Source organism: Hypanus sabinus, chromosome 9 (assembly GCF_030144855.1).
Source record: "Hypanus sabinus isolate sHypSab1 chromosome 9, sHypSab1.hap1, whole genome shotgun sequence".
Lineage (NCBI taxonomy): Eukaryota > Metazoa > Chordata > Chondrichthyes > Myliobatiformes > Dasyatidae > Hypanus > Hypanus sabinus.
Genome location: NC_082714.1, coordinates 132010460 through 132519901, shown reverse-complemented (window position 1 = coordinate 132519901; position 509442 = coordinate 132010460). Strand labels below are relative to the sequence as shown.

Sequence of the window (509442 nt, the reverse complement as noted above, 5' to 3'; positions counted from 1 at the left end):
CTTCACCTTCCGTCTGGAGCCTGGCCTGCAACCCTTGCCTTCTCTACTGTCAAGTTCAACCACCAGAGCAAGATAGGAACTGTCTTTCATTGTTTTGAACTGTTTTTGTGTCCTCGCCTTCGCTAAGTAGGTCCGGCCATCTGCTGCTACCTATTGTTGGGAACTGTCTGTGACCACACCTTTGCTAGGTAGGTCCAGCTGTCTGCCGCTACCCTGTGTTGGGAACCGTCTCGTCGTATTCTACATGCTGTGTAATGAGTCCTGACCCTACGTCCTGCTTCCAAGGAGGGGTCCCGGCTCTGTGCTCCATGTTCCTGTCTCTCCCTCAACCAAGACATTGTCTATTATCTTTCTTAATTCGCTTCCAGTTGACTCTATTGCTGGGGATGTGACATGTATATGGTGCATGGATCTCCATTCAAGTTGTAGTTGTCTCAGCCAGTCACACTCCCATATGTTGGCCCTTCTGTTTATATATAAGCCCAATATGACTTGTTGGCTATTTTATTTCGTTGTTATGATTATCATTCCTGCTGGTGTTATCTTTTCTTCAGTTATTAGCTGGAGATCTGCACGCTTTATTTGAGTACCTTTGAAATTCCATTCAAACTCATTTTGTGGAATGAATGAAACAACCAAGCCAGTATCCAGTTCCATTTTAATTAATTTGCTGTTCGCTTCTGCTGTAAGCCATATTGCTTGTCTATTGTTAGTTTTCATGTTGTAAATCTTAAGGCTACTCAGTCCTGTATCATTAAGTATTATCAGATTTTTCGTTAATGGTATGCAAAGTCATTCTCTTTTTGAAACTGCAACTTGACTTGTTTTCTTCCTCTCTTTTCTGTGCAGACCATTTATTTTTGTCTGCCTGACATGTTCTTTGTACGAGTCCTACTTTGTCGCATTTTCTGTATTCCAAGGACTTATGAATTGGTTGGGGCCATGGATACCAAGCAGAATCAAGGAGATAAGAGGAGGTATGATCAAAAGGTGAGGTTCTCCCAACTCCTGCCGGAAGACTGAATTCTCATAAGGAATTTGGGACTACCTGGAAAGCATAAGCTGCCTGATCGCTGGGTGGCTATGCCCTATGTGGTGGAGAGTCAGATGGAAAACATACCAGTTTTCCGGGTGCAATCAGAGAATGGGAATGGGCCTGTCAAGATTCTCCATCGGAACCACCTTCTGCCTCAGGGACAAGAGGTGCAGGTAGACCCGGAGACCAACCTTGAGCCTACACCCAGTAAGAGGACTCTGCAGAAACCTGGGGTGACTGCAGGACCAACAGCAGGATAGGTTAGTCCAGACCCCACCCCTGAGAGGAATACTGAGGATGAGGACCTGGATGTGTGGTATATGCTGCCTTTTGCTAACTCCCCCTTGATTGAGGAGGAGACTCCCAGCCCTTCTTCCGCTGAGTCAGGTGAAGTGGGAGGGGGCTACCTGTGGACAGCCTGGGTTGCAGTGGGACCCTGCAAGGGATGAAGCAGGGTTTGGCCACAGGACAGAGGAGTCCAGGTTGCAGGTGGGCATGAGTGATAGGCCGGGGGAGAAGTATCCCCAGTATTGTCAGAACCTGAAGATTTAGGTAAGGAGGAATGGAGGTCTCAGAGAATTAGGAGACCACTGGATAAACTGGCCTATGTAGCACCAGGGGAACAGAGTGTGGCCCCTACTGTTTTGGGGAGCTCTGTCACTGCCTTTTACACCTGAGTTGGAATTTGTGCTTTGCAGGAAGGGTTGGTGAATTATCTCAATGCCATGAGGACATGACTAAATTTGGTGTGGGGAGAGTGTGACACTCTGGTAAAGTTTCACTGCCAATGTGATGGCCTCTCTGTAATGTTTCACTGCTGATGTAATGGTTTCTCTGTAGCAGCAGTGTTTGGGTTATAACTAGAGATAACGGGGGCTTTAGAATGTGTGCCATCCAATGAGAGGGGAGGGGTGTTGTTTCTTGCTTGTGTGTCTGAGAGAAGGTATTCACGGGCTTTTGTCAGTGAGAGGTGAAGCAAGAAGATGGGTGTGGAGAGAGTCGGTAGACCACAAGACGGAGTGGACTTGGAGCGAGGGTCCATGAGTCGAAAATGCTCAGAGGAGGTCGATGGGGAACAAATGGATGGACAACTGTGAGCTCCAATGTGCACTATAGACAGTTTCATTAAAATGGGCCCTTTTTCTTTTTATTGTCTTTTCTAACCTTATAGTCAGATTTAAAATGATAAAGTTTATTGTTTAATTGCATATGGTGTATTGTCTGATATTTTGTGGTGCGGATTTGTAACTGGGCAACACATCATGCAGCATCCACACAAACAAGATTTCTCAGTGTGGCTGGGCTGGAGAATGCCTTCCCCTAGACCGGGGGTCGGCAACCCGCGGCTCCGAAGCCACATGTGGCTCTTTTACGTCTATGCTGCGGCTCCCTGTTGCTTTGGGAAATAATTGGTTGTGGCGACCCTTTTCCTGGCACATCCAAACTGGCTCACAGTTAGATAGCCTACGGGGGTTTGCGAGCACAGAGCTTTGGAGCCTCTGCGCCATGGGGGGGGGGGGGGCAGGTTGAGGGAGGCTTAAAAGTGAGGCTGAAGATTTCGAATAAAGTTTTTTCCTTCGACTGCAGTTACCGACTCCGTGTTGTAATTTTAGCGCTGCGTGTAGCACACCGCTACATGGTCAGTATTTAATTAAAATGTATTTTATGTTAGTTTGTTAGTTTTTGAAATGTAAATCTAAATTTGAAGATTATGGTGATCTTGTACAATCTAAATAAGACGTTGTGGCGACCCATTTCCTGACACATCCGAACCGGCTCACAATTAGCCAGCATTCAGGCTAAGGGAGATAGCCTACGGGGGTTTGTGAGTACGTGTCTTTTGCAGCATCCGCGCCCATGGGGGGCGGGTTGAGGGAGGCTTAAAAGCAAGGCTGTTTAGTTCGAATAAAGCTATCTTTGACTGCAGTTTACTGACTGCGTGTAGCACACCGCTACAACGTGTTTTTATCGCTGGCTGTCCAGAGGGGAGGTGCTGAAACGCTTTGTCGCGTGTCTGGAAGAAGTGAAAACTTTCCTGGGCAGCAAAGGGCTCAACTTTCCTGAGCTGGAACAGCCAGTGGCTGGAAAAGCTACACTTCATGGTAGACATGACAGCGAACCTGAACACGCTGAACATAGCTCTTCAACGGGGTAAGGACGTACAGCTCTGCACATGTTGGAGGATGTTTTGGCATTCGAGCGCAAGTTGACAGTGCTTGCCAGAGATTTACAGAAAGGCACATTGTCTCACTTCCCCAATTTGAGAGAGTTCAAACAAGGTCACGACATGATAAATTCTGAGTATTTACATTCTGCAATCATCGCAATGCAAACATCGTTTGGGAAACGCTTCTGTGAGTTCAGAGAGGAAAAAAACACATTATCCTTCCCGGTCACTCCCCTAAGCATCGATCCATCCCTACTGAATACGACTGCATTGTCAGGTGTGAGTCAACCTGAACAAGTATGATAAATATTTTAATTGCCTTTTATTTTACGTATATTCATATGTTTTCATTGTTCAGTGAAATAGTCCTTTTATTTTTCAGGTTGACAGCTGGCTGACGTTATTTTTGGTTTGCTGCTGGCAGCAAATTTAAGTTTGGCGTTTTTCATAAATACAAGAAGAACTCAAATAGACATTGAGTATTTTACTTAAAAGTAACCTTCAACCCAACCTCTTTTTTTCGGAGTTCAAAATGTTTTTGTTGCATGCAGAAATGTAATTTCGTTTTCTCTGCAGGAGTTCATCAATTTCATAAATGCAACACATTGTAGTTTGTTTATACATAGCATAAAGGCAAAACAAAACGTTGTATGCAGTGTTATTTCATTTTAAATGTCAAACGGGTTTTGCGGCTCCCAGTGTTTTCTTTTCTGTGGGAAACGGGTCCAAGTGGCTCTTTCAGTGGTAAAGGTTGCTGACCCCTGCCCTAGACAAATGCATGCTGGCCAAACCTGAGGGTTACAATGATAGGATAGAATTCACCCTGCAGTTTGAGAGGGAGAAGGTGAAGTCAGATGTATCAGTATTACAGTAGAGTAAAGGCATGTGAAAGGAGCTGGCAAGAGTTGATTGGAAGGGGACACCAGAAGGGATGACAGCAAGGCAGCAATGGCTGGAGTTTTTGAGGACAATTTGGAAGGTGCAGGATAGATAGATCCCAAAGATGAAGAAGTATTCTAAAGGGAGGATGAAGCAACTGTGGCTGACAAGGGAAGTCAAAGACAGCATAAAAGCAAACGAGAGAGTACACAATAAAGCAAACTTTAGTAGGAAGTTAGATTGGAAGCTTTACAAAACCAACAGAAAGCAACTAAAAAGTCATAAGGAGAGAAAAGATTGATTAAATATAAAAGAGGATGCCAATTTTTTTCCAAGTATAAAGAGTAAAACAGAGGTAAAAGTGAAGGGTGCTTTAAAAGGAGCATGGAGCTGGGACGGGACAGTGTGATCGCGGGACTATCGCAGCAGGAGGAGGAGTGAGGGGCTCAGGAGAGCGCTGAGGAGCTGAGGTGAATGTGCTTTAAAAGGAGCATGGAGGGCAACTGAAGGGTTAAACAGAGTGTTGATTAGTTGATTGGAGGGAGTGAGTACTGGAGATAATTGGCAGGGACAAATTAAAGGAGGGGTAACTGAAGAGGAGTGGTCAGTGTGTGAGTGGCTCAGGGTAGGAATGGAGCTTTGAGGCTTTGGCTCGAGAGGCCTCAACAAGTAGAGGCTGAGGATGAGATTGCTCCCAATGAGGTAAGGCTGGGTAAGTTCCTTTAATTAATTTAATTAACAGGGTAGGTAATGGAGGCAACAGTTATGCCAATTAGCCTGACTTCAGTGGTTGGGAGGATGTTGGAATCCATTATTAAAATGAGATTTCAGGGTACTTTGTGGCATATGATAAAATAGGCCAAAGTCAGCATGGTTTTCTAAAGAGGAAATCTTTCCTGGTCTTATGGTCTAAAGCCGTTGGAATTCTTTGAAGGAATAACAGGCAAGATAGACAAAGGAGAGTCAGTGGATGTTGTTTGCTTAGATTTTCAGAAGGCCTTGGTCAAGGTGCTGCACATGAGGCTGCTTAACAAGATAAGAGCCCATATTATTACAGGAAAGATACTAGCATGTTTAGAAGACTGGCTGACTGGCAAGAGGCAAAGAATGGGACTAAAGAGAGCCTTTTCTGGTTGGCTGCTGGTGACTGGAGATGTTCTGCAGGGAACAGTGTTGAAACTGCAACTTTTCATGTTATATGTGTAACCCCCTCAGCGAGCTTGTATGCAAACATGATTCATCAGTGAACTCTGCTAACAGCCACATGACTCAGCGGTGAGAAGGTCATCTTTCACAAACAATATACATTTAGGGTCGGTATGTTTTGAGGTTCAACCAAACGTCATGATGTTCTGATTAAAGAAACCTCGACTTGAGCGAATGCTGAGTAAATTCACGAACACAATTACTGATTAGCAAGGTCTAACAGATCGTACACCATATAAAATTATAAAGGAGTATATTTACTAATTTCAGCTTTATCAAACAGTAAGAGAAAGAAAGAAAAGAAAACAGTAAAATGGCACTTTACAGAAATACCAGTCTAAATGTGCACATGCCGTTGGACCTCATATCTTCCAAAAGGTGGATATGAACATTACTAACAGCCTGAAATTTTCATCACAAATCATCAGTAGAGCTTCCCATCTTGGACTTCTTTTCATGAAGCAGTCCTTGCAATCACATCTTCCCATTGGATCGAATCCTACGTCCGTCTCTCCCGATCTTCTCTTCTCCTTAACTCCCACCAAAAGACCATGAACCCTACCAGTGTCCATCACAAATCTCTCTCTGCCCAGTTTGCACTAGAACCTTCTCCCAATTCCACCATCCTGATTGGTTGACCCAAAATTCCGAAGTTGAAAAACATGCTTCCTTATGACTAATCTGTTAGAATTCTTAGGGGAAGTAACAGGCAGTGTGGGCAAAAGGAGAGGCGATGGATGTCATTTACTTGGATTTTTAGAAGGCATTTGATAAGGTGCCATACATGAGGCTGCTTAACAAGATAAAGTACTATGGCATTTCAGGAAAGGTACTGGCATGAATAGAGGAATGGCTGACAGGCAGGAAGCAGTGAGTGAGAATAAAGGGAGCTTTTCTGGTTGGCTGCCAGTGACTAATGGTGTTCACAGGGGTTGGTATTGGGACCACTACATTTCACATTGTTTGTCAAATGATTTGGATAATGGAATTGATGGTTTTGTGGCAACGTTTGTGGATGATATGAAGATAGGTGGAGGGGTAGATAGTGCTGAGGAAACAATGTGATTGCAGCAGGACTTAGACAAATTGGAAGAATGGGCAAAAACATAGCAGATGGAATAAGTGTTGAGAAATGTATGATAATGGTTTTTGATAAAAGGAACAATAGTGCAGACTATTAGCTAAATGGGGCAAAGGTTCAAATATCAGGGGTGCAGAGGGACTTAGGAGTCCTTGTGCAAGACTCCCATAAGTTTAATTTACAAGTTAGTTCTGGGGTAAAGAGGTAAATGCATTGTTGGCATTTATTTTCAAGGGGAATAGAACATCAAAGCAAGGAGGTCATGCTGAGCCACTAGTCAGTCCACACTTGGAGTATTGTCAACAGTTTTGGGCCCCATATCCCAGAAAGAATGTGTTGTCATTTGAGAGAATCCAAAAGACGTTCACTGGGATGATTCCAGAAATGGAGGGGTTAACATTTGGCAGCGTTAGGCCAGTACTCGCTGGAATTTAGAAGAATGCAGGGGATATCTCATTAAAATCTACCAAATGTTGAAAGGACTAGACAGGGTGAATGTGGAGAGGATGTTTACTATGTTGTGGATATCCAGAACTAGCAAGCACAGCCTCAAAATTGAGGGGTGACCTTTAGAACAGAGGTGACCTCTTAGCCAGAGAGTAGTGACTCTATGGAATGCTCTGCTACAGACTGTGGTGGGGGCCAAGTCCATGGGTATTTAAGAAGAAAATGGATAGTTTTTTTTTCGGTCAGGGCATCAAAGGATATGGCAAGAATATGGGTATATGAAGTTGAATGGGATCCAGGATCAGCCCTGATGGAATGACGGAGCAGACTCAATGGGCTGAATGGCCTAATTCTACTCCTATGTCTTGTGGTCTTATAGTCTTATCTTTAGCCAAAACCAAAACATTCTACTAGAAGGACACACTGCTTTTAAGGAAAACTACTTAAATAAAATTCCCTACAGGATAGCAATAGAAATATTAACTAGGTATTACATAGGTGAATGATTTGGATGACAGAATTGACGGCTTTGTGGCCAAGTTTGTGTGTGACATGAAGATAGGTGGAAGAGCAAGTAGTGTTAAGGAAGCAGAGGTTCTACAGAAGGATGTAGACAGATTGGGAGAATGGGAAAAGAAGTGGTAAAAGGAATATAGTGTAGGAAAGTGTATCGTCATGCACCTTGGTATGCTGAAAAAAGGTGCAGACTATTTTCTAAACGAGAAAAAAAATCAAAATCCGAGGTGCAAAGTGACATGATAGTTATTGTGTAGGATTCCCTAAAAGGTTACCTTGCAGATTGAGTGGGTGGTAAGGAAGGCATATGCAATATTAGCATTCATTTTGAAAGGATTCAAATATATGAGCAAGAATGCAATGCTGAGGCTTTATAAGGCATTGCTCAAACAACACTTGGTGTATGGTGAGCAGACTTAGGCCCCACATTTAAGGACAGATGTGCTGGAGAAAGACAGAGGAGATTCACAAGAATTATTCTGGGAATGAAAGGGTTACTGTATGAGGCGCGTATGATGGCGCCTGTACTCATTGGAATTTAGAAGAGCTCTAAGAATAAGGGGGGAATCTCTCACTGAAACCTATCAAAATTGAAATGCCTGGGTAGAGTGGATTTCAGGAGGATTTTTCCTGTAGTGGGTGTGTGTAAGACCAGACGGCACAGCCTCCGAATAGAAGACAATCTATTTAGAACAGAGATGAGGAGAAATTTCTTTAGCCAGAGGGTGGTGAATCTGTGGAATTTATTGCCATAGATGTCTGTGGAGGCCAGATCACTGGGTATATTTAAAGTGGAGGTTGCTAGGTTCTTGCTTATTTTGGGTGTCAAAGGTTACAGGGAGAAGGCAGGAGAATGGACTTCAGAGGGGTAATAAATCAGCCATGATACAATGCAGAGAGACTTAGTGGGCCAAATGGCCTAATTTTGCTCCTATGCCTTGTGGTCTTATGGTCTAAGCAATGCAATAACAGTAAATATTGTGTTCAGTGTCATGCCCTCATGCAGCATTGACTGCAGTGCTCCAGATGAAATTAAGATTTCTTATCGTGACTTGAGCGTGGCCCACAGGGGCCATCATGTACTCTGGTTATGACTCAGTGTTATTCCTCACAGCTTAATTAGTGCTGTTACATGATGAAGGTGTTGCCACAGTGCTGAGGGTAGTTCAAGGACAATGCAAGAATTGGAGATTGTTTGGACGTGAATGCGTTCATGTTCAAATGGAAGAACATAAATATTTGAGTGGGATTAGTCATATGACCATGAGCAAGCTGTGTCATTCTGTACAATTATGGCTAATCCCTTATCTCATTCTCTGCTTCCCTGTCTCATCCCTCACATCTCGTGATTCCATTACAGACCAAAAACCATATAATCTCAGCCTTGAGTTAGTCAGCAACAGAGTTGCCCCCATGCTCTAGGAAGGAGTTCCAAATATTTACAACCTCCAGTGTGATGAATTTGCTCCTCTTCTCTGTGCAAGATGCTCCACCCTTATTTCGAAAGTTTGTCTCAAAGACATAAGCACTCAGAATCTTTTCTGCTTAAAAATGATCAGCTTTCATGCTTCTGAAGGCTGGATTGTCTGGGCCCATCCTACTAAACTTCACTTCAGGGAAAACCTTCCTCCTGTAAAGAGTTCATTTCACGAACCTTGATGCACTCAAGTAACAATATTCTTTTTTAAATGTGGGGAAATGTAAACTAAGAACTCTACTCCAGGTGCATTCCCATCAAAGCCCTACAGAATGCCGTATCTCTTGATTGTTCTAATAGCCCAACGTCAGTCCATAACATATTTCATCAAGTGTGTATCATTGCATCATACTCATGATCTGAGAAAATACTTAACCTCCCATGTTCCCTGCATTTGTCTCTGGACATTTTGCAGGTTACCTTACTAGGAATCCATAGCAGGCTTGCACAGCCAGGCGCTTCCCAGTCTCCACCCAGCTAACAGGAGACGCTGCCACTTGTTTCCAACTCATCACCTGCAGCCTATTTAAACCCAACTGTCATCAAACCAGCCAGCCTCAACTAGTTGCTCCTAGCCTTCAGTTACCTTGTCATGGTAAGTATCTGTTCTCTCTTGTTTTGTGGTCCCTTGTGGTTTGTTATTTTGCAATTTGTGAGTAAACATTGTTTACTGCCAGATGGTCTCTGCTGCTCTGCTTTTGAGTCAAGCCCCGCCTACATTTCCTGGCAACCCATGAGGATGCAAACAGTCCTCTGGTGGAGAGAATGAAATGCATAAAAACAGAAGCTGACCAAAGATACAGTCATTGATGACCTATGTGTTCATAATGTTATGGTGAATTGTCATAATAGTATAAATATATATATTTTTGCAAATGCATGATTGGTCAAAGTAAATCCAAAATCTGAATCTATGAGACTTGAGTTCACACAAGCACAAAAGAAATAGAGGTTAGTGCTTGTGCAAGCTTCAGTATAAGCCAGGAATGGTGTAAAACGGCAAATCAGACCAATCTAGTTATATCAGGATACTTGGCACTTTAACTCATGTGTGGAACGGATGGACATGATCTTGATGGCCAGCAATATTGTTGAAACTGCTGGTGAGGATGAGAATTTGACTGCCGAAATCGAAGTCTTTGAGTATATAGTAGTGCTAGTAATTGACTGGGGGTACTACGCTACTGTGGTACTCCTAGTACCTCCATGCAAGACAAAAATGTTTCATTCAATGACGTGACAAATTACAGAATATCATTCATCTGACACCTTTACAGAACATAGGATCAGCTCTACAACCATAAGTCATAGGTCAGGTGAGGTCATAATGAGCAGTTGGTTATGCTTGAGGAACCTGAGGTGATTCTCTAACTTTGGTGCCTTGGGTCAAGCGTTGTGGGAGAAGTTTCTGCATAGTTTATGGAGAAGAAAGTGTAGTGTAGGTTATTAAATATGGACAGCTTGACATTGGTGTGAGCACCAAAAAGTCAAATTGATAGAAGTAGTGTCCCTCCCTGATGATCTAAATAACTTCTATGCACACTTTGAGGCATGCAAAACAATGCCCGCCACAAAAACTATCCCCTCCCGGATGAGTAATATACATGAGAAGGACTTTGCAGGAGTCAAGCCCTGTAAGGCAATCAAGCCAGGCAATGTCCCAGGCTGAGTACTCAGGAATATGCACATCAGCTAACTGACATTTTCACAGACATATTCAGAATTTCACTCATCCAGGCTGCTGTCCATAAATCAGCCACCAGCATCCCTGTACCAGAGAATGCTACAGCTTCGGAACTAAATGACGACTGCCCAGTGACACTGATGACGATCATTATGAAGTGCTTTGAACAGTTGATACTGGAACATTTCAAAAGCTCCATTCCTGCCATGTTGGACACTCACCAATGTTTACCTACAGAACTGCTCTACAACAGATGCCATAGCATCTGTCATGCACCTGGCCCTGACATACCTAGAAAACAAGGACGTATGGCAGCATGTTGTTTCTGAATTTCAGTTCAGCATTCAACACCATTGTCCTAGAGATCTTGCTGAACAAACTCCTATTCCTTTGTCTAAATATACCACTGTGCATTTGGGTGTTGGACTTACTTACAAACAGCCCTCTGATAGCCAGGGTGCTCAACTGCTCCTCCCTCCCCATTATCCTCAACACGGTTGCCCCCCCCCCAGGGTTGTGTACAGAGTCCATTACTGTATACTGTCCACTCTGTTCACACATGTCTACATAGCTAAACACCCGAGCAATCACATTGTCAAGTTCACGAATGACACAAGTTGTTCTACTCATCACCAACTATGATAAGGCAGAGAGGAAGTGGAGGCCTGGTTTCAGGCAAGTAGTCTTTCCTTTAATATCAACAAGCCAGCCAGAGGTGTAGTGACATTGGCACTGGACTTCAGGGTGCATGGTCCCGAGTTTGAATCCAATCATCCCCTTGCACAATTTCCATCCATGCTGGGTTGGAAATCGAGCTAGCAGCTTGGCCTTGTAAAAAAAACAGGCAAATGCTACAGAAACGGCAAAAATGTCACAAGATATGAAAAGGTTCAACAATAATAATGTCAACAAGACAAAGGAAATGGTTATCAGGAAAGCTCAGACCACTCATACCGCACCCCCACCCCCTTTACACCAGCAGAAAGTGCAAGGTGTTTCAAAATCTTGGGAGTGCACATCATACTTAACATCTCATGGTCCCTAAATGCATGCTACACAGTCAAGAATGCTTACCTACACCTCTGCTTTCTGAGGAGGCTGAAGAGAGCTCAACTTTGCACATTCATCTTCATGTATTCTACAGGTGTGCAGTAGAGAGCAACCTGACAAGTGGCATACCTGTTTGGCACCAAAACGGCAATCTAGTGGACAGGAAGGCTCTACAATGGGTAGTCAAAACTAACCGACACATCACCAACAGAAAGGTGGTAGAAAAGGACCAGTAATGTCATGCAGGGTCCCTCACATCCTACTCATGAGCTGCTTGACCACATCCCATCAGAGAGGAGGCTCGAACCACCAGACTCAAAGAGATTTTCCCCAAGCAGGAAGGCTGATTAACACCTCCATCTGTTAACTCCACCACTACTTTGTTATTCCCCATCAGTCACCTTATCTACAGCCTAGCATCACTCAATGCAATCAATCTATGTATATAAGCTATCTTATGTATTTATATTTACTGTGTTCTTCTTTTAATATTAATATGTTCTTTGTCTTTTGTGGCAGTATTTTGTGCTGCATTGGATCCAGAGTAATAATTATTTAATTCTCCTTTACACTGGAAATGGCATAAATGATCTTGAATCTTCTGTCTTAAATATACTAAATAAATAATGGCATCTAAATGTGCTGTTGCATAATATTAGTGTTGATGCTATTAATGGGCAAAAAGTGGTAGCAAAAACAGGAACTCTGATACAAACTCTAAATCATGTGAATCATTTTGGTGCAAAAGGTGAGACTGACAGGAAAAGATGCTATTAATGTAATGGAGATCATGCTTCACAAGCACTCACGACTGAAATAATCAATGTTCCCACTGCAAAAAGAAAGGGCGTATAGACTTAGAGTGCAAGCATAGACACCGAGTGACAATCCAATATAAGTCAAATAGATTTTTGATGTAAAGGCAACGAGAAGCTTGTATAATATTGAAGCTGATGAGCACTGTGAAAAACGAAACAAAAACAGTAGAACACTGACGATAGAAAATATTGCATTTATAAAACTTAATTGAATGATAAAGATTCAATCCATGTGAACATTGAAATAGCTACAGGCAGTACAATTACAGGTAGAGATATCCATATTGTTAAGTTCCATTAGCAAAAAGCAAGCTGAAGGTAAAGACATATTCAAAGTTCAAACTTATTATCAGAGTACATACGTGTCACCACATACAACCATGAAATTCTTTTTTTCTGTAGGCATACTTAGCAAATCTCTAGAACAGTAACTTGAACTGTAAACATCAGGAACTGTTAACTGTAAACAAACTGTACAAATGCAGATATAAATATCAATAAATAACAAGCATGAAATGACAATATAAAGGAGTCCTTAAATGAGTGCAGCTGACCCCTTTTTCAGAAGACACTGAAAAGCCTATGTAAATTACAATGTGTAGTTTCTCCTGGTGATCAAAAGCTGAAGCTACTTGCTACAGCAAGTAAATATATAACTGAACAATTTTGAAGAATCGAGTTGAATTGGGAGAATAGATTTTGCTGAAGCTCTTCTGAAGCATGTCTAGATAACTTTCCAAGACAACATATGTATCTGTTTAAAAAATGTGTATATTTGAACTTAGGGCCAAGAAGACCACATGCACAAAAGTCAGACATGAAAGCAATGTACTGTAGGCTTAGAAAGATATAATATATGCTGAAGACTTAAGAAAAGGAAAAGTTGACTTAACTCTAATGTCAAGTGGCATTGGTCAAAATTACAGAGTGATAAAGCTACTCAAAATTGATATTGTCTAGCTTTGAGGACTAAAAGGTAACGTCCCTGCAAGGCATATATCACAATCTCTACGCTGATCAGGCAAGGGAAAAGGTCTTTATTGTGGTGGGCAGTTAAAAGTGAAGAAACCAAACACTAATGAGAGTTGACATTCATAAGAGGCTTTATTTGTCGTGCAATATTTCAGATCACCATGTAGAAAACATGAAAAGGAATTTAATTCTCTCTGTATAACCTTTTTGATTCTGATTAGATATTGCCATAGAAGAATAAAAGTGCCAAATGTTTGAAAAGATGTTCAGGGACTTTATGAATGAATATTAATGCCTAGAAGAGGAAATCTGTCTATGCAGAAAGGAGTGGTTTATTTGTGCTTGAAGTTGTGTCGGCTTTCTTCCAGAAGCCACAGAGGCACTGAGACTGTTTCATCAACTGCCGAAGAAGAATAAATAGAAGGCATACAATAGGGGCTTAGCATTGAATTCTTCCTTGTGGACGTGAGAGTTCATATGTGAAGTGTATCATTATGAAATGGAACAGTAATGGGCCACATTATATCAAGCAGCCACAAAACACTTAATGTCTTTACAACTCAAACCCATGATGGATCATCCTCCTGTCCCAATATGGCAGCGACATTAAATAATAATTATCCAAACACAATTCCACAGCCTTATGTGTCTTACTTCTGGGTGTCAATCTTCCTGTACATACTTGTCTTTTCTGAGTTGATGAAGGGGGCCACTAAAAAGACCAGTGCATAAAAGCTCATGGCATTAGGGGAGTTGTACATATGTGCATGGATTGAGGATTAATGATCACATAGAAGACAGTGTTAGAATAAATGGGTTTTATTCATGCAGGAAAAATAAACTAGTGGAATATTTCTTATTGTTCAATTATTTACAGTTTATATTAATGACCCAGAGGACGTGGCAGAATGGAAAATATCTGAGTCTGCTGTTGAAATGAAAGTCAGTGGAAAGCAATATTCTGATGTGGATATTATCGACAAGTTGAAAACTTGACCGAGTTTAATGTAGGAAAGTGTGAATGCCTGTCAAGTGACAGACCTCTCAGTGAGTGAACATTTCAGAAATAGTTATGCTATAAGTCCATGACTTTTAGCATAACTGTGGACAAGGACCGGAGCAGATAGTGGGAAAATATTTAATTGGGGGAGGGTTGGTTATCATTCTATTAGGCAGGAAGTTGGGAGCGAAAATAAGGAACAGATGTACTCAGGAAAATCCACAGCAAATATGAGGACATTGTTTGGGGAGTACTTGCATGGGGTTCTGGATAGGTTTGTCGCATTGAGGCAGAGGAAGGATGGTAGGGTACAGGAATCGTGGTTGACTGGCGGTGGGGGGTGGGGTGGTAGGGAGTGGAACATTAGGTCAAAAGAAAGAAGCATATTTAAGGATTAGAAAGCAAAAATCAGGCACTGCCCTTAAAAATTACTGCATATGGTAACTAAGAAAGAGCTAAAGAAGGGACAGAGGGAATGAGAAGGCTTTGGCAAATAGGATTAAGGAAAAAACGAAGGTGTTCTCATTGTATGTGAAATATCGAAGGATGTCTAAGGTGACAGTCGGACCCCATTCAGACATAAAGGAGGAAACATTTGCCTGGGGGAGCAGATAGGGGAGGTTCTTAATGAATACTTTGCTTTGATATTCATGGAAGAGAGGGACTTTTGACATGTGAAGTCAGGATAGCTTATGCTAATTTGCTGGAGCATACTGAAGTTAAGAAAGAGGTGATGCTGGAACTTCTGAAAGACATTAGGATAGATAAGATCATAACACCAGAAGACCATAAAACATCAAATTAAGCTATTTGGCCTATCGAGTCTTGTTGGCTATTCCATCATTGCTGATATACTATCTCTCTCAAGCCCATTCTCCTGCCTTTTCTCTCTCTAGACTTTGACACTTACCAATCATGGAATTTCTCAATCTCTACTTTATATATACCCAATTACTTAGCCCGCACAGCCATTTGTTGCAATCAATTGCAGAGTCGCTACCTCTGGCTAAAGGAATTCTCCCTTGTCTCTGTTCTAAAGGAACATCCCTGTGTTCTGAGTCTGGTCCTATAATCCCCCACTATAGGAAACATCCTCCCCACATCCACAATATCTAGGCCGTTCAATATTTGATAGGTTTCAATGAGATCCTCCCTCATTCTTCTAAACTCCAATGTGTACAGACCTAGAGCCATCAAATGCATCTTGTGTTAACTCTTTCATTCCTGAAATCACTCTCATGAACCCATTCTAGACCTTCTCAAATGCCTGCACATGCCTTCTTAGATAAGGGGTCCAAAACTGCTCACTGTACTCCAAGTGTGGTCTGAGCAATGTCATATAAAGCTTCAGCAGTCCATGTCCTCTTGAAATGAATGCTAACATTACATTTGCCTTCCTTACTGCTGACTCAACCTACAAATTAACCTTTAGGGAATACTACATGAGGACTCGCAAGTTCCTTTACATAACTGATTTTTGAATTTGCTCCCCATTTAGAAAAATTGTGTAGGCCTTTACTTCTTCTACGAAAGTGCATGACCATACATTGCATTCCATCTGTCACTTCTTTGCCCACTCTCTTAACCTAGCTAAGTCCTTCTGCAGCCTCCCTGCTTCCTCAACACTTCTGGAACTTCTGCCTATTTTTTTTTATCATCGGCAACCTTGGCCACGGATCTATCAATTCCATCATCCAAGGCATTGATATATAACATGAAAAGTAATGGTCCCAACACTGTCCCCTAAGGAACACCACTAGTCACTAGCAGCCAACCAAAAAATGCCCCTCCCCTTATTCCCACACCTAGACTCCTGCCAGTCAGCTAATCCAATATCCATTCTAGAAACTTTCCTGTAATACCATTGGATCTTATCTTGTATAGCAGCCTCATCTGCTGCATCTTGTCAAAGGCCTTCTGAAAATCCAAGTAAATTCCTGAAGCTGAATGGGATATATCCCAGGAGAACACAGAAAGCGATTGCTGGGATGCTGACAATGATTTTTGTTTCCTCCCTAGCCTCCGGAGTAGAACCGAAGAATTGGTGGATGGAAACATCTTATTGCATTGTTCAAGAAAGGTAATGAGAATAATCCTGGGTAGTGTAGGCCAGTGAGTCTCACATCAGTGATAGGCAACCTATCTGTGAAAGTTCTTAGGGATAGGATTTATAAGCATTTGGAAAAACATAGTTTTCTTATGGATAGTCTGTATGGCTTTGTGAAACACAGGTCTAGTTGAGTTTTTCGAGAAGGTGAACAAACAAATTGATGAAGGTAGAGTGGTGGATGTGGTGTATATAGACTTTATTAAGACGGCTGACAAAGTTCGCCATGGTAGCACATCTAGGCAGTCATAAGGCATGGGATCCAGGGAAACTTGACTGTGAATTCAAAATTGGCTTGCCCTCAGAAGGCAGAACTAGAATGATGTTATCATGATGAAACAGTTGCAAATTTTGTTAGTCTTTCTGCACCTGGGGTCTGTGAGATCTGAGGTCTCACTCAGAACCAGCCAGACTTTATTGGTAATTGTAGTAAGATAATGTGTTGCCTGGTACACTTTGTTAAAGACAGTGTTACAAGAGGTGAAATAAGTGAAGCAGCCTTACCAACGTGTGTTATCTGTAACATCTGGCACCCAGCATTTCAGAGATCAGGAAGCAACGCCATCATTGTGGAAGAATCAGGTTTTGGAGTAAGAAAGATCAAAGCCTTATGGGGGGGTAACACATGGAGAAAGGGGTATTGAAAGTTGAAATGGGAGGAAGAAGACCAATGGAATTGAAGAGTCGGGGGGTTAATAATTTACTATAAACTTAAGTACCTTGCAGTTTTTCAGATCAACAGCAGGGAGACCATTCACTTCTAGGAATTCCTTATAGTAGGTATCCCCAGGGCATGGTGGCCCATTTCCCAAAAGCACAATAGGGAGTTTGTATACTGAATTAAATCACAATTGTAACATACGAGTCTCATGTAATATTGAGACTTTTAAAAATGTCACAATTTCTCTCTGTATCTATTGCAGCAACAGATATGCATCCATGAAGTCTCTCCGTTTGTCTTTGTGGGGCAGCAGGTGGCAGAGAAAAAATGTGTATCCCCTTATTAGCTATTCTCTTTATTAAAGCATCTTGTAGGTGTAATTTACCAACAATCATCTAGTTTCTTAAAGAGTGAGACTGATACATGATGTAGGAAGTGCTGGTTAATGAAGATGTGAAATTTTGATTCCATGTCTAAAAATTAAAATAACGTGTAGATGTGCACTAAGAGTCAATGAGCTGTATGACTGAAGTGAATATTACACAGTGGAACAAATGGGGTAGCTGGGCAGTTGAATTTCTATATAATTTACCTGTCTTAAAGAAGAGACCCAGTGGAGGAATTAGTTTCCACTTTATCGAGCTAGCAATACAAGATAAATCAGAAGAAGCAAAAAGTTTGGACGTTGACTTGCATGAAGTAGGAACACAGCATATGTAGGTCATGTAATGTTGGGTTAGTATAACTTTAAGGATTACAACATGACTAATTGTTCTCCATATTTTTGCAAGTGTTTGGGGAGTTTTTTCCAGAAGCATTCTTTTCACAGTGCGGCTTCCTGCTTGAATTTATAAACTAGCTGTCGAGCTAGTCGACAGGTCTAAATTTGTTTATGTACACTTTTGTTCGATAAGGAATCTTGTTAGCTTAATCTAGCAACCATCATTCGGTATCTTAGAGTGGTACCAAAAACTTTCTGGACAGTAAAATCATATTGGGATTGCATGTGTGTCTCAGGGATAGGAAGAGAATGACTGACTTTCACAGTTGCTGTCATTTATCACAGCAATGGTCACAATTTTGTAGCCACTTGTTGCATGCACAATGTTATCTGCACATGCAAATCTTCCTGGGCACAAAAGTTTGTTAGCCATTTAAAGGAATATTCTTTTTACTATTCTGACCTACTTAATGTTTTGCATATTATTCTGCTATTTAAAGAAAAGAAAATACTGGAAATATTGAGCACATCAGATACCATGTGTGGAATGAAAAACAGAGTCAACATTTCAAGACAAACATCCTTTGTCAGAACTAGAAAAGACAGAAAAGTAAGTTGGCCTCTGTCTTCTACATGTTCACTTGTTCAACCTGTGTGGTTCCACTGCAGATATCTTGCATCACTCTCTCTGCTCTGTCAGCAGCAAACAAATAGAACACAGTTTACACCACACTTCAGGCCCTGTAGCTCACAATGTTGTACCAACCTTTTAATGTATTCTAAGATCAATCTAACCCTTCCCTCACACATAGCCCTCTAGCCCTCCATTTTCTTTCACCATTTGCCTATCTAAGAATTTCTTAAATATCCTTAACATCAACATGTTCCAGCTGATTATCAAGTTTCTTCTCATGGTGAAAACTATTCATTAACAACATCTTCTGCCTCCTCTCACTCAGTCACATGTTTCTTCTTTTATCTCCGATCGGTTCTATCTTTACTCAAGTTATCCTCCTGCTCTTCATATATGTGTAGGACACCTTGGGGATTTCCTTAATCCTATTCACCAATCCTTCTTGTGTTCCCTTCTACCTCTCCCAAGTTCCTTCTTAAGATCCTTCCTGACTGTTTTATAACTCTTAAGGGCTCTGTATGATCCTTGCTTCCTAAACCTTAAGTATACTTCCTTCCTCTTGACTAGATGTTCCACATCTCTTATCAACTATGGTTTCTTCACCTTACCATCCTTTTCCTTCATCAGTGGGACAAACCTACCCAGAAATCCATGCAAGTGCTCCCTAAGCAGCCTTCACATTATACTGAGCATTTTCCTAAGTACATCAGTTTCTAACTTACACTCCCAAGTTCCTGCCTAATAGCATCATAATCAGTCCTCCCCCAATTAAGTACTTTCCTATACTGTCACTCCCTGCCCCTTACAAAGCCTAGCTGACTATCCCTAATCAGACTAGTTTCTCCAAATGCACGTAAATCCTGTCTCTGAGATTCCTTTCCAGTATGTTTCCCACCTCTGACATAAATGCAAGCACATTTCTCTCTGTCTTTCCATTCATACAAATTGGAAATAATTGTACTCCAATTTCTTGGGAAAATTTGCGTAAGATGCCTTATGTTGTCCTCATTGGATTAGATCTGTATGAATTTGCACTAAATCTCTAAATCCTCTAATCTTCTCTTGCATAACAATGGGAAAGATAAGGAAGATTAAGTAGAATTAAATAGCATATTCAATTGTGGTAACCAATAATTAGACAATAATGCTGGTCATGTGCAAGCAGACTGTTTATCTTTTTCTTAATTTTTACATTACTAGCTAACAATGGAAACAAAACTAAGTAGAATTGGTTGCTAAATAACTGCTACTTACCTGCTTTATTACACATATTTGACATCTATCCCATCACTCCAATAGTTCACTGCCGCCTCCCAACTTCTATATTATGCTATGTATGTTATTTTATTTATTCATTGATTGTTTGATTGAGGTACAGCATATTATAGGCCTTTCCGGCCTTTAAGCTGCACTGCCCAACAATTCCCCAATTTAACACCAGCCTAATCAGGAGATGTTTTACCATGACCAATCAACCTACCAACCAGTACATCTTTGGACTGTGGGAGGAAACTGGAGCACCTGGAGGAAACCCACATAGTCACGGGAAGAACATACAGACTCCTTACAGACAGTGGTGGGAATTGAACCCAAAACACTAGTACTATAAAGTGTTGTGCTAAACACTATGATACCAACCTTTTTTCATATCAATATTGATGCTAAAGACAATTCTGTCTCACTAATGTCAATTTATGCATTTCCATCAAGAGTGACAGGATAGTGATATTGACTGGGATCCTTTCCCTGCCGGAGGATACTAGGACAAGGATCAAGGATCAGTTTATTACAATATACGTTGACATGTATTGGGAATTTATTGTGGTGTGTTGGTGCAACATGCAACAAAAAATCAACAACATTCAACAATTATAAAGAATAAAACATTATATAAAAGTAAAGTTGGAAGTACAGATATGAAGTAAAATGGACATATCTACATAAATACCTTTACAACACTATAAAATTATTTTAAAGTATTTACGGTACAGTGCAATGACTGAGGTCAGATAGGGGAAGATGATAACAAGAATAGTTGATCAGATCAACTACTGGGGGGAAGAAACTTTTAGGATGGCATGGTTTTTTCCATTATAAGTTCTTTTCACATGTAAGAGCAAACCATAAATGTTTCTGAATTCAGCTAATTCTGAAAATCTGGTACTTTCTCCATCTACTAGATATTTTGCAACTCATGAAAGACTTCATAAAATGTTTTACTTCTGCTTTGTTTGGGGGGGGGGGGGGATTAAGAAAGGCCTAATACCATATGTGCCAGAAAATACAAGTTCTTAACTCTGTGCCAAGAAACAGAAAAGTAACATAGGGGTGATGATTCTTGTTGCTGACTTTTGCCAATTTGCAAGTGACCCATGTTTTAGAAGCGTAAATCTTTCTAGAAATAGAGTGAATAGTTACACTATAACAGTACCAGCAGGGGGACTGGCTAACTGTAGCTATAGTAACACACACAAAATCCTGGAGGAAGTCAGCAGGTTAGCATCTGCAGAGTTTCTCGTGTTTGTGTACCTATAGTAATAGGCTTGGGCAGTGAAGTAAAAGAAATATTGTCCTCCACAATTCCAGAAATTAATCAAAGGTTTTCCTGCTTAGTATGCCTTGTGAGACACTAAGCTCTGAATGTATACAGTGTGTGGCTGTAGGAGAAAGAGAGTGATGTGCGTCTGACCTCCTGTGTTTTTTGATTGTTCACAGAGCCATAACATTTACAATACTGTCATAAAATAGGCTCCTCATGTCATAAGAAGCTTTTAGAAATATGAACATGCAAAGGTTGTTTGTTTGCACGTGGCATTTCATGTCAATATGGGTTTAGCTTGGTTCAACAATGTGGAATCATGTGCCGGGAAAATATTAAAGTTTTATCTCCCCATCTGTTGCAAGCATTTAATTCCAATCGACTGCCTTGCCACCTGAAGTAAAATGTAACAGATTGTTAGCACGGGAGCAACACAATCAAAATGCTGGGGGAGATCAGCAGGTCAGGCAGCATCTATAGAAAGGAATAAGCAGTCAATGTTTTGGGCCGAGAGCCTTCATCAGGACTGATGAGGGCTCTTGACCTGAAACACTGACTATTTATTCCACAGCATAGATGCTGCTTGGCCTGTTGAATTCCTCTGGAATTTTGTTTGTGTAGCTTTGGATTTCCAACAGCTGCAGCATCGGTTGTCAAGTTCAAGTTCAAGTTTAATTATCATTCAAACATACATGAATAGACATGAATACAACCAACTGAGAATGTTACTCCAGGGCCAAGATGTAAATCATGGTACTAACAGTCATAAACAGTACAAGGCACATATAGCACATATAAGATAGCAGTAAATTACAGTCACACAATAAAAATATATAGTCCAAGTCCCTGAGTCCATGAATATTGCAGCAGTCTGCAGTCGAACACAATCCAGCTTGTCTTCTACCGACCGAAGACAGCATGGACACTGCACCACACTGCCACTGGCACCAACTCCGGTGTTTCTCTCCTGGGCAGCTGCAAACAGGCAGCACCATAGCCGGAGGTCTAGTCCTCTCTATGACCAAGGCCACACAGCTCTCCCCCTGCTAATGAAACAGAATTGCAGCATTCCACATTACCAACGTCCCCAGGGACTTGTGATCACAAGAAAAGCATCTCAGACAATCACTCACTGTTAGACTGCACACAATCTTCGCATGCTGATTCCGATGCCTTTCTGTAGCAGGCCTGCACTGAGTCCAGCTCTTACAATTTCTCCACCAATGAGCAACTCGCCGATGGGTTAGACCTGCGTACTTCAAGTTCTTAATGCTCAGCAGGACCTTGCGATCATAAAAAATAAATTCTAAAAAGACAATTGCACCTTTGGTTGTCGCTATAGAAGCTGCTGTGTCCAAGTGTGCTGCCATCTTGTGTTTATTGCAAGCACCAAAATTGTATTTAATAACTGTCTTTAGAGATATGTCCTTGTAAAACTAAAAGGTATGACAAACACTGGACATGGGGGATGGGGAGAGCAAAACGTTGAAGCAGGGAAAGGATATTTCAAAACATTTTCTTATATCAGAGAGAGGGTTACCATTTCTATCGCTGCTGCATATGACATCTTACCTTGCAATTAAGACCTGTTAGCTACAAAGATACTGGTGTGTCACAGGAAGCTGTGTTTTATTGGATCATTGTTGTATTGACCCCTGGGACTGGAATGGATATACACAAGGTTTAGCTAATAAGATGATATGGTAATGAGAAAGGGAAGGTATCCCGGATGTAAATATTTTTTAAAAACCCATACAAAAATCTGATATAAAAACAGAAAAACTCTGGATAAACGTAGCAGGTCAGGAAGAATTTGTGGAAGAAGCAACAGTTAGGTGAAGCAACACTTCAGCTGCGAACCTACTGGATCATCTGTATACCCAGTGCTCCAGTCTCCTTTACATTGGTGAGACCTGTTATGAATTAGGGGACCACTTTGTCAAGCACCTCAGCACCATCTGCCACATACAGGACTTCTCAGTGGCCAAACATTTTAATACCCATTTCCATTCCCATTCCAACATATTGATCCATGGCCGCCCTCCCCTTGTGCCAAGATAAGGCTACGCTCAGGGTGGAGGAGCAGTACCTTATATTCGGTCTGAGTATCCTCTAACCTGATGGCATAAATATCAATTTCTTCTTCCTGAGAACAAATTTCCCTCCCTCCCTCACCCCTTCCTCTATTCTCCACTCTGACCTTTCATTTCTTCACACCTGCCCATAAATTCCCCCTGGGTCCCCTCCTCCTTCCCTTTCTCCTATGGTCCACTCTCCTCTCCTATCAGATTCCATCTGCTCCAACCCTTGAACTTACCCACCCACCTGGCTTCACCTATCACCTTCTAGCTAGCCTCATTTCCCTCCCAGCACAATTTTATTCGGGCATCTTCCCCCTTCCTTCTCAGTCCTGACGAAGGGTCTCAGCCTGAAATGTTGACTGTTTACTCTTTTCCATAGATAGTGCCTGACCTGCTGAGTTCCTCCAGCATTGTGTGTGTTGCTTAGGAGCAGTTAGCATTTTCCAGTTGAGGACCCTTCAAGAGCTTTGTAAAGTATGTTGGTCATATTAAGATTATCGTTTAGTAAAATGGATACTTTGAACTGATCAAACTTCAAGTTATTAAAACCAGCTGTATCCCTGTTTCAGAAAGGGAAGGAAGGAGAGAGCTTACAAACTTAGCTTCTGTCCCATGACAAGTTATAATAAATAATATAGTTACATTATCCATGTTAGACACTTGTGCAGAGAATTGTTGTTATATGCTCCTGTCTGCTGGGCAATAGTAGCTGATAATAAAGGGAAATGGAGAACTGAGCTATGTCTAGTTCTTTGCCAACAATAACCTGTCAGCATAAAATCCTCCCACACAATTGGGCTGTGCCAATGCTTTCAAAAGAAATGTAATAAAATTTCTTCATTAGCCTTCAGCTGCTGTGTCTCCATTAAGATTAAAGACCTTAAACCAAATTTCCATGCTGAGATGCAGGTTTTAGCAACTTCACAGAGCTTGCAGTCTAGAAGTGGAATCTCTGTGTGACCCGGCTTGAATGCTAAAGGAGAAAAGTGCATATATGCACGTATGTGCTGTGGATCTCATTTCAGGAAATGTTTCTGTTAACAGACAGCCTTTCCCTCCCTTGGCACATAGCAGGGCATATTGTCACATTCCCTTAATATTTGTTAGAAGCTTCCTTTGTTATTAATGAAATTATACAATTGACAAGGCATGCTACTGATACACAAGAAAATAGGAACAGGAGTGGGCCACCAGACCTCAAGCCTACCTCACCACGTAATATGATCATGCTGGCCTCAAATCTTCACCTGTATAAGTTCCTTATAGTTGTAAATTCTCCATATATTTACCTACTTCCAACTTACATAGGTATTAGCAATGATCTCGCCTCCACCACCATTTGAGGCAGAGAATTCAAAAGCTTCATTGAGGGAAGAAATTTCCATGCACCTCAGTTTTAAATAACTACCTTGTTTGTGAATCTGTAGGTGTTATCTTCCTTTTTTTCTTACATTTCCAATAGATTTAAATGAAATCCTCATACCAGCAGATCTTGTATATTCATCAAAAGATTGTGCTTGTGCATTTCCTATGAAAATTACTAATTAACCAATTTTCAATAGTGATTACCTATGTGAGCTTGTCAGTGGAAGTTCTGTGGCATCATCTATTGAAGTGTATATATAGATCTCATAAGTGTGGACGTGATAATATATCAAAGGAACATTAAGAATTACTTGCCTATGAGTTTAATATGGAGGCTATATTACATCAGTGTGGGTCATAACCATAACCTTAAAGGCCTTGGAGACTTGGCTTCATCTTTGTTTAACTTTTGCTGCCTGGGAATAATAATACACTGATAGTTCTCCTACAACAGAATTCTAATGACGTGTAATGACTGGATTCCCATTACTCTGAGTTACATTTCCCCTTCCACTCTTTTCTAAAGTGGTTAGCACTCTCCTGGTTCTTGTCCTGGCTTGAAGCAACCTTGAACTTCCATATTGCAAACAACTACAGTCCAATCCAAATACAAATACAAAGTTTTGAGTGGTTTGAGCTTTTTCTTTGCTTTAACTATGAAAGTTTAAAAAAAATTGAAACATATTCCTTGGTATGGCCAGGAACTACAGATGAAATTTACAAAATATTGCAAGCTCTGATATCGGAAGCAACAAGCAATTTTCTCAAGGAACTCGGTGATTTCAAATGGAGAAGTTGATAGTTCCTTTTCTCCAGATGCTGCTCCTCCAGTAAATAGTTCGTTACCATAGATGGAAGGCATTGGGTGTCTCTAAAAAGAATGTCCAACACCTTTGATTATTCCTCATATTTTCATGAGGTGGAATGTACTTGGCACACGAGAGTGGGAAGGATGGTCACTTCTACCATTCTGTCATGTGGACTGCTATAATCAAGATGAAGTCTCTTTGATAAAAATGCAAGATTGATAACATAAGATGTGAAGAACATTGCAGACAGATATAGTTGTGAACCTGCAACTGATCGATCAAATTTGGCACTGATGAAAATAGTCCTCTGAATTGTGTAGGCTTTACATAGACTATGAATGTTATAATGATAATGATGATGACTATCACCATGAAAAATATAAAGCAAGGAACTTGAAAGCTTCAGTATGGTGAACAGAAGGTAATATAGTTAATGCTTCCCTAATTCTTCACACCAAGGAATACCAGAGACAAATCAGAAACAAATAAATGCAATCTGAAAAACTAAAAGCAAAATAGAAATTACCTCACTGTACTTTTAAACACTTTAAATGGCCTCTCTTAGAATATTAAGATTTAATTTCAACTATAACACTTGGCTGATGTCAGAGCAGCCTTCAGGAGGGTGAACCCATGGAAGGCATTTGGCCAAGACAGGAAACCTGGCTGAGTACTGAAGATCTGTGAAATTCAACTGGCTGGAGTGTTCACTGATATCCTTAACCTTTCCTTTGGCTGTCTGAGGTAGCCTCCTGCTTCAAGCAGGTTTCAATTATACAGGTGCCCAAGAAGAACATGGTAACCTACCTCAACGACTATCATCCAACGGCACTTATATCCATGGTGATAAAGTGCTTTGTGAGGTTGGTGACAAAGGTCATCAACTCCTGCTTGAGGAGCAACTTGGATCCGCTCCAATTTGCCTACTGTCACTGCAGGTCAACAGTAGATGTTATTTCATTGGCTCTTCTGGATATCTTGACAGTAAAGGTGTCTCATCAGAATACTCTGCTGTCAACACTATTATTCCCTCAAAACTAATCGATGAGCTGCAAGGCCTAATTCGCAGTACTTCCTTGTGCCTAAATCCTCAATTTCCTCACTTGCAGACCCCAGACGTTTGGATTGGCAGCAGCATCTCTTCCACAATTACTATCAGCACAGGCTGGTGCTTAGCCCCCTGTTCTACTCACTTTATAAGTTATGATTGTGAGGTGAAGTACAGCTCCAATGGCATATTTAAGTTTGCGGATGATGTTGCTGTTGTGGGCCAAATCATTGGTGGTGACCAATCAGCAAATAGGAGGGAGATTGAATGGAGCCACAGCAACAACTTGTCACTCAATGTCAGCAAAACCAGGCCTGATTATTGAAGTAACACACACAAAGTGCTCGAGGAACTCAGCAGGCCAAGCAGCATCTAAGGAAAAGGATACAACCAATGTTTCGGGCCGAGACTGGAGATAAAAAGAAGAGGAGTCAGAGTGAAGGGAGGTAGAAACACAAGGTGATAGGTGAAACCAGGAAGGGGGAAAGGGTAAAGTAAAGAGTTGGGAAGTTGATTGATAAAAGAAATACAGGGCTGGAAAAGAGAATCTAATAAAAGAGGACAGAGGGCCAATAAAGAAAGGAAAAGGAAGAGGAGCACCAGAAGGAGGTGATGGGCAGGCAAGAGGGTAAACTGAGAAAGACATATGGAGAATGGGGAGGGGGGCATTACTGGAATTTTGAGAAATCAATGTTCATGCCATCAGATTAAAGGCTACCCAGATCAAATATAAGGTCACAAATGAGAAAATCTGCAGATGTCTGAAATCCAAGCAACACACACAAAATGCTAGTGGAACTCAGCATCTATCAATAAAAGTACAGTCAATGTTTCAGGCTGAGAGGGCTGTGTTGTTGGAATATAAGGTGTTGTTCCTCCAACCTGAGTGTGACCTCACTGCGACAGTAGAGGAGGCCATGGATAGACATATCGGAATGGGAAGTGGAATTAAAATGGGTGGCCACTGCGAGATCCCTCTTTTTCCAGAGAATGAAGCATAGATGCTCGGCGAAGCGGTCTTCCAATCTATGTTGGGTCTCACCAATATACAAGAGGCCAGACAGGAAGCACCGAATACAATAGATGAGCCTAACTGGCTCACAGATGAAGTGTCGCCTCACCTGGAAGGACTGCTTGGGACCCTGAATGGTAGTGAGCGATGTGATACAGGGGCAGATGTGGCACTTGTTCCACTTGCAAGGATAAATTTCAAGAGGGAGACCAGTGAGAACAGAGGGAAGAGTTTAAAAGAGGACAGATTTACAGAGCAGGCATCAGAGGAGTGGGCGACAGCGTAGTGGGAGACAGAGTAGGGAGGCATTCCAATAAAGAGTTGAGGCCAGGTAGGTCATCTGTTTAAAATAAAGACAGAAAGTATGTGTGTGAGGCCGGTTTTCTGTGCTCGGTGTCAGATGTGGGAGGTCCTGGAGACTCCTATCCTCCCAGATGACCATATCTGCACCAGGTGCGTTGACCTGCAGCTCCTTAGGGACCGTGTTAGGGAACTGGAGCTACAGCTTGATGTCCTTCGTCTGGTCAGGGAGAGTGTAGAGATGATAGAGAGAAGCTATAGGCATGTAGTCACCCCAGGATCACAAGACAGAAAAGTGGGTAACAGTCAGGAGAGGGAAGGGCAAGAAGCAGGTGCTAGAGAGCACCCCAGTGGCTGTCCCCCTTAACAATAAATACTCCTGTTTGAGTACTTTTGGGGGGATAGTCTACCTGGGGATAGTCACACCTCTGGCACAGAGTCTGGCCCTGTGGCTAAGAAGGGCAAGGAAAGGAAGAGGATGGCAGCAGTAGTAGGGGACTCTATAGTTAGGGGATCAGATAGGTAATTCTGTGGATGCAGGAAAGAAACACGGATGGTAGTTTGCCTCCCAGGTGCTAGGGTCCGGGATGTTTCTGATCACGTCCATAATGTCTTGAAGTGGGAAGAACAGCCAGAGGCCGTGGTACATATTAGTACCAATGACATAGGTAGGAAAAGGGAGGAGGTCCTGAAAACAGACTACAGGGAGTTAGGAAGGAAGTTGAGAAGCAGGACCTCAAAGGTAGTCATCTCAGGATTACTACGTGTGCCATGTGACAGTGAGTATAGGAATAGAATGAGGTGGAGGATAAATGCATGGCTGAAGGATGGGAGCAGGGGACAAGGATTCAGGCTTCTGGATCATTGTGAACACTTCAGGGCCATGCATGACCTGTACAAAAAGGATGGGTTGCACTTGAATTCCCGAGGACCAATATCCTGGCGGGAAGGTTTGCTAAGGTTATTGGGGAGAGTTTAAACTAGAAATGCAGGGGGATGGGAACCAAACTGAAGTGTTGGAGGAATGGGAGGTTGGCTCACAAATAGAGAAAGTTTGGAGACAGTGCGAAAGGGAGGAAAGACAAGTGATAAAGGACGTGCTCAGACCTGTGGTTTGAGATGTGTCTATTTTAATGCGAGGAGTATCATGAATAAAGCTAATGATCTTATAGTGTGGATCAGCACTTGGAGCTATAATATGGTGGCCATTACAGAGACTTGAATGGTACAGGGGCAGGAATGGCTACTTCAAGTGCCAGGCTTTAGATGTTTCAGAAAGGATAGGGAGGGAGGCAAAAGAGGTGGGGCATGGCACTGTTGATCAGAGATAGTGTCATGGCTGCAGAAAAGGAGGAAGTCATGGAAGGGTTGTCTACAGAGTCTCTGTGGTTGGAAGTTAGGAATAGGAAGAGGTCAATAACTCTACTGGGTGTATTTTTATGGACCACCCAATAGTAACAGGGACATTGAGGAGCTGAGAGGGAGACAGATTCTGGAAAGGAGTAATAATGACAAGGTTGTTGTGGTGGGAGATTTTAACTTCCCAAATATTGATTGAGATCTGCTTAGAGTGAGGAATTTAGGTGCAGTAGAGTTTATTAGGTGTGTTCAGGAAGGTTTCTTGACACAATATGTAGATAAGCCTACAAGAGGAGAGGCTCTACTTGATCTGGTATTGGGAAATGAACCTGGTCAGGTGTCAGGTCTCTTAGTAGGAGAGCATTTTGAATACAGTGATCACAATTCTATCTCCTTTACCATAGCATTAGAGAGGGATAGGAACAGACAAGTTAGGGAAACGTTTAATTGGAGTAAGGGGCACTATGAGGTTATCAGGCAGGAACTTGGAAGCTTAAATTGGAAACGGGTTTTCTCAGGGAAATGTACAGAAGAAGTGTGGCTAATGTTCAGGGGCTATTTGCGTGGAGTTCTACATAGGTACATTCCAATGAGACAGAGATAAGATGGTAGGGTACAGGAACCATGATGTACAAAGGCTGTTGAAAATCTAGTCAAGGAGAAAAGAAGAGCTTATGAAAGGTTCAAAAAACTAGGTAATGATAGGAATATAGAAGGTCATAAGGCAGCAGAAAGGAGCTTAAGAATGAAATTAGGAGAGCCAGAAGGGGCCATGAGAATGCCTTGGTGAACATGATAAAGGAAAACCCCAAGGTATTCTACATGTATGTGAAGAGCAAGAGGATAAGATGTGAGAGAATAGGACCAATTAAGTGTGACAGTGGAAAAATGTGTATGGAACCAGAGGAAATAGCAGAGGTACTGAATGAATACTTTGCTTCAGTATTCATTGCGGAAAATGATCTTGGTGATTGTAGGGATAATTTGCAGTGGACTGAAATGCTTGAGAATGTAGATAGTAAGAAAGAGGATGTGCTGGAGTTTAGGAAAGCATCAGGTTGGGTAAGTCACCAGGACTGTACGGGATGTATCCCAGGCTACTGTGGGAAGCAAGGGAGGAGATTGCTGAGCCTCTGGCAATGATCTTTGTATCATCAATGAGGACAAGAGAGGTTCCAGAGGATTAGAGGGCTGCGGATGTTGTTCCCTTATTCAAGAAAGGGAGTAGGGATAGCCCAGTGAGTCTTATTTCAGTGGTTGGAAAGTTGATGGAGAAGATCCTGAGAGGCAGGATTTATGAACATTTGGAGAGGCATAATATGATTAGGAATAGTCAGCATGGCTTTGTCAAAGACAGGTCGTGCCTTACGAGCATGATTGAGTTTTTTGAGGATGTGACTAAACACATTGATGAAGGTAGAGTCATAGATGTAGTGTATATGGATTTTAGCAAGGCATTTGATAAGGTACCCCATGCAAGACTTATTGAGAAAGTGAGGAGGCATGGGATCCAAAGGGACTTTGCTTTTTGGATCCAGAACTGGCTTCCGCTCAGAAGGCAAAGAGTGGTTGTAGACTGGTTATATTCTGCATGGAGGCTGGTGACCAATGGTGTGCTTCAGGGATCTGTTCTGGGACCCCTACTGTTTGTGATTTTTATAAATGACCTGGATGAGGAAGTGGAGGGATGGGTTAGTAAATTTGCTGATGACACAAAGGTTGGGGGTGTTGTGGATAGTGTGGAGGGCTGTCAGAGGTTACAACGGGACATTGATAGGATGAAAAGCTGTGCTGAGAAGTGGCAGATAGAGTTCAACCCCAAATAAATGTGAGGTTGTTCATTTTGGTAGGTCAAATATGATGGCAGAATATAGTATTAATGGAAAGACTCTTGGCACTATGGAGGATTAGAGGGATCTTGGGGTCCAAGTCCATAGGACACTCAAAGCTGCTATGCAGATTGACTCTGTGGTTAAGAAGGCATACAGTGCATTGGCCTTCATCTATCATGGGATTGAGTTTAAGAGACAAGAGGTAATGTTGCAGCTATATAGGACCCTGGTCAGACCCCACTTGAAGTACGGTGCTCAGTTCTGGTCACCTCACTACAGGAAGGATGTGGAAACCATAGAAAGGGTGCAGATGAGATTTACAAGGATGTTGCCTGAATTAGGGAGCATGCCTTATGAAAATAGTTTGAGTGAACTCGGCCTTTTCTCTTGGAGCGACGGAGAATGAGAGGTGACCCGATAGAGGTGTACATGATAATGAGGGTCATTGATCATGTGGATAGTCAGAGGCATTTCCCAGGGCTGAAATGGCTTGCATGAGAGGACATAGTTTTAAGGTGCTGGGGAGTAGGTACAGAGGAGATGTCAGGGTTAAGTTTTTTAACCAGACAGTGGTGAGTGCATGGAATGAGCTGCCAACGGCGGTGCTGGAGGTGGAAACGATAGGGTCTTTTAAAATACTCCTGGATGGCTACATAAAACTTGGAAATATAATGAGGGCTATGAGTAAAGCCTAGATAGTTCTAAGGTAGGGATGTGTTCGACACAGCTTTGTGCTGTAGGTTTTCTATGTTTCTGAAAGAAACTACAAGCCAGTTAGTCTGACCTTAGTGGTTGGGAAAATATTGGATTCTTTGCCATAGTCAGCAGTATTTGTGTATATTTAATGGCAGAGTTTGATAGATTCTTGATTGGTCAGGGCATGGAACAATATGGGGAGAAGGCAGGAGATTGGGGTTGAGGAAAATTGGATCAGCCATGATGAAATGGCAGAGCAGACTCACTGAGCCAAATGGCCTAATTCTGCTCCAAAACCTTATGGTCTTAAAATTCTGGAAATCCCAGAACTTTGGAGGAGGTCATTCCCACAAAGGCATACAGTCGTTCAAAAGATGGTTCTCCACTGTCATCTCAAGGGCATTTAGGAATACCTAATGATTACTGACCCTACCGGTGATATTCACACCTTTTAAAGGATTTGTTAAATCACACAGTGGCCACCTTGATCCTGCAGTTTCAGTTTTCATCATCCAGTCCATGATAAGTGTCATTTGTAAATTTCTAATCTGACTTTGTTTACATTTTACTTTAGTATTATGACAGAGTTCCCTCAGGAAGCAGATTCCATTGTGATGTTGCATTAACCATAATAGGACAAGAGAGAAATATCTAAAGGGTATTCAAGAGTTTCTTAAGACTGTGAAACAGCCACTGTCTGCAGTCTGTTAAGCAAAATGATTCCCCAGTAAATAAATTCACCTAGTATTCATCACCTTTGAAGGTAATACATCAATTTCTTCTTATGATGTCAGAATGAGGTTAAAATTTACGCTCCTTTCTTGGGACTGCCAGGAGCACTGCTTGAGAACTTAACTTTTAATGACAAATGGTGTTTAAAGAGACAAGTGTGATGTGTTGCGCTTTGCAAGGTCCACTGAAAGAGGAAAGATTAAATGACAGGAACCTTTGGAGCATTGACGTTCAAAACGTGCTTGAGGTGCAAGTCCACAGTTTCCTGAAATGGCAACACAAATAGACAGGCTGGTGAAGAGGGCATACAGCATGCTTGTCTTCATCAGATGCTTTGGAGAGGTTGCAGAACACGCTCACCAGTATGTTACCTGGATTAGAGAGCTCTAGCTATATGGAGAGGTTAAACAAATGGATTGTTTTCTCTGGAGCATCAAAGGCTGAGGGGCAAGCTGAGAAAAGTATAGCAAATTACAAGAAGAATGGATAGGATAGGCATTTAGAATCTTTTTCCAAGGTGAATATCATAAATACCGGAAAGCGTAGATTTAAGGGAAAGGGGAAAAGTTTAAAGGAGATGTTCTGTATGTGGCCTGGCTACACAACAATGCTATTAGTAAAAACGCTGGAGAGAGGAGCTAAATTTCATAGTTCTTTACTGGCAGAAACCAAACTCTGAACACACACGTACAGATCAAAACACGCCTAATAGCACATGCTCAATATGCGCCTAATAACAACGTGTTACTACAACATAAAGTAGTCCCTTATTATAATGTAGGCTATACAGTACACTCCTCCCCTTTTATTTTAATAGTGTATCAACTTTTTTTTAACTGGGGCACTATGCTAAACAAATATGTTTACCCCTAACATACAAATGCCTACCATTTGTTTACTGAGTAACATAATATCAAATTATAACAAAGTAATGTAATAATGTCAAATTATAACAAGCTTTTTTTTTACTTTTGGTCTAAGACCCATTTATAACTCAAGTCTCTAGGGATGTCTCCTCTGCCTCTCCGGGTAATGTCTGACTGGAAACGTTTGCTTTGGGGAATGAGTCTCCACAGGTACCTCAGGTGGGTCCTCAGCACTGATGACGAACTCATCTGTGGAGGAGACTGATGTGGTCACAGCAGGAGTGTTTGCTTCTACACCCGGGGAGTCCGGGCAAGTTGTTGTGTTTTTCACCTGAGCATTCAGTATTTGATCCATATGACATGCCTCTATGTCATGAGAGTCCGGGCAAGTTGTTGTGTTTTTCACTCGAGCATTCAGGGTTTGATCCACATGCCGTCTCCATACGTTCTCTCCCACCTGTACTCTGTACTCCCACCTGGCGGAAATTAAACCTGGCTGCCAGTCTGGTAATCATTCAGATTCAGATTCAGTTTATTGTCATTTATAACTACAAATACAATGCAGTTAAAAAATGAGACAACGTTCTTCGGAATGATATCACGAAAAAAGCACAAAACAGACCACACAAGAAAAACCATGTAACGTTTGGTAATCCCCAATCCAGAGTCCGGAGAGGCTGCTGTGTATCGATATCGCGCTACCGTCTTAGCACGTTCCCCGGAAAGGAACTACAAACCCATCAGACAAAACTAAAGCTTCAAGACCTACACAAAACCACATAGTTACATATAGTTATATTTAACATATAGTTTCAACAGTGCAGACAATAACATAATTGATAAAAGACTAACTGACAAAGACCACATAATTATAACACATAGTTTCAACAGTGCAAAGCAATATCATAATCTGATTAAGAGCAGTCCATGGCATGGTTTTAAAAGATAGTCGCAAAGTCCCGACAGCCCATCATCTCACGCAGACGGTAGAAGGAAGAAAAACTCTTCCTGCCATGAACCTCCAGCGCTGCAGCTTGCCGATACAGCAGCCTGGGAGCCCCGACCACAGCCAACTCCGAGTCAGTCCGAAAACTTCAAGCCTCCGACCAGCCCTCTGACACCGAGCACCGAGCACCGAGGACCATCTCTGCCGAGCGCTTCGACCCTGGCACCGGCCGCCAAGCGACAGACAAATCCGAGGATTCGGGGCCTTCCTCCCGGAGATTTTTCAATCACACAGTAGCAGTGGCAGCGAAACAGGCATTTCAAATGTTCCACCAGATCTTCCTCCATGCTTCTCACGACCGTCTCCATCAAATCAGGATTGTACACGGCCCCTACTTACAGGTAACAGATATTCATTTATTAGTGGCCGCAGCGCGCTGCGTCGCGCCGCCATCTTGCTTCAATGGCCATCTTCACGCCATCTTCATGTGCAAGAACTGACTGTCCCACATTGAAGCTCTGTGTTGACTTAGCATTCAAGTGTTTGAACTGTCCGTTCTCCACATCACACCGTACATCTGGTTTGAGAAGATCCATACGGGACCTCAGGTTCCTGTTTAGAAACATCATCACTGGTGTCTGATTATTGGTTGCATGTACTGCATTATGATAGGCAAGGAGGAAGTTGTCTATCTTGTGTCGTAGTGCTCGATTTTCACAGTCCCTTGCCTTGAGGGCTTTCTTGAATGACTGTACAGATTTTTCTGCCAAGCCATTTGTGGATGGATGGTAAGGTGCCGATGTAAAGTGCTTAATTCCATTGTTCTTCACAAAACTTTGGAATTCTTCAGAGACAAATCGTCGTCCATTGTCTGTGCAGACTTACTCTGGTACGCCATTCCTGGCAAACATGGCCCTCAGAACTGTAACGGTCTTATCAATGTGGTTGTCTTCATTTTGATGACCTCCGGCCACTTAGAATGTGCATCAACTGCGATTAAAAAGATAAAGTCCATGAATGGTCCAGCAAAGTCGATGTGCACTCATTGTCATGGTGATGAGGGCCACTCCCACAGATGGAGAGGGGCTTGAGGTGGCATGTTCTGGATCTCTTGACATCCAGAGCAGTTCTGGGTCATGTCCTCAATCTATTTATCGATTTCTGGCCACCACACATAGGCATGGGCAAGACCTTTCATCTTCACGGTGCCCAGGTGCCCTTCGTGCAGTTCCTCCAGCACTCTGGTGGTAGCTTGGGAGGAATCACAACTCGTGAGACACACATTAGTGTTCCCCGACATACTGACAACTGCTCCTTCCTCGCTGAGAAGGCTGGAGACAGTGTGTTACCCCGCACTGGCCATCCCTTTACCGTGATGTCATACATCCTATGACAACATAGGGTCGTTGCGTGTTTCCCTTTCAATGAGGCTGTTTGTTACTGGTAATCGTTCAATTATTGCTGTGTGAAAGACCTCTGCTGAATCCATTTGTGTTGTTATCTCGGAAGTCAGCAGTGGCGAACGTGACAACTCATCTGCGTTGCCATGTTGCTTGGTCCCCTTGTGTTCAATGTCATACCTGTGACTTCCTAAGAACAGAGACCATCGCTACAGCCATTGTGTTGTCATCACTGGAACGCCTTTTCTTGGATTGAAGATTGACATAAGAGGTTGCTCATCAGTCAACAAGGTAAACTTGTGGCCATACAGGTAGTGACAGAATTTTTTGACTCCCCATATGAGGCTTAGGGCCTCTCTGTCAATCTGTGCATTGTTACGTTCAGCTAAAGTTTGCGTTCTTGAGGCAAAGGCTATTGGTCTTTCTGAGCCATCTGGAAACTGGTGCAATAACACGGCTCCTATCCCATGGGTTGAGGCATCACAAGCTAGTTGGCTTGCTAAGGAGGGGTCAAAGTGCACGAGTATCCATTCTGAAGTTATGAGTCTTTTAGTTTCTTGAAATACTTTCTCACAGCTCTCAGTCCATTTCCATTGTCCCCTGTCTGTAATAATGCATTTAGTGGGTGTAGGACTGTGGCTAGGTTAGACAAGAACTTGTGGTAGTAGTTCACTAGTCCAAGGTAGGCTCTCAGCTGAGACACATTTTCAGGCGATGGTGCCTTAAGCACCACTTCTATCTTGTCTTGAGACATGTGTAAGCCATCCTTGTTGATCACATGCCCACAGTATGAGATTTCCTTTTTGAAAAACTCACATTTCTGTCGATTAGCTCTGAGCCCATATTCTCGTAACCTGGTGTGCACTTGTTCAAGGTTAGAAAGATGACATCTTTGCCGGTGACAGTGATGTCATCCAGGTAACACTGAGTCCCTGGAATCCCCTGCAGGACCTGGTCCTTTGCCCTTTGCCAGACTACAGGAGCTGATGCTATCCCAAGCACCAAACTATTGTACTGGTAAAGTCCTTTGTGTGTATTTATTGTCAGGTATTTCTTGGATGCATCATCAATTTCCATTTGGAGATAAGCCTAGGTCAAATCAAGTTTTGGGAAATGTTTTCCTCTTGACAGAGAAGCAAAGATGTCCTCAATACAAGGGAACGGATACTGTACTGTGCGGAGAACCAGGTTAACAGTCACTTTAAAATCACCATATATGCACACCTTGCTTGGTTTTCCTGGTTTTGTGCTGGAGGTTTTCTTCATCACAGGAACAATAGCCATTCACTCTAATCCACCTTTGACAGGACCCCAGTCTGCTCCAGACTTTTCAGCTCAGCCTCTACTGTAGGACAGATTGCATATGGCATTGGTCTGGCTTTGTAAAATTTTGGACATGCATTTTCCTCAATCTCAATCTTTGCCTTCATGCCCTGAAGTGCTCCTGTTCCTTTCATGAACACTTCCTCAGAGTCAGCAATTACTTGTGACAGTCTCTCAGCTGTAGCCTTGCTGCCTGCCTTTGCTGACACAACTAGTGCCTTGATGGTGGGCCAATCCAACTGGATTTTCCTGAGCCATTCACATCCCAGCAATGGTGGTCCTCCACTTTTCAGTACATAGAGGTTCAGTAGCTGTGTTTTATCTCCGTAGGTCACTGTTGCTTTAATTTTGCCTTCTGGACACACTTTCTGTCCTGTGTAAGTCTTTAGTAAAAGTTTTGTTCATTTCAAAGGTATGTGCAAAAATAGTCATTTGTAGTCATGTACAGAGATCACTGTTAAAGTTGAGCCTGTGTCCAACTCCATTTTCAGTCTCACACCCACCACTTGTGGAGTGATCCATATTACTCTTCGATCATCTGTCTCTTTCACGCTGTGAAGCTGCCAACAAGACAATTCACTTTCGTCTGAGTCATTTTCATCAGAACCGCCTTCTTTCATTTTGTGTACCTTGCTGTATTTTCCCTTCTGGGGCTTCTGTATTTTGCCCTTTTTCTGCTGTTGACTAGCTTTACATACTCTGCAATGTGGCCCTGTTTGCCACAGTTTCTACATTGTTTTTCTTTAAACCAACAGTCATCAAGGTCATGTGACCTGTTCCCAGAATGGTAACATTTCTTTCCTTCATTTCTGTTCAGTGATATTTTATTTGTGACATATTGCAGAGATTTTTGTTGTATCTTGGATGCACCTCGTGCAGCTGTTTCCGTTGATATTGCAATGTTTAGCGCCTTCTCGAATGTAAGGTCTCTTTCACACAGAAGCAGCTTCTGTGTGGTTTCACAGTACATGCCACACACTAACCTGTCCCTCAATGCGTCCCATAGTGCAGCTCCAAATTGACAATGTTCTGATAATTTGCACAGTTCAACACAATATTCAGAAATGCTTTCATTTTTGCTTTGATTCCTGTTGTGAAATTTAAATCTTTCAGCAATGACCAGTGAGTGGTTTGGGGTTTAAGTGCTCTTGGAGTTGGAGAGTGTCTACTATTTGCTTGAATGTTTTGTCAGCTGGCTTTGCAGGGGTTAACAAGCTCCGCAGTAGGCCGTTTGTTTGTGCTCCTATAATTCTGAGTAAGACACTGGCTTTCTTTCCATCCTTAACACGGTTAGCCTCATAATATAACTCCACTCTTTCAATGTAAGTTGCCCAGTCTTCAATGCCACTATCAAATGCTGTAATGGTTCCAATCATCGCCATGTTTGTTATATTAATTTAGCCTCATTTTCCCCTTGTTTTCTTTTTGACTTGTGACCTTTTTGCTAGTGCCACGAGCACACGCTGTCTAGATGTGTGTATCGCTCCTTTTTATCTCCCTTCTGGGGCAGGCAGACCCTCAGCCCCTGGGGGTCAGCACTGGCTGGGGTCTCACCTGGACGTGCTGTGGCTCCGACAGTATCTCTTGGTCTCCTGACGTTCCCAATCCCAGCTGTGCTCCTGCTTCCTTTCAGACTCGCGGCCTCACTCTGCCTCCTTCTCCCGCTCCTTGGCTTGTTTCTTGTGCTCTTCTTCCAAGTGTCATTATCAATTAAAACACAAAGTTCTGATACAACGTAGGTTCATTAACCTCGTCACCAATTTGTTGTGTATGTGGCCTGGCTACACAACAATGCTATTAATAAAAATGCTGGAGATGGGAGCTAAGGTTCATGGCTCTTTACTGGTAGAAACCAAACACTGAACACACATGTACAGATCAATATGTGCCTAATAGCTCATTCAACAACGTGTAACTGCAACATAAAGTAGTCCCTTATTATAATGTAGGCTATATGGTACAGGAGATCTACCAGGCAAGTTTTTTTTTACAGAGTTGTAATTGTCTGAATCACGTTGCCAGAGAAGTGATGAGAGCAGATACAATAGCAACATTTAAGAGATATGTAGACAGACACTTCTCCAAACAAAGCTGGAATGGAGGGATATAGGCTGTTTGCAGGTAGATGTGTAGTTTATATTAACATCAGAGTCACCACAGACATCATGGTCTGAACGGCTGGTTCATGTGCTGTATCATTCTATGTTTAATGATCATGGGAGACGTTCTCACAAGCAGAGAAAAGTGCATTTTCAGATCTAGTTCAGGAGTTATTTGAAATGAACACTTGAATCATCTTAAAAGCATTTTACATATTACATTTTATGAAGAAACTGTAATTTTTAAACTAACTTAACAGAAAATAAACTTTGGGAAGTACTCAGCAAGTCAAGCAGCATCCATGAAGGTAAAGATTGATTGATATTTTGGGTCGATATCCTGCATAAATATCAATGAAGAAATAATAATTGTCCTTCATATTCATTACTGCCATTAAACTGATGCATATTACTAGTTTTGTTTAAAAGGAATTAAATAATCTCTTAATGCGTGGTATGTAAGAATTCTTCAAAAATATTTAACAGCTGTAAATCTAAGACTAATATGATTTATTCATGTCCTAAAATACAAAGTACACCACTTCACACCAAATGCAACTCAATGATGCCATAGGCCTTTGTAACATAATAAAGGAATTATTCATTTTTCACAAACAATAAATCAAGCTCATTTCTCTTCTTTGTGTACTGTAAGTCCCATAGAGCTAATTGATGTGATTGTCAATCTTTGGCCCAGCAAACTTTGGAATCAGTTAACTCTTCCAACATTATCAAGATAGTAGAATGTTCTTTATCTAACATGCAGTATATGTCCAAGAAGAAACTTTGGTCAAATAAAGTTACCAAAGTGAAATGCACACACAATAAGAGGAAATTGGCCAGCTTATGGTACCAAAAGAAATTCTAAAGGCACAAGGATTAATATTGCATGCTTTCAATTAGAATGAATATTACACTAGCAAGGAAAATATTTTTAATTTATATATGAATGAACAAAAGTATGATATTTTTTCTATCTCAAAAAGCTGAAATGTGTGAAAATTATGATGTTGTTTCTTATCAGCATCTAGCTTAATATTTATAACAAATGCTCATGGCATAAAGCTACTTTTCTTACAATATGCCATAAATAACTACAGTATATTTTATGTGATCTGCTGCAATGTAGAAAACCCCAATTAAATTTTCATTTATTAATTTCCTGCCTTGCCAAGTTTTCTTTTTGTACTCTGGCAAGGTCAAGGCATTACCTTGCCGAATTACTTTTGAGAAGGTGGTGGTGACAAACAGGGGTGAAAATTGGGTAGAAAGTTTATGAGCTGGAACAAGGTGATCAGCTCAGCACAGAAGTTGCCAAGGAAGACTCAGATATCACTTACTGAAGAAGCACATCACTAGCTGAAAGTGACGACTGAGAATGATAAATGATGGGAAGTGTAGACTTCAAGCTTCATTAATGAGAAATATATTATCACCCCTATCTGTCAAGGCCAATATGCCAACATAAATATCCATAATGTTCATGCAAGATAAGGTCATTGTCTGTGAGTAATTCTGAAGTGAGTCTTGAAGTAGTGTAGAGGTTATGGTGCAATTATAGATTTCAAAGTGTAAGAAATGGAGCAGTGAACGAAGATATTGGAGGAAGTGGCACAATTAGCCCCAAGTAGGCCGGTCCATTTTTGGCAGCTGTGACAATGATTTCATTTTTAAGAATGGTGTTCATTTGATTTGACCTTGTCAGTGAGGAAATTGCCTAATAATGTGATTTTTTTTTCATTCTGATTAAACCACTTTTACTATATTTATCCAATATAGACCATTCTGAATGTCCTTATTACAAGTTAGTCAACTCTAGGCAGCAAATCAATATCATAGCCCTGATTCTAGATATAGAGAGTAATACACTCACAAACTCACAGAATGATTTTAAACTGCAGCTTTTATCACCTACTTGCATGTGCATTTACAATTGATGACACATAAGCAGAGTGAAGGCAGACATTAAGAAAATATTTATTTTGGAATTATTCATTGACAGAACTGTGCTGTGTATCCATGGATATAACTTCCATCTGCTGACAAGGATTCTATATGCTCAGAGGGCAGAAGTAATAACAGATGTTACCAGATGACGCTCCGAGTGATGAGGTTCAGCTGCAAGGAAAATGGAAAAGGTAGGAAAGATCAGACAAGATAAGTCAAGATAAAGGCTTTTTTCTTACTTCATCTAAAATAATCTTTTCTTTTCATTATCTTCAATTGATTAATAATTTGAAGTATTAAAATGTTTAAAATACTTTTAAATGTTTAGATACTGCTAATAGTCAAATAAAATGCACTCAGTGCCCATTTTATAAGGTACACCTGTACCCCCGCTCGTTAATGCAGATATGCAATCAGCCAATCATGTGGCAGCAACTCAATGCACAAAAGAATGCAGACATGGTCAAGTGATACAGTTGTTCAAACTAAACACCAGAATGGGGAAGAAATGTGATCTAAGTGGCTTTGACTGTGGAATGATGCCAGAATGTTGGTGCCAGAAAGGGTGCTTTGAGTATCTCAGAAACTGCTGATCTCATGGGATTTTCAAGCACTACTGCTATTAGAAATTATAGAGAATTGTGCAAAAATACAAAAGAAATTCCATTGAGTGACAGTTCTGTGAACAAAAAAAAAGCCTTGTAAATGAGAGAGGTCAGAAGAGAATGACCAATTTCTGGACTGACAGGAAGGTGACAGTAACTCAGATAAACATGCATTGCAACACTTGTATGCAAGAGAGAGCATCTCTGAATACCCATGTTGAACCCTTGAAGTGAATGGGCTACAGCAACAGAAGACCATGAACAGGCACTCAGTAGCCATTTTATTAAGTACAAGAGGTACCTAATAAGGTGGCCACTGAGTGTAAGTTAACAATTCTACTTTCTGCATTCAATGGGGAAAGAAGTGGGAGTGAACATTGATTACTTTTGTATTGATTCTGTTCCTCCCTCAACTGCTTTGTTAAGTAGGTACATTTCTGACTGTAATAACCCATGGTTTCACACAGTTCCATGGTACTACCTCTCACCCACCAATCTTCAGGCTCGGAAACATACTTAAGGATGTTATTCTCTTTCTCCCTTTACAGATATTGCTTGATTGTTGTACGAGGGGTGATTGATAAGTTCGTGGCCTAAGGTAGAAGGAGATTATTAACTTCAAACTTTCTGCACAATCACAATCACCCCTGCTGTGGACAATTTCTGGAGATCCAAGATCTGTATGCTCCACGGCGGCTGGACTAAGTGTGTAAATGTAGCAGGGGACTATGTTGAAAAATAAATGTGCTGGGTTTTCTAAAATTGACTCCTTCTACCTTAGGCCACAAACATATCAATCACCGCTTGTATATTCAGCATCATGAGTGGCAACGATGCTTTATGCCAGACGAGCTCAATGCTTTTTATGCTCGCTTTGAAAGGAAGAATAAAACCACAGCTAAGAGAATCCCTGCAGCATCCGATGACCCTGTGATCTCTGGCTCGGAGGCTGATGTCAGCCTGTCTTTCAAGGGGGTGAACCCTCACAAGGCAGCCAGGCCCAATGGAGTGCCGGGTATGGCTCTGACAGCCTGTGCTAACCAACTGGCAGGAGTATTTCAATCTCTGACTGCAACAGTCGGAAGTTCCCGCCTGCTTCAAAAGGGCAATAATTATACCAGTCCCCAAGGAGAGCAGTGCAAGCTGCCTCAACGACTATTGTCCTGTAGCACTCACATCTAAGGTGATTAAATACTTCAAGAGGTTGGCCATGGCTAGCATCAACACCTGTCTTGGGAAGGACCTGGACCCATTCCTATTTGCCAGTCACCAAAATAGGTCTACAGCAAACGCGATCTCAGTGGTTCTCCTCACCTGGGCAATGCAAATATCTATGTTAGGATGTTGTTTATTGACTATAACTCATCATTCCTAATGTCCTGATTGAAAAGTTACAAAACCTAGGTCTCTCTGCAACAGGATCCTTGATATCCTAACCAGAAGATCATAATCTGTGACGATTGGAAATAACATTCCCACCTCAATGATAATTAACACTGGCGCTCCACAGGGATATGTGTTTGGCCCACTGATCTAATCTCTCCACATCCATGTCTGTGTGGTGAGACGTAGCTCAAACAGCATCTATAAATTTGTTGATGATACAACCATTGTTGGCAGAATTCCAGATGATGGCGAAGGGGCATACAGAACTAAGAAATACCAGCTAGTTGAGTGGTGTCGAAGCAACAGCCTTGCCCTCACGTCAGCAAGACTAAAGAACTGAGTGTTGACATCAGGAAGCATAAGGTGAGGGAAGACAAGCCAATCTTCATAGAAGGATCAGAAACGGAGAGGGTGAGCAAATTCAAGTGACCGGATGTCAATATCTCTGAGGACCTAACCCAGATGCACCATACTGATGCAGCTATAGAGATGGCAAGACAGCAGCTCTATCTCATTAGAGTTTGAGGAGATCTGGTTTGTCAACTAAAACCTTCAAAAACTTCTACAAATATACCTTGAAGAGCATTCTGAATAGCTGCATCTCTCTGGTATGGGGGTGGGGGAGGGTGGCTACTGCCCAGGATCAAAATAACTTGCAGGAACTTGTAAAATTAGTGAACTCAATCATGGGTACCAGCCTTGATGGTATCAAAGGCACCTTCACGGAGAGTGCCTTCGGAAAGTGGCATCCATCATTAAGGAGCCCCACCACAGGAGATGCCCTCTTCACGCTGTTACCATCAGGAAGGATGTACAGAAGCCCAAAGGCACACACTCAGTGATTCAGGAACAGTTTCTTCCCCTCTGCCATCCGTTTTCTAAATCTATGTTGAACCCATGAACACTACCTCACTACTTTTTTATTTGTTTTTGAACTACTTAACCATTTAATAGACCATATATATACTTAAAGTAACTCTTTCTTTATATTTATTTATCATGTATTTCATTGTACTGCTGTTGTAAAGTTAACAAATTTCACAACATATGCTGATGATATTAAATCTGATTCGGATTTCCACCATGTTCCTTATACAATATTTAATTATGATGAAGAGGAAGGCCACTCGGCCCCTTGAGCCAATGCCAGCTCGTCAGAGCAATCAAGTCAAGTCAAGTCGCTTTTTATTGTCATTTCGACCATAACTGCTGGTACAGTACATAGTAAAAATTAAACAACGTTTTTCAGGACCAGGGTGCTACATGAAACAATACAAAAACTACTCTGAACTACGTAACACGACACAAAAAACTACACTAGACTACAGACCTACCCAGGACTGCATAAAGTACACAAAACAGTGCAGGCATTACAATAAATAATAAACAAGACAATAGGCACAGTAGAGGGCAGTAAGTTGGTGTCAGTCCAGGCTCTGGGTATTGAGGAGTCTGATGGCTTGGGGGAAGAAACTGGTTACATAGTCTGGTCGTGAGAGCCTGAATGTTTCGGTGCCTTTTCCCAGATGGCAGGAGGGAGAAGAGTTTGTATGAGGGGTGCGTGGGGTCCTTCAAAATGCAGTTTGCTTTGCGGATGCAGCATGTGGTGTAAACGTCTGTAATGGCGGGAAGAGAGATCCTGATGATCTTCTCAGCTGACCTCACTATCCGCTGCAGGGTCTTGCCATCTGAGATGGTGCAATTTCTGAACCAGGCAGTGATGCAGCTGCTCAGGATGCTCTCAATACAACCCCTGTAGAATGTGATGAGGATGGGGGGGGGGGGGGGGCGGTGGAAGATGGACTTTCCTCAGCCTTCGCAGAAAGTAGAGACACTGCTGGAGAGTGGTCGCTCCGTGCCCTCCTGAAGTCAACAACCATCTCTTTTGTTTTGTTCACATTCAGAGACAGGTTGTTGGCTCTGTACCAGTCCGTTAGCCGCTGCACCTCCTCTCTGTAAACTGACTCGTCGTTCTTGCTGATGAGACCCACCACAGTCGTGTCATCGGCGAACTTGCTGATGTGATTCGAGCTGTGTGTTGCAGCACAGTCGTGGGTCAGCAGAGTGAACAGCAGTGGACTGAGCACACAGCCCTGGGGAGCCCCCTTGCTCAGTGTGATGGTGTTGGAGATGCTGCTTCTGATCTGGACTGACTGAGGTCTCCCAGTCAGAAAATTCAAATCATATATTAATTTCTCCCATTAATCTAATCTCCCTACATTCCTATCAATTGCCCACTGATTCTACCATTTGTCAATATATTGAAGACAACTTACAGTGATCAGCCTGTGTATCATTAGGATGTGGATAGAGACCAGTGAACTGGTAGCCCACCAGTCACAGAGAGAAAACGTAAACTCACATGCACAGAATTGAACCCAAATGGTTGGTGATGTGAGACCTTAAGCCCATAAGACAAAAGAGCTCCACCATTCCATCATGGCTAACCCATTATCCTTCTCAACCTCATTCTCTTGACTTCTGCCTATAAACTTTAATAACCCAGACTAACCAGAACCTATTAATCTCCGCTTTAAATATACTTAATGACTAGGTCTGCACAGCCATCTGTGGCAATGAGTTCAACAGATTCCCTACACTCTAGCTAAGGAAATTCCTCCTCATCTCTGTTCTAAACAAATGTCCTTCTATTCTCAGGCTGTGCCCTCTGGTCCTCCCCACATCCACTCTATATAGGCCTTTCAATATTTGATAGATTTCAACAAGATCCTTCCCTTATTCCTCTAAACTCCAGCCAGTCCATGTCCAGAGCCATCAAGTGCTCCTCATATGTTAAACCTTTCATTCCTGGTATAATTTTTGTGAACCTCCTTTGGGCCCTCTCTAATGCCATCTCTATAGAAAATCTTTCCTTAGATAAAGGACCCAGAACTGCTCACAATACTTCAAGTGATCTATGCATTACAAAGCCTCGGCATTACACCCTTGCTCTTATATTCTAATCCTCTCGCAGCGAATGCTAGAATTGTATATCCCTTTCTTACCACCCACAGAACCTGTCAGTTAACCTTTAGGGAATCCTGCCTGAGGACCCCTGAGTCCCTTTGCACCACTGATTTTTGAATTTTCTTCGCATTTTGAAAATAGTTTATGCCTTTATTCCTTCTACTAAAGTGCATGACTATACACTTCCCTACACTGTATTCCATCCGCCGTTTCTTTGCCCATTCACCCAATCTGTCATTCTGCAGACTCCCTGCTTCCTCAGTACTACCTGCCCCTCCACCTATCTTCAGATTGTCCACCAACCCATCCAAGAAGTTATCAATTCCGCCATCCAAATCATAGACAAACAACATAAAAAGAAGTGGTTGCAATACCAGCACCTATGGAACACCACTAGTCACCAGCAGCCAACTAGACGAGGTTCCCACTCTTTCCCCCTGCAAGCCAGCCAATCTTCTACCCATGTTAGTATCATTTTTGTGATACCATTGGCTCTTATCTTGTTAAGCAGCTTTATGAGTGGCACTTGTCAATGTGTTTTTGAAAATCAAGTAAACACTGTCCATTGACAATTTTTTTGTCTGTTCTGTTATTACATAAGGCTGTTAATTAAATATGACACTGAAATACTGTTGTATCATTGTCAGATACAACATTTTTCAGATGAAATGTTAAACCCCAAGCCCCTCTTTGGCTATATGACTTGATAACTGTAAGGAAGGAAAGCTCATTTTAACCTTCATCATGGTAGCACAGCAGTTAGTGTAATGTAACAGCCACAGTGACCCAAATTCAATTCCACTGCTGTCTGTAAGGAGTTTGTAAGCATAGGATTCCTCCTGGTATTCTGGTTTCCTCCACTTCCCAAAGATGTACGGGTCAGTAGGTTAATTGGTCACATGGGTGTAATTGGGCCCTGTGGACTCATCGGGTGTAATTGGGCCCTGTGGACTCATCGGGTGTAATTGGGCCCTGTGGACTCATCGGGTGTAATGGGGCACTGGGGGCTCATCGGGTGCAATTGGGCCCTGTGGACTCATCGGGTGTAATTGGGCACTGGGGGCTCATCGGGTGTAATTGGGCACTGGGGGCTCATCGGGTGTAATTGGGCACTGGGGGCTCATCGGGTGTAATTGGGGCCTGTGGACTCATCGGGTGTAATTGGGCACTGGAGACTCATCGGGTGTAATTGGGCCCTGTGGACTCATCGGGTGTAATTGGGCACTGGGAGCTCATCGGGTGCAATTGGGCACTGTGGACTCATCGGGTGTAATTGGGCCCTGTGGACTCATCGGGTGTAATTGGGCCCTGTGGACTCATCGGGTGTAATGGGGCACTGGGGGCTCATCGGGTGCAATTGGGCACTGTGGACTCATCGGGTGTAATTGGGCCCTGTGGACTCATTGGGTGTAATTGGGTACTGTGGACTCATCGGGTGTAATTGGGCCCTGTGGGCTCATCGGGTGTAATTGGGCACTGTGGACTCATCGGGTGTAATTGGGCACTGGGGACTCATCGGGTGTAATTAGTCCCTGTGGACTCATCGGGTGTAATTGGGCACTGGGAGCTCATCGGGTGTAATAGGGCACTGGGGGCTCATCGGGTGTAATTGGGCACTGGGGGCTCACCAGGTGTAATTGGGCCCTGTGGACTCATCGGGTGTAATTGGGCACTGGAGACTCATCAGGTGTAATTGGGCCCTGTGGACTCATCGGGTGTAATTGGGCCCTGTGGACTCATCGGGTGTAATTGGGCACTGGGAGCTCATCGGGTGCAATTGGGCACTGTGGACTCATCGGGTGTAATGGGGCACTGGGGGCTCATCGGGTGCAATTGGGCACTGTGGACTCATCGGGTGTAATTGGGCACTGTGGACTCATCGGGTGTAATTGGGCACTGGAGACACATCGGGTGTATTTGGGCACTGTGGACTCATCGGGTGTAATGGGGCACTTTGGGCTCATCGGGTGCAATTGGGCACTGTGGACTCATTGGCTGTAATTGGGTACTGTGGACTCATTGGGTGTAATTGGGCACCGGAGACTCATCGGGTGTAATTGGGCACTGGGGGCTCATCAGGTGTAATTGGGCACTGGGGGCTCATCGGGTGTAATTGGGCACTGGAGACTCATCGGGTGTAATTGGGCCCTGTGGACTCATCGGGTGTAATGGGGCACTGGGGGCTCATCGGGTGCAATTGGGCACTGTGGACTCATCAGGTGTAATTGGGCCCGGTGGACTCATCGGGTGTAATTGGGTACTGTGGACTCATCGGGTGTAATTGGGCCCTGTGGGCTCATCGGGTGTAATTGGGCACTGTGGACTCATCGGGTGTAATTGGGCACTGGGGACTCATTGGGTGTAATTGGGCACTGGGGGCTCATTGGGTGTAATTGGGCCCTGTGGACTCATCGGGTGTAATTGGGCCCTGTGGACTCATCGGGTGTAATTGGGCCCTGTGGACTCATTGGGTGTAATTGGGCCCTGTGGACTCATCGGGTGTAATTGGGCACTGGGGGCTCATCAGGTGTAATTGGGCACTGTGGACTCATCGGGTGTAATTGGGCGCTGTGGACTCATTGGGTGTAATTGGGCCCTGTGGACTCATCGGGTGTAATTGGGCACTGGGGGCTCATCGGGTGTAATTGGGCACTGTGGACTCATCGGGTGTAATTGGGCCCTATGGACTCATTGGGTGTAATTGGGCCCTGTGGACTCATCGGGTGTAATTGGGCCCTGGGGACTCATCGGGTGTAATTGGGCACTGGGGGCTCACCGGGTGTAATTGGGCACTGGGGACTATTCGGGTGTAATTGGGCCCTGTGGACTCATCGGGTGTAATTGGGCACTGGAGACTCATCGGGTGTAATTCGGCCCTGTGGACTCATTTGGGGGTAATTGGGCACTGTGAACTCATCGGGTGTAATTGGGCACTGGGGGCTCATCGGGTGTAATTGGGCACTGTGGACTCATTGGGTGTAATTGGGCCCTGGGGACTCATTGGGTGTAATTGGGCACTGGGAGCTCATCGGGTGTAATTGGGCCCTGTGGACTCATCGGGTGTAATTGGGCCCTGGGGACTCATCGGGTGTAATTGGGCCCTGTGGACTCATCGGGTGTAATTGGGCCCTGGGGACTCATCAGGTGTAATTGGGCCCTGTGGACTCATCGGGTGTAATTGGGCACTGGGGGCTCATCGGGTGTAATTGGGCCCTGTGGACTCATCGGGTGTAATTGGGCCCTGTGGACTCATCGGGTGTAATTGGGCCCTGGGGACTCATCAGGTGTAATTGGGCCCTGTGGACTCATCGGGTGTAATTGGGCACTGGGGGCTCATTGGGTGTAATTGGGCACTGGGGACTCATCGGGTGAAATTGGGCACTGGGGGCTCATCGGGTGTAATTGGGCACTGTGGACTCATCGGGTGTAATTGGGCCCTGTGGACTCATTGGGTGTAATTGGGCCCTGTGGACTCATCGGGTGTAATTGGGCACTGGGGGCTCTTCGGGTGTAATTGGGCCCTGTGGACTCATCGGGTGTAATTGGGCCCTGTGGACTCATCGGGTGTAATTGGGCACTGGGGGCTCATCGGGTGTAATTAGGCCCTGTGGACTCATCGGGTGTAATTGGGCACTGGGGGCTCATCGGGTGTAATTGGGCACTGGGGGCTCATCGGGTGTAATTGGGCACTGGAGACTCATCGGGTGTAATTGGGCACTGTGGACTCATTGAGTGTAATTGGGCACTGTGGACTCATCGGGTGTAATTGGGCACTGGGGGCTCATCAGGTGTAATTGGGCACTGTGGACTCATTGGGTGTAATTGGGCCCTGGGGACTCATTGGGTGTAATTGGGCACTGGGGGCTCATCGGGTGTAATTGGGCCCTGTGGACTCATCGGGTGTAATTGGGCCCTGGGGACTCATCGGGTGTAATTGGGCCCTGTGGACTCATCGGGTGTAATTGGGCACTGGGGGCTCATCGGGTGTAATTGGGCCCTGTGGAATCATCGGGTGTAATTGGGCCCTGGGGACTCATCGGGTGTAATTGGGCACTGGGGGCTCATCGGGTGTAATTGGGCCCTGTGGACTCATCGGGTGTAATTGGGCACTGGGGGCTCATTGGGTGTAATTGGGCACTGGGGACTGATCGGGTGAAATTGGGCACTGGGGGCTCATCGGGTGTAATTGGGCACTGTGGACTCATCGGGTGTAATTGGGCCCTGTGGACTCATTGGGTGTAATTGGGCCCTGTGGACTCATCGGGTGTAATTGGGCACTGGGGGCTCATCGGGTGTAATTGGGCCCTGTGGACTCATCGGGTGTAATTGGGCACTGGGGGCTCATCGGGTGTAATTGTGCCCTGTGGACTCATCGGGTGTAATTGGGCACTGGGGGCTCATCGGGTGTAATTGGGCACTGGGGGCTCAGCGGGTGAAATTGGGCCCTGGGGACTCATCGGGTGTAATTGGGCCCTGTGGACTCATCGGGTGTAATTGGGCACTGGGGGCTCATCGGGTGTAATTGGGCACTGGAGACGCATCGGGTGTAATTGTGCCCTGTGGACTCATTGAGTGTAATTGGGCCCTGTGGACTCATCGGGTGTAATTGGGCCCTGTGGACTCATCGGGTGTAATTGGGCACTGGGGGCTCATCGGGTGTAATTGGGCCCTGTGGACTCATCGGGTGTAATTGGTCACATGGGTGTAATTGGGCACTGGAGACTCATCGGGTGTAATTGGGTACTGTGGACTCATTGGGTGTAATTGGGCACTGTGGACTCATCGGGTGTAATTGGGCCCTGTGGACTCATCGGGTGTAATTGGGCACTGGGGGCTCATCGGGTGTAATTGGGCACTGTGGACTCATCGGGTGTAATTGGGCCCTGTGGACTCATCGGGTGTAATTGGGCACTGGGGGCTCATCGGGTGTAATTGGGCACTGGAGACTCATCGGGTGTAATTGGGCCCTGTGGACTCATTGGGTGTAATTACCCCTGTGGACTCATTGGGCGTAATTGGGCACTGTGGGCTCATCGGGTGTAATTGGGCACTGGGGGCTCATCGGGTGTAATTGTGCCCTGTGGACTCATCGGGTGTAATTGGGCCCTGTGGACTCATCGGGTGTAATTGGGCACTGGGGGCTCATCGGGTGTAATTGGGCCCTGGGGACTCATCGGATGTAATTGGGCACTGGGGACTCATTGGATGTAATTGGGCACTGCGGGCTCATCCGGTGTAATTGGGCCCTGTGGGCTCATCGGGAGTAATTGGGTACTGTGGACTCATCGGGTGTAATTGGGCACTGGGGACTCATCGGGTGTAATTGGGCCCTGGGGACTCATCGGGTGTAATTGGGCACTGGGGGCTCATCGGGTGTAATTGGGCCCTGTGGACTCATCGGGTGTAATTGGGTCCTGTGGACTCATCGGGTGTAATTGGGCCCTGTGGACTCATCGGGTGTAATTGGGCCCTGGGGGCTCATCGGGTGTAATTGGGCCCTGTGGACTCATCGGGTGTAATTGGGCCCTGGGGGCTCATCGGGTGTAATTGGGCCCTGTGGACTCATCGGGTGTAATTGGGCACTGGGGGCACATCAGGTGTAATTGGGCACTGCAGGCTCATCGGGTGTAATTGGGCACTGGGGACTCATTGGATGTAATTGGGCACTGAGGGCTCATCCGGTGTAATTGGGCCCTGTTGGCTCATCGGGAGTAATTGGGTACTGTGGACTCATCGGGTGTAATTGGGCACTGGGGACTCATCGGGTGTAATTGGGCCCTGGGGACTCATCAGGTGTAATTGGGCCCTGGGGACTCATCGGGTGTAATTGGGCACTGGGGGCTCATCGGGTGTAATTGGGCCCTGTGGACTCATCGGGTGTAATTGGGCACTTGGGGCTCATCGGGTGTAATTGGGCACTGCAGGCTCATCGGGTGTAATTGGGCACTGGGGGCTCATCGGGTGTAATTGGGCCCTGTGGACTCATCGGGTGTAATTGGGCCCTGGGGTCTCATCGGGTGTAATTGGGCACTGGGGGCTCATCGGGTGTAATTGGGCCCTGTGGACTCATCGGGTGTAATTGGGCCCTGGGGTCTCATCGGGTGTAATTGGGCACTGGGGGCTCATCGGGTGTAATTGGGCCCTGGGGGCTCATCGGGTGTAATTGGGCCCTGTGGACTCATCGGGTGTAATTGGGCCCTGGGGACTCATTGGGTGTAATTGGGCACTGTGGGGTCATCGGGTGTAATTGGGCCCTGTGGACTCATCGAGTGTAATTGGGCCCTGTGGGCTCATTGGGTGTAATTGGGCACTGGGGGCTCATCGGGTGTAATTGGGCACTGTGGACTCATTGGGTGTAATTGGGCACTGTGGACTCATCGGGTGTAATTGTGCCCTTTGGACTCATCGAGTGTAATTGGGCCCTGTGGGCTCATCGGGTGTAATTGGGCACTGGGGGCTCATCGGGTGTAATTGGGCCCTGTGGACTCATCGGGTGTAATTGGGCACTGGGGGCTCATCGGGTGTAATTGGGCCCTGTGGACTCATCTGGTGTAATTGGGCCCTGGGGACTCATTGGGTGTAATTGGGCCCTGTGGACTCATCGGGTGTAATTGGGCCCTGTGGACTCATCGAGTGTAATTGGGCCCTGTGGGCTCATTGGGTGTAATTGGGCACTGGGGGCTCATCGGGTGTAATTGGGCACTGTGGACTCATTGGGTGTAATTGGGCACTGTGGACTCATCGGGTGTAATTGGGCCCTTTGGACTCATCGAGTGTAATTGGGCCCTGTGGGCTCATCGGGTGTAATTGGGCACTGGGGGCTCATCGGGTGTAATTGGGCCCTGTGGACTCATCGGGTGTAATTGGGCACTGGGGGCTCATCGGGTGTAATTGGGCCCTGTGGTCTCATCGGGTGTAATTGGGCCCTGTGGACTCATCGGGTGTAATTGGGTACTGTGGACTCATTGGGTGTAATTGGGCCCTGTGGACTCATCGGGTGTAATTGGGCCCTGTGGACTCATCGGGTGTAATTGGGCCCTGTGGACTCATCGCGTGTAATTGGGCCCTGTGGACTCATCGGGTGTAATTGGGTACTGTGGACTCATCGGGTGTAATTGGGCCCTGTGGACTCATCGGGTGTAATTGGGTACTGCAGACTCATCGGGTGTAATTGGGCACTGGGGTCTCATCGGGTGTAATTGGGCCCTGTGGACTCATCGGGTGTAATTGGGCACTAGGGACTCATCGGGTGTAATTGGGCACTGGGGGCTCATCGAGTGTAATTGGGTACTGCAGACTCATCGGGTGTAATTTGGTACTGCAGGCTCATCGGGTGTAATTGGGCAATGCTGGCTTATTGTATTGTATCTTTAACTACCGTAAATAAATTCACTGTCATTTGTGTTTGACACCGACATTTCTCCTAGAATGTTATCTTAAGTTCTTCATGAACTGTTCGTTATGCTTCAGAAGACATTTGAAAACTGCTTCCTATATTAACATCATCACATTTAGAATAGTTCAAATCTATTGCCAAGCATAAGTGCTGAATACTGACCAAACAAAATTTAACAAATGTCCAGCACTGAATGGAACTTCTGAACGTGCAATGTGCCATCTGGCAGCGTGCTTTAACCCTACAAGCATTTTGTTCAAGTGTCTACCACTTCAAAGCTCAGTGATGCTCATGATTCATGGAAAAAGAAAAGGCCTTACACTTTGCCATTGTAGTGCCACACATAGGAAATCTGGTCAATCTGAGGGCACACTACAAAATGGTAGAGGGTTAGAGTGGATTCAAGAATTACAGTCTTCCAGGATTTGGGGAAAGAGGGGATCTGAAAAGAAGATGGCAAGAACAAATTGTCAATAGGCTGTGAATGAGAGGGATGGTTGACCAGGGAGATGTGTAGAAGTATTGGCCAGCAGGTTAACAAAACAAGGTCAGTAGTTTATCAATGGACTGGCTGCCATGAGTCAGACTCGAGGCAGATTGATAGAGGTATGAGGCTCATTGATCAATAGAGTTGGTGGCATTAGACAGATGGCCGGGGTTGAGTCTGCCCACTTGTTGGGGGTTGGAGCTAGAAAGATCTAGATCAGTAAATTATTTAAAGAATACTTTCATCAGCTATATCACTGTGTCAAATATCATTGGCTTGGACCTGTTCTTGGCTATGTCCTTTACTTGAGTTGAAGTAGGTATCTCAAGCCTCGTGGCTGGTTCCATCAGCAGGCCACAAATGCATGAATAAGAATTCCAAAGGTGATGTCCAGGTTTACACTCTATTCCACTGCAGTCATCGCATTGCTAAGATCCAGCATCAAAGCTGACAGATTCATGGAGGATAAGGAAGAAAAATCATGGAAAATCCTGAGGCCATAGAAAATTACCCAGATAGTTCTTGAAGTAAAATAACCCCAGTCAGCAATAATCAGCCTGTCTGCCTGTTGCAGTCATCAGCAAAGTAATGAGAAGTGTCATTCAGATCACAGCCGTGAATCACTTATTCATGTGGACTTTGGCAACGATCTGATTTTAGGTCATGCCAACCCATTTTAGTTTACACCTCATTGCTACTTAATCCAAACATAGAAAAAATGAACTGGATTTCATTGTTGAAGTGAGAATTATTGACTAGTATTAACACCAGAGGAGCATTTGAATGAATATTACTTCCAAAAAAATCCCTCACAAATTCAGGAAGAGAGCTCTCCATTGATTGGATTTGTACCAGGTAAAGGTCAATGATTGTAATAATTGCATATTAATTAACTCAGTGCAGGATACAGCTGCATAAGTTCCTTAGTGCAATGCATTTCACCCAAGCATTTCAAATGCTTCATAAATTACCTTTTCTCCACCATAAAGTAAAAAGCTCATATGCTTACAAATGAGTGCACTGTCAAGATGTTTGTAAATTGCATTAACTTACTGGAATCCTACATCATGCTAATTGACATGTCCAAGATAATCAAGAAAAGAAGTGGGGGAAAAAATGAAAAACTGGCCACTTTATAATCGGAAAAAGTTCCATTTATATTTACTATTCTTTGTAAGCAGCTACTTCAGCATAAGAACAACTTCCACACAAGTTCAGTGGATTTGGAGGTGTCTGATGAGGTCAATGTCGGAACTGTACACTCTACCACAAGTTGGGCAGGAAGTGATTGATGGAGTTGGCAGGTTGCCTGGGGGTTTCTACACTACTTCCATCATTTGCACTTGGCCTATGGAAGAGAAAAGATCTGCACTGCACAAAACCCTCTTAGATGCTCTTTATTGATTTTGACTGCCAGTCAGTGAATAAGGATTTGAATTGAATTAACTTCTCTTACATCCTTCATATACATGAGGAGTAAAAATCTTTATGTTACGTCTGTCTAAATGTGCAATGGTAATTTATAATAAATAGGACAGTCAATATAACATAGAAATACAGTTGTACCAGCATGAATTAAGCAGTCTGGTGGAAGAAGCTGTCCCAGAACCTGTTGGTACTGGCTTTTATGCTGCGGTACCTTTTCCTGGATGGTAGCAGCTGGAGCAGTTTGTGATAGGGGTCACTTAGATCCCCAGGGTCCTTTGGGCCCTTTTTACACACCTGTCTTTGTAAATGTCCTCAATAGTGGGAAGTTCACATCTACAGATGTGTTGGGCTGTCCACACCACTCTCTGCAGAATCCTGCGATTAAGGGAAATACAGCTCCCATACCAGGCAGTGATACAGCCAGTCAGGATGCTCTCAGTTGTGCCCCTGTAGAAAGTTCTTAGGATTTGGGGGCCCATACCAAAGTTCTTCAACCATCTGAGGTGAAAGAGGCACTGTTGTGTCACAGCCAGTATGTTCAAACCACGTGAGATCCTCAATGATGTTTATGCTGAGGAACTCAAAGCTGTTCAACCCCAACCGCAGATCCGCTGATGTCAATGGGGGTGAGCCTGTCTCCATTCCTCCTGTAGTCCACAAACAGCTCCTTTGTTTTTTTGTAACATTGAGGGAGAGGTTGTTTTCTTGACACCAGTGTGTCAGGGTGATGACTTCTTCTCTGTAGGTACATTCACTCTAAGAAAGCATTTGAGGAAATCATTAAGTAATTTTCTCTGTCCTGCTGTCTTGCAATGCTCTCTTCCCATGATGTGTCTCTGCATTGGGAATGTTCTGTTAGCCACAGCAATGGCATGGTACACCATTCACAGATGGCCAAATGTAAAGGTGATACTCCATTCATTGCCCTGGGAAAGATTTTCTCTGTCCTGACAATGGACTTGGAGAAATGTATCTTTCCCTTCCCCACTTTAAGATGACTACTGTATATGAGTACAGTACTATATAGTCTCTGAAACATAGAAGATGGATTCCTATCAAACCATGTGTTACAAGTCTGCACCCCTTCCCTCTGGTGACAGATGCTGTGCTGCGACACTAAACTTTTTTTTATCACTGTTTGCTTTCTCTGAGTGGTGGCTTTCAAAATGTGGAAGATGTTCCATGTTTTCCTACACTTTATTGTGGATCTTTATTACCAGCGTGCAGAGTTGTGCATCATCAACCGGTTGGTGAAGGTTTTTATCTTCCAACTTTTCTATTTGCTTCGCTGAACAAGTCAATGATTTTTATTTGTATTTCATTCTTAACTTACCAAGTTATCTCAAGGTACTCTCTGGAATATCTTCAAATAAAATATGATATCAAGCCACTTATATAAGAAGGTGAAGCAAGCTCACCAAATCATGATGAGTTCTTTAAAGGCAGAATTTGAAGTTGAGAAGCTAAGAGGATTCCCCATTGATTAGGGTTTTGGCAATTGAAGGTACAGTAACCAATGATGAAGTGACTAGATTCCATGCTAACCAGCATCTGGAGAACTATGTCCAATTCATGGTATCAAGCCTTAGAAAGAATAAACTGTTTCTGCAAGAACTACACTGCAGGATTAACAGAATATTGTGGGAATGAAAGATTTACATGATGGGAAAATACTATATTCCCCAAAACATAGTTTGTATTCCCAAATATATTAAGTATAGACCAAGGATGGGAGCTCAATATACAGGGATATTCAATATTCAGGAGGGATAGACAGGAAAGAAAAGGAGGTGGGGAGCATTGCTGGTTAGAGAGGAGATTAACGCAATAGAAAGGAAGGACATTAGCTTGGAGGATGTGGAATCAATATGGGTAGAGCTGCGTAACACTAAGGGGCAGAAAACTCTGGTGGCAGTTGTGTACAGGCCATTTAACAGTAGTAGTGAGGTTGGGGATGGCATTAAACAGGAAATTAGAAATGCATGCAAAAAAGGAACAGTAGTTATAATGGGTGACTTCAATCTACATATAGATTGGGTGAACCAAATTGGTAAGGGTGCTGAGGAAGAGGATTTCTTAGAATGTATGCGGGATGGTTTTCTGAACCAACATGTCGAGGAACCAACTAGAGAGCAGGCCATTCTAGATTAGATATTGAGCAATGAGGAAGGGTTAGTTAGCAATCTTATCGTGCGAGGCCCCTTGGGTAAGAGTGACCATAGTATGGTGGAATTCTTCATTAAGATGGACCGTGACATAGTTAATTTAGAAACAAATGTTCTGAACTTAAAGAAGGGTAACTTTGAAGGTATAAGACGTGAATTAGCTAAGATAGACTGGCAAGTGATACTTAAAGGGTTGACGGTGGATATGCAATGGCAAGCATTTAAAGATCGCATGGATGAACTACAACAATTGTTCATCCCAGTTTGGCAAAAGAATAAACCAGGGAATGTAGTGCACATGTGGCTGACAAGGGAAATTAGGGATAGTATCAAGTCCAAAGAAGAAACATATAAATTAGCAAAAAAAAAGCAGCACACCTGAGGACTGGGAGAAATGCAGAGACCAGCAGAGGAGGACAAAGGGCTTAATTAGGAAAGGGAAAAAAGATTATGAGAGAAAGCTGGCAGGGAACATAAAAACTGACTGTAAAAGCTTTTATGGTAACGTGAAAAGAAAAAGATTGGTCAAGACAAACGTAGGTCCTTTACAGTCAGAAACAGGTGAATTGATCATAGGGAACAAAGACATGGCAGACCAATTGAATAACTACTTTGGTTCTGTCTTCACTAAGGAGGGCATAAATAATCTGGAGATAGTAAGGGACCGAGGGTCTAGTGAGATGGAGGAACTGAGGGAAATACATGTTAGTAGGGAAGTGGTGCTAGGTAAGTTGAAGGGATTAAAGGCAGATAAATCCCCAGGGCCAGATGGTCTGCATCCCAGAGTACTTAAGGAAGTAGCCCAAGAAATAGTGGATGCATTAGTGATAATTTTTCAAAACTCCTTAGATTCTGGATTAGTTCCTGAGGATTGGAGGGTGGCTAATGTAACCCCACTTTTTAAAAAAGGAGGGAGAGAGAAACCGGGGAATTATAGACCGGTTAGTCTGACATCGGTGGTGGGGAAAATGCTAGAGTTGGTTATCAAAGATGCGATAACAGCACATTTGGAAAGAGGTGAAATCATTGGACAAAGTCAGCATGGATTTGTGAAAGGAAAATCATGTCTAACGAATCTTATAGAATTTTTTGAAGATGTAACTAGTAGAGTGGATAGGGGAGAGCCAGTGGATGTGGTATACTTAGATTTTCAAAAGGCTTTTGACAAGGTCCCACACAGGAGATTAGTGTGCAAACTTAAAGCACACGGTATTGATGTGGATAGAGAATTGGTTGGCAAAGAGTGGGAGTCAACGGGACCTTTTCAGAATGGCAGGCAGTGACAAGTGGGGTACCACAAGGCTCAGTGCTGGGACCCCAGTTGTTGACAATATATATTAATGATTTAGACGAGGGAATTAAATGCAGCATCTCCAAGTTTGCGGATAGCACGAAGCTGGGTGGCAGTTTTAGCTGTGAGGAGGATGCTAAGAGGATGCAGGGTGACTTGGATAAGTTAGGTGAGTGGGCAAATTCATGGCAGATGCAATTTAATGTGGATAAATGTGAGGTTATCCACCTTGGCTGCAAGAACAGGAAAATAGATTATTATCTGAACGGTGGCCAATTAGGAAAAGGAGAGATGCAACGAGACCTGGGTGTCATTGTACACTAGTCATTGAAGTTGGGCATGCAGGTACAGCAGGCGGTGAAAAAGACAAATGGTATGTTGGCATTCATAGCAAAAGGATTTGAGTACAGGAGCAGGGAGATCCTACTGCAGTTGTACAAGACCTAGAATATTGTGTGCAGTTTTGGTCCCCTAATCTGAGGAAAGACATTCTTGCCATTGAGGGAGTACAGAGAAGGTTCACCAGATTGATTCCTGGGATGGCAGGACTTTCATATGAAGAAAGACTGGATCGACTAGGCTTATACTCACTGGAATTTAGAAGATTGAGGGGGGATCTTATTGAAATGTATAAAATTCTAAAGGGATTGGACAGGCTAGATGCAGCAAGATTGTTTCCGATGTTGGGGAAGTTCAGAACGTGGGGTCACAGTTTAAGGATAAAGGGGAAGCCTTTTAAGACTGAGATGAGGAAAAATTTCTTCACACAGAGAGTGGTGAATCTGTGGAATTCTCTGCCACAGTTAACAGTTGAGGCCGGTTCATTGGCTATATTTAAGAGGAAGTTAGATATGGTCCTTGTGGCTAAAGGGATCAGGGGGTATGGAGAGAAAGCAGGTACAGGGTTCTGAGTTGGATGATTAGCCATGATCATACTGAATGGTGGTGCAGGCTCAAAGGGCCGAATGGCCTACTCCTGCACCTATTTCCTATGTTTCTATGTTTCTATTTAAGATCATGACATGGCTTAGCTAGGAATTTTAAGGCTATGAAAGGAATTCGATGGAAAAGAATAATTTTTAACCAATGGAAATAACCTGAAAAGAAAATGCAAGCCATTGAGAAAAACAGTGAGAAAACACTTCCTGCTACAAGAGGTCATAGAAATGTAAATTCCAACACATTCAAACACATCAGGTGCCAGCTCAATTAAGAACTTTATATATAAAATTAATAGTTTTTCCCGTAGGAAGTTTACAAATGCCCCTAATTTACCTAGACTCCATTCGCCAAAATCAGGACTTCACTGAGTGAAAGGGTAAGCTGTTTATTCCTCTCCATAGATGCTTCCTGACCTACAGAGTTCCTCCAGCACTTTTGCATAGGTTACTGGAGAATTAAAAGTCCTGTTCCTATTCCTAAGTTTTTTAACACTCTTCCCGGCCTGTGAAGCTCCTTTATTGCATATTCGAACAGAGGGGAAAAATGAACATGGTGGCCCAAAGGGCTTGTTTCCAACCTGTATTGCTCTATATGACTCTAACCCACTAGATAAATCCAATCACCTGTCAATCTTCTCTGTGTTTCCTTTCTGGTAATATAACATTTCTATTAAACATGCATCAAAATGCCTGATTGATGTCATGGATGAATACATAGATGATCAGTAGGATGGTTTAAATTAAACCTATTGAAGCAGTATAATGAAGATATTGTGGTACATAAACATGAAATAACATTGACTGTCAGCTAGGAGGTTGGATTCTGGCCAATTTGGATTCTTGAGATTAAGAGGACTAAGTAAATTGTTAGAGTGAGATAATGTTCAGATGTATGGAGATGAGTTCTAGAGGCAGGGATAATGCAGCATCAGAAGTTGATGATAACGTGAAGTTAGAAGTTTGTCAGCCTGTTAATGAACACTGAGATCATGCCTGGACTACACAGCATTAGCACTGGCATTGGGTTACTTCAATGGCAGGAGACCTGGAAAAGCAGTTCTAGTTAATTATCCTAATAATAGTCCATGCCTTAAATTCTTATAACTAATCATAGTTGCCTTCTGTGCCTTTCGTTATCTTGTCCGTGAGAGCCTTTTGGGACATCTGTCGTTGCTAATTGATTAGCTTAAATAAAACCTTTACATGCACCTAGTAAATGACAGTTTAGATGATCATCACAACAAGATAATTTTATTTCTGTATAGTCTTGTCTGCTGCAGATTAACTTAATTGTCTTGCTGTGGTGCATTTAGTTTCACTTCAGATTGTCTGACTTCATAGATAAAAAATAATGGACTTGGATTAAAAATTCAATTCCGAAAAAAAAAGTTACCATGAGCATGTTCAGTATTAACAAAACAAGATCTCTAATAGTAATTTCAATTCCATAGTACATAAAATCATTTTAATGTTTAACTGTCTTTACTCATAAAAGCTTTACCAGAAAAGCAGCAATGCTAAGTTCAGGGGGTGCTGATGTGATCTGGTGTGATGGGGTATGAGCAGCAGAACTTTTAATGAGGTGATGGTACGATGGTAGAAAGTCAGAGACCAAATTGCAAAGCATTGTAATAATGCCAGTGGTGATAAAAATGCAGATGGTAGTCCTAGTGGAGCATAGTTGGTCAACATACCAAAAGAAGGCATTTGAATTCAAATAGAATATCGAGTATGCTATTTGTGTCTTGGTGACTAAAATGTGAGAGTAGGATAAAATCTTTGGATTGGAGAGTATATTTACTGTGGGACCAAAAAGTATAGTTTCAGACTACGTTTGTTGTCGTTGTCGGCAGAATCTCAGATAGTGACAAGGATGCATACAGGAGTGAGATAGATTGAATGGTGTCACAATGACCTTGCACCCAGCCTCACTAAGAACAAGGAACCTATTGTGGACTTTAGGAGGGGGAAGTTGCAAGAACACATATTAGTGAAGGGTCACCAGTGGGAAGGGTAAGCAGCTTTAAGTTCCTGGGGGCTAGCATTACTGTGTATCTGTTCCAGGCCCAACATATCAATGCAATTATGGGGAAGGCACACCAGCATTAGGAATTTGAGGAGATTTTGTGGGTCACCGAAGGCTCTACAGATGTGCTGTGGAGAACGTTCTGACTGGTTACAACACCCTCTGGTCTGAAGGCACCAGTGCACAGGTTTGGGAAAAAGCTGCAGAGGGCCTCAAGCTCAGCGTGCTCCATCATGGGCACTAGCTTCTCCCCCCCACCATCCCCCACTGAGGAAATCTTCAAAAGCTGATGCCTTAAGAAGGCAGCATCCATCATTTAGGATTCTCACCAACCAGGGTGTCCCCTCTTCTTATTACTACTGTCAGGAAGGAGGTAAAATACTCTGAGAACACACAATCCTTGCTGTCTATCATCAGAATTCTCTGGGTCCAGTGAGCCCCACGAATACTATTTCACTAATTCACCCTCTTTTTGTACCACCTACTTAGATTTTTATATTTCTTATTATAACTTGTAGATTTTTTTATGTCTCGCACTGTACCACTGCTGCAAAGCAACAAATTTCATGACATATCACTGACAAGAAACCTGATTCTGATTCAGACTTAACATTTCACTGCCGCAAACTGAGCTCATCTAAAACCGAAGGATGTATCAAGCATCTGACAACTAAGAGGCAGTAGTTGTGAGACAGAGACAGAGTGGAGATGGAGGTATTCTATGTAAGTAAATGTAACTCATATCTGTAGATGGCATTGTCAAGGGGGGATCATGGAGATGACTGTTTCTCAGCAGACCACACACCAACTTTGCCAATGACTACTAGAAGCTACTTATGAAAGTGTTCTATGATTGGATAGGCAAGAGTGGGTAAAACCAAAGAAGGGAGTAATGTCGTTGAGAAAGCATCAAATAGCCAATTTTAACAAAAATCAAGGGGGACATTAAGGGATAATGAATTACAAAGTCACATTCGCAAAGTCTGTCACTTGTGTTTTTAATTATTGAGGGTATTATCTACTTCACCTGTGTGTGAACAATGCCTAGTATAAATCATGCCTTCCAGGGATACCCGATCAATAATGTAAATTGCCAGTGATTTTCAGCGTCGTTAGCGCCTGAACGCTGTCTTGACATGTGCTTACCCACTAGCAGAGTTTCCTACTCTGAGAACGTAGTCCTTTTTTTAAAAAAAGTGATTTAGTTTGCAACATGCTCTCCAAAGGTTTGAAACAAGACTGGGATTGTCTTAGACTCAGGTGATGTAGCTGTGACGTAGCTCTTGCGAGACCTTAACTTGCTACATTCTCGAAAATCGGGGCTTTGTGTTATATATTCACGTCGTATTTGTAAAAATAAGCTGGGAGTTTAAGATAAAAATGTCATTCTCATGTAAAAGGTTAGGAGGAATCTGTTCAAAACCTCCTGTACAATGAATTTTAGAATGATTTCTGTACAAACAATTTAATATTAATGATAGCAATTCTAACGGGAACAAAATTAAAGTGCATCAAACGTTTTGAAGTAAAGCTACATAAGAATCATTTTTGTTACCAAAAACGCAAGTTGAAGCAATAAACCTGAAGGAATCATTTTTGTTAATATTGTTGCAGGATAACAGCAACCACTAGGTGGCAACATCTCTCCCCATTTTTATATAGATTTCAAGCTTTTTAACTCGGGAAGAATATAAGGATGAAGGAGCTTTTTGCAGATCCAGACTTGTTGATCTCCATTAACAGACAGCGGAAATAAATTAGGAGAGCTTTTCGCGGACAACGAAATTGTTTGGATCCTGGCAAAAAAAAATCTAGCTGGATGATAAAACGTGTAGCGCAGAGCTGATAGATGCCCATTTTCGCTCGGTGTTGCGGAGCCGTTTTCATCTCTAAGCAGCCCTTGTTAATCCAATAGGATTTTACTTCAATACAGCAATAGGTTTTATACAAGGTTCGTAAAACAAATGATTCTTACCTCATCTCCGGCTGATTTTAGGTTATGGACATAAACTCAGCGTGTCATGAGTTTAGAAAATATTACTCTAATCACTAGGGTAAGTGGCAGATGCGCATGCTGAAGATGTTGTCTATATCCACTGCGGTTAAAACGCTATTTTTGTTAACTGATTGCACTTGTATTAATAGAGGGCTTACAGAGCTGGCATTTGTTTTCTTTATATGATCCCCGTGCCCCATACCGTCGTAAGTCCAGTTGCAACCCAATAGTAGACAATCAGTGTATTGGTGAATATAGTGGAACGTTAATCGCATAAACATTACTTGTATTTAATTTTCAATCGGGAAAATTCTGAAAATAATCTTGCGTGGAGGTTTGGGAGTGGGGGTGGGTATACCTTTTTAGTAAATTGCGCCAAATTGTCTGTTGCACTCAGCTATCAAGCAGTAACTATGCGAGGCTCCATCAAAGGGGATGGCGGAGATTTGTTGTCATCAGGGAAACATTTACAGGGCGCCGGGAAGCACCGGAAAGCTTTGAACCACTCATGTATATTCACCACGAGGAATATAGGAGAGAAACTTGAAGGTTTGTACGAATGTGAAGGGACGCGCTCTTTGACTCAACATTGTGAAGATGATTTTAGATTAGTATTCAGGTTAAGCTTTGTGTACATTATTCTGAGATTAAAAGCAGTCGGCTGGAATAGGCTATATTCAAACATAAATTGATCATTTAAATTTTGCTTCCACACTTAAAAGCACAATCAAAAATGTGACTCTCTGGAAGTGAAATTTATTCTGACAGGTCCTCTTCTAACAGGAGTGAGCTATAGCACAGTGGTAGCCCAGCCAGGGTGAGCACCGGCGTACTTTGCAAGGCAAATAGCTGGAAAACCCTCTAACAGTGCTTGGCAAACAAACGTTCCATTTGTTCTTTTTTCTTTTGTCGCTGTTCTTTGTACTCCGCAGTTTTGCATGACGGTGTATCTCTCGGAGGCTGTGCTGATTAGAATCACATCCGAAGCAGGGTGCACCGAGGGAAACGGTCAGCCTGTCGCACAGTCACAGAGGGAAGGTCACGTCTCCTTAAACTTGTTCTTCGGCCAACTCTGCATCTGAGCACGAGATGAGTGGCATGTGGGACGATGATTGTTTAGCAGGGGCAAATATAAAATGGCAGGAAGGTTGATTAGGGAATGTGGGGAAACATGTACCTGCTGCTTTAGCGTGAAAAGTCATTGGTTGCATTTGCCAGCCGGGAGCAGAAACCAACTTCACATTGGTTATTGACGGAGGAGCTGACCTCTCGCTGTTGTGCAAGCATGATTCCGGTTCCTTGAGGGACAAACAAAAAGGTGAAAACATTGCGGCTCCTTTAAAGACCTGGCGATCCTTTATTTCTTGACATAGGTGGTTTCCGTATGTCCATGACTTTATTTATTTTAAACCGTTGAGAATTATATAAAACGTATGCAAATATTGGCGTTTAATCTTTCAGCTGCCTGCTAGTGAACTTTGCTTTACCGTTGGTGTTTATTGTGCAAACAAGAATAGTCAATGTATAGACTAATTTTAAATGCGATCACATTAGGGAACAAATATACATCCATGATGTAAAATTAAAAAAACGGGAGAATCCACCCGGTGGTATTGCGGGGAACGTCGCGCGGTGCCGGTCATTATTCCAGTTCACACATTTTAAACACGAGTGCCGTTGAAACAATACAGCAAGTGGGTGGTTTGTGAACGGAACCCAAATTGCAACCAGTATTTCTAGGTCCAGCGGAATTTCGGGTTAAATCTAGATTGCCTATCGGGAAGAGCAGAGTGAGGGCTCAATTTTTTTTTAATATAAGTAATTTTTGATGTAAGGTAGATGCACAAATCTAATTCTGATAACAGGGTAAATTAGTCCGCAACTTTCCTGATATGGGGGTGGTATTAGGGTGGTGTCATTTGTTGATGGAGACAAGTTGAAGAGTTGTGGCTTTCTCCGGGGTGTGATGTGAGAGGTGACTGCCATTCTCCTCCAGCTGTCAGTCTCTGCGTCTCCGTTCAGCGCCGGCTTGTGGACAGCGCTCCTTGGCCTTCTGCACCAGCACGCCTCTGGTCACTGTCTGCTCGCAATGAAATCTGTCCTTTGAGCAGATTAATGAGCTATTACTGATTACTGGATAAGGCGCCGCGCCCGCACCTCCTGACACTACGTTAGAGATGTACTTGCTCCTTCTGTAGGTCAATTGAATCTGAAGAACAATTTGGATCTTGTCACCAAATACCTTTTTTATTCTCCCTTTTTTTCCAGCTTCGAGGATGGGTGTAAAAGCAGCCAGATGAAAATCTTGCACTGAGATCCAACGCTCGGATAGTTAATGTGAGATAATATCCAACCTTGCAGAAGAAAACTGGAAGCATGCCCACGGGGATGAATAGAGGGGGGTCTCGATCCACAAGCTCCCTACCTCCAGATCCCGTGGAGATCATCAGGAGCAAGGCTTGTTCCAGAAGGGTAAAACTCAATGTTGGGGGACTTGCACACGAAGTACTGTGGAGAACCTTGGACCGGTTACCCCGGACGCGACTGGGCAAGCTCCGGGATTGCAATACTCACGAGTCCCTTATGGAGAGCTGTGATGATTATAACTTGGAGGAGAACGAGTACTTTTTTGATCGTCACCCGGGAGCTTTTACTTCTATTTTGAATTTTTACCGTACTGGCAAGTTGCATATGATGGAAGAGATGTGCGCTTTGTCCTTCAGCCAGGAGCTTGACTACTGGGGGATAGACGAAATTTATCTGGAGTCCTGTTGCCAAGCCAGGTATCACCAGAAAAAGGAACAAATGAACGAGGAACTGAAGCGAGAAGCTGAGACCATGAGGGACAGAGAGGGAGAAGAATTTGATAACACCTTCTGTGCGGACAAAAGGAAGAAACTTTGGGACCTTTTAGAGAAACCCAGCTCCTCGGTGGCCGCCAAGGTAATTCCAGAATACTGTATATATTGTATTACAAGTCATAAATACAATTTAGATCTTCTGAAACTGTTGTACGGATCTGGACGAGAATGATATTAAGATTAGATTAACTCTAGTTTATCAGATAGTTCCTCCAGTATAATCTTGTAAGTAAAAGAAAGTGGGTCGTTGGGATACAAATTCTTAGCGCACAAAAGTCGCGGTAAGTGTGACATTTGACCAATTTTAAACTTACCCAGCACCATCTTTAAAAGATGTAATTGCTTATTAGCAAAACTGAAATGTCTGGACTACGGCTGCGTGGTTATTGAGAGCTTTGTTTTCCCCATTTCAACCACTCCAGAAAACAGAATTGTGACGATTAGTAAAGGAGTGCTTATACAGCTGAAACATAATATAAATTTTGTATTTTAAGTGTTATATTAAAATATTTTATGTGTGGAAACCAGATCATGCATATAATGACCTGCCATACTAGTTTTCAGTGCTTGGATGGAAGGACCTTGATTGGACTGGTCCAGGCTTCTTGGGTAATTCATGTCTACAAAGGAGTCTTACATAGTTGATGATAATAATGTTTGGAGAAATATCATTGAGAAGTAAAGAAAAGTCTAATTCAATGTGTCAAGGTTTATCCTTGCCCTTGGTCTCTTACAACTGTGATAATAAATGTAAAAAGTGTTTTAGAGAGATTAGCTAAAAACTGTCTGGTTCAATTAGCAATAGAAATATTTAAAAACACGAGAAAACAGGTGATTCAGTATGTATACCAATCCTGTCCTGGGCTTGTAACTTTAGTGCTAATTGTTTGCCATTTGTTGTAAAGAACATTGTGGTCATAGAATGCCATGAGCAGCAAGGCATGCAAGGGGACGTCATCTCCTGCAGGTTTCCTCCCAACTCACAAGCCATGCTGGCTTGGAAATACAACACTCTTCATTCACTGTTCTCCCTTCAAAATGTTTTCTAAAAATCCATATCCAACAACCTTCATCATACACCTTGCAGAACTCCAAGAAGTCAGGTCATCACTGCCTTCTCCAGAGTAGCGACTGATGGGCTATAAATACAGGCCATGACCACACTGCCCAAACCCCATGAATAAATGAAAAGGAATGAAATATTTAAGTCAGAATTTTATTCAGTGACTTGTTTGAACAAATCAATATATTGACAAATCTTAATTCATCATGACTAGATTTCTGGATAAGGTGTTACCCAAACCTTCGAATGACTTTGAAATACCATTATGTAGCCATCAGTAAATCATAAACTGAGTTGCAACATAATATGTTTGTTGGCAGGTAAAGTCCAATATCTTTTCAAATAAATCAGTAGACAATTCATTTCAGTGATCATTAATTTATAATGATTATAAAATAAACCAGTGGTAACAGTAATTAATAAATTAAGTTGATTTTATTTCTCTCTCATTTAATTAGTGACTAATTATAAGAGTAGATTACCCCAATGCACCAAAGACTGGAAAGGATACATTTAAACAAAATAAAATTGAACAAAGGTCCTAGAGTTTTAATTCAGTTCATTCAGTAGCCACTTATCGTGAGCAGCATAACATCAAATGTATTGGCCGGTGTGAAAGTTTAAGTTACTTTTGTTACTTACTGCAAGAGGTAAATGAAACAGCTTTCCAGAAGTGCTTGAAAGTGCATTTGCTCCTTTTCTGAGTTCTTCAGTTAATCCTGTGAACAATGCCATGAAAATGTAAGCAGGTAAATAGCTTCGACATTTTAGTTACCACCATAATCGCTTCATACATATCAGCAAGTTTGCTGCTGGTCAGCATGTGGATAAGAGGCTTTTTTTCTGTATGTTTATCTGCAATTCCCTTGTTTATACATACACACTACATCTTTATTGATTTTTCTGAACTTACTTTGACTACTTTGGGGTATCATATTTAGCTCCTAGTTTACCTAACATTGTACAAGTCCACTTGGCAAAGGGAAACTGAAGTCTTTGTCACACCATGAGGGAAGTAATTTTCATTGATAATAAAACTTAGTTTGAGCTTACTCATAAAGATCATCAGGAAACTAGCGCAAAATGCCAGGAGCAAGCTGAGCCTTTTTAAATCATAGATTTTCCACTGGGTAAGGGAAGCAGCATGTTTTTATGATTTATTACACATGTATCAAAGGTCAGGTTTGCTAAGCAAATACTATCTCTGATTTATCTGTGATGTAGGTTGATGTGAATTCTCTGCAATTTCACAACGGAGAACAGCAATGCATGAATTGTTCTTGTTAAGACCTTTCTAGCCATCAGAGTTAGAAATGCAATCATTCGACGGGCTGAAGAAGATAAATGCAGTGAGTCTAACATTGGTAAACCAAAAATTGCGGTAATAGGATGAGGTTGTAAATCAATATTCAAAACCGCAGAAATAATATCAAAAATATCTTTCCAATATTTCTCCAAAAATGAACACGACCAAAACATGTGAGTTAAAGACGCAATTTCAGAATGACATCTATCACAAATAGGACTTATATGAGAGTAAAAACGAGCTAATTTATCCTTGGACATATGGGCCCTATGTACGACCTTAAATTGTATTAGTGAATGTTTGGCACATAACGATGATGTATTAACTAATTGAAGAATTCTATCCCAATTCTCACTAGAAATACTAAAACTAAGCTCTCTTTCCCAATCCTTTTTAGTCTTATAAAGAGGCTCTGAACGTATCTTCATAATTATATTATAAAGTTTTGAAATAAGCCCTTTTTGAAAAGGGTCTAATTCAAATAAACTCTCCAAAGTATCTGAAGAGAGTACAGAATTTAAAAAATGTCTAGTCTGTAAATATCTAAAAAAAAATGAAATCTCGGCAAGTTATATTTGTTGGATCTATATTGTTGAATTGGAAAGAAATTGATCCTCCCACTGTATTTAATTGGTTCTCTCAAACTATGTTATGTTTAAATTTAGAAAAAATTAGAAGTGGTACTTTTGAGACTTCTATTAAATTTGAAAAGTTATGGAGACTATTTATTCAACATTTTCATATGATGTAATATGACCCTGTGCCAAGTTCATTTGATTTCCCAGCTTTTAGCTTATGTATTTTGAGACGACTGGAAGTGACGGCATTGATGAATACTTATTTTTGTGAGATATTATAAACAGCCCCCTTTTTTTTTCCTTCTCTTTTTTTTGTTTCTTTTTTTTACTTATTAGTTATAGTTATTAGATTAGCTAGTTTTGCATTATAAAAATTTTTTTTTGTTTTTTTCTTTCCTTTTTCTGTTTTCTTTATATTATACATTATGAAATATTTAGATTTACTATGTCCATACATATATCTTATGGCTTAGGTCTTGGTAAACTCATATATATTGTAACTATTATGTATGTTTTTTTTTCATATGTAATGGAATGTGTATGTTGGTAATTTCTTTATCAATATATCATTTGTATTCTGTCCATATTACTAATACTAATAAAAAGATTTAGAAAGACCTTTCTTGCAGTTTATAGTAATGTTCTGCTTATTCTATGATTTATCTAATGTGCTTTTAACAGAAAATCACAAAATGAATTAATAAAGCAATTAAAATGCAGATAATAACTATTAAAACTAGAATTGAATTAATAGTACAAGTTAAAGTTAAACCTTTGAGAAGCTAGTCTGGTGTATCAATGCCATTTTAAATGTCATCTTTAAAGGTTCAATATACCTGTAACATTAGATGGTTCAAATCTGAAATCTGTTCACATTGTGGACAATACTGAAAGTAACTTAAGTAAGTTGCTTTTCAGAAACAGTAGCAAAATAAATAGGTCACCAGATTTTCTAAAGTATTATAGGTGTTGTAAAGGCAATTTTGGGATGACAGCACAACATCAGCACTTTACAAAGTGTACTCTTTGTGGAGTGGTTCATTCTCCACTCATTTCATACTGAGCACACTGTTTATAAGTGGTGGCTTGATACTTATGGGAAGAGGGAGAAAGAGAAGTAGTAACCATGGCAGCAGAGACAGCATGTGATTCCTAACCATGGAGATCCTGGTGGTACCTTGGACACATGGGCTGTTCCCATTTCTTTGGCTGCAGATACATTATAAGTGTGCAATCTGAAGAGGAAAGTTAGCAACTGAACACAATTGGAAGATTTAGTTGGTTCTGATATCAAATAGAAAACTTGCCTTGTATTAACTATTGGACACTTTTGTATATCTCACGTGAGTGACAAATGATGAGTTCTCCACTCCATGCCAAGCTTTTTATTTGTATTCAGTGATTATGAATATGAAAGATGCATTAAGTGAAAACAAGCAAAAATGTTCAGAAGCAGTGAATTTACAGTATAGTTACAATTTTTCTTTCTTTTACTATATTCTCTCTTTATTTTTTGTCTTTGAATTCATCTGCCAGTCTATCTAAGTTAATAGAATACACCCTAGGCTTGTAGAGTCTTTAGCTGGAAGATTTTGTCAAGTGGTAGTATAAAACAATTTCCAGTTGACTTTCTTGGACGATATTTATTTCTCTTCTGAAACCAAGCAAAGTAGATGCACTGAGCTGTCCTTTTGTTTCTTTTCCTGGCATTCCTTTGCTCAAATTATCCATCGGGGGATCTCACAAACAGTGATGATCCTGTGATAACAGTGCAGGCATGAAAATGTTTCTTAGATATACCATGAGGCATCTTATAAAATAAATAGATCCAATTTTTTTTTGATAGCTTTTTAAAGATTTCTGATTTGATTAATAGTCTGTAGAGTACAACACACATTAATTAGATCATGTCTATTTTATGTGTTTTATCTGTGTGCAATTCTATTAGGTTTCCCATCACACCAAGTTAGGTTACTAATATTTTCACAATGACATAATGGATGCATTGAGGAAGAGGTACAGCTCAGCTGTATCTACCAAATTGCAAAACAATGGATCATGTACATTCATAATATATGTAAATATTTGTCATAGCTGGCCATTATCATTTTATAAATTGTTTTTCTACTCTAGACATGATCTAATAAAAATGAAATGATATTGTAAAACATCTAGACTTTTATAAAATAAGTATGTGGGATTAACTTCTGTTGATTAAAGATTAAAGCCATTCAATCTGCATTTATTAATCAGAATTTTCTTCAGTTGTCAAAATATTCATGTAACATAATTTTTTTCTTTATTCCAGGAACAATCACATAATTTATCAGGCTCCACTTCATGTTGATGTTTCATAAAAATTATTATTGATCATTCCTAACATAATTGGATACTAACTAACTTGTGCTTGCAGAAATGCTTCCCAAAAGTTCAAAGTAAATTTGACTAAAGTAGAATGTTTCTTGCATTTATGTAAATTGAATAGCTTCTCTTCATGATAGGTCGCCATCCAGGCATTAACGAGGCACTTTCTTTCACTAGCATCCTGGCCATCCTATTTGAAGTTGCCATGTCTCCCAAAGTTGCAACTGACCCACATTCTGTGACTTATTTTATAGTTTGTTACATCTGGTCATTTGGTATCAAGATGCATGTTTTTGGTTTAGACAAAATCACTGTAAAGGTGCTGTTACATATTGTGTAAATGACACATTATTGAAGAAACCTAAGATACTGCAAGATAAAAATGTAAAGAAACACTTTTTAAGCATTGATTTGGTTCCTTTCAAAATATACAGTATATGGTAGTATCATAGGATTTTGTCCAGAGTAAGTAATTTCCGCAATACCACCTTTAGGCAATGTAACTTATTATTGGTACAAACTATAAGTATATTGTCAGTAAGCATATCTCTGTAACTTCATTAATCAGTCCATTATACTTCTTAAAATGTACATACTGATTGACTTCTGAAATTCAGAGTACATAGTAGCAGTATTTGCATATTTATAACTTCGGTGAAACTTCCCACTTCTGTTGATATTTTGAGATCTTTGGGATTTTGTGTAAAATGATGGAGGTAATTGTCAAGGGGATACAAGTGGAAGTTCTACTACTTAGGCAGACTAAGATGTGCTGTATACTTTTCACTTTGTTTACAGCAAGTTAATATGACATTATAATGAAAGCATTTAACAGTTATTGCCAAATACTCCAAAAGTAATTTCCTTCTATCATGACTTTGATCATTTAAAATCAGTTATTTTTGTCATTTACTTAAGGTAACTAAGCATAATTTACAATATATAATTTTCTCCTTTCTATGTTGTTATATTTTTGTACTGTCTTATATTTAGTGGGTCCATTTATTAGAACTATTAATGATGTTAAATGTAATGCATGGCAGTATCTGGCAACTTGGTAACCCCTTTATCAATGTACTTAAGGTCCAAAACTATACTTGATTTACTACAATCTTTGAATTCATTGGATGAAAAAAGTAAAGGAAGGTAGAAGTAATTTTGGGAAATTATTCCTTGGGTGACCACTGATCTCTAATACCTGATCCAAATGGTCATTCTCAATGAATGACCTAAACAGAACATTGACTCAGAGGATTTAAACAAATCCTGTCCACAGGCATGTGTTTCCCATTTTTGTTATTAACAAACCTTTCCAATGACAATCCCAAATCACTTACCCATCTCTAATTCAAAGAACGTCAATGAGTACTGTTTATCGGTCTCTCCAGTGATTTGTCCTGCACAAGTCAGGAATCTAAAGCTGAGCTGTCCAAACTCCCTGGGTAAGACCCATTTGAACACCTTTCCCAAATGAATATGGCTGGTGGTTTGCACGTCCAAGCTACGTTCAGTTATTAGATCCAGTGATTTTCCTAAATACCGCATTTCCACTTTATGACTAATTTTAAGACGTGACAATACCTGGACATATTTATCAAGTTGACAACAGTCTTAATCATTTGTAGTTCTTTATACTCTGTGCTACTTGGCTCTTGCTTGTTAGATTATTATTTTTGTATTTTTGTTTTTTTCTTAGCTCAAGCTGGTAAAACCTGAGGTATGGGCATTGCCAAGCACACTCATTTCCCAATTGCTAGGAACTTTTGGACTACTCTAATGGTGTTTAGTGTTGTGGCTTTCTGGGTATTTATATAAATGTTGCTGTGTAGGCCCAATTGTTTAATGCTATTGTGCAAACCTTTTGGGGTGATATGAGTTGTAAATATTACTATTGGGACAATGTATACTCTGTTAGTGTTCCATAGTCTTTCAATTTTCCTCTTAATTCAGCATATTTCCGGTGCTTTTCACTTAGCATTTCTGTATGTTAGGTGTTTTTGGAATGGTGAAATCTATTAAGTAAACTGTTCCTGCTTATTTATCCTGTAATATTAGATCTGGACAATTATAATGGATTGTCCTATCTGTAATAACGGGTAGGTTGTAATATACTTTGTAGGACTCTGACTCTAAAACTGGACCAGGCTTGTATTTATCGTAAGGTATGGTGTCTTTTATGAGTTTGTATTCTCAGGTAGGACTTTGGTGAATGATGTGTACCACTTGATTGTGCCTGTGTGAGTAATCAGATTGAGTTAAATTGCTGCAGGATCCTGTAATGTGTTGGATAATGACTGGTTTCTCTTGGCATTTTCTGCTTTATCTACTTGAATTGGTAGCTTTTTATTATGTATTTTTAAATAATTTTTTGTGTTAACCACCTGATCCTGTATTGCCACAAGGAACCTCTCTGTTTCTGGGAATACGTCTCTAACTCTGAGCCAGGCATTCGACGCTTCTTTGATGACATCTAGTCTGACAGATAGTGGGGATGTTTTTCATGAAGGTCATGCTCTTCCATTGGTTAATTTTTTCTTCTAAAGTGATAATTTCTTTATTTTTCTGGGTTGTGCTTTCATTTAAGTCTAATGGTATGTACTTATCAGAATTGCATATGCTCGCATGGAATGGTGAATCCTGTTTTCGTTGATGAAACTATGTATGTTATCAGACTGTTGTGTAAATTTTTAAGTCCATAAGATATAGGAGCAGAATTAGGCCATTTGTCCCATCAAGTCTGCTTTGTCATTTCATCATGGCAGATCCAATTTTCCTCTCAGCCCCAATCTCCTGCCACCTCCCCATATCCATTCATGCCCTGAATAATCAAGAATCTATCAATCTTTGCCTTAAATATACATAATAAAAAGGTTGACTATTTTCTAAATGGAGAGAAAATACTAAAATTGAGGTGCAAAGGGACTTGGGAATCCTTGTGCAAGATTTGCTACGTTAATTTGCAGGTAGAGTCTAAGAGGAAGATAAATGCTATGTTAGCATAAGCATAATCGCTGCCTGTAGCAAAGAATTTCACTGATTCACCACTCACTGGCTAAAGAAATTGCTCCTCATCTACGTTCTGCAAGGACACCCCTATATTCTGAAACCAGGCTGTCTGGTCTTAGACTCTCCCACCATAGGATACATCCTCTCCCCAAGACCTTTCACCACTCTGCTTGTCCTTTTGATACAATGTGTATACTTGGTCATTAAGCTCACAGCTATAATCTTCTTTCAGCCATGATTCCTACAACATCATGCTTGCCAACATGTAACTGTGCTACAAATTCATCTACTTTATTCCATATATTGCATGCATTCAAATATAACACCTTCAGTCCTGTATTCACCCTTTTCAATTCTGTCTGCTTTTAGGTTCCAACTCATCCTGTTGACTGCAATTTTGTCTTGGCAACAGCCTCTCCTCACTGCATATTGCTTCTGTGTTTAAACTAGTCACCTCATCTTCAGTACGATTAGCTGCCCTTCCTACCATACTTATTGCGTTGAAATACTGGCAGCTCAGGACACTAGTCACACCGTGCTCAACCTTTTGATTCCTAACTTCGTCTGAGGTCTTACCAATATCTGCCTCCACAACCTCTCCACTAACTGTTCTGACACTCTGGTTCCCATCCCACTGTAACTCCAGTTTAAGCACCTTCATGCAGCATTAACAAACCTTCGCACTAGGATTTAAGTTCCTCTCCAGTTCCGGTGCAAAACGTCCCATCTGTACAGGTCCCGCATTCCCTGGAAGAGAGCCCAATGATCCAAAAATATTATACCCTCCCTTCTACACCAACTCCTTAGCCACATATCTTCCTTAACATATTCTTTTGGTATAATATCTTGGTCCAAAACTGATCTGGAAAATTTACCAAAAAAATGGAATGAAATGACAGATTTTAGAAAACACTATGTGCACTCAAATACACTGAAGTTAACACTACCTAGGACGGAAAGAAGAAGAATAACAGACAGGTTCCAGAAGACCAGAAAATTGTATACGTCACTCAACTCTTCAAGAAGGGAGAGAGGCAGAAGAAAGGAAACTATAGGCCAATTACTTTGACCTCAGTGGTTGGGAGGATATTGGAATCAATTATTAAGGATGAGGTCTAGGGCACTTGGAGGCACAAGATAAAATATCCCATAGTCAGCATGGCTTCCTCGAGGGAACATTTTGACTGACAAATATGTTGAAATTCTTTGAAGAAACAATAAGCAGGATAAACAGTGAAGAATTGGTTGATGTTGTGTACTTGGATTTTCAGAAGGCCTTTGACAAGATGCCATACATGAGACTGCTTAACAAACTGAGCCCATGGTATCTCAAGAAAGATTCTAGCATGGATTGGCAGGAGGCAAAAAGTTCGACTAAAGGGAGCCTTTTCTGGTTAGCTGCCAGTGACTAGTGGTGTTCCACAGGGGTCTTTGTTGGGATCGATTCTTTTTACATATGTCAATGATCTGGATGTTGGAATTGATGGCTTTGTTGCAAGGTTTGCAGACAATATGAAGATAGGTGCAGGGGTAGGTAGGTTTGAGTAAGTTTTGAGGCTACAGAGGTTTTAGATTACGGGAGAATGGGGAAATAAGTGGCAGATGGAATACAGTTTCGGGAAGTGTATGGTCATGCAGCTTGATAGCAAAAAATTAAACGGTTGACTATTTTCTAAATGGAGAGAAAATACAAGAAACTGAGGTGCAAAGGGACTTGGGAATCCTTATGCAGGATTCCCTGAAGAGTAATTTGCAGTTTGACTCTGTGGTGAGGAAGGCAAATGCAATGTTAGTATTCATTTCAAGAAGACTAGAATATAAAAGCAAGGATGTAACGTTGAGACTTTATAAAGCACTGGTGAAGCCTCACTTGGAGTATTCTGAGCAATTTTGGGCCCCTTTTCTTAGAAATTATGTGCTAAGACTGGAGACAGTTCAAAGGAGGTTCACAAAAATGATTGAACAAGTGAATGGCTTATCATTTGAAGAGCATTTGATGGCGCAATGATGGCCTAATTTGACTCCTATATCTTATGGTTACAGCGAAAGTGTTTATTGTTTTTGTCATGGTCTTACTATTGCTGGGCAGATTTTCTTAAGCCTTGCAGTATGATCTATCTTTAATTGTTGATATCCCAAGTACTTACATGTTTCATATTTATCCATTGGTCGTACTGTATCCTGCTGGTCTGTTTAATTTCTACTAGGTATATCACCTTTCTTTATGTTTAGTGTTCTTCACTTAACTAATTCAAAGTTCATCTTTATATCTTTTTTAAAAATTCTACTATTTGAATTAATTGCTTTAGTTTTACTGTTGAAGGAATGCATAGTTTCAAATCATCCATGTATGAAATGTAGTCAATGTATAAATCATTTGGTCGTTTCTGATTTGTTACCCTATTTCATCCAATTCAATAAATTAGAGAGGGGGTTTAAAGCTAGGGAAAAAGTCATAGTGGGCTTAGAGAGTCACCCTGAAATTTTTTTTTTAATTTTAATAATAATTATCATTATTATTATTATGTTTAGAGCAGGAAATTATTACGCAGAAGTACTGGCCCTGTGTGGCTTATTAGATGTATATAAGCTTATGAGAGGCACATTGAAAGTAGAAGGCCAGCGTATTTTACCAAGAGCAGCAGTGGCCAATACTGGACGACATCCTTTTGTGGTTAATGGGGGAAAGTTTAGGGGAGATCGCAGAGGAAGGATTTTGCACAGAGAGTTGAGGGTGCTGGGAACATACTGCCAGGTGTGGTGATAGTGTCTGATACAACTGAGGCATTTAAAAGACTCATCTTGGCACATGGATGAAAAAAAAATGGAGGGTCATGTGCTTTGTAGGAAGGAAGGGTTTGATTGAGTCAGAGAACTACAGCACAGAAAAAGGCTCAGCAACCCATCTGATCCCATCCCTCTTGTTTAGCCCCATTCACATGCTCCCAGACTGTAGCCCTCTATATCCCCCCCATCCCTGTACTTACCCGAAATTCTCTTAAATATCACAATTGAACCTGCATCTACCACTTCCACTGATGCTCGTTCCATATTTGCATCACCCTCTGAGTGAAGAAGTTGCCTCTCAGATTCCCCTTAAATATTTCACTTTTCACTCTAACCCTATGACTTCTAGTTCTGGTCTCGACCACCTTCACGGGACAAAGCTTGCATGCACTTAACCTGTCTGTCATCATGATCATTATGTGGTGTGTCATATGACTCTGGCGATCATGGATTTTCTATGACTATGATTGCTCTTCGGTAAATTTTTCCACAGAAGTGGTTTGCCATTGCCTTCTTTGGGGGCAGTGTCTTTACAAGAAGGGTGACCCAACAATTCTCAATATTCTTCAGGGATTGTCTGCCTGTCAGTGGATTGTCAGTGGTTTTATAGAACTTGTGATATGCACCAGCTATTCATACGCTCATCCACCACTTATCCCTATGGCTTCACATGACCCTGATTGGAGGTCTAAGTAGATGCTAACACCTTGCCCAAGGATGACCTACAGGATGCCTGGGTTTGTCTGGTCTGATGGTATTTATACCCCTATCATCCGTCCCTCTTGATTGGTTGGTCCTCGTCCAATCATGTTTCCACTGTACCTCCTTGTTTACAATCAAATTCCAGTTCTTACTTACAGTGAGAACTTCATCTTCATTAAAATACTTTTCCTCTAGTTTTATTTCAATGGCTTCCTTCACCAGGCAGTCCCAAAAGCCATTGGCTTGGCACAGGAGTTTTGTGCCATTGAAGTCAATCCTATGGCCGCTGAGAATGTAACGTTCTGCTACCGTCGATTTCTCCGGGTAACCTAAGTGCATACAACTCCCGTGCTCCTTGATGCAGGTTTCCACTGTGTGTGTCAACTGGCTGATATGTGCTGCTCTGCATCCACAGGGAACCCTGTGAACAGCAGCCACCCTGAGTCCCGGGTCATCTTTGACCCACATGAGCTGTGATTTGAGCTTCCTTACGGGTTTGTAGATGGTATTAATCTGGTATTTCTTCAGGATCCTGGTGATTCATCCAGAAACTGTGGCAATGTAGGGAAGGCAGACAGTAGTGACTAGTTCCTCCTCATTTTTAGGTTATGCTGGATTCTCCATCGGCCCTTTAAAGGGTCTGATCCACAAAGAAGAAAGCTCAAATCACAGCTTATATGCTTCAAAGATGACCAGCCTGAAAAAGAGTTTATTCTAAGTTTGAAAAATATACATATAAATCATTGGATCAGATTCATATGCATCACTTTTAAAATTAATTGAATCAAATTAAGGCAAACCATATTATATGATTTGTTTATTCTGAGTTTGCATACTTTCTTCATCTGTACAATACCATTCTGTTTACAGTTAGATGGTTGTGTTTGCAACTGAAGACCTTAAGCTCAATCCAAGCCCATACTTTCTACATATAATTAATTGTAGAACATATTCACCAGGGCAAGCTGCCCAAAGTTGACTGCTCTTAATAAATTCTTGTGATAAAATATAATGCCTATATGATACCTGTACCAGGTACACATCTGGCAACTTCTATTCAAATTAGGCTGCTCGGTGGAGTGAGCATAATGTTATTCAAGCAGTGTCGCCATTAAGCAGTGAAACAAATTAGAATTGTGTATATAGTTATATAGCTTGACATGTAAACAATTCCATCTGCCACTAACAAAAGCTATTTTTAATGGATTGAAGTTGGTCTTAAAATTTTAAAAACATGATATAAATACTTTTCCTAATTATATCAAGACTGACTGATTTCTAGATCTGAGCCATGATACTCACAGAATCTCCTGTAAGTGTAGAAGGTAAAGATGGTTATTTTATTTAACAAAGAATATTTGAGGTTTTATTCGGGAAAAGAAGGAAACAATTTCAGGAATAAGTAATTGGTATTGAGGTTTATAGGGGTTATGGCAAGAACTTGGGAAGTTAGGAGGGTACAAAGGGGCCAAAAATAACATTGTCAAGGATGATCTTAAAACTTATAATAAGTATGTTAGAAACAAGAGAGTAGCCAGGGAAATATTACTTCTGCTTAGAAACCAAGGAGGTAGTCTTTGTTGAGCCAGGGGATATGAACAAGGTACTACATAGTATTGACCAAGGAGAGCGGATACCAAGATAGTAGGGTAAAGGAAGTATACACCGGTTTCTGAAGGCATGTTAGAAATGTTTTAGTGTGGAAAAATCCCCAGGCCTGATCCAATCTATCCTAGGGTATCAATGGAAGCATTGGAGGAGGAAGCTGCTACTTTGATCTGCTTTGATGATGAATGAGGGAATAGAGGGCTGAAGGACAGAGAATGTTGGCTCCTCGGGCAGTAGAGATATGTTTGGAAACTGCAGGCCTGTGAGCCTTAGATCAAATGTAGGGAAGTTACTGGAGAAGATTCTGAGGGACAGGATTTATGTTCATATGGAAAAGCAGGGACTGGTAAAAGGAGTAGGCTTTGCTTGTTGCCGGGCGATCATGTCTCTCAAATCTCTTGTTTTTTTTGTGCAGGTGACTAAGAAAATCAATAACAACAGAGTAGAAGACATAGTTTGCATAGACTTTAGTAAGACCTTTGGCAAAGTTCAGAGTTATCCAAGGCATGATGGCAAACAGGTTCAAAAATTGGCTTGTGTTAGAAAGGAAGAGATAGTACTGGAGATAGGTGCTTACCTGATTGAAAGTCTGTAGTAAATGGTGTGTGTGTGTGTGTGTGTGTACGTGTGTGTACACACAGCTGGGCGGAACAGCAGCAGATGGAATCTAATCCAGGCAATTGAGTTAATGTATTTTGGGAAGACAAATTTTGGTAATGGGCAAGGACCTTAGGAAGAGATCTTTGGATGCAAATTTATAGCTTCCTGAAAAGGTCACACAGGCGAATAGGGTAGCTAAATAGACATTTGGTATGTTTGTTTCACAGGCTGAGGCACTGAATTCAAGAGTTGTGATGTCATGATGCAGCTGTACAAAGCGTTGATGAGGCTGTATTAGGAGTTTTCTGTAAAATTCTGGTCCCTGCACTTCAGGAAGGATATGGTAGTAATAACAAGAGTGCAGAAGAGATTCTCAAGGGCTTTGCCTGGAATGGAGAACTGAGGTTATAAAGATTCGGGGTTTATTCTCATTGGAAAGTGGGAGGCAGATGGGTAACCTAAAAGAGTAATAATAATTGTGAGAGAGAAGTATAGGATAGGTAGGGTCCTTTTTGCAGGGCCGTGAAGTCTTGAACTAAAGGGAACAGGTTTTAGGTGAGAGGAGGGAACTTTAAAGGAAATTTGAGGGGCAAGTTTTTTCACAGTGGTAGTTATCTGGAACAAGCTGTTGAAGAAGATGGCAGAGGTAGATACAATTAAATATTTAAAGGCATTTAGACAGGTACATGTATAGAAAAGGCTTAGAAGCAATGAAGGTCTAATGTTGGAAAATGTGACTATTACAGTCAGAAAAGGCGAGATGGACCTATTTTTCTGCTATATGATTCCACTGGCTACTGAAAAGTTTGTTTACATGTTTAAATATATAATGACCACATGTACATGCAGTAATTATGTTGGCCAAACTACTGCTATGTAAGCAACATATCATATACAAGTTTTTTAATATGCATATTTGGAGTAAGTAATTATTATTAAAATATTACTCTTAATTCTAAATTTCATATTCCCCTCTGCAGTTGCAACTGTCAACTATTCCTCCAGCTTCATTGTTAGGAATGGCTGGGTCACCCATCTTGTGAAGACACTGCCCCAAAAGCAATATGTGATGTCCCAGTCACATTATTAGTGCTTGGTGCATGAGAGACATGATACTTTGAGCTTTTGTGATAATGTAAAAGATTCATTGTACAAAGCATTAAATGATGCAATTTCACAGGTACAATTGCAGGCCTGTAGCCAATGACTTTCATCTGCTGAAAGTCAACTTTTATAGACTGGCAGTTACCGTGGACTTGGATGGTCAGTGCACGTCTGACCGGCAGCCAAGTGTTCAGCAGCTCATTGAAGGCAGCAACAAGCAAGTGGGATGAAAGGTGTGATGGTGACTGTGAAATGGAAACTGAGTCTCTGATCATGGTGCTTGCACTTATCATGCATTACCACCCACCACTCCAGTCAGAAGCCATTCTGTCTGCTGCCCTACAGTAGCAGACGATGTCTAACAGCATGCCTTTCTATGGCAGCACCCTCGCTGGTTGCAAAATGCAGGAAACGTCTGTCAAAAGCATCTCAGTTGTCAAAGTTGAGCCATTAATTCCAGTAGGCAGCATGTCCTGAAGCTGTATTAAATGTCTGCCTGCATCTAATGCAATACCCAAAGGCTCCTATGTCCCCATTTTTTGAAGGACTATGTCAATCAGCTAAAGAAATACAGCATTTTTATTGCAGAAAGTATATCTATTTGGGATCCAGCAATAGAATCAAATGACAGTCAGTTAATAAACACAAGACAAATGGAAGATTTAATGGGTAACAGATTGGCTCCCTGATTCATTTACAAGGACTTAAAGCAACTTTTAAAACTTAAGGGTCTGTGGTCTCTTCAGACTAACACTAAGTGACGATGGCATCTGTGGTTCAAGCTGAGCACAGACTCATTGAGATGCTGAATTATATTTTTCCTGCTGCCAGTATTAGGGCATTGCACAGTTATCAGATTTTTAAATGTCTAGCCCATTTTCTGACAGGATTTATTATGAATATTCTTTACGGAGCAAATTAAGAATCTATAAAAGCTATCTACTCCTTACTTTCTGACCATCATTCCAAGAAATTGATTTAAAAATGGATCCTTTCCAGATGTAAATGATTTCATTTGAAATTACATTATCACCATGTTCAGATATTATTATAAATCTTTCAATTACTTGTTGGTTGAATTACGTCTGCAATATTTGGTTTGGGTTTATTTCCCTGGATTGAATGAGGGCCATTGTTTATTTTGTTTCCTTTGCTTGCAACATACAAATTATTAAATCCTCTTTGTTGCCTCCACTGTAACACATAAGAGTCAGCATTATAATAAATGTCATATTAAAGTATCTTTTTATTGAACATTAAGGTCACGATTTCTTGGGAATACATTTAGGTATTAGACCACAGACAGTCATAAAAGCATATGTGGAAAATTAACTCAGTTAATCTTTTTGTTTACAGTTTTTAAGTAATATAATTTGGATATTCAACACAAAGTGAGCCAATAGTATAGAACTAGTAATTCATGGGAGACATTGACTATTTCTTATCTCTTCTTTCTTAGGCAGGGTTGAATCTGACTTGCTTTAACTGCATTTCTGTGGGTTCTGAATGGGCTGATAAGACCAGTGTGGAACCCAGAGACTGATGGGGCAGATAGAGCTTAATGGGGCAGGAAAATGGGTCTTTTCATTACATAGTATTTTCATGCCACTCTTCATCCTGGGCAATTGTGTGCTCCTGATCCATGTACACTGTGCTCAGTGCCATCTCGAATGCCCTTTCTCATCTTGAGCGGGCATGGGATTTGTGTCAGTGAGAATATACCCTTTATTTATTCAGCCTTTGAGAAAACCACACAATAATTTCATCTGTATGATAATCCCTTGCTGTGACAGAACTTGGAACAGAACTGCCACTTTCAGGGATGTGATGCTAGGTGTGCAGACAAAGTGACCTGCATATCAAAGTTGGCTGTGAGTAATTAGAGCCTTAGAATGAGGGATGGGCTGTGGAGGGAATGCTGATGTTCATTGTTTTGCTGAGAGGAAAATATTTCTATCTCTCTAGTGCTTTGAGAAGTCAGCTGTGGGTATTTCCCAATTCAAAAGTGTACAAGGGGGCATGATCTTTTTTTTTGTACAGCTCTCGAAATCCTGAATTTCAAATGCCATTTTCCTCGGAAAGTCAAAGCTTGTGCTGTTGCACCACTGGTGTCTGCCTTCATTGAAAGATGGCTCCTGAAGCACAGGAGGCAATGCATCCTTTTCCAGAATTTGTCAAGGACTTCTGCTGTTGAAGGGTGGTGTTGTCCAGCAGAGCCCCAATTTTTGCAGATGCTATGTGCAAGGCCCTTTCTCTAGAATACTTCAGTGAATAAGTCAACAATGGTTTAGAGTTTAGCCTGTGAACGTGTGCATACTCAAACATTGTCTGTCACTGCAGCTCAATATAAAGTTGGAATGACCTTGACTATGGAGTAAAGATAGGCAAGATTGGACAATTTCCAACTTATCCTGTTTCTTTACATTTGCTCCCGTAGGAAAACCTTTGGAGAGGAAGTGCAACCATGCAGTTCCTCGTGTTTGACATTGTTAAAAGCCCTTAAGAAATGAAAACAAGGCTAGGAAAGGGTGCTCGTGTTGCTGAACCTGTCTTGGGGTCATATCCAGTGTGCCTCTATATAGATAGAATCCACACTGTGATTCGGGAACAGCTCTTCAGCAGGAGGCGGCTGAGAAGGACCTTTGCAATGACTTTCTCTGTGGCAGACAAAGTAGACAAAGATGTAGAATCATTGAGGACAGAGGTAAGAAGCTGCAAGGGTAAAATGTTCCTTATAAAAGTTATATATTGACATCCAAATTACAATGAGTGACAGAAAATGCACATGGAAAGGGTAATGTTATGGTAGTCATGGGGAATTTCATTGTGCAGGTAGATTGGAAAAATCAGGTTGGTAGTGGATCCCAAGAGGGGCAATTTGTAAAATGCCCACAAGCAATGTGCACTCTAATTTGTAATGACCAGTGTGTGCAAAAATCTTTTGCTGTGCAATTTTTTGCCCGGTGACGACAACGTGTGCTCACTGAATTTTATATATAGAGTATTCAGTTTAACAGCTAGCAAAGCACTGTCAACAAGAACTTTGATCTCCTCTGCGTTTGATCATTCTCGCTTTCGTTCATCTGTATTCTCACAAAACATATGTAGCAGGCCTGTAGTGGGTAATGAAGGGTTTTCTTGCCAGAGCTTTTGCACACCATCCATATTGCTTTGTTTGCTAAATGATGCTTTAAAAAGTCAAGTTTGCAAATATCACTCGTCCTTCTTCCCCCTTGCAAATTCTCTGGCAACTTTTGCATCATGACAATACACACAGGTAACATATTTCTGTATTGTACCTAAATATTTCTCCTGACTGCTCAGTCCTGACCTCATGAACTTTCAGTGTTATATTTTCGACTGCTTCATTAAGTCTTTCTGCTACAAATGGACTAGCAATTCTTTTGTTCTTCACTCCCTTTGCTTCATTGGAATTCGGCAATCATTTCTTCAATAAAAACAATATAAATTAGCCGTTTCTAAAATCTGCTGACAAATCATCACAAACTCCATGTCATCAACACTAGCCGCATCAGACTCTCAAAAAGGAAAAATTATTGTATACAATCATGAAATATACTTAACTGCCAACGAGGTAGAGCGTGCCAATCTTTTGTGCAGATCATGGCAGAACCCACCAGGGAATCAGCCTTTCTGGATTGGATGTTGTGCAATACATCAAAATTGATTAGAGGAGTTTAAGGTAAAGGAACACTTTGATTTAATGCATCATATTAAAGGGTGGTGAATACTAATGCAATCAATTCGTTTGTGTTTTATATTTCTAATTAATTTAGATCACTTTGTAGAGATCTGTTTTCACTTTGACACTAAAGAGTTTTTCTGTTGATCTGTGTCAAAAAAAAAGTCAAATTAATGTTCAATATTGTTAAACAAAACAGAACATGAAAAAAGGGGTGAATACTTTTTATAGGCACTGTACATAACAACCAAATTATTATTAACCCCTAATTTGTGTTAACACTTCATTGAAGCAACAAACTGTTAAATCACCTCCTTATTTAAAATGCACGGAATTATGACACGTACTGATATTAGGCAGCGTAATTTGATTGTCCCATCACAGCCTGATGACACAATAACAGAATGATTTTTTGATCCAACCAACATCCTAATGGATCAGATTATCATCAACCATAGAAGTTTGATAAAGTCCAGTTTGATTCTGTGAAAGCTGGAAGAACTTTATTCACCTTTTTTCTCTTCAAAGTTCTGGGAATTACAGCTAAATGAATGCAGGCCCACTCTGGGTCACCATCGTGGGTGGCGGGGAGAAGGCTCAGCTGACTGGTAGGAAGGTGGGATACATCACCTTTTGCAGCTCTGCACAGAAATGTTCAATTTAGTCTGAACTCGTGCAATTTAGCTGACAAAGTCAGACATTATGACACTTTCCCCTGAAATTGAACATTCAGAACATTAAAATGAGCAGTAAAGAAAGATCACAAAGGCACTGAGCATTCTCCAAGGGAGCTTTGTGAGAGGGCTTCCTCCCATAATGTGACTATAAAACAACCCTGCCGAACCATCTCATCTCTGCATGATAAACTATATCACTGTACTCCCCATCAATTTCTTAGAAATATTTTTTTAATTAATCATTGTTGAATTTGCAATATTTTATGATGTTAGCTGTGGAGAGAATATCTGTCGTGCTTGAAATGCAAATCTTTCCATTCAAATTTTGCTGCTACATGGTACAATGAATCTGTGTGAGCTGCAGCTGTAAATCACTCAGATACAGCCGGAGATGTGTGATCATATTATTATGCTTCTACTGAGCATTATCTGTCAAAATGCCAAGCAGCTTTTTCCCTTTCCAAGTCCTCAGTTATATCCCAAGATTAATTAACAAGTCCACGTCCACCATTCTTCTTGATGTGATTTCATTCAGTCTAATTCTTTGTAATCTTCAAGTCACAGCCCAGCCCAGAAAAGTACCACTACCTGAACAATGTCAGAACTTCCCCTAGTTTTGTCAGCTGCCAGGGAACATTCTATAAACCTAACGTCACATCTCTCAGAAGTTGCACCAATCCATGTTGGTTGATAGCTGTCAGTTCCTTAGGATACCTCTTCCCGACAGCCCATTGTGGCTCAGCCTGTCTCAGGCTTCCACTGCACAAGGCAGAAGTCAAAGAAGAGCTTGAGTTCACATACTGGTGTTGGTCTCACCACTGAGTGGAGCAGTGATGCACCTACTTGCAAAGGAAAAGCTTTGAACACATTTATCATCCGGAAACTTTACTCCACAACAAAGAAGACAGGCAAACAATTAACCAGGCAGAAACGATGATTTTTTTTTTTGTTACCTGGTATTGTTGAATTTGACATCAAGTCCGGAAGGTTGCTGCATGCCCAGATAGAAGTTGAGATGCAGTTTCTCAGGCTTACGTTGGACCCTGTTATGACAGGTACAGAGATCAGGGAGAGAGTGGAATGTGGAGAATTGAGGTGCAAGCAACTGGAAACTCAGGTTCACTGCTGTGACTCTGCAAAGTGGTAACACGATCTGCATTTCATTTACCACAATGTGGGCACTGAATGCAGGACACTAAACTGGATGGTGGAATGGGAAGAGGTAATCAACCACATTTTTTGTATGGCAACTCCTGCAATGTACTGTGAGAAGGAGAGTTGTTGGCGGAGAAGGAAGAACAGAGCAGTGAGCGATACATCTCTCAGAATGTCGTGGTGGAATAGAATCATGGAGTCCAACAGCTTAGAAACAGGTCTGTGGCCTATTAGGTCTGCACGCATCATCAAGCACCCATTTATATAATTCCCATTTTTATCCACCCCATAATCCCATCAACACTCATTGCATTCTACCATTATCTGCACACTAGTGACGATTTATAGTAACCAATTAATCAACCACATCTTTTGTTTGTGGGAGAAAACGAGAGCACGCAAGGGGAACATGGGGATAATGTGCAAAATCCATGCAGACAGTATTGGAGAGCAAGATTGAATCCAGGTTGCTAAAGCTGTGAAGTAGCAGCGCCTTTCTCTGTGCAAAATGCCCTAATTCTACCCCTATATCTTATGGTCTTTCTTAAGTTGAGGTCCTGTTCCTGAAATTAACTTGGGACTCGGTTATGACAGGTACAGAAGTCCGAGTGAGGGTGTAAAGTATTGACGCACGGGCACCTGGAGGCTCAGGTATACTCTTGAGATATGGCATCTCTGTATATGACGTATATCTTGTAGAAAGTAACAGAAATTGCTTGGATGATCTGTTGAATGCAGGTGCTGGTGAGGTGGAATAATGTACATTTGCTCTTTTCAGGAAAGGGAGTGAATGCTGAGGTCCAAAAACAAATAAGATGCAGTCAAATAATCTGTCATCTATTATCAAGGAGAAATATTGGTCAGGAGGAAGGAATTCATCTCAGGGGTACATGTGGAAAGTCTCTCCATTGAAGCAAGTACTAAGCAGCTGGAGGCAGTTGGGTTGGGGGGTGAACAATGGGGACTTTACAGGAGATAGGATAGAAGGAGTATTGTTAGGGTGGCTGTAGGAGTCTGTAGACGTTTAATTGACGTTTGCCCCTGACTTCTCCCTAAAACTGAGATAGAGTGATCCAGAAAAAATCAGAACTAGTGGTGTGTAGATGAGAGAAAAGTTGAAGTTGGTAGTAAAATTAACGAAGGACAGAAATGCCATCATCAACATGCAATTAAAAAGATTTAAGCGAGGGCCCAAGTGGATATAAAACAAAGATGTCAACATATCCTACAGAGAAACTGTCAGCACATGTGCCCACAGGTACTCCCATTGTGGAGGATCTGAGTGGAGTTGAAGGACAAATTGGTCTCTCTACAAGTCTATTCAAAGACATCCCAGATTTTAAGGAGAAAGGTAGCCTCCATAAATGTGGCTCTTATTTTACTTCATCTTAATGTATTTTCCATTAATTTTATATTTTGTATCTTTTAAAATCTTTATTTAAATTAATACTAATTTGAATAGAGCTCAAATGTTTCTATTGTGGGGGTGGATAATACAGAAGCCTTTAATAGCCCACAAGCTGTCAAATGGTAGCAGGTAAAGTAGGATGGAACCTCGGGATACTGTATCTAAAGTTTTTGTACTGCAATGCCGGCTCTGTCACAGAGAAACACTATCAGGTGCAGAGCGTAATTCCAGTCTGGTAGAAACCGTGGCAAGTCTAGACAGAGGCCAAGACAATGATACTTCAAACCATTACTCTCTAGAAATAGCATTCAAATAATTTATGCCAATTATTTTCAGAGTAGAAAGCTTTGTTGGATACTAATTTCTGCATGCTCTTAACAAGCAACCTTTTGCAAAGCCTTCAACAGCAGAAGTCCAAGGTACCTTGACAAATAATCCAATCATTTTGTAGCTTTTCTTCATGGTACTTTTAGATTCCTTCCCTGTATTCCAAAAGATGTTTCACTTTGCTGGTAACGATTGCGTAAAACGTATTTGCATAGTTCTGTGAACTCCGAAATTGGAATGTTTTCCATTTTATTACTCTTAATATCTTCTGGTGCAGCAACTCATCCTTTGAATTCCACTCTCTTCCCCAAAAGCAGTGTTTTTGGATCCAATCACCAGGAATCTTTGATGCTCAATATCAAATACGTGCAGCTTAATCATCCCATTATTCTCTCCCATACATATTCCCTTCACATTTATTGCAGATCTCAGTTTCTCCAGTGTCCTTTGCTCAATGTCTCCAAGTCCTTTACCTCCTGATGGTTGCACTGACAACAGCATTTGATTCACTCTCACCAAGTTTTCTGCTCCTCCTTGCTGCCTCCTAGGCTACATCTCAAGTTCAAGTTTATTGTTGTCTGACTGTGCATATATACAACCAAATGAAGCAATGTTCCTCCAGGCCACAGTGGGCTTATGAGCCGTATATTGCACACAGCGCATAAAACAATATAAGACCATAAAGAAGTTAATAATATACAATTCAAAATGCATGTAATGCACAACAGATAAGTAGTAAACAATACAATAAACAGTACACAGCTCATTGTCCTAGTGGTGAGACCTTGGTGGTGGCAAGGTATTCATTATTCTCATAGCCAGCAGGAAGAAACTGCAACCCAGTCTGGCGGTCTTAGTCCTGATGCCTCTCTGCCACCTTCTTAACAGTGGTTGGTCAAAGAGATTGTGGTAGGAATTGTTAACAAAGCTTTGGACCCTTAGTCTCAATGCTCCCAGTAAACGTCATCACTAGGGAGGAGGGAGACCCTGGTAATCCTCTCAGAATTTTTTGTTATATTCTGTAAGGTATTGCAATCTGATGCCCTGCATACAATGACTCAGTCAGACAGGACACTCTCGATGGTCCCCCTGTAGAAAGTTGTTAGAATGCGGGCAGGGAGTATTACACACCTCAGTCTCCTAAGAAAGTGTAGACATTGCTGTGCCTTCTTGACTAATGGTCCAGGTTAGATTGTCCATTATGTGCATACCAAGGAACTTTGTGCTCTAAGCTCTCTCCATGACAGAGCCATTGTAAAAGAGAGTGGTCAACCTACACCATCCAAAATCTCTTTCTTTTTCTTGTCCACATTGAGACTGGGGTTGTTGTTCTCATGTCATTTGGCAAGCCTCTCATGACTTCTCTCTGTGTGCTGATTCATCATTGTTACTGATGAGGCGAACTTCATGATGTGGTTTGAGCTTGATCCGGTAGTGCATTCTTAAGTCAGCAACATGGACAGCAGCGGGCTGAGCACACAGCACCGGGAATGGGGCACCAGCGTTCAGCGTGATGGAGCCCGAGATGTTTCAGCCAACTTGGATGACTGAAGTCTTTCAATCAAGGAGTCCAAGATCCAGTTACAGAGAGAGGTGTTGAGTCCCAATGAGAGCACTGTTCTTTCCAGCATTCCTACGCCACTTGCCAGTGCCAAATTTCCTCACTGATCGCACCATCTCTGTTGTACATTTTCTGTATGCCAGGCACTGTAGTAGTCCCTGTTCACTGACCTTGTCACATAAGTAAGTAATGATAGAACTGCTGACATCTCCCAACAAGTTCTGGCCCATTGTGAACTCAATTAATATTTGCAAATTGCCTTCCATTGATCAAGCTAAATTGAAATGGATAGTTTCAAACCTATTTGTAATAAATAATAAGGAAAGAAAGGGCTAGATCAAAGGTGACACAAATTACAATGTTCTTCATTTACGTCAATTTTTTGCATGATTAGCAGTCACTCCGCGTCTAACAATTGTTCAGTGAGGTTGTTGGCACTGAACTTTGTACTGTAACTGCTATATTTTCACAGGATTTGGTCAAGCAAGCCTGTCTTTGTACTGTTAGCCTTGTCCTGAAGCTGCTGAGAAAAAGCACAGTGTAAATCACAGAAAGGCCATTTAAGGAAAATGGACATATTTATTGTTTTGTGACTTAACATCATAACCTCACTGTGGAAATGAAAGATGACATAGCCCCAATTACCAGTAAAGGCCTGTTTCCATTTTGCCTAGAAGATTTTGATTGAAAATATTTTTGTGAACAAGGACAGCAACTTTAGTGCAGCTACTTGATGTAGTTATTACAAGTTTGATCCCAGAGTTTTCTCAGCTAAGTATGCTGAGATTATATGAAACAACTAGTAATTTTTGAATAACATCATAACATCATTGCTTAAGTCATTAAAAAGAGTCAGGAATATATTGCATTCTATGTCTTTAAGAAATAAGCATAGATTAGAACGATAATATTTTTTTCTTTAATGTTCACTTTAGCTCGGACCTTCCTCCAAGGAAATAGTCCTGAAGTCAGGCCAAAACCAGCTTTCAATATTGCATCCATTTTGCACTGTACTTGATCCACTTAGGCATCCTTTTGTTTTCTATAAAGCTGCTGCAGCTGCCTTCCAAGCATCTGCACATTGATAATTCTAGTCTTGTATTCATCCTCCAATTTAGTTTTTCCACCATCTCCAAACATATCTTTAGCTCACACCAATCCTAAGTTTTGGGAGTCTCCCTGATTGCCCGACTCGCTGCATTTTCTTTCCCACCTTTACGATGCTTCATAAAACCAACTTCTTTGGCCAACGTATTTTGTTTTTATCTCCTTATGTGGCTCAGCATATTTATTGCTAACAATCTCATTAAGCATTGTTGTATGTTTGCTGTTTTAATTCTTCGGATTTTGACAGAATAGGTATAATTTTAAAACTTGTTTCTGTGGTTATATTGCAGCAAGAGTTCCTCAGCTGCTTGTTAAATACCTTTCCTGAACCAGCCAAGCTGTGCAGCTGAAGAATCCTCACATTTCTGAATGGGAGCCACAGCAACACCAAGCATTTACGTAGAACCTTTGATTATTTTTGTTGTCATTTATGACAACCACCAACATAATTTTCATTTACATTTTTTTCTTTTGAAGTTTTGCAATGTTTTGTGACTACTAATTCTGAAACTGGAATTGATATTGAACAAAATTCAGCACCAGGACACAAGAGTGTTACAGCAGATCAAGCAGATGGGTTGGTATTAAAAACAATCCAAAATTTAAACAGTGAGATATATAGGAAGTGATTTGGGAGAGAGCTAGAGTTTCTGCAGTTGAATGAGATGAAAGTGCATCCAATTACAATTTTGAATATTCTACTGTCTCTGAACATACTAATTCATGTTTCCTCCGCATTGTTATTTTCTGAGTACTGTTTCATTTTGTGCAAAGAACGTCCACCAATCTGAATCCGAATGAACTGGGCTGGCCGAGGGTGTAAAAGTGATTTGTTCCGAGCGCCACTGGGAAATGACTGTTGATTCTGAGACTTCCGAGAGCCTGAAACTTAGAGAGATTTTTGCAAGGTGATTGCAGCATTAATAAGAATGCAGAGAAATTCGATCTCAGCAGGAATCAATATGCTACATTAATATTACTTCTACAAAAGCCAAAATTTTGCAGCAGCAGGAAGTTTGAAATTAAAACAGTAAACACGGAGGTGAAAACAAGCATGGCCCCAAGCTTCCAATGCCTATCACTTAAAGTCTCTAATTCACTCCCACTCTGTCCTTGGCTAATGCACTGTTCAACTGAAGCTCAACATAATCCCAATGTTCCCTACTGACAAAACATATCACAGCATTTCACCAATTATTCAACAGTTCAACAGTTCCAGTTCCCCCCTCTCAAACGCAAAAAAAGCTAACAGATCACCTACGCAGAAAAACACCAAAAGGCCCCAAATCCCCAACTCTTCCCTCACAGAAAAAGTAACATATCACCCACCCACCAATCAGCACAAGAAAGAAACCACCAAAGACTGAAGGAGATCAATATAAATAACTGTTTTCAATTTATACCTGCTTCAGACCACCACTGCTTTGCACTTCTTTGTTGTTTGATCACTCCTACCTTATCACTGACCTTCAATTTTGTTTTTTTTTGTTTGGTGGCACTTGTTTATCTCTAACTGTTCACAATCCTGATAACGTATTATCAGCCTGAAATATTATCACTCTTTCTCTCTTCACAATTGTCGGTGGTGTAGTGGTCTCTGCACTGGTCCTTGGGGCAAATGGTCCAGGGTTCGAATTTGGTCCGCTTCTTGCATGCTTTCTACCCGTGCTGGGTTGGGCCTCGAGCTGGCAACTTGGCCTCATAAAACAGACAAATGCTAACGAAATGGCAAAGCTGAACAAGGTGCAGGATGAGCATTCTCTCCACAATTCCAATTTAACCTTCTGAATATTTTGGGGATTTTCTTTTTCTTTTCTTTGTTGGTGTGTTCTCTAAATGAAAGTGTTAATCATGATTAATAGTAAAAAAAATAGTGCAAAGTATGATGGCAGATTTCCTTAAGACTTGATATCTAATCATTTAGATATGTAAGATTCAATTAAACTCTACCATTTACTCAGGAGCTTTACATCCTGAAGATCGTGGTCTGCCTCTGATTCTTTCCCCATCTCTGACCTGTTGTTCTTGCAAAAGTTTATATATTTCTCCAGGTACGAACATCTGCATCGAACATCTCCATTATGGTCTGCCTGTTTCCAGAAAGAGTTAGCTTCTTTCGTAGGCAAATCTTTGGCCTGACAACTGCCTAACATAATAGACAATGAACCCATGTAAACTACCTCACTATTTTTTCTCTTTTTTTTTGTTCTCTTTGTGCACTACGTGTGTGTATGTGTTATGGTATAGGGTGGTGGCCAGGATTTAAAGGCCTGCTCTTTAGACAGCCAGAGTTCCAGTATGGAGTTCAAACTAACAAGTTCCAAGTCTGAGATGAGGATCCTATCATATCTTTTACTACTGCTGTCCACATCTCTGTATTTTGCTTGAACCTATAAATAGTTGGAGGTGGGTTGAATATTCACACGATTCACACTACTATATAAACAGTCAACTAACTCCCTCTTGGCCAAATCTGTTGAAGCATCTGCAACATCTGGATGGCAAAGGTGCCAACATTAGGATGTTCTTTATCAACTACAGCTCAGCATTCAACATCATTATCCCCTCAAGCTAATCAATATGCTCCATGACCTTTGCCTCAATACATCCTTGTGCCATTGGATCCTGGATTTCCTCACTTGCAGGATGCAGTCAGTTTGGATTGGCAATGATATCTCCTCCACAACCTTCAGCAGCACAGGTGCACCACAAGCTGTGTGCTTAGTCCATTGATCTGCTTGCTTTACGCTTGGGTCTGTGTGGCTAAGCTCAACTCTAAAGCCATATTCAAGTTTGTTGATGGAACCACTATCATAGGCCAAATCAAAGATGGTGATGAATCAGCATATAGGAGGGAGATTGAACATCTGGCGGAGTGGTGCCACAATAACAACCTCTCACTCAATGTCAGCAAGACCAAGGAACTGATTATAGACTTGGAAAGAAGGAAGCCAGAGGCCCATGAGCCAGACCTCATCAGCAAATTCTTTGTTGCTATTACTTTAGAGGGCCTGTCCTGTGTCCAGCATGTAAGTGCAGTTATGAAGAAAGCACAGCAGCACCTCTACTTCCTTAGGAGTTTGTGGAGAATTGGCATGACATCTAAAACTTTTGACAAAATTCTGTAGGTTTATAGTGGAGAGTATATTGACTGGCTGCATCACATCCTGGTGTGGAAACACAAATGCCCTTGAATGAAAAATCCAACAAAAGTTAGTGGATATGTCCCAAGCATGAGGAAATCTGCAGATGCTGGAAATTCAAGCAACACACACAAAATGCTGGTAGAACACAGCAGGCCAGGCAGCATCTAAAGGGAGAAGCACTGTCGATGTTTCGGGCCGAGACCCTTCGTCAAGACTAACTGAAAGGAAAGATAGTAAGAGTATTTGAAAGTAGGAAGGGTAGGGGAAAATGCAAAATGATAGGAGAAGACCGGAGGTGGTAGGGTGGAGCTGAGAGCCGGAAAGGTGAATGGCAATAGGGATGCAGAGCTGGAGAAGGGAAAGGATCATGGGACGGGAGGCCTAGGGAGAAATATAGGGGGAGGGGAGCACCAGAGGGAGATGGAGAAAAGGCAGAGTGATGGGCAGAAAGAGAGAAAAAAAAAGGAGGGGGGATATGTCCCAGTCCATCACAAATAAAGCCTTCCCAAATACTGAGCACATTTACATGAAATGCTGTCATGAGAAAGCAGCACTGATCTTCAGGGACCCCCACCATCCAGGAAATGCTCACTCCTCGCTGCTGCCATCAGGAAACAGGTACAAGTGCCTCAGGACTCACACCATCAGGTTCAGGAACAGTTACTACTCCTCAACCATCAGGCTCTTGAACCAGAGGGGATAATTTCACTCAACTGTACTTGCCTCATCATTGAAATGGTCCCTGATGCACCATCAATAACTCTTAGAGACTGGAAGTGAACAATAGGCTTTTATTAGCAGCAAAAATGGAGCACAACATCTCGGAGGGAGGAGCAGTGCCTCCAATCCCCTTTATACAGGGGTCTGTGGGAGGAGCCACAGGAGCAGTCAGCAGATGGGTGTGTCCAGACAGGTATACATAGTTTACCACAGTCCCACAACCAATTAACTCACTTTCAAGGACTTTCCATCTTGTGTTCTCAAAATTTATTTATTATTGGTGTTTGTTCTTTTTGTATTTGCACAGTTTTGTGTCTTGTGCACTCTTGTTGAACGCCCTAGTTGATTATGTAATGGTCATATTTCTATAGATTTATTGAGTATACCCAAAAGGCAATGAATCTCAGCGCTGTATATTGTGACATATATATACTTTGATAATAAATTTACTTTGAACTTTGAGCTTTAATAAATGAAGCATTTTCTTTGTAACTGACAGAAGATTGTCACCGCAGTGGCCATAAGGATATTCTTACAGTCTTATGCAATGTACTAGCATTTATTATTCCTTTATAGTAAATGTATTTCCCATGATAAATATGTATAGCCATATTTCAATTATAATTAATATATTTTTAATTTTCGCCTACTTAATTTAAGACTCTAAGGATGCATCTGTATTGTGAATCATTGTAACATTTCTGATAAGTATAATGCACATCAAATCTTGATTAAAAATATAAGTTAACCCCAGACAGATCCTGAACAAAAAATTGAAAAAAACCCATTATTTCTAATTAATCAGTTTTTTTAATTTAAAATGTCAGTTTAGAAAAGGTGTGCAATGGATAGTCCTTATCTGTATAATGAAAGCTTATAGTTTCCTCTGAGCACTGCTACCAGCACTTGCTGCACATCTCTTCACTAGAACTACTCTTATCTTGAACAGATCCCTGATAATAATTTACTCCATGGAGCTGATTCAAGCTGACTCCAACCTGATTGATAAGTCTCTGCAAAGCTCTTTCGATCCCAAATCCTTCAGGAATATTTCAAAAGCAGGTCAAACCACATCCCCAGGCTGAACTAGATGTCAAAGAGTTTGCAAGTTTGCAAATATCTTCTAAAGTCACAAACATTTAAAAATTATGAATAAATGAACATTATTTAATTACATAATAGTAAAAAAATACGTAGACTAGAAGACTAGTAAAACATTGGACAAGGTCCTTCATGGTAGGCTCACCCAGGAGACTAAGATGCAAGGAGTATATGATGGCTTAGTTATTTGGATTTGGAACTGGCTTGCTGTAAGGAGATAAAGAGTAATCATCGATGGGTCATATTCTTCCTGGAGGTCCTTATGCAATTGGATCCTCAATTTCCTCACTTGCAGACCCCAGTAAGTTTAGATTGGCAACATTTCCTCCACAATTTTCCTCAGCACAGGTGAACCTCGAGGCTGTGTGCTTAGCCTCTACTCTACTACACTTATGACTATTGCTGAGTACAGTTCCAATGCCACTGTCATAGGCTGAGTTGGAGGTGGCGATGAATCAGCATATAGGAGGGAGACTGAAAATCTGGCTGAGCAGTGTCACAGCAACAACCTCTTACTCAATGTCAGCAAGACCAAGGAGCTGATTATTGACTTCAGGAGACGGAAACCAGAGGTTCATGAGCCAGTCCTTATTGGAGGATCATAGGTGGAGCAGGTCAGCAGCATAAAATTCCTGGGTTTATCACTTAAGATTACCTTTCCTGGGCACCGCATGTAATTGCAATTATGAAGGAAGTATGGCAGTGCCTCTATCCTTAGGAGTCTGCAAAGATTCAGTATGGCATCTAAAACTTTGACACACTTCTACAGATAATATATTGACTGGCTACATCACAGCCTGGTATGGAACCACCAATGCTCTTGAATGGAAAATCCTACAAAATTTAATGGATACAGCCCAGTTGATCAATGATAAAGCCCTTCCCACCATTGATCACTCCTACACAGAGTGTTGTCACAAGTAAACAGCATCCATCATCAGGATCCCCCACTACTCAGATTACACCCTCTTCTCACTGCTGCCTTAAGAATAAAGCTCGGGACTCACCACCACATTTTGGAACAGTTAGTAACCCCCAACTATCAGGCTCTTTAACCAACAACTTATCCCATCACTGAAAAGTTCCCAAAGCCTATGGACTCATGTTCAAGGTCTTTTTAATCACATGTTTTCAATATTTATTACTTATTATGATTATTTCTTTTGTTTTGCATTTGCAAGGTTTGTTGTCTTTTGCGCACTGGTTGAATGCCTGAACTGGTGTGGTCCTTCATTGATTCCATTATGGTTATTATTCTGTTATGTATTTACTGAGAATGCCCACAAGAAAATGAATTGGTTGTGGATATGGTTGAAGAAATGGCAAAAGGAATTCAATCCGGGCAAGTGTGAGGTGTTGCACTTTGGTAGACCAAATGTAAAGGGAAAGTACACCATTGATGGTAAGACTCTTAACATTTAGTGGTTGGACTCCAACTCTTAATGGCTGGAAACCTGGGATCCAAGTGTACATCTGCATTCTTGCCTTATTAGTCGAGACACTAAGTTCAAGCATCAGCAAATTTTGTTGCAGTTTTACAAAACTCTGCTTAGGCTAAATCTAGAGTATTGTATTCAGTTCTGATCACCTCATTACAGGGAGGATGTGGTGGTTTTGGAGAGGGTGCTGAAGAGGTTCACCAGGATGTTGCCTGGATTGGAGTCATATGCTATAAGGAGGCCAGTTAAATCAGATGTCATTTCTGTGGTATGGCAGAAGCTGAGGGAAGACCTGAATCAAAGATTCAAAGTACATTTATTAGTAAAGAATGTATAAATTTTACAACCTTGAGATTGGTTTGCTTATAGGTAGCCACAGAGCAAGAAACCCAAAAGAACCCAATTAAAGAAAAAAATAAAAACAAAAGACCAACACCTGATGCGCAAGGGGCAGAAAAACACAATTTGTGCAGAAAATCGAAGCAAACAGCAACATTCCGAACCAAACTGAGTCCTCAGATCCAAACCCCAGAGCTGTCTGAAGCTGGACCAAAGCCTCGCTTATCAGTTCATCATACCAGCAGGCACAGAGCACAGCTGACAGGGCAGTCTTCATAGCCTCAGCACCATGGAGGTGACCAGCACGGAGAGCGAATGAAATCAGCTCCCAATACCCCGCCTTTTCAGTCTATCTGGCCAGTTTTTAAATTGACCAAACAATGGAACAGTGAGAGGCTCCAGCGCTCTGGAGAGAGGAGTGAACGTGGAAAGTGAGTGAAATTGGCTCCTATTTCCCAATCTGGGCCAGTGCTTCAATTGTCTAAATAGTGGGTCGTATCTTGCATGAGGAACCCGTTGCTGTGAAGGGCTCAGAGCCTGGACCAGGCTGCCCAGTGACTTGCTCCAAGCCGAAATTTTGCAAGCTCAAGCTCTGCACATTGGCTCAGCGCTCAGAGTCATCCAACCTCGTACCCGTGCCAGTTGTACAGACACCAGAATTCTACTGCCCTGGCTCTCCTCTCCGAATGGCTCCCTCCATCTCCACTGATTCTTCAATACACCATCCCAGCTCAACTCCAGAACTCATCTCACCATCGCTCACCCTTCAATGTTTGTGGTGATAATTTAACACAATCTACCTCAGAAAATGTGATGCTTTTGATTGAATTTCTTGCTTTTGAACCATCAGCGTGCTGTCACACACATTCAGTCGTGCCATCTTAACCAGAAGTCTAATGGATGTTTATAAAATTTTGAGAGACTTGGTTAGAGTAGACAGCAAATATCTTTCCAGGGTCAAAATGTCTAATACTAGAGGCATGCCTATATGGTAAGAGGGTAAAGTTCAAAGAAGATGTGAGGGGCAAGTTTCCTCCACGGAGGCTACCTGGAATGCATTGCCAGACGTGGTGGTAGAGGCAGATAAGATAAAGGCATTTAAGAGGCTCTTAGATAAGCTCACGAATATACAGAGAATGGAGACGGATAGGTAAATACCTTATTGATCCCAAGGGGAATTACAGGGTCACAGTAACATTACGAGAACACAGATATGCATGTATTGGAGAAGAAAGAAAAAACAAAAAATAAGTTAACCATACAGTCTAACAGGAGTGGGTCATCACTTCCCCAGCTATAGGTTGACTCATTATAGAGTTTAATGGCTGAGAGTAAAAATAACCTCATAGGGCTCTTTAGAGCAGTACAGTCGTCTTATTCTTTGACTAGAAGTGCTCCTCCATTCAGTCAATGATGCATGCAAAGGGTAAGAAACACTGTCCAGAATTGCCAGCATTTTCTGTAGGGTCCTTTGTTCTACCACAGCCTCAAGTTTTTGCAGTTTGACTCCTATAACAAGGCCAGCCTTTTTAATCATTTATTGACCCTGTTAGCATACCACCACGTAGAACATTATACTGGCAACAACAGACTGGTAGAACATGTGAAGGAGAGGCCTGCATACTCCAAAGGACCTTGGTCTCCTCAGGAGGTAGAGGGGACTCTGGCCCTACTTGGACACAGCCTCTACGTTGATGCTCCACTCGTCTGTCAACCAGGTGCACCCCCAGGTACTTGTAGGTCCTCACCACCAGTAGTAAAAGGGAACAGTTCAGGCTTAGTCTTCCTAAAGTCCATCACCGTCTCCTTTGTCTTACTGATGTTGAGCTGCAGATGATGCAGCTTGCACCATTGGAACGTGGACCATGTGCAAATAGAGGTGATTGATTTAATTAGTTCAGCACAACACTGTGAGCTGAAGGGCCTTTTCCTGTGCTGTAGTGTTCTATGTAGATGAACAATAGACGTGTTGGCTTAAATGCAATTTAATTTAAATATAAAATAGTAGAGCTACTTCAAAGTTACGTCTCTCCATTGCAGCTCATCCTTTCAATTGAAGTGAATGGAGAGACAGAACCTGACTTGTATCTGGAGAAGTTTTGCATTCTTCTGCTGGATTCCATGACGAGTCCCAACATCAGACTGGCAGCATTTAGCTGTGAGGAGTTTTAGCAATCCTTTGGGAAAATACTGTACTTGCTGACATTTAGAGAAATAAATAGGAAAAGCTTGGATTCTTATTAAAGTTATGCAGACATTATTTTAAACATCTGCGTTATCTCGTTTAACTTTGCTGCCATGGTTTTAAAACATTCCCTCAATTTTATTTTTTGGGAATAATTGAAGCACTGGGAATTGTGTTGCATTGATTGCCCTCGTACTTCTTGATTTCCAGTACCCATGTATGTGCAGATGTTGGCCCCGTGTTATACCTGCCTTCCTTCCATTCAGCAAATGGTGTCAAAGATACAGAGTCAAGTACAACCAGCATTCAGTACCACACAAGCACTTGGTAGTGTTGGTGGAATTAAATTCCTTCCCCCAGCATTTAAAAAGAGCGTTACTTTTTATTCTTATAGATTCTAATTTGGCAACAGGCGACATAGGCTTTTCTGGCTCAGTGTCAACCATCATACCCTGCAAAAATTGTTTGATGAAACACTGCAATATGCTGATTCAAGTTAAATTGAAGCACATCATTGCATTGAAAAACATTATTCTATCACCAGTGGATAGTGCCAGAAAAAAATGATGTGTGCTCTTTACTTATTTTTGAACTTGATGGTCTTTGTCAAGTGCCTCTCAAAAAAGACAATCTGATGTGAGGTTCATCCAGACCATGAAAAAGAAAAATATGAATTGTGTCTGCCCTCGCCACTGATCAAGATGTTAAACAATAAAAAAGGAAGCTTTGTCAATTTGTTTCTATGTCCCAATAAAATTTAGAACATTTTATCTGGGGAATTTTTAATGCTTGATTGTAGTTGGCAACTGATGAGAAGTGCAATAATTGAGGTATTCCCCTTACTTTGCACTGGCTCTGGTTTTCAGCAGCAGTTACCATTTCAACCTATGACTCAGTTGTATACATTGAAAGTATGACATCAATCTACAACTGGTCTGCTAATTGATAAAGGATCCCATTCTCAGAAAAAAAAGTGTCAGGACACAGTTTAATCTCAATGATAGTCAGGGCTGCACATAAAGATGCTAGACAAACTAACGCTGAAAATAGACATGCGTATTTTCTGGCCTTTAAAGAGCATATTCACTTTATCTGTTCATGGAATGTGACTGTTCTTGAAAGGACAGAGCTTATTGCATCTAATTTCCTTTCAGATGCTAGTGATGTATATTCTTGAACTGATATAATGTTCACGCTAAAGTTATTCCTTCAGTGTTATTAGGGAGTGAGTTCCAGAATTCTGTCATGATTATGATGATGAAGCATCATTGTACTTTTAGTCCAGATACTACGTGATTCATTTCCCAATGTCCAACTCAATCCATCCTCTACAAATCACACTTCCTTCTGCCCTACTTGTCATGATGCAGCTACAAATGCACGCTGTAAACTGGAAAGGAACTTGCTGGTGGAGGTTCACTTCAGATGTTGTCTGGGTGGAAGACATGTTTTTAGTAGCTGTCAGAGAAGCCTTCGTGAGTTATTGCAGTATGTCTTCCAGATAGTTTGCAGTGCAGTCACTAGTGAAGCAAGTCGATGATTAAAGTCACAGCCATTTGTAGTACAGATCTTCATCCCCATAGTTAGGTTGTTGTAAAACCAGATGTTTGTTTTATTCAATATATCTAGGTCTTCCTTGAAAGCCTGGACCTCAGGAGCTGGATCACCCACTTGGCTCTTGGTTGGCAATGATGGTAAATGCTTCAGGCTTTTCACTCATTATTCACTATTGAGGAGGGAAATGTTCACAAAGTCCTCTCCTTCCATTGAACATGACAGGACTATGGAGCTTTGATCTCATTTATTTAAGTCCTTTGGTAACAGTAATACTATTAATATTAGTATACAGTATACAAATAATACAGTAATATTATTTTCCAGTCGGTTTCTCATTGGTGATTATTTTGACTATCTGCTGAAATCTCAGTGGCCACTTTATTAAGTACACCTGTACACCTGCTTGTTTCTCTTCTCTTCGGCTGTCCACCAATTTTTGTTGATGACTGAGGCCTGGGCAATATCTAATCAGCCAATCATCTAGCAGCAACTCAAATCATAGAAGCATGCAAACATGGTCAAGGTCAAGAGGTTCGGTTGTTGTTCAAACTAAACATTAGAATGGGGAAGAAATATGATCTATGTGACTTTGACCATTAAATGAGTGTTGGTGTCAGGCGGGATGGTTTGACTATCTCAGTGACTACTCATCTCCAGGGATTTTCACACACAGAAGTCTCTAGAATTTACAGGAAGGTACAATAAACAAAAAACAACCAGTGGCAGCAGTTTTTTTAGGTGAAAACGTCTTGTTAATGAGAGAGGTCTGAGGAGAATGACCAGACAAGTTCAAGCTGACAGGAAGGCAATGGTAATTCAAATAACCAATGCTTACTACAGTGGTGTGCAGAAGAGCATCTCTGAAAGCACAAAACAACAAACATTGAAGAGGATGGGTTATAGCAGAAGAAGGCCGTGAAAATACACCCAGTAACTATTAAGTATAGGACATACCTAATAAAGTGGCCACTCTGTGTATGTTTACACAGGTACTAGCATGACTTCAGGAATTAAGTGATATGGTTTAGGAATGAGTTTTGGTAATCATTGTTGATAATTAATCACATTGCTTCCTCAGTTCCATGTGTTCTTTCTCCGATTTATCTCTGCTAGTTTGGGACCAGAAGTGGGAGGCCGACCTCATCTTTTTCCCTAACACTGAAATGCTGGAACAGATTGTCGTGTCTCTCACCTCTGATGTCATAGAGATCAGCTAAGTTGACACCAATGATCAAGCTGGAATCTTGCTGGTTATGTAGCTTCACTATTGTTCATATTTCCACCATATTAATGCATTTGCAATAAATAAATCAGATAAATATTGTTCTGTTTACACCCTGCTAGCTAATATAGGAGGCTTACTGAGAAGTATAGGGTAATATTCACTGGTTTTCTCATGAATATAATTCCAATCTCAAATTACTGACACCAAATGTTACGTGCTATTAAGTAAGGTACAATTATTTGAATGATATCAGTTATGGTTAGTAGCAATCTGCTATTTCATCCATTTAAAATATTAATTTTTAACCTGTAGTTTATCAATGATTCTCCTTAGTATGCAAATTATTATTATATAAACTGTAAATGATTCACAATGAATAATAAACATGAACGTGCTTCAGAAATGAAGCAGTCACAATACTATCATCAGACAAGGTAGATTTAAAAAAAATAATTCCACTACTTGATTAAATTGCACAGAGAAAGAAATGTACTAGTCCACATCACTGGGTGAATTATACAAGCTGTAGTCATCAGTGCCAAAGGATATTGCTGGAAATCAGATTCTCCCATATGACTCAGCCCTGGGATTTACCCGAGGTCCAGTAGAAGATAAATGACAGATGCCAGTGAGTATGTTACTTTGTCTGTTGAGAGACTTCAACAGCTTTTCCTGTTCCATAACAGCTAGATAAGGCAGAGGATTAGAGTTCCAAAACACTTGACTAGAGATTTCAGGCCTTGAGATATGAGGCAAATGGTAAGTTTTATTTTCATATTCTATTTTTTATTTTATGCTTTCATTGTTTTCTTGGGAGAATGATGTATTTTAATTACTATTTACAATATACATTAATGATTTAGACGAAGGGATTAAAAGTAACATCAGCAAATTTGCAGATGACACAAAGCTGAGTGGCAGTAGGAAATATGAGGAGGATGTTAGGAGAATGCAGGGTGACTTGGACAGGCTGAGTGAGTTGGTAGATGCATGACAGATGCAGTTTAATGTGGATAAATGTGAGGTTATCCACTTTGGTGGCAAGAACAGGAAAGATTACTATCTGAATGGTGTCAAGTTAGGAAAAGGGGAAGTACAACGAGATCTAGGTGTCCTTGTTCATCAGTCACTGAAAGTAAGCATGCAGGTACAGCAGGCAGTGAAGAAAGCTATGGCATGTTGGCTTTCATAACAAGGGGAGTTGAGTATAGGAGCAAAGAGGTCCTTCTGCATTGTACAGAACCCTGGTGAGACCACACCTGGAGTATTGTGTTCAGTTTTAGTCTCCAAATTTGAGGAAGGACATTCTTGCTATTGAGAGAGTGGTTCACGAGGTTGATTCCCGAGATGGCAAGATTGTCATATGTTGAAAGATTGGAGCGACTGGGCTTGTATACACTGGAGTTTAGAAGGATGAGAGGGGATCTGATTGAAACATATAAGATTATTAAGGGATTGGAGCACGCTAGAGGTAGGAAACATGATCCCAATGTTGGGGTAGTCCAGAACCAGAGGCCACAGTTTAAGAATAAGGGGTAGGCCATTTAGAACAGAGTTGAAGAGAAACTTTTTCACCCAGAGAGTTGTGGATCTGTGGAATCCTCTGTCTCAGAAGGCAGTGGAGGCCAATGCTCTGGATGCTTTCAATAGAGTTAGATAGAGCTCTTAAAGATAGCGGAGTCAACGGATATGGAGTGAAGGCAGGAACAGGGTACTGATTGTGAATGATCAGCCATGATCACTTTGAATGGCAGTGCTGGCTTGAAGGGCTGCATGGCCTACTCCTGCACCTATTGTCTATTATCTATTGCATTTTGAAAATTTTGTTTTACAAATTTCAGTGTTTTAAAACTAATAGGAATTCTAATAGTTTGGAATAATAGAGATGTATGAAGACTGTTAATAATGACTCTCAGTCTTGACAGAATGTAAAACTTCATCCCTAGCTTTTTCCATTGTCAAAAGCTGTTGGGACATTTCAGGGTTGGGGTGTTAGGACCAACTAAGGCCTATTTAACATCAAGATTCTACCTCACTGCACATGCTTGGCCCTCCCAGTTAAGACTGGGCTCTGTTGGTGCACGGAATCAAGCTGAATTTGGCCACAATAGTTCTTTTCGATGAGAATTAGAGAGCTACCAGAATAAATAGAACATACAGTAATTTGGGAACAAATTGAAGGATGAGATCAGGCACAAGAGAATCAGGCATTCTGTGAGTGTTGCTTGGATTTCCAGCATCTGCAGATTTTCTCTTGTTAGATAAAAATAAATAATGGATTAGGATAAATGAGACAAAAGGCCAGCTACTGCAACATGTTATTCCACCATAAAAGCTAAAACATTTAATATGAAATATTTAACATATTTTAGTGTAAGAATGCTATTTACTCAAACACAAGTTTCTGATGGTATTTTGTATGGCTGAAATTTTGGAAGTCCTGATGCAGCAACTTCTTTTTGACCTTTTCTATTACTTAAAGTTATCAAAATGAAAACTTGATTTGTTTAGTTATTTTGAGCATTTTTGTTGTCCAAACTGAACAGTGCAAATTAACTTGTAATTTCAAAACTCATGCCAATTTCATGTGTATCGGAAATGTGTGGGTTTTTATGGATCCTGTCAGACAAGGATGATATAAAGTATGCTAAATATGTTTATAAATGCCCAAAAGCAACATCACCATCTGACAGAAAGATTAAGAAGTGAATTTTTAAAATGACCCTTAAAGGCAAGATTCATATGTGATAAATTATTTTCTACAGTTCTCTAATATACAAGTTGTGTAACTGTCACACAGAATCTAATATTGTTGTGTTATAATTAAACCAGATGCCTTGAGAGAAAAATCTATAGTTATCCAGGACTAATTTCCCTTCACTTCTACAAGTCCTGCTTGACAGAAGTTGTAATTTATTTTCATGTGTACATTGAAAAGTCTGATCACACTTCCTGCATTAGGGAATCAGCTTAAGCCAATTTGTGAAAAAAAAATATCTTGGCATCTGGCTACATTCTAGATTACTTAAGTGATATATATTAACCCTTATGGAACTGAACAGTAAATTGTGACAGTTTGCAAAGATATTCATTAAGTAATTAGCTTTTGAAAATGGGTTTTACTTTTATAAATATCCATTTGTGTAGGGGAGGGTTGAGGAAGCATGGCATCCTTATTAACCCTTCAACTGAGTGGCTGGCTGAGGCATTTAAGTTTCAGCCACTTTGGCAGTTCTGGAGTCACATATAGTCAAACTGAAAAAGGGTAGGGCCTTTCCTTCTCTGAAGGGCAAGAGTTAAGGGGTTAAGTTGATTGTGTTGTGGCCATCATTAGTCATGACTAGTTTCTTTAAAGTTGCCGATTACATCAATTCCACAGATGCCATAATAAGATTTGGACTTGGGTGTCTGAATTGGTGGTCCAAGTTTCTGTATAGTTGGTAAAAATTTCTGCCTTAATTGCTACACCACTATTAATTTTGTTCATGGTTGCATTATTACCGAGTACTATCAATTTTCTAAATTCACAATACTGTTTTGGTAGATCTTTATTTACTTATCATCACTCTGCCTCATTTGCACTACATTTCCATGCATCTATATTCTTTCTTCATGAACATGCAAACAAATGATTTAGGTGTAGGATTAGGTGACTCAGCCCCCATTCCTTACATTATTCAATAAGATCATGGTATCTGATTGTAACTTCAATTCTAGATTACTGTCTGCTCCCAAGTAACCTTTCACCCCCTTGCTCATATGGTATCTGTCTTCCTAAGTTTTAAAAATGTCCTTTTGTGGAAGATAGTATCAAGGAGTCTGAAAAAAAAATCACTTTTTTAACAACTTGTTTTTAAACAGTAACCCATAGTGCTAGATTTTCCATTGTGGAGATCCATCCTTTCTCCATTCAACCTGTCAAGGCCCTGGGGTATCTTCATTTTATTGCCACAGTTTCAATTAACTTTAAATGGAAAGTATAACTAAAGAATGACAGAAGCAATCCTAGCAGAAAGCGGAGTGCTTGCTTACTTCTAAAATTACATTTTAAGTTTTAAACAAAATGATTTATCATTGAAAATTTACTTCTAGAAGATCTATAAAATCCAGTTTATAAATAGCCCCTCACCATAAGCGTGCATAATCCCATATTATACAGTATTATTAATAACTTACCCACTGAACAGTGCTGGCATTGGACATAAATTGCATTGGAATATAAATAATTTGGATGGAAGTGTACAAAGCATGGTTAGTAAGTTTGCTGATAACATTAAACTTGGTGGCATTATGGAGAGTGAAGAACATTATCAAAATTACAGGAGGATTTTGATCAGCTAGGTTGAGGAATGGCAAATGGGTTTTCAATTCTGATAAGCTGGAGGTATAGCATTTAGAGAAGTCCAACTTTCACAGTAAATGGTAGGACCCTGTGGAGTGCGTTAGACCAGGGGGGCTAGGAGGACAAGTATATAATTCCCTGAAAGTGGCATCACAGGTACTGTAGGCAGGATGATGCAGTTTGCACAAGATGTTGTTGAGTTTGCTCTTAGAGGAAAGATGTCATTAAGCTGGGAAGAGTACAAAGAAGATTTACAAGAACATTTCCAGGACTCCAGGGCCTGAGTTATAGGGAGAGGTTGGCCAGGCCAGCACTTTGTCTTGGAGTGTAGGAGACTGAGAGGTGACCTTTTAGAGGTGTACAAAACCATGAGAGGGTGACATATGGTAAATGCATATGATCTTTTTCTTATTGAGGGATGGTGTGTGAGTAAATTTCTCTATGACGCAATGTGACTATATCAATTATTTTGGAAAAATTGACATTTGGATGCATTAAGGCAATCCATTTTGTGAAATTCAGCTTTAGTGGTGTGTAAAGTGGATAGCAGTGAATTGGCTGTTCATTATCTCACATGATCATTTTCACTTGATATAGAAAGATAACTGAGTGAAAATTAACTGAGTGGCTGCACCATTAACATTAATTTTATACTCTTCTGACGCTGAATTCCACCTTCCCTTTTTTGCTTCGTATTTGTTAACATTATTAACTTATGTAAATAGATGCCACCACACTAAAGCTCTCCTATTCAAATACTGTTATGTGAAGAATAACACAGATCTTATTAATGGGATTGTGAAAAGATATTGTATTTTCTGTAGATAAAACCCAATGTTGAGTTGCAAATGTAATTTAGAAACAGCTACAAACAGAAAGAGTACCATTTTAGGACACTTGACTCTGAAGCCTGCCAATCCTCTTCAGAAATGTTCAAATCACAGTAAATATGTCTTCTGCAAGTGCAATATATTTATGAGAAAAGAAGACAAAATGGTATAGATACAGGAGTTTTCTCAAACAGAGAAATTATTACCTGTAACATAAAGGTAATTAAACTCCAAAACCAGGTGGATGAAGACTGCATCAAAGATTTGCAAAACACTTGCGCAAGATTTAAATCCATCCCTTAAGTATTCACTTATTGCTTTAATGGTTGAGACACAAGGAGCAGATGGCCCTTCCGTTCACATATTCCCTGCAATCAGATTCACATTATCTCCAGGTCAAAACGTAGGCTGAGATTGCCGCTAGGATATGACATCAAGTTATTTTTCATCATAGAAGAAATCTTCCGCACAACAAAATAATATTGAGGTTACTACCTATAGCTCATGGCTCCGCCGAAGTTAATGGGTGATGACATTTTCAGCAATGAATCCAAGGATGGAAATAAAGTGGGTGCCTGGGTGAAGGGATGAGGTTGCAGTTTTCAATTATAAAGTGTCGCTGGGTCCACTGAAAGGTTTCTTTGCTAGGAAATCAAAATCAGAAATGATGCAAGGCATTAGAGAAGAAACCTACTTTCACCCTCAGCAAGGGCCTCAGTTTCTTTTCCACAAGCATATGTTGCATCAATAAAGCTACACTAAGTGTCCACTTTATTTGGTACACCTGATACAGCCAATAATTTGGCAGCAACTCAATGCTTAAGAGCATACAGACATGGTCAAGGGATTCAAACCAAATATCAGAATGTGGAAGAAATGTGATTTAAGTGACTTTGACTGTGGAATGATTGTTGGTGCCAAACAGGGTGGTTAGAGTATCTCAGAAACCGCTGATCTCCTTGAGTTCTCTAGAATTTACAAAAAAGTGCAAAAAACAAAAAAAATCCAGTGAGTCACAGTTCTGTTGGTAAAAATGCTTTGTAAATGAGAGTGGTCACAGGAGAATAGCCCAAATGGTTCAAGCTGAACTGACATAACAACGTTTTACAACGATGGTGTGCAGAAGACATCTATGAATGCACGGCCTTGAAGTGGAGAGGTTACAGCAGCAAAGACCACAGGACACACGCTCAGTGGCCACTTTATCAGGTACGAGGGTTTAGTTCCATAAATTGTAGATGGGTGGGTCAGGTTAGACCAGGGGTCAGCAACCTTTACCACTGAAAGAGCCACTTGGACCCGTTTCCCACAGAAAAGAAAACACTGGGAGCCGCAAAACCCGCTTGACATTTAAAATGAAATAACACTGCATACAACGTTTTGTTTTGCCTTTATGCTATGTATAAACAAACTATAATGTGTTGCATTTATGAAATTGATGAACTCCTGCAGAGAAAATGAAATTACATTTCTGCATGCAACAAAAACATTTTGAACTCCGAAAAAAAGACGTTGGGTTGAAGGTTACTTTTAAGTAAAATACTCAACGTCTATTTGAGTCCTTCTTGTATTTATGAAAAACGCCAAACTTAAATTTGCCGCCAGCAGCAAACCAAAAATAACGTCAGCCAGCTGTCAACCTGAAAAATAAAAGGACTATTTCACTGAACAATGAAAACATATGAATATACGTAAAATAATAGGCAATTAAAATATTTATCATACTTGTTCAGGTTGACTCACACCTGACAATGCAGTCGTATTTAGTAGGGATGGATCGATGCTTAGGGGAGTGACCGGGAAGGATAATGTGTTTTTTTCCTCTCTGAACTCACAGAAGCGTTTCCCAAACGATGTTTGCATTGCGATGATTGCAGAATGTAAATACTCCGAATTTATCATGTCGTGACCTTGTTTGAACTCTCTCAAATTGGGGAAGTGAGACAATGTGCCTTTCTGTAAATCTCTGGCAAGCAACGTCAACTTGCGCCCGAATGCCAAAACATCCTCCAACATGTGCAGGGCTGTACGTCCTTACCCCGTTGAAGAGCTGTGTTCAGCGTGTTCAGGTGCGCTGTCATGTCTACCATGAAGTGTAGCTTTTCCAGCCACTCTGGCTGTTCCAGCTCAGGAAAGTTGAGCCCTTTGCTGCCCAGGAAAGTTTTCACTTCTTCCAGACACGCGACAAAGCGTTTCAGCACCTCCCCTTTGGACAGCCACCGGACTTTGTTGTGCAGCAGGAGATCAGAATATGCGCTTTCCAGCTCGTCCAGTAACAAACGGAATTGACGGTGATTTAAACTTTTTGCCATTATTTTATTGACAATCTGAATGACAACATCCATTACTTCTGTGCATTCCGGAGGAAATGTTTGAGCGCACAGTGCCTCTTGGTGCAAGATGCAGTGAAAAGTCAGCAGCTTTCTGTCCAGCGACTTCTGCAGTAAAGCCACAAATCCCTTGTGCGTTCCCGTCATATTCGGTGCCCCATCAGTAGCTACTGACACCAGATGGGTGGTCTTTATTCCTTTGGCTCTTAAACAATTCAAGACAGCCTCACAGATGTCCTCCCCCCGTGTTTGGTCTTTTAGAGGTATCAACTCAATCAGTTCTTCCTGTGGCCCGGCAGAGTTTACATACCGGCAGAACAACGCTATTTGTTCAATATCACCTTTGTCTTTAGACTCGTCACAGGCAATCGAGTAGGCCACAGCTGAATTGATGTCTTTAATTTGCTGTCTTGTGATGTCTTCTGCCATTTTTATGGTTCTGTCTTTGACAGTCTTTGCAGAGAGGGGCATATCCCTGATTTTCTGCACAATTTCACTCTTGTTTTTAAAGTCCGTGAATAGATGTTCTGAAATCTTAATGAAAGATTCTTTTATATATTCACCATCTGTAAACTGCTTCCCGTGCCTGACTATTTCCTGAGCGGCAATATAACTGGCGTATGTCGTTGATTTTCCAGACTTCATCCATTTCTGGAAATGATTTTTGCTCAGATCAACCTTCCGCATCAGTTCCGAAACGGCTTTTTTTCTCTCATCTCCATCCGGATATTTTTGAGCAAAGGCTGCGTGTTTATTATGGAAATGCCTTGCGACATTTAACTTTTTGTTGTTTGCTAGTTTCTCATTGCATATTAAGCATACCGGTAAACCAGTCTCGTCAACAGTGAAAGCAAATGAATCTGTCCACGTATCATTAAACGTTCTGTTTTCTTCAGTCACTTTTCTTTTTTTAGAATTCTCCATAGTTGGCTTACCTTGGATCGAAAAATTAAAGAAATCGCGCACTGGCGGGTGTCAGGTATTGGCAGTGGTGACGTATATTAATAGCGATAAAAACACGTTGTAGCGGTGTGCTCACGCAGTCAGTAAACTGCAGTCGAATAACTTTATTCGAACTAAACAGCCTTGCTTTTAAGCCTCCCTCAACCCAGCCCCCATGGACACAGATGCTGCAAAAGACGCGTACTCACAAACCCCCGTAGGCTATCTCCCTTAGCCGGAATGCTGGCTAATTGTGAGCCGTTTCGGATGTGCCAGGAAATGTGTCGCCACACTTAGATTGTACAAGATCACCATAATCTTCAAATTTAGAATTACATTTCAAAAGCTAACAAACTAACATAAAATACATTTTAATTAAATACTGACCAATTATTTCCCAAAGCCACAGGGAGCCGCAGCACAGAGGTGAAAGAGCCACAAATGGCTCGGGAGCCGCAGGTTGCCGACCCCCGGGTTAGACACTTAAATAAGGTATTACACTTAAATACTTTCATAGCACTATAAAGATACAATGGAGTGAGCTCTGAAAGAAATTTTAGCTGCACTTGGATGATCGTTTATCTTAAATGATCAACCCTTATCTTTTAATGCCCTGACCAATCAGGAAACTATCAACTTCCACCTTAAATATACCCATGGTCTTGGCCTCTATCGCAGTCCATGGCATGGTGTTCCACAGATTCACTACTCTTTAGCTGAGACAAAGACTGAGTATGAGTGTATGTCTTCAGGCTCCTGCACTCTTCCCTGATGGTGGTAAAGAGAAGAGGACATGTGAAGGTATTTAATGATAAATGCTGCCTCCTTGAGGCACTGTCTCTTAAAGATGTCCTCAGTGATGGGGAGGGTTGTGCCCTTGATGGAGCTGCTGAGTCTACAACCTTCTGCAGCCTCTTGTGTCGTTGTACATTGGTGCCTCCATACTCAGCTGTGATGCAACCAGTCAGAATACCAATATCTGTAGAAATTTACAAGAGTCTTTGGTGACATACCACATCCCCTCTACCGCCTAATGAAATAGAGCCATTCGTGTGCCTTGCTAAAATCAAAAGAAGAGCATAGAACATGGGGCAGTATATCACACTACTGGGCCTTCAGCCTATTATCTCTTTGCTGATTATGATGCTAATCTACTACTCCCACGCGCCTAGACATGATTTGTATTCCTCTGCTGCCTTTCTGTTCACGTGTCCATCTAAATGGCTCCCAAGCATTGCCATTGTGTTGCCACTGACTCCCCTGGCAGCACATTCCAGGCACCTACCTCTCTCTGAGTAAAAGACCTCACTTCACACAACTCTCCAAAATCTTTTCCCTTCTCTCTTTAAAGCTACGCTCTCTACTATTTGAACTTCTACCCTAAAGAGAAAGACTGACTGTCCCTGCTATCTTTGCCTCTCAAAAGTTTAAATACTTTCATCGGTTTAACCCTCACCCCTCACCAATTCAAGTTAGTCCAGCCTCTCTTTATAGCTAATCCAGGCATCATTCTGGAGAACCTTCTCTGTACTCTACAAAGTTCCCACATTCTTCCCTGTACCATGGCAACCTGAACTGCCCAAGATGCTCCAAATGTGCCCTCCAAATGCACAGCTGCAACATGACTTCCCAGAATTGATACTCAATGCATCAACTAACGAAGGCAAGCACGCTGCATGCCTTCTTTACCACTGTATATACATCATGCATTGCCAACTATAATCCAAAGTCCTGTATATTAAGTGAACAGTATTAATGTGCATATGGATCAACAATAACTTGTGGGTATTTAATATAACATACCTGTAGTACTTATACATGGGAATTACACAACATTCTACTTAGAGACTTCGGGGCACAGGATACTCCTCATGTTTAATGTAGTTCACATCATGTTTACCTAATTAGTGGTAAATTATTAATTAAGAAGCTAAGTTGTCCTTTTCATCTAGTTGGGACAAATGAACTAAAAGAGAAGGAGAGAGGTAAAGAAAGCACCAGAGGAACAGATTAAAGGTGACATGATCCAAAAGCAGTAAACTACAAGGTTCATTCATGCACCTTCACATTTTTTAATTTATGAACTGAGTATCAACAAGTATTGTCTCGCAGTAAGAAAAGCCTCAAATTTCTGTGTATCGATCTGTAGCGAAGATGAACAAAGAATAATTGTGACAAGTGATTATTTTGCCAGAAACATCATGTGACTGATATCATATTTCTGCACCTACAGGATAATAGAAATGCAGTAAAATAAATACGACTTAGCTACATCTGGGCACACTTCAACACCTTGGTAGCCTGACTTTGGAAATGGAACGGATTCCAGTTCATTGGGGTGTTGGTTATTCGGAGTAGCCACTTAATTGGGACAACTCTTTTTAAAAAAAAAACTAATCAAGATAATAGCTGGGATTCCTTCCATTTATTTGAGACAGTATGCCACTTAATTGGGACAGAAGTCTGTTCCCGACAGCTTTTTAATGAGCATCAGTCATGTACATTTGTGTGGCCATTCTACTCCATGTTTTTTAAATAGCAAAGTAACCTACTGTGTGTGTTTGTATTTAAAGAGCAGTGACTGGTAGTTGATGAGAAATAAGCAATAAGACAACTCAGAACTGTTTTACTCACTGTAGTTTTAAGTATTCATTTCTGTAGATGGCAAAAATGGTTGTTACACATTACGGAGCAAACAGTTTTTTAACTAGTGTCAGTTGCACATGCTTTTGTTATACTATCCACTTGGACCAATGGATACTGATTCAAAAAGCAGTGATTTTTGATAATTTTTTTCAAACTTTATTCAGAAAAGCAATGAATGCTTTTCATTACCTGCACTAGGTGTCTATGCGGATTTTGTTCATTTACGGTCAATCAGAAAAAAACACTGCAGCATTCACTGGATGAATTCCTACTTTGATACATATTAGGAACTGATACTCAGTTTTATAGTGCTATAGTAGTATTGGTAGTGTTCCAATTTGTTCTGTATTTCATTTAAATACATATTTTGTTACTCGGTTAAATGATAGTTAGTCTTTTTTATGCCTTTTAACAATTTCCTTGAAACTTTGGCTAGGTAGGGAAGCCACTTACTTGGACCAAAATGTACTGGTCCCGATGTGTCCCAATCAACAGAAATCAGCTGCATTTCAAAATAATTAATTGTCTTCCAGAAAAAGGAGATTTGTGTTATTTACAGAAGCTACATAAGTCAAAAACAGTTAAGTTTATTTTGGAAATGTTTACTCATTTTCCAAGATAAGATACTGTTTTAAAAAAAGTCTATATTTTTGTCCTAAAGAAGGGTTCCAGCCTGAAACGTTGATTGTTTATTCATTTCCATTGGTACCAACTTTTGTACGTGTTGCTCTGGATTTCCAGCATCTGCAGAAACACCTGTCTTTATTTTTATTTTTATAGTGTTTCATTTTCATTTCAACTCCCGCTGTCATTTCTAAAGGCCCATGTGAACCAATTCATTACAGAATAACAGAGAGCATGCTCAAATTCCTTAAGTGCCTCAGAGCAGTGCTATTTGAAAATAAAACCAGTGTGCCTCCAAATGAATTAGTAATTTTAATGCAGTGTACTTAAGTATCCACTCATCTGAACTATAATTGTGGTGAATAATTTAACAATTCAGTAAAATCCTTAACAGATGCACAGTACACCCATAGTTAGTTCCTATTGTTGTTGATTAGATGGACGGAGTTAGCATTTTGCTCGTGGTACTGATTCAATATTCTCCTCTTGGTTTGCTGGGTAACCATATATTTGGTATATAACACGGAGATTTATTTTGTATATTCCATTAACAATCATCGATACATTCATTGATCTCAGCAGAACAATAGCTATGGTGTTATAATTCAGTCTTGCTATGCTAATGAGATGTATACCCCATTTCATATCTCAAATGAGTAAGCATTGTTAGAAAACACATGCACTTCAGCTGGACCCAGGATAATGTTCCACTTTGAGGCCTCTGCATTCAAATAACCTTCAGCTCATTAGTAAAGAATATAGTAATTTAAGGGGAGCTGCCTGGACCAGCTTTACGAAAAGGTTAACAATGTTTCCGTCTCCATAAATGCAGCCTGACCTGCTGAAAAATTCCAGCATTCTCTAGTTTACATTTGTGCAAGTGCAAATGGATGATTACATTGGTCAGGGCTAATTTTCTTCCTGTGAACAGAATTCATGGTGAAATATATTTCATCCAGGATACCACTCTTTAAATACAGTCATGTGGCTTTGTCTCACCTTCCACACAATTTATACTATGCCTTCATCAGGAGGTGGCAGGTGGCACTTCAGCAAAAGTTTATGATGGAGTAAGTTTGTTTTTTCACATGCTGCATGGAAACAGTGTGAATAAATATTACAACATCCATTAGTGAAATTCCGTAATATAGTCATGTGCTCAAATTAAGTCCCTGCTGTTGGTCTAAATAAGGATCTGTAATAATTACATTTCTAAAGATCTTGAATGCTGGATGTAACATGGTTATGTTAAGATCCCTGGTTAGAGGCATATTCTTTTGTAACCTACAAAAGATGAGTAATCTTGAGTAATTCCTATAACACAACTACCAGCAAGGAAAGAGCTTGGAGCTTGAACTTGAAAACCCTTTCAGCATTTAATTTTTTATAGACTATAGCATAGAGATCAGTTTAGAACCAAAATACGCCTGTTTCCTTTATAAACTGCACATAAAAATAGACTGTGCATGATTACACTGACTTCTGCTAGAAGTCTGATTGATCAGACACTCTTATGATTCACCCCAATGATGGTGTCACTCCAGAGTCATAGTCTGTATATGTGATGACTTCATCTTCATCTGTGGCATGAATTTCTAACAATCACAGACACATCAAAAAGCTGTGACAGGGAACCCTGTTGTTCACTCAGTCTGTTGTGCAGAAAGTTGAGAATCTTGCTGGAATGTGTCTTGTTGAGGGATTATGTTTATTTTATCTTATTCTCTGACACTGATTTCCATATACTTGCAATTAGCCAGTAGACACAACTGCAATGTATAGCCTATGCACTAGATGCTGTGATCAGTAGCCCAGTATTTGCTGTGACAGTGGCTTGGTTATGGCGCGTGTCGCAGTTGGGTGACTTCATATCATAGGAGAGCTCATTACCCAACACTGTACCATATAACCTTTCCCTTATCCCGACCACCCCCACATCTTCAATTCTTCAATTTCCTTATTACTCTTCATTTTCTCTGTCCTTCCCAACCCAATATCTCACACATATATCTCCATTTTCCTTGTATGAATGTCATGGAAAGTTCAGTTTAACATACGAACATACAGTCAGTTCAGAATTCTGACCGGCTGCATCACCATCTGGTATTGGTGGGGGTGCTACTGCACAAGATCAAAGTAAGTTGCAGAAACTTGTAGAACTAGACAGTTACATCATGGGTACTAGCCTCCGTAGTATCCAAGAAATCTTCAAGCAGCGGTGCCTTAGGAAGTCAGCGACTCATCATCATCTTCTTATTGTTACCGTCGGGAAGGAGGTACAGAAGCCTGTAGGTACACACTTAGTGATTCAGGAACAACTTCTTCCCCTCTGCCATCCGATCATCCAATTTCTAAATGGATATTGAACCCATGAACAGTACCTCACTATTTCTTTTAATTTCTGGGTATTTTTCACTACTTATATTAACTATTTGTAGACATTATATACTTAGAGTAATTCAGATTTTTCCCTCTATATTTATTTATCAGGTATTTCATCGCTCTGCTGCCATAAAGTTCGTGACTCATTCCGGTAATGTAAAACCTGATTCTGATACTGACCTGCTTTTCACAGTTGTGCAGCAAACAGCTGGACACTGTGAATGCAGAAGTTGGCTTCTAATATTTTTAACTGAGAGGACATTGTCATTGTAATTTCTTTATGTCCTAATTATTAAAGTGATCTTTAATTTGACAATAAGCCAAAATCCATTGCCTGCCTAGCACACTAAAGGTGGGTGGACTCTAGTTTCTAGGCTTAGCTGTCTCCAGTTTTACTGTGCTCGGTTTATTGTAGGCATTTATAACTCCCTGTGGAAAGAAACTAAACACATATTGTTTATGCACCTCACCTTCCAAGCTTGAACATATAAACTTGAACCCCCTGTTCTTCAGCTTGTAGGAATGCTGACATATTTCGGGAGGTTATTTTTGTATCGTGATACTCTCTGTATTAGTTTAAACACTTAAATTATGTTGCAGTGTGAGAGGGGTTTTAAAGTTTATACATTTTTAATGTAAGGTAGCTTTACAGCAATTTTTATCCCATTTGAAGTTAATACTTGATTGGATTACATTCATTAATGAATGTGAGTGGGAGAGAACATTTCAAATTCTAATGCTGCAGCATGTCCACTTGATAGCAACACCATCAGCTGTGCAGATCCTTTCTGCATGAGTAGGGTGTGATTTTAGTTGCAGGAGGGCAGAAAGAGCTCGGATTCTTGCAGGCATTTGTATCATTTAGAGGTAAAACAATGTATGTTTTTTTTTCCATGCTTTCCAAACTCGAGTTCATCGGCTAAGTACATCTGGACTACCGCTCTCTGCTGTGGTGCAGTGATTCTCGGAAACCCAACATCTAAGCATTAAGTTTAATTATTTTCACTCAGTGAGCCTTTATGTCATTTCAAAATGGCTGCTGTGGATATGCTATTTGTAAATGTATTTAAAGTAGTGTACCAGATCATCAAAATACTATGGTGATGTCTGGCATGTAAATTCAGTGACAGATTCTACTAAATCAGCTTTTAAAAAGATTGAAGGTATTACTTTGCCCACAAAGCCTTTAGAGAGCAGGTTAGATAGAGGTCTGGGAGCGAGCGTGAGGGAAGAGGGGTCTGGTGTTCCCTGGTGGAGGTGGTGCCTGCTTCTGTTGGTTAAAAAGGCAGAGGTGAAGCATACATGGAATTTGAGACCAATCAGCAGACAAGGGCACATGGGAGTTCACTTAGTCAGAAGGATGGTGACTGATTTGATTTTGAGATACAGTGTGGTTACAAGCACTCCCAGCCCAACAAGCCTGCACCACCCAATTAACTTACAAACCCAGATGTCTTTGGAACGTAGGAGGAAACCAGAGCTCAGAAGAAAACCCACACAGACACAGAGAGTGTATACAAGCTCCTTTCAAATAGCAGCAGAACTGAACCTGGGTTGCTGGCATTATGCTAACTACAGTGCTCTAACAGCATCACGCTAACTGCAATGCTACCATGTTGTTCTGCAGCCTAGTCTGTTGGTTAAGTATCATTGGGTCAGAAGTTATCAGTGATTGCACCCAGTCTGCAGAGGAATGTCAGGTCTGAACAGGCAGGCTCCTTCCCATCTCCACTCAGCTAACAAGAGTTACCTGATACTCATTTCCAACACATTCTCCACATCTATTTAAACCCACTGCTCATCCACAATCCTTGTTCACACATCAAACCAGCCAGTCTCTGGGTCCTAGCCTATAGTTTCCGTGCCATGTTAGGTATCTTTTCTCTCTCGTTTTGTGGCCCCTTGTGGCTTGTTATTTTGCCATTTAATAGTAAAATATCTTTTACTGTTAAATCATCTCCACTGCTCTGCTTTTGGGTCAAGCCTCCTCTACATTTCCTGACAGGATGAGTGAACCAGCGATTGAGCTAGCAAAGTTTGCTTGCCTAAAGGAAGTCATCATTGACAGGAGCACATGACCCTAAAGCAACAGGAAACCATCTGCTTGCCATTCTCAACCGGCTCTCCATCTCAATAAAGCAACACTGCACCAGTCAAGCTCCTTCCTTGGAGCTGCAGATTCTGGTGCTTGAACACTTCGCCGGATCCCCAGCCCGGTGCCGCAACTTCCTGTCTCAGTGTGTCTTACACTTTGAGCTCTGGACATCTCCGTATTCTACAGGGTGAAGCAAAATTGCCTTTTGTTAGACTCTCCTGACAGAGCAAGCTCTAATCTAGGCTGCCACTAAGTGGGACAATAAAACTATGATTTGCAATAAATATGGGGAATTCACTGCTGAGATGTGGTTTTTGCCCATTCAGCAAGTGGACAGAGGGCAGTGGATTAGATGCCTCGCCTGCATCAAGGCTCAAGCTCACACTGGATTACTCCATGGAATTTAGGACTGTCATGGCGGAGTGCAGCTTGAAATCCCCTTACCATCATGGCCGCAGGGAGCAGTTGAACGATGAACTATCGACTGGGAGGATGGCCACTGACCTTGAAAGCCTCATCACTCTGACCCTCTGAATTTTCAGGCGTCTTATGGAATGACCCTCTAGGTCATTAGCCAGACCCCTATTTCTGTTCCCAGAATCATTTTAAGCTACAGCACTCTCATCGTCAACACGTCCAGAATCCAGGTAGGTAAGGAAAGCTCTCTCAACACCCCCCCCCCCCCCCAAAAGAAGGAGCATCAGTGCAGAAGCAACTTGAGCACTTACTGTGGAACTGTCGATCATCCATGCATCAAATGTTCACTGCCTCCAGGAAAACAGCACCACTGGGTAGAGACAAGGGGCCTTCTATCTGATAACGTCCCCCAGACTCTTCTCACAAACAAGAGAAAATCAGCAGATGGCTGAAATCCGAGCAACATCCACAAAATGCAGGAGGAACTCAGCAGGCCAAGCAGCATCCATGGAAGACAGTAGAGTCGACACTTTGGGTCATGTTGACCATACTCTTTTCCTGGACGCTGCCTGGTCTGCTGAGCTCCTCCAGCATTTTATGCACATTCCCCAGACTTGTGTTCCAGAACCATAGCCTGAATAACTCTCCTTGTCCTCCTCCACATGTGGTGGATTCCAGTGTAGCAGGCAGCTTTCTGTACCGGACTCTGTGAGTGCAGCTTGGACTCCCTACTGAACCTATTTCTCACCCCATTTGCATTACAGCCATTTACAGATGTCCATTGCAGTGTGGAATGGTCAAAGCGTCCACAGGGCCAGTGCACATGAGCATCGGAGAGCGCTGTGAGTCCATCTAATTCCTCCTTATTGACTCACCCAACACTCCTTGTGTTAAGTTACTCCTGGCTGTCCACTCAACCCTCACTTCGTGTGGTCAAACCCGTTCACTGCTGAGTTGCGGAACCACCTACCCAAATCTGTGGAGATGAAGGAAACTCTCAACCTCATCAAGTTCTCACAGGAGTACCATGACTTAGCCATCATCTTCAGTAAAAGGGAAGCTAGCACCCTGCTGCCTCACAGAACCCATGACTGTGTGATCAACCTCCTCCTGAGCACCATCCCTCTCTGAGGTTGCCTAATTCTCCCTCTTCACTTCTGAGACCCAAGGCATGAATGACGACATCAACAAAGCACTACAGCATGACTTCATTTGATCATCTTAGACCCTGGCCAGTGTCAAAAAGAAAGATGGAGGTCTTCGTCCCTACATCGACTATCATGGACTCAATAAAATCACCAATAAGAACTGCTACCCTCTCCTTTTGATGGTTAGTGCAATCAAGTCATTCCATAAGGCCCAGATCTTCATGAAACTGGTTCAATGGACCACATAAAACCTGATCTGCATTTGCCAGGGAGATAAGTGGAAGGCGACATTCATAGCACCCACTGGCCACTACGAGTACTTAGTGATGCCTCTCAGACTTTCCAACAGTCCTGCCAATTTCCAAGTCTTCACTTGCAAGACCTTCCAAGACATGCTACACGAGTATGCATTTGCCCACCTCGATGACTTCCTCATCTTCTCTAGGGATCCCCAAAGTCACTTCCTTCCTGGGTTACGTCCTTTCATCCCAAGGCGTAGCCATGGATCCAAAGAAGGTGTACATCATCATTGAATGGCCCTACCCACGCTCCCTCAAACATCTAAACTGTTTCTTGGGCCTCTACAACTCCAACCGTTGTTTCATCAGGAACTACAGCCATTTCATCTCTCCTCTAACCACCCTCATCAAATCACCTATCTCATGGATAATCTGGTCTTTTGTCATGGACCACACTTTCAAAGAGCTCAAGAGATGCTTCACTACCACTCCCATTTTCTTGCAACTGAAACCCTCCAGACCTTTTGTGGTAGACATGGCTGGATATAACATGGGCTATCCTCTCCCAACAAGGACCAGATGGGAAGATACTCCCTTGTGCCTTCTTCTCCTGCAAGTTCAACTCTACACAGCACCATCATGGAATAGGAAACAGGGACCTACTCGCTATTAAATGGGCCTTGGAGGAGTGGAGAAATTGGCTGATTGGAAACGCTGAGTATTTCCTCATCTGGACTGACCAGCACAATCTCATTTCCACACAACAGACCCACCAACTCAACCCACATCAGGCTTGCTGGGCCCTCTTCAGGCAATTCAACTTCACCATCTCCTACCGACCCAGCTCCAAGAACATTGAGGTGGATACACTGTCACAACTGACCCAGATGAAGTGGAGATTGACCCTCAGCCCTTCACTCCATCCTCACAGATTTTTGCCCTGATTGTCTGGGTTTGTGAGAAGCGGATCTGCCAGGCCCTACAGCACGAGTATGCTCCATCTGACACACCTGACAACTGCACATTGGTGCCTGTGGCCAGGCAATCTGAGGCACTCCAGTGGGCCCACTCCTCACATACCTCCAGTCATCCAGGCGCATGATGGACTCTGGATTTTCTGTGATGCCAGTTCTAGTAGCCCACCACAATCATATCTATGTCAGTTCATCGTGACATACCCTCAATGTGCCCAGTTCAATTCCTCCAACCAGTGGCTTCTACCTTTCCTCAATACCCATGGTCACACATTGTCATGGATTTCATCATGAGTTTGCCACTTTCTCATGGGGCCACGGTGATCATGACAGTGGTGTATCACAGAACAACGGAGAAGTTTCGGCAATGCTTCACTGCCTTTAACTCTTCCATATGGAAGAAGTATCTGCTCTAGGCTGAACTGACCCACATTCTACACACGTATGTCACTTGACACAGGTATGTCACTTGAATGTCTTCATGTCTAACATCCTCATTGTTCCCTGCAGAGGAGCCAACAGTGGAGGTTCCATCAGCCAGGATCATGATTTGTCGATGCTGAAAGATGGCACAGAGGGCCATCTTCACTGTCCACCAGGCGATCTGCTGTTGCTCTTTTCTGGCATGAGGACTGTGTCTGGCTATCCACTCGAGATCTACCCCTGTGTACTATCTCCTGTATAAGCTCTTGTCCTGGTTTGCTTGTTCCTTCATGATTACCCGTCACATCAATCCAATCATTTACCACCTCCAGCTGTCACCATCCATCAGGATCATATCTACCTTCCATGCGTCCTTCCTCAAGCCCATTTTTGATGGACTAGTCAACCCACCTGAGTCTGCACCAGTGGAACCAAGTGTGGTGGAAAGTGGTGCAGCATACATGCTTCACTAGTTGATAGATCCATGTCACCATGTTGGGGTGTGCAGTACCCAATACTGCACACTGGGAAGGTTGCAGCCCCGAGTCTTGGGTGTCATCCAGTTTCATCTTGGATCCATCACTCATCGAGGAGCTCCTCTGGACCCATTCAGATCATCCTGGGCAGTATGCTGTCAGCCATAGAGTGGGGGTTCCTGTTAGGCCTGCACAGGCAAGCAGCACCCAGTCTCCACCTAACTAACAGGAGTCACTTGTTTCCAACTCATCACCTGCAGCCTATTTAAACCCAGATTTCATCCACAATCCTTGTACACTCATCAAACCATTCAGCCACAACCAGTTGCTCCTAGCCTTCAGTTGCCTTGTCGTGTTAAGTATTTGTTCTCTCTTGTTTTGTGTGGTTGCTCATGACTTGTTATTTTGCAGTTTATTAGTCAAATATTGCTTACTGCTAAATTATCTCTGCCACTTTACTTCTGGGTCAAATCTCCTGTACATTTCCTGATAAGGAGTGTGTACAGAAACCAAGGGAATAGAGCTTGAATGTCAGAAGATCTGTGTGCCGATTGTGAAATGCTTGTAAGTGCATGGTTGGTTGCTGGCGGTGTTGGAGATCAGTAGCTGAGGCCAGGTAAGAAAATAAATTAGAGGCAGCATATATGAATCAGGCTCAGGTCTACCTGGGAAAGATCTCTTTAAAGTGCAAAGTAGCCAGGATAATTATTGAAAGCAAATTGGGTTTGAGTGCCCAGCAGCAAGTGTATTTCACAACCACATGGGATAATTTCTTGTGACAGTAATATGAATGAGCCTTGCATGGAGAAGTCCAAAATTTCTAATATGGAAAACAAACCATAGTTCAACATTGAAAGTGCCTAAACACATTCTGAGATTGTTCTAATTCAATCTGAAAATGCCTGTTAGGGGATCCTACTCTGGAAGTGTTTGTTTTTCATATGCATAGCTTCGGAAAATAAAAACTTTCAGATCAGGTTCCTTGCCCTTAGTTTTATTTATACTGTGCAGATATCGTGTCACATTTCTTAATTTGGCTGCAATCAAATATTTTATTTTACATTTTTAATAACTGTTTCTGCAAATTTAAATTTAGTTATGTAAAACCAAACCAGTCCCACCCATTCATCTACCCCTCTCAAAATACATCATATCTACCTTACAATTCTTTCAGATTGTGTTTGTTTTCTCTTAATGATCATATTCCCCAAGATGAGCTTTCTAAAATTATTGTGGCTACTATTTGTTAGTCAAGGAGAACAGCTCATCTTTAGTTAGTAGTTGTTTCTATCATTCTGTATTCATTTGAGCAGCTCTGTCTATTTCATAGAGTTATTAGTTCAAGTACTTGTTAAGAAATCCACTGGCAGCATTTTATGCCGTGTCCTTGTGACCAAGTTCTAAAATGGAATTATTTATGTCTTATGCATATTTCTTGCTTAAACTACCAAAAATGGCAAACGACATTGAGGCATGTGAAAGGCACCGATGCTATAGGGTGATTCATGACTGATTGAAACGTATAGCAGTTATGTACATTAAACAGTGTTTCTGTGTAAATACACACGGAAAGTTTTATGTTTAGCCTCCTCAGTGCTGCACAAGTGAGTCAACTGCGGAGGTGACCAAATGATCTCACTTAATCTGATTTCATGTGACTTCCTCCTGCAGATTTCTGACAATATCATTAAAGTTCTTGGAATGCACCTCTGCATCATTCAATGCAGAGGGAGTAGGAGGTGAAGATGTTGCTTACAATAACTGTAGATGTTGCAATAAACTTAAAGAAGTAAATATTTGAAATTTTGACGCGATGCTGCTTCTTTGTGCAACAGCAAAACATGAAAAGATGTTGGCCATGTTATACATTTTGCAAGTGTTGTCATTCAGTAACATCATACCTGATACTTATCTCAGCACCACTTTCTTACATTAACACTTTAACCCTAATATCTAAAATCCTATCAATCTTTGATTCCTCGCAGCTTTATTTGTAGATAATTTCAAAGATTCTTAACCCCATATGTGGAGATAATTCTCATCTTTGTTCTGAGTGAGTAGCATGTTATTTTGATGCTATCATCATTGGTTCTAGTTACCCAAATGAGGGAGAAACATACACTTGTCATTTACCTGTCAAAACAAGAAAAATGCCTATGCTTCAATGAAATCACCTTTTGTTCTTCATGATTCAAGGGAGCAAAGATTTACTCTGCTTATTCTGATCAAGGAAATTACTGAAATCAATCTGGTGAACCCTTATTGCATTGCCTTCATCCCAAAGAAACCTTCCTTAGATCAGGGATCAGACTAACAAACAGATGTGGTCATTCTCATGTCCCATGTAATTTGAAGTAAATATCTCTATTCAACTCCTTTAGCAATAAAGGCCAAATACTATTTATATTCCTAATCAGGACACAGGCCCTTCAATCTCCAACCATTTAAAAAAAATACTCTGAACTATGGTTGTACGAACATTAATAATCTCATGTTTTTTCACATTTCTATTTGCCACATACCCTTTCAGTTACCCTATCTGTTTCCATCTGAAGTCTATATCCTTCACAACACAGTATGATCAACCAGCTTTGATGTGTTACACTTGATTTGCCTGATTCAAATCATTGGTATAGTTTGTGAAGAGGTGGGGTCCCAGAAACAATTCCTATACCACTTCACTAACCACACCCTCCCAAACAAAAGTGATCTGTTTATTTGAATTCTCTGTTCTTGGCCATTAAATTTTCAGCAATAGTTGCTAATACAATGCATTCTGATTATTTGTTATAATTGAGTGCCTTCTGTAAATTTAATACACTGTCTTACATGGTTCACCCTTTTATTCTCAAATAGATCTATCAAACATAATTTATTTTTATAAATCTATGTTACCACTGTCCAATCCTATTATCATTTACAGATACCATCACATCCTTAATAATAGTTTCCACCAGATTTCCAAGTAGAAATGTCAAGCTAAGTTAGTGAACTCAAAAGAAAGATTCAGCTGATGTCATTAGTGGTAAGTAATAGCTCAAAATATAACAGAATTAAAAACACAGAAAACTGCATGTACTGAATTAATCGAACAGTACCTGCATAGACAGAAGTGACGTGAGGCCTCCATCAGTCAGAGTTGACCATGGATATTGCATCTCAGATGCCTAGATATACAAGCCTGGGCAGTACAATATGGTGAGCAAACTGTTACCCATGTTGCCAGCTCCCCCTCTCCATGTATCTGATGAACCCAGAGGAACGGCAGAGATACATACAGTACCAGCAGCATCACAGGAGTTGCCAGTCAGCATTGAATTCAACGTAGGACTGCCTTAGGGACTCAAGTTCTAGATTTTTTCCTCAGTGGTTATTATTGCAATGGCATCAACACGGGTGATGCCAACAGGCTCAATAAACTGATTAGAAAGGCTGCCTCTGTTATAGGAGTCAAACTGGACACACTGGAGGCTGTGGTAGAAAAAGGGACCATACAGAAAATCCTGGCAATTCTGGACAATATTTTTCACCCTCTGCATGCCAACTTGGCTGAACAGAGGAGCACTTTTAGTAATAGAGTAAGGCAACTGCACTGCTCCTAAAAACACTATATGAGGTCATTTTTACCCTCTGCCATTAGGCTTATAATGGGTCAACCTATAGCTATGGAAGTGATGACCGCCACCCCCCCCCCCCCATTAGACTCTTTGAGGTAACTTATTTATTATTCTTTCTAATTCTCTTCCAATATTTATAGCTGTGCACTTGTAATGCTACTGTGGCATTGTAATTTCTTTTGGGATCAATAAAGTATCTATCTATCTAACTTTGTAGCCAAGCCCAATGTGAAGGCCAGGAGCTGTACTTGGTTGTCAAAGGCTATTTGAGGCACATGCCACTGGGAGCATTTAATAGGTAATGGGAGCTTGTCCCCATTACCACCTCCAGCTATAACAACCTTAAGGAACAGAAGTACAGTTAAATGACCTTTCATCAAAACTGAGAAAAAAAGGTAAGTGTTTCAAATTGCAGAGGAGGTGGATGGATGGAAAGAGCTAAAAAGATTTCTTTAAGAAGTTGAACTCCAAATAAAGTGAAAATCAAAGTAAATTGATCATCAAATTACCGACATATCACCATCTACTACCATGAGGTTTCTTTCCTTGCTGACATTTACAGGAAAATAAAGAAATACAACATAATTTATGGAGAAAAACTATACATAAGGAAGGCTGGCAAACAACCAATGTGCAAAAGAAGACAATTGTATAAATAAAAAAAAATAATATTGAAAACACGAATTGGAGAATCTTTGAAAGTGAGTCTGTAGGTTATGGAATCAGTTTGGGCTTGAAGTGAATTACATTATCTACACTGGTTCAGGACCCTGATGGTTGTAGTATAACTGTTCCTAAACTTGGTGGTATGGGACCTATGGCACCAGAACCTCCTTCCCAATAGAACTAAGAAGAGAGCATAGCCTGGATGGTAGAAATCATTGATGATGTATGCTGTTTTCTTGTGGCTGTGCTCCTTGTAAATGTGCTTGATGCTGGGTAGGGTTTTGCTCAAGATGGACTGGGCTGTATCCACCATAGTGTAGAATCTAGTAAAGAAGTGAGTTCCTTGTCTAGCTTGTAATCCTCGTCAATTTGTGGATAGTAAGGCTTTTCGAGCAAATGTGTCTATAGAAAACATTTTTCACTTGGGTCACTCCAACTCAGATTTGTTGTAATAAAGTATTTGTAGGTGACTTTCTGACATATAACCAGGCAGATTATTCCAGATGGACACATCACAAAGATAGATGCATGATCAGAGTGGTTTTGTATAAATAATCATAGACAAACCAAAGGTTAGAGACGAGGATCATCAGAAACTCATCTTACTTAACAGGTGGAACACAGCAGACCAGGCAACATCTATAGGGAGAAGCGCTGTCGATGTTTCGGGCCGAGACCCTTGGACAAAGGGTTCTCCTTATAGATGCTGCCTGGCCTGCTGTGTTCCACCAGCATTTTGTGTGTGTTGTTGTTGTTTGAATTTCCAGCATCTGCAGATTTCCTCGTGGTTACTTAACAGGTGCAATGTATTTGCAAACAGTGAGGATGAATAAAAAATGTCACTTAGGTAGACAAAATCCTGACCATGATAATGTTCACAGTGGGAGCGGTTGAAAAAGCATGAAGTGGTCATTCTGGAGGATCCAGTATTTTGGAAGCAAGGTGCCATCCTTTGTAAGAAGAATAATGCTATCATATAATATGTGGTCTATTGGGATGAGATTCGTCTTGAACGAGGCTGAAAAGATTTGTAAATGGAAGTGCTGGCAGAGTGGCAAGGTGAATCATGTTGTGATGTTGCATCTCAGGACCACTAACTGATGTGTATTTAATATTTCAGTAATATGTGAATAATATTGTAAATATGCTGTTTGATTAAACATTCCTTGGTGTTTGCAGGTTTGCATTGTTGCATTGCAGGTTATATGTAGGAAGTACATGAATGGCAAACATCATTATGCCACTCTCATACACATGCATCTCACTAAAAGTAAAACTAAGAACGAATATGAGTTACCCCAGCTCTATGTTTTTCCTGCAACTAGTTTTTATGTTTTAGATATATAAGACATTATAGTGGTGACAAGGAAGTTTTAAATGAACCCAAGATAACTACCTATCTGTTGAAGTGAAGTGAAGTGATACATTTTTTTAAAAGTGCAGTGAGAAACAGTTGTGTAAAAATATCAGCACAGCATGTTCTTTCTCAGAAAGAGACGTACATGGTCAAGTTTTTTTTAAAAGGCAGAAAACAGGCAAATACAGGGGTTCATAAACAAAGAGAATCGGGTGATAATAATCATAAATAAAAAAAGCAGAAGTGGTTGGCTGGCTACATTGGAAAGATATGTTCAATTGCACAAGAGATAACTGGATACTGTATACTGAGAAAACAGCAGTATTTTGAAGCAAATGTAATAACCAATGTGAAGCTAGTGCCAGTTTTCAAAGGTTTATTTATCATTGAATTATGTAACTCTGAATTTCTTCTTCTCTGGTTAGTCATGAAGCCAAGAAAGAAAGGCAGTTCGATCAATAACCCCCAAATCCCACCTCCTTGCACAAACAAAAATGAACAAAATAGATCATACATACATGGAATTATGATGTAGTGGCCATTACGGAGACTTGGCTGGCACCAGGGCAGGAATGGATTCTCAATATTCCTGGATTTCAGTGCTTTAAAAGGGATGGGGGGGGGGGAGGGGAGGAGGGGTGGTATTACTGGTCAGGGATACTATTACAGCTGCAGAAAGGGTGGGTAATGTAGCAGGATCCTCTTTTGAGTCAGTATGGGTGGAAGTCAGGAACAGGAAGGGAGCAGTTACTCTACTGGGTGTATTCTATAGGCCCCCGGTAGCAGCAGAGATACCGAGGAGCAGATTGGGAGACAGATTTTGGAAAGGTGCAAAAATAACAGGTTTGTTATCATGGGTGACTTTAACTTCCCTAATATTGATTGGCACTTGATTAGTTCCAAGGGTTTAGATGGGGCAGAATTTGTTAAGTGTGTCCAGGATGGATTCCTGTCACAGTATGTTGACAGGCCGACTAGGGGGAATGCCATACTAGATCTAGTATTAGGTAATGAACCACGTCAGGTCACAGATCTGTCACTGGGTGAGCATCTGGGGGACAGTGATCTCCGCTCCCTGACCTTTAGCATTATCATGGAAAAGGATAGAATCAGCGAGGACAGGAAAATTTTTAATTGGGGAAGGGCAAATTATGAGGCTGTAAGGCTAGAACTTGCGGGTGTGAATTAGGATGATGTTTTTGCAGGGAAATGTACTTTGGACATGTGGTCGATGTTTAGGGATTTCTTGCAGGATGTTAGGGATAAATTTGTCCCAGTGAAGAAGATAAAGAATGGTAGGTGAAGGAACCATGGATGACAAGTGAAGTGGAAAATCTAGTCAGGTGGAAGAAGGCAGCATACATGAGATTTAGGAAGCAAGGATCAGATGGGTCTATTGAAGAATATAGGGTAGCAAGAAAGGAGCTTAAGAAGGGGCTGAAAAGAGCAAGAAGGGGGCATGAGAAGGCCTTGGTGAGTAGGGTAAAGGAAAACCCCAAGGCATACTTCAATTATGTGAAGAACAAAAGGATGAGCAGCTGGCGCTCACCCTCTGCACTCGCTTCAAAGTTTCAATCTCCCTCAACACTTGAATTGGTGAGTTATGGGAGCTTTCATCCACGAAATGAGCCAAACATCGGCTTGCACCCTTCTGGCAGCCTGCCCACTGTGAGATTCATGCAGTCTGTTTCTACCTCTTGGAATCCTCTCGGAGAGTGCAGAGCACCGTAAAACCTAAACAGTCTCCAAACTTCCACACCAACCTTGATGTTTCAATCTCCCTTGGTGCTTTAATCAGTGACTAATGGATGCTTTAATCAGCTCGCGTGCCTCCTGCAGCTTTCTTTCCATGTGGCTCACTCACGCTGTCACTCCCACTCCCAGAATCCTCTCGCAGACTGCAGAGCACTGAAGCAACCAAACGATCTCCAAACTGCAAAACACAAGCTCCAACAATTCAAGAATCGCATTCAACGCAAGAAACAAGCATTTTGCTGAGTGCATTTGGCGTAAAAAACATACGGTTTTCTTAGAAGTTTAATTGTTCCAACATAACCAGCTGAAAGGAGCTTTGCTGATATTGTGAAGGTATGGCAGGAACATTTAGAACTGAAAACATTGTTGACTGCAAAATGCTCTAGATTTTCAGAAGTGGAATCAAAATGGAGGAGGATCCATTGCAGCATGAGTAGGTGAACTGAAGAGATTGTCTGAGCCTTGTCAGTTCAGTGACTGGCTTAATGATGCACTGAGAGATCATTTAGTTGGTGGAATCTTACAAGAAAACATTCAAAAACGGAACAGAAGCACAAGTTACATTTAAAAGAACAGTTGAAATAGCACTATCAATGGAACCAGCAGGCAGATACAGTTCAGTTGCAGTCAAGAGTGAAAGTGGGTGTAAACAAAACCAGCCTGGCGAAGCAATTCTTGTTACTGTTCTGGCAGGGTCTCATATACACCAGACCAATGCAGGTTTACAAGTGAAACTTGCAGAAAATGCAACAAAGTTGGATTCATGCAAAAAGCATGTTGGGCAGATAAAAATAAATGGACTGCACAGGGACGAGAAAAAGATAAAGTCAAGTTGCAGTTTCAAAAAGAGCATTAATCTGCATGCAGGTTAATGAAAAATCTGATTATGATGAGAGTGACACAGGACTGGGAGACTTGAATTTACAGTGTGAAAACTGACAAGAGACAGGCAATATGGCTTACACCAGAAATGAACGGCAAATTAATTAAAATAGAATTGAATACTGGCTCAGCTGTTTCAGTCATTACACAAAATGAGTTTGAACAGCATTTCAAAGATACTGAACTGAAGCCTGCAGGCATCCAACTAGAAACTTATATCAGAGAAAAGATCATTTCTGTAGGAATGACATTCGTAACAGTGCGAAATAACAACTAACAAGCCACATTGGGCTTGTAAGTGGTAAAAACAGAAGGGCTAATGTTGTGGGGTTGTGATTGCCTGAGACAAATACAATTTGTTTGGAGATCCATCGACCATTTTATGCCACATCCACTGCAATAGAGACAACTGAAAGCAAATTATGAAAGGTATTGGATGATGCCACAGCAGTATTCAGGAATGGCACTAGAAAACTCAAAAACATCAAGGGTAAAATAGTGTTACGTGAAACTGCTACACCTAAGTTTTACAAAGCCCATCTGGTTGCTTATACAATCTGTGACAAAATAGCCAGTGAACTAGATCACATGGAGGCTGAAGAAATTATTTTCAAGGTTGAGTGGAGCCCTTAGGTAATGCCAATTGTCCTCGTAGCCAAGAAGGAAGGATCTGTCAGGACATGTGGTCATTTTAAAGACACCATCAGCTCAGTTCTGAAAGTAAATCAAATCCTCTGCCTAGGATAGAGGATGTCTTTGCAAACCTTTCTGGAGGGAAACACTTCAGCAAAGTGGTCTTAGCTCAGGTCTACCTACAGATGGAGATGGAAGAAGAGTCCAAAGCATTTCTCACCATCAACACTCACAAAAAGCTTTATCACTTTAATAGACTTATTTTTGAAATATTTTGGAATATTTTCATTTTATTTTTTCCTTTAAAGGTCTCTTTGCTGTGTATTGTTGCTTTACATTCATCAGATTTCCAGGATTTGCAGTGTTTTGTTGCATTGCACTTTTCATACACAGACATAAGTGTATAAAGCACATTGCAATGAGTGTACTTTCTGAGTCAGGGTTAAATCCAGCAATGAACGCGGCTGGGGTTGCAAGAATGGGGAGGATGCTTTGGTTATGCATATTGGAGAACTAGAGTAAATGGATGTATAAGTCTGATAACTTAGGGCTTCAAAAAGAACATCCAGTAACATAATTATTATTGAACTGCTACAAGCAATGCAATCTCTTGCTTAGAACCAATTTCAGTTCTAATCCCTCAGCTATATTTTCACCAGCCATATTAGAATAGTTTGAAGATTGGATAGTTGAAAATGCACAATAAATGCTAGTCTTGCCAGAATACTCACATCCTGGGAGGGTAAGGGTGATGGCACAAATGCTTACACTGAGGGATTAGTGATCACAAATGCTAAGTGATATTTAAGGCTTTAAATCTGTCAGTACATACATGCAGAAGATTTAATCAAAGTTCTTTTGACTTTATGTTATGGCACTGCAATATATTTGAAAGCAGATCCAAATTTTCTTTTTATTACTTCAATAGCTATTATGTGCCTTGTTATTTCACACTGTCAAATAGTCAAATTGTTACAACACACATTAAATGCTGGTGGAATGCAGCAGGCCGGGCAGTATCTATAGGAAAAAGCACAGTCGACGTTTCGGTCTGAAACGGTTCGTCAGGACTAACTGAAAGGAAAGATGGTAAGAGATTTGAAAGTAGGAGGGGGAGGGGGAAATCAGAAATAATAGGAGAAGACCGGAGGGGGTGGGGTGAAGCTAAGAGCTGGAAAGGTAATTGGCGAAAGAGATACAGAGCTGGAGAAAGGAAAGGGTCATGGGATGGGAGGCCTAGGGAGAAAGAAAGGGGGGAAGCACCAGAGGGAGATGGAGAACAGGCAAAGAGTGATGGGCAGAGAGAAAGAAAAGGAGGGGGGAAAATAACTAAATCAGGGATGGGGCAAGAAGGTGAAGAGGGGCATTAACGGAAGTTAGAGAAAACAATGTTCATGCCATCAGGTTGGAGCCTACCCAGACAGAATATAAGGTGTTGTTCATCCAACCTGAGTGTGGCTTCATCTTGACGGTAGAGGAGGCCATGGATAGACATATCAGAATGGGAATGGGACGTGGAATTAAAATGTGTAGCCACTGGGGATCCTGCTTTCTCTGGCGCACCGAGTGTGGGTCAGTTTTTCCAACGATAATTTGCTTTTAAAAAATTCCTGAAGCTTTAATTTTTTTTCTGTGACACAATGAGTTTTAAACAATCTCTGTGACTGGAGACAGAATAGTGTTTCCTATAGTAAATGAACTTTTTAAGGATGTTCTTTATATATTTAACATTGGTTCATTGAGGTTTATCTAGTGTCAAACTTACCTTAGCACCTGGAATAAATTGCGGCCTTTTTAAAAGTTGTGAACATTGCCAAGCCTGTGGGCCCTTCCAGTGTCAGACTGCTGTATAATCTCATCAAGCTGCAGGCAGGGGATCCAATGAGCTGCTAATTTGAAAAACTGAACATAAACAAAGTGCTTTTAATCCCATGAATTTCCTCTTTAAAGTTTGCAAATGAGGACATTGCCAGGTTTAGAGGCCTTGAGTTATAGGGGAAGGTTGGCCGTGCTAGGTTTTCATTATTTGAAATGTAAAAGAGATGGCCTACACAGACTTGATGTCATGAAACATCATAGCAGAGTTTTGCATGCAAACTTGGCCAAATCTCATCCAGTCTATAATATGTATATTCACAGGTGTGGTGTAATGGTTGAATGAATGTTTGCCTTCAGATATAATTCATTGCTATTATTGTACATGAAGTCCATTTCAATGAATATAAGAATTTGTTGTAAGGGACTGGATGGTAAAATTAGTTCAGTTATCCTCAGCTGAAAATGACAGAAGTGTAATGTAGCAGTATATGCACATTGTACTCCATTTGAAACCACTGGAACTGAGTTTGGAATGTAGATTATTCTGTGAATATGTACATTTACCACTTGAAATCAATTGTTGCCCCAATTGTCATTTCACTGCAACATGAATAAACAGGTACAATTCATCTGAAGTTTCGGATTTTGAAAAGATAGCAATAAAAAGAATCCAGATATTTAAACAAATAGATTTCCATTAAGAGCTTGTAATCGATTCCATCATTTTTATTCTTAGCATTCATTTAAAGTTCTTTTTATAAACCCATTACAATGAAGATCATTAGGAAGACGATGGTACCCAATGTTAAGCATCCTGGCAGTTCAGCCCAACTTGCCTCGCAGTCCTTCAAAAGGAGAGTTGCAGAGGGAATTATATCAATATATGTACCCTGATATGGAAATCAAAATAAAGATGCCAGAAATGCCCAGCCAAACTTCAATGGGGATGTGAAACAATCTGGACACAGTCATGATTATATTCCACCCATAAAAATCTCACTTCAATTGCATAATGGTGAGAGAACAGAGACATCTGAATTGCGAGACAAAATATCTCTCTAATGCTTGCAGGAAGCCTACACGAAATGTTATTTTAAACCATTTCTAGGTGTCACAGCATAGATCTATTTATAATTCATCACTAACAAACTGTTCAAAGTTCAAGTTCAAAATACATTTTTATACAACCTTGAGATTCATCGTCCTGCAGGCAGCTACAAAACAAAGAAACATAATAGCACCCATTAAAGACCCCACACAACAAAGACCATCACATATCCAATATGCAAAAGAGGAACCAGTCACAGCCACAGAGCCAGTTCAGCGCCAAGGCAGGTGCCAAAGGCTGCAGGCCACAGCCGCAGAGTAAGTTCCATACAAAAGCGAGTAAACCTTGCAGAATAGTGAACAATAGTGAACACAGGTCTGTTCTTTGCTCTTGGCCTTGCCACCTTGATCAATTCATGTGAAATAGTGAAACAAAGTAAACAGGTTTTCATCAGAAGTCACAATGAATGTCCCAGTAAAAAGCGTCAAGAAGTAATGTGACATACATTGTGCTGCTGACCAGGTCACACGTGGCCTAAAAGCAGGTTTGGTTAACATTTGGAGCCTGAAATAGAAAATGCTGCAATCACAATATTAGCATTCTTTACTTGGTATTTAAAACTATTTAAAAGGACTTAACAGACAAGAATAGAGTGGGTGACTGCTTATTTTAATAAAAATAGCACTTTGAATTTTTCAGTAAAAGAGGCTTGAATCTGTAACAAATTCTGGGCGCCTCAAGATAAATGTACTGTTTGATTTCTGCAGCATAACTGTCAACTTTTTCTAAGTTTACTTAACATCCTTTGAACATTAGTTAATAACATGGTCTTTTTGTTTAGTGCCAAAATTCCATATTTATTCCATGTTTTGAAAGCTAATGGTTTGGTCTGTGTGTCAAAAATTCCCATGATAACTTCTTAATTTTTCAAGAAGAATTATTATGTGAATCTTGTGATATAGAAATGCCCCTGGTAAAACTTGAAGATGTAAAAATTACCTTGTACAATCCTGACTTTCAGCTTCAATTACAGAAGAAAAAATTCAAAGTAAATTTATTATCAGAGGATTTCTATATACTATATACACCCTCGTCACCTTATAGGCAGCCACAAAACAAAGAAACCCAGTAGAACTCATTAAACACCCAAATATACAGAAGTAAAAATAAGTTGTACAAACAGTAAGAGTAAGCAAACAACTGTAATTCATGAAAGTAAGTCCACAGCCCCGAGTCCAGTCATCCCTGCAGCCCTTCAGGATCCAGTTAGTTGCCGGCCATAGCTTCGGTTCGGCACAGAGACGAGTAAACCTCACGCGGTGGTGAACTGAACACCAACTCATCCCTTGTCTCCGCCCCTGTCACACTGAGCTTTCAATCTGGCCCATCGCTTAATTCAGCTAACCACCAAGTCACGAACCTGGGCCCTGCCACTTCAAGGCGCTCTTGGATCTGGGACCCACTGCCTTGATTCCACCCGCACCTGGTCTTTCCAATTCGATTTGGTGATTGAATCAATCAAACCTCAGCTCATTCCTCACTCTCAGGCCCGAGCCCTGCTGCCCCAACTCTGAGAACACAGGGGCAAGTTTCCTTGTCACACTGAGCACAGTTTCATTTAACAGATTAAGGTGACTGAGGAACATCGCAATGAAGGCACAGGGCAATGTTTCTGAAACTGGAGCACTGTAAACAAAATATAAAATAACAAAAGTGTGATTTTTTTTATCTCACTTTACTCTAGTGCAATGAATTATAACAGAAAGTGGACATAAATAGAGAAGATTTAAAACAAATTTAAGTCTTGCTGAAGCAATCAAAAGGTTGAACATATATTAATTCCAGTACTTTAAACTTTTAACTTCAGTATCTCACTTCTCATTTAATAAGTGGAGACCAAAAGGGTTAGAAATTCTCTAGCACATTAGGACGTTACTGAAACCTAATTTAGGTCAAGGCCAAAGCAAGTGATGTTTAATGTGTATGACACGTAATGCGTCTTATCTGCTAAAACATCACCCATAAATCATGCATCAAGGCCAAGCTACTCATGAAGAGCAAATTTTGCTCAGTGATATGCTACCTTAACAGCAAATTTTCAGTGTACTTAGTGAAGTTACTCTTGGAGAAGTTTGCTTTTGGGTGGGAGCCAGGTAACACGGACAGGCAATGTAGTCAATGGAGACAAGATACCATAAGAGAAGGATACCTTGGGCAGAGAGATTAATGAATTTGTCTCTTTAGCAATAAAGAACTTAAAGCACACAAAATTCTGGAGGAACTCAGTCCGTTAAGCACCACCTATGGAGAGCAATGCACGGTAATGTTTCAGGCAAGATCCCATATCAGTCTTGATAAAGGGTCTCAGCCTAAAATACCAACTTGTGCATATCACCTTGTACATTTCCCTCCATATTTGCTGCCTAGCCCACTGTTTTGTGAATGTTACTTAAATGTTTGCATTTGGATGATGGAAGAGGTCAAGATATTACTTTGAGCTAGCATTAGATGCTTCTTTTCAAAATATACCAAATCAGGTGTCTGTCATTTGAGCTGTAATATGTTATAAAATTGAGCTCAATTTGAAGAAGGTGCTATGACTGCAAAATTAACAGAAACTCACATATGCAATGCTCAAATTTCAAGATGGCCTTTTCTCATGACCAGGTATTGTTTCTAGCAAGTTAACAGTTACAAAAACTTAATGTAATGTCAACATGAGTTGCATTTAAAATCCCTTAATCTTCCATGCATGTTAACCTGAGTTCAGGTAATCTGAGCTGCTAAAACCAGCACCAACCTGTAGAATCTCTACTTCTGATGATTTACAAAAAGAGCAATGATGAAGATTAAGGACTCAGTGAAGGAATGTTGAAAGTAACCTGCAGAATGTATATGAAAGGTTAAATGTGGTAAACCAGAAGCTTCTGCCATTGATTCCTTTGACATCCACATGTTGTGTATGAAGTCTTCATTGACATAGTTGGTGAATTGATGAGAATTTCAAATATTTACTGATGGTTCTCACAGTAAATCAGTGAAAAAACAGCAGCTGATGGGATGAGTTGTCACTGAGTGTTTCGTGTGGTACCAAGGCAGAAATACTGCCTAGCAAATATTCCAGCCCTATAAGAAAATGTATTTGTGTGAATTATTTGGAAATCTGATTCCTTAATTAAAATTATATTTTACTGTAAGGTTATTAAGATGTTTAATATTTTAAATCTGTATACCTGTTTCACTGCAGTAAAATGTTTGACAGCTTAGCCACTTGCTGGTTTGACATCAGCAAGGTCTTAAATCTGATGAGCTGCTCAGCTTGACCTCATGACTGCTGAATACTAGAAATCCCCCAGAGATGAAACCTGAATAACATTTTGTTCTATTCGTTCCAGTAAAATGAAATATACCAGAAAGCTAAAGCAGAAAAGAAAAAAAAAGACTTTTAAGAATTCACTTACTCAGTCAAAATGTAAAATTCAAGAGCTATATGGAACCTCTACTTCAAAGCTGGAACCCCATTAATTTTGGAGCATTTTAAGCTGCCTTTATTCATTCAGTGATTCTAAGTCAGGCATCATGAATGTTTATAAAATCAATAATGTGAGATAAGTGAATACTGCTACAATTATCAACAAACTGATGTTAATAAGGATCTAGTGCCTTCCTGGTTACATGACAAATAACCTCTTCTCGAGCTTCCAGCCAGGTACAGGTATCGATTATAACTGATGCTTTGATGACAGCCTGCCACCTTTTTCAGGGATGGTGCCTGGGCATGTCTAGTCTGGTAGTATTTATACCCTTGTACTCCTTCCCTCCTGATTGGTTAGTCCTCATCAAATCAGTTTTCTGCACTCCCACCTTGTTATTCTATAAAAAATTATGTTATTCCTCAACACAAATCTGCCCAAACAAATCCCAATGTAATGTTAGTGATGCTGACAGACATCATTAGAATTTCTGCTTAATGAAGTATATTAGACAAGTACCTGCATGTTCTTCTTGCAAAGAAATTGTTACTGAAACTGTTGAAATTTACACACTGTTGTGTCAATGAATGCACATGAATATATTATTCATCTTTTAAGGATTTATGAATAAAAGTGTAGCTTCTTAAATATGAAAGTAACACTCTCATTCTGCTCTTGTATTGACTATACTGAACTTCACAGTATAACACATGCAGTCTTCAGTATTTTTTTAATCTGAAAACAAAATCTGATTTATTATCTTGAGGGTCAATGCAAGTTTTGACATGAATGGCCATTTTCTGAGTTAATAAGCAACTCCGCATATCCATCCATTTCAACACCTGCTGCTTGCTAATATCTACCTATTAACACATAACACGTGCACCAGCAATTTGTGCCTTTCTGCTGCGACTATATGTGTGATCTGCAATGGTGCATCATGAATCATATCACATAATAAGAGGCGCAGTTTCCAAATATTCTGCAATAGTCTTGGAGCACCACATAATTATAAATATTCACATCTCTCAACAAGTGTAAAACTCATATTAGATATTTTTACTAAAATGTTAAAGTGCAATATATAGTATTTATTTTACAGAATACTTTAAGATTGACAGCACTAGGCATAGTCTGATTATGTATTAAAGAGCAATTTTTCATGATTCATTCCTGTGAAAGGCGTTAATAATTTTTGACATTTCAATGCTTATAGAATGACTGTATGACCAAGCTAGTTCCTTCATCCTGCACTCATCTTGACATTAGGCTGAGTGACCATTGGAATGAAGACCCATGTTATGTTTTTTAGTCTGACCAGATCATTTCTTACTTGAACATGCACACAGTGGCCATTTTATTAGGTATCTCCTGTATGAGTCTATATTCATAGTCTTCTGCTACCACAGCCTATCTACTTCAAGGTTTGATGTGTTGTGCAATCAGATGCTCTTCTCCACAACTCTATTATAACACGTAGTTATTTGGTGAATAAATTCTTCTCAGACTTCCATCCAGGTACAGGTATCGATTTTAACCGATGTTCCAATGACAAACTCTGCCATCTTCTTCAGGGATGATGCCTGATCATGTCCAGTCTGTACCCCTGTCGTCCGTTTCTCCTGATTGGATGAGGATTATCCAATCAGGTTTCCGCTGTCCTACCTTGTTTACAATTGAATTCCGGTTCTTACTTGGGGCGTGACCTTTGTCATTCATCCCTCCTGATTAGTTAGTCCTCATCCAATCAGGTTTCCGCTGTCCTTCCTTGTTTACAATTGAATTCCGGTTCTTACTTAGGGTGCGACCTTTGTCTTTGTTAAAATTCTTTTCCTTTAGTTTTATTTCAATGGCTACCTCGCCTGGCAGTCCCAAAAGCCATTGCGTTGCACAGTAGTTTTGTGCCATGAAAGTCAATCCTATGGCCATTGCGAACGCAATGTTCTGCTGCTGGCGATTTCCCTGGGTAACTCAGATGGATACACTCCCTGTGCTCCTTCATGCAGGTTTCCACCATGCGTCCCACCTGGCCAATATTCACATTCACAGGGAACCATATAAACAGCAACCACCCTGTGTCCCAGGTCATCTTTGACCCATGTAAGCTGTGATTTGAGCTTCTTTACGGGCTTGAGGATGATATTAATCCAGTATTTCTTCAGAATCCTGACGGCCCTTATAGAAACTGTGGAAACATAGGAACCTGTCACTACCGCCTGTTGGCCCTTTTAAGGGCTTGATTCATTTCCTTCACCTTGTAGCTATTCCATAGGAACATTATGCGTAATCATCTTACTTCCTGAGGGAGACTCTCCGGGTCTGAAATAGTGTTTACACAGTTAATCAAAGTGGAAAGAACCACTCTAATTTGGGAGGTATGATGGTGGCTGTTATTTTTGAGGTATAATAAATATGTGAGTGTGAGGAAATAAGATGATTACACAGACATTCCTACAGAATGGCTACATGGTGAAAGAAATCAATCGGGCCCTTAAGAGGGCCAACGGAAAAACCAGGAAACCTAAAAACGAGGAGGAACCCCTCGCTACTGCCTGTCTTCTCTATATTTCCACAGGAAAGGATTGCCAGGATCCTGAAGAAATAGCAGATTAATACCATCCACATACCCGTAATGAAGCTCAACTCACAGTTTATGCAGGCGAAAGATGACCTGGGACTCAGGACATCTACCATTCACAGGATTCCCTGTGAATGCACAGCAGTGTATATCAGCCAGATGGGAGGCATGGTGGAAACCCACATCAAGGAGCACAGGGAGTGTATCCATTTGGGTTACCTGGAGAAATTGGCGATAGCAGAACATTGCATTGGCAATGGCCATAGGATGGACTTCGGCAGCATAAAATTACTGTGCCACACCAATGGCTTTTGGGACCACCTGGTGTAGGAAGCCATTGAAATAAAACTAGAAAGGAATAATTTTAACAAAGGCGAAGTAAGAACTGGAATTCGACTATAAACAAGGTGGGACAGTGAAGACCTGATTGGATGAGAACTAACCAGTCAGGAGGGGCGGTATAAATACCACTGGACTAGACATGCCCAGGCATCATCCCTGATGAAGAAGGCACAGCTTGTCTTCAAAACATTAGTTAAAATCCATACCTGTACCCAGCTGGAAGCCTGAGAAGAGTTTATTCGTTGTATATGTCAGGACAGCACTAGATCCTTTTTCATATGGTTATCTGATTTACTGTAACCTTCCTGTCGGCTTGAACCAGTTTGGCCATTCTCCTCTGCCCTCTCTCATTAACAAGGCATTTTTGCCTACAGAACTGGCTCTGACTGGATGCTATTTGTTTTATTGCACCATTTTCTGTGAACTCCAGAGACTGTTGTGCATGAAATCCCAGGAGATCAGCAGTTTCTGAGATACTCAAACCATCCTGTCTGGCACCAACGATCACTCCATGATGTTTGGTCTGAATAACAACTGAACTTCTTGACCATGCCTGCAAGTTTGTATGCATTGAGTTGGTGCTACGTGATTGGCTGATTGGATTAACAAGCAGGTGCACAGGTGTACCTAATAAAGTGGCCGCTGAGTGGAATCATGTTTAGTCTTGAAATCAAGCAACTGTTTTATAATGGATGCCCATTAACAGAAGAGAAAGGGAATCATGTAATATAAAAATTAAGTTAAATCTATTTACTATAATAAAATCATAGTACCCATCACAGCCCAATAAAACAGTAAACAAGAGAAAATCTGCAGTTGCTGGAAATCCAAGCAATACACACAAAATTCTGGAGGAACTCAGCAAGCCAGGCTGCATCAATGGAAAAAAGTACAGTCAACATTTCGGCATGAGGCATTGACTGTACTTTTTCCGTAGATGCTGTGTGTGTTGCTCCAATGAAGCAGTGAGTTGTTTTTCTTGTAGCAATCAAACTTTAAGTTCTTGTTCATTTTTTTTTAGCCAGAATATGTTGATCTGACAATATTATTATTGTTAGGAAGGTAAGTACAGCCAGTTCAAAATAAGTGTTGTGGCTCCTGTGACACTTTCATATCCATAATTCTGTTGTAAGTATCCCATAGTATTTCAGTTGAGTTTGATTTTCAACATCTTGTGTGTAAGTTAATGGCAAAAATTAGTAAAACTAAATTTACCTGGCTCCTTTTAAAAGAAGTAGATGCACTTATTTAAGAAGTTTACTATGATGTCAGACTACATGCTGCAGCTGATTACTTATTGTAATTAGATTTATTTAATTTTTATACTGACGTGATTACTTAGTTATTCATTTAATGGGAGTTCTGTACAAACTGATTGATTTCAGGCTTATAGATGATTGTGTACAAATAGGGAACATTCTGGTCAGATTAAAAGTCACAATTAGTAATTTATCATCCAAGGCTTCCACCACTGACTGTGTATGAACGCTTCGAGGCTGGAATGTAATTGCATTTTTGAAGAAAGAATGATTCCCTGCTTGGCTAGTTTTGCTTGCCTGCAAATTATTTTTAATGTATATGTGGCAAACTTTGAGGAAGATGGCAGCATCCAATATGAGCAGAAATGAATCATGAATATATTTTATCATTGTACTAACGTTACTGTGTCCAATTGCCACAATTGAAAGTTCTGTGGTTCATCAATACTAACATTGTTTCCACTTTCTAAAGTTGAATAAACAGTAAAAATTACAACAAACTAGAGGACAGTAGCTTTAATTTTCTCATTCTAAAAGTAGTCCGAGGAGGAGTTTCAGTATCATAGTCATTAGAAACAATCCCAGTAACAGCACCAAGATCTTCATGCTCTGGCGTGATGAGGCAGATGGTGGGGGGGGGGGGGGGGGGTTGGTAGTTATGGAGGAGGGAGCAGGCCATAACCCACCCCACATGATAGGTGAGGAATGTCATTGACTGCCAGCTATAGTCTGACATATTCTGGTGCCAAACCTATCAATCATTGAATGTTTCTGTACGGTTCTTATATTCAGAAACATTTGAAAACTATTAAAACTCATTGAATAAAACATGTATGGAAAACAAAATAAAATCATGATGGCACAAGTGTGCTTAGTAACACTTAATTAGCCTCAATTAATTTTTAAAAAAGCAAATACCTTCATGGATGTCTAGCAGAAATTCCTTTCAAGGAAATTTATTGAGCTGTTCTTCTCATGCCAGCTTTAACCTGTTGCAGGTTTTGCAAGTGCTTCTGCAGTTATCTTAATTTCAATCTCTGCCACTGGGGTCCATGTGCAGTGCAATATCAGAGTAATATCAGGAAAAGGCTGGTGAAGTGCTGTTAGTACATGCAGAGTTTTGTCAAGTTGGAAACAAACTGGAGCACCAGTGAAGGGATGAGTTCCATAGATTGTGGGAACATTTCAGTAATGAGGTGAGGGAAGTTATCCTCTTGGGTTCAAGAGCCTGGTGGCTGGGGGATAATAACTGTTCCTGAACCTAGTGGTGTAAGTCCTGAGCCTCCTGTACCTTCTTCCTGATGTCAGCAGCAAGAAGAGAGCATGACCTGGGTGGTGGGATCCCTGATGATGGATTCTGCTTTCCTGCGAAAAAGCACTATGTAGATGTTCTCAAAGTTGGGGAGGGCATTACCAGTGATGGACTTGCCATATCCTCTATGTTTTGTAGGATCTTCTATTCAAGGGCATTGGTGTTTTCATACCAGCTGTGATGCAACCAGCGAATATACTATCCAGCACACATATATAGAAGTTTGTCAAAATTTTAGTTGTCATGCCAAATCTTCACAAACTTCTAAAGAAGTAGATGCACTGTCATGAATTTTTCATAATTGCACTTAACCTGCTGGGCCCAGCATAGTTCCTCTGAAATGACAACACTGAGGAATTTAAAGTTGCTGACCCTTATTGGCAACTTTAAATCAGTTCCAAGTTATGATGAGTGAAGGTTGAGAGTTGAGGGCGTCCTATATTGTTTCAAAAATTCAACTTTATTTTGCAAAAATGGAATAATTGTTGAATAATTAATAATTGCATGCTATGGATGAAAGTCAGTTATCTATTACTCCAGTGTTCAGCTCTGGCAAACTTGAATTGAACAGAGTTTAATTAGAGCTTGTAAATGTATAGTGACTGTTTAGTTTCATTGCCTCGTAATAAATATTAGCAGTTAGCATGTAAAATAAATGTCCACATTAATACTCAAGAGCGTACATGCCAAAAGGAATAATACACTTATTAAATGAACTGAATTATCATTTCAATTTCCATTGCAATTATCTGACTGTGGAAAACTCTTTCATTGCTAGGGTCAAAACAATGCCATAATAGGTTTTACAACTATAAGAATAATACAACTCACTGAGATCACTACTATATATGGTAAGCATTTTTAAGGAAAGCCCTTTTCAACAATCATATGGCATAATAAACATAAGATAATACAGAATAAACAAGACAATATTCGAGGTATGTAAATGAAAAGCTTTTCATTAACTTGACACTTTGAAGATGTGTAAATGGTGTTAATTCAAGATGGAAGCCTGTTCCTTAGCCCCTGTTTCTACTTTGCTACAAATTGCAATTCCTAATTTAAGCCTAATTCAATTTTTCAGTGAAGACCATATCTTTGTATAAATTTACATATCGATCGCCATCAAATTTGACTTATCCGAATGCCTTAATTTAACACTAATCAGTGGGAGAGTCCACAGAATATTTTGCAGAGCTTTATCCAGACTTTATGTTTATTAGGAGATTAGTAACATAGTCTACGAGGAAAGTCTGAGAATGGCTAAATTGCTGAAGTAGCAAAAAATAAATCTGCCCATAATCTACACAAAATCTGCTGTATTGACTCACAATTAAATATACAATTCAGTCTAGAAGGTTAACCAGGCTCAAGTCTGAAAATAAAACTAAATCTAGCTTTGCATGCTAAGACTTTTTTATTGCATTTTTATTTGCAAAAGTTGCCATTGCAATAGTAACCATCAGCAACAAACTCAGTAAACATAATGATGTGAATGTCAGTGTAATAAAGAAATTCTGAGAGCAACTCCAGAAGCTGCTGACTGTAATTCCCTTCTCCTGACATGGAGAAATGTTACAGCCACTTGAAGGGAAGCTGGATGATACAACCTGCAGAGCAGAGAATGCATAGTAATTATGATGTATGGATCTATTTCATTTAGAGCACCCACCCTTAGCACAACATATTGATCTGTTTTCTGCATATGTGCCTTGTTTCTCTCTCTCTCTCTCTCTCTCCCCCTTCTCTCTCTCTATCTCCATCTTTCCCTCTCCCTCTATCTCCCTCTCCTTTCTCTCTCTCACTCGCCCTCCCTCTCCCTCTACTCTCTTTCCCTCTTTCTCCCCTCTCTCCCTCTCTCTCTCCATCTCTCTCTCTCCCTCTCTCTCTCCATCTCTCTATCTCTCTCCCTCTCTCTCTCTCTCTCTCTATCTCTCTATCTCTCTATCTCTCTATCTCTCTATCTCTCTATCTCTCTATCTCTATCTCTCTATTTCTCTTTCTATGCACCAGTTAAAGCCACCTCCAGCAAGGTGTAGTAGTTTTCTGTGCTCGTTGGGAATGAGTACAACCCTAAAAGTCAGAAATTTTCACAAACTGCACCAACGGTTACAGGATGAAACTGCGAGTGTTCAGCAGTACAAGGAAGGTCATCACGAACGCTAACAATGGAACGTGTGAGTAACAGTGAAAGACACGCTGAACTTGAAGTAAAAATTACATGGCGATGGCTTCAGTCTGGAAAGTTGATGAATTTGATAGTGCTAATAAAGGCTGGGAATTGTACATCGAGAGGGTTGAACTGTATTGTAACACGAGCAACGTGGAGAAGCAAAAGAATGCTCCTACAGTTCCTAGCTTAATGGGTCCAAGAACATACAGTCTCTTATGCAACTTAATAACCCCTGAAAAGCCAATAAGCAAGATGTTTGATGAAACCTTCTGGTAATAGCTAATTTTACAAAGGGAACCACTCAAAAGATGAAAGCCTTTCTGAAGACATTGCAAAACTGTGCAAACTCTCCCTAAACTGTGACTTTAGAGGTGGACTTTCTGATGCATGAAGGGATAGGCTTGTATATGGCATGCTTAATCAATGCACTCAAACGAGGCTACTGGCAGAAAGAGACCTAACCTTCGAATGGGCATTGACCATTGCAACAATGTTAGAGACTGCAGTAAACGTCACTAACAGCCTGCAATACATGTCAGAAGAATTCCAACTATTCCTGAAGAAAAATAGTATCACGCATTTCAAGTGAGCTCCTCACCACCCAGCAATGAATGATGACTGAAAGGTTTATTCATACATTCAAGAAATCCATTAAAGCACTGGACAATAAGGACATTTCTCTACACCGCAAAGTGGGCAACTTCCTTCTTGTGTGTCAGGACTCTGGTTATGCGATGATAAATCAAACATCTGCAATGCTGTTCAAGAACTGGAATCTGAGATATAGCATACACCCAAAACCAGATCTATGGACGGTAGTGCAGAATAGACAGTTCAGCCAGTTGCCAGGTGAAGCAGCAAGGAACTTCAAGATTGGACAGGAAGTCCTAGTACATGATTACTGAGAAGACAAGTGAACACCGGTAGGACAGCTACAGAAACTGGACCATGACCATACACGGTAGATGTTGGAGTTCAGCCTTGGAGACGTTATGTGAACCAGATACAGTATGCTTACCTGAGGAACACACCGGACTTGCCTGTCAGTGATGATCATGTCACTGACAGCAGTGTGACACCAGAAACCAAGAACATTGTCTTAAACAAGACACCTACCAATCCTCATGCCATTTCACAGGTCCAAAGGTACAACGAGAATGTTATCGTTGATAAGACACCTGCCAAACCTAATGCAACTTCAAGGTCCAGAGGAACTCTCCTGAAAGAAACGGAAAAGACTGAATCTTTAGAACTATGAAATTAGTGATAGACTGTTATTCTGAAAGCATGTTTATTTGGACTATGAGTTTATTAAAGCTAATCTGTATGTTCTGTACATAGACAGTTTATGTTGCATTAATCTAAAAGGGAGGGAGTGTAATGAATGGATCTATTTCTTTTAAAGCACTACATATTGATCTGATCTCTACACATGCACTGTTCTCCCTCATTGTAATGTGAATTCAGTTAAAGCCATCTTTAACTTTAAAGCCAATGCGTGCATTCTTTTATTTAATTGACATGTAGCTGTGCACAGGCACAACAGTACTCGTTGACATTTATCCTTCATTCCAGTTCAGAATAGGCCTTTATCAGTGCAAACTCTTTGTGATTGTCTAACTACCCACACACTGAGCTTCCAACCTTTTGTTCACATGTGTATCAGAGCCATCGCTGATCTATTGCTGCTCCGCTGGGAGATTATTCTCCTGACCCGTACTTTGCCAGGAATGAGATTAAGTTCCCTAAATTCTGGTAGAGCAGAGAGAAATCTAGGGTGAGAGTTCTAGAATAGGAGTAGAATTCTGAGGTGCTGTTGCAGAGGAAAATCACAGAACTAATGTTTGGACTCGGTATATGGAATACTTGTGCATTTTAGAAGAAGGTAAAGCAAACTGCAAGACTAACAATTTTAATTATTTTTAAATATGCTTGATAATTGAAACGGAAAGCATTGTTGACATTTATCAGCTTTGTCCTTACTTTGAGTATTGGCATGTACGAGACCACTCCCCCCCTCAAGGACACAGACAGGGAACACCTCCAAAAGCTTCCCAGATCTACAAGGAGGAACAGTTCAAAAAGCAGATTGTGATAGGTAATATACTAATTTATTATATTTTAGTCCCTTTTATTCAGAAAGAGTTTTGGACATTTTATCATTATAATTATTCCTATGAAATTATTAGGAAAAGACTAGATAATTTGATTCATTTAAAAATTACTTTTAAATATTGTAGGCTGATTACACAAAGAATGGAAAATTTACTGTACCATAAGTAAATGCTTTGTTTTATTAAAGAAAAAGAAGGCTATTTATACTGAAAAGATATAATGTGGTTTATAAAGGTTTGTGTTTTTAACTTGTTTCAAGCTTACTATAGGTTATAAAAGATCATACACTAGATATACTCTATATAGATTTAGGAGCTTGCAAAGTCAGAACAGTGCTGTTCCCATTAGCACTAACCACACACTGAGGATTGTTTACAATTAGATTCAGGTTAGCATCAATTCTCTGGACATGTTTATATTTCAAATGTGACAGCATTTTGTGATTCTACTTTAAACAATGTCGATTTTTTTTCATATGTGGTTATTTAAATGTCATTAAGATTTTGAAGTCTAATGGTTGGTAACAGTATGGAGGGGCAAAACATAATTGCAAATACTTTTTTTCCCAAGAACTGTATAGGAAATGTAATTGAAATCATTGCGGCATTGTTTAATTTGGCCTTTTGCCACTAGCCAAAACCACAGCTAATAATGTCTTAAGAAGTCAATAAAAAGAAAATTTGAATCTTGTCGTCTTAATCCAAATAATATTGCATGGGTCATCGGTCATGAACCATTTTAAGAAATGATTCAATTGTGGTGTAGTTTTTGTTCAGTAGAATTCCTCAACAATCATGAAGTGCTTTGAGCAGCTGGTAATGGATCATCCAAAACCTACCTTCCAGCTACGTTCGACCCTTTCCAGTTCTTCTACTGTTCATACCAGTCCACTGATAATGCCATAGCTTGGGCCCCGCATTCTGTCCTGTCCCACCTAGAAAGTGATGCCTCATATACTAGGATGGTGTTTGTCAACTTCAGCTCAGTGTTTAACATGATCATCTCTCAGAGGCTGAAGGATAAACTGACCTCATTGGAACTCTACGCCAGTGTCTGTAACTGGATCTTGGATTTCTTGATGAAAGGACCCAGTCCGTCTGAGTTGGCAGTGACATCTCAGTCTCCATCAAGCTGAGCTGTGGTGTCCCCACCCACCTCCCCAGGGATGTATGCTCAGCCCACTACTCCCTGTTCTTCATGCTGCTGACTCATGACTACACTGCCAGATTCAGGTCCAACTGCATCATGAACTTTGCTGATGATACAACAAAGGTCAGCCTCATCAACAACAGTAATGAGTTAGCATGCAGAGAGGAGAGTTGGGAGAGAGGTTTGTCAAATGGTACAAGAACACCAACCTGAGCCTCAATGGGAAAAGACAAAAAGAGATGACTGTGGACTCCTGAAAGGCTCAGGTAGACCACTGTCCAATTGCATGTCAATGGCTCTGCCCTGAAGAGAAAGAAGAGCACAAAGTTCCTTGATGTGTACATAACGGATGATCTAACCTGGACCCACAACACCCACCACACTGCTCAAGAAGGAACAGCAAAGTCTACATTTGCTGAGAAGCTTCAGGCATGCAAGGCTCCCCACCCGCATTCTAACAACTCTCTGTCAGAGCACCATTGAGATTGTCCTGTCTGACTGAATCATTGTGTGATATGGAAACAGCAAGGCATCGACCAAGAACCCTACAGAGGACAGTTAAAAACCACCAAGAGGATTATCAGAGTCTCCCTCCCCTGCCTATTTTGACACTTACCAGGAGCATTGCAAATGAAGGGCCTAGAGAGTTACTGAGGTTCCCCACCATCCATCCAACAATCTGTTTGATCCATTACTGCCAGGGAAGAGGTGCAGAGCATCAAGACGAGGACTGCCAGACTGAGAAACAATTTCTTCCCTCAGGCTGTGAGACTAATGAATACCCTACCACTACCAAGGTGGCGTCACCAGTATAGCATACTGTGCTTTACTGCATGCATTTTGCATTATATTTTATAATCTTATTTATATCTTATTGCTTATCTTATTTATAGTATAATATTTTATTTTATGCGCTGTGTGTGATGTATGTTATGTGGTTGCACCATGGTCCAGAGGAATGGTGTTTCATTTGGTTGTATATATTGTGTGTACAGTCAGATTGCAATAAATTGAACTTGAATTTAAGATCTCACTCTGGAGAAGTATAAAGTGAATATGCAGTGGAAAATCATTGGTTTACCAAACTTATTTAGAATTTACATGGTAAATTAATTTAGGTGAATCATGAAACTTCTTTATTTTGCCAACACTGTCTTATTCAGGCAGCAGAATAGTTAAACTTGTGGTAAACCAGCAATTCAAATGTCTGGAAACTTTACCTGCCAAAGTGTCATTTAAACAAAAAAATAGCTTGACTCAATTAGTTGCATCTTAGAGGAGATAGTGGTTTCAAGCCACTATTCTGTTACTTAACCATTTAACTTAAGATGAAGCTTCGGTGCAGTATAGAAAGGTGGTGTGTTGTGAGACCTGCTGCCTGTCATTCCAGTAGGAAGTGGATTTTGTGCCCAATGAACGGTTTAATATCAATATGAAGAAAAGATATGATAATTCTGACCATGGTTTCTTTCTGAAATGACAACAAGGAAAAGGGTTTGGTTGGGTTGAGTTGTTCTCCAGTCTTGGCAATCCATTTGTCACCATATGAGAGGAAATCGTAAGTGCACTGTTCACTTGTGGAGTGTCCTCCGAATGTTTGGCTTTTATATTCTTATTAATCATTTGATAGGTCATCCGTACAGAAACTCAGTTATGTGATGTCTCATCGCTGATTGGTTGCATGGTGAACTATGCGCACTGTCTGGAATTTTGCCTGCATTGGCTTATAAATGAGATCGAGGTCTACACATCTTTTTACAGAATTATTTATGGAAGACCACATTTCTAGGATCTCTCTTGCATGCCATGTATTTGCTTCTGCCATGACTCTCACCTATGCCCAGTTGAATGTGTGTGCATATTGATCTTCATGGGTAGAGAAAGAAAGGCATTTAGATATCCAAACAGGCAAAAATAGCCCCTCTGTACCACATATTAAAATTCATTGAACTAGCACCCTTTTCCAAGAATGAAAATGTCTAATACTAGAGGGATGCACTTAAGGATAAGTTCAAAAGCAACATGGTGAACACCTGGAATGTGTTGTCAGGGTTGGTGGTGAAAGCAAATAGAGGTATCCAAGAGGCTCCCAGATAGGCACATGAATGTGCAGAGTATAGAGAGACAGGGCCATTGTATAGGCAGAAGGGATTAGTTTAGTTATGCATTTAATTGCTAGTTTAAATAGTTTGGCACAATACCACGGGAAGAGTTGCCTGTTCCTGTGTTGTACTGTTCTATGTTCTTTTGTTCCTGTGGCCACATTGGAATTACTATTGTCATGTACCATTCAGCTAGCTCTTCTAATATACAGAAACAAACTACAACAAATTGGGAATACATCACAGTGTTAAGCCATTTATTATTTTTCTTGCAAGGGAAGCTACCTCCAAACATTATGCTGGAGAACAGCTTCCAATCTTATGTTTCAACAAAACCACTTCTATGTTTCTTTTTGCAAGAGAACAGTTGCTCCATTCCACAAAATTACAATCCTTTGTTATCTCCTTCTCACATTTTTTCTTCTAGAAGCTCTATTGTGTTTATTTTGTTATCAAAGCATGCCCTCTGGCCATAAAACAAATCGCCTATCATTAAAAAGCAGCTTCCTCCCATAAAATACGTAGACTAGTGTAAATTTTCCCATGCAAGCCAGCAAAGGATTTCACAGACTCTATTTTGTTCACACTACATTTTACAAAAGTTAGAAATTTGTAAGGACTTCAGGGTTCAGGGATATATATATCCATAGGACAATTATTTAGTAGCAAAATGAAGGAGATCAAGATTATCCAAATCATTTATTTGACTGTATATGTTGGTGTAAAATGAGTGAAATTAAATGGATTGCCAAATCACTATCTCAAGATTTTATTCTCATTGAATTTGCAGGAGTGTAAAATGGGCTGCTGATTTGTTATCAACCATTTTAAGTGCATAAAATGAAGATTTATACCTTTGCATCTACCAGAATAGGTCAGAGTATTTCTCTCCTCCAAGATCGTTGTTGAAAATGACCTTATGCCAGTTTCTCGGACTGACATGAAATGGAAATTTCAGTGGATCAAGTTCTCAGTGGGTCAATAAACCAAAGTGAACATTTAAATCAAGTAGTTAAAGGCAAAACACATCCATTACTTTAACAAAGAGAAAGCGAAGAATCCAACATGGAAGGTCTTTGATTCAACTTTACTTGCTGCACAGTTTTATTTGCCTCCAAGTGAATAAGGTGTTACTTCCTTGTCTACATCTTAACCTGGTACCAGAAGACCATCTAGATGAAAGACATTGGTTGGGTTTGAAGCATAGCAGTTTATAGAATGTAACATCAGGACTAGGTTACACTCTGCATTTTAATTAGACTGTGATGCGATTAGTAACCTCATGGTGCAGGAGGCCCGAGTTTAATCCCCAGCCTTGGGTGTTTATCTGTCTGGATTCTCCTTTACTTGGTGGGTTTCTTCCCATATCCCAAGGGCTGCAGGATGGTAGATTAATTGGGCATGATAAATCACCCCTTGTGTGTAGGTGTATCCTAGAATCGGAGGGGGGGGGGGATAGTATTAATATACAGTGCAGTTAATGTAAATGGGTGAGTGATAGTCAATGATGTCTTTATAAACTGAAGGACCTATTTAATGCTATATGATGATGACTTTCTGACATACAATGTTTTTGGATAGGAAGGGTTTAGAGGGACATGGGCTAAATACAGGCTTAGGTGGGTATCTTGGTCAGCAAGGATGAGTTGGGCCACAGGGCCTGTTTCCACACTGTGTTACTTTATACCTCTGTCTATGAAAGTTTTACTGTGGAACCTTATTTCCATATCAGAATCAGGATTATTATCACCGGCATGTGACGTGAAATTTGTTAATTTAGCAGCAGCAGTTCAATGCAGTACATAATCTAGCAGAAACAGAAAAAAAATAGTAATAATAAGTAAAATAAAGCATAATAAATAAACAAGTAAACTACATATATTGAATAGATTATTAAAAATGTGCAAAAACAGAAAAACTGTATATTATAAAAGTGAGGTAGCGTCCAAAGCTTCAAAGTCCATTCAGGGGAAGAAGTTGTTCCTGAATCGCTGAGTGTGTGCCTTCAGGCTTCTGTACCTCCTACCTGATGGTAACAGTGAGAAAAGGGCATGCCCTGGGTACTAGAGGTCCTTAATAATGGATGCTGCCTTTCTGAGACACCACTCCCTGAAGATGTCCTGGGTACTTTGTAGGCTAGTACCCAAGATGGAGCTGACTAGATCTACAACCTTCTGCAGCTTCTTTTGGTCCTGTGCAGTAGCCCCTCCATACCAGATAGATATCATAAAGGGGCTGAAGATCTGCTCAGAATCACATGTTGTTTGAGAGTCCTTGGAGGATAAATTAAACTGGATGATATTTTAGCTAAGATTATAGTGTGCTTATTTAATTTTGCAGAGTAAGCATATCCTGAAAACATCTCTGTGATTTTGCAGTTCAATACTTAAGCTAATGGTTACCCTTAAATAGAACAAACACTCAGCATAGCAACATATGTAAAGAAGTCTTCATCTGTTTAGGAGTTAGTTGATAGTTAATTTCCTCCTGCTCCAGAATTTATGGTGTACGTTAGAATATACAAGTTGCAGAGAGCCATAACGAGCTGTTTATAAAATGTAACATCAGGACTAGGTTACACTCTGCATTTTAATTAGACTGTGATGCGGTTAGTAACCTCATGGTGCAGGAGGCCCGAGTTTAATCCCCAGCCTTGGGTGTTTATCTGTCTGGATTCTCCTTTACTTGGTGGGTTTCTTCCTGATGCCTTGGTTTCTTCCCATATCCCAAGGGCTGCAGGATGGTGAGGACCTCTAGCTGCTTCTGAATTTTCTTCAATTCAAATAGTTTCCTCCTGAACAAGTAAGCATTCACTAGGACTAGGACAAGCAGTAGAATGAGGTATATGAGAAATATGAGAAGAGGTAGGAGGCTGTCATTAGGAGACCATATCAGCTTAGGTTGCCCAGGTGGCATTTCTCCTACCTGAATTTCAGTTTAAAACTTGGCTTGCTGAAACCTGCAGATCTGCTGTAGTCACATTTTCAATATTAGTGCAGGACAAGGATTGCATTGACATTGATTAAAAATGCAACTTATATGCTATGTCTTACACATTGTTTCTTGGTGGCTGAAGCTGGTAATTTTGCAACATCTCACGATTGTCTATCCATTGTTACATTAAGGAGGTCACTGATGCTTTCTGTTATGAAAAAACTCCATTCTGTCTTGGAAACCAGCTGGAAATTGTGCAGGCATTGTATATTGTGATTGATATTCACTTTCCAGTGCCCAATAGGCTTGTTGCTAAATGCAGCTTTCTAGCATGCTGCATAACCCTTCCAAAGGGCCAGAGGTGTTAGTGACAAAATTAAACTTTCAACAAATATTCTTTGCTCATTTTTTTGTTATAAATAATAACCAATGCCCAGATCTTAATGTAAATTGCAAGTAGCAATCAGGTTGTAGTTAGAGGCACAGCTTAGCAAAATGACCAGGATACTTGGCTCCATTAGACAAATGCAAGACAAAGGGGGTTATGTCACTAGCACATCAAACAAGTGGGGATGTTTTTGTACTTAGGGGGTCAGCCCTCTCTGTATTAACTGTGGGTGATTGGGATCTCTGTCACCAGAGGGTTCAAAGACTATCTATGTGAGTTACTTTATCCCAGCAAAGGTATCTGAAAAGCATTCCATGCGGATTATATCATTTAGTAGAAAATAGTATAAATACCGATACACTGTTGGATTGTTAGGAATAACAAGGAAAACAAAAGAAAAATGGGGTTATAGAAAGAAGAACTAGAATTTATTGCTCAATCTTTGTTTTCTACGATTGATGGCTTGTTTGTAAGTAATTTGTTGGTATCGTCTTTTAGTTTGTAAGAATTGTACCTGTGTTTGGAAATCCTTTGTAGTTTGTAAATCTTTTGTAATTCAGAAATAATTTATAGATTAGAAATCTCTGTGAGTTTGAAATGTGTGTTAAGAAGAATTTGTCTTAATTTAAATGTGTATTATTAAAATAAACTATGGTTAAACTTTTTTTTTACTGTAAGTTTCTCCTCCTTGGTAGAGAGAGGGCACCCACCACTCAAGCTGTGTGTATTGGCAACTAAACCTCACTGCAGAGGATAGACAGGGAAGAAAGCTAGTCTTTGAAGAGTAGGTGGACATGGTATAGTCTCCCTTTAGTGAGGGCATTTGTAGTTATCTGTATTGGAGAGGGCTTTAAACCTTTTTAGTTTAGGGCTTTGCAGACAAGGATCCCAATACTATCACAATATTTCAAGTTCATGTTTATATATCATTCAACCCTATAGAAGTATGCTGCTAACTAAAACAATGTTCCTCTGGGTCAAGGTGCTCAACATAATATATACAATTCACACAATACATCAGAAATGCATGTCACAATGTCAACTTCTCCCTACTCCACAACTGAATGGGATCCTACACCATGTAAAGCTACTGTGAGACTAAAATCAGTAAACTACCAGGTCAATGGCTGTTGCCTTGGCACTGCCATCTCGCACACATTCTGTGGCACCCCATTGTGCTAGCAGCTTTACAGCTAACTCAGTAAACCAAAAAATATCGTAAGAATAATCTGTTGACCACAACCACTAAGCGGTGCCATTGGTACATAATCTATAGAGGTGGACAGTAAGTACATAAAAAGCAATACGCAGCAATACATCTCTCCATTTTCTCACCTTCAGTACAAGCTGGAAAGTAAAGCATTCAGTATCTCCTGTTTTATGCCGTTGCTCAAAATTTCCTGGGAGAGTGAGTTTTGGAGTGTCGGCCGGCATTTGTCTCTGCAGCTAACGCATTTACCATTCAAGGGGTGCAGTGGATAACTTTAACCAATACAGGCTAATTTTACATGGTACTGGACTTGCTGAAATTTAAAGCTAAGGAACATCACAATTAGTACTGATTGGCCATTGTAAATATTCCAAAATGTAGGTACTCCATTAAACAGCTGCTGGTTAATTGTGTGCTATAATCCTTGTCTACGTTTTCATGAGTTATCAAATTCAGATCACTTGTATTTTTTTAATTGAATGAATATAAAAGTTAAGCATTCAACTTTGTGTGTTTTCATTTTATTATTTAATAACCGGCTAAATTGACAGAAGCAACACACACAAACTGTTGCTGGAACACAGCAGGTTAGGCAGCATCTATAAGGAGAAGCACTGTCAATGTTTCGGGCTGAGACCCTTTGTCAGGACTAACTGAAGGGAAAGATAGTAAGAGATTTTAAAGTAGCAGGGAGAGGGGAAAATGCAAAATGATAGGAGAAGACTGGAGGGGGTGGGGTGAAGTTAAGAGCTGGAAAGATGATTGGCAAAAGGGATACATAGCTGGGGAAGGATCATGGTACAGGAGGCCTAGGGAGAAAGAAAGAAGCACCAGAGGGAGATGGAGAACAGGCAGAGTGATGGGCAGAAAGAAAGAAAAAAAGGAGGGGAAAAACTAAATATATCAGGGATGGGGTAAGAAGTGGAGGAGGGGCATTAACGGAAGTTAGAGAAGTCAATGTTCATGCCATGAGGTTGGAGGCTACCCAGCCGGTATATAAGGTGTTGTTCCTCCAACCTGAGTGTGGCTTCATCTTGACAGTAGAGGAGGCCATGGATAGACATATCAAAATGGGAATGGGACGTGGAATTGAAATGTGTGGCCTCTGGGAGATCCTGCTTTCTCTGGCAGACCGAGCGTAGGTGTTCAGCGAAATGGTCTCCCTGTCTGCGTCGGGTCTCACCAATATATAAAAGGCCACACCGGGAGCACCAGACGCAGTATACCACACCAGCCGACTCACAGGTGAAGTGTCGCCTCACCTGGAAGGACTGTCTGGGGCCCTGAATGGTGGTGAGGCAGGAAGTTTAAGGGCAGGTGTAGCACTTGTTCCGCTTACAAGGATAAGTGCCAGGTGAGAGATCGGTGGGAAGGGATGGGGAAGCCGAATGGACAAGGGAGTCACGTAGGGAGCGATCCCTGCGGAAAGCAGAAAGAGGGGGGAGGGAAAAATGATCTTGGTAGTGGGATCCCATTGGAGGTGGCGGAAGTTACAAAGAATTATACATTGGACCCGGAGGCTGGTGGGGTGGTAGGTGAGGACAAGGGGAACCCTATCTCGAGTGGGGTGGCAGGCGGATGAGGTGAGGGCAGATGGACGGGAAATGGGAGAGATGCGATTGAGAGCAGAGTTGATGGTGGATGAAGGGAAGCCCCTTTGTTTAAAAAAGGAAGACATCTCCTTCGTCCTGGAATAAGCCTCATCCTGAGAGCAGATGTGGCGGAGATGGAGGAATTGTGAGAAGGGGATGGCATTTTTGCAAGAGACAGGGTGGGAAGAGGAATAGTCCAGGTAGCTGTGAGAGTCTGTAGGCTTATAGTAGATATCAGTAGATAAGCTATCTACAGAGATGGAGGCAGAAAGATCAAGAAGGGGGAGGGAGGTGTCAGAAATAGACTAGGTAAATTTGAGGGCAGGGTGAGAGTTGGAGGCAACGTTAATGAAGTCAATGAGCTCAGCATGCGTGCAGGAGGCAGTGCCAATGCAGTCATCAATGTAGCGAAGGAAAAGAGGGGGATGGATACCCATATAGGCTTGGAACATGGACTGTTCCACAAAGCCAACAAGAAGGCAGGCATAACTGGAACCCATGCGGGTGCCCATGGCTACACCTTTGGTTTGGAGGAAGTGGAAAAAGCCGAAGGAGAAATTTTTGAGAGTAAGACCTAATTCCACTAGACGGAGGAGAGTGGTGGTAGAGGGGAATTGGTTAGGTCTGGAATCCAAAAAGAAGCGGAGAGCTTTCCTGGTGGGGGATGGAGATATATAGGGACTGGACGTCCATGGTGAAAATAAGGCAGTGGGGGCCAGGGAACTTAAAATCATTGAAAAAATTCAAAGTGTGAGAAGTGTCATGAACATATGTGGGAAGGGATTGAACAAGAGGGGGATAGGACAGTGTCAAGGTATGCAGAAATGAGTTTGGTGGGGCAGGAGCAAGCTGAGATAATAGGTCTACCTGGACAGGCAGGTTTTTGGATCTTGGATAGGAGGTAGAAACGGGAAGTGCGGGGTGTGGGAACTATGAGGTTGGTGGCAGTGGATGGGAGATCCCCAGAGCTGATTTTTGGTGATGGTATAGAAGACAGTGGCCTGGTGCTCCTTAGTGGGGTCATGATCAAGAAGTAAATAAGAGGAGGTATCAGAGAGTTGTCGCTGTGCCTCGGCCAGGTAGAGATCAGTACACCAGACAACAACAGCTCCCACCTTATCAGCGGTTTTATAATGAGGTTGGGATTGGAGTGGAGGGAGCAGACAGCAGAGCGTTGGGAAGGAGCACGGTGTGGTGAAGTCAAGACAGTTAATGTCCCATCAGCAATTAGCAATAAAGAGATCCAGAGCAAGATTATACCATCCACCCACCACCCCACTCAGGATAGGGTTCCCCTTGTCTCACCTACCACCCCACCAGCCTCCGGGTTCAATGTATAATTCTCCGTAACTTCCGCCACCTCCAACGGGATCCCACTACCAAGCACATCCTCCCCTTTCTGCTTTCCACAGGGATCGTTCCCTACGCGACTCCCTTGTCCACTCATTCCCCCCCCCCCCATCCCATCCCATCGATCTCCCTCCTGGCACTTATCCTTGTAAGCGGAACAAGTGCTACACCTGCCCTTAAACTTCCTGCCTCACCACCATTCAGGGCCCCAGACAGTCCTTCCAGGTGAGACGACACTTCACCTGTGAGTCAGCTGGTGTGGTATACTGCGTCTGGTGCTCCAGGTGGGGCCTTTTATATATTGGTGAGACCCGAAGCAGACTGGGAGACCGTTTCGCTGAACACCTACGCTCTGTCTGCCAGAGAAAGCAGGATCTCCCAGTGGCCCACACATTTCAATTCCACGTCCCATTCCCATTCTGATATGTCTATCCATGGCCTCCTCTACTATCAAGATGAAGCCACACTCAGGTTGGAGGAACAATACCTTATATACCTGCTGTGTAGCCTCCAACCTGATGGCATGAACATTGACCTCTAACTTTAGTTAATGCCCCTCCTCCCCTTCTTACTCCGTCCCTAATATATTTAGGTTTTTTTTCCCCTTTTTTTCTCTCTTTCTGCCCATCACTCTGCCTGTTCTCCATCTCCCTCTGGTGCTCCCCTTCCCCTTTCTTTCTCCCTAGGCCTCCCATCCAATGATCCTTTCTCTTCTCCAGCTCTGTATCCCTTTTGCCAATCATCTTTCCGGCTCTCAGCTTCACCCCACCCCCTCCGGTCTTCTGCTATCATTTCACATCCCCCCAGCCCCCCTCGCTACTTTCAAATCTCTTACTATCTTTCCTTTAGGTTAGTCCTGACGAAGAGTCTCGGCCCGAAACGTCGACAGTGCTTCTCCTTGTAAATGCTGCCTGGCCTGCTGTGTTCCACCAGCATTTTGTGTGTGTTGCTTGAATTTCCAGCATCTGCAGGTTTCCTCGTGTTTACTTGTAAATTGACAGAAAATCTATTTCAAGGATTGGTGTAAACTTATTGTTTTTTATAATTGATAGGAGTTAAATTTATATCAGCCGATTTATTTTTCTTAGTGACGTTATACTTCACCTGAGTATATCATTTTACTGTTGCTTCCCAGAGCTATAGAGTAGTACAACACAGAAACTGATCCATGCCTACCACAGCATCCTCCCTGCTAGTCACGGTTACTTGTACTGAGCCCAGAACCATCCATATACCTGTCCAAACGACTCTTAAAGGGTACAGTTGTGCCGACTTCGACCACTTCCTCTGGCAGCTCAACCCAGTTACTCTCTACCTTCTGTGTCAGGAAGTTATCTCTCATGTCTCTTTTAAGTCTCTCCTGTTACATTGTATCTGTGCCCTCTAGTTTTAGATTCTTCAAACCTGGGGAGAAGTCAAAGTTCAAAGTAAATTTATTAACAAAGTACTTGCATGTCACCACATGTAACCCTGAAGTTTGTTTTCTTGCAGGCATACTCAATAAATCCATGAACCATAACAGAATTGTTGAAAAATCACACCCAACAGGGCAAACAAACAACCATGCATTAAAGGCAGCAAACTGTGCAAATACAGAAGAGATAATAATAATAATAATAATAATAATAATAATAATAATAATAATAATAATAATAATAATAATAATAATAATTTATTAACAATAAATATAGAGAACATGAGATGAAGAGTCCTTGAAAGTGAGTCCATAGGTTGTGGGAACTGTTCAGTGCCAGGGCAAGTGAAAATGAATGAAGTTATCTTCACTAGTACAAGAGCCTAATGGTTGACAGGTAGTAACTCCTCAAGTAGAAGTCTACAATTGTCTACCTTATCCATTCCCCTCATGACTTTATAAAATTCTCATTCTCCTGTGGTACAGGGAACAAAGATCCAGTGTAGCCAACCTTTCCCAATAACTCAGGCCCTCTAGTTCAGACACCATCCTCATAAATCTCTTCAGCATCTTCTCCAGCTCCTCAATGTCTTCCCTCTAACGGTGACGAAAACTGTACATAGTGCTCCAAGTGCAATCTGACCAATGAACTATGTAACTGCAGCACAATGTCTCTACCCCTCTTCTTGATGCCCTGACTAACAAAGGCCTACATGCCTTATGCCCACTTCACCATCCTTCTACTTGTGCAGTTGTTTTCATCAAACTATGGACTTATACACCACTTCCCTCCGTTCAACAACACTCGTCAGTGTCTTGACATTCACTGTTTAAGTCCTTCCTTGGTTTGACTGTCAAAATGCATTACCTCACATTTACCAAAGTTGAAATTCATTTGCCATTTTTCAACCCATCTCCCCAACTGATCAGTATCTCCTTGCAATTCATTGTTACTGTCTCACAATCAACAAGAACCCTAATTTTGTATCATCAGCAAACTACTAATCATGCCATATACATTCATATAGAAATCATTTACAGAAATAATGAATAACAAAGGCATCAGCACTTATCATTTGGGCACTTTACTACACACAGGCCTCTGGTTTGAGAATTAATCTTCAACCATTACATCCTTCTTACTATCCTCGACACAATTTTGAATCCAGTTTACTAGCCCCCCACTGTTTGCCATGCAGGACTTTCTCAAAGGCTTCACGGAAGTCCATATGGACTACCTCCACTGCCCTACCTTCATCTATCCTCTTAGTTACCCCTTCAAAAAACTCCAAAAGATGTATCAGATATGATCTCTCACATACAAAACCATGCTGGCTATTTGTGATCAGCCCTTGACTATCCAGGTGAGAATTCCCTTCAGCAACTTTCCCACAGCTTCTCTGGGGTTCTCTGGCCTGTACTTCCCTGCTCTGTCCTTGCTACCCTTCTTGAACAATGGAACAACATATTCCATCATCTTAAACTTTGCCAGGGGCTAAAGACAGAACAAATATTTCTATAAGAGCTTCTGCAATAACTTACTTAGCCTCCCATAATGTCCAGCAGTGCACTTTATCAGGCCATGGAGATCTGCCAATCTTAATGTACTTCAAGTCTGCAAACAGACCCCTCCTTAAAATAGATCCAAGACCTCACTACTTAATCTCCTCCTCCACCTCATTTTATTTTCCATCCTTGGTCCATACAGGTGCTGAAAAAAATCATAATGCAGGCGATCATCCAACAACTCTTCAGTCACGGCGGATGGCCAAAATTTTGCTCTGTGATCTTAACTATTTTCCTGAATGATTAAGTTCTTGATAATGCTCTAGAAGAACACAAAATTGAGAAAGCCACCTTTCACGACATAATACATTTCTGACCAAAAATCAATTTGAATTTGTGTAATACCATTTTTGTTGACCATCTGTAAATTTCCCTGACTTTAAAAGCAAATACAATACAGCCATATAATAACGTAATGAAGATAATGAAATGCTTGTGAATATAGCATTATCGTTGCAGTTCCTAAGACTTCCCTTCTCAAAATATCAATGATATTCCACATTAAATTACCAACACAGACAAATATGCTCAGTAACAGTCTGAGAAACAAATGTCCGTGTACATAGCAGGAAGCTCCTGCATCCGTCAGTTACTACATGATGGCATTGGGTTCACTGTCTTCAAAGATTTCTGATTTATAAAAGATCTTTGAATTCCAAAATGTTATAAACTACGAAGGATTTCTAAACACAGGTACAATTCTTATGAACTAAATGAGCATACTAATGAGATGTAGATGAACAAGTTGTCTATCACATAAACTGAATTTTGGGGAATAAATTCTGGTTCTTTTTCTGTCATTCCTAACAACCCCAAATGCTTTCTTATATTTATACTGTTTTGCTACCAGTTAAAGTTATTTGCATGTAATTTTTTTAGAAACTTTTACTGGGACAAAGCAATTGACACAGATGGTCTGAAAGCTCTGGGCACAGAGATCCCAGACACCATTGAGGGCTGAGTCCCTAAGTACACAGTGTATCCCAACTATTGATTTATCATACCTGTGACCATATTTTACGTGCTAAGTGACAAAATAAGTCTGGTCTGCAAGAGTCTCTGAACTCAATGAGCATATTGCAAACACCCCACCCCCCAGTGCTGTTTGTTTGCAGATCTGTCATTTATACTTTAGACTGCTTATTGCTTGCGATTTACATTATGAATTCAAGACTGGTTCTAGTTTACAACAAGAAGCTGACCAAGCAATATTTGTTAGAAGTTTAAATTTGTCACAAATAACTCAGACCTTTTGGAAAGTTTATGCTGCTGTTCTAGTATCCTCAGGTTAGCAATTATCCCCCTGGACCCTGGAAAGTGAACATCCATCACAATTAATATCTGTTTTACACAAAGAAGGGAAACAATATTTGCATTGCATCGGGTTCCAAAAATTCATGCAAGCTGTCTGACCGATACTACAACACATTTAGCATATTATGACTGTACAACAGAGCATGTGTTGACATATAATAAGTGCATCAGGATTCATTCAGTCTCTTGATGAATGTCAACTGCAAATTGTAATTGCAGTTTGGCCTGATGTACTGTTTTATGCAGCAGAGAACATCAGTTTCAGAGGCTAACTCTGTATAATGGTCTGCTTCCCTTCTAATTCCTCAACAATTGCCCTTTTTGCGTAAAGAATGTGTTATGTTAAACACATCAATGGAATTCCATCCATAGGTTTGTGCAATGCACAGATTGTGTTAAAAGACATTATATGACATTTTGAACACTAAAATAGAAACTGAGAAGTTCATTTTGTGCAAAGGCTCGGGTAGGGAGGATACACACATCACCAAGGCATCTGTCCTGGTCAATTTTTGTATCTGAAGTGGTCCCTTACCATGACAAGGTGCAGGGTGATCAGGAGATTAGTGAACACAACATACAACTCAGAAGTAAATGCTACAAAAAAGAGAGACATCAAGTAACTGCTGCTGATGTAAAGGGGGAGGAATGGTGTGAACTCTCTTGAAGATGGTTACCATTTTCTTGGTCTTATTGACATTAAGGAAGAGGTTATTTACCAGGCACCAGGCCTCGTGCTATTCCACCTCCTCTCTGTAGGCTGTCTCTGTTGTTGGTGAGGCTTTGTGGGAGTTTGCATATCCATGCTCATGTCATTCTACTGATGCACGGTAGAAACCATCCTAACAAGATGTATCACTGCTTGGTATGGAAACTACACCACCAGTGATCAAAACAGCCCAATGTATCTCAGGCACCAGGCTACATGCCGTCAAGGATATTTATACAGAAAATTGCCGCAAGAGGGCCAGAAACATCATAAAGGATCTCACACACTCTGCTCACAGACTGTTTGTCCCATTCCCATAAGGAAAGAAGCGAATTGAATCCACACTGGGACCACCAGACTCAAAAACAGTTACTTCCCCCGAGCAGTAAAATGAATCAACACCTCTGTCCATTAATTCCACCACTACTTCATAATTTCCCATCAGTCACCATACATACAGCTTAGTGTCACTTTATGGACATACAATCAATCTATGTACAGTATTGTGCAAAGTTTTCAGGCACATATATATAGTTAGGGTGCCTAAGACTTTTGCACAGGACTATGTTTACATTATCAAGCAGGTGCACCACTGACTAATAAAGTGGCCACTGGTTGCATTTTTATGTTTTTTTTGTTAAAAAAAAGTGTATAATTTACAGTAGTGTGCAAAAGTCTTAGGCACCCTAGCTATATATGTGTGCCTAAGAGTTTTGCACAATACTGTATATACACTACCTTATGGATTTATATTTATTGTGTGTGTTTTTAGCATTATTATTGTGTTCTTGAACTTTTGTGTTTTTTTCTGTATTTGGATAGAGTCAATTCAATTCGAGCTTAATTGTCATTTAACCATACTCATGAATGCAGCCAAACGAGACAGCGTTATTATGGGGTCAAAGTGAGGAAACACATTACCAATGGTCACACACATGAACACAAAGAGCACATTCATGGAGTAAAAGAGTTCCAATGCAACACCCCCCCCCCACCCAAGACACAATGGCGTGATGCCCAGTGTTCCAGTCCTTGCATGTACATCAAGCACATATAGATTATCAGTAAAAAAATATATAATGATGCAGAATATGCATGTGGTATAGAGAAATAAATGCCGAGGTCAGTGGATGACATACAAATCAAGTAGCTACTTTGTCTTGGCTAAGATGAACTTGCTGAAATTTATTCTTGGAACAGCGTTCATCCAAGCAATGGTGAATATTTCATCACTTTAAGGACTGATGCCTTACAGATTGCAGGAAAGTTATGAAGTTCTAGGATCTAAGTCACTCACACTAGATACCTAGCATATGACATAATATGAAAAGTATGAATAATAATGAATGCTGCCAGCAAGAATGTCCATTTCAGATGTAATGGTCATCCATATAAACATCTCCTTTTAATCAGTAAAATTATTAGCAGCATTGTCTATGTTTTTGATAATGAGTGGTTAGAACACTGGTGTAGTCAGCAAGGCAGTTGATAAGGTACCCCATGCAACAGCAAGGCATTTGATAAAGTACCCCATGCAAGGCTTATTGGGAAAGTAAGGAGGCATGGGATCCAAGGGAACATTGCTTTGTGGGTCCAGGACTGGCTTGCCCACAGAAGGCAAAGAGTGGTTGTAGGTGGGTCATATTCTGCAAAGCTGGTGAGCAGTGGTGTGGTTTTGTGGGCCAAAGGGCCTATATTGTGCTGTAGGTTTTCTATGTTTCTATGTTACTATACACATATAGGATCCAGGCCCACATCCCACTGAGATTATCTGACAACCCGCCAGGTGATACTGTGACTTTGAGGCCCCGTCCTCACATATAGCATACTAGTAAAAACAACGACACTGAATATGCATGTATATATAGCCCAGACCTCTCAACCCTCCAAGATAATCCCCTGACCTGCCCCAACACAAGCAAGGCAATACCACAGTTTAGTGGCCTAGTCTTTGCATATACAGGCACATATAGAATATTAGTAAAACCACAGACAAATATATATGTACATAGTCCACACATCCACACCCCTCAGCTTAATTGAAATCTTCCATCAACCACACACTATTTTGACTATTGAAAAGTGAGGTACAAAGATGCAAATCATTGGTGTCAGCTGTTTCCAAGTTATGGCTGCAACAGTGCAGACTTCCTCAGTGTCATCTCATTGCCAATCCATGCATGAGGTACATTAATGTTTAATGAAGGCCACGAGTTGCATTCTAAATCCCAAATATATTGGCACTGGAGAAAATATGGTATGTACCTCCATAACAAGATAAAGTATTGAGGCAATACCAGGAAAACAACAGCTTGATTAACGTAGCTCACACACACAAATGCCCAAGCCTATTTCCCAATGTATGTAAGCACACTGCAAAATGATTGTCATGCAGACTAATGCATCCTCCCTGAACAACCTGTGTTTGAAAACATACATAAGTAAATCCAGTTTCTAGGCTGTTACTTATTGTGTGCAAAATATTAATTAGAACATAAGACAAAGACAAGACCATAAGACAAAAGAGCAGAAGTCGGCCATTCAGCCCATCAAGTCGGAGTCTGCTCTGCCATTTTATCATGAGCTGATCCATTTGGCCATTTAGTCCCACACCCCCACCTTCTTACCATAACCTTTGATGCCCTGGCTACTCAGATACCTATCAATCTCTGCCTTAAACACACCCAGTGACTTGGCCTCCACTGCCGCCTGTGGCAACAAATTCCACAGATCCACCACCCTCTGGCTAAAAAAAATTTCTTCGCATTTCTGCTCTGAATGGATGCCCTTCAATCCTTAAGTCATACCCTCTCGTACTAGACTCCCCCACCATAGGAAACAACTTTGCCACATCCACTCTGTCCATGCCTTTTAACATTCAAAATGTTTCTATGAGGTCCCCTCACATTCTTCTAAACTCCAAGGAGTACAGTCCAAAAGCAGTCAAACGTTCCTCATATGTTAACCCTCTCATTCCCAGAATCATTCTAGTGAATCTTTTCTGAACCCTCTCCAACTTCAGCACATCCTTTCTTAAGTAAGGAGCCCAAAACTGCACACAGTACTCCAAGTGAGGTCTTAGCAATGCCTTATAGAGCCTCAACATCACATCCCTGCTCTTATATTCTACTCCTCTAGAATTACGGTAACAATAACTAGAAGTAAATCCTATCAAAATGAAGGTTGTTCTGTAGTTTTCATTACTCAGGGGACCAATCAGTTCCAACAGGAATGTTTACTTTGCATGGTAATAAGTGGATAAAACTCATAATTTTGTGACATTGGCGGGTCATCACACCATACACACCCATTGATTTAAAATATTGTCCCTGTAATTATGTAACTTAAATCTGCACATAAGAGTGCAAATTTCCAAATCAAATTGAATTTTGGCAGCTTTATTTTAGTTCCTGGTCATCAAAAAATCTGCAGTATAATCTACAATCTCATTGATACCAAAAAAATGGCCTGAATGGAAAAACAAAAACAAGTTTGATGCTGTAACAGGTGTTTTTTTTATTGACATTAAAATACACCATCAGGGAAGAGTAGAAAGAACCATCTGCTGCCTAGCCTGGACTCTCCCAGATCTGAGAGTGCTTTATGTTGACATTGTATTCAAAGTAATTCACTTTGAAGTCCCTTCAGTCACACAATTAATAATCAAAAATTCTAAAGTATTGTCAAAAAGGAACCAATTTGAACAATGAATTTTCCACAGAAGATGTCAAAAGCATGCGGCTTATTTAATGGATTCATGAGCAAAAGAAATGAAGTAATTATAATCAGTTCTGAAAATGAAAGGGTCTGCTCCATATAAGGAAATTAAACATGCAAGATGCATTAAGTGTGAGTCTTCAATATTATTTGTCTTCAATATTACGTTTTCTTCCATCTACAGTTGTAGCTAATACTTCGATTGGTGTATATAATTTGAAATGCAATATGTAATAAATCTACCTTTTTATACTCAGAAAAAGCAATAAAAATACTGAACATAAAAGATAAGTGATTAATAGTCATAAACCTCTTAATGTACATTTAAAATTCATTGTAGCATGTTTACCTGCATAACAGTGACTGCACTTCAAAGAATGATCTGATGAATGTGAAGCACTGTGGGATCTTCTGGAAGATGTGATAAGAGACCATATAAATGAAGATTCATTTCTTTTTTCTTTTTATTCCCACACATTTATATTGCACGTTATCTCATCTCTCAGGAAATCCCGTATTGCTTCATGCCCCAAGAATTACTTTTTGATGTGTTGTTATATGATGAAATACGCAGCTGGGAATTTTGGGAATTTGGCTAGCTCAAGGTTAAAATCTAATTTGTTCAAAATTATTTATCTTTCTCAGCAACACTCAGAATAAACCTAATTATTTAAATCATCTCTGCTATTGAAAACAGTGGCTGGTAATTCAATCCCATCTACTTGCGATGGACATGCTATACAGTTATACATCATGGAGATGGAATGCAAAATAATGTGTAGCTCAGTGATGCTACCAGCTGGGAATGTATTTCTAGAACCTAATGTTTACACTGCTCTTAACAGGCAGCCATTATTTTGCTCAATGACTACAATAACAAATTAAAGTTTATAAATTGAAACTATGACAGCATCTTCTGATGGGGATTTGAAAAAACTTATTCTATATTTCTTCTGAACACATCAGTTTTTTATCCTTTAGGCCAATGGGTGACAGATTATGCTATATACAAGTTCTGGGCAATAAGTAATAATACTGATTGCAGTAAGCTGATAGGAAATGGGACTGCAAAAATCACAACGTTCAATACAATTGTCTTAAATATAGGCGATAGCATTTAGTCAAATGTAAATTGCTGCCAGAAAGCTGATTTTAAATTGGTTGTAGCAAGAGAGAATTCACACTCCAGCAGAATAATTAAGTATAGCATTTGCTGGCTCTGGGCAGAGATGAAAATTTTATTGTTAAGAATAATGGTACACTGTAAAAGCTGCTGGGAAAATAACAGCAAGCTGAATGAACATGTCATTACTAATCTGTAAATAATTCCAGGCCAAACACGGAGAAACATGAAGAAGCTCTGCATGAGCACATCATCACAACCTGTCCTCCCACCTGCCCAATGGCCAGCCTTTGAATCATCTGTGGAAAAGCCTGTGGTTTCTCACTCGGGCCTCACTAGCATTAGAATCCACAACACCAGAGTGGATGCAAATCATCCTTTGAACCTTTGAAATTAGCCTTGATCCCAATAGATAGCCGGAGAAGAGAAAGCAACCTAGCAATTTAAAATGAGGATAGGATACAACATGATTTGGAGAAAAAATTGAGGGATAATTAGAAACTTTGTGAAAATGTGAACTTGCTGTCAACATTCCCACATATTTCAAAAACCTCTGTCATTCCAATGTGAAAATAAATTAAACTTGCCCTATGACAGAAGGCTAGGGAGCTGATTCTTAACGATGCATGGGGCCCTTAACGATCAGGTCCCTAACTCTCTGCCACAAGTTGAATGATGTAAAAGACAATTTCAGAGATAAGGCTTGTGTTTGTGGAACACCTTTCAATGTTACTAGCCCAACAAGGGAACACAGAGACACGACAGACTGCAGATGCAATGATCATCAAAAACTAATTTCTGGAAGAACTCAACGGGTCAGGTCCCACCAGTGGACACAGTGAATGGTCAACATTTCAGGTCAAGACCTGCATCACCACTGAGAGAGTAGATGAAGATTTCACCCTTTCATTTTTCACCCAATCAGCCTCCACATCCGGCATTTCATCCTCTGTTATTTCTTCCAGATGCAATAGAATCCAATCCTCAGTTGCATCTTTTCTCTGCATCTCTTCCTGCTTTCTGCAGGGACCATTCTCTTCATGACTCCCTGGTCCATTCATCTATCCCACAACGTTTACACCCCCATGTTCCTTTCTCCTTCCAGTTCACTGAGGTCCTCTGGCCCACCTTTCAGCTCCTCTTTACCAGTTTTGTTCTTTTCCCCACCTAGCTCTGTCCAACCATTGTTTCTCCTTTATCTGGCTCCTTATCAACTTCCCTATCAGATTCCACATTTGCAACCTCTCGAGCCTCGATTTATCACCTTCTAGCCTCTGACTTTCTCTTCACCTTTTCCCTCGCCCTTCCTGGCTCCACCTGCTCCCTTTTGTTTTCTCTTTCCTGATCTGCCTCTACATCTCCCCAATGGTTGCTTTCTCCTAACTCCACCCCTCCCCTCCCCCACCTGACTCCATCTTCTCATCATGCCCCACCTATCTGGTTCCACCTACCGCCTGGCAGCTCCTACCTCATCCCTCCCTCTCACCTTTTCATACCGGCTATTTCTCCTCTAGACTCTCAGTCCAAATGCAGGATCTCAACACGAATCATTGCCCATTCCTCTGGCTCCAAAGATGCTGCCCAACACAGGGTTCCTCCAGCAGGTAGCTTCTTGGTCCAGAAAAGTAAAAATTTAAGTTATTTATTTACTTATACAGTGCAGACCAGGCTCTTCAACCCCACAAGCTGTTCTGCCCAGCAACCCACTTATTTAGCCCTAGCCTACTCATAGAAATCTACAGCACATTATAGGCCCTTCAGCCCACTGTGCTGACTCTAGAAACTGCCTAGAATTTTCTACTGCCTAGCCCTCTATTTTCCTAAGCTCTATGTACCTATCTAAGAGTGTCTTAAAAGACCCGATTGTATCTGCCTCTACCACCTTCACTGGCAGAGCATTCCAAGTACCCACCACTCTCTGTGTGAAAAGCTTACTCCTGACACCCAATTGTACTTACTTCCAAGCACCTTAAAACTATGCCCCCTCGTATTAGCTATTTAAACCCTGGGAAAATGCCTCTGGCTATCCAATCAATCAAAGCCTCTCATCATCTTATATGCCTCTATCAGAGAACCTCTCATCCTCCGTCACTCCAAGGAGAAAAGGCCAAGTTCACTCAACCTATTCTCATAAGCCACGCTCCCCAATCAAGGTAACATTGCAAGACAATTTGCAATGACATATTAACCCACTAACCAGTACATCATTGGACCGTGGGAAGAAACTGGAGCACATGGAGGAGACCCACACTTTCATGGGAAAAACATAAAAACTCCTTACAGATGACATCAAAATGGATCTCTGAACACTGATGCCTCAAGTGGTGAAAGCTTCACGCTAATCGCTACGTGACTGTAGTATCCTTGGACTTTCATTTCTGGTGTTATTCATTTAAATTTTTAATAATTCTTTATTCCATCTCTTTTTGCTTTCTTAGCCAGAATTTTGTTTTCCTTCTCTTAGCCCTTGCTCAGTATTTTCATTGCTCCTTTTAGTTTGTTTCTCAATTCTTAAATCTCAACGGGGATTGACAGTTGGTGCCGCCATTGATTAAACCCCGCATCTCACACCTTTATTATTCACATGTGTGTTATTTATGGAACTAACTGTTTTCAAGTTGAAACGTGAGGAAAAGAAACCTAATTTGCAAGATGCAAATTGCAAGCAAAACATTACCATACAAACACATCAAGCACAAAGCCTGAAGGCAGATTTACCTCTTTATCATTTGAAACATCTGTTGACATCTTTTTTTGCCACAATATCTTTTCAGAATGAAATAATGGATGACTCCATTTTAATATGAAAGAGAGAAGTCACACTGACTTTTCATTTCCTTTTTCATTACCTTCCTCTCTTGAACATGAGGAGAGTTCATTACATTATGCTCATTTTATCCATCTCAGAATATGAAAAAACAGAAGCTCGAGATTCCCACTCTGCCCTTCAAGCCACTACTCAATGAGGTCATGGTTGACCTCAAGTTCATTTTCTGTACCATTTGATTCCTTTACCATGCAGAGAATGTGTTGCTCTCAACCTTGACCATACACGATAGCTGAGCATCTGCAGCTCTTTAAGGTACGGAATTTTAGCCTGTGCATCGAGAATCTCCTTTCGAAGTGGTTTGCTCCTAATCCCGAGACTGCTCCCCTCGACTGAGTCGACTGAGAAGAAGCAGCCTTGCAGAATCTTGTGTGTCTCGATTCGATGCATTAACCATTGGTGAGCTTTAACAGCAAGTGTCCCCAGACTGGCTCCTTTCCTCAGAGTTCATTAATGTGAGTCGAGGAAGGAAATATTCCCCCTTCCTGTCTCATGGTGCAAAAGTGAATTGCAATCCTCCACTGCTAATTTTACAGATCAAGAGCCTATCTCGTCTAAATCATACATAATCATCAGATACGTTGGCATCATGAAAATTATACTCCTGTGTATCTTCATCCCTTCAAGGACTTGCCCGAATGTCTGAGAATCCTGTTGGTCACATGAGAAGTAGGATGGGAATTACAAGGGAAGACTCCAGCTATTTGGTCAATCCCAGGAGAGGGCAGTGGGTGTTGCTACAAGAACCAAGAAAACATGTGTTAGGATTCTTCAGGATTCTTCATTCTAATAAGCCTTTCAGAAAAATCATAGGATGTGCACCATGTCAGAATAGGTTATTCTAGGGGAAGAGGTGTAGCTGGATGTTGCAAACATAGCTGGTAAAAGGCCAAGAAAGGGCAGAATTTTAAATTTAGGCTATATTGGGATCTGAGGACTGAATTTTGGATTCAGAATGCTGTTGTTCGCTTCAATTGTTTGCATGATTTTTATTTTGTTCTTTCTCTTGCGCATCGAGTGTTGGCCTTTTGGTTTTAGTTTATTCTTTTTTTGAATTGGGTTCTTTTGAGTTTGTTGCTTTGTGGCCTCATGTGAGCAAGCAAATCTCAAGGTTGTATAACTTATACATTCTTTAATAATAAATGTACTTGAATCTTGATGAATGGAGACAATATATCCAGTTGGGGAACGTCAGATATCAAAGCAAGATTTGGTGCAAGACGATACAATACACTCACATTGATTTTTTGTTAATTGTTGAAAGCTGTAGTACAACTTGGGAAAAGCGTTTAAAAGCTGAGAGGATCCTGAGGTTTAAAAATAATAGCAATCATTACACCACCAACGCTTTTAATAATCATCACAAAAACAAGTAAGTCTGTTTGAAAAGAATTTCCTCTTCTGTCCCTTTTGTAATCTGCGGAGATGATGATGGAAGCATGTTTCCAAGGCCCAACATTGCCTCAATATTCCTGTTCTTGCCAAAATTATCACAAATGACTGTCCTACCATTAATTGCTTACAAAATCTGTAGGGCTCTCAGAGTAGATAAGAAAATAATATTTTAAACCAGTATTTTCATTTCTTCTCAGGGTTACTGTGGGAAAGGTGATTTTACCTGATTTGATATCCCTCTGCAAAGTAAATCTTTCCCACCTTTAGTCTATCTTGAATGGCTTACTAATTGTAAACTTCTCAGTTAATCATTTAAGAATGGCTGCTGAACCATTGCATTTCCTTTTTCAACATGGCTGTTCTCTTGATGGCACAACACCCACTAGGATTTCCCCATAGATCCTGTCTCAAACTAGGTCAATGCGAGAAAGTTCCACTATTACTTACATGTAGGTAATGCAACAAACACTCTGTGTAAAAATAAAATCATCTAAATTATGTGTCAAAGTCCTACACTTGACTTGAATCAACCACTTTTTAACTGAGGTGTGAATATCCAAAAGTAGTTATTATCTTCATTAGTATCTTCAAAAAAAATGTCCAGGATTAATATTTGATTAGACATGTGATTGAAGATTATAGGAATAAGTATAGACACTATAGCCAGATGATCCAACAGTCCTAATTATAGTGTTGTATCAGCGAGCAAGCACAGATTTCCTAAAGCTTACTATCACGCTGTAGCACCCTGGTCACTGACAATGAACTTTGTATTTAAATGTCAGCAGACAGGCCTATGTGACAGCTTGATATGGATAGAACTCCACAGACAATTGAAGTAGAAGAAATTGTTTGCCTTCATAAATTACATGAAGCGGAGACTTTGCAGGCAGAAGTGGTAATTATACTGTCCTTTTGAGAACCAACTGAAGATACTGTACCTCGATAAAGAATCTATTTTCTGGCATCACCAGTACTCTGGCTATTGATTTGGCTGACCTGCAAGGTTTTTTATACCTTCAATTCTGATCCTGTATCAAACATTATGCCTGCAAGAAAGGCTTCACTCGCAATCATAAGGCTTATTCCTATTAGACAAGCTTCTTAAATATGCAAAGTAAATTTTTAACATTTATTTCTGCTTTGGCATGTCCCACCTTATGTTGAATAGTGCTGCCTGTTTACATATTACTTGGTTTTTCAAGGTTTGGGAGTTGAAATTGATCTTAGCAAGAGATAAAGAGCAGCCCTCTTGGGTTTCTGAAGAAACTTTGTAACTAAGAAGAGTATGAGGACTTAACAAGGTGTCAGCAAATGACCATGTTGATTTCAGGCCTGGTAAATGACCATGTCATCAGACACTTGTATGTATTTGCTGTTGATGATAATTAAAAAAGAATAGAAGCTTTAGTTGTATTAACTATATGTGGAGCAGCACTTCTGAACAATCGCTTTGGGCATTTATTATTATGTCATATAAATTCAAGCTTTTCTATGAGGTATCCACTTAACTAAGTAACACACACAAAATGCTGGAAGAACTTGGCAGGTCATGCAGATATATAGAGAGGAATAAACAGTCGATGTTTCAGGCAAAGACCCTTCTTCAGGATCCTGGTCATTCAGGCCTGATGAACGGCTTCAGCCTAGAATGCTGACTGTTTGTTCCCCAGCATAGATGCTGCCTGACCTGCTAAGTTCCACCAGCAGTTTGTGTGTGTGTTACTCTAGACTTCCAGGATCTGAAGGATCTCCTGCATTCTGAGCAACCTCCAAAGCAGGCTTGCATTAGGCAAGTAGCAACCACAATACTTACATAGGTAATGCCGTCATCACAACTTTCTGAATGGAATCATAACTTTATAGTGTCCGGAACGTCAGGTTCAGTCCAGTACTTAATCGGTCCAGGTGCCAGTGCAAATTCAGCAAAGAAGTTGTGGAAGTATTGAACAGGTGTTCCGACACTTGTGGAGGATGATACGATGAATCTTCCATAATATCCCAAGTGGGCAGATGGAGAAATGTGAACTGAAGCAATGGAGATGAACAGGATAAAAGTGGCAGATAATGATGTCATTGAATGAAAGAACGCATCCATTTTCTATTTTGGCTGGCGGGGTATCAGGTGTCGGAGGCTGGAGGTTGAGACTGAAGCTAGGAAGAGAATTATTAGTGAATTAAACAAACATTTAATTTTAAGAAATAGAACAAGAACAAGATACTATAGATATTATATTACCAGCTCCAGCTACTGCAGCATTTTGCTTCAAGTAGTGTAGTGTTCTATGTTTACATAAAATGTTTGAATCAAAATTGAAATCAATTTCAGATGCTGATGAAATATTTACCAGCAGTCTGATGTGACTAAAACAGAAACAAGAGAAATGATCTCAAGAATTTCTATGAAAAATTTCCGTTCATCATTTCAAAAGGAAAAGCTGCAAAAGCGAAAAGCAAGTGAGACATTTTAATAGAAAGTCGATTTAAATTTAGATAGATTTAAATCATGGATAGGATTGGCAGGAGACGAAGAGTGGGAATAAAGGGGGCCTTTTCTGGTTGACTGCCGGTGTCTAGGGGTGTTATATAGGGGTTAGTGTTGGAATTGCTTCTTTTTATGCTAAATGCCAATGATTTGGATGACAGAATTGATGGTTTTGTAGCCAAATTTGTGGATGATACGAAGATAGGTGGAGGGGCAGGTAGCATTGAGGAAGCAGGAAAGCTGTAGAAGAACTTCAGACAGACTAGGAGAATGGGCAAAGAAATGACAGATGGAATACAGTGTCAGGAAGTGTATGGTCATGCACTTAGATAGAAGGAACAAAAACATAGACTATTTTCTAAACAGACAGGAAATTCAAAAATCCAAGGCACAAAGGGACTTGGGAGTCCTTGTGCAGGATTCCTTAAAGATTAATTTGCTGGATAAGTTGATGGTGAGGAAGAAAACTGCAATGTTAGCATTCATTTGGAGAGGACTCGAATATAAAAGCAAGGATGTAATGCATGGGTGGGGCCTCACTTGGAGTATTGTGAGCAGTTTTGGGTCTCTTATCTAAGAAAAGTTGTGCTGACATGGGAGAGGGTTCAGAGGAGGTTCATGAGAATGAAAGGGTTATTGTATGAAGAACATTTAATGACTGGACCTGTAGTTGCTGGAATTTAGAAGAATGAGGGGAATCTCCTTGAAACCTATTGAATATTGAAAAGCCTAGGTAGAGTAGACAAGCAGAGGATGTTACCTTTGGTGGGGGAGTCTAGGACCAGAGGGTACAACACCAGAATAGAGGGACATCCATTTAGAGCAGATATATGGAGAAATTTCTTTAGCCAGAGATTGGTGAATCTGTGGAATTCAGTGCTACAGACAGCCATGGAGGCTAGGTCATTGGGTGTATTTAAGACGGAGCACGAAAGGATCTTGATAAGTCAGGGCATGAAAGGTTACAGGGAGAAAGCAGGAGAACGGGGCTGAGAGGGAAATGGATCAACCACGATGAAATTGCAGAGCCATCTCGATGGGCTGAATGGCGTAAGTCTGCTCCTATCTGTTATGATCTTATGGTCTAAATTTCCATAATTAGCCTATCCAAATTTAGGACATGACCATCTTAATCAGCTCACAGCAGCATTTATATTCTTACATGACAGCCATCTCACTCTCAATCCTAACTGAACAACAGCAAGGTCATACCTTAAAGTGTCTTCCTCAGCTTATCCTCAGGCCTCCATGCAGCTGCAGGTCATGTCACTGAATAGTGAAGTGTATTACTTTATACAGTGACACCCCAGTTTTAATAAGTGAAAAACTGTAAAATTATATCTCTTGAAAGAAACCATTATTTGTTCACAGTTCATTTTGCATGATGTCTTATTCTTTTCTGAACTGTAACAACTAATCTGCTTTGACAAATTGTTACTGAGTTGGATCCAGCCCGATCCTTGCACTCAGCTACTGCACCGTCTCCGCACCTGCACTAACCTCTTGCATAACACTGTTTAAAATCAAATTCCAGTCCTGGTTGTCGATGTTATTCCAGTGCAATTCTGGAGCAGTTTTCAGACAGATTGATGCCTCCCCACTGGGCAGTGCCTCAGCATTTAGAGTTGGGGTGGCTTCAAGCAACATGTAACATTGACAGGTCCAAATGAGCTACATTCCTACCAGTTTCAGAGGACAGGCTGCCAGAGGCATATATACCCAATAATTAATGATTTCAAAACTATTTAAATGTAAAAAGTGAAAATAAATACATGTAGACTATAAGTCCTTAAGATATACAAGCAGAATGAGGCTATTTAGCCCACCAAATCTGCTCTGCAATTTATTATGGCTGATCTAATTTTCCTCTCAGCCCCAATCTCCTGCCTTCTACCCATATCCCTTCATGCTCTGACCAATCAAAAAGCTATCAACCCCGCCTTAAATATACATAAAGACGTGGCCTCCACAGCTGCCTGTGGCAAAGAATTCCACAGTTTCACCACTCTCTGGATAATGAAATTCCTAATCTCCATTCTAACAGGGTACCCCTCTATTCTGAAGATGTGTCCTTTGGTCTTAGACTCTCCCATTTCTAGGAAACATCCTCTCCACAGCCATTCTATCAAAGCCTTCCACCATTCGATAGGTTTCAATGAGGTCACCCCTCTTTCTTCTGAATTACAGTGAATACAGGCCCAGAGCCATCTGACACTCTTCCTATGACAAGCTATTCAATCCTGGAATTACTTTTGTGAACTTCATTTTAACCCTCTCCAGTTTCAACACATCCTTTGTAAGATAAGGAGCTGGGCCAAACCTGCTCAAAACAGTCCAAGTGAGGCCTCAAGTGAACTCTATAAAGACACAATATTACATCCTTGTCCTCTTGGAATGAGTGGCAACATACATAAAAAGAATTGGTCCCAACACAGACCCCTGAGGAACACCACTAGTTATCAACAGCCAGCAAGAAAAGGCTCCTTTTATCCTCATTCTTTGCCTCCTGCCAATCAGCCACTGCTTTATCCATGCTAGAATCGTCCCTGTAATGTCATGGGCTCTTAGCTTGTTAAGCAGCCTCATGTGTGGCACCTTGTCAAAGGCTTTCAGAAAATCCAAGTGCACAACAGCAACCGATTATCTTCTGTCTATCCTGCTTGTTATTTCTTCAGAGAATTCCAACAGATATGTCAGGCAAGATTTTCCCTTCAGGAAATTATCATTACTGTGGCCTATTTTATCATGTGTCACCAAGTACCATGAGACATCATCCTTAATAATAGACTCCAATATCTTCACAACCACTGAGGTCAGAATAAATGGCCTATAGTTTCCTTTCTTCTGCCTCTCTCCCTTCTTGAAGAGAGGAGTAACATTTGCAATTTTCCATTCTTCCAGAACCATTCCAGAATCTTGTGCTTCTTAAAAGATCATTACTAATGCCTCCACAATCTCTTCAGCCACCTCTTTCAGAACTCTGGGATGTAGACCATCTGGTCCAGACCTTTCAGTTTCCCAAGAACCTTCTCTCTAGTTATAGTAACTTCACACACTTCATGCATCCTGACACCTGGAGCTTCCACCATACTGCTAGCATATTCCTCACTGAACTCTGATGCAAAATACTTATTCAGTTTCTCTGCTATTTCATTGTCTCCCATTACTACCTCTCCAGCATAATTTTCCAGCACTTTCACCTGTCTTTTACACTTTATTTATCTGAAGAAACTTATGTATCCTCTTTAATATTACTAGCTAGTTTACTTTCATATTCCATCTTTCTTCTTAATAACTTCTTAGTTGCCTTTTGTTGGTTTTAAAAAGCTTAACAATCCTCTAACTTCCCACTAATTTACAGTATATAAAGTTACATTTAACCAACATAAATTACTTACAAACACAAATAAACACCAGAAACAAAGCACTTAACTGCACAACCTTTAAATCAAGGTCTGTGATTAGGTCTTGCCACTTCTTAGAAGTTTGTGAAGATTTGACAAGTCATCTAAAACTTTAACAAATGTCTCTAGATGGGTGCTGGAGAGTGTATTGACTGGTTGCATCATGGGAATGGTATGGAAACACTGATGCCCTTGTATGGAAGAGCCAACAAAAATTATTAGATATGGCCAAGTTCATCATATGTGAAACCCTCCCTACTTTTGAGCACATTTTCAAGGATCATGCCACAGGAAAGCAGCATCAGTTATCAAGGATCCTCACCATCTAGGCCATGTACTCTTCTCCCAGCTGCCATTAGGAAGGTGGTACAGGAGCCTCAAGGCCCACACAACCTGGTTCAGGTACAGTTATTACCCCTCACCCATCAAGGCTCTTGAACCAAACAGAATAACTTCACTCGACTGTTTTGTGTTTGGGTTTTCCAATTGCATTCCCAAATTGTAGCTCCTGTTGAATCCAGTGATGGAGCATCAATTTACTGTAAAGCCCCAACAATTACCCTGAGAGATTTCCCCATTGAATCAGTGGGAGTTAAAAACAATTGCAGGAAACTCATTGAATGTAGAACACAGAACAGCACAGCAACTAACCCTTGGTCAATGGCATCTGTGCTGAGCACGATGCCAAATTAAATTAATCCTGTCAGCCTGCAAACAAGTCATATCCTTCCACCCTCTGCATATTCATTAACATCTAAAAGCCTCAAATGCCACCATAATACCTGCTTCCAGTGCCATCTCTGGTAGCACATTCCAGAAACCTAGGCTGCCCTACACATCTCTCTGGGTGCCACAGTACTGTAACGGTTAGCACAACGCTATTATAGCTCAGAGCATTCTGGAGTTCAGAACTTAATTCCGGCACTGGCTGTAAGGAGTGTAAACGTTCTCCCCATGTCTGCTGGTTTCATTCAGGTGCTCTGCTTTCATCCCAGTGCCCAAAGACATACTGGTTAGTAGGTTAATTGGTCATTGTAAATTGTCCTGTAACTAGGCTAGGGTTAACTAGGTGGGCTGCTGGACGGTGCAGCCTGTTGAGCTGGAAGGGCCTGTTCCTCCCTCTCTCACTGAAGAAATAAATACAACAAATCACTCAAACATTTCCCCTCTCACCTTAAAGCTGTGCCCTCTAGTATTCAGCATTTCTACCCTGGAATAAGATTCTGGCTATGCATCCCAGAATTTAATAATATTTTATCGGTTCTCCCTTCAACCCCTGATGCTCTTCTCCTTATAGGTAAAACCTTCTAATGCAGGTGAACCTCTTCTACACCTTTCCAAAGTCTTCACAATAGAGCGGACAGAACTGCACGCAATACTGCAAGTGCAGCTGAACCAAAGTTTGATACAACTGCGTCATGACTGCCAGATTCTTATGCTCTCATTTGCTAGTGAAAACACACATACCATGTACCTGTGTTGCCACTCTATCTACTTGCACTGCTACTGTCAGGGAGGTAGGGACTTGGACCATTAATACGTCTGTAAATTAACTACCGTTAACTGCATACTTTCCCCTAACATTTGATCTCCTAAAGTGTAACACTTTTGCCTGGTTTAAACTCCATCTGTCATTTCTCCATCCATACTGTAGTTGATCCATTTACAGCATTTCCATCAAAAAGAATGGCGGCAGGTGAGAAGAGGAGATATTAGCTAATTTTTGCTTTTTGATTAATTGAGGTCAGTTAGATAATAATTAATAGCTTTTCAACTGTTCAAATTGTTAATTCCATGTTTTCAGTTTTTAATTTTCACATTTTCAAACCACATGGAAGGAAGCCAATTGGCTCATTGAGTCCATACTGGCACTCAAAGCAATGCCAGTCCCCCACTAATGTCTCTGCAACCTAATCTCCACTTTCAGACTTTCCCTTCACTAACCTATTAGCAGTAGTTCAGAGAGGCTGATTCACCTATCAACCTGTATATCTTTGGGAGGAAACTGGAGCACCAAGATGTAATGTCCGCAGTCACAGAGAGAATGTGCAAATTCTGTACAGACAGCACTAGAGACTAGGAGAGAACATTGGTTGCAGGAGCTATGAGGCATTAACCCTACCAGCTGTGCTACCCTTTAAGTTCAGTTTTATTAATTTTTGAACTGTCAACATTTTCTAGTCTCAGGAAAATTCATGGGTCTTCTTAACTTGTCTAGAAGTTGCTGAAACCTGGGAGATGTAGCTTTGTTAGTAAATGAAGTGTTTTTAAACACTTCGTGAGTGGAATTTGTCCTAACCTACCTCTTGGGTCAGGATGACCATTTAGTGCCAAGATGACTTCAGACAGCAAGCTCAATTTTGCTGGTCTGGAAATGTTTGGGCCTGGCTCATTGATCAACTTGAGTGCAAATGACTCACTACTGAAACAAGTTTTTGACCATTGTGGTGGCTTTAGGAAGATAATTCCCCTTGGAATAGAGGGGCATCCTTTTAGAATGGAGGTGAGGAGCAATTTCTTTAGCCTGAGAGTGGTGAATCTGTGGAATTCACTGCCACAGGCGGTTGTGGAGGCCAAGTCATTGAGTATAGTTAAGGCAGAGGTTGATAGATTCTAGATTAGGCAGGGCATGAAGGGTTATAGTGAGAAGGCAGGAGACTGGGGCTAAGGAGGAAATTGGATCAGTCACGATGAAATGGCAGATTAGACTTGTTGGGCCAAATGGCCTAATTCTGCTCCTGTATCTTATTGTCTATGATCTGGTTTCTATTGATTACATGATTATATGAAATATTTAAAATAAATTTAAAAATCACAATTAGAACAGTGAAGGGAAGAAAGTTCTATCAATTGATGCTTACTGTTCAATGAACCATGCAAGATGATGGCTGCTCATAATGGTTGTGAACTCTAAATGAATTGATAATAACTCTGTTGGATATTTGTCCATCTTGGTTTAGTTATACAATTGTATGGTCCATTAACCTGATCCCATCAAAAGCCAGTAAGTTGTTCATCATTAGTAAGGAAAGAAATGGTGCCAGAATTTATGATTTTGTTCTAACACAATCCTAAAAGATACCAGCAGCTTCATTTTAACTTTGAACAAGTTAGGCATATGGGAACACCTTCCCTCCACTCCTTCCCCTACACCATTCCTATTTTTAACACTCAAACTATGTAATATGTTTTTCCCTCACCAATTCCTGTCAGCCCAAAGTTGGAATTCACTTCCTAAAATGATGCTACATTTAATACCTTGCTGAATATTTTTAAAGAGGTTCTCAGGGTTTAGATGTTTCAAGCTTTTCAGATGTCATCCTGGATGAACAGGTCTAGGCAAAGTGATAGATAACATTCAGCAGAAGGAACACAATTCAAGATAACCACTTGGCTGCCTGTAGAGAGATGAATGAAAAGATACAGACTTCAATTCAGTACCAAGGTATTTAGTCACCAATCAAAAGCAGTAAGAGGAAGTAAGTCATCCATATCTCCTCCTCCCTTAACAGTAATTACTGATATACCTTGAATGTGCTGCTCAGTGCCTCCATTTTCTCTACCAGCAGGTAATCACAATATCTCTTTATTTCGTGGTGCACATCTCTGCTGTTCTTCCACCAACTGCTGACAACTGCTTTCAAACACCATAACAAAACATTACAGGATGCTTCAAAAGATGACAAAGTTTAGCACAGAACGTGAGATGTAATGAAAGCGTGTTTATCTCACAAATGCAGTTATGTCAGGTATTGGCAGGACTACCAATGAAGCAGAGACAGCAAATTGTCAACTCATCCGATATCAGTGCTAAGGAGTTTGCCTTTCAAATGATATTCTCCTCTAGGTATGCTCCATGTAGCAATCTTTTCAAACTTGAGAGTTCAACCAGCTGCTATACAAAGTAAAGGTTCCATCTCAGAGAAGCAACTGGACAATCTGATGAAGTCATTTAGGAAATTAGTTCATTGTCTGTAGTCTGTACTGCAAAGAATGTGGCAGACCGGATGTAGTGAAATGGGAGAAAAGTATTTTGTCCTCCTTAAACCAATATCATAGCTGTCTGCAACCAAGTTGCAACAATCTCTGGTAACTCAGAGGTGAAATCTATGTGAACAGTCTTACGTTTTCACCAGCTTCACTGAGCCCACTAAGGAAACACCCCACTCAAGCAGAAGACATGATACAGCATGTCCATTCTTAGTTTCTCTTTCCTTTCAAACTGCTGATGAACAGAAAGCAGCCACATCTCAAAATTAAAGATAGTTCATTAAAATGAATACTTGTCTTTCATGAACATTTTATTACTGCAAAATAATTGATATATCAAATTCAAAAACATTTCTAACTGACATCGTACATGAAGTTACAGATGGAAGAGTTACCCAGTGCATGCAATTTTATTTAATCATAGAGAAGGACATATTGCACAGTGACACTAATGAGAACATAAATTAAAGTCCTAATGACATGTTGGATAGAGTGAAATTTAATTAGATACTTTATAGAAGCGAAGATTAGTATTTAATTCTATATATAATGTAGGCAAAATAGGAGAACTTAGTGATACTGTGGAGGTTTGAGTATATTTATCCTTCTGGTTACAGACCTTTCCTGCATTTACAACCCATTAAAGAGGAACGACCAAAGGATCACACTGTATGAACTAAATGTCACTCATGCTAGTATGGAAATTCTTAATATTCGGAATCAAACCAAATAAAAGTTGTTTTTTCATTATAAGCTCAATTGTATAATTTCTTAGGTTGAACAAGTCAGGTCTTTTTGCTCAGGTCTTTATTCTTTGGAGCATAGAAGGTTGAGGGGGGACTTGATAGAGGTATTTAAAATTATGAGGGGGATAAATAGAGTTGACGTGGATAGGCTTTTTCCATTGAGAGTGGGGAGATTCAAACAAGAGGACATGAATTGAGAGTTAAGGGGCAAAAGTTTAGGGGTAACATAAGGGAGAACTTCTTTAGTCAGAGAGTGGTAGCTGTGTGGAACGAGCTTCCAGTAGAAGTGGTAGAGGCAGGTTCGATTTTGTCATTTAAAAAAAAGTTGGATAGGTATATGGACAGGAAAGGAATGGAGGGTCATGGGCTGAGTTGCAGGTAGGTGGGACTAGGTGAGAGTAAGCGTTCGACATGGACTAGAAGGGCCGAGATGGCCTGTTTCAATGCTGTAATTGTTATATGGCTATAAAATTTACCTACTTCATAACAAAGGCAGCAATCTGTACCTGTTCCCCATGGAATGCATAGGTTTTCCCCAGATACTCTGGTTTCTCCAAATTCTCCAGTCCAGAGATGTACTAGGTAGATTAATTAGTCATTGTAAATTGTCCCATGGTTAGGTTAGGGTTAATCGGGTTTGTCGAGAGATTCTAGGACAGCACGGCTTGAAGGTCCAGAAGGGCCTACTCCACGTTGTATCGCTAAATAAATAAATAAGAAATGAAATTTTAGAAGTGATTCCACCTTGTATGTCTTCTAATATAATACTGAGTAAACTCACCCCAAAAACAGGAATTCGTCCCATCTCTCCGGACTCTTCAAAAAGCTGTCTTTCTTCAACAATTATTGCAAAATTATTTATCAAATTAAATATGCTAACCTATAACTTACATATACATAAATCTAATAATGTGACAGCTAACTGGATAGTAATTTATTAAAAAAATTGATTGATACTAGAAATATAAAGCAAAAACAGAAATTGCTGGAAAATTCTCAGCAGATCAGCCGAGTTCTCTGGGAAGTGACACACAGTGAGCGTGTCCCGTGAGGGACCCTTTGTCAGCATATTCTTTTCATTAGATCCTTAACTATACGTATGTGCCTATAATAAATTAACATGAACTGTGGAGAACTTATTAACTATTATTCCCCAGAACACCTGATGGTCACTCAGAGCTCTTTTAACAAAGGACTATCATCCTCTGAAGATGCAGGCGCTGTAAGTGCAATGTCTTAATGGTGAGGGTGGCAAAGGGGTGTTCAGTGGTCAGGTGGTATTTAATTTCCTTTCCCACTACAGGTGAGGATACAAAACCATACCTATTTGTATCCAGTAATGAACTTGATTTCTGACTATAATGACATAAACCATCTGTGATGTCATTTAGAGTGCCAGCAATATTTAATTGGTGTCAGCATTTCTAAATTAGCTCAAGCCTGTTTAGTCTGTTACCATCTGAAAGCAGTGGAATATCCACAAATCATTTAGAAACTTTCAGACCCTTAGCAATGCTTTATTGGTCCCTCACGAATCATAAATACTAACATCTCTGCATAATTAAGAATGTCAAATGTGTGAGGAACAGCAGGAATGCTTATCTGCCTGAGCAATTTCACCATAGTCTCACCTTTACCCCATCAATCTTTCTCCAACACAGGGAAGAAGGTGACAACCCAGTAGAGTAGGGAAATGAAAACCGGCTTTGTAGGGGTGGGAGTATTGACCCACAAGGTTTATAAGGTTTGTAAAAAGAGATTTTGCTTTCCTTTGGAGATGTATATACCAGTCTCTCAGCCTACACTGGGAATTCTACTGCCTGAAGACCAAGTGAACCCAGCTGAAGTCAGTGGGACAACTGAGATTAAGTTTATTAGTCTTCAGAAAAATGAGAAGTAGAATGAAAATCAAGGTACTAAACTCTTTTCTTGAATTAGCCATTTGTGTTTCCAAAGTGGGGGCAGTAGTTCCAATGTACCTCAAATTGTGGGGAAATCCTAATATTTTAAAACAGATGTACATGGATACACACCCACTACACGTGTGCAGTTGATGGAGTCAACCATGTCATGGAAGCTTCTCTGAAACACTCACCAGCTTAGGCAGTAACTGACGGACAGACAGACAGACGTACTTTATTGATCCCGAGGGAAATTGGGTTTCGTTACAGTCGCAGCAACCAAGAATAGTGTAGAAATATAGCAATATAAAACCATAAATAATTAAACAATAATAAGTAAATTATTCCAAGTGGAAATAAGTCCAGGACCAGCCTATTGGGTCAGGGTGTCTGACACTCCAAGGGAGGAGTTGTAAAGTTTGATGGCCACAGGCAGGAATGACTTCCTATGACGCTCAGTGTTACATCTCGGTGGAATGAGTCTCTGGCTGAATGTACTCCTGTGCCTAACCAGTACATTATGGAGTGGATGGGAGTCATTGTCCAAGATGGCATGCAACTTGGACAGCATCCTCTTTTCAGACACCACCATCAGAGAGTCCAGTTCCACCCCCACAACATCACTGGCCTTACGAATGAGTTTGTTGATTCTGTTGGTGTCTGCTACTCTCAGCCTGCTGCCCAGCACACAACAGCAAACATGATTGCACTGGCCACCACAGCCTCGTAGAACATCCTCAGCATCATCCGGCAGATGTTAAAGGACCTCAGTCTCCTCAGGAAATAGAGACAGCTCTGACCCTTCTTGTAGACAGCCTCAGTGTTCTTTGACCAGTCCAGTTTATTGTCCATTCGTATCCCCAGGTATTTGTAATCCTCCACCATGTCCACACTGACCCCCTGGATGGAAACAGGGGTCACCAGTGCCTGTGAATGCTGCCAGAGAACACAGTATTTTGTGTTTAGAAATCATAACAATGTTGGTGTGTAAATGGCTAAAATACAGATATTTGATCATCACTGAGTGGTGTTTTCATCTGGGTGACTTTATCCAAACCTTTATTGCAAGCCACTGACCTCAATAGTACCTAATATACATAATCAAAGTGGAGATGTTCAGTCTAGGTTCTGTCTGACTTTCTGAGTACTTCCAAAGTTTTATAGTGTGTGGATCAAATGAAAATACATTCTCATTGTTAAACCTTAGAAAATCAGTAGGCTGGTCAGAATCATAGAGTCACAGAGTAGCACAGAAACAGGCTGATTAATTCCTCTTATCTGGGCCACCTTCTGAAAAAAGATGAAAAGATGAACAGAGGTCCCTGCCTTAATAGTCACCTATGGTGAAGAATTCTGTGTCTTTCAATCTTCTCTAATAAACAATTCTTATAGACTTAAAAGCTGAAACAGAAGGTAAAATACTTGTGAATATGGTGTAAATGTGTCAATTCCCCCTCCTCCATGAAACACCATGTCATGCTCATCTAACGAAGGCATTAGATTAATGGCGATATATTTTTGCTGCTGTGCTGGAAAGAAGAGCCATGTTAACATGTTCATAGTTGGATAATTCGATGTTTGACATGTGAAAGAGAATTTTAGAATATACTTTTATTATCTTGTAGATACACTCAGTGGCCACTTTATTAGGTACATATGCACATTATCTAATCATATCACAGCACCTCAAAGCATAAAAGCATGCAGATATGGTTAAGAGGTTTAGTTGTTGTTCAAACCAAACATTAGAATGGAGCAGAAACATGATCTAAGTGACTTGGACCACATGGAATGATTGTTGGTGCCAGACAGGGTGGCTTGAGTATCTCAGACACTGCTGATCTCCTGAGATTTTCATGCACTGTAGTTTCCAGAGTTCACAGGGATTGGTGCAAAAATAAAACTCATCCAGTGGGCAGCAGTTTGGTGGGCAAAAATGCCTTGTTAATGAGGGAGGTCAGAGGAGAATGGCCAGACAGACAGACATACTCTATTGATCCCGAGAAAAACTGGGTTTCATTACAGTTCACACAAACCAAGAATAGTGAAGGAATATAGCAATATAAAACCATAAATAATTAAATAATAATAACTTAATCATGCCCAGAGGAAATAAGTCCAAGACCAGCCTATTGGCTCAGGGTGTCTGACACTCCTAGGGAGGAGTTGTAAAGTTTGATGGCCACAGGCAGGAATGACTTCCTATGACGCTCAGTGTTACATCTCGGTGGAATGAGTCTCTGGCTGAATGTACTCCTGTGCCTAACCAGTACATTATGGAGTGGATGAGAGTCATTGTCCAAGATGGCATGCAACTTGGACAGCATCCTCTTTTCAGATACCACTGTCAGAGTCCAGTTCAACCCCCACAACATCACTGGCCTTACAAATGAGTTTGTTGATTCTGTTGGTGTCTGCTACCCTCAGCCTGCTGCCCCAGCACACAACAGCAAACATGATAGCACTGGCCACCACAGCCTCATAGAACATCCTCAGCATCGTCCAGCAGATGTTAAAGGACCTCAGTCTCCTCAGGAAATAGAGACAGCTCTGACCCTTCTTGTAGACAGCCTCAGTGTTCTTTGACCAGTCTGGTTTATTGTCAATTCGTATCCCCAGGTATTTGTAATCCTCCACCATGTCCACACTGACCCCTTGGATGGAAACAGAGGTCACTGGTGCCTTAACCCTCCTCAGGTCCACCACCAGCTCCTTAGTCTTTTCCACATTAAGCTGCAGATGATTTTGCTCGTACCATGTGATAAAGTTTCCCACCATAGCCCTGTACTCGGCCTCATCTCCCCTGCTGATGCATCCAACTACGGCAGAGTCGTCAGAAAACTTCTGAAGATGGCAAGACTCTGTGTTGTAGTTGAAGTCCAAGGTGTAGATGCTGAAGAGAAAGGGAGACAGGACAGTCCCCTGTGGAGCCCCAGTGCTGCTGACCACTCTGTCTGATACGCAGTGTTGCAAGCACACGTACTGTGGTCTGCCAGTCAGGTCCATGACACCAAGGAAGCATCCACCTGCATCACTGGTGGATGAGACTGGTTCAAGCTGACAGTAACTCGAACATCCACGCGTTATAACAGTGGGGAGCTGGAGAGCATCTCTGAGCACGCATGTCAAACCATGAAGTGGATTGGCTACAGCAGAAGACTACACCAGTTACATTTCTGTACCTAATAAAGTAGCCACAGGATGGACATGGACACACACACACACACACACACACACACATGTATTTATACAACAGTAACATGATTAGCACATGGTTGTAGCTATGTTTGCACAAAGGATCTGTAATTTAAACAAAATCAATATGCCTTACTGAGTTTTGGGTTGATTTGAATTACCAGTTTGGCTTGGCATTCATCCCACGATATGTTAGTTGTGCATTTAATAACATTACATTGTCATGAAAAACATGAGCTTCCATACAAAATAGAGCAATGCAAGACTAGCCTGCGATGTTGTCTTGAGCAGTAATCCTTATTGCTTCAAATCATTATTCCATGCTTTATTCAGTTGGCATAAAGCAGTCCTACTAGCAATAAGCTGTCGTAAGTCTTCGACTGTGCTTCGTGTATATGACAGAGGTACTTAAAACAAGTTGAATTTTACACTAGCCACACATCGGTTTATGACAGGCAGGAATAACAGTAGAGAGAAAAAAAATCATTGTGCAGCAGCTTTCAGTTACATCTGTGCTCTTGGCTGACTCATTTAAACCAGTAAAGTAAAAGTAATGATTTGGTAATTAAATTGTATAACTCATTGGGAAATGCCAGTAGTTCCACACCTAAGTGCCAGCATGTATCAGAATAAGTGGCACCAAATTTGGGATTTTCTCATGAATGTGAAAGTGCCAAGTTGGTATATCTTTGGCAGAGATTTGAAAGCTGCTCTCCCAACATTTGGAATGGAGAGTGGAATCACATGGTTGAGCATGAATCTGTTCCTATTCGGCAGCATCTGCCTGCTGAACCTATACTAGGTTAGGCCCACTGCAGGAACACGGAGTTCATCATGGCTGAGTGACACTGCGGTAAGTTTAAGGTAATGTTTTAAATTGTTTAGCAGAAATTTAAGTATCTTTTATATTCTTTCACATTTTTAAGAATATTTTAAATGTTCATTCACTCATAATAATGTTAGAATGTTTCTGAATGGCAGGGAACACTTACTGTCCTTGTGACTGAGGTTAGACAGACTTTCCATTTTTATTTAACAAAAAGTGCACTGCAGATGCTGTGGTGAAATCAAGACATACAAAAAAGCTGGATGAACTCAGCAGATCGGAACAAGGTGTCTCGACCTGAAACGTTGACTGCTTCTTTCAACGGATGCTGCTGAGTTCATCCAGCTTTTTTGTATGTCTTGGTTCCACTTTTATTTGTCTCTTTTGTGGGCAGTGCTGGTTCTGCCCTGCCCCACTGTCTTCTCTCCTGCAGCACACATACCCCTACCCTCCCCATTACATAATGGAACCACATGCTCAGAGCTACAAACTAAATAATTTGGATCAGTACAACTATGAACATCAAGTTCAGTGATACATTGAAGAGAGGGATTTTAAAAGTACTCTGCATGGCAGCAGTATATCCAAACAGTTGATATATTGCAGCATGTTTTAACTAATGAAGGAGTTATTACCATGTAGCAGAGATTTTCTATGTTTATACCTTCACTGTCTCATGAAGTAACTTGATCCAGAAACTCTTATCCCTCCCAGACTGACACCACTATCCTCATCAAACAACAAAGATTCACCAATTATGTAAGTTATTTTCAGGAATTAGAAGAAAACTTTTTAATGGTGATAAGTATCATTATCTAGCGGGGCAGTACTAAGGGTTCCCTGCATTAAGTACAAATGGATAATAAGTGACTTACTGAATGGGTGCTTAAATGCCATACTAATAACAGTGTTCATAAATGAGACGTGTGTTTCATTAATTGGAATAAGATATATGTGGAAAGGAAGAATTTAATGGCATACACAAAGAAGCTGTTCTGGTGTATAGAAATCACTCTTGCAGAAAACTGAGAGGAAATGTAACAGGCTTGAATACGGTAATAGGTGTGTACATAAGTTTTCATTTGATAATAAGCAATCTTGTATGTGTTGTAAAAATTGAAAATCCCAGAAGCTCTCAAGTCAGGAACAACTTTAGAGAGGAAGGCAGACTCAACATTTCAATTCCAAGACCCTTCGTTAGAATGTGGAATAAAAGAAAATAAGATAGCCACTCTTTAAAGTTATCTTTTTTGAAAAGGACTATATTCTTTTTTTGAGGATTGGTGCTATTATTAAGCTGACCTACCAACCCTCAATTTTCCTGCTATACTAATTCAATAAAAGAAATCAGGTGGTGCATTAGATTAGCTGTACTTTATAAATTGGCAGACCCATGAATAAAGAATCATCATGTTGAAATAGTTTAATGTGAATACTTTCACATGTGACCGTTAGACCAGAGGAGAAAGGATAATAATTAGAGGAGAACTGTATTAACTGAGTTTAAAGCATGCATTAGAATATTTTAGTAAGAAGCCATAATATAATTTTGGCTGCTTTTTGATTTTACCATTCATTTACTGGTATTATGCTTAATATCAAATGTTAAATAATGTCCTGGGATCAGAGGTTATCTATAATGATATTTGTATCAGCTCTACAGAAGATTCAGATTTTGTGCTTTCTAGTGTTTTGTTGAATTAAGAGGAATGTCATAAAGGATTGATAAAAATTCAAATCATTCTTGGAAACTGAAATTTAACTTATCCGTCAAGTCATATTCAAATAATTCATTGGAATTTGAAGATTAAAATATTAACAATATTCATTGATAAGCATTTACCGCCATTTATTTTCTCATCACTGGAAAAAGATTAATGGGAAGAAAAAGGGTTTGTAAGCCAACTTGTGAATTCACTCACCATCTAAGTATTTCAAAATGTGGGATTGGATATTACAAAGTCAAGCCCATCTGCAGATCCTTTTGTACTGGGATATCAGAATCACGTTCAGAATCAGAATCAGGTTTATTATCATTGGCATTTGACGTGAAATTTGTTAACATAGCTGCAGCAGTTCAATGCATTACATAATCTAGCAGAGAAAAGAATAATAATAATAATAAATAAACAAGTAAATCAATTATGTATATTGAACAGATTTTTTTTAAAATGTGCAAAAACAGAAATACTGTATATTAAATAAAGTGAGGTAGTATCCAAAGCTTCAAAGGCCATTTAGGAATCAGATGGCAGAGGGGAAGAAGCTGTTCCTGAATCACTGAGTGTATGCCTTCAGGCTTCTGTACCTCCTACCTGATGGTAACAGTGAGAAAAGGGCATGCCCTGGGTGCTGGAGGTCCTTAATAATGGACGCTATCTTTCTGAGTCACCACTCCCTAAAGATGTCCTGGGTACATTGTAGGCTAGTGCCCAAGATGGAGCTGACTAGATTTATAACTGTCTGCAGCTTCTTTTGGTCCTGGGCAATAGTCTCCAAACCAGACAGTGATGCAGTCTGTCAGAATGCTCTCCACGGTACAACTATAGAAGTTTTTGAGTGTATTTGTTGACATGCCATATCTCTTCAAGCTCCTAATAAAGTGTAGCTGCTGTCTTGCCTTCTTTATGACTACATCAATATGTTGGGACCAGGTTAGATCCTCAGAGATCTTGACACCTAGGAACTTGAAGCTGCTCACTCTCTCCACTTCTGATCCCTCTATGAGGATTGGTATGTGTTCCTTCGTCTTACCCTTCCTGAAGTCCACAATCATCTCCTGCATCTTACTGACATTGAGTACCAGGATATATTTATATTAGTGATAATACAATAAACCAACTAGAGTGGAAACTCTTTGTCAATCAAGCCTTATTACTACCATCGTTTCATTGCAATTTATTGGTAAAATTATTCTCCATTTATTGGGAGAACTTGCTGTTAGTTTCATTTCCTCTACGACTTAGATAATGATTTCTGAGTAAGGTTAGCTGTGCTCTGAGTCAAATGCCCTCACCGTGTACATTTTATTGGCTGATGCTGTGTTGACAATAAATACTCTGACCTAAAAATTCAACTGTGCCATTTGGGGGTTAGGAGCATAATAACTGGCTATTTCATCACACACTGGGAGATTCTTAGCAGTGTTACCTGAGGCCCAAGCTACCAGGTGCACAGCATTATTGTTAACTGCACAAAGGAAAATAGCTAGAAAATTTAGAAGTGGGTCAATAGGTCTTGGGGTCAGAAGAAAGAGAAGACCAGTAGTTTTGGAAGCCACCCTGGGGGTGGGGAGGGGAGGGAGGAGGTGGAAATGATGGACCATTTTTGGGAGAATCAGATGTCCATTTAGCATCCAGTGGAAAGGTGAGTTCAATGTTCAATTTCTGATCAAAGCCTGGTGAAAGAGAGAATATCCAGAAGCCAGGAGGTAAGTAGAGAATGGGGAATGGAGAAAGGAGAGAGAGTCCTAAGTATGATGGGGTCCTGACAGAGAGACTGCTGAGGAAACAGTGCTGTTTGCAAGGTCACCTTTGTGTCTGGAAGTGCCCCTTCAGATTTCTGGAGTGATGCAGTTTGACCCACAATCACAGTCATTTTCCACCTATCACTTATATTGTCTCATGCTAGAAAGAAAAATACGACATGGTTGAATTTTTGGTTCTCTATGTGCACTCAGAATATTTTTATTTGTTTATTTAATTCTGTTCTAAAACATGTTTACTGCCTTGCAACTTTGAATCTATAAATGTGCCTTAAATAATGAAAAAGGTCACATTCACTGTTCATGATAAATACAATGCATCTTCTGTTGGTTTACAATATAAATCTTGGTTCACCTCATAGGCAGTGATTGTAATCTGATGTGATACAGTTTTAACCTGGGGCTACCTGGGACAAAGTAACTCCTGTGTCCATAAGTTCCACATTTGTTGATATGAGTAAATCACTATCAGAATGGATTTTAGTCATACTGATAAATGGCAGTTCGCACTTATATCTAGAAATTCCTCCTCTGTCAATAGCACTAAACCGACCAGCACATTGTACCCTTGTCTCCAAAATGCATTTTATTCAGATGTATGGAGTGAGTTTTGGGAGCAGAGTTTATTGTTATATATAGAGACAATATTCTGGTGCCTGAGATTTTGAAAGGCTAAAACTTACAACCGATTTGAATTCTATCAAATCAACAGATTTTTATGAATTGTTCCCAATCTGAAAGTAGTGATGGAAGCAATAAATTTTAAAAGGGCAGGAAGTGTATTTAAAAGCATGGGTCTGTAATGTAGCAATATGATTGAACAAGCAACAAAGTATATTTGAATAAAACCCTGCATGATCTGAATGTCATCCAATAAAGAAGTGGAACCATTGTAACAATTCAGAAAATGACTACAGCAAGTTCTTACAAATCAGCAATTAAATGTTTTCACAGTGAAAATTAAAAAAAACACAGATTCTAGAAATCTAAAACAAAAACCGTTTTCCCTCTAACTGTTTCTATTTACACATTAACCAGGTAACTTTATAAATAACTTATCACCATGGTTATCCTGGTTTTATCCTGTCAGTGACATCCCCCTCCATCATCCCATGTGCACCTTTACAGGATCGTTTTGTCTCCTTTTAATTTCTAAAGAAGGGCTTCTGATCTCAAACAATGATATTCTTTCCACCGTTCTGGCTTGCTGAATATTTTCAGCTTTTTTCTAGTTTTATTTCCCTGCTGATCTTTACAAGTTATGCAATGACCTAGGCACTGTTCTTCTGCAGTATGGAGTTGTGGGTTTTTAACATCCAGTATAAATGGATAAAATATGATAACCATTAGTAACCAAGAGGAATAAGGTAGAAAATGTGTTTTAAAAAGCAGATGAGGCAGAACCACAACTTCACTAAAAGACAAAGAGGTAGTGTCCAGCTTTTGGACTGCAGTTTATTCAGATTTTGTTTAAGGGATACTGGAAGTCATCGGTTCCTGGTTCACTGAGAACACTTCTAATGAAAGGCTAACATTTATTAACGCAACAAGATAAACCTGTACAGTCAAGAAGATGGTTTGCTTGGCAGAGGTCAATCATCACTGTCCCAGGATTTCGCTTTAGAGCTTCTCAGTCAGCTTCAGCTCTCCATCATAAAGATAGAAAGGGGATGTACACTGATGACTGAACAATGTAAACTTTCAGTTGCTACTCAGTAGAAAAAGAAGCAGCCCATACCTACACACAGTTCATGCCAGGTATCAGCTCTGGCAGGGCTGATGTTAATCAAGTGAGATTCATTCCTCAGGAGTGCAGGTCAATGAGAAACAGGAGAGATTCTCAACACCTCCCATTGGCATCAGCATTACTTTGCTCCCCCGCCATCCCATCTTGTTCGCCACCATTAACCAGAAATTTAACTGCACCAGCCACATAGATAATATGACTTCAAGAGCAGATCAGAGTTTAGGGATCTTTTGGAAAACAAACCATCTGCTAAGCAAGTTCAAGTTCAAGTTTATTGTGGTCTGACTGTACATATATAAAACGAAATGAAAAAAAGTTCCACTGGACCGCAGTGCACCCACAAATCATATATCACACAGAGCACATAAAACAAAATATTACCATAAATAAGTTAATAAAATATAATTAAAATGTATGCAGGTAGTGTACAGTACAGTAATCCAACCCAAACTTTCCACAATCTGTAGGTTATGTCAGAACTGTGAAGCGATAATCTTGCCTGGATGAGTACATCTCCAACAGTGTTCAAGAAATGCACTACCATGCAGATCAAAACAGCCTTTTGGCTGACACCTCATCCGCCGTTAATCCATATGGCTGCAATCTGCATCGTCTCCTGGACGCACCACTGTTACTCAGCTGAGATATTCGGATACCATTTCCCTAACTCATGTTTCCATCACTAAGAAGGCCAAGGGCTTTTGGGAAATAGGAACAGTAAACTCCGCAGGTTTCTTGGTGAGTCCTATGTGGCCCAGTCTTTATCATCATGATCACCAGGTAGATCATGAATGACATTAAAAATATGAGAGTTCCTAGCGTGTGTGGGAAGAGCTCAGCAGAGCTCCAATTGCCAGAGCCCATTTTCAATCAATACCGAAAGGATAAGAAGAAATTTTGCCTGAATGGGCCTCATTGTTTCTAGGTCTAGACAGCTTGCTCCCTCTTTAGAGCTAACCCTATCCTGTTATAAAATGCTAGGAGCTCTTTGATGGTTCACTGAACCTGGAATGTGTCAAGGTCAATCCTGGTGCCTCAGTACATTATATACTATGTTCAATTAATTTAGCTTTTGTGTGTATACAACTGCATTTATTCATATTCAAAATGTTCATCCCAGTAATAGGCTTCAAGTTAAAATACTTTCTAAATTTTAATTCATAGACCACCCCAGAAATATTGGTATGTTTCTATTGAATTTAAATTCAAAAACATGACTCAAGTATCTCAAAAGTTAATATTCCAACTAGAAAGTGCAGTCTACAAGGGCAGTCTTTGAAAAGCAAATGTTTTATGTTCTTATTATTTGTAATCAAACAGTCAGATATGATTTCCCGAAACTGTAGTTCCCACTGCCCCTATGATTAGTTTCACTCACACCGTTCCATATCTCATCTTTTCAACACAGAATCTATCATCTTTAGCTTCAATCTGGAATTCATTGTTACCATCACTTTCTGATTTGTCTCCCCACCCTTCCCCAATGAGATTTACAGGAAGATGTTGTTTCCTGCGCATAATCAAACAACTCTGCCTCTGTAATTTAATCCATTAAACCCGAAGACGTGACAAATAGCACTTCACACCTTAAAGCTATCTGAATCCTCACATTTTCCAAATACCTGTATACAGTATCTATTCAGCCCACCTCCTACCTGAAGCATGTTATTATTCTCCATAAAGATTTCTCATGTTGCCCATTTACTTTTGTAGCCTCATATTTTCACTTCTCAATTCTACCAGTTTTATATCCTGAGGCCCTTTAGCAAGCAAGAAGATGGTTTGTACCTTAAGCATCAAAATTCAGGTCCATAATCACCAGTGCTTATTATATCTATGTCTGACAATTTTTTTTATCATCTCTTAGTCCTTTTTGAATTAGAATTATAATTGAGTTATTTAAGGTAAGATAAGATAAAACTTTACTTATCCTGAAGGAAATTATTGTTGCAAGGTTGCATTGTCAGAAATACATACTTTAAAATACATAATGTAAGCATTGAGGTATGAAAAGACTACAAAATATGCATTAAAAAGTAATAGTGCAAAATACAGATGTGCAATGAAACCATATAATTCTATACTCAAGGAGGAGGCTCTATAGAGTCTTATAGTCACAGGGAGAAAGGATCTCCTGTGGCGTTCAGTGGTGTACCTCGTTGGAATCAGACTGTTACTAAAGGCCCTCCTCTGTTTGTCCAGTATGTCATGAAGGGATTGAGAGGGATTGTCCATAGTGCTCCATAGCTTCTGCAGGATCCTCCTCTCAGACACAACCACCAGGGAATCCAGTTCCACCCCCAGAACAGAATCAGCCTTCCTGACGAGCTTATCCATCTTCTTGGTGTCAGCTGCTCTCACCCTGCTGCCCCAGCAGACTACAGCGTAGAATCGAGTGCTGGCCATCACTGAGTCTTAGAACGTCTGCAGCATAGTACTGCAGACGTCGAATGACCAGAGCCTCCTCAGGAAGTACAGTCGGCTCTGTCCCTTCTTGTACAAAGCCTCCCTATTTTTAGACCAATCCAGTTTATTGTCCAGGTGAGTTCCCAGGTACTTACAGTCCTGGACTATTTCCACATCTGCTCCCTTGATGGAGATGGGGATGCAGGGTGTATTTCACCTTCCTGACGTCCACCACCAACTCCTTTGTCTTGGTTACGTTGAGCTGCAGGTGACTCAGCCCACACCCCTCAACAAAGTTGTTCACCGCTCTTCTGTACACAGCCTCTTGACCCCAGCTGACACAGCCCACAAATGTCGGATCATCTGAAAACTTCTGCAGGTGGCAGGACTCTGAGTTATATCTGAATCCCAAGGTGTAGACTATGAATAGGAAGGGAAACCGCTAACCACAGTATCTGATACACAGCTCTGCAATCTCACATTCTGTGGCCATTTGTCAGGTATCAAAACAGTCTCTCAGTCTCCCTCTCTCTCCCTCCTCCCCCCCACCCCCAATGCCCCATACACGCACGCACGCACGCGCACACACACACACACACACACACACACACACGCACACAAACACAAAAGTTTCATGACTGATTTCTTTTTAATTTTTAAACATTTTTAAGATTGTTTTCTCTACATTTTTGTGAAGCAGCCACAATGTACAATTTCAACAGTCAAAAGTTCAAAAACTACTCTGTATTTCCAACCTCAAGGTTCTGTTCTCATGAACTTGGTAGCCCACATTCAAAATTGTTCCAAAGATTTACCTGGACAAACATTTAACAAACTGTTCAACATCAGAGTTCCTGGTCATTGCATCATTGTAAGCTTAGATATTTTTGAAGCCCTGAAACATAATTAATGTGAAGGTATCTCACCCGGGCCAAAATCCTGGTTTTAGCACCTCATTCCCAATTAAGGCAGCCATCTCTTTAGTGCTCCTATTCTGCCACAACCAGTATCTGTGACTTAACCCAAGCAGTGCAAAGTGAAGGGTAGTTTCTCTCATTAACTCATTTTGCTTCTCCTTATTGCTTCTTGCCTGCTGCTCTATAATCACATTTTTGACCTAGAAATTCCTCCCTAGGCATGGGGTTCTCTGTTTAGTGGTTCTAAACGCACTGTAGTAGCTCTATCTCAAAATTTAAGAGGCAGAGTCTCATAGTCTAGCAGATTGTGTTTAGTGCTACTGATTGGGGATAATTTCAGACAAACATTTTGTTAGACATATTCCTATGATGTGCCTGATGCTTTGTTAAAGGTGGTTTATACATGCAAGGTGTTTGCACCTTCATTAGAATTTCAGACGTGTAGTAGGACAAAGAAGAAGCCCAATGCACTTTGATTCCCTTTATCACTGATTATTTTTTATTTGACAATCTATTTTTTCACATTAGAATGCACTCTATGATGTCAGTAATGACAGGATGGCAAAGGTGAAATGCCTCTTAGAAAAGGCAAAGGTACCTACATCAGTGCTAAATGTCCGTTTCACCATCTATGCTGATAACCTGAAGGTGCTGGGGTTCTGGTTCTGAGCGGCCGAGGAATGCAACAAAATTTGGCAGGAGAGGATTGGGAAGGTAAAACAGAAATTGGGTCTGAGGGGAAGGCAATCCCTATCAATAATGGGGAAGAACCTGGTTATCGGGCGTGAGGTGATTTCAGGGCTTCTGTACTTGGCGTAGCTGTGGCCCTCCTCCATTCCTCCGGTTTAGGAACCAACTGAACTGTCCTCCGGTTCATCTGGGAATCCAGGACAGAGCCGGTTAGGCAGTCACAATCCACAAGTCCTTGAACAAAAATTACCCATCCCTCAACCTTTGGATAAGATCAAGTGTAAATAGTGTTTTTATTCTGAATAGATCAAATGTAGTATCTGTCAATAGATTGTTTTTATTATGAATTGATTTAAAAAGTCTGTACTAACCATTAAGTCATTCAATTGATGCTTTTTAACTAACATTTTACTGACCAGGATTGCACAATCAACAGCAAAGTTACAGTGAATACAATGATACATATTCTCTACACTATACACAGGTTTCCTCGATTTATAAGGGATTTAACCAGCTCATCAGAAAGGTTGAGTAGGTCGTCACACTAAAACATTGGTATGGGAGCTTTGAAACAACAAGGTTATCATTAGAAAACCATCTGTTTTAGGGAAGGAAAATTACAGTAATTTAAATTCCTGACATTTTCTTGATCTCACTGATTTCTTAAAGAGACTATAAAAATGTGTTCCTTGTGGAGCACAGTGAAGAAAGACGGATTTCCATTTTTATTGCACCCATGCATACTTCTGAAGTTGCTGTAGCAATCGTGGTATAAGATGGTGAAGAACAAAAGTTTTACCATCATTCCAGTCATAAAATTGGCCGCACTGAGATTTATATCACTACCAGCAAAATTAGAATTTGTTCCATTAGTGCAATCACGATATAAATCTTAAACTACAGGCAGGAGCCAAAGGACAAGAAATAACAACAATAATTATGAAACATTAGAAACAATATTAATCTCCTTCAGTGTGCAATAGCATGATTAAAATATGAATAGAATGAGGCTAAGAGTTTTCCCTAATGAAGGAATATGTCTTATTTATTTACAAATATAACAAATGCAAAATAGAGTGGGGTAGTGCAGAGGAGCAGCTAATAGAGCTCATAGACTTGTGACATCAGACCCAAGTTCATTTAGAGACCTCTGGCTGTTTTCTGTTGAGGTTTGCATGTCCTTCCTGTGACCATATATTTCCTTCTACATCCCCAAATCATACAGATTGGAGGTTAATTGGTCACGTTATGAGATTTTAATCTGGGGTGGATTGATATGAAAGTAGAGAGAACAAAAATGGGATTAATGTAGCATTCGTGTAAATAATGTGAAATGGTCGGTTTGGACTGGATGGGCTGAAGGGCCTCTTTCTAGGCTGTATGACTTGATGATACTAAAATTTTTAAAATAAAATGCTTTGCTTCTGCATGAAATATGAGAATGATTTATTTTTATTTACTTTGGTCCCTGAACCAGTGTTTCAAAAACATGCTGGTTGATTTTAAGCAAGTAAAATATGTCCTTCATTAGCAAGCAATGACACTGAGAAAGCACAGTGCATCACAAAATCTTGGGTGGTGTAATATGTTTCCATTATTTACCAAATTACTTCATGAAATTCCATTTCATATATTTTTCTGTTGACTTGGGAAGTATTTTATAGCTGCAAGACAGTTAAAATTGTGATGGTCTTCCACAGAAATAAATCAATATTTGTTGAAAGTGAGCTTATATATCACTGGATAAATATTTAAAATTCATTTAAATATAATTCTGATGCCTTCACCAATGCAGCAGAAATAATAAGGAATCAAGTTAAAAATTTAGATGGGGTTTTATAGAGCCATTATTTTGTGTCAGATTGAAAGGTTGTGTCTCCTGTGAAAGTTTACATGTCAGTTTGCCCTACCTAACACCTTGCAACACATTATTAACTGGTTAAGGAAGCTGGTCCAGTATCATGTACCATTTGTGCCAATTATCCTGTAATTAATGCCACTTAGACTAGCTAGAGTAGAATATACAACCTTGGCATGGTTTTCTACAAAAGCAAAAAATGCATAATTAAAAGCATTTTTTGACAGCTGTGTGTTATATTTTACCTGCGTGTTCTTCGTTCACTCTTCAGTTCATCCGTTCCAATTGTTTCATGCATGTTGCTCCTTCACTAATATTGGCTGCTTGGCACAGGGTTCAGGTTTGAACAAACTTAATTGTGAAGCATTTCAGATCGCGTGACTTGGCTTCTGATGGGTTGTTCCTTTTGAAAATGTCACAGTGCTAATTGGTTTCCATTGCTGATAGCTACAGATCCCTAAAGTAATTCACTTGTGAAAACTGAGAGCTGAAGTTTTTGTTGTGAATATATTAAATAATTTTAAACCCAAGTGAAATGTGTTGATAACATCTGTGTTTCTGCCAAAGCAATGAACAGTGGGGTGGATTTTTTTCCTGAATAATGAACTAACTGTTGGCACCCGTTGTTTATTTTACATGTACATTCCCATAGAATTCCTGTGGAATTTCTCAAGGCAGCAGCCATCCAGAAAAGCACAGCGCCCTCTTCAGGCAGCTGTGATTGTCTTTCTCTGATCCACCAGTGACATCAGTTACAGCCTTCCTCATTTGGTTGGTTAATATTGCTGTCTGGCTAGTACCTAAGCACTGCACACTGATAGTCTCGTCATTATTTTTACAGTAAAGCGCAGTTCATTCTTATTTGTCATGAGATTCTCCTCCATGTGGTGCTGTAACATGTCTGCCAGATTCTCTGATGCAGATCTTGACCCAAGACATCAGCCATCCCTCCGCCTCCACAGATGCTGTTTGACCTGCCAATTTCCTCCAGCAGTTTTTTTTTGCACCAGGTTCTCTTATGCCCATCAGCAATATACTTTCTTTCATATAAACAAGTCCCTATTACCTAAAATGGCAAACATACTAAACTTAAATTCTCCAACTTTAACCAGAACTTTAAATGTTTTATTTCAATGCAGAGTTATTTATTAAGTAGCACACTTTGAACTTCTATTACTTGACCTAATGCACTATAAGTAAGAACATCTCAAACTTCCATCAACTAACTCTGAATTCAGTATTTGTTAGTTGCATGAATTTCCTCACTATACTTCTGGAGAGGTATTTAATCTTGAATTAATATTTCTCTTCAGGCAAAGTTATTGGAACTGGAATTCAACGATGAACTCTGCTGCCATAATCTTACAGTAAATGATCTTGGTTTTTAATTCAGGGAATACTCGATCTCATTGTAACTATTTACTGAGCTAACAAACAGACTCAATCTCCTTCTCTCTATATTCTTGCATTATTTTGACCAAAATAAAACTATTACTGTTGCCCAGTAATTGACGTAATGATTGTGAACCTTTATTGACCATAGCTTCCAGGAACAGTCTGCAAATGTTCTGTTTTAGACTGTATGTTTTCATAGAGTACGATGCCAAATATTATCATACTCTGTCTGATCTCAAATCCAAGCCTCGCAGTCTTTTTTGGCAACAGGTAGTAGCAATCAGCTTTCCTAACACTGTTCCTGCTAAGGATAACTTGGTTGTACAGTTGCAAAAATTTTCCTGTTCTTATACACTTCAAACTCATTTGAAACTAACCCGTATTCCTAGTAAAACTGGCAATGGAGTACATAGATAGACACTAAGGGTACAAAGCAGCTGGACAGAAATGTTATCGGGGCCTTTCCAAATACACTAATTCATTTTGCCATTTCATGTGGAGTGAATCAAATCCTGGCTGACCTCTGAAGAGGTCCTCAGGAACAAGATAAGGTGGATTTTCCAATTTGCATAGATTTTTGAAGATAATGGCAGAATAATAAATATGACGGGCCATGACGTTACTGATTACATTTGAACAGACACACAAAGCGGGAACTTTTTCCTAGCTGGAGAATGAACACAGTCTCACAATAAAGAGTAGGCCAGTTTGGATAGAGATGAGGTGAAATGCCTTCCCTCAGAGGCGAGTGTGTGTTTGGAATTCTGCACCCTGGAAGAATATGGAATCTCAGAAAATCAAAATAGATTAATGGATTTTATGGTATAGGGTTATATATCGGAGAGCGCAGGAAGAGAGTTGAGACTGAAGATCAGTCATGATCTTCTTGGATGCAGGTTCAAAGAGCCAAAACAACTATTTCTGCTCCTGTTTCTTATAGGAACGTTTGTACGACATTCTAAGTTAAGTTGGGAAGCAGAAAGTGAGGTTCATGTAGGTGCTGATAACTTGGAGAACTGAAGGATGAGGTCCTGCTTGAATTTAGGGAGCAACGTAATAGATTTAAAAGCAAGACCTCTAAGGTTGTAATGTCTGGAGTACTTTTGGTACCATGTGCTATTGAATATAGGAATAGGCAGATCGACTAGCTAAAGCTGAAGTGATGATGCAGTGGAAATGGAGGGGTATGTAGTCTGGATTTTTCATTGTGTTTCTGGAGCTAGTGGGACGTGACATGATGGACAGGCTGCACCTCAATGAAAATTGGTTGAACATTTTTGCGGGAGGCTCTACTAATGCTGTCAGGTAGGCCGAAATGAATTTTGCTGGGGAATGAGATGCAGGGTAGAGTATGGGAGAAAGTAATGAACAGACAAATATAGAAGGCAAACAAATCAGTCCAGAAAATGGAGCATACATAGATTTGAAAAGGCACATGAGAGAAACGTAAAACTAGATTTATTTATTTTAATTCAAGGATCCTAACAACTAGGGTGCAATAACTGAAGGTGGTAATAAACACATGGAACTATGATAGTTTTGTTATAAAAAGATATGGTAGAACTTAACATTCAAGGGATTAGAATTTTCAGACTGAGAACATCATAGTGTAAAGATGTAAATGAGGAGGTGGCATTGGATCATTAAAGAAGGAATGTATTACTTTACAGTGGTCTCATGAAGGGTCTTTGACCTGAAACATTAACTCTGATTCTCTTCTTACCGATGTGGCCAGGCGCACTGGGTATTTCTAGCAGTTTTTGGTTTCTTTTTAGATTCTCAGCATCCACAGCTATTTTAAGCACCATGGAAGCTGCCTAGCCCTCTGATTCTGTGTGTGTTGCTTCCGATTTCCAGCATCTGCAGCTCTCTTGTGCCTACAGTTTTACTTTATGATGATCACATACTGAATTTGACTAGGATTGTGTTCCATGTGCCCAAAACCATCATCTGATTCAAAGTTGAATGTTTTGTCTAATTTTGGTTTACAAGCAATTAAACTGAGTTCCAGTAGAAGACTGGAGACTTGTCCATCATGTGTTTAGTTTGTAACCTTATCATCAACATTTCCTTTCTTCCCACAGGTTCTACCTGAATCACTGAGTTTCTCCAGCAGATTATGCTCCACTTTCCAGGACCTGCAGTTTCTAATGTGTCTGTGTGTTTAGTTTATGTGACCAAGCACAAATTTCTAAATGACATTGCTAACATCCGATGGTTTCTTTATAACAATCTCATAGATTCATGGTTATAATTATCGATACTAGTTTTTAATTTCATTTAATGTATATAATTTATTTAATTATCCAAAGATACACTCAGTGGTCACTTTATTAGGTACACCTGTATTCCTGCTCATTAATGCTGATTTCTAATCAACTGGCAGAGACTCAATGCAGACAAGGTCAAGAGGTTCAGTTGTTGTTCAGTCCAAACATCAGAGTAGGGAAGAAATTACTAAGTGACTTTAACTGTGGAATGTTTGCTGGTGCCAGGCAGGGTGGTTTGAGTATCTCAGAAACTTTTGATCTCCTGGTATTATTACGTACAACAGTCTTTAAAGTTTACAAAGAATGGCGTGAAAAAAGAATCCCAGTGAACGGCAGTCCTGTGGGTGAAAATGCTTTGTTAGTGAGAGAGGTCAGAGGAGAATGGTCAGATTGGTTCAAGCTGACAAGGAGGTTACAGTAACTCAAACAACCATGCATTACAATAGTGATGTGTAGAAGAGCATCACTGAATGCACAGTATGTCAAACCTTGAATTGAATGGGCTGCGGCAGCAAAAGACCATGAGCATACACTCAGTGGCAAAATTCATCAGGTGCTGACTTGGGATTTGAACTCTCTGGATCCATAGCATAGACATTTCAATTATTAGTCTAGATCTAGGGTTCCCTTCCTGGGGTCTACAGACCCCTTACTTAATGGTATTGGTCCATGGCATTAAAAAAAAAATTGGGAACCGTTGGCTTGATACATAATAAATGTCAATTCCTTGAAATAAGGTAACATAGTCATCTTTCTTTCTGCGTATTTCCACTGAATTGAGGATTAAACTGTAATCTCTTGATGTGGAGTTAGATGTTCTGTCACAATTGACCCTGTGTATTCTAATCCATTTATGAGATTTTGTTCCACTGAAGTAAATTGCATTAATTTATGTCCTCTATTGTAAAATGCAGAGTGTACAGATATTTTGTAAAGCCAATTGTTATAGCTTTCCAGTATAGCAGCATTGATTGATATGACATCTGCAGTGTGTTTGATTTTTCTACTGATTTAAAGTATAGTACATTTTTTTAAATTTATCTAAATCCATTTCAATAATACAAATAAGATATTTTTGCCATGTAGCATAGGGAAAATGCAAACAAATTTCACCTAATACTAATAGTATATTTCACCCTCAGAAATGAGTTTGAAGGTTTTTATATCTATAAATATATAACATTCACAGCAGTTTTAATTGAGTACAAAACCCCTTTCAGTAGTGTTTCCAAACTTGGTGCAAATACTAGACTGTAAGACATAGGAGCAGAAGTAGGCCATTTGGCCCATCAAGTCTGCCCCACCATTCAATCATGGCTGATCCTTTTTTCCCTTCCTCAGCCCCATTTCCCTGCCTTCATCCTGTAACCTTTAATGTGGTGTCCAATTAAGAGCTTATCAATCTCTGCCTTAAATGCACCCAACAACCTGGCCTCCACAACTGCCTGTGGTAATAAATACCACTAATTCATCACCCTCTGGGTAAAGAAATTTCTCTGCAGCTCTGTTTTAAATGAATGCCCCTCTATCCTGAGGCAGTGCCCTCTTGTCCTCGACTCCCCCACCATAGGAAACATCCTTTCCACATCTACTCTGTCTAGGTCTTTTAAAACCTGAAAGCTTTCAATGAGATCCCCCCTCATCCTTCTAAATTCCAGCGAGTACAGACCCAGAGCCTTCGGACGTTGCTTGTGTGATATCCCTTTCATTCCTGGAATGATCCTTGTGAACCCCCTCTGGACCATCTCCAATGCCAGCACATCTTGTCTTTGATGAGGAGCCCAAAACTGCTCATAATACTCAAGATGAGGCCTCACCACTGCCTTATAAAGTCTTAGCATCACATCCCTGCTCTTGTATTCAAAAACTCTTGAAATTAATGCTAACATTGCATTTGCTTTCCTCACGACAACTCCCAAGTCCCTTTGCATCTCAGATTTTTGGATTTTCTCCCTCAGGAGAAATGTTAGAAAACAGTGTGCACATTTATTTCTACTACCAAAGTGCATGACCATGCATTTTCCAACATTGTATTTCATTTGCTACTTTCTTTCCCATTCTCTAATCTGTCTTAAGTCCTCCTGCAGTCTACCTGTTTCCTCAACGCTACCTGTCCCTCCACCAATCTTCATATCATTTGCAAATTTGGGAACAAAGGTATCTATTCATCATCTAAGTTATTGATATACAGCATAAATAGAAGGGGTCCCGACACCAACCCCTGAGGAACACCACTGGACAGAAGAATTCTGTCCAGTGGTTCTAGTTGTGTTTGTCCAATAAAGTAGAATTAAAGCCAAACTATAACAGTAAATTACATCACATTGCAGTTGGTGTTATTGCTTAAAATAAATTCCCAACATAATGGTCAGACATTTTAAAATTCCATCATCTAATGGGTCCCTCATTAAAATTTAATTGAGATGTAATCAACTCCTTTACATTTATTGCCAAATTGATGTTAATCTGCTCTTTAGGTTTCAGCTATTTCATTGACAGGTATAATTTTTGGTTGGTTTCAGTTTTATAATGACCTAAGATTTTCATTATCATTATACCCCCATTCAGAAGTATACTTTAAAGCATGGTACAGTGAAATCAAATTATATTGCTCAACTTGAGAATTCAAGATTTTTTTCACTAGAGGTGGGAAAAAATTATTTTTTTTTATTCAAGCTAGCTAAATTGCCATCTGAGCTCCATGTTGCTTGTCCTGTTTCAGTCAGCCTGAGACCTGGATATCGATAAACTTTGTGACATTGCTTTCTACATTCACATCTTGATCATTCATAAAGAATGTGAAGAATTGAATTGAGTGTTTGAATTCCAAGAGCTGGCTTGATTTAAATACTGATCTCTATTGAAGCATTTTAGAACTCCACAATCAGCATCATCCTGTGTCTTACTGCCATTTACATTCAATATAGTGCGTCTGGGACAATCTAGTCTGGTTGCTACTCTGCAGTGCTGTCTGTACCTTTAGTTGATTTGGGAGTTTGTGATCAGCCTTTGACATTTTATGTTTGGAAAGCTATTCTTTCTGGAACACTTCTTTGTTCTCAGACACAAGTGACTGTCCGCTTGACTGAATATTAAGCACCAATGGAATTCATTCAGTTTGTTCTGTTTCCACCAGCTTTTCAATAGAGCCGAGCAATTAAATGCCATACTCTAGCAAAAGGCTTCTTTTCAGTGAAATTCTCATGATTATGGCATCTGATTCTGCAATCATTTCCAGTAGAACTATAACAATATGGTAAGCACTCAATAAGCTTGAAAGAGTCAGAGAAAATTTATAAGGATATTGCCGGGAACTGAGAACCTCAGTTACAGGGAATGTTTTTTTATCACTGGAGTATAGGAGAACAAGGGGAAAATAACTGTCTACAAAATTATGATGGCTACAGATAGGATAAATACATGCAAGTTTCTCCCCCTGAGATTGGATGAGACTAGAACTAGAGGTCATAGGTTTAGGGTGAAAGGTGAAGTAGTTAAGTGGAACCTGAGAGGGAACTACTTGTCAGCCCTACACAGGCAGGCAGCTCGCAGTCTCTAGCCATCTAACAGGAGTCACCTGCCACTCATTTCCAACTTAACATCTGCAGCCTATTTAAACCCAGCTCTCATCCCCAGTCTTTGTTCCCCCATTGAATCAGTCAGCCTCAGCCAGTTGTTCCTAGGGTTCAGTTACCTTGTCAATTTAAGTATCTGTTCTCTCTGGTTTTGTGGCCCCTCGTGTCTTGTTATTTTGTAGTTCATTATTAAAGCGATTGCTGACCCTTAACTCATCTCCGCTGCTCTGTGCTTGGGTCAAGACTCCTTTATGAGCTCTGACAGAATGAGTGAACCAGCGATTGACCCAACACAATATGCTCGCCTAAAGGAAGTTGTCTGCTAACATGAGTACACCATCTACGAGCAGCAAGACACCATTGACTATCTGCTTGTTGCTCTCAGCCAAGGTTCCATCTCATTACAGCATCCCGATGTCAGTCAACCTCCTCCCTTGGCCCCGATACTTGTGTACAAATGTTTTGACAGATCCCCAAACCGATGCCATAATTTTTGGTCCCAGTGCATGTCCACTTTGAGTTGCAGCCATCTCTGTAAACTGTGGACTGAGCCAACATTGCCTTTGTCATCTCTCTGTTGACTGGGTGAGCACTGACCTGGGCTGCTGCTAAATGGGATGATAAAACCATCATCTTCAATAAATATGAAGTTTTTGACCATTCAGGAAGTGGATTGGACACTTCGCCTGCGCCAAGGTCCGTGCTTGGTGCTGGATTACCTCGGGCAATTCAGGACTTCGCAGTGGCGTGCAGCTGGAATGTGGAAGCACTGCTGCCCTATTACCATCATGGCCTCTCAAATCACTAAAGGACAAATGCTCTACCCAGGAGATGCCAGCTGACCTCGAAAGCCTCGTCACTCCAGACCTATGTGTCGACAAGCATCTTAGGGAATGAGCCTTTAGATCACCAGCCAGAACCCAGGTTCCATTCCCAAAATCATTTCAGGGTGCAGTACCCTCATCAGCATTATATCTAGAACCCATGTAGTTAGGGAGAGCTGCTCCCTTAAACCCCCAACAATGTGAGTGTTTGTTGAGAAACAACTTGTATGGTTACTGTGCAGCAGCGGGTCCCCCACACGTCAAGTGCCCATTCTGTCCAGGAAAACGGCACCACCAGGTAGAGACAGGGGGCCTTGTACCTGATAAGCTTCCTCTGGATTCGCCTTCCAGCACCATAGCCTGACTCACCCTCAGTTCTCCTCCACACCCTGATGGCTCTCCATGCACAGGAGACTCTGGTGGATTCCAGCAGAGGCAGCTTTCTGGACTGGACTCTATGGGTGCAACTTGGACTCCCCACGGAGCCTTCCTCTCATCGCTTCTGCACCACAGCTATAGGCAGATGTCCCTTACGACCTGGGATGGTCAGAGCACCACACTGCCTGTGCATGGGCACCGGAGAGCACCACGAGTCCATCTAATTCCTCCTTATCGACTCACCCAACACTTGCCTCATCTTGCGTTACCCCTGACTCTCCACTCACAACGCACACTTTGACTGATCGGCCGGTTCACTGATGAGTTGGAGACCCAATTGCTGAACCACCTGCCTGCACCCTGTATATCCATGGAGATGGAGAGGGCCCATTCATAACACTCATTGACCACCACAAATATTTTGTAAACACAAGTTTACTAGTGTAGCTTTCTCTGTGTTGTTTTTTTTAAGTAGTTTAGTCTAGTTTTTGTACTGTGTCATGTAACACCATGGTCCTGAAAAACGTTGTCTCATTTTTACTGTGTACTGTACCAGCAGTTATGGTCGAAATGACAATAAAAGTGACTTGACTTGACTTGACTTGATGCTTCTCAGACTTCCCAATAGTGCAGCCTCCATTTACGAGACCCTCTGAGACATGTTACACAGGTGTGTGTTTGTCCACCTCGATGACATCCTCATCTCCTCCAAGGACCCACAAGACCACGCCTGTCACTTCTGTTCTTCAGCATTTTCCTCAAACCAGCTGTTCGGCAAGTTAGAGAAATGCCAGGGTAACTCATACAAAACGCTGGAGGAACTCAGCAGGCCGGGCAGCATCTCTAGAAAAGAGTGAACAGTTGACGTTTCAAGACCTTTCATCAGGGCTGGAAAGAAAGAGAAATCAGAGTAAAAAGGTGGGGTTAGGGGAGGAAGAAGTACAAGGTGGCAAATGATAGGTGAAACCGGGAGAGGGAGGGGATAAAGTAAAGAGCTGGGAATTGATTGGTGAAAGAGATAAAGGATGGGAGAAGGGAGAATCTGAAGGGAGAGTGTAGAAGAGCATGGAAGAAAGGGAAAGGGGAGGAGCACCAGAGGGAGGTGAGGAGAGTAGATGTGAGAGGGAAACACAAATGGTGAAAGAGAGGAGGGTGGAAGTTCAAGAAATCGAAGGTCATGCTATCAGGTCAGACAGAATATAAGGTGTTGCTCCTCCAGCTTGAGTGTGGCCTCAGCACGACAGTAGCGGAGACCAAGGACTGACATGTCAGAACTGGAATGGGAAGTAGAATTGAAATGGGTGCCCACAGGGAAATTCTGCTCTTTGAGGTTGATGGAGCAAAGGTGCTCAGCGAAGTAGCCTCCCAGTCTACACCAAGTCTTACTGATGTACAGGAGGCCACACCGCGAGCACTGGATTACCCCACCAGACACCTAGATGAAGTGTCACCTCACCTGGAAGAACTGTTTGGGACCCTAACTAGTAGTGAGGGGAGAGGTGCAGGGGCAGGTGTAGTACTTGTTTGGCCCGCCGGCACACCAGGGATAGTGTTCCTCTCAAACTCACCTCCCACCCTACCAGCCTCCACGCCCAGCACATAACTCTCTGAAACCTCTGCTATCTCCAACAGGATCCCACCACCAAGAACATCCTTCCCTCCCCCCACCCTCTGCTTTCTGCAGGGATCGCTCCCTATGCAACTCCCTTGTCTATTCGTCCCTCTCCACTGATCTCCCTACTAGACCTACTTTTCCTTGCAGATGGAACAAGTATATTTCTCGTCTAGCCCTTCAGCTTTGCACCAGACATTGCTGGCATAAAATGTACTGGTTGGTAGGTTAATTGGTCATTGTATATTGTCCCATGATTAGGCTAGAGTTAAATTGGGGGCTGCAGGACTGCGTGGCTCAAAGGGCCCGAAGCGCTAATTCTGCACTGAATCCCAATAAATAAACAAATACTGCCACCCAGATCATGGGCTTTGACTAAAAGGTTAAATGCAGAGTATGTTATTTTTTTTAATTATGTTTTTAATTCAAAGAGCTCTTTTACTTGCTTGCATCAACAATATTTGGAACACATTTGGATAAATACGTAAGTAGGGCGGATTTAGAGGGATAGGAGACAAACAAGGCAAACGGGACCAGTTTGTAGATTACCATGGATCAGCTGTGCCCAAGGGTCTGTCTCCATGCTGTATGATTTACTGCAACACCTTAGGAGGTCTTTCAGGCCATCAGGTTCATGCCAGCCCCCAGTAGATTAACCCACCAATTACACTCCTTCTCTTCTTACTTCACTGTTCCTCTACAACTTATCCTTCCTCATTCATGACAATCCACTCTTCTTTGGGTTCTTTTTGACAGGCAAATGGGCAAACTCAAAGACAGTTAGTTCCTGAGGTCAGGATTGAACCTGTATCACTAGAGCTTTGAATCAGCAGTACTAACTGTTAATAAGACCATACCATAAGATATAGGATCAGAATTAGGCCATTTGGCCCATTGAGTCTGCTGCAGCGTTTCATCATGGCTGATCCATTTTCCCTCTCAGCCCCAATCTCCTGCTTTTCCCCCCGTATCCCTTCAATGCCCTGACCAATCAAGTATCTATCAGCCTCTGCCTTAAATGTACCCAGTGACTTGGCCTCCCTCCACAGCTACCTGTGGCAACAAATTCCACAGATTCCCCTTTGATCTGCATTTAACTGTCTGATGGTCAGACACATTTAAAAACAATTGAAAGGCTGTTGACAGCAATAATCTGATAAAAGTGCCATCAGGGCATTCCATTGGTCAGGCCATAGTAAATATCACCTTGTACTTAGATACAGCTTGCAGCCTACTCCACCCATTGAGATGGCCACAACACCTAGTCCTCAAGGCCACAAAACCCCAGCAGGGAATGTGATTGTGTAAGAAATGCGGAGTGAGCAGTGAGCAGGATTCAGCACTTGTGGCCTATTATTTTTAATTTCATTTATTACATTTACTGAGGCATGAGATCACTGTCTGTCTGCCAGTGATAATTAAATCAAATTAAATTGGTCACCTGCCATACTAATGTACAACTGCGTACATTATTTTTTTAAATCAGATAACCTGTCGGTATCAAGGAAAAATGATCCTTCAGCTTACCAAGAAAGTCCTTTTTTTCACCTGAGTTCTTACAGGTGCCATTTTTTCATGTAATTATTCAGAAGTTTTGGATGTTGCTTCAACAACCAGTAAACTGTGGCACATGGAACAAGATTTACAACTGATTTCTAAGAAAAGCTCAGAGAATGAATGGAATATGCACATTTATTTCCCACACAGATAAGAAATACTGTACATCTATTTTTGGTAACATGTAGGTAACACTGCAAACACTCAGAGAAAGATTAGAATACTTAGGTTCAGTACAACTGAAAGACCATACAGATTTTTCTTCCTTCTTCAATGTTTGGTGTGCAAGTGTTTAGTGAAGCTCCTGACTATGATTGTCAACAGTTAAAGCAACTTGTGGAATTTAGCTGGTGCAAGTTTTAGAGGAAATGCTCATACAATGTGACAGGAAATCCATATGTACTGTATTCTGTAGTCGCTGTTGTGCCAATTTGTATAAACCTAGTTACAATCAATCTGACCCCTCCTACACCACCCATAACCTTTCATTTTTCCTACATCCAGAAACCTACCGATGAGTCTCTTAAAGTCCCTCCTGTATGAACCTCACCCCAGCAGTGTGTTCCAGGCATTTATCACTCTTTATAATAAACTACCTCTGACGTCCCCCTATACTTTCTTCCAATCATCTTAAACTGATGCCCTCTCATGTTAGCCATTACTGCCCTGGGAATATTTCCCTCGTTGTCCACTCTGTATGTGACTTTCAGCATATTATGCACCTCTATCAAGTTGGCTCTCAGCTTCCATTACTCCCAAGAGAATAGCCCTAGCTCGAACAAACTTCCTCATAAAGCATGTTCTCTAATACAAGCAGTATCCTGCCAAATCTCCTTCACATCTGCTGGAAAGCTTTCACATCTTTCCTATAATGAATCAACCAGAACTGAACACAATATTCCAAGTGTGGTTTAACTAGAGTTTTATACAGCTGCAATATAACCTCATGGCTCTTGAACTCAATCCCCAAATTAATGAAGGCCAACACACCATAGGCCTTCTTAACCAAGCTATAAGCTAATGTAGCAAATTTGAGGGATCTATTGACTTGAACCACAAGTCCTCCTATTCCTCCACACTGCTAAGAATCCTATCATTAACCATTGTACTCTGTTTTCAAGTTCAATCTTCCTAAGTATATCACTTTGCTTTTTTTTCTGGATTAAACTCTGCATCCAGTCTATATCCTGTTGTAACCTATGACAACCTTCTATCTACAAAACCAACAAACTCCGAGTCATCTGTAACTTACTAACCCAACCTTCCACTTCCACATCTAAGTTATTTATTTAAAAAATCACATAGTGTAAGGTCCTAGGACAGATCCCTACTGAACACTGATCTCCAGACAGAAAATGCTCCAACTACTACCACCCTGTGCCTTCAGTAGGCAAGCCAATTCCCAAACCACTGAGCTTAGTTTCCATAGATCCTGTGACATATAACTTTCAGAACTAGAATACCATGGCAAATCTTGTTAAACACCTCATTAAAATCTATATACTGTAGATCTCATCCACCACTCCATCTTAATTAATTTGTTTTGTCACCTCTTCGAGAAACTCTATGATGCTCGTGAGGCATGACCTGCCCCTCACAAATCCATGCTGACTATCCCTAATAAGACTTCTCCAAATTATCGGTAATCCTGTCCCTAAGTATCCTCTCCATTAGGTTGCCCCCTGCTGATGTAAGACTCCCTGGTCTGTAACTCCCAGGATTATCCCTATTAATCAGATACTACTTAAACAGGTGCTACACATGAACGTCAAATTGGAAGTCAGCAAAAAAGTTGTGATATTGAGGCATCCTCGTAGTAAGAATTCAGCAATGCAGTTCATTTGCTTCAGACAGCAGTAACCTCATTCACGAAGTGACCCATAGGAAGTGCTGTTGTACCCAAGTGATATCCCCGTAGCAACCTGAAGTCATGGGCAAAGATGACAGTGGTGGTGAAATCACAAAGCAAAAGCAAACTAGGTTGAATACAGGAGATGGAGAGAATAACACCACCTGGTTGTTTCAGGGAACTGCCCCCTGAACATGGAATCAATACATCAAGCCCTGTGATTGTACATCATCTCTGTGTTCAGTAGCAATCATTGGACTTACAGTTCATTGAATTGGTGGAGTGTAGTTTCACTCATCGAAGCCAACAGTGAATTTTTATATCAAATCCAGATGCTGGTAGTATAAAATCTGAAGAAAACAGCAAATGATGGAGGCACTTAACAAATACAGGTAGCATCATTTCTCTTCAAATTATGATGTAGGGTATTCAACCTGTAATATTATCTCTGCCTCACTTTCCTGACCTTCAGTGTCCCACTGTTTTCTGTTTTTATTCAATAATTACAGGGGATAAACTGTATTAGTGCGATCACTCGAGTTGAGTATGAGGTTCTCCTAAGGGGTTGTCTATTGATGGGTCATCAGATGGCTGTAGAGGCTGATTCAGGATCCAAATCTTCTGTTGCAGTGTAAGCAAGAGTAAGTGGTGGCTATGGTTGGATCTTTTAGTTATTCATTCTCTCATTTTGCAGCTGCTTGGGCTGTACAGAACAAAGGTCATTCTCATATAGCACAGCTCATGTAGAACAGATTTCCTCCAGGTGTTTATTATTGAATGCAGAGTTTTCCCAGTTTTTAGATGTAGTGTTGAATTTCTTCAGCTTGATTTTGATGTTATTTGAAGCATTTTACTTGGTCCACTAGAGGCTCACTAACTCTCTTTCATCGTGGAATAAAGGATCTGTTTGGGGAGATATGAGCTAGGCTTCCAGATGACCTGACTTTTCCATCAGGGTTGGTATTGCTGTGTCATGATGGAGAAGCTGTTCACGTTGGGCCCTTCAGTATGCTGATGTTAGTGCATCAGGTTATACCTCAGGGGAGCAAGTGTTGACTCTATCTCAACTGGCTGACCTCATCTACAACCCCAGTCTTCAATAGTTTGTGGTCCTTAATAAGTATTTGTGAAAAGACCAATTTTACAGTCTGTCACTGCGAGAATTTTCTAGAGCAATCAAAGAAGTGTTATTTTTTTATTATTTCCATTGCAACTTTTCAGTCCAAAAAGGGGGAGGGAACTGGAAAAGCGAGAGGGTTGAACAGAACCAAAAATACATTGGTATAAATGCCTCGAGTGTGATTTAGGAGCAGCCTGGTATTTATATGACTACTGAGTAACTTGGTTTTACAGTTTGATTATAATGGTGACGAGTTTGAGCTCCTGGTGTGTTACATGTCCCTGACAAGCATAACGATTGTGATCGGCTGTTGCCTCACACAGGGACCTAGCAATAAATAAAAGAGAAACTGAGGAAGTATGAAGGAGGTGTGGGTGTAGGGCAATAACAACCTCCCATTTATGTGCAGCCAAGAGGAAACCCCTGCCGTTTCCAACTACACAAGTACCTCGATTTGCAGGCTAGAAATTTGATGGCTTTATTTTCCTTTGTTTCACAATTGAGATTTGACACTAACTAGAATGAAATGTGATAATGAACACTGTCATTTTGCATAGCTCTTGAAATTCAACCATTTTAAGTGTCACTTTTAAGAGCGACTCAGCCTTGCACACCTGACTTGATTTCCCCATCATGCACATCAAGATAGTATCTTTCACTCTGCATTTTGGAACATTGTGAAGGAAATTAGACCATGTTACCTCAGGATCAACCAATGATGAGCATTCCATGGGCAGATAGATTTCAATGACTGGATAAATCCAGTTCTTTGGGCTGCAAGCTCTGACTTGGACGAAGCAATCTGAGTCTGAAATGAGCGCACCTCAATGTTGAACTGAGGATGACATTTATTTCAATTACACCCGAGCGACACCTGGAATAAAATGTCTAGGCCAATTTAGCATTAACATGATCGTTCGTGCAGCTCATATGCAACCATCCAAAATGGCTATTGTTGAGCTTATTTTGGGTCCATAAAATAAATGCAACAGTGTTAAATTTAAACCAAACAAGTCTGTGGTCTCTGAGAAAAACCCAGCACAGGGCCTCATGTAAATGATTGATGAAATGTCTCCTCGTCTTTGGTTCTGACAAGCAATTAATCTCAAAGGGAGGCTGGGTCACTAAATACTCACAGTGTATCATTGCTAAATATAAAAGAAGGCTCTTGCCTCTAGTAACAGTATCCAAGTAAAGTGGAGTATCTGCCCACTGCTCTGGCTCCACCAGAACTCCAAAGCAACAATCACATTGGGAGATGCCACTGTTGCCTTTCTTTGGAAGGTGATAGTGTTTCAGTAAAATGAAGAGATCTATAAAAAGGTTGTACCTTTAGAAGATGGAAAGATCAGCACCAACAAGACTTTGCTGAACAAGATAAGTAGCACTGTAAATGGAGCTGAAGAACTTGCATGAGGGTCATTTAATCGTGGATGGATCCACAAAATTTACTCCAAATAGACCTAAAATATAAGAGCAGAACTAGGCCATTCAGTCCATTAACACTGCTCTGCCGTTCAATCATAGCTGATTATCTTTAGCTGCATTCTCCCACCTACCGTAGCCCTTAATCCCTTGATTAATCAAGAGTCCATCAATCTTTTCCTTAAATACACCAAATGACTTGGCTTGCACAGTCCATAGCAACAGATTTGCCACCCTCTAGCTGAAGAAATCTCTCCTTATCTCAATTTTATAGCGATGTCCCTATTTTGAGGCTGTGGCCTCAGAAGCTAGACTCTCCTACCAATAGAAGCATCAGCAAAGCTCTTCTGTTCTTTTCAGTGTTTGGTGTCAATGAGATTCTTCCTTATCCTTCTAAAACCTATTGAGTACAGACCCTGAAACATCAAATGTGTCTCGTACATTAAGCCTTTCATTCCTGGATCATTCTTGTGAACCTACCCTGGAACCTTTCCAAAACCACCACATCTATCCTTTGAAACAGGGACAAAATTGCTCATAATATTCCAAAGGTGGTCTGTCCTAACTCTTATAAAGCTACATCCTCACTTATATGTTCTAGTCATTTCAAACTATATGCTAACATTGCATTAGTTTTCTTTACTACTGACCTTAACAAAGTCCATAACCTCAGAGTGCCCAGCACTGTACTCTATCTGCCACTTCTTTGCACACTCTCCCAACCTGCTTCCTGACTCAAACACTACCTGCCACTCCACCAACCTCGGTAGTGTCAACACAGGATGTAATGGAAGGAACAAACTCATTGCTCATATTTTTTACTGATATTTCCATTCATGTGGAGTGAAGAAAAGAAAGGGCATCACAAATCTCTGATTTGGACAGCAAAGCAGCATAAGGTATAAATATTCACACGTTCCCTCAACCTTCTCAACAAATTTAGAAAGGGTTGCAGAGGAGAGTCTCCAGTGATAGTTTATAATTTCTGAGAAGATTGTTTGGTACTCCACTGCACAAAGTGATGTTCAACTTATGAATGCAGAATTGGATATCAATCACTCCTTATATAAACACTGATATTTCACAGAACATTATCTAAATATTTTTTGCTGATGTGGAAAATTAATTTCTTAGCAAGCCTTATGATTTACCAAAATAATTCAACAATTGTGTATCTGAAATAGAAGCAACAGCAAGATTTTTAAAGCTGGTCATTTCACATGTCTCCAGATAAAATATAAGTAAAAAAACTGGAGAAAAAAATAATCTGGATATTGGTGACAACTGGAGAATAATGGGCTTCCATTTAATCTCAAAGTGAAACAGCTTGATGATTGAAAGCTAATTTTTAAAGACACACTTTCTTATCTATGCAGAACCCTATTAACATTTACAGTATATCAGTATAGCAACTCCATTTTACCCAAGATATTCTCATTACCTGCATGGCTTTTGTCAGTAGCATTATCAATTAGGACTAGAATGATGAGCAGATATATGCTTGTATTGACAGAGATTGGATCAAGGCAACAGAAATCATTATGCTTGCAAGTGGCAGAGGACTTTCTATCCAGTTGAATTACGACAGATATAAAAGATCTTTACACTTGCTTTCTCTATATCTTGGTACATATGACAATAACAAACCTAAACTAATGAAGTCTCATAATTTAACCATTGTAACTAACTAATTTTATATTGATGTATTTCAAGAGTTACTTCTTTCAGCAATAATATATGAACAATAGAAGTACAGTAGGAGTATATCTATGCGGATAATGATCAGGTATATATTGGGCTTCATACCTGAACTAACACTTGTACAATATTGCACATCAAGGACATATTGCACATCATAATTGCAAAGATTACTCTGAAATTCAAGGGTAATTAATTGCTTCTTGTCAAAATGCATTTCCACAGACCTGTTACATTATGTAATAATGGAAAAAGTGGTTTAGTTTATTAAACCGGTTACACCAATCACAAGTTCAGAAAAGGCTTCTGAACTTGCTATTCCTCCTTTCAAAGCTGTTTGTTCTGAAAATAGTATTTCTTGAGATGGAGGCTTGTGATGATGATTGAAGTGGGCCTTGTTAATACCTTAAAGCTGCTTAGACAAACAAAAATCTAAATTCATGTATTAAGCTTCTTAGTTTCAATGAGATACATTAGAGTTCAAGTGGTGTTACCATGCAGGGTACTGTTCTTCTCTGATCAATAAGATTATTTTCTTTTCTAAATTATCGTTAACAGTAAAGAGCAGAGACAACAGGAAGTGATTTCTCCATTCTAGATTCAATTCATTTGAGCAGTTTTTAGGCTTTTTATCTTGAAAAATAATCATCTCACAAAATATCTTTATTCCATTCATTCATTTTAAAGTGCTCAGATTATTCATCTCAAAGGTAAATTAATTAGTTGCTACTGCACCTCATTAAATTTGCAATAATATTGTCCTACTTTCTAAGTTGTTAGCTGCTGTGGTCTACTTAATATCAACTCAGAAATGAAGTAAATCTGAGCTCAGAAGATCAGCAGTTGATTAGTTTTAGTCTTTGAAACTGAAATTATCCCATCAGAATCACTTTAACACTTTCTTCCTGTTATCCAATAGGAATTAGTTTAACACATTGTTCCCCACCACTGGTCAATATTTTGAGTCTGAATTTTTGTCCTCATTTTTCAGACGAAGTCTGAATGTGTTCTGATAGCCTCATATAGAACCTGAATGTGCATGTGAGAATAAGTTAGTTTCTAAGGAGTAAAGGGCAGAAGTGTTAACACATCCATGCATGATCTCTTGTCTTAGCATTCTGTCTGCTATGGAGCTTAAAATTGTATACAGCGGTCCACATGTGGCTACTTGATCTTATATAGATTCCCATTACTAACAAGCACATTCCATATTTACATTAAAATTCAATATTTCATTATTATAATATGGTCAATTTATTCTGAGTTTGAAACTCTGTCACCTTCTGCTGGGACAACATCTCCCAGATATCACCATACAGAATACCATTAATTAATTTTTGCATCCAACATGAAGTCACATCTCCAACTAAGTTACAGTAATATAGAATTTCTTACGTTTTTTTCCACACATCATCAAAATCCTTTTCCTCTTCTCTTTGGTACTCAAAATTATTTACTGCACTCTTAGTGTCTTTGGCAAGTAATTTGCTCATTTCAAACCATTAGTCAAGTAATTTATGGGTATTGCTGCCAATTTATGCATTCTTCCAATAACTATCTATCCAAACCGGAGAATATGAAATACATGTTCTTTATTTTTTTTCCACACAAGAATTTTTTGTTTATCCATTGCAAATTGAAGTTTGAAACCATCTCTTTACAATGATATATTATTATGACACCAATCAACTTCCATTTGGAAAATGTCACATCATTTTGTTCTTCCTCTTTCACTTTGGGCTGTAAACGTAATCATTTTAGGATCACTATTCCAAAGGTGGTTATTCATATTTCTTTTTTAATAATCATATTTCTTGGGAAATATGGTTATTAGAAAATCAGGAATGCACTTAGCTTCAAGGAAATTAATTATTGCTCTATAATTTATATTATGGTATGAATATTGGGAATAGAATGCAAAATATTGTACAAACGTTTGTAAATGCCTGAAATAAAAATAAGGAAAAATTGAAATGCTTTGCAAGTCAAGCAGCCTATATAGGAAAAGAACCAAGGTTTGCATTTTAATTCATCAGAAATGGTTTTAGGTATAACTGAATCAGTATCATTGATACGAGCTGTTTCACAGACAACTGGTGATGATTTAAATTATTGACCTACAGTGTTGAAGCAAACCATCCAGGCACTCACACCTTACTGCAAGTGAAATAGTAATTTACTTGTACTTGCTTCAATTTGTCTACTGTGATCTCTATTCACCATACAGTTTCCACTCTATTAGGGAGTCCACATGGAGAACTGAATGTGGAACACTTCTATTCAGTCTGCAGGCATGAGCTGAAGCTTCTAGCTGCCTTTCATAGTAATTCTCTACTCCTGTGTCATTCCTTCTAATGTTTGGATTTGGTGCTTTAGAGCCTTTCAAAGTCATCAATGACTTTAATAATTTCAGATCATGAAAATGATGCTGTAGTTTTAAACAGAAGCTGTTGATATTAATTCCACCTATCCCATTTTACTCTGTAACACTCACATTTTATTTCTTTGCTATCCCTTGAAAGTTTGTGTCATCGTCTGCCCTCTTCTCTCTCATCAACCTTCCCTTTGTCCTTTCTTCTCCTTTCCCTTTCTCTGCTATTAGATAGATACACAGATAGTTACTTTATTGATCCCAAAGGAAATTACAGTGTCACAGTAGTATTACAAGTACGCAGATATAAATATTGGAAGAGAAGTAAGAAAGATTTTTTTTAAAGTTACAACAGTCTAACAGGAGAAGGTCATCACTTCCACAGCTATAGGTTGACTCATTATAGAGCCTAAAGACTGAGGGTAAGAGTGACCTCATTTAGTGCTCTTTGGAGCAGCACAGTTGTCTTAGTCTATTACTAAACGTGCTCCCCCATTTAGCCAAGGTGGCATGGAGAGGGTGAGAAACATTGTCCAGAATTGCCAGGATCAACAATCCCCTGACAGCTCAGTGACCTGAAGCATTAAAAGCAATTTTCTCTCCACAAATATGACCTGACCCATTGAAAATTCAAATATTTTCTACTTTTTTTCTTAATGCAATTGCTAGAAGTCCAAAATATTTAGCAATTGTCATTATAGTTTGTGAAGGCTTATTTCCCTACACAACAGTTACATTTCAGAATTACCTCATTTACTATAAAGCATTTTAGGATGTCCTGTGGTTGTAAAATGCATTATATAAATGCATTTTCTTTATTTCATCCAATTTACTTTAAAATTATATCACATTGCTTAGCTTAATAGCTACCTGTAAAGCTCAGTATATTTTTGCAGTGATAATTCTTGAATCCATGACCTCTTGTCTAACCATTTACCTAACAATGGAATAGACCTTATTGCCTGTTTTATGAGAAATTATCACTGGTATCATTCTTTCAAATAGTGAATGATTTACACTAAATGTGTAAATTTAGTTATTGGGTTTACTGATAAAAAACTAAATCATTATTTTCAGAAAAAGAGATATTCAGAAAATAATAAACAGTAATTATCAGAAGACACAATACAACAAAATTTACATTGACCATTAAAATATACACCTTAATAATTTCTAATTTATTCTTCTGTTTAAGTATATTTTTTCACAGAGTTTAATTGGAGTATTACAAACTCTTTAAAGTCTAGTGCATCAGATGAATAGGTTGCCATCTAATGCACTTTAATGGATTTTGTAGGCTTGTGGGCAAAAAAAGTGTTACTATTTTATTTGTGATTTCTCCAAGGATTGATGGCTTGTCATAACCGATAGGGATGAAAAACTTCAAACCTTATTTGGTTAGCTATATGCATGGGATGTGCAGTTATTAATTGAAGAGAACAATTTAGCTGAACATATCCATCAACCATTGATAGTTTAAGGAGAGCTTGCAAATTTCAGAACAAGTGAAGATTTTTCCAGTATGGCAGTTTAGTGAAGTACAGTGATTAATATGTTTTGGAACAATGATCTAATTCTCCTGATGCAAGCAGTTTTGCATTTTACTTGAGAGAGGTTGTCATATTCTTCTTCCCCAATGTAACTAAAAATAAATATATCCTCCATTTTTCATCTTTTTATTTGCATATCAATCTTACCCTTATGATCAATCTCTGTTTCATGCAGGATGTAGTAAATGTTGGAAATACTCAGCAGTATAGATATCATCAATGGAGAAAGAAACTGACATTTTAGGCCAATGACCTTCCATCAGAAGTCGTATGATTAGTTCTGATAAAAGCTTATCAGTCCCTGATGTTAGCCCTTTCTCTTTCTCCGTAGATGATTTCCAATCTACAGAGTATTTCCAGTATTTTCTGTTTTTATTTCACAGTTACAAGATCCAGAGTACATTGCTTTTGTCTTAGTTTCTTCTACATAGCTCGGGGGCACCTTACCTCTCAAATGACTTATTATATTAACAACCCATTTGTATCTGGGTCAGTGTGTTTTTTTTATAAATCATGCTTCATTAATTGATTCCTTCCTAACTTGACTCTTCTGCTATTTCATTTAATCCCAGTGGGACCAACAATTAAGATTTTACTCTTGCAGAAATTTCTGGAAGCTAATTGCTACAATATTATTATTTAACTATAACAAAGCACTCCGTTATTACCTCTGGATAAGTTGTTAAGATATTTACAATATTAGGTGTATGTGTATGTCTTCCTTCAAGTTACACAGCATACTTACTTGGAAATATAGAGCTAGTCCTTCATCATCACTGGGCCAATATTCCAATACTCCTAGAAATTCCTGTCTGATAGTATGGTTTGACGGGAGGCTCAGTGTCACCTCCTCAAGGACAGAAAGGGATAAGCATTAAATACTGGCTCAGATCCAATAAAAAAATTTTTAAAAATTAACCAGTAATCCAAGAAATTTACAATGTGCCCATTCAATCTTCTTCCAACATGAATAACCTCCTCAGAGAAGGAAAAAGATTAGAAGATGAGAATGAAACAAAAATGGAAAAGCTTTACTGCAGAAGCAAAAGATGCAGAATTACTGAAATTGATTTTGAACTAGTCACTGTATATACTCATATGCCCATTATTTGATTTTGTTCAGAGAAAATCATCTCAATTTCCCTGCATATTAAATGTGTGGTTAATCCATTTGTACAAAAATGAACCAGCTACTGGTTCAGATAAAAAGAATTCCCCCTAACAGAATGCACAAATCACTGCCCAAAAATCTGAGATAAAATTTAATCTCAAGGAATTTGTGTGGGGAGGAAAAAGGAAATAAATCACTGTCTGGAAAAGCGTACACTCATGAGGAATAGTTGGCATGTCTTTGTGCAGGGGAGATCATGCCTTAGAAGTTGCATTGAACTTCTTGAGAATGCAATACAGATCACTGAAGAGGCTACAGCAGAGGATATTGCACATACAGACATTGGTAAAGCTTTCAACAAGGACTCCAATGAAAGTTCATCTACAGCTGGGTTTCCCAACCTGGGGTCAATGGATCCCTCAGTTAATGGGAGGAGTCTATGGCATTATAAAGGTTGGGAACCCTTGACCTAAAGGTTTAGGGCACAAGAGATCCATGGAAACTTGGTAGACTGGATTCAAAAGTTGCTTAACCATAGGGAACAAGGTGGCTGTGATGGGGTATCATTCTGCCTGCAGATCTGTGTCCAGCAATGTTCAAGATATACATAAATGATATGGATGAAAATGTCGATGGGCTGATTACTAATTCGTCAGATGGCACAGAAATTAACAGAGCTGTCAACAGTGAAGAAGGTTGTCAAAGGATTCAGCAATTTACACACCAATTAGAAATGTGGACAAAGAAAAGTCAGACAGTGTTTAATCTTGATAAATGCAAGATGTTGCGTTTTATAAGGTTGAAAACATAGAAAAGTATACAGTAAATGGCATGACCTTCAGGAACAATAATGTATTGAGGAATCTTGGAGTGGAAGTACACAGCTCTCTGAAAATGGCAACACAGGTGGATAAATTGGTGAAGAATTCATGCATCATGGCTGTCTTCAATGATCAGGGTGCTGAGTACAGAAGTTGGGAAGTCATTTGGCACCTATGCAAAACAACAAGTGTGCAAAAGTCCACATTTGGAGAACTGTGTGCAGATCTGGTCACTGCATTACAAGAAGGATGTGGAAGCTTAGAGCAAATACAATAGACTTTTACCAGAGCAAACACGAGGAAATCTGCAGATGCTGGAAATTCAAAAAACACACACAAAATGCTGGTGGAACACAGCAGTCCAAGCAGCATCTATATGGAGAAGCACTGTTGACGTTTTGGGCCAAAACCATTCGTCAGGACTTTTACCAGGATGTTAGAGTATTAACTATGTGGAAAGGTTGAATAAACTTCGAATCTTTTTTCTGGAGTATCAGAGGTTAAGAGGCAAACTAATAGACGTATATAAACTATGAGAGGCATGGACAGGATAGAAAGTCTTTTTTTTCCATGTAGAAGTGTCAAATACTACAGGACATAATTTTAATGTGAGAAAGGAAAATTAAAGGAGATTTTTGAGGCAACTTTTGTTAAACAGAGAATGATAGGTCCCTGGAATGTGGTACCAGGGCAAGTGTTGGAAGCAGGTATGTTAGCAAAATTTATGAGCCACTTAGGCAAATCCATGAACAGAGGGTGAATGGAAGGATATTGGTCACGTGCAAGCATTTGGTGCAGTATAAATCAGCATCATGGTTGGAACAGGCACTGTGGACCAAAGGGTCTGTTGCTCTGTTCTATGTTCTGACTTGCATTTCTTGATGCATGCACAAAAGACACTTCTACACATTTTGGAAAGTCATGATACAGACTGCTTGCTAGAGGTGCACCTTCATCCCCACCCCTCATGGTGCTCACCTGCCTTGTACTAGATGTGGATCAGTGTAAAAAAGTGCTACTGAGGTAAAAGATCGATCATTGAATGGTGAGGCAAGCACAGAGGGTGGGGGGTGAGTAGCATACTTCTGCATCTCTTTCCATCTCTAAAGCAATACTGACTGTTGGATCTAAGTTAGTCATTTAAATATCATTTAGTTCTGACCACTTAAGTTGAAAATAACTGAATAATTGATCATGATAGTTATAGTGCTACTCTGAACTCTGATAATATTCATATCCATTTGCTTTTGTTATGAATCTTACAACTGCTGAAATTATGCTTCTTTTAATGAAATGTAATCATTAACTTTATGTATTTAAACAGTACATCTTAATTTTTCAGAATTTCAGATGGAAGTTTAAATAAATGTGCCAGGCTGTTCACGATAATGTAAGACACTTGGAAGGTGCAATAGATTAGAAATATTATGTACCTGGCAAGGTGCAGTAAATCTTCTGTGTATGGACCTTATTAGGTTCAATTAAATTGGGACTAAGACCAGGAAAAAGAGATTTTCTATATTTTTACTGCCACATAGAAGTAACAAGACAGTTCAATGATCCTATGCACCAGAAAAGCTCGTGCATAATTGGTAGAGAGCTAGAAGACAGAAAGAGAAATTAATCAGGAGACTAGAAAATAATTTTTGAGCTGAAATTTTAAAGTACTTCTCAATCTGATTCCATTTCATTTGCAAACTCAATAAATATCCAAACATGATTAATTATTATTTCAAATTGATGGTAGGAAAATGCAAACTTTAATTTATATAGCATACTTTTAAACCTTGGGATATTGTTGTACTTCATGGCCCATTAAATACTCTAAAAGTGAATTTGCTATCATAATAGTGATCAAGGTAAAAGATAATCTGTAGAAAATTGCATTCAGATATAATACCAGATCATTTGTTTTAGTGATGGGATACATTTTGTAGTACATTTTGGAGAAATAACCAAAAAAAACTCATTTACTCCTCTTTACATAGGTCATATGAAATCTTTCTTGAGGTGTCCACTATCTTCCAAAATAAACCATATCTGATAGTGCATCATTCTTTAAAAGCCACGTTGAAATGACTAGATTGTGTACATAGATTTCTGGAATGAACTTTGAAACCAGAAGATGCAAGTTCACTCATTGAGCTGAAACTGACACCAATAATGATCTTTACTGTGTTGTTCTTTATTCTGCATGCTATCATTTTGGAATGAACAAACAGGTTTATTTAAAATGTTTATTCTTCCAGTTGGGTTGGGTGGTAAAGATCTGACCTCCAGTTTCAGCTTTCAGTCAAAAATTGTGAATGCCATTTTCTGCTTTATGCTTGAGTTAGATTTGCATTGAAAGAAACATAGAAAATATTGTTGGTGTGATGATGGAAGACGAACAATGTATGCAAGATTGATGATCAGATATCTGTAGACAATGACATCTGCAAATTATCTAGGTTAGCTGCTTCAATTTGCTTCATGGATTGTGATAGTCATTTGTAAGTGGTTGCATCAACAATTCTGTAAAGAAGCCATGTTGGAGAAGTTCCACAGGACTCCTTTATTTTTAATGTTCAGAGTTTAAGGCATGTGAACTTTGGGCTCATGTAATGTTCTTCACAGATTTCTCATATGTACTGAATCCGTCTTTTGCTTCAATGCCCAGCTACATTCAAAATACACACCAGTGGTTTCTTACAAGTGAGTGAAGAGAATGGTATAAACTAAAATAAAATTTAAATTTAAAATAAACTGCCCACATTTAATGTTTTAGAGCTAGTTCACGGGTTCATGTTTCAATTTCAGATATTTTCACCCTTATATTTTGAGTGGACTGGTTGTTAGTCACTACCTGAATATGAAATGGATGACAAGCTGATAGCTGAGACAGCACAGCACATAAAAGATGTATTGTACATGGAAGTAACCCTCTTCAGGGAGTTTATTTTCAAAAACAAACACTCCTACTTGATCTTTGATAGGTCCAACAAATTAATGCTGTCAGGCTAATTGAAAGACCAGTGACTCAGGTGCATCCTCTGGTCAGCAGTGACCTGCAGCGAGCGTTGATCATCAGCAGTGTAGTTACCACAGAGAAACAATGTTTCTGTTTGTACTAAAAGATGCTTCTGGGCTTTCGAGGGTAATTAATTTCTAGGTTTCTTACTGGTCTGCTAAAGACATTATCTGCAGTTCTTATTTTTAATGGGTCTAGCTAACTTAACTTTGGAAGAGACTAACAATGGTAAAAGTAGGCAGAGTTTGTGTGTTTCTCTCAAATTACAGGATGCGACTGATAGAATATGTTTAGAAATTTGGACACCAATCAACTACTTGGCAGTATACCAAAAGAGTGCAGATTGAGACTGTCAGGTAGCATTAATCAAGAAATTGAGAGCAAAAATTTTCCATCCATTAACAGCCCAACCCAATTGCTATCATTCTAGGTGGATTCTGAATGTGCAAGCAAACAGCAAAATCAAATATTCAAACACAATCAACACAACAAAGCATTTAAAATCTTTGGAGAAGATAGGAATGAAGACAGTTGATTCCTCAAAGGCATCAGCTAGATTGCCTGAGCATTGCTGTGCAGGCAGTAGCAAGGGGCAGTCTTCTCTTTAAAATTGACAATCGATTCTGTACACTACTATTGCATTTTAAAAAAACAAGAAAGAGTGTAACTAATTCTAACCCCCAGTTCTATTAACTTCTGGTCAATGATCAATCAGCTTCCAGAAGTTAAATAAATCAGAAACTGCTGAAAATAGCCCACAGGTTAGGTGGCATCAAAGAAGGAAATAGATAGATCAAGTTTCAAAACTGATGAAAAGTCATCTAGTGAAACATTAAGCCAGAGTATGCATTTTGACCAAGCCCACATCCCAGCAGATTGACATAGCCATGCTAACTTTCTCTGTAGTTGCATCTAATAGACGTGAAGACTTCACTACCATGCCCATTCAATGAGAAGCAGCAGTCCATAAGCGGTGATTGGGCTTCAACCAGTAAGTCCAAAGTCCTGCCGTGGTTCACCTGATTACTGTTGTTTGAGCCCTTCTGAAATATCTCTACAATTAGAAACATTTATGAAACCATTAAAATAAAATTCACTAATGTTTTTAAAATGTTCAAAGTTAGCAAATAATGCATTAACTCAAAATTGATTTAACTGATCTAGATTAATTAAAAATAACATTACCTAAAATAATTAAAGAAACAAACCGGCCGCTTACCTTTTCATGTCAGCAACTTTATTCAGATGTGTCTCTGTGGAATTTGTTTATTATTCTCACATGTTTCTTGGTACCTGATTTGAAGTGTATGAAGCTCCTCTGGTGAGGCTTTTTGTGCTCCATCCTCAGAGGAGCAAATGCTCCTTTGCACTCCATGATTTCATGCTGCAATGCATAAGCACAGAAGTCAGGAACATGCTAACCACTGAGCAGTACCACATTGGCAAATCTTCTCCAATTCGTCTGAAAAATCTCTGTATGCTTCAGCCTGCAAATACTGTTTCCTTCTTTACAGTTGCTGTCTGACCTGTTAACAAGAGATGGTTCACAAGGACAATTCCAGAAATGAAAGGGTTATAATACAAGGAACACCTAATGGCTCTGGGTCTGTACACACTGGAATTCAGAAGGATGAGGGGAGATCTCATTGAAATTTTTAGAATGTTGAAAGGCCTAGACAGAGTAGATGTGGAAAGGATGTTTCCCATGGTGGGAGAGCCTAGGACATGAGGGCATAGCCTCAGGATAGAGGAGCTTCCAGTTAAAACAAGATGCAGAGTAATTTATTTATCCAGAGAGTGGTGAAGTTGTGGAATTCTTTACCACAGGCAGCTGTGGAGGCCTGGTCATTGAGTGTATTTAAGGCAGAGATTGATTGGACATGGTATCAAAGGTTATGAGGTGAAGGTTGGGGAATGGATTTGAGGAGGGAAAAAAGGATCAACCATGATTGAATGGTAGAGCAGACTCAATAGGCCAAATAGCCTAATTCTACTCTTACGTCTTATGGTCTTAAAACTTACTAGCATTTTCTGTTTCATTTGAATTGCTAATGTGAAGTATTTTGCTTCCATCTTCTATTTTGATCACATTTTGAAAGATTGCAATACATATTAAATTGCAAGGATGAGTGAATGCACAAGAAGGTGGATTAAGCCTTGTTCATTCTCCCAGCGTTAGGCTGACCTACTGGGTATTAGAAAATATTGGTGGGAATTTTAAAATAGAAAGCTCAGCACCACAATAATGACTGACTCCGCCATGTATTGGTTAGGTTTCTTAATGTAGAGTGCTAGCTAGCTGTGTGTCAGATATTGGACTGTGAAGATTCACTGGAATCAAAGAGTCAGTAAAAGTTGGGAGGCAGCATAATTGTGAATATCCAATGAAGAGGTTTTTTTTAAGTTACGCAAGCTTTTAAGGAGGTGAAATTATTTCCACAAGCATTTATAGATTAATATTTTTAATTGACTGGAAGTGAGTATAGAGAGTTTGAATCGTTCTGCCTTAGTTAAATATAAAGCACCAGCGCAAGTGCACTGGAATAAATAAAGTTTTTTGTACAGTAATTTCTATCTTGACTGTATATCCTTTAAACCAGCTGTTCATAAAACTGGGGAAATGGTAGAGTGTATTTGATATGTTGAATGACCTCCATCTGATCCCAAAACCATTTTCCAATTTGATTCTTCCCAAATGTATTCCCTGACTGAAGGCTGAAATATTATGTTTTTTTAACTATAGATGTGCCTCATCCATTTAATTTAATCAAATTATGCTTACAGTTCATTACTTAAAACTCAGTCACTGTAAAAATTGAAGTTCAAAGCACTTCATTTCTAATCACAGCTATCACTATTTACAAATCAAGTTTCATGTATGACCACAATAATATAAGTTCAGTGCTTTAGCTCAGCAGTGTAACTTAAATATTTCCTTGTTCTTTCAGGTTTGTACCTCTGCTGTTGCTGTATTTATTATATTTTTTAATACATGCATTAACCTCAAAAACTGGGACACCTGCCAGCATTTGCTCTCATGAGCCTTGTACTTTCCAGTCCCTAGAAGCTGATTTCAAACTTGTCATCTTATATATTAAATTCCCTTTCAGGTCTCATTTCCTTTTACCTCAATGATATCTATCAGTTCTACAATCTTACAAGCAGTCCTAATTCTAATTCATTCTTCAGGCATCCTCTCCACTTGGAATCACTTGTCTTTGCGTCCTTCTCATTTACTCCTCACCCCTTTCTCTTCTGTTTCCTCTTTTATTCGACCACTCTATCTCTTGTAAAGACTAGTTTATGCATCTTTCCATGAGAAGCACAAAAACAACAAAAACTTGTGACTGTAGAAATCCCAAAGACAAACGCAAAACACACCAAAAAGTCTATTTCCTGGAAACCTAGAAATTCCTGTTCTGATAACTTCTGTTTTCATTGAGTTTTAATGAAAATCTCAATCCCTCTTCTCTTCATTATGACAGGAGATGGAAGAAAACCATGTAAGCATGCTGAATTTTTATTGTCCATCACAACAGTAAACTTTTGTTATTTGTGGGATTTTTCATTCTTAAACTTTATGAAGATTTGCAGTCTTTACAGTATTGTACTCAGCAAACACCAGTCTCTTACTAAGATCTTTCTTTTCTTTTGAATTTAAGTTCCCATTTAATATAGAATAAAACAACTCAAGTCTCATCATCATGAAAGTAAAACTGCTTTGTCAGATTTTTACTGAATATGATGGATAACGTTCTTACATAATGCTGCAGGCTGTTTTCTATATTGAGAACAGTCCATCTATTATTGAAAACTTTATAAGTAGTCTAGTGGATTTTCACCAACTTCACAAGTCACTGCTTATCAGAACCCTTATACTATTTAAAAATAACCTCAGACTACACACTGCTGATCTGAGCTTGGTTTTTGACGTCTCACTTACCTTTTCCATACCTCCACAACATCTAAATATATTTGTTTTTTCTTCCACATTTATAATTATGTAAATATGTAAAATATATCTGTGGAATACACACTGTATGATAACTGCTTCCAATAAAATGTAATAATTTAATGATGCTTATCCAAAAAGGTACACAAATACAGATAACAAGCTCCATTACTCAAACAATTTGTCCAATCATTCTTACAAAAACAATTTACCATTCAGAATATGAAAATTCCCATTGTTTATTCCAACATCAAAAACAATTATCCTAATAACACAAAATATTTCCACTGAAGCTTACCCCGATAATAAATTAAGCACTAGAAAGTCTAATACACAGAAACCAATTTCTTTCAAGGCCATGGGGGAAATGATTTTATGATGTGCACACAAGAATGAAAAATCCAAGACCTTCTTTGCAGTTACTTATTATAACTGTCCAAGGAGTCACGTGACAAGCACAAATTTATCAGCATGGTCTCCCAATGTGCTAGCAGCTCATAAAACATCAGATCTTAATGAAAAAAGCTGCTTCAAGTAATGAACTTCATGGAATGCCAGAACCCACAAAGACAAGTCAAAAGTGGGAGCAGGCTACAGGCATCTGTAGTGTTGGAGATGGTCAGTGGGAAATACATTAGAAAGATCAGACCTCATTGCACCAAAGTCCCATAGAAAAAGAGCAAGTGCTCAAACAGATATATTCTCCCTATTACGGTCGGCTTGTTCATTGAATAATAAAACAATTTCCCCCAGTGCACTGTTTGGTCCTTCTAACACTGGCAATGTACAACGTAATTTTAAGAATGATTAAAATTGGCTTTGCTCTGTGTGCCCATGACCTCCATACATTGGCATGTCATGTGCTCGGAGGTCTGCAATTCAGTTTCACAGTGCTGACTTCATTTCATTTCGAATCAGTTAAATAATGCAGTAACAAAAAGGGAGCTATATAGTTGGATGTCTAGCCTAACATTTTATGGAAAGAGTACCATTTAGCCGGCAAAAAACCTTATTTTTCCTGGAGCTTTGGCATTAACTGCGCAGTCCCCAGCATTAACCTAATCTTGGTGTTCCGCCATGTGCTAGATGTGTATTCTACTCCCATGTAGTCCGGCCTTGCAACAAAGCCTTGGGAAGAAATAAATGGAAATGGGCATAAAATTAAATTTGTCGGACTAATGCATGGATTTTTAAGTTAGTATTGACTGGAATGACTGGAACAGGAATATAATGTTATCTTGACCTGTTTACTTTGACACTCTACGTATTTTGTGGGGTCATGGGATACACAGACATACTGAATTAATACTCAAGGTAATGGTGGTAATCAACAAGTATCTGCAGAATGTTTCCATATTGAAATAAATACCAATTCGCACCAAGTTTCTGTTGAAAATTTACAGTGTATCAAAAAGAAAATCTGCTTGCAGCTGTCTCACTGTTGTGACAGTATATCAGCTTTACTGTAGATTTCCTCTCTTAAAGTATATGGAGATTCGGGTTATTCCACCTGAAATGAGGCAGAGAGGAATTCACACCCTTCTCAGTGAGTATTGACAGAAAAAATTTAGGATGATTTCTGTAATTATGAAATGGATTGAAGCCGCTTGTCAAAATACTAGCCACAGTTAATCAAAATAGTTGTGAAACTAGTAAAGACATCTTCTTTTCCCACTTTGATTTGCCTGACTTTCATTCTGCCTTTCACTACTCATCGGATGCTGATTACCAATTATCAACAACTAAGGGAGTAGATTTTAACATTTGGCCAGCCAGTGTGCTCTGGTGCCCACGTTAATGCCCAAGGATGTGCTGCCATTTCATTCAAGCCAACAAGATGAAGTCCTGAATCAAGTGCAAGTTTGTGTAGATAGAGGGATAAAGAAAAAAAATAATCATTTCCCAAGGTTTGTTGTTTGTGAACATACCCTGCAAAAGTGATTATTGGATTTTACACTTTGAAAATACATAGTACTTACTTTGTCTGAACAACACCCACGACCATCCCCCCAAAACCTCACCCCCAACACAGAGACATTAGATTTGGTAAGCTACTAGTTCCTTCAACAAAAAATTGGAAAAATGTTTGAACATTTCATTCCAAATCATGTCAAACTAATAATTTAAGATTAAGGGATCCATGCGCTGTTTTGCCACTAACAACAGTGAAATCTCTTGTGATTAATAAAGATTATAGAACATACAAGTATTATGTCATCTACTCTTGCTCTCTACCAACCCTCTTACAGCATCTTCCCATGGAACCACCAGAAATGCAACACCTGGTCTTCCTATCATCCAGGGACATAAATGCTGTTTACACAAGAAATAATCATTCACAGACACAAGAGATTCTGCAGATGCAGGAAATCCAAAGAAACACACAAATGCTGGAGGAATTCAGTAGGTCTATGGAGGGGAATAAACAGATCCATCATCAGATCTGGATAGGAAGGGGGAAGAAGCCAGATTAAGATGGTGGGGGAAGGAGAAAGAGTACAAGCTGATGGATGATAGGTGAAGCCAGGGAAGGGTGTGGGTGGGGGACAGGGGATGAGGTGAAAACCTGGGAGGTGATACGTGGATAAGGTAAAGGACTGAAGAAAAGGGAATAAGTTGTCAAGTTCACCGATGACAAAAGAATGGTTGGGCTAATCATAAACAATGATGAGCCTACAGAGAATAACAACCTACAGCCACAGGAACAACCTCTTCCTCAACATTCACAAGACAAAATGGTTATCAACACCATGAAAACTCACACCCTTATTCACATCAGCAGCACAGCAGTGGAAATGGAAAATAGTTTCAAACTCCATTTCACACCACCTCTCATGGTCCTGGAACACATACTCCACAGTCAAGAAAACTCATTAACACCTCTACTTTCTGAGGATTCACATCAAAACTCACGACTTCTACAGATGTGCAGCTGTATCACTGTATCACTGTGAGGTATGGAAACTGCACTGTGGCACACAGGAAGGCTTGACAATGGATAGTTAAAACAGTCCAACACATCACTGGCACCAGCCTACCAGCCATCAAGGAGATTTATACGAACAATGCTGGAAAACCAGGCGAAGAGGCCACGCAGCTTTCACACCAGGACCACTAGTCTCAAACACAGTTACTTCCCCCAAGTCTTCAGGCTGATCAAAATCTCCACACATTAACCCATCACAACACCACTACTTTATCACATCCTGTCTGAGTTACCTTATGTACAAATATTTCAGAATCAGGTTTATTAACACCAGCATGTGTCATGAAAAAAAAAAGCAAATCAGTTGATGTATATATATAAAATAATTATGTTAAAAATAGTGCAAAACAGAAACAATATTAATAAAAAATGAGGTTATGTTCATGAATTCTGTGTCCATTAGGAATCATATGGCAGAGAGGAAGAAGTACCTAGCATCACTTTATGTGCGTAGTCAGTCAATCTGTATAAGCTAATCTTATGTATTTATATTTATTGTGTTTTATTATGTTCTTTATGTTTATTTTGCTATTTTTGATGCTGCATCAGATCTAGAGTAACAATGGTTTAATTCTCAATTACACTTATGTACTGAAGAATGGCTAAAACAATCTTGAATCTGGTAGTAAGCGTTCGGCACGGACTAGAAGGGCCGAGAGGGCCTGTTTCCGTGCTGTAATTGTTATATGGTTATATAGGAGGGATTCACTGTGAAAGCAGCCATTCACTATGCTTCCTCCAAGTTCAAGTAAATACAATATGATTCTCTCTATAATGGTGAAAGCAAACGTAGATTGGGGTCTGCATTGCACAGCACATCCATTCATTCCACAGTAGTGACTGAGTTTCACATTAATTCTCCATCCCACTGTCATTCTTTCCTCTCCCTTTGGTCTGTCAGACAGTTCCAGCAAAACCCAAATGTAAGCATCTCATCTTCCAACTTGGCACATTAAAACCTTCAGGTTCAACAATGAACTCAGCAATGTCAGCTAACTAGTCTTCCAGTTTGCATAAGAACTGGTCAGTTCTGATGAAAGGTCATCAACCTATAGCATTAACTCCATTTGTCTCCCCCATAAATACTGCCAGATCTGTTGAGTCTTTCCAATATTCTTTTTTATTTCAGATTTCAACTATAGCTTTTATATCTCACGGGTCCAGCATCGTTCTTCTTCGCTCTCCTCTCCAATCGTTCTTTCCACCAACTTACATCTCCTCCAGACAAATAAGTTCAATTAATAATGCCTCTCAGTTGCTCATCCTCTCTCAGTTGGTATCAGCATCACTGTATCTTGGTATCTTGATACCACCAGTGTATCTTGGTTTTTTTATTAAATCACAGACATTCCCTTTGAGACCTGTTTGATTTATAACTTTTACAGTTCTGATGAAAGGTCAACAACCTCAAATGTCAGCTAAGTTTCTCTCAGTGTAGATGTTGTTAACAACTTTGAGAATTTCCTGTTTTATTGCCATATTTCTCTCTGTAGATTTTCTGAAGTTATTCTCTACTTGATAATCATTTAAGTTCAATATCATGGGTGAAAAGCTAAAGTCTAGAAGCCAGTCTTCCTTTGACCACACAAGATTTCTACTGTTGCATTGAGGAACATCTAGAAGACCTTATGAGGTGATTAGCTACTGTAGTCAAAACATTGTGGGCACTGGTAGTATAAAACATGAAGCGAGAAACTGAATATGAAAATATCACATAAACAACACATATACTGATCTGAAGGGAAAGAGGTAAAACAGATTGCAGCCTTGGGAAATCCTTAACTTGATGGCAAGAAAATCAGAGTATGAGTCATCAACAGTAGCGCAGCAGTAGCCAGATCCTGCTATAGTAAAACAAATCAGACATTCCAGCTAAATATAACATCCAACTTCAAAGGTAATTTAGCAACATTCATTATTATTTCATATTTAATGTGATTTAAAAATCCAATGAATCACTGAATTTTTGCTTTGAATTAACTAAGTACTTACTAACATTCCTAAATTGGCAGAAATCAACATACACAAAATGCCTAGGCCACTATTGTAAATTACTCTTACAATATGACCGTAAGCATTAATAAAATGCATAAGGATATGAATTCTAAATAAAAGTGGTTGCAGCTAAGCAGTTTGTAGCTGCAGCTGTATAGCTGGCATTCAACTGAGTAAATATAACAAATCACAAAACAGTATGAGGGAATTAACTGATCATAATTCTTTATCTTGTTTAAGGCTTTTTAGAAATGCTAATTACAAACTGTAATTTCATTTCAAATGGCATTTAATTTTAAAATTCTTGGCAAACCATAAATGGAATTTTCAAATTTTTTAACTTGTTAGGAGACATGATAAAATAAAATGGAAAACAAAGGGAGCAGGAAATTGATCTATAGAGAACAAAATACCATTGAAATAATTTTTTTATCAGGATGGTTCATCAAGAATACTGTCACCATGATAACTGGTTTATATATGGGCTTTTCTTGGAAAGAAAGGTCATCATTAACATTACCAGTCACCAATCCAGAAACTGAAAAATAAACCACATTTATATCCCAATCTAATTTCAGTGAGGACTAATGTTAATGGGAAGACTCACACTTTAACTGGAAACCATTAACTGATCAGCCATCTTACACTAGCATATAAATTAGACTTCAAGCACAGAGATTTATGGGACGAAAACAGCTCTTGGGAATTGGGGCAAGAAATATTAACGCATCCCTGCATGGGTTTCCATCAATCCATTCACTTAACTGGGACTACAAACTAATACAAATGACTCTAATATAGGTTCACTTTGTTCTGTTGTGTGTATGGCAAAATTACCCGAAAACTAATTTACAAGTATGAAGGCTGTAATGGCATTCATTACTTTAGGAGAACTGGAACCATTTATAAATAGACTTACCTGATTATGGACTCTTCTCATTTGATGGCTTTACAACTTAAGGTTTATGCATTAAAATTGCTTGTTCTGGAGAGCTCCAGATTCATTTGTGGATCTGTAATGAATTAAAGAGTTCTGCCTGCCACGGGACCCACTTAGAGGCCAAAGCAGCAAAAGAAAAGGATGGTCATTAATTCATTGCTGAATGAAACTGCAGGAGATGGAAAGCCAAAACAAGATTAAGGAACAATTTGAAAAGGAGAAGAAATTGTGGAGGTCTTTTGTGAAGTGTTCAGAAAGGCAGTTTTCAGCAACTATCTGTGTGTCACTCTGTTCATAAAAAAAAATCACAAATCTAAGCAGCAGCGTTTAAGGGTTTAGGAGGCAGAATGGGCAAATGAAGATTTGAAAGCTACCTTTACGATAGTGTAAAGGACTGTTGCAGAGAAATAGCAGAAAATGCTGAAAACCTCAGTAATTTAAAAAGTCAATGTTTCAGAATCTGGTCCCTTCATCAGAACTGAGAGAGAAATCAGTTAGTCTGAATGGCAGAGTAGGTGAAGAAGGGGGGAATGGGTGGAACAAAGCAAATTTTTTCTGATGGGATGAAATAATGACGCAGTTAATATAAGCCTGTTGGCGCATGGCCTAGTGGATAAGGCATCGGTCTAGTGATCTGAAGGTCACAGGTTCGAGCCTCAGCTGAGGCAGCACGTTGTGTCCTTGAGCAAGGCACTTAACAACACATTGCTCTGCGATGACACCGGTGCCAAGTTGCTTGGGTCCTAGTGCCCTTCCCTTGGACAACATCAGTGGAGAGGGGAAGGCTTGCAGCTTGGGCAACTGCCGGTCTCCCATACAACCCTGCGTAGACCTGCACCCTGGAAACCTTCCAAGGAGCAAATCCATGGTCTCACGAGACTAACGGATGCCTATTATTAACATAAGCTTACATTTGTTTGACTGTGTTATGTAATGCTAATTTTATATAGATTGTGTAATATTATCTGGTTGACAATACAGAAGCAAAACAGAAAGCGGAAAAAAGATGGACAGTTCCCCTTTAAAAAAAAGAAAATAATTGTGAGCTATCTAAAGTTGTAAAATTTGATCATGATTCCTATAGGCTGCAACTTGCCCAGATGGAAGGCAGGGTCAGCCTGTGTCAGAGAGCGAAACAGCAGAGAAACAGGTCATTCAACCCATTTTTGTTGTGCACCGTTCTGCCTGTCACAGCATCCCCAAGCAGTAAAAAGCATCCTAAAAGGAAAAGTAATATTCATACAAACATTCAAGTATATGAATCAGAAGAAAGGTTAGACCACTCTGCCCATCAAACTTGTACCCTCTTTCAACAAGATCACATCTCATGCTATCGTAACCACTACTCCAGATTCCAAAGTTCAAAGTAAATTTATTATCAAAGTGCATATATATCACCATGTACTCCCTTGAAATTTACTGTTTTGCAGGCATTCACAGTGAATGGAGAGATACAATAGAATTAATGAAAATCTACACACAATTAAAAATAAAATGCAAATAAATAAACACATAAATAAAATAGAGTGCCTTGTAAAAGTATTCAACCCCACGTTACCACTAAAGCCCACATGCCACTCGTTTACGCCACATGTACCACTTTAAAAAAGCACATCCTTGCCTATAAAGACCTTGCAAATTGTCATTTAGAGAATACTGTAAAGATGTGGAAGAAGGTCTTGTGGTTGGATGAAACTAGAGTGGAACTTTTTGGTCTCAACACTCGGTAGTACATATGGCGTAAATCTAATACCGCACATCAGCCAAGTAGCACCATCTCTACCATAAAGTATGCTGGAGGTAGCATCAAGCTACAGGGTTGCTTTTCAGCAGCAGGGACTGGTCAGGATTGATGGGAAGATGGATGCTGCTAAATGGAGATCCTGGATAAAAACCTGCAAGCCTCTGCCAGAAGGCTTAAACTGGGGAAGAAGACCATCTTTCAGCAACATAATGACCCAAAGCACACTGTGAGAGCAACCATGGAGTGACTTCAAATGAAAAAAATTGATGTCCTTGTGTGGCTCGGTCAGAGTCCTGACCTTAATCGAACATTTCTGCTTCCCAACTAACCTGGCGAAGCTTGAGCAATTTTGCAGGGTAAAACTAAAAGAAACTTATCCAAAAAGGCTACTGGCTGTAATAGCTGCAAGAGGTGGTTCAGCTAAGTAGTGAGCAAAGGGGCATGAATAGCTGTTTGAACAGAGGCTAATCAGTGATCGGAAAATGTGAGGGGGGACTAATATCATAGTGGTAAGATTTGCTAGTGCTTCACTGGGGAGGGAAGTGGGAGTGGTAACAAGAGGCCAAGGACAAATAGTGGAGATGTTGTGGAGACAGATGTTAAGACCTCAGAGCAAGTCAGGAATGAAAGGTTGAGCATGGTGTGATGAATGTTCTGAGCTGCATATATTTCAATGCAGGAAGTATTGCAGAAAAGGTAAACATGTTACAGTAAACATCCAACTGCACCATCCTCTGGAGTTTAGATGCTCAGATTGTCCGGAGTATGGATAAATGGTGCAGTCCTTTTAAATATTCAGACCCACGCCGCTAACTGGTGACCATGTTTTGGTGCCAAGATTTGAATATCTAAAGAGCACCTGAACTCAAGTTCAGTATTCATTCATCAGCTCCACTTTGGTTCAGCCTGCGATTGCATTTAGGATATCTGTCTCATTTGGATTCTTGTCTAGTCTTGTCAGATTCTTGTCTAGCATCTAGTCAAGAACCCTGTTCTCGTTTCATTCTCAAAACTGTGATTCAATTCTAGTCTCAGATACTCCATCAATTGGTTACCTACCATCCTCACCTAGGCCTCTTGTGACAAGATGAGCTAAGGGCATGAGTCATCACTTGGAATTATGCTGTTGTAGCCATTAGTGAGACTTGGCTGAGAGAGCGACTGGACTGGAAGTTCAATATTCTAGTGTTCCCTTATTTTAAACACGACAGAGAGGAGGGATTAGAAGTGTTACTAGTCAAGGAAAATATCACAGTACTGCTCAGTCAGGACAGAATAGAAAACTCATCTAGTGAGGCTTTATGGATGGAACTAAGAAATAAGAAATGTATGATCACTTTATTGGAACTATATAATAGACCACCTAACAGTCCGCGGTATTTAGAGAAAAAAACCTGTAGGGAGATAAGACTGTTGCAAGAAACATAAGGTTGTTATAATAGGTGATTTTAATTTTCCACATATTGACTGGAACACTCATACTGTAAAAAGGAATAGATGGGATAGAGTTTGTCAAATGTGTTCAGGAAAGTTTATTTAATCAGTAGATAGAAGTCCCGAGAGAGTGTGCAATGCTCGAGCTGTTAGTAGGGAGTGAGACAGAGCGGTGACAGACATTTGTGTAGGGCAATACTTTGCATCTAGTGGTCATAATGCCACTAGCTATTATAGAAAAAAAGATAGGGTTGGTCTTTGTATTGAGATTTTAAATTGGTAAAAAGCAAATTTTGATGGCATGAGAAAGGATCTGGTAAGTGTGAATAAGGACAAGCTGTTTTCTGGAAAAAAATGTAGTTAGTAAGTGTGAGGCCTTCAAAAGTGAAATTTTGAGAGTATAAAGCTTGTACATGCCTGACAGAATAAAAGATAAAGATAACAAGTGCAGGGAACTATGGTTCTTAAGAGATATTGAAGTCCTGGTTAAGACAAAAAGTAAGTGAGTAACAAGTATAGGCAGACAGGAAAAAATAAGATACTTACAAAGTATAAGAAATGAAAGAGAACACTACAAAAGAAATCTGGAGGGCTAAAAGAAGGCATGAGGTTACCCCAGAAAGCAAAGCGAAGGAGAATACTAAAGGATTCTACAGATATGTTAAGAGTAAAAGGATTGCAAGGGACAAAGTTGATCTCTTGAAGATCAGAATGGTATCTATGTGTGGAGCCAAAAGAGATGGGGGGGGAGATCTTAAATGGGTGTTTTCCATTCTTATTTACTTTTGGAGACAGACATAGAATCTATAGAAGTGAGACAAAGCAGTCGTGATTACAGAGGAAGAAGTGTTCAGTCCCTTGGGGAAAATTAGAGTGGATAAATTCCCAAGGCCTGACAACGTGTTCCCTTGGACCCTGTGTAAGGCAAGTGTAGAAACTACAGGGGCTACCAATGATATTTAAATCATCCTTAGCGACAAGAATTCCCGAGGATTGGAATATATTCCACAATTTAAGAAAGGCTCAAAAACTAAACTAGGAAATTATAGGCCAGTGAGTGGGAAAGTTATTGGGGAAAGTATTCAAAGGTCTGGATATATGAGTGTTTGGAAGGACATGAACTGACCAGTGATAGTCAACATGGCTTTGTGCATATTAGGTCGTATCTAACCAATCTTATAGAATATTTTGGGGAAGTTACCAAGAAAGTTGATGAAGACAAGGCAGTGAATGTTGTCAACATGGACTTTAGTAAGACACTTGTCATGATCCCACGTGGGAGGATGGTCAAGTAGGTTCAGTAATTTGGAATTCAAGTTAATGTAGTAAATTGAATTAAACATTGGCTTTGTGGGAGAAGCCAGAGAGTGGTGGTAACTGTTTGACTCTCTGACTGGAAGTCCGTGACTAGTGGAGTGCTGCAGGGATTGGGCATGGGTCCTTTGTTGTCTGTCATCTATATCGATGATCTGGATGATAAGGTGGTTCACTGGATCAGCAAACTTGTGGATGACAAGATTGAGGGGGTTAGAGGACAGCAAAGAAGATTATCAGAGCTTGCAGTGGGATCTGGACCAGCTGAAAAGTGGGCTGGAAAATGGCAGATGGAATTTAATGCAGACAAGTGTGAGGTATTGCACTTCAGTAGGATCAACCAGGGTAGGTCTTACACAGTGAACAGCAGTGCACTGAGGAGTACCGTAGAACGAAGTGATTTGGGAATACAGGTCCATAATTCTTTGAAAGTGGTGTCACGGGTAGATGGGGTCATAAAGAAAGCATCTGGCGTATCGGCCTTCAGAAATCAAAGTACTGAATACAGTAGATGGGATGACACGTTGAAGTTGTATAGGATGTTGGTGGATCCAGAGATACCGGCCACGTGACAGATGCACTGCCACCTGGCTGGTCGGAGGACACACCACATGCCGATCTACATTTGGTCCCTCCCAACTAATCAATGCACACCTAAATTATTGGTCACCTTAATTGGATTATCTCGCCCAGCCCCATGCTATAAAAGGTGAGACTTGTCCCTGGCTTGGTCTCTCTTACAGACCACCTCATTGAAGGTAAGTGATTGATTTATGTTTGGGAAGGTCTATCGTTTGTCCTGGTAAGGGAGCCGGGGCTATCCAAAGTCAAGGGGGATAGCTGTCGTAGTGCTTTTCCCTTGTTCTTTGTATGTGTAACCGTACCCTGTCCTCACACCGCTTCCTGTGTATTGTAGTTGCTTGTGTTGACCTGACTTCCCCTTTAATAATAAATTCCTTATTATTAAAACTGTGTGTGTCCAGGCCTCTACTGTTGAGACTCAAAGAACCAGTTATTTCCATCACAACAGTTGGTAAAACCTAATTTGGAGTATTGTATGCAGTTTTGGTACCTCAATAAGGTTGAAAGGGTTCAGAGAAAATTCACAAGGATGTTGCCAGGACTGGAGTGCCTAAGTTATAAGGAAATGAATAGGTCACGACTGAGAGGAGATTTAATAGAGGTAGACAAAATTATGAGGGGTACAGGTATGGTAAATGCTAGCAGGCATTTTCCACTGAGGTTGAGTGGGACTACACAAGACATCATGGGTTAAGGGTAAAAGGTGAAAAGTTTAAGGGAACATGTGAGGAAACTTCTTCACTCAGAGTGTTGTGAGAGGGTGGAATGAGCTGCCAACGCAAGTAGTGCATGCGAGCTCGATTTCAACGTTGAGGAAAAGTGGATGGCAGGGATCAGGAGCGGTATGGTCTAGACAACAGGTTTACAGGACTAGGCATTTTAAACGGTTATGGAACAAAGGGCTTGTTTCTGTGCAGTACTTCACTATGACTCTAATACTTTTGTATTTCGGTTCTTGAATTTTTAGATTTTCATGCTTTACAATTTTTCCTGTTTTTTTAGGCTCTATGGTGAAAAAAGGAGCACATGATTCTTAACTAAAAATTCTCAGTTAATTTGAGCAAAATCCCTGATTTTAATACTCCTTTATATGAACAAATGTTTGAGGACTGAATACTTTTACAAGACACTATATACATACATATTTATTAAGAAGATGAGTTGCAGAGTGCTTGAAAACAAGTCCATGGGTTGTGGAATCAGTTCGGAGTTGAGGTGAGTGAAGTTATCCACACTGGTTCAGAAGCCTGATGTTGAAGTGTAATAAGTGTACCTGAATCTGGTGGTGTGGGACCTAAGGCTCCTTTTCCTCCTGTCTGTTGGAAGTAGCGATAAAGGAGTATAGCCTCAATGGTGAGGGTTCTTGATGATGGATGCTCTTTCTTGTGTGCTATGCTCCTTTTAGATGTCTTCACCGGTGGGGAGGCTTTGCCTGTGATGGAATAAGCTGTGTCCACACTTTTTGTCAAAGTTTTAGATGGCATACCAAATCTGTGCAGCAGGAACGAGAGTGAAAACATGCACATGGAGCCGAAGGAGGTAGTGGAGGTACTTAATGAATTCTCTGCTTCAGTGTTCATCAGTGAAAAGAACCTTGGAAATTGTGTGCTTGACTTACAATGGACTGAAATGCTTGAATGTATAGATATTGAAAATGGATGTGCTGGAGCTTTTGAAAGGTATTAAGTTAGATAAGTCACCAGGACCGGACAAGATATACCCCAGGCTGCTATGGGAAGCAAGATAGGAGATTCCTGAGCCTCTGGAAATGATCTCTACATCATCAATAGGGACAGGAGAAGTACCAGAGGATTGCAAGAGATTGCAGAGGATTCTTGTTCCATTGATCAAGAAAGGGAATAGAGATAAACCAGAAAATTATAGACTAATAAGTCTTATTTCAGTGATGGGCAAGTTGTTGGAGAAGAGGCAGGTTTTATGAGCATTTGGAGAGATATAATCTGATTAGTGATAGTCACTATGGCTTTGTCAAGGGAAGGTCATGCTTTACGAACCTGATTGAATTCTTTGAGGATGTAACAAAACACATTGATGAAGGTAGAGCAATGGAGGTAATGTATATGTATTTCAGTACAGCATTTGACAAGATTCCCAGTGTGAGGCTCATTCAGAAAGTAAGGAGGCATGGGATCCAAGGAGACCTTGCTTTGTGGATCCAGAATAGGCTCGCCCACAGATGGCAAAGGGTGATTCTAGATGGTTCGTATTCTGCATGGAAGGCAGTGATCAGAGATGTTCCACAGGCATCTGCTCTGGGACCCCTCCTCTCTGATTTTTTAAATGACCTGGATGAGGAAGTAGAAGGATGGGTTGGTAAGTTTGCTGTTGACACAAAAGTCAGGGGTGTTGTGGATAGTCTGTAGGGTTGTCAGAGATTACAGTACGACATCGATAGGACACAGAACTGGGCTGAGAAGTGGCAGATGGTGTTCAACCCAGATAAGTGGAAGTGGTTCATTTCAGTAGGTCAAATTTAAAGACAGAATATAATATTAATTGTAAGACTTTTGGCTGTGTGGATGATCAGCGAGATCTTGAGGCTCCTGTCCATAGGACACTCAAAGCTGCTGTGCAAGTTGACATTGTTGTTAAGAAGGTGTATTGTGTGTTGGCCTTTATCAACCATGGGATTGAGTTCGAGAGCCATGAGGTAATGTTACAGCTTTAAAAGAACTTAGTTAGACTCCACTTAGAGTACTGTATTCAGTTCTGGTCACTTCATTACAGGACGGGTGTGGATACTATAGAGAGAGTGCAGAAGAAATTTACGAGGATGTTGCCTGGATTGGAGAGCGTGCCTTATGAGAATAGGTTGAGTGAACTTGGCCTTTTCTCCTTGGACTAACAAAGGAACAGAGGTGAACTGATAGAGGTGTATAAGGCGAAGAGATTCATTGAATGTGTGGATAGCCAGAGGCTATTTCCCAGGGCTGAATTGGTTAACATGAGGGAGCATAGTTTTAAGGTGCTTGGAAGTAGGTACAAGGGGGATTTCAGAGGTAAGTTTTTCACACAGAGTGGCGGGTGCGTGGAATGCACTGTCAGCAAAGGTGGTAGAGGCAGATACAATAGGGTCTTTTAAAAGACTCTTGGATAAGTACATGGAGCTTAGAAAAATAGAGGATTATGCAGTAGAGAAAGTCTGGGCAGTTTCTAGAGTAGGTTACATGGTCAGCACAACGTTATGGGCCGAAGGGCTTGTAATGTGCTGTAGATTTCTGTGTTTCTAAGAAAATAAAGTTTCTATTTTGCCTTCTATCAACCATGGTAATCTTTCACCTTGTTCCTTATCAAGAACCCATCTGCCCCTGAAAATATTCAAACTTTATGCTTCCACTGCTGTTGAGGAAAGAGGATTTCAAAGATCCATGATCTCCCAAGAGAACAAATTTCACCTCCTGTCTACTTAAATAGGTGAGCCTGCTTCTAGTTTCTTCCACAATAGAAAACCCCTGATCCACATTCGTCCTGTTCAGACCCATTGTGATCATGTCATGAGCAATATATACTCACATTCCCTTTCCCTCTTAATCACCAACATATAAGATCAAGCCCATCTGACTTCCAAGACAAGCCGCACATCACTGTGGTCTAGTTTTACATTTTTTGTGCTGCTTCCAACACATTCCTATTGTGTTAATCCATGGCCCCAGTTATCATCCTCTCTGCTCTGGGAAAATCATCATCATCATGTGCCATGTTATACAACATGGCCGATCATGGTCAGTGACCATGATTGTTTTGGCAAATTTTTCCTCTGAAATGGTTTGCCATTGCCTCCTTCTGGGCAGTGTCTTTACATGATGGGTGACCCTCAGCTATTATCAATACCCTTCAGGAGGGTCGCATAACCAGAACTTGTTATATGCACCAGCTGTTCTAGTGGCTTCACGTAACCTTGGTCAGGAGGCTAAACAGGTGCTACACCTTACCCAAAGGTGACTTGCAGGCTAGCAGAGAGAAGGAACACCTTGTACCACCTTTGGTGGAGACGTATCTCCACACCGACACCCCAAAATACTCCTCTCATATATCTCAATCTAACTTCCATCATTGCCAGGGAAACCAGCCTGGCCCTAGCAAATCTTTCCATTGCTCCTGACAGCCTCATCTATTAATTCAGGCTGTATATTTTCTCTTGTTTGTATTAAGTTGGACTATTTGATTGCACTTCCTGTACATCGTGAACAGAATAGAACTGAATGTAGTTTTCTAATTCAGGAATGACTGAGCCTTGTGCTGCCTATCAATTAATTCCCCATCCCACTCGCATTCCAACTTCTCTTACTCTGTGTTCTCTCGAAATGTTATGTTATGTCCAACACGGTCTTAAAGAACAGCCACTCAAGTTTTCTGAATTTCATTAACTATAAGTGAAGAGAACTGAGATGAAATTTGATCACACTCAGTACAAAAAGACAATTAAATCATTAGAGGATAATTGCAAGTGTTGAGGGCTAAGATGTGCCTAATGGTACGCAAAGAGATAATCTGATGAATAGGAGAGACTAAAATTGGAATTTCCTAGCAGAAAAAGCCACTTGATAATAATTGGAAGATTTTCGGTAACCTGAGGGAGATAATCCTCCTGATTCAAAAGGATGACCCCTTTAGTATGTGTGTAGTGAAGTGGATATACAGTCACAGAGTCATAAGTTCAGAAACAGGCCATTCAGTCCATCCTACGCATCTCGACTATCAAGCATTTACAAGCACATGGTATGAGGCCTTCCATGCCTTGGTGATGTAAGTGCATGGCTAGATGCCTTTTAAATCTTTTTGGAATATCTTCTTCCACCACCTGCTCGGGCAGTAGGTGCAGGTTATGACCACCCACTCTCAGGTCCCACTAAACCCTTAAACCATTTTAGAAACCAGTCCTAGGGGGAATGTTTTGTACTATCAAACCAATCTCTGACCCCCATAACTTTGCATACCTCAGCTAGGTCTCTTCATGGGGCAGCTTGGTAGTGTAGTGGTTAGCACAATGCTTTACAGTAAAAGTTACTGGGTTCAGTTCCCACCACTGCCTGTAAGGAGTTTGTACGTTATCCCCATGACCTCATGGGTTTCCTCCAGGTGCTCCAGTTTCCTTCCATGTTCCAAAGACATATCAGTTGGTAGGTTAATTGGACATTGTAATTTGCCTCACAATTGCTCTATGATTAATTTTTGGGGATTGCTGGTGCTGGCTCAAAGGGCTGGGAGGGCCTATTCCATGCTGTATCTCAATAAATAAAATATAAAAATAAAATAAATCCCCTCCTCCACTCCAAGGAAGATAACCCCAGCCTGTCTTTCCACATTAACAGCAATATTTCATCCTAGGCAACATCCTGCTGAATCTCCTCTACACCTTCTCCAATGCATTGTCATCCTTCCTATAATGCAATGACCTGAACTGTACACAATTCTTCACCTGGGCTGTAACCAATCAGTGTTTTATAAATGCTGTATATGAGATAGGTAAGCAACTAGCAAATAGCTGAAGAAATAATTTCTTTACATCACCAAAGATGTCAGCAAAATCGATGATCACTTGAAAGGTTGGAATAAGGGTTAATCCCAAAGATAATTTTCTATAAATAGAAAACCTAGACCAATTCGATCATTCAGATGAAGATATTACTCTTTGCCCTTGGCCTTTTTGTGTTTGTATGATCATGGAAGGAGACACGGAGGTGAAGGAAATGAGAAAACCACAGAAAATAAATTGCTCCATTTTAGGGACCATGTAATGGGAGGTCTGATGTCACATAAGGTTTCTGTGAACATGCCAGAGCCAGTGCTATTGATTGTGTCCAATTTATAATGGGGTATGTGAAGCTGTCTGAACTAAATACATCTGTGGGACAGATAATTGGCACACTGGTTCCACACACTGATCTCACTTAGCCTTGATGCTCGTCTGTTACAGGTGAAATTTTGTTCTCTGAGACCAGTAAACTTTTTGCAAATAATAGCAATGTGCTTTAAAGCAATAACTTTCTAAGAAATATAGTTTAAATCTTATAAAAGGGTATTCTGACTCAAATCCCACACATTGATGCCAACAAAGAGTAAGAAATGGTCTGTTCCCTTGGAAGTGAGTTTTATAATTGTGACAAGATTGGGCACATCACACGGAACCGCAGTGCCCCAAAAGGGGCCATACAAGGTGATTTCAAAACCATGTGTACTCTAACTGAACTTCCCTCCATTTAGTTGACCTGGGATAATTTGTGAAGATATTATTATAAGCTTCATGGCTAAAAATCATGTAAGTAATAAAACAGTAGATTCAAATGAAGGCTTATACCTTGTAGGCAGGAAAGGATAGGCTGGACAGAGCACACTCAAATGGAGAATCTTTGACAGCCCCTCAAGTATTGTGACTGAAGATAACCAAATGTAGATATTGTCAGGGGAGGAGAGAAGAGGAAGTATTTAATGAGAGTAAAATACAAGAACTTACTCTCCCTCCCTCACACAATCTAGTGGGGTATTTTGTTTTGTGGGAGCACAATGGAAAATTCTTTAACAGATGTGATGACAAAACTTTTAAACAAACTCATAGAACGTGTAATATATTGCAATGGAACCAATCTGGGCTCTGTTGGCCCATCATGCAGTTCCTGTTCTCAAAAGGCCATGGTTCTGTTAGAGCTATCAGAAATATTACAGTAGTTTCAAAATGAACCCTAAGGGGAAAAAAAAGGCCATTGTGAAGTAGGGTTCTTGGAACTAACACTCTACACAGGAGACTGAACTATTGATGAGGTGAGAAGAAAACCCATTCACAAATTGTCAAGGCCAGGGCTAAATTTAACAGGCTCTTCAACAGGGATTTCAATGGGATTTTTTATTCTTTTTAGTTTAGAGATACAACACAGCAACAGGCCCTCCTGGCCCAATTACACCCATGTTACTTCACATGCAACACCGAAACTGAACCTGAGAGACTTTTGTGAAGAGACTAGATTACGAGAGAGTGAGAGGTGTAAGGAAATGAAAAGAAGCTTGCTTGCTTATATATTTATTTATTTGGTGATAAAGCACAGAGAAGGCCCTTCTGGCCCTTGGAGCCACAATGCCCCAGCAACCCCCAACAAATCCAATGAACCCTAACTTAATCACAGGACAATTTACAATGGCCAGTTACCTACTCGATACATTTTGGATTGTGCGAGGAAACTGGAGGACATGTTGACAGTCCTTGCAGAGCGGCAGCCAAATTGAGCTCCAAATTCCAGAATGCCCCACAAGCTGCAACACTACTGTAATACCATTTTCTCCAATTTAAAAAAGATCTTCAAATTGCAAAGGCATTTGGTGCCTTTGCTTCTTTGCAAAGTTTGGTCCCTATTTCCCTGCACACAGTGAAACAGGAGCCACATACATTAGCTTAAGTGCTTTCTTAATGCTAAAACACATTAGCTCTTTAGACAAGTTCCCAAATGCTATCTGAAGTAAAGAATGGCTGATCCGTTTGCAAATGATGCTATTATCATCCTTTTGGGCAGCAGGGAACATTGCTATATTCATGGGAAACTTCAACTGTCATGTGTCAACACATCTGTTACTGGATCGAGGAATCAAGTTTTAAACTTGCCCACTAAACATTCTTATTTGAAATTACAGCGAGACAATAGGTGTTCTGAAGTTGGTAATCGGTAGTAATTACACTCTGGACCTTGCCACCTTTTAATGGAATGAACAGGGAAGAGTTTCAAACAGAATATTCAACCCTCGAAGGAAAAGTCATGAATGCAGGCAGGTCAACTATTGTGAAAAAGAGAGAGCATAAGACTAGCTCAAAGTCACAGAGCACAACAACAGACCTTTATACAGCCACATCCATTCATGCTGACTATCATATACTCATCTCTAACAATTACATTTTTTCTCCTGCATCCCCGCCTCACATCCTCCCATCGATGCTCTTGCCACCCACCTGCACTCGTGGAAATTAATACTGGACCTACCAGCCAGTGCACCTTTCACGTGGGAGAAGACACAGGCAGGAAGAATGTGCAAACTCCAGCTAATAAGCACAGCAGGTCAGCATCCAGTCTGGGTAGACAGAGGTATTAACTACTGAACCACCTCGGAGGGCAGACAAGTGAATATATAGACCAGAGAAAGGGAGAAAGTGGACCAAACCCTTGTCAGCTTACAGGAAATCTGAGAACCATAATGTATATGGTAAACCACCCAGCTTAATTTCTATTTGTTCAGGGTTAAAATGATCTCACATTAAGTGATAAGCTCCATACAGAATCTGGTTGCCTAAATTGAAAAGGCTTAGACCACCTCTTTCCAAAGTATAAAACTTTAATTAGGCACATGCGGAGTATTGGGCTCGGTTCTAGTCACCACACTGCGGAAGGATGTGGAGGCTTTGGAGAAGATGCAGAAGTGGTTCACTGGACTATCAACTGCATGAGAAAATATTAGCTATAAGAGACCGGGCAAATGAGAGATTGCTTCCTCTGGAGAGCCAGAGGCAGAGGGCTGACCCGATCGTTATTGAGGACCTAGATAGGGTAGATGGAGTCTTTTCTCTCAGGAAAGAAATGTCAAATCTGAGAAGCCATTGGTTCAAGTTGAGAAGGTGGAAATTGAAAGGAGGCTTGTAAGATAACATTTTTTTTAATGAGAGTGGTAGATGTCTGGGATGTGCTGCAAAGGAAGGTGGTAGAAGTAGATATAGGAGCAATATGTAAAAGGCATTAGACACATGAATGGGCAGTGAATGAAGGCATATGGATTGAATGCATTTCATGATTCGTTAGGCACGAAGATGGTGAGTCAAAGCATCTGCTTCTATACTGTATTTTTATATCCCATGTTCTTTCTATTTTATCTCTTAATTTATCTCTAAACTTTTAATCCAATATTTTTCTTCCTCTGTTTATGTTACTTTCTAATCCTAATCTGACCTTGAGTTCACAATTCTAACCAACATTTTGTGGTTGAGACTTTGTGTCGATCATTTCCCAATCTTCCATTTAGATTATTTTTTTAAATGCATCTTGGGCTTTTCACTCACACTTAGAGCAAAGTATCATCAACATTACATACACAAAAAGCTGTAGGAACTCAGCCAGGTCAGGCAGCATCTATGGAGCAGAATAATTATTGATGTTTCGTGCTGAGACACTTCAGCAGCACCTGCTGACTTGCTAAATTCCTTCAAGAAGTTGGATGTGTTGCTCTGTATTTCCAGCATCCACAGGATCTCTTGTGTTTATCAGCAACTTTAAAGCAGACAAGGCCTTATCTAACTAACAGAATTCTTTCTGTTGGCCTGTCAGTGCAATCTTTGAACCACTGATTATGTTGCTTTTCCAAACTATGATGTAATATTTTGAACACGGGAAATAAAAGCATAAATGTTCTTATCAAACCTGCATGACTGCTCCACCATTCAATGAGATCTTGGCTGATCTTTTATTTCATCAGCACATCCAATCTACCTCCAATCTTTCAATATTTAAACATCTATTGATCTCTCTCAGAAGTTCCACTGCTGTCTTAGGCAGATAATTTCAAAGAGTCACAGCCCTTTAATGGAAGAAATTTCTTCCTGAATAGGTGTCCCCTTATTCGGAGACTGTAACCTTAGATTCTTGGCCACACCCAAACTACATCAACCCTGTCAGGCCCTGTTAGAACATCATAGGGTTTCATCTTTCATTCTCCCATTCTTTCAAACTCCAGAGTTTTGTATAATCGTTTTGCTTAATCTCTCTTTTTGCAGCAAACCCATTATCCCAGGAATCAAACTGAAGGGTCTTCACTAATATCCCTCTACCTTCAAAGTTCAAAGTAAAATGTATTATCAGAATACATACAACCCTAAGTTTCTTTTTCTGTGGGTATACTTAGCAAATCTATAGTACAGTAATTGTGAACAGGAACAGTGGAGAATAAACTGTGTAAATGCAGATCTAAATAAATAGCAATAAATAATGAGCATGAAACAACACCACCATCGGTTGTGGGAGCACCAGTAGTAGAATAAGTCTAGTTATCCCCTTTTGTACAAAAGCCTGATGGTTGAGGGCATAGTAACTGTTCTTGAACCTAGTGGTGTGAGTCCTGAGGCACAAGTACCTTTTACCTGCTGGCAGTGGTGAGCAAACAGCATGGCCTGGGTGATGAGGCTCTTTGCTGACGGATGCTGCTTTTCTATGGCAATGTTTCACATAGATGTGCTCAATGGTTGTGGGGGGGGGGGGGGGGAGTATGGTTTTTCCATGATGTACTGGGTGAAATCCACTACCTTTTGTAAGATTTTCTGCTCAAAAGTTCCCATACCAGGCTGTAATGCAGCCAGTCAGCACACTTTCTATCACTTATCTATAGAATTTTGCAAAGGTTACTGAGGAGTGCAGTAGAACAGAAGGATCTGAGAATACAGATACAAAATTCCCTAAAAGTGATGTCACAGGTAGATAGGATAGTAAAGAGAACTTTTGATACATTGGCCTTTATAAATCAAAGTATTGAGTATAAGAGTTGAAATGTTATGGTCAGGTTGTATAGGGCATTGGTGAGGCTGAATTTGGAGTATTGTGTGCAGTTTTGGTCACCGAATTACAGGAAGGATATTAATAAGGTTGAAAGAGTGCAGAGAAGGTATACAAGGATGTTGCTGGGACTTGAGAAACTGAGTTACAGAGAAAGGTTGAATAGGTTAGGACTTTATTCCCTGGAGCGTAGAAGAATGAAGGGAGATTTGATAGAGGTGTATAAAATTATGATGGGTATAGATGGTGAATGCAAGCAGGCTTTTTCCTTGGAGGTTAGGGGAGAAAAAAACCAGTGGACATGGGTTAAGGGTGAAGGGGAAAGAGTTTAAAGGGAACATTAGGGGCTTCTTCACACAGAGAGTGGTGGGAGTGTGGAATGAGCTGCCAGATGAAGTGGTAAATGTGGGCTCACTTTTAACATTTAAGAAAAATTTGGACAGGTTCATGGATGAGAGGTGTATGGAGGGATATGGTCCAGGTGCAGGTCAGAGGGATGAGGCAGAAAAATGTTCGGCACAGCCAAGAAGGGCCGAAAGGCCTGTTTCTGTGCTGTAATGTTCTATGGTTCTATGGTTTTATTGACATGCCAAATCTCTGCAAACTCCTGAGGAAGAAAAGGCGCTCGTGTGATTTCTTAGCAATTATATTGATGTGATGGGTCCAGGACAGGTCCTCTGAAATAGTGACAGCCAGTAATTTAAAGTTTCTGACCCTCTTCACCTCAGATCCTTCAATGTTGTTTTGTCATCAAGGCAGAAAAACAACAATATGGGGACAAGTTTCAGACTCAACTCTCCACCGTCAACACACACAGCTTATCGAAAGGTCTGCACACCATCGCAGACTTCAAAGCTAAACACAATGGAGTTTCCACCATCGCTGCCTCTCTCCCAGATGAGCTAAATCTTTTTTACAGTCAATTCAATGCCACTGAGTCCCTGAGGAGAGCCACTGAAGCGACCGGTAGCTTGGTCATCTCTGAGGCCAAAGTACACAGGTGTTTCCAACGAGTGGACAGTCGCAAGGCTGTGGGGCCGGACGCCATCCCAGGGCAGGTATTTAGAATGTGCGCAGCACAACTGGCAGGTATGTTTACAGATATTTTTAATCTCTCCCTCTCCCAGTGTAGAGTGCCCTCCTGCTTGAAAACATCCACTATTGTCATTGTAGCTAAAAAGACCAAGGTAACATGCCTGTATGACTGGTGTCCTGTCACACTCACATAAATAATAAGCAAATGCTTTCAGAGGCTAGTCAAGGATTACATCTGCAGCTTGCTATCACCCAAACTGGGCCTCCTACAATTCGCCTACTGACACAACCAATCAACAGATGACTCTTAACACAGGAGCCCCTCGGGGCTGTGTACTAAACTCCCTCCTTTACTCTCTGTATACCCCATGACTGTGTCTCCACCCACAGCTCCAATCTGCGAATTAAATTTGCTGATGACACTACACTGATTGGCCGAATCTCAAATAATAATAATGTGGCAGCCTGCAGAGAAGGCATCATCCTGACACAGTGGTGTCAGGGAAACAACCTCTCCCTCAATGTCGCAAAAACTAAGGAGCTGGTTGTGGATTACAGGATGAATAGAAACAGGCTAACCCTATTGACATCAATGGATCTAGGGTTAAGAGGGTGAACAGATTTAAGTTCACCAGCATAAACATCACTAAGGATCTCACATTGTCTGTACATACCAGCTGTGTGGTGAAAAAGGCACAATAACGCCTCTTTCACCTCATACAGTTGAAGAAGTTTAGTATGGGTTGCCAAATCCTAAGAACTTTCTATAGGGGCATGGTTGAGAGCATCCTGACTTGCATCCTGACATCACTGCCTGGTATGGTAACTGAACTTCCCTCAATCGCAGGACTCTGGAGAGTGTGGTGTGGACAGCCCAGCGCATCTGTAAAAAAGTACACTGCAGATGCTGTGGTCAAATCAAGACGTACAAAAAAGCTGGATGAACTCAGCAGGTCGGGGAGCATCCGACCTGCTGAGTTCATCCAGCTTCTTTGTACGTCCAGCACATCTGCAGATGTGAACTTCCCACTATTCAGGACATTTACAAAGACAGGTGTGTAAAAAGGGCCTGAAGGATCACTGGGTCACCCCAACCACAAACTGTTCCAGCTGCTACCATCTGGGAAATGGTACCACAGCATACAAGCCAGAACCAATAGGTTCTGGGACAGCTTCTTCCACTAAGCCATCAGAATGTTTAATTTCTGCTGACTCAACTGTATTTCTATGTTATATTGACTGTCCTGTTGGACATATACTTATTATAAATTACACGTTGTACATTGCACATACCCTAAAGACTTTTACTCCTCATGTATGTGAAGGATATAAGAAATAAAATTGATTCAATTCAATTCAGTTCAACTCTAGGACGTCTGGTTTTCCTCTCCTGAAGTCTACAATCAGTTCCTTGGTCTTATTGACAATGAGTGAGAGGTGGTTGTTATTACACCACTCAGCCAAATTTTCAATCTAATTCATCACCCCCTCTGGTACAGCTCACAACAGTGGTGTCATCAGAAAACCTATATATGGTGTTGGACCTGTACTTAGCCACACAGTCATAAGTGTAAAGCAAGCAGAGCTGGGGGCTCAGTGCACATCCCTGCAGTGCTCCTTCATCGGTAAGAAAGAGCAGACCTATAAATAATGTTCCAGATGCATAAATATCACCAGGAGAAAGACCTCCCGACTCCTGGATTTCATTCTCTTGCAATAAAGACCAACAAATTGTGTATCATTCTAACCACTGAAAACGGTTCATTTGTTTTTAATGTGTCATATTTAGAGATGCTGTAGTCGTTCATGATATCAACTCTCTTCAAGCTCTCACAATTTAGAAAGTACTCTGACTTGCTAATTTTATTTTCTAATCAAGTCAGTGATAATTTGTATATGCTACAGAATAAGACCAGAGGACACAGCCTCAGAATAGAGGGTAGTCCTTTTGGAACAGAGATGAGGAGGAATTTCTTTAGCCAGAGAGTGGTGAATCTGTGGAATTTGTTGCCACAGACGGCTGTGGAGGCCAAGTCATTTGGTATATTTAGGGCAGAGATTGATCGATTCTTGATTAGGCAGGGCAGGAAGGGAGATGGAAAGAAGGCAGGAGATTGGAGCTGAGAGGGAAAGTGGGTCAGCCATGATGAAATGCTGGAGTAGAGGTGATGGGCCAAATGACCCATTTCTGCTCCTATATCTAACGATCCTATGATCTAAAAGCAATTTGATTTTAAATCACTATAGATGCTGTTAGGTAAGGACTTCCTTTCTTTGAACTCAAAGTATTGAAGAGCAAACTGCTACATACACTCAGCAGCCACTTTATTGGGTACCTCCTTTTACTAGATAGAAAGGGGGAAGAGTTCCTGCACAGTAAATGTAGGAAATTAGGGAAGAGACAGAAGAGCAGGACCACCAAGGTAATAATCTCTGGACTGTGCCCAATACCACAAGCTAATCAGGGCAGGAATAGGATGACAGTATAGATGAATAAGTGGCTGAGGAAGTGATGCAGGGGACAGGGTTTCATACTTCTGGAACATTGGCGTCTCTTCTGGGAAAAGTATGACCAGTACAAAAAGGGCGGGTTACAGCTGAACTCGGTATCCTTACAGGCAGGTTGGCTAGAGCCATTGGGGAGGGTTTAAATTAAATTGGCATGGGAATGGGAACTGGAGTGATCGGGCTGAGCATAGGGCAGTTGGTATAGAAGTCGAAGCAGTGTGTTGTGAGAATGTGAGGAAGAACAGACAGATGATAAGGTAAAATTGCAATCAGTTGGATAAGTTGAAGAGTGAAATGGGAGCAAAATTAAAAGGGATGCTTAATACTTGGCTGATTGCACGCAATATACAGAATAAGGTAGATGATCCTGTAGCGTAGTTAGACATTGGCAGGTATGACATTGTGAGCATCATTGAATCATGGCTGAAAGAAGATCATAGTTGGGAGCTTAGCGTCCAAGGATACACCTTGTATCGAAAGGACAGGCAAGTAGGCAGAGAGGGGTGGAGAGGCTCTGTTGGTAAAAGATGAAATCAAATCCTTAGAAAGAGATGACAGAGGATCAAAAGATATCATATCCTTGTGGATAGGGTCAAGAAACTGCAAGTTTAAAAAGAGCCTGATGAGAATTATATACAGGCCCACAAACACTGGCCAGGACGTGCGATATAAATTTCAAAGGGAAATCAAAAAGGCATGCAATAAGGGAAATGCTACAATAGTCATGGGGGATTTCAAAATGCAGATGGATTGAGAAAATTAGGTTGATGCTGGATCCCAGGAGAGGGTGTAGAATGCCTACAAGATGGCTCTCTAGAGCATCTTGTGGTTGAGCCCACTAAAGGAAAGGCAATTCTGGATTGATTGTTGTGTAACAAGCCAGATTTTATTAGAGAGCTTAAGTTAGGGGCCAGTAATCACAATATGATAGAATTTACCTTGCAGTTTGAGAAAAGGAAGATAAAGTCTAATGAACTGATATTACAGTTCATATTTGTATATTACAGAGGCATGAGAGAGAAGCTGGCCAAAGTTGATTGGAAGAGGACTCTAACAGGGCTGAAAGCAGAACAGGAATGGCTGGAGTTTCTGTGGACAATTTAGAAGGTGCAAGATAGATACATCCCAAAGATGAAGAAGTATTCTAAAGGGAGGATGATGCAAACATGGCTGACAAAGCAAGTCAAAGCCAACATAAAAGCAAAAGATAAGGAATATTATAGATTAAAAAAATGGTGGGAAATACGAGGATTGCAAAATTTTTGAAAACCAACAGAAAATAACTAAAGAAGCCATGAGGGGAAAAGATGAAATATGAAGGTAAGCTAGTCAACAGTATCAAAGATGATACCAAAAGCTTTCTCAGACATATAAAGACAGCACAAATGCAAAAGCAAGGACATAATAAATATATAAAGTAACTGGGAAGTGACTGGATTGGGGGAATTTTAAAAGCCAACAGAAGGCAACTAAAAACAACACGAGAGAAAAGATGAAATTCAGTATGTAGATAGCCAATAATATCAAAGGGGATACCAAAGGGGATATATTTCAGATATATAAAGTCAAAGAGAGACGAGAGTAGATACTAGACAGCTGGACTATGAGACCAGAGAGCTAGTAATGGGGACAAAAATGGCAGGCTAACTTAAAGAATATTTTGTGTCAGTCTTCACTGTGGAAGACTCTAGGAGTATGTCATAAATTCAAGCAGAAGTGAGTGTAGTTCCTATTACTAAGGAGAAGGTGCTTAGGAAGCTGAAAGGTCTGAAGGTAGATAGGTCACCTGGACCAGATAGTCAACACCACAGGATTCTGAAAGTGGTAGCTGAAGAGATTGTGAAGACAAGATTGTGGCCAGTGATCTTTGAAGAATCACTAGATTCTTGTATGGTTCCAGAGGTCTGGAAAATTGCAAATGTCCTTCCACTCTAAGGTAGGTAAGGCAGAAGAAAGGAAATTACGGGCCAGTTGGCCTGACTTCATTGGTTGGAAAGATGTTGGAGTCCACTATTATTTATGAAATTTTGGGTACTTGGAGGCACTTTATAAAGTAGGCCAGAGTTGCATGTTTACCTGAAGGGGGAGTCTTGCCTAACAAATCTGTTGGAATTCTTCGAGGAAATAACAGACAGAATAGACAAAGGAGAGCCAGTAAATGTTGTTTACTCAGATTTTCAGGAGACTTTTGACAAGTTGTTGAGTATGAGGCTGCTTAACAAGATATGAGCCTATGGTAATACAGAAAAGATACCAGCATGGATAAAAGAATGACTGACTGACAAGAGGCAAAGTGTTGGAATAAAGAGCATCTATTCCTATGAGGTTATCCACTTTGGGAGTAAGAACAGGAAGGCAGATTATTATCTGAACAGTGTAGAGTTAGGTAAGAGAGAAATACAAAGAGATCTAGGAGTCCTTGTTCATCAGTCACTGAAGGTGAATGAGCAAGTGCAGCAGGCAGAGAAGAAAGCTAATGGAATGTTGGCCTTTATTACAAAGGGAATTGAGTACAAGAGCAAGGAAATCCTTTTACATTTGTACAGGGCCCTGGTGAGACCACATCTGGAGTACTGTATACAGTTTTGGTCTCCAGGGTTAAGGAAGGACATCCTGGCTGTAGAGGAAGTGCAGCGTAGATTCACAAGGTTAATTCCTGGGATGTCCAGACTGTCTTATGCAGAGAGGTTAGAGAGACTGGGCTTGTACACGCTGGAATTAAGGAGATTGAGAGGGGATCTGATTGCAACATATAAGATTATTAAGGGATTGGACAAGATAGAGGCAGGAAATATGTTCCAGATGCTGGGAGAGTCCAGCACCAGAGGGCATGGGTTGAGAATAAGGGGTAGGTCATTTAGGACAGAGTTAAGGAAAAGCTTCTTCTCCCAGAGAGTTGTGGGGGTCTGGAATGCACTGCCTCGGAAGGCAGTGGAGGCCAATTCTCTGGATGCTTTCAAGAAAGAGCTAGATAGGTATCTTATGGATAGGGGAATCGAGGAATATGGGGACTAGGCAGGAACCGGGTATTGATAGTAGATGATCAGCCATGATCTCAGAATGGTGGTGCAGGCGCGAAGGGCCGAATGGTCTACTTCTGCACCTGTTGTCTATTGTCTATTCTGATTGACTGCCAGTGTATAGTGGTGTTCCAAAGGTGTTGGTACTGAGGCCACTTCTTTTCATGTTATATGCCAATAATTTGGATCACAGAATTGATGGCTTTGTGGCTAAGTTTGAGGACAATACAAAGAAAGGTGGAGGGGCAGGTAGCATTGAGGAAGCAGGGAGCCTGCAGATGGACTTGGATAGAGAAGGAGAATGAACAAAGAAGTGGCAGATGGAATATAGTGTAGGGAAGTAAATGGTCATGCACTCAATAGAAGGAATAAAAGCATAGACTATTTTCTAAATGGGGAGAAAATTCAAACATCAGAGGTGCAAAGGGAGTTGGAAGCCCTCATGCAGAATTCCCTAAAGGTTAAAGAATTCCCCCTTGCAGGTTGAGTCAGTAGTAAGGAAGGTAAAGGCAATGTTAGCATTCATTTCAAGAGGTCTAGAATATAAAAGCAAGGAGGCTTTATACTGAGGCTTTAGAAGGTCTTTGTCAAGTTGCTCTTGGAGTACTGTGACAGCTTTGGACCCCTTATCTAAGAGAAGATGTGCTGGTACTGTAAAGCGTCCAGAGGAAATTCACGAGAATGATTCTGGGAATGAAAAGGTTAACATATTAAGAGCATTTCATGTATCTAGGGCCGTACTCGCTGGTGTTTAAAAGAATGATGGTGGGGGGAGGGGGGAATCTCATTGAAACCTATCAAAAGTTAAAGGGCCTATATAGAGTGGATGTGGAGAAGCTGTTTGCTCTAATGAGTGGATCTAGGACCAGGGTGCAGAGCCTCAGAACACAGGGACGTCCATTTAGAACAGAGATGAGCATTCCCCAGCCCATCCTATTTATGTGCTCTTCTGCACACCACTGTTGTTCCTGATAGCTTGAACTAATTTGGCCATTTCCCTCTGACTTCTCTCATTAACAAGACATTTTCACTTCAGAACTGCCACACACTAGCTTTTTTTTTAAATTTGTTTTTCGCTCCATTCTCTGTAAATTTTAGAAACTGGTGTGTGTGAAAATCCAAGGAGATCAGTCGTTTCTGAAATGCTCGAACTATTCCGTCCACCCCCAACAATCAATCCACAGTTGAAGTTACTTAGATCACCTTCCCCATTCTGATATCTGGATTGAACAACTGAACCTCATGACAATGTCCCCATGCTTTTGTGCATTGATTGGCTGATTAGACCAGTTGGAGAATGTAGCAATGTTGAAAACTTGAAACTGCCAGAATTTATTCATTTAAAACAAACTGGTTCACTCGTATCCATCAGGAATAGGGTATCTGTCATTTTTTACAAGCCTGGTGTTTCTACAACTCCAGATCCATGGCTCTGAACTAGGCTGGAAAATCAAGCAGCTGTACTAAACCACAAAGACAACATAAAACTGGACAGGGAACCTGGAATTGGCCTGAGCATCTACACAAGATGCAATAAAGGACATTCCAACTCAGTTATGTTTTATAATTTGTGGGGACGTGCCAAAATTCAGGGAATAGTCCAACTGGCTGAAGCAGTAACAGCCTGCAGATAGTTCCTCCAGCAGTTTGTTTTTCATTCTAGGCTATAGCATCTGTAATTCCATGTATCTTTGAAAAGGTCTGTCATGATTCTGCTCACATAATTATAGCTTCCTTAGCAACTCCCTGATGCTATTATCCTTGACTTTCTCCTTTCCCACTGCCAGGACAGACTTACTAGAGGGAAGTAGCTCAGTGAAATATAGTCGAGAGTCTTCAATAATGATTCAAAACACCTTGAAGTCATAAGGCAGCAGAGGAAACATAGGAAAGGCAACCTCCTAATGACATAGGAATGGCAATCTCCTCCTCACTCAATTGTTGTACCATACTTGTTCATCTGAAACAACTATTAGAAGTAGTATTGAGTCCGTCAATAGTACAGAATCAGAATTAGGTTTATTATCTCAGATATAACTTATGTTGTGAAATTAGTTGTTCTGTGGTAGCAGTTCTGTGCAAAGACATAAATGTTAATCTAAGTTTCAACAATAACAAATCATGCAAAAGACAGATATAAGATAGTGTTCGTGAACTACTCAGAAATCTGTTGGCAGAACAGAAGAAGCTATTCATAAAGTGTTGAGTGTTGGTCTTCAGGCTCCTGTACATTCTCCCTAATAATAGCACTGAAAAGAGAGCATGCTCCAGATGGTGAGTATCATTAATGATGTATGAAGATACCCTTGATGATGGGGAGCGTTCTGCCTATAATGGAATGAGCTGTATCTAGAACCCTCTGCAGCTTCGTGCAATCCTATGTGTTTGGTCCCTCCACACTTGGTTGTGATGCAGCCTTAGAACCATAGAACATTACAGCACAGAAACAGGCCTTTTGGCCCTTCTTGGGCTGTGCCAAGCCATTTTTCTGCCTAGTCCCACTGACCTGCACCTGGACCATATCTCTCCATACACTTCTCATCCATGTACCTGTCCAAGTTTTTCTTAAGTGTTAAAAGTGAGCCTGCATTCACCACTTCATCTGGCAGCTCATTCCACACTCCCACTGCTCTCTGTGTGAAGAAGTTCCCTCTAGTGTTTCCTTTAAACTTTTCCCTTTTCACCCTTAAACCATGTCCTCTTTTTTTTTTCTCCCCTAGCTTCAGTGGAAAAAGCTTGCTTGCATTCACTCTATCTATACCCATCATAAATTTATACACCTCTATCAAATCTCCCTTCATTCTTCTACCCTCCAAGGAATAAAGTTCTAATGTCCTAAAACCAGTCAGAATGCACTTCACCAAACATATATAGAAATTTGTCTCAGCCCAAAACTTCAACTGCTTATTTATTTCCATAGATACTGCCTGACCTACATTTAGTGTGCGTTTCTTTGGACTTACAGCATCTGCAGAATCTGTCATGTTTATAGAAGTTTGCAAGAGTCTTTGGTGACACACTGAATTTCCTCATATTCCTAATGAAGTAAAACCACCGATGTGCCTTTTCATGATCACAACAATGTGTTGTGCTCAGGACAGAACCCTTGAGATGTTGGTGCCTAGGAACTTGAAGTTGCTCATCCATTGACCCCTCAATGAGGACTAGTGTTTGTTTTATGGATTTCCCCTTCCTGATGTCTTCAATCAAATGGTTTTGCTAAAGCTGGGTACAGGATTGATATTGCAACACCACTCAACCTGTCAATCCTGTACACCTCCTCGTGACTATCTGAGATTCTGCCGACAGCAGTAGAGTCATCAGTGAATTTACTGTATTCGAGCTGTGCCTAGCCACACAATCATGAGTGTGTAAAGAACAGAGCAGTTGCCTAACCACACATCCTTGAGGTGCGCTGTGTTGGTTGTCAGTGACAAAGGAATGTTGTTACCAATCTGTACTACCGTGGTTTCTTGACAAAGACGTTGAGGATTCAGTTGCAGATGGAGGTACAGAGGCTCAGGTTTTGAAGCTGGTTGATTAATTAAAAGGCAATGAATGTTGAGTTGTAGACAATAAACATATGCCATATGAGTAAGTAGGAAATAGAGTCTACCAATACATACGGACTCAACGTTTTACAGTTAACTGCCATCAATGAAGGAGAAAACCAGTTGATGTGTTTAACTGATAACTGAAACGTAATAACTTGTATAGCATTTTAGCAACTTAATTTGGCTGTTCGGTGTTCATATTCTTAAAAGAAAATCTAAAGACAATTAAATTCTTCATCCTTTTAGTGGGGTATTCATTTCATTCAATTATTACCTGAATAACCTCCTCTCACTTATCAGCAAAGTTATGAAAAGAGTCATTAACATTGCTATAAATACACACCAAATCATCAATAACTTGTTCAGTTTCGTTTCCGGCAGAGCTACTTGGCTCAGGCCATTGTTACAGCATCAGTCTAAACACGGATCGTGCAGAATTCCAGAGCTGAGGTGAAACTGACTGCCCTTGACAATAATCAACATTTGACTCATGGTGACATCAGGAAGCCTGGATAAAACTAAAGCCAAAGGCGATCTGTAGGAAAGAGGGTGTAGAGGGATGGTACCTGCTTGGCGTTTGAGCTACCTTCAGTCAAAAGATTAGAAATGAGTCATTTTGCTGAACACAGTTTTCAGCGCAAAAAATTCCAATTGAGAATAAATCTACAAAAGAAACAACAAGTGAAATTAAATCCTCACATTTATTCATAATCTGGACAATGGATTATCCGTCTCTAGATAACGTGCCAGGTTTCACCCTCTAAGTAGATGACTGCGCTCCACACAATCCTGGAATAAATTGCTTGCTTCAGGATGGTCAGCTGCGAAAATTCTACCCCAGTGGTTTCTACATGCAGCCCATGCCAACCAAGTTGTTGACTCATGGAGAACCATGGGAGCTACTCACTATGCAGTATCTGGCCTGTTCTGAGGTTGCACTTATGGCTGCAAAAAAAGCATCCTTTTGGAAGTGCAGGCATCACAGACATTATGCCAAACTGATTCAAGGCTGAAGAAATACTCCCTGATCATCCAAGGGGCATATTTGACTTCTTGCCAGTAAAAACTTAAAGAGCCTTAAAAGAAGACAAATATAGATGGAAAATTTCAAATTTTGGTAGCTGAAGAATGGTCATGAGATATGGTCCTCACACAATCTGTGACCATAGAATGAATGTGTTTATTGAATGCTATGTTCCCAAATGGTACTCACAGCACCCTGAAAGAAGTTGCTACCAATTATTGTTTTTGCCCGTCACTTCAATACTATGCTTTTTGTTGGACTTGTGCTGAGTTTTAGATTAAACCACCAGTTCAGAATTGGATTTTGATATCACCAGCATATGGCATGAAATTTGTTAATTTTATGGCAGCAGAACAATGATCAATAATTTTAAAAAACTGAGTTACAGTAAGTATACATATGGTCAACTAAATAGTTAAGTTAAAATAAGCAGTGTAAAAATAACAGAAATAAAAAAGTAGTGAGTTAGTTTTCATAAGTACAATGGCCATTTAGAAATCGGATGGCAGAGCTGCTGAAGGACATTGCCTCCTTATCCATTCAACACTCCAACCTGCTGCATCGTCCTTGACAGAAGCAGGCATTCTTGATGCATCTAACACCAGACCAAATTGATTTTCTTGGAGAGATTTGAAGTATAACATTTTAAATGTGGATCGATTAGGAGGCTTCTGTTTTGTTTGGGCATTGTTCTGTTCCTTTACTCAACATGTTGATTTATTCAAGCAGGAGAGTTTTAGCTGTAAATGATCTTTCCTGCTAAATAGTATATTTGTTATAAAATAACAATAAGCAATAACCCAAAGCTGTTATTGTCTTTGATCATTGGCATAATCATCATGAAATAAAAGGATAAACTGGATTTCTATTATAACAAAGGTATTGTGTTTGGATAGTCAAAGATTTAGTACATTTGCACCTCAAATGGGAACCGATAAAATATTTTCAGCTTTCCCTACATCTGATATCTCTCATTTTATCTGAAAATTGAATGAGACTTATTTTGATCTTTATCACTAACAGTTCTGTCACTAAAACTTGGATGTAAATTTGATCTTTTGCACTAAACCATTTTCTCCCCCTGCTGTTGCAGCATACAAAAATATACTGTCATTTAACTTGTCAAGTGATAAATTCCATGGCTCATCCTAGACATTTCCAGAATAACAAATAGGAAGATGCAGTGGAGAAGAACAACTTGAGTTTATGTTGTCTCAGTAATAGAGAATAAGAAAGCCCTTACCTACTTCAGATGCGTAAAGGTAATAAAACATTTTTGATGAGACAAAGAAGGAGATAGTCAAGTACTCAAATGCATGATTGAAGAGATGCACTTTTAAGAATAAGGAAGGTAGTGAAATGCTACAGTCATAAGTTCCCACTTGTTTCAAAAAGGTCAACAATCATACCAGTGCCCAAGAAGAGTAGGGTGCACTCCCTTAATGACTATCATCTAGTAGCACTTACATCTATGGTGATGAAGTGCTTTGAGAGGTCGATTATGGCGAAAATCAATAAGCAAGGACATGGATCCATTGCAATTTGCCTATGCCATAATATGTCTATAGCAGACGTGATCTCATTGGTTCTGCTTGTGGCCTTGGATCACTTGGACAATATAACTGCTGCTTATTGACTACAGCTCAGCATTTAACAGAATCATTCCTACAGTTCTGATCAAACAGCTCCAAAACCTGGGCCTTTGTACCTCTCTCCACAACTTGATCTGCAATTTCCTCACCAGAAGACCACAGTCTGTGCATATCAGAAATAACATCTCCACCTCACTGACAATCTACACTGGTTCACCTCTAAGAAACGTGCTTAGCCCACTGCTCTACTCTCTCTACACTCATGACCGTGTGTTTAGGAACAGCTCAAATGTCATCTCCAAATTTGCTGATGACACACCTGTTGTGGCAGAATTTCAGATGGTGACAGCAAGGCATACAGGAGCAAAATAGATCAACTGGTTGAGTGGTATTGCAGCAACAACCTTTCACTCAACGTCACTAAGACTGAAGAATTAATTGTGGACTTCAGAAAAGACAAGATAAGGGAATACACACCAGTCCTCATCAAGGGATTAGAAGTGGAAATGGTGAGCAATTTCAAGTTCCTGGGTGTCATTATCGCTGAGGATCTATTCTGAACCCAGTATGTCAATGTAGTCACAAAGAAGGCGTGACAGCTGCTATACTTCATTAGAGTTTGAAGAGATTTGGTATGTCACCAAAGACACTTGCAAATTTCTACAGATGTACTGTGGAGAGCATTCTAACTGAACATACCAATCTCTAGAATAGAGAGGCCATTGCACAGGATGAAAATAAATTGCAGAGAGTTGTAAACTCAGCCAGCTCCATCACTGGCATGAGCCTCCACTGCATCCAGGTCAGATTCAAAGAGTGATGCCTAAAAAAAGTCGGCATCCATCATTAAGGACCCTCATCCCCCAGGACATACCCTCTTCTCATTGCTACCGTCAGGGCGGAGGTACAAGGGCCTGAAGGCACACACTGAACAACTCAGGAATGGCTTCTTCCCCTCTGCCTCAGACTACTGAATGAACATTGAACCCAGGAACACAACTTCACTACTCTTCTTTCTCTTTTTGCACTACTTATCTAAATTAACATTTTACATCTATATCTATACTTTTTACTATCATTTATAGATTTTATTATTATATACTGCAATGTATTGCTGCTACATAACAACAAATTTCATGACATAAGCCAGTGATACTAAACTTGATTCTGATTTTGAATATACAGTTAGACATCTACAGCATGGTATCCAGGTAGCCAAAGCCAGCCAATTAGGACACAATGGAATAGGATATGTTGGAATTGTAAAACAAAATTTTGATGCACATTGTATGACCAGATGAGGCAGTAAGCATTTCAATCCTGAAATATTGAGAGGTGGATTATGAAGACAGCAAGGAGAGAGGTGATGGGTGAATAAAATTTGGTGTGAAATAGAGATTTGGATGAGCTGATGTTAATGAAGGGTGGAAGTTTGAAAGTTAAGAGGGGATAATTAGGCAGTTCTGATGATGAAAGTTTTATCAGAAGGAGAGCTGAATCATGTATAAAGGTTATGATGAAACATGGTACATGATGAGGCCGGTAGGTGTTGAACGCTGAGGAAACTCCTGCTAACTTTATCCCTGACTCAGTGTTAACATTTACAGTTCTGTGAAGCACCTTAGGACAGTTTTCTATGTTAAAGGCATCAGATAAACAAAGGTTATCATTACATTGATCTGTCTGATTTCAGCCAGTGGATATAGAAAGGGTTGGAAATAATAACAGGTGTAGATGTCAAAAGTGATTTATTTTGATTTTATAGATGTTAACTTTTGGTGTATACAAAATTCTACATTGGACAAATAGCCTGACGTGAGTGGGAGTGTTTAGGAAAGCAGAGTTAAATCTTTCTCCATGTATATTATAGGCTGGCAAAATTTAAATGAATGTCTTCAGTAGTTCAAATGTAAGTGTTTGTTAAAACTACATGTGGAAATTTGAAGAATGCCAATGAGCTGCAGACAGGGAATTTGCATAAGTTAATGTAAAGTAACATGTGGCTTTTTAGAGCAGTTTGCCATTGAGCCAACTACAGGATCAGCTACACTGGATTGGGTGGTATGTAATGAACCAGAGTTGATTAAGGAGCTTAAGATAAATGAACCTTTAGGAGGCAGTGATCACAGTATGACTCAGTTCTATTTGAAATTTGCTAGGGAGAAAGTAAAGTCTGATGTAGCAGCATTTCAGTGAAGTAAAGCAAACTACAATGATACAAGAGAGGAGCTGGCCAAAGTAAATTGGATGGAGATGCTGGCAGAGATGACAGCAGAGCAACAATGACAGGAGTTTCTGAGAAAAGTGAGGAAGGTGCAGAATAGCTGTATTACAAAAACAAAGAAATACTCAAATGGCAAAATAGGACAACCATGGCTGACAAGGGATGTCAAAGCTAATGTAAAAGCAAAAGATGGCATACAACAAAGCAAAAATTAGTGGGAAATCAGAGAAGCTTTCACAATTCAACAGAGAGAAACTAAAAGAATCATTAGGAGGGAAAGATGAAATATGATGATGGCATCCGTTAGTCCATGGATCTGCACCTGGAAAATCTTGCTTCAGTCTGTGTTGGTAGAACAGGCCTGGGCAATGTTGTATGGAAGACCAGAAGTTGCCCAAGCAGCAAGTCTCCCTTCTCCATGCCACCGATATTGTACAAGGGAAGGGCAAGGGCAAATACAGCTTGGCACCAGTGTCGTCAAAGGAGTTACCAGAGCGAGGCGAAGGCAATGTCGGGCTCCCTTAGGGATTCTAGCTCCGGATTTGTCCTCAATGGCCAAATGTCCTCAGTGGGTATGGCCACAAGGCAGCGGAGGTTTGAAATCAGAGTTTTCCCTCTCTAGATGGACTGCCTTCCCAGGCTGACGATCTCCATCCACCCAAAGCACTGGTTTTAAGGTGCCAGGACCCACCTTTGCCCCTTCTCCTGTCAGTAGAAACAGCTCCGCCAGGCCTAGGGGCTAAGCCACACGAAAAGACCAGGAATTGGACTTGGTTGTCAGAGGCTATTTGAGGCGCATGCCGTGAGGAGCACTTTTAGGTAGTGGGAGCTCATCCCCACCACCACTCCTCGGCTTGACAACGTTGGAACCTGAAATATAAAATATGAAAATATGAAAACAATATCAAATTGGATAGTAAAGGCTTTTTCCAATATGTAAAAAGTAAACGAGATGAGTGTGGATATAGGAATATAAGACCGCTAGAAAACGAGATGGGGAACAAGGAGATGGCAGACAAACTAAATGTGTATTTTGCATCAGCCTTCACTGTGGAAGACACTAGCAGTGTGCCAGATGTTGAAAGGTGCAAGGAAAGATAAATGGTTACAGTTACTATTACAAGGAGAAAGTGCTCAAAAAGCTGAAAGACATAAGGGTACATAAGTCACCTGGACCAGATGAACAGCACCCTAGGGTTCTAAAAAAGGTGGCAGTAGAGATTAGGGAGGCATTAGAAATGATCTTTCAAAAATCATTGGACTCTGGCATGGTACAGAGGACTGGAAAAGTACAAATATCATTCCACTCCTTAAAAAAGGAGGAGGGCAGTAGAAAGGAAATTATTGATCAGTTAGCTTGACCTCAATGGTTGAGAAGATGTTGGAGTCAATTGTTAAGGATGAGGATATGTCGTACTTGGTGACACAGGACAAGATAGGAGAAAGTTGGCATGTTTTCCTTAAGGGATGATATTGCCTGGTGAACCTGTTGGAATTCTTTGAGGAGATTACAAGTAGGATAGATAAAGGGGATGTAGTGGCTGTTGTATATTTGGATTTTCAGAAAGCTTTTGACAATGTGCCACATATGAGGCTGCTTACCAAGTTAAGAGTCTATGGTATTACAAGAAAGTTACTGGCATGGTTAGAGGATTGGCTGACTGGTAGGAGGCAGCGAGTGGGAATAAAAGGATCCTTTTCTGGTTGACTGCCAGTGACTAGTGGTGTTCCACAGGGGTTGGTGTTGGGACTGCTTCTTTTTATGTTGTATATCAATGATTTAGATGATGGTATGGATGGGTTTGCTGCCAAGTTTGCAGATGATATGAAGATTGGTGGAGGGGAAGTAGTGTTGAAGAAACAGGTAGGTTGCTGAAGGACTGAGACAAATTAGGAGAATGGGTAAGAAAGTGACAAATGAAATACAATGTTGGAAAATGCATGGTCATGCACTTTGGTAGTAGAAATAAATGTGCAGACTCTTCTAAAAATTCCAAAAATCTGAGATGCAAAGGTACTTGGGAGTCCTTGTGCAGAACACCCTAAAGGTTAGCTTGCAGGTTGAGTCGGTGGTGAGGAAGACAAATGCAATGTTAGTATTCATTTCAAGAGGTCTAGAATACAAGATCAGGGATGTGATGCTGAGACCTTATAAGTCACTGGTGGGACTGAGGAGGGGTAAAAAGGATCAGCCATGATTAAATGGCAGAACAGGCTCGATGGGCCAAATGGCCTAATTCTGTTCCTATGTCTTATGGTCCTATGGTCATGTTTTAATTATTACTTCTTCCAAATTTTCACATTGCCACCCCGTACATAGTCCTGATGAACTGAGTGCATTAACATCAGAATTTCCGATAAAGCTAAAATGCATAAAATAAATAAACTCAAAAACTATCGAATGTCATGTTTAAGTTTGCTGACGACTCTGCTGCCATAAGCCGAATCAAACGTGGTAACAAATCAGCAAAAGAGAAGGAGATTGAAAATCTGCCACAACGACGTCTTACTCAATATCGGAAAGGCCAAGGAGCTGGTTATTGATTCTGAAAAAGAAAACCTGAGGCCATGAGCCAGTCTTCATTAGGGGTTCAGAGGTGGAGCAGGTCAGCAGCTGTAAATCACGTTGTTATCACGTCAAAGCACCTGTCCTGGGCCCAGCATGTAAGTGTAATTACTAAGAAAGCACGGCAAGTACCTCTACTTCCTTAGAGGTTCACTTTGATTTGGTATGGCATCTGAAACTTTGATGAACTTCTATAGATGTGTGGTGGAGAATATATTAACTGGCTGCATCAGTGGAAACACCAATACCCTTGAATGGAAAATCCTACAAAAAGGAGTGGATATAGCCCAGTCCATCACAGGTAAAGCTGTGATGAACATCATTGAACACATCTACATGAAGTGTTGTCACAGGAAAGCAGCATCCATTATCAGGGACTCCCACCACTCCGGTCATGCTCTCTTCTTGCTGCTGCCATAAGGAGGAAGGTACAGTATCCTCAGGGCTCATACCTCCAGGTTCAGGAACAGTTATTACCCCTCAACAATCAAACTCTCGAACCAGTGGGGATAACTCCACTATATGGTGACATATATAGTACTATGCAAAACTCTTAGGCACTTGTATAAAAATTCTGTAAAGCAAAGACACTTTCCAAACGAATGAAATGAGAAGTTTCTAAATATCAAAAAATACTACAAATAGCAGTAAACAGTAAAACAAATTAAATCAAATCAATATTTGGTGTGACCACCCTTTGCCTTTAAAGTGGCATCAATTGTCTTAGGCTCACTGTCATGCAGTTTCATAAGCAAATTGACTGGTATGTTGTTCCAAACATCTTGCAGATTTGCCGTAGTTCTTCCACAGACTTTGGCTGTCTCATTTTCTTCCATCTTTTCAGATAATGCTGGATAGTCTTGATGATGTTGAGATTTGGGCTGTCAACATCTGAAAGAATATAAAAAACACTGGACTTTTGCACTTTGCTCTATGTACTGTGATAATAAATTTACTTTGTACTTTGAACTTTTATCAACTGAATCAATGACAGTCATTTAAGGGGGTCACAACATGTGCAGTTCTATTTAATTATTGGCAAGCAAATATATATGATGCACTTTTCACAAAGAGAACAAAACAAAAAGGCTTTGTAAGATGCTTTAGTCTTAATAAATAGTACCTTAAATTAATAGAACTAATTACCGAGATAAACATGAGGATAATCAGTATGCCAATAAACTAACTTCAATTTGTATTTAAAATTGAAATATTTTCCCTCAAACTTTTGGCATATTGAAATAGTGTCATGCCAGATATCTTGTGAAAAAAATTATATATTATATTTTACATCAAATTCCAAAAATATTGGGAAATCTTTAAAATGAGATATTTATTTGGTTCCAGGGTATTTATAAATTAGCTGAAGAGTAAAAAAATATTTAGTATTAGTTATTGGAATTTCATCAAAATGGGAGGAGAGAGACATATTGACTTTGATGTACTGGGGTTTGAGATTTAAACCAACAGTATTTGGAAATTACATCAGTGGCTTTATTTTATGTTCAATGAAAAGTGGTCAGATCACATTAAACAGAAGACTTGATCTAGACTTCTTGACTCTTAAAATGTTTGACAAATTATGTTCATGACAGAACAATAGGAGATGAAATTTAATATAGGGGTGGAGATATGTCTCTACCAAAGGAGGTGTAAGTTGCTCTATACCTCTGCTAGCCTGCAGGTCACCCTTGGGCAAGAGATAGCACATGGTTAGCCCCCCCCCCTCCCCGCCACCACTCCTGATCAGGGTCACATGAAGCCACAGGACCAGGTGGTGGATGGTCCTATGAGCAGCAGGTGCACATCACAAGTCCTGGTTTTGCGACCACTGAAACCAAGCAGATAATCTCTGAAGAATATTGATAATGACTAGGTTCACCCATCTTGTAAAGACACTTCCCAGAAGAAAGCAATGAAAAACCATTTCTGCAGAAAGATTTGCCAAGAATAATCATGGTCATGGAAGGAGCATGCAGTTAATGACGATGATGATTGTGTGTAGGACATTAAAATGGAATTGGAATTCAGATTGGTTTATTATTGTCACATAAGCAAAGTACAGTGAAAAGCTTGTCTTGTATACTGTTCATGCCGATCAATCACACAGCACATTGAGATAGTAGAAGGTAAAAGAGTAACAGAATGCAAAATAAAGTGCAACAGCTACAGAAAAAGTGCACTGCAGGTAGAAATTAAGGTGCAAGGTCATAGCAAGGTAGATGGGGAAGCACACTTGAATGAATACCAATAATTGAACCTAATTCCAGAACTGAATCCAATACACAAGCTTTTATATTACACATTGGCATTGCACTAACACTCCCTGAAATTTTAACGCACTTAATGTTTACATTCAGTACAAAGCAGCTATCAACAAATTGTTCTTTAAAACTAGCATGTGCCATAAATACCGGGGTGGTCAGTGTCAACCATCTTATAAATGCCTTATAAGGTAATGAATAGACCACATGATGACATCATTCCAAAGTCAACATGAAGAGTTTTGGAGACAGAATACAATGTGCTGCTCTCCATTATAGCACAGTCATTTCTCGCAATCAGAGATAACATTTTTGGCAGCCATGCTGAATGATATTCACAAAACATCCAGTCACAGTCAGAGCAACACAACACAAAATGCTGGAGGAACACAGCAGGTCAGGCAGCATCCATGGAAATGAATAAATAGACAACATTTTGGGCCAAGACCCTCCTTCAGGGCACAGTCAGAAGAGGTCAAGTTCAAACTGCACAAAATTTTGCTCAAGTCATCCCACAAACTCCATGCCCATTTCTCATGATAACAATGAAACAATCTGAGGTATTACAAAAGTAAGCCACAGTGTTGTTCCTTATTATTAGAGGTATGAACTAAAAAGTGCGATTGAATAAATGCATTACATCTGATGTATATCTTATAGCAATGATATACATAATTTTTGTACCAAAGCAACAATGTAAGTCACCCAAGGGGACAACTCACAATGAGTCATTCTGAGTGCACACAAGCTAACATAATGGTGCGCGTTAACCAGCACTCAGACCACACACTGACTCTTGCTGTGACTGCACACTGATGACCATTCTTCCCACATGCTTTCTACAGAGTAGTCATGAAATCCAGCAGCACAGTACCAACTTCATGTAGCCTCCAAATATTTATCTTGTATCTGCATGACTTGAATTAGTACTTGGTAACTTTTGTAAATGTAATTCCTTTTCTTAAGCAATGCTAAAGAAAAGAGTACTATTGAGAACTCCAATTTAACTCAGTAACATTTAGAGATTTTTACAACAAACATTTCTGAATACCTATGTTAGTACATTCTTGGCAACCAAGGTTGCTGAGGAAGTATTGGATGCAGAATGCATCCAGTTGTGTAACTTTAGGAGTTAGGCTTCTGAAATACTGTACATTGATGCTATTTATTGACTATTTGCAGAACAAAGGAACACTGGAAAAAAATCAGATTAAGAAAATTGTTTTTGGTTCATAATCAGAAAGCCTTGAAGGAGATCATTCTGATGATATCAGTTAAAATCCTCGTTTTGGGAATCTGAGACAGGAATATAGATTTCATACTGGCTTCAAGACAGAAAGCAGAATGAGGAGCAGGAGCTATTAACAGGTAGAAGAAACTTGATAATAAAGTTCAGCAAGGATCAGTACCTGATACCATTCATGATTTACTTCAAAGACTTTTCAAGCAAAAACACAATATCTAAATTTGCAGGTGAGACCAAGCAAGACATTGAAGGAGAACTTTGACAAATTACAAAAGGAGATTAATAGATTTATCTAATGGACAAGTAATTGGCAAAACATAAGGCAGTAGTACATTTTGTGGGGGAAAAAAATTGAAATATTCCTTACTGTTTGGAGGATCTGGGTCATACGTGAAGTAGAGAAACAAGGGGTCATGGCTTTGAATTTACTAATAAGTTGCACTGCAGGTTTGAAATACCATTTAAAAAGCCGACTGTGTGGTTCTATTCTATTTTCAATGGAATGCAATTAAAAAGTGGGGAAGTTATGCTAAACTTCAATCAAACTTTGCTTAGTGTATAGATTTTATTGCCACTTATTTTATATCATAATTTGAACAGTTTGAAAAGGAGGTGCTTTTTCTCTGGAGAAAAGAAAGCTGAGGGGTGACCTAACAAATTGCAAGATGGTTTGATAGCATTGATAATAAAGACAATAGAAGTTGAAAGGCCAAATTGCCTTATAGTTTGTGATTCCAAATTGCAAACATTCAACTTAATGGTTGAACAAATTCCCATGGGCAATAGTTGAATCATACATGACAATGTAGATGCAGTTCTATAACATTTGATTATTATCACCTTCCTCCAGTATGTCTATCCTGGAATATCTGGGCATCCTCATTCTAGAGCAGGGCAAGCATCATAAGCATTGTCAATTGGCGTTGAGGATGCATTGGAACACAGACTATGACCAAAGAAAATAAATTTTACTCTTTTCAATGCTTTGTTATAGTGAGATACAAAACAAGATCATTGTAAAAACATCAGCTTTACATTAGCTAATATTTCCAGAAGTTCAGTATCAACATGGGTTATCTCCATTCTTTTTAATATATAATATTCAGCACATTTAAGTTTGCCAGGATCAAATCCTAATTCTACAACCTTGAAACAGTCCTTTCAAAGTAGCTGAGTTATAGAGTGTCAGGGTCACAACACACCAAAATCATTACAATCACAATGGGATTTAATTTTAGCTCATCTCCTATCAGGTGATAAAAGGACTGAAAACTGAAACTATCCAGATTCAATTAATTGAAATCTATGGTTTCACATATTAATACCAACATCTCTAATTGGAAATATCACTGATGTCAACGCTTACTTATCTATTGTTCCAAGTAAATTACAAAGCCCCAGCTGAGAGGGGTCGACATGGAAGCTATAATTCACTGTAATTATCACACAATTATAGGTAGCTATGACATCAACAAAATAGCTGAAGATGGATTTGCAGTTGGCCAACAATGTTTACTAGCTGAAGCATTATGTCCTTATTTTGCGGTACTTCTGCCAGCAAAGCAGATCAAATTAGCAATATGTCATCCTACAGGGACTTTTCCAATTACTGAACTGAATTGCTTTATGTCTGGAGACAATATTGTTTTTGCCTTTTCAGCAAAGCTACCAAAATATGCCAAGAGTTGGCTTGGTAAAAACCTGCTAGTGTTATATTTGTGCCCTACAGAATATAATATCCCGTGACAAGGTTTGATGCATCTATGATAATTTCTCATAATAGAAGCAAGGCAGAAATAATCTGATATCATGAGTGTGAGGTGTAATTTTCCCCTCGGCTAATGCGCTTTATTTCCTAATGTCAGGCAACTACTTGCATTTCTACATTCCCTCCAATGTCGTGAAACATCAGAAGGGCGTCTGAGGAGACTGAACGGTTAGTGGTAGTTAAAGCAGCTGGACAGTGCATTGAGGAGAGACACTGCAAATGATCAATGAAACATATGGAGTGTAGAAGCTTGCAGCAGATGAGCAATGATGCAATCAAGAAATGCGGTGCTGAGGAGATTCTTGGGAAAGCAATAAAATAGAGAGGTTTAGAAAAGGATTTCCAACAGATGAGATGAAAATGGATAAGAACTCCAACACCAATGACAGCAATTTGGTGGGGAAGAGTGGGAAGTACGGTAGCAGAGACTCAATCAGGATCCATGGAGTATCAGATTGCTACAGTGTTAGATTCAGGGAACACAAGGTTATTAAATTCAGTGCTTTGGGGAGACAGGAACCAAATATCACCACTATAGGCATGGTTAATAGACAGAAATGAACAAGTCATATAAAAATCACTCCTGTACTGAACATGGAGAATGCAAGACACAGATTTCTTAGCTTGTACATGAATTGCCTAAGCCTTGCTTCCTGATAGTTGAGCCTGAATCACAGAGGCTACTCCTTCCTCCATTATCATGGCTGTCATTTTCCATCAGGTGAGATTTCCCTTCATTTTCCTTTACCATTTTCATAGCTATCTGAACTATAAACAGACCTGGCTCCAGTGAAATATAAATGCTCCTCATAAACCATTTGGGGTGAGCAGCCTGTTTCTGAGTAATAAATTCTATGTACTGTAATTCCAAGTATGCAAACAGCTTTATAGATCTGGCAGAAACATGAGATACACTTTAGAATATTGAATGTAACGAAACTGTATTGGTACTGTAGTGGAATTCAAAATGCAAAATGTTTCCAACATGGACATCCATTATAAGCATAATGGGCATTAATGACAGGAAAATGTGCCAATGTTCAGAATCTGATCATATCCTAGAGCCATTATTTACAGCTATTGACCCAAAAAGGCAGAAATATTAATTATAATTTTCCGCTGACATTTCAAATTCTGCACAATGAATATTCCATGCTCTAACAATAAGTGCAAACCAGATACCTGGCCTGAGTAAAATACAGGAAAAGATGGAAAAGAATGACACCTAATGAGATTATTCTTTTATAAAATAATAATTCCATCATCTGCAGAATCTCTTGTGTTTATACCAAATAGAAAACAGTTTTAAACATAATGGAGATTAATGACTGGTTGAATTCCAATAAACTAATATAATGTAGCAGTACATAAGGGAAAAGATGTCTAATTGAGTAAGGATCAGACACCCAAGGACTAGTTGCTGGGGAAAACCTTGTGCAAATGGGTTGAAAGTAGAGACATATAAGACAACAGAATTTACAGATATACAGATTATTGGAAAAGATTTCAAACTTCAGGCATGCACTGGGATCTTGCTTGCTCACACAAAATCCCAGCAGAGGTCAGAATCATGTCAAGTAGTATGCATGTAACCCCGGCAAATAATAAATATTGATTGGAAATCAAAGGCAAGGAGAGCGTAAATTCTGTTGATTTTTACCCAAGGATAAAGATGTTATCATTCAAAATGAATGACTCAGTTAGCACTGGGGAAAAGATATTGGTGGGTCCAAGATGAGTATTGATGCTAAAGTCCATTTTACTGAAAAGAAAACTTCTTCCTAGGCATTTTCTCAGTGGCAAATAATGACTGACTTCAACTCTGATTTTAAAAGTTCTGAGGTGGCTGATGAGGCCAGTCAGGGATACACGTGATCTGCCATAGTAGGAGAGAAGGGGGCATTGGGGAACAGGTGCTTGACTGGGAAGTTGAGGAATATTATGGAAAATAAGACTGACATCCTTCAAGCTCCCAAGGAGGATGCTTCCTCGTGCCGTCCTCAGTGCTTGTTTTCCATTTTGAGGGATGAAAATGTTACATTCTTTTAAGGAGATTTTACGCTCTTTTCCCATTTCTTGATAGTCTCCGCTTGGGTACGCAAACTAAGTAATCTTCAAGCTATTAGTATGCTGATAGGTGCTTGCCTGGTCCAATTTTAAACTTAGGTTTATAAAACTTGGTTACAATGTTTCAAATCATTTCAGATCCCCACCAGCCAGTCCATCGTCGTAAGTAAAGACCTCCCCAATATTGAGTACATCTACACAAAGCGTTGTTACAAGAAAGCAACATCCATCATTAGAGATCCCCAATACCTAGGTCATAATCTTTTCTGGCTACTGCCAAAAGGAAGGTACAGGGATCTCAGGAATCACACCACCAGGTTCAGGAACAGTTATTACCCCTCAACTATTGGGCTCTTGAACCAAAGGGGATAACTTCACTCAATTTCACTTGCCCCATCACTGAAATGACCTCGCAACCTATGGACACACTTTCAAGGACTCTTCATCTCATGTTCTTGATATTTATTATTTCTTTCTTTTTGTATTTGCACAGTTTGTTGTCTTTCACATACTGATTGAATGCCCAAATTGATTCTATTATGGATTTACTGATTTATGGATTTGTCCCAGCAAGAAAATGAATCTCAAAGTTGTATGTGGTGACATAGCTGTACTTTGATAATAGATTAACTTTAAACTTTGAACTTTGAAATCCTCTGACAGCAATATCAGAAGAAGGTTTTCAAAATAATGAAGCAACAAATTAAGATCTGGAGTTTCAATTAGGACCAGGAATTTAAATAAAGTGTAGAATATGGACATATGTGATGCGTATACAACATGCACAGATTTACACCATCATTGAAAAGAATGAAGAAAGGTAAGAACCACATGTTTTAAAATTTCAAAGTCAAAAGTAAATTTAATATTGAAATACTAAAATAACACCATATATGACTCTGAGGTTTATTTTCTTGTGATTATCCACAGTAGAACAAAGAAATACAATAGAATCAATGAAAAACTCCACACAAAGATTGACAAGCAACCAATGTGAAAAAGGCAGACTGTGCAAATGCAAGAAAAACAGGATCAATCAATCAATCAATCAATCAGTAAATAAATACTGAGCTGTAGAGTCCTTAAGAGTTAGTCTACAGGTTGTGCTCAATATCGTATTGTGGTGAGTGAAGTTATCTGTGCTGGTTCAGGAGCCTAATGGCTGAAAGGTAATAACTATTCCTAAACCTGGTGGTATGGGACCTGTACCTCCTTTTGGCAGTTGTAATGGTTGACTATGGCTCTTAGTGATTCCTTGTAGACTTAACACTACATGCAGTTAGAATGAAAACCCACACATGCATTACACCTATATTTATCCCTCAATCAAGACCAGTAAAGCAGATTATCTGATCATTACCACATTACCATTTGTGGAAGCTGGCTCTAGTGTTTCTTATGTTGCAATAGAGGCTGCAAAATGCTTTCAGAAAATCTGAGGGCACAAAGAATATTATATAAATATCTTTTAGATTAAAAATATTAATGACAAGCAGACCTTCATCTAAGAATCAAATATTGTAACAATCAGATATTCTTTACTCTTGTTGCCACTGATACACCCAAATAAACACTCAGATAGGGAGGTTCTTTTACTTTTAGAGACTTTAAAGTAACTAGTAAATAATAACAAAATGAATAGCAGAGAGATTTTGATACAATTTACAATGCAACAATCGGGGAATGGTCTCTTAACAAAATACAAATCTTATTAATATTATGGCATTGTAAGAAATCAGAAAACTACTACAAAAAGCAGTAATGTTAGAAATCGTCGTGCTTTTTTAAGGAAAGAAATAATAGAGCATGTGAAGCTGTGGAAAATAAAAAGCTATAGAGTTGCTATTTGTTTAATATTTGTTAATCTCGTGGTACCTGGCATGTCTTCTGCTTTCCACTAAAATAGCTGAATTTACAGAAATAGAATGCACTGATTTTGGCATTTTAAATAATACCTTTTAAAATAGATTATATTCAGTCCCTGGGCTATCATGTCTGCTTGAGCTACCAATGCACAGTGGGCTGGATTATATTGATTCCAGTTGGTGTTTTCTGATTGCCCCACACTTAAACTAAATTTTTGCGGACATATACCTCCTAATCTCCTGTCAGCATCCCTACACAAGCACTTCCTCGGGACACAAGTGGTCCTGAATGGTGAAGTGACTGCTGACAGCAGCAACAAAGGCCTTATCCACGGGCATTTGCTCTTCTTATGAACCTCTTGTGCTGTCAGAAAGCTTTTCAAATATTTCTGATTATCAGAAACATTTAAAAATGACTTTTTAATATTAATACAAACACTCTTGTAGAAAAGTGCAAAAGGTTCTATATTTTGAAATTGTTAATTAACTTAATTAATTAGAAATATACATGGGAATGAAGAGAAATAAACAAAACCCTGCCTAATCATATCTTCAAATGAAGAGACCCTCATTCAAATGGACGGGCCCAAGTTAGATTTGCTAGCCATGTCTATCATAAAGTTGAAGGTCCATTTACAAAGCTCAGGTTATTGGCTGTGTAAGTTAAGTAACACCCTGGGCTCAATGTCAAACACAGGGGCAAATGAGACATAAGACCATAAGATATAGGAGCAGAATTAAGCCATTTGGCCCAGTAAGCCTGGTCCACCATTTCATCATGGCTGATCTTTTTGCTTCTTAGCTCCAATCTCCTGCCTTCTCCCTGTACCATGCCCTGACCAATTAAAAACCTATCAACCTCAGGCTTAAATTTATCCAATGATTTGGCCTCCACAACTGCCTGTGGTAATGAATTCCACAGATTCACCACTCTTTAGCCAAATAAATTCCTCCTCATCTCCATTTTAAATGTGTCCTCTGGTCATAGACTCCCACATTATAGGAAGCATCGTCTCCAAATCCACTATAATGAAGCCTTTCAACATTCAGTGAGATCCCGCCACATTCTTCTGAATTCCAGGAATACTGGCCCAAAGCCATCAAACACTCCTCATATGATAAGCCATTCAATCCTGGAATAATTTTCATGACTCCGCTTTGAACCCTTTCCAATGTCAGTGCATCCTTTCTTAGATACAGGACCCAAAATGCTCACACTACTCCCAGTGAAGCCTCACCAGCACCTTAGAAAGCCTCCTCATTACATCCTTGTTTTTGTATTCTAGTCCCCTTGAAATGAATGCCAACATTGCATTTGCCTTCCTCACCACTGACTCAATGTGCAAATTAATTCACAGGGACATTAATGCACAAGGACATCCAAGTCCCTTTGTAGCTCAGAATTTTGAATTTTCCCTCCATTTAGAAAATAGTCTATGCTTTTATTTCTTCTACCAAACTCCATGACCGTATACTTCCCGACACTGTATTCCATCTGTCACTTCTTTGCCCATTCTTCTAATCTGTCTAAATCCTTCTGTAGCCTCTGTTTCCTCAACACTGCATGCCTCTCCACCTGTCTTTGTATCATCTGCAAACTTGTATTCAAAGTCATGTATTCTCTCATCAAAGTCATTGACATATAATGTGAAAATAAGCGGTTCAACACAGACACTGTGGAACGCCATTAGTCATCAGCAGCCAATGAGAAAAGGCTCCCTTTATTCCCATTCTTTGCCTCTTGACAATCAGCAATGCTCTATCCATGCAAATGTCTTTCCTGTAATGCCATGTGCTCTTACCTTGTTAAGCAGCCTATTGTGTGACACATTGTTGAAGGTTCTGAAAATCCAAGTAACAACATCCACAAATTCTCCTTTGCCTATCTTGATTGTCATTTCTTCAAAAAAATTCCAACAGATTTGTTAGGCAAGGTTTTCCCTTGAGGAAACCATGCTGACTTCAGCCTATTTTATCATGTGCCTCTAAGTACCCCAAAACCACATCCTTATCAATCGATTCCAACATGCCCCCAACTACTGAGGTCAGATTAACTGGCCTATAAATTGCCTTTCTTCTGCCTCTCTCCCTTCTTGAAGAGTAAAGTAACATTTGCAATTTTCCAGTCCTCTGGAACCATGCTAGAATCTATGGATTTTTGAAAGATCATTACTAATGCCTCCACAATCTCTTCAGCCACCTCTTTCATAACCCTAGAGTGTACACCATCTGGTCGAGGTGATATATCCACCTTCAGACCTTTCAGTTTCCCAAGCACCTTCTCCACCTTCTCCGTAGTAATGGCAACTTCATTCACTTCTGCATCATGACATTCTGGAACTTCCAGCATATTGCTAGTTTCTTCCAGTGAAGACTTATTCAGCTCTTCAAGCAAAATACTTGCTCAGCTCTTCTGTTATTTCCTTGTCCCCCATTACTACATCTCCAGAATCATTTTCCAGCAGCTGATATGTACTCTCACCTCTCTTTTACTTACAGTGGACTGAAAAGCTTGAGCATGTAGATATTAAGGAAGAGGATGTGCTGGAGCTTTTGGAAAGCATCAAGTTGGATAAATTGCTGGGACCGGATGAGGTATACCCCAGGCTACTGTGGGAGACAAGGGAGGAGATTGCTGAGCCTCTGGTGATGCTGTTTGCATCATCAATGAGGATGGGAGAAGTACGGGAGGATTAAAAGGTTGCGGGTGTTGTTCATCTATTCAAGAAAGGGAGTAGTGATAACCCAGGAAATTATAGATCAGTGAGGCTATAATTCAGTGGTTCAGTGCTTCAGTGGTTGGTAAGTTGATGGAGAAGATCCTGAGAGGATTTTTGGATTTTTGAACATTTGGAGAGGTACAATATGATTAGGAATAGTCAGCATGGCTTTGTCAAGGGCAGGTCCTGCCTTACGAGCCAGATTGAATTTTTTGAGGATGTAGCTAAACATGTTGATGAAGGAAGAGCTGTAGATGTAGTGTATATGGATTTCAGCAAGACATTTGATAAGGTAGCCCATGCAAGGCTTATTGAGAAAGTAAGGAGGCATGGGATCCAAGGGGACATTACTTTGTAGATCCAGAACTGGCTTGCCCACAGAAGGCAAACAGTGGTTGTAGATGGGTCATATTCTGCATGGAGTTCAGTCACCAGTGGGGTGCCTCAGGGATCTGTTCTGGGACCCCTACTTTTTGTAATTTTTATAAATGACCTGGATGAGAAAATGGAGGGATGAGTTAGTAAGTTTGCTGATGAAACAGGGTTGGGGGTGTTGTGGATAGTGTGGAGGGCAGTCAGAGGTTGCAGCAGGACATCGATAGGATGCAAAACTGTGCTGAGAAGTGGCAGATGGAGTTCAACCCAGATAAGTGTGAAGTATTAATGGTAAGACTCTTGACAGTGTGTAGGATCAGAGGGATCTTGGGGGGTCCGAGTCCTTAGGACACTCAAAGCAGCTGCGCAGGATGACTCTGTGGTTAAGAAGTTATACAGTGTATTGGCCTTCATCAATCGTGGAATTGAACTTAGGAACTGAGAGATAATTTTGCAGCTATACAGGACCCTGGTCAGACCCCACTTGGAGTACTGTGCTCAGTTCTGGTTACCTCACTACAGGAAGGATGTGGAAACCATAGAAAGGTTGCAGAGGAGATTTACAAAGATGTTGCCTAGATTGGGGAGCATGCCTTATGAAAACAGGTTGAGTGAACTCGGCCTTTTCTCCTTGGAGTGACGGAGGATGAGAGGTGACCTGATAGAGTTGTATAAGATAATGAGAGGCATTGATCTTGTGGATAGTCAGAGGCTTTTTCTCAGGGCTGAAATGGTTGCCACAAGAGGGCACAGGTTTAAGGTGCTTGGGAGTAGGTACAGAGGAGTTGTCAGGGGTAAGTTTTTTACTCAGAGAGTGGTGAGTGTGTGGAATGGGCTGCCGGCAATGGTGATGGAGGTGAATATGATAGGGTCTTTTAAGAGAAAAATAGAGGCCTATGGGTAAGCCTAGTAATTTCTAATGTAGGAACATATTTGGCACAACTTTGTGGGCCGAAGGGTCTGCCCCGAGAATGTGGGATCTCCCCTCTCCCTGTATTTACTCCCCATCTCATTGTAGCAAACCTGCCCACAAGGATATTGGCCCCCCTCAGGTTCGGATGTAACACATCCTATTTGTACAGGTCATACCTTCCCCAGAAGAGGTCTCAATGATCCAGAAATCCAAACCCTTACCCCCTGCACCTGTTCCTCAGCCATGCATTAATCTGCCACATAATCCTATTCTTACCCACACTGGCACTTGGAACAGGCTGAAATCTAAAGATTACCCTGGAGGTCCTGCATTTCAGTTTTCTACCTTGCTCCTGAAAGTCATTCTTCAGGGCCTCCTCACCTTTCCTACATATGTCACTGGTGCCTCTAGTTGCTTGCTGTCCCCCTTTAGAATACCGTGAACTCAACCCAAGATATCCCTGACCCTGGCACCTGGAAGGCAGCGTACCATCTGGGTCTCTCTATTGCATCTATTTCTCTAACAATGGATTCTCCTTTCACTACTGCAGTCCACTTCACCTCTCTTCTCTCCTGAGCCACAATGGCCAGACTCAGTGCCAGAGGCCTGGTTGCTGCAGCTGCTCCCCTGTATGGTATCCAAATGGTATCCTTATGGAGGGGAAAGGCCACAGAGGTACTTCCCTACTGGCTGCCCATTTCCCTCTCTTCTCCTGACAGTCCTCCAGTTAGCTGCCTCCTGCAACCAGCTTTTTTGAAAGAGCCATCTATTATTCTCATTCTCATTACAAGTTTAATGCTTTTATATAGAATCTACAAGTGATAAAGTCACAGGAAAATGTAAGAAAAATCTGTTCTCACGTTTAATTTAAAACTGTGAATATGTGATTATTTTTGCAACAGTTTACTATAATATATATTGAGTATGGAATGAAAGCTGGGGCAACCAGCTAACTGGTATATTATAGGTAAACAGTAACCAGGAACATGATGCCGAAATTGAAGGTAACAATGTCACTGTCAAAAACTGATGAAAACTAGAAGTTCAAAAATCATCAGAAATATTAATAAGATATAGGACAAATTTCTGTGAATGATTTATAAAATGCATACTCACAGCTGACATCTCACCATCTGTTCTTTGCAAATAAGATAGCTTACTTCTCAAAGTGGTTTTAATTCAACAAATCCATCAGATATTTTGTCACTCCCAATACCTTTCAGCATGTATTTTATTTTATGTCCAAATACGCTCTTCCTTGAAGATAAAATGCCTTTGATCTTGGAGCTTCACAGATTGCTTGTCCTGAAAGTGCGATCTAACAGCAAAAAATGAAAACATGTGTCCCATTCTGGTTGTACTAGCTTTTTGAAAGAGCTATCCATTATTGTCATTTATCATCAAGAGTACAGATTTATGAAATATATATTTTCCCTAACACTGGAACTGTTCCATCACCCTTACACTGGTTCCAAATCATAACTTTGTACTGCCTACAAACAAGTTCTGCTTTTCAGTTTCTTTCAATTATTATATTAAAACCTAGTTACCAACACAGCTGTCACCTGAAAACAGTTTCTCCTGCATTAACCCATCAAGAATTTCTTGAGCTTCTACATTTCTGTTAAATCTCCCTTTAACATTATCTGCTCCAGTGAGGTTATATCAGTTTCTCCATATAATGCTTATTCCTGGCATGAAACAAGATAACCACTCCCGTATGCTCTTCACACCCTCTCAAGTGTATTGTGCACAATGAGTCCTCACCAATCATTTATAGATCTGTTCCTGCATTAGCAAAACCCAAAATTCTCTTCTATAAGAACAGATTTTTAAACTTACTTCCAGAGAGTTGTGCACATCCTGCACTGATACCCCAGAGGCACCACTGTGGCACTCTTTTACATATTATACTGTTTTGATCGTTCTGACTCTCCTTCTCCTTAAACACATTGCTGCACACTATATTTTAACTCTCCTCTATCAGCTAATTTCAGTTTTCTATCCACGTCATTACAACCATAACTATGCTCCTCCAAAATTTTCAAATTCTACATTCCAAAGTTTTGTTTGTCTGCAAACAAGAAATGTGACTTTATTACTTTCGCAATAATTTATGATTGTTTTTAATATAGATCATATAAAGCTTGTTAAAAGATTGTTACTAATATAGATCATATAAAGTTCTAATACTGACAGCTGCAGGGCACCTGAGGAAATCTTCCCCCAGGTGTGTAAACAAAATCACTTTTCTTCTTTGCTTTGTCTCTTACCTAGTTACATAGCCATGCAGTCACTGCCAATATAATCCCACAGGCTCAGGCTAGTCAATGCAGAGTTCCAAGGACAACATGTTACAGTGTGTAAGTATATAGGAACTGACCCAGTACTGTGGAAAATTCTCACTCATTCTTTATAACCAACTTTAGGGGTTGTTGATTCCTCAGAGTAATTGAAGCAAAATTATTGCAGAAAAATTCCAGACTCTAACTTCTACTGACTGCTTGGAATTCAACCAAACTGATCAAAGACAAGAAAGCATATTATCTGCTATGAATCTCTAACAACCTGAGCTATAAAGATAAACTGCTAAATTTAATTATTTTCTGATATTGATTGTTTTGTTTGTAGTCCAAATGCCTGAATATATGAAAGTTTAGTCATCATTAGTTGATGGGTGCAAACCTCAACCAAGCGGTGGCCCATGTGATTAGCCAAGTTTTCTTCTCATGACCTTATCAACATTTAAAGAATCTAGGATGAACTTTCTAATTATGATGTTACTAATGGATGGGCAGTTAACCTCAACAATCTAGCAGAAAGTTGGGAAAAGTTTAATATTAATAGAAACTTAACAAAGTCCACCATTTTATTCCCATTTCAGAAGGTCAGGCTACTCTATCCTTAAACTTTCAGCTGCACCTGGCACTACCTTGTTTACATCAGTGAACTATTAGATGAGTTCTTCAAAGGATTTCCTTGTGCTCTGAATCTTTCCTACCTCCCCAATGTTGGAAAGTGTATGGTGGAAGAAATAAATGGGCAGACTATTATTTAGATGGGGAGAGAATTCAAAATGCAGAGATGCAAAGGGACTTGGGAGTCCTTGTGCAAGATACCCTAAAGGTTAACCTCCAGGTTAAGTCGGTGGTGAAGAAGGCGATTGCAATGTTGGCATTCATTTCCAGAGGTATAGAATATAAGAGCAGGGATGTGATGTTGAGGCTCTATAAGGCATTTGTGAGACCACACTTGGAGTATTGGGTGCAGTTTTGGGCTCCTTATTTTAGAAAGATAACACTGACATTGGAGAGGGTTCAGAGAAGATTCATGAGAAAGATTCCAGTAATAAAAGGGTTACCGTATGAGAAACATTTGGCAGCTCTTGGGCTGTATTCCCTGGAGTTCAGGAGAATGAGGGGGGATCTCATAGAACCATTCTGAATGTTAAAAGGCCTGAACAGATTAGATATGACAAAATTATTTCCCATGGTAGGGGAGTCTAGGACAAGAGGGCACAACTTCAGGGCTGAAGGATGTCCATTTAGAACAGAGATTTGGCAAAATTACTTTAGTCAGAAAGTGGTAGATCTGTGGAATTTGTTGCCACAGTGGCTGTGGAGGCCAAGTCAGTGGGTGCATTTAAGGCAGAGATAAGACATTGGTAGATGCAAAACTGGGCTGAGAAGTGGCAGACGGAGTTCAACCCAGACAAATGTGAGGTGGTTCATTTTGGTAGGTCAAATATGATGACAGAATATAGTATTAATGCTAAGACTCTTGGCAGTGTGAAGGATTGGAGGGATCGTGGGGTCTGAGTCCATAGGATGCTCAAAGCTCCTGCGCAGGTTGATTCTGTGGTTAAGAAGGCATATGGTGCATTGTCAATCATAGAATTGAGTTTAGGAGCCGAGAGGTAATGTTGCAGCTATACAGGACCCTGGTCAGTTCCCACTTGGAGACTGTGCTCAGTTCTGATTGCCTCACTGCAGGAAGGATATGGAAACCATAGAAAGGGTGCAGAGAAGATTTACGAGGATGTTGCCTGGATTGGGGAGCATGTTTTATGAGAATAGGTTGAGTGATAGAGGTGTATAAGATGATGAGAGGCATTGATTGTGTGGATAGTCAGAGGCTTTTTCCCAGTTCTGAAATGGCTAGCACGAGAGGGTACAGTTTTAAGGTGCTTGGAAGTAGGTACATAGGAGATGTCAGGGTTAAGTTTTTTAAACAGCAAGTGGTCAGCATGTGGAATGGGCTGCCAGTGATGCGGGTGGAAGCGGATAGGATAGGGTCTTTTAAGAAACTCCTGGACAGGTACATGGAGCCCAGAAAACTAGGGGGCTATGGGCAACCCTAGGTAATTTCTAAGGTAACGACATCTTTGGCACAGTTTTGTGGGCCGAATGGCCTGTATTGTGCTGTAGGTTTTCTACGTTTCGAATTCAGTATTTTACAGCCCAGATGTTTCTACATTCATTCTAACTTCTGGGTTCCAGTATTTCTTCCACCTGTGTCAAATTTCTTCTACCCATCATTGGGTAGATGAACTGAAGAGTGGCAAAAAGAACAAGAGTTACAACACAATTTCATTGAAACACAGAGTATAAATTACCTTTACATCATTGGCCCACAGCCTCTGCCAGCAATTGCCCATGCTGGTGCTTCCAAGTCTGAACATTGAGAGCTTATCCCACTGGTCTAAACTGTCCCGGACTCCAACAGCATGTTTTAATGCAGCAAACATGCCTCCCATTGTGCAGGCTGCCGCTGAAACACCCTGGTACTAATGGCAGATGGGCAAGCCCCATACCACACCAGTATTTCCAGCTACCAGTAGGAAAGAACAGTATAATAGTATTTAAATGTACATGATATTTTTTTCAAAAAACTATTAAAATTCAAGTAACTAATCAAAATTTAAAGGAACAAATTTAACTAAAAATACTCCAAAGACAAATGATTAAGAATATTCAACTAAAGTAAAACAACTGGAAAGAACTTAACCTCATACTTTGCTTCCTAAATCCAACGATCTGCAGTCACTATTGAAATCAATGAAGTTTTGGAATCTGCACCAGGTCTGAATTAATGTAGGATTCCAGCCGTCAATTCTTGCTATAAATGTATGATCGTAAGTCCTCCATTGAACTCAGTGCCGAATCTAGTGGTGAAACAAATTAAACGATCTGCCATTCTGAATCTGTCACTAAGTCCTGGTCTTCCCTGTTTTACAGCACAATGACTTAACTAACTGCCATTTAAAAGGATAAATTACACTGATTCTGCTCAACAACACTTCAGTACTGCTACCTCTGAACAGCAAACAATTAGGGCCAATATTCTCTGCTATGTCTCTCCCTTCTTTATGAAATAATTAGCTTCACACATGCAAGTGGAATGCAGGAAAGGGGAGGGAAGAAGTTAAAAGAAAACGTTTAGTATTTTTATTTGCTCCAATGTTTAAGTTCAGCTCTTTATAATTCCATTGTTAGGTTCTGCAGACCTGGTTAGCTCATTACTTGTCATTCATTCTCTTAGAAGAGAATACCCCTACAGCAAACCAGTTGGGAATCAATTAGATTCAGGGCACATATGGTTACTATGGAGATAAAGCACATCTTTATCTTCAACTTGGTAGCTGGCAAATAGAACAGCAACATTTGTTGGCAGTTTACCTCAAAGGCTCCATGATGAAGTCACATATTTTATTTTATCTTCTTAGTATATTTGAGTCCGTGCACTCCTAATGTATAAATATATAAATATACTTACCAAAAAAAAAACACCAGGAGCTTTGCATCATCAGAAAATATGAAGCAAGATATTTTTAAAAAGCAAAAACTGACTGCAGTTGTCTATACTCACCTTCCTTTCTTTATCTATGAATTCTTTTCATACTTCTATATTTTCACTTTTCATTGTTAGCAAAGACCTAAGTACCTAATAACAGCAGTTTGCCTATGGTTTACCTATGACTTGGCTAAAAAGGAAATGCTGAATTCAGAGATGATAATCTATTGCACAGATTTCCAAAGATATGGTTAAAACAGCGCCGGGACTGAAACTGAACCTCCTTAACATTTAATGGCTGTAAGATAGTCTTAGTGCAACTTGTTTCCATGCAACAGCATCCCATGTCTGAAGCAGGCCTGTAGGACACTTCTTTCAGGCATCTTGACAAGGAGTCATCCTCAAGTGAGAAACTTAATATCAGTTGTGTGTCCACACAGGGAAATTGAGTATCACTACTGCTGGCTTTTTCTTCCCAGGACTCAGTGATTCCTCAGTGATTTCAGTGACTCAGCTGTAATTCCTTTTGCCAGTACTGTCCATGACTTGTTGGTCTCCAGTAAGTGAGATCTAACATCCAGTTTTGATTGGACCTTGGGCTATCAACATTTATATTTTGATTCGATGTCATAATTTCCGAAGGGGATTCAAATCTAACATGCCAAACTGAAGAAGTAAACTCTGTAATTCCATAATTCCAAACTTTGCTTCAGTGTTCACCAGAGAGAGGGACTTTGATGAATGTGAGGTCAGTGTGGAACAGGCTAATGTGTTGAAGCAATTTGTAGTTAAGAAAGGGAGCTTGTTGGTGTTTCTGAGAAACATTTAGATAGATAAGTCCCTGGGGCTGAACGGGATATACCCCAGGTTACTACAGGAATTGAGTGAAGAAATTGCTGGGGTATTAATGGTCTTTGCATTCTCCCTGGCTACAGGAATAGTACCAAAAGATTGGAGGATGGCAAAATTTTGTTCTGTCGTTCAAGAAAGGTATTAGAGATAATCCTGTGAATTATAGACCATTGACTCTTATGTCAGTGGTGAGAAAACTAATGGAGAGCATTCTAGGGGGACAGGGTTTCGAGAATGATAATCTTACTAGTGATAGCAATGGCTTTGTGAGGGGCACGTTGTTCTTTACAAGCCTGATTGAGTTTTTACAGGGAGATGACAAAACAATTTGATGAAGAGTGATGGATGTGGTGTATATGGATTTTGATAAGGCATTTCACAAGGTTCCCCACAGAAGGCTCATCTAGAAAATCATGAAGGATGATCCATGGAATAATAGTTATGTGGAATCAGAATTGACCTGCCCACAGAAGTTAAGAGGGCAGTAGTAAACTGAGCATATTCTTCCTGGAGGTCCATAACTAGTGGTGTTCCACAGTGATCTGGTCTGGGACCCCTGTTCTTTGTAATTTAAATATATGATTTGAATGAGGAAATGGAAGAGTGGGTTAGTAAATTTGCAGATAACATGAAGGTTGGAGATGTTGTGGATAGTGTGGAAGTTGTCAAGGATTTAGACAGAATGCAGAGCTAGATGGAGAAGTAGCAGATGGAGTTCAATCTGGAAAAGTGTGAAGCGATTCACTTTGGTAGATGGAACATGGAGGCAGAGTACAAGATTAATACCAGGATTCTTAACAGTGTGGGTCTTGGGACCCAAGTCCATTGATTCTTCAAAGTTACTGCACGTTGATAGAGTAGTAGAGTAGGTGTATGATGTGCTGGCCTTCATTAATCTGAGGATTGTGTTCAAGGGTTGGGAAGTGATTTAGCAGCTTGATTAAATTCTGCTTAAACCATACTTGGAGTGTTGTGTTCATTTCTTGTGACATCAAATATAGGAAGGATGTGGAAGCTTTGGAGACGGTGCAGAGAAGATTTATCAGGAGGTTGGATTGGAGAACATGTCTTATGAGGAAAAATGAGCTAGGGAATTTCCCTGTGAAACAAGGATGGATGAGATGAAACTTGATAAAGATGTGTAGAATTATGAGAGGCATAGAGTCATAGAGCACTAAAGCAGAGAAACAGTCCTTCAGCCCATCTAGTCCATGCCACACTGTTATTCCTCCCAGTCCCATCAAGTGGCACCTGGACCATAGCCCTCCGTACTTCACCCATCCGTGTACTTATCCAAAATACTCTAAATGTTGACATGAACCCAGCATCCACCACATCTACTAGCAGGTTGTGCCACTCTCACATCACCCACTAAATGAAGAAGATCCCCCTCAGTTGCCCCTTAAATATTTGACCTTTCACACTTAACTTATGACCTCTAGTTTTAGTCTCACTCAACCTCAGTGGAAAAAGCCTGCTTACATTTAACCTATCCATACACTTCAGTATTTTGTAAATGTGGTTTTACACAAATGCCTAACAAAACAATTATAATTACAAATAAATAAGGTACAAAATTAATAATAGTTGACTTTCCAATATGCAAATTCGCTCTTACTAGTGAGTAGTCAGAAGAAAAACTGATTTGTTATTAATCTATCACCACAGTACATTCTGATGTAAAGATTACACACAGTCACATTTCATTAACTTGTCTCTCAGACAAGAAATGGTGCAGTGTCAACCCTGCTGAAATACTGAGGCAGGACCAGAATGTTTCAAAATACCAAACCTAATCTCTTGTTATTTTGCCTGTTCAGTGGAAAAATATTTTAGTTTGTTTTCTTCTTATTATTGACCATTAGTTATATTGTATCCCTTGTCATTACTCAGCCAAACAGTAGCTCTTGAGATATTACCGGGGAGATCCTGTCAGAACCCCATCCTAATAGCATGATTGAGATCTGAAACTAAACATCTGCTGACTCATGAACTTGAATGCATCATAGCGCTCTACTGACACAGCAGGAGCAAGCTGTTTTCTCTGTGCAATGTCATTCATTGAAGAACATCAGTGCAAATCAGAATACCAAAGGCCACAGGTATCAGATTTTTATTTTCTCATCGTACTTTTAATATTCCAGCTGCCTTATTTGGAATTATGATCAAGATCCCAGATCATCAGTCCAGGCCTCTAGTTTGCAAGTCCAAAAGGCTAGCACATTGCTACCATGTTCCAGGGTATGCAGGCTTCAAAATGCACAGCAACCAAATGTAGGAATAAGCTAAATAGTTCTTGCTAAAGTTCACAACAGATTCACAAAGTTACATTCCATGGCAGAACACAAGATAACAAGGACTGTTCAATAGGATTAAAAAAGGCAATTTTAATCAATGCAGGATCAATTTCAGAATCACTTGCAAGGATATTAACACCAATTCTGCATCACTGTCAATTTTCTTTTTTTCTGATTTTTTTTTCCCAGTGGACCTTTGTCTATTTACGTTTTACAGAAAACTGTGGACATAATGGAGATATTTGATATTGTAATATAATGAACATATGTATTCAGCTAAATCACAATGAAATCTATTAAAAAGATAAAACTTACTTTGAAGTGATTGCTGCTTTCCACATTTCTCAGTTAGATTCAAGTACTAATGACACTAATGGAAGGACATAACAAGCAAATAGGCCTATCGGTCCTAAATCAAATCAGGGCCTTTGTGATTAATAATAAGCAGGGGCAATCTCTTCCAGCCTAATTGGTGATGATAATACATGGGTTTGATAAGTATTTGATGCAGTAATAATATAATTTTTCTTCAATCCAGCTTTTGACATTAGTTATGTTTCATGTTAGGGTCCCATTGTTTTTAATTTCTTCTGTAAAATTTGCCAGAACATCCCTTTTTGGTAAAAAAAACACTTCAGAAATTTCCTTAATACCTACTGAGGCTCGTCAAGTATTTGCAAAGGAATCTGCAATAATAATGGTTAACTTGGAACTGTGTGATCTAATTTCTAGGCATTCTTTTTTCCTCTAATTGGAATTAAAATTTACATTCTTTTCTGACTGTACAGTAAGATTGTGCTTTGAGGGATATGAGAGGTGCTGTTTTCTCAAATAAACAATCTTACAGGGCCCGAATTCAAAATCCAAATGGTAGATCAGTGAAGTATTTCTTAAACATTTAAATGTTCTTTTTAAAAACTCAACCCTGGCAACAGAAAGAAGGTGATTTTTAAACTTTTGTATTCAATTGAATGAATTCCAGAGCTTCAGAATACAAATCAGATATACTCAATATAATAAAGTTTCTCTGTTCCCTACATTCGTTACTTCAATGAGTCAGTAAATCTAATGTACTTGAAGTTCTGACTGCAGCAAGAGAGAAAAGATCACTGTAAATCACCAGGAGGAATTCTGCCGATGAAATGTTTGCATAGAGAGAGAACTTTATCATTTGACATGGAACAGGGAAACATCAGCTATTGCAAAGGAAACTCCAATCAGCATAATGTTAAAAATAGCATTAATCTGTCAAAAAGAAATCACTCTTGTTAAATGCAGTGGAGTTCTAATTCCTAATTATTATTAATAACTCAAAATAGCATCTCCAAATATTTGATTAATGGATATGATCTCATTACACAGCCCCTATTTACCAGATCTGTGATATAAATTAGAGAGATTACACTAACCATTTGCCATTACCAAGGGCACAAGTTAAAATGGCACTGCATGAACTGCATTAACAAGCTCGCTGTTTAAAGCACTTAAAGCACCTTCACCCAGTGGCAGAATTATTTATGTTTCTCTGCTTCTGAATCTGACATTAAGTAGAATCCATGAGGTTTAAGGTCATAAGCAAGTGAAGCATTCTGGTGATTTTGAATTTTGCAAGATAGAATATCAGCCTTACAAATGCCATGAAAGGAAGTACCTGTTCTGAATAATGGTATGATCCTGTTTGCTTTTTTTAATTGTTCCAATTTCTGATAAGGTAATTAAACTTCCAATCTGCAAAGATCACTCCTGATGAGATAGGTTTGTACTTCATTTCTGTCTGAGATTGAACAACTCAGGGCCGGGTGATCCAGGAATAAAACCATAAGACCATAAATGTATCAAAACGTTGGGCGCAGGGTAGACCCTCAGAGATGTCAACAGCCAGGAACTTGAAATTGACCACCCTTTCCACTTCTGATCTCTCAGTGAGGATTGGTGTGTGTTTCCTTGACTTAACCTTCCTGTAGTCCACAAACTTACTGATATTTAGTGCAAGGTTGGTGCTCCGGCATCACTCCTGTAACACCTCCTCATCACGTCTGAAATTCTGCCAACAGCTGCATAGTTGGCAAATTTACTGATGGCATTTAAGCTGTGCCTAGCCACACAGTCATGGATGTACAGAGAGTAGAGCAGTGGGCAAAAGCATGCATCCTTGAGGTACACCAATGTTGACTGTCAATGAGGAGGAGATGTTATTTCTGATCTGCACAGGCTATGGTCTGCTAGTGAGGAAGTCGAGGATCCAGTTGTAGAGGGAGGTACAGATGCTCAGGTTTTGGATGTTGTTGATTAGAACTGTGGGTACGATTGTGTTGAATGCTCAGCTCGAGTCAATAAACAGTGCCTGATGTGGGCGTTAGTATTGTTCCGGTGATCCAAGGCCAAATAGAGAGCCAATGAGTTTGCATTTACTGTAGATCTATTGTGGTGATAAGCAAATTCCAGGTCCTTGCTTAGGCTGGAGTTGATTCTAGCCATGACCAACCTCTCAAAGCACTTCATCACAGTGGACGTGAGTGCCATTGGACAGTCGTCATAATGGCAGCTCACACTGCTCTTCTTAAGCAGTGATATGATTGTTACCCTTCTGAAGCCTGTGGGAACATTCAACTGCAGCAGTGAGAGATTGAAGATGTCCTTGGCATGGCTATTCAGAGCCTCACCAGGTACACCATCAGGGCCTTACGTCTTTTGAGGATTCACCCTCTTGAAAGATGTTCTGATGTTGGCCTCTGAGGCAGCTATCACTGGATCACCAGATACTGTACAGATTTGTACAGCTGTAGTTTTATTCTCCCTTTCAACGTGGGCATAAAAGGCATTGAGCTCATCTGAGAGTCAAACATCACAGCGGTCATGATGTTCAGTTTTGCTGTGTAGGAAGTAATGGCCTGCAAACTCTGCCAGAACTGACGTGCATCTGATTCTACCTCTACCCTTAATGGAAATAGATCTGGCTCTCAGAAGACACACTCATCCGTACAGTACATGGGCATGTCAGTAACATTTGTGGCATATTCATTCAGACTCAAGGATGAATCCCCGAATATTGCCCAGTTCTGTAAGCACTCCTCTGCCTCCCTTGAGTATCCCTTCTCGGTCCTCACCATTGATGCGGTCTTTAGTCTCTGCTTATGTGCTGGGATTCAAAGCATATGATCAGATGATTCCAGATGATTGGACATGTGGGCATGGGAGAGCATGGTAAGCATTATTGATGGTGATATAACAATGGTCAAGTGTGTTTGCTCCTCTGGCTCCATTGGTGGTAGATGTTCAGAGATATCTTCAAGCTGGCCTGGTTGAAATCGCTTGTAATGACAGGGAAGTCATCAAGGTGTGTAGTTTCGTGCCTACTGATTATGTTGCTCAGCTACTCCAGTGCCTGCCTGATGTTGGCCTGAGGTGGAATGTACACCACTACCAGGATGATGGCAGAAAACTCCTTTGGCAGATAAAACTGATGACTTTTGTCCACTAGAACTTGTAGGTCATGTGAGCAGGATTGAGATAGAGCCATCATGTTTGTAAACTTTGATGAGTTAATCATAAAGCATATTTCACCTCCTCTGCCTTTAAAAGACACAGTTGTCCTGTTTTTGCTGGAAAATCATGAAACCATCAAGCTGTAGCGTTGCATCTGAATGGCAGGGGATAGCCATGTTTCTGTGAACCAAGGTGCTCTGCAGTCCCTAATAACCCTCTGGTACAGCAATCTTGCTTTGAAGGCTTCAATTTTTATTGTCCATAGACTGTACCTTCATCAGGAGGATAGTTGGGATTGGGTATCTAAAGCTTCTGCATTTCAATGGTACTTGTAGACTGGTATACTGTCCCTGTTTCCATCCCTGCTAAAGGGGAACTGCACTCATGACCCGCTTCTGCTGTCTGAGGTCCGTCAATTTTCTGTATTGATAGATTTTTTAAAATGTTTTAAAACAATGCCGCCTACTGAAATCCCCATGGCCGTGACTGTGGATTTCACCTATAGCAGTCCTAAACAGAAATATTTGATGATTTCCATTGAGCTGCATGCAAACAATCACCCCTCAGAGGCACTGCCTTAACCATACTAGGAACACACAGGCATCATCTGTGGAGAATGAAACTATTAATGACTCAGGTTAATAATTTTCTATCAGAAAGTTCATTGCTCTACAGAAATGTTAAATCCCTTCTCTCACTACCGATGCTGATGAAACTGTTGTGGATTTCCAGAATTATTCCTTTATTTTTAGTTTCAGACTTGGAATTTTTTTGCTTTTCAAACTTGCTGCAAGATCTTCCATATTCCTTAATTGACTTAGCAACCAAAACTCTACCAATCCTAAAAGTACTCATTCATTAACTGAGCATCTGGGTAGGGAATTCCCAAGATTCAGATGCCTCTCTTGACTTGAAATAAGAGTTCATAATTTTATACCTTCCAGACAGAAAATAAACTTTTCAGTATTTATAACTGTCAAGGATACTGGGAACTTTATTCATGTCAATGATCTTTCTTCTCACCTTTCAAATTTCTGAATCAAACATTGACCTATTCTTTTCATTCTTTAATGAAAAATACAATAAATTCTGAAAATCCCAATGAAAAAGAAAATATTTGAAATGCTCAACAGACAGGGCATATCAGTAGAGAAAGAATGAAGGATTTCAGGACATCATTTTAATTGTTTTCTCGCTCCTGTGATCTTGTCTTAACTGCTGTAAATGCTAAACAATTTGTTTCACTTGAGGATAACCTAGCTCTTGACTTACTTACATGGGACTTGCATGTTAACTTCCTTTAATTATTGTAGTATACCTGTAGAGCCCTCTGAACATCAACACTTTTTCTACTCTGTTACCTTCAGGCCAATGGGTGACATCTGTTGTTGACTCCTCCTGCCTGATTCATATCTTTATCAGTGTATCTTCTATTCTTTTCCCCCTCTTGTATTTTTCTAGACTTACCTTAAGTTGATCCATAATTTTTACCACAATCTCTCTGGGTACAGTAAACTCCATATTCATACCACTCAAGAGGTAAAGGATTTTTTTTTACTACATTCACTGCATTTATCAATGATTGTCTTATTTGAAGAACCGTCAGTTTTTAGATTTGCCTGTGAATAAATACATTTTCTCCACACTTAACTTACTGAAAATCTGGCTGAGTGGTTCTACAACAACAACCTCTTTCTCAATGTCAACAAGACCAAGGAGCTGCCTATTGACTTTAGGAGAAGGAAACCAGAGATCCAGACCTCACTGGAGGATCAGAGAAAACAAGGGTCAGCAACTTTAAATTCCTCTGTTACTATTTCAGAGAACTTGTCCTGGACCCACCACATAAATGCAATTATGAAGAAACCATGGCAGTGCAAACCAGTTTGCAAAGATTCAGCTTGACACCTAAAACTTTCACAAACTTCTATAGATGTGTAGTGGAGAGTATATAGACTGGTTGCATCACAGCCTTGGATGGAAAATCCTACAAAAAGTAGTGGATACAGCTCAGTACATCATTGAGCACATCTACATCAAGCATTGTTGCAGGAAAGCAGCAATCATGGACTCCCACCACCCAGGGCATGCTCTCTTCTTCCTGCTGCCACCAGGAAAAAGGTACAGGAGCCTCAGGACTCACACCACCAGGTTCAGGAACAGTTATTACCCCTCAACCATCAGGCTCTCCAACCTGAGGGGATAGCCTTATTCAACTTCACTTGCCCCATCATTGAAATGTTTCCACAAACTATGAACTCACTTTCAAGGACTTTTCATCTCATGTCCTCAAAATTTATTGTTTATTTATTCATTATTATTCTTTCTTTCTTTTTCTGTGTGTGCTGTTCATCGTCTTTTGCACATTGTTGAATACCGTGTCAATGCAGTCTTTTATTGTTTCTGTTACAGTTATTATTCTATGGATTTATTGAGTGTGCCCACAGGAATATGAATCTCAGGGTTGTATACAGTGACATATATGTACTTTGAAATAAATTTACATTGAACTTTGAAATCCTTCATAATTTGAAAAGCATTCAACCAAAAAATTTTCAAGCTTTTTTAGTGGAGAGAGCCCCTGATAGTTTACTAATTTTTGATAGTTGTATTTCCTCATGCCTGACATTACACATAGCTTTTTACTTTGCAATTTCTGCTATGCTTTGATGTCTTTTTCACCAAGACAAAGTCACATATAATATCCCAGACATGAATGTTCTAAAAAAGGTTATTTTAAATTTAGAAACATAGAAAACCTACAGCACAATACAAGACTTTTGGCCCACAAAATTATGCAGAACATGTCCCTACCTTAGAAATTACTAGGCTTACCCATTGGCCTCTACTTTTCTAAGCTCCATGTACCTATCCAAAAAACTCTAAAAGAACCTATTGTATCTGCCTCCACCACTGTTGCCAGCAGCCTATTCCACTCACTCACCACTCTCTGAGTAAAAAACTTACCCCTGACATCTCCTCTGTACCTACTCCCCAGCACCTTAAATCTGTGTCCTCTTGTGGAAACCATTACAGCCCTGGGGAAAAGCCTCTGATTATACACATGATCAATGCCTCTCATCATCTTGTACACCTCTATCAGGTCACCTCTCATCCTCCGTCGCTCCAAGGAGAAAAGGCCGAGTTCACTCAACCTATAAGACCTGCTCCCCAATCAAGGCAGCATCCTTGTAAATCTCCTTTACACCCCTTCTGTAGTTTCCACATCCTTCCTGTAGTGAGGCGACCAGAACTGAGCACAGTACTCCAAGTGGGGTCTGACCAGGGTCCTATATAGCTGCAACAATGCCTCTCGGCTCTTAAATTCAATTCCATGATTGATGAAGGCAAATACACCATACGCCTTCTAACCACAGAGTCAACCAGCGCAGCTGCTTTGAGTGTCCTATGGACTCGGACCCCAAGATCCCTCTGATCCTCCACACTGCCAAGAGTCTTACCATTAATACACTATTATGCCATCATATTTGACCTACGAAAATGAACCACAAAGTTTAAATAAACTTAGCGAATTTTAATTCTTTTTTATGATAAACAAGCACATTTGATTTATTTAAACAATTCACATTACTGATTTCAATGATTTTATATATTTTAAAATCTACTGCTACTTCCATTACTGGCAAAACCCTCACACCATCAAGGACATCCTTAAGGATGCAATGCTTGCAGAGGACGGTATCCATCATTAAAGACCCTCACCATCTGGGTTATGCCCTTTTCACGTTACTATCATTGGGAAGGAGGTGCAGGAGCCTGAAGATCCACATTCAAAGTTTCAGGAACAGCTTCTAATCGCTATGTGATCCAAAGTGTGAATCACAAACGTTAGCAGGCAGGCCAAACAAGCAGTTTCAAAGACAAATAGCATGTTGCTTTTATTGTCTTAAAAGGAAGTTTTGTTACAGTTATTCAAGGTGTTGGTGAGGCCTCAGTTAGAGTACTGTTTCCAGTTATGGTCCCATGCCCAAAAAAGATGATATACTGTAGTGACATTGCAAATGAGGTTCACCAGACTAATTCCTGGGATGAGAGGGGTTGTGTAATCGAAAGTGGCTAGACAGTTTGGACCAGTACCGACTTTGAGTTATGAATGAGGGGTAACTTTTGTGTATTTATAATTTCAGTAATATTTGATGAATGATGTAAATATATTATTTAAGCATTCTTGTTCATTTAGATCATCTGTTGCAGGTTACTGTATATGTGAAGATAAGTGAATTGCATACATGATAATGTTAGCACATGATATGTACTCACTTCGCTTAAAGTAAAAAGCTGAAGCACATGACTTATTATCTCCCAGTTCTCTTGTTTTCCTTTTATTTAGTTTAATATTTTGAAGTTACAAAATAAAACAGAGGTGATGAGGGATGTTTTAAATGAACCCGATACAACTACGTACCCATTGAAGTGCAGCAAGACATCGAGTTAAAAAGAAAGCAAAACAGCACATGTTCTTTGGGAGGGAAGACATGACCAAGTTTTTAAAAAAGGCAGAAAATAGAAGAATTCACAGGTTCATAGGCAGTGAGTGATAACAGTGCATGATAATTATCAATTTAAAAAGAATAGAAATGGTTGGCTCCACCAGAAAGGGTAACCAGCTCATTTTTTATGGAGCTAAATGAACAGTATTTTGAAGCCAGTAGAATAGTCAATGGGAAGCAAGTACCAATTTTGCTAAGTGCATTGGGTTTAAAGGGACACAGTTTGCTTCAATGTTTAACTGCTACAACCAAACCAGCAGAAATGAGTTTTGCTGATATCATGAAAGCAATATAGGAACATTTGGAACAGAAAACATTGTTGATTGGAGAACACTTTAGGTTTCTTAAGTGAAATCAAAAAGAAGCAGAGTCCATTTCAGCTTACATGGCTGAATTGCAGAGTTTGTCTGAGCACTGTATGTTCAGTAATCGGCTTAGAGATTGTTTAGCTTGTAGAATTTTAGAAGAAAACATTCAGAAATGGCTCCTAATTGAAGCACAACTTACATTTAGAAGATTAGTTGAAATAGCTGAATCAATGGAAACTGCAGACACAATTGAGTTGCAGCCAATGCATGTTTAACAGTGAAACTTGCTGAAAATGCAACAAAGTAGGACACAGGCTTAGAGCACGTTTGGCACACAGAAGTAAATGGACTACACAGGGAAGAAAAAAAGATAAAAAGTCAAGTCCAGTTTCAAAGAGAGCACTGAACTGCACACTTTTGATGAAACATCCAATAATGATAAGAGTGATGCAGGACTGGGTAGACTTGAGATTTACAGTGTGAAAATTAGCAGTAGACAAGCAACATAGCTTACACCAGAAAAGAATGGTAAAGTAATTAGCATGGAATTGGACACTGGTTTGGCTGTTTCAGTCATTCCACAAAATGACTTTGAACCACATTTCAAAGACACTAAATTGAAACCTGCAGATATCCAACAAAGACCATATACTGGAGAAAAGCTAATTCCTGTGGGAATGGCATTTGTAACAGTGATATACAACAACCACATACCACATTGGGCTTGTATGTGGTAAAAACAGAAGGGCCGAAATTGTGGTGATGTGATTGGCCGAGGCTACTACAATTTGAGTGGAGATCCACTGACAATTTGTATACCAGATACCCGGCAATAGAGCCAGCTGAAAATGAGTTAAGGAAGTTACTGGATGATACCACAACTGTCTCCATGCTGTACACCATGAACCATTGCAAAACAATGGGTAAACGGATGTTGGGGCCAACCTCTGTGCCTCTGGTTGGAAAGCAAGGAAGGACTATGCTGCTCAGAAAAACCGGGAGAATGATGAAAGCGGTGGTCCAAAAAGCTGCTGATATGTTGATCAGGCAGTTACTTATAAAATATAGCTTGGTCTTTAAGCTGGGATAGAATTCAAGGAGCTTCAGGAAAGTTGTTAAGTATTCACCTTTTGTTAGTATAAAGAGCCAGTATCCACTTTACATGCATTAACGTTACTACATGATCTTCAAGGGGAAGGCAAGAAACTGGTTGTAAGAGTAAGTGCAAAGACTAAAGACTAGCTGGATGAATGGAGGGCCAAAAAGAAAGGTATCGATGGAGATATGGAATCAGATGATTTGCCAGATGATGTAGTAGATGAGGAAACCAATAGGAGAGATCAGGGAGTGATAGAAGGATTAATAAGGGAATACGCCAGTAAACTAAATGGGCCATCCCCAAATCAAGATGCACAAACTAGAAGCAGTCAAAGGAAGTAGAAAAAAAAAGGAGTCCAGAGCTGTCAGAACCACTTCCTGCAGTCTCAGAGTCAACTCCTACAACCACCACGGAGAAGGCCCAGAATCAGAGATCTTTTTCATAGGCACCAGTCTCACCTACCACCCGTCAGGAAAGATGTTGCTTTATTGGTTTATTACCTTATTACTTTATTGTTGCCAAACAATTGATACTAGAGCATACAATCATCACTGCAATATTTGATTCTGAGCTTCGTGCTCCCTGGAGTACAAATTGATAGTAAATATAATAAAAATTTAAATTATAAATCATAATAAAAAATAGAAAAGGGGAAGTAACGTAGTGCAAAAAGAAACCAAGAGACAGGTCTGGATATTTGGAAGGTACGGCCCAGATCAGGGTCGGGTTCCATTCAGCAGTCTTATCACAGTTGGAAAGAAGCTGTTCCCAAATCTGGCCGTACGAGTCTTCATGCTCCTGAACCTTCTCCCGGAGGTAAGAGGGACAGAAAGTGTGTTGGCTGGGTGGGTCATGTCCTTGAGTATCCTGGCAGCACTGCTCTGACAGCATGCAGTGTAGAGTGAACCAAGGACGGAAGATTGGTTTGTGTGATGTGCTGGGCTGTGTTCACGATCTTCTGCAGCTTCTTCTGGTCTTGGACAGGACAACTTCCATACCAGATTGTGATGCACCCTAGAAGAATGCTTTCTATGGTACATCTATAAAAATTAGTGAGGGTTTTAGGGGACAGGCCAAATTTCTTCAGCTTTCTCAGGAAGTAAAGGCGCTGGTGGGCCTTCTTAGCAATGGACTCTGCTTGATTAGACCAAGTCAGGTCATTTGTGATATTGACCCAGAGGAACTTAAAGCTTTTTATCTGTTCCACCTGTGCACCTCCTTCCGAAGTCAACAACCAATTATTTTGTTTTGCTGATGTTGAGGGATAGATTATTGTCTTCGCACCATGCCACCAGAGTCTTAATTTCCTCTCTGTACTCAAACTCATCATTACCCGAGATGCAGCCTACAATTGTGGTGTCATCAGCAAACTTATATATTGAGTTCAATGGAAACTTGGCTACACAATCATGGGTGTCCAGTGAGTTAAGTACCCAGCCTTGTGGGGCACCGGTGCTCAGAGTGATTGTAGAGGTGAGCTTGTCCCCTATCTTTACAGCCTGGGTCCTGTCTGTGAGGAAGTTGAAGATCCAGCTGCAGATCTGAATGCTAAGACCCAGGTCCCGGAGCTTAGGAATCAGTTTATTTGGAATGATGGTATTAAAGGCAGAGCTGTAGTCAATGAAAAGGAGCCTTACATATGCATTGTTGTCTCATAAGAGTAAGAAATCCTCCACAGTGATTAAATCTGTAGGCCTGAAGGGGACAATTTAAAAACTTACTATGCTGTGGATGTTTGTATAGTAGTTGTATTATATATTGTGTATATATTTGAGATGTATTCTCTATTGTGCTGGTGTTTGTAGCTAAGTGGGGGGAGTGTTGTGTATTTAATATTTTAGTAATATTTGAATAGTGTTTAAGCATTCTTGATCATTTAAATAATTTATTAAGGGTTATATGTAAAAATAAGTGAATTGCATATGTCATGATGCTACCTCATGATACATGTGCATTTCATTAAAGGAAATAACAAACAGACTCACCTCTCTCAGCTCTCTTGTGTTCCTTTGAATTAGTTTAATGTTTTGAAGCTATAAAATATAACAGTAAGTTTATTCAAATATATAAGATCCTAGTTGGGTTGGGGGTGGGTGGTTGCAATAGGATAGACATTGAGATGTTATCACTAGCGAGTAAGTCACAAACAAGGGAATATATTTACAAAATAAGGACATTGAAAACTGAGGTGTGCAGAATCTTCTTCCATCAGAGAGTAGTGATGCTTTGCAGTTCTCTGGCCTTAAAGGTGCTGGAGGCCAGATCATTAGACATAGTTAAGGTAGAGTTAGATAACGACAGTCGGCCCTCCTTATCCGTGGGGGATTGGTTCCGGGACCCCCCGCGGATACCAAAAAACACGGATGTTCAAGTTCTTTATTTAACCTGTCTCATTGCAGTGGACTTTAGGACCCAGCAGAGTTCCAGACCTTATCTAACCTGTCTCAGTGCAGCGGACTTTAGGACCCGACGGAGCTCCAGACTTTATTTAACCTGTCTCAGTGCAGAGGACTTTGGGATGTTTCTTAAGTGTTTTATATGCATAGAAAGGTAAAATATATACTATATACTAAGACAAATGTTTGACTAACTGACGCTAAATAATACTGGATGTACCTGTTCCGACTTACTTATAATACCTAGTACAAAGTAAATGCTATGTAAATAGTTGTTATACCGTATTGTTTAGGGAATAATGACAAGAAAAAAATGTCTGTACATGCTCAAACAACAAGTGCTGGAGAGAGAACTTCTGGGTTTTCCCAATCCGCGGTTGGTTGAATCCGTACATGCGGAACCCGCGGATAAGGAGGAGGAAGTGATGAAGGAACTGGCACATTATTACATGGCCTTAGTAATATGGCCCCAGGTAGTTTATCTGCTCAACCGTTCAAGTTAGACCCCCCAACTCCCTCTATCAATGACCTCTGTCACTGCACTGAGGTAAACACTGTATGCTGCTTGTTTATAATGCTGTTTACTTTGTAAATACATTGTAAAAACAGAACAGCACATTCTCTGAGCAACTTCAATGTGTGGAATCACTGAAACTGAGAATCTTTTGCAATATTCATTCCATATTTAATTGAAATAAAATTTGATGAGACAAATGGTTGTCAGCAATATCACTTTTAATTACAATGGGGCTCCGTAATGGTCTTCATGTATTTCTGCACATTTTGTTCCATATTTGAATTTCAATCTCTAGCTTTATTTTTCAATATAATTCTTCATTCTTTATAATTGTTGAATGGTGTTGTTTATTGTTGCAAGTTGTGCCAACACAACACAGCTATTTTTAATAACTGGAGAATGAAGTTGATTTTTGATAAATCATCCATGCCCATATATAATGGTGACAGGCTTGAGGGCCTGCTGGCCTACTCCTGCTTTTATTTTCTTGTGCTCTTTATTTATACATAATTTGGTGCCACTATGTACCTTTTAAAACATAAGAGACCACCTGAAGGATGCAAATTTATAAGGGAAGGAAACCATTGATTTTGAAACCACAGATCCATTTTCACATCAATGCAGATGACACTCCCCTTTACCAAACAACCACAAATCTCTTGATGGTTCTACTGTCTGTAAACTGTTCGATGGTTTGGCTGTTACAGGAATGGAATAAGCAGCGAGTCTCACCAAACAAATGATAAGAATGAAAAGCCACCTTTTTTGGTACCTGCCAGAAATTCTAAACTCTAGCCATTGATTCATTCCTTCTGTCTCTGGCAATGACACAAACTAAATCGGAATGCCCATGACTTTGTAATCTTAATTTGGGTTTCTAACCTTGTATTCACATCACCTGTAAATCTATCTGTTTCCTTCTGCTTGGCATCACTTGACTTCAGTCTTAACTCATGTCAGCTGATGATGAAGTCCTCATTCAGCTGACAAGGTGCAAGGTTCTGGAATTCTCATCTGAAACCTCTGCCTTACCACTGTTTTATCTTCACATAACCCACCCCACCTTAAAACCTACTAACTTCACCATGCTTTTATTCATCTTTTCTAGCACCCTCTCATGTGGCTTGTCACAAAGACTTTATTTGTTATGGTGTCTTCAATCTTTTTCTGTAAGCTAGGAACACCATATCAATTAAAATTCCAGTTTTTGTTGCATCAGTTAGTCTGAATGTGCCATTATTCTCACCTCAGAATATAAGGCTAATTGCAAAGCCTCCTCAGATTAATCTGGGAGGGATGTTCTCAATCACTCAGCTGCACATGGTCTGGCACATCATGTGCAATGCTACCAAAGTACATGTGATAATAACAGCAAACATCATTACTCCTGTATCAAAGATGATGAGATAATCAGTAACCATGCAAATCCTAAGGCTGCTGTCTAGAATGCATTTCTTCTCAAAAAATTCAGAGCTCAGAAAAAAATGTATATGTTTAAATCTTTCTCCAAAGACCCGAGTGTAAAAATCTTGACCTACCCTCCAGTAGTGAGGAACTGTTACATGCCAGTATTCAAAGTTCAAAGTCAATTTATTATTAAAATAATTATACTGTGTATCACCATTACTACCCTGAGATTATTTTTTTGCAGGAATTCACAGTAAAACATAGAAATACTATAGAATTAATGTAAAATTACACACAAAGACTAACAAACAACTTATATACAAAAGAAGACAAATTGTGCAAATGCAAAAGCCCAAATAATTAATAAATAAGTAAATAACCCTGAGAACATGAGTTGGAGATTTCATGAAAGTAAGTCCTTAGTTTGTGGAGTCAGTTTAGTGTTGAGATGAGTAAAGTTATCCACGCTGGTTCAGGAGTCTGATGGTTGAAGGGCAATAACTGTTCTTGAACCTGATGGTGTGGGACCTTGGGCTCCTGTGCCTCCTTCCCAATGGCAACAGCGAGAAGAGAACATGGCCATGATGTTGGGGCTTCTTGATGATGGGTGCTGCTTTCCTGTGGCAGCGCTCTTTAGAGTGTTGCTGTTCTTTGGAATCTTAAAGCCAAGTATTTTTCTGTTCTATTTCATGGTCATAAAAGATCTCTTGTCGATATGTCTAGGAAGAACAAGGAAGCGATTACTGGTCACTGTCTATACCTTAGCAAATACTTCTATAACAAGTGTGCACAAATTACCTGCCAATTTTCCTACAGTGAAATACTTGACAAATACTTTATATAATTCACTTTGGGACATCCTGAGGTCAGGAAAGGGGAAAGATGAATCCAAGTTATTCTTTCTCTCATAAAAATGCAATTCACTGTTTGTCAGCACTATTAAATTGCTTTAAAGGGTGTCAATTCCTATAAAGTAGACATTAAGAAAGCTTGTAGCAGTGGTATGCAAACTCATTGTCACCAATTAACCTTTTGGCACTGAAAATAAGACATAGACAGAGGAGCAGTATTATGCCATTTAGCCCTTCCAGTCTGTTCCGTAATTCCTTCATGACTGATTTATTATCCACCTCAACCCCATTCTCCTGTCTTCTTCTCATATCCTTTGATGCCCTGACTAACCAAGAACCTATCGATCCCTGCTTTAAATATAGTTGTATACAGTCATCCATGGTAATGTATACCACAGATTCACTACCCTCAGGCTAAAGAAATTTCACTTCATCTCTGTTCTAAATGGACATTCCTCTAGTCTGAGACTGTGCCCTCTGTTCCTAGACTTGCCCACTGTAGGAAACATCTGTCAATATCCACTTTATCTAGGCCTTTCAATACTCGATATTCAATGAGATTCCCCCCCCCCCCATTCTTCTAAACACTTGCTCAGTGCCATCAAACGCTCCTAAGCTCCTAATATATTAACCCTTTCATTCCTGGAATCATTCTCATGAACCTCCTCTGAACCCTCTTCAATGCCAAAATATCTTTTCTAAGGCACCAAAAACTGCTCACAATACTCCAAGTGCAGTTCGATCAATGCCTTATAAAGCTTCAGTATCACTTCCTTGCTCTTATATCCTAGTGCTCTTGAAACAAGTGCTAACATTGCATTTGCCTTCTTGCATGTTAAACTTTAGGGAATCCTGAAGAAAGACTCAAAGTCACTTTGCCCCTCTGATTTTTGAATTTGCTCCCTGTTTAGAAAATAGTCTATGCCTTTATTCCTTTTACAAGAGTGCTTGGCCATACATTTCCCTACACTATATTCTATTTCTTTGTCAATTCTCCTAATCTATCCAAGTCCTTCTGCAGATTCCCAGCTTCCTCAATACTATCTGCCTCTTCAACTATCTTTTTATCATCTGCAAACTTGACCACAATGCCATCAATTCCATCAACCAAATCAAAGCCACCAGCAGCCAACCAGAAAAGGCCCCCTTTATTCCAACACTTTGCCTTCCGGCTGTCAGCCAATCTTCTATCTATGCTAGTATCTTTCCTGTGATACCTTGAGCTCTAATCTTGTTAAGCTGCCTCATTTGCAGCACCCTGTCAAAGACCTGAAAATCCAAGTAAGTAACATCCACAGTCTCTCATTTGTCTATTTTGAATGTTATTTCCTCAAAGAATTCCAACAGATTTGTCAGGCAACATTTCCCCTTAAGGAAACCATGTTGACTTTGGCATGCTTTATCATGCCCCTCAGAGTACTCGAAATGTTATCCCTAATAATGGACTCTAACATCTGCCCAAAAACAGAAGTCAGGCTAACTGGCCTATAATTTCCTTTCTTCTGCCTCCCTCCCTTCTTAAAGAGTGGAGTGACATTTGCAATTTCTAGTGCTCTGGAACCATTCCAGAATCTAGTGATTCTTGGAAGATCATTAATCGTGCTTCCACAATCTCCTCAACTACCTCTTTCAGAACATGGGATGGAGAGTATCTAGTCCAGATTACTTATCGACCTACAAACCTTTCAGCTTCCCAAGTACTTTCTCCTTACTAATGGCATCTACACTCACTCCTGATGCTCTTGAAATTTTGGCATATTGCTAGTGTCTTCCACAATAAAGTCTGATGTAAAATACTTATCATCATTTCTTTGTCTCCCCATTACTACCTCTCTGATATCATTTTCCAGTGGTGCAATATCCACTTTCACCTCTCTTTTACCCTTTATATACCTGAAAAAATGTTTGATATCCTCTCTGATATTATTGGCTAGCTTACCTTCATATTTCATCTTTTCTCTCCTTATAGTTTTTTTAGTTGGTTGTTAAAAAGATCGACAATCTACTAATTTTTACTATGTAATATACCCTTTCCTTTGCTTATATAGTTGCAAGTATGGAATCTTATTCATTCAGACATGTCTTCAAAGATTTAAAATGATGGCTTCTGTTTTTCTCCCTTTCTACTTTTTATATCCCAACCTTTCTGCTTTTAATCTCCCATTTTTCTTTCTTCATTGTCCATTGAATTCACTCATTTCACCACAGATTTCCTTTTGCTGTTAATTTCATAAGCATTTAATTTTGAAAAGAAATGACTTACTGTTCATCTTGTTCATCAGGAGTCTGAATGCACATATTTACTGTTATCAACTTGAAATTTTATTCACATTAATGGCACATGGGCATGGCTGGCACAACCCAGCATTTACTGGCTATTCCTAACCATCCCGGAGAAGATGGGGCTAGCCTGCTTCCTTGAACTGCTGTTCAAAACACTCTGGTAATGGTGTTGCCAGACTGCTTCAGGATTAAATGTATTTCCAAGTTATAACAATGAGGTTTAGAGTGGAACCTGCAAGTGGTGGAAATTCCATTGATCATATACAGATCCATGCTCTAAGCTCATCTGAGCTCATTCCTACAATACTCCTAGCATTGAAATGGAGTCGACCTAGGACGTTAGTCCCGCCATGCTCAACCGTTCAATTCCTGTCTTAATACATAGGCTTAACAGCTACTTCCCCTACAACCACTCCAGTAGCTGCCATGGCACCTCGGTTCATTCATTTCCTTAGGGAATGAGTTCCCTATCATTATTGTTCACCTCTTCTTCCCTTCTGTGTCACTAAGCTGGACTCAGAGCTAGAAATCTGACTGCCTTGGCTTTCTTTTGCTCGCTCGTTCCCCCAAAAGTATCCAAAGTAGTATACTTGTTATTGGAGTGAATGGCCACGGGGTTATTCGCTGTCTATTTCCCCCTTTCCTCTCCCGACAGTTGCCTCTTGCAACTCAGATGTGGCTGTCTCCTTGTGGCTACTTTCTATCAACTCTTCGCTGGCCCGAATGAGCCAAAGGTCATCCAGCTGTAGTTCCAGTTCCCAAATACAGTCTGAAAGGAGCTGCACCCAGATGCACTTCTAGCAAACAGGGAGACTGAAGGTCTTCCAGATCTGTCACCTCTAGCATGAAGAGCACACCACTGACCTGAGATCCATTCTTACTAGTCTAGCTAGGCAATTATAAATAAGGAATTGGATGCTTAATTAATGGAGTGATAATCGTATGGTTTGGTGCCGTGGGTAGTACAAGCTACTTGAATGTTATTACAAACAGTGAACTAAGCAAATGGAACATATTACATCATGCTCCTGACTTGTGCATTGTATATGGTGGAAAGGATTTAAGGGATCAATTGCTGAACCATTTTGCAGATGCAGATAACAATTATGTTAGCAACACACTAAGCAGCATTTTATAAAATTGTATTCTCTATTGGATGTTTAATTTCCCTTTCTTCCTTTAGTCCCTCTCAACATAATCTTTTTTTTCTCTTTCTTTATTTGATCAGTGTTGAGTTCACCCATTTAACCATAGATTTCCTTCTACTGGTAGTTACACAAGCCTTTAATTTCATAGAAAATTATCAGACATTATTAGCAATGCTAACTTTGTTCCAATAAATAACATGAATAAAAAACACCAAGAATCTGATGTTTAACTTGTGCCTAAAAAGTCAACACCCAGCAAAGCTCAACATGGTTAGAATCAGTGGAAGCACAATCTATAAGGACATTAAGCAGTTAATTTGAGGATGAAATCCTGGTGAAGCTCAGCAGATAGGTAAACATGAAAGGTGATGGAATGGCTGAAATGAGCACTTTTCTCAGTTATGGAGTACAAGGCTGATGGGGTTATTTGTTACAAGAAAGATACTAGCATGGACAGAGGAAAGGCTGACAGGCAAGAGGCAGCGAGTGGGAATAAAAGGGATCTTTCCAGACTGGCTACAACCTGAAACCTTTTCAGGAACCGCTACTTTTCACATTGTTTGTCAATGATTAAGATAATGGAATTGATGACTCTGTGGCGAAGTTTGCAGATGATATGAAGATAGGTGGAGAGGTAGATTGTGCTGAGGAAGCAATGCGATTGCAGCAGGACTTAGACAAATTGGAAGAATGGGCAAAAAAGTGGCAGATGGAATACAGTGTTCCGAAATGTATGATAATGCATTTTGGTAAAAGGAACAACAGTGCGGATTATTACCTAAATGGGGAGAAGGTTCAAACATAAGAGGTGCAGAGGGACTTAGGAGTCCTCATGCAAGACTCCCAAAACGTTAATTTACAGGTTCAGTCTGTGGTAAAGAAGGCAAATGCAATATTAGCATTTATTTCAAGGGAAATAGAATATAGAACCAAAGAGATAATGCTGAGCCTTTATAAGATACTAGTCAGGCCATATTTGGAGTATTGTCTACAGTTTTAGGCCCCGTATCTCAGAAAGGATGTGTTGTCATTGGAGAGAGTCCAGAGGAGGTTCATGAGGATGATTCTGAGAATTAAAGGGTTAACATATGTTAACGAGGTCTGTCTTCCCACCATCACGGACATTTACACTACATGCAGCATCTGCAAAGCAAACAGCATTATGAAGGACACCACACACCCCTCATACAAACTCTTCTCCCTCCTGCCGTCTGGGAAAAGGCACCCGAAGCATTCAGGCTCTCACGACCAGACTATGTAACAGTTTCTTCCCCCAAGCTATCAGACTCCTCAATACCCAGAGCCTGGTCTGACACCTTACTGCCCTATTGTCCTGTTTATTATTTATTGTAATGCCTGCACTGTTTATGCAGTCCTGGGTAGGTCTGTAGTCTAGTGTAGTTGTTTTTTTTTCTCTCTGTGCTGTTTTTTACGTGGTTCAGTCTAGTTTTTTTACTGTGTCATGTAACACCATGGTCCTGAAAAACATTGTCTCAGTTCCACTATATACTGTACATAGCAGTTATGGTTGAAATGGCAATATGGCAATATGGCAATAAAAGTGACTTGACTTGACTTGACTTGACTAGAGTGTTTGGCAGCTTTGGGCTTGTACTCAATGGAAATTAGAAGAATGCATAGGGATCTCATTGAAACCTACGGAATGTTGAAAGGACTAGATAGGGTGGATGTTTCCTATGGTGGGGGTATCCAAACTAGAGGGCACAGCCTCAAAATTGAGGGATGACCCTTTAGAACACAGATAAGGAGGGATTCTTTTAGCCAGAGAGTAGTAAGTCTGTGGAATGCTCTGCCACAATCTGCAATGGCTTACTCTGTGCGCATGTTTAAGGTGGAAGCTGTTTGTTTCCTGATCAGTCAGGGTATCAAAGGGTATGGAGAGAAGGCAGATGTATGGGGTTGAGGGGAATGCGGGATCAGCCATTATGGACTGGCAGAGCAGACTGCATGGACTGAATGGCCTAATTCTGCTCCTATGTCTTATGGTCTAATTACAAAGACAGAACAGTGGCTATATTTCATTAGGAGTTTGAGGCGATTTGGTATGTTACCAAAAACACTTGCTAATTTCTACATATTTACTGTGGAGAGCATTCTAACTGGTTGCAGTGCTATCTGGTATGGAGGGGCCACTGTACAGAATTGGAAAAAGCTGCAGAAAGTTGTAAACCTTGTTAGCTCCATCATAGGCACCAGCCTCCCCAGCATCCAGGACCCCTTAAGATGGCAGCATCCATCATTAAGAATCCCATCACCCAGGACGTACCCTCTTCTCATTGCTGCCATCAAGGAAAAGGTAAAGGAGTCTGAAGATACACGCTTAACATTTCAAGAACAGATTCTTACCCTCCACTGCCAGATTTTTGAATGGACAATAAACTCAAGAACACTACCTCAGCATCTTTTACTTCTCTTTTTGCACTACTTATTTAATTCAATTTTCATTTTTTATATATACTTATTGTAATTTATAGTTTTTAATATTATGTATTGCAATGTACTGCTGCCACAAAGCAACAAATTTTGAGACATATGCCAGTGATAATTAACCTTATTCTGATTCTGTATTCAATGTATTTATTCTCTTTACTACATTTTCTAATGTTCATATGAATGGCTTGATTCTCCATTGTACAGTACTTTTCATGTAAGACATGAAATAATTATATTAACCTGTCAAGGGAAAGAAGTAATTGGCAGTTAACTATTCACTCTGAAGACATGGATGTCATCAAAGAAAATACTGCCTTGAACTCTATTCATATTACAAACAAAGACTTACATTTTTCAAAAATGAAAGCCAAGGCCATATAAAGGTTTAACTGAGCAATTTTCCAATTCTTTAAAATCAGGCTAAGTGCCATGTGAGACAAATGCAGTTTTTACTCACAAACACATTTCTGGATAATGACGCCCATTACCCAAAACAACAGGGAACACAGTAACTGTTCCATGTCATTCAGCAGAATTGCAACATGAAAGCATATAGACATTAAAGAAAAAAAGTAAATCTAGTTTGGAGCCTACAGAGCAGAAGCCCTAGTTTATCAAAGATTTTACACAAGTTTTATTAGTGAAATCTACTTTGAAAAGATCTGCAAAGAAGATTAACCTGTATCAAAGATAAGTAGTAATTAAACCATATGATTGACCACTGTGGCTCAGCCCGAAGTAATGGACATTGGTCGGACTGGTGAATACTGTACATTTTATTGGACAGAAGTTCATCTGCATTTGTAATACCCATGAAATCAATGTTAAACCATTCCAACAATTCTGATCAGTTGTTTAGACCCTTTGCCCAAGTTTCATATCACCCAGTATTCCTATAGCTTAAAGCTCAATATGTGCACCAGTTTTGATCTCTGTGATAACAGAACAAGGAGCTAGTGCTTTCCTAGTATATATGGTGAATAAACTAGGCTGGAGCCCGAGAGGAGTTTATTCATCATTTACGCCAGGGAAGTACAAGACCCTTTTTCACTTACCTCTACAGGGAAGAAGTTTACTGCAATATGCATCACTTTGAATCATTGCATAAAGAGAAGGTGAGACTTCTTTGTTCCTTAGCCTTCCTTCTGAGATGTCGGGACAAGGACAACATCACTGACCCAGCTGGAAGCTCGAGTATTCATTTGCGATACTTGTACACATGAACATAAAAATGGTCACACAATCATGCTAGTGTAATTATAAACTCTTTAAAATATGTTATCTATTTTAGAAAAATGGTAGATACAGTCAAAGTCCTCCCCACCATTGAGCACGTTTAGAAAGAGTCCTGCCACAAGAATGCAGTATCCATCGTCATGGACCACCATCATCCAGACCATGCCTCTTCTCACTACAACCAATGGGCAGGAAGCACAGATCCTTAAGTCCCACACTGCCAGGTTCAAGAACAGCTATTACCCTACAACATCAGACTCCTAAACCATGGATTAATAAACTCACCTCGACACTGAACTGACTCCACAACCTTTCAACTCACTTTCAAGGATTCTACAACTCATGTTCGCGGCATTATTTGTATAAAATTTTTAAATTTGTTTCATTGATATTAATTCCTTGATTTGTCTTCTTTTGCATTGTGGTTTTTGGTCAGGCTTTGTTTGTGCATAGTTTATCATAAATTATGTCGTATTGCTTTATTTTCCTATCTAGATTCCTGCAAGAAAGTCTCAAGGTAGTATATGTGGCAATTAGCATATGCACTTTCATAACAAGTTAACTTTGACTTTGACTTTGAAAAGGCAGAGGACGCTTGAGTGGCTAAAGGGACCACTCTGGCTGCTAATTTACAGTATATTCACAGTAAATTCCGACTCTACAGTATGTTCACAGTTTAAATGTTATAATATTTATTCAGATAACAGATTAGTAAATTGGTAAATTTTTTATTTATTGTCTCATATACTGAGCAACAGTGAAAATGGCTCATATAGATTATTTCATTACAACAGTGTATTCGGATAGTACAAGTTAGAACAACAGCAGAATGCAGATTGCTGAGCCTCTGACGAGGATCTTTGCATCATCAATGGGGACAGGAGAGGTTCCAGAGGATTGGAGGGATGCAGATGTTGTTCCTTTATTCAAGAATGGGAGTAGGGATAGCCCAGGAAATTATAGACCAATGAATCTTACCTCAGTGGTTGGTAAGTTGATGGAGAAGATCCTGAGAGGCAGGATTTATGAACATTTGGAGAGGCATAATATGATTAGGAAAAGTCAGCATGGCTTTGTGAAAGGCAGGTCGTGCCTTACAAGCCTGATATAATTTTTTGAGGATGTGACTAAAAACATTGATGAAGGAAGAACAGTCGATGTAGAGTATATGGATTTTAGCAAGGCATTTGATAAGGTACCCCATGCAAGGCTTATTGAGAAAGTAAGGAGGCATGGGATCCAAAGGACATTGCTTTGTGGATCCAGAACTGGCTTGCCCACAGAAGGCAAAGAGTGGTTGTAGATGGGTCATATTCTGCATGGAGGTCGGTCACCAATGGTGTGCCTCAGGGATCTGTTCTGGGACCCTTACTCTTCATGATTTTTATAAATGACCTGGATGAGGAAGTGGAGGGATGGGTTAGTAACTTTGCTGATGACACAAAGGTTGGGGATGTTGTGGATAGTATGGAGAGCTGTCAGACATTACAGCAGGACATTGATAGGATGAAAAACTGGGCTGAGAAGTGGCATACGGAGTTCAACCCAGATCAGTGTGAAGTGGTTCATTTTGGTAGGTCAAATATGATGGCAGAATGTAGTATAATGGTAAGACTCTTGGCTCTGTGGAGGATCAGAGGAATCTTGGGGTCCAAGTCCATAGGACGCTCAAAGCACCTGTGCAGGTTGACTCTGTGGTTAAGAAGGCATACTGTGTATTGGCCTATATCAATCGTGGAATTGAATTTAGCAGCTGAGAGGTAATGTTGCAGCAATGTACGACCCTGGTCAGACCCCACTTGGAGTACGGTGCTCAGTTCTAGTCGCCTCACTACAGGAAGGATATGGAAACCATAGAAAGGGTACAGAGGAGATTTACAAGGATGCTGCCTGGATTGGGGAGCAGGTCTTATAGGTTGAGTGAACTCAGCCTTTTCTCCGTGGAGCGACAGAGGATGAGACGTGACCTGATAGAGGTGTATAAGATGATGAGAGGCATTGATCATGTGGATAGTCAGAGGCTTTTTCCCAGGGCTAAAATGGTTGCCACAAGAGGACATAGGTTTAAGGTGCTGGGGGGGTAGGTACAGTGGAGATGTCAAGGGTGGGTTTTTTACTCAGAAAGTGGTGAGTGTATGAAATGGGCTGCCGGCCACGGTGGTGGAAGTGGATACGATAGGGTCTTTTAAGAAACTTTTGGATAGGTACGTGGAGCTTAGAAAAATAGAGGACTATGGGTAAGCCTAGTAATTTCTAATGTAGGAACATATTTGGCACAACTTTGTGGGCCGAAGGGTCTGTATTGTGCTGTAGGTTTTCTATGTTTCTATGGAAGTGTTGACCAGTTACATACAAACAGAGCGGGCTGAGTGAATTACTTTGGCCCTCACCCACCGTTCACCCAGTTCCCTACCAGTTGCCACATTTATTGGAGGATGACATCGTAACAGAGCCTGATTGAGGATGAATATCCCTGCCAACTCTTTAAATATGAAGAGTCAAAACTTAAATTTGAACTCCGCCTGCTTCACTTTTACAGGCATCCAAATTCATACATACAGCCTACAGTTACAATATATTAAAATCTGAATTTTGAAGCTCTTTCAATTCCAAACCTCATTTTTAAACAGAGGCATTTTGGGGAAGAGAAAGAAAATGTGGAATGAAAGGAAACTGTGTATCCTAATAGATGGTAGCATCAATTTCAATAACATTCAATCTTCTTTAGCCAGGAAGGATAAGGTCAGTGCCATGAGTGTAAGACTGTAGTTTATGAAGCAGGATTCCAGTTATTTTCCAACAGAATGAACAACTCATTCAGTGACAAATATTTGCAGAAAGAGGATGGTTTGCAAAAATATAGTCCTGGTGTATCAAGCTTCAATATAAATCTCAGCAAGATCTGTATGGTAATAAATAATGTAATGCATATAGGGGACATAGTTATGTGAATTCTTAAAAAAGAGAGATAATGACATGAAAATCAGAGAATGAAAGCCAACAAGATGAACAAAAATAATGGAAAAGAAACAGAGAGGCATAAAAATTAAACTAAGTGGTTAGTACTGAATAATGTCACTTCCCAACAGCTCCTGAAATAATTACTCACGGGTTAAAAACTTGCATAATCTTAAAACCAGATCTGGGCTGAGTGAATTATTTTGGCCCTCACTCATCATTCGCAGCTAAAGCTTCTCTAGCAGTTGGCAGATTTATTGAGGGATGACATCATAGCAGCGTCTGATGGAAAAAGAATTGCATCTGAAACTCCTGCTGGATATTTTCCAGTGACAGAATATATCATCTACAGTATATGCACTGGAAATTAATTTGAGTTCCAATATTCCCAATCTGGTCTTGTGTAAATCAAGGAAATTTAGCCCACAGCTGAAGTAAAATGGAAGGCCCTACTTCATATGTCAATGAAGCAGAAGACAGGCCAAGAGAGAAGTGTCCTTTTGTCACTTGCATCTGGTGCAAGTGTATTATTGGTCGTCAACCAAAATGGACCCAAGCACAAGAAACGTACACAGCCAAATACTAAAACAAGACTAATTAAATATACCTAGTTTAAAACTGAAGAATATCAGTTTATCAGTTAGTTGTTGATGATAATTTTTAAGATGAAATAAGCATTAGAAGATTATGTGAGCAACACACACACACACAGTGCTGGAGGAACTCAGCACACCAGGCAGAATCTATGGAAAAGAGTACAATCGACATTTCGGGCCGAGACCCTTCGGCAGTCCTGGTCTCCTAAGTTACTCCAGCATTTTGTGTGTGTTGCATGGATTTTGAGCATCTGCAGATTTTCTCTTGTTTGTGATCAGAAGATAATGTGTCTATTTTGATGTGTCTGGTAATATGGCCATATGAGCTTAGTACAGAGCAAAATCTTATATAAGATGTCTGTTGAGCTGCTTGTGAAGATGTGATGTGCTCTGCGGAGGACAACTAAAGATAACTGTAATAGGCTTTATTTTCTAAATACAGCTGCATTAGTCAGGAAGTCCTAATGGAGATTCTCTTGAACGTCATTTAAACTGGATGATGTAAATGACACTCCCAGTTTTCTCTGAACATGTGCAGCAAAAGGCATCAATTTGCAAATCAAATAAAATTTAAATTACGCTTCACAAACAAGAGAGAATCTGCAGAAGCTGAAAATCCAAGCAACACACACAAAATGCTGGAGGAACTCAGCAAGCCAGGCAACTTGTATGGAAGGAGTACAGTTCAAAACACTTTGGCCCGAAATATCGACTGTACTCTTTACCATAGTTGCTGCTTGGCCTGCTGAGTTCCTCCAGCATTTTGTGTGTGTTGTTTAAATTTAGCTTTCTAATCTGGGTAACATATTTAGTTAAAAGTTCATTGTTATAGTACAATCTTCTTTTGTATGAGACACCTCAAATAGATGTGTATTTTGTACTAAACATAGATCAAATGGTAATTGTAGGGATATTTATACAACACATTCTAGACTCAGGCCAATTCTGATTAGCAGTTCCCTGTAATATTACAAGGCCTCTACTTGGACAGCACTCCACATTGCATGGTAAATTGTGGCTCGTCTCACATAAGAGACCCTGCAAGAGAACGCAGTTATCATTTCTAATTAGGTTGGTTTAGAAAAGGTTTGGGAAATCCGTGCAAACGCTTGGAATTTTTTTAAACCTTGTTGGCCAGCACTCAGAAACTATGCTACGTTTGGGAGTAATCGGAAATGAAAAACTGTGAGAAATTTGGTAGAGGCATGTCTACATGATCAGAAGATTGCAGGAAACTGACCAGAAAAGCACCACCCAAGCTCTATGAAACCACCTCGAGGATAATAAATAATGTTGCAGGAGAATTTGGTCTTGATATCAATGGAGGGGTGAGTGTCCAGACCTGAACAGTAAGAGACCACACTCTATAGGGTATAACTGAACTGGCATTATATGGAACCTCTATATTGTATTCCTTCACAATCTCTTCTAATAATTTCAAGATGATGTAGCAAAATCATAATAAATATATTGAATATTATAGTTGAAACAACCCATTCTTAAGATCAGAAGCCATATAGCTTCCTTATATCTTCAGATTAAACACAGTGATCACAAAATAGAACTGTGCCATGTCAATATCTCTACACGAAAAAAGGGAAGAATTTAGTGTGTTGGCCATGTCAGTGCTGTCAGAATTCCCTAAATATTGTCAACAGAAATATTAAATGCTTGAGGATTAATTGATAAAAATTATTACACATTACAAGGAAGGGATAAGCTGGTGAGCAAGTGATGCTTCTGAAGAGAGTATTAGTTGGAAAATAAACATGGATAGTTTTTTTTCAGTACATGCTTAGGATATGCAACTTTGGAAGCAAGAATTTTGAGTTATTGTTGTTAAAAACTGAAACATATTGGAAGACACTGAACATATGTTAGTTTCAAGATTCATGATTGTTTAATGTCATTTCCAGTACTCGAGTGCAAAGGCAACAAAATAATTGTTACTCCAGATCTGATCCAACACAAGACCAAAGCAATGAGACAAAGAACACAACAATAATTTAAAAAAAAACACTACAAGTACATAATTAGACTTATATACATTGATTGTCCACAAAGTGAGACTAAGCACAGAAGTGTCTGCACGTAAGGTGACTGACAAGAAGTGATAAAGTAACGGTACTTGGGGGTTTGGAGGTGCTGATCAGCCTCACTGCTTGGGAAAATAACTGATTTTGAGTCTGGTGGTCCTAACATAGATGCGACATAGCTTTGTCACTGATGGGAGTAGGACAAACAGTAAATGAGAGGAATGACATTACAGGCCCTTTTCTGTCATCTGTCCTTTATGGGGGTTGGCTGATGCCAGTGTTGAGTTGGGCAGCTTTGACCACCCGTTTTAGAGCCTTCCTGACCACTATGGTGCAGTTTCCATACCATGCAGCTTGTTAGGATGCTCTCTACGGTGCATCTGTAGAGTGACGTGAGTATAAATGTGCTCATTTCTGCTCTCTTCAGCCTCCTCAGAAAGTAGAGGCATTGATGAGTTTTCCTGATTGTGTAGAATGTGTTCTGGGACCATTGGAGGTTGTGTGTGATGTGCAGTCCCATGAGTTTGAACCTGCTTATAGTTTCCATTGCTATATCACCAATGTAAAGATGGGCATGAGTGGTGCAAGTTCTCCTGAAATCGTTGACATTGAGGAAGGAGTCATCTGCCTGGTACTAGGCATCAAACTCTTCCATGTCTTCTGTCCATCCACCTAGAAAGCCCACGAGCATCTCTACTTCCTCAGGAATCTAAAGAAATTTGGCATGTCCCCCTTGACCCTCATTCTAGTGGTGTTTTGTATTTTGGCTTTCTGGAGATTTACATAGATATTGCTGTGTAGCTCTAATGTTTAATATTATTATTATTTTGTTCATTTTGTTGTTTTCTTTATATGTTCTGTGAATGCCTGTAAGAAAATGAATCTCAAGGTTGTATATAGTGACATACATGTACTTTGATAATGCATTTGCTTTGAGTACTTTTGAGCATGGTAAGGACAGCAGAAGGTAGAAGCTCAAGACTGAAAGCAGAGATTAAAGTCGCCCCTTTTCTGTTGATTTCTATGAATCTGTAAAGTCTCCAGTGAGATCAATAAGCCTCATCAAGTGATTGGAAAGTCTTAGGTGCTCACATGAAGAAATTATCAAGAAATTTTGGCATCATTATTTCAATTGACTGGCAACTCAATTAGCAGATATTGAATTCAAAATTGAAATTAGCTATGTATGCAGTAAAGCTAAGTTTTGGCACAGGAAAATAATCTTTTAATAACTATAAAAGAAATTATAAATTTATACGCCCTACTTTTGGTTAGTTTCAATTCTACTGACTCACAATAATCTGATTTGATCTATTGAACAAGAACACATTAAATTTTGTTGAGTTGTGCGACAAAAGAAATGCTTTTTTCCATGTTGATTTTATCAGGCTTAAAGTATTCATAACATCAGCAATGGTGAAAAGTAAGGACAAGAAGTAATCCTCTAAAGGATAAATACTACACATTGATTACAATGTAGTAATAATGTCATAGTATCATCCAGAGTAATAAGAGGAAAGGAAAGAGATAGAAACAGACAAAGAATAAAAAGGACAAGTTTATTAATAGGATTTTTTCAGTAACTGTTCTCATTTTATCTCATTTTGAACAAAATTGAAAAAGACAACTTGGGAAGACTTATTGAGAATTGATCACATGAAAAAGGCAATAAGAAGGTAGTAATGCAAAAAGATTTTAAAGATCTTGAAATGCATGATTTATAATGTGCAAAAAAGGCAGACAGCTACTGTTGACATACAGAGTGATGAAGGAATTATGATTGAAAAATCTTTATACAGGGAGCAAAATGAATGTGTCTGGAGCAGAAGATTTGCATAATAAATATTCAAATTGTTCTTCTTAATAAATAGGTCCTTGAATCAACTAAAGTGCATTTGAAATTCAGGAGAGTTATTTGGCAAATTTAACCTTTGTTTCCAGCCTTGATTGGATATTGAGTGCAGAAAGTTGACTCAGAGAGTAGACTGATGGAATGTATGAAGTATACATTACCAAATTTAAAATGCAGGGCCACACAGATTTTATGCTTTGTGATACAGAAGCTGAATGGCTCTCTTTTGTAAAGGACTGGCAGATAAAAGGAGGAAAAACTTAGTCCTGAAGGGGTATCTTGCGTTTACTGAGCCAAAGTAGAGAAGCATTGGCAAAGCTTGGGTGCACTCTATTCCCACAGGTAGAGCTTGTGCACAGCCTGCTGATGTCAGGCTTAGAAAAATAGCATGACAAAATATTTAAATAATGCTGTGGTAGAAGCAAATGATATCATTTTTCACTGTATTCTTCTTGGATAAGCAGCATGCTGTCATGACTGTAATTATGTAGTCGCAAAACTGACAGTGGCTGGAGGAAATTCTTATTTGATACCCAATTTTGTGTATGATGGCCTATCCAGAACTAAGTTGTGCAAGAATCTAGGCAGTCAGTACATAAAAAATTTCTTGGTGTTACACTAAACCATTTGGGAAAAATGAATGAAATGTTATTCCAACATCCAGGTTAACCCAATTGTTAGAGGCTCAATGGATCAATCACAGGAATTGAATTTCATTAAATACAAGTAAGAATTGCTACTGAAATTAACATTTGGAATTAAATACATGTGATGAAACACCAAACCTACTTGAAGTTCGCAAAAATATCACTTTCAGACTGGCGGTAACTGAAACCAAACTGCAGCCCCCACAGTAAGCAAATGTTGATGGCAAATAGTTGGTCAAATGAAGAGAACCTCTCTTGTAAGAATCAAATTTCTAATTGGACAATGGAATTCTCATTTCAAAGTGCTAATTTCATAAAGAAATTAATTTGAATCAACTTTGAAAAAGCTTTTGTCAAATTAGGCTACAACAAGATATATAACATACCATAAAGCAGGGCTGTCACAGTAGTGTTCAGGCTCAAATTGCAATCAAAGTCTGTTCCCAATTTATCATATCTTTATTTCAAAGTTCAAAGTAAATTTATGATCAAAGTACATATATGTCTCCTATACAACCATAACAGAATCAATGAAAGACCACATCAACTTGGGCGCTCAACCCAAATGCAAAAGACAACCAACTCTGCAAACACAAAAAGAAAGAAATAGTAATAATAAATAAGCAATAAATATTGAGAAAATTAGATGAATAGTCCTTGAAAGTAAGTCCATTAGTTGTGGGAACATTTCCATGATGGGGCAAGAGAATTTCAAGAGCCTGATGACAGAGGGGTAATAATTATTCCTGAACCTGGTGGTGTGAGTCCTGAGGCCCCTGTACCTTCTTCCAGATTGTTGCTGTGACATGTTCTGTGTGGTGGGAGTCCCTGATGATGGACACTGCTGTCCTACGACAATGTTTTGTGCAGATGTGCTCAATGGTGCTTTATCTGTGATGGACTGGGCCATATCCACTGCTTTTTGTAGGATTTCCCATTCAAGGCAATTGGCATTTCCATACCAGGCAGTAATGCAACCGGTCAATATACTCTCCATTACACATCTATAGAAATTTGTCAGAATTTTAGATGTTATGCCAAATTTTCACATACTTCTAAGGAAGAAGAGGTGCTGCCCTGCTTTCTTTGTAATTACACTTATGTGTTGGCCCCAGGACTGGTCCTCTGAAATAATAACACTGAGACATTTAAGGTTGCTGACCCTCTCCTCCTCTGGTCCTCCAGTGAGGACTAGCTCATGGTCCTCCAGTTTCCTCCTCTTGTCAATAATCAGCTCCTTGATCTTGTTGAGAGAGAGGTTATTGTTGTGGTACCACTCAGCCGGATTTTCAGTCTCCCTCCTGTATTCTGATTCGTCACCACCTTTGCTTTACACTACAACAGTGGTGTCATCAGCAAACCTGAATATGGCATTGGAGCTGTGCTTAGCCACACAGTCATAAGTGTAAAGTGAGCAGAGCAGGGGCTAAGCACACAGCCTTGTGAAGCTCCTGTAATGTTGAAGATTGTGGATAAGATGTCATTAGATGTCTTTAAGATGTCATTAGAAATGGGGATTGTGCCGGGGGATTGGCGTATTGCTCATGTGGTTCCATTGTTTAAAAAGGGTTCTAGAAGTAAGCCTAGCAATTATAGACCTGTCAGTTTGACATCAGTGGTGGGTAAATTAATGGAAAGTATTCTTAGAGATAGTATTAATAATTATCTGGATAGACAGGATCTGATTAGGAGTAGCCAGCATGGATTTGTGCGTGGAAGGTCATGTTTGACAAACCTTATTGAATTTTTTGAAGAAGTTACGAGGAATGTTGACGAGGGTAAGGCAGTGGATGTAGTCTATATGGACTTCAGCAAAGCCTTTGAAAAAGTTCCACATGGAAGGTTAGTTAAGAAGGTTCAGTTGTTAGGTATTAATGCTGGAGTAATAAAATGGATTCAACAGTGGCTAGATGGGAGATGCCAGAGAGTAGTGGTGGATAATTGTTTATCGGGATGGAGGCCGGTGACTAGCGGGGTGCCTCAGGGATCTGTTTTGGGCCCAATGTTGTTTGTAATATACATAAATGATCTGGATGATGGTGTGGTAAATTGGATTAGTAAGTATGCCGATGATACTAAGGTAGGAGGTGTTGTGGATAATGAGGTGGGTTTTCAAAGCTTGCAGGGAGATTTATGCCGGTTAGAAGAATGGGCTGAATGTTGGCAGATGGAGTTTAATGCTGAGAAGTGTGAGGTTCTACATTTTGGCAGGAATAATCCAAATAGAACATACAGGGTAAATGGTAGGGCATTGAGGAATGCAGAGGAACAGAGAGATCTAGGAATAACAGTGCATAGTTCCCTGAAGGTGGAGTCTCATGTAGATAGGGTGGTGAAGAAGGCTTTTGGAACGCTGGCCTTTATAAATCAGAGCATTGAGTACAGAAGTTGGAATGTAATGTTAAAATTGTACAAGGCATTAGTAAGGCCAAATTTAGAACATTGTGTGCAGTTCTGGTCACCGAATTATAGGAAAGATATCAATAAATTAGAGAGAGTGCAGAGACGATTTACTAGGATGTTACCTGGGTTTCAGCACTTAAGTTACAGAGAAAGGTTGAACAAGTTAGGTCTCTATTCATTGGAGTGTAGAAGGTTGAGGGGGGATTTGATCGAGGTATTTAAAATTTTGAGAAGGATAGATAGAGTTGACGTGAATAGGCTGTTTCCATTGAGAGTAGGGGAGATTCAAACGAGGGGACATGATTTGAGAGTTAGGGGACAGAAGTTTAAGGGAAACACGAGGGGGTATTTCTTTACTCAGAGAGTGATAGCTGTGTGGAATGAGCTTCCTGTAGAAGTAGTAGAGGCCAGTTTAGTTGTGTCATTTAAGGTAAAATTGGATAGGTATATGGACAGGAAAGGAGTGGAGGGTTATGGGCTGAGTGCAGGTAGGTGGGACTAGGTGAGATTAAGAGTTCGGCATGGACTAGGAGGGCCGAGATGGCCTGTTTCCGTGCTGTGATTGTTATATGGTTAAGATGTTTTTCCAATCCAAACCGACTGGTGTCTGCAAATGAGGAAACTGAGAGGGTATTGAGGCCCAGGTCTTGAAGCTTATTGATTAGTCTTGAGGGAATAATGGCATTTAATGCTGAGCTGTGGTTGCTAAAGAGCAGCCTGATGTATGCATCTTTGTTGTCCAGATACCAAGTATTGTATGAATAGCCAATGAGATGTTTTTTGCTGTGGACCTGTTGCTCCAGTAGGCATACTGGAGCAGATCCAAGACATTTCTCTGTGAGCTGTTGGTATGTTTCATCACCAATCTTTTAAAACACTCCATATAGACATACTGTAAGTGCCACTGCACAATAGTCATCGAAGCAGGTTACCACGTTCTTCATAGGCATGAGTATAATTAAAGCCAGCTTGATGCATGATATGCGAAGTGGAACGTCAAATGGTCAGCAATGGTGAAATTTAGTTGTTATCAATGACACAGAAAAACATTTTCTGCAGATGAAGTGATGTTATCTGGTAATATTATATTCACATTATATGCAAGCATCTTGTATAATAGACAAATATTGTTAAATGGCAACATCACCTGCTTTGAGTAAAGTAATAAAATGTCCTGTATTCTGGTTCTTCTCTGACAGTGTACTAACTTATTGCCTGTTGCACCACTGGCATTTTGGGCAGCTATGAAAGTCCACCATGTCTGTCTGTCCATCCCATTCCACATTCCACAGCTAAAGGATTCCTCATTGTTCTTTCTGTAACAGCGTTTGTTGGACTTGTCAGGGTTGTTAGCCCTGAGCAGAACCCCTGAACCTGGAAGATCGGTGGACCACTCTTAGTCTAGCCACTTCCCTTTGACCTGTTTTGCGTGGGTTACCTGACCAAGAACCCTGGGTCAAGCCAACATAATTCTCCAAATCATTGATGCACACATGCCTCCAAACCCTATGACAAGGTTTCAGTACTCCTGGAGGTCTGAGATGTCATAAGTTTTTTTTAAATGTTTATGAGAAGATTTAGCTGCATGTCTAGAAATTAAAATGCTTAATATCCTATGGAATAAAAGATAAATCAAAATTAGAGATGAGCAATTTGTATCAATGTTGGGGGTGCGGTGATCATACAATCACAATAGGGTGAGAGAGATAATAGACTAGAGAGCTCAAAAGACATTATTACAATGGATCAGTATATTACTGAATAGGTTCCTATGAAGAAATTCACAGCCTGCTCAAGCTGCTTTCTTTTAGAAAATACTTTAAGAATGGGTGGAAAGAAGTAATTCCCATTAACAGAAGAGTCAAGAACTAGAGGACATAGCATGAAGGCAATGGGTAAAATTTTAAAAAATGAATAAAATATTTGTTCTTATGCAGCATGTGTTTAAGGGTTGGAATAATAATGGGGGAAATTTCAATAATAGATAGCAAGTGTATCTGATGTAACTCCCTGGGTCGCCTCAGGCTCGCTCAGCTCGTTTCGTCTAGGGGGAGCAGCCTTCAGCCCCGCCAAACTGGGTAATCAGCTGGTGTGGATGCTGTGTGATGTCCCCGCCTCGCCCAAAAACAGACAGCACACCATATGCGATTAAATGAGTACAATTTATAAAGGTTACTATAACTAAGTGATTAATAACGATACAGTATATATGAAGAGAAAATTAAAGAAAAGGCGCCAAACTTATCAAAGTCCAAACCACTTCGTGCACAACCGTTGGAGCTCAATTACTGAAGTCTTCTGGCCACCATTCGATCCCCTCCGAACTCCTCGACTCGCAGCTCAGGACCCTCCGAATTCCTCGACTCTCCAAACAGCTCAGGACCCTCCGAACTCCTCGACTCTCCAAACAGCTCAGGACCCTCCGAGTGGTCAACCAAGCACATCTAGCTTCAACCCCCCCCTCCTCGGAGAATCTTCCGGCCTCGGACCCCCCTTTGGGGTCCGATCCTCGCCCAGCTTAGAGCATTGCGTCCTCTCTCTCGACCCCCTCGCGCCGATCTGCCCAAAAGCCCGTCAACAAAAGCTTACAGACTCAGAAGAAAGAAAATTAATCCCCATTTGGTTTACAAAGGAATACCATTCTCGTTATCAGTAAATTAGCATTCCTGCTAGTTAACAAAAAGAAGAAACCCTCTTTACACTGAAATATTAGAATTTTACAGGGCTTTCAAGAAAGGGCTGAGAATAGGACCAGACAGGTTGTTCTTATTCAAGATCTAAGATTGTTTATTGTCATTCTTCAGTACATGAGTATAAAAGAGAACTAAATGATTGTTACTCCAGAACCAATGCAGAAAAAACATAAGAAGCATAAAGAGCACAATAAAACAAAAAAACACAACAAATATAAATATAAAAGTGATCCTATAGAACACAATGTACCAGTAATTGTTATGTACATAGTAGTATTAGTAGTAGTAGGCCTCCATTAGTCTCGCTAGACCATGGATTTGGGCAAGGTTTTTTTTATGGAAGACCGGCAGTTGCCCAAGCTGCAAGTCTCCCCTCTCCACGCTACCGATGTTGTCCAAGGGAAGGGCACTAGGACCCATACAGCTTGGCACCGATATCGTCGCAGAGCAATGTGTGGTTAAGTGCCTTGCTCAAGGACACACACACAGCCTCAGTCAAGGCTCGAACTAGTGACCTTCAGATCACTAGACGAGCACCTTAACCAGTTGGCCACGTGCCAACACTATGTATATAAACTGACTGTAAGTACATGAAGTGATGTTAGGTGATGTGTATGTAGTCTTGTTGGTGTTGGTTAATGGGTGGATGTATTGATCAGCCTGACAGCTTGGAGGAAGTACCGGTAACTGTTTTTGCGTCTGATTGTCCTAGTATGGGTGCTGCCTAGCCTCTTTTCTGAATGAGTTGGGGCAAACAGTTAATAAGCAGGTTGGAAGGGATCCTTCATGATACTGCAGAATTTCTCCAACACCTTTCTGTTTATATGTCCCTGATGGTGGGTAAGCTTCTGCATGTGATGGGTTTGGCTGCTTTACCTATGTACTGGCTGTCCAGAAAGAATGGACTGAATGTGTTCTTTCAAAATTCTACAGAAAGTAATGGATACAGCCCAGTACATCACAGGAAAGGCCCTCCCCAGCATTAAGCACATCCACAAGCAGCACTGCTACAAGACAGCAGTATCCATCATCAATGTCACCCACCATCCAGGCCTTTCTCTCCTCTCACTGCTACCATCGGAAAGCAGGTACAGGAGCTTTAGATTCAGGAACAGTGCATGACCCTTGAACCATCAGGATCCTGAACAGGCGCGGATAAGTTCACTCACGTCAACACTGAATTGACTCCACAACCCATGGACTCTCCTTCAAGCATTCTACAGCTCATGGCCTCCGTATTATTTATTTATTTATTGTTATTTCTTGCTTTTGTTTTGTATTTTCACTGCTTGTCTTCTTTTGCACATTGGTTGTTTGTTAGTCTTTGTGTGTAGTATTTCATCGATTCTATTGTATTTCTTTGTTCTACTGTGAATGCCTGCAAGAAAAGAATCTCATTATAGTACAGGTGTTTCCTGCTTTTTGAAAGTTCGCTTTACGCCACTTCGCTTCTACAAAAGACCTACATTAGTACCTGTTTTCGCTAACCAAAAGACATCCGAAGAGCATTTTTGCTTTTACAAAAAAAAGCAAAAAGCGAAAATAGCGTTCAGTGTTTGTTTCGCAGCGAGCCGTAATAGAGGCAGCGCGCAGCCCACGCAGCAAGAGTGGTGCCGCCAAGCTCCTTCCCCGGGAGCTACACTCATCTCAGCATCGAGCTGCCGTAGCTTTGAACTGTGTCTGTGAGCATCTGTGACTTATCTCGATTTATTTTGTGCATCCGTTAACAAGATGTGTCCAAAGGTATCAGAAAAGCCTAAGAGAGCTTGTAAGGGTATTACGCTTAGTGTAAAAGTGGACGAAATTATGCGTTTCAATCGTGGTGAAAGAACTAAAGACATTGTGCGTGTGTTGAACTTGCCACCACTTCTCAGCCTTCCAGTGTGCTCGCTGTCTTCCTGATTCTGATAAGTGAAACTACACTGTACGTACATAATTTCAGCTTTTTATAGGCTGGGTATTTATCATATCATTCCTGCTTTTACTATATGTTAGTGTTATTTTAGACCTTATGTGTTATTTGGTATGATTTGGTAGGTTATTTTTTGGGTCTGGGAATGCTCAAAAATTTTTCCAATATAAATTAATGGTGATTGCTTCTTCACTTTACGCCATTTTGGCTTACGAAAGATTTCATGAGAAGTCTCTACTTTCGGAGAGCAGGGGAAACCTGTATATGGTGACATATACATACTTCAAGAATAAATTTACTTTGAACTTTGTTGTAACCATTCTCTGACTCTATAATATATTAGGGCCCACTTCTGCTCCAGCAGATATGGATGCATGATCCAAATTCCTGGATGTAGCATCCAGGAATAAGATTCCTCTATGTACTATCTTGTCAGACACAGAGAGGATCCAGGAGGTAAGTTAAGGGCTTCATGCAACTTCTAATAAGTCCCTGATTTTACTTCACAGCTGATTTTTCATTAAATAAGAATCACATAGGAGGCAAAAGAAAATATACAGCAGGGATTGATTACAATGAGGACCAGCATTTATACAGGGAGACAGGCGTTTCTCACATTAGCTGAGATGACATCAGCAGTCTTCAAGAGTACAAAATATGTGATGACAGTAGTTTAGCTTCACTGCTTAGGTTAACACTAATAAAAAAGGGAATTCATACAACTTACATAAAAATAATCAAAGGTGAAACTAGAAAAAATATAGTTTTTCATACCAATTGGAATTTTGTGCCCATTGTTCAGACTTTAGAAGTTAAGTCACATTGTTACTTGAAAAGGAAGATAAGGACAAAGCAGTAAAAGTGAGTTTAGACTTGGAATCTGATGGGTAGTTAAGATTAATATAGATTTAATGTGTCAAATAATCAGGTTTAATATCACTATCTTATAAGATGGTGTTTTGAGGCCATAATGCAATACCACCACACAAAATTGCTATAAATTACAAAGTAAATAAATAGTGCAAAAAAGGGAAGAACAATTGGTTCATGGACCAATTCAGAAATCTGATGGTGGAGTGGTAGAAGCTGTTTATGAATTGTGAAGTGTAGGTCTTTAGTATCCTCAACTTCATTCCTGAAGATAATAGTGAGAAAAGAACATGTCCAGGTTGGTGCTGGTCTTTAATAATGGTCTCATCTTCTTGAGCCCTAAGAAAGCTAGAAACCTAGTTGACATCCTAGTTGACTGGTGTAGAGCCAACAACCCGTCTCTGAATGTGAACAAAACAAAAGAGATGGTTGTTGACTTCAGGAGGGCACGGAGCGACCACTCCCCGCTGAACATTGACGGCTCCTCAGTAGAGATCGTTAAGAGCACCAAATTTCTTGGTGTTCACCTGGCAGAGAATCTCACCTGGACCCTCAACACCAGCTCCATAACAAAGAAAGCCCAGCAGCATCTCTACTTTCTACAAAGGCTGAGGAAAGTGCATCTCCCACCCCCCATCCTCATCATTTTCTACAGGGGTTGTATTGAGAGCATCCTGAGCAGCTGCATCACTTCCTGGTTCAGAAATTGCACCACCTTGGATCACAAGACCCTTTAGCGGATAGTGAGGTCAGCTGAGAAGATCATCGGGGTCTGTCTTCCTGCCATCACGGACATTTACACTACACACTGCATCCGCAAAGCAAGCAGCATTATGAAGGACCCCACGCAATCCTCATACAATCTCTTCTCCCTCCTGCCGTCTGGGAAAATGCACCGAAGCATTCAGGCTCTCATGACCAGATTATGTAACAGTTTCTTCCCCCAAGCTATCAGACTCCTCAATACCCAGAGACTGGACTGACACCTTACTGCCGTATTGTCTTGTTTATTATTTATTGTAATGCCTGCACTGTTTTGTGCACTTTATGCAGTCCTGGGTAGGTCTGTAGTCTAGTGTAGTTGTTCTTTTTCTCTGTTTTTTTTTACGTAGTTCAGTCTAGTTTTTGGACTGTGTCATGTAACACCATGGTCCTGAAAAATGTTGTCTCATTTTTACTATGTACTGTACATAGCAGTTATGGTTGTATTGACAATAAAAGTGACTTGATTTGACTTGATATCAGTTAAAAGTAAAAATCACAGTCACTCAGCTACATTTTGCTTCCCACTCACCCTAAATACCCCCATTTTCCAGAGTCAAAATTAACCCCCAACAGCATTACCCTTCTCTCCCTATCCCTACTCTATTTCTCTCCCTACCCCTACCCCTATCCTTCTCCCTCTCCCTTTGTGCTTGTTTTGAAAGATTTTAAGATTGCAGAATTTTAAGCCATTTCTATTCATTCAAATATCCTACTGCCTTAATCAAGTGTTGTTTTCATTTAACATATAACTTATAGTAAAGTCTGCAAAAATGTTAATTTATTAATCAGAAATAAATTTATGTCATTTTTCTTTTACTGGGTAGTAGTGGATGCCTTTTTATTCTTGCACGAAAAGGTGTGGAGACCCCTGGTGGTAAATTAACAGACTGTCCACATCTTAGAAATAATTCTTTTATGTACCATCTTCAAGAATTGCTTGAACATAATTGAGGTTTGCCAGATCACCACTCAAAGTAAAAAAAATACAGCTAGGTGCCAATCCAAATCACGCGCTCAATCACACCCACCTGTCCTCTGTCCCTGTCACGAGTTAAAAAAGCACAGAGAATCAGTATGCCTTAGTTCACTGCAAAAATATATCTCACTAAGGAAAGCCTGAAGATTTCAGAATTTATTAACTAATTAAGAGATGTGCCAATTTGTTTTAGTGTCCCAATTTAGAATCCATGAACAGTGAAGCTTGAGTGCTGAGTCTGTTTTATTTTGGTAACTTAAATGAAACATCAGCTTGACAATAGACTGTGCATCAAATGTCATTTTGAAGTACTTAAGAAAAATAAAATGAGACCTTGCAATTTATGAATATTCTTAAAATGACAGTCTGGTCATTTGCCAACACAAAATGACTGGAATGGGATTACGGAAGATAAACAGCTATGCAGCACAGTCGAGGTAATGCAGTTTTGTACGATGAAAATCTACATGTACTGTAGCTATACCGAATAAGAATGTTCACAGATGCCTATGAGAGTATTCTGTGTTTGATGCAGCTTATATATTAATGGGTAGAAGCAGGCAATATCAAGTAAAGAACTGAAGAGTTTAAGATAATTTTGCTACTTTGCTTGGAAAGTTTCTAATAGAACTGTAAAGCAAAATTCATGTCCTTTTCTTACGGGGGTGGGGGGCACATCTTTTTGCCTCCATTTCATTTCGGTGCATTACTCCCATCAATAATGATGATAAAGATCTCGATTTTGTAACATTAGGAGGCTCGTCAAGATGCTTTGTCTTCATTGACTAGTGTATCTTTAAAGTATCTGACAGCTTTAATTACAGCTAATTCTACATGATTGTCGACAGAGCATAATCCGTTGTATAAATGAACTGTCAGTGTGGCTTTTGTTTGACCTTGTTGTGGATTGCACCATCTCTCGGGGGAGAATTGACTCTGACCTGCAGATAGCTGTCTGCTAATTATCAATTCCATTAACCTAGAAGAAAATTGTTCTTTTTTTTCTATTTTTGAACTTTCTATTTTTAATTTCCTTTTTAAAATAAATTATTGTTGTCATTCAAACGCACATCATTTGCTGAGTCAAAAAAGAACTTGACCCAGTTTAGTCAGGTCTGCTTTGGGTACCATAGAAACAGCTTTGAATGCTTGAGGTCAACACTGCTGTGTCCATGGAATGTGGCAGTGTCTGTGAGATGTTGCTCTATACTTCATTTCTATTCAATGCGGAGTCATATACCCAACAATGATTCCCATCACTCTGTAGTGAAGGTTAGTACTTCACATCTGTCTGCCGTAAAACAACTGCAGATTGCAGGTTCCCTTAGGTATGAACACAAGGAGGGAGGTTCCCAACAGTCTAAGTATTTACTTACCTCATAGAATCCTTTTGCACAAAGTAAAATTTTTTATATAAATCTGATGAAACCATTTTCTAAGATCTTTATTGACCAGTAACACTGTTGTGCAAATAAAATTCCACTCTATCTGGAGGGCTCTGAATCATTTAAAAAAGGAAAAGCGAGTGAACCCCACTATACTAAACCTATGCAGTACCTTCATGAGAGCTTTATATCATGCTTACTCTTCAGTTATGCTTTTTTATTTCTGCAGTATTTATACTCATGCTCTATTTTACAATTGTATGATAGAAAATTATCCACAAATATCTATAATATTGCACAATGGGACAGATTCTATTGTGTGCTGAAAATTCAACTCTGTTCTCCCAGACCTTTTCAATACAAAGAGGAAAATTGTTCCATTAGTCATCACAGTCTACAAAACAAACAAAATGGGAGTCGTTCGATGTAAACAGATTAATTAATTTGATAATTGAAAAAGAGATTAGTACTTAAACTTTCATCTTTCTGATTATGAAGCCAATATTGTACAGTTAGAACCACTAGATTAAGCACTAGGATCTTCACCATCCTGCACAAAACCCCTATTAAATACTAACAAAGAGAAAACCTGCGGATGCTGGAAATGTGTGTGTTGCCCCTATTAAATACTGATGCATGCAATTTGAATTTAAAATGGCGGGTATTCCCCAGGCTGCAGATTTAAATGGAGCTCAGGATTTCCCTTAAAAAGTAAGTTTAAAAAGTCAGTCCCAGTTTAAGTCACTTCAAACTCCATGAAATGTCAGACATTTACTCAGAAAAGAGTTTAATTAATTTAATTCATTCTGTTTGACAAGAAGTAAATTGTACCATGAATGTGCTCAATTATATTAAGCTACCTTCAATTTAGGCTAAATCACCAGTGGCATAGGAACACCTTGAGGGTTAAATTCATGTTGAGCTGTGCAATTTTAGGAACAATAATCATCCAATTAATAGAAACCTGTTATCTTTTAATTTCCTCAGACAGAATCTTCCTCAGGAATACAGCAACTCTGAAATGAATAATGTAATTTTCAGTTTAAGTCAGTGGCAAATTTTGAAACTTTGATAGTTCCAACTTTGTGAGAGTTGCAGGCTAAATTGATAAATGAATAAAATGTGCAATTCATGAATAAATTAATAATTTATTTGTCAAAGCCTTAAAAGGTGTAACACAAATCAAAATAAATTATGTTAATTGAAATAAACACAAGACATTCTACAGATGCTGGAACGCTTGAACAACACACACAAAATGCCGGGAACTTAGCAAGTCAGGCAGCATCAATGGAGGGGAATAATCAGTCAACATTTTGGGCCAAGCCCCTTCAGCAAGACAGGAAAGGAAGGGGGCTGAAGCCAGAATAAGATGGTGAATGGCAAGGAAGGAGTACAAAGTGTTAGGTGAGACCAAGGTGGCTGAGGGATGGGGGTCAGGGAGGGAATAGTTGAAAAGAGGTAAAGAGATGGAACAGCTGCACCTTATGCTCCATTTGGGTAGTCTTCAACCTGATGAAATGAATAATAATTTCTCTAACTTACAGAAATATCTCCACGCCTCCCTCCTCCTCTTTTTCATTCCCTACTCTGGCTGCCTTCTCACCTCCTTTATTCTTCCCACCTGCCCTTCATGCCCATCTGGTTTCCCTCCTCCTCCTCTTTCTTCTGCAATCCACTGTCCTCCGCTATTAGATTCCTTCTACATTACCTTATCTCTTCCACCTTTCACCTCCCCCATCGCCCACCCACCTTCCCCTTCACCTATCATCTGCCAGTTTGAACTTCCCCTCCACTTTACTTATTCTGGCTTCTGCCAACTTCCTTTCCAGGCCTGATGAAGCGTCTTGGCCCGAAACATCAACTGTTTATTGTCCTCCATAGTTGCTGCCTGACTCAATCTGTTCCTTCACCATTTTGTGTTTACTCAATTATCTGAATCATACAGTTGAGCATTTAAATGTAGAAAATGACAACATGAACATACAGATTGCAATGTACTTTAAGACCATAAAATCATAAGACATAGGAGCAGAGTTATTCCACTTGGCCCAATGAGTCTGCTCAATATATATATATCCATAGCAATGAATTCCACAGGTTGACCACCCTCTGTCTAAAGAAGTTCCTTCTCATTTCTGTTTTAATTGGACGTCCTTCTATTCTGAGGCTGTACCCTCTGGTCCTGGACTCACTCATTATTTGAAACATCATCTCCTTGTCCATTCTGTTTAGGCCTTTCAAAATTCGACATGTTTCAATGAGATTCCCCATCATTCTTCTGAAATCCAGTGAGTACAGATCCAGAGCCATCAAACACTCCTCATATGTTAACGCTTTCATTCCTGGGATCATTTTCATGAACTCCTCGGGACCCTCTCCAATGCCAATACATCTTTTCTCAGATAAGGGACCCAAAACTGCTTGTAATACTCCAAATGCGGACTGAACAATGCCTTATAAAGCCCCAACATTACATCTTTGCTTTTATACTTTTTAGTCCTCTTGAAGTGAATGTTAATGTTGCATTTGCCTTCATTACCACCAACTCAACCTGCAAGTTAACCTTTAGGAAATCCTGCACGAGGACTCCCAATTCTCTTTGCATCCCTGATATTTTAACTTTTTCCCTATTTAGAAAATAGCCTGCATCTATCTTCTGTCTACCAAAGTGCATGACTACGCACTTTCCTACACTATATTCCATCGGCCACTTCTTTGCCCATTCTCCCAATCTGTCGAAGTCCTCCTGCAACTTCCCTGCTTTCTCAACACTACCTGCCCCTCCGCTTACCTTTGTCAAACTTGGCCTCAAAGCTATCAATTCCTTCATCCAAGTTATTGACATATAATATAAAAAGAAGTGGTTGCAACACTAAACCCTGTGGAACCGCTAGTCAGCAGCAGCCAGCACAGGAGAGGCTCCCTTTATTCCCACTTGTTGCCTCCTGCCAATCAGCCAATCTTGTATCCATGCTAGTATCTTTCTTGTAACTCCATGGGGCCTTAGCCTGTTAAGTAGCCTCATATATGGTACCCTTGTCAAAGGCTTTCTGAAAATCCAAATAAACAACATCCGCTGACTCTCCTCATTACTCTGCATATTATTTCCTCAAAGAATTCTATCAGATCGATCAGGCAAAATTTCACTTAAGGAAACCACACCTATTTTATCATGTACTTCCAAGTACCCCGAAACCTCTTCCTTAATAATAGACTCCAACATCTATCCAGCCACTGAAGTCAGACTACCTGACTTACAACTTCCTTTCTTCTGCCTCCCTCCCTTCTTAAAGAGCGGAGAGACATTTGTAATTTTCCAGGCCTCCGGAACCATTCAAGAATATAGTGATTCTTAATAGATCATTACTAATGCCTCAACAATTTCTTCAGCTACCTCCTTCAGATCTCTGGAGTGTTTTCTACCTTCAGACCTTCCAGCTTCCCTTGCATCTTTTCCTTAGTAATAGCAACAACACTCACTTCTGCTCCCTGACGCTCTCACATTTCTGACAATCTGCTTGTATCTTCCACAGTGAAGACTGTGGAAAGATGGAAAATACCTATCAAATTCTTACACCATTTCTTTGCCCCCATTTACTACCTCTCCAACATTATTTGCCAACAGTCCGATATCCACTCTCGTCTCCCTTCTACTCTTTATATATCTGAAAAAACATATGGCTTCAATTCAATATTATTGGCTACCTTACCTTCATACTTCATCTTTTCTCCCTTTATGGATTTTAGTTGCCTTCTGTTAGCTTTTAAAAACATTCCAATCTTGCACCTTTCCACTAATTTTACTATATTATATTCCCTCTCTTTTGTTTTTATGGTATCTTTGACTTCCTTGTTAGCCACAGTTGCCTCATCTTCCCTTTAGAGTACTTCTTCATCTTTGGGATGCATCTTTCAAATTGCTTCCAGAAACTTTGGCCATTGCTGTTTTGCCATCATCCCTGCTAGTGTCCCTTCACTCCATTGTAATACTGAAACATACGATTTTAGCTTCTCCTTCTTAAGCTGCAGACTTAATTCTATCATGTTATGATCACTGACTCCAAAGGGTTCCTTTACTTAAGCTCCCTAATCATATCTGGGTCATTACACAACACCCAATCCAGAATTGCCGTTCCCTTAATGGGCTCAACCAAAGTTGCTCTAAAAAGCTATCTCATAGGCATTCTACAAATTCTCTCTCTTAGGGTCCAGCACCAATCTGATTTTCCTAAACTACTTGCTGATTGAAATTCCCCATGACAAATGCAACATTGCCCTTTTTACATGCCTTTTCTCTTTCCCTTTGTAATTTGTAACCCACCTCCTGGCTACCATTCGAAGGGCTGTATATAACTCCCATCAGGTTCTTCTTATCCTTGCAGTTTCTTAACTCTACCCACAAGGGCTCTATATCTTACAATCATATGTCACCGCTTTCCAGGGAATTAATTTCATTTTTTACCAACAGAGCCACCCCACCCACTCTGCCTATCTGCCTGTCCTTTCAGTACAATGCGTATTCTTGTATGTTCAGCTCCTAACTAGGATCTTCTTTCAGACTCAACTCAGCGATGCCCACACCATACTTGCCAATCTCTAACTGTGTTACAAGATTATGTATCTTATTCTGTGAGGTGAGGGCCTCCATTGGACAGAGTTGACCCCAGACATTTCATCCTAACTGTCTAGATATGCAAGCCTGGGCAGTACAATATGGAGAGCAAGCTATTGCCCATGTAGCAAGTTCCCCCTCTCCATCCATCTGATGAACCAAAAGGAATGGCTGAGAGTGATACAGTTTGGTACCAGCAGTGTCCCAGGGTTGGCATTGAACTCAATATAGGACTGCCTTAGGACTCCAGATTTTTCCCTAAGGGTTTATTCCTGAAGCCTTCCCCATAAATAGGTATAGCTGCAAGGCAGCAGAGGTTAGAGATCAGAGTTGTCCTTCTCCTAGCTGAGCTGCCAACCATGGCTGACAAGTCCCATCTGCCCAAAGCGACTGATTTAAGGCACCAGTAACCTACCTTTGCCCCTTCTCATGTCAGTAAAAAAGGATCCACCAGGCTTAGTAGCTAAGCCACACATGAAGCCCAGGAGCTGAATGGTTGTCAGAGGCTATTTGTGATGTGTCATTGGAAGCGTTTAATAGCTGATGGGAGATTGTCCCCATTACCAACCCCCGCACCCCAGCTATAACACCCAGAAGGAATGTTTACTTAATGTGTTCAAATATAACACCTTCAGTCCCGTATTCATCACCCTTTTTGATTTTGCCTCCATTTTACACTTTAACTCATTGCACTGACTGCCATTTTGCCTTATCTACCTGACAATCTCACTACACATTTCATCTACTTGTATACCAACTGCCCCATACTTAGCCCTATCACTCTGGTTCCCATCCACCTCCCCCCACCGGCCAAATCATTTAAAACCCTCACCAACAGCTCTAGTGAAACTGCCCACAAGGATATTGGTAGTCCCCCTCAGGTTAAGGTGTAGCCTAACCTCTTTGTACAAGTCATACTTTCCCCAGAAGAGATCCCAATGGTCCAGAAATCTGAAACCCTGCCCCCTGCATCAAATCTTTAATCATGCAATCATCTGCCAAATCATCCTATTCTTACCCTCACTATCCTATGGCACAGGCAGCTATGCAGAGATTACTAGCCTGGAGATCCTGCTTTTCAGCTTTCTACCTAACTCTCTATATTCTCCCTTCAGGACCTCCTCCCCTTTCCTACTGATGTCACCTGTACCAATATGTACCATGACTTCTGACCATTCACCCTTCTCCTTTAGAATGCTGTAGGCCAGATCTGAGAAGTCCCTGATCCTGACACTGGAAGGCAATATACCCTTCAGTTGCATCTATTATGTCCACAGAATTTTCTGTCTGCTCTTCTAATTATGGAATCCCCTATCACTACCTCATTCTTCTTCTCCCTCCTTCCCTTCTGAGCCACAATGACAGACTCAGTGCCAGAACAGGCTTCTGCAGCTTCCCACTGGTAGGTCAACCCCACCACCATCCCAAAGTACCCAGAGTGGTATACTTAATACTCAGAGGAAAGACAACTGAATTACTCTGTAATGGCTGCCTATTCCCTTTCTCTCTCCTGACAGTCACCCAGGTTAATGCATCCTGCAACTTAGGGGTGACTACCTCACTGGAGCTCCTATCTGTCACCTCCTTATGTCCCCCTATGAGCTGAAGGTCATTCGGCTGTGGCTCCATTTCCTTAACATGGACTCTAAGGAGCTGCAGCTTTGTGCACTTCATTCAGATATAGTTATAAGGGAGACTGGAGGTCTCCCAAAGTTCCCACATCTCACACAAGAAACATACCACTCGCACTGGACAAATTCTCAGTGCACTAGCTATGTACTAACAGAAGTTTTTTAGAACTTATTAGAAACTTACATAGAAGCTCTATCTGTGCTAGCCCCTGACCACTCTAACACTGTGGCCTCACCACTTACACCTCACTTCTTCTTATTGGCCTCTGCCAAGTGCCTAATGGATCGATATGATTGCAGTACGCCAAAAATTCTTGAAAACACTCTAGTTCTTTTTAAACTTCGAACTGCATCGCGAACAAATAACCTCTCACACTGATTGTAGCCTGCAGTTCAGGATTATTCAATTCAAACATTATGAAGGTCATTAATAATGTTGCTAATATATTAAAACAAGAGAAAATCTGCAGATGCTGGAAATCCAAGCAACACACACAAAATGTTGGAGGAACTCAGCAGTCGGCAGCATCTATAGAAAAGAATATAGTCAACATTTCAGGCCGAGACACACCCAGTGAAGGGTCTTGGCCTGAAATGTCGACTATACTCTTTTCTATTGATGCTGTCAAGATTGCTGAGTTCATCCAACATTTTGTGTGTGTCGCAATATATTACAAACATCAGTTAACATCTAAAATTACTTTAAGAGAAATATCCCTCTTAAAATATTTATTAAAAATAGATAGCTCTTGCTGGAAGATGTTCCATTCATAAAAGTATTCTTTCATGTGTTTTTTTTTATCTTTCTTGCAGTCCAGCCACCTGGGTCCAAATGACCTCATTAATATTGGTTATAATGAGGGCAAAAACAGTGTGAGAGAGAGATTTGAAAGTTGTGCATTCAATTAATTGCTATTAAAGCAGCTAAGTACGGAATACACTCCACATGGAAGATTTCAATATTGTTCACCAAGGGTATCATGGTACCACCACTGACTGAATTGGCTGAATACTGAAGGACATAGCAGACTGTGAGCAGGTAGTAAGTGAACCAACATGACAGATAAACAGACTCAACGTCAAACTCATGACTCTACCTGTTGTAGGTTTGTAAGCATACCTAATGCATGGTCTTGATGGAGTTTAAATTTCCACTCTTCACTCTGAGGACATCCTCTATACTGATGCGTTATAATGAAGTCACAGTAAAAAGGGTAGAACCAGTGTAGATCTGCATTTCAAAACCAGGCAATACGTGAACCAGCAGCAGCAGCAAAAGGGGACAATACCTTGGTGTGTGACTAAAGGCCTGGCTCTACCATTATAGTCAAGCAGGAAATCAACTTTGGTTCAGTGCAAAATGCAGAAAGGAATGCTAGAAATAGCACCAGGCACACCAAAGCAAAATGTGTTGAAACTGAAACACATAATAGTATTTGTGCAAAGCAGCAAAAATAGAATTCCACAGACAGCTATGCAATCTCACAGCCAGTGGATCAGAACAAAGCATAGGTCAATGCATACTGTCTTTCTCCTAGGGTTGTGGTATCAAGATAAGAGAGCTTAGGTTTAACATAGGAGAGGAGAAGTTTTTTAGGAAACTGAGGGGCATTTTTGTCACTCAGAGGGCATGGAGTGAATTGCCTGAGGAAGTGGTTGAAGCAGGTACATTCACAATATTTAAAAGACAGGTACATGGAGAGGAAAGGCTTAGATGAATATGGGCCAAACATGGGCAAATGTGACTAGCTTTGGTGAATATCTTAGTCAATATGGAGCAGTTGAGACTAATGGCCTGTTTCAATGCTGTACGACTCTGTGACACTCCTTGCTATCTCCAGTTGTGAATGATGTTGGACAGTTATATACCCAATGAGAGGAGGGGGCTACAGAAACATCCCCAGGATCACAGAGTCCAAGAAGCAAATGTTAAAAGACAAGCCCATAGGTATTCCTGAACAAATGGTACATTTTACCTTCTTCCTGAGACACCCCCCCCCCCCAAAGTCATAGGAGCCATCAACAAACAAACTAACAAAGGAAGAGTTACATCTAATGGTGTATTTCACTAATTCAGAGCCTTCCAGCTGATCATGTACTTTTTGCAATGTAGCCACTGGTGTCATTTGATAAAACCTAGCAGCCTAATTACACATTGGAAGTCCCTTCAAATAATGTGCATGTTAAAATTAAATCATCTGTTTGAGGGATAAATTGATGACAATATGGTACCTCATCCACTCTTCTTCCAAATAGCATCTAGGAATCGATTGTGTCCAACTAATAGAGCAAACAGGATCTCAGTTTAGTCTCTTGCACGAAAGATGCACTCAAAGTTACAAAATAAGATGAAGTCTTTTCTACTGTCAGGATAGTGAAGGAAGGAGGACCTTTTATGATCAGGAAGGCACTTGTTGGAAGCAGATTCAGCCTAATTTTGAAAATAAAATTGGAAGGCAAAAGAATTACAGGCCCTTGGTCAAAGAGTAAAGGAATGCAATGTTCCTACACTTAACAATCAACATGTGTTCCCAAGAATGCTCATCCAAATGGGGCCATTGTAGCAAATCAGAGAGGGAGAAAAAGATGGTTCTGCTGTACTAGAAATCCTCGCCTCATAGAGTTGTGGAGTTATGTTGCATGGAGACAGGCCATTCAGCTCAATCAGCAAGGCGTCTTCCTTTGCCTGATTTTACCCATATCCATGTTATCTTTCCTATCCATGTTGCTGTTCAAATATCTTTTAAATGTCATAATTGGTCCTGCTTCAAGCGCTTCCTCAGGCAGCTGATTCCATATACTCAACAACCTCTGAGTGAACAACTGGCTATTCCAATCCCTTTAAACCTTTCCTCTCTCAATTTAAACCTTTATGTTTGCCCTCTAATTTTAGACTCACCCACCCTAAGAAAAATCTGTGATATTCTAACTTAACAATGCTCCTTATGATTTTATAAACCTCTATAAGGTCACCTCTCAGCCTCTCACTGCAGGGAATATATACCTTCCGATTCAGTCTCTTCGGAGAACTATCCAGCCAAACAAAGTGAAAGACAGGAACCAGTTTTGGTCACATCCAAAGAGAGGCAATGTCAAGATCCGGACAGCTTTTTTCACTTCTGGGAAGTAGTTGTCATTGTCAAGGCCAATATTTCTGGACCACCATGTGAGTGCTATTGTGAGGAAAGCACAACAGCATCTCTACTTCCTTAGGAGTCTGTGGAGATTCAGCATGACATCAAAAACTTTGACAAACTTCTATAGACGTGTAGTGGAGTGTATTGACTGACTGTATCATGGCCTGTCATGGAAACACCAATGCCTTTGAATAGAAATCCTACAAAAGCTAATGGTTTTGGCCTAGTGCATCACTGGTAAAGCCTTCCCAACCATTGAGCACATCTATATGAAAAATTGTCATAGGAAAGCAGCATTCATCATCAGAGACCCTCACCACACAGGCCATGCTCTGTTCTTACTGCTACCATCAGGTAGAAGGTAAAAGAGCGTCAGGACTCACACCACCAGGTTCAAGAACAGTTACTACCCCTCAACTATCAGGCTCTTGAGCAAATGGGGATAACTACTCTCACTTGTCTTGTTATTTCATGCTCTTGTTATTTATTGCTATTTATTTATATTTACACTTGAACAGTTTGTTGTCTTCTACACTCTACTTGATCTTTCATTCATCTGGTTATAGCTACTAATCTATAGTTTTGCTAAGTATACTCACAGGAAAATGAATCTCACATTTGGACGTGGTGACATATATGTACTCTGATAATAAAAATTACTTAGATCTTTGAAATTTGAACTTTTATTCATCTTCATAAATAACTTTGAGTAGGTGGGGGTGAGCAACTTTCTTGAATTGCTGATAATGATAGTGTCATTGTGCTAATGGATGGGGAGTTCCAAGATTTAGATCCAAAACTGGAACTGCGCTATATTTCCAAGAAAGGATGATGCATGGATTTGAGGGAAACTTGCAGGGTGCAGTGCTTAAATGTACGTGGTCATAAAGGTCACTCATTTTGAAAGTGCTGTCAAAGTAGCATCAGTAAGCAGCTGCAGTGGATATTAAAAAGGGTACACACTGACACCGCTTTATGTCATTGCTGCAGGGAATGAAAGTTTCAGATGGTTGAAACTTTGCCCTGAATAGTATCAAACTGCTTAACAATTGCTGCCATTGTTTTCATGCAGAAAGTCGGAGATGTCCATTGCACTGCTAAGTTCTGTCTTGAAAATGGTGGGAAAGCCATGGGGTATTAGGAAGCAGGTCACTTACTGCAGGGTACCCAGCCATTGACCTGCTCTTCCTACATGGTATTTATGTGTCTGGTCCTGTTGAATTTTTGGTCATCAATGATCCCTGGGATACTAATGGTATGGAACTCAGCAATGTCTTTGAATGTCAAGGCTAGATGGTTAATACTCTCTGCTGGAGTTGTTCATTGCCTTGTACTTTTGTGGGGCATATGTCACTTGCCATTTTCAATCCATGCCTGGACGTTGCCTAGGCTTTGCTTCATTTGCTGAGGAGTTGCAAATGGAATTGAATATTTGCAATCAACAGCAAACATCCCCAGTGCGAACTTTATGATGGAGAAAAAGATGTTGATCTGGCAGGTTGGCTGGGCCTAAGACACTGCCCTGAGGAACTCCTGCAGTGATGTCCTCAGGCTGCCCTTCACACGTCCACACAGGAACCCTTTCCACACCAAGCACTGGGCAATTCATTGTTGCAGGAGTGCCCGCAGAGGGCAGGGGCTTCCACCTGGTTCCTAGCAAAACAGAGAGTAGCTTGAACAGACAACTTTTTAAAGTGCAAGGGATACGAACGTATGAGTGTTCAGACAGGAATACCAAGAGCATGAACGAATGAATGAATGGAGGCGAGGGACAATGCTAGTGTCAGAAGTCTCTTTGAAAGGGCCAGCTGAGAGTACAGTGGATCGAATGGACTATTTCCATGCTGTAAGGCTCTATTAATTTATAAATAAAAGTCTAAAGCATCCAGCATTTTCAAAACGCAAACACGAGGAAATCTTCAGATGCTGGAAATTCAAGCAACACACACGAAATGCTGGTGGAACACAGCAGGCCAGGCAGCATCTACAGGAAGAAGCACTGTCGACGTTTTGGGCCGAGACCATGGTCTGCTGAAATGTTCCACCAGCATCTTCTGTGTGTTCCAGCATTTTCAAATTGTTAGTGTTTGTGTTGTCATACCTGCAGACTCAAATAGTATTGTTAAAATTTAAAATAATTATGTGATATTCATGGGGGAGAAGGTTTCCTGGTTCATTAGATTTGGGGACCATGGGTCCAATGTTACATTTCAGCATCTGGAATGCTTGATGATGTTAATGTATTGATTATCACAGTCATTAAATTAGCTTATCCAAAAGATTGTTTACAAAATATATACAATGAATATATTAGTAGTCAGGCAACCTGGGCCTCTTACCTCCCTCTGAACTGGGTCCTTGACTTTCTCACCGAAAGATCACAGTCTGTGCATCAGAAATAACATCTCCTCCTTGCTGACAATCAACACCGGCACATCTCAAGGACGCCTGTGAAACCCACTGCGCTATTCTTTCTACACCAATGATTATGTGGCTAGGCACAGCTTAAATGCCACCTACAAATTTCTTGACAATATATCTATTGTTGGCAGAATTCCAGATGAGGAGGGGTACAGTTGAGGTGCTCATGCGGTTGATGGTGTCACAGCAATAACCTTGTATTCAACATCAATAAGACCAAGGTACTGATTATGGATTGGGCAGGAGAAGTCAAGGGAACACACACCAGTTCTTTGAGGGATCAGAAGTGTAAAGGGTGATCATTTTCAAGTTTCTGGGTGCCCATATCTCTGAGGATCTATCCTGGGCCCAATATATTGATGCAATTACAAGGAAGAAGACACATAATTTCATTAGGAGCTATATATTAGCAGCTAAGGAGCTTGTGGTGGACCTGAGGAGGGCCAAGGAACCGGTGACCCCTGTTTCCATCCAAGGGGTCAGTGTGGACATGGTGGAGGATTACAAGTATCTGGGGATATGAATTGACAATAAACTGGACTGGTCAAAGAACACTGAGGCTGTCTACAAGAAGGGCCAGAGCCGTCTCTATTTCCTGAGGAGATTGAGGTCCTTTAACATCTGCCAGACGTTGCTGAGGATGTTCTACGAGTCTGTGGTATCATGTTTGCTGTTGTGTGCTGGGGCAGCAGGCTGAGGGTAGCAGACACCAACAGAATCAACAAACTCATTTGCAAGGCCAGTGATGTTGTTGGGGTGGAACTGGACTCTCTGATGGTGGTGTCTGAAAAGAGGATGCTGTCCAAGTTGCATGCCATCTTGGACAATGTCTCCCATCCACTCCATAATGTACTGGTGTGGTGAACTACATATACCTGTCTGGACACGCCCCCTGCTGACTGCTCCTGTGGCTCCTCCCACAGACCCCGGTATAAAGGCGATTGAGGCCTGAGCCCGGCCTCTCAGTCTCCAGGATGTAGTATGGTGGTCAATCACTGCTTGTTCCTTCTTCCAGTCAATAAAAGCCAATATCTCACCTTTACGTCTCAGAGAGAGTTATTGATGGTGCATCAACTGGTTAGGCACAGGAGTACGTTCAGCCAGAGACTCATTCCACCAAGATGCAACACTGAGCATCATAGGAAGTCATTCCTGCCTGTGGCCATCAAACTTTACAACTCCTCCCTTGGAGTGTCAGACACTCTGAGCCAATCGGCTGGTTTTGGACTTATTTCCACTTGGCATAATTTACTTATTATCATTTAATTATTTCTGGTTTTATTCTGTTATATTTATACTCTATTCTTGGTTGGTGCAATTGTAACAAAACCCAATTTCCCTCGAGATCAATAAAGTATGTCTGTCTGTCTGTCTGTATTTCATTAGGAGTTTGAGGAGAACTGGTATGTCACCAAAGACACTCACAAATTTCTACAAATGTATCATGGAAAGCCTTTTAACTGGCTGCATCACTTCTGGTATGAATGGGGCACTATCAGAGAAAGCTACAGAAAGTTGTAAACTCTGACAGCTCCACCATGGGGCACTAGCCTCCCCAGCATTGAGGATATCTTCAAAAAGTGATATCTCAAAAAGGCAGCATCTATCATTAAGGACCTCTTCACCCAGAACGTGCCCTCTTCTCATTGCTGCCATCAAGGAGGAGGTACAGGATCCCCAGGACACACATTCAACATTTCAGGAAAGCTTCTTCCCCTCTGCCATCAGATTTCTGAATGGACAATGATCCCCACCTCAGTACTTTTCCTCTCTTTTGCACTACTTATTTAATTTTATATATATAAAAGATATATATATATATATATATATATACATATAGTAATTTACTATTTTCATTATTACGTATTGCAATGTACTGCTGCTGCAAAACAACAAATTTCATGACACATGCCCATGATATTAAATATAATCTGATTCTTGTTCTGATTCAGGTCTGTCGTTATTTGATAACGACTAATTAAGATGTTGCCCCTGGCTTTTGGTCATTAATTATACAATACTGCCTTATTTGAGAGTTTTTCAAATACAGTTTCTTTGCTTACTTTAGGTAGGTTTGTGGTAAGCACTTTATGGACATGATCAGAATTTATTCTCTGTTTCTAGCAGCCCTTGAAAAGGGGTAAATATGCAAAGAACAAAGTGGATCACACTAATATTTTAACACAGATGCAAACAAAACAATCAGTTCAGCAACATTTAGCTCTTGAAAATCACAATTAGTTACGCAGGAAAAAACTCAGGATTGACTTATTTGCTCACTCTTGTTTAATGAACAAGGCTTCTCCAAGAACCGTTACCTTGTTATGGTGGAGAGCTCCTAAGATTCCAAGAATGGTGCCATCTGGAGCTTAGTTCCTTGTAGGGTCACCCATGTCAGTAAGGTCATGGGGGCGGGGAGAGAGCTTCCAGATACAGAGTGATCCAACCAAGACCTCAGTGGTGGAGTTGACAGAAGGTGATGACATGTCATAATGGCAGTGAAGCCAGGAGAGGCTACAGCAGTGAATAATCCTCTGTCTTCTTGCATTCCATGTCACTGGGCCCTGACCCAAATCTGTCAAGAACTGTATGGTGGCTGCTCAAAAGAAAATAAACCTTGGGTTTGTATATGGTGACATACATCATACTTGACTTGAATGATCTCACTACTAATACCCAGGAGGGGCCTGAATATTAACATATTTATTCATCACTGCCATTTACATCTTGAAAGCTACCTTAAATTACTCTTCCTTCATCAACCTATAGGATTAATTTAGTTTCCCTTTCCACAGAAGCTTTCCAGTACTTTCTGTTCACATTCCGACCTTCCTTGTTCTGGCTACATCAACCCTTCCATCCCTTACTTATTCCACCCAGAATCCTTATAGCCCCATCATCCCCCTGTTCCTTTCTCCAGTGCTGTTGCCTTATCTGGAAAGGTTTTCCAGCATATTTTATACCTTTTAACCAAAGAAGAAGAGATAAATGGAGGCTGTTAGTGATTGGGAGGAAGGTTCTGGGATGGAGTAATACCAGTGAAGAAAATGAGAATTAGTTTTATTCATAATTGTATAATAGAAAATTTGATCCCCAAAGAGTTCAAATTTTATCTCCCTTTTGTGCAAAATGAAGATAAATTGAGAATTCTAAGTATTATTTTAAACCCCTTATATTACATATTACACTTTTATGATTTTTATACTTACAAGCTACATATTTCTGAATTGATCATTGGGCTATTCATTCCCCAGTCAGTCCACATCAGTTAATAACCTACTCCAAACATTTTAAATGCTATTTATTTCCTTCATTGTCCCATATTGTTTTACCTTGTAGAGCAGCTATATTAAGCATCAGAATCATCCATCTTGCAGCTGCAAGGATCCCGGAGATTATATTTCTACTATTTTTATCCTGGTCTTCCTGCTCTGCAGACAATTTCCCATTGGGATTTAAGACTTTGCCCTACAGGAGAAGTCAAGAGCATTTATTAGATAACACGGCTTGACAGAACTCTGAAACTAATGTGTTCTTAACAGCATTAAAGAATTTGCAGGCAGCTGCATTCTCTGGCAGTTAGCTCATCATTTTGAATGATGTTGTAACTGGTGAGCTCCTACCAGGCTCGGTTCATAATTTTTTATCTAATGAAGAGTCAGCAGGAAAGGGTTGGCCAAACGGCTTTTGTGCAGTACCTGTTGGCATTGCTTTCAAATTGCTGAAGTAAATTGATCAGTAATCTAATACGATTAATTTCACAGTCTGAACAAATCTCAGGGCTTCCTGAGGCCTAAATATAACCATTCAAATTGAGTAGATTCCCAACAGGCTTCTCACAAATTGCAGCCTATGATGTTAACATCAGACAAAGGTTTCTCAGCATAAAGGACAAAGTAGCTTCCTTCAGAATCACAGAACTTGGAAGCACACAATTATGGCGCAGAAGAAAATCACTTGGCTCATCGAGTTAATGCTGGCTCTGATTAGAGCATTCCCATCAATAGCTTTCCCCTGGCATTTCTTCAGCAACCTGAATATTACTCTCTCACTAGTACCTCACACTGATTCACTTTTACCCACCCCGACAGGGATATGTGCTGGGACCTTTGCCGTTTGGAATGTATATAAATGACCTGGATGAAAATGTAGATGGATGCGTTAGTAAATTTGCAGATGATACCAGGATTGGTGAAGCTGTGGATAGTGTAGAAGACTGGAAAATAATACAGCATGATATAGATCAGTTGCAGATAAGGGCTGCAAAGTGGCAGATGGAGTTTAACCTAGATAAATGTGCAGTGTTACACCTCGGAATGGCAAATGCAAGGAAACAGTATTCTCTTAAGTGCAAGAGCCTTAGCAATGTTGCTGAGCGGAGAGAGCTTGGGATCCAAGTTCATAGCTCCTTGAAAGTAGCTTCACAGGTTGATAAAGGTGGTTAAGGTTGATGATGGAATGCTTGCTTTTATTACTCAAGGCACTGAGTTCAAAAGTCTGGGTGCCCCATTCTAGGAAAGATGTTGGGGCTTTGGAGAGGGTGCAAAAGAAATTTACTAGTATGCTGCCTGGTTTAGAGGGCATGTGTTATCACAAGAGGCTGGATAAACTTGGGACTTGGGTTGTTTTCTTTGGAGCGCCGGAGGCTGAGGAGAGATCTGATAGAGATTTACAAAATTGTGAGAGACATAGATAGAATGGACAGAGGGTATCTGTTTCCTAGCGTTCCAATGTCTAATACCAGCGGGCGTGCATTGAAGGTGAGAGGGGGTAGGTTCAAGGGGGATGTGAGAAGTAAGTTTTTTACTCAGAAAGTCGTGGATGACTAGAATTCACTGCCTGGTATGGTGGTAGAGGCAAATACATTAGAGGCTTTTAAGAGATGTTTGGATAGGCAAATGGACGTAAGGAAGATGGAAGGATATGGACATGGTGCAGGTAGGGGGAATTAGTGGTTGGGTGTTCTTGATTTACTTTTTAGCTGTTTTGGCACCACAGTATAGGGCGAAAGACCTGTTCCTGTGCTGTACTCTCCTATTCGATATATAGAGAGGAAAAGTCAAGCAAACTTGGTCTTTTTTTCTTTGGAGAAAAGGAGAATGAGAGGTGACTTGATAACAGTGTATGAGATGATAAGATATAGGAGCAGAATTAAGCCATTTGGCCCATTGAGTCTACGTCGCCATTTCATCATGGCTGATCCAATTTTCCTCTCAGCCCCAATCTCCTGCCTACTCCCCATATCCCTTCATGTCCTGACCAATCAAGAATCTATCAATCTCTTCCTTAAATATACATTAAAAATTTGGCCTCCACAGCTACCTGTGGCAAAGAATTTCAAAGAATTCACCACTCTCTGGCTAAAGAACTTCCTCCTCATCTCTGTTCTAAAAGGACACTCCTCTATTCTGGGGCTGTGTCATCTCGTCTTAGATTCTCACACCATGGAAACATCCTCTCCCCATCCAGGGAGATGCATCTTTATTTCTTCTCTTTTAAACAGAAGTCTGATAACTCGTAAAAGAAAAATCCTTTCCTTTCTTGTGTCACAATTTATCATAGCACAGCAGAAGTTAGAAATACACAAGGGTATCTGTGGAGAGAACTCATTTCTCAGAGGCCACCCATCACAGTTGAACCTACCGTTCCCATTCTGATGTGTCGGTCTTTGGCCTTCTCTACTACCATAATGAGGACTGTTAGGTTAGAGGAGCAGCACCTCATATTCCATCCAGGTAGCCTCCAACCTGATGGCATGACATCAATTTCTCAAACACCTGACAATTTCTTCCCCCCCTCCCACTCCTCCCTCTTTGTTCATTCTCCATTCTGGTTGCCCTTTCATCTCTTCTCTTCTCTTCTCATCACCTGCCCATCATCTCCCACTGGTTCCCCTCCTCCTTCCCTTTCTTCCATGGTCCACTCTCCTCTCCTATCTGGTAACCCTCTGACCCTTTCTCTTCTGCTCACCTGCTGATTATACTCATCAGACCATGAGGAAGTTGTAGTTTGGTTTTCAAGGAGTCATTGGGAACACCTCTGCCTGCTGTCACTCACACTCACAGACAAAATGGGGAGGTGTGGAACCAATCCAATTCTCCTGCAACACTTGCAATCATCCAAAACAAATATCTCTGCAAAATCAGTTTCTCACTTAGATCCTTGCAACAAACCACCAGACATTTGCTGGTCTGACCGCCCTTCAGCTGTGCTGCCATGATTCCATGTAATGTTCTGCCAGGCATTGTGGGTATACTGTGTTGACAGTGGAATCTGTGGCAACACTTGCCATCCTTAGCTGTGCTGGTTGCAAACGCTCCAGCCATTTTCCAAGCCTTTGTAAACAACGTGCTCCGGGATACTCTCCATAAGTATGCCTTCATTACTTGGATGATATCCAAATTTTCTCAAAGTCCACGGATGAGCAAGTTGCTCATGTCAGGGACATCTTACAGTGGCTTCTAGACCATGTATTTTACATCAAGTTGGAGAAGTCCAAGTTTCACAAATGACAGTTTTATTTTTGGGTTTCATCATCTCCAATGACAATCTCAAGATGGACCCTACCAAGACCATGATCATCACAGTACTGATGTACTGAATGATCTTGTTGTCCAAGTCCATTATTCCCCGAAAATGGTCACACAAGTTGAAAGGGTGATGAAGACACACAGCATGCTTGCTTTTATCAGTCAAGGCAATGGGTTCAAGAGTCAGGAAGTAGTGTTGCAGATTTACAACAATCTGGTTAGTCCACATCTGGAGTATTGCATTCAATTCTGGTCATCCCATTACAGGAAGGATGTTGAGGTTTTGGAGAGAGTGCAAAGGAGATTTACTAGGATGCTGCCCAGAGTACAGGGCAGTGTTATAAGAAAAATTTGGACAAACTAGGATTGTTTTCTCTGGAATGCAGAGGTTGAGGGGAGACCTGATTAAAAAAAAACTTTTCTCGTGTCTCCCTTGTAACTTCCACTTTGGCCTTGAACCACCCCCTAATGAGCACAGCCAACTACAAGGAAAGCATCCATTGTTGTTAAAAGACAATGCTCTGCTGTCTGTGTCTCCTGACTATCATTGGTTCTGCCATGGTCTGAACACTGAGTATATTTATAAAGGGATTTTTATTTTTTGCAGATCGTGCTCAAGTTAAAATAAACCAGAGACTCAGATTTCCAAATAAAAGATATGCACTGAAAATAAAAACATTTCTCATTCTCTACAAGTGTCAATGGTGATTTGTTCTGTAGGAGGTGCAGAAGAAGTTCAGGAAACATACAGATGTATTGTTTTGCATTCGATTACCAACACAATCTGAAATAGTGAAAATTCGCAGAATCTGAAATAGTGAAATTTATAACAGCATTTTTAATATAGGCACTTCCATTAATATCTGATTCCTTAGGTGATAGGATGAGAGAATGGACTGAATGGTTTTGTATTGTATTAGAGGTAAAATGAGTGAAAGGAGAAGACAGTGGAGCAGCAGCAGGTGAAAGGCACAAGGAGACAACAGGTCAAAAGAGTGTGGAACAGTGGAGAAACATTAAGTAAGCAATTAGAGTCAGTAAATGTAGCAACAAGAACTGTGACATTTACGTACTGAGTCTGACTAAAATTCTCAGTACCTGGTCGTGCAAAGCCCCTTCCCTGAGTGGTCCTCAAAAATCCTGTGTGATAAATCTAACCCTCTTCACGATACATTTGATTACACTGTTAAAAAGATGAGTATTGACCTAGGTGATTATTGCAATTGTAGGCATATGCTGGGCTTGTCAGTGTGACACTGAGTAGTGCTGCAACATTGCAGTTGGTTCAATTATCCATGGGCATCAGTTTAAATGCGGCAGGCAGTAAGAGGACAGTGACTACAGGTATTTTAAAATTTACTCCCATTGAAAATGGCTACAGTTCTCTATTTTACATTATCATGTTTACATCTAGATTTGAGCATGTAATTAGGCAGTGTTGGATTGAATGCAGTTATTTGGCATTTTTTTTAATTAATAGATTTTTGGACATTTAGAGAATCAAGGCAGAAGGGGATTGTACAGGAAGGTCAGCCTAGATCTTACTGATTGAAGGAGCAGCTTCACAGGGTCAAATGCTTCCTCTTGCCCTCATTTGACTATCCTAGTGTGGAGAAGTTCATTAAATAAGTGCTCACGCAGATGGGATAAAGGGATAATACAAGTCCTGATGAAGGGTGTCAACCCCAAATGTCATCTGTTCATTTTCCTCCATAGATGCTGCCTGACCCAGCATTCAAAGTGAATTTATTATCAAAATTTGTATATGCACCATTTACTGCTTTGAGATTAATTTTCATGCAGGCATTTACAGGAAAATAAAGAAATATATTAGAATCTTTGAAAAAATATATATTACAAAGACTGAGAAACAGCCAATGTGTGAAAGAAGACAAATAGTGCAAATAATAAAAAAGTAAATAAATAATATTGAGAACATGAGTTGTAGAGTCCTTGAAAGTGAGTCCGTAGGTTGTGGAATCAGTGCAGTGTTGAGGTGAATGAAGTTATCCACACTGGGTCAGCAGCCTGAAGGGTAATAACCGTTCCTGAAAGTAGTGATGTGGAGCCTAAGGTTTCTGTACCTCCTGCCTGATAGTGGTAGTGAGAAGAGGGTAAGCCTGGATGGTGGGCGTCCTTGGTGATGGATGTTGATTTCTTGTGGGACCGCTCCTTGATGCTCAATAATGAGGAGAGCTTTTCCTGTGATAGACTAGGCTGTATCCACCACATTGTGTAGATCTTTCCATTCCTGGGCACTGGTGTTTCTGTACCAGGCTGTGATGCATCCAGTCAGACCCATTAAATTCCTCCAGCACTTTGTGTGCATTATTTCAGATTTCCAGTATCTGCAGTTTCCCTTGTGGCTGGGACAGATAGCAGAGAGTAAACAGGTGACTTCCAAGCAAACATCGTGTTACAGCAGGGAACTCCAGGGAAAAGACCCATGCTCTCAGCTATTCATGAATCACATTAATTATTAAGATAAAAAGACAAAGGGTATCATTTCCAGGTTTTCTGATGATACAAGGGGAAGTGAAGCATCAGGAGACACTAAGACTCTGCAAGATGGATGTAGATAGGTGAACAAGTACACCACAAGGTCACAATATCAGAAAATTTGAGATTAAGTAGCACAAATTGGAAAAAATACTTTTGTGATTGTTATTGCTGCTGCACAAGAGATTCTTGGTATGCTGGTTCATAAGACACAGAAAGTGAACTGGTAGGTACAGCGCACAATCAGGAAAGCAAATGAAAAGGATGACCTTTATTACATGGAGAAGATGGAGAGTACCATCCTAAGGAAATCTAGCTGAAATTGGACAGGGATTTGTTAAGACCCATCTTGGAAAATGTGCTTTTGCTTTCTGTTTCTGGATAAGGAAATACCTGAAGTCAGTGCAGCACACATTTACTAGATGGATCCCATGTCAAGAGGGCATTTTCCTCAACATCTGTAAGTGTCAATACCTTCAGACAGTCTTAAGTACATTCTTTCCTTTCTTCATTCCTGTGCAAATAACGTAATTGCCTCATAAAAATACGCAGTACTTTTGTAAGATCTGAGCTATTGTAAAGCAGTGTTGACCCATTTACCTGGTCAGAGCCGACTAACAAGATTCCGGTATAATATTGTTGAGCACTTTCCCACACTATTGGTGTTAACTAGTTGACCAACAATTCTCTCACTTATTTAAAGGTTATGATTTTATTGGCCATCATTCAGTCCCTCTATAGAGATCATAAAAATGGTAAGATGTCATCTAATACTCAAAGATATATCCTCTCCAACTTGGCTATATAAGCTTAGAATTTACTACTGTTGGTGTTAGAAGATGAACACTTAACCTTTTCAACATGTTTATACTTATATATTTAAAAACTACTTCAGTCAGATTCTCCAATCAAATCCCATACTGTACAACTTAAATGGAGAACGCACAGAAAATGCAAGAGAAACTCAGCAGATCAGGCAGCAACTATGGAGAGTAGTAAATAGTCAATGTTTCAGGCTGAGACCCTTTATCTGAACTGGAGAGGAAGGAGGAAGACGCAAGAGTAAGAAGGTTGGGTGAAAGGAAGGAGGACAAGCTGGGGTGACAGGTGAGGCAAGGTGAGGGAAAAGGTGTGTGGGTGGGGGAGGGGAAGTGAAGATAAGAAGCAGGGAGGTGATAGGTGGATGAGGTAAAGGACTGAAGAAGAAAGAATCTGATAAGAGAGAACAGTAGAACATGGGTCAAGGGAAGGAGAAAGGGCACCAGAGGGAGCTGATGAGCAGATAAGGATAAGAGAAGCAGTTGGAGAGGAGCCAAAATGGGGAATAGAAAAAGAGAGAAGTTGGAGAAGAGAGAAATTGTTGGTAGCTATGGAATTTAATGTTCATTCCATCTGGTTGGAAGCTACCCAGATGGATTATGAGGTGTTGTTCCTCCAACCTGAGTGTGGCTTCATTGTGGTTGAATAAGAGGCTGTGGATCAACATATCTGAAAGGGAATAGGAGACACTGCCTGACCTGCTAAGATCCCCCAGCACTTTGTGTTCCTCAAGGTTTCCAGCATCTTCAAAATCATTTTTATTTATTCAAAATCAACCAATAGCATAACGCAGCAAACGTTATGGTGGTACATAGGAAATTCAAGTGTGTAGATAAAGCCTTTGTCATGCAGTATTACCAGTTAATTTTATGGGGCACGGCAATGTTCCAGATGGTCAGTAATGTGTATGTGTAGTCAATGCTTTGCAGGAGAAAAAATATTTAAGAAAAAAAACTCTATTTGAATGGAAATCCATCAGGCATAAATTCACAGATGAATATATGTCATGTATGAATATATAATTTCCTAAAGTTCATCTAATTATTTCCCTAACTCACCAAATTTCCTTAGATTCTCATTATTTTACAAGGTTTCTGTGGAAGAAATTACTCCTCTACTGTAATTGAACAGTTTAAATGTGCTTTGCACATTTTCTATTAATGAGAAATAAATTAATGGAAATAAAATAAAATAGTAGTAGCCATCAAGCTGGAGGTAGGAGAGACATAAAAACAAATTTGATAAAGCCAAGATTCATGCTGCAAGAAAATATACTAACATATATACATATTGTATTTAACATGAGTATTTCTGTTTACTTTAAATTCTTGTATCTCAGAGATGGTTATTTCCAAGTGTGGTTACTCACGCAGAACTCATCGATTTTAGCACCTTTGTTATTAACTTTCAACCTGCCTTCAAACCATTTCTGATACTTCTCTCCCTTTTCTAGACATCTCTGTCTCAATCTCTAAAATTTCTAGAGCCCAGCTCTAATGTAAAATTTAAATTTGCTGATGTCATTGGCCTAATCAAAGGTGGTGATAAATCAGCATATAGGAGGGAGATTGAAAATCTGGCTGAGTGGTGCCACATAAACAACATTTCACTCCATATCAGTAAGACCAAGGACTGATTATTGACTACAGGAAGAGGAAACCAGAGGTCCATGAGCCAGTCCTCATCAGATCAGAGGTGGAGAGAGTCAGCAACATTAAATTCCTCCATGTTATTATTTCAGAGGATCTATCCTGGGCCCATCACTTAAGTGCAGTTACAAAGAAAGCATGGCAGCACCTCTGCTTCCTTAGATGTTTGCAAAGATTTGGTATGGCATCTAAAATTTTTTAAAACTTCGAAAAATGTATGGTGAAGAGTATATTGACTGCCTGCATCACAGCCTGGTATGGAAACACCAAGACCCTTGAACAGAAAATCCTACAAAAAGTAGTTGATACAGCCCAGTCCATCTTGAGTAAAGCTTTCCCCACTTTTGAGCACATCTACACAGAATGCTGTCACAGGAAAGCAGCATCCATTACCAAGGATCCCCACCACCCAGGCCAATCTCCCTTCTCATTACTGCTATCAGGAGGAAGGTACAGGAGCCTCAGGACCCACACCACCAAATTCTGAAACAGTTATTACCTCTCAGCCATCAAACTCTTAAACCAGTGGGGATAACTTCACTCAACTTTACCTGCCCCAACACAGTTTGTTGTTTTTTTTTGCACATTGGTGGTTTGCCCATCCTGGTTGGTGTGGTATTTCATTGATTCTATTATGTTTCTTCGACTTATTGAGTATGCCCACAGGAGGACAAATCTCAGGGTTGTATATGGTGACATATTTGAATTTGGACAATAAATTTTCTTTGAACATTGAAACTATCCACCAGTATAAACCCACAGACTCCCCCCACCACCACTGATACGCTGACTACACCTTCCCCCACATCCACCGCCTCCCCATATTTTGTAAAGATGCCACTCCTTTCTCTTTGTTTCTCCAAAATCGCCTCATCTGTTCTCTAGAAGAGACCTTCTGTTTCAGGAATTCAGCAATTGTGGATTCCATTCTGCTGTAGATGATGGAGACCTCACTAGCATTCCCTCCATTTCCCAGATGTCTGTGTACATCCCACCTTCCCCCAAGACAGAAAACAGTTAGTTCAAAATTTAAAGTTTAAAGTAAATTGATTATCAAAGTACATATACTGTATGTCACCATTTGGTACCCTGAGGTTCATTTTCTGGCGGGCATTTAGAAGACAAAGAAACACAAAAGAATCAGTGAAAAACTACATACAAAGATGGACAAACAACTAATGTGCAAAAGGAGACAAACTGTACAACTACATATGCACATGGATACTTAGATAAATATTATTGAGAGAATGAGTTGTACAGTCCATGAAAGTGAAGTTGTGGAACTAATTCAGTGTTGGGGTGAGTGAAGTTATCCATACTGGTTGAAGGGTAATAACTATTCCTGAATCTGCTGGTGTGGGACTTAAGGCTTCTGTACCTCCTCCTTGATGGCGACAGTGAGAAGAGAGCATGGCCAGGACAGTAGGACTCCTAGATAATGGATGTTGTTTTCCTGTGACAGCACTCCTTGTAAATGTGCTCAGTGGTGGAGAGGCCATTTCCTGTGATTATCTGGGCTCTGTCCACTACTTTTTGTAGGCTTTTCTGTTCGTGGCCATTGGTGTTTCCAGACTATGGTGCAACCAGTCAGGGTACTCTCCATGGGGCATCTATAGATGCGGAAGCTGCACAAACCTCTGAGAATATAGAAGCACTGCCATGCCTTCTTTGTAATTGAACGCATGTACTCATCCCAGGACAGATTGGCTAAAATGATAAACCTAAGGTATTTAAAGTTGCTGACCCTCTCCACCTCTGATCCCCTGATGAGGACTGGCTCATGCACCTCCTATTTCCACCTCTTGTAGTCAATAATCAGATAAATTTCCCTGATCTTCATCTTGTACCCACTGGCTTTTACATCCAGCACATCAGCCTCTGCCATTCCACCCAGCTGCACTGGGATTCCACCACCAGTGACTTCTCTTCCCCACTACACACACAAAATGCTGGTGGAACACAGCAGGCCAGGCAGCATCTATAGGGAGAAGCGCTGTCGACGTTTCGGGCCGAGACCCTTCGTCGGGACGTTCGGAAGGAGTGAGGTTGGAATTGGAACAAGGTGTGGTGAAGTCGAGATGGTTGATGTCCCGTCGGCAATTGGCAATAAAGAGATCCAGAGCAGGCAGAAGACCAGAGCGGGGTGTCCATGAAGAGGAGGAGGGTTGAAGACAGGAGAAGGGGTCATCGGTGGGGGTAGGAGAGTCTTTGTCAAAGAAGTAAGCTCGGAGACAGAGCCGGCAGAAGAAGAGTTCAGCGTCATGGCGTACGCGGAACTCGCTGAGGTGTAAGCGAAGGGGGACAAAGCTGAGGCCCTTACTGAGGACGGAGCGCTCTGCCTCTGAGAGTTGAAGGTCGGAGGGAATGGTAAAGACCTGGCACTCTTCCCTACTCTCTGCTTTCCACAGGGACCACACTCAACGTGACACATCCCTCCTCATTTACCCTCCCCACCCCCAGCACTTTCCCTGAAACCATAGGAGGTGCAGCTCTTGTTCCCACACCACCTCTCTCATCACCCTCTAAGGACCTAAATGAGGCAGAGGTTCACATGAGCATCACTTACTGCTCTGTTACATTTAGTGCTTACAAGCTGGCTCTTCTACATTTTCAAAATCAAGCGTAGACCAGGCAACCTAGCTGCAGAGCACCTGCACTCTGTCCACAATGGCCAACTTGACCTCCATGTCACTTCAACCAACTTCTGAAAATAATCCTTAAACTCCCCACATTTTAATCCATAACACATCATCTCCCAGGTCAGCTGGTTCTTCCTTCACCTACCAGCCTCTCTCTCCTCTTCCTGCTAGCTCTCTTCCTTCAGCCCTGATGCATTTCTTCTCTATAGAAGCTGCTTGACTCACTGAGATCCACCAGCAGTTTGCTTTATATTCCAGATTCCATCGTCTGCACTTCCATGTTTCTCCATATCCTTAGATTCATCAGCAAAAATGCACAAGGATAAAATCAAAATAGCTTTCCGGGCAGGTAATTCTGATTCGGTTTTAGCAGTTCCCAGCTTGCATGCTGTGTTCAGTCTATCCTTGTGCATGATCTGCCAAAGTGTGCTGCAAAAATGCTGCAGGCACTCATTCCATTGTGGAAGTACACCAAATGGCATATTAAATCGGATCCCTCTGTGGGTCCAGCTGACGAAATGCCTGATACTGTATTATCACATTAACTAAACAGAATTTCACACTGTTTGTCAAAGCCAGAGAACCAAGCAGCATTAGAGAAGAAGGGAATTAAGGAGGTTGACATCTAGATACTGGGGAGGGCAGATAATTGGGGGTGTTTGTTGGAAGGCGGGGTATTGAATATATTGGAAGACAAGTATGGTTACTGATTAATTTAGGTGAATACACTTCACCCTGCTAGATCAACACTGTAGGATTAAAATCATGTTCTTGGAATTCTGAACGACTGGAACCCCTTGGGTCAGCATGCTCCAAAATTCCCTGCAGCATTCCAGGAAAAGCACTGCATGCCTAACAGAAATATCACATCAGGGACCCAGAAGTATGTGGTCAATTTCCACAATCTGATCTGAAAACAGTCGCAAGTAATTTACTCTGCAATAAATGGATTTTGAACAAGAAAGTGAAGCACATTGCAATTGAATTTTAGGACAAAAATTACTCAGAGACTCATGTCACAGTATATGCAGTAAGCATTCTTTGTCTCTTCAGATGCATTCATCCAATCCTTTGTCAGAATATCCGATCAATCCCATTCTCCGACTCGTTCAATGTCACTCTGTAATGTTATTACTTTAAGTATTTATCAAATTCCCTTTTAAGAATTATTATTGCTCCTACCTTTGTAGCAGATAGTGTAATGGAAAGCAGATAAATTTGTAAAGAAAATAAAGCTTCCACTACATTACTCCTGTCACATTTACCAATCACCTGAAATCCATGTCATTTGGTTATGACTGGAAATTGTTTCACCATTGTTTACCAAAACTGTAAATGATTTAGAATGCTTGCCTCATCTTGTAACATTTTCTGTTCCATAGAAAACCATGCAGGTTAGTTGCTAGGCTTTCCTGTAACTGTTTTTAGTTCATATTCAGTTTCTGCTAATTGCCTTTTGCGATTGTGAACTGTTATAGTCTAGCTTGCCAACAGTTTACAGGAAGACCAGTTATTCTGGAGCTGGAAGATAATGAGGAGCAACCAGGAAAGCATGAGGAAACATGGGTAGTGTAGAAGAGGGAAATGCACTGGAGGTGATGCACATGAGGTTCTATCCATCCTGGGATCTTCAGGCAGAACTTCAGCTTTGATATTGTTGAGGGGTCATGTAACTTCAATGATGATAACAGCAGTTACAAGTGGAGTATTAAACTAAATCATAGATAGTACCCCTGTGCTGTGGTTGTAAAGACCACCATGGTCAACAAACTTTGCAAGAAAGCTGAAGATCAATGATACTCATAGAAAGATATTGGACAAACAGAGTCAAAACTAGTAGCAATCTCAAAACAGTACTTCATAAGGAAGTAGGCTTTCAGCCAACTATGGCCATGTGGTCTATGATGCTGGTGTAACTAATCCCATCTGTCCTTACTTGGTCCTCATCCCTCTATTCCTGACTGTTCTTGTCTAAATACTTCTTCAATGTTACTGTTGTATCTGCTTCTACCACCTCCCCTGGCAGCAGGTTCCGACTATCCTACCACTCTCTATGTAAAATCTATGGCTCACATATCTTCTTTAAACTTCCCCCTCTCACCTTACACCTATGGTCTCTATTATTTAACATTTCTACCCTGGACAAAACAAAATGGCTCTGATGATCTGGCTGACCTATACCTCCCATAAATTTCATATACCTTCACTAGGTTGACCCTCAGCCTCCGACACTCCAGACAAAACCATTCAAATATGTCCAACTCCTTATAGCTGATATATTCCAACCCAAGCAACATCCTGGTGAAATTCTTCAGCACCCTCTATACATCATTTCTCTTGTTTAATAACCAGATCAGCACACATCACCATAAATGTGGCCTGACCAATGTACAGTAAATTACTGACTTTACTCCCAGTGCTGCAAATGATGAAGGCAAACTCTTGTTTACCATTCCGAGAGAACTATGGACCTCCACCCCAATATACCCTGTACATCAATGCCCCCAAGTGTTCTCTCATCTACTGTATACTTTCCTCTTGCATTTGACCTCCTGATATGCATCATGCCACATTAATTCAAATCAAACTTCTTTTTCTTTTTACAATATTTTTATTCAGAGGAAAAAAAACAAGATTTACAGAGTGCAACACATAGATACATCTCAACATAACTTGTGTACATTCATATATTGTGATAAAATTGATCAAATTGTTATAGCATAACACATAAAGGTATACCACTCTGTAATCAAAAATTTAAAGATAGGTCATACATCATAAAAGATTTTTTTTATATAAAAAAATCAACCCCCTACCAACTACCAAAGAAAAAAGCTGATGGATGATAATGGATAAATTAGAAAAGAAAACATATTTATTTAAGAAGAGAAGATAAAAATATACATAAAAGTCTTTGCACTGTTAAACTTTATAAATTGGAAAAATAATTTAGGAAAGGTCCCCAGATATCATAAAAAGATAGTTTCGAATTTAAGACTGAGCAGCGGATCTTTTCTAAATTTAAATAAGACATAATATCACGTAGCCATTGAAGATGTGTAGGAGGGGTAAGTTCCTTCCATTTAAGCAAGATTGCTCTCCTTGCTAAAAGAGAGGTAAAAACTAAAACCTGTAGGTTAGAAGTATTTAAAGTTTTATCTTCATCTGCAATAATACCAAACAAGGCATTATTGCAAACAAACAAGGAAGATTCTCCCTAAATTTTTATATCTTTTTCAGACCTTATCTATTTTTATTCCTAAGACCTACTTTGATTCTTCAGATTCAATTTTAACATCTTATATTTGGAACAATAAGCAAGCTCATTTAAGTAAGTTTTACCTACAGAGAAATAAAGAGATGGGTGGACTAGCCCTACCCAATTTTAGGTTTTACTATTGGGCTGCCAATATAAGGAATATTACTTTCTGGTCTTATTATATTTATCGTAAAGATTGCGCATCATGGGTCTCCTTAGAAGTTAATTCTGTAAAAAATTCCTCTATTGTCTCTCTTCTTGGATCATATTGTTCTTTTTCAGCAAATAACAGATAACATAATTGTTAAGCAAACTTTAAGGATTTGGTCTCAATTTAGGAAATCTTTGGTTTAGCGATTTTTTCATTATCATCTCCTATTCTCCTTAATTTTTTTTTATCCCTTCCATGACTGACAAAGTCTTTAAGGATTGGGATGAACTAGGTATTAAGTGTTTTTGGGACCTGTTTATCTCAGGATCTCTTGCTTCATTTGACCAATTGTCAACTAAATTTGCACTCCCAAATCAAACTTATTTGTATTAACTAAGCCTAACTTGTAAGGGGAGTACCCAACAACCTAGGAATTATGGATTAACAGGCATCTTTCATGTGTAGGAGTTTTATAAGAACAAGAGCCCTGTTCTTACTAAAACACCAGTAAAACATCATGGCAAAAAGGGAAGTAGAATCATTGTTGTATTAGTCTTTTTAAAGATGAAGATACACCAATCTAAAAAAATACTTTTGAAAACAAACTAGGATCTCTAATCACTTATTTATTTCAGGTCGTAAAATGGTTTGACATATAAAGCTCAATTTCATAATATTAAATGTAACATTTCCAGATTAGAGTAATCCAGATCTCTTCTGCCTTTCACGGAATTAAATCTATCCTCCTTATCTAGTTTGGACCAGATGTGACTCCATTCCAGAGTAATGTAATTAAATGCCATGGATGTAGCTGTTCTAATGTATCAACACCACAAGGCAAGTCCTTTCACTTTAAGGACTGCAATGGTTCAAGATGACAGCTCAGTGCCACTTTTTCAAAGACAACTGGAGATCAGCAGCAATTGCTAACCTTGCCAGCAATTTCCACAACCTGCCAATGATTATTTTTAGAAAAAGAAATACCCTACACAATCAGGGAAGTTCACCAATGCCTCCACATTTTGAGGAGGCTGAAGTGAGCTGGACTATGCACATCTGTACTCACATCATTCTACAGATATGCATTGGAGAGCATCCTTGCATGCTGCATCACTGCACTGCGGTGGACAGGAAATCTCTACAATGGGTAGTCAAAACTATCCAGCGCGTCACAGCCACCAGTCTACCCACCATCAAGCACATATATACAGAAAGGTAGCAGGAAAGGGCTAGCAACATCATAAAGGATCCCAGCCACCTTGCTCATTTGCTGTTTGTCCCCCTTCCATCGGGGAGGTGGCTACATATCATCGGTGCCAGGACCACTGGACTCAAAAGCAGTTACTTTCCCCAAACAGTAAGGCTGATCAACACCTCCACCCACTAACCAACCCTTCTCCACGCACCACCACCACTAGTTTATCATTTTCTGCCTGTCAGTTCATGTACAGGTCACTCCTGTGACTAGCATTACTTTTGATTGTGCTCTTTATCTTACTGCGTTTTGTTTTGGTGCTGTCTCAGATCGAGAGTAACAATTATTTTGTTTTCCTTTACACAAGTGTACTGGAAATAACATTAAATAATCTTGAATTTTGAATCCTTTTACCTTCACCTTCAAAATAAGGCCAAAAAAGTACAGATAGGAAAACTGTGAGGCTGTAAAGCTGAAAAGTACTAAAAAGATAAAGTAACTGGCATAATTAAATACAAAAATAATTGAAGTTAATTTAGCTTACCCACTTTCCTCAAAGAATTTCTTATAATTTGTGATTAAAACTTAAACACAAACAAGCAATTCAAATAGGCAAATAAAATATCCTCCAGGTAATCAAAAATTATTTTAACAGCTTGAGCAAAATAATATCATGTGAACAATCATGCATTTAAGCAAGGGAAATGATTATTGACCACTCACATTTTCATATAATTTATAAAATTACATTATCTAATAAAGTGCCCATCCTTTCTTTCACATTACTATCACTTCATTTGAAGTTATGCTTTTTCTTTATCACAGCAAAATAAAAACAATTGGCCTAAGCTGATATATTATGTATTTCACTGAGCATCAGATATATTTATCAACATTTTAGCTACATTTTCACTCTATAACCACACAATTCCTTGGAGGAGGGAATGTTGTCGACTTCACACTATCTGCAACAAGAAATTGGACATTTATAATGCATTTGACACAGTAAAGTGCCCTAAATGGCATGAACATTCATACATTTGACATTTGCATAAAATAATGTTTGGAAAAATAACCAAAGAAGCAGGTTTAGAGGTAGTGAACAGTGATAATTACAGCGAAAATCCCAGAGATTAGGGTCTTGGAAGTAGAAGGCATAGCCACCAGTAACGGAATAAATTCAAATCATTGATGCTTGGACTGTGAAATTGGTGCTTGTATTTATCACTGAGGGCTGGTGGATTAAGATGCAAGACTATGCAAGAACTTGGAAACAATAATGAGAATCTTAAAATGGAAACTAGAGATCAGCGAACACAGGGATGAAAGGTGAAAAGGGTTTAGTGCAAGTTCAAATACAAACCTTGGATGATTTCAAGACTGTGGTGGACAGATGGAAGTGCAGACAAATGATCATTTGAGGTAACAATCGCATAGATCAGGGTTTCATTGCCAGATGAAATGAGGGAGGAATCGAGTTGAGCCGTGTTACAGAGAAGCAAATGATCAGTCCATGAGATGACACAGGCATGAAGTTAGATAATCAATCACCTTGGGGTAAGTATGAAACCAATGTGGTGAAGTGTTTGGCAATATCAAGCTAGTAAGCCAGTATCTGATTTAAGTAGTTTGAGATATTTTAGGGTGTTAAAGAACCATATGAATAGAAGTCTTTATTAATGATCTATGTCCACATAAAGCATCTGAAGGAGCAGCAAATTTCAACCATATCAAAATGGCTGAAAGTATGAATAAGTGAAAATTCTTTTCATACCATGAAAAATAGGGATAATTTGCCATGAAATTGTAAAGATTGAAGCTAAAAGCACTCACTATCATAAAAGTGCTTGGCAGATAGATCAACTTCCAATGTAAGTATTCAAAGGCTGTTCTTCAGTTTGTCTAGCTCTACTGCAAACTACTCAGTGATATTATTACACTAAGATACGCTGCAAGAGGGCTTTAGAATATTTATAAAATAGGTTCTAGTGCACATATATTTATGATGGGGCTTTTCCATTCCAGTGTTAAAACACAAGATATTCTGACTTAATTATGTGGTCGATTTGATATTAAAAATGATTTATACGGTCCAGAGTCGCATTCATCATATTTTAGTTATTAGATCATAAAGCCATGTCATAGGAGCAGAATTGGTCCATTCAGCCTATTGGGTTTGCTCCACAATGATTCATGGCTGAATCATTATCCCCCTCAACCCCATTCTTCTGCCTTCTCCCCGTAACCTTTGATGTTCTTTCTAATCAGGAACCTATCAACTTCCTCTTTGAATATACCCAGTGACATGGCCTCTACAGGTATCCGTGGCAATGGATTCCACAGGTTCACCACCCTCTGTCTCAATCTACGGTTGATCTTTCTCATTTTTTTGCGTGAGGGTGAGGGGAGTTTGTACCTGTTCCATTTTTATTTGTTTTTTTTGTGCAGGGAGGAGGGATTTAGGGGTTGATGATCATGCTGCTGTTCTTTTTTCTCTTGGTTTCGTGGGTATCCAGAGAAGAAAAATTTCAGAGCTGTATACTTTGATAATAATAAATGAATCTTTGAACCTTTTATTTTGCTTTCTAAAAGCTTTTATTAAAGGTTTAGAATCCATGCTGTGCATTAACAATGCTTAAATCTCATTAGTTAAATAGTCACAAAATTCCCATTCCTGTTCACACAGATCCCAGAGTCCCTGTGCAAAGTGCTGCATTGGTTTAATTTTCCAGTTACAGGGAGTTCAGATTCAGATTCAGATTCAGTTTATTGTCATTTAGAAACCACAAATGCAATGCAGTTAAAAAATGAGGCAACGTTCCTCCAGAATGATATCACAAAAGCATATGACAAAACAGACTACACCTGAAAATCCACGTAACATTTGGCAATCCCCAGCCCAGAGTCCGGAGAGGCTGCTGCGTTTTAATATTCACGTACAGGATCCCATGAAAAGACCGAATAAGTGGTTATGCAGTTTTTGCAGGTACTCCCTTGGGAGTTCCCTGACCGATTGTCTGGCATGGGAATTGTAAAACATCTGACCACAAGACCCTATAAGGAATTGCATGAACTGCCAAGTAGATCACTGGGGTCTCTCTTCCACCCATCAGAGTTATTTATCAGGAGCCCTGTTTACACAGGGCCCTTAGCATTGTCAAGGAATCCTCTCATCCATCCCACAATCTCTTTGACCCCCCTGCCATTAGGCAGGAGGTACTGTAGCATTAGGACAAAGACCTGCCAGGATGGAAAACAGCTTCCTTCCCCAAGCTGTGAGACTGCTGAATTTCTTGTCACCACCCAGGTTGCATCACATATGAAGCGCCAGTAACGTTATACTCTTTACTTTTTAATTTGTACCACAAATAGACCTTATGCTAAATGTAAATCTTCTGGAATACTTGTAAATTTTATTATTTGGAATTTATTTGTCGTAATATTACTTTATGTGTAGTGTGTGAGTTATACCGTATGTACTGTGTTGTGCGCCTTGGTCCGGAAGAACGTTGTTTCGTTTGGTGGTACACATGTATATGGTTGAATAACAATAAACTTGAACTTGAATGGTTGGTGCTTCTTATTTGCCTCAGGGAAAATAATTCAGGGAAAAAAAATCATGCTATTCATTTCAAGCTCTAGCAAGCTAGATGTTTGCTTGCATCACATGTGAGCAATATTGACTAACTTTACATCATCACCAAACCAGTAACAATACTTATATCTAAATGGGGCTCATTGTTGTCTCCAGAGAGTTGGGCACATGTTGAGGCCCTCAGGGTCGACCATGGTTTTTGATCCCCCTGTCTATAAGTTATGCAAGCCAGTACACAAGCCAGGGTAGGAGGATATGGCGAGCAAGCTGTTACCAATGTAGCAGATTCTCTGTCTCAACACAGCTGATGAATCCAAAGGAACGGCAGAAACCGACAGAGTCTGGAACTAGCATTGAACTCAATGTAGGATTGCCTTACGGACCCCAACTCCGGATTTCTCTTTGGGGCTTACATGCAAAGCCTTCCCCATGAGTGGATACAGCCACAAGGCAGGGGAAGTTTGTGATCAGATTTTTCCTTCCAGATGAGCTGCCAACCATGAGCAATATTAAGGATCATTACTCAGTCACAGTTTTGCCTTTCTCATGGCTGATGGTAGAAATTGTCAAGTACAACTGGTAAGTGACATTAAACTAATGCTTAATCTGCTCTCTTAGATGTATATCTGCCTGCGGAAGCAGTCTCTGTTCAGCCTCAAGGTTAGTGATCTGTACAAATTCAGGTGAGGCAATGTAAATGACTGATGGTTGTCAAAGTTTTTCCTGGACAGCTGAATCCTTGTTTAGCTCACTTACCAGTTGTACTTGACAATTTCTACCATCAGTCATGAGATATAACCTTAGGTGTTGAGGCTCCAATCAATCTGTCAGATTTAGACTGTGTCCCAGGAGGAGCTTGCAATTCTAAGTAGGAGTGTGGAAGGGTTCAAAGGTCATTTGACAGTGTGTGTGCTTGGATGGATGTCAGCTGGTGTGTTTTTTTTAGGATATTTTCTCTATAGATATCAGAATAGAGAGAAACAGCACAGGAGGTCCCACCAGTTGCATGGTGCTCAACATCTACCCATTGTTTCACTAATGCTGTCCTAGTTGATTTTATTCTCCCTAGGTTTCAATCAACTTCCTATTCCCCACCCTACAGATTCTATCACTTGTAAGGATATTTGTAGCTATTTACAGTGGGCCAATTAATTTAGCAACTGCCTGATCTTGGAATGTGGGAGGGAGTACCCAGAGGAAAGCCACAAGGTTGCAAGGAGAAAGAGCAAAGTGCACACAGACACAAAAAAATCTGCAGATGCTGGTAGAACAAAGCCACATACACAAAATGCTGGAGGCACTCAGCTGGTTAGGCAGCATCTATGGAAAGAAATAAACAGTCAATGCTTTGGGCCGAGACTCTTCTTCAGGCCTAAGAGGGAAAGGGGGAAATGCCTGAATTAAAAGGGGGGGAGGGGAAAGAGGCTAGCTGAAAGGTGAAAGGTGAAACCAGGTGGAGGGAAAGGTCAAAGGCTGGAGAAGAAAGAACCTGATAGGAGTAGAGAGTGGGCAAAAGGAGAAAGAGAAGGGGAAAGTGACCCACTGGGAAGTAATAGGCAGGAGAGAAGAAGTAAAAGGTGAGAGTGAGGAACAGAGGAAGTGTGGGGGGGGTTGGGAATTTTGTTCACTGAGAAAGAGAAATCAATATTCATGCCAACAGGTTAGTGGGCACCCAGATGGGATACACAAACAGTGCTGGATACTATGATTAGACCTGGGTCTGTGGAGCTGCAGGGCCACAGCTTTACCTACTGCTTCATTCGGCTGCCTGAGGTTGAATTGAAGCTGGCAGAGGAAACTATTTCAGCTCGATTGGTCTCAGTGATCCAGCAACGTTCCTCAGGCTGCCACAGACAGATGCCACTCATAATTCAGAGAGGGCTCCCGGGGCAGGTTAAGCAGCAGCATTCTGCCATTGAGTAAACCAAGGCCAGTGAAGCAGTCGGCTCTGCTTCCCTGGCTGATGCCCATCTGACTGTGTAGCATAAACAGGAGAAATTCTGCTGGAGCTCCAAAATACTAAAGGAACTCAACAGGTCAGACAGTGTCTAAGGAAATGAACAAACAGTCTATCCTATGGGCCAAAACCCTTTTCAGGGCTGGACTAGAGAAGGGTCTTCGACCAAGATATTGACTGTATATTCATTTCTATAGAAGCTGCCTGACCTGCTGAGACTCTGTATAGCACGCAGTCTGTTCTTGACCTTAGCTCAGGTAAACATAACAGTTTCCACGTCATTATTCCAGTGAAGAGCAGGAGAGCTCCTCCTGGTGGGCAGACAGTTTCCATTTTTTTTAAAGTCAACAATTCTTTTCCTCCCACAGATGTTGTTTGACCCACTGAGTTCTTCCAGCAGATTAATTATTCCTCCAGTTACATTTTAATTGGTTATGATCCATGTGCTGTTCATGGGACTTTGCAATGCATAAACTGCGATTGTTCCTGGCATCATAACAACCTTAGAGGTACCCCATCAGCTGGAAAGAACTTGATGACACGCTGAAATCCATGGAAGTGATCCATGATTGCAAACCTTTGTCCTGGTGTTCCACTGTTCAAATATTCAGACAAAGTATATGATACTAATTTGAATGGATGTCAGGAGTATGGGACATGACTGAGAGCCTTACAGCTCTGATATGGTCCATGTTGTTAGCTAAGCTGTGTCCACTGAAAACAACAGCAACCTACAGTTTGGTGCCAAGCAACAGCTTATCTGTAGATCTCTCCAATTCAAATTGAGTGATGCAGTTTAACAACAGCAGCTGTGATTATCATTGCTCAGAGTTGCACTAAACAGAATATAAAAATTACTGTTGGAATTTCATTATTGTTTTCATTCAGTTTCAGTATAAAGCAAAAGAGACTCAGATACAAAATCTAAAATAATTTTCCAGACTCGCCGTTTAATTACAGCTTCCTAGCTCTGTTTGCTCAAAACATTTTTGTGGCTTCATTCATTTTAATGCTAGTCTGAGGGCATTCCCTTCCTGATGCCCCAGGGACATTATTTCCAAAGCAATCAAACAACTGTTCAGTTTTATTCTGATGTACTCGTATGAAATAATGGAATACTCTACCAATAAATTGAAACTTTAGAGTTGTTAAAGCTTCACTGCATTTGAATAAACATTGCCTTGCATTGCTCTAAACAAGTGGAATTGTTATTCTGTTCAGATGATTGTTATAACAGATATGAAATACACAGAACTTCTAATGATTGGTGTATCTTCATCTCTATAGCAATTGTCCAAGTGAAAATGGAAATGCAGATAAAACATGAAGATAGAGCAGAATAGAAAGTAAACCATGTATAGAATAGGACAAAACTAAACTGAAGAATCATGTTGTCTGTGCATTTTCAATCCACAAATCATCTCAAGGATCACAGTCAAACATTTTGCACAGTTAGAGTCAGAAAGTTTTACCACAGATATACAGCCCCATTGGCCTCTTCAATCCATGCCAGCCATCAAATGCCCTTGGTGTTTGTAGTAAACATCAACCAGAACACTGAGGACACTGTATGTTTGCATCATTATTGAAAGAGTATTCTTGTTAGCATTGATTTTATTCTATTACCCACCCCTCAACATTCCAATCAACTTCTTCACATTCTACCACTCACCTACATACCAGCAAGATTTAATCAATCAGCCAGCACTTCCTTGGGGCATTGGAAGAAACCATAAAAAATTCTTTGTCATCACAGGTGGAATGTGCAAATTCAGTTGCATTACCTTGCAGTTCGGACTACTAGTGAAGAGGCTTTTGTTTCAGTTTTAAGCAGGGACTCAGCTCTTATACAGCTTGTTTAGGAATGTCTGCAGAAACAGGCATTGCTGTAATTTTTTTAATGGAATGGCTGGAGTCCAAAGCTCCAGTGGTGCTGAGAGGCATCAATATTATGGACTGGCAAAATGGGGCTGAGTGGACTATGGAGTGGAAGGCTATTCAGAAGGAGAAAAAAATGACAGTTGTTTGAAAAATGAACAGATCAGAAGAATGGCTTATTGCAGAGGGTAAACAAATAATGGTTATAAAGAGAAAAGAGGAACGTGTGGTATGAAGTATGTAAATTCTGAAATGGTTGCTTTAGGGAGAATATGGAAAAGTTAGAGTCAATGAATAAGCAAGGACTGAAGAGAAAAGGAAGTATCAATGTTAAATAGATTAGCGAAAATATTATGTTGTATTATATTGTTGAAAATGTATGTGCCATTAGCTTTATCCAGTTTGCTAGAGTGTATTGACTCCTGAAGACTAATGGAGCAATTTTCTGCAGGGATTCTCCTGTCACAGCTTCAGCACAATAATTTCAGAAACCAATTCACTTAATCTGTTCCATCAAAACTATACAGACAACAGGGAAAGCCCAGATGATAATGCACTCAGTAAGAAGTCATTCCAATTTACGTGAGAGGTTATTTTCTGGAGATCTTTTTTCATCTATTCTTTGCTTTCCAACATACCACCTAATGAAAGTTTGTTGACGGTTGGCACTCATTGGATATTGAATAAGTCAATTTTACATTTTCATTTGAGAGATTTAAACATCCAGGTATCCATTATTAATGGTGGCTCATGGTACCTAATGTTTAAAAATAAAGGATGAAATATTTTGCTAGGTCTTCATCTCTGATGGGTCAAAATTCTAGACTATTCTGTTCATATTCAGGGACACCTTCACTAGGAGATTCCAGAAGGCAAAGTACCACATATAAAGATTGGCGATAAGCATCTATCTTGCCAATGACACACACATACGTTTGAAAAGTGAAAAGGAGAAAAAGTAGAAATCTACATGGATTCTGTCAAACTAAAGTGCTTTGCTTAAACCTTATGTAAAGATAAATCATGTGTCATTATTTAATTTGATAAATATTATTTAAAATTTAATAGGTACAAATTGATTAAAACAAAATAAAGCACTAACACATTTAAAATGAAATAAAATAATTTGAAAGCTTATCTTAAGTGTATATTTTTGCACAGATCACTATAGGCACTCAGCTCTTCTCTCCAATATTAGTGCTGTGTTTCTGGGCTCAGTAGTGAATCCTGCTGGTTGCAGTTAGAAACCTAGAGAATATGATCTAAAACTACATCTAAGCTTGGATTTAAATGTGTCAGGATTGCTTTAAAGACACAAGAATGAAAGACTAATTTCCTTGAGCAGCACAGAACAACTAAACAAATTCAAAAGAAATGGGTTGCTTTATCATTTTAATTGTTAGTTAAAAAATAATTGTGCTGGTTTGGGATGAACAGTGACAGAAATGGATGTCTGGCAGTTAGAAAGAATAAAGCAGCCTCACGGTTAGGTTGCTGGACTGGTATCCTTGAGTGCTTATTATTGATCTGGAAACTAAAGCTCAGATCCCATTCCAACAGTTTTGGAATTTATTCAAGATTGAAGATTGTTTAATGTAATTTCCAGTACACAAGTGTAAAGGAGAATGAAATAATTGTTACTTGGGATCTGATGCTGCACCAAAAAAACACAATAAGATTAAGAACACAATAATGAAAAACACAGTAAATATAAACATATAAGGTAGTTTATATACATAAATTGATTGTATGTATAGCATGTAAAGTGACACGAGGTACAGGAGTGATAGAACATAAGGTGACTGATCAGAGTAAGAAAGGTAGTGATGGTGGGCATGTGGTGGGGCGGGTTAGTCGATGGAGGTATTGATCAGCCTTACTGCTTGAGGCAATAAACTGTTTTTGAGTCTATTGGTCCTGGTGTGGATGCTACATAGCCTCTTCCCTGATGGGAGTGGGACGAACAGTCCATGAGTACCATGGATAGGATCCTAAATGATATTGCTGGCCTTTTCCCAGCACCTTTCTGTATCTAGGTCCTTGATGGTGGGTAGCCTGGTACCAGTGCCATATTGGCCAGTTTTTATTACCCACTGTAAAGCTCACTTGTCCACAGCAGTGCAGTTTCTGAACTATGCAGGATTGCAGCTTGTTAGGATGCTCTCTGCGGCACATTTGTAGAAGGTTGTGAGTATAGATTGCATAGTCCAGCTCTCCTCAGCATCCTCAGGAAGTAGAGGCATTGATAAGTTTTCATGATTGTGTTGAATGCATTCTAGGACCATGAGAGTTTATGTGAGATGTGCACTCCCAGAAGCTTGAAATGGTTCACTGTTGCGCTGCCAATGTAAAGAGGGGTGTGAGTGATGCCAGTTCTCCTGAAGTTGATAACCATCTCCTTTGTCCAGTTGACATTGAGGAAGAGGTTATTTGCCTGGCCCTGGGCCTCGAGGCCTTTCATCTCCTCTCTGTAGGCCGTCTCATCGTTGTTGGTGTTGAGCCCAACCACTGCTATGTTATCAGCAGATTTGACAATGTGATTACCCTGGTGCCTAGTATTAGTCATTAACATAGAACATAGAAAGCTACAGCACATTACAGGTCCTTCGGCCCACAACATTCTGCTGACCATGTAACCTACTCTAGAGACTGTCTAGAATTTCCCTAGCACATAGCCCTCTATTTTTCTGAGCTCCATGTACCTGTCTATTGTATCCACTTCCACTACCGCTACCAGCAGTGCATCCACACACCTATCACTGTCTGTGTGAAAAACTTACCCCTGATATCCCCTCGGTACCTATTTCCAAGCACCTTAAAACTATGCCCCCTTGTGTTAGTCATCTCAGCTCTGGGAAAAAGCCTCTAGCTATCCATACGATCAATGCTTCTCATCATCTTATACACCTCTATCAGGTCACCTTTCATCCTCCGTTGCTTCAAGGAGAAAAAGCCAAGTTAACTCAACCTATTCTCATAAGGCATGCTCTTCAATTAAATTAATAATTAAATAAAGATGAAATGAAAAGTCAGTATCAATAAAGTTGACCATAAAACTATTGGGTGTTCATCAGAAGCTACCTTGACCATTGAGGTTCTTCACAGATACAAATCTACCATCCTGATGTATATGTGACTCTGAGCCCTCTGCCCAATAAAATTACTATTAAGCCATTTCAATTTAAGCAAAAGATGCCTAAAGCTAGCAAACACACAGCCTTGACTGCAACATTATCTGCGTATGAATAATTCTGTAAGATTCATTGGAGTCAATTGCTTGTCCAATTGTCCTCTGGTGTGGTTAGGATGGTTAACCGATTGCAAAAGTATAGGGGTTGGGGAGCAAGACAGTTACAAGTTGAATTCATGCAATGTTGAGAATATGTGCAAGCAGAGTGAACAAACCAAAGCAAGCAAGATTGTGACATGTCTCATCTGGGTCAGTGAAACGACAGGAATAGTTAGCAGTATCGTGTTTCTGTCATTGACCAGCAAATGTAGTAGAACCACAGCCTAAATGCTTGTCCTTCCAGAAGCCATACTTAGAAAAACTGTAGTATTATTATACTGAAAGGAACAACACACCCAGATGTGTTAGAGCAATGTATTCATAAAAGCCCAATACTTCCCTTGCAAAATCAAACATAATAACATTTCTGCCTCTTTCTGGCCACATTGAAGTGTTCTGTTCAAGAGGTAACACAATTGTACAATGTACTGTGTATGTTAATCAAAATGGCTTCTTTGGTTTGCTAGAGTAGGAATGCTTTTATGTTTGATAAATGTTTTCTCTCGCAGTTGTTTAGCTTTGGACTTGCTGATATGGGGATTGTATTCATTTTTTAACCAATGGAGAACATTATTTTGTCTTGTAAGGCTGGGAGCTTGGGGGTTTCGCGGTCTTTTCAGGGGAGGCGGGAAGGAGACGCTGAGGAAGGTGGACATGTGCTGCACTGCTCATTCGACCACCGGTGTGGTCCCAGGTGCAAGGACGTGGAAGTCGGAGGAAAGTGATGAGACGTCAAATGGTTCGATGGTTGAGCTCCAACGATGTGCACTAAACTGACTGAACTTTGATAAGTTGGCGCCTTTTACTTTATTTTCTTTTCCTTCATATATAATGTATTGCATAGTACTTTTTTAGTTTTAGTAAAATCTTCAAAGTGCATTCCATAACGGTATCTGGTGTGAGTTTGATATTGTGTGTGTACACGCGGCATAAACTTGATTCTTACAGCACCTGCGTGTACGGGAGGTGGGGTTGGTGTGTGGCTGGATCTCCTTTTCCCCTAGACATATACCAGCCTACTGGGTAAGTGTTACACAATCATTAGATTGTAAAGCATTTGAACTATAAATGAGATCCTGCCAAATGATTTCACATTTGTGGACTGTTATTAAGGACCATTAAACCTTTGTGGCCTGTCAAGTGAACCAGAAGTTAATACAATCCTTTGTTGGCAGCACTGAGCAAAGTAAATTCACAGAATGGAATTAATAAAATAGAATAAACAGCTTCATCATCATTTTTATAAAAACAGCCTATTAACACTGTCTGTACATATCCAAATTGGGAAGAAAGGAGTCTTTCACATCCTCTGGTATTATTTCCATATCCTTAGCCCAAAAATGCTGCTTCCAATTTTTACATGAATTCTAACCACATTTGTCATGTTTCGTTGAAAGCTTTTGTAATGAAGCTGATGGCCGGTTAATACCTCCATTAATCCAGCAAGCTAAGACATATCACAACAGTGGCAAAACCATTTCCACGTTTATATAGCATATTATGATCTCCCTTTTGGTTATATAGACTCAGTGGCCACTTTATTAGGTACCTCCTGTTCGAGGACCTAAGGAACAAGGACCCAAATTTTAATGTCTATTTCCCCACACTGCTAATAATTTTAAGAGGACCTACACATTTATAATGAGCTGAAGCCTTGATGATCCTTGTACAGAGCTGATACATAGATTCTCAGTGCCTTTCACCAGATTCTCACTGGTACAAATCTTCCTCACTTGATACAACAGACAATTAACTCAGTCTCAACCCTTCTGATTCTGGTATTTACTTTATCAACTCACAAATGAGGAGAAATAGATGCAAGTGGCAAACTATTTTGTTAGCTGTTTGAGAATGGAGCAAGAACATATCTTACAACTTTCTCAAGCCTATTCTGATATTCAGTAAGTTAATGACTGTCCTTTGGTTGGCTTAAGTCCAACTGTCTGCCTGCTCTCTATAAGTCTTGATTTCTATGTGGGTCAAAGGTCTATCAATCTTGGCCTTGAATTCTAGAATATGTTCAGGGATTGAGCAGCCACAAATGCTACATTAGAAAAAGAGGAAAGATTAATTATCTCCAGAAAAAAAAGTCTTACATCTTAAACAAAATTCTGCTGATCTATTCTTCCTACCAAGGTAGATAACTTTACATTCCCCACATTACGTTTCCTATCGTTTTGTGGCCAAATTTGGGAATGATACGATGGTAGGTGGAGGGGCAAGTAGTACTGAGGAAGCAGGGAGTCTGCAGAATGACTTGGGCAGTGTGGGAGAACGGACAAAGAAGTTGCAGATGGAATATAGTGTAGGGAAGTGTTTGGTCATGCATTTTGGTAGTAGGAATAAGGACAGGCTATTTTCTAAATGGGTAAAATATTCAAAAATCAGAGGTGCAAAGGGACTTGGGAGTCCTTGTGCAGGATTCGCTAAAGGTTAATTTTCAGGTTGAGTTAGTGGTAAGGAAGGCAAAAGGAAAGAAGACAATGTTAGCATTCATTTTTGAGAATGCAGGATTTGAGAGCAAGGATGTAATACTGAGGCTTTATAAGGCATTGGTCAGACCCCACTTGGAGCCTTGTGAGGTGTTTTGGGGCCCTAATCTGAGAAAAGAAGTCCTGGCATTGAAGAGGGTCCAGAAAAGTTTTAGGAGAATGATTTCAGGAATGAAAGATCAATGTACGGGGAACGTTTGATGGTTCTGGGCCTGTACCCACTGGAGTTTAGAAGAATGGAAGGGGTTCTCACTGAAACCTATTGAATTTGGAAGGTCTGGATGGAGTGGATGTAGGGAGGTTGTTTCCAGTGGTGGGTGAGCTTGGAGATAGAAGGCACAGCCTCAGACTAAATTGACGTATATTTAGAACAGAAATGAGGAGAGATTTCTGTAGCCAGAGTGTAGTATATCTGTGGAATACATTGCTACATTATCTTATTTCCACTGGGCATGATTAACATTATTATTTAATTATTTATGGTTTTATATTGCTATATTTCTTCACTATTCTTGGTTGGTGCAGCTGTAACAAAACCCAATTTCCCGCGGGATCAATAAAGTACGTCTGTCTGTCTGTCTGTTTGTCTACATGTGGCTGTGGAGGCCAAGGCATTGAGTATATTTAAAATTAGGTTGATAGGTTCTTGGTTAGTCAGGGTGTTAAAGGTTAAGAAGAAGAGGCAGGAGAATGTGGCTGAGAGGGAAAATAATTCAGCCATGTTCAAGTGGCGGAGCAAACTCGACAGGGTGAGTGGTCTAATCCTGCTTCTATGTCTTAAAGGTCTTATTATACACGCATTGTCTCTCAAGTATTTGCCCACTGTTGTTAGGTATGCAAGCTCTGGAATGATGCACTGTTGTGTACATGCTGAGTGACAGATGCCAGCACATCTGTCACTCCAGTAAATCACAAGACGCATGTGGAGTCTGGTGGTGAAGCTTTGTCTTGCTGGGATGCAGCAACGTTACGGTACATCTCTGATTCTATGTCAGTCAGTTCTGATGCTTGGTTAGAGTTGCCAGTCATCTGAGTGCGGATTTGCAACCTGGAGATGGAAAGTTATGAGATATTTGATTTATTTATATTTTAATGCTTTAGGTACTTTTATTCTTTTCACATGTTAATGATTTCTAGCATTTTGATTGTTTTTGAATACTAGATGCATTTAACATTCTTTTTTAAAAAATACCATTAAGTGAGGCATTGCCCCAATTTTGCCATTATAGTTTTTTCTCCTGTTCTTGGAGGACATCGTTGGTTCCACGAAATCTAACCGAAGAAGAGAAAATTTTACATTGATATTTGGCAAAAGAGCTGGTCCATCCATATATACTTCCTTTCATGGTATCATTCATAATTCAAAATTCCCAACTCAACTCTTAATAATAGCAATTAACTTCAATGATTCTCCAGTCTATAATAACTCCAGATATATTATGACTCAAAAAAAGTAGAGGGAAAAGATTCTGCATGGTTTAATTTTATATCACTGAAACAACATCAGTGACCCATTTTAACATAATATAAAGTTATATGTCAAAAACATTGGAAATAAGGTGGGAAAGCAGCACTAGAATTTTCAGTTGAAAGAAATTTAGCATTTTAAAAGAGCCCACCTGGAGTGCTACTAGCTATTCAAATCACTGGAACAATTGAGTCTTTCACATTTTGAGTCAAGTTTGTTAAAAGAGAACGTTGAGTTCACATAAGCATTATTGGAATGCAGAATTCACTGGAGATGGAAAATCAATTGAAGTGTCTCAATGGAAAATAGGCAATTAACTTGGGATGTAGATTTTAAGGTGTTTGGAGAAATTGCAAGCAATTCAGATTAAAAAGATAAAAAAGCTGTCGTGGGGGAAAAAATTATGTAACATACATCAAGTGACTAATTACTGTAATTACTAAAATTGCTACTACTGTCAGATAAATTCCAAGAGAAGACAAAGTCTGAAATGCTTAATGGAATTTTTTTGCAGTATGAACACTGTACTATTTACATATCTCTCAATGTAATCATTAGGAGTAGTAAATAAGTGTCAGTCCAAGGTCAAGACAAGAGCCTTAGATGAAGTGTGGTGGGCAGCCTCTTGGAACTCTATATGTAAAAGATAGTGTGAGCAAAATGGGTACACAAGAGCTACCCACTTCATCACAGCAGAAGCAATATTTGGAGCTGAATACAATCAGAAGCAGATACTCCAACACATATTTAGTAATTAAGGACAAATTTAAACCAATTACATTTTAAATTATTTAAGTGTGTATATTACAGTCCTACCAACCACGTTCACTCATTCGTTATGTTCCGTTCCGTATGACATGGGCAATCATGGTTGTTCTATGGCAAATGTTTCTACAGAAGTGGTTTGCCATTGCATTCTTCTGGGAAGTACCTTTACAAGACGAGTGACTCCAGCCTTTATCAATACTCTTCAGAGAGAGGGTCTCAGCCCAACACATCAACTGTACTTTTTCCAAAGATGCTGCCTGGCCTGCTGAGTCCCTCCAGCATTTTGTGTGGGTATTCTTCAGAGATTGCCTTCTGGTGTCAGTGTTCGCATAACCATAACTTGTGATATGCACCAACTGCTTGTATGACCATCTCCCATGGCTTCACGTGACCCTGATCAGGGGCTCAGCAGGCACTGCACCTTGCCCAAGGGTGACCTGCAGGCTAGCGGAGGGAAGGAGTGCCCTTGGAAAAATAGAGGGCCATGGGTAACCTTAGGTAATTTCTAAAGTAAGTACATGTTCTGCACAGCATTGTGGGCCGAAGAGCCTGTATTGTGCAAACACAAGGAAATCTGCAGATGCTGGAATTTCAAACAACACCCACAAAATGCTGGTGGAACACAGCAGGCCAGGCAGCATCTATAAGGAGAAGCACTGTCGACGTTTCGGGCCGAGACCCTTCGTCAGGGCTAACTGAATGGAAAGATACTAAGAGATTTGAAAGTAGTGGGAGGAGGTGGAAATGTGATATAATAGGAGAAGACCGGAGGGGGTGGGATGAAGCTAAGAGCTGGAAAGGTGATTGGCGAAAGTGATACAGAGCTGGAGAAGGGAAAGGATCATGGGACGGGAGGCCTCAGGAGAAAGAAAGGGGGAGGGGGAGCACCAGAGGGAGATGGAGAACAGGCAGGGTGATAGGCAGAGAGAGAGAGAAAAAAAACAAACAACTAAATATTTCAGGGATGGGGTAAGAAGAGGAGGAGAGGCATTAACAGAAGTTAGAGAAGTTCCCCCACTATTTTCAAATCTCTTAGTATCTCTCCTTTCAGTTAGTCCTGACGAAGGGTCTCGGCCCGAAACGTCGACAGTGCTTCTCCTTATAGATGCTGCCTGGCCTGCTGTGTTCCACCAGCATTTTGTGTGTGTTGTTTGAATTTCCAGCATCTGCAGATTTTCTTGTGTTTGCACAATACAGCCTGTATTGTGCTGTAGATTTTCTATGTTTCTATGTTCCTACTCCTCCTTTGGCAGAGAAGCATCTCCACTCCAGCACCCAACAAACCATATACTGTATTTTTCTAATACCAATCATTTTCTAAGCAGTAATTGTGCATAGTACACCATTAAAGTCTCATGGAATAAACCATAAAATTTGCAGATTACCTTACAAAAATGCTTATTCATAATAGATGAATATTATACTGATTATCCTTGACTGGTGGAGTTAAAATTGTGTTGCCTTGCAGGAACAGTGTATCTTCTCTCTAAGACTGTGCATGCAGAGAAATCTCACAGTTACTACAGGTTTGGTGGTAAAATAACACTAAACATTGTTATAACTGCATAATCTGGGACTTTGTTTACTATATCTACCATTCATACTGGAAAATGTTAAATCTGATGAAAAACATCTTCAATGTCCGTGATAAACTGGAGGTGTAAATAATATTCAGTACAAACTGACATGAAGTGATTTATTCTGAACTCTCTAATGGGAAAATGTTCTCTTTGTTTTACAGGTTTTGGCAATAATATCTATCCTTTTCATAGTATTATCAACAATTGCCTTGTCACTCAACACACTTCCTGAACTACAAGACATGGATGAATTTGGACAGGTCACGGACAACCCACAGTTGGCTCATGTAGAAGCCGTGTGCATTGCTTGGTTCACCATGGAATACCTGCTGCGATTCTTGTCATCACCAAACAAATGGAAGTTCTTTAAAGGTCCACTGAATGTCATTGATTTGTTAGCCATTTTGCCATATTATGTCACAATTTTTCTCACAGAATCCAACAAAAGTGTGCTTCAGTTCCAGAACGTCAGGCGAGTGGTCCAGATTTTCCGTATCATGAGGATTCTACGAATTCTGAAATTGGCCAGGCATTCCACAGGCCTGCAGTCTCTTGGTTTCACACTCAGACGAAGCTATAATGAACTTGGATTGTTGATTTTGTTTCTGGCAATGGGCATAATGATATTTTCAAGTTTGGTGTTTTTTGCCGAAAAGGATGAAGATGACACCAAGTTCAAGAGCATTCCAGCCTCCTTCTGGTGGGCCACCATCACTATGACCACAGTTGGATATGGTGACATCTATCCTAAAACCCTTTTGGGTAAGATTGTTGGTGGACTGTGCTGTATTGCAGGGGTGCTGGTGATTGCTCTTCCAATACCAATTATTGTGAATAACTTCTCAGAGTTCTACAAGGAGCAAAAGAGGCAGGAGAAAGCAATAAAGAGAAGAGAAGCCCTTGAGAGAGCTAAGAGAAATGGAAGCATTGTCTCGATGAACATGAAAGATGCATTTGCTCGCAGCATGGAGCTTATGGATATAGTTGTTGAGAAAAGTGGAGAAAATGTGGACAAAAATGAAAAACTGCGAGATAACAGCCTTTCTCCCAGCAAGTGGAAGTGGGGGAAACGTACTACATCTGAGACTAGTTCCAACAAGTCATTTGAAACTAAGTACCAAGAACAAAATTCTCCAGAAAATGTGCACAATCCAAATGCCAGCCCACAACATCTAAACGTACAGAAATTAGAGGAGATGTACAGCAAAATGGCAAAAACACAATCTCAGCCCAACATGAACATAAGTCAAATGGATCAGACTTTTAAAGTTAAGAAGCAAAATCAAATAGAGATGGAGAAAATTTCTGTACCCTCTGACCCGCTATTAAGCACACCAGATGGAATTGTGGATATGAGAAGCTTGTCAAGCATAGACAGTTTCATTAGCTGTGCTACAGAGTTTCCTGATGCAGGGAAATACACTCACAGTCCTGCAGTATCTGTACTCAATAAGGCTTCTGTGAACCCAGGTCTTGAAAAAATTCAGGATCAAGATTCACCAGCCTTACCATCCAATAATGCAGCAATGAGACAAGCTACCACAACTCTGGACGGCAACTATTACAGGAGCCTTTTGGGCATCAATTCCAATAATGCAGCTTTTACCTGTGCAGTAGACAAGCATAGCCCCAACTTCTCTGATAATCCAGAAGGCTCAAGCAGGCAGATAAACCCCATAAAATCTAGACCGCTTAAAGTAAACTTCATGGAGAGTGATATCAATACAGTTCAAAACACAAACCTAACAACACTCTCATCAATTGTGGGCCCCAAAGCGATTGGCTCTAAAAGCATCACAAGTCCCCTCGATGGTCCATTGCATACAGAGAGACATCTCGCTAGCATAGAAGCATCAATAACATGCTCATCCTCTGGAACAAAATCTCCAGAAGACTTGATGCCGGATGTTTTTACTTTCCATGATGATGGAGTAAAGAAGTATATTGATGCAGACAGTGATGAGGAAGAGCAGCCTCCAGTCGGAAGGAACCCTTCTGGGTCCATGAGTCTCAGATACCACATCACAAATAGTGACTATCCAGGTCAGAAGGAAGGTATCTACCGAAAAGATGGGAATTATTTAGAAGAGCATGCTGTAGCTTCTTCAGCAAAGCACTTTGGACAAAACTGCTTGTACAATATGGAAAATGTAACCGCTAGAGTTAAGAAAAGTGGCAACCAAGAAGGAATCAAATTGGACAACCACATCTCTCCAGAGATTCATGTGACATCAGGAGAAAGTGGCTGTTCCACAGCATATGATGATGACATCTGACTTTAAAGTCTGCCAGGCTACTACCTGAGCTGGAATTGTGAAACTAAAGTGCATATCCTCAAAAGAACAGAGCTTTGTATTTTGCATGGCATGAAAAACTATTTCAAGCAAGCCAGTGTTACCTTTACAATATAAAGGAGTGTTTAATGGAAGGGAACCTGAGAACATTGATCAAAATGTGAAGGTCCTGACCATCAAATATAAGTACAGAAGAAGGGAAAATTATACCAAACTTTCTGTAAACTTATGCTAACTCATACCATTAAAATTTTATCACAATTATTTTTCAGTACTAAGCCCCTTCTGCCTATCCAGTGCCGACAGAGGAATACGGATTAAACGTAAAAATCATGGTGTGCTCTCAGAGAGATGCAGAAAGTATTTGTTTCAAAATAAAAGGTCAGAAAGACAATGTTTTAAAATATATTTTGGAACATAAATTTATCATTTGAAGGGTGCTGCCTGGATTTCACTCACAGACTGGTTACATAATTGAACCATATGGGATCCCATTAATGCATCATGTGATTTGTCTAGTGGATACAAATAATCCTTGCAGCAAAGAAGGAAAATGCTTGCCCTAAGGATTTGCTTATTTTAGTTCAGATTAGGCTCTTTTGTTTGTAGAATTGCAATATTTGCTCAACTTCCTTAAAAAAAAACTTCAAGGAATGCATTAACATTTCTGCACCAAAATTTAAAAAATGTAATGAGATTTTTTTAATTGTAGTTTATTCCAAAAATAGTGAATATCAAAAAATATTCTTTGGTTCTGTGTATTTGTTTAATCATGATTTCTAGGTAACACTTTAAAAACTGCGAAGTAAATATTGTAGATGTCATGTAAAGAAAAAAAAAGATGTATTTTTGAAGCTGGAAGTTTCTTTCAACATTCACTATTCTGAACTTGGTCCCCAAATTCTTGGTTAGAAAAATGAAAAGGGGGGAGGGGTGAGTTGCACCAGTTAAATGACAAAGATAAAACTGCCTTTATCATAGTGAAGCTTCACTATTATTTTAGGCCTATATTTAGTACAGTGGTTAGAAATGTCTTCATACAAAAAAAGGTGAATGTATTTAGCAAATAGAAAATGATATTGATATGAAAACTCTAACTATCTGTGTTAAAACTTCAAACTTTAACATCACCATTTCTGTTAATGTTAATATTGCTGCTAGGTGATTTTCTAGAGTGCAAACAAAGCTTTTTTTTTGTTCTTAATAACTAAGCATGTAAATCCATGCAGAAATCCATAGCTTTGACATAACTTTATTGTAAACAAGGCTAGAATTCCTTTTTTAAAAGGAAAAATATCACGTAACGTTTCTTTAAAAATTCCATGGTAAGAGTATGCTTGCAGATTTAATTTTCAAAAGGCAATATCAAACCAAGCTCAGTGTGTTTACCAGATTTGACGTTTACAGTTCTAAATAATAGATTTATTTTTAACAATGGAATAATGCTTATTTTTTCATTCAGGCTGTTGAGAAGGTATAGATCTAAATGATTAAAATTTAGCACTTTGAAAATGTTAAAGTTTTATTTTTGGTATAGCAATCTTGTTATAAATACTGTCTTCTGTTCTATCAATAACAATGATAGAACTGAAGTGTGCTTTGAATGTAATGGTATGAAAGGCACCTCTGTAACAAAGCCATGTATCTTCAGTCTAAGCTTATGTGACATTTAATGTTGGTTTCTGAGGATATTAAGATAGATTATGTATATGCTAGTTCTGTCTGACCCCGATAAAATGTAAAACCAGTATGGAAACCAAAACATACGTACATTTCCGATTTCCCTTTCCCAAATATGTCTGTGTGCATAGAGGAGACACATTATATTCACACACACATATGCTATATAAATACAAGTGACTGTTTACGCATTGTATAAAACTCCAGTTTTGCACTGTGGTATGTAACTGTTTATAGAAACTGTTTTAGAAAGTTAATAGTAAATTTAAACTTGTTTTGAGTAATGATATTTCTCAATTTTTCACCATTTCTTTTTAAGTTACCAGCATTCAGTATGAAATACAATTTTGCTTATCAGCCATTAGGCCATCATGCTGAGAGTCAGTCAGATCATTCTCCCTTAATCTTTGTCTAGCCATTCCACACGTGGAATTTAAACATGGGCATCAGATATCAGTCGTACCAATAACAAATCTGCAGACTGAATCAGATATCAGCTGTATCAATAAGAGGTCTGCAGACTGATTGTATTTAAGCCTGAGGAGATAGGTGTAGGGAAAAATTTGGGAATTATGAATGGAAAGTTGTCAATAGATCCAAACTATGCTAATCCTGGGTCCCACTGGTGCAACTCGCCCTTGAATCCACAGACAGTTCACTGCTTTCCACAGCAATGAAAATTACATTTTCATGCCAAATGCTCACCTGGAAAACTGCTCTTGCTGAAAATTTCTTTGCTTAAAAATGCACAGTTGAATTTATCTACTGTGACAAAATTTCTTCCAATAAATTTATTTTGTATTTCATGCATTAACCTTACAACAATATTTATTCTTCTATTGTCAAAAGCTATTACTGACAAAAATCTTCTTAAAATTATACCTGAAACAACCAAACTATTTTCTTCATTCCATTGACGTGAATACAATGGAGAGGAAAAAAAATGCCTTATGCCCAAACAAATAATTCATTCCAATCTAATTAATTAAATACTCCAACTCACCAACCTTGGCAGGAATTCACCATGCTTGACCATTCATTTATCCAACTGCAGTTGACTAAAACATTTACTTACCAAGTGAACAATGAAAATAAATGACTTTGTGAAAAATAGATGATATGAAACATATAATTGAAAAGATGGAAAGATTATATGGTATAACTCAATGTAAGCCAGCCCCTGAAATATACTTCCAGTTAAGTAATTTCACCTACCAGAGAAAATCTGCAGATGCTGGAAATCCCAGCAACACACACAAAATGGTGGAGGAACTCAGCAGGCCGGGCAGCATCTATGGAAAACAGTACAATCTATGTTTCGGCCTGAAACGTTGACTGTACTCTTTTCCGTAGATGCTGCTTGGCCTGCAGAATTCCTCCACCATTTTGTAGGTGTTGCAAATAATTTCACCTATTGTGCAAAAGAAACATTTGAAAGCTAAAAGTCAATAGATTTTAGCTAAAATATGCAGAGCAAAGGAGGGCTATGTTCGGAAGATACAGATCAGCCCAACAGTTTCATGGAGCTAGAAAACATGCACTGAAGTTCCTATTTCTCACTTTTTGTTTAATGTTTGTTATGCTTCTGTGAACTCTTGTGTGAAAGCACAACTAAAGACAAGTACTCGTGTGGAACTGAAGATACAACTAGAAAGGAATAAGTTGATCTCTCTGTGCCTTGACTTGGAAGCCACCAATACATATTAAAACTTCTTCTATCAAATTGCTTTAAGTACAAAAGCTCCAGATCAAATACACACTGGCTCAGGTAAAGGTAGAGCAGGATTCTGAAAGAATTCTTGTTCCAAGCACAGGGAATACATGTACACAGACTACATCTTAATGGATACAGATGGATTGAGTTTTCAATGCATTCAAGGTAACTTTTGATAGTTTAATCTGTAATTCAAGCCTGACAAATCATGATTTTGAGCTATATTCCCTGCAACAAATTTCTAGTTTATTAAAATGCTATCACATAGTGATTTTCCAAGATTATTATCACATATTGACACAGCTTGCATTATAGCTCACAACCAAAGCAATTGAAAACATTGAAAGAATGAGTAGTTAAGTATTTTATTTTTAAATGCAGATGATTTCTTTACATCTGTATATTTTCATTTGCCATCTTCTTGGCTCTATGAGTATCACGTTTATGGAGTGGTCACATGACCTGTGTGTGTCACGGAATAGTCTATTTTTCTGTTCTAATAGACATAATCAGTATTTTAGCAGAATTTGTATAAGGGCAATTAAGTAAAACAAAATTATGTTTTGTATCATGAATTGCTGAGTTAGATGCAAAAAAAAAACAATTTTGTTAAATTATGCAAGTAACTTAATTTCTGAGAATACTATTTCAGAGAGGATTGTTAATTGACTTTCACAGCTGACTGCATGTCTGCTAAAGGTCACCAAATCTATTTGATGTCATATAATTAATGTTAACACAAAATAACCTGGTTTCTATGGATGCAGCAGGAGTAAACGAAACACAAAACAGCTCTTCTGTCAGCATGCTAGCAAAAAGACTGCAAGGCATGAAAATGAAGATGTCAAATGATAACAAGTTTAATGGCTGAAATATAGAGGATCCCTTGAGCTGCACTGCTTAGCAGATTTCCATAAATACCAAGCTCCTTTTTTGGCAAATCTACTGACTTTCATTGGGAAAATATATGGCAAATACTCACAACAAATAAACATGCATTTTAAAAATTATATTATCGATTGCTTCTTCTGTGGCACCAGAATTTATGTTCACAGCAACTTCCAAGTGGTTCATGGCGAATCAAGTATTTCTTCAAAGGTTCCTTGCATTTGCCCACAACTCACATTCAATGCTCAGTCACCACAAACAGGACAGAGCAACAATCAGAATACAAGTTTTAACTTCAATTTTATTTATTAATTGCAACAGAATGATTGGCCTCTCAGCTGTCATCTGTGATTATAGCTGCTTTAGCAATAAATACTAGTCTAAATCCCATAATCATACTACCAAATTTAAGGGAGTATGAAAAAGCTTGGTTCACATGCTATACCTGTTTACATTTTAAAATTCTCTAATGAGTGTGGGTAACCCACATATAATATTTCCAGCACCTCATTGCATAGTCAGCAAAGCAGATGGGGTGAGATTGAGTGCTCTTAACCTCAATTCAGAATTTTCCAGAGTGTGGCAAAGGTTAGAGTCAATGAGAAGAAGAAGGAAAACTTCCATAGCACAAAGGCCATTCAGTTCTTGAATATTGCTGCCGAAATCCTTCAGGGTGCTGTGCTTGGCACAGCTCTCTTCAGATGTTTCAATGATCTTCCTTCCATCAGATATTGTGGATGTTTACTAGCAACTCCATGGTGTTCAGTTCCATACACAGTCCATTAGATAAAGAAGCAAGTCCACGGTCCCAAGCTGAGAGACCTTGAAAAAGTTCTAACTTGGGCTGCCAGGTGGCAATAGATCTAATGCTGATGCCAAACAATGGTCATCTGCAACATGAAATAAACTGATCATCTGCTCTTAATATTATGATTAAATTACCTAATATCCATATTCTATGGGTGTCTATGGACAAGAAACATAACTGAAGCTGTCTACAGTAGCAGTTTAATATGATGAGTGTACAAGCCACTTTTCATTTTCAGCAAAATACCCAGTGGTGAGGGACTTGCCATTTAAGTCTCCGATGCTTTTACACCATTTTAATGGAATTATCTCCACTTGCCTAGAAAAGTGCAGCTACCACAGCAGACAAAATCTCAGCATCCTCAGGACAAAGCAACCTACTCAGTCAGCTGCACGTCCTCCATCACCACCTCAGACAATTCCTCCCTCCAGCTCCATGCATCTGCACCGAATCACCCAACCCACAATCATTGCCACCTGGAGAAGGACAAGCACATCAAATGAATGAGAAGATTTCCAGGTCTAAATTATCCATTCTGCTAATGGGTATTATACAGTATACAGCTTTTTTCTTTGGTGCCTCTAAGCCATTCCTGGAATTCCCATCACTATTCTGGAATAACCCTCACTACTCATTCTTCAAGGTCTCAAGTAAGCAGATCACTGCCTTATTATCACAGGCATTTAGGAAAGGGCAAAAAAAATGCTAATAGCCCAGGTCCTATTAACAGATTTTAAAATATCACTCAATTTTCAATGCAGAAACACTAATCTTTCCTAATGACATTTGAAAATCAGAAGAGTTTCAATATTGTAAACTAGCAATACGATTTTTGGGGACACTTGGTATCTATGGTTATGTGCAACTCCGCAGTTTTAAGCAGAAGAGAGTTTCTTCATCTTTCTCACTAACACATCAGTCGAGATGTTGGGTTTTAACCCATATATAAAAACCTATCTGTCATAGTGTAATAAGGTTATTCTGTCTTTGTTGAAATTGTCAGTAGTTCTTCGGTATCCATAAGAGAAAAGAAATGACTGTTTCTGCTGGTTATGTTTCAATACACAAATGACACAAAATTATTTTTTCAGTGAATGAATCCAATTTGTTCTGTCTAGTTTATCATTTAGTACACATGGATACTGAGATCAAATTTCCTTACACCAGTGTAAACCAAATTGTATGGGTTACTCATTTATGAGGGTGGTAATCACCCATTCAAATGTGTTGGTAATTATTCAATCAAACCAACATTTGTTATCATATCAGTTTCACTGTCAAATATTTAGATTTGACTGTTATTATAACATTCCAACAAACTATAAAAGGATGTCATTTTCAGCAGAGGTCAGATGTTGTCTCAACATTACATTCTTGTATTTCATTAAACACAAAGTGGATATATTACCACATTGGATAATAGTTCTGCCCTGTTAAGGGTCAAATGATGAGATAATTTCTGAATAGACACTGTTACTTGTATCCACTAAAGTTTTATTTTGGTTGTAAATTTTATTTCATAAGTCTTTTAACTGTTGTGTTTTATGATTTAATAACTGTTTCTGTGGAAAATCAATGTCTTCGTATGCATGTAGTGGTATGGAACTGTGATATCTGTGTGGAACCACAATACTGTTCTTGTCTGATAAACTATGTCAAAGCATCAGAGGATTTTAAAGCAATGTTCCCCACTGCATACTGTTCAAAAAGTAAATTAAGGGTATGTACAAAATGTAAGAGTCTATGTGGTATTTTTAGTCAAAACCCATGCACTGATGAGAATATCCCATTCAAGTAGATACATAACATTTATGATAAAATTTTATTAATAACTCAAAGGTAAATAAAATTATTCAAAAACTATCTTCTGAGCAATGCTGTTATACTTAATATCTAAAAATCTATTTTGCTGCACCACTGCACATTGCTGTCAGCTGGCCACGTTCACATCTCATTGTCACCTCACAATAACTGCCTCCGTTAGCCCAGTGTCTATTTCTAACATTGCAGTCTACTTTAATTTTTTTCATATGGAATGTGCAAATATGAAAGAATGAATCAAACATTACTGTCACATCTGAAACATGTGCTAACATCGACACTGCTGAGTAGGAGATGCTTGATCTATTCGTTTAGCGATACTATGGAGCACTGGCCGTTCCAGCCCAGTGAGCCGCGTTGCCCAGCAAACCACCTATTTAACCCTGACCTGATCACAGGACAATTTACAATGACCAACTAACCTACTGAACAGTACGTCTTTGGATACTGGGAGAAAACCATAGCACCCAGAGGAAACCCACACGATAATGGGGAAAACATACAAACTCCTTACAGACGCCATCGGAATTGAACTTCCAAGCCCAACAGCCGAAGCTGTAATAGCATCATGCTAACCACTACGCCACCGTATGCTCTATGAAGTTGGAGTAACAAACAGCACCAGGCATATTTTGATTGCAGTGTCCCTTAAGTGAAATTACATCCTCACAATAGGATGATAATGAATATACCTCCAAGAATGGATGCCACTGATTAATTGGTTCCTGTGTTGACTGCCATGCCAGCGGCTGAATAAAGTGATGTTAGAATTTTATAATGCCACCCAATTGAGTTTATCTGCACAAATGATTTGGTAGCACATGATGTGAGGGACTGCCAGACCTGTACTTTGACAACTTATAGATAATATACATGAAACTCCAAGTCCAAGTGCATTCACTAGCTAGAAGAAAGAGAACAGTTACCTTTTCTAGATACTCTTATTTTGTTGCCTGGCTTCTTCCTATTTTACAAACTAAACCAATCACAGATACAAGGATTAATAGTATTAACATCTTTGCATTTAGGGGAAAATGTAGGAGAACAAGAGAAGGCTGCTCCTTCTGACTCATCTCCAGAACAATGCTGGCCAGAGTACCCCGTCTGGTAAGTCCTGACAGCTTCATTGTGAGGGGATGGAAACTCAAAGTAGCACAACTCTTTATCCTCCTTTACGATGGTCATTTATGGTAATTATTTTATGGCTATTTGCAAGGAAGGGCCACAGACATTAGTACAACTATAGAATCCTAAAACACACAAGGCCATTTGGCCTCTGTGCCAGAGATTGAAAGAGTCATTCAAGTAGCTTGTTCTACCTCACATCATATCCTACCATTTTCCTTCTTCAAAGATCTCCAACTTCATTGAGAAAATTCCATTAAATCTAAGTTTTTCCAAACCATGTTAACCAAGAACGTAGAGATTCACTGTATAGATTTAAATTTTTGCTAGATATTTTAAATCTTTTTCCCCTGCTTGTTATCACCTTTGGTAATGGGATTTGCTCTTAGTTTCTTTTCTTGTTGTATCTCCTCCCAACCTCCCCTGCTCTAGAACAATAACCGGAGAGACTTAGCAGCCCTCTTAGAAAATGAAAGTAAATTGGAGTAAGGCAGAATGGATTTATTTAAGGCAAATTGTGCCCATCTAACATGATAGGGCATTTTGATGATGTAAATGAGAAACTCAATGAGGGAAGTTAGGTTGATGTATGGACATCCAAAGGGCATTGAATATGATGCTATTGAAGATCATGGAATAAAAAGTGCAGCAACAGCAGTTATAAATCAGTTGAATAACAGAAAGGTTGCTCTTCAAATTAAGGGTAAGTACGCAGTTGAGTTGCCCAGTGGCAGGCACTAAAATGTGTGTTTTTCATAATGACTTGGGATTGTGTGTACAGCATACAATGACTAAATTTGCAGTTGATTTAAGATTAGGAAGTAGAGTGAATCACAAGGAGGATAAAGGGAGAAATAAACAGGATGAAGGAAGCACAGCAGATTCTGAAGGGTCTGTAAATGTTGAGCAACAGCAACAAAATGCTGGAGAATATCAACAACTCAGACAGGAACTATGGAGGGAAATGAACAGTCCCATTGAACTGCCCTGGCCTGAACCGTCGACTGTTTATTCCACTCCATACGTGTTGCCTCACTTGCTGAGTTCCTCCGGCATATTGCTGGTAAAAGAAAGATTTGATAGATGACAGATGAAATAAATGCTCAGACAAAGTCCAAATGAAGGTTTTGACCTGAAAAGTGTATTTGCCTCTAGGAATGCTGCCCGGCCGGCTGAATTCCACCTGTGTTTTTTCTGTTGCTCCAAATTCCCAATGTGCAATCTCTTAAACATTGGATGGCATTTAGAAGATTTTTTTTATACAGTGATATAAAGAAAGAGAGGTAGAATGAGCTGCATGAATGGCTGTTACAATCTCTGGTCTTGTATGCTTTGAGATTCTGTAGTCCCAAATGCATTGCAGAGAATAATAGAGGACCATGCAATCATAACACACAGAAGTCCTGTATAAGTAGAAGAAGGAGCAAAGCATGTCACAAACTGCCCACTTGCTTTGCCCTGTCAGCCAACTCCTGCCCCAAATGGGGGAGTATCTGTGGTTGCCACGTTAATTGCTGAACCCACAAAATCAGAGTGGAAGCAAAAATCATTGTCAATCCGAAGGATTCTCAAAGAGAGAAGACACAGAAACTTGGTCAAAGAGGTTAGAATTCAAACTAACATATTGGCGTGCTGGACTGAGAAGTGGCTATCGGACAGATGGCAAAGAATGGGAATAACCAGATCATTATCAAAGTGAATGTTTAGATCAGTAGATACTGATAGATTCAGAACAAAAACTATGCTGGCGAGCAGATTGAGCACCTTCTGTCGGAGGAAAGCAATTGTCAACTAATACAGATCCTGCTGCAGAGTTTCAACCTGAGACACTGACAAATTATTTTCTCCTACAGACACTGCTCAACTCAATGAGTTCCTGCAGCAGAATCCAACATCTGTACTCGTGTGTCTCTCTAAGGATTAGAGCTTGCATCTAGCTGTTCACAATCTATTTCAACAATATGGCTGAATTTACAAATTTGTTGATGATACTAAGCTATTTCAAGTCAAGTCAACTTTTATTTTCATTTCGACCATAACTGCTGGTACAGTACATAGTAAAAATGAGATAATGTTTTTCAGGACCATGGTGTTACATGACACAGTACAAAACACTAGACTGAACTACGTAATTTTAAAAAACACCGAGAAAGCTACACTAGACTACTGACCTACACTGGACTGCATAAAGTGCACAAAAACAGTGCAGGCATTACAATAAATAATAAGCAGGACAGTAGGGTAAGATGTCAGTCCAGGCTTCAGGTATTGAGGAGCCTGATAGCTTGGGGGAAGAAACTGTTACATAGTCTGGTCGTGAGAGCCTGAATGCTTCGGTGCCTTTTCCCAGACAGCTTGATAGGAGACAAACTTGATGATGTGGTTCAAGTTGTGTGTTGCAGCACAGTCGTGGGTCAGCAGGGTGAACAGCAGTGGACTGAGCACACAGCCCTGGGGGGCCCCCGTGCTCAGTGTGATGGTGTTGGAGATGCTGCTCCTGATCCAGACTGACTGAGGTCTCCCAGTCAGGAAGTCTAGGATCCAGTTACAGAGGGCGGTGTTCAGGCCCAGTAGCCTCAGCTTTCCAATCAGTTTCTGGGGGATGATTGTGTTGAATGCTGAACTAAAGTCTATGAACAGCATCTGAACATACGTGTCTTTTTTGTCCAGGTGGGCTCGGGCCAGGTGGAGGGTGATGGCAATGGCATCATCTGTTGAGCGGTTGGGACAGTACGCAAACTGCAGGAGGTCCAGTGAGGGGGGCAGCAGGGTCTTGATATGTCTCATGATGAGCCTTTCAAAAAACTTCATGATGATGGATGTAAGTGCAACAGGACGGTAGTCATTTAGGCAGGACACTGAAGACTTCTTCAGCACGGGGACGATGGTGGCGGCCTTGAAGCACATTGGAATGGTGACGCTACTCAGGGAAATGTTGAAGAAGTCAGTGAGAATATCTGCTAGCTGGTCTGCACATCCTCTGAGCACTCTACCAAGGATGTTGTCTGGTCCAGCAGCCTTCCGTGGGTTGACCCTGCACAGGGTTCTTCTCACGTCGGCCACGGAGAGACACAGCACCTGGTCATTCGCAGGAGGAGTGGACTTCCTCGCCACCACGTCATTTTCTGCCTCAAACCGGGCATAGAAGCTATTCAGCACATTTGGGAGGGAGGCATCACCTGCGCAGTCAGGTGATGTTTTCTTGTAATTGGTGATGTCCTGGATGCCCTTCCACATGCGCCGCGTGTCGCCACTGTCCTGGAAGTGACTGTGGATTAGCTGGGCATGTGCACGCTTTGCCCCTCTGATGGCCTGGTACAGTTTGGCCCTTGCTGTTGGTAGAGCTGCCTTTTTGCCTGCTCTGAAGGCGGAGTCACGGGACCTCAGCAGCGCTTGCACCTCTGTGGTCATCCATGTGAGTTGAATTTGGATGGTGAGTATGAATAAGGATGTAAAAAGCTACAGGAGTATCTACAAACTGGGTGAGTGGGAGAGTACATATGCAATATACACTCATTGGCCACTTTATTAAGTGCACCTGTACACCTGCTTGTTACTGCAAATATCTAATCAGCCAATCATGTGGCAGTAACTCAATGCATAAAAGCATGCAGACGTGGTCAGTTTTCCATTGTTGTTCAGAGCAAACATCAGAATGGGTAAGAAATGTGATATAAGTGACTTTGACAATGGAATGATTGTTGGTGTCAGATGAGTTGGTTTGATTATCTTAGAAACTGCTGATCTCCTGGGATTTTCATGCACAAGAGTCTCTAGAGTTTACAGAGGATGGTGCAATAAACAAAAAGCATCCTGTGCGCAGCAGTTAATGAGTGAAAATGGCTTGTTAATGAGAGAGGTCGGAGGAGAATGACCAGACTAGTCTAAGATGGCAGGAAGGTAACAATAACTGAAATAACCATGTCACAATAGTGGTATGCAGAAGAGCTTCTCTGAATGCAAAACATTGAGTCATGAAGTGGATGGGCTACAGCAGCAGAAGACCATGAACATAGACACAGTGGCCACATTATTAGGCACAGGAGGTATCTAAAAAAGCGGAACTACTGAGTACTGTGGAAAAATGTGATAACATTGAATTTGTTGCATAAGATAGTGCACCTTTAATTGGAGACACTGGAAGCATTTATGCTCAAATGGAGATAGATGTGGCGTGTACAGGTAACTGAAAGACAGCTTGAAGTTTCAACGTCCATCTCTTCTTCATTTCATTGAAAACACCTAGTTCCACTTCTCTCTCACCTTTAAAAACTCGCCCCCTACCCACAATTCCCCTCATCACTTCTCTTTCCCAATATTTGCATTCACAGCTTGCTTATTTTTTTGGAAAGAATAATTACTAGCAAGTTTTAATGTGATAGGAATTGACAATTTTTTTTCTATTCACCACCAACTTGTTTGAAAGTGTAAAATAGGCAAGGAGCAAAGCAACCTGGTGATCAGAACAATGATCCGCACAATGTTTATGAAGCAAATATGTGATGACCTTCAAACAAAGTTCAAAGTACATTCATTAGCAAAGTGCATACATGTCACCATATACAACATTGAGATTTGTTTTCTTGTGGGCTTTCACAGCAAATCCAAGAAACACAATAGAATAGTTCCAGAAAATAAAATTTGGTTTATTTATTTAGCTGTGTTTAATCAGCAGGAATTCTCAATAAAATCTGAATTATTAAGTGAGATCTATGTACACTTTTATGCTATGCTATCTTATCATTGTTATTAACAAACATCAAAGGGACAACACTCAGCCCTCTTAGCTCATCTTGAGTAGAAATCCAAGTCCCCCCATCACACTTTTCTTCAGTGATTTCAAGGGTTTGACTTCCAAGATGACACAAAGAGATCATTCCAGAGCCTAATTATTCTGCAGGGAAAATATGTATCAATAACAATAGTGACTATACTTAGTCATGATTGTATAGTAAATGTTCCCACAACCAATGGACTCACTAAAGCTTGTCATTAGTATTACTGCTCTGTAATTACTTTGTCTGTTATATATTGAGCACAGTATCCATTCTTGATCTATTTTAATCACCTTTTCAATCAGTGCAAAATCTTCCATTGACAATGATGGGGTGAATGCACACAGACTTTTCCACCTGAGGTTGGGTAAGATTAGAACTAGAGGTCATAGGTTTAGGGTGAAAAGTGAAATATTTAAGGGGAATCTGAGGGGAATTACTTCAGAGGATGGTGTGAGTGCAGAATGAGCTGCCAGTGGAAGTGGTAGATGCAGGTTTAATACTAACATACAAGAGAAATCTGGATAGCTGCATGGATAGAAGTGTTTGGAGGAATATGGTCTGGGTGGGACTAGGCAGAAGAACAGGTCAGCATGGACAAGATGGGCCAAAGGGCCTGCTTCTGTGCTGTAGTACTCTGTAACTCTATGGCTGAATGGATCAGAGGTTTACTAAATGTAACTGCCTGGAATTAGTTGTCATTATCCCCTCTCCCAACACCTGCTTCCCTCTTAATAGAAGATGTGACCCTTGCACATTTTCTGAGAATAGCCTTAATTTCACCAGCATTATGTTCTGCCCGCACTATGAATCCTAATGGAGTTCAGCAGAAGATTCATTGCTGCAGCTGACATAACGTTATCCACCTACAGCAGGGGTAACCCCTGTGGACGTGAAAACACAGTGGCACAATACCACAATACCTTTTTGCAAAGATTTACAAGCAGAGAGGCAGGATACATGCATGCACATATTCAGCACCAAATATATGGGTACCTGACATGTTGTCAAAGGCAACATCATTCATGTCCAGGGACTGTGTGTGGAAGAACCATTTGTAACTTTTCATATGGAAATAGGAAGGCATGCTGAAACTGGACTATCATGAATACAGTTAAAATCAGGCTTACTGCATTTAGGAAAGCTATAAGCCAGTCAGTGTTCCTACAGGAAGTATTATTTAAAGGTAGTGCCATCAAGAGAAACAGCTGAGTTTACACCCTCCTGACTCTGCAACAGTGTTAAGGAGCATCATTTGTCTCCAGTCAGTAACTCTCATGTAGACAACCTTTCAGCAGCTACACAATTCCAACAATCAGTTCTCACTTTCTTTCCTGAAGGCTCGGAGCATTAGGTCATTCCCAAGGTGGAATGAGAAAGGAGGGCCAGCTTCTAGGTCCTTGTGTTCTTGCAAATTTCAAAGTAAACTTTATTATCAAATTACATATATATCACTATATATAACCCTGGGATTCATGTTCTTGTGGGCATACTCAATAAATCTATAGAATGACCATAACAGAATCCATGAAAGCCTACTAGACTAGGACATTAAACCAGAGTGCAGAAGATAACAAACTGTGCAAATACATAGAAAATAACTAAATAGATAAATAAGCAAGCAATAAATATCGAAAACATGAGATGAAGAGTACTTGAAAGCGAGTCCCTTGGTTGTGGGAACACTTCAATGATGGGGCAAGTGAAGCTTTGTGAAGTTATCCCCCTTGGTTCAAGAGCCTGATGGCTGAGGGGTAATAACTGTACCTGAACATGGTGGTGTGAGCCCTGAGGCTCCCGTACTTTATTTAACCTTATTCAATTTCCCCCACCTCTAGCACTTAGTCTCTTACAGATACCTACATCAGCACTTGTCAGACCCATCTCAAATCCCAAGTGACTTTATTGCTGATGCACATTTAAACCTATATGATTGTTGTTGCTTGATGTCAAATCTATTCAAATTATGAATATTCATTAGACCCAAGCACAATATTCTGATCACAATAGCCTGACTGCAGTGTCACTGTTTTTCAATGAGAATAATAGATAATAAAAGATACATTGACAACGTGTTCTGTTCCATACACCATGCACAGCTGACATCCACACATTTAATAGTAAATTGAATGTACAAATTACTACATATGGAATTATCTAAGGGGGTGTTGCACACATTCTTATCCTTGATATCTTAGTCGTTTCCGTGGGAAACAGATGACATACATAAACTTTCTCAGCAAATTTTGAAGATGACCTCAAATAAAATGATGGCACATATCATAAACACTTTAAATTAATGGGATGCACACATTTTATTCAATTCAAATTTGTAGTGGTAAAAACAGTTAAGCTTAAGCACAACAACCAACAGTGATTTGTCTTCTGATTGGGAAATCAAAGTAAAAAGCAATCACCTGTTGATTATCCCTTCAGAAATGATTTTAATAGTGCCTGAACTGACTCCTGGTTGTGTGTATGATGCGTATATAAAGTTTACAGATTCACAATTTGTTATTTGCTCTGAATCTAAAGATTCAATTGAATTGATGCTGACTGCAAACAGTTGGACAATATAACATGTTACTTCCCAGCATAAAACAGGTTTCCATTCTTCCACTGAAGTGGGACTTTGTTTAAACATGTCGCTGAAAAGCCTGAGACCATCCCTAACTGCCCCTGAGAAGGCAACAGTGAGCCACTCTCTTACTACATCAGATTCATCCTAGCCTCGTCTGTTCAGAATCCCGTGTCACTTCCACACGCTCACCAACTGCTAACTGTGCATGTTCTTGGCATGTTAATCAATTTGGTGAATTGCACATGTTACACCTACAGCTCACCAAGAAATTGGCATATGACTCCAAAACAAAAAAAAGGGTTGCACAGCACAGATTTGCAGTTGTTCACTGGCATTATAATGATTCAGTACTCCCTCTACTGGTCTTTATTAAATTATACACACACATTAGACTTTGCTCTGTAAACATACAAATTTCAATTTCTTTAAACGATTTTAAAAATGCAGTTTTCACTTGTTACAAATACATTTTCTGTGTTGCTTTGAAATACCAAAAAATTAGTTTCATATATATCCCAAATTATAATCTGCCCTAATTTTAAAAAGAATGTGGATTTTTAATGGGATTTAAACATTGAATTTATTTATTCCCTGAAAAAAAATCCAAAAAAGATGAGTCCTTCTTGTTCCAAAATATAAACACCATGTGATATTATAAACACCATTTGTTTTTACAGTTGCGAAGGTCACATCACATTAAAGCAAATAACCCAAGCTGGGCCAGATGACATCACTTGTCTCCAGTTCCCCATCTGTGTAATGTTAAATGGCACTTTCTGCTTGCTTTTGATGAGCATCTTTATTAACTTCAGAAAATGTATTGTGCATAGCATCTGGCATTCAAGAATGGAGACAGCATTGTTCCTCCTGGCGGAGTCTGAAAATCTTTCAAACTATCATCTTCTGCAGTGCTAAAAATAACTGGATTATATAGAGCTGAGAGACTTTTACCTCCAAATCCAAAACACCAGATCTTGCTTAGGGTCAGTTCCATCTATAAATCATTATCTTCAACCAGTTGAAGGTTTTGGTCAGAAGCAGAATACAAACAGAGCACAAAGGGGATTGCTCAGAAAATGCAGAGAGCGTCAGTCTGAAAACGGGCAACCAAGAGCCACAATTTATGTTTACGGACAATGGTAAATGGGAGATCAGCATATGGAGATTTCTAACACTTGAGACAGGGAGCAGCACTGAAGCAGATATAAAGTTATCCATGTTCAGGAGATGGCTGAGACTGATCTTTGTTATGGAGAGAACTTCGGGCTGGAAGTAGAGCTCTCAGTCAAACAGAATAAACAGTTTGTGAGCTCCTGCCTAAATCTCAATATTGTGAAACAGAATCAGTCATGATATTATAATATTGAAGTCAATGTGAGAGGTAAGGAGAATAGCATCAATTTTCCAAAGTTTAATTTGAAGAAATTGTGTGTCCTCACAGTTGGGTACTTGATGACATACTTTGATAAAACTGTGGGCAGGAGACAGAAGTCTAGTTTCATGGATGGAGAAGGTATATGTAGTCAGAATGGTCGGAATTTGTTGCTGGAGGAGAAGGTGGGTGTTAAAGGAGTTACAAGTTTATGGAAGTCACCGGAGATAATGTGCTCAGAGTTATCTTGTCTTCCAGGAAGGTGAACAAATTGGCAGATGTTAAAGAGTGCAAAAGTATTTGATGTGGTCAAGATCTATTTTGTGACATAAGTCTAAGTCTGTTTAAGATTTGATTTGGTTATGTCTCTGCTCCATGGATTTGAGAAAAGATTAGAACCTACCAGACCACCAAAATGGATGTATATAAAGTTCTAATGGGAACAAGGGTATCAAAGATGAATGTCTGGAAGTGGTTAAGAAAATTAATGATTGCATAAATATAATAGTGAATATAAGCCTAGCTTTAGGACATCCAGGAATCAGCAATATGCGATTTTTCTCAAAACATAACAAATGTAGGTAGAAGATCATTAGAACTATGATGACTAGATTTGCAAATGCATGGTTCAGGATTAATGAAACTGCATAAATTGTACAAATACTATCATTTACTATCCAGACCACATGAAAATATAAATGGTCAAGTGAGTAGAAAATGGAAGGTGCAATTCATACCAACTAGACCTGACAAAAGGCTGTTTCTAGGTCCTTTTGTTTTAGAACAGTGAAGGATACGGGAAGACTTAATTATAGTTAAGAAAGACTTCAATGGAGCCAATAGAAATAATGATTTTCTTTAGAAGAAAGGTCAATAAGTAAGTGTCACAATAAAAGTTAGGGTGATAGGAGAATGAGAAGAGCAAGGATGATGAAAAATCCTATTTGAAAAGTATATGGGAAAACACTCAGTGTCATATCCTACCAGAGCATGGATGAAGACCTGGAAACTGAACTTGGACAGAAGAGCTTTTTCCTCAACCATAAAATTGTTGAATGGCCTTCTTGCATGTAGTAAGTTTATTTGGCTCTGTAGCCTTTTCTTTGAGAGATATTACCAATACTCAGATCCCCCAATAGCAGCAGTAACACAGGATGACTGAAGGAGAGGCCATACTGAATCTCATACTCGGCAATGATCCTTGTTGACAGATCTCTAGGTGGGTAAGCATTTCAGAGATATAATGACTGCAGCTTCTTGACTTTTACCCATAACAGTGGACAGGTATAGGGGCAGATGGTTTGGGAAAGTATTTAATTGGGGGAGGGCGAATTGTGATGCTAATAGTGTGAAGGTTGAACTTGAAGGCAAAGTACACAGTTCTTGGCAGGATTATTAACAGCATGGAGCAACAGAGAGATCTTGGGGTCTAAATTCATAGATTCCTCAAAGTTGCGTGCAAGTTGATGGGGTGGTTAGGAAGGTGTAAAATGTATTGACCTTCATTAGTCCAGGGAATGAGTTCAAGAGCCATGAGGCTCAGGTTAGACCTCACATAGAGTATTGTGCTCAATTCAGAGTGCCTCATTATAGGAGGGATCTGGAAACTTTAGAGAGAGTGCAAAAGAGTTTTTTTCCTGAGATGCTGCGTGGATTAGAGAGCATGTCCTATGAAGAAAAGTTGAGCAAGCTAGGGCTTTTCGCTTTGGATTGAAGGAGAATGAGAGATCACTTGATTGAGGTATGTAAGATGTTAAAAGGCTTTGACAGAGTGGACCACAGAGACATTTTTCCTGGGTAAAATGGCTAATATGAGAGGGAATAATTTTAAGGTGATTGGAGAAATATATAGCAGGAAAGTTAAGCTAGTTTTTTTTTACACACAGAGTAATAGGTGTGTAAGACACACAACTAGGGGTGGTGTTAGAGACAGATATGTTAGGGACAACTAAGAGACTCTTACATATGCACATGGATAGAAAAAAAATGGAGAATTATGTAGGAGGAAAGGGTTAGATTGATCCTGGATTAGTTTAAAAAGTTGGCAATGTATTATGGGCCACAGGGCCTACTGTGCTACACACACAAATTGCTGGATGATCTCTCCAGGTCAGGCAGCATCTATGGAAATGAGTAGGTAGTTGACATTTCGGGCTGAGACACTTCTTCAGGACAAAGAAGGAAGGGAGAAGATGCTAGAATAAAAAGTGTGGGCGGAGGGTAAACGTGGCAGCAGGAAGATGACAAGTGAGGCCAGGTGGGTGGGAACGGTCAAGGGCTGGAGAGGAAGGAATCTGCTAGGAGAGAAGAGTAGACCATAGGAGAAAGGGAAAGAGCAAAAGACCCAGGGGGAAGTAACAGGCAGGTGAGAAGAGGTAAAAGGTCAGAGTGGAGTACTATTCTATGTTCTATACTACAGAATGTAATGTAGTGAAAGGGTTAGAGAGAATACGATTTAGGAGATTTTGTTTTAAATGGAGGGAGAGTTGTGTACAAATTCAACATAGAAAGAAGTGCAGGATAAATTGGGAATTAAAATCTCCAAGGACGTGTTGATAAGTGCAGTGACTGATCAAATATAAAAGATTACTCCTTTAGAATAACACACACAAAATGTTGGTGGAACGCAGCAGGCCAGGCAGCATCTATAAGGAGAAGCACTGTTGACGTTTCAGGCCGAGACTCTTCGTCAGGACAGACTCCTTTAGAATCATAAGTTTTGAGAGAATTGGACAACAAGGATTTTGAAACAGAATAATGTTTGACCAAAGAAAATGCCAGCGACATAAAAGGAGATTGCAGTATACATCAGTGACAAGAGTGATTACATATTGTTGCCCCATGGACTCACATCCATAATACTATTGTAGTTGTTCACTGTGAGGCTGTGGTGGACAAGAGCCTTGATCATGTTGGACTATATCTGAGAGAAATACAGACCAGTGTATGATTGGCAGTGCATTGGGGAAATGGGGGAGAGATGCATCAGGGTTGAGTTTCCAAAGTCAGTCCCAGCAGATGCATTGCAGGAAAGAAGATCAAAAGGAGAAAATAATAGACCCTTCAAAGAATATCAGAAAATTATCATTCTCTGTAGTTACGTAACTCTGAGTGGATGCGCTACCCTTGTTATTGCTTCTGTAGAGATTCATTCACAACGATACACACCTTAGCATAACAACTGGAATCTTTCATCACATTCATTGCATGTTCAAAGTAAATGATTGGCTGAAAAGTGCTTCAGGGTGCCCTAAGAGGGATGTGAAAGATGCCAGATAGGTACAAGCATCACTTTATTTCTTTTGTAGTTCTCATTCTGTTAATCCATGATCTTTTGATCACTGTGAATCTCACTGTGGGTCAGCTTTGCTTCAACCAATCTTCAATGCCTCCTGTGCTCCATTCAGTATGCCGCGATATGATGTTTTGGATTTTATTTATTATTGTCACGTGTACCAAGACACAGTGATAATCTTGTCTTGCAAACTGTTTATACAGATTGAAACATTACACAGTGCATTGAGGTAGAATAAGGTAAAATAATAAAAATGCAATATAAAATGTAAAGGCTACCCAAAAAGTTCAGTGCAGGTAAATGATGAAATGCAAGTTAATAACAAGGGAGATTTTAAGGTCAAAAGACCACCTTTTCGTACAAGAGGTCCATTCAAGAATCTGGTAACAGTGGGATAGAAGCTGTCCTTGAGCCTGGTGGTACATGCTTTCAGGTTTTTGTATCCTCTCCGCAAAAGGGAGAAGAGAGAATGTCTGGAGGTGCATGACATCTTATTATACTGACTGCTTTACTGAGGCATTGAGAAGTATAGACAGGGTCCCGAGAGGGGAGGCTGGTTGCTCTAATGTACTGAATTGTGTCCCCAACTCTCTGCAGTTCCATGAAATCGTGTGTAGAGCAGTTGTCATACCAATCCATTTCTTAGGCATCTTAGAGGGCAAAGATGGCCTACGCATGAAAAATTCAAGAACACCTGTCTGATAACAATCCCTGGCATATGTGGCTGGGTGTCAAGGGCACGACTGACTACTCAAGGAAAAACGGCGTCAACGGTACCAACGATGCCTCCCTCCCCGATGCTGTAATCAACTTACATGCACACATCGAGGCATGCAACACCATACCAGCCACAAAAGCTACACCCCTCCACCTTCTGAACACGCTCTATAACAATAGCAGACATGAGAAGGACTCTGCAGAGGGTCTACACCCATAAGGTTGTCAGACCAGATATCATCATAATCTGAGTACTCAGGAAGTGTGCCCACCAGTTCACCGATGTCTTTGCAGACATCTTCAACACTTCACTCACCCAGGCTGCTGACCCCACACACTTCAAATCAGCCACCATTATCCCTGTACAAAAGAACTGTATGCCTTTCGAACTACACAGCTACCACCTAGTGGCACTGATGCCAATCATCATGAAGTGCTTTGAACAACTGGTAATGCCACACATCAGAAACTCCATTTCTGCTACACTGAATCTCACCAATATGCTTACCTACAGAACCACTCTACAACAGATGCCACAGCATCTGTCATGCACCTGGTCCTGACACACCTAGAAAACAAGGACAATGCTTTTTCTGGATTTCGATTTGGGATTCAGTCTGACTTTGAACCAACTCATACTTCTCAGTGTTAATACACCATTGTGCAACTGGTTGTTGGACTCCCTAACCAACAGACCTCAGAGAGTCAGGATGAATAATGTCGTGGTTTCTCGTGCCCCACAAACGACCAGGAGACGCAGAAGATTCTTCAAGAAGGGTTAAACTTTAATTTGCAAATCAAAGCTGAGACAGTCATTGAGCTAGTCGCTGATTGCACTGAAAAAAATCAAAAATTTCCCTTACTAATTGATCAAACTCCTGAGGTGCAGTGTCAGCTTCTTGTTCCTCCTGTCTGTCTCCTGCTAACTGCTGTTCCGCATCACTTACCTCAGACACCTCACCTGATTGCCCTTGCGGGACTGCCCTTGTGCAGTGGTTCAGATGGTACCAGGTGGAGCGGCCTTCTACCTGAACTGCGGTGGGTGATGCCTTGGTTACCGTAAAGGGTCTTTCCCTTCTCGGCTTGTTCCATTTTCTCCGAAAAACTCGCACGTAAACCTGGTCTCCTGGTACCTTCACCTTGTACAGTCTCCGGCTCTTTCTGTTTTACTGTGCATAAATAGACCTGTGTATCATAGTTAGCAGCTGCATGTATTGTTTCAATTCTATTTCCAATTGTTCCAAACTAAGTCCTTTATACGGCCCTCTCCACTGGGGCATTGGCATGGGCCTCCCAGTGAGCATCTCATGCGGTGTCAGGCACATGATTCGATTAGTTTGCATGCGGTAACTCATCAATGCTAACATATAACATATAACAATCACAGCACAGAAACAGGCCATCTCGGCCCTCCTAGTCCGTGCCGATAATCAGAATCGTCAGTAGAGGGGTGGGCACTACCAACAAACCGTCTTCCATGCTCCACAAGTCTTCCGGGTTCTGCTTGCCCCCCCTTCATCTCCACATTGTCTGTTCTGCTAAAGTTGCCTTACCTTGTATTTCAATTAGGTTCTCTACCACAGGTTCTGGAGCTAGGATTACCTGGGGAACAATGACAGCTGACGTACATCCAGACGCTTTTCTGGCTGCCTCGTCCGCAGCTTGATTTCACTTTGTTATTACATCATTTCCCTTTTTATGTGCCTGACATTTTACTATAGCCAATGCTTTAGGTTTCATTATGGCTTTTATTAAGTCTAGAATTTGCTGACAATGGTGTATGGGATCTCCACTGCTTTTTTTAAAACCTCTCTGTTTCCACACTGCCCCGAACAAATGGCATACTCCATGAGCATATGCCGAATCAGTATAGATGTTTACTGTCTCACCTTCCATCATTTCACACGCAGCTGTCAGGGCTTTGATTTCCGCTAGTTGGGCGGAACACGGTTGGGGACAGGACTCCATCCTAATAATCTTAAAGCTCAACTGATCCTGCTGCACTACTGAGAACCCTGCATGATTTCCATCATAGTCCCTATAACAAGAGCCATCTACGAACAAAACCTTTTTATCTGCATCTTCCAGTGGTTCTGACCGTAAATCTGCTCTCAATTTGGCAAATGCCATCGTCTTCCCTACACAATCATGGGGTTCTCCTTCATAGCCCAAAGGGACAAAATCGGCTATATTACTGGTAGTGCATCTCTGTATAATTATGTCTGGAAATGTCAGTAGCTTCTGATACACTGCTATCCTGGCTGGCGTCAGCACAAATTTCCCTCTTTCCAGCAATTCTGCTACTTTGTGGTGTGTGTACAGAGTCACAGGATAGCCCAGGGTTATAGATGATGCCTTTTCATATGCATAGTACAGAGCCGCCAATCCATTATAACAGGGTGGATACCCCTGAGCCACCTCATCTAGTCTCGTACTGTAGTATGCTATCGGCTGCTTTGCTTTTCCTGTGCCTGTCTCCTGTGTTAGAACCGCTGTGACATAACCCTCCTGTCGGTTGGATACATACAAATGAAAAACCTTCTCGTAGTCAGGCAAAGCTAATGCTGGTGCTGACTGCAATTCCTGCTTAATAGTATTGAAAGCTATCTCCACCTTTTCATTCCACTGTAAGCCATTCTTCAAATTCGCATGTCCTGCTTTCATTATCTTTCTCAAAGGTGCCACAATCTCAGCATATTCTCCTATCCAATCTGAGCTGTATCCTGCCATTCCCAAAAATGTCATCATCTGCCCTACAGTCTGGGGTTTTGGGGCCTTAGTTATTGCCTCAATCTGATCTGGTGCTATCGCCTTCACTCCCTTGGATATTACACTGCCAAGGTATTCCACTCGCTGCGTGCAAAATTGCAGTTTCTTTTTGGATACTTTATGTCCTCCATGCGCCAGCTTCTCTAACAGAGTTATAGTGTCCTGATCACACTGTTCCTTACTGTGGGAGCAAATCAACAGGTCATCCACATACTGTAACAATGTACTTTCCAATGGTACGCCCTCTAGGTCTGTCTTCAACACCTGATTAAAAACATGTGGTGAATGTTTAAACCCTTGCGGCATTCTGGTATAGGTATTGTGCTGTCTTTACGACAGTTATTTAGTTTATAATATTTTCGCTTAGTAATTCATTCAATAGTATTTTCTAGTTAGAATTAGAAGTGTTTAAAGTATATTCATTGCATGTAAAATATATCGGCATGCGATGACGTCACATCCGGTTTCGCCGCGTCTTGTGGGAAAACACCGGTTTGAAATTAGCGCGAGGGTGGGGGCTTTCCACGAGGCTCACCTGAGCACAAGCAGTTTTGCAGGCATGAGAAATCACAGTGAGAGCAACGCTGTAAGTTAATAGATAATCGATATATTGAACTAAGATATTAATGCTGATCCTGTTAGAGGTAACGTCGGTAGATAATGTTTATGCTTTCGTTAGTTAAAGAGTCGCGGATAGTTTGCATGGAAGTGTATTTAAAGTAGTCAATGGAGCAGGTAAACTCTCCCTGTATACTGCACCTTAGTGTAATGTAGTTATAGTCACCTTTGCAAGTATTTACACTTGAAATGTGATATTAAGGAAGGAACAAATACTGTATCAATCTTGTATTGTTTTATCAACAGTTTTCACCATATGTTAATGTGAAGAGTGAACAGTAAATGGTTAATCTTACTGCGATCTGGTTCTTATTAACTGTGGTTTATCCGGACGTTAAATTCGGCGTTTCGTTACACCCGAAGGAGAACGTTACAGTGAAAAAGCGGCATTATCAGGTGTTTCAAGTGCTGCAATGTCAGCTCAATCCAGCATCAAGTCGACGCCGCCCAGCGACAAGGGCAGTAAACCGACATCAAGTAAGCCCACCCAGGCGTTATCAGGTGTTCCAAGTGCTGCAATGTCAGCTCGATCCGGGATCAAGTCGATGGCGCCCAGCGACAAGGGCAGTAGAACGACATCAAGTAAGTCCACACAGGCAAGAGCCAAGGCAGAAGCCGCCAAGGTGCGACTGCATTACGCCAAACAAGAGGCAGTTTTGAAAATGAAACTGGCCACCAAAGAAGCCGAAAGGGCCGCCAGACAAAGAGAAGAGGCTGCCAGAGAAGCCGAAACCCAGAAAGAAAAGGCCGCCAGAGAAGCCGAAACCCAGTTGGAAATGACAAAAATATCGACAGAGTTGCATGTGCTGCAGCTAGAAGGAGAAGGAGAAGCTGCCAGGGTGGAAGCAGAGTACATAGAAGAAGCTGAAGGGTCGCGCGATCTGACCGAAACAAGTTCTGCTTTGGAAAGGACCAGACTGGAACGCACGAGCGACTATGTACAATATCAAGCAGACAGGCAGGCTCGTCTCCCCTCTCCATACCTATTCGATAACTTCCCCAGCTATGAGGAAGAGAATTTACCCTCGCGGCCCCGCGATGAAGTCAAGAATGAAAGAGCTGACAACCGATATACTTTGACACCAAAGTTACAAAGTTCGATGCGAAGAGACGCGGAGGTTGAATCCAGGATGGCAAATTCCATGAGAAACGTGCGTTCTCAGTCATATGGGCGCCAACGTACTTCTCCAGCCCGCATGCCGCTTGCAGCCGATCCCACGCTGCAGTATTTAGCACGACGGGATCTCGTCACTTCGGGACTGTACCAGTTTGACGATAAACCCGAAAATTACCGTGCTTGGCTCTCCACATTCACCAACGTGATTGACGGGGTCCAGCTCAGTGCAACCCAAAGGTTGGACCTTATGGCGAAATGGCTGGGGAAAGAATCACGCGACCAGGTGAGACGCATGCGTTCAGTGTACATCAACAAACCTGAGCTAGCCTTAAGCGAAGCGTGGGAGAGACTTTGGGAGAGATATGGGGCCCCCGACATTATTGAAGCGGCGCTATATCGACGTCTGGGAAACTTTCCTAAGGTGTCAGCCAAAGATCACTTTAAGTTAAGAGAATTCGGAGATTTACTCATGGAGATCCAAGGCGCCAAAGAAGATGGCTATTCAGCTGGTCTAGTATTCCTAGATACTCCATCCGGGATTAGACCAATTGTGGACAAACTTCCATTTGGGCTGCAGGACAAGTGGCTGACTGTTGCCTCAGAGTACAAGGAAGACCACGATGGTCGATTTCCTCCCTTTGAGCTCCTCACTAGGTTTGTGTGCAAGGAGGCGAAGAGGCGAAACGACCCTAGCCTTGTAGGTCCAGGAAGCAGTTCGATTTACACCAAGCCAGGCAGATCCGTTTCGAATGTTTTCAACATTGATAAACCCGTGTCAGTGCTCAAGACCGAAGCCCTTACAACTAACAACGACCCTGGCAAGTATTGTCCATTGCATAACAAACCTCACCCCCTGAAAGCATGCAGAATGTTTAGGGAAAAACCCCTTGAAGAGAGGACGGCTCTTCTCAAGGAGAAAAGAATATGTTTTAGATGCTGTTCCTCAACCTCTCACCTCGCCAGAGAGTGTACGATCGCCGTGAAGTGTCCGGAATGTGGCAGCCCAGATCACGTCGAGGCCATGCATCCCGACCTGTCACCACAAACCGAGAGCGCTCCTTCAACCCCACAACAGGACGGCGGGGAGGGAGAGGCTCACTCTAGGTCAATAGCTGTCAGCACGAACTGTACAGAAGTTTGCGGTCAAGCTCAGTCAAGTCGTTCTTGCTCCAAGATCTGCCTCACTAAGGTGTACCCTAAAGGAGCCAAAGACAAGGCCATCAAAGCCTATGTGATTCTGGACGATCAGAGCAATCGTTCACTAGTCAGTCCAGAGTTCTTTAAATTGTTCAACATTGAGAGTGAGCGGTTCCCATACTACCTCAAAACTTGCTCAGGCAACATGAAAACCCAAGGAAGGAAGGCAGAAGGCATCCAGATCGAGTCCCTGGATGGTAAAGTCGTCATCTGTCTCCCTCCGCTCTTAGAGTGCAATGAAATCATGAATAACCGCGCTGGGATCCCGACACCAAGTGCGGTGCTACACCAGCCGCATCTCCACCACATCGCCAAACACATCCCAGAACTGGATCCGAAAGCGGAAATACTCCTGCTATTAGGAAGAGATGTTATCCAGGTACACAAGGTTAGGCAGCAGATCAATGGACCACTCAACGCCCCCTTCGCGCAACGTCTGGATCTGGGCTGGGTGGTGATAGGAGAGGTGTGTCTCGGTGACGTACACAAACCGATGGTTAACACACTCAAGACCAATGTGCTAGAGAGTGGCCGCCATTCAATCTTTCGACCCTGCCCGAGTGTCCCGTGCATCAAGGAAGCACAACAAGGCGTTAACAAGCGCGAGGCAAGCGACGAGTCGCTGGGCCAGTCAGTCTTCGCTCTAACGAAGTATGACAACAAACTTGCACAATCAGCTCAAGATACCATTTCTTTAAAAACCAAAGACACCAAGGTCTTCAGAGATGAAGCAAATAATGGGGTTGCCCCATTGCCAATCAGAGAACCATGCCAGCGCTCACCAGATAACAAAGAGCAGGCAGTCAAACGGTTCACGTCCTTACGGAAAACCCGGAAAAGGAAACCCGAGATGCAGCAACGCACCCGATTGGCCCACGAGGTACTGTGCACCCTAATGGCAGAGGTCACAGCCATTATAAACGCACAATCATTCCTACCTGTGTCTTCTGACCCAGAAAACCCCTTTATACTTTCGCCATCAACGCTCCTTACGCAGAAGGCAGGAGCACCTCCTCCACCAGGAGACTTCTCAGACAAGGATTTGTACACAAAGCAATGGAGACAAGTCCAGGCTCTGGCAAATCAGTTCTGGTCCCGCTGGAGACAGAAATATCTACCCTCGTTGCAACAGAGACGAAAGTGGACAGAACCCCGTAGGAATCTTCAAGTTGGAGACTTAGTCCTGCTCAGGGACAAGCAAGTCGCTCGCAACAGCTGGCCAACGGCCAGAATCACTGATACATTCCCTAGCGAGGATGGACATGTCAGGAAGATCGAATTGAAGACTACCGACCAAGGCGATGTGAAAATTTACCAAGGGCCAGTTACAGAAGTTATTCTACTTCTACCCAATGACTGATTAAGAGACTAAGTTTTGTACTCTGCTCATTGTGACCTTACGAAGGTCAAGCGGGGAGTGTGCTGTCTTTACGACAGTTATTTAGTTTATAATATTTTCGCTTAGTAATTCATTCAATAGTATTTTCTAGTTAGAATTAGAAGTGTTTAAAGTATATTCATTGCATGTAAAATATATCGGCATGCGATGACGTCACATCCGGTTTCGCCGCGTCTTGTGGGAAAACACCGGTTTGAAATTAGCGCGAGGGTGGGGGCTTTCCACGAGGCTCACCTGAGCACAAGCAGTTTTGCAGGCATGAGAAATCACAGTGAGAGCAACGCTGTAAGTTAATAGATAATCGATATATTGAACTAAGATATTAATGCTGATCCTGTTAGAGGTAACGTCGGTAGATAATGTTTATGCTTTCGTTAGTTAAAGAGTCGCGGATAGTTTGCATGGAAGTGTATTTAAAGTAGTCAATGGAGCAGGTAAACTCTCCCTGTATACTGCACCTTAGTGTAATGTAGTTATAGTCACCTTTGCAAGTATTTACACTTGAAATGTGATATTAAGGAAGGAACAAATACTGTATCAATCTTGTATTGTTTTATCAACAGTTTTCACCATATGTTAATGTGAAGAGTGAACAGTAAATGGTTAATCTTACTGCGATCTGGTTCTTATTAACTGTGGTTTATCTGGACGTTAAATTCGGCGTTTCGTTACACCCGAAGGAGAACGTTACAGGTATACTGAGCACCTCTGTAAGTAAATGCAGATACTGACACTGGTCGGCTAGAGGAATGCTGAAGAAAGCCGAACACAAATCAATCACTGGAAAGTAACTTCCTTCTGGTGGAACATTAGTCAAAAGCGTGTGTGGGTTGGGGACTACCACTGGCCAGTCCTCTACCACATCATTTACCGCTCGCAAATCATGCACCAATCTCCACTTAGATTTATCTGCTTTTAAGACGGGCAGCAACGGGGTATTGCATGGACTGTTTGTTCTTTTAAGCACTCCTATTTCAAGCAACCCCTGCACTGGCGATGCTATTCCCTCTTCTGCTTCTGGTCTTAGAGGGTATTGTGGTCTCCTGGGTGGAATTGCTCCTTTTTTCAGCCTTCTTTCCACCAGACTAGCTGTTTTTATTTTCCCTACGTCCATGTCATGCTGTGACCACAGAATAGATGGCAACTCATCTAATCTTCTATCTTTCTCCTGGCCTCTTTCCTTTCCCAGCAATGGCATGTGTGGCTGGGGAGTTATTTCGACCTCTCTCACTGTCCCTACCATATCTACACTTACCATTATTTTAATGCAGTTGTTGTCTTCTGATATCCACACCTCTGACGTGATTTTCCTCCACACTGTTATGGTTTCAGCACTCTTAACTAAGGGTCCTAAGTCTTTAGACTGATATCCCTTGTTTACCAACAACGTTACGTGGGGCGCAGCCTCCGGTATCCTGTACCATTTTTCTAAAAAGGAGCTCCACTTAACTTGTAAAGCTGCCCCTTGCTTTCCAATTATCACAGCCTCCCCTTCCAGGTGCTGTTGGGTACATACCTCCAGGTGCCATCTCTCCTCTAACTCCCTGTTCTGAGTCTCGTCAAAAATCACTGTACAATGTAGCTCAGATTTGGGCATTACAGCCCTGGGTAATATAGCCTGCACACCCTTTTTCCATTTTTCCCAGGTTTCCTGAATCTGATCTGCGATGTCTCCTATCCAAAAGACATTAGCCTTCTTGTCTTCTCGCACTATCAATTGAGCCCCTGCTCTTTCCACACTCAGCCCATTTCTGGTGCATTCTAATTTTAATTCCAGTTTCAATAAGGCATCTCTGCCTAACAAATTAATCGGAGTTCCTTTAAATACTAGCACCGGCAAAACAATTCCTTTATTTCCCATTCTCAACCGCACTGGAGCCGTGCACTGTGTCAACTGTGTTCTCCCCGAGAACCCTACCGTCTTAATAAACTTTCCTGACATGGGAAGGTGAAAGGCATACTGTGGCTGTACACAAGTGTATGTGGCTCCAGTATCTATCATCATTGGTTTCAGTTGCCCTTCTAACATAACCTGAACAATGGGTTCCTCGTCTGCCTCCCTTGTTATCATTGGGTAATGTCCCTTCCCACTCGAGTTCTCGGGGCACCCCTAATACCTCGCATAGGGGTTCACAGGTCCGCTTGGGCCTGTGGGGGCTGGTCCTTGGCTAAACTTTAGTTCCCTTCTTATCGGTTCCTGCTGGTGTGTGACAGGCCATGGTGTAAACGGACAATCTCTTCTCATGTGACCTGGCTGATTACATCCCCAGCACAATCTCTCTGCCTCTCTTTCCCCCTGTTTCCTCACTGGTCCCCTCTGCCCATAGCTCCTCTGTCCCCCTCCTTGGGACTTCCAGTCCTGTCTGGGCTGTTTGAATTTAGTCTGTTCCTGATAGGGCATTTGTGGGAATGCTCCTCCAAAGACGTTGATTATTGGCATGGGGTTTTCCAGTCCTTGTCTTACAGTATGATGGGTTCCTCCATATAGCAGTGCTTTGTCCAGCTCGATGGCTGTACTCAGACCGGTGGTTGCTGGCAGCATCTTTTTGCTTTTCTCTTTTTCCTTCTTTTTGAGTTCTTCGAACTGCATTTGTATTAACTTTCTTTGCACCTCTTCCTGCTGCTCAGCCACCCTTCGTTTGTCTTTCTGGTATTTCTCAACCGCATAGACTACATGGTCTCTAAATTCTTGTGGGGTCATTGATGTCAGCCCAACCACTTTCTCCTGTTTGGATTTTACTTGCGGAGGCATTGCATCCAAAATGCTATGTCGGAACAGTGTGGTGATAAATAAGCTATTTTCCACCTCTTGCTCAGTCTCCAGTCTCTGCCTTTTCAATTGGTTTTCTATGTAGGCTGCTGGGTTTTCAGTGTCTCCCAGTGGATCCCCCTTTAAGGCTTTGGGGTCCACTTTGGGTGGATAAAGCTTCCTGAGGGCCTGCCATACCCTCTGCCTCACTCTGTCAAACCCGTCTCCATCAGTTCCTGGGTCGTTCGAGTTTACTATGCCAGCCATTTCCATTAGTTCGTTAAATTTGGAGGTTCCCATCAACCTTATCAATAGTGCCTTCAAATCTCCCATAGCCAATAATCGTCCCACCGTTTCTTCTTCAAAGGCTCTAATCCATTTCTCTGCTCCTTCATGTAGATTGGGCAGAGTGTTTTTCAGCCCTTCTAGGTCCTGGGATCCCCAAGGGATATACTGCACTTGTCCTGATTCTTTAACTAACAATGGCATCATTCTTCCTCCTCCTTCCCACCTGCCCTGGCTCTCCTCCTCACCGGACTCCATATCTGTCTCAGAGTATGTCTTTACTGCCTCCCAAACAAATGTCTCCGGGGTCCTCTTCTTCCCTCAGTCTCCCTGTGGAGTCCTTCCTTTCTGTCTTGATTCAATACTTGGTTGGCCCCTGGAGTATTTTTCACATCTCCTCTGGCAATTCCCTCTCAGTAACTTATCTAGCTCTCTCTCTACTTCCGCAAGTCGCTCCCCTACCACCTCCTTCTGCTCTTCTAGGCTTCTGCCTCCTATCTCTTCCCCACAAATTCTCGCATCCTCTCTCTCTCCACTTAACTCTTGCTCCTCCAATGAGTCACCTTCTCTCTCTTCCTGTCCATGTCTGTACACCTGTGGCAGGGACTCCTCATGATCCTTACTCGTGCTTGATTCCCTTCTCTCTTGTGTTTCTCCAAGACTCTCATCTCCTATCTTTTTTCCACTTCCTCTTGAATGCCTATCTCTTCCTGCCCTGATGAGCCACTTTCTTTTCTAGTCTGTTTATTTCTATGGTATAACCGATACTCCTCATACTCCTTTTCCTCTCTCAAGTATTTCATCCGTTCAATCTCTTCTTTCATTTCTCTCTGTACCTGTTCCACCTTTATCCTTTCTGCCTGTATCTCCTTCCATATCGCCACATTTTCCTTCTCGTATTGTCTTTTTTCCTCCTCATTATCCCAAACTTGTACTTCTCCCTGCATGTTTACCGTTCCTGTCAGCAGGGGGCACTGCTTAGGGGTTCCTTCCTCATTATAGGGAGGGGGCTTTTCTGTTTCTTTCGCATCCGGGTACGGAGCTGAAGCCAGCTTCTCACTGTAGCTTCCTGTCTCTCTAACAGGCTGTTTCTCCAGCACCTTCCTCGCTTGTAATCAATATTCTACCTGTCCTCCTCAACCTCCGTTCTGAAGAGATTTAGCACTTCCTTTTCTTGTTCTCCTTTTTGCCCTCTTTTCTTAGATTTATCTTTTGGTTTGTAATTTTTAATTAGTGCCTCCATTTCTTCGCACAAGCTTACATCAAACGTTCCTTCTCTTGGCCATTTTGTGACCAGGTTTTTGGTTCTCTTTTCCCAATTTTCTGAAATTTTTGTGATCTCATATTTATTTACTGGGATTTTTTTTGCTCAGAATCTCTACTGCCGTTCCTTTATCTGTCACGTTGTTCTCTCTTTTTAAGGTATTTCAGAGATTCACAGTTCGTTTACTGGATAACATTATTTACTCTAATTCTATGCCTAGTCTATCGTCTATCTACCAGCTCTTTAAACTATATATTGGACTGTCCTTGTTTCCTATTCTGTTCTGCCCATGCAGACCTCTATTCAGAGCGGTATCCACAGAACTTGCTCTTTGCAACTCGTCTATTCAGACCCTTATTTCTTAAGGCGGTATCCACGAGGATTTTCTCTATTTTTCCTTTCCCTGCCCGTTCAGACCTTCGTTTTATACAAAGCGGTATCCACAGGGACTTACCAACACGACGTGGAATTTTTCTTCACTTAACTTCTTATTGGCTTATTTGTACTGACCCTCACTGCAGTGTTCTTGATCAATCCTCTGAGCCTCTTGTTAACCCCCAATTCTGCCAGATTCTTTGGACCGGAGAGACCCTTCGGCAGTGGTTCCACACTTCTGAGACTCCAAAACCTCCCCAAAACCAACAGAATTCTTAGTCCAGATTGTTGCAAAAAGTGCTTACCTTTTGTTTGGGTGCACCCTTAATTCTGTTAGCCTTGTGGGGGTCCCTAGAGGACTGGGAAACATCCCCAATCTGCCGTTTCCTTTCAGCGGGTCTCTTTCCGGTCCTGTCACGGTCGCCAATTTTATTGTGGTTTCTCATGCCCCACAAATGACCAGGAGATACAGAAGATTCTTCAAGAAGGGTTAGACTTTAATTTGCAAATCAAAGCTGAGACAGTCGAGCAAATTGCTGATTGCCCACTGATCCTTGGACATAGCATTTTTTATAGCAATCTCCTGGTTTAGTTGCATTAGCATATGCAATCAGTCTATAGTTGTGTATCACAAGTACATCCGCCACTATTGTTTCTACCCATTGACTTAATCCTGTTCTAATCTACATCTCTTAGCTACCTCTCATTAACACACCATTGTCATCTTCATTCTTAAGATTTCATTCTCCTACTAAATTGGATACATGCATAGCAAATAGCAAGTTCAAAGCTGACTACATAGTTTTGATTACACAGTGATGCACCATCAATAACTCTCTCTGAGACGTAAAGGCGAGATATCGGCTTTTATTGAGTGGAAGAAGGAACAAGCAGTGGTTGACCATCATACTACATCCTGGAGACTGAGAGGCTGGGCTCAGGCCTCAATCGCCTTTATACCAGGGTCTGTGGGAGGAGCCACAGGAGCAGTCAGCGGGGGGCGTATCCAGACAGGTATGTGTAATTCACCACACACAGCGAACAATGCAACTTTTATACTCCAATAATAACTGCTCCTCCTTCTCCATCATCCACTACAGGGCTGTTTGCTGAGCCCATTGCTGCACACGTTGCTTACACATATTACACCGAGTAACCACATTGTCAAGTTTGCCGATGACATGACAGTGATGGGGGTCATCACCAACAACTTTGAGACAGCCTACAGAGAGGATGTAAAAGAGCTCGAGGACTGGTGCAGGGCAAATAGCTTCTTCATCACTGTCAACAAGACAAAGGAGATGGTTATCGACCCCAGGAGAACTCATACCACTCTCACCCCTCTTTCCATTGGTGGACCAGCAGTGACAACTGTAAGCAGTTTCAAACTCCTGGGAGTACACATCTCACACAGCCTCTCGCGGTCTCAGGACACATTCTACACAATCAAGAAAGGTCATCAATGCCTTTACTTTTTGAAGAGAGAGCTGGACTACGCACATCCATGCTCACGACATTCTATGAATGTACAGCAGACAGCATCCTAACATGCTGGATCACTGCATGGTATGGAAACTGCCCGTCTGGAAACACTGCATGGTATGGAAACTGCCTGTCTGGAAACACTGCATGGTATGGAAACTGCCCGTCTGGAAACACTGCATGGTATGGAAACTGCCTGTCTGGAAACACTGCATGGTATGGAAACTGCCTGTCTGGAAACACTGCATGGTATGGAAACTGCCCGTCTGGAAACACTGCATGGTATGGAAACTGCCTGTCTGGAAACACTGCATGGTATGGAAACTGCCTGTCTGGAAACACTGCATGGTATGGAAACTGCCCGTCTGGAAACACTGCATGGTATGGAAACTGCCTGTCTGGAAACACTGCATGGTATGGAAACTGCCCGTCTGGAAACACTGCATGGTATGCAGCAGACAGGAAGGCTTTAGTCAAAACGGGCCAAAGCATCATCGGCACCAGCCTATCTGTCTTCAAGGATGTGCGTACAGAAAGGTACCAAGAAAGGCCAGCCTTATCACGATGGTTGCAACCCACCATGCTTATGGACAGTCTGTCCCACTCCCATCAGGGAGGAGGCTACATAGCACCCACACCAGGACCACCAGACTCAAAATCAATTACTTTCCCCGAGCAGTAAGGCAGATCATTACCTCCAGCCACTTACAAACCCCACCACACCCTCCCACCATCACTATTTTATCATTTCCTGACAGAGTCATCTAATGTACAGACACTCCTGTAACCAGTGTCACTTTATGGGCGTATTGTCAATTTATATAAAGTGCCTATGTAAAGTATTTATCCCGTTTGGAAGTTTTCACGTTTTATTGTTTTACAACATCAAATCACAGTGGATTTGGCTTTTTTGACACTGATCAACAGAAAAGACTTCTGTCTCAAAGTGAAAATAAATTTCAACAAATTTGTCTAAATTTATTACAATTATTAAAATCAAGTTATTTGATTGCATAACTATTCACCCCCTTCAAGTCAGTATTTAGTAGATTCACCAGCAGCAATTATAGCCTTGAGATGGTGTAGATAGGTCTCTATCAACTTTGCACTTTTGTACACTTCAATTTTTCCCCATTCTTCTTTATAAAACCGCTCAAGCTCTGTCAGTTTGCATGGGGATCATGAGTGAAAAGCCCTTCTCAAGTCCAGCCACAAGTTCGCAATTGTAATGAGGTCTAGACTCTGACTTAGCCACTCCAGGACATTAACTTTGTTGTTCTTAAGGCACTCCTGTGTAGCTTTGGCATTTTCCTTGGGGTCATTGTCTTGCTGGAAAACTAGTCTTCACCCAAGTCACAGTTCTCTTGCAAACTGCATCAGATTTTCCTCCAGGATTTCCCTGTATTTTGCTGCATTCATTTTACCCTCCACCTTCACAAGCCTTCCAGGGCCTGCTGCAGTGAAGCATCCCCACAGCATGATGCAGCCACCAACATGCTTTGTGGTAGGGATGGTGTGATTTTGATTGTGTGGTGTTTGGCTTACACTAAACATAGCATTTAGTCTGATGGCCAAAAAGTTGAATTTTGGTTTCATCAGACCATAGAACCTTCTTCCAGCTGACCTTAGAATCCGACATGCCTTCTGGCAAACTCTATCCAAAATTTCAATTGAGTTTTTTTCAACAATGGCTTTCTCTTTGCCACTCTCCTATAAAGCTGCAACTGGTTAAGCACATGGGCAACAGTTGTTGTATGCACAGTCTCTCCCATTTCAGCCACTGAAGCTTGTAACCCCTCCAGAGTTGTCATGTGTCTCTTGGTGGCCTCCCTCACTAGTCCCTTTCTTGCATGATCACTCAGCTTTTGGTGACGGCCTGCTGTAGGCAGATTTACAGCTGTGCCATGTTCGTTCCATTTCTTGATGATTGACTTAACTGTATTCAAGGTGGATTCAGTGACTTGGAAATCTTCTTGTATCCATCATCTGACTTGTGCTTTTCAATATCCTCCTTGCAGAGTTGCCTGGAGCAGTCTTTTGTCTTCATGGTGTAGTTTTTGCCAGGATACTGATTCACCAGCAGTTGGACCTTCCAGATACAGGTATATTTTTACTACAATCAATTGAAACACCTTGACTGCATACAAGTGGTCTGCATTTAACTAATGATATAACTTCTAAAACTAATTGGCTGCACCAGTGATGATTTGGTGTGTCATACTAAAGAGATGAATACTTATACAATCAATTATTTTGTGGTTTAGAGTGGTAGTTAATTTAGATCACTTCATAGAGATCTGTTTTCATTTTGACACAAAAGAGTCTTTTTCTGTTGACCAGTATTAAAAAAGCCAAATTAAATCTGTTGTGATTCAATGTTGGAAAACTATAAAACATGAAAACTTACAAAGGGGGTGAATACTTCTTATAGGCACTGTAAGCTATCTAATGTATATATTTTTATTGTGTTGTCTATCTTAGTGTATTTTTATATGCTGCATTGGAATGGGAGTAACAACTATTTCATTCTCCATTACACTTGTGTATTGAAAATGACATTAAACAAGCTTGAATCTTATGCATGCAGCCGGAATCCTTTCTGTGGTGCATCAGTAAAAGTTGGTAAGATCAATGAGGACACGGTGACATGTTGTGCTCTCAGATAATGTAGTATGTGACAAGATGCTCAGGTGAGAGAAAGCTCTTGGTATAAAGATAAAGGTATGAGAATGGGTTGCAGCGGGGAGATCTTCAGTATTCCTTGTGCTTTTTCTGTCTCTGTGGATCCTGATGTAATCAATACGGGAGCCTCCAATTTTTCCAAAGGTGGACCAGGAGCTGCCAGATGGGACAGACTGATAGATAGTTTCTGAGGCGGAATGTTCTTCCTGCCAGTTATGCATGGGTTCTAGATGTTAAGTTTCGTAACTCCAAAACATAAAATCTAATCGAGGGAGTCCGGAATAACGTATCTGACTTCGTATTTGCTTTAAAGAAGGTGTGTACATATCACATGGGAGCATAATGAAGTATGCAATTCACATATTTTTCCATGCAACCCATAGTTTTTTTAAATGAAAAACTGCTTAATCAAACAATATATTTTCAATATTATTCAAATACTTCTGAAATATTAAATACTCAGCAATCCTTCCTGCTTAGCTATAAACTCTAACTCATGCCAGCATGCATCTTAACTAAAACAACTACCATATAGACATCCCAGCATAGTAAATTCCCATTCAGGCCCAAGATTTAATCACTGTGGAGGCTTTCTTACTCTTATGTAGAATGTTCTTCCCAATAAGGGTGATCACTCTGCTTGGCAGGTAAGACTTGTGGCTGTCAGCTTCTGGATCCTCCTCCATTATTATGGTTATAGGAGTTGACACTGAGACTGGAGGACATGGAGTTGACAGTTCTCACCACCTATCTTCTCCAGCAATTACCTCTGCACTCCTCAAATTACCGATGTATTGTCTCCAGATGAAATCAGCCACAGTCACTGCTGTGTAGGGGTGTGGTCCAGTTCTGTCAATATTTCTGAGTACCCACTTCTAATCACCTCTGTAGTCCCGCACCAGGAATGCTTGTCCAGGACTGAAACATCAGACCTCCTTGTTTGAGAAGACCTCAGTTTGTCTCAGCTGTTTGTTCTCCATACACCTCTGTGATTGTGTTTGAGGAGATACAAGCGTGAATGCAGAGGTCAACCAAGGAAGAGCATAGGTGGTGAGTTGTTGGTTGTGGTGTGTGCTGCATTACAATATGCAAGGAGGAAATTGGCAAGCTTCTAGCTCAGTCCTAGTGTAGTATCCTCTGCTACCATTGCTCACAGTGCGTACTTTAGAATCTGGACAAACCTTCCCACTAAGCAATCCTTACCTGATGGTACGGTGCAGATGTAATATATCTTATTCCTTTCATTTTCAGAAACGACTGAAACTGTTCCACCCAAACTGTTCCATCATCACTGAAAATGGAACATTGTTCTGGAACTCCATTCCTCACAAAGAGGCTTCTCAACACTCCAACAGTATGCAAGGCTATAGTGGAGGCCTTTGGGAACACATCTGCCCACTGTGTAGCTGTATCCTCTACTACCAAGAAATTTGTGTCAATGAATGATCGAGCAAAATCCACTGCCAGGGCAATTCAGGCCATTCCCAGGGAAGGTGAGGCGCTGCTTTTGGCATCTTCTGGACGTGTTGGCATCCCACACGGTGCATAGCAAACTGTTTGATTTGCTGATCTATCCCAGGCCTCTGGACAAAGCTTTGAGCCAATGCTTTCATTTTAACCACACCTAGATGACCGTTATGTAGCTCCTCCAACATTTTAGCTCTCAGCTTGGATGGTACAACAACTCTCAATTCTCACATAAAGGAACACCCATCAAAAGCAAGTTCATCACAGTGCTGATAAAAATTGGGAACTGCAATTTCTACTGTACATTCCAACCATTTTGAGTGGCCATGTAGACCTGAGATGGTGTGGAATCTTTCCTGGCTTCCCTTTGGATCATCCCTGCTGTAATAGGGATACTTTCAATTTGCATTAGGGTGAATATGTCAAGAGAAGTGTCCTCAAACACAATCTCAGAGGCGTATGGAGGAATTTCCTTTTCCAATGGTAAATGGGTCAATCTGTCAGCATTTCCATTAGTTATCCTCTTGAATTCAATGTTGTAATTGTGTCCACCAAGAATCAGAGCCCATCTCTGCATTCGTGTTGCTGCTGTTGGTGGAACACACTTCTATGGATTGAAAATGGACACTTGTGATCACTGGACATCAGTAACGGGGGTAAACTCTTTCCCATACAAGTACTGGTTAAAAAGTTTTATTCCAAACCAGACTGAGGGCCTCTCTGTCAATCTGTGTAATTTTTCACTACAGTGTTAAGGAAGTGAGATGCAAAGACTCTGGAATGTTCACTTTCATCACGCAAAACATGGGACAAGACTGCATAAGGCAAGAGATCACAGGCAAGCTCCACTGGACAATGTGGATCATAATGTTTGAGTTCGGTGACTGATGTCACCATTTCCTTTCTTTTTGAAAGCCACCCTGTGCTGCTTCGGCCATTGCCATTCTTCCTGATCTGCAGTCATGAGTTCAAGGGGTGGAGCACCTTAGCAAGGTTTGGCAGGAACCTGTTATAGCAAATGACAAATGCTAAAAGGGACCACAATTGTGACATGTCCTTTGGTCTTTGGACATTCAGCACTGCTTGAATTTTCTCAGCATACTTCTATAAACCTTGTGCGTCAATGGTGTGACCACAGTAAGTGATGCTTGGTTTAAAGAATTCATATTTGTTGCATCATGCTCTGAGCCCATAATCTAATATTTTTAAAACTGTCTTGAGATTTTGGAGATGTTTCTTATCATTCATACCAGTAGCAATGATGTCATCCAGGTAACTGTGCCTGGACTACCTTGCAGCACCTGGACCCTGGATTTCTACTGGAGTACAGGTGCAGATGCTACTCATAAAATAAGTCTATTATAGTGGTAAAACCTTTTGTGAGTGTTCATGGTGAGAAACACTTTGGGCTCTTCTTCCATCTCCACTTGTGGGTTGGCCTCAGCTAAATCCACTTTGCTGAAGTGTTTTCCTCCAGAGAGGATTGAAAATATATCCTAATCCTAGGCAGAGGGTCTATTGATCTACTTTCAGTACTGGGTTGATGGTGACCTTAAAATCACCACAGATCCTGACAGACACATTCTTCTTTGCTACTGGGACCATTGGCATTGCCCATGGGCTCCACTCAACCTTGGAAAGATTCATTCACCATCCATGCTCACTGGCCACTTTATCATGGATAGTATACCGATAGAACCGATAGAAGGAAGGTACAAAGAAGGCTTTGCAAAGCTTGGATGTGCATTTTCATTTCACACTATTTTACCCTTGATAATGTTTGATTTTTCCAATGCCATCCTCGAACACTGTTGTGGCATCTTTCAGTACATTTCTTAATTTGATTTCAGTTGGCTTTATTGCTGGGGATGTGGCATGCAAATCAACTTGTAGTAGTCTCGGCCGATCATGAACCCTCAGTGCTGGCCCTCCTGCTTTTTACCACAAACTCAATGTGCCTTGTTGGATGTGGTATTTCACTGTTGCAAATGCCATTTTCACACTTTTCTCCAGTGCAAGTTCTTAGTTGGATATCAGCAGACTTCAGTTCAATATCTTTGAAATGCCACTCAAACTCATTTTGTGGAATGACTGAAACAGCAGAGCCAGTGTCCAATTCCATTTTAATTAATTTGCCATTCCGTTCCAGTGTAAGCCATATTGCTGTTATGTTTTGTCTATTGTTAGGTTTTACATTGTAAGCCTCAAGACTACTCAGTTCTGTATCTCTCTCATCATTATCAGATTTTTCATTAACAGCATGCAGATTAGTGCTCTTGAAACTGCAACATGACTTTTTATCTTTTTCTCTTCCCTGTGTAGTCCATTATTTTTCTGCCTGACATATCCTTAGCATGTGTCCCACTTTGTTGCATTTTCTGCAAGTCTTGCCCTTAAATCTGCATTGATCAGGTGTGTGCCATCACTGCCACAACTTTACACAACTTTACACAACTTTAGGACTGTTTCTGTTTAGATGTTGCAATCTTGTCCATGGTCACTTTCATTCCTGACTGTAACTCAATTGTGTCTTTGTCTACTTTTTCCATTGATACAGCAATTTCAACTGCATTTTTAAATGTAAGGTGTGCTTCAGTTAAGAGCTATTTTTGAATGCTTTTTTGTAAGATTCTACAAACTAAATGATCTTTCAGTGCATCATTAATCATTAGAAGGGAAAAGATGAAATATGAAAGCAAGCTAGCAAATAATATCAAAGTGGATAGTACAGTCAGCCCTCCTTATCCATGGGGGATTGGTTCCGGGACCCCTGCAGACACCAAAAAATGCAGATGCTCAAGTCCCTTATTTAACCTGTCTCAGTGCAGGTGGACTTCAGGACCCGGGGGAGCGCAGAACCCACCACCCGAGGTTGCTGCTGAATCAGCAGTATTTCTGTTCCGTTGATGGAAAACGATCACAATTGAAAATAAAGTAGAAATAATGAAGTGATCGGAAAGAGGTGAAACGCCATCAGTCATTGGAAAAGCATTAGGCTACAGTCGGTCAATGATCGGAGCAACTTTAAAGGATAAAGTGAGAATAATGGAGCATGTGAAAGGCCCTGCCCCAATGAAAGCTACAATTATTACTAAGCAACACAGTGATTTAATTGTTGAAATACATACATTTCTTAAGTGTTTTATATGCATAGAAAGGTAAAATATATATTATATACTAAAACAAACATTTGACTAACTGACGCTAAATAATACCAGGTGTACCTGTTCCGACTTGCGTACAAATCTGACTTAAAGACTGCCTTACTTTAAATCATCTCTAGATTACTTATAATACCTAATACAATGTAAATGCTATGTAAATAGTTGTTATTCTGTATTGTTTAGGGAATAATGACAAGAAAATAATCTGTACATGCTCAAACAACAAGTGCTGGAGAGAGAACTTCTGGGTTTTCCCGACCCGCGGTTGGTTGAATCCGCGCATGCGGAACATGCGGATAAGGAGGGCCAACTGAAAAGTTTTTCAAGTATGTTAAAAATAAAAGAGATGAGAGTGGTTGTAGGACCACTAGAAAATAAGGCAGGACAAATAATAATGGCAGACAAGGAGATGGCTGATGAACTAAATGAGTATTTTGCATCAGTCTTCACTGTGGAAGACACTAGCAGTGTGCCAGATGTTGTAGTATGTGAAGGATGAGAGAAGGTGCTCAAAGGCTGAAAGACCTAAAGGCACCTGGGTCACCCGGATCAGATGAACTGCACCCTAGGGTTCTGAAAGACATAGCGTTAGAGATTGTGGTGGCAGTAGAAATGATCTTTCAAAATTCATTGGACTCTGGAATGGTGCCAGAGGACTGGAAAATTGCAAATGTCACTCCTATCTTTAAGAAAGGAGGAAGGCTGCAGGAAGGAAGTTATAGACCAGTTAGCCTGACCTCAGTGATTGAGAGGATGTTAGAGTCAATTGCTAAGGATGAAGTGATGGGGTACTTGGTGACACAGGACAAGACAAAGTCAGCATGGTTTCCCTAAGGGAAAATCCTGCCTGACAAACCTGTTGGAATTCTTTGAGGACATTACAAGTAGGATAGATAAAGGGGATGCAGTGGATGTTGTATATTTGGACTTTTAGAAGGCCTTTGACAAGGTGCCACACATGAGGCTGCTTACCAGGTTAAGAGCCCATGGTATCACAGGAAAGTTACTAACGTGGTTAAAGCATTGGCTGATTGGTAGGAGGCAGCAAGTGGGAATAAAAGGATCCTTTTCTGTTTGGCTGCCAGTGACTAGTGGTGTTCCACAGGGGTCGATATTGGGACCACTTCTTTTTATGCTGTATATAAATGAGTTAGATGATGAAATAGATGGCTTTGTTGCCAAGTTTGCAGATGAAATGAAGATTGTTGGAAGGGTAAATAGTGTTGGGAAAACAGGCTGCAGAGGACTTGGATAGATTAGGAGAATGAGCAAGAAAGTGGCAAATTAAATATAATGTTGGAAAATGCATTGTCATGCACTTTGGTGGAAGAAATAAATGTGCGGATATGGGGACATATAATTCATTGAGCATGTCCTTTAATCAAGTTAATTATCTGAACATTTTCCACAATTCAGTCTATGATGGACAAAGTCACCAGCAAAAATCCCATCATTCTTTACTTTAGTGGCTTAATACTGGATACAACTCATCCAATTGCTAACTATCCCACAGTTGGGCCTCGCTTTTTCTGCAATAATTTAGAGATTGGTAGCCACTTAGCCAAATGTATTGGTCATTTATTTATCCTGATATAACTATGCAGTAGGCCAATATGCTTGCTGATTTAAAAGAGCAAAATCATACACAATGAAAATGGATGTTGGAGACAGGGTAGATTGGATTGGTTGCTGAACAATAGCTTGAGGTTTCCTGAAACTGTATCAATATTATGTGTTTCATATTAATGAGAGAGAGAGAGAATTCCTGAAGGACATGTAGCTGTGGCATCTCAGCTGATCAATGTGAAAGATAAATATCTGTTGCCACTTCTCAGAGGAAGACCTCCTTACAGCTGACATTACAGTCACCTCCTCTTCCTCCATATCACCATGACAGCTGGTTTCTGGGGTGCAGACGCAAGCCAAAATTAAAACCCTTCCTTGCTTTCTCCTTTGTTTCTTCCAAAAGAAAAACAGTGCAGTTTTTATAACAGGTGCCAATTTTATGCTTCAGTGCTTAAGTTGATAATTATCCCCATTTGTTCACCAGATTAAGACTGAGGAGCTCTTTCCGTGAGATTTATTTGCAGTTACTGGCTATTTAATTTTGCATCTCATCACTAAACATTCATTACTAGTGTATGCAAAACAAAATTTTGATTAAAAATATAATTTCAAAGAATTACCTGGCATTTTCCTGCCTGTGCCTGTTCAAGTACTTTATGAAATAGAGTTAGAACACACAACATAGACAATAGAACTGTACTGTGCATGAACAGGCCCTTCAGCCCACAATGTTGTACCGAACCAATTAAAGTAGTAATCAGATAGCTAACTATTCTCTGCTCCCGACACAATGCACATATCCTTCCATTAATGTGCCTATCTCTAATTCTCTAATGTGTACTAAAGACCTATGCTGATCATGACTTATGTGTTCACTGAGCTCTTTAACCTCTCATTTCGACAGTCTGAGGTACCCATCTGCTTCAAGCTGACTTCAATTATATCGGTGTCCAAGAAGAACATGGTAACCTGCTTCAATGTTTATCATTCAGTAACACTTACATCCACAGTGACGAAGTGTTTTGAGAGGCTATTGATGAAACACATCAACTCCTGCCTGAGAAGCATCTTGGATCTGCTCCAGTTTATCTGCTGGAGCAACAGGTTCATAGCAGATATCATCTCATTGGCTCTTCACTGAACCCTGGAACATCCGGACAGAAAAGGTGCATAGAGCAGGATGCTCATTATCAACTATAGGTCAGCATTCAATACCACCATCCCCTCAAAATTAAGCACTAACTTCGAAGACCTTGGTCTCAAAACCTCCTTGAGCAATTGGATCCTCAGTTTCCTCACTTGCAGACCCCAGTCAGTACAGATTAGCAGCAACATGATCTCCATCAGGGGGCTGTGTGATTAGCCCCCTGCCTACTCACTTTTCACTAATGACTGTGTGGCCAAGCACAGCTCCAATGCTATATTCAAATTTGCTGATGACTTCACTGTCATAGGCAGAATCAAAGGTGGTGACAAATCAGCATGATCAGGGAGATTGAAAATCTGGCTGAGTGGTGTCACAACAACAACCTCTCACTCATTGTCAGCAAGACCAAGGAGCTGATTTTTGACTTCAGGAGAAGTCAGAGGCCAGAGGCCCATGAGCCAGTCCTCATCAGAGGTGGAGAGGTTTAGCAAATTCCTTGTTATTATTTCAGAGGACCTATCCTGGGCCCAGCACACAAGTGCAGTTATAAAGAAAGCATGGCAACCCCTCTACTTCCTTATAGGTTTGTGAAGATTCGGCATGACACCAAAAACTCTGACAAACTTCTATAGATGAGTTGTGGCGAGTATATTGTCTGGCTGCATCACAGCCTGGTATAGAAACACCAATGGCCTTGTTGTAATGTGAACAAAGTCACCAAAGAGATGCAGCTGGTAGATACGAAGTAGTCTTTTGTTCAACAAAAAGAGACACAACGGGCACCATATTGAGACCCTTTCAGAGAAAAAGGCCTGATTGACACAACATTACAAGTCATATTATATGTTAAAAAAATCAAAGGATAATTCTACACTTACATTGTATCTACAAAGCTTCCTTTAATTGCATATACCTTTCACAACCCCTTCTTCGCACCTGTTATGCCTGCAGCCCTCTCCTTTGTGAGAATTGCAAGATCACTATTGAGTTGGGTGAGGAGACCCAGGAAATGAGAGAGAGACGTGCAGAATGTCTTGCTCCCCTGGCGATATAAAGCTACGGGACATGGCCATTGTCTCTGGAAGATGAATTCGTGGATTGAAAATACTGTGCTACGTGGACGCCCTCAGGCAAAGTGGGCTGGTTGAGGGAGGGATTGCATCACCCCCAACCTGACTGACATCTGCTACCCTGCGAGTCAGGATAAAAGAGGGTCTGTGGAAACAGCCCCTCAGACACACCAGAAGAAACACTAGCGATCCCGTAATAGCGGAAGCGAAGCCATTGGAAGGAGGCCACGTGCATTCAGTTCCGTTGCCTGGAACTGGTGACTTGTTCCACAGAAAACGGCTTTTAGATAACAACGGGGAAACCAACTCCCCCCCCCCCCCTCCACCCGACTCAAAGGATTGGCTTCATAAAAGACCTGGGCAAGTTTAACCCGTCTCTCTCTTAAACCCAAAACACTGCAGCTTGAACGAACTAACAGTGACTTTTATATTTCCATCGGACAATACAGTATCCCCTAGACAATGATAGAGCTATTTCTTATTGATTATTATTATACCCGCGCTTTTAGATTCAGTATTGACAACGTATATTATCTGTATGTTTGCATTAATCTTATTTTTGTGCCCCTTTATCAATAAATACTTTTAAAAATAGTACCATCAGAGTTCAACGGACCTCTCTATCTTTGCTGGTAAGTGACCCAGTTACGGGGTTCGTAACACACCAAACATTAATCAACCTTGTCTGGATTTTCAATTTACTGCTGTTCACAATTCTAGGAACCTATTGTGAAGAGCTTCATTTTAAATTTAATCTACAGTCCATGTTCTGTTCTGGTGGCTGAAGTTAGTTGCTGAAGTTAATATTTTGTTATACACCCTAAGTCCAGATTATGCCTAAGAGTCCTCTTGGCCCTCTTGGACAAAAATAAATTTCTACCAAGAAAGGCCAACCTTAAGGAGGATCTACACAAATAGGGCAGAGAGGTTTGAAACCTCTCCCAATTACTCTATGTTCATCTATGTCTACCCTATCATCACTAATGGCTACCTGCAAGATGCTAAGCAGAGAGGTTTTTCTAGAAATTTGACCAGCAGTCTTTAAGATGCAGCTTTGTCATTTGTATACCTGTTTATTCCTTCTCACGTTGACTGATTGAAGTTTACTCACATTCTTTACCTGCAGCAGCAAGGTAAGTGTATAAAGTTCACAGGCCCTCTCATCAATGTACAGGAGGGGTTGGGGTGGTCTCTCTTTGAATATCTACAAGGACCTCTCCTCAATTGCCGAAAGGGATCATAGAAACATAGAAAACCTACAGCACAATACAGGCCCTTCGGCCCACAAAGGTGTGCTCATTTGTATTCACTCCCCATTCAGGCTGGGTGTGACTTTCTTCAGTCATTGCAATTTCTTCTCTTTCTCAGTCTGCCATCCCATCAAAGTTGTGGAACTTGATGTCTCTGCTCTAATTCAGATCCCTTCCCATCTATGTTCCCCAATATTTTTTCTATTCTACTTTCTACAACTAATCATCTGCCTTCAGCAACCAGCCTTCATTACAGAGTCCCATTATCAATACTTTTTAACATGCTATTCCCAGCTTGCTGTCATGCTCTCTCTATGTCCTCTGCCTTCACGTTTGCTGTGGGTCTGCTTCCATCAGCTGTGGTCAGGTCTGATGCAGTCGGCTGGTGTTTATCACTTAGGTTCTCTGCAAAGACACTATTGCTGGGCACGCTTAATCTCCCGCTCTGATTGTGGGGGTGACAAGAAGGTGAGTCATATGCTTTAACCTGAGTCCAGTGTTTTCATTGGCTGCCTTGCCGATTCTGCACGTAAGCACGTGTCATTTGTCAAAAGTACCATCTGTGGTCCTATCCTTCTGGGAGCAAACCTCTTCAAGCAGCAGCATCACTGTGAGTTAGTCACCCAGCTCTGGGAGGACAATCTCCTTTAACTCCAGCTCTCTCTGTTCAGCAATGTACTGCTGTTGTTTTGCTCAGTCCTTCAACACTTCAGGTTGGTTACAAAGGTCCTTCACATCATGTAATCTTAATAAATTGACAATTGTAATTTTTTCTTGTTCTTCCATGCTCTCTACAAGAAAGGTCAGAGCCGTCTCTTACCCAATTTCCCTCAAGATCAATAAAGTATGAATGTCTCACACTAATCTCTGCCCACTTTCCTTTTCTGGTGAGCCTTTATTGTAATCATTGCTCCCTCCTCGGGCAGCTGCACTACTTCTAACAGCTCCTGACTCTGCTTCTCCTTTCTCCTGACATGATTCCCACACATTGCCCTGACTCTGTTCCCTGTTTAGGGCTGCTGTTCCTCTGTGGGCCATGTTAGCTGCCTTGTGGGTCACACACGTTCTCTGTCCCTGTCTTGGCCATCACACTTCTCCATTTCCTGAGTCTATGATAGCACCTGACTAACTCAATGTGTCTATCCCCAGGATAATCCCATCATCATTTTTCAGACCTCTGCCTCAGCTCATAGCCTGATAAGCCACAACTGTAGCATATCAACACCTTCACCCTCCAACATCTATCCCACCAGCTCCTTGCTACATGCCCCAGCTGCCGGCACACAAAACAAGATCTCTGTGATGTCATCGCAGCTGCATTCACAACAGCCACTTTACAATTTCTCTTCCCCACCCCCCCACCCCCGATCTATCTCAGTGCCCAATGATACTCTCTCTCTCGTGGAGTAGGTAGATGCCTCCATTATCCCCAAATCTAAAACTTCCTAGTGGGCTGAGCTCAGGCCTTGCTTCACCATTTTCAAGAAGACTGGGACATCTCTCTCTAGATTATCCAACCCTGAATACTCATCATATGGTTGTTATTTACATTCTGCATAATCTGCGGCTGTCTCATCAGCTCTTTTAATCACTGCCATTATTGTTCCCCAGTTACTCTCACCTCCACCCTAGTCACTGTCTCACTTCTGCTTTAAAGAAGTATACTTCTCTTTATTGCTGGCATTCCTGGACGTCGCTCATGTATGCTCCTGCACACCCTGTGCCATACTTTCCCACATATTCCTTGGGCACTTTGCTTTTACCAATATGCACATATCTTTGGTGTGTAGCTGGTGAACTTCAACCATTTCCTCGAGCTTGCACAAGAATTCTGAACTCCCACACATAACTTTAAGTGAGGGCAACTCTGACAAAATGTTGTGTTTCTCCCCGGGGGTGAAGGGCTTATGATTAGTCATAATCATGGTCAAGGGCTGGCTCAGGTCATCAGGATTCTCGACTTGATATTATCTGACCTCAATAGGTGCCATCTTGACAGATATATCTGGGTAAAACCTATTCCTGAAATACCTCCACACTAATTCCCACACTACGCAAAACATAAATGATGGATACCAGTTAAACAGTACACGCTCAAAACCACAGTATGTGCTCTGCAATCTTCCACTTATGTGTATTGGGACTCATAATGCCTGTTCTATTCCTCTGCATCCAACTGTCACACCAAGGTTACAGACGTATTCGTGAAACAAATAAGCACACTGTTACGTATTCAGCCAACAATAAATATATGAGTTCGGCAAGGGTTTCTTATAACAAACAACACGTTTATTAAACACCGAAAACAAACCCCCCAAAAGTAAACAAACACTACCGTAACCGGAAACAGCTGCTGAGCGGCTGTTCAAACAGTTCGTAAAGTGATATTCCAAAACAGTTCTTTAAAGTGGTATTGCCAAAAGTTCAATATGCTCACAGTCCATTTAAAAAGGAGAGACTTTACAGGACGATTTAGGTTCTCTTTCACGTCGCTTGCTTCGATCCCCGACGTCGAACTTCCCACGAAGAATTTACGAAACAGAACGGCTTAAAGGCACTGACCTTTCCTTCCTCACTATCCTCAATCCTTTCTGGTAAACCCAGGGATTAACACGAAGATAGTCAACGAAATCCTTCCAAATAAGGATCAAACAAAGGTCGCCCCCGTTTCACCGTAGAAAGCGATTCTCCTTGATCTTTAACTTCCAACCTTGAATCTTCACTCTCCACTGTCTCAAACTAACAGAATCATAAAGAACCTGTTGGCATTAACCTTTTAAACTTTAGGCATTAAATAAAAACTTCATCCTTCAGCTAAACTGCGTCATCACTTCAAACACGCAGTGGCATGAAGTCTACTTGGCAAATCCAGCCACGAACTGCCCCTCCTCACAGGGTGGGGTCTACCTTTTATAACCTGTAAAAAAAACCCGTCACATGATCTCTACTGGCGGGAAAATGACATCATTCCACCATCACAAGACCATCACCTCAAGTCCAGTACAGCCTCAACCCCAGTCACATGACAAGGGCACCACTGTCATGTGTCACGAGTATGTAACAACACGCAAACACGTCTGCAAAAATACAGTTCCCAGAACGAGTATACACAACCCCACTGATGCCCTGAACCTACAATAACCACCCTTTACAACTGGTGGCCCAGTGTCACCAAATTAATACAACGTTACAGAAACACACACACACACCATACTATTTTTATATCAATCAGTTCAGCTCTCCGATGTGTTCTTGGTACCTCACAATCCTGCAGCTACTGGCCAAAACATGTCCAATTGTCAGTACTAATTTTAAAAATATTCACTTAGACTGCTGAGATCACTGGCCATATGTTTGGTCACAATCATGTCCCAGATGAGCCCCCAAATGTTGTAATGTGAACAAAGTCACTGGAGAGATGCAGCCGATAGATATGAAGTAGTCTTTATTTGACAAAATGAGACACAGCAAGCTTCATATTGAGACCTTTTCAGAAGTAGAAGTCCTGCTCGACCCAACATTACTTGACATTTTATATGCTAAAGATCAAAGGACAATTCTAAATTTACAATATATCTACAATGCTTCCTTTGAATTACATATAACTTTCACAACTCCTTCACAACTGTACTCCAGACAAGATTAATCAACATTGTCTATTTGTTTCAATTTACTACTGTTCATAGCTCTACAGACCTATCGTCTAGAACTCCATTTTAAGTTAAATCTACAGTCTATGTACAGGTCTAAAGATTGGTTGCTGAAGTTAATATTTCGCTATACACCTGAAATTCAGAATATGTCCTAATAACCTTGAATAGAAAATCCAAGAAAAAGTAGTGAATACAGCCCAGTCCATCATGGGTAAAGCCCTCCGCACCATAGAGCACATCTACACAAAATGCCATCAAGGAACACAGTATCCATCATCAGTGTCCCCCACCTCCCAGGTTATGCTGTCTTCTCACTGCTGCTATCAGGGAGGAGATGTAGGAGCCCCAGGGCTCACTCCACCAGGTCGAGAAACAGTTATTACCCTCAACCATCAGGTTCTTGGATCAAAGGGGATAACTTTACTCAACTTCCCTTGCCCCATCTTTAAAACGTTCCCACAACTTATGGACTCACTTTCAAGGACTCTTCATCTCACGTTCTCGATATTTGTTGCTTACTTATTTGATATTATTTCTATCCTTTTCTATTTGCACAGTTTGTTATCTTTTGCACACTGGTTGAATACCCAAGTTGACATGGTTTCTCATTAATTCTGCTATGGTTATTATTCTATTATGTATTATTAAGTATGCCCACAAGAAAATGAATCTCAGGGTTGTATATGGTGATATATGTACTTTGAACTCTACCACCACCTCAGACAGCTCATTCCCTTTGAGTAAAACACTTCCCCCTCACATCTCCTTTGAAATTAACCCCTCTCATCTTAAATATGTGCCCTCTGGTATTAGATATTTCAGCCCTGGGGAAAATGTATTGCCTGTCTACTCTGCCTATACCTCTCATAATCTTATAAATCTCAATCAGATCTCCCCACAGCCTCTGCGGCTCCAGAGTAAACAACCCAAGTTTGTCCAACCTCTCGTTAGAGCATATGCCCCATAATCCAGGCAACTTCCTAATTAACCTCTTCTCCACACTTTCCAAAGCCTCGATACCTTTCCCATAATAGTTCACGCATCAGCTACTGCTTGCCTCAAAGAATGGAAAGCAGCACCTTCTCTAATGTTCTCATTCTCTCCTCAGTCATTCTTCTCTACTCACAGTTGGCTCTAATCCTTCACTTCTAAACCCCTCACATCACCAGCTTCAGTCCTCCACCTGTACTCTTCATCTGTATGGGGTGCATTGCTCTCACAGACATTAATCTAATTGTGCTCTACTGTATTGAAGCCTGCAAATTCAAAGAGTTTCAAAGAAAATTATGCAAACATGAAGGGGAAAAATAGGAAAATGGCATTTGTTGAGCCAACCGGCTTTTATTCATGCTCTTTGACTGTATGACTCTGAGAAACTTGTGAGGAAACATGGACACATTTACATTTACAGAGGCAAAATATTCAGATGCTGAAAATACTAACTATATTAAACAGCAGGTCAGACAGTAGCCACAAAACTCAGTTTTTTGTCTATTTAGGTCAATGGGTTTTTTCCCTGAACTGGTTGAAAAGAAAAGTTGAAGCTGTTGCAGGCTTAAGCTATTAAAGAGAGATTTAAGCAATTAGGGAGCTGTAGAACATATGGTATGGATGTGGTAGTGCAGTGAATGGGAGAGAAGTACCAAAATATATGAAAGAAAGTTGGAAACAGGAGAAATTAATTGAGAAAAGACTGACAGAGCAAGGCACAGATAGAGTGAAAATGGAACTTCTACTGGGGTGGAAATCCAGAACAGTCTGGCACATATTCTGAATGGATATAACCATTCCAAACTGTTGGCCAGAAAGAATGACAATCTTCAAATCAGTGAATTCAAATGAATCAAGGACAGTGGAAGCAGTCTTTGTTCTTGCCGTGTGCTTGGGGGATGGAGGCTGCCATTTTGTGAAGACACTCTATTCTCCATTTTGTGAGCTTGACATGCTGGACTTGATTCGTGTTTTAAAGAAGGCACAAAGACTCTTCAGGTAATCTGCTGGACTGGAGGTCATTTCCAAATAAGGAGTTATTTGTGAGGTGTTCTTTGGTTGGCTATAACATGCAGGATTGTGAATTCCTGAGGCGATTCGAGCTCTTTGCTGACTAAGAACAAAGAGCCATGAGTCAGCAACTGTCCCTTGATGGAAAGAGGACAATAGATGGAGGCTGCTTTGGACCAGAGCCAATGACCAGGTGTTAAAGGCCAGACACATGACCTGCGGCCAATGACACGGGAATGCAACATTTGAATTGATAAGAAATGGATATAAAAATGGATGCTTTGTGGGTGCTGGTGGCGGTAACTTGGAAGAATAACCATCGCAGATACAAGCGAGAAGAACCCTGCGTGAAGCACGTGGAGAGTGAATCGGGACCATCGGTATCATCCCAAAGTCACTACACATTAGCATTAAGCAATTAGGCCGGCACAGCAATATTTATGTAAATCGCCAGGAATTCACAATACTAAACACCACTAGATAGTCCAAAACTTCCTAGCATTTGGGAAATGAGTGTGCTTGGCTATGCCCGGACATCAGGTTTTAGCAGCTCGAGCTGAAAAAATTTTAAAATAATAAACGAACTTGAAACATTTGAAAAACTACACACAATAACATACTGTACAGCATAAACAGCAGTTCAGTGCAATGGCTCCAAAATAGAGACACTCATTAACAGCAATCAAAAGCTAAATAATGAAATAAGAACACCAATATGGCAGAAGAAGGAAATACTAAAATGCCCATACAAGATTCAATCAACCTTACAAAGTCAATATAGAATTTACAGATATACTAAAGCAAAAGCTCAGTTCAGCATTCAGCACAATCATTCCTCAGAAATTGATTGGAAAGCTGAGCCTACTGGGCCTGTACACCTCCCTCTGCAACTGGATCCTAAACTTCCTGACTGGGAGACCTCAGTCAGTCCGGATCGGGAGCAGCATCTACAACACCATCACACTGGGCATGAGGGCCCCCCAGGGTTTTGTGCTCAGTCCACTGCTGTTCACTCTGCTGACTCACGACTGTGCTGCAACACAGTTCGAACTACATCATCAAGTTCACCAATGACATGACCATGGTGGGTCTCATCAGCAAGAACAACAAGTCAGCTTACAGAGAGGAGGTGCAGCGGCTAACAGACTAGTGCAAAACCAACAGCCTGTCTCTGAATGTGAGCAAAACAAAAGAGATGGTTGTTGACTTCAGGAGGGCAGGGAGCAACCACTCTCTGCTGAACATCGATGGCTCCTCCGTAAAGATTGTTAAGAGCACCGAATTTCTTGGTGTTCACCTGGCGGAGAATCTCACCTGGTTCCTTCAACACCAGCTCCATAGCAAAGAAAGCCCTGCAGCATCTCTACTTTCTGCAAAGGCTGAGGAAAGTCCATCTCCCACCCCACCCATCCTCATCACGTTCTACAGGGGTTGTATTGAGAACATCCTGAACAGCTGCATCACTGCCTGGTTTGGAAATTGCACCATCTTGGATCGCAAGACCCTGCAGTGGATAGTGAGGTCAGCTGAGAAGATCATCGGGGTCTCTCTTCCCACCATTACAGACATTTTCACTATACACTGCATCCTCAAAGCAAACGGTATTATAAAAGACCCCACACACCCGTCATACAAACTCTTCTCCCTCCTGCCATCTGGGAAAAGGCACCGAAGCATTCAGGCTCTCATGACCAGACTATGTAATGGTTTCTTCCTCCAAGCCATCAGACTCCTCAAAATCCAGAGACGGGAATGACACCAACTTTCTGCCCTCTGCCTATTGTCTTGTTTATTATTTCTTTCTCAATCTTTTTTACTAAGTTTTAAATTGATAAACAATGATAATGAAACAAAGATCAGGATTACATAAATAACGGTAACATATACAGACACAGACTCCAAGTAACATATGTAATCTAAGCCTCCCAAACTCTTAATAACTGAACATGAAAAAGGCTCAGAAAATTTTATACAAAAAAAGTCCCCCTATACTAAGAAAAACCAAAAAAAACAGCAAAAGCTGGGCTGCCATGTATCATCGGTTAAAATCATTATTTGTCATTAACTCCGCTCCTCTATACATGAACAAAAAGTTATTGCGAAAGATTCGAAAAAGGTCAGCTTACATCATATGAAAATGTTTCTCCAAGTTTCTTCAAATTTAATTGAAGGATCGATAGTACCACTCCTAATTTTTTCTAAGTTTAAACATGTTATAGTTTGGGAAAACCATTGAAATGAAGTAGGGGATTTAGAATCTTTCAATTTAAATAAAATGGATCTTCTGGGTATTAATGTAACAAGTGCAATCAAATAGCAGGCTGAAGGGGATAAATGACTAAAGTCCATCATGGTAATCCAAAAATTGCAGTAATAGGTTGAGACTGTAAATCAATACACAAAACTACTGAAATAATATCAAAAATGTCTTTCCAATATTTTTCCAGAAGAAGACAAGCCAAAACATATGTCTCAAGGAAGCAACCTCAGAATTACATCTGTCACAGACAGCATTCTATTATTGGGCAATTAATATTCAATATTTAATGTTCTAGACACAAGATCTGGATGAAGTTCATTGTCCATGATGGGTGAACCGCGAGTGCGAGTCTGTACAGGGGTTCTCATTGGCTTCTATTTAGGGGCCTCACTTCCCTTTGCATTTACTAAACAACTAATCCAGTAACTAAACATACAATACAAATATGGTTTCAATTTCATAAATTTTTTGGATTGAATAAATTTATCCTATCAAGTTCTATTATATCCAATTTTTTTCTTTCAAACATCCAGAACTGATCAAGCTTTTCTTTAATGGAAAACGAAGGGAATAACATGTTTTTGAGATTTATTCATGGATGACTGTCTCATGTCTAATAAATATAATTTGCCTAGATCACATTTTTTCAGATATTTACAGATTAGAAATTTTTTGAATGTTATTTTACCTACTTTTCCGATACCACATCAAACTGAAATTACAGAAAAAAAATTTAGGTTTAAACCCCTATCAGAAGAGTTCAACAGCAATTATTTATGATCTGATTATGAAAATACATTTAGGTGCATCTGACAAAATTATGAATGAATGGGAAAGAGAACTTCAGCTATCTTTACCTATAGAGAAATAGGAGAAAATTCTCCAACTAGTTAACACTTCTTCAATGTGTGCTAGACACACTTTGCTACAACTTAAGGTGGTTCATAGGGCCCATATGTCTAAGGATAAGTCTCGTTTATTATTTATTGTAATGCCTGCACTGTTTTATGCACTTTATGCAGTCCTGGGTAGGTCTGTCATCTAGCGTAGTGTAATGTTTCTGTGTTGTTTTTATGTAGTTCAGTGTAGTTTATGTATTGTTTCATGTAGCACCACGGTCTTGAAAAACGTTGTCTCAATTTTACTGTGCACTGTATTGGCAGTTATGGTAGAAGTGACAATAAAAAGTGACCTGACTTGACTAGTGCATACAAAGCCAGAATAAATAGATACATGAAATGCACCAAATGAAGAAAACAAGGTCAACAAAAAAGGTTTATATAGGACATTGAAACTAAATTAGATGCACCAAAATGTCCTCAACCCCAACACAGAATTACCAATGATAATGATAATGAACTTTTAGTCAAACATTGGGAGGCACAATCAAAAAGCCAGCTGGATTCGGAAGTAAGAATCCCTAATTTTTACTCACACAACTGAAGAAACACAAACACCTGGATGTTAAAATGGAAATGCTAAAAGTGGTTATAAAAGATACCCACAACTGGAAAAGTACCAGCAGTGATAATATTCATCATTTTTGATATAAAATTTTACTTGCCTTCATCTGTACCTAGTAATGCATCCCAATAACTTTCTTAAAAATCCTGAAAAATTGCCTGAAATTTGGACAGAAATTAAAATGTCTTTTACCAAAAGGAGAAATGACAAATGACCCATCCAAATATCATCCTATTATTTGTTTACAAATTGTATATAAAATTGTCACAACATGCATCTCACTGCTAATTACCACACACTTTGATAACCACAATAGACTTACAGAAAGAGCAGTAAGTGTAAGCAAGGATACAAATAACAACTTAACATAGAACAATACAGCACAGTACAGGCCTTTTGGCCCTCAATGTTGTGCCGACCCTTAAACCCTGCCTCCCATATAACCCCCACTTTAAATTCCTCCATATACCTGTCTAGCAGTCTCTTAAATTTCACCAGTGTACCTGCCTCCACCACTGACTCAGGCGGTGCATTCCACACACCAACCACTCTGAGTAAAAAAACCTTCCTCTAATATCCCCCTTGAACTTACCACCCCTTACCTTAAAGCCATGTCCTCTTGTATTGAGCAGTGGTGCCCTGGAAAAGAGATAACAGATTCTGTAACTTCAGATCAAAGCTGGCGGAAAAGCAGAATTCTTTCATGTTGTTATATTAAATACCAAAAAGCATTTGATTTTGTCCCACACTCGTAGTTATTTTAAGTTTTTACATATAATGATCTGCAGTTAATGCCTGTGGAATTCCTACAATATCTGATGAAGATTTGGCATACTATAATGATCTTATCTATTAACAACCAAAAAAAAGAACAAGCACCATTATCAGAATAAACCAAGGCATTTTCCAGGGCACTGTGGTACTGTCTAGTTTTAAACCTGCTTTCTAATTTACCAAATCAGACAAAAATAGGCTCTCAAATCAGAAATAACCATACAAATTATACCTTGACACAGTAAAGCTAAAGCAATTAATTCAAATAGTAGAACTATTTTCTGAAGATATAAACATACTGAAATCAATAAGTGAAAATCTTCAGAAAAATGCTAAATTAAAAGAGGAAATTGAAAGACTATGGAACCTGAACAGGGTATACATTGTCCCAATAGTAATATCTACAACTGGTGTCATCCCAAAGTCACTACACCATGGCATTAAACAATTAGGCCTACACAGCAACATTTATTGTATGCAAATCTTCAGAAAGCCACAATACTTATTCAAGCCATGGTTTGTTTGTTATTGTGGTGAACCACATATACCTGTCTGGGCATGCCCCCTGCTGACTGCTCCTGTGGCTCCTCCCACAGACCTCTGTATAAAGGCGATCGAGGCCTGAGCCCGGCCTCTCAGTCTCCAGGATGTAGTATGGTGGTCACACACTGCTTGTTCCTTCTTCCAGTCAATAAAAGCCAACATCTCGCCTTTATGTCTCAGAGTGAGTTATTGATGGTGCATCAGTTATTTTTACTTCTTTATGTTTCCTTGGCTAGGACAGTAGAGATGCAAGGCAGGATAGTTGAATGCTCCTGATGTGGGGGTGTGGGAAGGCAGGAGGACCTCCAGTATCCCTGACGACTACACTTCTGAGAAGTGCATCCATCTGCAGCTGGATTCATTAAGGAGTTGGAACTAGAACTGATGATCTCCGGATCATTTGGGAGGGTGAAAGGATGTTAGATAGGACATATAGAGAGGTAGTCACACCCAAAGTGTGGGACACAGGAAACTGGGTGACAGACAGGAAGCAGTAGGCACACTGAATTTTTAAGAGGAAGTGAACCTGAAGCTATTCTAAGGATCATAAGCCATTCTGCTTTAAATGAACTACTGCGCTTCATGCCACTTGCTTCTTTGGAATTCGACATAGTGAATCAATAATTTGTTCAATATAAACAGTATAAATAAGCCAGTTTATCGGCAGACATGTCATCACAAACACCACGTTGTTATCACCATCCATATCAGAAACCGGAAAAATAAATATGATTGTGTACAATCGTGAAACTTACTTAACATGCCAATGAGGTAGAGGTGACAACTTTTGGTGCACAGTTTAAATTGGTTAGGTGCTATGTTAAAGGGCAGGACCTCCAGGGTTGTGGTCCCCGGATTGCTGACTGTGCCATGCACTAGTATGGCCAGCAATCGGAAGATTATACAGCTAATACGTGTCTTAAGAGTTGGTGTAGGAGGGAGGAAGTCAGGTTTTGGGATCATTGAGCTCTCTTGCAGGGAGGATGGGACCTGTAGAGAAACAACAGTTTGAACCTGAATTACAGGGGGACTAATATCCTAGCAGGGAGGTTTGCACAGCGGGGGGTGGGGGGGGGGGGGTAGATGGTGAAAGAGAGGGGTGTGTTTAAACTAGAGTTGCAGGAGATGAAAACCAGAGTGCCAAAACATATAGTGGAGACAGGTGTTGTCCTTAGAGAAAGTCAGGAATCAAAAGGTTGAGCATTGTGTGACTAATATCCTGAGCTGCATAGAAGTCGATGCAGGAGGTATCATAGGAAAGGCAGATGAGCTTAAGGCATGGATCATGGGCATGGAATTATGACATTATAGCCATTAGTGAGACTTGTTGCAGGAGGGGGCAGGACTGGTATCTCAATATTACGGGGTTCAGTTGTTACAGACGCGACAAAGTGGGAGGGATTAAACGAGGAGGAGTGGAGTTACTAGTCAGGGAAAATGTCATGGCAGAGCTCAGTCAGGACACACTGGGGAACATTAAATATGAGCTGTTATGGGTGGAATGAGGAATAAGAAAGGCAAGACCACATTAATGGGACAATATTATTGACCACCTAACTGTCCAAGGGATTTAGAGGAACAAATTTACAGAGAGTTCACGGACTGTTACAAAAACATAATGTAGGTGATTTTAACTTTCCACAAATTGACTGTAACTCCCATACTGTCAAAGGACTAGATGGGATAGAGTTTGTGAAATGTGTTCAGGAAAGTTTCCTTAATCAGTACATAGATGTCCCAAGAGAGTGTCCAAAACTCCATCAGCTATTAGGAATGAGATAGGGCAGGTGAAAGAATTCTGTGTAGGGGATCTCTTTGCATCTAGTGATCATAATGCCATTAATTTCAAAGCAAATATGGAAAAAGGTAAGTCTGTTCTGTGGTTTGAGATTCTAAATTGGAGAAAGACCAATATTGATGGTATCAGAAAGCATCTGGCAAATGTGGACTGGGACAACTGTTTTTTGGCAAAGGTGCACAAGGAAAGTGAGCGGCCTACAAAAGTGAAAGTTTGAGAGTAAAAAGCTCATATATACCTGTCAGAATAAAAGGTAAAGATAACAGGTTTAGGGAAAAAAGGTTTTCAAGAGATATTGAGACCCTGGTTAACAAAAAGAAAGGAGGTGCATAGCAGGTATAGGCAGGTAGGAGCAAATGAGTTGCTTATGGAGTATAAAAAATGCAAGAGAACACATAAGAAAGATATCAGGAGGGCTTAAGGAAGGCATGAACTTACCCTAGCAAACAAACTGAAGGAGTTTCCTATGGGATTCTACAGATCTGTTAAGAGCAAAAGGATTGCAAGGGACAAAACTGGTCCTCTAGAAAATCAGATTGGTTATCCATGCGTAGAGCCAAAAGAGATGGGAGAAATCTTAAATATATATTTTTGCATCTGTATTTACTGAGACAGTCGCAGAGTCTATAGAAGTGAGGCAAAGCAGTATCAACTTCATGGACCCCATATAGATTACAGAGGTGGAGTGGTTTGCTGTCTTGAGGCAAGTTAGGGTGGATAGATCTCCAGGGCCTGACAAGATGTTCTAGTGCAGAGATTGCAGGGGTCCTAGCAGAGCTATTTAAATCATTCTTAGCAACATGTGAGATACCAGAAGATTGGACGGTAACTAATGTTATTTCACTGTTTAAGAAAGGTTCTAAAAACAAACAAGGAAGTTATAGACTGATGGTCCTTATATCAGCAGTGGGAAAGTTATTGGAAGGTATTCTAAATGGATATATGAATATTTGAATATACTGTACATAGACTGATTAGGGAAAGCCAGCATGGCTTTGTGCATGATGGATCATGTCTAACCAATCTTATAGAGTTTTTCCAGGAAGTTACCAGGAAGTTGATGAAGGCAAGGCAGTGGGTGTTGTCTACATGGACTTGAGCAAGTCATCTGATAAGTTCCCGCATGGGAGGTTGGTCAAGAAGGTTCAGTCACTTGGCATTCAAGATGAGGTGGTAAATTGGATTAGACATTGGCTTTGTGGGAGAAGCCAGAGCATGGTAGATAGGAGGCCTGTGACTACTGGAGTGCCGCAGGGATTAGTGCTGGGTCCTTTGTTGTTTGTCATCTATCATCTGGATCATTGAGATAATACAGTTCACTGAATCTGCAGATTTGCACCACGATTGGGGTTGTAGTGGACAGCGAGAATCTGGACCAGCTTGAAAAATGGGCTAAAAAATGGCAGATGGAATTTAATGCAGACAAGTGCAAGTTGTTGCACTTCAGTAGGAACAATCAGGGTAGGTCTTACACGATAAACGGTTGGGCACTGAGGAATGTAACAGGACAAAGGGATCTGGGAATACTGGTCCATGATTCATTGAAAGTGGTGTCACATGTAGATAGGGTCATGAAGAAAGCTTTTGGCATATTGGCCTTCATAATTCAAAGTACTGAGTACAGGAGATGGAAGCTTATGTTAAAGTTGTATTAGACTTTGTTGAGGCCTAATTTGGAGTATCGTGTGCAGTAAGTAAGGTTGAAAAAGCACAGAGAAAATTGACAAGGATGTTGCCGGGACTGGCAGACCTGATTTACAAGGAATAATTGAATAGGTTGGGAAGGACTTTATTCTTTGGAACTGATGCACCATCAATAACTCTCGGAGTCAGGAGGCAAAAGATAGGCTTTTATTAGCTGCAAATGTGACCACGACATCTTGGAGACTGAGGGGGGAGCACTGCCTCCAATTGCCTTTATACAGGGGTCTGTGGGAGGAGCCACAGGAGCAGTCAGCAGAGGGGCATGTCCAGACAGATATACACACAGTTTACCACAGGAACATTGAAGATTGAGGGGAGATTTGATAGAGATATACAAAATTATGAAGAGTATAGAAAGGGTAAATGCAAGTAGGCTTTTTCCCCAGAGGGTGAGTGGGACTACAACTGGAGGTCATGGGTTAATGACAAAAGGCGAAAGGTTTAAGGGGAAAACGAGGGGAAGCTTCTTCAGCCAGTCGGTGGTAGATGTTTGCCTCTCTGACTGGAGGACTGAGAGTGTGGAATGAGCTGCCAGCGCAAGTGGTGCAAACGAGCTCAATTTCAACTTTTGAGAGAAGTTTCAATAAATACATGAATGGTAGGGGTATGGAGGGCTATGAACCCGGAGCAGGTCAATGGGAGCAGGCAGTTTAAATGGTTTGTCATGGACTAGATGGACCAAAGGGCCTGTTTCTCTGCTATACTTTTCTATGACAATGACTAAACACCACTAGAATAGTTCAAAATTTACTAGCAATTGAGAAATGAGTGTGTTTGGCTATGCCCGTACCTCAGGTTTTACTAGTGTGAGCTGAGAAAAAAAAATTAAAATAATAATAAGGTAATAAGTAACTAACAGCATCAGTTATATGTCCTTGAAAGTGAGTCATTAGCTTGTGAAATCAGTTGAGTTTTGGGGTGAGCAAAACTAATGAGTACAATAGGCAGAGTGTATTAACAGCAGAGGCAGTGACAAAGACTGCATACAATAGGGAACAACAACTCAGAGATTGGAAGTTTCTCCAACATGATAAAAATTTTAAGTATTTTAATTTCAATGTAGGTCAAAGTTTCAATATTTCTTTTAGAGAAAGGAACAATTGTTTTACAAGGGAAGGAATTTTTTAGCTTCAATAAAATAAATTCTATTTTCTGTCAGTTGATAGAAACAAATATTTTTCAGCCTTACCAATTCCATTCCTTGAAATGTATTTGTTTCTTTATACACTCAAACAAAAAATAAGTAAAACTATAGCTCAAGAATAATCTGGAAACTGATAAATACTTCAAGCCTGAGACTGCCAAATTAAAATATTTACAAAATGGGTATTTAATGATAGGAATGTTATGCCGACCCCCCACTTCTATGCTTGAGTTTGAATGCCACTTGAATTGATATGTAAACTGTAAAAGGTTTGTTGAAAAATTAGTCTTGGTGTCTCAGAACCAATAATAAACACAAAATATTTTGCAAATGCTAGAAATCCAGACGAACACACATAAAATGCTGGAGAATCCCCAGAGGTTGTGCAGCATCTATGGAAATAAATAAAGTCAATTTTTAGGCTGAGACAGGTCCTGACAAATGGTCTCAGCCCAAGACATCAGCTGTCATTCATTTCCATAGATTGCTGCCATGCCTGCTGAGTTCCTCCAGCATGTGTCAGAACAAATTCTACTTGGTTGCTGACAGCTCCTATGTTTTGACACAAGATGGCAGTCTCACTCAGGTGTATCATCCAAACAATTCAGTGACTTGTCATTTCTATTATGGTGGAAGTCCACTTCTGGCTTTGGAATTGATGCACGTTGCTTGCAAATTGTAGAAGACCTTTCACTGTTTTGCCCGGCCGGGCAAGTAATCCCCGCACTGAATGGTAATAATGAGAAAATGTTCTGTGTCTCAGCACTCATAGTCTTTACCATTACAAGCATCAAAGAGTATACAATTTTTTAAATATATAAGCTACTCAATTGAAATGACTAAAGAGTGAAAAACTTTCTAGCATTGGCTGAGGAATTTTTAAAGAAAAAATTTCAAATGCAAATGATAAGCAAATATCCATTTTATCCCCCATTATAGTTGTGCAAAGATGTGCCTTTATGTGATCTGACTGGCCAGAACCTTATCCCCAGTGGCACCATTCTGAAATGTACAGCATATAACATATTGCAAAGAAGCAGCTTTGACTGTCCAATGTGCACCGATAGTAGGTATGACCGTGTAAAGGCAGAGTCAGAGCCCAAACTCTGCAAGGAAACAGTGTGACCCTTGTGTGGATAGTGATATGTTTAGTATGGGGGCAAGGGAGTGGGAGATAACAGGAAATCCTACTTACCCTATGGCAGAGTTCTAATTCCATGTCTTGTAGCTGTTCTCTGGAAATTTAACTCATTTGTATTGATCACATCAAACATTTCCTTATCCATTTACCACACAGGATTGACACATTCCAGAAGTGGTGACTTGGGAAAGCAACATCCATCACTAAGGACCCTCACAATCTTAAACATGCCCTCTTCTCAGTGCTGCCACTGGGCAGGAGATACAGGAGCCTACAGACCTATACTCAAACAGCTTCTTCCCCTCATGTAACCATGAACACCATTGTGTTACTCTTTATTTACTGATTTTTTGTCTTTTCACTGTACTGCTGCCGCAAAACAAATTCATGACATACAGTATGTCAGTGCTAATGAAGCTAATTCTGATTTTTTTCCTCTTTGTCCAAGGGGACGATGAATCATCCCTGAACAGAGGTGACTCCCACATGCACCTACACTGCAGGCTGATTTCTTCTCTCTACATTAAGAAATTTCAGATCAGTTAATGACATTACTCCTTATTCACCTCATATTACACAGATTTCAAAACAACCATATCGCCATACGACTTGGGAGAAGTACTGGGCCATTCGACACATTGTGTCCGATTCTGCCATTCCATTATGCCTGGTTTATTATCCCTCTCAACCCAATTCTCCTGCTTCTTCCCTGTAACCTTTGATACTCTTACCATTCAACAACTTATCAACTTCCATGTTACGTATGTCCAATGACTTGCCTCCCCGGGCTTCTACAGCAATGAGTTCCACAGACTCACTACCCTCTGGCTAAACTTTTAGGGAATCCTGCACAAGGACTCCCAAGCCTTTTTGCGTCTCTGTTTTTCCTCTATTCTCTCTCAATTTAGAAAATAGTCAACCCTTTTATTTCTTCTACCAAAGTGCATGACTATACCCTTCCCAATATTGTATTCCATCTGCCATTTCTTTGTCCATCTTCTAATTTGTCTAAGTCCTTCTGTAGCCTCTCTACTTCCTCAAAACTAACTGCCCCTCCACAATTCTTCATATCATCTGCAAACTTTGCAACAAAGCCATCAATTCCATCATCCAAATCATTGACATATAATATAAAAATAATCGCTCCCAATACAGACCCCAGTGAAACACCACTAGCCACAGCCAGAAAAGGCACTCTTTATTTCTGGCCTTTGCCTCCTGCTAATTAGCCACTGCTTTTATCCATGCTAGAATCTTTCTTGTAATACCATGGGCTCATGGCTTGTTAAGCAGCTAGGAGTCTCACTACACACTGCCTCTGTTTATAAACCAACTACCTCATCCTTGTCAAAGGCCTTCTGAAAATCCAAGTACACAACAGCAACCGATTCTCCATTGTCTATTTCTTCAAAGAATTCCAACAGATTTGTTAGGGTAGATTTTCCGTTGAGGAAACCATGCTTACTATGGCCTATTTTATCATGTACCCCCAAGTACCCTGAGACTTAATCCTTAATAATCAACTCCATTATCTTCACAACCACTGATGTCAGACTAATTGGCCTATAGTTTTCTTTCCTCTGCCTCTCTCCCTTCTTGAAAAGTGGAGTGACATATACAATTTTCCAGTCTTCCGGAACCATTCCAGAATCTAGTGATTCTTGAATGATCTTTACAAATGCCTCCAAAATCTCTTCAGGCACCTGTTTCAGAACCCTGAAGCGTACACCATCTGGCCCAGGCGACTTAACTACCTTCAGACTTTTCAGTTTCATAAGAACCTTCTCTCTATTTATGGTAACTTCATACACTTCATGACCCCTGACACCAGGAACTTCCACTGTACCGCTAGTGTCTTCCACAGTGAAGATTGATGCAAAATACTCATTCAATTCGTCTTCCAATGCCTTGTCCTCCATTACTACCTCTCCAGCAATCCATTATCCATACTCACCTCTCTTTTGCACTTCATGTATCTGAAGAAACTTATGGTATCCTCTTCATTCCATCTTCAATGGGTCTTCACATTTCTCTAATTTTCTCAACAACCACTCACTAAATCTCTCAATGGTATTCTCCAAGGCAAAGGCATCCAAGATGCCTCAGTGAGGAGCAAAATGTGTGAAGGAATCCCAATCATTAATCCTCATCCATCCAGAGTAGGAAATCTTGGAAATCAATAGCTCCACGCAGTGAGTGTTAAGGGAAGAAAAGGGGGTCAGTATACCCAAACAAGATGATGGTAGCAAGATTAACAGCTTCAGACTCAGTTCACGAGGTTGTCACCTGAAAATGTTTAATTCTTTAGCATGCTTTCCCACATTGGCAAATGCAGACCTCAGTCAGTTCGGAATGGCAACAACATCTCCTCCACAATCTCCATCAGCACAGTTGCACAACAAGGCTGTGTGTTTAGCCCCCTGCTCTACTTGCTTTACACATCACTGTCTGCCTAAGCACAGCTCCAATGCCATTTTCAAGTTTGCTGACGATACCACTGTCATTTAGGAGGGAGACTGAAAATCTGTCTGAGTTGTGCCACAAAATAACATCATACTCAATATCAACAAGACCAAGGAACTGATTATTAACTTCAGGAGAAGGAAACCGGAGGTCCATGAGCCCGTCCTCATTGAGGATCAGAAGTGGAGAGGGTCAGCAACCTTAAGTTCCTCAGTGTTATCATTTCAGAAGACCTGTCCTGGGCCCAGCACGTAAGTGCAATTATGAAGAAAGCACTGCAGCTCCTCGACTTCCCTAGGATTTTGCAAAATTTAGCAGGACATCTAAAACTTTAACAAACTTCTATTTGTGGAGAGTATTTCGAGTGGCTTCATCACAGCTTGGAATGGAAACACCAAATTGAATGGAAATTACTCTTGAATGGAAAATCCTACAGATAGGAGTGGATACAGCCCAGTCCATCATGGATAAAGCTCTCCACACTATTGAGCACATCTACACAGAGCACTGTTGCAGGAGAGCAGCATCCATCATCAGGGACCTCACCACCTAGGTTATGCTTTCTTCTCACTGCTGCCATCAGGAAGGTGGTATAGGAGCCTCAGGACTCACACCACCGGGTTCAGGAACAGTTATTACGCCTCATCTATCAGGCTCTTGAACTAAAGGGGGTAGCTTCACTCAATTTCATTTATCCTATCACTGAAATGATTCCACAACCAATGGACCCACTTTCAAGGGCTCTCCATGTTATGTTCTTGATATTTATGGTTTATTTGCTTTTTATTATTAATTTGTTTTTGTATATGCACTACTTGTTTTCTTTTGCACACTAGTTCAAAGCCCAGTTGGTAAGATCTTTCATTGATTCTATTATGGTTATTATTCTATTATGGATTTACTGAGTATACCCACAAGAAAACTAATCTCAGGGTTGTATATAGTGACATATATATATACTGTGTGTATATATATAAAATACAGTGTGTTGGCGCGTGGCCTAGTGGGCAAGGCATCAGGCTAGTAACCTGAAGGTTACTGGTTCGAGCCTCAGCTGAGGCAGCGTGTTTGTGTCCTTGAGCAAGGCACTTAACAACACATTGCTCTGTGACGTCACCGGTGCCAAGCTGCATGGGTCCTAGTGCCCTTCCCTTGGACAACATCAGTGGTGTGGAGAGGGGAAGGTCTGCAGCTTGGACAACTGCCATTCTCCCGTACCACCCTGCCCAGGCCTGCGCCCTGGAAACTCCAGGCGCAGATCCATGGTCTCTCGAGACCGATGGATGCCACCTACCTATATACTGTACTTTGATAATAAACTTACTTTGAGATTTGAACCTTGATTTGCCTAAAATAATATTCAACAGGTCAACGGTTTTTATGGCATCAAAAACTCTGACAGGTTTCTACAGATAATGAGCATTCTGACTAATTTCTTTACTGGTATGAACAACCCTCCCCACCATTGAGGATATCTTAAAGAGCCGGTTCCTTAAGAAGCAACATACATCATTAAAGATCCTCACCACCTGATACATACCCTCTTCTTATTACTACCATTGGGCAGGAGATACAGGAGCCAGAAGAAACACATTGAATATTTTCAGAACAGCTTCTTCCCCTCCACCATCAGATTTCTGAGCAACCCATGAACACTACCCAACTCACTATCTCTCTTCCACACTATTTATTGTAACTTATGGTAATTTGTCTTGCACTGCACTGCTGCCACTAAACGACAGATTTCACAACATACGCCAGTTATAATAAACCTGAATCTGACTCAAAAGCAAAACAAATGAGGTACTATTAGCATGATTAACTAGATCAACTCATAATTCACTTATCCAAAATAAATTTAAGACTACTTGCTAGGCACGTTGCCATGACAGTGGAAAGCTAGAACAATCCAATGCAGCAGTTAAGAGGCACTGATCTGTACTGTTCCAACAATATTTCAAGTGGTCTGTGAGCCTAGTGCCATGATTAGACTGGTTACTCATTTCTCCATGGAGTGCCCAGTGAAGAGATTTAATTGAAACGGTTGTAAGCAGATCTCCTTTTATTTGTATTCAATGGGTACCAGAGCACTGTTAGTTAATCTTCAACACTGGTTAATTTCTACCAACCATCAAGAGGAATATGAGTACAGAAGCATGCAATCATTTTCAAGTCTGTAGTTAGGAAGTATAATTAGTAAATGAGTAGATGAGACGAAAGTTGGCAGCATTGTGGATGCCAAGGAAATACATCTAAGGGTACAATGGTTTATAGAGGAGGTGGAAAGCTAGGTGGATGAAGTTTAATCCCAGCAAGTGCAAGATAATACATTTGGAGAATTCAAATGGAGTAGAGAATTATACTAAGGAGTGTTGATAAACAGAGGGTCTTCAGGGTTTAAATCCATAGTTCCCTGAAAATTACAACGCAGGTAGTGAAGATATATGACAAGCTTGACTTCGTGCATTGAGCACATTATATAAAATGGAGACAGTAGCTTGCAGCTTTTCAAACACAGTTTAGGCCACGGTTTATAAATTGTGTGCAGTTCGGTTTGCCACACTGTTGGTAGGATGTGGTTGCAGTGGAGAGGGAGCAGAGGACAACAGCCAGGCTGCAGCCTGGATTGGAGAGGTTACCAATGGGGGTGGATTGGGTAGGCTGGGTCTATTTTGGAGCAAAGGAAGCTCGGGGTGACCCAGTGGAGCTATATAAAATTATAAAGGATATGGGTAGGATAGAATCTTTCTTCCATTGAAGGGACACCAAAAACAAGTGGGCATAGTTTTAAGGTGAGAGGAAGGAACTCTAAAGGGGGCTTGATTAAACGGTGAGGCTCATTAGGCTTGAAGGGCCTGTCCTGCACAGTATCTCTAAATAAATACTATAAAAAAATAGATTTTAGTTTGTTTTACATAGAGTGGTTGTTATCTGGAACTCACTGCTACAGGAGGCGAGATAGTCAGATAAAATCACTGTTTAAGATACATTTATTTATGCATTTAAGTAGGCCTTAAGAAGGATAAATAAGAAAATAAACAAGCCTAGGCTATTCAGATGAGATAAAAGGTCAGCAGGGACCTAGTGAGCCAAATAGCCTGTTTCTGTGCTGTACAATTCTACAATTCTAGGATTCTAGACTGGGAAATTTCCAAAATACCTGGCAGTCTGCCATCTTCCCTCATCAAACAGCATTTAAACTCTGATTGACCGCAGGTTCAATTTAAACCAGCATCAGTGAAGATAAACAGTGCGACTTTGTTCAAAACTATGACAGAACTCGGCATTTCCCAGCTCAGCTCACTCCACTCTCTGTGTTCAGAATCTCTGTTCTTTTCTGTATTCATTGATCAACGGATTACTCTACATGCTTTAAGATGCTGCATCTCCTTCCTTATCTCGGATGTCCTGGGATTCCAGAATTCCCATGAATCCTTTCAGTTTCAATATTTATTGAAGCTCCATTTATAGACTTCACAGCAATTTGCCAATTTCTGTGTCAGAAGGTTTCCTGCAAGGAGGAGAAATACTGGTGTCTCAGTCCAAAGTGAATGAGAATTGTAGCACTTGAGCCATGGGGAAACTATTTAAGAAGCCGTTTATCAGAGATGTTGTATGGAATAACATATAACAAAATAGCAAGAACGTTATCATTCATTGTTAACTTTCCTATGTAGAATCACTGTTGTTTCAAGTATAAGCAAGTAGTGGTGTTAATCAAATAGCAAATAACTTGCTATTACCATCGCTGCAAGAAGTGTTTTTTTTAGTAAGATTTAGATGATGAGAGCTTCAGTATTAATTATTCTCCTCAATGGAGTATATATTAATTTTAATGAACAAGAGGATATTGAATTTTCTTCAGTCTTGGGTAATGTTGGTAAGTTTCTCCTTATTGCCTAATTCTAGCAAGCTGAATTTTTTTTTTGCTGACCTTTGTCAGAATTTAATCTTCCCCAGCTCCCTATTTCTGCAAAACCCAGTCCTGATCACGGTTTTACTTGATTCAGTCTTAGCCATTTTTTCCCCAAAATGTCGTCTTTGTTTTTCTCATCAACCTGTGCTTTCCTTTACATCGCAGTTCCTACTTGCCTTTCCAGGCTGCCTCATGTCCATTTGCATTGCATGCTGTTGATAAAAGGTGAATGAAAGGGTGAATAAAGCTAAGTTTTCTTTACGCAGAGAGTGGTGAGTGCGTGGAATGGGCTGCCGGCAATGTGGTGGAGGCAGATATGATAGGGTCTTTTAAGAGACTCCTGGACAGGTACATGGAGCTTAGAAAAATAGAGGGCTATGGGTAACCCTAGGTAATTTCTAAGGTAAAGACATGTTCAGCACAGCTTTGTGGGCCAAAGGGCCTGTATTGTGCTGTAGGTTTTCTATGTTCTCTGTCCACCATTCAATGTTCAAAGTAAATTTATTTTCAAAGTACGTATATGTCACTATATACAGGTTGAGTCCACCTTATCTAAAATGCTTGAAACTGGAAATGTTTTAGATTTCAGATTTTTTTCAGATTTTTGAATATATAATGAGCTTACTTGGGATCGACATCATTTCCAATTCTGAATTTATGTGCTCCAAGTAAACAGTCTTTGTCTTACACTTGTACATCACACATACTAGGTACTTAACAGAAAAAAATGATTACATATCATTAATATAAAGAAAACATAATGTGTGCAGGGTAAGAACAGCTCGCACCATCAGGAGAATACCTGAATCAGCTGATGAACAGCAACAAACAACGGCAGGCTTTCAGTCTCCACCTGCAATGCTGTGCTTTGATTCAAAGGTTACAGTACACTTTATCTGTATTTTACATTGAAGCTATGATAACAATCAGCATTGCTGACTTGTTCTGGTGTTAGATTTTCATTAGCAATGGTCTCGGCAAACTCAGTGAATTTCACTGCTCGTTTGTGATCAGCATATGCTTAAAAATTTAATGCTTTGCCTTTTCTTAAATTTCTGCAACCAGCCTGCTGAATATTCACAATTACCTTCAGTTTTCAGTTCACCGTGATAGATCTTTGCTTGTTTCATGATCAGCATACCATTAAGCGGCATGTGTTCACTCCAGCACTGACGAATCCATTTTTTCAATACACAATCAAGATCTTCTCTTTTTTGTTTTCTGTTTTTTTCATTCAATTCTGATCATTACACATGTGAAGTCACTTCTCAGAACTGTCTGTGGTGCACATCGCCTGGGAATTTTCCCAGTGCCTCGTGGGATTTTCCATTTGTGAAGTCCTGTCAGCGCTCAAAAAATTTTCGGGTTTCAGAGGTTTGTGGATTTTGGAATTACAGATAAAGGGTACTCAACCCTACTACCTTGAGAATTATTAATAATAATAAGTAAGCAATAAATATTGAGAACATGAAATGAATTCTTGAAAGTGAGACTGTACATTGTGGGAAACATACAGTGATGGGGCAAGGGAAGTTGAGTGAAGTTATTCCCTCTGGTCCAAGAGCCTGATGGTTGATGGGTAATAGCTGTTCCTTAACCTGATGATGCGGGTCCTGAGGCTCCTGTACCTTCTTCCTGATGGCAGCAGCAAGAAAACAGCATGTCCAGGAAGTGTGAGTTCACGATAATGGATGTTGCTTTCCTGTGACAGCCCACTTTGTGGATCTGCTCAATGGTGGGGACGATTTTACCTGTGATGGACAGGGCCACATCCAAAACCTTTTGTAGAATTTTCTGTTTCAAGACATTGGTGTTTCCATACCACTCCATGATGCAATCAGTCAATATATGCTCAACCATGTATCTATGCAAGTTTGTCAAAGTTTTAGATGTCATGCTGAATCTTTTCAAATTTCTAAGGAAATAGCTGCTGTGCTTTCTTCATAATTGCACTTACGTACTGGGCCCAACACAGATCCTCTGAAATGATATCACTGATGAAGATAAAGCTGCTGACCCTCTCCACCCTGATCTTCTGAAGAGGACTGGCTTGTGTACTTCCGGGTCCTTCCTCCTGAAGTCAATAATCAGATCCTTGGTCTTGCTGATATTGAGTAAGAGGTTGTTGTTGTGACACCACTCTGCCAGATTTTTATTCTCCCTCCTAAATGTTGATTTGTCATTACCTATGATTTGGCCAATGACAGTGGTGTCATCAGCAAACTTAAATGTGGCATTGGAGCTGAGCTTAGCCTCATCGTCATAAGTGTAAAGTGAGTACAGCGGGGGAGGTGGGGGCTAAGCATATAATCTTGTGCTGCAATTGTGCTGATACCGAGATTATGGAGATGTTGTTGTCAACCTGAACTGACTGGAGTCTGCAAGTGAGGAAATCAAGGATCCAACTGCACAAGGAGATATTGAAGCTGTCTTAAAGCTTATAGATTAGTTTTGAGGAAGGATGGTATTGTATGCCATGCAGCATTCAATAGAGATCATCCTGATGTATGCTGTTTTGCTGTCCAGATGTTCTAGCATTGAGTGAAGAGCAAATGAAACGGCCAGTTGTAATCCAATTGAAGTGGATCCAAGTTTCTTCTCAGACAGAAGTTGATACATTTTATTAATAACCTCTCAAAGCACTTCATCTCAATGGATGCAAATGCTAGTCTTTGATGCAGGTTACCACATTCTTCTTAGGCACTGATATAGTTGAAGCCTGCTTGAAGCAAGTGGGTAACTTAGATTACCAAAACAAGAGGTTAAAGATATTGGTGAACTCTCCAGTCAATTGATCAGCACAGGTCGTTAGCACGCTGCTAGGTACCCCATCTGGGTCAGATACTTTCCGTAGTTTCACCCTCCTGAAGGAAGCTCTCACATCGGTCTCAGAGACTGAAATCACAGGCTCATTGGGGGCTGTGAGAGTTTCTATACCTCAAAACATGTTGAAATTATATTAAATTTTACTGTATTAAATACAACTGTTAAGTGAATATTGATGCACATATGCTGATTTCTAAAGTATATGCTGATTTCTAAAGAACTATGGAAAATCACACTTATGATGAAACTAAGATTTTAGAGTTTATATGAGCTTGCTATGTTTTAGTTGTGGATTTTTGCACAATTAAGAGAAGACCTATGCAACAAAATGCTACATTAGTGTTTTACAATAATACTGCTTCACAAAATCTGAAATCTTTACCATTTAATTTTCCCTTGATTATGGTGGTGTAATTTGCAAAGTCATCCAAATCAAAGTTATTGCCACTGACATATGACATGAAATTTGCTATTTTGTGACAGCAGTACAGTACAAAGATACAAGTCTGCTCCGCCATTTCATCATGGCTGATCGATTTTTCCTCTCAGCCTCAATCTCCTGCCTTTTCCCTGTATCCCTTAATGCCTGGACCAATAAAGTACCTATCAACCTCTGCCTTAAATATATGTAAAGTCTTGGCTTCCACAGATGCCTGCAGCAATGAATTCCACAGATTCACCACATTTAGGCTAAAGAAATTCCTCCTCATCTCCACTCTAAAAGGACGCTCCCTCTATTCTGAGGCAATGTCCTCTGGTCCTAGACTCTCCAACCATAGGAAATATCCACTCCACATCCACTCTATCAAGGCCTTTCAATATTCAATAGCTTTCAATTCGGTTACTTCTCATTCTTCTGAATTCTATGACTACAAGCAAACAGCCATCAAACGCACTCCATATGACAAGCCATTCTATCCTGGGACCATTTTTGTGAACATCCTTTGAACCCTCTCCAGTTTCAGCACATCCTTTTTAAGATCAGGAGCCGAAAACTGCTCACAATACTCCAAGTGAGGCCTCACCAGTGCTACAAAAAGCTTAACATTACGTGCTTGCTTTTACATACTAGTCTTCTTGAAATGAATGCTAACAACAAGTTTGCCTTCCTCACCAGACTCAACTTGCAAATTGCCCTTTAGGGAATCCCACACAAGGACTCCCAAAGTCCTTTTACACCTCAGATTTTTGAATTTCTCTCAATTTAGAAAATAGTCTACCCTTTTATTTCTACCAAAAGTGCATGACCATACACTTCCCTGCACTGGATTCCATCTGCCCCTTCTTTGTCCATCCTCCTAATCTGACTAAGTCCTCTGTAGCCTTGCTACTTCCTCAAAATACCTATCTTCGTATCATCTGAAAACTTGCAACAAAGCCATCAATTCCATCATCCAAGTCACTGACATATAATTTCAAAAAGCAGTCCCAATACAGACCCATGTGGAATACCACTAGTCACTAGCAGCCAACCAGAAAAGACTCCCTTTACTCCCACTCTTGGCCTCCGGCCAATCAGCCATTGCTTTATCCATGCTAGCATATTTCATGTAATACCATGGGTTCATAGCTTATTAAGCAGTCTCATGTGTGGCACTTTGTCAGAGAATTTCTGAAAATCCAAGCACACAACATCAACAAATTTTCCTGTGTCTATTGTGCTTATTATTTCTTCAAGGAATTCCAACAGATTTGTCAGGCAAGATTTTCCCTTGAGGAACCCATGTTGATTGTTACCTTTTTTATCATGTGCCTCAAAAATATACCTTGAAACCACATCTTTAATAATCCATTCCAACATTTTCTAACCACTGAGATCTGACTAACTAGCCTATAATTTCCTTTATTTTCCTCTCCCTTCTCGAAGAATGGAGTAATGTTGGCAATTTTACAGTCTTCCAAATCCATTCCAGAATCTAGTGATTCTTGAAAGTACATTACTGATAGATCCACCACCTCTTCAGCCACCTCTTTCAGAACTCTGTGGTATACAATGTCTGGTCCAGGTAACTTATTTACCTTCAGACCTTTCAGTTTGAAGGTTTGAAGAACCTTCTCCCTAGTAATGGCAACTTCATACATTTCTCACCCGACACACAGGAATTTCCAACACAACTGGTAGTATCTTCCACAGAGAAGACTAATGCAAAGTACTTATTCAGTTCTTCTGCCATTTCCTTGTCCCCACTTACTACCTGTCCAGCATCATTTTCCAGAGGTCCAATATCCATTCTTGCCTCTCTTTTACACCTTATTTATCTGAAGAAAATTTTGGTATCTTTTTTTAATACTGTAGCGGTGTGCTACAAACAGCGCTAAATTTACGACACGGAGTCGGTAACTGCAGTCGAAGGAAAAACTTTATTCGAAAACTTCAGCCTCACTTTTAAGCCTCTGTCAACCGGCCCCCCATGGCGAAGAGGCTCCAAAGCTCTGTGCTCGCAAACCCCCGTAGGCTATCTAATTGTGAGTCGGTTCGCATACGCTAGGAAATGAGCCGCCACATAACCCCCCCCCAGAACCGGCGATACACCCCCCAATGTCCACAGCCTGGGCCAGAACCTGCTTGGGAGGTCGGCCTCTGCGCCGAGGCGCCGGAAACTCGGCCGGTTGCGCCAGGTCCACATGGGCCGGCTTGAGGCGGTCCACCGTGAAAACCTCCTCCTTCCCCCCAACGTCCAGCACGAACGTGGACCCGTTGTTCCGGAGCACCGTAAACGGCCCCTCGTATGGCCGCTGCAGCGGTGGCCGATGCCCGCCCCTTCGTACAAACACAAACTTACAGTTCCGTAGGTCTTTGGGTACGCAGGTCGGGTGCCGCCCATGCTGTGAAGTGGGTATGGGGGCCAGGTTACCGAGCTTCTCGCAAAGTCTGCCCAGGACTGCAGCGGGTTCTTCCTCTTGCCCCCTCGGGGCTGGTAGGAACTCCCCGGGGACGGCCAGGGGCGCGCCGTATACCAACTCGGCCGACGAGGCGTGTAGGTCGTCCTTGGGCGCTGTGCGGATGCCGAGAAGGACCCAGGGAAGCTCGTCCGCCCAGTTGGCTCCTCACAGGCGGGCCATGAGGGCCGACTTCAGGTGACGGTGGAAACGCTCCACTAGCCCGTTCGACTGTGGGTGGTAGGCAGTGGTGTGGTGCAGCTGAGTCCCCAAAAGGCTGGCCATAGCTGACCACAGGCTGGAGGTGAACTGGGCGCCTCTGTCGGAGGTAATGTGGGCTGGTACACCAAAGCGGGATATCCAGGTGGCGATCAGGGCTCGGGCGCAAGATTCGGAGGTGGTGTCGGTGAGCGGGACCGCCTCTGGCCATCTTGTGAACCGGTCCACGATAGTCAGGAGGTAACGCGCTCCGCGCGACACTGGCAGGGGGCCCACGATATCCACATGAATGTGGTCGAAACGCCGGTGGGCGGGATGGAACTGCTGCGGTGGGGCTTTGGTGTGCCGCTGAACCTTGGCCGTCTGGCAGTGCATGCACGTCCTGGCCCATTCACTGACCTGTTTGCGGAGTCCGTGCCAAACGAACCTGCTGGAAACCATCCGGACAGTTGTCCGGATGGAGGGATGCGCCAAGTTATGAATGGAGTCGAAAACACGTCGCCGCCAGGCTGCGGGGACGACCGGACGGGGCTGGTTGGTGGCGACGTCACAGAGTAGGGTCCTCTCACCTGGGCCCACGGGGAAGTCCTGGAGCTGCAAACCAGAGACTGCAGTCCTGTAACTCGGAATCTCCTCATCTACCTGCTGTGCCTCTGCCAGTGCCTCAAAGTCTACCCCTTGGGAAAGGGCATGAACGGTAGGGCGAGAGAGCGCATCCGCCACGACATTGTCCTTACCCGAGACGTGCCGGACATCCGTTGTGTATTCAGAGATGTAGGACAGGTGGCGTTGCTGGCGGGATGACCAGGGGTCGGATGCTTTCGTAAACGCAAAGGTAAGCGGTTTGTGGTCCATGAACGCGGTGAAGGGCCGACCTTCTAGGAAGTACCTGAAATGCCGGATTGCCAGGTAGAGCGCCAACAGTTCCCGGTCAAAAGCACTGTACTTGAGCTCGGGTGGCCGCAGGTGTTTGCTGAAAAACGCCAGTGGTTGCCAGCGACCTGCGATGAGCTGCTCCAGCACCCCACCGACTGCCGTGTTTGATGCGTCCACTGTGAGGGCGGTAGGGGTGTCCATTCTGGGATGTACTAGCATTGCGGCGTCAGCCAAAGCTTCCTTCGTTTGAACGAAAGCGGCGGCGGACTCCTCGTCCCAGGTAATATCCTTGCTCGGACCCGACATCAGGGCGAACAGGGGGCGCATGATCCGGGCAGCTGAAGGGAGGAAGCGGCGGTAGAAATTGACCATACCTACGAATTCCTGAAGGCCTTTGACCGTGGTGGGTCGGGGGAAGTGGCGGACCGCATCTACCTTAGCGGGCAGAGGGGTTGCCCCGTCTTTAGTAATCCTGTGGCCCAGGAAGTCAATGGTATCAAGTCCGAACTGGCATTTGGCAGGGTTGATTGTAAGACCGTACTCACTCAGTCGGGCGCAGAGTTGACGGAGGTGGGACAGATGCTCCTGACGACTGCCGCTGGCTATGAGGATGTCATCCAAATAGATGAACGCGAAGTCCAGGTCCCGTCCCACCGCGTCCATTAACCGCTGGAACGTCTGTGCGGCATTCTTCAGGCCGAACGGCATGCGGAGGAACTCGAAGAGGCCAAACGGGGTGATGAGAGCCGACTTGGGGACGTCGTCAGGATGCATCGGGATTTGATGGTACCCTCGGACAAGGTCGACCTTGGAGAAGATCCGGGCGCCGTGCAGGTTTGCCGCAAAGTCCTGAATGTGCGGCACAGGGTAGCGGTCCGGTGTGGTAGCCTCGTTCAGCCTGCGGTAGTCGCCGCACGGTCTCCAGCCCCCCGTCGCTTTGGGCACCATGTGCAGGGGGGAAGCCCAGGGGCTGTCGGACCGCCGGATGATCCCCAATTCCTCCATTCTCTGGAACTCCTCCTTCGCCAGTCGGAGCTTGTCCGGGGGAAGCCGCCGAGCACGGGCATGGAGGGGTGGTCCCTGTGTCGGGATGTGGTGCTGTACGCCGTGCCTGGGCATGGCTGCTGTGAACTGCGGTGCCAGAACCGATGGGAACTCCGCCAGGACCCTGGTGAAGTCGTTGTCGGACAGCGTGATGGAGCCGAGGTGAGGGGCTGGCAACTGGGCCGCGCCCAGGGAGAACGTCTGAAAGGTCTCGGCGTGTACCAGTCTCTTCCTGGGCAGGTCAACCAGCAGGCTGTGAGCTCGCAAAAAATCCGCACCCAGAAGCGGTTGGGCTACGGCGGCCAGTGTGAAGTCCCACGTGAACTGGCTGGGGCCGAACTGTAGCTGCACCTGACGGGTGCCATAGGTCCTTACTGTGCTGCCATTCACGGCCCTCAGGGGGGGACCCGGTGCCCTGCTGCGAGTGTCGTAACTTGTCGGAGGTAAAACGCTGACCTCAGCCCCAGTATCGACCAAAAAGCGGCGTCCCGACCTGCTATCCCACACATACAGGAGGCTATCCCGATGGCCAGCCGCCGTAGCCATCAGCGGCGGCTGGCCCTGGCGTTTCCCGGGAACTTGCAGGGCGGGCGGCAACGGCGGGCTTCTGCGCCCCACCGCTGGTGGTAGAAGCACCAGTGTTCATTGGGCCGGGGGTTAGTGGGCTCTGCGGCCGGGCCTGGACTGGATTGCTGCCGGGAGCGTGGCTGGGAGATCTGTGCGATGGACGCCCCGCTCACCTTTTTGGCGTTCCACAGCAAGTCCGCCCGGGCTGCCACCTTCCGGGGGTCACTGAAATCCGCGTCGGACAGCAGCAGGCGTATGTCCTCGGGCAGCTGCTCCAGGAATGCCTGCTCAAACATGAGGCCTGTGTGTCCCTCGGCCAGAGACAACATCTCGTTCATTAAAGCCGATGGAGGTCTGTCGCCCAAGCCATCCAGGTGCAGTAAACGGGCAGCCCGCTCGCGCCGTGAGAGTCCGAAAATCCTGAGGAGCAGGGCTTTGAATTCCGTGTACTTGCCGTCTGCCGGGGGCGACTGTACGAACTCCGCGACCTGGGCAGCTGTGTCCTGGTCGAGGGAGCCCACCACGTAGTAGTAGCGGGTGTCTTCTGAGGTGATCCGGCGAACGTGGAATTGGGCTTCGGCTTGCTGGAACCATAGGTCCGGGCGCTGTGTCCAGAAACCCGGCAGTTTCAACGAAACCGCATGAACAGAGGCGGCGTCGGTCATTTCTGGTCCAAAAATCGTTTGGACCGTCGGGGTCACCAATTGTAGCGGTGTGCTACAAACAGCGCTAAATTTACGACACGGAGTCGGTAACTGCAGTCGAAGGAAAAACTTTATTCGAAAACTTCAGCCTCACTTTTAAGCCTCTGTCAACCGGCCCCCCATGGCGAAGAGGCTCCAAAGCTCTGTGCTCGCAAACCCCCGTAGGCTATCTAATTGTGAGTCGGTTCGCATACGCTAGGAAATGAGCCGCCACAATACTTTGCATCCTTTAGTATTCTATCTTTTCCTTCTCAGTTACTTTTCTAGTTGCCTTCTGTTGGGTTTTTAAATGCTTCTCAGTCTCCAACTTTCCACTAATTTTGCTTTATTAAATGCCCTTTGACTCTTTTGTTGGCTTTGACTTCTCTTGTTAGCTATGATTGTGTCATCTTGCCTTTAGAAAGCTTCTTCCCCTTCAGGATGTATATACCCTGTGTTTTCCAAAATGCTTCCAGAGTTGCAGCCATTGCTGCTCTGCCATCATCCCTGCCAGTGTTCTTCTCCATTCAATTCTAGCTAACTCCTCTCTCATGCCTCTGATTCCCTTTACTCCACAGATACATCTGACTTTAGCTTCTCCTTCTCTAACTTCAGGGTGAATTTGATCATATTATGATCACACCCCCCCCCCCAAATGTTCTTTCACCTTAAACTCTCTAATCAATTCTGGCTCATTGCACAACACCCAGTTTAGAATAGACGATTCTCTAGTGGGCTCAACCACAAGCTTCTCTACAAAGCCATCTCATAGGCACTCTAGAAAATCCCCTTCTTGTGATCCAGCACCAATCTGACTTTTGCACTCTACCTGCATATTGAAATCCCCCATGACTATTGTAACATTGCCCTTTTGGCATGCATTTTCCAGCTCCCATTGTAATTTGTAGACCAGACCCTTACTACTATTTACAAGTCTGTATATAACTCCCATCAGGGTCTTTTTACCCTTGCAGTTTCTTGGCTCTATCCACAATTCAACACCTTCCAACCTTTTGTCACCTCCTTCTAATTATTTAATTTCATTTTTTTTTACCAACAGAGCCATGCCACCCCACTCTGCCTACCTACCTGCCCTTTCAATACAAAGTGCATCCTTCTATTTAAGCACCCAGCTATAATCTTTCAGCCATGATTCAGCGATACCTACAACATCATACCTGCCAATCTGCAACTGTACTGCAAGTTCATCTACCTTATTCCGTATACAGCACACATTCAAATATAACACCCTCAGTTCTGCAATTACCCTTTTCGATTTTGTCCACTTTTACATTGTAACATCCTGCTGACTAAAATGTTGCCCTTTCAACAGCTTCTCTTTGCTAGGAGTCTCACTACACACTGCCTCTATTTATAAGCCAACTACCTCATCTTTAGCACTATCACTCGTTTCCATCCCCCTGCCAAATTTGTTTAAACCCTCCCAAGCAACTCTTGAAAAACCCACCCATAGGATATTGGACCCCCACCCCAGGTTCAGGTGTAACACATCTCTATTGTACAGGTCATACCTTCCTCAGAAGAGATCTCAATGATCCATCAATCTGTACCCCTGCTCTCTGCACCAGTTCCTCAGCCACCCATTCACTTGCCAAATCATCCTATGCTTACCCTCACTGGTGTGTGGCACAGTCAGCAATCCAAAGATTGCTACCCTGGAGGTCCTGTTTTTCAACTTTCTAACTAGCTCCCTAAATTCTCTGTTCAGGACCTCCTCAGCTTGTCTACCTGTCATTAATTTAAATCCTGGCTGCTCACCCTTGCCTTTGGGAATGCATGGACCTGATCTGAGTCATCCCTGACCCTAGCACCTGGGAGCCAATATACCATCCGGGTGTCTTTATCACGCTCACAGAATCTCATCTCTGTCCCTCTGACTATGGAATCTCCTGTCAACTCTACGTTCCTCTTCACCTCTCTGTTGTTCTGAGCCACAGCACCAGACTCAGTGCCAGAGACCTGGTCATTGTGGGCCCCCGGTAGGTCATCCTCCTCAACAATATCTAAAATTGTATATTTATTATTGAGGGGAATAGCCACAGGTGTACTCTGCACAGGCTGTCCATTCCCCTTCCTGCTCCTGACAGTCTCCCAGATACCTGTCTCCTGCAACCTACGGGTGATTCCCTCCCTTTATCTCCTGTCACCTCTTCCTGGAGGAGCTGAAGATCATCGAGCTGCAGCTCCATTTCCTTTATACATTTTCTCAGTGCGCCTGGTGCAGGTATGTTTATCCGGGAGAGTGGGGGGCTCCCAGATTTCCCACATCCTACACACAGTACGAAACACTGCCCCTGGAGCCATTCTCACTACAGTACCTCCTAACAGATGAGGAATGAACAAATAAGAATGAAAAGAGAGAGACTTACCAGATACTTTACCTCACCTAAGCCTCATGAGCCAAAGCCGCTCTCAACACTGGCACACTCAAAAGAATTGCCACTCCGCTCACACTTGCATTCTTTTTGTTGCCCCTTTCTAATGAATCCCTCTCGTTGATCGGTCGCAGCTCAACTCAGAGGAACTGCCGCGAGACTCTGCCTTTTACCTTGATCGTGGACCTGTTTGAAAAGGTGGTTCTATTTTCACACGCCCTCTCATTGGTTGGTCACAACACAACTCAGAGAAACTGCCACAAACAACACATGCAGTTCTGTCAAATCTCTAGTCAGAAAAACCCCAGCCAATATGTTCATGAAAATCACTTCCATCAGACCAATATAATAAAATTCCAAGTTTTGATCTGCAAAATTACTAGCAGGAGTTTTGAACTGATTTATCTTTTCTTTCCAATATTGCTCTAATTAATTTAAACAAATTGGGAAATGTCCTTGGACAATTCCTATTGGTTAGACATACCGGTTCGTAGATTAATTGGTCATTGTAAACTATCCTGTGATTAAGCTAAAATTAAATCAGGCAGCATTAAATTAAGATTAAATCTGGGCAGCATGGCTCAAAAGGCCAGAAGGGATGATTCCGCATTGTATCTCAATAATTGTAATAAAATAAAAACAGAAATTCACTGATGCTAGAAGCATGCACTAATACAAGAAAATCCTGGAAATACTTAGCACCTGTGAAAAGTAAGGTTTATGTTTTAGATCAAAAGCCTTCCATCAGGAAAAATTGAAGAATTTGCAGATTTTAAGTTGCAGGGGAGGGTGGAGACAATAAAGGGAATGTCTGAAATAGAGTGAGAGCCAAGAGAAAATAATTGGCACCTATTGCAGTCATCTGGAGAGAATGTGAAGGCTTGTTACTGACAGCTAACCTGCCTGCAAGGAACAGAAGTACCAGGGGTGATTGAGAACAGAAAACCCATGCTTCAGTTGCTCCTGCATGATTGTTTTGCTCTCTGAAACCCTCAGCACAAGAGGCACAAGACCAAAAATGCAGTGGAATACCCAACAAAAACTGCAACATGTATATGTGCCACATTTCACACAGAAATGCATCCCACCCCCTTTCATGGGAATCTACCAGATAAAATTTGACACTGAGCCACAAAAGATCGTGTAATGCCAAATACTTGAACCCAGAGGCAAGATTTAAAGGAAGAAAGATGGTAGAGAGGACTGACACGGTATTCCCAAATGTAGGCTTTGGCAGGTGAAGGAACAGCAGAGGGGCTGCGTTCTGAGATTATCAACAGTCAAGAAATGAAAAAAGTGTTCACTCACAACTAACTTAAAGAGGAAGGATATTGAGAAAAGAAAAAGGAGAAATTTTAAAACAAATCTTAATATGTAATTGTCATTTAACAAGGGTCAATGAAGGTCAGCAAAGAGGAGTGATGGGTGAACAGGATCTGCTGTGATCTACAACTTGGTCAGCAGTTTTGAATAACCTTTTATAGGTGAAGAGTGGAATCGGAGAAATACTGACCAGGTGTGCTTTGCTAGTAGCAAATCAAAGTGGTAAAATGGGAATGATTGACGGTTTCTGCAGCTGATGTTTTCAAATATGGGAGACTTGAAGTAATGATGTGGCTATTGAATCAACAATGTTTTATTTGAAGCTCAACATAGGGTCAAATATACCAAGGTAGAAAATGTTTTGGTTCAACTTCAGAGTTTCTGAAGAAAGAGAAGGTAGGTGAGAGACAAAGGTTGTGAACATTGATCACTTTGATCTTCTACTGTTTCACTTGCAGGAAATATCTACAATTGGCAGTTGTACAAGCAGTTCAAAGCTTAGAATAAATGGAAATCTCAAGAGAAGCAGTGCTAAGCTAACATCATATCCTTGAAAGAGAGTATAGAAATAGGAGGGCACTGTTGGTTTCAAGTGTAGAATTAGATTTTTCCCTGCAGTTGAACTTTCCTCTGCTTGCTTCTAATATTTATATAATCACCTCCATGTTAGTATAATTCTGGTGTAATTTTACCTTGAATTCTCAGTAATTGTAGTATAGCCGATTCTCTTTTCTTCCTCTAGAAAGTTCTCTGCAAATTGCGTCACACCACTGAACCCGACTATTTCATTGGTTGTTTCTGATCATTGGAATGTCTTGTTAATTCTCTGGTATGAGCTAGGTTTTAATATCGGGCAAACGTCGTCTTTGTTCTTTGTTTTTGCTTTCTTTTATTCATTCTCTATTCTTGCGACACCTAATAAGTGGCTATAAACATCATGTTGCCACATTCTTGACTTCCGAAGAACCTCTGCATCACAATATCACCAGACCTAAAAACACTGAAGATAGCTATTTGAGGATACCAGGGTAGCAGTCAAATGGGATGAAATGTCATTGTATGTGAATATTTGAACTACAGTTGCAGTTGTATTCCCACTGGAATATCACTCTTCACTTGTCTGGACTAATATAACTCGAACAGAGCACAAGTAATTCCAAGGTAAAGCAATTCAACAATAAGTGCCCCTTCCAGCATCTTAAGCATTCACTCTACCTCTAAATTGACATTGTTACAATGCCCAGTATCAACCAGACGCAACAGAAAACTCAATCAACCATCTACAAGGATATGGAAAACCAGGGTACTTATAAAATCCTCCTTCATGTCTCACATCTTCTGGAAATACTGCATATTGACTTTATCTCATTGTTATTCCTTCTAAACTTGTAAATTTCTCATTACAGAATCACCTCATTGACTGCAAGGTTTAAGTTGGCAATTTACTGTGTCTTTTTAAGGAAGGGTGATTGCTGACAGGACCTGTATGCTGGTCTTGTCAATGAAGTCCACTTCCCATAAAAGGGAAATCTCATTTTACTCCATCTCCAATCAATAACTAAAATCTCTTATTACCTTCTTGCTAATGCAAATATATAATCTATCAATCACGTGTTAGTAACCCAATGCAGAAAACCATGCAGACATGGTCAAGAGGTTCAGAACAAACATCAGAATGGGAAAGAAATGTGACCTAGGTGACTTTGAACAGGATATGATTGTTGGTGCCAGAGAGGGTGGTTTGGATATCTCAGAAACTGCTGACCTCCGGGGGTTTTCAGACACAACAGTCTGTATGGTTTACAGATAATGATACAGAAAACAAGAAGTATCCAATGAGCATCAGTCTGTGGGCAAAAACGCTGAGGGAGGGTGAGAGAGATCAAATGAGAAGGTGGATGGGCTACAGCAGCAGAAGACCATGATCATATATCCATGAAAGTAGACTGTATTGAGCCATACCACAGCTGCGTCCTTTACTTCTATGGGAGTACTGATATTGAACAGCATTCTCCTCTATAGCTCTTCACATGTTCCATAAACACTCTAGAAGGAACCACACATTTCCTCCAAAATAAATATCATTGAGTTTGACCAAAATGCTTTTCATTTGAAATAAAAGAAAGAGAACTAGTATTGGGCTGTACTGAGGAGATGTGAAAATTTGCACAATCGGCAACAATTTTATAACTCAAAGATAAAGGTTTCAAATCATTATAACAATTTAAAATTGGGAAAAAATCCCATAATACATCAAAGTTTGAGACCAGATCCATGCTGAAATTAGTGAGAAGACTTCTTGCAAAGTCGATCAAAATGATTAAAAAGGTTGCAAGTAGGAACATAAGCTTTCTGTTTATGCTACAGAGTACAAGCAAGAACACAAAAATACTTACATCCAAGTTGGATAATAAGATGGTGAAATACAATGTTACAGCTCCAAGAGGTTTCAACAAAGGCCATGAGATATATTTATGGAATAAAGTGAAATTTGAATCCAATGCACAATACAACAGGTAAATTACAGTGATTACAAAGAGAACAGTAATGATAACCATAAGTGACCAAAATTCTGTAATATTCATTGAACACAGAAGTTTACTTTGGGTGGAAATCAGAAGTCTGACCATTCCATCACTATTTTGTTCCATCACTGTCACTGACAGTGCATGGAGCAAAATATTAACTTTAGCCACCAATCTTTAGACCTGAACATGGACTATAGATTAAATTTCAAATGGAACTCTGGACAATAGGTTCCTAGAGCTGTTAACTGAAAAACCAGACAATACAGATTAACATTCATTTTGGTTGTCTGGAACGTGGATGCAAACACGGAGATGAGAAAGTTATATGTAATTCAAGGAAGCATTGGAGATACATTGTAAATATAGAATTGTCCTTTGATCTTTAGCATACAAAATGTCAAGTAATGTTGGGTCAAGTAGGCCCCTTCCTCCGAAAGGGTCTCAATATAACACCTACGGTGTCTCATTTTGTCAAATAAAAAGACAACTTCATATCTACCAGCTGCATCTCTCCGGCGATTTTGTTCACATTACAACAGGTGAAATGGTTTGCACGTAGGAATACATTTGGCTACTCATTAAAGAAAAGGTATTAACTAGTTTATTTAAACCATTCCACCTATAAAGTCTCATTTCAAACCATATTAAAAGAAACTTTTTAAGAAACCATATTGAAAGAATTTATTTTATGCATGCAGCATTTTCCTCAGTTTTCCCATTTGCTAAATTCGTCTCAAGATTTCAATCTTAAATTTTATTTCTAAAGTAAGCCACAAATTTATTATATGATTTACTTTAACAGTAATTTTAAAAAATCAGTAAGTTACTCATTTCTCAAATCATCAATTACCTGCACATCCAGAAATGCTTTCCAACCAAAAATGGACTTCCACCAATGTTCAGGGAAAGAAGGTCTCACTGAGAGATACTATACACCAGATATGCCTATTAAATCTGTGTGTGTAATAACTATACAGGGTGTAATATTTGAAAGAAATTAATAACTTCAACAATAAAAATAAAACCTATAAAATGATGTCTAAATATGGTACTTTTAAGGTGTTTAAATGGTCAGAGATATTCAGATTTAAAGCAGTAAATTCATTTTGAAGTTTCATTTTTCTCAAAGGGTGAATGAAGTTGATTTTAATCCCATAGTGATGAAATAGGATTTTAAAATTCTAGGAAATAAAACCATTTTCAGAAGGTAACATTTCAGTCATTTCCTCATATTCTTACTGCAGTGTTCAGAATATATCCTATATTTAGTCTTCATGTTGTTTGAATAAAATTCCAAACTTCTGATGTCGGTGGAAATGTTAATTAGTAGTGAGCGTTCATGGACCGGATGAGTTACTTCAAATAAATAAAAAGCTGTGGACTGAAGGGCAAGAGCACGATTCAATTTGTCGAATCCATTTCCATGTCCCTCTGCAGTGAGGATTACCAATTGCATACCACTGTAGAATCTGGTTCCTGAGGGGCATACAACACACATACTTTAGCAATTCCGTGTACATAACAACAAACACAGTCTGCACTTTACATTAATCTGCATGCAAGATATCTTCACAGAAAATATATTTACTATTTCAGCATGTTAATTCGTGCTTGAAGCACTGAGGAAATCTTGTGAAATGTAGGGACTTACTCAATGGAAATACTACACAGCGTCTGTGAGACGGAGAGAAACTTATCATGTCAAGGTGATGGCTTTACATCAGGCCTGTTCTGAAACATTAATTCTATTTCCCATTCCACAAATTATGTGACCTTCCATATCCAGCACTTTCAGTTTCAGTATCTGAATATCTTCAGTATTTTGTATTGAAATGTTACAAAAGATAAGGGTGGCACACAGTGATCAGCATGCAGTGCTTGATTCCTACCGCTGTCTGGATCGACTGCATGAATTTCCTCTGAGCACTCCAGTTTCCTCCCATATTTCAAATTATATAGTTAAGGTTGGTAAGTGGTGGGCATGTTATGTTGGGCTGCCCCCACACAATCCTCGCTGATTTGATTTGACGCAAATGACACACTTCTCTGCATGTTTCGATGTTTTGAAGTTCGGAGTTCAAAGTAAATTTTTTAATCAAAGTACATTTATGGCACCATATACAACCCCAAGATTTATTTTCTTGCAGGCAAACTCAATAAATCCATAATATAATAATAACCATAATAGAATCAATGAAAGAGTGCACCAGCTTGGACATTCGAGTGTGTAAAAGACAACAAAATGTGCAAACACAAAAATAAAGAAATGATAGATAGATAGATAGATAGACAGATAAATAAATAAATAGATAGATAGATAGATAGACAGACAGATAGATAAATAAATAAATAAATAAATGGATAGACAGATGGACAGACAGATAAATAAATAAATAGATAGATAGATAAGCAATAAATATTGAGACCATGAGCTGAAGAACTCTTGAAAGTCAGAACATGTATTAAGTTGGATAAATCGCCAGGACTGGATGAGCTCTACCCCAGGCTACTGTCAGAGGCGAGGAAGGAGATTGCTGAGCCTCTGGCAATGGTCCTTGCATCATTAATGGGGACGGGAGAAGTGCCAGAGGATTGGATGGTTGTAAAGATTGGAGGCAGTGCAGAGGAGGTTCACCGGCTTTGTTCCAGGGACTGTGGGGAGAGATTGAGTCACCTGGTACAGAACTCACTAGATTCAGAAGGATGAGCGGAGATCTTATAGAAGCATATAAATTTATGAAAGGGATACATAAGATAGAGGCAGAAAAGTTGTTTCCATTGGTAGATGAGACTAGAACTAGATTTGAGGGAGTAAACTTAGGCTTCAGGTGAGGAGGAACTGTTTTTCCCAAAGAGTGGGGAATCTCTGGAATTCTCTGCCCAATATTTAAGACAAGGTTGAATAGATGTTGCATAGTAGGGGAATTAAGGGTTATGGGGAAAAGGCAGGTAGGTAGAGATGAGTCCGTGGCAAGATCAGCCATGATCTTATTGAATGGTGTAGCAGGCTCGACGGGCCAGATGGCCTACTCCTGCTCCTATTTCTTTATGTTCTTATTTCAGTGGTGGGGTGAGTGAAGTTGAGTGAAGTTATCCTCTTTGCTTCAAGAACCTGATGGTTGAGAGGTAATAACTGATCCTGGTGGTGTACGTCCTGAGCCTCCTGTACCTTCTTCCTGATGGCTGCAGTAAGAAGAGAGCCTGTCCTGGGTGGCAGCGGTCCCTGATGATAGTTGCTGCTTTCCTGAGACAACACTTCATGCAGGTGTGCTCAGTAGTGGGTGAGCTTTGCCCATGCTGTAACCAGTACCTTTTTCCATCGTACTGCATATTTTCAATGTACATGTGAAAAAAACCTAATACATGTTGCCAATCCAGTTAGTTCAGATTGCAACACGTCCTCCACAATCTCCATCATTACAGGTGCACCACGAGGCTGTATACTTAATCTCCTGCTCTACTCATTTTGTACTTACGACTGTGAGGCTAAGTACTCCTCCAACGCATTATTTAATCTGCTTATGACAGTCTTGTTGTTGGCCCGATCAGAAGTGGTGATGAATCAGCAAACAGGAGAGTGATTGAAAATATGACTGAATGCTGATATAAGAACAACCTTTCAGTCAACATCAGCAAAACCAAAGAGCTGATTATTGACCACAGGAGGAAACTGAAAGTCTATGAGTCAATCTTCATCAGGGGATCCGAGGTGGACAGGGTCAGTAACTTTAAATTCTTCAGTGTTATCATTCCAGAGGAGCTGTCTGGGTCCAGCATGTACATGCCATTACAAAGAAGGCACGACCTGCACTCAGCCCATAACCCTCCATTCCTTTCCTGTCCATATACCTATCCAATTTTATTTTAAATAACAATACTGAACCTGCCTCTACCACTTCTACTGGAAGCTCTTTCCACACAGCTACCACTCTCTGAGTAAAGAAGTTCCCCCTTGTGTTACCCCTAAACTTTTGCCCCTTAACTCTCAACTCATGTCCTCTTGTTTGAATCTCCCCTACTCTCAATAGAAAAAGCCTATCCACGTCAACTCGATCTATCCCCCTCATAATTTTAAATACCTCTATCAGGTCCCCCCTCAACCTTCTACACTCCAAAGAATAAAGACCTAACTTGTTCAACCTTTCTCTATAACTTAGGTGCTGAAACCCAGGTAACATTCCAGTAAATCTTCTCTGTACTCTCTCTATTTTGTTGACATCTTTCCTTTAACTCATTGACCAGAACTGTACACAATACTCCAAATTTGGCCTCACCAATGCCTTGTACAATTTTAACATTACATCCCAACTCCTATACTCAATGCTCTGATTTATAAAGGCCAGCATACCAAAAGCTTTCTTCACCACTCTATCCACATGAGATTCCACCTTCAGGGAACTATGCACCATTATCCCTAGATCACTCTGTTCTACTGTATTCTTCAATGCCCTACCATTTACCATGTATGTCCTATTTGGATTATTCCTACCAAAATGTAGCACCCTCACTCTTATAAATAGTAAGGCAGGACAAGCAAGTTGCAAGCAACACACAATCAACTGGATGAACTCAGGGGATTGAGCAGCATCGATGGGAGGAAAGAAGTTATCAATGTTTTATGCTAAAACCCTGCATCACAACTGAGAGTATAGAGACAAGATGGCCAGCATAGAGAAGGGAAGGGGAATGGCAAGAAAGGATGCGGACGTGACAGGCAGACCAAGGAGGGGTGTAAGATAAGGAGGGGTAGTGGGAGGGAGTGGGGATGGATTGGAAGACTGTGGGAGCTGAACGAATGATTAGCAGACCAAACTATGCAGGGAGGACAATAGGTGAACGCCCATGTTAATCGGTGATTAGGAAAGGCATTAAGGGACCAGCTCCTGTATTAGCATTTTGCTGAAGTTCTATCCCTGCCACATGACGCACAGCTCTATGAAATTTACAGGGAGTGAAACATCAGTGAACAGTGGTCCCCCGGGTGATGGCCCTTCGTCTGACCCAAGGGCACTGTTAGAGGTGTAGCAGGCAACAATGCCAAGCAGGAAATTACATCATCCCTGGCCCCCCCTTCAATTTCCATCAAGACAGATCTATTTTATCACTTAGCATTCCAGTTAGTTCTATATTCATGGCGCCATCCCTCAATGTTATAACAAAAGGGGTATATTTTGGGTACCTGAAGTTTGTGCTCAGAAACTTTTGGAACAAACCTCAAATATTTAACACTCAGAAGCCTAAGAGATTCTGCAGATGCTGGAAATCTAGCAGAACATCCACAAAATAGGGATTCTGCAAGTTGGGATGTGCCACCATTGTAAATACGAGTGGCCCCCATTTTCCAAACGTTCACTTTATAACACCTCGCTTTTACAAAGACCTACATCAGTTACTTGTTTTCGCTAACCAGTTTTCACTTTTATGAAGAAAGGCAGCACACGCCCCGAGCAGCCAAGCTCCTCCCCCGGAACGGCATTCAGCATCAAGCCACCATAGTTTAAACACGTGTCTGTGGGCATCTGTGCTTTATCTCGATTCACTCTGTGCCTCCGTTAGCAAGATGTGTCTTAAGGTATCGGAAAAGCCTAAGAGAGCTCGTAAGGATGTTATGCTTAGCGTAATACTGGACGTAATAAAGCGTTTCGATCATGGTCAACGATGTAAGTACATTGACCACACATTGTACTTGCCTGTGTCCACCATTCGCACTTTTTACACACAGAGAGAAAGTATCTCTTGAAAGCTGCCAATGTTACTATTAGTTCTGTTCATAGCAAAATGGTCTCTCTTAGTCTGCTGGGGACTTCTCGGCAGCTTAAGAGTTTAACGTTTACTGGAGAGAATGCTTCGGCTGATACTGAAGCTGCTGAAAAGTTCCCAGCAGAACTGAAGAAAATAATTACAGAAGGTGGTTATTCGTATAAGCAAGTGTTTAACTGTGATGAAACTGCAATTTATTGGAAAAAATTGCTGAGCACCCCAACCTCCGACGACTCAGCCTAACACACCATCATCAGTGTGCTCACTGTCATCCCGATTCTGGTAAGTGAAACTACACTGTACATAGAACATAGAATAGTACAGTACATTACAGGCCCTTCGGTCCACAATGTTGTGTTGACCCTCAAACCCTGCCTCCCATATAACCTCCCACCTTAAATTCTTCCATATACCTGTCTAGTAGTCTCTTAAACTTCACTAGTGTGTCTGCCTCCACCACAGACTCAGGCAGTACATTCCATGCACCAACCACTCTGAGTGAAAAACCTTCCTCTAATATCCCCCTTGAACTTCCCACCCCTTACCTTAAAGCCATGTCCTCTTGTACTGAGCAGTGGTGCCCTGGGGAAGAGGCGCTGGCTGTCCACTCTGTCTATTCCTCTTAATATCTTGTACACCTCTATCATGTCTCCTCTCATCCTCCTTCTCTCCAGAATAAAGCCCTAGCTCCCTTAATCTCTGATCATAATCCATACCCTCTAAACCAGGCAGCATCTGGTAAATCTCCTCTGTACCCTTTCCAATGCTTCTACATCCTTCCTATAGTGAGGCAACCAGAACTGGACACAGTACTCCAAGTGTGGCCTAACTAGAGTATTATAGAACTTCATCATTACATTTCATCTCTTAAACTCTATCCCTCCACTTATGAAAGCTAACACCCCATAAGCTGTGAGGCAACTTTCAGGGATCTGTGGACATGTACCCCCAGATCCCTCTGCTCCTCCACACTACCAAGTATCCTGCGATTTACTTTGTACTCTGCCTTGGAGTTTGTCCTTCCAAAGTGTACCACCTCACACTTCTCCGGGTTGAACTCCATCTGCCACTTCTCAGCCCACTTCTGCATCCTATAAATGTCTCTCTGCAATCTTCAACAATCCTCTACACTATCTACAACACCACCAACCTTTGTGTCATCTGCAAACTTGCCAACCCAACCTTCTACCCCTACATCCAGGTCGTTAATAAAAATCACAAAAAGTAGAGGTCCCAGAACACTTCCTTGTGAAACACCACTAGTCACAACCTTCCAATCTGAATGTACTCCCTCCACCACAGCCCTCTGCCTTCTGCAGGCAAGTCAATTCTGAATCCACCTGGCCAAATTTCCCTGGATCCCATGCCTTCTGACTTTCTGAATAAGCCTACTATGTGGATCCTTGTCAAATGCCTTACTAAAATCCATGTAGATCACATCCACTGCACTACCCTCATCTATATGCCTGGTCACCTCCGCAAAGAACTCTATCAGGCTTGTTAGGCACGATCTGCCCCTCACAAAGCCATGCTGACTGTCCCTGATCATACCATGATTCTCTAAATGCCCATAGATCCTATCTCTAAGAATCTTTTCCAACAGCTTTCCCACCACAGATGTTAGGCTCACTGGTCTATAATTACCTGGACTATCCCTACTACCTTTTTTGAACAAGGGGACAACATTCGCCTCCCTCCAATCCCCCGGTACCATTCCTGTGGACAACGAGGACATAAAGATCCTAGCCAGAGGCTCAGCAATCTCTTCCCTCACCTCGTGGAGCAGCCTGGGGAATATTCAGTCAGGCCCCGGGGACTTATCTGTCCTAATGTATTTTAACAACTCCAACACCTCCTCTCCCTTAATATCAACATGCTCCAGAACATCAACCTCACTCATATTGTCCTCACCGTCATCAAGTTCCCTCTCATTGGTGAATACTGAAGAGAAGTATTCATTGAGGACCTCGCTCACTTCCACAGCCTCCAAGCACATCTTCCCACTTTTATCTCTAATCAGTCCTACCTTCACTCCTGTCATCCTTTTGTTCTTCACATAATTGAAGAATGCCTTGGGATTTTCCTTTACCCTACTCGCCAAGGCCTTCTCATGCCCCCTTCTTGCTCTTCTTAAGCTCCTTTCTTGCTATCTTATATTCCTCAATAGACTCATTTGATTCTTGCTTCCTAAACCTCAAGTAACCTTCTACCTGACTAGATTTTCCACTTCATTTGTCACCCATGGTTCCTTCATCCTACCATTCTTTATCTTCTTCACTGGGACAAATTTATCCCTAACATCCTGCAAAAGATCCTTAAACATCGACCAAATGTCCATAGTACATTTCCCTGCGAAAACATCATCCTAACTCACACCCACAAGTTCCAGCCTTATAGCCTCATAATTTGCCCTTCCCCAATTAAAAATTTTCCTGTCCTCTCTGATTCTATCCTTTTCCATGATAATGCTAAAGGCCAGGGAGCGGTGATCACTGTCCCCCAGATGCTCACCCACTGACAGATCTGTGACCTGACCCGGTTTGTTACCCAATACTAGATCTAGTATAGCATTCCCCCTAGTCGGCCTGTCAACATACTGTGACAGGAATCCATCCTGGACACACTTAACAAACTCTGCCCCATCTAAACCCTTGGAACTAAACAAGTGCCAATCAATATTAGGGAAGTTAAAGTCACCCATGATAACAACCCTGTTATTTTTGCACCTTTCCAAAATTTGCCTCCCAATCTGCTTCTCGGTATCTCTGCTGCTACCAGAGGGCCTATAGAATACCCCCAGTAGAGTAACTGCACCCTTCCTGTTCCTGACTGCTACCCATACTGACTCAAAAGAGGATCCTGCTACATTATCCACCCTTTCTGCAGCTGTAATGGTATCCCTGACTAGTAATGCCATTCCTCCGCCCCTTTTCCCCCCTCTCTATCCCTTTTAAAGCTCTGAAATCCAGGAATATTGAGAATCCATTCCTGCCCTGGTGCCAGCCAAGTCTCCATAATGGCAACTACATCATAATTCCATGTATGTATCCAAGCTCTCAGTTCATCACCTTTGTTCCTGATGCTTCTTGCATTGAAGTACACACACTTCAGCCCTTCTACCTTACTACCTTTACACCCTTTATTCTGCTTCTTTTTCATCAAAGCCTCTCTATATGTTAAATCTGGCTTTACTCCATGCACTTCTTTCACTGCTCTATCGCTCTGGGTCCTATCCCCCTTGCAAATTAGTTTAAACCCTCCCGAACCATGCTAGCAAACCTACCCACAAGGTTATTGCTCCCCCTCGAGTTCAGGTGCAACCCATCCAATCTGTACATTGATTATTTCTACTTTATATAGGCTGTGTATTTTTATGTGTTATTTGGTGTGATTTAGCAGCTTCATAGCTTAAAGGTTACTGGAGAGAGTGCTTCTGCTAAGCTAATAAAGCTACGTAGTGAGATTTTAGCTAAGTAGAAAAGAATTTCCACTTTATGTAGGCTGTGTACTTATCATATCATTCCTGCTTTTACTATATGTTACTGTTATTTTAGGTTTTACATGCTATTTGGCATGATTTTGTAGGTTATTTTTTGGGCCTGGGAACACTCAAATTTTTCCCATATTAGTAAATGGTAATTGCTTCTTCACTTTATGACATTCCAGCTTATGGACTGTTTCATAGGAACGCTTGACCTTCAGATAGTGGAGAAACCTGTATGCAAATCTGCGAAGTTAACTGACTATTCAAGATGTTAAAAGCTAAGTAGGTGATTCACACAAAATGCTGGAGGAACTCAGCAGGCCAGAGAGCGTCTATGGAAAAGAGTAAACAGTCGCTGTTTCGGGCTGAGATCCTTCATCAGGACTATAGGTTTGAAAATTATAATCATTTATTGTTAACTTTGTGTTTAAAAGGCATAAAACATTGTGTTGTGTGAGTGAATTTCTCTTAGACTCAGTTCAGAAGAAATGTTGTATGAATACAGACTTTTACATTTCCCAGTTGTAGCTTCCACATGGCTCAGTTTAGTCAATCACAACAGTTTATAATAAATATCAGTGGATTGTTTCTCTCCTGATATGGAGATAGTGAAATCTAGAAAAGGGAGAGAAATGGTCTGATTCAGAGTGCAAAGTAAATTTATAATCAATTGATAGTAAATTGATCAGTTTATTATCAAAGTACACGTCACCATTTACAACCCTGAGATTTGTTTTCTTGCAGGAACACACAGTAAATGGAAGGAAAACAAAAGAATTCTGGAAAGACCATACCCAACAGGGTAGAAAAACAACCTACGTGCAAACGACAACAAAAGAAAAATAAACAAGTAAGCAATAAATAGCGAGAGTATGAAATGATGAGTCTACAGATCGTGGGAACAGTTCAGTGATGCAGTAAGTGAAGTTATCTCCTCTGGTCCAAGAGTCGGATGGTTGAGGAATAATAACTGTTCCAGAAGCTGGTGGTGTGGGTCCTGAGGCTCTCTGCCTTCTGGCAAAGGCGATAAAATTGATGAGTTCTGCATGAGAACAAAGAGGAGCACCAATCCAGTCACCAGTATAACGGAGAAGAAGTGGTGTCAGAGAAAATTTGAAATAGGGACTATTCCACATAGCCAACAAAAAGACAGGCACAAGAGATTCGCAGATGCTGGTTATCTTGAGCAACACAAACAAAATGCTAGAGGGGATCTGCAGGTCAGGCAGCATCTATGGAGGTGTCAACTACTGTTAACGTTTCAGGTCGAGACCATTCATCAGGACGTTGACACTGTCTGATCTGCTGGGTTCCTCCAGCATGCTGTGTGTTTTGAACAATATGATAGGCACAGCTGCGGCCCAAGTAGGTGCCCATGGCTATACCTTTGACTGGCAGAGAATGAGATGAGTCAAAATAAGTTGTTTAATACAAGGACAAGTTCAGCCAGATAGATGAGACTGTTGGTGGAGGGAAACTTTATCAGTGAAGTGTGAAAACTGGATATCCATAATGATAATGAAGGGTTGGGGCCAAGGAATCAGCAATTGTTGAAACGGTAGAGGGCATACAAAGTGTCCCAGAAGTAGGTATTAAGGGTCTGGACAAGGAGGGACATCATGAAGACAAGATATGGGGCAGAGGTTCAGTGGGATAAGAGCAGGTAGAAACAATGGGTCCATCACGACAGTCCTGTCTGTGAAACATGGGTAAGAGGTAGAAGCAAGAAGTGCAGGATTGAGGCACTAAACCTTCCCATCACCTCCCATGTTGCACCATCTGCTCTTTTTTTCCTTTTCTTCTCTCTCTCTCTCTCTTTATCTGCTACCATCTATCATTCACCTGCCACAACCTTCCAACTTGATTCTAACTCATCTCCCCTACCTGGCACTACCTGCTTGTCATCTTGCACCCCTCCTCAATCCACCAACTATCTCCAACCCCTTTAAAGCAACTCTCCTTCTCTCTCTCACATCTCCTCTCTCAGTCCTGACACAGGATTTTGACCCAAAACATCAACGATTTCTTTCCTCCTACCTCAGCCCGCTGTTTCTCCAGCAGATTGCTCATTATTCATGATCCCTGTCTCTTGTATCCCTGAGGCAAATTTTGAGTTATTTACATCTCCTCAATTCATTATTTTTATCAGAGTGTATTTAAATGTTTCAATCTTTTATTTTTAAAAATAGGTTTAAAATAGATTTTTAATAGCTTCTGAATATCAGAGACATTAACTCAATTCTTCTTTAACATCACTGATGAGTGTTTAGACAAGGACATGGTTTAACTGACAATTTTCTTCTTTCAGCACTTTAATAGGCTGACTTTGTTCAATCTCTGTCACTTCATGTCAAAGTGATGCTCCACTTATGATGCCTTATTGACAAGGATGGAGTGAGTTTCAGTGAGGAAAGTGCTACCTAAACTAAAAACGGACTCAGCAGATGAGTGAGCTAGAAGCATGTTGCCAAGGTATCCTGTCATCTATCACACGTGAGCCAGTAATACAAAGATAGACGCAGTGACTTGCCTTTCGATCTCTCCCCCGTCGCCAGAACACCTGTGGAAGCCAGAGTTCATTGCAGGAGACTGACATTCCACACACACAGTGAAGCCTTGCCGAAGGTACTGCATCCACCTAGCATGAGGACGGTGTTCAATCAAGCAATTCGGAGACAAAGACTTCACTTGGAATTCCATGCAATACCTACGATAAAAGGGAAAAAAAAATATTGGTAAAATACACCAGTAAATGCAATGCAAAATACACCACACCCACCTACCCACCCCACCATTACTTCATCAGTTCCTGTCGGCCACTTTATGTACAGACACTACTGTGCCTAGCATCCATTTATGGACATACTGTGCAATCAATCTATGTAAATAAGCTTACATTTATTCTAGTTTTTTTTATTATTGTGTTCTTTATCTTGGTGCAGCATCAGATCTAGAGTAACAAATATTTTGTTCTCCCTTACAGTTGTGTACTGGAAATGAAATTAAATAATCTTGAAATCAAAAGTAACCTGATTTGAATGTGGAGCTATAGATCACTACAGCACAGAAAGAGGCACTTTGGTCCATCTACCCATGCTGAACTGTTACTCCCATCAACTCATACTTGGTCCACAGCCCACTGAATCCCTCCCATCCATGTACCTATTCAAAATTATCTTAAATGTTGCAATCAAACCTACTTCCTCTGGCAGCTCGTTACACACTCACACCATGCTCTGAGTGATGATGTTGCCCATCAGGTTTCCCTTACATACTTCAGCTGTCACTCTTAACCTATGACCTCTCATTCTAGTCACACAAAAACTCAGTGGAAAAAGCCTGCTTGTATCTACCTTATCAATACCCCTCATATTTTTGAGTATCTCTATCAAACTTCCCTCATTCTCCTACATTACAGGAAATAAAGTCCTAACTTATCAACCTTTCACTATAACTCAGGTTCTCAAGTCCCAAGCAGCATCCTTGTAAATTTACTCTGCACTCTTTCAATCTTAAGGATATCTTTCTTGTAGGTAGGTGACAATGACTGCATACTGTCCTCCAAATTTGGCCTCACCAATGTCTTATACAACTCCAAAGTTCATAGGATATTTATGATCAAAGTACGTATGCAGTATGCAACCCTGAGATTCGTCTTCCCACAGACAACCACAAAACCATTTCAAAGAAAAACATCGACCCCCTCCCCCCCATGAGCAAAAAACAAACAAATCACACAAACGGCATTAAAAAAAAGTGAAAACACGGAACATAAAAGACAAAATTGAAAGGGTCCAGGCTTGTTCAGTTTAGCTCAGTTCAATTTGGCGCTGTGTCATGCGTTATCTGCAGGCCACCCTGATCAAAATTGCACAAAATAGAAACCAAAAAAAGGACCAACCAGCAATACATCATAATATGAACTACAGACAATCCACAATCAGCGTCAATTAAACTTTGCCCAAGACCCAGGACTCCAGCAGCATCGAGCTAGAGGGAGAGAGAGAGACACCATTCGAAAGCAGGGACCTTTCTACAGGAGCAGCGAGTGAGAGGGAGAGAGAAAGACCATCACGCACAGACGCCTTCTCCAGCTGCGGTGAGCGAAAGACTAGTAGACGGCGCTGAACACCCACTCGCCTTCCACTCAGTGATCTCAATCTTACTCGATGCTTTCCTCAGCAAGATCAGAAGTTCATTTATTATCAAAGTATACAACTCTGAAATTCCTCCTCTCCAGATAGCTATGAAACCAAGAACAGCAGCATGATTATCAACCCCCAAATCACCCCCTCCCTGCAAACAAAAAAAAGAGGTGGAACAGGCACATTGACCCCAAATCCCCCTCCCCCACAGACAAAAAATTGAGAGAGATTGGGTGAAAAACACAGAATATAAAAAATTTAAGACTGATAAAAAGCCCTTATCCAAACCACAGAAAACCAGGGTAGCATCCTGCAGGCTCAGTGGCAGGCTCTCCCCCTCCATCGCCAGAGCAATCACACAGCAATCTCCTGCCCATGGCAGCAGAGCGACCTCACCAGTGATCAAAAGTAAGTTTCCCGTCTCTGGCACCAGAGCAATCTCATCAATGATCAAAAGACAGTCTTCTCTCATCCCAGTGGCAATCAAGAGGCAGTCTCCTGTCTATGGCAGCAGAGCGATCTCACCAGCGATCAAAAGGCAGGCAGCAGATGCTCACCCTCCACACTGTTTCAATCCCCCTCGTCACTTTAATCTGCAGGCAAAAGAAGCTTTAATTGGCGAAATGGGGTAGAACATTGGCTCACGCCTTGTGCCACAGCCTTCTCACCACGAAGTTCTCACATGCGCCTCTGTCTCCCAGAATCCTCTCGAAGACTGCAGAGTACTGAAACACCCAAACAATCTCCAAATTGCAAATCACGGACTCCAACAGTTCCAGAATCACGTTCAAAGTGAAAAACAAACATAAAAGACATAAAAGAAGTAAAATACTTGTATATGGCTTCATGGTCTATCCAGAAGACACTGACCATGGGAGCATTGTGTGCTGGCACTAACTTGACCAGAAGTAAATAGAAATAAGCAAGAAATATGGACTCGCACCCAGTCTCCAGGCTTCTTGGCCTCAAGGCCTCACACTTCGCTTGAAATATCAGCAAGCTCCCTTGGAGACAGGAAAGTACCAGATCACTCAATCAGCCCAAAAACACACCACCAAAATGTCGATCACACAGACTCCAATACAAGCAGAACCACAAAAGAAGTGAAAGTAGTGGTTTTGTGAACCATCTGAAGAATGTCACCCTTGTTTGTTGGTGCCATCTTTCTTCTGGATTTTGATCCAACATCAACATAACTTCACAACTCCTGCACTCAATACAGTCGATTCCAGTTAATTGGACCATCGTTTAATTGAGGAAGCGGCTTATTTGGGATTATTGTTAAAGAACCAAAACTAATCGAGAAATTACCCAGGATTCCCTTTATTTATTTGGGATACGATGCCACTTAATTAGGATGGAAGACTGTTGTCGAACAGTTTCTATCTAGCCTCAGTCATGTGTACTGTGACCATTAGACTCTACCCTGTTATTAAAGCAAACAGTGTCTAAATAGCATCAGTTACATGGTGTTTGTGTTATTTTATCCACTTGGGCATCCGATGCCGATTCAAAACACGTTGATTTTAGATTATCTTGTTTTGTTTTACTTTATGCAGGAAGGTATTGAAAGCAGTTCATTATCTGCACTAGTTGTCTGTGCTGAGTTTGTTTATTTACAGTCAATCAAAATGGCAGCATACACTGAATGATTTCCTCTGTTGATAACTATTAAGAACTAATACACAGTTCTATAATACTGCAGTAGTTGAGGTGTTCTGTATTTATTTTAAATATGTATTTTGTGATTCACTTAAACAATTTCCATGAAACTTCAGCTAATTAGACAGCCACATACATAATTGAGCCAAAATGTACTGGTGACCCAAATAACCAAAATCCACTGTACTTTGATTTATGAAGGTACATGTGCCTAAAGCTTTCTTTACAACTCTCAAAAGGCCAGAAGTACAACTAAAAACATTATTAATAACATTTTTCTGAGGTATGTTATGGTAAACTATCACCGCAAACATGAAGAGGCGAGCAAAGCCAAAGCGGATTCAGGGCTTGAGCAAAGTCACCGGAGCATAACATTCTCAAGATGGTGTCAAAGACAAAAATGGAATTGGAATGAGTGGATCACAGAGGAATCAATGAGGAGGAGGTTCAGAGACTATCTGCCTAGTCTGGGAGCGAAGTTGGATCAATCTAAGCACCAAGCTGATTTGGAGAGGTACAGAACGGCCTCAGGCTGCGCGGCAAGGTCTAGGCCTGGAGCGTATCGCTGCAGCAGGGCCTGGCTCTCAGTGTGTGGCACGATCCAGCATTTGGATGATTTAAACGCTGGCCCAGATAGACTGGAAAGGCAGGGTGTCGGGACCCCTGAGACTGCTCCAGCTGCTACGCGCGCTTCACTTCTGTGAACTTTGTGGTGATGAAACCGAGACCGGGTCTATCTGCCTACTCCAGTTGCTCCAGGATTCATGTCTATGGAATCAATTTTGTTCACAATGCTGCTGTTTGCTTTTATTGCTGCATGATTTGTATTTTTTTCCCTCTGTCTCTGTGCATTGAGTTTTGGTCTGTTTTTAAAATTGGGTTCTTTTGGCTTTCTTACTACCTGTAAACAGGTGAATCATAAGGTTCTATAATTTTTAAATACTTTGATAATATATATAACAGTACTTTGACTACATACTTGTGAAACCACTTTCAAGGATTTATGGACATGTATTCCCAGATCCCACTCTGCTAGTACACTCCTCACTAGCCTACCACTCATTATGTAAGCCTTGCCTTGGATTGTATATTCCTCACTATTCTACCATTCACTGTGTAAGTCCTACTTTGGTTTGTCCTGCCAAAGTGCAAAACCTCACATCCATCTGCCCTTGCTCAGCCCACTTTTCCAGCTGATTCAGATCCCACTGCAAACTCTTTTGGACTTCCTCACTGTACACTATGGCCCTAATCTTGGTGTCGTCCCCAACTTTGCTGATTCAGTGCACCACATTGCATTCCAAATCATTAACTCGGACAACAACAAGTCAAGTCAAGTCACTTCTATTGTCATTTCAACCATAACTGCTGGGACAGTACATAGTGAAAATGAGACAATGTTTTTCAGGACTATGGTCAAGACAACAGTGGATCCAGCAGTGATCCCTGTGGCAGGTCACTAGCCATAGGCCTCCAGTTAGAGATAACCATCTACCACCTCTCTCTGGCTTCTTCCACTGACAATGTTGAATCCAATTTATTTATCTACTGTAATTTATGAGTAGAACTTGTTTTACCTGCTGGCCACTTTGAAACATGCTGTATGATGTAGAATTCCTTGAATAGTTCAGTAGGATTAAAAGAATACAAGTAATAAATTAGTGGGATTAAGATGCTTATTGCTCATGGGTTGATTAACCTTCCATATCAAAATTAATTGAACTTTATGAAATGCGAATTATCTTCTGAAGCAGCTGCTATAATAATCAATAAACGATGCAAACCAAACGCCTCAGCATAAACATTTGCAGATGATAAAATCCAGGGCAAGATACAAAATGCTGGAAGAACTCAGTAGGTCAGGCAGCAACAATAGAGGAGATAACAGTTGACGATTCGGGCCGAGACCCTTCATCGAGAACGAAAAGGACGGAAGAAGAAGCCAGAATAAGAAGGTAGAGGGAGGGGAAGGAGTAAAAGATAGAAAGTGATGGGAGAAAGGTGGGTGAGCACATGGTCGAAGAGTCGAAGAACACAGAACAATGGAGGGAGGGTCTCACTGAAGAAAAAATTTAAACATTTTCAGGGTAGATAAACCTCAAAGAGACTTTGTAGTGGAACATCAAATCATAAACACAAGAGATTCTGCAGTGGCTAGAAATCCAGAGTAACAGACAAAATGCTGGAGGAACTCAGCAGGTCAGGCAGCACCTACGGAGGGAAATAAGCACTCGACATTTCGGGTCAAGACCCTTCATCAACTATGTCTACCCCGAAGAAGGTTAAATCACGCCACGCAGGTCTCATAGAATGTTAGTAAGTCCGTAGTACAGAAACACAATTTAAAAGAGCAGAATCACTTGGCCCGTCAAGCAGCTCTGCCATTCAATCATGGCTGATCCTTTTTTTCCCCCTCCTCAGCCCCAATCCCCAGCCTTCTCTCCCTAACCTTTGATACTGTGTCCAATCAAGAACCTATCAATCTCTGCCTTAAATACACCTGCCCTCTACAGCTGCCTGTGGAAACAAATTCCACTAATTCAGCAGATCCTAGCTAAAAAAAATTCTCCACATCTGTCTTAAATAGACATCCCTCTTATCCTGTACCCTCTTGTCGTAGACTTCCCCTCCATGGGAAACATCCTTTCCACATCTACTCTGTCTAGGTCTTTCAACACTTGAAAGATCACCAGTCATCCTTCTAAATTCCAATGAGTACAGACCCAGAGCCATCAAACATTTGTCGTATGATAACACTTACATTCCCAGAATCATCCTTGTGAACCTCCTCTAAATCCTCCCCAATGCCTGCACATCTTTTCTTAGATGAAGAGCCTAAAACTGTTCATAATACTCAAGGTGAGGCCTCACCAGTGCCTTATAAAGTCTCAGCATCACATCCATGTTCATATATTCTAGACCTCTTGAAATGAATACTAACATTGCATTGGCCTTCCTCACCACCAACTCAACTGCAAGCTAACCTTTAGGGTGTTCTGCACAAGAACTGTCAAGTCCCTTTGCATTTCAGATTTTTGGATTTTCTCTTTGCTTAGAAAATAGTCTGTGCATTTATTTCTACTAACAAAGTGCATGACCCTACATTTTCCAACATTGTAGTTCATTTGCCACTTTCTTGCCCATTCTCCTATTCTATCCAAATCTTCCTGCAGCCTGTTTTCCCAACTCTACTTGCCCCTCCAATAACCTTTGTATCATCTGCAAACTTGGCAACAAAGCCATCTGTTCCATTATCGAAATCATAGTATACCAATACTGACCCCTGTGGAACCCCACTCGTGGCTGGCAGCCAACCAGAAAAGGATCCTTTTATTCCCACTTGTTGCCTTCTACCAATCAGCCAATGCTCTAACTATGCCAGTAATTTTCCTGTAACACCATGGACCCCTAACTGGGTAAGCAGCCTCATGTGTGGCACCTTGTCATAAGGCCTTCTGAAAATCCAAATATACATCCACAGTATCCCATTTATCTATCATACTTGTAATCTCAAAGAATTCCAGCAGGTTCATCATGCAAAATTTTCACTTAAGGAAACCATGCTGACTTTGTTCCATCTTGTCCTGCGTCACTATGTACTCCATAATTTCATACTTAACCACTGACTCCAACATCTTCCCAACCACTTAACTGGTCTGTAATTTACTTTTTGCTGCCTCCCTCCTTTCTTAAAGAGCAGAGTGACATTTGCAATGTTCCAGTCCTCTGGCACCATGCCAGAATCCAATGATTTTCAAAAGATCATTACTTATGCCTCCATAATCTCGACTGCTACTTCTTTCAGAACTCGAGGGTGCAGTTCATCTGGTCCAGGTGACTTATGTACCCTTAGGTCTTTCAGCTTTTTGAGCATCTTCTCCTTGTAATAGTAACTGCACTCACTTCTCTTCCCTCACACCCTTCAACATCTGGCACACTGCTAGTGTCTTCCACAGTGAAGACTGATGCAAAATGCTAACTTAGTTCATCTGCCATCTCCTTGTCCCCCATTATTATTTCTCTGGCCTCTTTTTCTAGCAGTCCTATATCTACTCTCATCTCTCATCTATTTTTTATATGCCCAGCATATAACAATACTATAATACTATAAAAATACTATATTTATACTATCCACCTTGATATTGTTTGCTAGCTTGCTCTTATATTTCATCTTTTCCCTCCTAATGATTCTTTTAGTTGTTTTCTCTGGGTTGTTAAAACATTGCCCAATCTTTTATCTTCCTGCTAATTTTTGCTTTGTTGTATGCCCTCTATTTTGCCACCATTTCAGTATTTTGCCACTTCAGTATTTCTTCATTTTTGGAATAGATCTAACCAGCACTCCCCTCATATTCCCAGAAACTTATGCCATTGCTGTTCTGCTGTCATCACTGCCTGCATCTCTTTCCAGTTTACTTTGGCCAACTCCTCTCCCAGATCACTGTAATTTCCTTTAATTCACTGAAATACTGCTACATCAGACGTTATTTTCTCCCTATCAAATTTCAAGTTGAACTCAATCATATTGTGATTAGTCTCCTAAGGTTACATAACACTCAGTCCAGTATACTGATCCCCTAGTAGGCTCAACAATAAACTGCTCTAAAAAGCCATCTCATAGGGATTCAACAAACTCACTTTCTTGAGATCCACTACCAAACCAATTTTCCCAAATGACCTGCATGTTGAAATCTCCCATGACTATCATAATATTGCCTGTTTGACATGCCTTTTCTATTTCCTGTTGTAATTTGTAGCCAACATCCCAGCTACTGTTGGGAGGCCTGTATACAACTGCCATCAATGTTCTTTTACCCTTGCAGTTTCTTAACTCAACCCAAAAGGATTCAACATCTTCCGCTCCTATGTCACATCTTTCTATTGATATGACGCTATTTTTTACCAGCAGAGCCACATCACCCCCTCTGCCTACCTTCCTATCCCACCGATACAATGTGTAACCTTGGACATTCAGCTCCCAACTACAACCATAACTCGGTGGCCACAGCATCATACCTAATAATCTATATTAGTGCAACAAGATCATCCACATTATTTCTTATATTCCATGCATTGAGATATAACACTTGAGTAATCTATTTGCTACCCTTTTTCATTCTGCATCCCTAATGCACTAATAGTCACCCTGCTGGCTGCAATTTTGTACTATCGTCTGCCTGCCCTGCCTGACAGTCTGACTGAATGCTATCTTTGCTTTTTCACCATCCGTCCTATCCCAAGTCCCTTCACTCTGGTTCCCATCCCCCTGCTAAATTAGTTTAAACCCTTCCCAACAGCTCAAACAAACCTGCCCATGAGAATACTGGTCCCCCTCAGGTTCAAATGCAATCTGTCTTTTTTGTGCAGGTCATATCTCCCCCAGAAGAGATCTCAATGATCCAAGAACCTGAAGCCCTGCCCCCTGCACCAGCTTCTCAGCCACACATTTATCCGCCAAATCGTCCTGTTTCTACCCTTATTGGTGCATGACACAGGTAGCAATCCAGAAATTACTACCCTGGAGATCCTGCTTCTCAGCTTTCCGCCATGCTCTCTAAATTCTTTCTTTGTGACCTCTTTACTTTTCCTTCCTATACCATTGGTACCAATATGTATCAAGACATCTAGCTGTTCTCCCTCCCTTTCCAAAATGCTGTAGACATCTCTGACCCTGGCACCTGGGAGGCAACAGAGCAGCTGGATTACCTCATTCACATCCACAGAATCTCCTATCTGTTCCTCTAACTGTTGAGTCCCCTATCATTACCGCTTCCCTCTTCCCCCCCTTTCCCTTCTCACCACGGACCTACGTTCAGTGCCAGTAACCTGGTCTCTGTGCCATTCTCCTGGGCGGTCATCCCCCACAACAGTATACTGTATACTCATGATTGAGGGGAATGGACGCAGGGTGCTCTGTGCTGACTGCCTACTCAATTTTCCATTTCTCCTGACGGTCACTCCGCTACTTCGAGGTGACTACTTCCCTGTAACTCTGATCAATTATCTCCTCACTCTCCTGTACAAGCCGAAGGTCATCCAGCTGCTGCTCCAGATCCCTAACACAGTCATCAGGGAGCTGCATCTGGGTGCATGTCACACAGATGAAGTTCCCTAGGAGACTCTGGGTCTCCCAGGCCTCTAACATCCAGCATGAAGAACACACAACAGCCATTTACTAATGACATGTTAATACTTAGCTACAAAGGAACATTCTCAAACAGATGGATGTTAAACAAAAATTCACATCATATATGGGATTATTGCTCCAATTTGTAACATAATAACATAAAACACAAGGAACAGTAGCAAGGGTAGGCAAATTAGCTGCTTGAACCTGCTCCGCCATTCACCATAACCGATCTTCTATCTTGGCACAAGTTGCCTATCCTAACAAAACACACAAAATGCTGGAGGAACTCAGCAGGCCAAGCCCGAAACATTGACTGTATTTCTTTCTATAGATTCTGCCTGGCCTGCCTAGTTCCTCCAGCATTATGTGTGTTGCTTGGATTTCGAGCATCTGCAGCTATTCTCTTGTCTATCCGAACATGCAGGTCTATTGACCTTTCTTTTGAATGCAGTTGACTGAACTTCCACAGGCCTTTGACAATTCCAAAGCTGCAACACCCACGCGCTGAGAAAATAATTTTTGCAACATTTCTACACTTCTTTTCTTGTTGCTGTGAAATCATTAATTAGTATTTCTACTTTATGTTACTCTTGCTAAATTTCAGTTTTGCATCATCCCCATTAAAACCAGGCCAGGAAACTAAGCAAAAAACAGTGAAGTAATTGTCCAACCCACATTTCTCTTTAAGAATTGGTCATGACAGGGCGCAGTATTTACCTTGACATTTAAATCATAAATATTGATAATTTGATTGTTTAATTCACAAATTTTATTTCATAACTCTACATTGAGAATGTATTACTATTTACTATAATATTATACAAGAGAACAGTCACATTAAAAGAAACCACCTTTAATTATTCAAGTTTCGGTTAAAGCATTCATGTATTCATAAATCTCATCTCGCAGTAGCTGACATGTTTGTGAACTTGTACTTACCCTGACTCCTGGGATCCAATGGAAGCATCTCGCTTTTTTCGAGCTTTTCCATATCCCCCTGTAGTAATTAACGCCGGGACTGTGCACATTAAACGAGAAAGATGTAAATCATGAGTGACAACTCTAGGCAAGTGTCCAACTTGCAAAAAGAAACAGTAAAAGGTTTGTACTTCTTAACAACACATAGATTTCCACTGATGGAAAAGGAAATGCATTTAACTGAATAGGATCAAAAGACATATTAAAAAAAATGTTCCAGTTACATTATAAGATCAAAGCAACGAAGTTGATCTTCAGGAAAAGGATGAACACTCGTCCTATGCAGCTGTTTGAGCCATATGGTATTTTGCATTGTCACTCATCTGCATAAAACTAAAGCTGCAGTGGGAATTGTGTAATACATTAAATTCAGTGTCAATAAAAACACCAAAACCTGATAAATTATATAATGCCAGATAAATGTAACACCCTGCTTTTCACAGTAACAGAGAACAGGCCATTTTATTGACAAAAATGGAGGTCTCTGAATTTTTGCCTTTTATTTATTCCAGACAGATAAAGTTGATTAAAAATTACATCAAGCCAGCTGGGACTTTGAGGAAAATTCAGTGAGCCATGCATACAAGTGCCATGTGTGATCACCATGATATTACCCAGAGTGAGCAATCACTGGTCTCAATTTTACAGTGGTGATATCAATGTATGAATCTGCTGGACTGTGGAAACTATCTGCATCTTGGCCCATACTTTCAAATGCTAGGATTTTATTTCTATAACACTGAACATCAGGTGTCAAAATTCAATTCCTTGGCTCATCTGAGCTACTGTTATTGGACAAAACTTCTCAAAAGGCTACAAGACATTTTTAGGAATTTAAGACAAATTTTACTCATAAAAGGAACAATATTTTCTGAAAACTAATTAAGATTTACACATAAAATTTATTGCTAGATAATGAACCCAAAATTCAGTGCTAATGTATATTTTTGGTCTGCTACAGATTCCAAAATCTATGAAGATATGGCACCATTAAGCTCAGGCATAGTACTGGTACAGACATACCTACTGCCATATTGATGACAGTGTTATGAATTCACACCTGGAACCAGCATTAAGCTACAGACTGGGATGCTAGAAATGTAGATGGTTGCAGTAGTGACCCTCACGTTTATTCTCTTTTGAAAGCAGCTTGAGTAGTACCAAGAGCAAAGAATAAGACCAGCATGGGTAGCTGCCAGATGGGAATATGCTGTAGTTTTGAAATCACTGAAGCTCCCTATTCATTCCATCTTGCTGCTGAATAACCTGCTCACTCGTGACTGCACAGATAGATCCTACTCAAACCACATCATCAGATTTACTGATGATACAACAGTGGTTGGCCTCATTGGCAACAATACTAAATTGACATACAGAGAAGAGGTAGAGAGGTTCGTTGAATGGTGTGAGAACAGCCACCTGTGTCTCAACGTGGACAAAACAAAAGAGATAATGTGGACTTCAGAATGGTGCCTGTCAACCACTCTCTATTGTGCAACAATGGCCCTGCCATTGAAAGGGAGAACAGCACAGAATCCTTTGGTATGCAGAAAAGAGACCATCTAAACTGGACCCATAAACACCTCTTTATTAGCCAAGAAAGCACAGCAGCACCTACACTGAGGAGATTGAGGTGTGCAAGGCTCCTCACCCCCATTCTAACAAGAGTGTAGTGCAGAAGCAGCAAAGCATTGGACCACAAGATGCTACAGAGAATAGTACAAACTGCTGAGAGGAACATGGGGTATCCCTCCCTCCTATTTGTGACATGTACCAGAATTGTCATATACAAAGGGCCCAAAGTATTGTTGAGAATCCCTGCCTCCCATCCCACAATCTCTTTGACCCACTGCCATCAGCAAGGAAGCACAGAGGCATCAGGACTAGGTCTACCAGACTGGCTAACAGCTTCTTCTCCCAGGCTGTGAGACTAATGAATACTCTGCTACCACCAAGGTCTCATCACTAGGTCAGCAAGATGTTTACTATTTACTGTGCTCGTTATTGTTTATCTATGCTGTGCAGTTCACATTCATTTTGAATTATATTTTATTAACTTATTTGTGATAATATTTTGTTTAGTGTGCTGTGGGATGTATGTATTGTGGGTGCACTGCGATCCAGAGGAATGATGTTTCATTTGGCTGTATTTATGTACAGTCGGATGACAATAAACTTGAACTTGAAAGCAAAAACCCTTCGCAAGCATAGTAGGCCTCCTTGGTGCAAAGCATCATTGACTATATGCGCTCAAGTACAGTGCAGGTATACCACAACTGAGAAGGATTTTGTATGGCATCCTTAAACTCTGGTCATTGTCAAGCATCAAATCTGCAATCGCAGTGCCTTCATTCTACCGGAGAACACATGGGCTGGCTGCTTTCGATCTACCACCATAAACCAAAGGATCATGGTTGGCCAACTAACAGTATCCATTCTCAAAAGATTTCATATTCTGAGGCACATCCCATACAGACAAGAGCAACTTGCTTTTAATGAGTGCCATATTATTAAAAATATGGACATGGGTTAAGGGTGAATGGGGGAAAGTCTAAAGGGAACATGGTGAGGGGGGGGGGGCTTCTTCACACAGAGAGTGGTGGGAGTGTGGAATGAGCTGCCAGATGAAGTAGTAAATGCGGGCTCACTTTTAACACTTAAGAAAAACTTGGACAGGTACATGGATGAGAGGTGTATGGAGGGATATGGGCCAGGTGTAGATCAGTGGGACTAGGCAGAAAATGGTTCGTCACAGCCAAGAAGGGCCAAAAGGCCTGTTTTTGTGCTGTAATGTTCTATGGTTCTAACTATCATATTTATGTATATGTTCTGCTGCCCATTCCTCTGAAGCAGATACCTGCAGTATCGGGAGGATCTTCATAGTTTGCCATATTTTATACAGCATTAGAGGGCTAATTTCTTACCTCTAACCATATGACAACCCAAGCATCTACCTGACAAAATTGGCTGGTTCACAAAAAGCATGACAAATCAAATTAGTTATTTTTTTCCCTTATCATTAGCGAGGAATCGTCATCAAAGAGATGAAAGCCAGGTTCAACAATGCTACCAGATACACCTGTTTACTCGTGCCTACTCGCCAATGCCTAGACTGGGCTACATAAACACTTCATGGCTCCAGACTTCATAGCCACCAGAGTGAAAGTACAATCCAAAGAGCTGAATCTAAGAGGGGAGATGAGTGGTTGTTTTTGTTATCGATACAGCATTTGATCAAGTGTGACATCAAGTTCTCCAAGCAAATGGACATCAATGGGAAAGCATTCCAATTCTTGGAATCCTTCTGCATGCAGAAGAAAATAGTTCTGTTTGTTAGAGGTCAGTTATTGTAGCCCTCCCCCCCCTCCCCGCCCAAGGAGAGTAATTGAGATATCTGTTGGTGATCACATGACGCTCAATTGCACTTGTAACTCCTTACAAATGAAATAGTTCATCCCTACATGCAGCAAGTCCTAGACAACATTTAAGCATGACCTAAAGAGTGAGACTCTTGCCACAAAACTTTCAAGCAGTAACCATAAGACCAAAGATATAGGAGCAGAATTACACCAAACAGCCCATTAAGTCGGCTCTGCCAGATCCTACTCAACCTCACACACCTGCCATCTTGCCATATCCTTTGATGCCCTGACTGATCAGGAAATGATCAACTTCCACCTTAAATATACCCATGGACTTGGACTCCACCACAGTCTGTGGGAGAGCATTCCATAGATTTATTACTCTCTGTATAAAAAAAAATAATTCCTCCTTACCTTTGTTCTAAAAGGTCACCCTTCAATTTTGAGGCTGTGCCTTCTAGTTCTCTATACCCCCACCATAGGAAACATCCTCTCCACATCCATCCTATCTAGTCCTTCCAACATCTGGTGGGTTTCAATGAGATCTGCCCCCACCCCCCCCCCCCCTGCATTCTTCTAAATTCCAGTAAGTGCAGGCCCAAAGCTGCCAAACACTCCTCATATGTTCACCTCTTCATTCCCAGAGTCACACTCATGAACCTCCTCCAGACGATCTTCATTGACAACACATCTTTTCTGAGATATGGTGTCCAAAACTGCTGACAGTACTCCAAGTGCGGCCTGACTCATGTCTTATAAACCTCAGCATTATCTCCTTGCTTTTGTATTCTATTCCTCTTGAAATAAATGCCAACATTGCATTTGCCTTCTTCACCACGGACTCAACCTGTAAGTTAACCTTCTGGGAGTTTTGCATGAAGACTCCTAAGTTCCTCTGTACCTTTGATGTTTGAACCTTCTCCCCATTTAAATAATATTCCACTCTACTGTTCTTTTTACCAAATGCATTATCATACACTTTCCAACAGTGTATTCCATCTGCCACTTTTTGTCCATTCTTTCAATTTTTCTAAGTCCTGTTGCAATCACATTGCTTCCTCAGCCCTCCATCTATCTTCATATCATCCGCAAACTTTGCCACAAAGCCATCAGTTTCATTATCAAAATAATTGACAAACAATGTGAAAAGTAGTAGTCCCAATATTGACCCCTCCCCCCCGAGGAGCACCACTGGTCAGCCAGCCGACTAGAAAAGGCCCCCACTTGCTGCCTCCTGCCTGTCAGCCATTCCTCTATCCATGCCAGTATCCTTGCTGTAACGCCATAGGATTTTAACTTGTTAAGCAGCCTCGTGTATGGCACCTTATCAAATGCCTTATGAAAATCCAAGCAAATGACATCCACTATGTCTTCTTTGTCCACCCTGCTTGTTACTTCCCCAAAGAACTCTTAACAGATCTGTCAGGCAAGATTTCCCTTTACAGAAATCATTCTGACATTGACTTATTTTATCATTAGTCTCCAAGTACCCCATAGCTTCATCATTAACAATGAACTCTAACACTTTCCCAACCATTGAGGTTTGACTAATTGTCTTATAATTTCTCTTCTTTTGCCTTTCTCCCTTCTTAAAGGGTGAAGTGACATTTATAATCTTCCAGTCCTCCAGGACCATGCCAGAATCAAGTGATTCTTGAAAGATCATGACCAATGCATCCATTATCTCTTCAGCAATCTCTCTCAGGACTCTGGGATGTAGTCCACCTGACCCAGCTGGCTTATCCATCTTAAGACCTTTGAGTATGCCTAGCACTTTTTCCTTTGTAATAGCAATGGCACTCACTCCTGCTCCCTGAACTCACAAATCTGACACACTGCTAGTATCTTCCACAGTGAAGACAGATGCGAAGTACTTAAGGTCATCTGCCATTTTTCATTTCCCATTACTACCTCACCAGCATCATTTTCCAGTGGCATAATATCAACTTTCATCTCCCTTTTACTCTTTACATAGAACTGAAAAAGACTTTTAGTATCCTGCTTTATGTTATTGGCTGACTATATCTATCAAATGAGAGTCTAACCACCAGCCTTTAATATTCAGTAGTGCAACCATTTCCAAATTCTGATCATGAACCAGGAACATGATTTGTACCAAACACATAAACATCAGAGCAAGTTCAGGGCTAGATATCCTACGTCAAGCAGCTCACAGCCTGACATCCCAAAACCCTTCCTTTCCCTGAATGGCCCAAGTCTACAGTTGGATGGAATAGTCTCCACTTGAGATAAGGGCAATGCCAAAAGTTCTCAAGAATCTCAACAGCAACTGGGGAAATTAGCCCTCTTGATTGGCAGGCCTGAACATTCATTCCTCCACCACCGGTAACCAGTGACTGTAGTAAGTGTCAGCAGCAAAATGCACTGCAATTCTTCAACCAGACTACTGTAACCCAGGTTAATTGAACCCAAAGTTGTAATGTTAGAAAGCTCCACCTGTGGAGGGATGAAAATGAGCTTTAATTAATTTTTTTTTTAAAAGAACTTGGGGGAAAAAAGTTTTGCGAGAACGAGGCATGGGTGATGCAGAGTGGGAAATCAAGAGAAACACAGCAAACTATTAGAAACTAAATATATAATCAGTTAACAGTGGAATTACTAGTGAGTATCTTTACCCTACTTACTTGAAAACCTCAGGGTGAAACCCCTGGAGGAGAGACGATAGCAATAAAAGATCTATTGAAGCTACAGCTGTAACAGGCATCAGCTATAATGAGAGGATATCGGCAGAGACGAGCATCCAAGATCTCTACTGTGTAACCAGGTATTAGTTCTGTTAAATCATACCGAGAGATTTGTAAGTTTTTTGTTGTGTAAGCTTTGTGGATTGGCTTTCCATGGATGATCAACTATTTCACCCAACAAAACAAGATGGCAAAGGACCAGCACAGGAATGAAATGTTTCATGAAATAGAGGATTTAACACATTTGGATGCATAATTTTTATCTGAAGTATCTGAATTTGATTTTCAGCAAGAACTGATTATTTTTGCAAAGATTTTGATAAGTTACTGAACAAGTCTTACTTTGATTAAAAGTTGTGATTCTGGAGAATTCTCATGAGAGGAATTGAGCTGCATAGGTATATAATTTTTGAATTTGCAGACATTCTACATCATAAAAAAATTACATACATGAGGGCACTTCTCAGAACTATCTACGTGTGCTTTGTGGAATTCTCCATTTGTGACGTCATGTCAGCTCTCAAAAATTCCGATTTTGGAGATTTTTGATTTTGCAATTTCAGATAAGGGGTACTTAACCTGTACTGCTCTTTCAGTGTTATATGATGTAAATTCTTGATCTTGTTGCCCAACGACAATTTAAGAATGCCTTTAAAATGATCTATTGCTAAACTCATCAATCTCAGACTGCATTATTATTTACACAATATGATGTGTTAGTTTCTGCAAAGATTAAATTTTAAAGTCACCAAAATAAGATTAACTACTCAATGTCAATTATGATACACAAATTTTGCCATAGAAAATGTTTACAAGATTGTACTTAAAAAAGATGCACATCTAGTAAACATTTAAAGATACACCATGAAAAACACCTACATTTTAAAAATAAATTTAGTACCAAACTCATCCAAAAGTAACTCAAGTCAAAAGTGGCCTTAGGTCAGAAGGGGTTGCCACTTAAGTGAAAAACAAACTTAGAGAATTAAAGCTACAAAGGTAACACACAACATACCAAGAGATTGCCTGCACGTTCTGTCCTTGTCACTGCGATATTCCACACATCCAGCTCTTTCCTCTAAGGGGGGACAAGGCTCACCATCGTTCTTCGGCTCCTCTGTGACATACCGTCGACGAACACGGTAAGTGTTTTTGCAGGGTTCCGCACAGCCACTCCAGAAACTCCACTCGGTTACTTTGCAAGAAACAGCTAAGGAAGACAAGCACAGTCATGGCATGATAATGCAAAGAGAAACTAAGTTTTCCTTTCATATTTTCCCAGTCATTGTTGATTTCAAAATAGATTTGTGTCGTAGGATGTATTCACCAACAAGAACATTCTGCACCCACTGAAAAATAAAAGAAAAACTGTAAATGTTGGGGAAACCTAAAATTAAAAACAGTAAGTGCAAGGGATACTCAACAAGTCAGTTGGCATCAACAGAAGAAAATCTAAAAGAGAATCATTGATCTGAAGTGAATTCTGTTATCTCCAGACATTACCTCAGCACAGTGTGCTTTCTGTATGAAATAGAATCACATAAACCAGAAATTGTGAATAGTTGTAAACAAACAAATTTAAAGCCAACTGTTGAGCAATTGAGAAATACACTTTTGCTAATGCTTACACTGAAAAAAAACAAAACCATGTTGTTTACACTCACATAATACTGCTCTTTCTATTTTTCCTGGAAACTTGGTCAGAATGTATTTATTCCATTCTACTTGATTTTAAACCCTAACCACAACCATTTTATCATTCCCCATCAGGGGCATATCTACAGAAAATAGCGCCTATGGCAAGCACTAAAATTGCACCCCATCCAAGCATCTGACACCCATCTTTTAGATAAGCTGATACCATAAGGTAAAGTTTATCAGCTCAAAAATACAAGTCAAGCTCGTTAATCTTTTAATTAACAAATTATGGCACGACATGAAAATTATAACTGCACCTTCCTTGCTTTCACGGATGCAAATTGGTCTATGATGTGATCAAAGTCAGATTTTTCAGTTTCTCCTCTTTCTACACTCAGCAGAGCAAGATCACAGAGTCTGCCTTGACCCATGAAGGCTCTCAAATACAGAAGTATTAGTTTTAACTTGCTGAATGATCTCTCACAGCTGGCGACGGAAATTGCGATGGTTAGCATGATCTGAATAGCAATGCGAAGATTGGGGAAGACACTCTCATCTCCACACTGAACAATAAATTCAAGAAGCTCTTCAGGTCTTGATATTTTCATGTTGACAAGCCTTAATAGCAACATTCTGCAATCCAAAATTTCTTCATATAGCTGCTGTCCATCAACATCAGAGCTGTACAATTCACCCAAATTTTCGCACTTCTTTAGGTCGTTACTGTTGGCACTGTAACACAGTCCCTCGATATCCAGAAGGAACCCAAACAAGGTGTCAGTGTCGTGCAAACAAGCGAACCTTTCATCCATTTCTCTGTGAAGATGGTCAAGTGTTCCCTTCATGACCTTCCATTTCCTCTTTAGCTGTTAACCCAGCGTCTCTCGAGTTCTCATCAGCCATTTGTTTCTTTCGTCTCTGATGTCTTTCAACTCCAATATTCCATTCTTGATAGAGATCAACTCCTTCTTCAAGTGACTCACTGACCAACACTTCCCTTTCATCATAAAAAATTATCTCGAAGGGCTTTCAAATCCAGGACAGCATCGTGGAAGCTCATGCTAGGATCCTGCAGCCTCTTTTGAATACGATCAATACAAATGATACTTTGATCAATACTTTGTCCCAAAATCCTAGCAAAATCAGAAAATCGTAACTCAACATGCAGTTGTACAGCTGCCTTGCATCACTTCTTGTTTCACTGGTCACACTTTCATTGTCTATCATGTCCTGGAGAACTTGAAGTATCTCCTCAAGGTTGTTGTTGATGGGCTTCACTGCTTCTGTCCTTGCACCCCACCTGGTTTCAGACTCTGACTTAACAACCACAGGCACAGTGTTTTTGAGTTTTTCCCAGTGCAGTGTTAACAAGAGAAAAACATGTAGAGAGCTTAGATAGTTCCAAAAAACATGACCATCATTGTATCCTGCTTGACTGCACGTACACCCACCAAGTTGACTGAGTGATTGTCACAATTCACAAACACTGCCAGGTTGTTATTCTCACTTATTCTTTGATGAACACCACTTCTGTGTCTAGCCATCACAGCAGCGTTGTCATAGCACTTTGACCGACAATCTTGTAGCTCCATTTCGTCCTTCTCTATCTGTTTCAAGATGTCTTCAACCAAGCTCTCAACATCCTTCTGGCTTATCTGGATAAAACCAAGGAAAGACTCTCTAACATGAAATGTTTTCCTCTCAAAATCAACTTCCACATACCTCACTACTTCTGACATCTGCTCACAGTGTGCCTGATCAGGAGTCGAGTCGAACATGAGGCTACAGTACTTGGCTTTACGAATGCTTCTCAGTAAACTCTGGCGAACAGTGGATGACATTGTGTGGATAAATTTGTTCTGGATGCCCTGTGAAAGATAAGACGTGGATCCAGGAAGACTTTCCAAATGAGTGAGGTGTTCTTTTATGACAAGGTCAAAGGTGGCCAGTAGTTTCAGTAAGCCAAGGAAATTTCCCACATTGGAGTCATTGTCTAGCTGAAGTCCTTGCAAAGCCAGGTTCTGAGTCACAAGGAATTTCATGTAGTGAAGGATTCTCGTCCAGATATCATGCCACTTCTGCTTTTCCTTCTCAATCTGTGACTGAAATATCGCGTCAATAAATCCTCTGTTTCCAGCTAAATTTCTTTCCATTTCTTTCCACTGTGTGAAGCATTCCCGATGATTCTTGGCATTTTCATCAGCAGTAATCCTTCCAGGTGCTTTCCACTGATTGAATCCACTTTCCTGCTCCAATGAGGATTGATGGTCTGATGGGGAATAGAGAAGACAACAGATACAAAATGCAGACTTTTTAGAAGGGGAATAGACCAGCCATGAGCGAGTCACTTCCTCACCATGACCATTTCCCAATTTCCTCTTGAACCAAGTTTTGTTCATTGTTATTTGTTGGTAGGAAAGGCCCCTCACTGTTCTGGAAATACTTTGAACCCAGCTTTATTATTTCTGTTCTCAACGCGTCAAGCAGAATTGCTTTTCCAGTTTCCTTGTCGAACTTCAGAAGTCCAATGTCATGCTGTTCAATCACTTCTGGTGTGACAGTTCGAGGCTCCTTGACACCATCCAGTTCACTAGGTTCAGTGTCGTCAGGTTCAATCTCGTCAAGTAAAATCTTGTCAATAAACTCAACATCACCACCACCACCATTGTCTTCCTCTCCTGTTGTGTCCACGTTCTCTGTGGCAGCCTCACTCTTAATCTCGTCATACTCAGATATATCTGACTTGACTTCCACCTCGGCTTGTAAAGTATTTGTACTCGATCCACTTTCGGATTCTAACAAACTTGTAGTGGGTGCAGGCAACTCCATGGAATGTGTCAAACTATTTGTTCTGGGCTTATCAAAGAAGGGCATGAAGAACTTGCTCAACTTCTTGGCTTCCTCTGCCTCCAACTTTCATCTCTTCCGTCCTTCAGCTCCAATTTCCTTCTTCGTGAAGAAACGTTTCATGGTCTTCTTACACAATGCGCTGAAATAAGGCCATCCTAGTGCTTCTCACCCATGATAATCAAGACAGATCATACATCTGAAGAAAACTCTTTTTTCACTATCCAAGGATGGCTTGTCTGACTTTAATAGAAAATGCTCAGTGACGCCCCCCCACCCTTCAAGTGGTGCCTAGGACACGTGCCATACCTATCATGCCTTAGATACGCCACTGTTCCCTATGACACTATCATCTTTGGACTGGTTCTCCAGTCTTTTTTGTCAATTTCCTTTACTAAATCTAAATTCATGTGTAACCTTTCCTATACTCACACTCATTTACTCATTTCTCTAATAATACTCATTTTTAAAACATGAAATTAAAAAGTTATTTAAATTCTTACAGGTGTTCCTGGTTCCCTGGCCATCCCTCTCTATCTTTCACTGCTTTGTCATTTTGCTCAGTCCATTCTGAAGCTCAATCCCTTTAACCCATGCTCCAAGTTCCTATATTTGTCTCCATCTTTTGAATTAATCTTATCTTCAAAGCACTGTCATGAGAGTGTCACAGCATGATTGGGCCCATCATGCCAGTTCTAGCTCTGTAATAGAATTAGCCCATTAAGGCAGTTCTTCTGACCCACTTCATCACATTTTTCAGATCGCAGCTCTTACACTTTTCCCCTCTCCAATCCTGTAGTTAGTAACCATTCTACAGGTTTCTCCTTATTCTCATGGTTAAACCATTCCGGATAATCAGTAATTCTATCAAATTTTCTCTTAAGCTTCTCTGTACTAAGAGCAGATCTCTATATATCTTTGGATCATTTCAGGAATTTTTAATTTTGACAATTCTCAACATATTTAGTCAATCAATTAAAAAGGTCCAGCATCCCTTCAATGCTTTTTTATTCCAGGTATAAATTGTATTTTAAAACCCTTAGTCTGCTTGGCTCACCACTCTAAAAAGTTTAGAGACAACCGTCCTCAACTCTCTCCATTCCTGTTAATTCTAAAATTGTACCCCTTTGCTCACTTTGCCTTTACTGACTCTCACCACCAAATTCTATCACTACAGAGTGATCTACATTAAATCATCCACCAAGTTTCTGCCTATTTTGTCAGTCTGTGTCCTCCTAAAACCTGTTTATGAGTTTTACATCAGTTATAAATATTGACATTCTGCTCTACATAGCAAAGTCCAAGATGTTAATACTTAATAGATCATTGGTTGTTCTAGTGACTATGAAAATACATGTATATAACAATTATAATATCAATTGCATTCACCATTTAAAAACATCACTGAGTCAAGCAGGATTTATTGTGAACAAATCTGTTCCCATTGTTACCCATTCTGCTCACAGTTCAAATTAAGTTTGTCTCTAAAGTTCCTTAATCACAGACAAGGTATATCCCAGATCCTTTTATGGCAAAAGAAAAATACATGGACATAAAATTTGATTCATTCCTATCATCCACAAAGAAAATGGAAAGATTAGGTTGTGAATGGTATTGGCTTTGCTGATTGCAAAGTTTTAAAGTCAAATGAAGATCTTAAGCTCTATCTGATACAGATAACTACGGGCACCCTCACTAAAGGGAGATATTCAAATCAAAGTACATCTATTATCAAAGAATGCATAAATTATACACCTTGTGATTTGTTTACTTACGGGCAGCCACAAATCAAGAAACCTGAAGAATGCATTAAAAAAAAGACTATAACCACTGCACAGAGAAAGAGAAAAAAAGCACACACATCATGCAAACAATAGATGCAAATGACAGCATTCTGAACCAGACTGAGTCCTTAGATCTGCTCCGCAGAGCAGCTGGAGTGGCAGGCCAAAGCCTCCATCTCGGGTTCACCAAGTTAGTGGGGCAAAACTCGCTGAGGCAGCGACCACCAGAGAGAGGATTGCACACTGAGGGAGAGCAAGCGAGATCAGCCCAACCCTCACCTCTGCACTCAAGCTTTCCAGTCTATCTGGGCTGGTATTTAAATTGTAGCTACATACACTTCAAAAGCTAGTTCACTTGCCTGTTATTCCTTTGAGGTGAATTTAGCTGCCAATGCCCAAAATTTTATCCCCCCCAACCCCCCCACCACAAACCAAGGAGAAGATATTTCCAGCTAACAAAGTAGTTTAAACACAGTTAATTTATTTTTAGTGATGCACATTTAAATTTAGATAAAATTCTTAAAACATACTTAAAACTCTTTCTTTCTAAATCTTTTTATTATTATTAGTAATATGGACAAAATACAAATGATATATTGATAAAGAAATTACAAACATACAAATTTTATTACATATGAAAAAAACATAAACAATAGTTACAATATAAATGAGTTTACCAAGACATAAGCCATACAATATATGTATGAACATGGTAAGTCTAAATATTTCATAATATATGATATAAAAAAAGAAAAAAGAAAGAAAAAAAATAAAAGAAAATAATGCAAAACTAGCTCATCTACTAATCTAATAACTAATCACTAATATAGAAGAAAAAAGAAACAAAAAAAGAGAGAAAAAAAAGGGGGCTGTTTATAATATCTCACAAGAATAAATATTCATCAATGCCGTCACTTCCGGTCCTCTCAACATACATAAGCTTAAAGCTGGGAAATCAAATGAACTTGGAACAGGGTCATATTACATCATATGAAAATGTTGAATAAATGGTCTCCATAACTTTTCAAATTTAATAGAAGTCTCAAAAACACCACTTCTAATTTTTTCTAAATTTAAACATAACATAGTTTGAGAGAACCAATTAAATACAGTGGGAGGATTAATTTCCTTCCAATTCAACAATATAGATCTTCTAGCCATCAGAGTTAGAAATGCAATCATTCGAAGGGCAGAAGAAGATAAATGCAGTGAGTCTAACATTGGTAAACCAAAAATTGAAGTAATAGGATGAGGTTGTAAATCAATATTCAAAACCGCAGAAATAATATCAAATTTTCTGATTTTCTGATTTATTTTTGGACAATTGTTTTATGTCTTTTGAGCAATTATCCAACAAATATAACTTGCCTAGATTTCATTTTTTTTAGATATTTATAGATTAGACATTTTTTAAGTTCTGTACTCTCTACGTTTCCAAATTTTGTGCCTTCAGATATTTTGGAGAGTTTATTTGAATTAGACCCTTTTCAAAAAGGGCTTATTTCAAAACTTTATAATATAATTATGAAGATACGTTCAGACCCCCTTTATAAGACCAAAAGGGATTGGGAAAGAGAGCTTAACCTTATTATTTCTAGCACAAAGTATTTCCAAAACACAGGTACACTTCCTGTAAGCTAAAAATACATACCAACAAGTTGCAGACAAACAAGTTGTCCATCACAGAAATCAAAGGGAGAGAAACTCAATCTATTTCACCCCATCTTCCTGTTATTCTTTTTATCGTCCCTTGATCATTCCTAACAAGCCTGGCTCCTCTCTTACATTTATGGAGTTTTTTTATCAATTGGGTAACTTCACATGCATATGGTATTTTTCAGATACCTTTTCACAAAGATGGTATAAAAGCTTTTGGGGATAGAGTCACTCAATACCCACAAATACTGTTGGGAACGCTGACTCTCTGTGTACACAACTCTTCCAACTATTGATAGATCAGCTATTTGATGTGCTAAGTGATGGTATCAATCTGGTTTGAAAACTTATTTGAATTAAATAATTTAGCCAGTGTTGCCTGGTCTGATAATAGCCAATTAACACAACCCTACTGTCTTACACTGTATCTCTTGGGCAACTAGCCTCGTGCTGTTTTCCATCATCCTATGCCCTATAGACAGTGCTGTTTGCTTACAAAGCTGTCCATTTAACTTCAGACTGATGATTGCTTTCAATTTACATAAAGAATGGTTCTTTTTAATGACAAAAATCTGAACAAAAATATTGGTTGGGTGTTTAACTTACACAAAAACAACTCTTTGATCTCTAGAAGTGTCAGTTGCTATGTTAGAAAGCTGAGTTTGGCAAAAAAAAAAGGACAGAGACTATCTATAACAAAGTCCAGAACTTATTAATCTTCTAGTCTTCAGTGATTTAAGTTGCTTTCCTTATGGACCATTGAGTTTTCTACTTATGAGAAGAGACAAGCAGCTGCACTATTGGTCCCAATCAATATCTCTCATGTCCCAACCTTTACAGTTACATATGCAGCTTCCTATTTTCCAGCAAATAGGGATTCAAAATGCCTATTTAACTCTCCAGCAAAGCTTACTGTTGCCACAATATCGCCATTTTAACAGTACTTATAATAGACTTCTGGATTCTTTTTTTTCCAAATCACTGATCACACCTTAGTTCATTCCAAAATATCTTCAGTCATTTTTTTATATTCAACTTTAAATCTTATTTCTAAATTTGTCCCCATGAAAAATCATTTTATTAATTCACAATGCAAGGTATTAATGAATCTATATTTCCAATTATAACAAGGAGGATGGCTGATCAATTCTTTGAATCTGCTCCCAGGATACTATGCTACAACACTAGTTTGGCATATAATTTAGAAAGACCACTAATATTTTTCAACTGAGCACTGAACATCTTTATTGGATGTCATTATTTACTATAAATTCCCAAGTGTATTGCCAAACATCTAATAAGTGAACTAACAAAAAAGCTTTTAAACAGTCACCAGTGACCTTTGCAATTATTCATGGGACAAAACATTGTCCAACATGCTCGCTGATTGTACCCAGAGTGACAAAGCTTCACATTGTCACTATGTAATTTAGTTGTTGCTTCCCAATTATAAAAAAAAGTTAATATCTTACTGAAGGTTGAGATAATGAATTTTGGTAAATTAAATAAAGCAAGAGAATACAGTATAAAGAAGGGTCAGTACAGAAAAGGAACCAAGGGATTTTGGTGGTGTGTAGGTAAGGCGAGCAAGGTGGCTATCAAGGTACTCACACAAAATGACAGCATATTGTGCCTGTATACCTAAGATTTCCAGCAGCTGAAAATTCTCGTGTGTATAAAAGGCATACAGGATTCCTTTATTATCCAGAACATAGATTATTGGAGCAGAGACCCATACTGGAACTCCTTCAACTCTATTTAGGGCGCAGCTTGATTACTAAAGTACTGCGTGGTTATGATATTCTAGGGAAGATGAGTCCATATTGAAGAAGATTGAGGGGCAACTTCTAAAGATGTTACTAGAAGTGAAAATATGTGATTATTAGTAAAGTTCGCTTTGAAGCTTTGAAGCAGAGGAGGCTAAGAGGAGTATTAATTGAGGTGCATATTCCCTCCGGCAGAGGGGTAAACAATTGGGTGGATCTGTGTTCTTAGTAAATGGATTAGGGAGAAGATAAGGAATTATTTTTCATGTAGATAGCAGAAGCCCGGAAGTCATTGTCTGAGAGTAGCAAACTCAATATAAGCATACCAAGTGCAAAAGATAAAGCATGGAAAGAAGATGGCTCATTGTAGACCAAAGCGTCAATACATGCAAAGATGTTGATGCCGCATGTTAAGTCTTAAGTAAATCTCATTTGTACCAAGGAGAAAGGAAAGGGATACTGTAGTTGGAAAGTTCAGGGAGAGGATGGTACAATTCTGGCACAATTTACCTGATCTACAGAAGAAAGTGTAAAGGCCTTAAAGTAGGACATGATGAGATTATATCACGGGTTGTCATGCAGGAAGAATGATGGAATCCTGATGGAAATTTTCAAATATTCAAGACTAGGGGACAGCAAATATTGTACCTTTGTTCAAGAAGAGTAACTTGTAATTACAGCCAGTGATTCCAATGTCAGTGGTGGGGAAAATATTAGGAAAAATCTGAGGGATCGGACTTGGAGAGACAGGGATTCGTCTGGAATAGTCAATGTGGCTTTTGAAGGGGATGTCCTATCTGACTAATTTTTTTTCTCTAGATAACCAAAAGTGCCAATGACACCAAGATAGTTGAGGGAGCAAACATAGACTTCTGTATGGACTTTAACAAGTTTCCACATAGGAAACTGGTCCAAAAGATAATAGCTTTTGGAACCTAGTGTAATTTGGAGCAAATTGGATCCAAGACTGGTTTGGTGGTAGGAGGAAGAACGATTGATCAAGCGTTAATTTTCAACTGTAAATCTGTGACCCTGGTAAAACACAGGAATTTGTATTGGGACCTTTAGCTGTTAGCCATTGTCATTAATGACCAGCACATAACTGAAAGAGGCAAGGTCAATAACTTTACATATGGTTGGGAAATTTGCTGGGAATGCTGATTGTGAGGGTAGTCTTTTGTCACAAAATGTATTATTCATTTAGTAAAAAAAACGTAAGAGCAAAAACAGAATTAACTTAATCCTGAGAATTTGGATCTGGTGCAGTCTGGAAGAACAAATAAGGATAGGCCCTGTACAATGGGTAGTAGATCCTAAGAAATACTAAGGAACAGAAAAAAAGCCTAGTGTAGCTAATAGAAGAGTAACCTGATTGAGGTATATAAAATTAAATAGAGCATTGATATGCTGGACAGTGAGAATGACGGTTTGTGACAAAAGAGCAGAAGTTTTTTTTTAGGAAGAGAAAATTATTTAGAGATCTGGAAAAGGTTTATTTTAATTCACCAAGAGAGTGGTTAAAATCCGTGACATCTCAAAAACAAATTGTTGGGTGGTCCAACTGACTGCTGTGAATTTGTAAATTACCACTCAGTGTAAAGGGGTGGGGGGGGGGGAGGTGTGGGGAAGTTAATAGGCATTGAGAGGGAATGCGCCATGGAAATAATTGGCGCGCATGTGACCGGTGGGAATGTTCTGGCAATCGGCAGGGGCACTGTTAGTATAGTACGTTCTCCGGCTCCAGGAGATTTCTTTCCTCTCTAGATCTTGGCTCTAACTGTGTGCAAATAACTCAGATTACTTGGGCCAAAATTTAGCAGAGGCTTTCTATGGAGCATTTTCTTCCCGGAGTGAATGACAATTGGATTTCTTTAGCACAACTCGCTTTGTCTGCCAAATTTTATACTGCACCCAGTAATATTTAACCGAAAATGGGAAATATCCCTGCAACCATGTCTATTGAATAAAGCTCGATTTATATTGCAAGCAAAATGCTGGGGGAAGCGGAGAGCTTTGAGGTCTTCTTGACAGGAGCTGGACTTCCATGGTGAAAACGAGTCAGGACCACGGAACTGAAAGTTGCTGAGCAGATCGAGGGTATGTGAAGAGGCACGATGTAGGTAGGCAGGGACTGATCCAAGGGGGATAGAAATGAGTCGAGGTATGAATATGAGTGTGCAGTGGGGCAGGAGCAGGCAGAGACGATTTGTATGCCCGGACAGTCGGGTTTGCAGTTCTTGGGTGGGAGGTACAAAGTAGGACGAGGTAAGATAACCGAGTCTGGCAACGGGTGGGAGTTTTCCATTGTTGACAGGATTAGTGATAGTGTCGGAGGTAATTTCCTGATAATCCAGAGTGGGGTCCCTTTCAAAGGATAGATAGGAGGTGTCTGAGAGTTGCTGTCTGGCTTCAGCGAGGTCGAGGTCAGTCCGCCACGCCAGACAACAACAACCCTCTGCTCGAGGGTTTGATGGTAAACTTGGGATTGGTGCAGAGAGAATGGAGGGCAGTGCGCTCAGAGGGGGTAAGGTTCGAGGAGGAGTGAGGACAGTTGAAGTTGTCGGCAATTAAAGATTAAAAGATCCAGAGCAGGTAGAGAACCAGAACGGAGTGTCCAAGAAGGCGGGGCAGAGACGGGAGAAGGGGTCATCGGTACGGGATGGGGAATTCTTGCCTAGGAAGTGGGCTCAGAGACGAAGGCGACGGAAGAAGTGCTTGGCGTCCTGGCAGGCTCTTCTAGCTAGTCCTTCTTCCCCCTCCACCACCACCCCCCACCCCGCCCCCCAGGATTTTTAGCCCGGCATCTGCCTTCCAATCCTGAAGAAGAGTCTCGGTCCGAAACGCTGACTGTTCATTCACTTTCATAGATGCTGCCCGACCTAATGGGGTCCTCTAGCATATTTTGTGTGTTGCTCTGGATTTCCAGCAGAATTCTTTATGTTTATATATTTCAAGCTTTACTGTGTTCAAACATCTATTGACTGTCACAACTAAAGTAACTGACTGTTCAACATCACTTTTAACTGTCCAAGTTAAAATATTTTTAACATTCGAAACCGCGTGACTATTCAGTTGCGGGAGGGATTTCCCGGACAAACAATGCAGGAACTTTGCAAACGTCATAGAAAGGTTAAAGAGAAAAGAGACGGGATTACCTGGACAGGCCAGATAGTAATCGTGGCAACAATCTAAGGTACGTGCACAAGCCTGGTCGCAGTAACAGGTTCCGTAGGAACGATCGGGCCGCCAGCCAGTCGTGTGACATTTGGATTCCCTGCCCTTACAGCAAGTCCCCAAGTCCACGCAACCACCTTCGACACCGGCTCCAAGCAAAAATAACCCCAACCCCAGAACTGAAAGCACGGCTCTCAACTCCATTTCAATCGAATCAAATTGCCACCGATTCACTTGTCTTCTTTTGTAAACACAGACGACGAGTTCCCTCTCCTCGCGATGTCGCCATCAACTTCAGCAATAAGTCGGCAGCGGCACCACTGTCAAATCCACGGCCACTTCCCGTTCCCAATCAGATCGGCCAGCAGGGATCCCGTCAGTTTCAGTCTCGCTGACCTTTAGCCTCTCATCAATTGACGTGTTTCAGACGGAAACCGATACAATCTCTACTTGGGCTGGGTTTTGATGAATAATTATTAAAACTATTGTGAAAGCAAGAAATACCTCCCATTTAAATCCGCGCTAGATTTACTTGGAGGAATTTCGGAATGCTGAAACTTTCTGGGAACACTCCCAAATTCCATTGCTTTTCAAGACGAACCAACGCGCCAATACTATCAATTAAGTACTTTTGAAGGGTAGCTGGTGGCTTTTATAATGCATGAATCGTAGTAGTCAAGTTTTGCACAACGATTTCATGATGAAGATCAGATAAATAGAAATATGGAGTGAGGGTAAATAACAGTCGGACACTGGAGACCATTGGTTCTTCTCTTTAAAATGACTAGTTTTTTTAAAAAATCGCGTTTAGGATCAAATCGTTTGGCTTAATGCGTTGGACAGTGCAGCATTCCCAAGCTGGGGTCCACCTTCCCCTCGGTGATTTATAGGGCTCAATGGCATAACAAGGGTTGGGAACCCCT

At 40.6% G+C, this 509442-nt stretch overlaps 2 protein-coding genes across 2 annotated transcripts; one reads left to right on the top strand and one right to left on the bottom strand.

Moving 5' to 3' along the window:
* The first annotated feature begins 65874 nt into the window (after window positions 1-65874).
* Window positions 65875-382830, top strand: kcnb1 (potassium voltage-gated channel, Shab-related subfamily, member 1). Its single transcript, XM_059978756.1, has 2 exons — window positions 65875-66441; window positions 380716-382830. The coding sequence occupies exons 1-2, from the start codon at window positions 65875-65877 to the stop codon at window positions 382828-382830; spliced, it is 2682 nt and encodes an 893-aa protein (XP_059834739.1).
* Window positions 382831-467236: 84406 nt separating this feature from the next.
* On the bottom strand, window positions 467237-508932 carry si:dkey-7k24.5 (somatomedin-B and thrombospondin type-1 domain-containing protein). The gene is made up of 5 exons (XM_059980595.1): window positions 508501-508932; window positions 496670-496864; window positions 489549-489627; window positions 479203-479379; window positions 467237-468904 (listed from the first exon to the last, which is right to left on the bottom strand). Exons 1-5 carry the CDS (start codon window positions 508721-508723, stop codon window positions 468787-468789), a joined length of 792 nt encoding a protein of 263 aa, XP_059836578.1. The 5' UTR covers window positions 508724-508932; the 3' UTR covers window positions 467237-468786.
* Window positions 508933-509442: the final 510 nt, after the last annotated feature.

Excerpts from the sequence above, each read along its gene's own strand:
- kcnb1 (XM_059978756.1), top strand. The coding sequence starts at position 65,875 with ATGCCCACGGGGATGAATAGAGGGGGGTCTCGATCCACAAGCTCCCTA. Across the intron at positions 66,442-380,715 it reads GCTCCTCGGTGGCCGCCAAG|GTTTTGGCAATAATATCTAT; the intron begins GTAATTCCAGAA and ends TTTGTTTTACAG.
- si:dkey-7k24.5 (XM_059980595.1), bottom strand. The coding sequence starts at position 508,723 with ATGGAGTTGAGAGCCGTGCTTTCAGTTCTGGGGTTGGGGTTATTTTTG. Across the intron at positions 496,865-508,500 it reads TTACTATCTGGCCTGTCCAG|CTGTTTCTTGCAAAGTAACC; the intron begins GTAATCCCGTCT and ends TGTCTTCCTTAG. Across the intron at positions 489,628-496,669 it reads AACGTGCAGGCAATCTCTTG|TCCCGGCGTTAATTACTACA; the intron begins GTATGTTGTGTG and ends TAATGTGCACAG.